The sequence below is a fragment of the Thermobia domestica genome, chromosome 4 (assembly GCF_964235325.1).
Source record: "Thermobia domestica chromosome 4, izTheDome1.hap1.1, whole genome shotgun sequence".
NCBI classification, from domain to species: Eukaryota; Metazoa; Arthropoda; class Insecta; order Zygentoma; family Lepismatidae; genus Thermobia; species Thermobia domestica.
The window spans coordinates 193,938,936-194,469,220 of NC_137457.1; the positions used below are offsets into that span (position 1 = coordinate 193,938,936).

Below are 530,285 nucleotides of genomic sequence, written 5' to 3' on the forward strand. Positions count from 1 at the left end.
ATCCGTCTCCCAGACGGATGTACGATATTTTTTTCTTCAGAGTTGGTACACATATTCGCGGTATGATCTGATATTTCACCTATGCTTAAGTTGTGGGTTGACCGTGCTGTTTTGTGTAGGTGGTCGCGTGTCTAGCTCATTGTTGCAAACTTCTAAGTGTATAAAGTTATTCCACCCCGTCTCGCAAGCGGATATTACTGTAAGGAAATACATTTTGTCTGTCTAAGGGACGGATAATACTTTATACTGACAACTAATAATACGAGTTGGGTGTTTCTAAAGTCTAAAATTCGTTCGTTTCGAAAATCTAAATATTTTATGATGTCAAGTAGCAAAGGTATACCACAACGGAGTAGGGCTATACTATATATGGCTATACAACAGTTAGAGATGGCTAGAGATCAGAAACTACGTAATCATGATTACGGATCCGATGAATCGTATGTTCCTGAACAAGATCATTTATTCAAAACAGGTCATGACACTAGTAATATATCAGTATACAAAATGATCAGAATAATACGAAAGTACATCAGAAACTGACAGTGTTTATTGAAAAAAGAGTTGCAAGAAGCCAAATTTGGGTACTAAAACACCTAAGGAAAACGTGACAAAAATTAAATTATCATGGTTAGGACCCGCGAATCAGTACAGAATTTTCCAAATCTCCAAATCAAGAGGACATCTGGCATTTCTTATTTACTGGTGACATTTTGAATGAAATTGTGGATCGCATTAGTTTAAAATGGAAGTGATGAGAAGAAAGTTACGTAACAACTCCTCAAGTTATAAGAATATTGATAAGACTGAAATTGAAGCGCTTATTCGTTTGATGACTTTGTGCTTCATTTTCAAGTCGGGGCTTATTAAGTGACTGCACTGGATTTCACACTTTTCGTGGAACCATGTATGTCAAAAGGTGAGAAGTTTGGCTGGCGGCTCCTAGGTTTGATAATTCATCTGCTCGTGAACGAAGGAAAAGAAAGAATTCTCCAGCAGCAGTCTCCAATATTTTCAATACCTTCATTTCTAATTGCTAGACGACATATTCTATTGGGATGCATATATATGTTGATAAAACTTTACAAGGTATAAGTTTAGAAATGGATTCTCAGCGGTGAAGCACTTTGTATTGAACTCATGGGTATATCCACAAGTAAATTACTACGTGCTTCATATTCAGTTTATGAATTTTGTTATCTAGAATCAATTCTCTGGATGTAACTAAACCTTATTGAAAACTAACTTGCATCTCTTTGGTTTCAAGCGTCTCAATTATGCGTGTCCGTCTCTCAGGCGGATGTTACTGTTATAGTTTACTTTTTGGATGTTACCAACTAAGGGTTAAACTGTTGTCTGTAGAATTCTGGGGTCCTTGAGCGCATAGTCATTGGTTCACAAACCAAAGTAAATCTTATTTAACTTCATTATGATAAATGTGATATACTACTCATGTTATGCAATTTAATTTTAACTTATTTTCTTATTAACGAAGTTGATTTGACAATATTTATAATATAAATACTAAATGTGACATTGTAACAATTTCTACAGTCAAAAATAAGTAACTTGTGTACATGAGGATACTTTCTTACTTTTTATTAAAGGGATGGCAAAGATCTGGCAAGACATTATATCAAAATACATTGTATGGTTCTAGAAATCTCCAAGCTCAAAAACTACTGAGTACATTATAATAACCTGTTAGCTAACATTATAACTATGTTCTGAATTACTGTTTCTAATAATAAATATAACTTCTATCGGAAAGTGTGGGATGCGTTTCACAATCAGTAGCTGAAAAATTGAACGGTATTCTTTTTCAATCCAGATTGGAGTAGTTAAAGCTAGAAATGTTCGAGCCATATCTTCCTCACATACAAGTACTCTGTTATATTACCAATCGTCTATTAATATTATTATTTTTTAAAAAATATATTTTATGAATATACTCGTAGATAAAATGGAAGATGAAGCATGGATGAAACGGTAATTGTTTCTTTTAAACGAAATGTGAAGCAATCATTGAAAATTATAGAAGTTGATTTAGAAATGATTTTAGGCACTATAATCTTAGCAACAAACTGGAATATCTAGAGTAAATAAAATCGGGACAGGTATCGTATCTACAAAGAAATTCAAATACTAGATCCAATTCTTATGAGAATCTGTTATTTTCATTCCCTGTAAACCTGTAGGTTTATCTCATATTAGGGTTTATGTCACTAAAGAATTGCTAACTGGAAACTGCATTCTAAAATAAGATTCCTACCACTGATTCTATCATGAATGATTTCTATCATTTGTCTGCTTTAAATAATTTCGTAACTTGCGCATTCTGTATTGACTCTTGATATTAATTTCCATAGGAGCCTACTGTTGTGATGTAAGGTAATTAGTTCAAAAGAACATGCTTCATACTTATTTTCTTTTTATTCTGAATGTAGTGCGATGTACTGAAAAGTCACTGTTCCTCGAAAGTGCAGCTAAAACAACACAACTTTAAATCATCTAAGTATACGTTCAGGAGTTTTAATGTAAGTTTCTGCAATATTTCACTTGCCTCTTTGGAAACAACTGATGAAGACTTCGATAGAAGTAATGCTTTTACTGTCAGCAACAGCAATGCCAGAGCATAAACTAAAGATTCTAAAAATCTTATTGTTTCAATAGAACTTCTACTAATATATTCAATGATTAAGATAATAAGAAACACAGATGACGCTTGAATGTTTAAGATTTGTGTTAGGATTGGAAAGCCATAGCTTGAGTTGAGATCTTCAAGTATTATTTTCAAGTTCTTATGAATCTGTCGGAAACTATAAATCTTCGCACAATATAACTCTTTTATAATTATCTTGGAATATATTGTAATTTTATCCTGTTGTATACTAGCAAGCTTCTCATTAAGGAATGCAAATAAGTCCCTTAAAACGTAAGTGAGGCTTGCATACCAAATTGATACCAATATACTTTGCATTTGAAAGAAAGAACATGATCCAATCACGATTGCAACATAAATATCTTTCTTCCTTATGTACAAAAATAGCACGGATACATTGATTGTGGCAAGTAAAATAATCAAAATAACAGTTGGGATAAGAATTTTGAGTTTTAAACGGGATTCATATCGTTTTATGTCAATGATGAGAAATTTCGATGCCTGAGACAATGATTGTAGCATAATCACAGATTTATTGTATGATACCAGCATAAAGAATATAGATCCTGCAAAAGCAAATACAATTGGCAGAATTTCTAGAAATCCTTTAAATATGTTGTAAACATTAATGTGGAAACTATACATGTAGATTTTGCCACATGCAAAAAATATATTTGAGACGAAAAGAAATAGAAAATTGTAGATTACTTTTATAGGATGACATTTCTTCGAGCTTGGCTCTAAACCGCCAATTTTAGTGCAAAATATAAGCTTATTAAAAGGTAACAACATGTCCATGTTGATTTCCTTTTCTGTTAGAAATGAAATAGTATAAACAGCTAAAAAAAAATATTTGAAAACAAATTATGCTTTATATAAGGATTAGTCTTTTATGAAATTGTACTGAAAATATTATTTTCTGTCAAATATTTGTTTTAGTCAAGTCTATTGTATTCCGTTGTGCAAAAAACAATTTAGATATTTGTAAACACTGTTTAAATGTTCTCAGTAATGTCAAAAATCCCCAACTTTTTTGAATGTACTCTTCCTTTATAGAACAACGACTCTTCTCTAATGCAATAAGTAAATTTCGTGTTAGAAGGGATTTGAAAGAAATCGTAATTTCTTTGATTATTATTATGGTTATTATATTATGTCTCTTTTATATTGAAAATATAATAGATGTTTGCTCCCTTTAATGCAACGTAGAAAGGTATTTATAATTTTCGAATTGAGATTTTAGTATGCCAACATAGAATGTTTTCATTAGCGTTCGTGAATTGTGAAATTATAGGAAACAAATGAAACAGCCTATTAGTGTGCATTCTTATTAGGAATGAACAGCATTTAAATCACTGCTTTCTAATTTCAAATATGAAAAGTCTTCCTGGAGCAATAGTTACTTAAATATTTAATTGAATGCTTGTTGAAGATCCTAATCCAACAAATTAATATAATTCTATAAATGAATACTTATTGTACTGTAATAACAAATATTTGAATAATTACTCGAAAAATATTTACTGAGTGTTAGAAGGCACCGAACGCACAACAATGATATGAATTTTACCTTGAAATAATTGAAAAACCACTTAACAAAGAACTTTACAAATTCCTTCCTATGTACACAAAACTAATGGAACAAATTTATGAATGCTATCCCTGTGCACAAAAATGACTAACCTTTCACTTTGAAATATTAAAAATAACAAAGTTCCATTAAAACTAACTAACTAACTAACTTTATGGCTTATGGAACCCGGAGGTTCAATGCCGCATTCACAGAAGCTCTCCACTGACTTCTATCCTTAGCCAACTGCATCGAGTTTCTGCTTTGTATTCCTATCTCTGCGAGATCCATCTTAATATTGTCCTCCCATCTGTGCCTAGGTCTTCCTAATGGTCGATTTCCGATAGGTCTTCCAGTCAAGACTTTGCAAGCGTTTCTATTTTCTTCCATCCTAGGTAAATGACCTGCCCACCTAAGCCTCCTAGAGTTGATGACCCTAAAAATATTTGGTAAACCGTATAAATTACGTAATTCCTCGTTATGAAGTTTCCGCCATTCCCTATTCGCGTTCCTTTTGGGTCCGAATATTCGTCTCAGGATCTAGTTCTCAAATACTTTCAGTCTATGTTCTTCTTTCAGAGTAAGCGACCATGCTTCGCAACCATATAGAACAACAGATATGATTATCGTTTTGTATATTTTAAGCTTCAAAATCCTCGACAGAATTTGCGAGGACAAGAGATTTTGAGCTGAATAATAACATGAATTCCCTGCTTTTATTCGACATTTAATTTCTTCGTGAATATGATTTTCATCTGTTAATATTGATCGTAGATATTTGAAACTATCAACTTTATCAAAAGTATTATTTAATATTTTAACGCATCCATAATTTGCTGTATTACGATCCCGACTCACTTACATGTATTTAGTTTTCTCTGCATTTACTTCTAAACCCATGTCCCTGCAAGCGTTTAATAAGATATCTGCATTTCTTTCTATTGTTCTTCTATCATCCCCTATTAAATTTACATCATCAGCATATGCCATAACTGGTGGATACCGTTTAACTCTAGGCCCTGCTCGCTATCTTTAATTTTCCTTATAACGTATTCTAGGACAAAGTTGAATAATAATGGTGACAACGCATCTCCTTGTTTCAGGCCATTTTCGACGTGAAAGCTCGTGGACAAAAATTTTCCTGCTCAGGCTTTACTTTGGGGTTCATTTAAACATATCTTATTTAATCTAATTAGCTTTCTCGGTATTCCAAGTTCTGTAAGAACGTATAATGTCTCTCTCCTAACCGAGTCGTAAGCCTTTCTAAAATCAATAAATAGTTGATGTACCGGGCACTTCTTTTCGAGTGTTTGGCGAATGGTAAATATTTGGTCGATAGCTGATCGATTTCGTCTAAATCCGCACTGATAATCTCCAATAATTTCATCTGCATATGGGATTAATCTTGCTAATAGAATATTTGAAAGGTTTTTATAGGATATTGACGGAAGAGAAATGCCTCGATAATTATTACAGTCAGTTTTGTCGCCTTTCTTGTGAATTGGAAGCACAGTTCCATTAGAAAATAATAAGTACTATTTTAATTATTGCTCTTCCAGTTTAACACGCAGTGAAGAGAAAGACAAAGCATATATTTGTTATTTGACTGTACTGAGAAAAATCCATTATCTAGGCATAGATATATTACGGAATTGTCATGCTTACTACGGAAATTAGTACGAAGGATACGTTATCCATAAACTACATGCTTTTCCCGCTTAGATGTTACATAATGCCTTTGCAGATGTATGATATATATAACAGTCTTCCGTATATTACAAACATATACGTATGTTACATACGTCAGCTGCATGTTTCATACGTTCATCTGTATGTGAGATCCTGACCGCCTATATACAGTTCTTTCGTTCATACGGAAAGTACGTTTATTCGAAACACTTATACGGAAAGTATGTATAAAATATAGTTCTTCAGTTATACGTTTGTTGTACGTTAAATCCAAAATCTACAGGACTTACACATGTAAAATACGGTTTTAAGTACGCCACATACGTTTTTTCGCAGTGTGTTTTCTAACTTTATCTAGAAAGATACTTAATTACAAAAATTTCTTTTTTTTTTTTAATTTCATTAATTTCCATATTAACTTCAAACTATTCTTTATTCTTTCATTTTTAATTCTGATTTCACGTTTCTCTACGTCTTTGAGTTGTGTAAACATTAATCTCTTCTCACATTTTTTTATGGTAAGTTTTTCTGTCTGCTAATGCAACTAATAAAACATCTCCTGGAACCATTCATATGAATATCGTCTTTTTCTGTTTGATAATCTTGAATCACTTCTGTTTCTCAAATTAATTTTGACTTTCTGCATGAACTATTATTTCATATGAATTTTGCACCAGTATGAATTTAATAACAATAAGTGCAGTTCTCGATTGATTACTGCATCCATATGCCATAATGTTAGTCTGATTTTCGAAGCGTACATGAAGATTTATGCTCTTCTATAGTAAACTTAAACAATTTCTACTTGATCACTTCTAAAAAATATTTCCTAAATTTGTTTATAGACAGGAGAACGAAATGTATCTCTCAACTTTTCGTGTTTTGAAGAACAGAAAATCCTAGTGTTCAAAATCGGTGAATAGTAAATGAAATTTCTCCAATATTATTAGCGGTTAATGAAAAAATGTTCAAAGATGACTCATATGTCACTGAATAGAGCAAAACTGATATGTGTCAGTATAAAACGTGATGCGTAGTTTTTGAGAAAAGTGAGAAAAAATAATAATTTTATAAACTTAAAAACTGATCAAAACCCGCCACCTATTAAAACTAGACTAAAACTGAAGTATCACGAAGTCCTCATTATTACATTAGCAAGAGAACAACATGTAATGTGGTTAATGAGAGTTAAAATTAACTTCTAAACTTTATTTTATATTTAGGTAAAATATTGTCCAAAGATAAGGCATTTATCATCTAATACATCAATCGAGCTTAAGAAAATGACGTCCTTTAAGCTAAACTCTGATGTGTAGTTTCAGTCAAAATCGACAAAATGATTTTTTGTGGTGTTGAAAGTACGTCGTTCGTTGCAACTAATAATTAGTAGTTCTGCCGGAACAGATTGCTTAAAGATATTTTGATGCAGCCCTACTACATATATAACGAAAAATCTCTGTTAAAATCAGATAGTGCCTTCCTGTAACAGCGATAGACACTCCTAGCATTAATATAATACTGCTAGAAGTTACGGAGGTATTACTTTAAGCATTTAGGAATAGTCTCGTGGTCCACAACAATGTGCTGAAAAAATTGTTACATATATTACAAGTCACAGCTCCTACCTACTTCCCTTTATATCTTCATTTGGATTCCTGCTCTACAAATACGACTATCTTTTTAGTTATAATGAGTTGCTTGCAACAGTGAATTTGTTTCCCAGTCTGTTGGACTGTGCAGAAATCTTTCAAAAAGAAGAATCCTATCTATTGCACCATATGCGACACTAACATTATCAAAATTATAAAGGTAACCCAGAAAGTTTTGTCCGTTTTTAACCATCACATTCAAACGTTCACCTGAGACGAACCTGGAATATTAAAAAAACCCTCTTCAGCATCGACGACCTTCTGTCAACGTTCTGGAAGGCCATGGATTCCATCGCGGTAGAACTTGGTGGGCCGTGAAGTAAAGAAAGTATCAATTGCTTTTTGTCCTCTACTAAGGATTTGAAATGGTTGCTCTAAGATGATGGTCCAAGGAATGGAACAGATGATAATCGGATGGTGCAATGTCCGAGGAGTATGGCAGATGCAATAGTGTTACCCATCCAAGGCGTAGAATGGTGTCCTGGGTCATCCTAGCCACGTGGACTTAGCGTTGTCCTGTGACAGGACGACCCCTTTGCGATTCAGAAGAGCTGACTCCAGAGTTTTGTGTTTTTTCTTGAACACGGCTTAATTGCTAACAGTACATAGTTGCATTGATCCTATCACCAGCAGTTTCCGATGCACGATGCCCACGAGCAGTCAACCAAAACATAGGAGGACCTTCTTCTGGTGCAGTGCTGTTTCGACTGTTTTGGAACCGGTTCATGGGATGCTAACCAATGATGACGGCGCCGTAGAGCTTCGTACAGGACCCACTTCTCATCACATGCCAACACTCTGCCCAGAAATGACTCCTTCCTCAGACGAGACAGCAAAGAAAGACAGGTGTCTGCCCGCGGAGTCAAATCATGTGAGACCCATCGACCTAAGTTGTAGTGCTTTCCAAGTTGATGGAGATGTTGCCGAATGATTTCTCCATTCTCACTGAATTGTAGTCCCAGTTCCTCACATGTCTTGCCATTGTTCGCTTCAATTGCTGTATGAAGATCTTCATCTTGTACATATGTTAATCTTCCGGCACGTGGTGCGTCTTCGAGTGTTTCGTCACCGTCTTTAAACATGTTAAACCACGGCTGCACGGTCCGTGTAGTCACGACACCCTCAGCAAGAGCCCCTGGTATATCTTTTGCCGGCTGCAGTTGCTTTTGACCCCAGTTAGTACTCATACAATATACACGCCCTTGTGACGCTGTGTGGAGGTCCCATGTTTACTCTGTCCTTACCCAAGTTCATGGTGTAACTAAACAGCTACAATCAGGTAGTATGTTGGATATACTGACACCAATAACTTACCTTGCCTTATCTCCATTCGCATTCAACTTACGGTGTCAGTTCCAATTAAACACAGATCTCCACAAAAAGAACTTTCTTTACCTTTGTAATAACGATTTGTTACAATCTTTAGTACTTTAGTTGTTTATTGTATTATATTATTATGTTATTTGTTACTTTTGTAGTTTCCTACGTACCTGCAAATGAATAGGGTGAATTATAAAGAAGAGATTATTTGAAGGGTGCCAGATAGTACCTGAAAATAAGTTTCTTGAACCGGAAACCCACTCTCTTCAAGGAGAGAAGGTCCTTGTTCTTCGTAAGTCATGGAAAGATTCGATTTATTCGAAATCAACCATTTTCGATGAAGACTGTATACCTCATACAGAATTCAACTCTGCATTTGATTCTGACCATGAAGAAGATAATAGTAACTCTGAATTAGAATAAACTGGTGTTGACACTCTCAAAGCAATTGAATGTCCAGATGTATTAATATCCATTCCAACAAAAAGAATACGCTTCACACACCACAACAATGACATCGGCCTGGAATCAAGAAAACAGAAAAATTAGTGTTTATATTTTGTAATTCTTCTAAAGACTGGATAGGCACTGAAGATGAAATCAAAGGAAGGTTTTCAATGGCTAAAACACATAATCTGTAGGCAGTTGAAATTTTCCTCGCTTTTCTAAACATCGTTTGGAGTAGTTTTATAGTGCTACGGAAAACAAACAAAGACAGAATAGTGAGCTGAAATAATAAGTTTTGTAAAATGCTTATTAAAAAAATGAAATGAAAATGAAATGAAATCTTTAAGTTTTAGGTCCCCCGCTTATGCTGGTTAGACTAAAGGAGACGGTGATAATAAGAAATGAATGAAATGGTGGAATGAAGAAAGTGGGAGGAAGCGGGAGCATCCCGAGAAAACCCACGAGCACGAAGTTTGTCCACCACAGTCTACATGGCGCGAGCTGGGATCGAACCAGGGACCCCAAGGACCGGAGGTGAACGCTCTACCACTTTTTAAAACTGTATTTATTGACAGCTTAACAATACATTCGTGCAATTTAACAAAAACTACAAATTATACAACATAACTACTGATCAAAGAACGGCCCCAAGTTATGAGGGGGAAACTAAAACTTCAAATAATTAGCAAAAGTCTATAATAAGAAGGAACACTTTGACATTTGACATACGCACCGTATATAAACAATTTGAATACCATTCATTCTAGCTTTGGAACTTTCTGTATAAATTAAAAGACAAATTCTGACCAAAGCATATATTAACTAAAAAATAATAGCGTTACAGTTTCGGCAAATTAACTTTGCCTTCATCAAACACATTAGATAATGTGTCTGATGAAGGCAAAATTAATTTGCCGAAACTGTAACGCTATTATTTATTAGTTAATATATGCTTTGGTCAGAATTTGTCTTTTAATAAACAATTTGTATTGGTATTCTGAATGATCTATATGAGTAACGGGATAGTACACAGTATAAGCAAACAACCAGAGTATCGAATTTTGTTTAGGCTGCGGCATATAGCAAAAATCAGGAAGGCGTAATAAAGTATCTGGGAATGTTTGAATTTCACAGTGGCATATATATCCTAACATGGCCCGTAATAAATGCCATATTGATAAAACCTTAGAACACGTGAGATGTTGAGAATCATCTTACTGTCCACAAGAGTGACATACGCTGTTTGCAAGTAAAGTAGTGCGTAAAAACCGAGCAGGTGTAACAAGAAGATCATGTACTACTTTATACGACTCAATGCGTATATATTGTGGCATGACAGGACTATTTATATTTTTCCAAATTTGCGTTCAGCAAGAGGTGGGACTTATTCTTTCGACACGAGAGAAAGAGTCGACGACTTCAGAAAGTAACCTTGTATTGTACAAGTTTTTTGCAAGCTCTCGAGAAGAGCCCCATCTCGTTGTAAATAACTGACCTCCAATAAGAGTTCTTTTGAATAAGAGACAGATGTGAGTAAGTTTTCTATGTTTAACGGGGCAAATATACCGACTCTTTCATACTAGAATGAGGCCCACTCTTTAGTGAAGGAAGGAGATTCCTGATACAGTTTATAATACCATTTCGTGAAATACAGAACATAACACTTTAAACGGATATTGATCAAATTAAGACCTCCACTCTCCTTCCTTTTACACAGTATTGAATAATGCACATGAAAGAGTTGCCCTTGCCAAATATACCAAAGACTCAAAGATTGAATTTGACGGAGACTATCCTTCGGAGGAGGCAAAATTTGGGCAACATGCCATAGTTTTGCATAAATATAGCTATGACAAATCCAGATCCGTTGTTCCAAGTTAAATGGTCGAAAACTAATATCCTGAAAAGTAACTTTATATTAGTAACCACTCTCTTCGAATTAGAAATAATCATTCAGGAAATATTTGTCTGATAGACTATACCGAAGATAGAGACTTGCGACACAACAGATATAGTAGTTGGCAGATAAGTCGGAGTTGTAACACTAAACTGTAAAAATTTACATTTATGCATATTTAGACTAGCTCCAGCAAATGTTCCAAACTGAGCCATAACGTGCATAACTTGTTGATAATCCTCTTTCGAACGGATAATGGCACTAATATCATCTGCATAAGATCGCAATGCAAGTCTAATGACATTTATTGGAATTCCAGTAAGCTGGCGATCGAATTCCGTATTAAGAGGCAGGAGATATATGCTAAACAACACCGACAACAAGGGGTCTCCTTGGCGTATGGACTTACGAATTGAAAATGCCGGTATCAAGAAACAATTTACTTGGAATCTCGAAGCTGCATGTTGAATGAATTTATTAGGTAACCCTATATGTTGCATAACATGAAATAAATAGGAATACCACACATTATCAAAAGCTTGACAGAGGTCTACACTCAATAAACCACCTATAGTACCAGTGCTATCAAACCAAACAACTGTGTCGCGGAAGTCCATTAGGACATTTAACATTTTGTTACCAATACTAAAACCACTTTGGGTGTCATGCAATAGATCAGGCATGAAAGGTTGCAGTCTGAGAGCAAGACATTTCGCAATAATGTTGTATTCACAGTTAAGTAAAGTAATAGGGCGGTAATCACTCAAGACCTGGAGTCTATCTTTTTAGGGTATTAAAACAATGACCCCCGTAGCAAATGTGGTAGACACCTGACCCGTGTCTACAATATAATGAGCGATGTCAAGAAAGTCTGAGGCAATAATATCCCAATAACATTGATACAAAGTATGTGGAATTCCATCAACTCCTGGACTACTCAACGTACTAGAAAATTTAACTATTTGGTGTATTTCGTCCATTGTATACGGTTGGGTCAAGAGGTGTGTTTCAGATCTAGGAAAAATCACTTCCGGCGGAGGAAATGTCGGATCAGACTGAGTAGGATCAGGTATGTTATTAAATTTATTTTGGTATTCGGAGAGAATATAAGCCGCTATATCAGGTTGCTTCTGAAGGACATTCGTATCCGCTGTATGAAGAGGAGGAATACTGAGACGTTCTCGTCGGCGAGTTTCTTTTACATGATGGTACATGGATAACCTTTCGTTTGGAATCGTCAGAGGATCACGTCTTCTTGCCGTAAACACTTCTAAGTTTTGCTTGCAAATTTAAAATTTTTGCTTTAAAAATTACAATCTTTGATATTGATCTGGAAGATCATTCCTGTGACTCAATTCTTTTAGACATTATTGATAGAATTGCAAAGTATGTGCAGTCTGTACAGCCTGGTCTTGTGCGATGCGCATAAAGAAGGTTTTGATATTGGGTTTAACCATTTTCTCCCACCAATTGAGAATAGAGTTGAAGTGGGGCTTATGTTTACACCATTTAATCCATCAGTTTCGAAAATTTTCTTTAACTTCAGGTAAAACTGATAAAGAAGAGTTTAATTTCCAATAAGATTTACCCATTAACCTTCGTGGTACATCATAAGGTATCCATATTTGTACTGCAAAATGATCGGAGAAGGAATTACCACGCACGTCATACATCACTTGTGGTGTACACAACCTATCACTAAAATAAAATCTGTCTATTCTACTCTTAGTATAATTAAGGACATATGGTACAAATGATCTTTCTTTTTAAAAATAGCAACATTCTGTAACCTAAGTCCATCCACTAAATATCACAATTCAGGACTATAACTAGTGTTCCCTGTGGCATCTTTTCCCGGTCGAATAATACAAAAGGAAAACGAAGTAGTCAGGTATTTACAGACGTCGTCTCAGAACAGTCCATATTGCTCGCCTGACTATCACAAGTATTTAATTTCTTTTGTGAGGCAGTACTATTATTTTGCAAATGAAGCGCAATTTGTTGACGTGTCCGTCTTTTTGGCGATGCATTATCATGTCTTTTAGTCTCTAATTTGGAACGTTTAATTTTACGTTGGCTAGATCGTAGTAACGGAAAATCATCATTACTATCGATGTCATCGTCCTTGAGAAAGTCAGAGTTATTATCGTTGGTATCAGTTTGAAGCACACAAGAAACCTCTGTTTGCTTTCTGTCGACACTCCCCGTTGTTGTTGCTGTGATTTGACCTTCAGTTATCTTGGTCTGAGCGAGTTGCACTTGAGAAACACCAGCAACTTCCTCTGGTGTTCCGTCATCTGTTTCTGCCTGTGTTTGGTTCTCAACACCTTCGCTTGGACCTACAGGTTGTTGGCGAACATCGTGAGAACTGAATTGAATTTCTTCCTTTGTTACATGTAATTCACTGTCCGTAGTACTAGATTGGATGGAAGAGGGGGAAGGTACAAGCACATGACGGGGAAAAGTAGGGGTATAGGCAACACTGTAGGGCGAATATTTAAAGGATAATTCGAGTGTTCATGTAATTCTGAATAACATCGTTAGCAAGTTTTAGGCTGTCCTTCATAAATAACATGACCTTTATATTTTGAAAACATCACAAATGAAGGAATGTTTCGTTTAAGCTGGATAAATGCCATTATTTACAGTATATCGATATTGTCTAGACCATGCATCAGGTGTAACACTTAACACATTACCGTAGGCACTTAAAGTGGTCTGAATACAAGGAATCGAAGTCTTCGGGGCCAAATTAAATATGCGTAACACTTTCACTTCTAAAGTAGCATCATTTACCAACACTTTAGCTCCATTATTATATTTGAAAGTGAGTTCACCATTACCGTCTCGAATTTCTCCATTCGAGTTTTCCGCACTAATTTTAAATAAACACAACGTTGGGTAGTCGGAATTTGAATAGCAGCTATTTCGTCCCCTTGCAAATGAAAAGTTTCAAAAATCCAATCATGCAACTCAAAAGCACTAGGTTTCTGTGCGCCATTTTCAAATAGAAATTGAATCGTGTTTACGCGATTCAGTTTACTTCACTTTTACAGGTCAAAAGAGTAAACCACGTACCTGTAATGCACAGGAGCAATAAGCTCAGAAAATTATTAGTAACAGTACGTCTCAATAACACTCGTATGCAACACAGTAAGAACAGTCTTCCGAGAGCTCTTCCATACGTCTGCCCTCGTCGACGTTTCGCACTCGCCAACGCACTGAGCCACCGCGCCCCCTCTCTTAGTAAAGAAGTTTATAATAATATTTAGAATACCGTTTTGCAAATCAACGTTATTCTAAATATTATGTTATTCTTGAGCCTCAAATGTAAGCCACACAAGCTAATAGGAATTTCAGATGCGAAGACAGCAGCACGACATACCGATCGTACATAGCAATGCTCCTGAAAGATGGTACTTTTGTGACTAGAATAAAAACCGGAAATCAATGTAATTTTGTCCAGTATCACAGTCTATCAGTAACCAAAGGGAAATCGCCCGCCGGATTTACACATAAAGCTTTAATGTAGTAATATACTAATTAAAACGTGAAATTCTTATTGATAAATAATCTTGCTCTTTCTCTCAAACCAAAACTTCTAATAGCACTTTTGGACATATCATCACGTAAGTACTACGAGGTGTACATCAAAACTCCGTGCCGTTTCATTCTAATTTCCGAAAACAAAGAAATACAAGAAAATTAACCTATGTCTATTTATCAACAAACTCAGTCTATTTATTTTTACAGTACACAGTTACCAACTATCCGTTCATTTGTGTAGCATGTGACAGTCATCTTTAGAAGTATATTTAGGATACTGGAAAACAGCACTTCCGAAGGGTGATATACTGGAAAAATTACGCCAACGAAGAGAATCCTTAAGGTTTGGGAAAAAACACGAAATCCCTTAGGGCTAAATGTGGTGAGTAGGATGTGCGTGGCAGTTCAAGACCATGTTAATCCAAGAATGAGGTCATAACATAAGCCCTGTGAGGCAGTGCATTGTCCATATGAAGGATGAAATTTCCATTTGTGGTCCTTTGTCAGTCAATTATGGCAAAAATTCTGTATCCAAATGTGTACAAAAATACTGGTCAGAAACTTTATGACCCTTCAGAAGAGGGTGAAACAATATCACTCCTTGTGAATCCCAGAAGCTAGCGTACAGCACCTTCTCGTTGTAGTCACCTAACAAATTTTAGTTTTGGGGTAGTGGTTAATGTGTGTTCAAATTGCGTCGACTGCCTTTTTGTTTCTGGTTTGAATAATGGAATCTATAATTCATTTATTGTCATAATACTTTCCAGGAAGTAGCGTACTGTTCTTCCGAAACGTGTCAAATATGCAACATTTGATCAAATTTTTGCCTATTTTGATCGACATTAAACATTAGTGGATCTCATGAGAAGAAACTTTCCTTAAGCCAAGTTCATTTGTAATTATTCATTGAATTGTTCCTATTGTAAGCTCCAGTATATCGAAAATCTCTTGCATGACGCCTTTCTTTTATGATAAATTTTGCAACACGGGTAATATCAACGTAGTTGATGCTATTTTTAACGTCCAGACCTCTGCTTATCTTTCACACTCGTTCGCCCTGCTTTGTAACCTCAGCTTAGAATCAATGAAGGTTAGATGTGTGCTCACAACTGCTGTAAAATTTGCAAGTTGCACGTTACTTGAAACGGAGCGTAATCCAAATATATACATAAAACACTGCTTGAGCAAGGACAAACTTCTGGAATCAATAGTCAGAAATGGCCGTTTCGAGCTTAAAATCATATTGGGAGAAATCACGAATTGGTTGTTTAGTTTGAGTTAGCTCCTAATGGTCATACCATCAATGATGGCCTTTATTTTAAACAGTTCGAGCAGATGTATCCTACACTATGCCCAAAATATCTCAAATTGATTAGTGAAAAGCGCCCGGCAGGATATCACTGAGGCACATATTGTGAGCTGGACAAAACGAAAGAACAAAATGCAGGAACTTAATGGCATCGAAGAGATGCGATAACTTTCATATAATTCTGAGCTTGCTTCTTCGATTACTACCTGTTTCTGTGCATGGCGCACTTCCTAAAATCTAGATGTTTCACCAACCGGTAGGAAGTGCAAACAGCAATGACTGACTTTTTTCCTCTAAGTACAAGACATGAGATCGACGTGGAATCAAGGAACTGGCAGGAAAGTAGTTGCAGTAGTTGAAAACCAGGACTGAAACTTTGAATGTTTAGCTGATTTCATTGTATTGTAGTAAATACCGTTATCTTGAGCACTAGTATATTGCAAGACTTATGAGTTATTCTTGTGTTCTGGTACTAACGGTTGTATCTTTCTCAGTGTGTGAGAGAGAAAGATGTCAAATGGATTTTCACTTGTGTTATTTAAGAGTTTATTCGAGGGTGTCAAGGATTTAAATCACTACTGCGAGGAACATAAAACTACACCAGACGTTATTAAATATTACAGCAATGAGACAAAAGAGGATTTCAGAGCCGCAATAGAGTTCTTTTAGCTTTATTCTATATCTATTTGTTTTCAATACTACCTAAAATAATTTGGAAATAAGTCGAAGACCAAATAGAGCAAGATGATAACGACATGTTTTTTTTTTATAGTTCTAATTACGAACAGCCATATAGTTTATCGATATGCTCAACCATGTTGACATATCAAGAAGGAAGTCCTACACGATTTATTATTTCTATATTTTACTTACTTCTTAAAAGAAAAGAACTACTTCCGTAATTCATTAAGAAGATTACATTAGTTTTTCGTATAATGAACTAAAATTACTAAAGATTAGAAATTAATATATTGTTGATAGATATTAATATATTAAGATGAATAAACACAAAGTTAAGGGTAAACACTTATACGTCATTAAAAAAATTCAATGACGCGTAAAATTCATTCGTGGCAAACTATAACAGGTACAGTAACACGCTATCTATCAAAGGAAACCGAATAATAAGACATACTCCTGCCTCTGGTACTAAGAATCCCTGATTGGATTTTGTGATGTACAAAATGTATCCTTATCTCTCCTCGAAATTCTTGCACATTCTCATTCTTTCTTGCACATTTTCATTTCACCAATGTCATCAGAATGGATGATTTTCACTAACTATCTGCTTCCTTTAGCTTACAGGGCATAAACATGGGAACTAAACTGAAATATTCCATTTAAAACACATTCCCTGTTAGACTATTTCATTGTGACAGTAGAAAGGGAAGATTTGATATGGTTAATAAAAAATAATAATCTTACTTATCTTTAACTTATAAACATATATTATATGAATAATTAATTATAATTTATTTTTTATTCTTTTTTTGCCTGCTGACAAAATATAGTTTTTAATTACTGTACCTATGCCATTACATTTCGTTACATAAAGAAATGATTTTTTTTTTATAACTAAAGCAGGTTCACATATTCATCAAATAAAAATTTAACATTTTTAGAATCACAAACAAAGCAATTTTTGCCTAATGTATTTTACATTAAAAATTTACCAATCAAATATTGTTATAACCGACGGCCTCATTCAAATTTGCAACATTCAAAGTTATTTTTTTAAAGAAATAATTGAGACAATTTTATTATTAAAGTAAGAATGTAAAGTATACGTATGTATTTTAAAGTAAGAAAATCTCCTCCAGTGCTTTACCGGGAGGTATGGTTCCTAGTATTGAGGCTACATTACCTCTCTGCACCGCCATGCTTATTCTTTGGATTAGGAAGCTGGTTGCTCTTTCATCACCGGATAAGTGTGTGATGCGTTTTCCTACTTCCTTTATGAAGTTTAGGCCTTCCCTTCCCCACGAGTCACCGGATTCGACTGCAACTGGTACGAATTGATATTTTTCCATAAGGTTGTTTATTTTCTTCTTTTCTCTCTCTTTCCGACCTGCTGCATTACCTGCCTGGATTGAAGAGAAAGAAAGGTTGGAAGGTGCAAACGTGTGGAAGGCTTTACCTTTCTTCCAAGGAATTAAGGACATTCCATCTGGTCTTTTTTCATCTGTGCTACTACAGCCATTTGGCTCTCTTATTGCCGGTACACCTGCGGAAATGAGTGCTCTCACAATGATGTCGTTGCAACTCGAGTGTCGAGGATGTCTACCTGTGCTTTTTATGCAGGAGAGACCATGTAATCCTTTTTTGTCAACAGGATTTTTGCACGCTTGGTATTTATGGGGTTCGCAAATATCTGCTCCCAGTCTTAACGCAATTGCTATCCTAAAAGATTCATCATTCAGGTGAAGGCCTAGAGGACGTGAAAGCAAAGCTTTGAGCCAAGCACCTGCCTCAATGGACGATGCAGCGATCAGTCTGGCCTTGTCTTCTGGGATGTCGGAAGACTGTAGTAAAAATGAAAATTTTGATAGTATGATAGGTTCTTCCCATGTGGATTGTTTAGCCCTGAAACTGAAGTCTTGCAAATCGGAGCCCACCAACAATGACCATGTGGACGAGCAATCTTGAACTTCAGAATCCCAGTGGAGATTGTTGTTCTGTTGGAGAAGTGATTTTATTAGACATTGAGAGCCGTAGAATGATGCCAAGAAGGCGGGAATAGCCAAATCTAAGGCTCTTCGAATGCCTAATCCACCAAGATTAAGTGGGAAGGATGCTTGAAACCATGTGCTATCCTCAAGGACACAGTTTAGGATAGACTCCAAACCAGATTTTATACTGTTGTCATATCTTTCTAATAAATCCTCTTCTTTCCATGAAGGTGAACATCGCAAGAAATATAATAATTTTGGGATGGAAAATGATGTTCTTAGTAAGTAAAAGGCAGAATGAGCAGATATTGATGATAGACGTGAGAAATACATGTCTAACTGGTTTATCTTCTCAGTTAATAGAGATCTTCTTGATTCAGTTGGGAGAGCAGCTCCAAGGAGGAAAGCGTTTGATGGCGACATCAATTGGATATCTGGAGCTACTTCGTTGTATGACGAAAACAGTGTGTGCTTTTGTTCATTTGTAGTTTCAAGGAAGATGATTTCGCATTTCGAGAAATTTAGTTGCAGACCAATTGTAGCTGCCTGTGTGTTGATCATTTTCAATGTATTTAATACAATACCCGGATCTCCAGCTATTGCACCATCATCGAGGTACCAGATATTTAAGTCTGTCTTGATATTGACTATAGGCTGCAATGTTACGGCAAATAATGCTGGACCTAAAGGATCTCCTTGTTGAACTCCTCTTTTTGATAAGATTATATCTTTGCTATAATATAAATGACTGGCTTCAGCATAGCTTTGGTGTACATAAGGACATATCGAAGGAGAATTTTCTTTGGGGATAGTTAGCATTGTATATCTGTCTATTTCATTGAATGCATTCCTAAAATCTATTTTTAAGGAAGCTTTGGGCTTCTGGTGATGGTATGAGTAATAGACACGTGCTGTATGTACTGCCATTTCAGCACCATGTTGAATGCCTACTCCAAGTTGGTGTGGAGCAAGGAATTGGAGTAGTGGTTGTTTAATCCTCCCACAGATAATCTTGGATGCAAGTCTCCTCCAAACATTCCCAATGACAGTGGGTCTGATACCACCATTTTTCTTTGTCAAGACTATTAAGGATGCTCCAAAAAATGGGTCTTACTTCTTTAGGAACATTACCTGATATAAATGTTCTTAATTAGGCGATCTTTAGAATCTTGATTATTATATAGTATCAAATACTTGATAATTGAAGGCCGCATGCTATTTATATTTAAATAATAATTTATAATTTATATTTAAATAATAACTTTAAATTATTTAAAATTAAAATTGTGTTTGTTTTATTCCAGTTAACCTCATTGGTGGTGAACACATTGGTGTGTTAGGTGCTCACAGTGAGCATGGGTAAGGTACAAGTACGGCATTCATCTCGTACTTCAGTATAAAAACCATACATGCTATTTCAGACTAGTACCCAATGTTATGTACTGTTACACTAGGATTCTATCAACTTAAACGTGTACACTTGATTATGTGTTTTTCCATCTGATGAAGTAGAAGTATATTCATGAATGTCACAATGTTAGAATTCTCTATTCTTCAAGATTAGGCTCTTGGACATTGCAAATTTTGCGAGTCTAATGTCATTACCATTACTTCCCTTATGCAGAGTTTTGTTCTATTCGATCGGTTTGAAAATGTTTTCTCGTCTCATCCTTGCACTGGATTTCCATATCTATCGCTTGAGATGGTCATTTACACGTTCTATTTCTTCGTAGAAACTCTCTTACTGTATATCTTCATTATTATCCTTAGTTGGTACGTATACATTAAACAACTATGTTGCACCATCGACTTTAAGGAGCAATAAAATAAAGTCTACTATTAAGAAATTCATTACATGTAATTACTGATAAATTCCTTCGTGAACGAAAACCCTGTTCATAGTTCGTGATGAATATTTCGTTCTCCATAAAAGAATGTAAAATATTTTGTTAGTAGTGCTCCCTTTGCTTTTAATCAACTTTGTGAACTCTTAACAGATCCATCCTATATTTCTCTAAATCATTACAGATTTTAATGTGCCTGTTCTATAAAGATTTCCTGTATTTCTATCTTCCAAATCCCATGTCCTTTCTAGTTTCCTGATGACGAGCCAAGTTATTAGTCCTGATCCAAGTTTTCAGCTAACATTTCGGAACAGATCCGTCTTCTTTTACAGGATGAGTTCTTAGTGCAAACCCTTCAGCTGAAAAAACACATCTGATATGTATACAACTTCTTATTCAATATATTCGCAGCTAACCTAGATATCTGAAGGTGAAATCGATTCCCAACATATGGACGAGCCATTTCGTGGTAGCAGGAATTCATGTTGCAGAGTTTTGTCAATAGCGATGTAAAAACATTTTGTCTAGTACTAAATTACAAATACTTTAGCGGAATTTTCATAGATGAATTAGAAGCGTAGGTAAGGAGTATTATTAGTAAAATCAATATATGCCCCTCGTGTGTCGTATACAAATCAATTGAGATATTTTCGAACAGCAAAATATAAGAATTGTTACACAAAGGCTTGAGTCACATATTACTTCCGTTACAAGACAAATGCTAGAAGAAATTAACATATTGTGCTATCGCAGTGTGGGGCTCTATTATTCAAGAGTCAATTAGAATTTGTGCCGAGGTAAATAACAAACTCTACTATCCGCATGGCTTATTTAGTTTTGGGGTCTAGATAAAACAATGTCGTTCAAATGCTTGCTTTTCCTGTAGGTAACAAAGAATCTATTGAGAGAATCATATTGAGATTAGGAAAATAAAAGTGATTATTGCGTTGTGAACTATTAGTTTCTGATCAGAGATTTTAACATTATTTAGTGCTCAAAAGCAAATCTTGACTACATATTTCAAAAGGTACAAGTACGGTTTATTGATAGCTTTATAATAATTTAATGATATTTAAATATGAAAAAAGTGAAATAATGCATTTAAAATACTTTATTTAAAAAATAAGTATTAAATAGTGTGTTCCAAAAAGGCGCTCAATAGTGGATGTAGATGCTTGTTGCTATGATAAATGGATTGAAACATTCATTTTTTCCTATTGTGTATGCGTACGTTATGTAATGCAAATGTTCGACGCATACAAAACCGAAACTAAACATTAACTTTGAAATCAATAGAGACGTATACTGAACAATAAAAACGATTCCGTTACGTTGTTATGATTGAAGTGCTCTAAGATCAGTCAGAGTTCTGTTTAGTATCGAGGAGTAGAATTGCTAAGTACAATGCTAACAATGGAGCAACAAATATCTTTTGGTTGAACACGTATTTCGTGCAAGTGACAAGCATAGAGAAGATCTAAAACAATATTCATTGGAAAAGTGGTTCAACAGTGTTTGAATAGTTTCAGGATGGATCTAAACTATTTAAATACTGAGGGACGCTATCATATACAAAGTGTATTAAATTTATTGATCAATAGTCGTTAATCCGAATGTTTTCAAGAATATGTGGAGGATTTAACTGCTCTTTCAGCCTACGACAAACCATTTTTAAAATTTTGAGCTAATTCTTACAAGAGGTTTGATAACATTTCTTAAATTTTGGAGAAAAATATAAACAGCAGAGTATTGATGTTATGATATTGCTATTATCAATATTGATGTATCCTAATATAGTAACAATGGATTGTTTATGGTATATATATATAGATATTGATATAAGGCATATTGTAACATTTTGTAAAAAATATTCCTTCAGATATTCCTACCATTATAAACAAAAGTTTATAATGTAAAAAGCCATCTCTTATCGGAGTACTATTGGCTCTTACCACGCATGTATTGATTCTATGAACTTGAATAATTAAGAATCTGAATAGAGTTGATTCTTCCATTAGAAAAAAATTATTAGTAGGTATATTTGTAGCTTTCATTTAAAAATACATATTTTACGTTTAATAAATTAAAATAACCAAAGAAAAGATATTAGTCAATTAATTGATAGATATCATTAAGCTGAAAAGTTATGAAATTAAATTTAAATCTTCAATTACAGTATTTAAGAAAGCCTACAAAAATTCTCGGCAAACAATAACGGACACAGTAGTACTCTACCTATCGAGATAAAATGGAAACTAAAATATAATCCAACTTCTTTGAAAGTTCTCTGATCCAATCCCAGTCTATGAGAGTTTCTGGTAGAGAACATCGTGTTAGTAGCTTTCCTCTGTTTTACCCCGTTTTTTCGATTACTATCATTTTACCAGTTCTCTTACAATCATTCACTTTTATTAGTCATCTAAGTCTTTTGTCGTATAGGACTACTTAGACATGGAACACAAAACTGAAATATTCATTAAAGAACATGTACCACTATGATAATTCATGGTAAGAAGTAACAACGAGAATGAGAAATAATAACAAAAAAAAAAAAAAAAAAAAAAAAAAAAACATCATTCACAATTAAATTATAATTTTAAATAACTTTGTACTCATGTTTCAGAGTTGTTCATATTTCTTGTAAAAAAGGAAGATAACTAGTTAAAAGTGTAGAAGTTGTTTGTTTTTCATTAGAATGAAGCTTAGCGTACATTGCAATTAAGTAGAAACTCATTTTCTGAAAATTAATTAAATTTACTCTGTCTGCTAATTCATTAACGCAACCAGTTTTATGTTTTTGTTTCTAATTATTTTGAAGAACATGTAAACAACACGTAATTTTGTTCAAGCTTTTCGATAAATTTCATTAGAAGATTAGAATACGTCTTTCATCTTAGTCATTTGGATTGCATAATTAAAGGCGTGGTTCATTTCTAAGTGTTTCAGTATAGAATCTAATTGTTTCTTCTTTAATACTGTGTTGTAGAATAATATAACGTAGTTTCGTTTAAATTGTAAACTTTGTAATTTCTACAAAATAATTTGTACGGAATATTTTCAGCTTCGATATCTGAAGTTGAAGAGGAAGTTGCAAATATGCATCTGCAATTTGCCTTCAAATTTCTGAATTTACTCTCGAAGTTGACTGGTTTAATGCCAATAGTATCAGAACATTTTTCAATTTCCACAATTTATTCTGTATGTCTATTGTTATTGTCTCATGGTACTATCATTACAATAAAGTGTATTGAGTTCGAAAGAACTTCCGTGACAGATATTTTCCAGGCTTTTCTTGATATAAGCCCATTAATTTTTGCTTTCATGGGAAATAGTTTCTTTGTCTGGAAGTCCTGCAAAATATCATTTACTCTCTTAAACAGGCTTACTCAGACTATGGATTATTTCTTGATGGACATCGTGAAATATCAACGTAAAGTTAAGAAAAGAATTATAATTACTGTTTTAGCATTCTCGATATCAGTCTATGTGCTTTTTGCTCTTCTTACGTACGTTAACCATAGAGATGACACCACGGATTACATTTTAGTAGCACGTACATTGGCATTCTCTCTCCTTCACTTGCAGTATTTATTGATCGAAATCTGGTTTATACATGTATGTCTTTTAATCAAAGATCAGTTTATACTTATTAATGAGGACGTTTCAAGCATTGATTCGCCGCACATTATTTTTCATCGTACTTTACAAACTAAGGTAAAGCACTGTAGAGGAATTGCAGATCTTAGAAACCAACATTACACGTTAACTGAATCTATAAGTCTCGTGAATAAAGGTTACGGATTTCCCATAATGACACACCTTCTGGATATTCTTCTCACCATTATGTTTACCTTCTATCGGATTATTGACGCTATAAGTTCTATTTCCTCGGACCCAAGCATATTTACTAAACTTAAAATTTTTACGTTCGTTTTGTCAATAATATGGTTTACTGCAAGACCGATTGTTCTTGTGAGAATAGCATCTGCTACTTGTGAACAGGTAAGCCTGTAGAATACCATAATATCTTGTAAGTTTAATCATATCTTGTTGCCTTGCAATGAAGAACTTACATTAATAGGTGCGATATCCGCTTACTTATCCCAGCGAAAATATAATTGCAAATAAAAGTAGAGATGTGCAAAATACTTTACACTAAAATTACAAATCGCTGACCAGTTTTTCACTCTGTCTGATGAAGTCAATATGTCCTGTTAGTTGGCGAAATTGTAATTATTTCACATATTTCACCATTATTTCATAAATAAACGTTGCTTTGCTCAGCGATTTGTAATTTTAGTGTAAGTTATTCAAGATAGCAAAACTAGTATGAATCAGTTAGTTATTACAAAATACTGTTCCGTACAATGTAACTACATCCGTGGTGAAAAATATCAGTTTTCTTCATGCATTCAAAATTTCAAAAGGTTTCAACACAAGGAAAGATTACTGACATACATTCTTTACTTTATTCTGCTGTATACACTTACACATGTATACGCTCATGGGCATTCGAAAAAGCACAGCTGCTATTCTGGGGAAATAACATTATGCTTGGTCCGGCATGACTTGTTAGAATAAGACCAAGTACCGGGTGCGTAAATAACTGTTGACTGCAGGATGTGTTAGACACTACACGGCAGCAGATATAACTGCTAACAGATTGTCTTAACCACACATACGAACCACTCCATCTTTAAAGTCGCTCAGGCATTGGACTTTTCAACGTCCTCCATATCAAGATTTGGGTAAAATCGCCGTCGCCAGGATTAACTGTCGTGGTGTACAGCGTGTTTATGGCAGGTATCGCTATAGGTTCGCTCGGATGATAACAGTGGGTAGACGGGTAACACTGCACCAAATCACTCTTTAATTCAACGCTGGAGAACAACGACGTGTAAGGACCCACACCATTCACAATCACTTTCTCACCACGGGGTACACAAGCAAGCGTCCCATGAGAACACATCTGCTAAACATTCATCACAAGACACAGCGACTGACATGAGCAAAGGAACATCGCACTTGGATGCTCGAAGCATGGAAAACAAAGTGGCCTTGCCAAATGAGTAGGAATACCGATGGCCAGGTACGAGTGCGTTGTCAACAAACGAAATAATAGATCCTTCTTGGCAACATGGTATAATTCAAACCGGTGGAGGTAATATCCTCGTATGAGGAGAGTTCATGTGGGGTTGAAATGGGATCCTTGGTATATTTAACTAAGATCCTCATTAGGGAACGTTGCAGAAACCTGCTTGCACATCATGCTTATATTTGTACCCGCCACACTGCAGTTGATCTGTATCTAAGACAAGACGATGCTCTAACCATCACTCTCGAATTGGGACTGACTGGTTTGGTGAGCACTCCACTGATGAAGAGGCTTGCCTGAGAACCGAAGAGCCTCAATTTCAACCTCATTAAGATGCTTCGAATAGTTATGCATTTTGCACGTTACATATGCAAATGATTATTTACTGTATTTTTAGCAGATATTGCATATTTTCCTGCGTATGTTTTTCCCAACGCATATTTCATGGTTTTTGCTTCGAAGAAGACCATATTGTATAAGTCAACATGAAATATGACTCATATTCATTGATTTATCTCATCTTAGCACCCCTACTGGGAACGAAATTCAATTTTTGCACTGATTTTCTATCTGGTCCAGTGATCTTGAACCTGCTACAAAATGTAATTGACCGATATCCTTGCAACGGGATGCAGTTCAAACAGCGGTTAATTTTATCTATTGATGAGACCACTCCAGCAGTTTTGAAGGGGTCAGTAAGCTAGTTATGTGCTATCTATCAGATTGCAGTTCCATGCAGCGAATGAAAAGAGATCGTATTTCATTACATTAAACGCGTACGATAAAGAATTGGAATACTTTACCACAGAAGGATCAGAGTTATTTTGTAAGTTTTGTGCAGTTAAGGTAAGTGTGGAAAGAGGTTCCAAGTAACTCAACTTCTAATGACTTCAAAGCATGTAAAAGATAAGAAACTGAAAATTAAAAGCAAGAAAAAGCAGACTTTAACAAAAGTATCAATTAACAAAAAAGGACCTCAACGATCTCAATTCAAAGAAGATTTGTATCGGGCTATGGTGTTAGTAAATATTCCATTGCCAAAACTCAAAAATAGGGAATTTGCAGAATTTTTGGAAAATTATACAAAACAGCCATTACCAGATTAACCTATCCTAAAACATCACATCCTTGTTATATAAGAAAGAAAGCAACGAACAATATTATGTGGGTTTCTTTGGATGAAACTACTGATTCTTAGCAAAAATGCGTGACGAATTTTGTGTTTGGTATACTCTGTGATGAGAAAGAAAGGTGGAATTCTTATTTATTTGGATTGCGTGTGCTGGAAAGGGTTAACTATTCAAACATTGCAGCCATTATCAACGACACTTTGTCTTTTGTGGTCTCTGGGTATTGCCTATAATCGGTTGTTATGGTATATTCAGATGCAGCTTGTTATATGAAAAAGGCTGCAACAAGTCTTCAGGTATTATACCTAAAAATGATCCACGTAACCGATGCAATGCATGGCGGCAGGCTTCATCGTGTAGCTGAAGTGATTCAGGCATTTTATCTAATAGTGTGATTTATTCTGTAAAAACGTTCTTCTGAAAGCCCTAATCGTCAACCTAAGTTTAAGAAACTTGCTGCAAAGTTCAGCTGTTGCAACGCAATGGAGTACTTGGCTTGATTCGGTAGGCTATCACGCAGATAATATTGAAATAGTAAGTAATATTGTCAAAGAATTTGATTAAAACGACGCAATTTACATGAAAGAAGCACAAATAGTTCTTAGTGCTAACAACATTAGAGAGAAACTTGCTTTTATTCATTTTGATTTTATGTGCATTTGAAGGATATTAAAAACTGAAACAAGGAAATGTATTTGAAAGAGACTTTCGCAGTGGTGAAGAGTCTAACAATTTTTAGCAGGCGTTGGAAGAACAGAGGTGTCGGAAAAGTTTGAATATGTATTTCCGAAGAACTCCGGCTGCAACTTCCTACAACAAATTGATTCAATTCATGGCGGCAGGGTAAATGTGGGTAATGTTTCCGAAGAAATATGTTTGTCCGATCTTAAAAAATTACAACATGTACTTATTGATTTGTGCGATGTGGAAAAAGTGTTTTCGGAATATGAAAAATATTCTTCAAGACAATGAACATAGATTCACTTTTGAACATTTGAAGTTGTATATTATTAAGTGCAACTGTGACTTTCCCTATTTACAAACCCCAGAAAAAATCCGGAAGTGAAACCATTGTAGTAAGTGTAACAAAAACTATAGCTGCAAAATAATAATAATAATAAAAAACAGTACGTGAAATAATTGTTCTTCAAGGTATGCATACAATCAAATAAGGTCAACATGAAACTTTAAATGTATACTTTTTGATTAAGAATAATAAACAACTCTTCTTATAACATGTTATTCAAAGTCGTTTCTGTTATATCTCTTACATTTTAGAGTTATATTTTAATTTTGAAGGACATATTCAGGAAAATTTAATTGCATGTCTGGATGCATATTATGACGATTTTAAGGACATATTTGCATATATGTTTTGGCGATTTTTAGTGCATAACCATCCGAATCCTACTATTAAGCACACGTGAGATATGAGCCTGGTCTGGACCCTGCTCCAACCAATCTTTGTAAATTATGTAAGGCTGTGCATCGATCGTGGATCATTGTAATTGTCTTGTAAGTGTCTAACGCTTCTGGTGTCTTGTGAGTCCATGACATTCCGTATTACCTCCATAATCAAGGCAAAAGTGGGTGTTACATGCAACTAGCCAGGTGTTTCCAATTCAGTTGCTCAGAAGTATATATTTATGTTTTCATGTATCATTATATACAATATTTAATGCATCTTAATTTTATTCTGAATTTATTCTTTCTGAATAGAAATTTGCTTTCTTGTTTTTGTTTTGTTTCGTACCATATTTTGTGTTATGTTTTCTAGTATTTAACTATTTTCTTTAGTTACCTAAGATATTATTTTTTATCTGGGTAAATCTGTATACACACACACACACACATATATATATATATATATATATATATATATATATATATATGTGTGTGTGTGTGTGTGTGTGTGTGTGCAGTAATATGTTTTAAAATAAAGTATGTACATAATTAAATGATCACAGAAGGCTACAGATCCTTAGCTTTGCCACGCAAGAGAATTCATTAAATTATATATTCAATATGTTGTTTATCGATATGAAAACGTTTGTTTATGCCTATTACATATTTGTTTCCTCACATTTTATGTCAAGATTTAATTCTGAATTCACAGTACTCTTTCTTTCACTTGCTTCTTCTGTATTATATTCATAATTATTGTTAGATTACTATTAATAGCGTAACAGCTATTCAATATTTAAAATAAGATCAGTCTTTTCTAACAGCATTAACAGGCCAGAAAACCACAATATTTGTAGATCTATACTTAATAAAAGTCTGCTTTTAATCAAGTTATCTGGAGAAATATATGTATTTTTTTTTACTTACATTAGCTAATTCCTATTATTCCAACAAATTATTTTATAGATAATGTCCAATCGGAGCAGGTGAAAGGGTTCTTCTTAAGAATCCAGGAGAAAGGATTCTGCATTCAGAGACATCAAAAGTAAAAGCCCATGCATCTTTTAATGAAACAATCTTTTATTTCTTATAGTTTCTTCTTTATTTTAACAGAAAGTCGACTCAAACTTTAACATTTGTGTTATTCGACGTAGTATTAGCCAAATAATAATAATAATGAGTTTCGTTTCATGATGTGAAACTACGGTATACTTCCAAATTATGCAAATTCAATACTCAAATTGGAAGTAGTATATCTACAAGTGCAGGCTGCAGAAGAGAAACAAGATGAAATATACAACCCACTCCTCGAAACCTGAATCCAGATCAAAGAGTCGAGAGTCTCTTTTTGTTGGGCTGTATGGAGTTTATTATTGAAACCGGAATTTCTCATTAATGTTTTACATATCATTTAACAATAATGAAATAAACTCAGGGGTGAAACATATCCTTTCGGTACTGAAACTATAACAAAAACTGTTTGCTGCAATCTATTTCATTTACTATGCGATCAGTACTGTAACAGAAAAATCGTAAATATACACCGATAGATAAAATTGAGACAAAACTCATTTTTCGGGAATGAACCTGTGTCAAAAAATAAATATTGATGCCTGAATTAGTAGTAAGTTTCAACCACATCTGGCTTTGGCAGAGTGTTCAGGATTATGAAAATATTCTCTGGAAATACTGAATATACAGGGTGTTTCAAAAGAACACCGACAACGTTTGGGAGGTGATTCCTGACACCAAGGTAAATCAAAAAGTATAGGCCAACCTGGGTGCACAAATGCTTTCTTTCGGAGTTATAGACTGCCGAAAACATGAAAAATGAACTTTAGAGGATTGTAGCTCCAATACTGTGGGACCTACCGTAGTCTGCTCAAGACTTTACTTAGGAACTAACATGTGCGCTGTCCAAAAATACATGTTTCAGAATCCTGTGGTACATACACTACAATTTTTATAGAGGGAATTTGGCTACGGGCACACAATTTGAAGTGCTCACCAATTATCTCTGTAAACATTGTTGCGGAAGTACTGTAGGACTCTGAAACTTGGATATTTAGATAGGGCACATATTAGCTTCTAAGGGAAATCTTGACCCGACTACGGTTGGCCCCATAGCATGGGAGCTTTGAACTTTTAAATTTCATTTTTTCGTGTTTTCGGCCGCCTATAACTCAGAAAGGAAGCTTTTGTGCATCCAGGTTGGTCTATACTTTTTCTCTTATTTTGATGTCAGGAATCATCTCCCACACGTTGTCGGTGTTGTTTTCAAACACCCTGTGTTGTTAGGAAACACATATCGCTATTTATTTCTGTTCTTGTTCTATGGCTATCAACGTTCAAATTGGAAATATTTGATTTCTACACTTCCAATTCGAATGCAGGGTTAACTAAAGAGATGGACTCTTTTCTTGAGAAGCTGAAATGACTGCGGAAAACCACTTACTGTCTTTGCTCTATAGAAATCAATATTGGAACAGGAGATATTAGTAAATTTCAATTCCTTTCCGTTTCCGTAGAGTGATCAGACGCTGAATCGATTGCAAAGAAATAGCTTGTCGTAGTCTTTTATTCTATGGTGATAAACGTTGAAACCAGAAGTTATTCATTCCAACTACTTCCAGTTTGAATACAGGGTCAAAGAGAAAATGGAACTCATTCTCTAGATTATTGGAACAAAAAAGAAAAAGATTTTGAATACATCTTTTAATTCTTATTTCTGACATCTGTTAACAGACAGAATGACGGACGAATGAACACAACTGTTCCATAGACCTTCCGACACTTACGAATAGCATAGTTTGGAAGTTTAATAATATACGTATTATATGTAAAATTCCGTTTTACATTTAAAATACTTAAACTTACAGACAAATATGTAGACTTGTTAAAGTTGTTTTTGTTGTCACGAAATTGTCATCATGTGCTTATGATTGCAAATTTCGTGGATATATTCTCTGGACACTTACCTACCACTAAATGATAATAAATCATTATATTCGGTTTACAGGTAACTTAAGTGCGACTAGGAGAAGCCATAGTTAGTATAAATTAAGAACTTCGATTTAGTATGGGAAAGAAACACTTTTCGTTATTCAAGATGGTGCAAATAAAAGTAACCCGACCTCTTAATAACGGAGATGAGCGAATAATTGTGTATAGCTCTCCGAGTAATTTTGGGCGATGCCGGTTGTAACCAGTGTGATCTCTTCCTGTCTGCCGCCTTGTTTGCTGTTGTATAGTTGGAATTATCCACCAGTTTAGTTCTCGTATAGACTCTAGAAGATGGTACTCTCTATGTAGTAACAAATTATGATAGTGAAATAATATATATGGACAGTGTTAATTAAAAATATGCAAGATATGTTTCGCTGCCAGGTACCGAGGCGTAAAGAACAATTGCAAAACGCTGTGTTCAGTGCTTGGTGCAAAAATGGCCTTAAACCGGGTTTGTGGCGAATCTGAGGAGGCAGGAACTAAATATTATCTGAACACCGGAGGTCTTACGTGATATTCACCAATGAATATCACAAAGGCCTCATAAATCTACCAAGAAACCATCTCAGCAGTTAGCTGTGTCACAAACAACGCGTTGAAATCTCTGAAACATACAATTACCTTGGAGACGGACAGACATGAACGTGTTATTTGTTACTGATAATGTTGGGGAAGGACGTTTGGATCCTCTGCTGTGTTTTGTGGATGACGAAGCGTGGTTCAATTTATCATGTTACGTGAATGCGCAAAATTCACGGCACAGGTCTGTTGAGAATCTATATATATTCCTCGAAACATTCCTTCATGAACAAAACGTTGGTGTTTAATGTGTAATTTCAGGGACCGCGTAAGGGTGCAATGTTCTTTGAATCTACAGTGAATAGTGTAGGTTATCGTCGGTACATAACAGTTTTACGACGAAAGCAGAGGAAAGACTATACTCCTACTTTCCACAAGATGGTGCTACTTGCCACCTTTCGAATCAATTTCAAGAGTTTTCGAATGAACAGTTTACAGAAGAGCGTACAGTGAGCAAGGGGTTGTGACTCCATCGTTTCCTTTGACTTTTATGTAGCAACCGCCGTCCCCTGGATGAACTCCAGCAAAATATTTCCCACGCCCAGTGACGTGCAGTGGAAAATCAGTACCTGTGGCGAGAGTATACAACGGCGCCCCTACATGTATGAGTGAGGTCGAGAGACCGGTTCCTAAGTTCCACCATGGTTGGCGAGAAGCGCGAGAAAATTTTCAAAAATAATCCCTTTTTTTCCTTGATCTTGAGCACTATTTATTACTTTTTTCCCTTCCTCTTTATATATGTCGACATGCATTTCCCTAAATGAGTAACATTTCCCCCCTTTTCTTTCCTTTTTCATTTCCTTTTTCTTCCTAAAATTTTGTTCCCCTCACTTCGACGCCGGGGCCGTTGTCTCGCTCGCTCCCCCACAGCACGGCACTGCCCGCATCACCCAGAACATTACCTGCTACAGATGGTGGCCGACGTTAGCGGGGGGTCATTTTTGGCATATCTTGTAGCATGCAGATAACATACTATTTTTTTTTCATTTTCCTATTTTTTCGGCAGGTATCTGGCATTACAACTGGGTTACTGTTGGGTTTCTGAATCTGAAAAATTGAATTTATAAAGTTTTTGTAAAACAATCACAATACTTTAATGTAAACACGTTAATGTAGCTAGATTTATGGGGCAAAGTTAAAATTTATTACATTAATAATTGAAATCTTCATAAGAAGCACAATTATTAATATATTAAAATACAACTTTAATGTGCTCATAAAGCTTCCATCTGTAAAGCTAGCCTAAAGTGTGTATGGTGTTTGTATTGAACTATTGTGCCATTTTCTTCAAGAAAATTTCATAGCCCAGGGGTATATAAGGAAAGTATTTATGGTCCATATCAAATCAAAGGTCAATATTAGGTTCATACTAAGTATATCTTATGAGGCGGCGTTTCTTCGAGGAGAATTACAAGATAAAAGATTTAGTAGTAATATATAATATACACAAAATACGTTTCAGTATTCAGTGAAACGCTGTAGTATTCAGTGAAATGTAAAGTTATCCAATTTTAATGGTTATCTCCTCGACAGTTCCAAATTGTGATCCAACAGATGATTATTTAACAAGAGGAAAAAGCAGGAACCCAACGATCCTATATTCGAGAAATATGGGTAATGCATTAAAGTTTTCCGACCAGTTGAATAACAGTTTCATTTAGTTTACTATATAAGATATAGCTTTACGCAGTACTGAATCAATAATACGTCCCTGGATTTCGAAGAACTGGCTGTACATCTTTTAATTTTTCAGGTATACTTTCCGCATGAATCAGGAACACAGTTGTATTCATTACTTGAATCGTTATTAACGATGTAATAGGTGGTAATAATGGTAATTAATGATCTACGATATCTATAGATACAGATAATAAAGAACATTCTTTTTTACATAGTGATTGTTCTCAGAGTTGTAGTCGAGGGTGTATGGCATTATCCTTTACCTAATTTTTGTCACTAATATATATCTTTTGCTTCGAGGTGTAAAGTATTTTCGTTTCCTTTATACTTATTACTCCAATTAGCAAGTGACTGTATCATTTTCTTTTCTACTTGATCATTAGTTGCTGTTCAAGCATATCAATCATGCGAAGAAAATTTTTTTCTGACTACTCTGAGATCGCAAGAGAAAAAAGGGGTAAAGGGAAAGAAAGAAAAAATGGAAACATTGCGTCGGCTCTCTGTCCAATTAATGTTGTTTCAATTAGTGAATATCAGTACGAAATCCTCGTGTAACTGTGGTATTCGTGTTTCGAATCTACTCCTTACCAAAATTTTCTTAATTTCTTTTGACACATCAGTTGCGACTTTCTGGTAGTTCTGTTCCTTCTGCTAGTGTGTTGGTTCCTTATGTATACTTACATCCATTTATGTTATTGGTTGAGTGATTTATATAAGGAGTATTGTCAAGAAAATAGTGCAATATGCTTTCGGACAATATAACACTCTTGTACCTTTATATTTTAATAGAACTATTAATGCATATGTTTTAGTTAGTATTTTTTAAATGCAATATTTTACATTGTCATTCAAGTCTTTTAAGGTAATCATACATATGAACAAAACAACGTATACCCTGTGAAAATTACGGGATTACATCTCTGGTTGTTCAGATACTGTGCGAATTGTTTTGTGTAGTGTAAGCCAATGATTGTTATCTGAAAGTATCATAAAGAAGATATTTTTGTCGCACGTCAGCACCCTGTGGAAAAATTAGATCTTTGTTTGACAAGAAAATAAAGTAACTTTGACATCTGAATTAGAGTTATATTACGTGTGGTCCATCGTTTCATTTAACAGTTTCCTCTAAAATCGTGGATATATTAATGAATGATCTTTTATTGTAATTACATGGTATGTTGCTTGAGTGCAACAATGAAAAAATTTTCTTGGCAAAAGTAGGTGTTCTTTATGTATTCCGACGTCCTGAATTCGAAAATGACTCTCAAAACATAGTATCACCCATTGGGTGCCACAAATCGTATACTTTGCCAATATTGAAAACACATAAAAAGAAAAGAAGTATCACCCATATATAGAACGCGAATCGTTCTGAAGTAGAATCTAAGTTTAAAACAACAAAATACTGCAATATACACACAGTAAACAGATGCATATAGATAATGTGGTACGAAACATGCATTAAGCGCATTCATTCCATGCTTTCCTAGTAGTTATGGTGTGGCGCCTGCTTTTCCTCTTATGCAGCATTTCCGGGGGGATACGGACAAAATCTCGCGGCCGAAACATCGCCGCCCAAAATCTCGCCGGCCAAAACCTCGCGGGACAAAATCTCGCCGGGCCAAAACCTCGCGTGGCCGAAACCTCGCCGCCCAAAACCTCGCGGGACAAAATCTCGCCGGCCAAAACCTCGCGTGTCCAAAACCTCGCCGCCCAAAACCTCGCGTGGACAAAACCTCGCCGCCCAAAACCTCGCGGGACAAAATCTCGCCGGGCCAAAACCTCGCGACGCCAAAACCTCGCCGCCCAAAACATCGCGTGGCCAAAACCTCGCCGCGAATGAAACTTTTCTTTAAAATTTACCCAATGAGTTTCTTAATATGCAATTCCATATTACAAGTAATAATAATAACAATAATAATAATAATAATAATAATAAGAAGAAGAAGAAGAAGAAGAAGAAGAAATAAAACATCGTGTGCGTGGGCTTTCTCGGGTTATTCCCGTTTCCTCCCACTTTCCTTATTCGATCATTTCCTTCATCCTGGTCATCTATATCTCCTTTAACCTACAGGACATAATCAAGGGACGTCGTAAAAACTCATATTATTTCATACTTTCATAAATATTATTAGATTTTTGCTAAAATTTTAAGTTTTTGGATTTTCTAAAGTTCACGAAACTAACACCGTTAGTTGTTATTACTTTCCTTATGCAAACTTTCTTTCCCTATAACCAGTTTAAAAACATCCCCTACCTTCACATTGAAATCCTCTAATACAGAAATAGAATTTTCATATTTTGTCGGGGACTTGGTCAAATACCCGTGATACTTCTTCTGAAACAGCGTCTTTTATACCGTCATCCTTATCATCTGTTGGAACATTTACATTTCGGTCAGGCGAAATTTTGGGTATGGCGATATTTTGGGGCGCGAGGTTTTGGAAGACGTGATTTTGTCAAGGCGAGGTTTTGGCCCGCGACGTTTTGGGTGGCGAGGTTTTGGCCAGGCGAGGTTTTGGCCCCGCGAAGTTTTGGGCGGCGAGGTTTTGGCCAGGCGGGGTTTTGGCCCAGCGAGATTTTGTCCCGCGAGGTTTTGGCCAGGCGAGGTTTCGGTCCGGCGAGATTTTGGGCCGCGAGGTTTTGGGAGGCGAGGTTTCGGTCCGGCGAGATTTTGGGCCGCGAGGTTTTGGGAGGCGAGGTTTTGGCCAGGCGAGGCTTTGGTCCGCGAGGTTGTCGCCGCGAGGTTCTGGCCGCGAGGTTTTGTACCCAAACCATTTCCGGGTGCTCACAGTGAACCATCCAGAAGTCGTCGAACATCATCCAAACATCCCAAGTGTCCTGGTATCGTCGTTCCGTGTTCTTGATATCCTGATGGAATCTTCCACCTGTTCCTCACATACAGCACCCAAATTATGAGAGGAAGTTAAGATGCGAATGTTAAAAAAAAATGTAACTTCAAATTCATTCCAGCATTTTGAATTTTGTCAGTATGTTCTCAACTATGTAGATATAACCTGGGCTACGATTGTTTCCCAGGAAATTTTGAACCACACACTTAAAGGCAGTCCAGGTTTCTCACTCCACGCCTACGTTTTCGAAAAAAAGTATTTGTGACCCTGCAAATTGTTTCACCGTGAAGAATCCATAAGTGCATTTGGTTAGTTGTTGATTTGGAGCTTAGCGTTCCTTCCAATACCGAGACGGTGCCTTCCAATTTCTTGTGCACGTTAATCCTGAATTGCCTCTCTGAAATTTCGATATCTGTGCCAATTACCTGGAATATTTTCCTCCCCGTTACATGTCCGTTCCAAGTTTAAACAAATAAACCATTCAGGCCCGTATAAAAAGTTTTTTCTTATTTGTTCTGCTCTCACTAATGTTCCGTTTGACTATGGTGGTTATCTACAAAAACACCTCCATAACAAATTAGCTTCCTGTTCTCTTTATACCTAGAAATGAAAGACGCTTGCTCAGTGATAACGAGTGAAAATCTGGCAGAATATTTATCGTTTCCTAATATCATCCGGCTTATTTATTTTTACTCCTAACTCTAAATTAATGAATATATTTAATGTGTTTAAGTTTAAGTATGTTTAAGCAGAGATATACTTTATAGTTCAACTTTAAGTTGTTGACATATTGTACTATATTTTATTAAAATCTATTTGTTAGTTGTTTACATTATAAATAAAATAATGCGTTAGTAATGCTATTTTCTGATAGGCGTGAAGAATACATGTGTATGTATCTATAACAACAATTTGTTAAAGAAAAACATTTCAATTTATTTGTATCAGTAGAAAAAATGTAGACCAGTACCGTGTTGAAAGTTATTTTTCTTGTCTGTTATCCTCTCCAAGATATTCTTAGCTCTTAACCTTTTATCAAACCGAATACATTACTTGTAAGGCAACATCTCTTAACGGCATATTATTTTATTTATTTATTTATTTATTATTGAGAAAAAAATGATTTTTCAAGCTATCGTCCAAGAACTGAAAGTAGTCTTTAAGGTCTTCTCTTTCAGTTTTCTGATATTGAATATTAATCAAGAGAAAGACAATAATAGTAAGTAGGCTCGTAAGTTGAAGACCTAAGAATTGCCCAGAAAGGACCTACAAAAAGACCTAAATATATCTGAAAAAGGACCTAAAAACTGGAAAAGAGGACGTAAAAATAAGATTCAATATAATTAGAATTACATACTTAATGAATACAATGCTCAAGAAATACAAACTTCTAGTAGTATATAATATACAGTTGAAAGAAACGGTGCAGCGGTGCACATGCTCCTTTCGGATGGTAGATTAATCTTCTGATTTGTAAACTGCTCAAAAACATTTTGATAGTTTCATTGTTTATCATTGCCAACGGGATATTTTCTCCAACTAAGGCACTGCAAAGATCTTTGTAAAACGGAGACGACTTGTATGTCCACTAGTACTTTGTTCTACAGAAGCTGTTTTTCCTTTTATTCCGCGGGCAGGAAGCTGCTTTCACGTCCAACGTGCTACTAGACAAGGAATCGTTTTTCCTGCATTCACTTTTATTTCGCAATATTTGCAGAAAAGAATATTTCCATTCTTAGGAAAAAAACGTCTGCTCCAAATTTGGACACGAACTGACGCAAAAAGAAGTTTTCTTACGTTTAATTTTAGGCAAGTTAACGGTCTGTCCTTCTTCCACAAACTGAAGTTCAAACTAAAATACGAAAACTTCCCACCGTCATACCCCTACTGGAGGACATTGTTACGCATCCTTATCATACTTGTGATTTTGCAGATCTGGTCTTATCAATCCAGTCGTTGAACAATGTCTTACTTTTAAATTTTCTTTACTAAAGAAAAAAATGTCTTACAAGGTACATTCGCAAAGCGTTCCCTCGGGATTCATGTAAAACTGATTTAAATGCAAAGTTCTCCATGGCTCAATGTGTATTGTACTAATTTTAGCGGCTCATATGGGTAATTTGCATATTTATGAGCCTTCATATACCCGGAATTAGATGTAACTGAACATGAATGTGGGCATATGGAAAACAAATTGGATTAAGTACTGCGTCTCTGACACATGTTATCCACACCGGCCGCCATATTGGATCCGCCATATTGAATTCAACTTTCGGTTTTTCAAATGGGAATAGCTGCATGTGATACATCAAATTCATATAAAATTTTCTTGGAAATTCATTGGTGTATTGAGTTTTACTGTAGCTTGTACCAGGGGTGCCCATCCCCCCCAAAGCTGATGGCGCACTCCCCCCCAAAACTAATAATCTCTTCCCTCCTCAAAACTCAAGTCCTCTAAAAACAATTGCCCAGTGTAGCAGTAGTTTTTATAGTACTAGTAATTGTTATTTTTGTTGTTGTTTTTATTTCCTGTAGTAGTAGTATAGAGTGCTTGTAGTAATAGTACGGGCAGTAGTAATTATAAAAATGGCATTACTTTTATTAGTAGTCTTGGTAGTGTACAATACTAAATATGTTCTATAAGGATATTGAGGGGTATAAAAACTTCTACACACTGTGTATGGCACAGATATTCTTTTTTTACAATTAGTAGTATTATTTTTTCTTTACAAAATATTGATATAATTCCCTTGTACAGGAAAAGTAAGACGCAAGTTACAAGTTATTGAGTTTGATACCAAAAAAAAAATGTTATCCTCGAAATTAGCCTACAAAAGGAAGTGATATCCAACAAAAAACATTCCTGTAAAAGAGCCAAGTACGAGTGGCCTTAAAAAGAATTGAAATCACAAAAATAGGCGCCAAGTTCTGGTGGACAACAGTTACAAACACTCACTGGCTCACTTCAAATTTAGATTTGAAACTTGGCTGTTGTCTGTATGGTTACCACTAGCTCACAATTATGTCAAACTACTTTATAATTTTCAAGAGACAACAGAGGCAAGTTTCAAATCTAAATTTGAAAGTGATTCCTTGAGTGTTTGTAACTGTTGTTCACCAGAACTTGGCGCTCATTTTTGTGATTTCACTTCTTTTTAAGGCCGCTCATACTTTTTTTTTTTTTTTTTTTTTTTTTTTACAGGAATGATTTTGTTGTATTAAATTATTACTGGTCGTGGTGGTGACATTAACCTACCCTTGATGTCCTTTATAGAGTAATATTTTTTTTTTCTTTGCTCACTCGACAAAGCAAATTTGTCTATAATATCGCTGTTGGGAATACATTCTAAAATGTCTTTTTCGGAAGAAAGGACAAGCATGTCGGAGAGCCATACATCTCCCATGCTGCTTCTTAGTCTATTTTTTTTTACAATCTCTAAGCATTTATATTTCAACAATCTTTTCAGTTTTCGAGGCATAATTAAAATCAATCAAAATTCTAGATTACAACAAACAAAGCAAACAACACGTCTGCTGAAACATTCTCTCTCCACTTTAAGTCATAGAGATAAATACTATACAGAATGCGTGCTGAGGTCGTTTTATTGAAGTCATTTCACGCAGTATAAAATTATATGAGAGAACCGCAGTACCAGGCTATTTTAACCGATCTATTGTTCGGTTACGTTTACATTTATTTATGTATTTATTTATTATGGACGACATATAATACGTAACAATATTCTGTTACTACTTGATGTATGATGAATGATCATATTTTCTATAGTTTTCTATGTGTGTGAATGTGTGATTACATTTTCCAGGATCTGCGAAAAACGAACAACTGTCTAGCTGGCTTCACTCTGTACAATACATGGAGCTGAATATATAGAATACTACTGGAGCGACCTCTCACGGCAAGTCTCTATTGTACACAGTGATGCCACTTTTGAGCTGGTTTTCAGTTTACCGCAGGCCCTGGAAAATGTAATCGCACAAACAGAAAACTATACAAAATATTATCATTAATTCATTTATTATACATCATGTAGCAATTGAACAGCATTACTTATTAAGTGTCGTACATGGTATAAATAAGAAATAAATAAATGCTCCCAGCAGAAAATGGGTAAATTACCTACACAAAGCGATAAACCGACCAGCCCATCCTTTCATATAGCAAGTTGCGCGGTACTTCATTCATAGAGTTTCTAAGCACGGGGTAGGTGGATTCTTTTTCGAGATTTAAAAAAAAATCGCATCGTGTTCCAATGTTATTCTGACGACAGCAAAATTACTTATTCGACATTAGAGTAAAATTCTTCCCCAATTTCCCCCCCCCCCCCCAATTTTTTTCTCGATGGCACAACTTGCGCCATTCATCTCTCCTGTGGGCGGCCCTTCTCTCTTAAAACGAACCAACTTTTCCTTTCATACGGCTACTTGCGCGGTACTTCAATTATCGAGTATCGAAGCAGGGGGTACGGGGGTTCACCCCGGAAAATTTTTGAAAATTAGCTTCTCAAAATCGTGTTTTAATGCTATTCCGACAGTAAAATTGCTAGTTCGAAAGTAGAGTAAAATCCCCCCCAAAATTTTTCTCAATGGCGCAGCTTGCGCCATACATCCCCCCTGTGGGCGGCCCTATGTCAAATCTCTCTAGGCACTTCGCTAATAGACACTGCAGAGTAATATCAGTTACGCTTACGTTTTTGATGTTGACAAATCAAAACAATTTCTAACTGGAAAAGTATTGTAGGTATAAAAAAACTCTTTACAGCATTGGTGTCATAATCTTACAACATTTCTGTGAGTGATTGTTATTACTTCCATGTTATACTAAGAACAAGGAAGTATTGTATTACGAAGAAAATGCCTAATGTAAATCTACATACGACCAGATTTTGGTGAAGATCTACCATATTCTATTTGTCTGTGTGTATGTATGTTCAGAAAACATTTCGTCAACAATAAATCACGTAAAAGATCACATATACATACGGGGCCCTGCACAACCTTTTAATGGTTGAATTTGTGAAGTGCTTCACATTTAACACGCAATATCTTGCAAATGGTACAAGCTACCGTAAAACTCACTACACCAATGAATTTCCCAGAAAATTTTGTATGAATTTGATGTATCACATATACCTATTCCCATTTGAAGAACCGAACGTTGAACCGAACGGCTGGTGTGGATAATACGTGTCAGAGAAGCAGTACTTAATCCAATTTGTTTTGCATATTCCCACATTCATATTCAGTTACATCTAAACAAACTATAAGCAATTTTGTGACCAAGCGTTATAGTATTATGAATTCCGGATATATGAAGGCCCATAAATATGCAAATTACCTGTATGGGCCTTTACAATTAGTACAATACATTTTAGGCCGCGGAGAACTTTGCATTTAAATAAATTTTAGACGAATCTCGAGGGGACACTTCGTGAATGTACCTTGTAAGAGGTGATGGTGATTCGAGTTAATGGCCAGTAAATGTATTGTCGAAAGCTGAAGTGCAAAAAAAAAAAAAAAAGAAAAGAAAAGAAAAGAAAGAAAGAAAAAAAGAAAAAAAAAGAAAAAAAAGAAAAAAAGTTAAGACCTATAAAAAGCTTTAAAAAGAACCAATAAACAAAAAATCGCCAAAAGACAAATAAAATCCACGATTTTCTATCATACAATGACACAAAATGAATATATTATGTTAAGCTTCGTCTTCGGTCACTCGTAAGAAAGAGGACTTTCCTTAACTTGCGGGCCCTAGTAATAAGAATAAATCCAAGTGAAATTGCGTTCCATAGTAAAGTTGAGATTCTCTGAAAGGTATTGATTTTACAAATAATAGGTCATGCAATTTAATATTGTAAATATTATGCAAATTGTAACAGTTTTAATGGGGTACTATTATAAATATTTTTTCTAGATTTCTACTATTAAAATATAAGCTATTATGTGTTTTCCTTAATAGATACCAAGATATTATTTCTAAGTATGCTGGTATATCTCAAAATATTAAAACACACATTAAATTGCTTTCAATGGGGGACATAAGTAAAATGGTCCGTAGTACATTCTAACAAATGTGATTCCCACCTGACAGAAAGTTTGACAAACATAATGTACACGTTAAGTTTTATATTTTTAATTCAAAGTTACAAATCAGCATCACTTTCCTCAACTTTACACTTATGTTAGAAAGTTAAAAATACGTAGCTAAGAAATTCAGTTAGGTGTTTTGTAGTTGGAAATCAACAACCAACACTTACGTTTTTTTTAAACATTTGAATATATTAATTTTTATTTTAGGCAAACATAACAGCAGAAATTCTTTATGGCATCATACGAAGTGATATGGATCCTGACATGAAGGAAGAGGTAAAGTGTATCTATGTTCAGCTTCTTCTACGCTTATATGTAGAAATAAAATCATTCATATTTTGTTTATTTAATTTCAGTATTTTTGTTTCTTTGCTTTGATTTTCACTTTTCTTCACACTGCTGAAACTATATACAAGTTTTATTTCTTTCGAGATCGAGCAAATAAGTGGTAAATTATGTTGACAACGAGTGAATTTGTACAATGAAAACAGTGATAAAAATTAACTAGCGAAGTAAATTAACGATCTTTTTTTCTAACCATAAACATGCTTGTCTTTGAACGCCAGAGGATCTTCATTAAACATTTGAACTAACTACCATTGAGAGATATTACCTTTCTTTAAAATAAGAAGTTTTTTACTTTATCGGATAGAATAAAAGGATTTGAATAAAATATTAAACTGTAATCGTCCCTTCGTGTAGTTTTCCGATATGACTTAGTAAGTACTAAACAAGTTTCTTGGTTTATTTCTGCTTGGAATTTGACTAAAAATTAGACTTTTGCCAAAAATGAAAGACTATAAGGAAATCACGTGCGTTCATAACATATTATGCATTACAGCAATATTATACTCTTGGATGAGCCAAAGGAGAGTAACTAGCCTTGTTGAGAGATGGTTTAACGGTATTTTAGCTATCACCACATCAGCTTTTTAATCGCAAAACAAAGTTGATAACGACAATATATCAAAATATGATCGTTTATAAACATAATATGGTGTAACATATATCCACCTTCTGAAAAGGAGTAAAGCTGGATTAGAATAAGGTATCACATTGATTAAAAATGTTAAGAAAACAACGATCCCTTTCATGACATGTAATATCTTCTCACGAAAATAATTTTTGTTATTAAACGTCAAAGTGTTGTCAGATACTACATAAAGTTTCTGGTGATTTCTGGTACAGAGGATTGAAGTAGAGTTTCCAGAATTTTGAAAATGTTTGTTGGAGATTTCTATATTATTACAGACAACAACATTATGCTGGCAAATCTGACAATTGAAATACTGGTTTTATTACAAAATAAATAAAATATGAATTAGCAACATCTAAATGAAAATCAGTGGAAATCTGTAAAATTCAAGGATTTTTGACATTTGTACACCCTTCCTCTACTTCTTCTATTATATATTTTCCTCTAAGGAGCTTCCATCCACCAAAATATCCAATTAACCTTTTTGTCTTCGTGTACGATTTTACAGTTTCAATATTGTCATTCAACTGTAGTTTCTTTTGAATACACTGACTTTTTCTGTTACTCCTTAGCACGTTGTTCATAATACATTTCCTTCCCAGGCAATGTCTTACCTGTTTCTTTTCCTAATTTCAATTACACCTAAACATATTCTCTTCTCCGTAATTATTGATAACAATTTCTCATTTTGCCTCAAAGAATCCAATGCGCTATACGAAACATTTTGTGTGTCTAACTTTTGATTCAAAGCTCAACACAATATACTTTCTCCTAAACGATTCTTTCACCGTTCCTAAGGTTAATTTTATAAAAGAAACCAAGAAAGTTCTGTCCTTTTCTCACTCACCACCTTCGAACATCGGTACGTCACCTAAGACGTAACTGGAAGATCAAAAATACTGGCCATCAGCATCGACGACCTTCTGCCAACGTTCTGGAAGGCCATGGATTCCATCGCGGTAGACCTAGGTTTGCGTGAAGTGAAGAAGGTATCAACTGCATTTTGCACCTCTACTAGGGAATTAAACTGGCGTCCTCTGAGGTGATTGTCCAAGGAATAGAACAGGTGATAATCAGACGGTGCAATGTCCGGGAAGTGGTGGATGCAATAGTGTCTCCCGTCCAAGCGTAGAATGGTTTCCTGGGTTATCGTAGCCACGTGGGGCTTAGTGTTGTCCTGTAACAGGAGACTCCCTTTGCGATTAAGAAGTGCTGGTCCCAGAGTTTTGAGTTTTTCTTAAACACGGCTCAACTGCTGACAGTACAGTTGCGTTGATGCTCTGACGAGATGATAACAGTTCCCGATGCACGATGCCGCAAGCAATTCACCAAAGACACAGGAGGACTTTCTTCTGAAGCAGTACCGGTTTATTTGATGCTAACCAATAATGACGTCGCCGTAGAGCTTCGTACAGGACTCACATCTCATCACATGTCAACATCCTGTCCAGAAATGGCTCCTTCCTCAGACGAGACATCAAAGAAACACAGGTATGTGTTCACGTTGCCTTCTGGGCCGGAGTCAAATCATGTACGACCCATTGACCTAAGTTGTGGTGCTTCCCAAGTTGATGGAGGTGCTGCCGATGGTTTCTCCACTCACACTGAATTGTAGTCCTTTTTCTTCACATGTCTGGCCACTGTTCGTCTCAATTGCAGCCTGGAGATTTCATTTAGTACATGTGTTCATTTAGCACATACCCATGCCAGCAACTGATTTTCGCCTGATGTCCATTCGCATTTAACTCACGGTTTGTAAGTTCAATTGAACCAGACCTAAACAAGAAAAAGCGACAGAACGTTTTGGGTTACCTTTATATTTCACGCCCTCACTTCATGCCATCACTTATAGTACTACTCAGATATCGAAAACTAGTCTATTTGACACCGAGATCTTGTATGTTTGACACCGACTACTTCATTTTAATCACGATTTTTGGTCTTTCTAACGTATATTTTCATCTCGTATTCTTCACAATGCTTTCTCAAGTTTTCTAACATCATATTAATTTTGTTTTCAGACTACACAATAAGCTCATTTGGAAACCGTATGCAATTTACCATTCTACTCCCTAACAGAATACAGTCTTCATTTTGTAAAATCTTCTTCACTATCTCTTTTATTTAGATATTAAATGAATGATGTCGGTTAGAGACGACATTGCTATCGAAATCCTATTCATATTGAAATTTTCCTTGTCATTTCTTACTCTATTCTAACAATTTGACGTTGGTTAAGACAAAAGTTTCTTACGAGTCTCGATCTTTCCATTCCAACTTAATCTTTTTTCAAAACTCCCATCAGCAATTTGTAGCTTTTCTAGGTCTGGAAACTCTTTTTCTAGATCAACAAGTATTCACCCCTTTTTCCTATAACGTGAATAGTTGTGAAGTTATTTTGTAACTCAGAGTTTACTTTAAAGTTCATTTAAACATATCTTAATCTAAGTGATTTTCTACGTATACTGGTAAGAATATAGTACAATGTTTCTCCCATAACCGACTCATAGACCTTTCTAAAGTAGATAAACAAATGACATAAGGCGATATCGTATTTCTATTTCACTTCCAGTATTTGGAGAATGATAATTATATGGTCAATAGTTGAACGATATGAGATGAATCTTGCCTCTATATAATTACTAAAACCATTTGTGTCTTTTTCTTATGAACTGAAAGAATGATTAATTCTTCCACTCTTATGGACATTCCTTCTTGTTCCAAACGAGGAGAGGTAGTTTGCGTATCTCGTCTGCAACTTTTTCTCTCCAGCTTGAATTAGCTCAGCATGAATTTCGTGTATACCCAGAGATTTCTGTTTCGTTAATTTCTTTATTGTAATTTTAGACTTTCAAGCAATGTTACGCATAAGTGTCGGAAGTCTTACAGAATGGCTTTGTCCGTGTGTTGACAGGTAGCAGAAGTAAACGTTAAGAGATAACGAGTTCTGGTTTCTTGCATTCGATTGAGCGTGTCAAGAATACGCACAACGGTAAAAGAAGCTGTTCATCTCCACCGGTAACCAGCTATCCAAACCTAAGGTGGTTCGAATTACCCATTTCTGGTTACAACCTTTATCTCCAGAAAAGAAAAATGGATTCAGGTAGCGTGTAGAAATTTTTCTACAAATGATTTATTGCCTTAAGGGAACATACCAGCTATCTGCAGCACTTTACCAAGACCAAATTTGATTCAAGTTTACTATTATTTAGGTTTTAATACTAATTTCCATACAGAAAAAATGGTAGATAAAATCGAGATGCGGTTTTTTTTTTTTTTTTTTTTTTTTTTTTTTTGTAGTCGATTCAGCATTCCAGTAATATGTTCCATCTTCTCAATAAATGCTCCATAGAAACCGAAAATGATCCAAATCAACAATTTGCAGTTTAACCACTTATCTCCAAAAAATTAGTAAAAATTAGAAATATGTGATCTTGTTCAATCGATTCCGGGTTTGAAGGAAACACATCACAACCTGCAACACTTTATCAAACCCAAAAAGAGTTCAAATTTACTATCTCTTCCGATTTCATTATTGATTTCCATAGAACAGATATGGTAGGGGATACAAAGACGCAGTTTTTTGGCAATCGATTCAGAGACCCAAGATTAGGTTTCATCTCCTCTATTAACTTTATTCATACTTTCGCAGTTCAAATCTGGTATTTGCGGCTTTAACCAGGAGTAAAAGTGAGGGGGAACGCGTGGGGATGCCATTCCCCACTTCCAAAAAATATCCGTTGCGTCCCCCCACTTTCTAAAAAAATACAATGGGCAAAGATAGACACGGGGGATGGAGTGACGTCAAGCGTCCCCTTACCCTTTCAGATCCACTTTTACCCCTGTTCTTAACATTTATCGTCTTAGAACCAAACTGGTAATAGATAGCGACAACAGGTTTTCTGAATTGATTCAAATTTGAAGGAAACGTATTGCCACAATTTGCAACACTGTATCAAATGCGAAAGTGATTTGAATTTACCCTATTTTAGGTTTCAATACTGATTTCCACAGGGTAAAAACGGTAAGAGAAGACTTTTTTTTTTGTTTTGCAATCGATTCAACGTCCCAGGAATAGATTCCATCTATTCCGGATGGAACCGTTAACTATCTACTCAAATCAGAAGGAATACAAATGAATTATTTTTATATTTCATCGTTTACAAGCATAGAAGAGAAACGGTAATTGATAGAGACAAAAGATTTTCCGCAATCGACTCATCTGAAAAGAATATATTATTACTTCTCGCAGTTTCTTTCAAAATAGGAAATAGTTAAGTTTACTAGTACTTCTGGTTTAATTACTGGTTTCAATAAAAGAAAACCAGTAAGAAATATCAAGATGCTGTGTTTCACTCTACTCAGCGTGCAAAGAAGTGCATACTTTCCGTCAAGCATATATACAAACTGGAAGTGGTTCAAATTAAATATTTCTGGTTTCAACATTTATTAGAACAGAAACGGTAATTGAGAGCGACAAACAATTTTCTGCAACCGATAGGTTTCCTCAATTGTATGTATCATTTTAACCATCTACAAAATCCGAATGTGTTTGAAATTTACTATTACTTACGGTTTCGCATCTCATTTCCATAGATCGAAGATATCGAGAAGCGTTTTGTTTCACAATGAATTCAGCGTCCCAAGAATAGGTACTATATCTTTCCTTGACCCTCTATTTAAACCAGTTGTAGTTCCATTTAACGATATTTGATATTAATATTGATCGCTAATTTGCAAAAACATTTAAGTAGAGCGAGTAGTACTAATGGCTTTTTGATATGGACTCATCTTCCGTGGTACTCATTACTCTAATATTTGGTCTAGGAATTAATTCGTGCGGGTGGACAAGAGATGGCGCAACGAACGGAGCGTCCCACAGTTCCGTGTATCCACACATGTGTTGCAAACCCCTGTCATCGCGTATCGTTCGTAGTATAGGGCAGTGGATTAAAGCGTCAACAACACCAGTTTGTAGTTAAGTGAACATGGCGCAATTTGTGCCTGATAAAGTGTTTTTGCGGGGTGTCCTGCTGCATTACTTTAACATGCAGAAAAGTGCGACTGAAAGTCATCGTATTTTAGTGGAAGTGTATGGTGACCATGCTCTAGCTGAGCGAACGTGTCAGAAGTGGTTTGCACGGTTTAGAAGTGGTGATTTCGGCTTGGCAGACCAAGAGCGAGCTGGACAGCCAAAAAAATTTCAAGACGAAGAATTGACAGCATTGCTCGAGCAGGATTCGTGTCAAACGCAGGAACAACTTGCAGCAGCATTAGGCGTTGATCAAACAACAGTCTCCAAACGCTTGAAAGCCATGGGAATGATTCAAAATATGTCACATTGGGTTCCACATGAATTGAAAGACAGAGACGTTGAAAGACGAAAAACCATTTGCGAATTGCTGCTTCAACGACAGAGCAGAAAGGGGTTTCTGCATCGAATTATTACGGGTGATGAGAAGTGGATCCATTACGAGAACCCTAAACGAAAAAAGGCCTGGGTGAAACCAGGTGAACCAGGTCCATCACAACCAAAACGAGATATTCACTGTGCAAAGGTTATGCTGTGCATATGGTTGGATATGAAAGGTGTGGTGTACTATGAGCTGCTGCAACCGGGTGAAACTATGAATGGAGAACGTTATCGACGACAATTAATGCGTTTGAAGCAAGCTCTGGTCAGAACACGACCAGAATGGGAGAACAGACATGATAAACGTATTGTTCAACATGATAACGCTCGCCCACATGTCGCAAAACCGGTCAAAACCTATTTAGAAAATGTCGGATGGGAAGTTTTACCCCACCCGCCGTATTCACCAGACGTTGCTCTTTCGGACTACTACTTGTTCGATTGCATGAACAACGATTTGATTGGACAGCGGTTTACTTCTTCAGAAGATATCGAAACATGGGTCTCTGACTGGATCGCTTCCAAGGATGAGGACTTCTTTCGCCACGGAATCCGTACATTGCCTGACAGATGGGCGAAAGTGGTGGCTAGCGATGGACAATATTTTTCTTAAGGTATTTATGTATTTTGTGTTTGTACTACAGCTTCAATGTGTGCGTACCAACCGCACGAATTAATTCCTAGACCAAATACAACGAGTATAGATGTGCTATTTCTAAGTTTGGGTATTAAATCCAAATCGTTCGTAATCTACCGTAGTTTCACAGTGTGAAACGAGACTAAGTTATTTATTTCTTCCACAATACGGTTTTACAAAAAACATTTCACTTTCTGCCCAAAATTTTTCTGGGTTGCACATTGAGTAGATTGTGAGAGAAAAAATTCCATTCATTCAAAATACTGTCTGTATATATGAGAACTGTTGCGTCCGCTTACATTAATATATAAGTGCGAGTTTGATAGCCTATCTAAATTTCGTTTATGTCTTTATACATGTCAAAATGATTTTTTATTGTTATCTTCAAGTTCAATAATTTTAATTTCAAAAATCTACGTATCTTTATTCTGAAAAGTTTTTAAATTTTCCGCTTGATATTTTGTGCAGACTATCATTAAGATTTTCTATCCAACGCAATTCGCTTGTTTCCTCTTTTCTGTTATTTTAATGTATTGCTGGATGAGTCATAATTTGTTTCTATGTATTTTAGCGTGCTTCAAATTTTATTTTGATGGAATTTTAATGGTAGTCGTAATTTTAATCCAAGTATCCTCAACGTTAGTGTATTGTGAACCTTCTACCCAAAACATCAATTTAGTATATATCGTACTTCTCGCCTCACAACTCTCTGCTTTTTTTAAAAATAAACTTTTCAGTGTTCAGGTACTGAATATTATCCTTCTTCAAGGACAATCTCTCTTCTATAATCTCATCTATCATATAGTGGTCAGTACAACAGCTCGTCGAAACGACCGAATGCTAATTTTGCTAGAATATCTCTAAAACGTGATCAATTTGATTGCTTACTTATCTGCAGAGGTCCAAATATTTTTACAAAAATTGCCATGTTGAACCCTTCATACTCTTCACAGTAAGGTTTTTAAATGTTGCAAAATTCATTAGTCCTGCGTCGTTATCGTTACGTTTTCTTATGAAGAATTTTGTCGCCTATAATCGGTTTGAGATTATCTTCTCAACGATGCTTTGCATTAAAAAACTATAATAGGATTTTCATTTCATATCGCAGGAGTTTGTCACATATATATTCTCCTTTTTGGCAAAAAAAAAATCCTATATATTATTATTTTCATTTCATATCGAAGCATGTACATTAAGAAGAATAATGTCTTTCAACAGATTCTTAACACTAATGAAAGAAATGTTATAATAATAATAATAATAATAATAATAATAATGCTAATAATAATAATAATAATAATAATAATAATAATAATAATTATTATTATTATTATTATTATTATTAAAATACCACGCTTATTTGCTGTTGGAGAAGTACCTAATATTATAATATTTTGGAACTTCTGAAATTTTCCTGAAGTAATATTGCTTTTGTATATAGTTTGTATAAATTTTGAATAAGACGTAATACACATTCCTTAGTAAAACAAAATCTATTAATATTACTATTGTTCCGTTTCAGTTGCAACTATTTGCAAATGAGTTGACTAATAGAAAAGTTCAACTTACAGCATGTGATATGTTCCCTCTGGATATGACTGTATTGCATTCGGTAAGCGTATGATAATACTGTCAAACCGATTCTTCTAGGACTTTAAGCATATATGTAACAGGGTCAAAACATTGTAAAATAATTCTTTACAACATACAGAAAAGTCGAATTAATAATCAAAATAACACTTGGCAATGATAAACTTACGTGCCCAGCAGGAATGGAATTAAGAATTAGATTTCTAGGCTGTTGGCAACTAAGGCTCTTTAGCCCGTAACCTATATGAAAGATGATGTCCCTCGGGGAGCACGTATTCGATGAGAAAGGAGGAAGGAAGCGGTCTGGGACCACTATGTTAGATACAGTTCGAAGCATAGAAAATGTTACAAAAAGTTTAAGTCCAACTTAGAAACAAACTCTTGCGCCGTGTGTTTATGCATTCCGAAATACACTTCTCATCGACTAGTTACTTTCGGTATTCAACCCAACTCACCGCTTCTTCCAACTCTCCTTGTCTAAAGCGGTGTGTGACATAATGTACTCTTTCCATTCAGACGGAAAAAACAGGAACCAGTTTACAACTATAGCTCTAAAATCGTCTCTTTCATTCGTTTGTTCTGAAATGCCTTTCTAGAGCCTGAATAAAACAAAACCTTACAAAATGTTCCTATAGCTTCATAAACACCCTTATTTGTATTCTTTCCCTTCCTCAAAGGCTGCATATCACATCAACTTAGGGAGATGCTCCTTGTGAATTCTATGGAAATTGTTAATCATGGGCGGCAGTAAGTTTTGTGCTTCTCAAAGTCTATAATGCGAGCGCAGAGGTCTACAAACTACTGACAAAAGTGATTGTTATTCATTTCTTGCCAGAAATTGCAAGCAAATGTTCCAGTTGGCGTCATTTTGTCAGGACAGAGAGAGTAATTGCACCCTTTCATGAGCTTGAGAAATGCATATTGTTTGATCAAATGTGTAGTAAAATAATAAAAGGAAGTTCGATCCCAGTTCGCGTCAAGTAACCTTTTTGTCTACAAACACCGCGAGCATGGGTTCTCCCGTTTCCTCCCACTATTTCATTCCACCATTTAATTTAATGCTTATCGTTTCCGTCTCCTTTATCCTCCTCGCATAATCGTGGGACGGAAAACTTAAAGATTTCTTTTCATTATTTACTAATTGAAAAATGAAACTATTATGTCGGCGCAGAATCTCCGCCTTCTCCTTCCCCCGGACCAGAGCTAAATCTAAAATGACGCTGCTTTTAATAACAAACCTATATAGTTATGATAACACATAGCTATAACGCTTATATTTGGTTTCAAGAGTCGAAGGTTTGATCTCAAGCAATAAGAGTTCATGGACGACATTAAGAGAGAGAGAGAGAGAGAGAGATTCAAATATATAGAGAGACAGGGGCAGATCCAGGACGGACTTCTGGGGGAAGCGGTGGGTTGTAATACTGTTACTTAGAGCTATTTTCAAGAGCTCCAAACTCTGAGATAGGTTTTATTCATATATATGAAATAAGAAAGTATCCTCTTCTTGGGTGGGAACGCCCCGATCGCCCCCCTCTGATTCCACCCCTGGAGACAGAAATGAATGATTTACATATACAAGTTTAGAATTGGAGAAAAAGTGATCGGACAGCATCCGTATTATGATGAAAATTGTGACTTTCTGAAACAGAGGAAGGAAAATTTCCGAACTGAGAGGATCTCTTTAGACAGTTGTTGAATTAAGTTGGAGAACTCTATTTGGAGCATCAGATGATTACGAAGGGGGAGAAAGATCTTAAGATCTGGAGAATTAAGCATTTAAAAAATCTTTAGCTTCCGAGCCGGGTTTCGAACCACGAACTTTTCAGTTATCGATCCATGACTTTTATCCACTTAGCCATGGAGAACTCCACGTAGCTCGTCACATACTTTCCTTTACCTACTCGAATGAGATATTCCAAACGTTGACTCGCTGGTTGCGCCGTTTCAAAGTATTTTACACTATTGTATCATATAGTTCTATCAAATATAACTTGAACACAATAAGAATAAATTTTACTGACTTAAAAATATCCTGAGCAAGGGGAAGTTCATTCTACACTCTATAACTAGGCTACAAGAGGCCTACGTCCCATTTGAATGGCGCATCAACCGAGTCAACGTTTGGAATATCCCATTCGAGTAGGTAAAGGAAAAGTATGCGACAGGCTACGTAGAGTTTTACTTGGCTGAGTGGATAAAGTCATGGATCAATAACTGAAAAGTTCGTGGTTCGAAATCCGGCTCGTAAGCTAAAGATTTTCATATTCTCCAGATCTTCAGATCTTTCTCTCCCTTCGTAATCATCTGATGCTTTAACAAGAGTTCTCCATCTTAATTCGACAACTGTCTAATGTGATCCTTGCATTTCGGAAACTTTCCTGATTCTGTTTCAGAAAATCACAATATTCATCCTAATACGGATGCTGTCCGATATTTTTTTTCCAATTCTAAACTTGTATATGTAAATCATTCCTTTCTTTCTCCATATTTGAATTCCTTCTCTCTCAATGTCGTCCATGAACATTTATGGCTTGGGATCAAACCTTCGACTCCTGAAAAAAAATGTAAGCGCTCTAGTTATGTGCTATCGTAACTATATAGGGTTGTTGTTAAAAGTAGCTTCATTTTAGATTTTGCCCGGGTCCGGGGGGTGGAGAAGGCGGAGATCCTCCGCCAATATAATAGTTCCATTTTTTAATAGTAAAAAAATAAAATGAAATCTTTAAGTTTTCCGTCCCACGATTATGCGGGGAGGATAAAGGAGACGGTAACGATAAGCATTGAAGGAAGTGATGGAATGAAATAGTGGGAGAATACGGGAGAACCCATGCCCACAAAGTTTACTTGACACAAGCTGAGATCGAACTTTTTATTATATTACTACACATTTGACCAAACAATATGTATTTCTCAAGCTCAAGGGAGAGGCAATTACACCCTTCTGTCCTGACAAAATGACGTCAACTGAAACATTTGCTTGCAATTTCTGGCAAGAAATGAATAACGCTCATTTCTGTCAGTAGTTTGTAGAGCTCTGCACTCACATTATAGACTTTGAGAAGCACTAAACCTACTGCCATGATTAACAATTTCCAGAGAATTCACAAGAAGCATCTTCCTAGGTTGATGTGATATGCAGTCTTTGAAAAAGGGAAAGAATGTAAATAAGGGTGTTTATAAAGCTATGGGAACATTTTGTGACGTTTTGTTTTATTCAGGCTCTAGAAAGGCATTTCAGAACAAACGAATGAAAGAGACGATTTTAGAGCTATAAACCTTGTAAACTGGTTCCTGTTTTTTCCGTCTGAATGGAAAGAGTACATTACGTCACACACCGCTTTAGACAAGGAGAATTGGAAGAATAGGTGAGTTGGGTTGAATACCGAAAGTAACTAGTCGATGAGAAGTGTATTTCGGAATGCATAAAGAAGAGTTTGTTCCTAAGTTGGACTTAAAATTTTATAACATTTTCTATGCTTCGAACTGTACTATCTCTGCATTTGCCTGGTGTGAATGAGGAAAACCCAAGAAGGACATCATTGAAGATGACTGACCTGAAAAATGTTGTTATACTTTTTCGATCAGCAGGACTGGTCAACTCTGTATTTTTTTATGGTAAATGATTTTACTTAAGTACTAACAGTTGCCTCGTGTTTTAGTTCTTATGGAATAATTATTCATATCTTATCCGAAAGGATACGAAGAGAGTCTTTCTTTCTTTATCCCTCTCTCTCCCTCTATCTATCAATCTATATAAGACTCAGTGTGAGACTCACATACTAGCTTCATTTCTGAAGAATTTTTGTTGTGCAGAAAAGTAATCTTGTGGGGAAAAGAGAATGATGGATCAATTACGATACTATGAAAGTAACTATTAGGTAATTATAACACCACTATTACATTCAGGGGTGGCGATTAGGGGGTAAGAATGTTTTTATATTTCATTCATTTCACAAACAACTTAAACAATAAATTAAAAAGTGAACCAGATAAACAGTTAAAATACGAGTAGTTAAGAATAAAACGGGATAAACTTAAATGCATGTGGAAAAATTCAATAAATAAATTAGTATTTTGGTGACAAAATAATTTTCAAATCTTTATTTATGAAAGCATTGCATCCTCATCTTGTTGCTAGCATGCATCCAGCTCATAATTTCTATTTTTCTATAGTTTCTTTTCTGAAACAACCGAAGATTTATTTCCATTTCTAAAGTAATAAAATAAAAAAAATCTCGTTGACTGACCCGAATGTAGAAAGAGTACATAAAATGAATAAAATCAATTTCTAGATCTCAGTGTATCCGTCAGTAGAATACTAATCGAAATTATCTCACCTTACTCCATAACATATGAGAGATAAGAATGCATAATTAAGAAAAGAAAATAACATTTTAGTTTGTGCTTCTTTTGTAACTTCCGTAAATTTGTTCCCTCAAATCTGTTCTATTTCATATTTATGAGCATCAAGACTGTGATTGTTCTAGGAGAGCAATATAAGAAAGAATAACTTTTAATTAAATATGCATACAAAAGAAATAAAAAAATTACTGCATACAGTAAAAGAAATAGATAAAAAATCTTAAATTTTGGTGCATTAACATTCTATAGAGAAAACTTGCATACATAACCAAAGAATGATGTATAAGATGATTTGTTTGGATATTTTGTATGTCTGCTACGATATTGTGAAGTAAAATATGATTTTTTGCTATTTAGCAGTTAAAATATATTTTTCTCATCCTGAAATATTGTAATATACGTAATTCTAATGCTACCTACTTATAATATGCTAATAAATAATCCTAGCTTAATATGCTAACAATTGAGTGCTTGAGAGTGAGAAGGGGCTATGCGCCAAACATATAGTTTTGAGAAAAACGAAGTTTTATTAGACTAAGTAAAAATGCATAACGTATGGTTATTGTTATTGGGCAATGGCTTATTTGCTTTCAAATATCGACAGGGTAATTGGAAAAATTGTTAGCAGCACCATCAAGAACTGTATCTACATCAGAATTTCAGGTTCTGTGGCATAGCCCCTTCTCACTCTCAGGCACTCAATTATTCCATTCCAACATTTTTAGCCCAGTAAATAAAGGACCAAAAAGGGTGTCGAGCTGAAATAATTTAGGAAAAGCTGAACATTTCAGGATTTGTTTTTCATGTGATCTTAAATGAAATATCAAAAGTCCCCAAAAATCCCGTGTGCGCTTCATCCTCAAAATGGCGAACAAAGATGGCGGCCGTCCGGAATGCGCATGTCTCCCGATTTTAGCTTGTAACTCTGAGACTATTTAAGATATTCCAATTCTGTAAATGCACTTTTGTTCTAGACGCTCTAATCTATAACTTTTCTTAATACTTCTTTCTCGTAAAGTTTGACACAAAGCCACCATTTTCCATTAAAATATAAAGTGATAAGTTTCGAAAGTCCTGTTCTTGGATTGGTGGTAGAAAATCTCCAAAACCGTTAGGAATTCGCAAACAATGTTCGGAATAGTTTAGATTGAACATTTAATTAGCTTTGTTTTAAAAACAAGAATCATCTAAATCGGAATACAATTAGTCGAGAAATTCGATGTTTTTAATTAAAAGTAGTTGAATAAAAATTAATCGCTATTATTCCAGCACCTAAAGTTTCGAAATTCATAGTTGTGCTGGATTTATGGCATTCATGCCTTGGATTCCAAACTGAAATTTCAAAACTGTCATAAAACCTATCTGAATTTCATACCAAATTGGCGACCAAAGAGGACACTTGTTCGACATGTCCCCCCCCCTTAAAAAATAATAGCTAGAAAAGGGATTATTATATTTTAATTCTATAAAAAGCACTTTTATTATGAAAAATAAAAGCCCTATTCTGGAAATTTTGTTAAGAGTAATATAATTTTAAGTACATTGAAAACAGTGGAGGCTCGTTGTAATGCAACCGGTGGTGCACACGGAATAACTAAGTTTGGTTGTATTTTCATAAGGATACCAAATGGTCAATTTGCATTGAGTCTACTTGTAGATACACAACCCAACTTACAGTTATGTAGTGTGCCTCAGTGATTACATACCAACGAGCCACCATTGTTGAAAATTAAGTATCCGTTTTTACATCTCATTTGAACTCCCTTGCACAGTAGATTCTTCATTGTAAATAGTCAAAAAGGGAGTAATAAATTTTAAAAATATGTATTACACCTACCTTCTTTAATACATGAAAATTTCATGGTCTTCATAGTCGTCAAAAATTAACATATTTGAACAAATATTTCCCCGACAATTCAAAGAAAGTTTGGAACAAGTCAGTCCTGCCTTTCTATATTCACATTTGCTGTCACAGTCTTTCTGCATTCTGATCTTACATGGGCAAGATACAAGGTTCAGCAGATTGTCAGGAGCAGCTTTTAAGTTTATTACACTGGAAGCAATTTACCTTCTATTAATTGCCACTGGAAACAATTTACCTTCTATTAATTGCCACCCCCAATTTGTTGGGTTCAAATCATTCCCCAATCATTGGTGTACTTGAAGGTAAACACATACACTGTGTTGAGAGGCAGCAGCACTTGTAAAAGGGAAATTTCCAAATTGAATTTTGAGGATAGATTTCAAGTCATTATCCTATTGTAGGCTTATATCGAAGTTCGTCTAAAGAAATTTGATTGTGTTCTCCATACAAACGCGTAACCAATCTTTCTCCTATTTTAATGACTGTTTGGGGATCTAAATTGGGTTGGTGGAAGACTGTGACCGCTTTAGATAGAATTTTGATAGCACCTTTGTTGAAAAAAGATTATGATGTGTTGCACCCTGTGATAGCATAAAGACACCCTGTAAAAGATATCCTTCAGCAACTCTAGTTTCCTTTGGATGTTGCCAATGTGGAAGCTTTTCTGTTCACTTTTGTTTGTTTTCGGCCTCACAAAGTACACTGTAGTGTCTGGAATTGTTCGAGCAATTAAGATGGCCAATAAGTCAGAGTCAGTTCCTACTACTACAGCAACAAAATGTTTTATTTACTTAGATTAATAGCTGTGCTGACAATCAGAGCATCTGCATCTCCTTCAGCTTCGTACACTGTAATGCTTGAACAGTTAAAATGGGTTTTGAAGAAATCAATCAAACGTCTTTTATTTTCAGAGTTCAGCAAAATGGGTGCTTGCTCAGTACTTACTTTCGTATTTTCATCAAACGCGATTGTAGAGACATCTTTGACATTGCTCTTCTCTATCGTTCAACATTTTTGATGTTATTGCCTGTTGCATAGCCATCAAAAACTGCAGCTCTGCACGGTGAAATGTGTTTCTGTATATATCGTACATATTTTTCAGAAGTATTTGCATATGTGTTAGTATCGGACAAACAACCGCATGAAGTAAGAAACCACCATCTACAACGTAACTCAATTCTGATAGAATTTTCGTACAGAGTTCTATAGGTCCTACAATGTCCACAAATACAGATTTTCTAGTTTTTCTAATTGAAATTTCATCAAACAAGGAGGGAGGATAAGGTGTTAGTTCATATTTAAAAAAAAAATCATGCATCTATTCATATGATTGCAATACCGCAGCAATTCGGCTGAACAACTAAAGTGAGTTGATGCTAACAGCTTCCTTCCTAATATGAATTGTATTGCTTGTCGCAGACACACAACCTTCTCTTTTCTTTTTAGAACTACGCTACCAAAGGTTTTACCTATCATTTGAGATAGTGATTTTGACTCTATCTCTTTCGCCCTATCACAGTTAACTTTCTTACCAGTTACTAAGCCAGTTGCAATGTTGACTAGAAGGTATTTTTAATAGGACTGTTCAAACGGGTTGTGAAGACTAATCCAATCAGAAAGTTTTCTGATGTCTTGATCATGTCTCATGTTTCTACATTCTGTTCAGACACTGACGACCATTTTCACAGAAACTTTCTAAGGCTTCACTCACTTCCATTGTAATTGGAAAAGATAAGACCGAGCCAGCCAATATCCCGCCCATAGCTCAAGCCTCCGGAAGCTTCCATTGCCCTTATCAAACTCTGTTCAATTACCATATCTGTTGCACTTCCACTCCAAAAGCAATCCTTCCTTCGCACATCAAAGTATCTTTCAAGTTCTGCTGGTTTCAGTTTATTTCCCATTTCTTCCATCTGTTGCAGATAAAACTGTGTAGACTTCGCATCGTTCAAGTGTCCTGCTGCTTAAAAGTTTGGAATCAGGCATTTCACCGTATAAATATGAAAGCCCCAGTTTCCAGGACGCTCCACTCGAATATAAAGTATTATTAATCTTACTTGTTTTAAACTTTGAAGCCACAGTTCAGCTTTGACTCGGCTAGATAGGTCATAAGTATTTTAATGTCTGGATTATAATTTAAGTCGTTTACGGTTTTTGTACCTATGATCAACTCATCGATACTGAAACATATATTACTCTCTTCAAGGTCCCTAACTAAACTGCAAATCTATTGATGGTGCTACATAAGTCAAAAGTGCTTAGTGCTCAGTGCTCTTGAATGTGTAGTTCCATTTAACATGTGTACCACAGTATTTTGCGCATACTACAAGCCCCAAAGTTCTTGTATTAAAGTACCAGATAATACGTCCAACGACACCTAAGTATGACATTAGAAGGTGAAATCCCCCCAGTCTGACAACTACTTTAGCTAAATCACTATCTTGTTGAGCAGATGTTTTATTTCCACTGCCTTCCAATACAGAAGCTGTTCAAAAGTAACGATACAAGAACCCTATCCCGCCTTCTTGCTTTCGTCAAAGTAAATAGAAAGGAAGTGTAAATTGTAGAGAAATTTGATGATTTCCATCTGTGAAAATTAGCATATCGGAGATTTTGTACTATCATATTTTCTGCCGGTATCAAACTCTTTATTTCAATATTTAAAAGTTCATTGTTTGTTGATTTGTTATAAAATTTAATATCCCTTCTAACAAGAGCGGATACCATAATTGCTAAAGGCAGTGCAGCACGTTCTATACGTAAATCTTGTCTATTTATTTTAGGTGTGCATATTTTAATCCCACCCATACTGTGGAAAGTACCGTGAACATCTAATGTTCTCGCTGCATTATCAAAAACAAACTGAATGAAATTTTGAAAATCATTGGTTTGGATTGGAATAATAGAACACATTCTAGAATATTCATATCTTCTTACTTCAGCGTAGCTGGCTGATATTTCAAAACTATGCAAGTATATATATCTATATATTGAAGAAATCCATAGTATCGCAAACAGTAAACTCCAATTGCTAGATGGATTGGTGACATAAACGTACGAGGCCGATACATTGAAATAATTGAATGGCAGATCATGATATGCATCCGAGATAACATATTTGAATCAACTTTCTTACTTCTAGTTACATTTTTAACAAAAAGAAATTAATAATTGTGGATCCTCGGAAGTAACTTTTTCCAATGAAGGAATTGCTTCTTTCTGGGTAGACGCGATATGAATGCATAGTTGATGCTTCTATTTTTAGACATGATCTGCTTTTCTTTTCTTGTTTGTTTCATTCCTTGAGATAAGAAGGCAGGGGTTTGCTGTTTACTTTCATAACACTATGAACCACATTAGCTTAAAATTTATGTATGTTTAGAATATAATAATATATAGACTACCAACTGTTACGTCAATGATGTTAAGGGTGAGTCTACTGAATATTTCTGCTACTAAAAACAAAAAGGGAGACTTAAAGGAACACAGTATGGACAATTAGGTGACAAGAAAGCAGTTCTGTCTACATATATTTTTCTAAAGCGTCGAATTTCTCGACTAATTATATTCCGATTTGGATGATCGGAATTGTTCAATGTTGTTCAATGTTCAATCTAAACTATTCCGAGAATTGTTTGCGAATTTCTAACGGTTTTGGAGATTTTCTACCACCAATCCAAGAACAGGACTTTCAAAACTTATCACTTTATATTTTAATGGAAAATGGTGGCTTTGTGTCAAACTTTACGAGAAAGAAGTATTAAGAAAGTTATAGATTAGAGCGTCTAGAACAAAAGTGCATTTACAGAATTGGAATATCTTAAATAGTCTCAGAGTTACAAGTTAAAATCGGGAGACATGCGCATTCCGGACGGCCGCCATCTTTGTTCGCCATTTTGAGGATGAAGTGCACACGGAATTTTAGGGGACTTTTGATATTTCATTTATGATCACATGGAAAACAAATCCTGAAATTTTCAACTTTTTCTAAATTATTTCAGCTCGCGGTCCTTTATTTACTGGGCTATTTGGTTACACATTCCAAACCTGATTGAGTACATTATACTTTAATTTTTTTCTAAATCTTTAGACAATGCAAACTGATGCCATATTCTGCTTACTGAACCCACACGCCAAGGTAATGTTAAAAACTCAACACTGTTGTCTACGCTGTTCCAGAGAAAATAAAACTGATTTTAATATGACTTTAAAGTTTAATTTTCATTTAAGTTGTCAGAGAAATAAGTTTTTTCCCTTCTCATTCATAAATAAATACAATGCAGATATAAAAGTGTTATCAGATTAATAAGAAAATGAAGATTGATACAAATAGCATATATTTGAACTTTACTGAAATGTTGAAGGAAAAGGATTATTGGGAATTTTATTACTTGTGAAATTTGTCATATATCATATTAAGTATTTAGAAAACAACAAAGCTCTCCCGGTACTGATTCTATAACAATAAACATAATATGCACTTCCTAAAACGCTTATTAGAATTTGAATTAATTATAAGTCCGAAAAACACAAAAGATCTATTTTGAATTAAATGTACAATATACATAATCAATAATCGTTCAATATTAGTTAGAAGATGCATTTGTATTTTATAGATATGCCAGTCGAACGCAGCATCTAATTTATTCCATAAATAGAAAGTATTTACTGACTTCTTGATTTAGTCTTTGGACAGACAGTTATTCTATATTATACGGGGTAATATTGTCCCAGTCAGTACCTTGTAAGTCTATTTATGTTTTTAGTTCAATCAAATTGTTCAGAATATATCACAAACGCTTCTATGTAATTCAGAACAAAATATTGAAAATTTATTGACGATTCCAATGGTGTTTAGTAAATTTAATCTGTTTTGACCATTTGTATGTCAAGTAGCTTAAGTCCACAAAAATGAAAAATTGACTAATGCCATCACCCGCTAATATAGATACATTTAAATATATTTTTAAAAAGTAAGTTATTACATCAAAAACTTCTTAATTATGGTTTCGGTTGCCAGCAGAAATATGAATTTTACATGAGAAATTTCCCTCCTCGAAAATTTCAGTTTTCAACTTAAGCCACTTGGCACCCAACAGACCACATGTTAGGCTATAGTACATTAGTATATTTCGTAGATTTTATATCTACTATTTATCAACATATGTTCTAAAATACATATTTATTCTCTTCCTTAGATGGCGGCGTCTGTCTTGACGTATGTAGTTATTCTTATTCAATTTGTGTCATCATCTCTTCCATCAACGGGAGGTTCGAACATAACTGAATCAGTCATAATTGATAATACTTCTACATTAACTTTATAACACTGTAATCTGTATTTTAATCCAATTTATTACTCAGCATCGACTCTGAACATTATATGTTGTATGCATATTGATAGTGTTATTAAAAACGTATTTAACTATTGAGAGGTATCTACCAACACTTTGTACACACTAATTCACTACATTCCAAAGCATAAGGTTACAGTGTAAGAATAGTCACTATAGAAATATATGAAGGGAATGAATTGCATACCGGGGCCGTGGTAGCTCAGTGGTAGAGCGTTCACCTCTAGTGCAAGGGGTCCCAGGTTCAATCCCAGCTCCCGCCCAAGTGAATTTTGTGGTGGATAGACACGGTGTGCGTGCATTTCATTGGGACACTCCCGTTTCCTTCCACTTTGTTCATTCCACCATTTCGTTCATTGCTCATTATTACGATCTCCTTTAGCCTAACCGGCATAAGCGTGGGACGTAAAACTCAAAGATTTCATTTCTTAAAAAATTGCATACCGACAAGTTGATACCTTCCTTGGTTGTAGTTGGGTTTGGAAGGTTCTATATGAAGATATAAGGACCGTAAGTTGATATATTTATGTTCTTGAAAAGAAAAATAAATACCTATATTAGCACAAGATCAAATGGAATCTTGGAATTATCTTTCTGTTAGGACGAAGCATCATTTTCCTTAATCTTTAGAACATCCTCGCCAGTTCTGTATTCACCTTGCATTATCTATTAACCCACGATCAGTCGCGCCTTATGAAGTAACGCCATCGGTCGCGTTGTATAGAGTTTTCTTACGCACCATTTTATCTTTAACATATTAAAGTACTTACTAATTCTGGGCACGCGCATTTTCAGCATTTCTGAAATTTTGCAGACAGACTGCACAGCAATAATAATGTAGAAGTAGGGCAGGTATTTTAAAAATAACTTCAGTGTAAATGTATTACGGTTAGCTTTTTTCTAACGGCGTGAACGATCGCGGATTAATATCACTGCAATGAAACCTGAACATGTTAAGAAAAAGTTAAAGAATCATGTATCAATCAATTGAAAAGAATTACAGAATGTAGTAATTAGGAAACGAGATGAATTTTTGCTGCTTAGTTAACTTTTGCACGCAAGCTTATATATATATATTGGTGAATCTTGTACGTGAGCCTCCTGTAGTAGCTAAGTGTAAACTGGTATTTTGATGCTCCTTGCCGCTTCAACATTGGAGAAACAGTGAATATCATGTTTGGTGTTTGCTTAAGAAAATCTAGCGGAAACATTTGACATGTTGAAAAAGTTTATGGGGTAACTCACTTTTCAGTTGCCGTGTTTTTGAATGGTTTAAGAGGTTCCATGTTGGAAGAGATGGCATTTATTCCGAAGTTGGGTGTCCGCTTTCGTCACGTTTTTTCGCTGTTATCTCCTTTCAACACTTTCTGCAATTTGTTATTAGGTTCATTAATCCATGCTCTTCACAAACTTTTAAAAGTTTTTGCTTGTTATCAACGTATTGCTTCACAAATGTTAAAACTGTTAGTTCATTGCCCTTGTACATTCGCCATGTTGATAACATAAATGCTCGTTTCTTTCCCACAATGCAACTCTTCGGTTACCTTGCGCCAAGTAGTTCCCTCCGCTCGCCGTATAGTCCCATGTTTATAACCGCTTATGTGTAACAAATAAACAGATTTTTCGAGACAGTTATACATTATCAAGCACACAAACGATGAAATTATCCATATCTTTCCTGTAAACTTTAAAAATTTTGCTGGAAACGGACGCCCAACTTTGGAATTTAACCCGAAGAGATTGTAACTTGAGAAGCAACCACACCCAGCAGGTCTGTCAGTACAACTAAAGTGACTGACAAAGTGACAGCTGAACTGAAGTGACTGTTATATATTTTTAATGACAGACGAGCAAGTATCAGGATAATAGTAAACCTTGTAAGTATAGGTTTGCTAAATAAATGACGTAAGATTTAAAGAAACGGAAGCAGTATTGCATATTTTCTAGCCCTAGATCACAACGCAATGATAGTTGGTAAATTTTATTAACACAAAAAATTGTGTATGTTACTACACTTCTCAATCTTCATAAAATTGTCCAACTGCTTTTACTTTTCTTTCATCAAATTAAGAGTATACCGCTAAAAGGTTGCTAGTCTTTCAGTGGAGTAACAGATCACTCAGAAAGCAGTAACAATTATTTTGATCACATTCACACTCTAGACCCTTCAGAAGTTCTTACATCACATACTGTGAAACTTTACGTAGACGAAGTAGGTTCTTACTTTGAATAAACAGAGGTAAATAGATTTCACTTGTTACCCATTTATTTCCTACATACTCGCTCTTCTTTCCTAATTGCCGCTCTACTTATAGCATTTTGACAGTTGTAACTCTTGTTTTGTAGAGACAAACACTTGAAAACCAATTTTCAATTAACTACATCATATGTTCATTAGATATTGATTGTAGCTCCTTTATTTGTTATCGGGGAAAACTGCACGGTTCTTATAATTCAGGAAAGATATCTATTGAATGAATTCATGATACTTCTCCAAATTTTATCTAAGGCTTAAAGGTTAGTAATTTTTATTATAGCATATTTATCTCTGTGTAAGAAACGCATTTGTTTCATTACTGTTAACTGAATGTGATCCTGATATTATGTAATATGTTTACAAAGATAATAAAAGATTTTGAAAGTAGTTTTGAAAGCTCTCAAAAATTGAAATGAAAGGTATATATATATACACAACTTCTCTCAAATGTCATTTTAGACGTTTGCATAAGTTTCTGTTCCAGTTAAAAGCAACGAATCCAATTTGCTCAAAATTATTCTTACGAATTTATCGATAATTTGTAATTATAAAAATAAGATTGCTGAGAGTATTTACTGCGAAATATTTTTCATGTTTCTAACTCCTGATAGTTAATAATGGAAGTAGATAATGATCGGTCATGAATGTAAAACGGTGAAAGGGGTAACTTTGCTTAAATAAAAATTATTTAAACAAATGATCAACTTATTTTCAATAATTCACCTGAAAATTTCTATTTGTGTTGATCAATAATATTTTACTTTAAACACCTGCTTTTGAAAGTTGTTTTAAGTGTTTTTTGTAAATAATGTTTCACCACATGGTAAAATGTACAAGAAATAATTCTCCAAAGTAGAATGCAGTACCTCTTTCCGTTTTGATATTTCGATATACTGGAAACATACCATAAAAACTATTTGTCTATTCTAGTAATGTTGATAACACATTTATTTCTCCCTTTTTTATTTATTCAATGTTAATCAAAATATATTGAAAAAATCATTACTCTTTCCAAAAGTGTTACGATTGGAGTGATTAAATGTAGTGAGACAATATTCACTGGAAAGTAAACCGAGAGTCGAAACCATATTCAGTCTAAAACAGAATGTGTTTTATCTTTTACTTTTAGCGTCCTTGTAGAAAACGAGGCATAAAAAACGGGAGCTGCTATCGACGTGGGCTCTGAACGAGGATTGAACCTTAAATCCGGTGCAGTCGGCGAGAGAGATCATTATGGACAATTAGCCGTCAAAATATTAGTCGTTTCTCACTACACAATCTTGCCTTTATAATTGGTTGATTACAGGCCACAATCGAAGAAGAAAACGTATTGCGTTATATCACGAAACCCATATCTTTAAATTGGCTCTCAATTATTTCTCTTTGGTCTCGACTGCAGGAGAAGCATAATGACTTAACTATATAACACAGATAATATATCCAAATTGTAGGAGTGTGAGACATTAAATAAAACATTACGTTATTTCTCAGCGTTATCTTCCTTCGATCCTTACATCATTAGAAACTTTCCTTTCTGTCGGAGTTAACTATCAATGCAAGAAATTCTTTCGTGAATTCACGAAGTGTCGAGCGTGGGATTACTACAGTAGCTGCTTCAAGGTCTCCAACACACGTCATCAATCACTCAAAAACAATTGCAGTACAACGAGGTGAAATATTGTCACAGAGTAATGGTGCGTCGTTAAGATATAATCAACATTACCTCTTCGGAATGGAACGTCGTAACTATATTACAGTAGCCAAGAGTACATTGGCCGTAATTGTAAACAAAGAATATGAAAGGGAGAATATTCGTTAGACTTAAAAGGAATAATATACTGTACGTACGAGACAAACGTAGTCTATGTGCTGACATTCATTATTTTAACTTCTTCCACAGTGAAGAGGAATGAATTGTTTAGTGAGTTTCAGGGTGTATAGTAGTGACACATTCACATTTCATCTGTAACTATATACATAAGGGGTGATATCAATAAAACGGAGAAGTTACTCATGACGCCCAATTTTGAAGTAGTTACTCGCATTGGTATCAATAAAAAGAGAACTGAGTACTAGTCGTCTCGGCTGACCTCGAGAAGCCCCGCCCTTTTGAAGTAACCACACCTCTATTCTCGAGCCGAGTAACTACTCCGCGTTTGATATCAATAAATATCAAAGACTCCTCTGTGATGCTAGTAACTTCTCCAAATTTGTGGAGCAAGCTAAATAGGTGACTCCGTGCGAAATATGACAGAGTATATGATTGTTTTGCTATGTAGTAAAACTTATAAATTGCATAGAAATGTTGCAAATGGAGATTACAAAAAACATAGGTTCATGAAAGAAAATGTAGAGTAGTTAGCACAACATTTTTTAGGAGAATCAACGGAAATTTGGGGTGGTGCACTGCGTAATGACGAAAAGATGCGGGTTTTCTTGCTTTACGTGAGTGATCCGGGATTCGAGGTCTGAATGTCAGGGGATTCTGTTGTGGCTCAAAGTGCTGTATCTATGACTACTACAAGTGTAATGGATGCGATTATTGCGAAATCTGAAAATTGATTGTTTTCGGAGGTGTGTGTAATATTCAAACAGCAAAGGCAGAGTGGTAAGAACAATATACATTTCCGGGTGCTATCGGAGCACTTGACTATACACACGTGGCAATAAGGAAACTTAGTATTTTGGAGACGAATAGGAAGAGCCCCTTCGTGGCTAAGCGGATAGCGTATATGCCTTTGGCATGAGAGACCCACGTTCGATTCCCGGAGGGAGCTCATATGGTTCGGATTCCAAGTTAATCAGTGGGTCCCGTCTCATATAGCCTCGCTACTGAAAAGGACATTAAACTCAAAATCAACTCAACTCAACGCTGATAGGAAGGGTGTATACATGAGAATGTATATTTTTTATGCCAAGGTGAAAGGGGACACGTATGGTGTGGAAAACGCAATCAGATGGACGTGCTTTATGACGTGATTGGCTGGACTATTTAAAAAAGGAAACAAAGGGACCAAATGTCTGATTTCGTTCTTAAAGTCAAACAATCTTGGACAAGACCTTGGACAACACGTGATATGCACTTGTCGTGCTAATCTTGATATTACTGGATTCCAATCAACATCCATCAGTTCCAAGAGGTTCGTTCCCGTGGTTTCAGTATTACTTTCTTGTTTACCGTTTTCTTTTTCATTTTTTTAATGCTCGCTCGGATATTACAGATTCTCTTTTGGATTTGTCTCTCATTTGTAGATGTATTTGATATTTCGTTGCATTTCACTGTACTTGCCTTCAAAGCTTCGGCTTTCCTTCGTTTACTTCCTGGTAGGCCTAACTGTGACTTTGAAAGTACCATTAGAAACTCTTTTATAATATCCACAAATGCACTTTGATTGAAACTGTCGTTACTACTTGCCCCTTCCATGGCGTTTAGGATACTGCGCTATAAGTTACCCACAACGAAATGACCGCCCAATAGATCGGAGAAATGAGTAACCACTTCTTTTATTGATACGACTCAGTGCTACGTGCAGAGGAAGCGCGAGTAAACGTTCATAAATCTGGAGCATACTAGACCTGAGTAGTGGCTTGTTTTATTGATACGAAATTGAGGGAGGAGATTACTCTAGGTGTAGTTACTCCGATTCTCGAGCAGGACTTCTCAGGAGTAGTTACTTATTTTTATTGATATCACCCAAGGTACTTACTATTGACTTGCCGGTTGTACAGCTCGAAATGATTTAGGTACACAATTAGTCACTGCGTTTTCTATTAGTAGCTCAAATGCTTTGTGATGTAGAGAGAGCAATACTTTATAACCACAGTTTGAATTATTATTATTTTAAGTACTTATCGTAGTACATACTCACACAATGTGATTGCTACTTACTGCGATGACAATTCAATGATTTCACAATCTTTTAGATCACTTAAATGCACTATATTTCCAAATATTTATTAATGCTTCACAGCAAGTCAACACGTTTATTGATTTTACGGAATCCTGCTGCATTATATATTGACAATTATTTATTAACAGACCCTGGTTACCATAGGAACCGGGTTACAACGAATATACAAACAATTACCTCTAGCGACAGCAAAATAAAACATTTCACGACATTTACAATTCAACATTGTTCATGGCATTTTTATAACGTTTCTACTTCTTCTTCTAATTCATAGCTATTACCAGATAAAATAACATTTTTGCCCAACCCTTTAACCCTTAAACTATAGAGATAAATCTAACCTTTAAACTACGGAGGTAATTTACCTTTAACCTTTAAACTACATTTAAAGCGTTTACGTAAGGGTTTACAAAGAAGTCAATTTCTTTACTTCTATTTATCGAAGACACATGAAACAAAACGTGTTAAAAAAGTTATTGTATTATCATTTCGAAATCGAAATATCCGTAGCTAAGACAAGAAAGAAGGTATTTTGAAAACAAAATATCCCGTAGTTTAAAGGTAGAAGACGTAAATACATGTTATTGTTAAATAAATGGCCCCGCTACTATGTGAATTCTTAAATTGTTCACAATTTAAGAAAGAATCCTGGGACCGCAAGATAATTTACGTAACACATGTGGTTCCCCTACTTTATTGAATTGCCCTCGTCTATAATAAAATTCATTAATACAATATATTATATTTATTGATCTTATTTAAATAATTCATTTCATAATAATTCACATTTCATTTTAATCAATCGTCGAAGAGAATGCAAATTCAAAATTTTAAAAAATCAGTTATTTAATTAGGTCCCTAAATGAATTCTTTTGTTAATAATGGATTATATCTATATTCCCATTGATATATATGAATTGTTGTTTCAGCCAATATAAGTTAAAACATAAAATAACAGTGTTCTTCCGTTCGGGCGTAGCTATCATAAAATTGGAAAACACAATTCATATGTCATGAAACAAAATAAGAATCACAATAAATCAGAAAAATTATTAAATGTAAAGAAACTGTCAATAATTAATATCACATTAAAATTATACATCGAGGAAATTATTGTACTAGTAATTAATCAGAGAAAAGCATTATTAGCTTTGGATATCATCTTTTGAGCCATTGAACCACACACTATTTCATACAATTGTCAGGAGAATTCACTTCATTTCTCCTTTGTCTCCTATTATAAAAATTTCTGCCATATATCCAATTCGTAAGGCTATGAAATCTGTTAACTGAATTAGTTAGTTTAGACATAATTTATTGATTGTTTCTATAAACAGCACTACTATTGGAATTAGGTTTGGTTATATTACGGGTAGATATAGAATTTCCTTTTAAGTTAGGCGTATTGCACCTATTGTTTCTATAAGCACTATTATCATTGGAATTAGATTAGATTACATTACCGGTAAATCCAGAATTCCCTTTTGTACTATTACTAGCAAATAATAGTGCAAATTATGCTTTGTAATATGTGCCAAAGAAATAAATGCATGTTTTTTTTTTATCAGGATGTTATCGTCTACCCCTTCCTTCTGTTGATGGTATAAAAATAATATTGATTTGATTTTGAGTTTAACGTCTCATTAAGCAGCGAAGCTATATGAGACGTTTATCTAGTGATTAGCCTGGAGTCTGAACCACATGAGCTCGTACCGGTAATCGAACCGAGTCTCTTACGTCAAAGGTGCGTACGCTAACCGCTTAGCCACGAAGGAAATCGGTATAAAGATTTCATTTCATTGTAAAGTTTAACATCCCTTTCAGTAGCGAGGCTATATGAGACGGGACATACTGATTAACGTGAAATCCGAACCACATGAACTCGGAATGGAAGACCAACTGAGTTCGTAACAAGTAGTGACTATTTTCATGAATAAATGTATCATATAGAAATCTCTTAAAGTCTGATACTAAAATATTATTATTGTTATGTTATATATTAATTAAGATCCAAACTATAGTTACTGTATTGTAGAAGGAATATTGTCTAACTGATAATGCTTATGAAAATTGTTAGGTTTCTAAAGGGGTGGAACTACTCTTTCCTGGGAAGGCAGTAATTACGTAAATTCTCTCCCACTCTACAAATGAAGCACTGTTAGCACATATAGCACTGGAAAAAGATATTACATTTTAAACAGGAAAACAGAATTTTACATGTTATTTTTCTGTGAAACAGATGATTGTTTAGCTTTAGTGGAAAATGTTATTTTTATCAAAATCATTGAACGTTGCAAAAAAAAAAAAAAAAAAAACATTAATGGAACGAATTAATTTATCTATACCGTCCAAAACAAAACGTTGTAATTTCTAAAATAAGGGGACATGACAGAAACAGATAAGGAAATAAACATAAATCGAAATTTCTCGTGAGTAATTAGTCACAGAAGAGTAGGTTATGTTAAAAACATTTCGATTGATTTTGTCTTATGCCTAGAGGCAGTTTCAAGGTCAGCACAATATTGTCTGTTAACGTTAAAAATTTCCTGAAGGAAAGTAGAACAGGATACTAAACAGATGTACACCTTGTCTCAAAAAGGTTGAGCGCATTCTTTATTGGTGTTTTGAGGCAAAAATTTTCTAAGTCCAGCTTCGGGTATCTTCGGGAAAAAGTAAGCCAGGTTCGAACCTCCAGGCCAGCCTTTGCAATCGGGAAAAAGTTTGCAGATGTGTTTTTCTTCTTTTAAATATAATAAGACTTGTTACCAAGTGTTTAAAAAAGCAACATTGATTGAAATACTTAATGATACAATATTTCGAAACCTTTTATTAATGTGAGCACATGCTTGTTTGTCATTTAGCTTTCTATACGTAATGGAAGATTTAAATACGTTAAAGAATCTTTCTATATGTAAAAGAATGCTCAAAGTTAAGAAATAGAACATAATTATCGCCTGAGTACTAAAATAAAAGTCAAAGTAGAACAGAAACAGCGTTTGTAATGGATATGAATGTCATAATTATCTTGAGATCCGTTATACATCGCTAGAAGCTTAGTTCTAGAAGTCCTTGTGTTAGCTCATTGGTAAGCTGTCGGATTTCAAATCATAAGGTTGTGAGTTCGAATCCCATCTGGGTCAATACTTTTTTTAAAATTATATTTTCCACAATGCATGAAAAATTATATAAAATAATTACATTAAAATACATAAGTTGTTTATATATTATAACATAATAATTGCAGAACATAGTAATTATTATGTTTAAAATATAACATCTGAGATAATTTTCACAGTAGGTCGGTATTATATATGAGGATGTAAATACAAGTTAAGAAACTCGTTCAATAGCAATAAATAAATCATGTAGTGTATTTATTTGCAGCTATTTCTCATATAGAGAGTAATTCTTAACATTCATAATATAGAATGTCATTTATGTTCTTGAAAAGTTATTCGATGCATAAACAGAGGGTATAAACAGAGAATCCAAAGTCGGAACGCTCGCAAAAAAATTCATGAACCCCAAAGGTCACGTGAGCAGACGAATTGTCCTTATGAAGCATGCCACAGCAGAAAGTCTTTACATAGATTTTCAATTCTATTCCTGCTATATGCTTTTGCAATGTGGAAGTGGTGATGCCTTGAGTCGCCCTCTCTCGCTCGCTCGCTCGCTCACTCTCTATTTATACAGAATATAAAAGTGGATTTATGTGTGTGTTTCAACATAATTCTGATATATCTAGAGCAATTTTAACTATATTTCTTACAGTCTGGAAAAAGAGTACTGTCGGGATACATATGAAAAATGCTAGAAACGGGTCGATATTATTATTGAATCCATAGTTTCGTGGTCGCTTAAGTGAATAGCTCTACTTTCAATTCAAGTCCAATTAAGCTCCCATTAGCACCCAGGGTGGTTACGTAGCGACATAAAGATATCGAAATCAACCGATATTAGAATCGAATCGTAAGTTTTCAGCGCCGCTAACAGTGCAGCATTTCCCATTAGTCCACATTAGTCCCATTGCCTAGAGGGCAACATATTTGCAGAGTGCAAATTTTAAAACTTGAATAATATTTTAATTTTTTCCGCATGAAAAAGTTAAAAATCATGAGCAAATATACTATTTCACGAACAATCCTCTTTTACTATTCTAATATGTTTAATAATAGCGTAAGAAATGTAATAGTAATTCAGAACATGTTTCACAGTTGTTATTTTTTCTTACATAGTTGTAGCTGTAGCATGTAGTGAGTGGAATTTAACTGTAATAAATTCACTAATTAACCATATTCGAATTAAGTTTTATTTTTAAGTTCGGAATGAAGGGGCGGAGAAATATGGAGTTATTGGGGGCACCGAGCTTTTCTACATTTTACTTTCAAGATCTCCATTTTTCTTTTGTCATTTGTTCCTAATAAAAAAAAGTTCAGTCACTTTTGGATTGTCATAGGATAGTAGGAGTTGGATTTTGGGATGCAGCCTGTGAGATTCTAGAGGAGCTAACTGCTTGAAAAAATATTTTTGAATCATCTGTAACGTATGAAATAAGGATATGTATCATAAAAAATTGAAAGTAACTATGTCTGCGTAATCATCACGGTCAAATTGCAAAGTCAAATGAATTGACGTTTGGTATATAATCAGGCTCCAATCCCAACTGGGAAGTTATCATACGCGTGTCACTTTCATTATAATACATATCCTTAGGGGGAGTAGAAGTCCGAATTTTTGCGAAAAATTTAGTATCTCACAAGCCGTTCAACTGAGAGCTGAAATTCAGCATATAACTCTTTATTAAAAATAAAGAGAATATGCCCTGGCATTTTTTAAAATTGTCTTTTATGAGCGGGGGGACGGGGGTGCATTTTCTATATATTGGAAATTGGTAGTGGGTTGATTTGTAAAAATAATCGAAAACGATTGATATTAGTTGAGAAAAAAATTGAGTAATGCAAACTAAAGTTCTTTTTGAATTTTATACCCACTGCTTTCTATTTATAATTGCTGAAGCTGGTGTTTAATATATGGAGCGTTCCGAGCATAAGGCAATCAAGCCATAAAGTTAGAGAAAAATGGCCATAAAATTTGTATTCTAAACTTAATTACATGGGCATTTTCAATTAGTACGGCATGCTTAATTATATAGAAAATTAGTTTCTCTCTCTTTTTTTTTTTTTTACGTTGGTCTACTTTTCCTTGATTCGAAACTTTTAAATTTCACCCTATTTTCTACTGAAATGTATCTGTAAGGCAACAAAGAAATAATTACATATGATAAATTTAAATTCATTTTAATTCGGAAGATGAGAAACACTTTGCCATTATATATCGTAAAGGTCAGACCCACCAGTAATGTAACAAAGAGGTGCTTGAGCCAATGACGGTAGAAATTCAAACTCCGATAAGTGATAATTTCACAGTCTTGTTTTATTACAAGTGTAATCTCTTTAGTCAATGGAGAGGAGGACATGGGTCATCGGTCAGAGTTGATGTCGATGGGTTTTGGTAGGTCGGAGTTGGTCGCAATGGTTCAGAGTGGTTCATAGTTGGTGGTGGGTCAGAGTGGATCACGATGGTTGATGGGTCAGAGTGGGCCAATGGGTCATTTGGGTGGTTGGTCATAGTGGGTCATGGTGGGTCGTGGATCAAATTTTCATTGACCCACACCATCTCTGGTTAAAATTGTACTAAAGAGGCACCGAAGATGCATGTCGGCTATTATGCTCAAATTTTGCGCATGGATAGTAATCCACCAGAAAGCAATAAATCTGAAACGGTTCACGGTATGACCTCCTAGAACTCGAGATGTAGGGGTTTGTCTGATTGGCTAAATTAAGACGTCAATGATTTATCCTTCAACAACCAAGCTTTTTATGATCGTTTCCGTGGGGAAGTCAGAAGAACACGTGCCTAGTAATCGTAATATTGATAGGTCGCGTCCACCCCGGGGTATTTGTTTTGTGTTTTTTTGTTTCACCTAAATATAAACAAATCACACATATAGGCATTTTAACATATTTTGGGAGAGTAATTTTGTGGTTTGTTGGCGTTACATCGCGTCTCTGCCGCTGGTAGTAAAGTTTTCAAAATGGAACTTGGGCCATCACGGATCGTCGCTGCGGGGCCACCAATTTCTGGCGAGAGGTTAATAGTTGACCATCTGTAGTCCACCGACGCTTACAGCTTAGGGTAATGAACGATGTCCTTGCCTTGTAGACTTCATGACTACCGACGTCGGCAGTCAACTAGCTTTTAGTATTCCTTTACTAACCATCTATCGTTCATGTTTGTACACGGTGTTGTCATAATAATAATAATAATAATTATTATTATTATTATTATTATTATTATTATTATTTGTAGTAACAGTAGTATAATTGATGATAGAATAATTATTGTCTATGTATTGTCTAAGTAGGACTACACAAAGGATTTGGCTCGTTTTGGTTCGACTTGACTCTAATCCGAGTCGAGTTGGAAGATATTTTTCGCGCCGAGTCCAAGAGTAGACCTCAAAGATGTCTGTTTCGAGTCGAGTCGAGTTTCAAAGAAAAGTCGTTCGTGCCCATCCCTACTAATGAGAGCTTAATCGGAGTTAAGCGTAATTGAAAGTCTCACTATTTATCTAAGCGACCCCGAAAACTATGAATCTAATATCGATCATTTTCTAGCAATCTTTTATATGTATCCCCCTCCCATTCACCATAGGTAACCCGACAGCACTCTTTTTGAAACTATAAGAAATGTGGTTAAAATTACTCTAGGCCAGTGGTTCTCAACCTAATTCCTATCACGATCCCCTCTTATCACACGCTCTTGCCAGCGACCCTTTTATAATTTGTTTTATAATAAGCTTGTGTGGGATTTTTAACATACCTATTTCTATAATAGTAGAATCCATTTTTTTGTTTATAGTGAACAGTGCCATGGAAAATCATTGCCCGGGGCGAGAGTATAGTACGATGTCACCGTATATATGAGTGACGTCGACAGACTAGCTACGAAGCGCCACCATGGTTGGCACGAAGCTCAATAACATTTTCAAAATAAACCCTATCTTTCCTTAATTTTGAGCACATTTTATTACGTTTTTCCTTCTATTTTACACATGTGCACATGCACTTTCCTAACTTGAGTAACACACTTCCTCCGAAATGTGTGGCCCCTCTTTTCGGCGCCCGGCACTGACAGTGGATACAGTAACTGTAATATCTATATTCCCAACGACGAAGGTGCTGGTTCAAGATGGATGTTAAACTCCTTCATTGAAGAGGCCATTAACGTATCCGATCTAAGCCCACAACTTCTTGACCAAATAATAGAATGATCATGCGACAAGTCTTTGCAATTGGTTTTCTGTAACGAAGACTTGGACAAGTTCTGCCTGATGAGGAGAGAAGAATATCCTGGTCTGGTGATTGCTGCTTTAAAAGTAATAATTCCATTTGCTATATCGTACTTGTGCGAAAGTGTTTTTTTTTTTATGGTAAACATTAAAACAAAGATAAGAAATCGCTTATCAGTTGAAAATGGCTTGATAATATTCGTCATGAAGATTGAACCGGGCATTGCTGCACAAGTGAAATTACACCATGCTTAGGTATCTCATTAGGTTTTAATTTTAATTGTATTTCAATGTGCAGGTTTTGTTTCATGTGTATTTTTCTAGTATTTCTATATACAGTTCTCATTAGTTTTATATCATACCTCTTTGATTTAAATTCATTTTTAAACAACTCTACTAACTAACTAACTCTATGGCCTATGGAACCCGGAGGTTCAATGCCGCGTTCACAAAAGCTCTACACTGACTTCTATCCTTAGCCAATTGGATCCAGTTTCTACTTTGTATTCTTATCTCAGCGAGATCCATCTTAATATTGTCCTCCCATCTGCCCCTAGGTCTTCCTAATGGTCGTTTTCCGTTTGGTCTTCCAGTCAAGACTTTCAAAGCGTTTCTACTTTCTTCCATTCTAGCTACCTGACCTGCCCACCTAAGCCTCCTAGACTTGACAACCCTAACAATGTTGGGTAACCGTATAAATTATGTAGTTCCTCGTTATGAAGTTTCCGCCATTCCCCATTCCTGTTCCTCTTGGGTCCGAATATTCGTCTAAGGATCTTGTTCTCAAATACTTTCAGTCTATGTTCTTCCCTCAGAGTAAGCGACCATGTTTCGCAACCATACAGAACAACAGGCATGATTATCGTTTTGTATATTTTAAGCTTCACATTTCTCGACAGAATTCGCGACGACAAGAGACTTTGAACCGAATAGTAACACGAATTCTACACCCTTTGAAAATGTTCAGTAGACTTATTTTTTATTTTTCTTTACAGTGTGTATAAAAAATAAAAGTATGGCTATCAGAACAAAATTAAAAATAATATTTAAAAATAATTTCTGGTATTAGATTCTAACTATATTTATCTCTTTTGCCTATCTTCGCGATCCCCTAGGGGCCGCGACTCCCAGGTGAAGAAACCCTGCTCTAGGCATACATGAGTTGTGATGGAACATACATACATACACTTTTATATGTATAAATGCAGATAAGAGAGAGTTGAGAGAGAGCGATTAAGGAATTACCGCTCTCAATCTCTTCACTTTACTTTTGCGATTCGTGAATTTCTTACGTGACAGTTTGGGGCTAGCTAGTTTTTTGTCTTGAACCACGATCCGATTTTCGATATGCTCTACCGAAATGCTTTAATGCGAATATTGAGAAGTTATCTGCGATGAAAGTAGCTGCAAATAAATATATTACATAACTTATTTATTGCTATTACACGATTTTTTAAATTTGTATTCAATATTCACACATAACACACCGACGTTCTGTGAATACCTCAGATGTTATATTTTAAAGATAAGAATTACTTATGTCGTGAAATGATATGAATATATATATTCAACTGATATATACAACTGATGATATGAATATGTATATTCAACTCATATATACAACTGATGATATGAAAATATATATACAACTGATGAATAGTAATGTAACTATTTTACATAATTTTCATGCATTGAGGAAAGTAGAATATCATAAAGGAATCTCACCTGAACGGGTATCGAACTCACGATTTAAACGCTCGGTGGTGTACCACTGAGCTAACATGACCGCTTTTCGGAAGCTGCTTCTGAAATATAACTGAGCTCATACGTAAATGCTCTTTTCCGTATGGAAATCACAATGACGAAACGAGAGTGTGAATACATAGTCTCGAAATATTGTATCATTAAGTATTTCAATCGATGTTACTTTTTTCTACACTTAATACCAATTCAACATGTCTTATTATATTTAACAGAAGGAAAAACATATCTGTACACCTTTTCCCGATTACTAAGGTTGGCTTTGGAGGTTCGAACCAGCAGCTTTAGTTTACTGCTTTCCGAAGACACCCGAAGTTGGACTTCGAAAGTGTTCGTCTCAAAACAGCTATAATCATATCGCTCAATCTGTTTGGTATATGGTATATGTTTTTATACGTGTAAAGTCAGTATAACAATTCATTCTTTAAACAGCTTTTCGTATGTATTAATATTCCTTTATAAAAACTGTTTTTATTATTATTATTACGGCGCACCATTTTCAGATTTCTTTCGCGAGTCGTTGACCAAGTCGTTCGCCACCAGCGTTGCCAGACCCACAGCTCGGAATTATTCCAAAACCTGATCGAACTTATGCTAGATTCGGTAAAATTATGCTAGATCCTCATAATTACTAATTCAGGAGTTCAAAAAAAACAAAGTTGAGATACGATAACGTAACTTAAAATACACAGAGAGCAAGAATGCATGGATAGAACTCAATACTTCACGCAGCAAAATTTTAACTCAACTAAATTATGGGGCGCGGTGGCTCAGTGGTTAAGCGTTCACCTCTGGTGCTTGGGGTCCCGGGTTCGATCCCAGCCCCCGCCAAGTGAACTTTGTGGTGGACGAACACCGTGCTCGTGGGTTCTCTCGGGGTTCTACCGTTTCCTCCCACTTTCTTCATTCCACCATTTCACTCATCTCTCACCATCACCGTCTCCTTTAGCCTAACCGGCATAACCGTGGGACGTAAAACTTAAAGATTTCATTTTCAACTAAATTACTGCAGTCGTTGCCAAACTCAATGGCGTATATATCGTATAAATGAATGCAAAGTTTTTGTTTACATATTTTGAAAGAAAATTACTTCGCAGCATAAGCGGAGTTGGGAATCGTCTGCTGGGGGAGGGGGCAGATTTTTGGTCGGTCTCGGAGCTGTCATTTCAGGAATAAATATGATCATGAAGTCAGAAGTAAACATGGTGAAGTTGTCAAAAAGTTGGGGGAGAATGGCCCCCATAGCTCCGCCCATGCCTCGGAGTTAAAGGATTAGAAAACTCTGGGTGGAGCCACAAAAAAAAAAGAAAAAAAGCCCAAAGCCGTTCCGAACTTACTTAGGAAAATAAGACTGCCTGTATGGTTTACCGAGTGTATGAATCAATGGAAGAGGATACATTTCTGCCGTTCTTTTTCTTCCCACGACCAACTTCTCCAGGTTTTACGGCTTTTTGATAACTTGCTGAAATTGTGCTAGATTTGGGCAGGGTGCTAAAAGCAAGATGCTAGGTGCTAGAGACATGCAAATTATGCTAGATCTAGCATCATTATGCTAGATCTGGCAACGCTGTTCCCCACAATAGGCGTGTCGTGCAAGTAACCAATCACACGTCAGGTACTAGCTTTTACCTATTGCTTTCTTCTCACAGCTCAGAACATTGGTAACTATGGATAGACGTACAGCAGTAATTACTTTATGGGAGTTGGAAGGTTATTCTGCAACTGCAGCTAGCAGGCGAGTAGGTGTTCCGGCCTCTACAGGAAGGCAATGGATTCGGAAATATGGTGCTACAGGTCAGACTGGTAATTTACGATCTCCTGGTCGTCCGCATGTGTCAACCGAAGCCCAAGATGCGAGATTAGTAAACGAAGCCCGGTTAGACCCACTAAGGACGTCTAGACAGCTAAGGGAAGCTTCTCTCTTTCCTGGTAGTAAGCATACAGCTCTGCGAAGGCTTCGTCATGCTGGGTTACGTGGCCGTGTTGCTGCCGTGAAGGAAAAACTCTCAGACGACCACAAAATTTACCGTCTCGCGTTTGCACAGGCGAATGTGGGTCTCAATTGGGAAAACGTAGTTTTCTCAGATGAATCCATATTCACAACATCAAAGGAGGGACGCCGTTTTGTGTATCGTCCGAGAGGCACCCGATATGACCATGGATATGTGGCTGCTTGCAATCGCAGTGGCCATGTATCTATTTTATGTTGGGGTTGGATTTCCAGTCGCGGAGCAGGACAGCTTCATAGAATTGAAGGACATCTGGACAATGCTCAGTACTTAGACATTATCAGTAATATCATGGTGCCATCTGTACGAGTATTTCAGCCTGATGGTGTAATTCAGTTCCAGCAATACCAGTCGCCAATACATAATTCCCGTGTGGTTCAGGAATGGTTCGCAGGGCACCCTGAGATTGATTTAATCGACTGGCCGCCTCGTGGAGCAGACCTCAATCTCATGGAAAATATGTGGGCAGAAGTGAAGCGTACTCTAAGGGAAAGTTGGCCTGAGGCAGATCCACCAAGAACTCAGGATGACCTGTGGCATCTTGTTTCCGAAGCATGGCTGGAGGTGGGGGAAGGAGATAGATTGGTCACCCATGTAATAGATTCCATGCCCAGAAGAATGGAGCGTGTAATAAATTCAGAAGGGTCTTGGACACAATATTAATGTCCCCGCCTTAACTCCCGAAAACAGCCCTTTTCAGGGCAACCTAAACGCTTCTGAAAATATTTCTAGAAGTAAACCACTCCTTGTATCCGATTTCTGTGCAATTCTACTAACAAAAGAATGATAATTAGCTGTAGGCTTTGAACTCAAGACCTCTTCAGTGGCAAGTCCGTACTCTACCAGTGAGCTAACATGAACACGCAAACCTAACCTGAAGAAACACGACTTTCAATTTCTGGTATTCGATGACAATGATGCTCATATACTTTGCAAATGTTGTATTCAACTTGGGATATTCCGCAACACACACACACACATAAACAAAGCGAAAGAGAGAGAGAGAGATAGAGAGAGAGAGATGAATACACAAAAGCATATTCAGCGTATTCGAATGAGACTCTAAGTAACGACATTCCGTTCTAAAGAGAATTTGTGTTTCTTCCCGTGACGTTAAGGGGATCGGGAAAAGTTATGTGTCTTGAAGCAGGATACGACTTTGGATACTCTGTTTATACACTTTCTATATCCGTAGGAATATACTGTATTTCACGAATATAAATAACATACTGTAATGAGAATATTGAGAAGTTAAATCTGTATGACAAATAGCTGCAAATAAATACACTACATAACTTATTTATTGCTATTAGACGATTTTCCTAACTTGTATTTAACATTCTCATATACAATAACGACCTACTGTGAAAATTACCCCAGATGTTTTATTTTAAACATAATAATTACTATGTTCTGCAATTATTATGTTATATATAAACAACTTATATATTTTAATGTAATTATTTTATATAATTTCTCATGCATTGCGGAAAATAATTTTAAAAAAAGTATTGACCCAGATGGGATTCGAACTCTCAACCTTATGATTTGAAATCCAACAGCTTACCAATGAGCTAACACAAGGACTTCTAGAACTAAGCTTCTAGCGATGTATAACGGATCTCAAGATAATTATGACATTCATATCCATTACAAACGCTGTTTCTGTTCTACTTTGACTTTTATGTTAGTACTCAGGCGATAATTATGTTCTATTTCTTAACTTTGAGCATTCTTTTACATATAGAAAGATTCTTTAACGTATTTAAATGCTCCATTACGTATAGAAAGCTAAATGACAAACAAGCATGTGCTCACATTAATAAAAGGTTTCGAAATATTGTATCATTAAGTATTTCAATCAATGTTGCTTTTTTAAACACTTGGTAACAAGTCTTATTATATTTAAAAGAAGAAAAACATATCTGCAAACTTTTTCCCGATTGCAAAGGCTGGCCTGGAGGTTCGAACCTGGCTTACTTTTTCCCGAAGATACCCGAAGCTGGACTTAGAAAATTTTTGCCTCAAAACACCAATAAAGAATGCGCTCAACCTTTTTGAGACAAGGTGTACAGTGCTCACTTTAAGTCAAACAACATATATCGAAATAAGGAGTGGATCCTGGCTTTTGGCAAATAAAAACTACTATTTTATGAGCTGTTGGAACAGCCAACTGCCCATGCGGTTATAAATAGAAGATACTGATAGAAATAGAAGATATTTAAATGCTTCAGCAAAAGTGAAAATATGCTTTGTAGCAATTGAATTCCGAATACTATGAAAAATTTTAATAAATGACAGGAGGAAGACTCGAACACGGACTCCCACATTAGTAGCCCATGACTTTATCTGTCTGAGCAACAATTATTTGCTTGCTCTCGTATGGTATTTCAATGCATTTCTGGCACTAATTTGGAATATGAACATGCACATTAATTTCAATGAATATTGAAGCGAAATAATTAGAATGATGGGATTGACAGTTTGAACTGTCCACTACTGCAAGGCTGGTGGGGAATACTTACAGCATTACGCAAACTCTATTACAACCATTATTATACATTTCACTTTCATAAACTTGTTCTTAGGATAACAATACCGATTTCCTAATTAAATTCAATGTATAGATAATTGTTGAGTTGAGTTGATTTTGAGTTACTGTCCCTTTCAGCAGTAAGGCTATATCCACACAGCAAGGAGTATCTCCTCAACCAAAAGAAAATATTTTCCTTCTTTTTTCCAAACGGTTTTCCTTCTCTGGAGATTTCAATGCTGGTTTCCCCAATGTATTCCGAGTATTTCCCGAAAATATTTTCCCAAAAAATGTTTGTAAAACATTTTAGAAATTACCGAAAGTACATTTTGAGAATGCATGCCGGAAAGTAAATTCATGAAAATATTCACAAAATATATTAGAAATATTGTTTTGGATGTAATGTAATATGTTTCCACTGTTGAGAAGGGAAATATTTTCGAAATGATCCTAAAAATGTTTTCCATACATGATACGGAAAACAATGAAACAAAATGTATTCCATATATTTAAAAATGTTTTCTAATACGTTATTTGCAATATTTTCTATTTTTACGAGAAAACATATTGAATATATATTTTTAAAAACGTTTAGAATATTTTAAAAATAAATTCTTTCGTGGCACAAGAAATATTTTTCAGAAATGATTTTAAAAAGGTTTACTTAATTTTTACAAATGCATTTTGGTAATTTTCTCTTATAACTTAAATGAAATATTTTCGTACAATATTTTAGTATTATTTCCAGAATATTTTATCGAATTTTGAATATAAAACTTTAAAACAGGGAAATATTAAAAATGAAAAGAAAGTGTTTTCCGTTATGTTTCGGACAATATTTTGTGTTTTTAGTTAACAACATTTTCCGATATATTATACAAATATTTTTACATTGTTTTCAGAATATACTCTTCCATTACTGAAGAAAATATACCGGTATTCCTTGTTATATCTGAGGAGTATCCCAAATATTTACCGGAAATATTTTTTTTAAGAAATGTTTAGAAAACATTTTATGAAGTAAAGGACGCATATATTTTAGAAAGTTAGAAGCAAAATTATGTAAGGAAAATTTTCACAAACTGTACTAGAAATATTGTGTTGAATGTAATGTAAGATGTTTTCAATGTTGAGAGAGAAAATATTTTCGAAGTAATACTAAAAATCTTTTGCATACATGTTGTAGAAAACAGAATAGGAAATGTATTCCATATATTTTACAAATGTTTCCCAACGTATCATTTGCAATATTTTCTACTGTTACGAGAAAACGTATGAAATATAATTTTTAAAATGTTTGGAATATTTTAAAAATAAATTCGTTCGTAATATTAGAAATATTTTCCAGAAATATTTTTAAAACGCCTATTAATTTTGTATGGAAATGTTTTTGTTACCTTCTCCTGTAACTTAAATAAAATATTTTCATACAATATTTTAGAATTATTTTCAGAATATATTATCTAATGTTTAATTTAAACAATTAAAACAGGTATTAAAAATGAATAGATACTGTTTACCATCGTCTTTATGAAATATAGTTTGTCCTTTTCGCTAATAATATTTTCTGATATATCAAAGAAATACTTCTACATTATTCTCATAATATATGCTTAAGTTACAATAAAAGTACATATTCCTTGTAGTAACTAAAATGAATTTTATCGGAAACGTTTCTGAAACTTTTTACTAATATAAATTGCATATACTTAGATATTATGTTGGAGATTTTTTAATATTTTGGAGATTATATATATATATAAATATATATTAGTGCACTGCATGAGTCGGGCTTGGGAAGTCCAGCTATGTGTTTCCTTAGCCCAGGCCAGGCTTGGGCGTTCCTGCGCTTGAGGTACGGTCAGGCTCGGGCGATTATTTGCAGTTTATTGAATTTAGTTAAATGGTAATTGCAATAAAACCAACTAAGAGTGAAAGGTATTAAAAACAATGCAACTTTTACAGTTGGTATTGCTTAGCGGCTTCACTTTTGCTATATAGAGAATTAATTGTCCACCCTAGTGACCGGCACGGGCCGGGCTTCGGCCAAAAACTTCAAAAATTTTCCAGCCTGGGTTGGGCTGGACCGAGCCTAGCTACATTCGAGCCGGATTAGGCTCGGGCCGAAAAATTCGGCTCTTGCAGGTTTTAATATATATATATATATATATATATATATATATATATATATATATATATATATATATATATATATATATATATACAGTGGCGGATCCAAGGGGGCTATAGGGGCTATAGCCCCCCCCCTTGACGCTCGAGTTTACACTGGATAAAATGGACTTCAATCCTGCTTTACACTGGATAAAACGGCAAAATATGGTTTAGCCCCTCCCTTGATCATATCCTGGATCCGCCCCTGTATATATATGGTGTTCGTGTGTACTGTTTACAGCGTTTGGGAGGTAAATCTACTCATAGATACATGAAAAAAAGTTCCTGAACATGTAGTCAAAAGCAGGGTTGTCACATTTAGTAATTTCGTCCTAGATTTAGTGACTTGCTATTGAACTAGTGATCTAGTATGTACTTCGGGTAAATCTGCACATTCTAGTGATTTTTATGGCGTTTCCTTCCTGATGCAAACAAATAGCAAGGAAATGGTTCTTAAAATAAAAGTATATTGCAGTTCGAACGAATATAGAAACTTCCAATTATTCTTTTTTTTTTTTCCCTCTGACTAAATGGCATCTCCGCTGGTAACGACTTTAATAAACAGCGGCTATCGTTGTTTTTCTGCCTCCTTTTGTTAGGAGATATGAGATGGACTAAAATTGTAATTTTTTTTCAAGGAAGTGAGGAAATAATTATCCGGTACATTTATGTTTAGTCACGCACACGGACACAGTCTTTACTTGCTTCCCAATGAATTTGAGGAACATAAAGTTAATAAAACGTAAGTAACAGAAAATAGAGGCAATACAGACATTTTCATTTGTAACACATTTTTTGAGAACTATAGTTCGATGTCACGTACAAGCCCTCTAGACATGCTCCATCCTTTAATTTTATCCGTATAACAATTCCTGATTTCCGAAGAAAAAAAATGAAATGAAATCTTCAAGTTTTACGTCCCATGGTTATGCCGATTAGGCTAAAGGAGACGGTGATGATGAGAGATGAGTGAAATGGTGGAATGAAGAAAGTGGAGGAAACGGAAGAACCCCGAGAAAACCCACGAGCACGGTGTTTGTCCACCACAAAGTTCACTTGGCGGGAGCAGGGTTTGAACCCGGGACCCCAAAGCACCAGAGGTGAACGCTCTACCACTGAGCCACCGCGCCCCCTAATTTCCGAAGAAAATATCCATTAACTATGGCATATGAAGTTCTACACACTTATACTTTGTTTATGTATGCGAGATCACATGAGAAACCAAGAAACAATGCTAATAGGTTTTCTTCCAGAGGCAAGTCTAATGGTGAAGGTGCTGAACTTTAATGACGTCCCTTGTACAAAAATAACAAGTAATCGCAATTTTTATTTATTTTAGTTCTTGGGGGAGGAGGAGGTGGAAGCGAACTCTCGGAAGGATCTCTGAAAAAAAAAAGAAACACTGGATTCTAACCGTCACCGTTTGTTATATTACACAAAATAAGGCTATAGATATATGTAAATAATATTGCGTTTTTGTTAGGGTTTTCATTGTGCAGGAGAGGGGGATAATAATATTCTACCTGGCGAATATTTTGTATTATCAGAATATTGAAGGAGATTGCATTTCTTGCATAGTAACTTGGCCAAGCTAGTTTCATTATATGTAAGGATTAACATAGCATAAAAAGCTTAAATTTCCATTACAGTTTTCTCTGTACTCATGCTACTCACTTTTCGGTCTGCGGGAATCTGTTCCGAAATTTTCGACGGCACAGAAATAAGTGTACCAAAGGCATATACAATATATGTGTGCTTATTTGAGACATGGATCTACAGTTTAATGTGGGAAAATAACTACATGAGCACCCAGCGGAAATCGAACCATGGTCAATGCGTATGTACTAACCATATGAACGCGAGGAAATTCACATAAGGACACACACATATATATTGTTGAGTTGATATTGAGTTTAAAGCCCCCTTTTAGGAGCGGGGCGTGGACCTACTGATCAGTGTTCGTAGTTTTAGTGAAATTTCCCTAATATAGGGAAAATTCATAGGTAAATTTAACAAAAAGAGAAAAAGGGAATTTTTCGATAGAACGTGAAAAATCCAGGGAAATTCTCTAATATCAATGCTTAATTTTTTCTTTGTTTTTCAGAAGTAAACCAATACAATACTTATAGATTGTGTGTGCTGAAAGTAGCATAATTTGCAACCATTGTTGGCTGGATGGGGGCCACGGTTTCTCAGTGGTAGAGTGCTTACCTCTGGTGCGTGGGATCCCTTTTTACATCCTCAGCCAAATAAGCTTGTGGTAAACAACATCGTGTCCATGGATTTTCTCGAAGTACCCCCCATTGCTTCCCATTTTCTCATTTTCCATCGTTATTCACATGCTTTAATCATCGTCTTCCTTAGCATAAAGGCATAAACGTGGGACGTTAAACCGAAAGATTTCATTTTATTTCATTTTGTTGGCTTGGTGTATTTCGGTGTATTTGTTTTATAAAACGCATGAAAAATAAACGAAAAAATAGAAGCAAAAAGCAAATGAATAAAACAAATGTGGAACGTAGTTCCTTTAATATAGCTAAATTAATCTTACTACATAACTTCTGTCATAGGTATTGGACACTCAAGAAACTAGTGAAAATTCATAAGAAAAGGGAAAATTTTGAGTCACTCGAGGGAAATTTTGTTAAAGAAATCTACGAACATTGCTACTGATTAACGTGGAATCCGAACTAAATGAGCTTCCGCTAGGAATCGAACCCGGCCCAAGTAGCACACTTACGTCATAGCAACGTCAAATGTTGGTGATGAAATTCCAAAGACGTCAGGCGAAAAAATATAACGTCATTTGTTACGTTAAATAATGGCAACAAATATGACGATGTTAAGATACATGTGGACATCTTTTACACTTAATTCTATTGCCTATATTATGGAACGCCAGGGGGCAAGTATTTGAACTTCAGATAGTGATGCTAGTTGGCGGGAAATTTCCCGTAAAATGGGAAATTCTGAGCACTGACGGGAATGCGGGAATTTTTCTTTAAAATAGGCTGAAAACGGAAAATTCTGCCATTCTCAACTTTTCTAGGTGTGCAACAACCTAACCTGCAACATTGAGCTCATTCTTGGTAAAAGCAGGGGTAAAAGTGCGGGGTAATGCGAGTGGACGCCGTCCCCCCACCTCGAGAAAATATGTACGGCGTCCCCCTAGTTCCTAAAAAAATTACAATGTTCAAAGATAGACAGGGGGAACGGCGTGACGTCATGCCGCTACCTACCGTCCTCCACCTTTTCAGATCCAATTTCACCCCATGGGTAAAAGCAGGTCCAAACGTGAGGGGGAACGCAGGTGGATGTCGTCTCCTCACTTCCAGAATATATCTGTGGCATCCCCCGCATCTAAAAATTACAATGGGAAAAGATAGGTACAGGGGACGGCTTTACGTAATGCATCCCCCTACCTTTTCAGATCTATTTTATCCCGGGGTAAAAGTGAACATTACAAACACACAAAAAACTTGAAACATCAAGCTAATGTAAACAATTGGAAAATGCCCTGCTTATCGCTGCATTTTTCAACATTTTAAATTTTTATTTATTTATTTTTGTGGCAAGGAACAAGCGGTGTACAAGCAACACCAGAATCGTGTTAAGGCCAATACAATTTAATTAAGTGTTGCTTTGCTGAACATAACATCCCTTCCAAACCACAGAAAACACCATAGTGTTCGTAAAAAAGGTGTACATTTTATTTTTTAAAAAAATTGGCATGCTATAACTAACTAACTAACTCTATGGCCTATGGAACCCGGAGGTTCAATGCCGCGTTCACAAAAGCTCTCCACTGACTTCTATCCTTAGCTAACTGCATCCAGTTTCTATTTGTATTCCAATCTCTGCGAGATCCATCTTAATATTGTCCTCCCATCTGAGCCTAGGTTTTCCTAATGGTCGTTCTCCGATTGGTCTTCCAGTCAAGACTTCGAAAGCCTTTCTACTTTCTTTCATTCTAGCTACATGACCCGCCCACCTAAGCCTCCTAGACTTGACGGCCCTAACAATGTTGGGTAAACCGTATAAATTATGTAGTTCCTCGTTATGAAGTTTCCGCCATTCCCCATTTCCGTTCCTCTTGGGTCCGAATATTCGTCTCAGGATCTTGTTCTCAAATACTTTCAGTCTATGTTCTTCCCTCAGAGTAAGTGACCATGTTTCGCAGCCATACAAAACAACAAGCATGATTATCGTTTTGTATATTTTAAGCTTCAAATTCCTCGACAGAATTCGCGACGACAAGAGATTTTGAACCGAATAGTAACACGAATTCCCTGCTTTTAATCGACATTTATTTTCTTCGTGGATATGATTTTCCTCTGTTAATATTGATCCTGGATATTTGAAAGTATCCACTTTCTCAAAAGTATTATTTAATATTTTAACGCATCTATAATTTGCTGTATTACGGTCCCAACGCACTTCCATGTATTTAGTTTTCTCTGCATTTACTTCTAAACCCATGTCCCCGCAAGCGTTTAATAAGATCTCTGCATTTCTTTCTATTGTTCTTCTATCATCCCCTACTAAATTTACATCATCAGCATATGCCATAACCTGGTGAATACCGTTCAACTGTAGGCCCTGGTAGCTATCTTTGATTTTCCTTATAGCGTATTCCAGAACGAAGTTAAATAATAATGGCGACAACGCATCTCCTTGTTTCAGGCCATTTTCGACGTGAAAGCTCGTGGACAAAAATTTTCCTACCCGGACTTTACTTTGGAATTCATTTAAACATATCTTAATTAATCTAATTAACTTTCTCGGTATTCCAAGTTCTGTAAGAACGTTGTATAATGTTTCTCTCCTAACCGAGTCGTACGCCTTTCTAAAATCAACAAATAGTTGTTGTACCGGGGTATTGTATTCCCACTTTTTTTCGAGTATTTGGCGAATGGTAAATATTTGGTCGATAGTTGATAGATTTCGTCTAAATCCGCACTGATAATCTCCAATAATTTCATCTGCGCATGGGGTCAGTCTTGCTAATAGAACATTTGAAAGGATTTTATAAGATGTTGACAGAAGAGAAATGCCTCGATAATTATTACAGTCAGTTTTGTCACCTTTCTTGTGAATTGGAACAATGATTGATTCTTTCCACTCTTGTGGCAATTCTTTCTTGTTCCAGATAAGGAGAATGAGTTTGTATATCTTGTTCTACAATTTTTCGGCTCCAGCTAAAATTAACTCAGCCGGAATATGATCTACACCCGGAGATTTCTGTTTCTTTAATTTCTTTATAGCGGTTTCTACTTCTATTCGGTTGGGTTCTGGAATATACGGTTCTGTGGTGTGTATCTCCTTTTCTCCACGCACACTAGTTTTTGGTTGCGTGTTAAGCAAATCGTGAAAGAAATCTTTCCATCTATTTAAGATGCTATCCGTGTCAGTGAGAACTGTACCTTCAGATTTCTTTAATATATAAGCACGAGGTTGATAGCCTTTCTTAAATTCGTTGATTCCCTTATACATGTCCCGGATGTTTTTATTTTTACTCCTTAATTTTGCATGCTATAGCATTGGCATGCTATAGATATTGTAAATTATATCTACCCAGATAGCAGAAACAGCTTGCCACAAGCATGATATAAGCTTGTTGTGACAAGGATATAAGCCTGTCCCAAGCCTGTTACGACAAGTCTGTAAGCGTATATCAAGGCTGATTCAAGCGACGAAGTAGACAGGCGACAAGAATATTGTAGGCGTGTACTGTAAGATTGTTTTAAGCTTGTCAGCTCAAGCTTGTTGCGAAATTGTTACACAAAGCATGCTACAGGCTTGTTACCTCAAGTTTATTTCAAACTTGGTACGTAATGCTTGCTCCAGTCTTGTTACCTCAAGTCTATTTCAAACTTGATATTATCTGTCAGGAAAGTAAATGTACACCTGTTTTTCGAGTCTGACATTCCTGCGCTCCATCCACGGAGAGTATGAGAATTTTATCAATAAAATGTTTACTGAGGGGCAAAAAGAAAAGTCTAATCTGAATAAGACATTGCAGAGCGGCACAAGCTGTGAATACGAATAGTGCATAGTGTAAATAAAGGACGACACCGAAAGAGAAAACCAGAAACAGCTGTTAAACGGAGAAAAAAGAGTAAGAATTGTCGAAGTGGGAACATAAAACACAAATACAACAAATACCCCGACAACTAAAAGTTCACCATGTCATGATCTTGGGGTAGTGGTTAAGGTGCTGGCATTACAAATGCAAAGGACGCGAGTTCGAATCCCCGGCAAGGACGTTTTTATAAATTTTTGTTAACAATGCACACAGCTCATGAGAGGGTAAAAGAGGTCGTATTTAGTCTTTCGTAGCAATTATTATTGATAATGTTTAGTACTGATAATACCTTTGTCTTTGCGTATTACATTTATTCTTTTCTTCATTTCGAAAGAGAAGAATATCTGAACAAATGCCACCAAAATTCCTCTTATTATGAGGTGCTTGGGGTCCCGGGTTCGATCCCAGCCCCCGCCAAGTGAACTTTGTGGTGGACAAACACCGTGCTCGTGGGTTTTCTCGGGGCTCCCCCGTTTCCTCCCACTTTCTTCATTCCACCATTTCACTTATCTCTCATCATCACCGTCTCCTTTAGCCTAACCGGCATAACCATGGGACGTAAAACTTAAAGATTTCATTTCATTTCATTTCCTCTTATCTTGAATGTAAAAGCCATTTGCAATTAGTAAAGAATAAAAATTGAACGTTCCGACGTAGCTGCAAAAAGTAAAAAGAAAAACATGGAAGTGGAGGAGTTCGAATCCATACTCATGGTTATTAAAAATACAATTTCCATATGCCTTATATCTCTCGACCACGTTTCTACGTTAGCAAGTAAGAGGCTTGTGTTTAGGTTAGGCTGATCAATACATTTTGCAAAGAGGCCCGGTTTAGCTCTGATGCAGCACAAGTGCGAGAAGGAGGAAGATAGCAAAACACTTTTTCTCTCTCCCGCTGTGTGTCTATTTATCTATCTACCTGTATATATATATATAATGCTATTCGTGAATACCATAACCACCCTAATTTTCAGCGGATTGAAACGAAACTTGGCACAAACATTAATTGTTGAAATATCTTGATGAGTTCGTTAACAAGAATAATCAGATGAAAATGTTTATAATGGCGGCCCTTCAAACTCTTAAAAAGTTCCAAGGGAACCAAATTTCGCCCATGAATAGGTATTTAGAAAGTTTGAGTAACTTTTCCTCTTTTACTGAAATATTAGTGTGCAGGGACTTATCCTCTTTTATTGAAATATTGGACCGGATTAATCGCCTAAAGAAGGTTCACGCCCTTTCGTTACGGTCAGGCTCTTTTTAAGCAGGAGGGGGGTTAGTTTCGTATCGGAAGAAGATGATTGTTAGTGATGATATGAAATTACACATTGAAAGTGAAGTAACTTGTGAAACGTGTTATTTGAAAGAATAATATAATAAATGTGCTTTCCCCTAACACAGAGAACTGTAAATCATATTTTTCGAGTTCGGGAGCGTGAATGGCGAGGAGTGTTATTTGATTTGCTTTTTACTAACACATTGCATTGCAAATAAAGATAGACAACATTAGTGGTAAGTGAAACAATAATAATAATAATAATAGTAGTAGTAGTAGTAGGTGTTGTTTGTGGCAAGGCAATATCTTCCTCAATTCTTTTTCAAGCGTAATGATTGTAACGCCATATATCCCTTACAAAGAAAATTTTAGCTACTTATATCGAGAGAATGGGAAATTGTAGAGTGATGGGAGCAATGTTGGACATTATGCACTCATAGTACTCAGAAAAATAAGCGATTTCAATGCAAAATGAACGAAGAGTCGTTGTCATGGGGAGTCATGGGGCCCTGGGCAGAGCCCTCTTTAGGCAAAATGTTGATAACTTATATCGAGAGAACAGGAGGTGATAGTGGGATGGGACCAACGTTGGACACCGTGGACCCATAAGAGGCATCGAAACAATTAGGAGGGGGGGCGCCAAAGCCTTACATATTTCCACATAATAATATAAAATTATATTATCGAAATACACACACGAGTTAGCTGGTAATATTTCATATTATTATTATTATTATTTCAACAACAGCGTCTTTTCATTACGTGTGCATGTTTGACATGAAACCAAAGAGAAGATCCATCATTCGTAGAAAGAAAAAGAATAGCCAGTTACTTTAACTGTGAAGGACGGCGAAAAATACGAAAAGAGAGACTACCTGTAGCGAAAAGAAACAATACTTTCTCTCAAATGGGTAAAAAATCAAGCCGAGATAGATTCGAACTCGCATAAACAGCGCGGAAGGCCAGTGCTTTGTCCATTTTTCTTTTCTTTTTTTTTTAAACTGACTCACCGAACGAGTTTCAGTAACTTACTTATTGCTAATTTTACTTGCTTCACTCGTTTAACTTGGTTTTTCTAATAACTTATAACGACAGGAACACGAACACAGAAACATCGAGGACAGTTAAAAGTCATAAATGCTCTCCCGCCGGGAATCGAACCCGGGACACCATACAATAAAGGCGCACGTACTAGCCACTAGGCCAACTGGAGAGGGCACCGCTCGCCCCCTGTGTTGTTAGGGATTACGACCACAGTATTGCCAGTTATCACTTCTGTGGGTTGTATACTATAACATGTTCCTTCTTTGCTGGAAGAGTTAAACCTACATTCTATGTAGTACATGAAGTATTTAGATCTACATGCTCTTTATATAATGTAATAAAATGGTCATGCTGGGAATAAGAGAAAGAACATTCCTTGGACAAAACGGAAACTATTGGCTACAGAAATATTTATCTACGACGCATGCGCAGTAGTATATTTCAGAATAGTTAGTGTTTACTTCAGTAAACGAAGAAAGGGGTATAGAAAAGCAAATATATCGAGTCGAGATCGACCAGAGTTGACAGAGGCGGAAGTAGATGTGTAGTAATACAACAACTTGTTTAATTTCATTGATAATTGGTTCTGTATCGTGTTAGTAGATCGTATCACAACTTTACGGGAGAGCAGAGAAAGACTTACTAACGCCATCATATAGTAAGCTTTAGTAACACGATCATATAGACACAAATGGATGTAACTATGAGTACTACAACTTGGATTTAACGAAAGCCGTTTAGATATTCAGTGGTTTGCAGGGTTGTATAAGACACAATACAATTCTTCATACCTCAGCTTCCAGTAGCTACATACATGCAATGCAGTTTCTGGTTAGATACTGAAACTGCTGTCGGACATTAATACATGACGTATTGCAGGATACAAAATACTTTGCATTACTTGTTTGTTTGTAGATAGCTACTAGCTTTGTGTTCTGAAAGGTTGTGTATAAACTAGGGATGGCCAATTCCTGAATTTTTACTTTCCGGACTCCCGAAAGTAAAACCGGGCAAATTCCGAATTCGGAAAATTCCGATTTTGGAATAATTCCGGAATTCGGAAAAATCCGGAATTTAGAAATTACTGATTTCGTTAAAATTTCCGGAATTGGGAAAAATCCGGATTTTTTCGAAATCCGGAGTTTTCTCAATTCCGGAATTATCTAAATTCCGGATTCTTTCCGATTCCCTGAATTCTTCTGAATTCCGGAGTTTAACTGAATTAAATAATTTTCCGAAATCCGGAAAATGAAAGTTCCGCTTCCGAAAAATGAATTTATTTTGGTTCATATGAATCGTGGCGGAAATAAGGCGACCAGGTAATGGTGACTGCTTTGAAAGAAATGGAGAATATGAGAATTCAATCTGTCATATTTGTAGTTTCGTGTGGGGAAAAAACAAACTTGTGAACCAACATTTAAGAACAACTCAAGTTATTAATCTAAACTTTGCCATCATAAAAGAAATACGAAAGACATTTTGAATCGAAGAAATATAACATACAAGTTTGCAAGCGGAGACAAACAAACCTAACGTAACCAAACTAAAGACGAATCGTTTGCCGCGTAGCGGTCACGGTTCAGTCTCAAGGTTCTTGTGCGAATGCACGTCGCAATTTTTTTTACTTTAGGATATTTGATGGCGATTGTTCGGCGATGACATACGTTTTATTATATTCAGATATTTGAATACTCGGATGTTTCAATACTTGAACTATCAAATCTTCAGGAATAATAATAGTAGTAATAATAAACTAATAATGATTATTATTATCTTGTAGAATATTAAAAGCTAGGAGATAATTATCGCTCAGGTCATACCATTACAAGCAGAAACGTGACATTAGGAACGAATATTTCGGTTTCGTTTAATGTTGCCCACGAGAAGAGGAATTTCTCATCTCGTTTCTAAAACAAACAAAATAACATGAGAATTAACATTTTACATTCAAGACGGGACAAGGCTAACTCAAAATTTTCGTCTCGATTTGGAGATGAGAATCGAGACAAGACGAAAAGTATCGTAAACATTTCTCGTTTTGTCTCGATTCTCGAAATAGTGTATGTCCATTCTTTAAGTAACAATTGCTCTGTAGACTGAATCTCATAGGCTATTTCGTTACATGGTATTTCAGAGCGCATTGAATTATGGTCTGTGTAGGTATTTTTGTAGCAAAGCTTTTATATTTACCTCTGCATATCCTGAAAATTACTTTATTATATGCTTTACTGTTACGTGATATTGAGTTATTTTTATTACAGTTATTTTCCTTAAAACATACAGTAGAATACTTTCTACATGAAACTTCAGTGGAATGTTCTAGTTTAAAATTTGGTAGTTGAAGAGGTGTGTCTTGAAGATACGGAACCCTTTCCCCGAAATCTCTACTTTTAAGTAAGTTTTGCCAAACTTTAGGGCAAGTTTAAAACTTTCAATGCCATTATTATTATTATTATTATTATTATTATTATTATTATTATTATTATTATTATTATTACTATTATTATTATTATTATATCAACAACGTGTATAATCTTTAAGAGATATGCGCTTTGTATCTGAATATTAAAAGCTAATTGACTGCCGATCTCGGTCGTCGAGAATTCTTGAGGAGGTAAGGACATCGGTCACGTTCTACGTTTGACGTCCGAAGGGGCAAGTATTCGGGCTCGAGCCAAAAATTGTTAAAAGTTATAGGCTTCAGCTGTCCAAAACAGCTGGGACCGGGTTTAGGCTTCTCAACGGCTCGAGCTGCTCGGCTTACAGCTCATTCACTACCGAATCGAACCGAGAAGTGAGCCGAGCCAACAGCTCACCCAACCGAGCCGATTTGAGCCATCGGCTTACTTGAGCTGAGTCAAACCGTGCCTATGGACTAGTTTCAACTTGACTGGCTCGAACCGGTTCGCATGAGCCGAGTAGGTGACCCATCCCAACCGAGAAAGCTCGAGCGATTGGCTCAATTGAGCCGAGTCGATGGCTCCTTTCAACTGAGCCGGCTCAGGTCATCGGCTCAATTGGGCCGAGCCGACTCGAGCTGTTCGCTCAGTTGATACGAGCCCAGCCGGTTGATATCACTACCCGGGTTGGTCTTCTGCTTGTTGTTCAAGGTTTTCGACCGTGCAGGTCTCAGCCTTGATTTTAAGAACTACAGTATATACTTATATTGGTGATTACGATATTTGAGGCTGTCTCGTAATAATAAAAAAAACTCTTGTCCTCTCATTATCTAGACGAGACAAGATACACTAAAATTGCCCCATGAGATGCACTAAAATTACGAGACGAGATGCACCCCTGTCGTGAGAACCACTAAAAGTATTCCACATTACTGCTTACATTTCTCATGGCTTTCGCTTTACAGTTTAATCAGGCAATTATTTCAAAACGAGATAAAATGAGCTGAACGAGCGAGCGAGCCATTATCAAACTCGACTCAACTCGAAACTCGACCTCGAAAACAGCGACTTGGCTCGGAACTCAACTTAAGAAAATTACCTTTGACTCGACTCGAATTGAACTCGAGTCGAGTTGAATTTTGGCTCGACTCGTGCTCATCCCTATTCGTATTTGTATTTTATGTTTCCATTTCAACAATTTCTACGCTTTTTTTCTCCGTTTACCTGCTGTTTCAGGATTTCTCTTTCGGTGCTGTCCTTTATTTACACCATGCACTATTCTTATTGCCAGCTTGGGACCCGCTTCAATGTCTTCTTCAGTTTAGGCTTTACTCCTTACCTTGACTACACATGTGATTGATTTAATTCTCACTTTCCGCGCAGGACCGATGAAAAATTATTATTATTATTATTATTATTATTATTATTATTATTATACTATTGAACTTGCGTGGCGAAATTACTGTATAATACGATATCATTTCTGTAATTTTACTCCATTGTATGTTATTTAGTTTATTAATAGGCACTAAATTTTTTCCAGATCATCGAATAAATTAACTTCGGCATGCACTTTGGTGGAAATATTATTACAGGAACATTACCGGTTCGTTCCAAACATCAGGGCTGAAGTTAGCAATATTTAGCTTATGATGTTGCATGAAAAAATAATGTAGGGGTGCAGTGCTGGACTTGTGAGTAAAACAGCTAATCAATATAGCTTCAAATCATTTTCAAGTTATTTTATTTTCAAAACAATTGTGAAGAATCAAAGAGTGACTTCTCATACTAAATGAGCAATCCTTAAGAAAGTGGACTCAAACACTTGTATCATGATAGAGACGATTTACGCATGTTAATTGGGAAAGGGCAAGGAAATTACTAGTACATTCGGAACACTTCGTTCATATGCAGTATGCACTTTTTAATTTATCGTTCTAAGGAAAAAACACTACACCATTTGTTATTGTTAAACTAACTTTGGCTAGCGCAATCGGTGGAATATGATGGTCTCTGTAATAGGCATATTTCTGAAGAAGTTTGCCTATTGTAGAGACTCACATGTGTGAAATTCGGAAAAATTTCGTTTTATCGATCACCGCCCTCTGTTCATACCCCTGATTAGATATACTTGCTTCCTCATTTTCATTGTATCACTTCTCTAAGAAATGTCAGTGGAATTTTTACCAAGTTTTCACTTAACATCTCAAACGGGTAATACGCTCTCTTTTACCACCTCTCACGTGCTGTATGCATTATTTAAAAAATCATTTTACTTGTAGTGAATTCGAACTTGCGTCCTTTGTATTTTCACTACATTCCTGCGCTCTAACCATCTAGAATATGAGAATTAAATCAATACAGAGAAAGCGGAGAAAAAGAAAGTAGAAATTGTCGAAACGGGAACATAAAATACAAATGTGAACATATATTCCAACAACTAAACGTTTACCAAGCAACGATTTTCGTGTAGAAGGTAAAAACTTGGGGATCCCTATGATAAAATATATCATGACCTTACTATAAATTTTCAAAACTATATAAATAATAGCTTAAATTATTTTCGTCAATCTGAAAATGGGGAGCCTAGGCCTCCGCCCCCGAGCTAGATCCGCCACTGCACAAGACGAAACACAGGCTTTTTCTTGCCTCTCTAAAACGAGACATTTTCACATGACGAGACGAAACAGGCAACCATATTGTGTGTTGCGCATCATAACCATTCCTTTTATAAAATTCTGTTTTCATCTCATTATCAAGTTATTTCTCGAAATCCGTTCTCGGATCATCTTTTCATTGACCGTCATTGTTTCATTCACCAACTTGTGTTCATAATTGTAATTTTAAAAAAATCATTCTATTTTCTACGGTTTTCATTACACGGTCAGTCTACGGTTTTCGTTCTACTACTTGTGAAGTGGAATTAACATATGATAGGCTATAATGATGTTGTGAATGTTTGTTATGTGTTTAATTGTTTGAAATCAGTATATATTTAGACAATCAATATTATGTGGGTTTAATTGCATTCATCTATTACTACTTAACTGTCTATTTATGGTATATCTATAAGTGTAGTGTTCTACGTTTCCCTTTGTAGAATAAAGTTATTTGAAGGCTCTGGATTTAGTGTAATGGAATTGTATAATAGTCTAGGCATGTAACTTTGATGGGGAAATGGAAGTTAGAACTACAACATGAAGTGTGGAAAGAGGGATCTTTCTTGTTTTCTCTAGAAATGTCTGTAATGCATAGCTTGTTCCGTTCACTGGATATCTGTCCTCGTTGCTTCCTTCAGGCGTTATTCAGCGTGCCTCGGTGGCTAGCCTCTGCATAGAGATGCAAAAAAGCCGGCTTTTTTGAATCGATGGTTTTTTGCACATAAAAAGCCGGCTTTTTTGGGAAAAAAACGAGAATTTTGGAAATTTTGGCTTTTTTCATTTTCATGATTTTTCTGTTTAAATAGCTTTCTTACAGTATACTCTAAAGTTAAATGACCTAAATGCCATATTTCGCTCTGGAATTCACCATCATGGTGGATGGAGCACATGGTTTATGAATTAAAGTAAACATAAAGTACGTAGTACTTGAGGGCAATTTTAGAAGTTATTTAACTTTTGAATTATCGACATTTTTTCTTGTCTAGATCGTTTCTTTTTAGTCATCCGTGTTTCATTTCTTAGGGTTTAGTACTCTAGCTTCTAGCACATAATTAAACTTATGTTTTTCAATACATCCATCAGAGCGTAAGTTTTTCAATATATCTGTCAGAGCATACTTCCACATTTCCGTTCTACTGTAGCTGTGCAATGATTTAACAATAATCTTCCGGACACAACTTTGAATACCATTTGATAAAAATAAATCAGTATCGAATTTAGAAAAATATTTGGGAGGGGTTTTTCTGAATAATGTTTGGTTTTTCCTAAAAATTCCTAACTTTTATTTAAGAGGAGCTTAAGTTTATGAGTACAGAAATAGCAAATATTTCGTTTCGTTTGTATATTCAGCTATAATCTTCCAGATACAACCTTGAAGACCCTTTTATACTGATAATCAGTGGCGGATTTGGAAAAGTATTATGGGAGGGGCTTTTCTTATTAATGCTTAGTTTTTCTAAAAATTCCTAATTTTTTATTTGAGGACAGCTTGAAGTTTATGAGTAAAGGCAAAACTAAGGCAAAACTAATATTTAGTTTGTTTTAAAAATTCCGTAATTTCGGGTTAGAGGCTTCAATCCGAAAGACATTCCCACCCTAACCTTCTTCACAAATCCATCACTGCTGGTAATTAGTAATAAGAAAGATTTAAAAACGATTAGAAAGGAAGTCGGCCAGGACTCACAGTACACGCACTATCTCTACATTCACAGATGAAATTAAGATTTTTTTTTTTTTTGTCAAAATGGTTGAATGCGGGGTTGAATCCCGGACATCACGATAGAAGCGTGAAAGCCAACCACTCACTCATGTTTGTTGTGCAGTTGTGCTAAACTTAAATGTATTCTCTCTCTCTCTCTCTCTCTCTCTCTCTCTCTTTCTCTATGACCACAAAAGCTCTCCACTGACTTCTGTCCTTATCCAATTCAATCCATTTCTACTCTGTATTCCTATTTCTACTAGATCCATCTTAATATTGTCCTCCCATCTGAGCCTAGGTTTCTAATGGACGTTTCCCGATTGGATTTCCAGTTAAAACTTTGAAAGCGTTCCTACTTTCTTCCATTCTGGCTACATGACCTGCCCACCTAAGCCTACTAGACTTGATGAGTCTAACGATGTTTGGTAAACCGTATAAATTATGTAGTTACTCCGTATGAAGTTTCCGCCATTCCCGTTCCTCTTGGGTCCAAATATTCGTCTCAGAATTTTATTCTCAAATAATTTTAGTCTGCGTTCTTCTCACAGCGTAAGCGACCATGTTTCACAACCATAAAGCATAACAGGCATGATTATTATTTTATATATTTTAAGCTTTAAATTTCTTGGCAAAATTCGCGACGACAAAACATTTTGAACTGAATAATAACAAGAATTTCCTGATTTTAGTCGACATTTAATTTCTTTGTGGATATGATTTTGGTCTGGTAATACTGATCCAAGATATTTGAAAGTATCCACTGTGTCGAAAGTATTAATTGATATTTTAACGCATTCATATTTTTCCGTATTACGATCCTTGTGTACTTCCTTGTATTTAGATTTCTCTGCATTTACTCATGTCCCTGCAAACGTTTAATAATGCCTCTGCATTTCTTTCGATTGTTCTCCTATCAGATTTACATCATCAGCATACACAATAACCTTTGATTTTTCTTATAGCGTACTCCGGAACAAAGCTAAATAATAACGGCGATAACGCATATCCTTGTTTCAGGTCAATCTCGACGTGGAAGCTCGCATTTTTCTACTCGGACTTTACTCTGGGATTCTTTTAAACACTTAAATCTAGTATTTTCGGTATTCCAAATTCTGTAAGAATGTTGTACAATGTTTCCCTTCTAACCGAGTTGTAAGCCTCTCTAAAATCAATTAACAGTTGATGTACTGGGTAATATATTCCCATTTCTTTTCGAGTATTTGTCGAATGGTAAATATCTGGTCGATTTCGACTAAATGAAATGAAAAAAATATAATCTTTCAGTTTTACGTCCCACGGTTATGCCGGTTAGGTTCAAGGAGACGGTGATGATGAGTAATGAATGAAATGGCGGAATGAAGAAAGTGAGAGGAAACGGGAGAACCCCGAGGGAACCCACTCACACGGTGTTTGTCCACCACAAAGTTCACTTGGCGGGGATCGAACCCGGGACCCCAAGCACCAGAGGTGACCGCTCTACCATTGAGCCACCGCGACCCCGATTTCGACTAAATCCACACTGATAATCTTCAATAATTTTATCTGCGTATGGGGTCAATCTTATTAATAGAATGTTAAGAGCAATGCCTCGATAATTATTACAATCAATTTTGTCGTCTTTCTTGTGAATTGGAACAGTGATTGGTTCTCTCATTCTTTTTAAATGTATTTCATAGTTTTTTCTTTTTTGTAAAAAAAAAAAAAAAAAAAAAAAGTTTCGTAACGATATGTTGAATTTTCTTGTTAAAAATTCAGAAACCTTCAGGACTGGGTAGACCGTGATAGTGGTTATATATTCTACAGCTTAGGAAAGCATACGCTCAGATGAACCGTCTATTACGTATATGATCCATGAACAGAAAATTTGATACTTTCCCGATTTTGAACAAGCTTAAGGAACAGTCAGTGCATTACAGAATTTGGAGCTTTGCCGATTTTGCAGATCCGAAGCACCTGATAGGTGGTAACAGATTATTATGTATGTGATCAATCGGTGAAAAATTTGTTCGAAATATTCATACAATGTATATGAAAGTTAAAACTTAACTGAACAATTTCAAGAATGTACAGAACCACCCGAAACAAGGCTCTTGATGAGCAGATTTCTCTCATGTTTTCTTTATTTTGCTTCAAAAAGAGGGTGTGTGATATTTTGAAGTAAAAATACTACATACAATTTTGCTAGTTATTTGTGTATCATTTTTTAAAGTACTTACTGCATATAAGAGGTTAAAATATTATTACATATATTGGTTAATCCTTTGAAATGTAAATATGTTAAGAATTTTAAAAAATCTTTTTGAAATTCATGGTTTATTTTCGAGGTTTCATATTATTATCTGCATCAACCACTAATTAAATGAGTTTTTTTGTTGTAGACAAACGAAACAAAGTCTGCTTTATCAGTTTAAAGCAAAATTTTCAAAAAAGCCCAAAATTTCCCAAGCAAAAAAGCGAAGCAGAAAAAACCGAGTTTTTTTCCAAAAAAGCCGTTTTTTTTCCGAGCCCTTGCATCTCTACCTCTGCATAACAAAACCCACGAGTGTAATATGCATGATTCACTGTGTAACGCAGTGTTGCAATAACTTCGCTTTGTCGTTAACAAATATAGTGCTTTTGCTGTCTTGAATATCAATAAAACTGGTTGTGGAAAAAAAAAAAAAAAAATAACTGAATACGAATCTGCTAAAAGTCTACTTATATAGTTTAATATTGTAGTCTCAATATAGTCCCTCATCCCAAAACTTGTGATTGTTTCCACATGACACATTTGGGGAGAGGGGTGTTGTGTAAGTCACAATATTTTGGCATTCGGGATATTAGTGATATGTTGTTCGGATCTTGGAACCTTAGGTGATAACGCTTGCAATTATTACTTTGCTGTTTTATTGCTGTTTGTATTCGTCATTCTTATTATGTAAGCGTCTATTTGTCATCTCATTGATTTGAATGGAAGCACCACACTCTCAGTTCCGGGAGCATCTCTCTCTTTCTTTCTCTCTCTCTCTCTGCAATACGCACATTTCTGAAGAAACTTGCCTATCGTAGAGACTCACATGGGCGAAATTCGGGAAAATTTCCAGTTTTTCCGGTCACCACCCTCTGATACAACCTCTGATTAACTATACCTGCTTCCCCATTTTCATTGTCTCACTCCTCTAATAAATTTCACTGAAATTTTTAACTCGTTTTCACTTAACATATAAAACGGGTAATACGCTCTCTTTTACCACCTTTCATGTGCTGTATGCATTATTTAAAAAATATGTATACTACTTGGAGCAGATTCGTACCGCCGTTCTTTGAATTTGTAATCTAGATTCTTAACCACTACACCAAGATCGTTGCTTGGTAAACGCTTAGTTGTTGGCGTATTTTTTATTTGTATTTTATGTTCAAACTTCAACCATTTTTACTTTATTTTCTCCCTCTAGCAGCTGTTTCTGTCTTTCTCATTCAGTGCCGCTCTTTATTTACACTATGCACTATTCGTATTCACAGCTTGTGCCCCTCTGGGTCGTGTGCTATCTAATGACGTATAAATCCTGACAATCCCCGAGTGTCACGTTGCGACCCTCTCCGCGTTATTGTGTTATTTCCGTTCGAGAATGCATTTTCCCCCCAATTCCCGACCTAGGTTTGAATGATGTCACAGCCTGGTTCGTCTGTATACCTATCTTAAGCTCACAAGGGACATCACCCAATTGTCCGGCTCCGATTTCAATGACATTTTTCTAGCTGATAGAGTACATATATGTATTATTTGTGATGACAGAAATTTTTGCCATGGTGCATGTTTTCTATTTTTTTAAATAATTTTTAAAAGTTGTGATGTTATTATTAGAGATTACTCGAGAAGTCCCTTACTAACCTTTGTAAATGGAACGTTAATGAAAGAACAACCATATAGATACATATAAGGCTTAAGGAGAAGTTATATGGTAGGTATGACCTTGACGGCAGCCATCTTGAAATCTGCCATTTTGAATTAAGGTCAAGTTTTTTAAATAGGAATAGGGTAATATGATACATAATTTCGGGCTATAATTTAATCAGGAAGACAATGGTGAAGCTAGTTTTCAGATACACCCATTTGGGGAAAAGTTACAGGCATTTGATTGCTCACTACGTGCGAATGTCTCTTACCTCCGCTTCTAACCCGCGTATTAATGATAAGTGAATAAAAGCTTCTGTAATACATATTATGCCTCGAGGGAAGTGATAGGGTAAAGGTAACCTTGACGGCTGCCATTTTGAAATTCACCATTTTGAATTAAATTGAAGTTTAAAAATGAAAACCATAGCATGTGACAAATAGCATGTGACATTTTAATAGCAAATTTTCCCAAAAAGCCAATGGTATGCTTATTTCTGTTCTATAGTAAACCAGTATGAATTTCGATCCATTATTCGATTCTTCAAATTGGCAACCAGTAACGTCCATTATTCGATCCTTCAAATTGGCAACACTCCCAATTTTCACCGCATGTTTTAAGATTCCAACTGGCACTTTGCAATTGTTGTCAGCTCATGTTTTCTAAATTTATTACATTTTTAAGAGTTGTAATTTGTTAGTTCATGAATAGTGTTGGAATAAACATCCAGCAATCTTCATCCATTCGTTATACCATGATCATAGTGTTTGCCGCTAAGATACAATTGATGCACATTGCACCGTCCATGCCATTTGAGTTATTATAAATCTCCAAAAAATTTATGTTAGTGATACTGTGTTGTCCTAGTTACACTGAATAATGTATGTGGTATCGTGGTTTTATTTAATATCTAAAGTAGAAATATGTAATACCTTACGTAGTGCAATTTGAGAAAATACAACTTTATGTTGCGTTAGCATCACTGCTTGTTTATCTAGTGGTATTGTAGAGTATCTAGAATAATTTTACCCTCAATATTTCACACAGCTTGCTCGCGGATCTAAGGGGAGGGTTATATGGGCTATAATCCCCCTTGACGCTCAGGTATACACTGGATAAAATGGGCTTCAATCCTTCTTTCTTTTCACTTGATAAAGCAGTAAACTATTTCTTAACCCCTTCCTTGATCATATCCTGGATCCGCGGCTATACATCCTGGATGCGCGGCTGTGTATCCTGGATCCGCGGAAAGAAGGCTATATTATCAGAAGTGGGTTTTGTTTCGGAAGAGGTTTGAGGAACGAGTATGTTGTACGTGCAATGGGAAAAAATTATCACAAATTTATTTCCAGAGGGGCTTGAGCCCGATAGCCACCCCCTAAATACGCCACTGTGCATCAGTGAACCCTTCCCATATTATTGAACACAACAACAAAACAAATTTTGAGTAAAGGCAATTTTAATAGCTATAAATATCAATATTCGAGCCGAGACCGAGATTTTCGAGACTGACCTAAGTCTCGTCTCGGTCTCGTCTCCGTATATAAAAGTTCGTCTTGGTCTCGATCTCGTTTCCGTATATAAAAGTTCGTCTTGCTCTCGGTCTCGTCTCGGTATATAAAAGTCAGTCTCGGTCTTGGTACCATCCCTACTACAGCCATAGCCGAAAGTTGACTCAATGCTTTTAGCCGAATTAAGACATATTTGGTATGTACTGTAGAATAGCGCAGAAGAGACTAAGCTATGGTTTAGTTACGTATGTCACTCTATATCTTACAAGGAAAGTACTTGGGCTCGAACGGATGAATACGCAGAAAAAGGAAAGCATGTGTAATGTTAGCACCCCGGAAGCAAACAGTGATGTCCGTTTTTCTGTAAGATGCTGTAAACGTCCGCAAGAGTAGGGCAAAGTAGAACACGTGTCATAACTTCAGGGTGTATATAAAGTCTGACCCCGGTACATTTTTTACGGAAAAAGATTGGGTAGATGGAAAAATGAGCAAACACGTATCCCATTATTTCTAGGAACACACAGTTCGAATGAAAAAGTTGTGTTTCAGGGTCCCCCGGAGGATACCAGATAGGATCCAACCAAAATTGTCAAATGGTAAAGGGGTCAAATAGTATATCGTTTGAAAGTATTGTGAATAGAAACAAGATGAAACAACTCTCCTTACGTTCAAGCAAATGGTGACGTTCGTTAGTCTGCAAGATGGAAACCTCCACAAGATATCATAGTAGGAGGCGCACGTAGATAACATGGCATAACTATAAATGCAAATGAGTACTCTGAATAAAATGATCGAAGCAGTACGGAAGTGTACAGAACGCACAGGTAACAAAAGAACAATTCTCACATGTCAACATCGCACACTCTGTAATGTCCGTGTGGAAAGCCACATCGATTAACTTTTGAAAAATTGCAAAGGTTCACTACGGTCATAACCAGCTTTCTGCCTTGCGTAACGAAGCATTGGTGAATAGATATCCATCGAGAACTGACTATAGATGAGCGAATGTAATTTCAGGAGAAACAACCGATCATATAAATTCGGCTGCTGCACATGGGAATGTAATTCGCTTGGCATACAATTTGTATTGTCGAAAGAAATTTACGTCCAAAGGTTGAGCATATTTTGTAGTTTTTGGTGGAATTAGTTTCGTATCGACACGTATTTTTACACAGGCATCCGGGAGGATATGTTCATCCTTGTGTCCCGACCAAGAGTCACAAAGTATGAGCTATGTATCGTTGTTAGATGAATGTGGATTTAATACCGAAAAGAAAATACTTGGTAAGATGTTCTTTCATCATCTTCCCGCTCACCCTTGCGTCCATTACTACATTAGGAGAGCACCTTTCTTTCAAGTCCCGTGCAACACGGGGACCGAATTTATCACTGGATTCGTGAAAACATATATACAGTTTGTCAGTTAGAAATCTATTCAACGACATTGCAACGTCAATAGTGTGGCTGTGTGTTGCACTATGCATCGACTGGAACGTCGAGATAGTTTCTTTTTCTCCTTTTTTTGACAATGTAGGGTCTGACGATAGTTCGTGGTTGAATTGGCTTTGATCACAGTTCCACACAAATTTCAATGAGATGACTTTTGATGACTCCTGATATACTAATTTACTCGTGACACGTCATGTTCTTTCCGTGATTGTAACACAGTGATTCTACGGGATGTTATTCCGTATTGTCCCTTCAAATTTGTAATAAATCCTACTGAAGCTGTGAAATTCGACAGTCCAATATTTCTGGGTATTTCCATCGCCCAAAGTTGTAAGTGCCAATAATGGAAGCGTTTCATATCTCGCGTTTCATCAAACTTTTGGTGTAGTACCCTGCTTGATTGTCTTTAACTTAGTGTACAATTTCCTGTGAACGCACCTGTGTTTTGCTGTTTCTTTGCTACATATTGTAACAAGCATTTAATATCACATTTTGTCTTCAGTTTTGGAAATCGTTCCTTTTTTTTTTTTTTTTTTTTTTTTTGTATAAGTTGAATCTGTGCAAGTGATAATCCTCGAATATGTTCTCTAGTGTAGCACCACTAAAGTGTGTGATCACATTGCCGACATTAAATCCTTTCTGCGATAGTTTGTAATAACTCTGGATACTTTCATTGTCTTTTGTAGGACTTACTCTGTCATTATACGTTCTCACTTCTTCCTCTTCATTCTCTTCACAATCTTCACAACTGTGCTCTAACGTTGGGAGACTTTCGGTTTCTATCTGATTTCCAAATTTTTGCATAATTAATTCTTCTAGAAAACATCCAAATATGTCATCTTCCAGACTAATTCCTTCCTCATGACGTATCTTGCGACGCACTTTCACTCCAACCAACCGCCGTACAATCATTGGATTGATCATCACCCTCCGCACCACTTGACGTCTCATTACATATTCAAACTTCCCTCATCCTAACAACAAGCGTTTGTTGCTTCACAGTTGGGAGCACTGTAGTGTAGACATAAGGTGGGCTCTCTGTCACTATGTAGAAACATCTATTGGTGCAAGTTTGCACCATCTTCCAGACAAACTGACCTCACCTATCACTTTAGGGGTACTAATACCATTCATACTCTTATTTTTAAGCGTATTTGTTCGGTCGAGCTCACGTACTTTCCTGAACTGGCAAATACGCATAAACATGAAAGCATGTGTAATGTTAGTACCCCTGAAGCAAACAGTAGTGTTTGTTCTCTGCAAATGGTGTAAACGTCCGCAAGAGCATGTGTCACACTTTAGTACGTCTATAAAATCTCACCCCGTTCCTTTTTTTTTTTTTTTTTTTTTTTTTTTTTTTTGCGGAAACGGTTGGGTGGATGGAAACATCGGCACACACGTATCCCGTTATTTTTCGCGGCACTCGTGTTAAATAAAACCTATTGTCCCAGGCTCCCCGGAGGGTCGCAGACAGGGTCCACCTCACAATTTCCAAATAGTAAGGGGGTCAAGTTGTATATCGTTTGAAAGTTGTTTTGAAAAGAAAAAGAACTGCGACAAGTCCCGAGTCTCTATAAGCACCCTATGCAAAATGGTGGTGGCAGACTCTTTCCTGACAACTGTGTTGACATTTTGACGTGTCTGGGACCCTCCGGCTGACCGTGGGACACAATTTTTTCATTCGAACTGCGTGTCCCTAAAAATAATTGGATACGTGTTTGCCGATTTTTCCATCCACCCTACCCTTTTCCGCAAAAATGGCCCAGGGTCAGACTTAATAGACGCCTTGAATTTATGGCACGTATTCTACTTTGCCCTACTCTTGCGGACGTTTACAGCATCTTGCAGAGAAACGGTCATTGCTGTTTGCTTCCAGGATGCTAACATTACACATGCTTTTCTTTTTCTGCATATTCACCCGTTCGAGCCCAAGTACTTTCCTTGTTAGTGCACATAGAATGTGATTTTTTATTATTATTACAAAATAATATTTAAAAAATAAAATAGTATAGCAAAAACAAAAGAGTAAAACTATTTTCCTACCATTTATGTTAGTGTTTATAGACATAATTAAATAAAATTACTAGGTAGGCTCCTTAATGTAAACGAAACTTTTCAATATGTCATGTTTATAAAGAAGTGAAGGGGTGCAACAAGTATAAAGAGACTTTCAAACATTTCCAAAATCTTTTTATGTTATATTTTATTTGTATTAAAGTGTAATACCAGTAGTTGCTTACAAAACTGTATGTAAAGGCGTAATTTTAACTTTTATAAAAACAAAGGAAGTCGTTCATTCATTCATTCATTTACGTAATCGCTGAAGATGATACTTCGTATATCCAATGTGTTACTTTTTCAGGAGACGAAAAAAATGCCACTATATCTATTCGCAGTATTAACATTTCCGACCTTGTAAAAGATGTTTTATCCATTAAAACACACTGATACAGCTGCTGTCATCACAGCATACGGGGGCGCGGTGGCTCAGTGGTAGAGCGTTCACTCCGATGCTTGGGATCCCTGGTTCGACCCCAGCTCGCGCCGTGTGGACTTTGTGGTGGACAAACACCGTGCTCGTGGGTTTTCTCAGGGTTCTCCCGTTTCCTCACACTTTCTTCATTCCACCATTTCATTCACTTCTCATAATCACCGTCTCCTTTAGCCTAACCGGCATACGCGTAGGACGTAAAACTGAAAGATTTCATTTCATTTCACAGCACATACGACTACAACACTTCGAACTCATTGGCATTCCAGGTATCACCTGAAGTTACCAGCAATCGAGATGCAAGCAAACGCTGTAATTGATTGTTTCTCAGCAATCTATGTCTTGTGACGCACGAGGGTTAGCTAGAACATGAGTTATTGCTTTCTTATCAGGTTTATGCCAGAAACTCAAAATTGCGAAAATTGGACATACGAGGATTCACATCTTCAACGACTATATGTGATTGAGCCCACCAACCATTTTGACAAGTCAGCGGCTATGGTCACAGGTCTTTCCAGGTTATGAGTCTGTCCTCCTCAGCAGGTCTGTAGGTCATGAGTCTAACTGCTTGAAAGCTGCGAGACACGAATTTCATTATTTCGAAAAGCTTCGTCTGCGATTTTTTTAAACCTTTCTCTCTTATACGAATTTCATGTAGGAATTTTGTTCTTCCGTCTTACAGAATAGTTCATGAAGAAATGTTTTCGCATAACAAGCAATCTACGGTAGTTTAGTCATTCGTACTTCAGAATTTAAAGTATCTATTCAAAGTAGTACATATTTCGCTTTTAGTGGGAGGAATTTGTATCACTGTTAAAACAATGCAGATACAAATTTCACACATATCTAGGTAAATAATCTCTCTCTTCCTGAACAAAACTGTAAATTATTCTTGACAAATAATGAGTTACTTTTAGCGATACATTTTTTTCGGTTTTTTTTCTTCGAAAACTTCTCGTGAAAATTTGCAATCAGCCATATCATTTGGTTCAGCTCGATGTGATTTATCTATTCGTGGTTGTCTGGTCTATAAACATAGTTTAGTTAAACCAAAATTAAGGTTAAAGAGATAAGCATACTTTTTTCTGTTTTGTAGCTAACGGAAACTTTGAAGAAGCTATATTTCAGTAAGCTTTATCTTAATAGGTGGCGTAGTTATTGCACAATATTAATAATTTTGTTCGGCTTAATCAGGTCTATCAATTAGTACATATTTCATATTTGGACATTTTCTCTGTTCAATTATACGCAAATAATATAATTGAAACTCATTCACAGAACTTAGAAAAATAGTATAGTTTTTCTTTAAGTACCTGGAAGTCAATGCATTATATAATCAATCAACTATTTCAATAAAAACAATATCACAAACAAGTATGTTAGTGCTTTATTCTGACCCCGCTTTTGTTTGACAAAGAAAGGAAATGAGATGTTTCATATTTCCTGTCTTAGCACTATGAAACACAATACCAGAGTTTAATACAATTATTATATATTTCCGTTCTTTCGGAGATTAAAATGCGCAAATGCGATAGATGACATAGCAAAGAATCATAAAAATAGCTTAAGTAAATTTTGTGCATGCTTAGAGCTCATAATCAAATCTGGACATAAAGAGAAACACATAGTAGTGTGGCTTTACTTCTGGATTTTATTCGGTAAGTTACAACACGCTTTTCATATAACATATATAGAGTAAATAGTATTTGCTAAATATGATTATTTCACGCTCGAATGATGTATCTTCAATTATTTATACAAGTTACTTATCAACGAACTTACAAAGTTCGTTACTGAATTTCCCCCCCCTTCCCCTCTCTCTCTCTCTCTGGTGTGTGTGTGTGTCTTATTTGCGAATTTTTCAATTTTGAGCCCTCCATTCGGTGAAGCATGAAAAACTATACGAAAGAAGTGATGCAATTTTTCGCATCACTCTTACCGTTCCTGGGATATTGACTAAAAAGTTCCGATTTCGGGAGATTTAAATATTATCATATTTTTTCATTTAATTAATAGCCTACAATTTGTATTATAATTTTCTAATTATTCTTATTATTACAATTATAATTTAGCTTATAATTTAGTAATTTATATTGTATTATCTACTAAATTTACTCAAATAAATTTAATATACAATTTCATATAAATTTCGAAACAAAATATTCTTTTTAAGTTCGTTCTGTCAATGCTTTTCGTGTATTCTCAACTTGTTTTAATTTTGAAAATTTTCAAAAGCAGTCTTCACGCTATTTTACACTAAAACATAAAGTGCATCAATACAAAAAGTGGAAGTAGAAGTTTAAAAGTATGAATAAACAGTACATTATATGATAAGTTATGAAGGGTCTTTCAATACAGACAAAAAAACACAAAAAAAAAACAAAAAAAAACGTAGATTTTGAAAAGTTTATGAGAAAAATGTGAAGAAAGGAAAGTTAACTACAAAAGTTTCTCCGCTCTGACTGCTATAACTCCATTAGTTTGAGTCCAGTACTTTTACTGGTATCACAAGTACCTGGACAGGAACATGAAAATTTACATCTAACATTTTAACCAGAAGACGACAATTGGTAAACCGGTGAGCACCAGAACAGGCCTTTGCTGTGCAGTTGATGCACAGGTAAGACTCCAATTTAAGAATAATCTATATTGTTTTGAGTGTGTTGTCCAATTAGTGTCATATATCAAAGACACTATAACTCGTGAGCATAATGTACATTTCACTGCATACTAGACGTAAGAAGAAAAAACTGCTGATCGTAAATGAGTTTTAAAAAAATGGTTGAAATTAACTAAAAGTATGAAATCTGATACATTGAAAGACATAAGTTTGTAACTTTTTTCTTCATTCATGCAATTTACTGCAATTTCTTACTGCAATTTCTTACTGCAATTTCTTGTCAATTTCGTCACTTGAACGTCTGTTTTATTCTCCATCGAACACTATTTTATGTATTACACTGAGTATAGGCTGAAATTGAAATTGGAGTATGTTAAAAGTTTCGAACTTTCCTGGATTTGAATCCGGGCCTGGGTAACAATCCAATGCGATAACTACTTACCTACACCGATCATTTATTGTTGCATAAAACTTGTTAAACAATTGAAAAATTTAAGCCTGTATGAAGAGACGATCATTGACTGAGTTACTTATCATTTTCTTTTTCAACTCAGCAACAGGTTAAATAGATCTTCCTCAATGAAGGAAATGTCTCTCAATTGAGACTAAAATTTTAATATTTGTCCCGCAGCCTAGAAGCAGTAGCTAACAAAAACAGGTGAGGCCCATAGACAATGAAGGTGGTGGGCCCTTAGCTTGAAAAGTACAAAGAATCTTAGTGGTATCAGGACTCAGATTTAAGAGTTGTACTTAACAAATAAAGATTTTGAGATAAACATTATAATAATGGAATAATTTTGCTAAACACCTATTGAACTCGAATTGCTTATTTAGAATAGTTATACATTTTTGAGAAAAAAAAAACACAATAGTTGATGATAACGTTAATTTTCCATTACTTGATCCAGCGGGCAGGAGTACGTTTGAGGAACACACACACAAGAAAGAAAACCATCATAAGACATGGACAAAGGCGCCGATTTCTCAGTAAATTTGGGGAGGAGGGCACTCAGACGCAGAAGTTATATATATATGAGAATGTTAAGACAAATTACATTCAAATTATGCAAAATATTGTATATTCATAAATACACTAGGCCCCCCCCCCAGGATCGGCGCCTTGGACGTGGAAGAGTTTGAAAAGAAACACAAGACGTTAGTCACTGACGGACTCACCGTCTTGTGTGTTCAAGTTTATTCCTGCTCTATCTTGCGTTCTATTGTGTATGTTTACAGTGGGAATGAATACTTACGGGTTTTCATTGCCGTAAAGTTGTCAACTAACGTTTCTTTATCCAATTGTTTAGCAGTTTCATTTTCTATTGAAAGTAGCTGAACCTGCGCTCTCTACACAGCGCATCATTCGCATATAAGCATAAATCTCCTTATAATTCCTTACAACGTCTGTACATGTCCCTTTACAGACACAAGTGAAAGACGTATTGATTAAAAAAAGCCAAGGAGTATCATAAAGGGGAGACTTTTTTCGATTATTTTTCTCAATATCTCACACCGTTTGCAAGATTTGAGCCTGCTTTCGGTTGGAGTTTCTAATTCATGTATGGCCAGTGTTTTCTTTCTTCTTGCATGCAGTATGTAATAAGCAAATACATTACATACACAATTAATTATAATGTCAGTTATATATGATGTTCATTGGGCAAAACGCTCCCCCCAAAAAAGGTTCATCTTAGACTGGAGAAATCCTTCCTTTTTCATTATTATTTGGCCATGAAACAAACGCCTGAGACTTATACAACCCCTATATACAACAGTGTGGTGTTGGAGTGTATAATGCTTAGGATGTGATATTTTTTTAATTTCAACACTTCCAATGTACCCCTAAAAATGTAATAAAGAAATAGTGCCCATGTTTTTTTAATATTCAATTAGAACTGGACAATCTACATGAAATTTGCAATCGATCAGTGAAAACGTCATCTTTCTAGAGCCTGTAGTTTCCGAGATCTCATTGTCGAAATGATTGCCCATAAACATATAAACGTAGTTTAAAAGAGCTCCAAAGATGGCAGCACAATTCATTTGCATTTATTTTGGAGAAGACTTATTAAAGGCAAAGACCTTTAAACAATAATTTAAAAGGATAAATTTTGTGAAAAATATTTCTTTAAGTAATTTATTTAAAGCACACTCTTTTAAAAATATTTGTCTTTGTTATAAACGTGAAATCACAGAAAACATTAAATCAAAGGTTTGAAAGCTAAGGTTATAGGCGAGAGCTCGGTCGCTATTAATTTTTTTTAGCTGTAGCATTTTAATAGATAGATAATGAGCAACTTATCAAATCTTTCTTGAGACATACTAGACCGTAAGAAGAACTTGATTTATTTTTAACTTTGAAAATGTCAGGAACAAGACGTACGCAGTATTAACCTCTAATAAATAGCTTGCCATTACAGATGTTACACGTAAATCAAACAATTCACTTGTTGTAGTCAAACTTTCCAAACTTTCTTTAAATTCATTTCTAAAAAGATTGTATCATTCATCAAATCGTTACCTATGTTTTCAGTATAAATTGTACACACATTTTTGGCCGAATCTTTCAATTCTAATTCTGACATTTTAAACATATTTTTAGAAAACAAATATTTGAATGACTTTTCCACAAACTCAAATCCTGCAATACTGTGTTCCAGTTGTCCTGTTGGAGTATCCACTATTCTGTTAAAAACAGTCAACCGAAATTTATATTCTGCATTTCTTATAGGTTTATCGCAAGCTATATATATATATATATATATATATATATATATATATATATATATATATATATATATATATATATATATATATATATATATATATAAGACTTTTCGATTTCTTTTGTCTAGAAATTTGCGAGACTCTCCCCAGCTATCAGCAACAGCTTTTGCTATAGGTAATGCACTATCGTTCCAGCTGTTTCGAAGTCGCACAAGGCTTTTTCTTTGCCATACTTAAAAATTCACTCCTACATTTAAATCTACTAAAATGGACAGTAGTTCTTTCGAAACCTTATTTAAACGAGAAAGAATTTCCTTCCAAACCACCAACAGAACTATGAATTCAAAATTTTCTAATTTCAAGAGCAGAGATTTGGCATCACTTTGCTCCTTAGATTTCTTAGAAGTAAGCATTATTTTGCTCAAAACTTGTAAAACATCTTTGAAACGACTTTTCAAAGCCCTAACAGCCTCAATTTGTGAAGCTCATCGGGTTGGGCACCATCTTTTAAATGTACGTTTCTGTAAATTACACTATCTACCAAAAAGTCACAGGTCACCCCACAACTTTCTGAATGAAGCAAACTTTGACGTACCTAATATCAGGTATGGCCTCCTTTGGCCTGGGTTACAGCATGTATCCTTCGGGAAAGGCTTTCCACCAGTTACTGTTGGTATCAGGTGGGATGGCAGCTCATTCCTCCTGCAAGGCAGTTCCAAGTGCGGCAGGTGAATTTGGACGAGTTGGTCAGAACCTTAAACGCCGCTCCAATTCATCCAACAGATGTTCCACGGGATCAGATCAGGCGACAGAGTAGGCCACTGGAGTCGTTGCATATTTTTCGTCATACTACGACATAACATTGGCAACCTTATGGCAAGGGGCATTATCATCCTGATAGTAACATGCGTCCATTCCTAAGAATTTCCACAATGTGGAAAGCACTGAATTGTCCAAAATGTCAAGATAATTTGCAGTCATCATGTTACCAGGCACAACAACAAGCAGGCCTACGCCGAACCAACAAAATGCACCCCACACCATTACACCATCACTACTAAATGTCACTGTTGGCACAATGCAGTCTGGTAAGAGCGTTTCACGGGTTGTCCCCACACTCGCACCCTATCATCTGACATGAAACACGTGTAGCGTGATTCATCACTCCACAACACACGTTTCCATTGGTCTAGGGTTCAATTTTGATGTACTTTACACCATGCCAACCTCTTAGCTTTGTTCGTTAGTGTGATGTGTGGCTTTTGGATAGCTGCTCTAAAATGGAAACCAAGTGCATGCAGTTCTGTCCTGACAGTGTTCAGTGAAATTGATGTGCCCAACGCAATGTGGAACTCGTGCTGGATGGCAGTTGGAGTTTTACGGCTATTGCTGGATACCACTCGTTTCAGCACTCTGTCTGCCCGTCCGTCCGTCAATTTCTTGGGTCGTCGGGCCCTTTAAGGACACTGGTGACAACGTGTCATTTCCGTTTCACATCACCCACCGTTGATTTTGGGTGTCGTAATTGAGCACTAATTGCACCATTCGACAAATCCGCAATATGACAGCCGATGATGACTCCCCTATCGAACTCACTAAGTTCTTGTCTGTGCGCCCTTCTCAGTCAAACTAACTCCTGTCACACGATCACTGATAATATCTTCTGCATCGAAACAAATGACTGGCGTCATGCAGGTTGCTCTAGATTCTTTATGGCGATGTCCTAGCAGACTGACAGGTAACGTTTTGGTAGATAGTGTATGTATATCCTCATTCAGTCTAAATATATAGATTTTAAGATGTAAAGCATAGAAATGTTATGAAAATAATAAAACTCCTATAATTAACCGCATGTAATCCATTTTATGGGAACAGTGAGGATATGTAAACAACGACTGATTGTCGTTTGTGAAGTGTTACTTGATTGCCTGAAGTATGTCAAGTTAGCTTAAGAGATGCTTCCTGATGTTGATCTGAACAAGAGACCTCTCTGAAATTTAAAAAAGCCTAACTATGAGTCCATGGATACTTTTGTACAAGTCTATCTTGACCGATATGTTGAGTCCTTATGAGTACTTATGAAGAATGTAAGGACCATACTGCAAATGCGGTAAAAGTAACTAAGGAATTTTATTATCAGCTGGAACAGCCTATGTGATAACCACAGTTCATGCGAGTCCCACAACCTGAGCATATACTGTCGGCTTACAATTTCCAAACCGTTGACAATCAGAAACAAGCGCAACAAAAATGTACCTAACAACCAATGGATATCCAATGATTGGATATATATATATATATATATATATATATATATATATATATATATATATATATATATACTGTATATATATAGATATAGATAGATAGATAGATAGATATAGATATAGATATATACTACGGTCCGATTATTTTAATTTCATTTTACTCGTACAATACCAGCGTTTTTTCTTTTATATGAGACTCCTATAGAAACCTATAATACCGACTGTCTCCTCTGTAAAATGAAATATTGCAGTAGCTCTGTGTTGTTTTTGTCCTGTAAAATTTAATTATATTATCAGGGTTCTGTGATAACTCTCGCAGGACCTATTACTATCAACGATTATCGAAACATTTTAGGTATGCACGTGCATCCTATGGTTCAGAAGTTCTTTTCGGGCAATGACTCAACTTTTCAAGACGAAAATGCGCTAATCAGTGCCGTAAATGTTGAGTTGTGGTTTTATGAACATCAGGATGAAGGACAATATCTTACAATGCTAAGACATCAGCATTATGCAATACCTCTGGTCAGTTACTCAGCTCAGTATCCGGATAAGATCTCCTTCATCGTTACTAACGGAACTGTTGCAGCATAGTGTAAGGAATAGAATAATAATTTCTCTTGCAATTATCCATGACTTATATCCCTCCGTTTCATGATGAATCATAACTGTTCTGCAAGTTATCTGTGACATAAGTTGCACTTTCTAATGGCTTTTTTATTATTTGAATAACCATCTGTACATTGACACACAGACAGATACACAAAATTAGTATGCTTTTGCTGTACAGAATATGATTATGGGGGAATTTTGTTTTATTACAGAACCTCTGAAAGGAAGATGAAGTACTTGCTTGTCCTTTTAATGATGATTGCCGTTACAGTGGAAATAAATATAAATCCACATTACAGAAAATTCCAAAGATCTGCAGAGAACAGAAAAATGGGTGAAAATGCAGTCTTCAGTAAGTTGTTAGTTTCTATATTTGTTACAGTCTATGTGCATGCATGTCAGACTCCTATGGAAAGACAAATTCTTGGAGTCCAATCTCCAGCCTTTCCCGTCACAAAGAAAGAAAGAATACAGGACGAATCAGTCACTGGTGACTAACAGCTACAATGCTTTAGCGTTTTGTACTTGTAGGGATGCATTGGTTTTCACAATTTGCCACTCACTCTTATGATTTTATTATTTCGCCTTATGTGAGAATATTTTTATTGAAGTACAGTACTCTATTCTCATAGGACACGCATTTGTAAAATTTAATCATTAATTTATATAGATGGAGAATAAAAATCAACATTCAAACAAACAAAAATGCTACAAACAGTCTCTATTTTATTTTTTCTATCTCTTTAAACTCATCTAAAACAAGTAAAATAAACCCGTAAGGTGTTTTCATCAACCAATCTCATCAATGTAATCTTAGTTTAATCAGATTGGTCATAAGCAAACTTGTTTCCCTAAGCACATTTTTAAGCATCTATAAATTCTGAACTAAGAACAAAAGTTCTAAATAGACATACAAAACGTAATCAGAGTCTAAGATAAGAACGAACTCATGAATTCTCCATCCAAGTATAATTTGAAGAATCCTTCAAAATCGTACAAAATGCTTGAGTATGGAAAAATCAAGTAAATAGTTGTGTAGCACTAGAAGGAAAGAAGATTTCCTTTCGAAGTGTAGGCCTAATTATGCGTAGATATACAAGGCATAAAACATTTTCCGAGTCCTTGTTTCGGTAAACGATTGAACGAGTGATTGAAAGCAGTAACGTATGCTTACTCCTTTTTCGCATGCTCAGCCATATTTATGCACCGGAAAACGTGAGTACTTTTACTTTTCGTTATCATTTGTCGGCTACATATTATTTAACTTACAAATTACTAGCAAACTCAACAACTTTCGTATTCACGTCATCCGAAGAAAGTATAAATATTTTATGAATATAGTTCGAGGTTTGATCCACAATATCTAATTCTTAACATGTTTATTTTTACTTTTTCAGAACCTTGCCCTGGAGATGTAAATCCATGCATAACTAAGGGAAGGATAGGAAATCGTGAAATCTGTTTGATGACGTATGATGGAAACACCGTATTTTGTGCAGTAAGTACAGTACCTAATTGTTTCCTAATCACTAATAATAGTTACTTAATATTGTGTTGTGCTACCATCAACGCTAACATTATATTAAGTATGTATATTAGGATGGAGTGAAAAAAAATTCGAGTATCGAATTCTAATATGGCTCAAAAGCTTCCTTGTTCGAAGAACATCTGGAAATAAAAACTAATAAGGAAGTCGTCTCTAGAAGCCACAGAAATGACCTAAGGGTTACAGATAAAAACCATCCATTAATCGTCAATTTCGCAAGGACTAGTGTTGTAAAATTTCCGGAAATTTTGAACTTGTTGCTAAAATCAGTCTTTTCCGGTTTCTTTCCGGAAAAAAATGGGAAAATAACAAAAATCTTTGTATTAGGTTAATTTTACTAGTAATGGAACCTTTTTTCCCGAACGCGTGAAAAATGTAAGTTGAGAAATTTCAATATTGTGAATATTTAAAAAAAAAAAAAAAAAAAAAAAGAACCATTCGAAAATAAAACTTGTAATTATTCTTGAAAATTAATAGTCTGCACTCATTTCCTTTATGCGCTTTTTGGTCTTTTTCATGGTTGTGCATTAATTACAGAAATTTTACGGCTGTAAGAACATCTATAATCGTGAAGCGTTTCTGTTGCAACAAATAGGGCTCTTGAATGAAACTGAGTTTTTAATGTACTCTTTGATCAGGTGCAATCTGATGATTTTAACCAAATTGCTTCTTAAAAGAGAGAGCAGTAGGTAAATTTCACTGATACTCATGAACCAAAACATATAATTACTATTATTTAATATTCTAATATAACCTATATAAACTTTATGTACAAAACTTTGTATGTAAATAAATATATGTTTTATAGTGCGACAGATTATCTATATATACAAAAATTAATAAAATATATTTGTAACTTAACAACTCTTGAACCACTAGAACGATCTCGATAAAATTTTCAACATAGATGATATTCGGACCAAGGATGCCTTTTATCACTTCACTTTAAAGGTGTAACTTGGAGAAAGAAAGGGGGAGATATATCGAAAATGACCTATATTAGTGTCGAATCCATAGGTTTTTAGATAGCTTGGATGAACAGTAACACTTCCGATGTCGTTTAAATCCAAATTCAACGCCGCAACTTGAGTTAGGGAGGAGTAGATATATAAAAACGATCGAAAATGACCGTTATTATAAATATACCACATTGACTTGACAGCTAGTCGTCCGTTCCAGGCGGTGCTATCGGCTGAAGGAATTCCACTCTCTTTCGCTCTGAGGTTGTCTCGCTTTGCAACAGTTGAACCTTTATTGGCTGAACGTGTGGGTGTATTGAGGGTGTGAGCTTTAGTTCGCACTTTTGCCACGGCTCAAGATATTTTGGCAGCGTGCCGAACCCATAGCTTTCGGGGTCGCTGAGATGAACATTGACACTTCGGATGCTATTTAAATCCAAATTCATCCCCGCAACCTGAGGGCGGAGAGATATATAAAAATGATCGAAAATGGCCGATATTAGTATCGAATTCATAGTTTTTGGGTCACTGAGATGAACAGTAACACTTCCGATGAAGTTTAAATCCAAATTGAGCGTCCATTAATACTCCTAAGTAGAGATGCAAGGGCTCGAAAAAAACCCGGCTTTTTTGGAAGAAAACTGCTTCGCTTTTTTGCTTGGGAAATTTTGGGCTTTTTTGAAAATTCTGCTTTAAATTGATAAACCAGATTTTGTTTCGCTTCTCTACAACACATAAAGTCATTTAATTAGTGGTTGATGCCGATAATAATATAAAACCTCGAAAATAAACCATGAATTTCGAAAAGATATTTCAAACAGTTTTACTTCTCAACATATTTACATTATGAATTCCAAAGGATTAACCAATGTATATAATAAGATTTTTTTTTAACCTCCTACATACAAAAGTAAGCAGGGTTGGAAGAGCCATGGTTGTTTTTGAAAATGCGAAAAACCCGTTTTTTGGGGGGAGTTTAAACTAGGCTTTTTTGGTTTAAACCAGGTTTTTTTGGGTTTAGATATTTTGCTTTATGTATTTATATTACATATTGACAGAAATAAGTTTGTTTCGCCTTGGTGTTATTATGCAACAACGGGGTTATGCTGGAAGAGGTCACATAAGCTTAAAGAAGTCCGGTCAGTAAATTTCTTAAATTGAGAAACTCCCGCCCTAGCCATCGGGGAAAATCCCGTCATTACTCTAAATGTAAAACAATAACGGAAAAAATCCTGTTATTGCTTTGCATGTAAAATTTAAAGGTCAACGTATCATAATCAGTACGCTAAAACTGAGGTATTAAATTACAAATTTAGTGCGTACATATCATTGAAAATACAATCCAAGCTAATGTAGGGAAGCTACGTAGGCAATCGATAAATTTTGTCAATTTATATCAGTATATTTAAGCAACCTTGGCTTCTTTATAAAACAACAGACATTCAGGCAAGCAGAAATATACAATTTAGTTTCGTTTCGTATGTTCAGGCTTAATATCCTTACGTAATACCGAGGTTATCAAGGAGAAGACTTTCGCTTAAAGTCACATCCGAACCGCTACTTTGTTTACGCATGAAAGAAGGGTTGTGGTTCGACCGAGAATTGAACATGGGACACCTTCATTAAAAGGCGAAAACGAAATAAAACTAATGCAGATGGTTTGATGTGTGGAAACGTCACCATGAAGTTCCCACGATTCGCATTTTTCGTACTTTTTATTTTTTTTTTTCGGTTTAAACCAGTTGTTTATTTTTTAAAAAAAAGAAGAAAAACAGCTGGTGTAAACCAGCCAACCCTAAAAGTAAATACTTCTTTTAAAAAAAATACTCAAATAAGTAGCAAAATTCTATGTAGTATTTTTACTTCAAAATATTCCATACCCTCTTTTTGGAACAAAATAAAATTAAAATAAAACATAAGAAAAATACTTAGATGTACATGATACACTTAAAGGCTGCACACCTAGAGCTTTTGGTTTTGTATATTCTTGAAATTCTACAGTTTTATATAAGCACCATCACGGTTTATTCAGTCCTCAAGTTTTCTGTATTTTTAACAAGAGGGATTGAACATGAAGGGTGTGAGATAAGAACATGGTAACCCATAATTTTACTATTTTAAGAAATTAGAAATTTTCTGCTGCACAATCCATTTTGAAAGTCGGAAAGCTGATTTTTGACATAAGTCTATACATGAGGGATTAAACGAAGCGGTATGTGTTGCTGCCTATCTGATGCTGCGTAACTCAGCAATTGAAAATTTGTTAGTTACCATGTTCTTGGCTCACACCCTTCATATCATTATGGAACTCTCCCCACCCCACCAACACACACAAAAAAGGACTACGGAATATATTTAAGTTAAGATAAATACAACTACACAACAAACATGATTGACTGGAGCTTTTGCGCTTCTATCGAGAAGTCCGGAATTCAACTCACAAGTAGACCTCACCACTTCGCCGTTGCGTTAGCAAAAGGAAACAACTATTGTCCTAGAGTAGGGTTGAATATAAGATATTGACAAAAATTTTAGCTGCTAATGAGCACTAGAAATATGGGAAAACGAAATAGAAACATGAATGTGGGAAAGCCATCTACAATGTAATTTCAGAGTTGCAAGACCGATATTTTTTTCGAAATAGATGGAGGAACAATAGTTATGACTTCAACTATGTGAATCGAGTTAGGAGGAATGTTTTTATGGCATTCCAGATCATGGCCGCCATCTTGAAATCCGCCATATTGGATCGACGTCAATTTTTTTCAAATGAAAGGAGGGCCATGTGAGGTATCAAACAACAATGATTTTTTCCACCCAATCTCATACACAAATTAGTTTGTCCATATCTAGAACAATTTACAACTTACAGTTCTTTCAATGTTGAAAAGTTCGTTGTTTGTAGCAGATAACAGATAACTATAGTGACAATGAATATAGCTCCAGGGATAGCATTCTTACTGGACAAAATTACGGCAGTTCAAGAAATGCAAGTCCTCAGCATTCATAAAATGGTCAAAACAGAATTTTGCAGAGTACCATGAGCACCTAATAAAAATTGAAGCGTCACAAATATCACAAAAGTTAATGCCGGAAATATTGAAAGCGTGCATAAGTAAATTCCTGCTCCCTGTATTCGACCAATAGCAATTCACATATCATTCCGCTTTCACACTAGCTTCTTGATTGTTTTTCTCATGATGTGCCTCCTCTAGAATATCCAGAGTTTATTCCATTTCGAATTCCAATTCTTCATCCGCTAAGAATCTAATTATGTCATCTGCGGTTACTTTTCCTGTTCTGATATATTTGTTGCATTGTGCTTGAACCGTAATGTCTGTAACTGCTGCAGGAGGTACATAGCAATGTTTGCCTTATTTAACGCCATGGTGTGTCGTTTTTTAGTCTAGAATTGTTGCCTGCACACACTCTCTCTAACACACACACACGTACGCACCTCACAGAATTACAGGCTTAATGCAATAAACGAAATAACTATTTCTCAAACACTTCCAAGTTCACGGGTAGAACTCACAGTGAGAATAATATATTTCCTGCACTTGTCTCCTTACAAAGAGTTTGTCACTGTAGAATCGTACACGATGCACGTAAGCTTCTACCTTATACCGTAGCTACTACTAGGAATGCCATTGGCAACCAATATTGCTATTCTCTTCATAGTGCTGCCCCAACTGCTTATAGTTTCAGTTTGAATCTACAAACGCACACACGAAGTGGCGAGGTCAGAACCACTTTATGAATGCTGAGAACATTCATTTCTTGAAATACCGTAATTCTGTTCTGTAAGAATGCTGTCTCTGGAGCTATGTTCATTGTCACTATAGTTATCTGTTATCTGTTACAAACAACGAACTTTTCAACATTGAAAGAACTGTAAGTCGTAAACCGTTCTAGATATGGACAAACTAATTAGTGTCTGAGATTGGGTGGAAAAAATCATTGTTGTTTGATACCTCACATGGCCCTCCTTCCATTTGAAAAAAATTGACGTCGATCCAATATGGCGGATTTCAAGATGGTGGACATGATCTGAAATGCCATAAAAACATCCCTCCTAACTCGATTTGCATAGTTGAAGTCATAACTATTGTTCCTCCATCTATTTCGAAAAAATATCGGTCTTGCAACTATCAAATTATATTATAGATGGCTTTCCCACATTCATATTTCTATTTCGTTTTCCCATATTTCTAGTGCTCATTAGCAGCTAAAATTTTTGTCAATATCTTATATTCAACCCTATTCTAGGACAGTAGTTGTTTCCTTTTGCTAACGCAACGGCGAAGTGGTGAGGTCTACTTGTCAGCATTCGATCATTCTGACAAAACTTTTCTTCATTCCATCTATGAAGTAGAAATAGTGCGTGTACTGTGAGTTGGCTGACTTCATTTCTTATTGTTTTTAAATCGTTATTATTACTAATTACCAGCAGTGACGGTTTTGCGAGGGTTAGGGGGGGGGCGGTCTTTCGGACTGAAGCCTGTTCCCCAAAATTACGGAATGTCTAAAACAAACGAAATATCTATTAGTTATGCCTTTACTCATTAACTTTAAGCTGCCGTCAAATAAAAATTACGAACGTTTAGAAAAACTAAACATTAGTAAGAAAAAAACTCTCCCAAAATACTTTTCTAAATCCGCCACTGATTCTCAGTATAAAATGATCTTCAAGGTTGTATCCGGAAGATTATCGCTAAATATATAAACGAAACGAAATACAGTATTAGTTATGCCTGTACTCATAAACTTCAAGCTCCTCCCAAATAAAATTAGGAGATTTTAGAAAATGAAACAATCAGAGAAACCCGTCCCAAAGTACGTTTCTAAATCCGCTACTGATTATTTGTATAAATTAGTATTCAAGGTTGTATCCGGAAAATTATTGCTAAATCGTTGCACAGCTACAGTATAACAGAAATGTGGAAGTACGGTTAGACGGATATATTGAAAAACGTACGCTTTGACGGATATATAGAAAAACGTATGTTTAACTTCTGCGTTAGAAGCTAGAGTACTAAGCTCTTAGAAATGAAACAGACGACAAACTGAAATGATATCGAGAAGAAAAAATATCGATAACTCAAAAGTTAAAATAAAGTTAAATAGCCTCTAAAATTGCCCTCAAATACTACATTCTTCATGTTAGCTTTAATTCGTAAAACATGTGCTCCATCCATCTTGATGGTGAATTTTAGAGCGAAATATGGCATTTAGGTCATGGAATTCTTATCTAAGTATTGAATATACTATAAGAAAGCTATTTAGATAGAAAAATCATGAAAATGAAAAAAGCCAAAATTTCCAAAATCCTCGATTTTTTTTCCAAAAAAGCCGGCTTTTTATGAGAAAAAAACCATCGATTCAAAAAAGCCGGCTTTTTTGCATCTCTACTCCTAAGGGAAGAGCGTGACATGTAAAAGTAATTGAAAATGACCGATAGTAGTGTCGAATTCATGGTTTTTGGGGTCCCCAAGTTCATTGCTGACTGTTTTGAGGCCCTTTACTTCCAAAATGAAAGGTATTCTCCCCATGCGAAAAACGGGTACCCTGTTAGTCTTTAATAACAACGAACGGAAGTTTCATATATTAAAATTTTAAATATAGTTCTCACTGCTCAAATTTACGCACTTATGTGATCATTTTGTGTGTGTAAATAAGATAATCTCTTTTTGAGTTGTTCAAAAATATACAAATAATAAAGGGATTTTTTTTACCAGAAATTAGAAGACTAAAAAGTAAAATTAAAACCTGTTTCTTTAAGTACTTTTTGTGGTAGCAAAATACGTTGTATATATGGTGTAGACAGGTTACAGCAAATAAGATTAGCATCAGCGAAAAAATAGTTTTTAAATTATATTTTTCGGTTTTAGCCAATATTTCCGAACAAATGATTTTTTTCTAATGGGTTCTAGATTTCCGGAAATTTTACACAGCCCAAGGAAATACCTATCTCCATACAATACATATTTGATTTTAATATATTAACTAAAATGATTCTGGACCCATTATTTTAAAACTTCCCTACCATAAAGCAGGTGCTTCCTAAGATTGCTTAAGATAATTTAAATGCTTCTTTATTAATTAATTTAACTACAGGGTGCCCAATATACAAAGCAACCCGGAGTTTGGGATAGTAGAACTTTTGAACCTCAAGTGATACACAAATAATGGTTATACCAAAATGAAATGAAATGAAATCTTTGAGTTTTACGTCCCACGGTTATGCCGGTTGTGATGAGTAATGAATGAAATGGTGGAATGAAGAAAGTGGGAGGAAACGGGAAACCCCGAGAAAACCCACGTACTCGGTTTTTGTCCTCCACAAAGTTCACTTGGCGGGGGCTGGGATCGAACCCGCGACCCCAAGCACCAGAGGTGAACGCTCTACCAGTGAGCCACCGCGGTCCCCCAGGTTATACCAAAATGAAGCCTTGTTCATGCATATATTTTTAAACTAGGAAGCAATGATTTAAGTACACTAAGAACCACACAGTGTTGCCAGATGTAACCGAAGGTGTAAATCTTTTTTTTTTTTTTTCAAAACGTGTAAATTGACTCATAACTCATACGTATGGATATTCTGTCATTAATGTTCAATTTGCTTAGTTGGAGTAGCTTGGAAAATATGGAGCAGAAAAAAGAATTTTTCATTTCCACAGATAACTAATCGGATGAGGCTTCTGTAAGGAGGGACTACGGAAATCATAGTTTCATAAATTAACTCTCTGAATTGACAACTTTGCTGATGTTTCAGTGCCTCTAAAGATGTGTTAAGGATCTGTATACATTATGCAATTCCTGAAAACAATAAAAGACAAGCTTTGAAATTATCATGAAAAAACATTTACTTATATGCACCCGGCAACACTGCTACTATCAGAAATGAGTTACCTACTCTACAGTGGATGCTGGGGGTGTCCCGTTTTGATTCAAACACTGGTTCACACGTTCCACCAGGTTGGCAGTAATTTTACGAAGATTAGAGGTGTTAATGTTCTCAATGACACTGAGAGTGCTCGTTTCCAGGTCTTGGATAATTCGAGAATTGTTCTTGTATATCTCTTGCTTTAAATAGCCGCTTTAAATAGAAATGAATAGCAGTATTGCCGGGTGCATGTAAGTAAAAATGTTATCATGGTAATTTCAAAGTTTGTTTTTCATTGTTTTCAGGAATTGGGGAATGTAGACAGATCCTTAACACACCTTTTGATTCACTGAAACATCAGCAGGGTTGCCAATTCAGAGTGTTAATTTATGAAAACTACGATTTCCTTAGTTCCCCTTACAGTGGCCTCATCCGATTAGTTATCTGTGGAAATGAAAAATTCTTTTTTGTGCTCCATAGTTTCCAAGCTACTCCAACTAAGCAAACTCAAAATTAATGATTTTAATTTTTGAAATACTCGCTAATTTTCCGGGTAGAATTCTGGAATATTCATCATCAACGTAGAAATTCTTTACTATTTGCATTGTATCTTCATTCAGCTAGCTTCCCTTTCCCCATTCAGGAATAGCTAAAATTTCTTTATTCTTCAGAACTTCCCTTGCTTGTCGGACGGCATATTCACTCGCATTAAGTTCATCGACAATCTGTTTCCTGCTCCAAGATGAGGGCACTAAAGTTAACAGTTGTACCGGTACGTTTTCTTTTCTAGTGATTTTTACCTTGGAGCTTGGCCTTTATTAAATCAAGAAGTTTATTCATATCATGAGCCTTTTGTTTCACATATTTTGAAATTTTACAAGAATCTTGTTCAAAGACAAGCTCTTTTCCAACAACTTTGCTTATTTTACTTTTCAGAGCAGGATTTGCTGAGTCACGCTTTCTTTTAGCATATGCAGGCTTGCTGTGTGACGGAATGGCATGGATATTTTCGAGGTGTCTCCCCTAACGTTGTAAGTGAAACATTAAGATGCTCTACACTTTCGTTTCTTGCGATAGATTCTTCTAAAACAGATACATCGTGTTCACTAAATCCATCCAGGTCTTTGTATTCAATGGAAATCCCAAGTTTGTTTCTGCAATTACCGCATATCTTTTGTCCAGGAATAGCCTTTACAGAGTCAATGTTTTTATTAATTTCATTAGCAAAATCAACAGTTACTTTTCGCAAAGCCTTAGTGACTTTTTTTTTTTTTTTTTTGTGGCAATTAAATGGATCAAAACAACTTGTCTAATAATGTTCATACTTCTTCAAGTAATATGTTTTATGATGTTCACAAACACTATTTAACAAATCAGAACTAATTCCACTTCTTTGGGATAACAATTATTTCTCGGATGCGCTGATAATACAATGCAATTTGACCACCCGTGTATAGCTGTTTTTGTGGAATTCACTTTTAGTTTCCTTTCCTACGCTGCACTGTTCTAAATCACTTCGCGACATCGTTGTAGGCCAAATTAAGACTTGGCAGAATGAACAACACTATCTTGCACCAACCCCAATAAGTATTCAGTCTTAAGCATTCAACGCGACAAACGTATGCACAGAAACACAGCTAAAACCGAAATGAACAAGTTACTGTACTTCCACAATGCAGAATCACGCAAGATTAGACTTGTTCCTACTTGCATTGCTCAGACAAGATCTTTCACGTCAGCTTGGTAGTTCAAGACGCCATTTTATTATCAGAGTTACAACAAAATGTAAGAGGGAAAATCGTCTACAAATATGATGTTTTCAATCTAAAGTGAAGGATTTTATTTAAATCGAACTAGCCGTTTGGACTGTACTACTATGAGCAAAATAAATGACGCGTCTCTTTATTTTGAAGTTTTTTAAAAAAATATCTCCGTTTTCTTTATATGTTCGAAATTTCGGAAGGTTTCCAAAGCAGAACAGGTTAATAACAAACCCGTTTTTAATATTTGTGTTAGATATTAGCTTAAAATAAAGAAATTAGAAGCAAAAAAACATTAAATCGACAGAAATCTCGAGAATTACCAACTCTGCTAAAGTGGAAAATTTTCAAAAACGCGAGGGAATCCTGCAGTACAACACGAAGCAGCGACATCTATGTCATTGAGAGAAATGTGGATTAGATCTACAAACTAAACTTTTAACGAAATATTTCTAATATGTCTTATTACGTGCATTATCAGCAAACTCAAAATATATGAATATATGCCAAGTATTAACGTAAAGATAGAGCAAATAGTAGAAATTATCTATGGAAAAGGACGAATTGGTAGCACGATCGTAATGAAAAATCATCTTTACCGGAACAGGCTCAGTTCACGTAAGAAAACAAATAGTTCAGTTAGTTAAAGCAACTAGTCTGTCTGCCGAAGGTAGTGGTTTCGGTCCCCATGGAAGTGCTGTTGTCATTTTTATAACTATGGCTATTTTATTTATTTTTTTATGTGGGAAAGAATCAAATTGTAACATATGTGTAAAACTTATGACGATACCATAAAAAGAAAAAATGTCGTTGTCACACTTGCATGAACTAACTAACTATATGGCCTATGGAACCCGGAGGTTCAATGCCGCGTTCACAAAAGCTCTCTATTGACTTCTATCCTTAGCGAACTGCATCCAGTTTCTACTTTGTATTCCAATCTCTGCGAGATCCATTTTAATATTGTACTCCCCTCTGCGCCTAGGTCTTCCTAATGGTCGTTTTCCGATTGGTCTTCCAGTCAAGACTTTGAAAGCGTTTCTTTCTACTTTCTTCCATTCTAGCTACATAACCCGCCCACCTAAGCCTCCTAGACTTGACGACCCTAACAATGTTGGGTAAACCATATAAATTATGTAGTTCCTCGTTATGAAGTTTCCGCCATTCCCCATTCCCGTTCCTCTTGGGTCCGAATATTCGTCTCAGGATCTTGTTCTCAAATACTTTCAGTCTATGTTCTTCCCTCAGAGTAAGTGACCATGTTTCGCAACCATACAGAACAACAGGCATGATTATCGTTTTGTATATTTTAAGCTTCAAATTCCTCGACAGAATTCGCGTCGATAAGAGATTTTGAACCGAATAGTAACACGAATTCCCTGCTTTTAGTCGACATTTAATTTCTCCGTGAATATGATTAATTTCTCGCACTTGCATTAGCGTCCCTAATTTTGTTTGCAAACAGTTTCGTAATTATTTCCCCTGTGCTCACTGCTCACTATATGCTCGCTGGCGCATAACGAATGTTTCCCAGCAAATGTTAATTCTAATTTGGAGGATTTTATAAAGTTTCACAATATTTCTCACTAGATAGTCTTCTATCTACGTGTTTGGATATTTTGATAACAGATTTCCCTATTAAATGTTTAATTTTCCCTAGATGTTTAATTACGGAAAAGTTTTACAATGTATTTGTACTGAATTGAAATTGTTTTGAATTTACTACATAAAGTAAGTAGCCCGAAGGAGGAAAACTCAAGTAATTGATATTCTACGTAAAAGCAACCTATTGTAGAATGATGATGCTTCTTACCTTCAGCACATAATCTTTACGTTAGAGAGACAGACAGAGAAAAATCCTGTTTTTTCCTCCCCTATGACCACCCATCTTAAGCCTCTACATACCATTGTTCGTCTCACAAAATTTCGGTGCTCCAAAAACAATCAAATAATAATAATAATAATAATAATAATAATAATAATAATAATAATAATAATAAATATGCCATCCTTACATAATGTAAGGATATCTTAGTTTCTTAGTTTAAATCTTAAATATCTTAGTTTAAAATGCTTTCTTTAGTAATTGTTTTAGCAACCATGTAGGAGGGGTACGACGTTTTACTTTGCCCCTCTCATTTCAGTACCCTTCCAACAGAAAGTAATTTCTGATAAGCAGAGCAGACAAAATGAATAAGATATATTTACAGCATCCTCTCCCCTTTCATGATTGGAATATCACGTAACATTTTTTATTCTACCAAAGATGGCCCTGTGCGGTTAGGGGTTGGTAACTAAAGAAATTCCTAATATATAGCACCCCTTGATTGTAATATTACCACTTCTTTATTTGTACGAGGGAGCCCCTACACAATCAAGGGTGACAAAAAGAATAGGAAAAGTGTCTATTGATTCCAGTGGCGGATCAAGCACGAACTTCTGGGGGGGGGAAGTGAAAGATTCTTTTGATGATGAGAAGGTGTCACAAATTACCACTTAACTAAACTAAACATAGAAGGGTGAACCGGAACCCAATCAGTTTAAATTGATGTAAAAATTTAATTTTTGGCTTCATATTAAAGTTTTGATTTCAAATGAGAATTTCAGTCCAAGTGGTCAATGATTAAATTTCGTAGGGCTCTTCAGTGTAGGCTAATACGGCCCCCTTATGAGAAAAGGCAAAAAATATTAACATGTTTATAACTTTCGAATTATTCGGCTATTTTAAAGAAATATTTTGCTTCGTATTAAAGTGTTGGTATCTCGCAGAGATTGGAATACAAAGTAGAAACTGGATGCAGTTAGCTAAGGATAGAAGTCAGTGGAGAGCTTTTGTGAACGCGGCATTGAACCTCCGGGTTCCATAGGTCATAGAGTTAGTTTTATTAAAGTGTTGGTTCCAAATGACAATTTCAGTCCGAGTGGACACTGATCAAATGTCGGGGGAAGGGGGGCTCTTCAGTATAGGGGGCTACGGCTCCCTTATGGGAAAAAGCAAAAATATGAAAATGCTTATAACTTTCGAATTTTTTGTCTATTTTAAAGAAATTATTGGCTTCATATTAAAGTCTTGGCTTCAAACGACAATTTCAGTCCGTGTGGACAATGATCAAATCTCGGAGGGCTCTTCGGTGTAGGGGTTTCGGCTTTTTTATGGGACAAGATTCACGTAGTTGATATTGCAAAATTGTTTTGTATACATGACTGGAAACTTGCACCATTTGGTTACTTTAACATCTTATATTTTACAGATTCAAATTCGAAGCAATAGTTACTTCGCAAAGCTAAAATATGGCACTTACTAGTTTCATTAAAATGAAATGTCTTTTATGAGAAATTGTCATGGAGCAGACGAACGAACAGGCACCCAAACGTTGGTTGAGTCGGACGGTTGAAACTCGTTAAGCTCGTTAAGCTCAGAGCTCCTCCGTTGCTAAGCGGTTAGGGTACGCGACTTTGGCGTGGGAGATCCGGGTTCGATTCTCTGCGGAAACTCATGTGGTTCGGATTCCACGTTAATCAGTAGGTTCACGTCTCATATAGCCTCGCTGCTGAACAGGACGTTAAACTCAAAATCAACTCAACTCGTTAAGCTCGCTTCAATTATTATTAACAACAACAACAACAATAATAATAATAATAATAATAATAATAATAATAATAATAATAATAATAATAATAATAATAATAATAAAGCATTCACCTTTGGTGCATGGGGTCCGTGGCTCGATTCCACTCTGCGCCAAATGGAATTTGAGGTGGACAAATACCGTGTGCATGGGTATGGGTTTTCTTGGGATTTTCCATTTTCTTCCCACTTTTTTCATTTCACCATTTCATTCATCATCATTCTTCCTTAGCGTACGTGCAAAATCGTGCAACGTTAAACTAGATATTGCATTTAATTTTAATTTCAATAATAATAATAAAAATTAATTCAACTGAAAGGACTGTAATTTATATTGACAGCAATTATCATAAATATGCAATCACTATAAAAACAATGCTTTGAGTAGAAAGATAATCCTTTCCAAGTGTTAACGAATGCGCACGAGATAAAACATGTCTCGAAAAAGACGAGACGCGCTTTGTGACATCCAAGATAAGACGAGACAAATGTTTTGGACACGAGATAGCTTGTAAAATGTCTCGTCTTGTCTGGAATGTCTCGAAAACAAAAGTCTAAGTTTTGAAATTATTTTTCAAGATCTATTCTCCCAGAATAGCTCTCTGCCTTAAAATTAATAACGGCATTTGTGATTTAAAAAAGATAAACAATGCCTAAAGTTAATAGTTAACTTTTCGAAAAGAAGCTTCATTAAGGGTGAACCTGAAAGATGTCCACAAACTTTGGGAGATGATTCATGACATCAAAAGGAGACAAATGGTCCTCTTGTAATTTTCGAATTTAGCTTCGTTGTCGAGATACAGGGTTGCCAACTGGTCATGTTTGAGAAACTCACTGGGAATAAATTCAACACCAAGAATAAACTACTACTCATATATTTTTCAGGTCAATTGACTTATACCATGTTGTAAGGTTAAATATTTATTTATGAAGTGTGTACAAAATTTGCCAGAGTCTTTTCTGAGAAAATCGTCGAGAAAAAGTCACCTCTAAGAATAAATTAACCCTCGTAAATTTTTCTAAGAGAAATATCTGATACTGCAATATAGGGTTGTTAATTAAATATTGATTAATGAAAAATAAACAAAATTGTTAAAACCATTTTTGAGAAACTAGCTTTTTTCGATTTTCGGCTGTTGGTAAACCACACTTATTTTAGGTGGTAGGAAAAAAATTGGAAAATCTCCTGTAGGAATACTATGTAAACCCTAATTTTAAAATTTGGTGTAGATACGTTGAACGGTATGGCCTCTAGGCGAGTGCATAGAAAAGTGTACCTAACGGACGGACCGGAAGGACGGGTGTCGAAAAGTCGCTTTTTCGGTATGTAGACGCCATGAAACATGTAAATCCGTTGAAATATGAATTTGATATATTATTTTCACAATCACTATATTTTCTTCTCTCTTTTGGCGCTCGAAAAAGAAAAACCTGAGGGAGTTTACCAAAAAATATTCAGTTACAGGGCCACCGCACTAAACTTTTTAAATTCAAATTCTTAACTGTGTTAGGCCGCAGTTGTTACTGAAGTGTGTATTTGGATAATACGAATAAAATTATCGTATTATTCAAATACATCGAATGTCAGATTATCGAATAAAAAACTTCGATTGAAGAAAATCCACACTACAAAACTAACTCACACTTTGAGCACATTTTCATTAGACATAATATACCAATTAATGCAATCATTGTTTATGAAATAAAAAAAAACAAATCAAATGAGTCATTTTTGAGAAAGTCGTTCAAAAAGAACACGTCAGGAGTAACCTACCTCTTGTGAATTGTTTCGAACAATGAGTTAAGATATACTTTTGGTTATTAATGAAATATTTATTTGCGAAATTTGAACAAAATCACCTATCGTTCGAGAAAATAGTCGGGAAAAAGCCTTGACCCCCAAAATAAACTATCCGTTGTAATTGTTTTTCATAGAAATAACTTATACTAAAATATAGGGTTATTAATGAAATACTTATTTATGAATTATCAATAAATTTGCCCGAGTGATTTTTGAGAAAATCGTGAGGGAAAAATAATTCCCCGAATAAACTATCTCTTGAGGATTCTTTCAGGGTAAGCGAGTTATTCCATACTATTAGGTTTTTTAATGAAATATTTATTTTTGAGTACGAACAAAATTGCTTGACTCATTTTTGAGAAAATCGTGGAGGAAAAGCACCCCGAAGAGTAAACTACACCTCGCATATTTTTTTCAGGACAAACGAGTTTTGCCATATTGTTCGGTTATTAACGAAATATTTATTTTTGTAATATGAATAAACTCTTTTGAGTCGTTTTTGAGAAAATCGCCCAGACAACACACTCCACCAAAAATAAACTACCCCTCGCATTTTTTTTAGGACAAACGAGTTATGCCATATTGTTAAGTTATCAATGAAATATTTATTTATAAAATATGAACGAAAACACTTGAGTCCGTTTTGAGAAAATCACTGAGAAAAACTCACCCCTTGGTATAAACTACCCCTTGTAGATTTTTCTCAGATAAATGCCTTATACCAAAAAATAGGGTTGCTAATTAAATATTGATTTATAAAGAAAAGAAAGAATACAAGACCATTAGAGCCAGTTATGAGAAAATATCTTTTTTTTCTATTTTCATCGTACAGGAAACTACCCTTGTTTTGGGAGTAGGAGGGAAATAACAAAAACTATAGGAAATACTATGAAAATCTTAAACTAAATTTGGTGCAGATAAGTTGAACGGTATGGCCTCTAGACGAGTGCACAGAAAAGTGTAGCGAACGGATGGACGAATAGATGGACATGTATCGAAAAATAACTTTTTCGGTGTTAGGAGCTATAAGTTAATACGTGTAAATTCGTTGAAACCTCAAATTTGATTTTTTTTCGAACACCATACTTTCTTCTCTCATATGTCACTTCAAAGTAAAAGGAACTCAGAACTACAGGTAAGAGACACCTACTTTTACACATAGACATTTATTGATTTAAAACTGTTTTAGTTTGTATCATTTCACTTCCAATTGAAAGGTTTTACCATGACTTACGGCATACCAATGACCGGAAGTTTTCAGGAAGTAAATGCATTCAGAAGTCTAGACTGCATTACACCTATCAGCCTGTGTTTGCTTCTGCAATTGTTGACAGCTGTAATTTCGTCCAAACGCTATATGAAATAATTCTTGGTTGAGGTCATTGGTTGACGTTACTATTTTAGTATTGTTCTCTTCAGACTTGGTTGAAGTTTTGTCTTAACGGTTATACATTTTTTTCTTATTTCATCGTTACACGTAAGAATAAAATGTTGTGGTGAGTGGATAGATTCGAATCCACGAACATTAAATTTTCATTCTTCCAACACTTTACCAATGGACCAAGCTTTGTCTTCACGTTCATGCACGGTTACAGGGTTTATTACGATTTAAATAAAATGGCTGGCTATTAGAGTTTCCTGCTCACATATTTCGATAAAAAATTTTCATTGCTTCATAGATACGTAGAGCAATGTTTAGATACGCATTTTAGGAGAGTGAATTTTAGTGTATATAATAATTTCATGCCAGATAAAAGCTGGATAAGTTTTGATAACATGTTTCATATATAGTTCTTAATAATAGGCTTGTTGTTTGGGGTGACGTTCCAGGGTTCAACATTGACTAGCAGTTTTTGCTATTAATATCCCTTCTAACAATATTGGCAGTGGACAAGAGTTAGCCTGTAGTGAAGCTTTTTGCTCCTAATTTAGTTATTTTACTTTACTATTTAACGAATATATTGAAAATTGTCAGCATACACGTATGCAGTAATTTATTTCGGGAGGGGTCCGACTTCAATATTAAGATAAATTATAATAAAATTTTAAAAGATAACCCCCAAAATTAGGCTAAATTTACAGAAAAGTTGAGATTTCAGACGGGGTCCGGTCCCCCTGGACCCACCCTTAATGCGTCCTTGTTTGTCAGTAACGTTTCCTCATTTTGAAACCCTCAAGAACTTCGGATATATAAAGGAAAACGAGTTGTTTCCAATGAAATATCATTTCAAGGAGACGCGATAATTTTATTCCACAAGGTGGTATCCCACGTTCACAAGGGCAAGAATTCCTTCCCTTTCTCTGCCATTGTGCTGTATCGAAAGGTTAGGTTTGTAAAATATTACTCCTACGAATAAGCATGATTGGCAGATAGGAATACTGAACAGAACTCCACAGAAATGCATGCTGAACTTACGTTTATAGCTACCTTTTGGTGATTTGCCCTCAAGGTCTATCGAGTGGTAATTCAGTTTTGATAATGAAAAGCATGCCTCGTAATATAACAGACATCTTTCGCGTAAGAAATCGAAACTCAGCAACTAGTCTGTACGAATTAGGTTTTTAGGAATTAGGTTTAGCCTAGTATGAGTAAGGGTTTTTATTACTATTGTTTTTATCTTTTTTATGTGAGGAAAAATCAAATTGTGGCATCGCGATATCAAATGTATTTGGTTAGGTAACTTTGTCTTAGCTAAACTTTAACCATCAATAACCGTCGAAATTATTTCACTAACCGATCACTTACTGAACATTTCAAACACGTGAAACCAGTGGCATAACATGAATGTTAACCTCTCCTCCGCAGTCCTTAGTTATGCGTCCGTACTCCAAGGGCCGGGCAACTGCCCGGGGCGCCAGAGAAAGAGGGGCGCCAAAACGAGCCTCAAAAAGTAAATTTTATAATGTGGTTTTTACTGACGTTTTTGGCTATATTTTTGTAAAGTAGTGGCAATTACATGATCCTTTTCCATTTCACCATGGAAGAAGAGAGTTTCATAGTATTAAGGGGGCTGTATCGAAAAATGGAGAGAGGGCATGTAGAATAAAGAGTGGCGGGGAAGTAAGTATTGTTTGTTTGTTTGCTTGAGTTTAGCGTTCCACGGATATGCCTTAATGGCCAGGGGAGATGTGGATACTAATTATAGTTGAATCTGAACCACTTTTATCGTTCAACAGTAATCCACCGGGAATTGGACCCGGCACCACAGAAGACAGGCGTGCTAGCCACTAGACCAAGCGGAGGGGGGGGCGGAGTTCGTGTTGTTTATAGCGAGTCATATTCTTTGTGAAATTTTCCTAGGTAATGAATTTCTTTTTGAAAAATGGGTTTAAAATATTAAAAACACTATGATAAAATGTAAAATATAGGCTAGTACTAGAGGGAGGGCGCCAAAAAGTCACTTTGCACGTGTGAAAATTTGGCCTGATCCTCCCCTGCGTACTTTCTGTATATATTTGGCCTTGCGGCTTGTGCGGTCCCCACGCCACAGGGTTGCGGGGCGCTATTTATTCCTATGCTTCGAACGTAATTCAATAACTGCTTAAGAAATTCTACCATCAGCGTGGAGACGGGAATATACATTTTTCTAATAGTCCCATAGAACGTTCACTCAGATCGCCAGATGCAATTTTTCAGAGTGCGCTCTGGCTAAGTAGAAGGAAGATCTGATATTTCCTAAGTAAGTTCCTTTCAGAAAGTTTGCTATTTCTTTAACGGTGATGTAAATAAACATACTCATCGTTATTAGCCCGACACCGAACCACCTTGGACAAATCCCTCTAGAACAATGATCGGCAAAAGTTTATTCTGCCTAATTTTATAAGCGACTCAAGGGTGAAACACTTGTTAATGAAAGCAATGCTATGTATATACTGCCTTGTTTCTGACAAAATATAAAGTGCTTTTTAATCTTTAGACACTTTTCCTATTTTTTTGTCACCCTTGGTTGTGTAGGGCAGCCTCGAACAAATAAAGAAGAGGTAATATTACAGTCAAGGGGCGCTATAAATATATTAGGTATTTCTTTTGTTATCTAACCATAACGCCCTAGAGTCGTCTTCGGTATACTAAAAAATGCTACGTGATATTCCACGAAGGAGGAAAGGATGCTGTAAATATATTTCTTATTCATTTTGTCTGCCCTGCTTCTCAGAAATTATATACTTTCTGTTGGAGGGTGCTGAAAAGAGAGGGGGGTAATAAAATGTGCTCCCTCATACATTTTAAATTTTGTGACGTGGTTGCTCGAATTATTACTAAAAAAAGCACTTTAAACTAAGATATCTAAAGTTACTACATTATGTAAGGGTGGCATATACAGGAATAATAATAATAATAATAATAATAATAATAATAATAATAATAATAATAATAATAATAATAATAATAATAATAAATATGAATTCGGCTTTTTGGAGAGCCGAAAGTATGTGACACGAATCATTACATGTAGAGCTTTAAGATGAGTGGTCATAGGGGAGGAAAAAAACAGAATTTTTCTCTGTCTGACTCTCTAACGTTAAGATTATGTGCTGAAGGTAAGAAGCATCATCATTCTACAATAGGTTGCTTTTACGTAGAATATCAATTACTTGAGTTTTCCTCCTTCGGGCAACTTTCCTTATGTAGTAAATTCAAAACAATTTCAATTTAAGACAATTATTTATAGGGAAAATTAAACATTTAATAGGGAAATCTGTTATCAAAATATCCAAACACGTAGATAGAAGACTCTCTAGTGAGAAACATTGTGAAACTTTATAAAATTCTCCAAGTTAGAATTAACATTTACTGAAAAACATTCATTATGCATCAGTGAGCATGTAGTGAGCAGTGAGCACAGGGCAAATAATTACGAAACTGTTTGCAAACAAAAAATTGGAGACACTAATGCAAATGCGACAACGATATTTTCTCTTTTTTTGGTATTGTCATGAGTTTTACACATATGTTACAATTGGATTCTTACCCAAATAAAAAATAAATAAAATAACATAGTGATAAAAGTGACAAGAGCACTTCCATGGGATTCGAACCCACTACCTTCGGCATACAGACTAGTTGCTTTAACTAGCTGAATTATTTGTTTTCTTACGTGAACTGAGCCTGTTCCGATAAAGACGATTTTTCATTACGATCGTGCTACCAATTCGTCCTTTTCCACAGATAATTTCTACTATTTGCTCTATCTTTACGTTAATACTTGGCATATATTCATATATTTTGAGTTTGCTGATAATGCACGTAATAAGACATATTAGAAATATTTCGTTAAAAGTTTAGTTTGTAGATGTAATCCACATTTCTCTCAATGACATAGATGTCGCTGCTTCGTGTTGAACTGCAGGATTCCCTCGTGTTCTTGAAAATTTTCCACTTTAGCAGAGTTGGTAATTTCGAGATTTCTGTCGATTTAATGTTTTTTGCTTCTAATTTCTTTATTTTAAGCTAATATCTAACACAAATATTAAAAACGGGTTTGTTATTAACCTGTCCTGCTGGGGAAACCTTCCGAAATTTCGAACATATAAAGAAAACGGAGATATTTTTTAAAAACTTCAAAATAAAGAGACGCGTCATTTATTTTGCTCATAGTAGTACACTCTTTATGAACCCAATGTTAAATGAAAATGCAACATTGCCATTTACCTGGACCCACAACATAAGTGAATGAAGTAACTGTCTTTACGCTAACGTGTCGATGGCCAGCTCCCATTTAAAATATGATCCATTTTCACCATACGTTTAGAAAATTGATCCACCTCCCCCAGCCCCTCTATTATTGGAAACGTTGAATTTTCGTTTAACATTGGGCGCATAAAGAGTGCACAACCCAAACGGCTAGTCCAATTTAAAAAAAAAACTTCACTTTAGATTGAAAACATCGTATTTGGAAACTGTTTTTCCTCCTATATTTTGTTGTAACTATGATAATAACAGTTACCCTAAGTCAAGGGACTTTTGAGACACCCTGTATATTTAACAACTACAAAGGTAAGATCTTTGACACTATAGATACATATATCAACAAATATATTAAATAAATGTATACTTTTTAAGTCAGACAAAACTTTGCATTATGACTAAAAGCTTGTACTTTAGTTTGTGCGGTTAGGTTAAGTTTGGTTAGCAGGACTTTTATCGGGCACTGACTTCCCCTTGACTGTTATATAACCTTCATTTCAACTTTATTTGAAAGATAATGGACTGTAGATTTGGAAAATTAATTCAATTTTAACATTAAATTCACATTCATTATATTAATAGTTCGGCAAACAGAAAAAAAACTATAAAATTTCGAGAACGAAAGTTTCTAGCCCGGTTATCCCGCTTTTCTGAACCCCCACACATTTCAACACAAACAACACGTATACTTAGTGATTACTTGAGACCTGTGTGAGTGAATCGAGCAATAATGTGCCAATACATTGCTTACATCAATGGCAATAACACTTTACAGATGACACGAAAAGCTGGCGCGTTGGCCGTGAAGGGTTAAACGAGAATTACTAACCGAAGCATTCAGAAAACCACTAATTTTATTTTACAGTCTCTTAGAACATACCTAAGGTTCAATTAAAAAAAAAAAAAGAGCGGCAAGGTAATTCGTCCGCGTCACAGCGATAATGCGCATTATGTAAAATTACATTTTGAAGTGCAAGGGTGCATTTTTCGCCCTTAATGTACAGTAGTCTTGATGGTGTTCTTTTTGTTAGCTCTACAGTCTTAAATAAACCTCGGGTAAAAATTTCCAAGTGATACATTGCTTAGATACTGAGATATGAATTTTTGTATTAAGCTCTACGAAATATTAGAACGACCGGGATGCCTGAAATTCTGAAACTTTGGTCTCGTATTTCTCACAAACTATTAGGATTTCGGAAGAAAAATTTTACAGGTCTTCATACCTTAGTAGTGTTAACAAGTACACGAAGTTTCACTAAAATCTGAATTGGTGGGTGACATGGATTGGGTGATTTGACGTGGAATGAGCTTTTAAAATGAGCATGAACAAGGCTTCATTTTGGTATAACCATTACTTGTATATCACTTCAGGTTCAAAAGTTCTACTATCCCAAACTCCGGGTTGCATTGTATATTGAACACACTGTAGAATTATATGTACCATTTGTAGCCATAACTCCATTCTGTCATGGTGCTAACTTTAAATGAATGGTGCATATATATTTGTTGTCATAAATTTTCCCTATTCTAATACAAGAAACATAGCTGAATACTCAATGATCTTAACTGTAAACAGTAAACATAAAATAGTTTTCATTTTAAAAGCATAATGTAGGAAAATATTCGAAAATTTCAATTTTCCCCAAATTTACCGTTTTCTTACAAGCTCTAAAAAAAACTGTTTTCTACCGAAAATTTCTGTTTTTTTTTTTTCAAGCCTTCATAATACTATATAGGACACGATCCTTGGTTTTCAGGAGCAAAAGAAAACTTAAGAATACAAAGATTATAATAAGGATGAGTCTGTGGGAATCAAAACTGGAGCTCTCGAGGAAAACTGCAAGCAAATACGATGATAGAAGAGTTTCAATAGATGGGTAAATGGTAATGTTGATTGATAATAGGTGATTCTAAGCGCTTCCTATGAACACTGAAATGGTTTTCCGAACTGAGCTTCTGAAAGCATGCCTCTGCGTATTAATACATTTCTGTCAGTTTAGATTAGGAACATTATAAATATCCTACAATTCAGATTTAACAATACCAAACTTAACCCAACCTATTTGGAAAATAAGTCTATTGTTGTATGGTTTCCATATATAATAGCAACATTCAAACAACAATGAAATATTATTTCTGAAGTAATTTCCCACAGAGAGAAAAATAGTAAATGCAATTATTTAAGTTGGTCCCAATTTGAACGAGAATTATTGGTTTCTTCATAGAAAAATTTCTGATAAAAAAAAAAAAAAAAAAAACCTTAACCCATGCGAAAACTAACTACATTTCTCTTTAAACCGCTTATACTATACTATTGCCAATAAAGAAAAGTATTAGTTACAAGTACTGAAACAATAGTAAAATAATTTTCCAGGTTAACTTAAAAGGAGAAGTAATATTTACATAATATATGCAAATTATTATTTCAGTTTTATTCATTTGTGTGATAATTTGGATTAGACTTGGGGGAGGGTACGGTGGCTTAGTGTCAGAGCGCTTGGCCCTGGTATGTGAGGTTCCTGGTTGGATCCTCGGCCAAGTCAGTTTTGCTGGACAACACTATGTCCATGGGTTTTCCCGGAGTACTCCAGTTTCCTCCCACTTTCTCATTCCACTAATTATTCCATTATCATTCACTTGCATTAATCATTGTCTCCCTTAGCCTAAAGGGCATAATTATGGGACATTAAACTGAAATATTTCATTTCATTTTTAGATCAGCATTGTTATATTTGTTTTGTTATTCTGATAAAATTCAACCCTAACCTGTTTCAAGAGGTAAAGTTTCTCTGTACAACTGACATAAACTATAATCTTGTCAAACTAATATGCTTTTACTAATGCAATTAGCATTATTATTGATAAAATTAATTTTACAATATGCAAGAGATTGAAGAGTATTCTCAGTATTCACTCATATCTATGACATGTATCTCTGTGCAATTTACAGTTTAAAAAATCTCTAGTACACTAGCAAAATTAGTATTTTATTTCGCATTTTCTTAGTGAGCGTGATCTTATAAATTTTCCCTCTTCATAAAATACGAGCTCCTCCGTGGCTAAGCGGTTAGCGTACGCGCCTTTGGCGTGGGAGACCCGGGTTCGATTCCCGGCGGGAGCTCATGTGGTTCGGATTCCACGTTAATCAGTAGGTCCACGTCTCATATAGCCTCGCTGCTGAAAGAGACGCTGAACTAAAATCAATCTTCATAAAATACTAATATATGTAACACTGTGCAGCACGAAAACTGTCCTTTACATGGAAACATGTTTTTCTTATGTATTTTTGCATGAAAAAATCAAATCTGTAATTACTTTTTTATGTATCACGTACCAATTTTATGAAAAGATTAAGTTTGAAATTTTCTACTGTAAAATACTGTATTTTTACGGGTGGTGATGAAATACGATTAATGTTTGGTTTAGTTATTGAAATTTAATGTACCTTTTCTGCAGCAAGGCAATATGAGACGTGGGCCTACTGTTTAAGCTGGAATCCGAGCCACTGTGTCGTTCAATGTTGTATTGGGAATCGAAACCGTGACCCCGTGCACGGAAGGCGCGCGTGGTAGCCACTAGATCAGCGGGGAAGGCAGAAATGCGCTTAACATAAAAATTCTTGCATCGCACATTTAAACATCATCCGAGAGAGAGTTTTTCTTCTTTACAGAAGAAATACGTTATTTAAAAAGGGTTCTCCTCAATTCTTTCCTAATGCATAAGACTTTTTCTGCATTATAATAGGGAACACTAGTTTCTCATATTTCTCTTCACTCTTTATGTTAATTCAAGGTAGTAGCCCATTAACATGTAGCTCACATTTGTGTTGCCTAAATTTGTTGCCATATGTTCTAGCATTTGAATAATTTTTGTTTCGCTTCTATAGGTGCGTGAAGTTGGCAGGACCACTAACAGCTCAAATTCTGAAACTCGGTGCAGAATTTGAGTAGAATTTGAGCTCTCAGAAAAACCAACTCCCAGAATTTGAGCTTTCAATATAAAGGCTCTAATTCCATGTGAAAAGTGGTCCTGCCAACTTCACGCTGCAGGACCACCGAAAGCTCAAATTCTCAAACTCCGTCCAGATATTCAGCAGAATTTGAGATTTCAATAAAACCAACTCCCGGAATTTGAGCTTTAAATTTAAAGGCTCTAAGTCAATGTGAAAGGTGGTTCTGCCAACTTCACGCTGCAGGACCACTCAAAGGTCAACTTTTCAAACTCCGTCCAGATATTCAGTAGAATTTGAGCTCTCAGAAAAACCAGACTCCCGGGATTTGAGCTTTCAATTTAAAGGATCTAAGTCCACTTAAAAGCTGCCATTTTGAACACATCCTACCAGGACATCAAAAACTCAATTTCTGACACTTCGTGCAGATATTGAGGAGAATTTGAGCTCTCAGGAAAACCAACTCCCAGAATTTGAGCTTTCAATTTAAAGGCTCTAAGTCCATCTGAAAGTGGTCCTGCCAACTTCACGCTGCAGGACCACCGAAAGCTCAAATTATCAAACTCCGTCCAGATATTCAGTAGAATTTGAGCTTTCAATAAAACCAACTCCCAGAATTTGAGCTTTCAATTTAAAGGCTCTAAGTCCATCTGAAAGTGGTCCTGCCAACTTCACGCTGCAAGACCACCGAAAGCTCAAATTCTCAAACTCCGTCCAGATATTCAGTAGAATTTGAGCTTTCAAAAAGCAGACTCCCGGGATTTGAGCTTTCAATTTAAAGGGTCTAAGTCCACTTAAAAGCTCCAATTTTGAACACATCGTAACAGGACACCAACAGCTCATATTCTAAAACTTCGTGCAGGTATTGAGTAGAATTTAAGCTCTCAGGAAAATCAACTCCCAGAATTTGAGCTTTCAATTTAAAGGCTCTAAGTCCATGTGAAAGGTGGTCCTGCCAACTTAACGCTGCAGGACCACGAAAGCTCAAATTCTCAAACTCCGTCCAGATATTCAGTAGAATTTGAGCTTTCAAAAAAACAACTCCAGGAATTTGAGCTCTCAATTTAAAGCGTCTAAGTCCACTTAAAAGCTGCAATTTTGAACACATCCCACCAGGACATCAAAATCTTAATTTCTGACACTTCGTGCAGATATTGAATAAAATTTGAGCTCTTAGAAAAACCAACTCACAGAATTTGAGCTTTCAATATAAAGGCTCTAAGTCCATGTGATAGGTAGTCCTGCCAACTTCACGCTGCAGGACCACCGAAAGCTCAAATTCTCATACTCCGTCCAAATATTCAGTAGAATTTGAGCTTTCAAAAAAAACAGCTCCCAGAATTTGAGCTTTCAATTTAAAGGCTCTAAGTCCATCTGAAAGTGGTCCTGCCAACTTCACGCTGCAGGACTACCGAAAGCTCAAATTCTCATACTCCGTCCAAATATTCAGTAGAATTTGAGCTTTCAAAAAAAACAGCTCCCAGAATTTGAGCTTTCAATTTAAAGGCTCTAAGTTCATGTGAAAGGTGGTCCTGCCACCTTTCCGCTGCAGGACCACCGAAAGCTCAAATTCTCAAATTTCGTCCAGATATTCAGTAGAATTTGAGCTTTCAAAAAAACCAACTCCCGGAATTTGAGCTTTCAATTTAAAGGCTCTAACTCCATGTGAAAGGAGATCTTTCCAACTTCACGCTGAAGGACCACCGAAAGCTCAAATTCTCAAACTCTGTGCAGATATTCAGTGGAATTTGAGCTTTCAAAGAAACCAACTCCCGGAATTTGAGCTTCCAATTTAAAGGTTCTAACTCCATGTGAAAGGAGGCCCTGCCAACTTACGCTGCAGGACCACCGAAAGCTCAAATTCTCGAACTCCGTCCAGATATTCAGTAGAATTTGAGCTTTCAAAAAAAACAACTCCCGGAATTTGAGCTTTCAAAAAAAACCAACTCCCGGAATTTGAGCTTTCAATTTAAAGGCTCTAACTCCATGTGAAAGGTGTTCCTGCCAACTTCACGCTGCAGGATCACCGAAAGCTCAAATTCACAAACTCCGTCCAGATATTCAGTAGAATTTGAGCTTTCAAAGAAACCAACTTCCGGGATTTTAGCTTTCAATTTAAAAGGGTATAAGTCCACTTAAAGGCTGCAATTTTGAACACATCGTACCAGGACATCAAAAACTCAATTTCTGACACTTCGTGCAGATATTGAGGAGAATTTGAGCTCTCAGGAAAACCAACTCCCAGAATTTGAGCTTTCAATTTAAAGGCTCTAAGTCCATCTGAAAGTGGTCCTGCCAACTTCACGCTGCAGGACCACCGAAAGCTCAAATTATCAAACTCCGTCCAGATATTCAGTAGAATTTGAGCTTTCAATAAAACCAACTCCCAGAATTTGAGCTTTCAATTTAAAGGCTCTAAGTCCATCTGAAAGTGGTCCTGCCAACTTCACGCTGCAAGACCACCGAAAGCTCAAATTCTCAAACTCCGTCCAGATATTCAGTAGAATTTGAGCTTTCAAAAAGCAGACTCCCGGGATTTGAGCTTTCAATTTAAAGGGTCTAGGTCCATTTAAAAGCTCCAATTTTGAACACATCGTAACAGGACACCAACAGCTCATATTCTAAAACTTCGTGCAGGTATTGAGTAGAATTTAAGCTCTCAGGAAAACCAACTCCCAGAATTTGAGCTTTCAATTTAAAGGCTCTAAGTCCATGTGAAAGGTGGTCCTGCCAACTTAACGCTGCAGGACCACCGAAAGCTCAAATTCTCAAACTCCGTCCAGATATTCAGTAGAATTTGAGCTTTCAAAAAAACAACTCCAGGAATTTGAGCTCTCAATTTAAAGCGTCTAAGTCCACTTAAAAGCTGCAATTTTGAACACATCCCACCAGGACATCAAAATCTTAATTTCTGACACTTCGTGCAGATATTGAATAGAATTTGAGCTCTTAGAAAAACCAACTCACAGAAGTTGAGCTTTCAATTTAAAGGCTCTAAGTCCATGTGATAGGTGGTCCTGCCAACTTCACGCTGCAGGACCACCGAAAGCTCAAATTCTCAAACTCCGTCCAGATATTCAGTAGAATTTGAGCTTTCAATAAAACCAACTCTCAGAATTTAAGCTTTCAATTTAAAGGCTCTAAGTCCATCTGAAAGTGGTCCTGCCAACTTCACGCTGCAGGACTACCGAAACCTCAAATTCTCATACTCCGTCCAAATATTCAGTAGAATTTGAGCTTTCAAAAAAAACAGCTCCCAGAATTTGAGCTTTCAATTTAAAGGCTCTAAGTTCATGTGAAAGGTGGTCCTGCCACCTTCCCGCTGCAGGACCACCGAAAGCTCAAATTCTCAAATTTCGTCCAGATATTCAGTAGAATTTGAGCTTTCAAAAAAACCAACTCCCGGAATTTGAGCTTTCAATTTAAAGGCTCTAACTCCATGTGAAAGGAGATCTTTCCAACTTCACGCTGAAGGACCACCGAAAGCTCAAATTCTCAAACTCTGTGCAGATATTCAGTGGAATTTGAGCTTTCAAAGAAACCAACTCCCGAAATTTGAGCTTCCAATTTAAAGGTTCTAACTCCATGTGAAAGGAGGCCCTGCCAACTTACGCTGCAGGACCACCGAAAGCTCAAATTCTCGAACTCCGTCCAGATATTCAGTAGAATTTGAGCTTTCAAAAAAAACAACTCCCGGAATTTGAGCTTTCTAGAAAAACCAACTCCCGGAATTTGAGTTTTCAATTTAAAGGCTCTAACTCCATGTGAAAGGTGTTCCTGCCAACTTCACGCTGCAGGATCACCGAAAGCTCAAATTCACAAACTCCGTCCAGATATTCAGTAGAATTTGAGCTTTCAAAGAAACCAACTTCCGGGATTTTAGCTTTCAATTTAAAGGGTATAAGTCCACTTAAAGGCTGCAATTTTGAACACATCGTACCAGGACACCAACAGCTCAAATTCTGAAACTTCGTGCAGATATTGAGTAGAGTTTGAGCTCTCAGAAAAACCAACTCCCGGAATTTGAGCTTTCAATTTAAAGGCTCTAACTCCATGTGAAAGGAGATCTTTCCAACTTCACGCTGAAGGACCACCGAAAGCTCAAATTCTCAAATTTCGTCCAGATATTCAGTAGAATTTGAGCTTTCAAAAAAACCAACTCCCGGAATTTGAGCTTTCAATTTAAAGGCTCTAACTCCATGTGAAAGGAGATCTTTCCAACTTCACGCTGAAGGACCACCGAAAGCTCAAATTCTCAAACTCTGTGCAGATATTCAGTGGAATTTGAGCTTTCAAAGAAACCAACTCCCGAAATTTGAGCTTTCAATTTAAAGGCTCTAAGTACATGTGGAAGGTGATCCTTCCAACTTCACGCTGCAGGACCACAGAAAGCAAAAATTCTAAAACTCCGTCCAGATATTCAGTAGTATTTGAGCTTTCGAAAAAAACAACTCCCGGAATTTGCGTTTTCAATTTAAAGGCTCTAAGTCCATGTAAAAGTGGTCCGGCCAACTTCACGCTGCAGGACCACCGAAACCTCAAATTCTCAAACTTTGTCCAGATATTCAGTAGAATTTGAGCTTTGAGAAAAAAACAACTCCCGGAGTTTCAGGTTTCAATTTAAAAGTTCTAAGTCCTCTTAAAACTTGCGTCACTAGCAGCTAAAATTCTGAAACAGGGTGCAGAATTTGACTAGAAAGTGAGCTCACAAAAAAAAATCAACTCCCAAAATTTGAGCTTTCAATTTAAAGGCTCTAAGTTCATTTGAAAGTTGGTGAGACATGGACATGGAGTTATAGCATTTAAATTGAAAGCTCAAATTCTCGGAGTTAGTTTTTCTGAGAGCTCAAGTTTTACTCAATATCTGCACCGAGTTTCATAATTTGAGCTGTTGGTGTCCTGGTACGATGTGTTCAAAATTGCAGCTTTAAAGTGGACTTACACCCTTTAAATAGAAAGCTCAAATTCCGGGAATTGATATTTTTGCAAGCTCAAATTCTACTGAATATCTGGACGGAGTTTAAGAGTTTGAGCTTTCGGTAGTCCTGGAGCTTGAAGTTGGCAGGACCACCTTTAAATGGACTTAGAGCCTTTAAATTGAAAGCTCGAATTCCGGGAGTTGTTTTTTTTGAAAGCTCAAATTCTACTGAATATCTGGACGGAGTTTGAGAATTTGAGCTTTCGGTGGTCCTGCAGCGTGAAGTTGGCAGGACCACCTTTCACATAGACTTAGAGCCTTTAAATTGAAAGCTCAAATTCTGGGAGTTGGTTTTTCTGAGAGCTCAAATTCTACTCAAATTTTGCACCGAGTTTCAGAATTTGAGCTGTTTGTGGTCCTGCGAACTTCACGCACTTCGCTTAGGTGCTTCTATTGTTATTTTCTAGCTGGTGTTTCGTTAGTAGTCGAATTTGCCACGTTGCGTCTTTTTGTGGTAGAGTGTGCTGTGCATCTGGGTTTCAAGAAAGTATTGAATAAAAGTTTAGTTACGTGCAGTGCAGTGCAATGTCCCATGCTTGTAAAAATGAACCTGACTCATTTTGTTATGGGGTGTGTGGTGAATTTATATTTAAAACTCAAACAAGCAGCCTTACATCTTTAGTTAAAGTGGCTTATGAACTGTACTTTGGCTGTAAGGTTGGAGATCAGGGTAAGGTTGGGCTGTAAGGTTAGGTCCCACATATATGTTGCACTGCGTGTTCCAGGAATGTGAGAAACTGGCTCCCAAAAGATAATAGTTCTGTGAAATTTGCTATTCCTATGACTTTGCGCGAACAAATAGATCATGTAACTAACTGTTACTTTTGCCTGACAATTGTAAAAAGCTTTTCCTCTAAATCTAAATATCAGATTCAGTACCCTCATTTAAAGTCAGCTATTCGACTAGTTCCCCACAGTGAAGATCATCCAGTGCCTAAAACTCCAGAACATTACACTATTGATTCAAAAGAAGATACCTTAGACGTTCCAAGCAACAGGGAAGATGTAGACTTTCAGCCATCTACACCCAAGTCAAGGTCACCTCTTTTGATTACCCAAGAAGAGCTTATCGCTTTTGTATGAGACTTAAATCTTCCTAAAAGAAAAGAAAAATTGTTGGGCTCCAGGCTTCAGGATTGTAATCTCTTAGCTCAAGATGTTTAAATAAGTTTGTTTAGAAAGGCGCAGTCATTTTGAAGACTATTTTGTTGAAAATGGAGGCATTGTTTATTGCAAAGATGTAGATAGCTTATTTCAGTCTTTGGGTCATAAGCATAATCCCACGAACGGCGCTTGTTTATTGGCAGTTCGAAACTAAGTCCCAAGGCAGTGCTTCTACATATTGAAAATGTTAACCCATCTGTTCCTGTAGCATATACGGCTCATACAAAAGAGACGTATGAACTTATTAGTGCAATATTGGACTTAATTGAATATTTTTAAAAAAATGTGTGTGGTGACTTGAAAATTATTGGTATTCTTACAGGAATGGAACAAGGATGCAATAAGTATTATTTTTCATGTGAGTGGGATAGCCGTGACAAAGCAAATCACTACGTCCGTAAATAATGGCCTCAAAGAAAAGATTTCATTCCTGGCATCAAGAATATGTCTCGTAAACCAATTGTGAAACCTCAAAAAGTGGTGTATTTTTCCACTATCACATATCAAGCTTGAATTGATAAAGACTTTTGTTAAAGCACTAAAAAATAAGGTAAGCCTATTGCCTTCACGCACCTCAAGGAGAAATTTCCAAAGTTAAGTGAGGCAAAAATTAAAGAAGGAGTATTTGTTGGTCCACAGATTAAAACAGTCATGCAGGACAAAGACTTTGAAACTAAATTCTCTGAAACTGAAATTAGCTTGGCTCTCATTTAAATCGGCATGTTCAGGCTTTCTTCAAAATATAAAGGCTGAAAATTATGAAGCTGTTAGCGACATAGTGCGCAGTTTTAAACTCATGGGATGCAACTTGCATTAAAATTACACTTTCTGCACTCACATCTTTTTCTCTGAAAACCTTGGCGTAGTAAGTGATGAACACGGAGAACAGCTTCATCAAGACATTACCACATTTGAAAAGCGTTACAGTGGAAAATGGACTGAAAGTATGTTTTCTAAGTATTGCTGGTCTATCATCAGAGAAACTCCAGAAGATATCTATAAGTGTAAGCGACCAAAGAAAATATATTAAAGGAAATGTGAATAAAATTTAATATTAATATAATACGCCTTCCTAGCCTACATTAGATAGTAAATACATACAATTTGTATAATGTGTTGTGGCCTGCCTCACAAAAACGTAACGTGATGGAATATTTTGGTTCCCAACAATGAATTCAGCAGTTATTTAGTTATAATCACGTACCTTCAACTGAAGGACAGAAAAAAAGCTTAAATTTGTTGCACTATGTGATCTGATACACTTCACAAGTTTACTGGCGAGTATTTATCTTTTACCAAGCTTTAGAAAAAAAATCGGAACTGCAACTGTGCTGAACAATAAAAGTGGACCATTTATTGGAAATATTCTTTACTGTATTTTGTCTTCTATTATATACATGTACTTATTTATTTGCAATTCTTAACATGTAAGGTAATTTTGATTATTTTCATTATGTATACGTAATATTCAGGATGTGTCAATCTTGAAGTTTCGTTATTATCGTAGTTAAGGAAGCAATGGCATGTATTTTAATTTGAACATGATAACGAACTTTTGAACTGTGCGAAATGTTTAACTATTCCATGTTTAGTTAGTACAATGGTTCTTTGTTCAAAAGCATGGTCAAGTTCAGCATTCAATGCTAAATTCAAGTCAACACAATCATATGTACTTTAAAACATGTGTCACACAATCATAATGTTTAAGGCAAGTTTTAAGAGTAGGTCGCTGAGATCCTGTCTTTATTGTATATTTATAATTTGCACATTAGTTTTAAGTCTAGTTATGAATAGAAATAATGATTGTAAGTTATTTAGTGCTGTTTATGAAAATAGCACTGGTTTTCAGAAGATGAGTCCGAAATTTGCTATTAACCAAGCTACTATACTCTAACTCAACCAAAATCGATGAAGTTGGACTCATTATAAGTGATGCGCCATGTTCTGTATTAATTGTAGCTGAATCGTGCTTCCCACGAATCAAATTGATAACCAGGGTATAGGTAGGAGTGGGAGAATATTTGTTTACTATAATACAAACCAAGACCTAAACGCTATTATATCAAGTTCCGAATATAGATTAGGTAGACTATTATTAAGCATTCTGCACTTTGGCAGGTCCTAAGGTTAATGAGTTTTATTTTTATTTTATTTTATTTATTTGAGTTGAGTTGATTTTAGTTTAGAGTCCCTTTCAGCAGCGAGGCTATATGAGACGTGAACCTACTGATTAACGTGGAATCCGAACCACATGAGCTCCCGCCGGGAATCGAACCCGGGTCTCTCACGCCAAAGGCGCGTACGCTAACCGCTTAGCCACGGAGGAGCTCTATTTTATTTATTTATTTTTTAGTTTGGGCCTGCAAATGTTTTTTTTTCAAGTTTCTCGATCTTCAACTTCCTTTTTTAGAATTCCCAATATTTCTTCTATTCTTCAAATCATTGATCAATTGTGTTCTTTCTATTCCTCGTTTTCCTTCCATCTTTCCTCTAATGGCGGTATGAAGAAGACAATTTCTTCGCAAAATATGTTCAATCAAATTGGCCTTTCTACGAAGGAGTTAGAAGTGTCCTCTTCTCTCCTATTCGTTTTACACACTTTCGTTTGTTACTCTCTCTCTGCCCATTTTATCTTCTTCATTTTCCTTCAACACACATTTCGAAGCTCTTTAAATAATTCTTCTCTATCTTTAGTAATGTCCAAGTCTCTGAACCTTACAGTCCAATATTCCATATGTAGCATCTGAGTGACTTCTTCCTTAATTCAATATTAACAGCCCAATTAGTCCAATATTATAGCCTGGTAGTTAAGTGATTTTTCTGCTTGAATGCTTCATTGGCTATGGCAAATCTTGTATGATCTGTTTAGTGCAATAAGCGTCTTTCGTCAAAATACTTCCCAGATACTTGAAGTGATCGATCTCCGCAAGTTCTCTTTGTTCTACTCTGACCCGTAAAAGCGCGTTTCCACAGGATATTCTCATGACTTTCGATTGTTCAATGTTGATATCCGTTCCATATAGTTTTCCAGTGATATTTTCAATCATCTCCTGTAGTCCTTCTTCAGTTCTAGCTATAATAACAGTATCATCTGCACACCTGATCTTGTTAATGATCTGCCCTCCACTCTTAAAATTTCCAATGCCCATTGATGCTACCTTCATTAAACATTCACTGTAAATGTTGAATAATTCGGGCGACATACTAAATTCTCGTCTGACTCGTCTTCCAATCTCTACATATTACTTTATCCCTTATTGAAGCGCAACTTCACTCGTTGTTCTATGCACAGGTTGCAAATGAGTCGTCGGTCTCTCCAGTTGACAACTTACCGGTATTTCTATAAGTATTTTCGAAAGATCCAATTGACCCGGTCGAAAGTTTTTTGTCAGTCGATGGAGCACAAACACAACTATTCCTTTACGTCAAGAACACGTTCTGATATAATTCTCATCAACCAATAGCATCTCTGGTACCTTTTTCTTTTCAGAATCCAAATTGATCTACTCCCGCCATCTCTTCTATCTTACTTTCCACCCGCCTGTTCAGCATATGCGGAATAATCTTTAGTGTTGAGAATAAGGGTGATGGTTCTGTGATCGCTGCATTTCTGTACTTGCTCTTTTTTTGGGGGGGGGGATATGCAATCATTATAACGTCAAGAACATCTTTTGCCCATTCTCCACTCAGGCAGATCTTGTTCATTACAAGAATATACACTATTTAAATAGGCACTCTTTGTTATATGTGATTATATACGGTTACTGTTATTGATTTTATCGTTTTGCTTATTTAGATTACTGAAAATACTAAATGACCATTGAAATCATATTTTCTAACGACAGTGAACTACCGAAAAATTGTCACAAGACGCCACTGGGATAAATAAACCAAATCTATTATGTACAGATGTACAAAGCAACTTCTTGTAACAGTCAAAAGAGTCCTGCAGATTAAATGTATATAAATTTCTATTGTCATTAAAAAGATTTAAGCCTGTTGTAAGAAACAATTGGTATATAATTCCCTTTAATACATAACTTATAACTATGTTTTATTATTAGACAAATTTAACCTTAATGATTAGAGCTGTCTTAGTACTTTATATTTTGTTTATTTGTTTTTATAATTTATTCTGTTTTTATAATCTGATATTTTAATCATGTATTGTTATTTACTGTTGAATTTCATATTTTGTACTTGTGATAGACACAAATGTATTGAATTACCTTGAATACAGCACTGTTATACACAAGGCAATTCAATATATTTGTGCTATACTTTGTCAATACTGTTCTTAGCATTTCAAATTTCATTATATTAAATTTTATTATTATTAAATTTAAATGATCGTATCTCTATTATAGGATCCAGGGGTATGCACTCCAGATTGGAAAAAGTGAAGCAATAAAAATAATGGTACAAATACATGTATTTATAATGGTGGCTGAAGAGATTCACAACATGGAATAAGGTTGAAATAACATTAATTATGAAAGTGTACAGATTTTTTATAAATGTAATAGAAGTCGGTTTAAGTAATACGCTTGGGAACAATGTAAGAAGTGAGTTTTAAATATGTCCTTAATTTTAATAAACAATTTTCTCTAAACAAACAATATTTTTTTCTTTATTTCTTAGTAGGAAACAAATATCCTAGAGGACACGAAGTGTTCCACATGTAGCTTTCCTCAGTTCAACATTTAGAAATGTTATAAATTATACGACTTCATTTATCACCAAAGTGAACTGTTTTGCGACAACAAGAACAAAACAATAGCAGTTTTTCTTTTGACAGAATAATTCTCTTTTCGTTGCACATACTGAGTCAAAGTTCGGCAAAGGAATGTCCTTTCGAAAATCTGTTTTTATTAGGAGCATTAATGCAGACCAATCCGTCGCGAACTATACAGCATATAACTGAAGACTGGCCGTAGAATTGACAAATAGACTATGTGCACTCAACACTATTGTTTATTTATTTATTTATTTGTAAAAGGCATACAGGATTACAATCCTACAATAGCCTTATTAACATAATATTTTAATACGATACCATTATTCTAAAATAAAATAGACAAGAAAGGAAATTAAATAAGCAAGCTACAGACAAAACGAGACAAGATAAAAAAAAATACAAAATACAAATACAATAAAGATACAACAAACAAAAATAAATGTAAGTATAAGTTCTTTCCTGCAAATTGTGCATATATTAGTAATGCACTACAAATATTAATTTGAATTCATAATTTTAATTTCAATTCACAAATATTAATTTCAATTCAATACTATTCCATATAAAAGGACATACCAATAATGTTTTAGTTAGTGTTTTTATCTTTTAAGTGTACACATTACGAGCAAAATCCATTTGAAAACATTAAGCCAGAGAGCTCCAAATCTATACATAATTGTTTAATTTTTGCATGAAATTGTGACTGTATGATATTGTAGCTGATATTGATACTGTGCATGATATTGTAGCTGATAGCTGCTGCTTTAATGGACTTCTCTTACTCCTCAGCTCTTTCAACAATGGATGTATGAATGACAATACCTGTTCCATCCATTAACATTATATATACTGTAAATATATTTGCTATGCTTTTTTGTTTTTAAGAGAAATGGCAAGAGACGAGTAGTGTTCAGCTCAGAATGTTAAAATAGTCGAAGAAAGAGAACTAGATTCGCGAGGCAATTAGTCACAATGTTAAGTAGAAAATAAATACTGTGTCAAGTTACAGTTATATTTGCCATAAAATTTAAGGTTCACTTCGTAGAGTGTGTAATTATAGTTTCTTGTTTATTGCCAGTACGGGATCAGCACTTTTAAAACTCTGCACATTCAAGCTACTAGCTTACACAATCTTAGATATAATAATTTCCTTCTCTTTTAGTTTTATTATCACACTTGCTGTTTTCAATATATAGGAATTGTTTGTTCCATTCAGGCTTATAACTTTATTAGATAAGACAGAAAAAAATTGATAACAATATGCAATTTTAGTTTTCTGAATTTAATACAATAAATTTTTATCTTCGCTGCCGAAAATGCTTTTGTAGACAAAAACAAAATTGTTATGGTTATTACATATATATACTGTATGTGCATGTATGAGTATGTCTCCTAAAATTGTTGGAATTCCTAGAATCAGATGTAAGGCTTTTGGGCCCTGAAAATGAGAGAACTGACAAAATTGCGCTGCATTTTATAATTTTGTTTCGTTTAAGGTGCAAATGCTCTGCAGGAAATGAAGTTTGTGCTGTTATTGCCACAATAGCCAAAATATAATGCAGTTGCATTCGTTCTGAAAAATTCGATATCCGACATACTCCTTTCACTGGGCAACCAATCACAGCAAAAGTAAATAATTTTCTTGGAAAAGTCGAGCAAGACTGGCATGTAAGAATTTGTAAGATCGTCAAACATTCATTACTGAACAAGGTTAAACTATTTGGAGAAAGCTGGTGTTAAGAAGAAACTCGATGTTCGGATGCCACATGATCTAACTCTAAAACATATACCGGTACTCAATTGAATTTCTATCCGTGAATCTCTACTGAAACGTAACGAACTTTAAGGCTTCAAAGTCTGTAGCATAGCTTACGCTTACCTAAGGAAGGTTACAATATATGTTTGGTGGGATTGGAACGGAATCCTGCTACCATGCAAAAGATAGACTCGGATATGTACCGTCAACAATTATCGCGAGTGCAGTTAGCAATTCAAAAAATTGGGTGACAGAAGTTTCTATTTAGTACTAGTGAAAGCGTTCCTATAGACATCTACCTGTTATGTGTGAAAGCGCTTTCAGTGAAAGCGCTTCAGACCCATCTAGCGGTGAAAGCTTGAACTACGTGCTCAACTCTCTACTGTTAAGATTTGAATAAATGAGACGAAATAAACGAAATTTAGTTTCTTTAAATGTTAAAATGATTGCAGAATATATGATTACGTATAACAATATAGCTTCTGTAGATGATCATACTTGTTTGCTGTTTGCGTTTTATTGGATTTTTAATCTACAGAAAATTAGATTAAGTATTACTTAATACATTTACCTTCCTTTAACTTATTGGAATTTATTTATCGGTGAGAACTCTTTCCTCCCCTTTTGTTAAAATTGAAAAAAGTTTTAGATACAATATTTGTTGTGAACAGCCAAGCTGAAATTTGTAAATTAATGCCATGCCATTTGATTTTGTGTGTATTGAAATTGAAATGACAAATTTTCGCTTTGAATTGTAGGCGCGGGTTAGTTTGACATAATACATAATTATTTCTAGATTTCTTGATACTGGCTGTATAAATAAATTGGTTGTGCTATAACATTGTGTATTAATGAATATTATTTGAGATTGTAGGTGGTAATATTTGTGGAGGTTGGAATATTTCGTTTTAACATAGGACATTTAGTAATGTCATAGTGCATGTTTAGAATAATTTATAATGGTAGTTGAATTATACGTCCCACTACAAAACATTTGAGCAACCGCTCATCTCGAAAAAATTAACAATGTTTAAATAAAAAAGATTTAGATGTATACCATCACCTGCATTAGTTGGGGATCCCTGGAAATGAGTTGAGCTGTGTTGATTTGAGTTTTGCCTCCCTTTTTGATCAAAGAGGCTATTTGAGACATAGACCTATTAACCTGGAATTCGAGCCATATGAGCGTCCATCCGGAATCGAAATTGAGTGTTTCAATGACCGAAATGGATTAAGTACATTTTTACCGAAAAATGGATTAAATACATGTTAATGATTGAATTATAATAACAATATTGAAAACACAGATTATAAACCCGGGCTATTAAAGAAGAAAATATTGGATATTATATTAACTTTATCCTTACGATGAAAGCTGTGTTTCAAGGCAAGAAGAAAGTAGCCACACATTCCGTTGGTATTTTGCAAAAAGTGAAATTTCATAGTTTACGTGTCGTGAGGTGAACGTACTGAAGAGAAGCGACGCTAGGTTTGAATACTGCGTTTTTATTGGGCGAAATATGCATAGATGCATGCTACAGCGTCACCTATGCCTCTTTTACATTTTAGGCTTAGATCACTTAACATCGTGGGCGTTAGTCAAGATTTATGAACTAGTGTTATTATTTCGTGTTATTATTTGTGTGTGTGGTGTTCTACAACTGTTTTGGTAAGTGAATTTGAATTTTATTTCATATTTAATATTTTGGAAATATATTTAAAACACATTATTTGACTTATTGAAATTTACGCGCCTCGTCTCGAAGTAGATTTCAATGAAGAGGAATTGAATTTGGAAATGCGTTTGAAAAGCAAAAATTAATAAAATAGACACGCACATTATTTTGATTTTATGTATAATTATGAACAGATAATTTATTATATTTTATGCGTGGATATATCTATTTAGCTTGCTGGTGTACGTAAATATTATTGATACTTGACTATAAAATTTGCAATGCGAGTAATAGACAGAATTGTTTGCTACTATTCCATACATTTTGTTAAGAGAATAGAATTTTTAAAACCTAATTTATGATTGCTGTGGAATTCAGTGAGCAGCGCAGCTTAATGCTTAGTGATTTAGGATTTAGATTTTTGGACTTTTTTGCATTTAAGACCATGTACCATCACGTATGAGGATAACGTCGCTCGTAGAGCACACTATCCGGCAAAGGGAAGGATGCGGCATGGGACTTATAAGTTATGTACCACCTCGTCATTTGCCTGGTATGAAACCCTGCAAAACCACATTCACTATGGTTGTCCTGAAGAAGCTTATACACTTTTTTGATCAAGTGCTACACCGGGGATTGAACACGTGGCTTATTAGTATTGAATATGTAATTTTAGGCGAAGACATTTGATTGATTTTACTAACGAATTAATTTTTACTTTGTTGGAGCTAGCTTTTTATGAAATAATATTACAAAAAATTTAACGTTCCTTTTATTATCAAGAGAAAAGGACTTATTAATTAATTAATTAATGAGGGGCTCATAACAGGAATTGAACCGAAGATTTTTAGTTAGAAAAGAATCTCCTTGAAGCATTTATGATGGGAATGAACAAATGTTTTTAATTTTATTGTAGATTCATTTAATATGGACTATATATAGGCTAGGGCGTAGCTTGGAAATCAAAGAAAAAATCAGGGGTGGATAACTTAACGTAACTGTAACGTAACGAAAATAGCTCTCTGTAACAAAATTATTGGTTATTTAAGTTCAATGGGTACAAGACATAACGCACATTTTCGTTATGAGGCAGTAACGTTATTCAAGCATGGAACGTTTTTGTACTGTAACTAATTGAAGGAACAAATCTGTTTCTGGTATGCTTTATCACTCTTGTGGGCAGAAAATCCAGTATTGGTACCACCACAATGAGATTCTTTCCTCTGCGGGTATCTAATGGAACGAAAATGTGTGGAACAGAAGCTATTTCGTTACAAATACTATTTGCCACATGAGTAACACAGTTGATCAGACAGGTTTGGTAAAGGTATTGTGTTCATCAGTTACAGATCTTATCAGATCTTTGGAGAGTTCCTCGGGCATGGTATCAATTGCATTGTTCTTCAGAGGGTCACATTGAACTTCGTTCTTCAGGTGGTGAAGCAGAAAGAAATTTCACTTTCATATGTTGTTATTGCAAATCTAAAGCAGTAAGGAGAAAAAAGAACTTGATCGATTTCTGTGAATATCATAGAAGAAAGTCAGTCACACACGTGAAAAAAGGCAGGTGGAAGAGGCAGCAGGGTCAGTGGGAAGCATAGAGTGAGCCAAAAGTAGCAAAGGGGAGGGAAAAATAGACAATGTCTTTCATTCTTCATCTTGCTTTGTTTTCATAGCGTTCTTCGCTGTCCACAACAAGAGTAGAAGTAATTGTTGTGAGACCTGTTCCATGAATGGGGACGCAAGTCTGTGAAAATCATATTATTATTATTATTATTACTAAAAGTAAACTTTACAGTTCTATAGCCCACAAAATAGGTAGAAAATTGCGTGATGCATGGCCACGGGCTATTTCAGCGGAGTCTGCTGAGTCTTAATCCAGGCAGATCCCCAATTGGTTCACTATATTGAGTAAAGAATTATTATTATTATTATTATTATTATTATTATTATTATTATTATTATTATTATTATTATTATTATTATTTCTAACGAGCGTAGGATAGTGGTTAGCGTTCTTCCTTCGCAAAAGGGAGATTCTGGGTGCAAAGCTTGTGGCTTGCTACCCTGACTAGTTACACCATTTTTTTCGCGGTTCCACAAGGTGAATGTCGGGATGTTATCTTTAAGCATAAATCCTGCCTGATTTTCTTCTTTCCTTTTACCACTATTGATGTTAAAATATGCTGTTGTAAATTGGCTTTAGAGGCTGTATTTGAAATATTGTTACATAAATAAATGAATGTTTAGAGCACACCAGGCACGCGTCCAATTTTTTTTTTGAGGGATCCAAAGATTTTTGAGGAGTCTTATACGTATATTGTAGTATTTAACCTGTGTTATTTAACATCTGAAAAGCCTAAGTAATTGTTAATTAGTGCCTCCTATTTATCAGAAAAAATGATAGTGCTAGAGATATAAAATAAAATTTTTAGGCCATATTCATATTTCGATATGAAACAAATATACTTGTGTTAAGAAAGTTCACAAACATTCGTCGACCTACGAAGTTTAGTGACGGCGGGAAATCTGAATTCAGTAGACCCCACGTAGCTCCTGGTTTCAATTCTCAGTAGGAGCTAAAGTGTTACTCAGCATCTTGAGACAATGGGAAAACTTCCTATGTTAAGACTACGGTAGACTAGCGAAGTCTAGTTACGTGCTATGTGTCTTCCTTTCACTTGCAGCAATAATGCTATTGCTTAGGGTTAATAAAGTACACTGCGGGGGGAAGGGGGAGTAAAATCAATCCCATGTTGCAAGTTTACAGATGTACATGGAAAAAGAACATTTCAATTTAAACTATGTAAAATATTTTTATGACAAAAGTTGGTGTATACTATATTTTCTTTATGACATCGTGTATATCCCTCAAGTTTAGGTTAAAATCTGCCAAGAATAAAAGTTTAAGTTCACCTTTCTCCATAAATTAAAAAAAATATATGTATGGTCAACGATAATTTTCGTTAGAAAGTATTCGATTTTGGGGTAATTAGGTGTACTTCTATTTGAGGCTTCCCGATTTTTACTCCCTCTGCTCTGAGTAAAACCAATATGAAATAAATTAGTGGGTTTACCTTCCTAGTCCCCGTGCATTTCTTTTAGAGTTCAATGGTAAATTTTCTATAATTCATTCGGTTTTGATACAATAAAATGTTTTTTTTACTCTTTCCATAATCCCCAGTGCTTAGAATTAAAATCACTCAAGAATGAGCAGTGATTGCAACCCTCTTACCCCTCAACCTAAAAGATATTTTTCTCGATAATTTCCGTTACTACTACACCGAGAAAAAATGAGTGATACTTAAAATTGTATGTTTCATTTGTAAATCCTGTAGTTTTTGGACTTAACGTACAGCAAACGTATAACTGAAAACGCATGTTTTATAATACTTTCTGCATAAGTATTCCAATTCCATCTGTACGTACTTTCCGTATAAAACAATATAGGCTATCAGGATCTCACATGCAAATGGACGTATATAACATATAGCTGACGAAGGTAACATACATATATGTATAATATAAGGAAGACTGTTAGATATCCGACATCGTGCAACGGCATGATGTAACATCTAAGGGCAGGGCCTATGTAGCATACGGATAACGTTTGTTCCTGTATTACCCTAAGTAATGCCTTAAAAACATTCAGTTCAAAAGAACTGGAAGTAATACCGGGAAGTATGAGTTTGAATCGCAATCCCAGAGAAATCAAACAAATTGTTAAAATAACAATAACAATATTTTATTTCAATTAGCGTCTGTGGCTGCCTGATTTTTGTTAGTAAGTAAGAGGAACATATACATGGCCAATTAAGGCAATATCTGACAGTCGAGCCCAACCGAAAATGCTCGTTAATATCTCGGATAACGTTAGTATTTAAACAGGCGAGCCCACGGCTCAGAAATATATATATATATATATATATGGTACTTAATTTCTTCCAAGCAAAAGTACGCGAAATAGAATGCTCATCAAATCAGAAATTACCTTTTGGATTATGTCAAATAGTGACTTACCAAGCTAAAAGTTTAGATATATTCTTAGCACCAATATTCTTTCTAGTATTTTAGAAGAATTATATATATATAGTCATACGTATAATTCAAGAGGTTCCAATAACTGGCTAAATGTAATTGCATCCGATACCATACTTATCGAACCCAGAACATTACCAGTCTTGACATAATAGTAACAAAATAGCCTCAAGTTAATCTCTCAATTTAAATAAAAACCTACTTGCGTATTACCACTTATTCTGGGACGAGTATTCACTAATCCTTAACAGGGTCGAACCTAGGACTCGTAAGATACAAACACAAGACGTACCCAGTCCCTCTAGCACTCGATATATAATCATGAATTTTAATTTCTCAGTAATAAATAGCACTAGTTTTTAAATAAACCCTTTTAATGGAATCAACAACCAATTTAGACAAGCTGAAAGGTTTTTTTATTGCATAATAATCGCCTTGAATTATAGAGCAAACATTTAAGAACTAACGTTGGTATCGACTTTCAGTTAAACTCCTTTTTTATATTCTGTATTGTGTTATATTCCTTTTTATTTTTAAGAGCCACAAAACCAAGAGTTTTGAGTCGTGAAATAAACGTTAATAGTATAATATTGAAACTGTATTGTTACTACAAGTTACTACTAGTTACATTTCGTAATTTTTTTAGACAAAAATAGTAATGTTACGATCGTTCATTTTGACTCAAAAGCCCTGATTCCGTTGTTTCCCTAGTAATTACCTGTTTTGCACTACCACGAGGCATTCGTTGCAGCCAAGCAGGTAAGAGGCAGCTTACGTCATCGCGCGAAGCACGCACGAGTCCTTTAAGGGGCGTGGCTAGCTACGAACACCGAGACAACTGCCACGTAACAGCTGGTGGTTCAGAATACACACACTCATAGCCTCAGCGCCCGGAGATTAAGGAATGCTTGATTTTCTCTCCCATTCTCTTTTTTTATAAGGAATCAATAAATTTCGCTACATTCCCTACTGATTTCTGTAGTACGCAAGTGGATTCCGTATATTTGTACAATATACCACGTATGGCAAGATAGCCCCCCCACTTTAGAAAATTGAAACAATGACTAGGTCATTCGTTTGTACTACGTTTGTATCGTTTGTACCAAAAATATTTTCGTTTGTACCATTTTCCTTATAAGGTTACTTGAGAGGTCGACTGGGGGGGGGGCTATCTTGGCGCCAAGATAGCCCCCCGTATCACAGCACAAAAAATTGGAATACACCATTCGAAAGAAAATCGTTTGTACCGTTTGTACCGAAAAAAGTTTTGTTTGTACCCTGATAGTTTTCGAGAAACAGGGGATGACATTTGGGGAGCGATCTTGGCGCCAAGATAGCCCCCCCCCCCCGTATCACAGCATAAAAATTTGAAATGCACCATTCGAAAGCAAATCGTTTGTGCCGTTTATACCGAAAAAAGTTTTGTTTGTACACTGATAGTTTTCGAAAAACAGGGGATGACATTTGGTGGGGGCTATCTTGGCGCAAAGATAGCCCCCCAGGTATCACAGCACAGAAAATTGGAATACACCATTCGAAAGCTAATCGTTTGTACCGTTTGTACCGAAAAAATTTTTCTTTGTACCCTGATAGTTTTCGAGAAACAGGAAATGAGATTTGGGGGCTATCTTGTACGCAAGATAGGCCCCCTAATGTGTACTTTTTCCATGTCCATTAATAAGTATTATATATTTATCCATGTGAATTCATGTGTATTTAGAATTTTGGTTGTGCATATCAAAATAAAAAAAATGATTTTTTCAGTAATAACTCAACGTTAGAATTGAATCGGCGAGTGGGAAAACAGTAGGAGTCCAAAATAAACCATTTTGAAGTAAAGGCAAAAATAACACTAAAGATGTAGAACTACAAGTTGTAATGAAAAGCAGTGCAATTTGCAAGACCTTGCACGTTTTAACAGAATGCTATAATGTCGACTGTACATTTGTTGCATTAACAAACGAAAGTTATTTTTTCAAATATCTCAAAATGCATTTTGTGGACTAGTAGTGGTTTTTCACTCTCCGATTCAATTAAATTTTCTGTATTTCTGCCCCTTCCTTAAGTAAATACGTATTATTCAGCAATGGCTTATTTGCTTTCGTCTATTGTCTATGAAAGCGGAAAACTTCTCGAGCTGTTAATGTGACAGATATAAACAGCTAATTTTTTCAGTTGGTGTAAAGCTGAAACGTGGAAAGACGCAGTTTAGGTGAACAAACATTTCATCTTTTAGTTTTCTTTGTTTAGAATTATTTCTGTAAATCCAGTTTCTTTCTGAATTTGTACACACTTTGTTATTCTTTTTACGGTATTTATTTACGGAAAAGGGCACAAATAGAGAAAATTTAATTGAATCGTTGAGCGGAAAAACACTACTAGTCCACAAAACGCATTTTGAGATATTTGAAGAAAGAACTTTCGTTTGTTAATGCCACAAATGTACAATCGACATTATAGCATTTTGCTATAACGTGCGAAGTCTTCCAAATTGTACTGCTCTTCATTACAACTTGTAGTTCTACATCTTTAGTGTTATTTTCGCCTTTAACTCAAAATGACTTATTTTGAACTCACACTGTTTTCCCACTCGCCGATTCAATTTTAACATTGCGTTATTCCCAACAAGTCCTTTTTTATTTGGATATGTACAACAAGAGTTCTAAATACACATAAATTAACATGAATAGACACATAATACTTATTAATGGGCATGGAAAAAGTACATATTAGGGGGCCTATCATGCGTACAAGATAGCCTACCAAATGCCATCCACTCTTTCTTGAAAATTATCAGGGTACAAACCAAACATTTTTCGGAACAAACGGTACAAACGATTTGCTTTCGAATGGTGTATTCCAATTTTTTTGTGCTGTGATACGGGGGGGGGGCTATCTTGGCCTCAAGATAGCCCCCGCCCCAAATATCACCCCCTGTTTTTCGAAAACTATCAGAGTACAAACAAAACTTTTTTCGGTACAAACGGTACAAAGAATTTGCTTTCGAATGGTACATTTCAAATTTTTGTGCTGTGATACGGGGGGCTATCTTGGCCCCAAGATAGGCCCCCCAAATGTCATCCCCTGTTTCACGAAAACTATCAGGGTACAAACAAAACTTTTTTCGGTACAAACGGTATAAAAGATTTGCTTTCGAATGGTGTATTCCAATTTTTTGTGCTGTGATACGAGGGGCCTATCTTGGCCTCAAGATAGCCCCCGCCCCAAATTCCACCCCCTGTTTTTCGAAAACTATCAGAGTACAAACAAAACTTTTTTCGGTACAAACGGTACAAATGATTTGCTTTCGAATTGTGCATTTCAAATTTTTGTGCTGTGATACGGGGGGGCTATCATGGCCCCAAGACAGGCCCCCCAAATGTCATCCCCTGTTTCTCAAAAACTATCAGGGTACAAACAAAACTTTTTTCGGTACAAACGGTACAAACGATATGCTTTCGAGTGGTGTATTCCAATTTTTTGTACTGATACGGTGGGGCTATCTTGGCGCCAAGATAGCCCCCCGCCTAAAATATCATCCCCTGTTTCTCGAAAACTATCAGTGTACAAATAAAACTTTTTTCGGTACAAACGGTACAAACGATTTGCTTTCGAATGGTGTATTCCAATTTTTTTGTGCTGTGATACGGGGAGGGGCTATCTTGGCGCTAGATAGGCTCCCGCCCAAAATATCATCCCCTGTTTCTCGAAAACTATCAGGGTACAAACAAAACATTTTTCGGTACAAACGGTACAAAGAAATATCTTTCGAATGGTACATTTCAAATTTTTGTGCTGTGATACGGGGGGCTATCTTGGCCCCAAGATAGGCCCCCCAAATGTCATCCCCTGTTTCACGAAAACTATCAGGGTACAAACAAAACTTTTTTCGGTACAAACGGTACAAAAGATTTGCTTTCGAATGGTGTATTCCAATTTTTTGTGCTGTGATACGAGGGGCCTATCTTGGCCTCAAGATAGCCCCCGCCCCAAATTCCACCCCCTGTTTTTCGAAAACTATCAGAGTACAAACAAAACTTTTTTCGGTACAAACGGTACAAATGATTTGCTTTCGAATGGTGTATTCCAATTTTTTTTGTGCTGTGATACGGGGAGGGGCTATCTTGGCGCTAGATAGGCTCCCGCCCAAAATATCATCCCCTGTTTCTCGAAAACTATCAGAGTACAAACAAAACTTTTTTCGGTACAAACGGTACAAACGATTTGCTTTCGAATGGTGTATTCCAATTTTTTGTGCTGTGATACGAGGGGCCTATCTTGGCGCCAAGATAGCCCCCCGCCTAAAATATCATCCCCTGTTTCTCGAAAACTATCAGTGTACAAATAAAACTTTTTTCGGTACAAACGGTACAAACGATTTGCTTTCGAATGGTGTATTCCAATTTTTTTGTGCTGTGATACGGGGAGGGGCTATCTTGGCGCTAGATAGGCTCCCGCCCAAAATATCATCCCCTGTTTCTCGAAAACTATCAGGGTACAAACAAAACTTTTTTCGGTACAAACGGTACAAAAGATTTGCTTTCGAATGGTGTATTCCAATTTTTTGTGCTGTGATACGAGGGGCCTATCATGGCCTCAAGATAGCCCCCGCCCCAAATTCCACCCCCTGTTTTTCGAAAACTATCAGAGTACAAACAAAACTTTTTTCGGTACAAACGGTACAAATGATTTGCTTTCGAATGGTGCATTTCAAATTTTTGTGCTGTGATACCGGGGGGCTATCATGGCCCCAAGACAGGCCCCCGTCTAAAATATCATCCCCTGTTTCTCGAAAACTATCAGGGTACAAATAAAACTTTTTTCGGTACAAACGGTACAAACGATTTGCTTTCGAATGGTGTATTGCAATTTTTTTGTGCTGTGATACGGGGAGGGGCTATCTTCGCGCCAAGATAGACTCCCGCCCAAAATATCACCCCCTGTTTCTCGAAAATTATCAGGGTACACAAATTTTTTTTCGGTACACACAGTACAAACGATTTGCTTTCGAATGGTGTATTCCAATTTTTTGTGCTGTGATACGGGGGGCTATCTTGGCGCTAGAGAGCCCCGAACCAAATATCATCCTTAGTTTTTCGAAAACTATCAAAGTACAAAAAAAACCTTTTTCGGTACAAGCGGTGCAATCGTTTTGCTTTTGAATGGTGCATTTCAAATTTTTGTGCTGTGATACGTGGGGCTATCTTGGCCTCAAGATAGGCCCCTCAAATGTCATCCCCTGTTTCTCGAAAACTATCAGAGTACAAACAAAACTTTTTTCGGTACAAACGGTACAAACTATTTTCTTTCGAATGGTCCATTTCAAATTTTTGTGCTGTGATACGGGGGGCTGTCTTGGCCTCAGGATAGCCCCCCACCTAAAATATCATCCCCTGTTTCTCGAAAACAATCAGGGTACAAATAATTTTTTTTTTCGGTACAAACGGTACAAACGATTTGCTTTCGAATGGTGTATTGCAATTTTTTTGTGCTGTGATACGGGGAGGGGCTATCTTCGCGCCAAGATAGCCTCTCGCCCAAAATATCACCCCCTGTTTCTCGAAAATTATCAGGGTACACAAATTTTTTTTCGGTACATACAGTACAAACGATTTGCTTTCGAGTGGTGTATTCCAATTTTTTGTGCTGATACAGGGAGGCTATCTTGGCGCCAAGATAGCCCCCCGCCTAAAATATCATCCCCTGTTTCTCGAAAACAATCAGGGTACAAATAATTTTTTTTCGGTACAAACGGTACAAACGATTTGCTTTCGAATGGTGTATTCCAATTTTTTGTGCTGTGATACGGGGAGGGGCTATCTTGGCGCTAGATAGGCTCCCGCCCAAAATATCATCCCCTGTTTCTCGAAAACTATCAGGGTACAAACAAAACATTTTTCGGTACAAACGGTACAAACGATTTGCTTTCGAATGGTGTATCCCAATTTTTAGTGCTGTGATACGGGGGGCCTATCTTGGCCTCAAGATAGCCCCCGCCCCAAATATCACCCCCTGTTTTTCGAAAACTATCAGAGTACAAACAAAACTTTTTTCGGTACAAACGGTACAAACGATTTGCTTTCGAATGGTGTATTCCAATTTTTTTGTGCTCTGATACGGGGGAGCTATCTTGGCGCTAGATAGCCTCCCGCCAAAAATATCATCCCCTGTTTCTCGAAATCTATCACGGTACAAAGAAAACTTTTTTCGGTACAAACGGTATAAACGATTTGCTTTCGAATGGTGTATTCCAATTTTTTGTGCTGTGATACGGGGAGCCTATCTTGGCGCCAAGATAGTCCCCCGCCCCAAATATCACTTCCTGTTTCTCGAAAATTATCAGAGTATACACAAATTTTTTTTCGGTACACACAGTACAAACGATTTGCTTTCGAATGGTGTATTCCAATTTTTTGTGCTGTGATACGGGGGGCTATCTTGGCGCCAAGATAGGCCCCTCAAATGTCATCCCCTGTTTCTCGAAAACTATCAGAGTACAAACAAAACTTTTTTCGGTACAAACGGTACAAACGATTTGCTTTCGAATGGTGTATTCCAATTTTGGTGCTGTGATACGGGGGGGCTATCTTGGCGCCAAGATAGCCCCCCGCCCAAAATATCATCCCCTGTTTTTCAAAAACAATCAGAGTACAAACAAAACTTTTTTCGGTACAAACGGTACAAACGATTTTCTTTCGAATGGTGCATTTCAAATTTTTGTGCTGTGATACGGGGGGCTGTCTTGGCGCCAAGATAGCCCCCCGCCCAAAATATCACCCCCTGTTCTTCGAAAACTATCAGAGTACAAACAAAACTTTTTTCGGTACAAACGGTACAAACGATTTTCTTTCGAATGGTGCATTTCAAATTTTTGTGCTGTGATACGGGGGGGCTATGTTGGCGTCAAGATAGCCCCCCGCCCAAAATATCATCCCCTGTTTTTCGAAAACTATCAGAGTACAAAGAAAACTTTTTTCGGTACAAACGGTACAAGCGATTTGCTTTCGAATGGTGTATTCCAATTTTTTGTGCTGTGATACGGGGGGCTATCTTGGCGCCAAGATAGCCCCCCCCCAGTTGACCTCTCAAGTAACCTTATAAGGAAGATTTTACAAACGAAAATATTTTCGGTACAAACGATACAAACGTAGTACAAACGAATGACCTAATCATTGTTTCAATTTTCTAAAGTGGGGGCTATCTTGCCATACTTCAATATACCGCTGTCCGGAAAACGAATTTTTCTCAGTGTATGGGTAGTGGATCTGAAAAGGAAGGGGGGTTGAATGACGTCATGCCGTCCCCCGAGCCTATCTTTGCCCACTGTAATTTTTTTAGGAAGTGGGGAATGCCATAAATATTTTTTCTAAGTGGGGTAAGGCGTTTAGTCGCCTTCCCCGGTTACAACTGTTCGATTTTAGTGTAATATGCCGTATATTTTCCTTAAGGCTTCCTAATCATTCATCCTACATGGAGCCGAAATCAGTAAAAAATAGCTTAGTGGTTTTACCCTCTCCCCGATTATTTACACTTTCACAATAACTTATATAAATCTCATTCGGTTTGATGCAGTATTATGCATATTTTCTTTGACTTTTTCCGTAATCTTCTGTTCTTGTAATTAAAATCGGTCATAAATGAGCGATGAATCATTCCCTCGCCCCTTTCTTTATATTAAGAAATATGTCCAAAATATCTCTCGTAAAAATATTAGATTTTCATGGAATATACTTTTTGAGGCTTTAAATTCATTTCCACTACTTCGATTTAAACTAGGTAGTGAACTTATCTTTTAAATAATAAATAATATAGAAAAACATATCCAATTTACTTGAAACTTAGTGCAAACATAGCAACAATAAATAAGGGATAATGTTTATTTTCCTGTTCTGTGAAAACTAGTATAAAGAGTTAATGCTCCTCTCGAAATATTTTGCAGCTAAATCAGAAAGTAGTAGAAGAATATGACTAATTCCGTTGTAGCTCCGTTCATACATACATTACAATAGTAAAATAATATATTATGAACTTTATCTTTTACATGGAAAGCCCGTTCAAGGGAAATATTTTCGCCCCTTCGGAAATATTTTAATGCCAGTGAGAGAAACGCTAGAACATGTCCAATTACCTTGAACTTGTATATATGTACATACTAAGGATAAAATATGAGCGCTTTTTTCTTTTTTGCGGAAACCTACCGAAGGGACAACACATCTCTAAACATTTTGCAGCTGACTCCGAAAATGGCAAGAAATGTCTAGTTCACTTAAAATTACGTGCATACATAATAGTTTTCTAGCAAGAGAACAAGAGAATAAGGCGTGCTATACATTACGAGATCAATCCTAGGAAATATCTTAGGATTTATCTTCGGAAAAATGTTATGACATATCTTGTAGGAAATCTTACCCTTGTGTGCCATACACGTGAAGATTTTTCCTGTCTGACCGAATGACGTATATCAACATTGTGAAATAGTTCTATTTAATAAAAGTATAAAGTTGAAGAATTACTATGCTAACCACACTGCACATCCCACTGATATTAATATCAGGTGCTATATTGTTAAATTGGATACCTCTAAAAAAAAAAAAAAAAAAAAAAAAAAAAAAACATAAGTCAGAAGGGTGCTGGTATACTTTTGGCGCACCACATTTTAGAAGATTTACAAGTAAAATTTAATACTTTGCATGAAAAGACATATTAATAAGGAACAAATTTTTTGGAAGCAACATAATTAAATACAAACTAATACACCTGTATTTTATGTTTACAACTGTAGGGTTACTAGTGTAAAATCATTATAAATGTTTTAACTACGGTTAAAATAGGTGAGACAATGTTTAGCAGAAAGGGTCCAGCTATTTTTTCTAAGAAATGCTACAATGTCGGTAGTTTATATTCACATTAGTTCAGTTTAGGTTGGTTCAGGTTAGTTACGGTTATGTTAAGTTAGATTATATTAGTACATGGGTCCAACACAATTTTCAAAAAGTGATAGAATTTCGCTTACTTCTATTAATATTAGGTTAGTTTAAGCTAGTTAACTTCATTAGGTTAGATTTAGTTAGGTTGTGTTAGGTCTAAGTACTTGCATCTTCCATTTCTCCTGTAAATTTTGTATGTTCTGCTTACTTCTGGACCCCTTCTGCGAAACTTTTACGTAAGTGAGTGCATATGAAAGTTGACCGGTGTTACTATTTTCCCACCACCGGTGTATTTCTGCATAGTTTACAGAAGCTATAATTTATGTTTACGAGTGGAGCGCTACTACCACGATACCATGACAAGTGCTATTCAAACTCGTATCATTGCCAAAACGCACTCGTTTTCACTACATCAACTGACGCGCCTGCTTCCTTCGCTCGCACCCCCTCACTGACGCACGGGACTCCGCTTAGCCCTGCTCTGACTCGGTTAAATAGCATTCGTACTTTCTAGAAACAACCTAGCACAACTTGGTTTGCGTTTTTTGCACTATAGTTTTTATACTATATATATATATATATATATATCTTGACCCCGTATTTGTACGCAAATCGTAAAAGAATTGTAGTTTATCAACAATTGCTTTTGTTGGTCCCCTTCAGGGATTTTATCTATGCTATGTAAGATATTTTCATGTCGGTCAACGCAAATCATTTAGGAAATAGTGACAAATTATAATTTTTCAACAATTATTTCGAGTGGTACATCTAAAGTAAACCTGCACGATCAGAAGATACCTCATCATTTGTGTTTTCATTTGTTTTGTTTTCACTTTCTCTCACCTGATGTCGCTTAAATCGAAATCTTACGAATTTTCTTTCCGAAATAGAGCGTGCTCTAAACAAGAGAAATCTCATAGGATCGTTCAGAACACAGGAAATGACATGGGATCTGTTGCCATACACGTTGAGATTTTGACTCTAGGATAAATCGTAAGAGATTTCCTAGGATCTATCTGATAGTGTATAGCCGGCCTAATAGTTTTCTTTTAAATCAGCAAGAAAATTAAGATGGCAAAATCCCCTTCGAGTTATTTAGCAGAGATTGTCGAATATGTCATATCAATATGTACTATTAACTTATAACTGGGTACAACAGCTGAAAAGGAATGAATCCAGAGGTTAGCCTGGTGAAAACTACCCCAGAAATTCAAAATTTTCCCGAGAAAATCATGTAACAGTTTTATATTATGTAGGTTTTAGTTTTATGTATTTTTATGTATTTCATTTTTTTTAAAGATAATGTTGGTCTAGCAGCAGTATTTTAAATTATTTTCAATTCTTTTAGAAATGGCATAGTGGTTCCATATAAGATCATTGAAAATATTCTCTACAAAGTGCTAGAGGCAGAACGAGAATGAATTGAAAAGGTCTTGAGAGGGGGGAGGGAAATCCCTGAATGTGAGCAGCACAACTGTTCGCAAAGATCAAATTGGAACCGACAACCTTCAATGTTACCAAAACATGTTCGTTACGCTAAAATTAAGCGTAAAATTGCAACAATCATCCAACTTCTATTGTTTTTCTGTGTACATTTGGAGCATTTTTAGTTGTTGAGTACCATACTTCATTAGATATTCATGAAGTAAAATTTACGTTATCTGAGGAGGACTGAGAAACCAATGGTAAAAGGTATAAGAACCTCGATATTTATTAGCCGAAGCGCCTTTCGTGATGCACCTTCACGATTTTGTTCAATGACAGGGAGTTGCGGTGGCTCAGTGATGGAGCATTCGCCCCTGGTTCATGTGATCTTCAGTTCAATCCAAGCTCGCGCCAAGTGGGCTTTTCTGGTGATCGATCCACAGTGATAATTTCTCCTCGACACAGAAAGACATGATGTATCACCTCCACCATAAAACATTATCATATCAGCACCTTCTGCAGGTGGGTGCTGGTATTGGAAAATATGTTCCTGAAGTGATCACGATCCAACTACTGTCCTGACCTTTTTCGATTGTTGTCTAAAGTCCTGATTGTTTAAAATTGCAGATCTATTTTTCACAATCTAATGCAGGAAAACTTCTCGGTTATTCCATAAACTCAAAGAATGGCATACGTTTTAACGGCGATATTAGCCAATGTAACTCATGTAGCCATTAATCCAACTTTTTCTACTTGCTGATTGTGTGGAACCTCAAACAATAGTGTCATGATCTGTATCAAATTCGTTTACAATTTTAGAAATACTTTTCCGAAGATCTGTTTTCAAATTTATCCTAAGAAGCTCATAAGAATATACTGTTGGTCGATGGATGCGGGGTTTATTTTTCAACATTTTCACTGGCACGAAAGTTTACAAACCAATACCATATAGTGTATGCATTCACCAATTCTGGAGCAAATTCACCGTTTGTATTTCGCGGCTAGATGTGAAGAATATTTTAACTTGAACTCTTGAATAAAATACCAATCGCATTTATGCGTTCTTCATTATGTATTTTCACACGATCTTGTTCAACGACAAAGGACCGCGTGGCTCAGTGATACAGCATTCACTTTTGGGCGTGGGCGAAGGTGACATGAAGTTATACCAGAATGACAACGCATTTTGGGAGTATTTGGGAACTGTGTCGGACATCTTAGCTTCGTTCCGAAGCGGTTTGCGTCAACGCAATGCAAATTTTCTGTTTTACATTATATTCTGATAGTCGACGTAGTTATAATTACTTGTTTCATTATTTACGCTACGTTGCCAAGGCTCTTGTAGACTGGGCTCCTTTGTTGCTAATCGCCTATTTCAGCGTTCTTTATAACTCGCACACAGTGACACACTAACGGGGTCCAACGGGTCTGGAGCCCCCTCAAAACATCCTAACTCTATATATATTTGTACACTTTCTCAATAAAACTATATTTGTTCAACATGGAAATGATTGATATAGCACAAAAATTTGATTTTACACTTCATCTGTACTCTTTCTCTTATAAGAGGCTGCTGTGGTTAAGTTGCAGAGCGTTCACTTCTGGTGCATGGGGTTCCTGGTTCGATTTTCGCTCACGCCAAGTGAACTTTGTGGTGGACAAACACCGTGTACGTGGATTTTCTCGGGGTTCTCCCGTTTCCCCCCACTTTCTTCATTCCATCATTTAATTCATTTCTCACCATTATCATCCGTCTCCTTTAGCCTAGCCAGTATAACCGTGGGAGGTAAAACTGAAAGATGTCATTTCTTCTTCTTCTTTATTATTATTATTATTATTATTATTATTATTATTATTATTATTATTATTATTATTATTATTATTATTATTATTATTATTATTTGCTTGTTTGTTCGAAAGCAGTGTTCCCAGAGCTACACTGACATCCTTCCGGTGTAGCACCGAGGCTACCGGAGATGCAGACCAACTGTCTAAGGTAGGATCTAAACCATCGTAATGCCTTCAACCTCTTCCACCAAAAATCGTCCCGGGACAACGTCCATCAAAGGAGCGGGCTCTAGGTTTTTAGACCAGCAAAAAGAGCATAGGCGTTACTAAAGGGAACTACTCCCAACTAACAACTGCTCATTACTCCAAAGAAGAAGAACTATTATTATTATTATTATTACAAATAATAATAATAATAATAATAATAATAATAATAATAATAATAATAATAATAATAATAATAATAATAATAATAATAATGATGATAATAATAATAATAATGTGCAGGTGTCATAAAGGTTAGTAGTAGCCCAAGCCATCAAGCCAGTATACGGCACAGTTATATATTAGTTTCCCTAATTCATAATCCTTTGTTCAGACGCGCTACTCCGGTTGACTTAGTCAAGCTTAGACAGTACTGAATGGGCAGAGTGGTAAATAATCTGTGCTCTGCTGGTAAATCATTTGTAAAACTAGTTTACGTATGACCTCGAGTTTGACTTATTTCATTTTTTAAAAGAAAATACAGGTTAGGGCTACACAACAAAGTAAAAAAAAAAAAAAAAAAAAAAAAAAACAGTTCATAAAACAAAGTAGGTTTCTGTAGTGCAATATTTTTACAATTAATATTGAAACCCCCAAAGGTAATAGATTTCTACCACTTCCGATTTTAGTAGAGAGATTAGAATACAGACGAAATGTATATTTTTGGGACGCTTAACTGATTGCAGAAAACAGCTTCTTGTTATCTATTATAGATTTATTCTATAACTCTCAACGTTAAAACAGAAAGTTTTTTGATTTTCGACCACTTCCGGTTTGAATAGAGGCCTAAGACAGAAGATGGCAGCTATTTTTAGAACGCTGAATAGAATGCAGAAAACCGCTTTTTACTGTTACAATTCCTGTTCTATGGATATGACTATTGAAACCGGAAGTGGTTCATTCCTACGACTTCCGGTTTCAATTGAATATCAATAGAGGACATGAAAGGTATACTTGCAGTTGCGTAGCGAGAAACTCATCAAGGGGGCGCTCACACACAAGCATTTCATATATATATATACATATATATATATATATATATATATATATATATATATATATATATATATATATATATATATATATACAGGCATGGGCGCCGATCCTGGGGGACCAAGGTGACCCGGGACCCCCCTCAAAGCACATGTGGGCCCCCTTATTGTATTTAAGAAGATATAATATTTGGAATAATTTGAATGCAATTTGTTTTAAAATCCTCATATATGCCTTCTCCATCTAAATGGGGCCCCCCATTTTACAGAGAAATCGGCGCCCTTGTATACAGGCGCGGATCCGAGGGAAGGCTATAAGAGCCTAAGTCCCCCCTTGACGATCAGGTATACACTGGTTAAAATGGGCTTCAATTCTGCTTTACATTGGATAAAGCTGCAAGCTATGGTTTAGCCCCTCCCTTGTTCATATCCTGGAACCGCCACTGTATCTATCTATCTATCTATCTATCTATCTATCTATCTATCTATCTATATATATATATATATATATATATATCCAGGGCCGGATTTAGGGGCTGCAAAGGTGCACTTCCCCCCTTCGTTGTAAATATACACAATCTAAAATGAGAAGCAAGCAGTGAAAATAGCAACACATTCCAAAACGTTTTGCCATCATGTTTCTGTTTGGGGCTTAAAAGAAAGCAGAGCTTTGCAAAAGCATGATTTTCTGAAGGTTGAAGGAAAAGAATTCAGCAAGCAAAATAATATAACTTTTGTCAAGTAAGTAACAAAACATAAGGCAAGAGGAGAGAAGGACATTTTTGTCCTGCATTCCACTTGCGTCCCTGTTTAAAATATTTCGGCCAGTAGTTACTGAAAAAAAAGACACAACGTACAAGGCAAGTCGAGCCGAGACTGTCGGCGACCGAGCCCAGACATAATATATAATGATCTTTATTCCTTAAGCGATACTTGGAAACCAAATTTGATTTAGGATCTGACCAATAGTTACCGAGAAATAAAGTACCACATACAAACAGAGCCGAACCGAGCCTGTCCTTTGACGAGTCGGCCACCAAGTATAGAGATGTTTATTCTTTGGACAATGGGCTATCTGCGCACCAAATTTCGATGATATTTTGCCAGTAGTTACGGATAAATAAAGTAGAACATACAAGGCAAGCCGAGCCGAGCCTGTCGCCGACCAAGCTTGGCCATCACATGTAGTGATCTTTATTCCTTAGATAGTTGGGTACTTGTGCATTTAATTTGGTTTAAATTTAGCTGGTAGTTACCGAGGAATAAAGTACTACATACACACATACTTAATTACATTTGGAGTAAAACTACAAGCTCCCTTATGCTTACTAAGGAAACTAAAAAGAAAAGTTCTAACATTACAAATGGAACGTACTTCATGTAAGCAGAATCCACTTTCAACATGAAAACACTAATGGGGAGAGCTTGAGCCGGGTGAGCCCCCTGACTACGCCACTGCACTTTTGAGACACTTGAAAGTTATTCGATTGGAGAAAACTGCTTTCATCTATCTTTTACAGCTCTTGCTCTATGTAGACCAATATTTATTGAAACGAGAAATTATAGTTGAATGAACCACTTGCTGTTTTAGTAGAGAGTTAATAATAGAGATTAAATATGTTCTTACGAAACAGAAACCCGGATCTTAATACGTATTATGTTTTTCGATCTATGATGATCAATGATCAAACCGGAAATGGTTTATTTAAACCACTTTCGGTTTGAGAAGACTATTTTAATAACAAAACTCACTTCCTAATTGTTGACTCTTTGTATTTTTACCAAATTTAGTGATGATCCATGAAGTACTTTATTTATTTATTTATTTATTTATTTATTTACTTTTTGTCACACACGGACACACGCGAATATGGTAAATATATAATGGTGTTGATAAACCAAACTCTAGTTATTAAAAAAAAAAACTTGATTTTTGCCATCCCTGCACACAATTAATCCGTTTTAACCACAGAAACATCGTACTATGTGTGTTTTTGTGATAAATATTATAAAATGAAAAGAAATCTATCCTTCCAGAAAACAAAAGAAATAGGTAAATATATAAGAAACATTTAGACTTTTTTTGGTTGAGAATCCATCCGTTTCAAGCGGGTCTAGGAAAATTCGGTGTAGGAAAATTCGGTGTACAGAAAATTCGGTGTATGGAAAACTCGGTGTGGGGAAATTTAGGTGTAAGGTAGATTCGGTGTAATACATATTGAATATTACCACTTACGATAATTTACGACACTTCATATTGTGAAAACGAAAACCATAAAATGTAACAAATAAAATGTTATTACCTATTTCAAGAAAAGCAAATTTATATTTTTGCCTGAGTCCAATACCTCTTGCATGTCTTTTGCGGGGTATTACTATAAACTACTTTTCATCACCCAAAGAAGCTGACACATTTTGTCAGAAATAAAACAATTACAAGTATAAGTTCAGAGAATAATTATAGGAACAACTAAAAACACCTTTCCTATAGTACATCATAAAACATACACAAGGTGATTCTTTTAAACCTCACGGATTTAATTTGGGTCTAGAATTTCTAACTGAAGTCCGATTTTCATGCGGTTTGTGGCAAATGATCAAGGAGCGTTGGGAAATTTATGGAACTATGTTTACTGGTTTAAATTCATTTGTGGTAATATCGGCCACGCCTCTAGAAGAACAGCAAATATCCGCCACTGTACCGAATTGGAATTAGGTGAGGTGCGGTGTGGAGATTTGAGTTTCTTCGTTAGATGGCAACCTCGCGACGGTCAATAAGAAACAGGAAACTTGGCTGTTGTATTGAGAATTACTGTATGCTGCGCTACTTTATCAATATGATCAGAACACAGTTACAATAATGTACACTTTGGAGCAATGTGATTTTATTGTCAAAAAGTTTTTGAAGAACGGGATCTGTTGTTGCTACGCAAAGGGCATTTACACGCAACTTTGCCTAACGTTCTGCCCCAGACAAGAACATAATATGGTCGTTTGTGAATAAATTGCAGGAAACAGGATCGCTTCTGAGGAAGACAGGGAAGCATCGGACCCCGCTGGCGGATGTTGTGGAAGATGCCACTTACCGACTCTGTAAGTCACCTAAGAAATCTCTGTCGTTTGTAGCGAGAAACCGGCTATTCAACATGTGATTTATGTGTGTTACCACTAACACTTAAGTTGTATTCTCACTGACACTTAATTTGTATTCTTCAATTTGGCTTCAAATATCCAATATCTCATTCGAACTGTAACGTACAATGGCGAATATTTGCTGTTTTTCTTGCGACCTGCTCGATATTTCCCAGATGAATTTAAACCAGTAAAAATAGTTCCATAAATTTTCCATTCTTCCTTGATAATTTGAAACAAACCACATGAAAATCGGACTTCAGTTAGAAATTCTAGAGCCAAATGAAATCCGTGAGCTTTGAAAGAATCACTGTATATACGTATGTAAGATGCAAAAATATATTGATCCAAAAAGTATTAGTGGAAAGGGCAATATAAAGCAGGATGGTTTTATCAGATAATAGTTGTAAAAATAGTTGACTTCTCCTCCAATCGGACACTTTAGTTTGTTTGCCTTAAGTTAAGGTAAACAAGTGCTGCAACGCTATTGACTCCTTATTGACTTCTTCTCCAATCAGGCGTAGATACTTTAGTTGAGGAATTTATTTTTACACCTTTGAGTAACATAAATAAACTACGTAGTTTTTGAAGAATTTAAATTTAAATATTTATTTATAAAATAGACATAAAATCGTCCATACATTTTTGAAAAATCTACAATTTTCAACTTTACCCGTCCAGTAACATACTTTTTTTTAAAGTAGAACATTCTAAGAGACATCCTCCAAAATAGCATAAAGACTTAAGTTTTAAATTAAATGTCGATTGGTAGCGATGGTCGCTTCGCTAAATCACACGAACGGACATCGAAAAACAAATTTCTCGTAATGTAAGGGACATGAAATGTTAAAAATCCGTCGAAATCTAGAATTCAAATAATTTCAGGAACACAATTCAATATAAAGCAATATAAAGTGAGATTGTTTTATCAGATAATAGTTGTAGTAATATCACTGAGATAATAATAGAAACAAAGGATAAAATAGTAAATAAAAATAACAAGTTCAGTAAAATATTTACTACGTCCTAAGAGCAACTACAACATACACTATAGATAATATATACATAACAAACGTGCTATTAAGAATGACTTATCAAAATGACAAGCTGTAGGCCACGCCTCTCAAATATTCAACAACGTTAACATTTTCAAAACTGGTTGCAAGTGACTGCAATCTGGAACTAGTACATCTGTATTTTTTCTTACTGTTATGGGAGTGACCTGCAAGTAACTGTTCAATTTGAAAGGTTGCTAACGCCTGCTCCCTTTGCAGGGCATCCAATAATCTCCATATTGATGGATGGCTGCCACCAATGTGTGCGTTGAAACCCCGATGACAAGCCTCAACAGCATTGTTTGTTTTTGGAACACCTCTGATCGCAGCGTCATACTGGTTCCAAATGTGCACAGAAAACCTGGAAAGTACGATAGAAACTAAGAATTAGTAAATGGAGAGCGAGTGATGAAAACTCTAACATATTTGGCATTAAAGCAGTACATAAACTTAAAAATACTCAACCCGCCATACATTGAGAATGTACAGTAGATAAATCATTCTGTAAGCATATGTAAAAATACTTTATATAAAACCATTTAAATATTAAAGATCATGAAATTACAAAAAGAAGCAACTATCTATTCAATAAATGAGTTTCTGTAATATAGATTTTAAAAGCTTCTTTTAAGTAAGGGTGAATTACAGTAGTATATTTGACTTATAGATTTATTTTATACTTTATGAATTTCCCCGCTTTAATTGACAAATCCTCTATCATACGTACGATGAAGAGAAAAAATCTGTATGGTTATGATAATAAAACGTAATCAATAATAAATAAATTACCTTGGCTCTCGACGAGTACCTCTTGCTCTAGGCCGATCAATATAGTTGTCCTCAAAGTAGTCAAGAATTGGAGTCAACGTATCAGGAAGCTGTGCCGATAAAGCTTCGAAAGCAGAAACATGTTCTACTGGTACAAAAGCTAAAGCTGGAAACATCCTACACTGTAGAGAAAATTCACAATCAACACTATATAGTTCCTGTAATAGTTCCGCTTGAACCCACCTCCAAACGCACTGCGCTAAATGGAAATAACAAACTCGCACTCTGCATTCAAAGGTGTTCTGAAAAGCGGAAATTGCCGCAGTTTCCAAATCAAGCATTACAGAATAAGGCTCAGCAGATGAACACTTTTCCTTTACCACTTCGAGGAACTTTACGTAAGCTTGTTCCGACTTCTTAGTCAGTAATGCATAAACCACAGGAACCACTGAGTTACGATACAGAGCATGTATGGTATACAGTTGGTAAAATAACTGAGGTACAACTTTAAATGTTCCATCGGCATACCACTCACGAGATTTTGCAAGAAGTTCCAATCCTTTATCAGTTGCAAAAATTATAAATCTTTCCGGATCATCCGTTCCAGAATCGAACAGCAGAAATCTTTCATCTTCTTTTGTATACTTATACACTTCTGGTATAACCAGCTCTCCTAAATGCCTTGGCAGGGGGATTAAACTCGTTACAGCAGCTCTTGTATTCCTGTGGGGGGAAAATCCTACATAAAGTATAAATCTACGAAAAGCACACAATCTAAATTTTAGTTGACTTTTATTTTACATCTATTTGGAAAATAAAAATAATCGAAACTTTTAAGTATTTAAAACTTTTATATAGTACTAAAAAGTTAACATAACAATATACACACAAAATATGTAAATATCTTACCTTAGTGTTCGTTTTATAGTTGCTAATGGCGGAAGCTCATTCGCTGCATATGCATTCATGTTTCCAAGTACCGAGGAAACTATCCGTTGGTTGTTTTCCATTGTGGTCGATGCCTTCTCCTTCATTGTAGAATATGCATACTCAGCTTCAATTTTCGCAGAATTTGGAGCATGGGTATGATCGTTGACTCTTCTAACGACAGCACCTCCTACACTGAGAAAAAATATTGTAGGTGGCGTAGTTAAAAAGATAGGTTACATGCGTAATTCCTGTAGTTTTTGGACTTAACGTACAGCAGACGTATAACTGAAAACGCATGTTTTATAGTACTTTCCGTATAAGTGTTCCATCTATACGTACTTTCCGTATGAAACAATGTAGGCGGTCAGGATCTCACATACAAGTGGACGTGTATAACATATAGCTGACGAAGGTAACATAAGTAAATGCAAGTGATATACGGAAAACTGTTAGATGTCAGACATCCTGCAATGGCATGATGTAACATCTAAGGGCAGTGTCTATGTAGCATACGGATAACGTATGCTCCGTACTAATTTCTGTAGTAAGCAAGAGGATACCGTATATTTGTACAATATACCGCTGTCTGGAGAACGGATTTTTCTCTGTGTACAGTGTGAACCCGAGCTTTAGAAATCAACTTCTCCTGACATTGCCAATATACCTACAAAATAAACATAATAAAGAGAATAAAAATGTGTACTTATCGTTTAAAATAAGATAATATCAGCACAACATTTTGAACTGAGTTAAGTAAAATATGGATTTATCAAGTAATATGTGCACTTAACACAATTTACAATTTATTTTAATTATCAGGTTCAAAAGTAGAACCACCACACAGTCATTCATACTTTTGAATTACGCTAGTTAACGTAAAAATTATAGCCGAGTAATATAGAAGAATTACCATTTTATTGTTAATCAATTGGCTCACAGAAAATATACAGCTTTATAAAATATTACTTGCCTTGTCTTTATAAAGTCTTTATTTCACATATATATATATCCTTCATCTACTAACTTCTCTGCACCACGATTGCTTCTAACACAATTACTCATGATGTCCGTCTTAACCATAGATTGATGTTAATACGAGAAATCAAACCATTAGCTTGGTTATATATTCCTTCTCAATTGTTTGTTGAGCTTAAGCAAAAGCTAAACAAATACTGTAACCCTATTGGTTCCTTATTCACTTCTCCTCCAATCAGACACTTCGGTTTGTTTATCTTAAGCTAAACAAGTACTGTAATCCTATTGGCTGCTTATTGACTTCTTCTCCAATTAGAGCTAGACATTTTAGTTGCATTTATTTTTACAATTATGAGTAACATATGATAAATAAATAAACTATGAAGATTTTGAAGAATTTAGATTTAAACATTTACTTATAAAATATAAATAAAATCGTTAGAACTGTTTTTTTAAAAAAATCAATTTTCAACTTTGTGAAATATTAAAATCCGTCGAAATCTAGAATTCAAATTATTTCACGATCACAATTTTTTAAAACTTGTCATAGTAGACAGTAAAAGTACGTTCTACATAAAGTTTGAACTTAAAACTAATACGCTCATTTATCCTCAAAGTACAACGAATCTTTCTTTACACCTAACATTCCCCACACCGAGTTTTCCGTAGGATTTAGTAGACCGTCCTACGGTGTCTTTCTTTACACCTAACATTCCGTACACCGAGTTTTCCGTACACCGAATTTTCTGTACACCGAATTTTCCTACACCGTATTTTCCTGCTCCCGTTTCAAGCAACAAAAGATGTAGAAAAGCAGTTGGAAAGACATTCCATACTGAGGTTTCAAAGATCATTATCTTTGTTCTACGAAACATTTTGTTAACACGTGAATCATACCAACTTACGCCGAAAAAGCACATTCAGATAGTTGCGTCGTAAAGTTGTGGGAAATCAGTAGGAAGTGGGGGGTGGGAGTGGAAAGGGAGACTGCTCAAGGCATAAATGATTATGAAACTGGAGGGGTAGACACGGGTTTCACTTTTCAAATTGTCATAATACATCCCTCCTCAGCATTTGTTCTTCAAAGAATGTCATCCATAGCAATTCATGAGGTTTGCAAGTGGTCTTTTGAATCTTTACCTGCAGTAACTCAATACGGAAGAATGCATTACAATTAATCCAAGTAATTAGGTGCGAAATTGTGACAGTCATCTGAATTGTATTACTCTTTGGCAACAAAATTACCATCTTTGTACAAAATTACAAGTTCCTAAATGCGGCATTTTCTCAGATATTTATGAATTAAATTTTACATGTTATCTTATGAAGCTTCTAAAGCCTCTGATGATGGGAAGACATCCCCTTAAGCTGTAGGTCATGTCTGACAGTGGCGTAGCCAGGGAGGATCACCCGACTCAACCCCCTCCCATTAGTGTTGCGATATTGAAAGTGGATTCCGCTTACATATAGTATGTTCTATCCTGATGTTAGGACTTTTCTTTTTAGTTCCCGGCGTAAGCCGACCGGATGTTGTACTTTTACTCAAGATGTACTGTAATTATGTATGTGTGTATGTAGTACTTTATTCCTCGGTAACTATTAGCTAAATTTAAACCAAACTTGATGCGCAAATACCCAATCATCTAAGGAATAAAGATCATTACATGTGATGGCCGAGCTCGGCCGGCGATAGGCTCGGCTTGCCTTGTATGTTCTATTTTATTTCTCCGTAACTACTGGCTGAATATAATCGAAATTTGGTGCGCAGATAGCCCATTGTCCAAAGAATAAAGATCGCTATACTTTACAAAGCGACAGGGCAAAGGACAGGTTCTCCTTTGCAACAACACAAGAACTACGAATATATTTTGTTTGACGGAAGGGGAAGGGGCAGAAGTATAATCTTGGATGTGAGAATGTGCTCATTTGGCCCTGTACATTTTCAGTTATTCGCTTCAAACGCCATATTTCTTACCTTTTCATGCCGGCATGTGTAATGACTTCTATATATTGATTTGCTATTACAGGCACGCCACGAAACCTCAAGTCTGAATCCAGCAACAAGATCATATAGTTTTTTTTTGCTAGATATAATTTATGCAAATGTCTATCGCCAAACTGAAATATTCAGTCATCATTGGCGACCTGGCGATCGAAAATTCCAACCTGGCGACCAATTTCGTACATGGTTTTGTTTTATATTAGTTAGACACCAGATAAGGGTTGGAAAAAATAGTTTTATGTTTTTTTAAAAAAGAAAAAGACGTGTTTAAAACAAAAAAATGTTCAAAATGTTCTAAACACGTTTTAAAACACAGACGAAAAAAACATGTTTTAAACATTTTGAACAGTTTAAAACACGATTTTTAACATGTCTCAAAATCATGTAATAACTTATTTCTTAGGACTTTTGCTCTTTACTTGCAGCCGACCTTTTCATTTATTTTATCCTGATTAATAACACTGTGCTGGGTACAGAATATTTCAGTGGGCGGCGGTAATTTTGTCACTGGAGATTTCGTTACCGGAAGTTTCGTCATGGTAATTTCGTCACCGGTAATTTCGTCACCAAAATATTAGCATGTAGGTAATTTCGTCACGGAAATTTTTACACAGTAATTTCGTCAGTAGAAGAACATAAAGTCAGCTCCAGCAAATGTTAAAAGCACAGGCAAAATGGGCCAATAATGGGTTTATATATCATTATTTACAAATATTAGGATTTGCCAATATCAGAATTTTACGAAAATTTTCATCGTTCTTGTTATGTTCTGTGAGTCTAAGTTCTTGGACCTTCCTCCATGTTGACTACGTCAGGTGAAAAAAGAGCATTGAAAGGGCATTTGGAACAAGAGAGTGCCTTATGGAGCTATCAAGAAGTGAAATATGGATGATGGACGGCAACTTTTCAATATCTCCTAAAAATTTCCTTCAAGTTTTCGTTATTCGTATACCGTTATTCGTAGACTTCCATTACTACGGTGTACGCCCTAATGCAGAGCAAGACACAAAGTTCGTATGAAGAACTGTTTCATGCGGTGGTGCATCAGTGCAGTGAGTATGGTGAATATCCGGACCCTGCAACTGTGGTTATGGATTTCGAGATAGCGGCAATGCAGGCTGTAAAAACCACTTTTGGACATTCAACTCTTATACAAGGTTGTTTTTTCCACTTGACTCAGGCAATGTGGAGGAAGGTTCAAGAATTTGGACTCACAGAACGATACAAGAACGATGAAACTTTTCGTCTGTTTTGTGGGAAAATGAACGGATTAGCATTTCTGGCTTCGGAGGAAGAGCTGGAACTTCTAGACTATTTTGATAGTACTTACGTGTCCGGCACATATCGTCGTGTTAAAGCTCGATCTGGAAATATTCGTTTACGCAATGTGCCCCTTCTATATCCTCCAGACACCTGGAATGTTCACCAATGTTTACCCTGAACAACAATCCTAGGACAAATAATATTTGTGAAGCGTAGAATCAGAAGCTTCATGAACTGGTAGGAATATCCAACCCAACTATTTGGAGATTTATTCGTGGAATTCAACAAGATGAGGCAACGGTTTCAACTATGCTTCATCAAGATGCTGTGGACCAACCACCAAAAAAAAAACTAAAAGAGCGTTTCAGACTTTGCAGAAACGGCTCCAGTCTTTGTGTTTAGCGTACAACGCTGGAACTAAAAGTTTGACAGATCTTTTGCTTGATGTTTCATTTAATGTGATGCACAGTAGAAAATGAACATGTAAAACGCTTATGGTATTATAATGACTTACATTTTCTTTACTACTTTCTGTTTGGAAATTTTGATATTGGCAAAACATAAAATTTGTAAATAGTAATATACAAACTCATTAGGGGCCCATTTTGCCTGTGCTTTTAACATTTACTGAGGCAAAATGGGCCCCTAATATAATAACTAACTAACTAACTAACTCTATGGCCTATGGAACCCGGAGGTTCAGTGCCGCGTTCACAAAAGCTCTCCACTGACTTCTATCCTTAGCTAATTGCATCCAGTTTTTACTTTGTATTCCTATCTCTGCGAGATCCATCTTAATATTATCCTCCCATCTGCGCCTAGGTCTTCCTAATGGTCGTTTTCCTATGGGTCTACCAGTCAAGACTTTGAAAGCGTTTCTACTTTCTTCCATTCTAGCTACATGACCTGCCCACCTAAGCCTCCTAGACCTGACGACCCTAACAATGTTGGGTAAACCGTATAAACTATGTAGTTCCTCGTTATGAAGCTTCCGCCATTCCCCATTTTCGTTCCTCTTGGGTCCGAATATTCTTCTCAGGATCCTGTTCTCAAATACTTTCAGTCTATGTTCTTCCCTCAAAGTAAGCGACCATGTTTCGCAACCATACAGAACAACAGGCATGATTATCGTTTTATATATTTTAAGCTTCAAATTCCTCGACAAAATTCGCGACGACAAGAGATTTTGAACCGAGTAGTAACACGAATTCCCTGCTTTTAATCGACATTTAATTTCTTCGTGAATATGATTTTCGTCTGTTAATATTGATCCTAAATATTTGAAAGTATCCACTTTATCAGAAGCATTATTTAATATTTTAACGCCTCCACAATTTGCCGTATTACGGTCCCGACGCACTTCCATGTATTTAGTTTTCTCTGCATTTACTTCTAAACCCGTGTCCCTGCAAGCGTTTAATAAGATCTCTGCATTTATTTCTACTGTTCTCCTATCCTCCCCTATTAAATTTACATCATCAGCATATACCATAACCTGGTGAATGCAGTTCAACTCTAGGCCCTGGTTGCTATCTTTGATTTTCCTTATGGCGTATTCCAGCACAAAGTTAAATAATAATGGCGACAACGCATCTCCTTGTTTCAGGCCATTTTCGACGTGGAAGCTCGTGGACAAAAATTTTCCTACCCGGACTTTACTTTGGGATTCACTTAAACATATCTTAATTAATCTAATTAGCTTTCTCGGTATTCCAAGTTCTGTAAGAACGTTGTATAATGTTTCTCTCCTAACCGGGTCGTAAGCCTTTCTAAAATCAATAAATAGTTGATGTACCGGGGTATTGTATTCCCACTTCTTTTCGAGTATTTGGCGAATGGTTAATATTTGGTCGATAGTTGATTGATTTCGTCTAAATCCGCACTGATAATCTCCAATAATTTCATCTGCGTATGTGGTCAATCTTGCTAACAGAATATTTGAAAGGATTTTATAGGATGTTGACAGAAGAGAAATGCCTCGATAATTATTACAGTCAGTTTTGTCGCCTTTCTTGTGAATTGGAACAATGATTGATTCTTTCCACTCTTGTGGCAATTCTTCCTTGTTCCAGATGAGGAGAATGAGTTTGTGTATCTTGTTCCACAATTTTTCGCGTCGAGCTAAAATTAACTCAGCCGGAATTTCATCTACACCCGGAGATTTGTGTTTCTTTAATTTCTTTATAGCGGCTTCCACTTCTATTCGATTGGGTTCTGGAATATACGGTTCTGTGGTGTGTATCTCCTTTTCTCCACGCACATTAGTTTTTGGCTGCGTGTTCAGCAAATCGTCAAAGAAATCTTTCCATCTATTTAAGATGCTATCCGTATCAGTGAGAACTGTTCCGTCAGATTTCTTTAATATATAAGCACGAGGTTGATAGTCTTTCTTAAATTCGCTGATCCCCTTATACATGTCCCGAATATTTTTATTTTTACTATTATCTTCAAGTTCCTTAATTTTAGCTTTCAAAAAATCCCGTTTCTTTGTTCTAAAAGTTTTGGAAGTTTCCCGCCTGATATCTGCGAAATTTTGTGTAGTTATTTCATTCGGATTTTGTAGCCACCGTAATTTTGCCTGTTTTCTCTTCTCTGCTAGTTTAATGCATTCTTGGTCGAACCATGGTTTGTTCCTACGTATTTCCGTGTGTCCCAATTTTTCTATTGCTGAACTTTTAATGCTATCTCTAATTTCAATCCAAGTATCCTCAACACTAGTGCACTCCGAGTCTTCTAAGACCGAGAATCTATTCGAAACTTCAATCTGGTATTCCTCTCTTACCTGGCTCTCTTCTAATTTCTTTAAATTAAATCTCTCCGTTTTCAGACATTGAATATTACCTTTATTCAACGATAATCTCTCCCGTATTATCGCTACTACCAGGTAGTGATCAGTGTCACAATCAGCCCCTCTAAACGACCGGACGTCAATTATGCTAGATTGTCTTCTTCTATCTACTAAAACGTGATCAATTTGATTATGTGTTTTTCCGTCTGGTGATGTCCAAGTGTATTTATGAACGTCGCGATGTGGGAATTTTGTACTCTTCACGATTAGGTTTTTGGATGTTGCAAAGTTCACGAGTCTAACACCGTTGTCGTTACTTTCCTTATGCAAACTTTCGTTCCCTATAATCGGTTTGAAAATATCCTCTCGTCCTACCTTCGCATTGAAATCCCCTAATAGAATCTTCATATGGTATCGTGGGAGTTGATCAAATATCCGTTCCACTTCTTCGTAAAAACTTCATATCGTAAAAACTTTATATCGTCAACCTTATCTTCAGTTGGAGCATGTACATTTAAAACAATAATATCACACCACCGTCCCTTAAGAGTAATAAAAGAAAGTCTGTCAGTAACAAATTCAACCCGTTTAATTGCTGGTAATATTCGTTTGTGAACGAAAAACCCTGTTCCTAACTGGTGATTTTTATTTCCTTCCCCGTAAAAGAACGTAAAATTTCCGGAATTCTCAGATCCATTTCCTTCCCACCTAACTTCCTGAACTCCTACTAAGTCCATCCTGTATTTCTCTAACTCACTCGTTACAGATTTTAACGCGCCTGCCCTATAAAGACTTCTAATATTCCATGTTCCAAATCTCATGTCCATTTTCTTTTGCTGATGTCGTGCCAAGTTATCAGTCCTTGTCCGAGGCTTTTGTGAATGTTTCTGAACAAGTACCTTTTTTTACAGGATGAGGGTGTTAGCCTTACCCAAACCCCCAAGCTGGAGGACCACTCCTAGTCGTCTGTCCGCGACTGCTTATTCAGTATATTCGCAGCTAACCTCTATATCTAGAGGCCTTCTCCTCGATCCGCAACCTGAGGACGCGCCATGCCGTGGTGACAGGAACCCACGTTACACGAACACTAATATAATAACACCGAATAAATAAGGAGGAAATACAGATGATCGAAACTGGAAAGTTGTTCTAAATGATGTCTTTTTCTTGCCGTAAAACTAATGTTAACCGATTCCAAGTTGTACGGAGACTGACAAGGTACATTCGCGAAGTGTCCCTTCGGGATTCGTGTAACATTGATTCAAATGCAAAGTTCTCCGTGGCCCAATGTGTATTGTACTAATTTAAGCGGCCCATACCGGTCATTTCCATATTTATGGGCCTTCATATATCCGGAATTCAATCATACACTACTATAACACTCGGACACAAGGTTGCTTTTAATTTCTTTAGGTTTTACTGGACATGAATATGGGCATATGCAGAACAAATTGAATCAAGTACTCCTTCTCTGACATGTTACCCACCTGGGCCGCCATGTTGGATTTAACTTTCGGTTTTTCAAATGGCAATAGGTGCAAATGATACATCAAATTAATGTAAACTTTTCTCGGAATTTCATTGGTGTACTGAATTTTATCGTAGCTTGTATATACCATTAGATGTCAAGCACTTCATATTGAACCAAATAGAAAGTTGTGCAGGGCCCCGTGTGTATATGGAATCTTTTATGTGAGTTATCGTTGATGAAATATTCTCTGAACTTATATACATGCAGACACACAGATGTCAATACGGAAATGGTAGGTCTTCATCCAAATCTGGCCGTATCTGGATCTACAATAGGCATTTTGACAGTAATACAATACTTCCTTATTATAGTAAAACATGGAAGTAATAAGAATCACTAATGGAAATGTAATAAGATTATGACACCTATGTTGTAAGGAGTTTTCCAGTTAGAAATTGTTTTGATTTGTCAACATCAAAAACGTAAGCATAACTGATATTAATCTGCAATGTCTATTCGCAAAGTGCCTGGAGGGAATGAACATGTAATACCTTCCAAATGGTACAAGCTACGATAAAATACATTACACCAGTGAATGTAAACGTAAATGTCCGATGTAACACTTGCACCTATTTCCATTTGAAAAACCGAAAGTAAAATCTAATATGGCGGACCTAAGATGGTGGCCGGGGTGGGTAACACGTGCCAGAAGCAGTACTTGATCCAATTTGTTTTGCATATACCCATATTCATGTCCAGTGAATAACATCTAAAGAAACTAAAAGAAATTTTGTGTCCGAGCGTTATGGTAGTGTATGATAGAATTCCGGATATATGAAGGCCCATAAATATGCCAATTACCGGCATGGGCAGCTAAATTTAGTACAATACACATTAGACAACAGATAACTTTGTATTTAAATCAATTTTACACGAATCTCGAGGGACACTTCGCGAATGTACCTGGTGAGAACCAACATGTAGGCTACTATAGCAACGAATGCCTGCGATATATTAATTTCAGAACCGCAATAACCCTATGTTTGTTTTCTGAATACAACATAAAAATTTGTTTCAATGATACTTCTTTTATTTACTTTTTAAATATCAGTTCTACAAGTAGTACAATTTTCGACTATGACACTTTCTCGCAAGTTAACTTATAAGCATTTAAACAATGCAGTGAACATTAAAAATCAAAGGGAGAAAATGAGAGAAAATAAACTGTATATTACCACATTGCCACGAGAAGTCAAAACATTCACATGAGAAGAAAATATTCTTCTAAATGGGTAGCACTTTTTGACAATTTTCTTTCTCTGGCAGATTTTTTTTTTTACAAAAATAAGATAAAATATAAATATGTTTAAAACAAGTCTGAAAAATGCGTGTTTAAAGCAAAATGTTTAAAACGTATATAAAATTTGATTTAAACAAAACCAATTGTTTAAAACAAGTTTTAATCACTTGTTTTAAACATTTTGTTCTAAACAAAACAACCCTGCACCAGATTCATATTTCTAGTTGCTATGGTGACCTGGCACTCTGGATTTTTCAACACACACACATACACACACACACACACACACACACATATATATATATATATATATATATATATATATATATGGCCGGATTTATTGGGGTGCAAAGGTGCACGTGCACTCCCTTCCTTGTAAATATAAACTACCTAAAGTGAGAAGCTAGGAGTGAAAATAGCAACACTTTCCGAAATTTTCTTCTGTCATGTTTCGATTTGGGCTTAAATCAAAGGAAAGTTTTGCAAAATCGATAGTTTAAGTCAATTTTCTAAAAGTTCAACAAAAGGATTCACCGAGAACAGATACTTAGGATTTCCAGGGCATTACCTCATTCACCCCAGAGGTGCCTAAAGGCATTTAAAAAATTCCAATTCAATTCAAATGTACTGCTAGTTATTGGTGCACCCACTCAGAAAATTCTTTCTCATAAATCTTGTGTGTTGGTCCCCCTTGATGAGTTTCTCGCTACGCCACTGATGTCTGATATGTATTTGATTTATAAACTAAACTGCTTGCAAGGAAATGAAATGTCCTTCCTGCTTCCCTGGGGGCCAGTGTATGTGTAACTTTGGTGTATGTAGCTCCGGATTCGATCCTTGTTCGGAAGTGAGCTCGAGCTTCAACCACATTGGTCAGTGCAAGTTTGTTGTAAAATAAACATATATGGTGACTACCGGCAGTGAGGTCCTTCATGCCTAAGCGCTTAGCGTACGCACCTTTGGCCTGGGAGACCCGGGTTCGATTCCCGGCGTGAGCTCATGTGGTTTCGATTCCATGTTAATCAGTAGGTCCCGTCTCATAAAGCCTCGCTGCCGAAAAGGACGTTTAACTCCAAATCAACTCAACTATCGGCAGTGTCATCACAAGAAGTAAAAATCTTATCAATAAGCTTATATTAAAAACTTCACTCTTTGATCATTTCTCTTTTTCCTCTTTTTAAATACAGAGCAATCAAAGTAATGCTATTCTCAAAGACATGTGCCTGGGGGCCTAAGGTGTTTACTGAATCTTAAGTATGAGGAAAAAGAAAACAGACTGAAAAACATGGAATTTATTTACTAGTATAATGGAGATTCTTTTAAAACCAACCTTAGACTTCCTGTCGCCAAGGATGTTTAAACGTTACTCAAGCGTAACTCCAAGACCCTCAGAATTGAAGAAGATGAAATACAAGCACAAAAGGTAACCAATAAAGAAAAGAGAAACATAGAAATGGTACTCATCATAACAAAAATATGTCTACTTACACAAAAATGTTCTGCAGAATTTCAATACGTTTCATATCGCTAAAATCAAGGAACAAAACACTTTGGGTTCGAGAGAGAACTGGTATTCAGTGGAACCAGTTTTATCCTAACAATTTCAAGCAGGAACGACATAGGTGGGTATTTCGAGTAACGCTATTCCCTTGGTGACTGTAACTACAGTACCAAAATGCAGAATGTTCCATTGAGTAACGTTACTCAGTGTAACGTAATTCAGAGCGTACCATTTTAAAAGTTACACTGACTAATAACGTTATTAACTAGGTGCAGAAATGGGTTACAAAATAGTAACTGTAACAGATAACGAATGTAAATATTGCACATTTCGTTAAGTTATCCACACTTGGAAAAAATCTTATGGAAGGCACAATTAGAAAATCGCATTTTGTGCAGCTTCATATTTTATCGTAGTACTAAAACACAGTGGAATTTATAGTTTAATTGATGTGAAATTATCCTCAAGTTTTATGCCCTCCTTTAAAAATTCTATACGAAAATTATAGGGTTCATTGACCATTTACGTTGCTTGGTTTTCATATACTTACTTGAATTAGCTTATGCCCATTATTATTAATTTTCCGTGGAATAAATTATACTATAATCTATGAAATATTTGTTGGAACAAAACATGATTTTACAAACATTATTATGATTGTAAAGGAAAATATTGTGAAGGAAGTGTCGTGGACATTATTTGGACTTACATAGTTTAGAATAGCTAGCATTAACTGTGTTCGTGAACAGCGCGTTCACTGCCGCCTATTAACCAAAGTAAGAATTACGTGCAGAAACCAGTTACAAGGACTCCGCAAAGTTTTTTTTAAATTCAGAGATACTTGCGAAAATAATTATTTCATATATGATTTTACAATGTACACAGAGTGTAGAGAAAATATATTTTAAAATATAACTTGATAGGATTTAGTTTAAATTAATACATAAGAGTGCGTTCTATTGTAATATTGAGGAGACCAAGCATGGAGATTATTATGGCTATACCGTAATCAAAATTTGATAAATATATATTTGCTAATACTATTTAACAGATGAGCCCCATAACGATAGCATGGATGGGTTCCTTAAAACGGATATTTTTGTAACAAGAATAAAATATTTGGTCTTTTCGTGGATTTTATATGACGGTTATAATTTGCTTTTAGAGTTTGACGTTTAACATCTAGACTTTGTAAGACTTGGCCCTACAGATTTTTAAGAAACATTTTGAATTTGGTTTTTACGAATAATTTGTTTGACTGTACCAGTATATTTTGGACATCTTTGCGTAGATTTGTTTTTAGGAAATAACAATATTTGCCGCAGTCCCTTCTTTTATGGATATTTGGAGTTTTGTTGAATGAAAGTTTGTAGGATAACTTGCTTTGGTAGACAAACATTAGCAGAAAGCTGTTTTATATTGTACAATTAGACGCGAGTTAAGATTTCTTATATTACATGAAGACAATTTCCTTCAGGTGTTAGGAGGATGTAAATTTAGTTTTCTAAAGTATAATAAAAATATTAACCCATGAATATACTTTGTTGAATATTGCTTTCTTTTTGCTCGCGAGAAACATAATATTGAGCGAGAGAAATAGGATTTAACCTTTTGTGACAATTTTTTTTTTAGTTTAATGACCTAATTGAAACGTCGTGGCAATACAAGACGTGGACCCGTACTATTAAGGAACTCCTTACAAGCTAGCTAGAGTATTTGATTCTATAAATTATTGTTTCTTCATATTTTACTTACTTAAACATTCTGTTCATACTAAAACTTTTTTCGTTAAAATTATAAAACTATATTTCATAGGAAAAAAGTTGGAATTGTTAAAAGATTGATGGAATGTGAATATAGAAGAAAATGGTAAAAGTCTGGGAAAACTCATGACCGTACAGAATTTCTTGTTGTGTTTTGAATATATGTCTTATAAGATAAATGCACAATTTAGGAACTAAGAGTTGAATTATTGCTATATACTGTTTAATACCAAAGCTACACGGGACGAGGGCCTACACTTTTTTGTACTACTCATTTGTTAGTAGCTAACTACATAATTTAAGAGAAACTACTGGTAGAAAAAGGAGCAAAGCTATATGGTTTAGATGCCTTCGTTTGTAGATTTTAGCAATTTGAACTGCATATGCACCCCATGACCTGGGAATGAACCAAACTACATTATTTTTTACCAATTAAGATTTGAACACAGATCATTTCACATGACAGGTGTGTGCTATGAGTTACTGCATGCGAGTTGTTTTAAAAAAGTAGGGGTATCATGCTCTTGCTTACGGTGCTATATTAAGCTTAATTCAAGTTTTGAAGTACTTACATATTACTGCTTGGCTTTTAATCCATCCTTCTACCACCAGGGACCGATTTACGGTCCCACAATTTGAATTTAGGTTTTGAAAGTTAAAGACGCAATGTTAGACGCATTCGTATTATTCACAATAATAATAATCCTTGTTAAAAATAAGTGTAGACCGGTAACATTGAACTTAAAACTTTTTTTGCCTTAAAATACGCGATTTATAGATGCTTTTGCCGGGACGCTGAATTCAGTGGGAGCGAGATTAGGGTCTTTTGCTAGAAAGAATTGGATATAAAATTTATTAAATTATTCGCACACTCTGTATGAACCGACAAAAAGTTCCAAAATACTACATTTGTAATTATACTAAATTCGTTTAAGTGAACAAAATATATTTTGGCATTCAAGTTTGCTTATAATTTACATGTTCGAAGGTGGTGACACCTGGTGCAAATACACCCAATGTAAACTGTTTTCTTCTATCATTTTAATACATTCTAAAAGATTACTCGGAACGTTCCATGTTTAACACTGATGCTAATTTATTTGTTGTTTGAAAGAAAATAGTAAAACTTGATGTCGTAGAACAAATGAATATAAGTTGATGCATGCTACTATCATACTGAAAGCATAAATATAAGTTGGTGCATGTATTAGTATATTGAAAGCATAAGCAAAATATATGTTTGGTAGTAATAAGAAAAACAATTTATAACTGTTAAAATTGTATTTCAAATAATTGTTAAATTAGATAAGATACGCTAATTAATATATACAAACACGTGGCACACATTTAACTCAGCACGCTTGCCTCCAGAGTGCATCAGCTTTGATCAGTATAGCATGGTGTAGTGTATAACGAACGTGACTCTTGCGTTAAAGGTTCAGGGACCGATCCATGGCCAAGCTATGACATTTTTTATTTTTACTATTTGTAACGTGAAGCAATTTTATTTATTTTTGCAATATATATATATAATTTATTGTTCCGTGAAAGTTTATTGATAATAATTGCAAAGGATTGAAAATAACTTCTAATGGTTATGACTTTGTAAAAATATTTTTTTTCATGAAAGACACGTGAAAACTTATGATATTATTGCATACAGATGAACTGTATCTTTAAACTTGGTGCTTGCAATAGTAAATCACAGAGGCGGCGGAAGAAAAGGAAGAGTGGGGGAGTATATAATTCGGAAGTTATTCGGTAATGGAAAATGCGAGAATGGGATTGTGGCTTATGGACGTCGGAAGACATTTTTGTGGGGGACTTGTTTTAAGGGATTTCAGTGCACTTTGGTTGAGGGACTGCAGTTAGGTTGCACGTGGATTATATTGTGGAACATAGTACGTTTTAGACGTCTTTGACGCGAGGATGTCAAGTGCAGGAGAGATACAATGTACAATATGAACTATACGAATATTTATAAAGCTTATGGAGCAAAATTGACGTACCCATAACATATAACTTAGTTAAAATGAGACTCAACTTTGCCTTCGACTCTATCCTATGAGGTTAAACAACCTGGTATGGCACTGTTGCAGTGTTGGAATACATACCATCAAGGAACTGAACTGCGTTTCTAATGGGTAATTTAATTCTTATGATTAGCAGAATGTTTGTGTTGTCTCTCTCTCTCTCTCTCTCTCTCTCTGTGTGTGTGTGTGTGTGTATTAAGTGTTATGGAATGAAATAACTGCATGATACTATTAGTAGAGGAGACTACAAAAATTTAAAATACTTGTTTCAGACTTACGTTGTACAGATTAGATTAGATTAAACTAAGTTTATTTTATCGAACCAATTGATTGCACGAGATTATTTATTGTCTTGTGTATACTATTACGTTTGTGTATAATATGCACAAGTTTTAACATTTGATGACGCGCTTTAGAGACAATCCTATTGATAGGAAAGTAATTTCAACACCGTATCTATTATTCTCTTACCTCTGTGTAGCTCAGCTCATACTTGCCAATTGATATTTTTTCTTTCTTTTGCTATTTCTTCACCGTACTCTTTATAGACGCTAGACGGATTTTATATAAATTTGCTTTCCTTCTAAGACTAATTGTTTCCCCATGGTTCCCTTACTGTTAGTTTGACTTGTTGAGTCACTTTCATAGACTTTTTTATTACTATTCTTTGAACTTGCTTATGCTATCGGTTTTGGTTTCCTACTGTTTAGACCTTACCATCTATTTCTTTTCATGCTTCTTGCATTTAATACTAGATAGAATATTACCTTTAGATAATATGGAGTATTTAAACTTTAATCTTTTTCTCTATGGTTATTTCCCACCTTCTCTTTCTTTCCACGCTTTCTTCCTGTACCTCATCTACATATCCATGTATTTCCTTTTTTCTAGCCTCTCACTACCTCTCGTCCTCATCACCTCTCTTCCTCTCTAGCTATTCTCATCTTCATATCTTTCTTTTCTTTTCTCTTTTACCTCTTTGGCTATTTTCCTCCTTTTTCCTCTTTCTTATTTCTCTCCTTATCACTCTTTGCCTGTTTCCCTTTTTATTCATTCCTCTTCCTCTCTAGCTATTCAATCTTCATATCTATTTCTTTTCTTTCTCTTTACCTCTTTGGCTATTTCCCTCCTTTCCTCTTAACCTCTCTGCAAATATTTCCCTTCTTATCCCTCTCTGTCTATTTCCCTCCTTATTCACAACTCTTTTTCTCTAGCTATTTTCATCTTCATAGCTATTTCTTTTTCTTTTCTCTCTGCCTCTTTGGCTACCTCCATCCATCTTTCCTTTCTCTTCATCGCTTCCTCTTTCCCTCTCTACCTATTCCCATCCAAATATATATGTCCTTCTTTTACAATCATCTTTCCCTTACCTCTCTTCCTCCCTGGCTATGTAGCTATTTGTCGCTATTTCTTTATTATGTGTTTTGTCTTTTTATTTGCTCTTTGTGATATGTGAAGTATTAGAATTTTGTCTTTTGCTTTTCATCTGCTTCGTTTTATTCGGTTATTTATTTTTGTCAAATTTGTTTCTTGATTACCTTCTAAACCTAAACTAAGCTGACTTAACACAACTTTGTTCTGTATTTATTTCTTTTCTATTTATTTTTTGCTTTTAAATGTTCTTTGGATGTATATGCAATACTTTGACGGTATGAATTATTTTAAAAAATAATTTTCTCTTTTCATTTTCTTTGTCTACTCTACAGGATTCTTAGCCCTTGTACTATGGCTTCACACACTTTGACATACCACTAAAAATCTTTTCTGTTTAAACTTTGCTTCTACATATATCATTCCACGTGGTTTTCTTTTTCTATGCTCTAGTCGTTTTTCTATTCTACGAAACAACACTTTCCCACATCATATTAGTCCTTTAGCCAATTCTATTAGTTTTTTGTCTAAGCTTTATTGCCTTATTAAAAACTTCCCGTAGTTTCAGATATTTGCCCTTTTACTTGTCTTCCGATAAAATCTACTGGTTTTATTAAACTCATCTAATTACCCCTCATGTTGTCTCTCACACTTAAGTGGACCATGCTTTCGCATTCCCCTTTATATTTGATATTCTCTGCCTGGAAATAAAGTTTTTCTTTCAGAAATAATAATAGATTTCTGTTCTCTTATGTAGCCATTTGATATGAAAGTTTTCCTTACTAATCTTTAACGTATGTATATAGAATCAACTATTGGTATATCTTGGTCACACCCACTAAGATGGCAAGAAAACTTCTTTTGGATTTTGAGTAAATATCATCATTCAGCTTTTTATGATACCGTTTTCTTATCTTATGTAAGAGTACTAGGTATATTTATAGTATAAATATATACATAGTGTATGCGTATAAAACAATCTATAGTAAATACATATACGTAGTGTATACTAATAAGATATTCTACAGTAAAAAATATATACACAGTGTATACGTATAATTCAATCTATATATATATATATATATATATATATATATATATATATATATATATATATATATATATATATATTAAAATTGCATAGCAAGCTCCTAAGAACTAATTTGTTGCGATGTAATAATTTATTTAAATAGAGCGGTTATGCTGTGATCGTATTAAAGAATTCCTTTCAAAGCTCCTTTATTCTCTTCTAATATTTTTATGGATCGCTTCTGTAGGAAGCTCAGAGAAATTTTATTCCGAAAATAGTAAAAATTGTGGATCGTTTCGCTCTACAAGTATACGCACTGAAAAATCATCCTGACCGCCCATTAAAAAAAGCCATAAAAATAATCACTGACGCGGATGTAGAGATCCAAGAACAGTGCGGGTGCACTATTGATTTTCCGAAAAAAATTCAGCAATACTTGGCACCAAACTAACAATTCGTAGTATATGAAAGAAACAATGAACCGGGAGTACCATGTAATTTATACGGGAGTAAAAGCAGAAAAACAAATCCTCATCCTCTACGAGAATTGACATTACTATTTAATTACGTGTATTACCTCTCTGCTGGGTATGAATGGATATTGTAATCATTGTTTACAGGGATATAATCGTGCCCAATACCATAAATGTGGTGCTAAGTGCAGTGCATGTGAGGTGTACCATGAGGTATGTGGTGATGATATTAAGCGGGAGTGTACAGATTGTCATAGATTGTTTCCTTCGGCTGAATGCTTTACGAAACATAAGCGTGTAATTGGACATGGCAAGAGTTTATGTGAAACAGCAAGATTTTGTCCCGAATGTGCTAAAATGTGCGATTTACGTCATAGGAAATCTGAGCATCAATGTTTTGAGCGTTGTGCAAGTCTTGTGATAAGCACGTAGACGCTGACCATGTTTGTTATGTTCAGAAGTCCAGTCATCCACATATTGATAGATTACTATAATTATATCGTTTTTGATGTGGAAACGATGTTACTTCGTAAGAATGAATGTGAGGAACAAGAACACTGCATTTACTATAGATTTGCAGGAATATATGGCATGCTTGAAAGGACACAGAACTGGATGATCCATGATTTGTTTGTGGAAATGAACACGGAAAACGTGAGTTCGACTTCCAATCGATCGATGAGTTCATTAATTTTGTATTAATGCCTCGTCCAAAGCTTTCGCACAATGGTTCTAATTATGAAGTCCAGTTCAGTTGTAGAAATTTAATAGATAAACATTGCTTATCTCCCACACTTATTATACAGGGTCAAAAATTATTGAAATGCGGCTTGGTAATAGATTATTTTCCGGGATACATACCATTATATGGGTATTAAGATGTCAAAATTACCCAAAACTTTAGGCTTGCGTGGTAATTTAAGAAACGGATATTTCACATATTTGTTCAACACGGAATGAAACCAAAATTATGTAGGTAAGCTTCCGGATCTTAAGAGATTTGATCCTGCCAGTATGAGTTCTTCCGATCAACAACAATTAATCACCTGGCACCAAGAACGTTCTCTGACTGGTGAGCAGTATGATCTGCACAAGGAGATGGTAATGTTCTGCCGCAATGATGTTAAAATCCTCGCTAAAGTGGTCATCAAGTTTTCAAACTTGATCGAGGAAAAAACTCATGGAATCTAATGTTTTATTTCTTCGTCCACTATTGCAAGTTTGGTTATACTAACATATCGATCTACATACTTACCTGAAGAGACGATTCCAGTTATTCCTCCTCTCGGGTTCGATCAGCGTGACCGGCAGAGCTTAAAAGCAATGTATTGGTTACCGTGTTTGGAACGTACCGAAGGAAAAAGAATCCAACATTCTGGGAATAAACTGGAACGATATTTTCGGTAAATATAAGATCGATGAGTTTGATAACCTCACAAAAACTGCATACTATTTTAATGGGTGTTACATTCATGGGTGCCCGAAAAGTTATACAACGCTTCGGGATCAGCCGGTTGACAGTTCCTCTAGTCATGCTACATCAATGCAAGAACGGTATGAAAATACGATCAGAAAAACTGCATTCGTAAAAAAGTTAAATCTCAATGTTGTTGAGATATGGAAATGAAATGGGACAGCATGGTGAAAAATGACAAAAAATTACAAGAGTTTATCAAAACTCCGGGTAAGGACCTTGTCGATCATCTTGCACTCAAAGAAGGTTTTCATGGTGGTCGTAGTGAATGCTTCAATGCATTGTACGAATGTTCAATTATCAAATGAGTAATCATTAAAAGGTAAATTATACTAAAAGTATGTCTATTCTATATAAGTTAAAGGAAGAATACGCATACTTCTTGTCCGCAAAATAAAAAGAATATCAGTTTACGTTATGCAATCTATAAACGCATAATGTTTTGTCTATTCTTTTAAATGTCAAAAACTAACTGATATTCTAAAGGACATATGTATATAAATATGGTTATCAAATCTAACTTTCTCCACGCCGGTTGAAATTAAAAAGAATTGAAAGCATCCAACTGCGGAAAACGGAATCTGTTTCGGCAAAAACATCAACAAAGGTAAGTGAACTTTTATTTCTTTCTTACGTGGGCTGGAGTAGCGACAAATTGCATTAGCGCTCGGCGCAGCGGACGTAGCGGGGTGGGTAGTTCTACAAAGCGATTTGTAGTATATAAAGGAAAGCTGTGACGAGGCTGTGAAACCAAGCGAACACGGACATGTCATTAACACTGCATGAAGCCAACAAGTAGTCGGGTCTACAAAGAAATTCAGCCGAACACAAACTGTCAAAAGCACGGACACAGACATGTTTCAAAACACAGGCACGGACATGCCACAAAAAAACAAAGCTGTCAAACCAAACAAAATCAGTCGGACACGGACACAGACACGTGAAGCAAGCCTACATATGTAAAAAATGTACCATAATTCCTATATACCTCTATAACTATTCCAAGGAATAAAAAATTTCGTAGATAATATAAAACAATCCTACTCGTTAGATTTAGCGCTTTGTCGCTAGGATTGGCAACACTGTCTTCTACGTCATCATCATCAGATAAAAACTAAAGGCAGTCTCATTAGCCATGACCTCTATTGCCGTTTATTTGTTAGAGGATAAAGGTAGGTTGAGCTCTGCTGAAAGCATTAAATTACCCTACATTTTTGTGACTCAGCTACAGGGCCGGACTGACTACTAGTTGGTCCCGGCGGCTGACATACTGTGTTGGCCTTGAATTCTCAATATCACCAACCACCATTACTTCAACTGCCAACTGTTTTTCCACAATAAAAGCACACTTTTATCTTAGATAAAGCACACAATTCTTTAGTAGATACACCATACATTATACCATAAAGATCATAATATAAAATCAGGGTATATGTTATTTAACAATATTATATGAGAAAAACAGACAGTAATCATTAGCATTTTTTAATCTCGCCTTGGAATGGCTGAGTTTTTTAATGTGTTAATAAAGAACTATGGACAAATTAATATAAAGTTAGCACTGGCGGTTTCAGTATTCGTGAACAAGGGGTACAATAAGCTGCAAAGGAATGGCCACTGCACGTAGCCCGAAATATTTTTCCGGTGGGGGATACACCTTCTGAAGCAAGCACGACATAAGAACATTAATATCAGTAAGTACTTACGGTCCACGAACTATGTCAAGTACCCATATTGTATGTATTTATGCAATTCGTGTGCACATTTAAGCCTACAGGGTGATCATAATGGAATTATCTACTATGTTTGCGATAAAAGATCAGAAAAGAAATTATCAATAGAAAATCTTAATATTGATATCAGAAATTTATCATTTCGATTTTCATTTAGATTTACAAAATTTTATTCCAAATTTATGTGTATATCCAGTTCTTACTGTAATAGCAATTGTAGTATGTGAATACGCAACGACAACCGTGAAACCAGATTCAACAACAGCCACAGTTTTATTTAAAAGAAACACATACGTACAAAAATTTAGGATTCAGGATTTAGATTTCTGGACTTTCGGCATCTATGGCCATTTAGCCCGCCACGTATGAGGGATGACGTCCCTCGACGAACACACTATCTGGGGAAAGGAAAGGAAGAAAGGACTGAGGAAAGAAGGAAGCGGACTGGGACCTAAAAGTGAGGTACCACCCCAGCGTTTACCTGGTGTGAATGAGGAAACTTCATTCAAGGTGAATGGCTTGAAAAAACTTCTTACACTTTTTAAACCGACTGCCCCCACATATGTACAAAAAATTAATAATTTTTCACTTACCAGTGCTGTAAATTCAGAACGTCCGAATTTATAACAAACTCGTTACAATAGTACTAACCTCCGTTTCCACGCAATTTTCGAAATGGCACAATAAGGACATACACTACCTCATAGTAACAGACTGAATAACTGACCGCGGCTCAACTTCTTGGCTGCTAAAATTGGCAAGTATTGGGTATGAGAGCCAGGAGCGGATCCAGGAAGGACTTCTGGGGAGGTTGTAATACTGCTACTTAGAGCTACTTTTAAGAGCTCCAAACTTTTTGATGGGTTTTATTTATATATAAAATAAGAAAGTTTCCTCTTCTGAGGGGGCGCTTGCCCCGATTGTCCCCCCTGGATCCTCCACTGTTGAAAGCAAATACTCATGAGTGATTCAACAATGGAAAAACAACGGGATCTTGTTACAGAGGCGATGCCTCGACCCTACACAATGATATAAATCTTGACAGTGATCTCAGATCTCTTTCTGTTGCTTTTCAAATCGTTATTTTTTCTGGGGCAAGAAACTAAACTCTTAAGAATTGTATTGTCAGGTCACTATAATTTGGGATTCCTTTTATATTTCGCGATAAGAAGCGTGTTGGATCCCATTATTGTTTTTATTTGCTCCCACATGACTCTGGAGCTGGCATGGTCCCATTCTTACTTTATAGACGACGTGAGTCGCAACTGAATTTTAATGAACCGCTCAAAGAGCTTCATGTATGCAGGTTGCCGCCATTCACAAGAATTTAGTTGTTGCACACACTTTCCACATTTTTTCTCTTTCTCATTACCTCCTCTCCCGTTATTAAAATTTTCATTTGGTCCCCTTTTGATTTGGCCTCTGTCTGGGCGGCAAACGCCGCCTAGCCACTTGGGCCAGTACAGGCCTGCTCAGGCAGGAATACCAATGTTAGAAGTTCATTTGTTAATATCACAGAGTTACAAACGTATGTCTTCAGAATGAAGCTAATTGATGTATAAAATCTAGACTTCTAAAATTGTATTATATGGAGTAGGAATTTGATTTCGATCCCCCATGCTATTGCAGTTATTAAAATTTCGTTTTTGACTTGGCTTAGACTTAAATTTAAATATAATGCCTTTACCAATGATGCTATTCTTTTCAACTTTCTCTCGTTGAAAGAAAATATTTACAACAGATCCAATTAATTCGTGGTAAGATTGACCCAATCCATTTATTGTACATCAGAATTCCGTCTTATAACCCTAGAAATTTCGACTTTCTTCTTGTAACTATAATTTTTTTTTTTTTTTACATCCGTGCTGAATTAATACGAGTTAACATGACCCAACAGGAATCATTCCACTCAGTGTGAAAATCCCTATAAGACCTGCCATAGGATAAATCCTAAGAAATCTCTTACGATTTTTCCCAGTCAAAATCTCAACGCGTATGGCATCAGGTTACGTCATTTTCTTAGTTCTGAACTATCCTATGACATTTCTCTTGTATAGAGCAGATCTATTTCAGAAAGAAACTTGGTAAGATTTCGAATATATATATATATATATATATATATATATATATATATATATATATATATATACTGAACTAGTAAAAGTTTTAGGAGTGACCCGAACGAAGAGAGAATCTTCCCCAGTGTATATCACCGATAGTGCCTAACCTGGACTACCTTAACCCTCGGTGAATTGATATTTCCACCAGGGAGAATGTTCTACAACCATCATTATATAAATATTAGTTGGGTATACGTCGCGTACCCGCGTAAACTTACATTCCATCTCTACCACCAATTATATAAAAATAACAAATATACTTATATTTCCTTTGAACTTCTAGTACACCCTAAGGATGCTTTGAAAACAATATAATACAAATAAAATTAACAAGTTACTAAGAAAAAAGGTGAAAGTTAAATCTTATCATACTGTACATTAATAATAAGATTCATCAATAATATTATTGTACATTTAGGAAGGAGGGAAGTATATTATCCTTCCTTCCACCGTCCGCGTTTGACTTTGTCTTTGCGGAGGCAAGATGTGGTGTAGCATGCTCGTATCCTGCCAATAATTATAATAATAAGAAGAAGAAAAGGATATACGTTACAAACTTAAATTGCACCCTATGATCTCAGTTGGTAAGTGGGAATTTAAAATGTGTTACGACTAGTAATTTTGATAGGTTGTAGCCTGAGCCGTATTATTCTGTAAAAGAGTGCCTTACAGGTAAATTGTACTTAATAGAAATTATATTAAGTGTCGCTGAGTGGTTGGAAGATGACGACCAGACCTGTTAATCATGACATACGTCTTGAACTTGATGATTTCGAAAGTGGTGATACAGAAATTTTGGTAGACAGTCAAAATCAATTGACAAATCCTAGTGCGGAAAATCACACTAGTGATATTAACGTTTCGAGGGAAACTGGGAAGAAAAATATGGTAGAAAATGATCAATCGGATATTACAAGTGGCAATAAAAATTAGAGCGATAAGTTTCGTATCAAATCTTCACCTAGTCACCTGGGGCTAGCAGGTGGGCAAGAGCAAACGGCAGACGGTGTTCAAGTCCGTTCACCTGCAACAGCTGGTGGTAGCTTATTAGCAGAAATACAAGCAATTCGTTCGCACTTGGCAGGAACTCAGATATTCCTTTAGAACCAGGAAATAGTAACGCTTCTGTTTTGAGAACAAATTCAAGTAAAGTTGTAACTCATTCAGCACAATTTTTTAAACGATTTTGCTCCTAATATACCCTTTTGTGATGGAAGCAAAGATTTTTTTTTTCAGTTTTTGCTTTCTGTTTATAAAATTCATAAATTGTGGTTCTTTCCCCTAGAATGTATTATGATGATGGCTATTGGAAAAACTACTGGGTTATTAAATACAGAATTGCTTAGGCTGCTTATGTGGTGTTTCAAGGTACGGCAAATGTAGAGGGTATCAAATTAAATATTTTGCAGGGTACGAAACCAGATATTAGATATGCAATTTTTACATATAATATTCCATCGACTTAACAAAAACTCTATGTAGAAGTTGTTAAATATGTAAATTATGAAGGATCTAAATTAATCTATGACGAAATGTGTGGGTCGAATTCTCCTATTGAGTGTAAAAAGAGATTTAAATGTTATTTTTGTGGACGGGATCATAAAGGCATAAACGGTATATATAAAAAACAACAGTATTAACAATAAAAGCAACAACAGGCAGCCTTGATGAATGGAACGTCGACCGAAGATAATAGAAAACCTATAGATACTTTTATCGATGCGTATTTTTTGGGACAAAAGTTAGAAAGAGCCTTAGATACTTGTAGCACAGTGAATCTCTGTGATATAGACTCTTTTTAAAAATGGGAACAAAGCACTCATTGGAGAGTGCAATATATTATGGATACTTTTCGTGGAGTGGGGATTGAGAAGGAAGTGCTTTATTTAGATCAGTCACTTCTTCTTCCGATAAAAATTGGTTGTTTAATTTATAAACTTAAATTCTATTGCATAAAAACTTCTTACCCAAATTTGTAATAGGAATTGACGCAATTAGTTTTCTTAAAGAAACCATAGACATTAACAAAAAGCAATTTTAGATAAATAATGGAAAAGTTAATATTTCCATAAGGTACCCCTACCTATATGAAAAATGATTCTGCCGCAGAAACTAATCATTCCAGGTACCATTAGGTTCCGACTTCTAAATGGTTTGTGGAAGAGTAGGCGTATGGTTATGGTGTGAGAACAGGAGCAGGTTCAAACAGTAGAGATACATCCATCGCGGTGATACACAATTTTCAACAGTCTACATTTACTATTCAGGAGGATGGACAAGAGGATACGAGAACTCCTAATAAGCAGGCTAAGGTTTTGTTCAATGCCAAGTTGGTGAATGAAGACCCTGAGGTGTGTAAGTGAAGTGCTTGCTAATTATTCAGAATTTTTAATGATCCTATTGGAACCGTGAAGAATTTTGAGCATAAACTAAAAGTGACTGACGAAACACCTATTTCAAATAAAGCATATCCGATTTCGAGTAGTGAACAAAAGTAAATGGATAAAATTATTGGTGACTGTGTAGAAGAGAATATTTTTTAAAAAGTAATAGTTGTTGGGCCTTTACGACATTTTTTGGTTAAAAATAGGAGTGGTGGAAGAAGATTAGTAGTGAACTACAAAAGGTTGAATGGTAGACTTTTGGTTAATCTCAATATATACTTCGTTTATTGAGGATATTATTTCGCAATTATCTTAAGGGCGTATCTTCAGCGTGCTTGATCTTCGTAAAGCTTATCTGCAACTAAAGATATCTGAGAATTCACGCCAGTGTACGGCGTTCTTGACGCACAAAGGTTTTTTACAAATTCGTGGATGTGTGTAATATGCCATTAAATAGCTAAGGTTGTGAATTTTTGAAAATGATAATTATAAATCATAATTAGCCTTGTTTTTCTGTTATTTTCTCTTATTTTCTGTTATGAAATAATACATTTTCTGCCTAGTTATGACAATAATATACTATTTGGGATTTAAATTCGTTTCAAGAAAATTTATGGTCCTCTATGACCTCTGGTGGTACTTTTTGGAATTAAAAATTTTGTTCACGTGTAGCGCTGCCTGGGATCGTCAAATCGCAGGCTGCAATCGAATCGAAAGGAAAAATATCTTGGTGTGAAACTAAAACTTTCAACCTAATTGGTTTACTGAATTAAATTAAGTGTTGGTAGTGTATGTAATGTTTGTGGAATTGAAAGTTTATTACTGTAAATGCTTTGGATTACAATTGCAATAATCAACCGTAAGTAGTCTATTTATTGGATTTTCTCATTGGAACCTAGCCTAATATGTACTTCATTTAACACCGTGCCTGTATTTGCTCTGTTATTACTGGGCGATATTGAATTATGACTTTCATAGTTGAGCTCTAACAAGAAACCCCTTGAGTGCGAGGTCACAAGTGCAATCTCTAGTAAGGCTCATTTGAAAGTGTAGTATGAACAATGTTGACAGGAAAAATATTAGCTGCTAATGACTCACCATGAGCACCAGGAGGGCGACAGAAAATACGTGTCCGGGAGGTGCAGAGATCAACATTCTATAGGATGTATGTATTATACTTCACAAAATGGACATCGTCGACATTCATTAAATATTAAAAACAAACCATTCACTTGCACTATGAACACCGAATGAAAAATGAGGCACCACAGTGATCACAAACATTCCCACCATCAAGATCGAAGGTGAACTCCTTGGGAGTTACAAACCATTCAGGGAGTTCAGCTTGTTATCCACTCTTCAAAAATACATATAGAATCATTGATGTTACTCTTACCTCCTTGTTATACCAATATGATTCTATATGCATTTTTTAAGAGTGATACCTAGCTGAACGTGCAGAAAGGTTTGTAACTCCGAAGAAATTCGCTTTCTACCTTGATGGTGTGAACATTTGTGATCATCGAGGCGCGTTATTTTTCATTCGGTGTTCATGGTGGAAGTTAATGGTTTGTTTAGAACATTTTGTGAATGTCGACGATGTCCACTTTGTGAGGTATAATACATACATCCCATAGAAGGTTGATCGCTGCACCTCTCGGACACGTATTTTCTGTCGCCCTCCTGATGTACGTGATGAGTCATTAGCAGCTAATATTTTTCCTGTCAACATTGTTCACACTACACTTTCAAATGAACCTCACTAGATATACCACTTGCGACCTCGCACTCAAGGGTTTCCTTGTAAGTATAATTTTTGGTCTTGACCCAATTTATTTATTTATTTATTGAAACAGAACACAAAGGTATTATACCCAATTACAGTATTCATCTTTCATGAAATAATATATTTACAATTTCCCTTTAAACCTTGTGAGGCAATCAGCATATGTCATTTGTCATTTTTAAGAGTCTGTTGTAGGTTGCACTAATCCTCCGTGTTGGCGACTTATTTAGGATAATCGTCCTTGTTTTTGCACAATAAAAGAAGTTATAGTTTTCTAGACGTGTTTTTCTACTTGGTACTTTTATTTGAAAACTCCAAAGCAATTCGTTGCAGTCTAGCTTATTATTAAGTATCTTGTATAAGAATATCATGTCAGATAACGTTCTTCTTTGTTTGAGGGATACAGTTTCAAAATTCCTATTTAATGAAATAGAGTTTTCAGTTCTTGGGAAAATGTTTATTTCCTTATGTGCAAGATATCTAAGAATTTGGACTGGATTTTTTTCTATTTTTACTGAGTTAGTTTTTGTATCTGGGTTCCATACAACGTCGCATATCCGAGTTTGGATCGAACGTAAGTTTGATACAATTTTTGAAAAGTGGCAGGTTTACGAAACTCCCTACTAATTCTTAGAATAAACCCAAGATTTCTGTTCGCTTCATTTATTATGTTATCAATATGAGGTTCAAATGTAAATTTCGTATCATACATAACTCCTAAATCATTGACAGTACTTACAACGGGTAGTTGAGCCTCATTAATTGAATATTTAAATTGTACTGGTTTTTTATGTTTTGTAATACTCATGATTTTATATTTACTAATATTTACATACAATAAATTACTTTGACACCATTTCACTACTGAATTTATATCTTGTTGAAGTTGATTACAGTCATTTATGGAATTTATACATCTATAAAGTTTGAGATCATCGGCATACAACAATTTGTGGGAACACGTTATAGATCTAGAAAGATCATTTATAAATATTACAAATAGTAGAGGATCCAAATTTGACCCTTTGTGGAACACCAGATAGTTGCAAGTATTCGGCTGACTTGTACCCTTTATATACAACGAACTGCCTTCGGTCTCTCAAATACCACTCGAACAGCCCAATTAACTCTGCTGAGAAGTAAATTGACGAAGTGATTTACTCTATCAAATGCTTTCGCAAAATCGGTGTAGATAATATCTACTTGGCCACCTTGATCTAGGGTGCTTGCTATAAAATTGTTAAGAATACTGAGATTTGTGACTGTCGATCTACCCTGGATGAAACCATGCTGGCATTCTGAAATTGATAGTTTTATGTGACTTTTAATCCATTTATAAAGTTTCAAACACTTTAGCAAAAGTACTCAATATTGATACAGGCCTATAGTTTTGAATATCTTTACCATTATTAGATTTAGGAATGGTACAGACTTTTGATACTTCCATTTACTGGGGGAATTTACGAGTAGAAATAATTAGGTCGAATAAAATATAGAGTGGAAGTAGAAAGTGTCCTTCACTTCCCTTTATTATATAATCTGGAAAACTATCAGGTCATGTCGTTCCTTTCCCCTTCAGTTTCCTTATCACTTTTTTAATTTCAGTCATCTCAATTTTTAGAATCCTTGATTTGTCCAGTGTCTCATATGAGCTGTTACTACTGCTATCCATAATATCTTCGTTATTATAGACCGACTGAAAATATATAGCAAATGAGTGAGTGAGTTTTAGTTTAGCGTCCCGTTCAGCAACGAGGCTATATGAGACGTGGACCTACTGATTAACGTGGAATCCGAACCACATGAGCTCCCGCCGGGAATCGAACCCGGGTCTCCCACGCCAAAGGCGCGCACGCTAACCGCTTAGCCACGAAGGAGCTCTATAGCAAATGAATTTGCAATCTCTTCATTACTAACTAATTCTTGGCTATTGTATGTCAGCATGTTACAATTAAGGTGTTGGGTCTTAGTTTTGACAAAAGTCCAGAGCTGAGAAGGATCAGTTTGTAACGTGTTTTCTGTATTCGCAACAAAGTTATTATATGCTGTTCTAATTTCTAATTTCTTTTTCTAATGTTCTAAGTTTATTTCGTAACTTCTTAAATTCTTGGAAGTGATAAGCTATATTTCTCCTATTGTGCTTAATTGTCCTGTGGTGATGAGCTTTCGTTTTTATTTTCCTAATTATATTCTTAGTAAACCAAAACGGATATTTTCTATTTACCTCTTTCTTGAGAGGAATACATTTATCAAAAATATTATGTTTCGTTATTGTTTGTATAACCTGACCAGGATAGCTGTGCGGTTTTGGGAGGATGGCGCTGCTGTTGTGTTTACATCAGTTTCTTGGCAAGCGCGGTGGCACAGGGGAGCGGAGAGTTTCACTTTTCAGTGTATCCAACGGTTTTTTAAAGTTGCAGTTTAGATTTTATGCATAGTGTAATCTCTTTACGCTTAATAAAAAACGCCGTAACTTATGTATGTGTTGTAGTGAACCATTCCTGAAGTAATGCAGATGTATTGTGAATAGTGATTTATGAATGGAAATTACCAATTTAAGAACAACATAGCACAGTTGACAATTCAGTGAGCTTCTTCCGTGTATTAAGCATATTGTATAAAAATTGATTACGTTTTATTCGATTTCGTTATAAAACGGTAGCAGCCTGTAAAACGCAGGAATGACAATGTCAGTGACTAAAAGATTAATTTGGGGTTGATAGATTAGAGTTTTGCGCAATATCTTGTAACTGTAAGTTTAAATCAAGTTAAGGTTAAGGCTCATGATGCTGCTGTTTAAGTATGACAAATATGTATATCGATTTTATCGATTGACAAATAAATTATTTTTTCGAGTTTTAACCAGGGAGGAATCTCGAAACGTTTCCTTTCGAGAACTGTGAAAGTCCTTTCCGCTGGTCTATTGGCCAGCGCATGTGCTTTTATTGTATATGGTTCTGGGTTTGATTCCCATTGAGAGAACAAAATTTAATTTTACAATCCTTCACTTTCATTAATCATCTGTCTCCTCTAGCATAAACAACATAATCAATATTGTTACGTTAAAATATGGGACGTTAAAATAAAGATTTTTTTTTTTTTGTTCGAGAAATGTGAACCCTTTGGGAGAAAAGGAGGTGAAGAAATTTTTCCTTCATTTTTTAAAGATTTATGGGATTGGATAGCTTGCCTTTAGAGATTGATTTGTACAATTTGGTTCAGTGCACCCTTCTTTTAGGATCATTATAGAAATCCAGCCCTTTGGTAGAGTTCGAAAAAAAGTATTGATAAAACATCAGCGTATGGGTAGTGTAAGAGTAAGTATCATTGCCTCAGCACACAATAAATTTTATTTATGAGGAAAGAAATTACCTCTGGATTAACTCTGAATTTCTCTCAGGTCTTAGCTATCAGGTCACAAAGAATTAAATCTACTAACTGTTTTCACACACAATATCATTTTGAAACTTGGGAGCCTAGTGTTATATTTGTGTCTGTAGTATATAATAATGCTGATACGTTATTCTGTTGAACATCCTAAAGGTATTTGTTGATTGACTTCAGAGGACTGAGTTTAGCCCGTAAACACAAGTTGCCTATAGTTCAAACATATCAGATGTACGGTCTTGTTTAATAAAACCTGCTCCTCCCTGTCCTCTATCTGAAAAGTCCTATATTGTTATTCACATATGAAATTCAAAGGCTAAGTCAATCGTCTTTATTCAGTTGTATTTTTATTTCAAGTCTAAGTATTAAAATGCGCTACGCATGGTTGCAAGAGGTTGGGTGGCTTTTTTAAAAATACTGAACTGACATATCTAACATTGGCACTCATCTTCTTTATAAATTCATGTAAGAAACGGCCGATTGATTTCCAGCCAATTACTTCATCACCGGTATCTTTGAGCAATGAGATAACAATGGAAGACAAACTTTGTTCTTTTCAAACTTGATACTTTGAAAAACTTATGAAAGTGGTTTTGTTATTCAAATACATATTCGCTCTAATCAATTTCAGGAGTAACATTAATCTTAGAATAACGTAATAGCTGCAAGAGTTACCCTGAAAATGTATTTTGTATGTTTTCTTTTTTACGTAATTCAGAGATTTTGTCTGAATTTTACTGGAGTTATAAGGAACCTTCAATTATCAGGCACCCCATTTTAATCGCTTCCCCTCCGCCGTCAATGCAACGCTTCTAACCGTCTCCCCAGGGGTCCTGGGTCCATCCCTGATTGAGATGGTACATAAAAATAACTTTGTCTAATCTCTGTCATTATTTAGCATGGTTTAGTATTTTTTTAAAACGATATTTCTGCCACATTTTGAAAACTTTATTTGAAAGTTTTCAAAATGTGGCAGAAATATCTCTTTTAAAATTACTAAACCATGCTAAATAATGACAGAGATTAGACAAAATTATCTTTATGTACCATCTCAATCAGGGGATGGACCCAGGACCCCTGGGGAGACGGTTATGAGTATGGCGGTGAAAGATTATCAGTTCTCTCTCTCACCAAACTTTTGAAGTACATCCGAATATGATGTCAATGCAAAAGAATTTTCTTACTCAAGACCCCAATCGCTCCGCCCCTGACTTGAGCATACGCGTGAAGTGGTTTATTACGAACAAGACAGAAAGAACTGTGATAGATTGATTACAGAACTGTGATAGATTGATTACAAGTAGTCCGGTTAGAAACACTGCTGCTTGCATTTTAGTTCCAAAACCGGCCGCCCGCACTCGTTCGCTGGTTGTGTTATACCATCGTAATTTTTGAAATTAATTATATTGTTCAAGTGCAGTTATATAAAGTTGACTAGCCTTTGGCTAGTTGGGAGCTCCGCCACCATAACTCCGAATTTGCTCGGCCTACGGTCTCGTACATCCAGGGGCGGATCGAGGGTCGACTTCTGGGGAGGCGGTGGGTTGTCATACTGCTACTTTTAAGGGCTCCAAACTTTGGGATGGGTTTCATTTATATATATAAAATAAGAAAGTTTCCTTTTCTGGGGGGTGGGGCGATCGCCCCCTGGATCCGCCCCTGCGTACATCTTAAACCAAAACTCTCTGGAGTTTCAAGTTTTTTTTCCTATTTCAACTATCTAAAAGTGAGATTTTGTATCCCAAGAAAACGCCCATTCAAATAACCCACCCAACCAGGTACATTCTAGGAACGTGCCATTTAAGTTCCATATGTATCGTTTACGTACCTGGTACTTGAGAAATGTACATTTCATATGCATAGCATGTGTCGCTAGGTACGTGCCTTTCGAGGAATTTCTGACACTTGAAAGGTACTTTTACATGCTTCACTGGAATGTGAGGAATGTGAATGGCACATACCCCATGTACCATGGCATGGTTGTGCGTAAGTTGCTTCGTATTGCGACTAGGGTTGCCAATTTAGCCACTTTGTGACTAGATCTGGCCATTTTGAGAACGTCGTTAGTCACATAATTTCCAAAGAGCCAATAGTGGCTTTTTTAGCCATATGCTTTTCACTTCTATAGCCACTTTCTGAGTTTAGCCACATTTTAATATATTCTGTGTGTCATTTTGCAATTTTCTGACGTTTGATGCGTACTCTAGGTTGTAACATTCTAAACCCCACTGTCAGAATTGTCCTCATAAAATTAGCATTTTTGCTTATATTGTGACGTTACACAGCAGAGAATTAGTTCAAAACCTGTACGTTAAAACTATACGTTAAATAAAATTGTCGGGAAGACGTAAGTTTAAGTATAAACTAACTCCTTAAAGAAATTCAGCCTGATAATATAGACATCCTTCAGGAAATGTCGCTTTTCAGTGGCAATAAGCCTGAAACCGGTGAAACATCTTTTACTGATTTAGCTTCTTCTTTCACCTTGTGTGGAATTTGAAGATAATATCGACAAAATTGAAAATCAGTGGCGATTATAAATCTTCAATTGAAGAATTTTTGCAAGAAACTAGCTGAACCTGCGCTCTCTACACAGCGCATTATTCGCATATGAGCATAAATCGCCTTATCATTCCTTTCAACATCTGTACATGTCTCTTTACAGACACAAGTTAAAGACTATTGATTAAAAAATACCCAAGGGGTAACATAAAGAGGAGATTTTTCGATTATTTTTCTGAATATCTCGCACCGTTTGCAAGATTTGAGCCTACTTCCGGTTGGAGTTTCTAATTCATGTATGACCAGTGTTTTCTTTCTTCTTGCATGCAGTATGTAATAAGCAAATATATTACATACAAAATAAATATAATGTCAGTTATATATCGTGTTCATTGGGCAAACACTCCCAAAAAAGGTTCATCTTAGACTGCAGAAATGGTTATCCTTCCTTTTCCATTATTATTTGGCTATGAAACAAATGCCGGAGACATATACAACCCCTATATACAACAGTGTGATGTGATGTTTTATTTATTTTTTTTTAAATTTCAACACTTCCAATGTACCCGTAAAAATGTAATAAAGAAATAGTGCCCATGTTTTTTAAATATTCAATTAGAACTGGACAATCTACATGAAATTTGCAATCGATCAGTGAAAACGTCATCTTTCTAGAGACTGTAGTTTCTGAGATCTCATTGTCGACAGGATGGGCCGCAAAAAAAAAAAAAAAAAAAAAAATGCGTGTTTTAAAAGAGCTCCAAAGATGGCAGCACAATTCGTTTGCATTTATTTCGGAGAAGACTTACTAAAGGCAAAGGCCTTTGAACAATAATTTAAAAGGATAACTTTGTGAAAAATATTTCTTTAAGTAATTTATTTAAACTGCACTATTTTAAATACATTTGTCTTTGTTATAAACGTGAAATCACAAATAACCGTAAGTCAAAGGATTGAGTGCTAAGGTTATAGGTTAGAGCTCGGTCGCTCTTAAAATACTCAGATCGATACTGGAATCGATCTCACCAGCTTTGGATGTACCATACGTCTGAAAGCTGTCTTTTGTACGTATACCTTCCTATTCCTCATCCCGGGTACTCTGTCGTTCCTTCTCAAGAGAACTTTGACGTCAGACTGATCCAGCCAAGGGCGTCTGGTTCTACTGTAAAGGCAACGGGAGCTATTCAACCTAGACTACTATCCAAACGGGTAGTCTAACCTTTGTTCATATTATCATTTCATCGTCACACAGTTAGGCTCACACTGCTTAGTTTACGGCCTTCGGGCCAAAGATCGGTATCATGTCCCTTGATACTTCACGGGACCTAGGGCATCATCAAGGCCTACCTATGGTTGTAGCTGCTCCTTCTGCTACTGCTTCAGGAGCAAAGCGAAAAGGTGCCACCAATCCGAGTACTAGTCGTGAAACCAGTCCTGCTAGGTCGTTAATCGGGAAACCCTATACTGACCATCATAAGTCACCGCCATCAAAGAAAATTCATCAAGGCGATTTGTCAGACACAGCCAGTGAATCAGGTCTTGTAATGGACCTCGAGAATTTTCCCGAATTAACAGAGACCACTCGTCCACAAACTTATCAGTTTCTACTTACTAACTTTGACCCAAAGTACTCGCAGGCACACCATCTATACAAGCAACTAGTTAAATACATGCCACGAGCAAACATAACTCAAATCATACCTACACGAAACGGCACTATCTTACGGACTCCCGATCCCAACTTTCGAACTACCCTGCTGAACAAACATGGATTCGAAATTTTTGGGAAAGGAACCACACTCACTAGGCTTGCAGAAAAACCGCTCAAACAACGGCCCCCACCACGTAAAGAGCCTTTACTGTCAGTTGTAATTCGAGGTGTAGACACTGATATTACTGACCAAGAAGTCACCGAAGAACTTACTCTAGAAGGCTATACCATATCCAAATGCATTCGCATTCGAAACAATACCGGCTCAACATACATGGTGAGAGTGCTTACACACTCTCAAGAGACCATCGACGATCTTCTATCAAATGGGGCATATATATATCGGAAACGCCATAGAGTCGAGCCTTCTAGATCTCAGCCACCACTACCCTTACGATGTGAAAGATGCCAACGATATAATGCTCACTCTACTGATAAATGTCCGAACCAACCAATCTGTGGGTACTGCTCCGGACCACATAATACAAGACAATGCCAAAACCTTGCACAACCTCCAACCTGTTCAACCTGCCATGAGCAACATCCAGCATTCAGTTACAAGTGCAAGCAGCGACCTCCTCCAGAACCAACCAAACCTGAAATGACTGTTCCTTTGCAGCATCACAACAAGTCCATTCCGTCGTCTTCCATACCTACTGACAAACACCAGGCCGTCACAATTGAACAGCTCCTTGCTTTCATCACACTCACACTTCAAAATATTCATCCTTTTCACCGCCCTCATATCCTGCAACAACTCCAATACTCAACACGTGCAATCTTTCACATGAATTTCCATGCTACCTACAGCGGGCACAAAGTATACTTTCATGTCAGTCCACTTGAAACCGAAGTCTAATTCCACCTTCCTTTTCTTCCGTACCATCATGGCATTATCCTTTATATTTGTTAACATCAGTTCTCTCATCCAGCACAAACCACTCTTCACACATCTACTGCAAGAACACCGCACTTCAGGTTTTCTTCTCAATGAGACTCGCCTTACACCTCGAAGCTCCTGCAAAATATCCGGATATTCCGTCACAAGAAAAGACAGTAGTATGCCAGCTAGACGTGCTAACGGCGGAGTTGCAATAGGTTTTCCCCCTTCTATACCGTGCCGTCATTACGACCTTCCACAGCACAATCTTCCAGAGTACCTAATAACAACTCTCTACTTCAAAAACTTGTATATCACGCTTGCTACAATTTACGTTCGACCTGGTCATATTATTCCGATAGATTTTTTCCAGTATATCTCAAATAACTTCCCATATTATATCATAATGGCCGACATCAATATCCATAGCAGAACACCTCAACAGCGACAGACTTTTCTCAACTTCCTCACGACTCATACCACTGGTACTTTTCATCAGCTACCTAAGCACACCCGACCATCATCTCAAACCACACCTGATGTTGTCAATACTTCTACAAACTTACTATCTACCTGTACCGTAGAAGTGCTGGATCCAATAGGCAGTGATCACTTACCAATCAAGCTTACCATCAACCGCTCGCATCCTAATACCTCCCACCACAAAAGTTTAACACGCAAATCTCTCAACTATAACAAAGCAGACTGGATCGGATATCGACATTTCCTAACTGCAAAACTTTCTAACATTCCCGAACCAACATCAGAAGACGACATGTATAACTCTCTTAATCTCCTAACCAGTACAATCAATCAGGCCTCCAATAACTTCATTCCTACATCCAGTTCAAATCCATACAGTCCAAAATTACCTCCGCACTACCTTCCGCTCATACGTAGATCTCGTCAGTTCTATCGAGACTACGAGCGTACGGGAAACCGAGAATCATTGGTTCACCACCGATACATGCAACGCGTCGTCAGCAATTACATCACAACATATAAACATCGGCAGTGGGTTAAAACTTGTAATACGCTAGCTGATACTTCCCATCCAACGCAGTACTGGAAAAGGTTCAATCAACTCAGCGGCAAACGTAGTATCACCACATATCCTATTCTTCTTCATAACCAACCGCTTCAAACTGATACTGACAAGGCAAATGCTTTCGCTACTTATCTGCAAGATATATTCTCACCGCCTTTAACACATCCTTACCCTCGACATCCCGTCGATCGAATTGATTTTCAATCTCCACATCTTCAGCCCGCACTCAGTCACACATTAGGTCATAATCAAGAACTTACATCACCGATCACAGTCGATAACATTCTAACTGTCACCAAACGAAAGCGCAACAGTGCACCTGGCATGGACAATATCTCTTACCGGCATATTAAAGAGGCCCCTTACTGTGTCCTTCATTTCCTGGCTATACTCTTCACATTCATACTCCGCACAGGTTTCTTTCCTATCACATGGAAAATGTCCAAAACTTTAATGTTTCCGAAACCGCACAAACCTACCAATCTTGTCTCTTCCTACCGCCCCATTCAGTTAACCAGTACACTCAGCAAAATCTTCGAACGAATTCTCGTTATTCGCCTCCACGCTTACTGCACCGATCATCGCCTGTTACCTCTTTATCAAGCCGGATTTCGCCCTCAATTCAGTATAAATGATCAGCTACTTCGCCTTGTCAACCATATTTACAATCAATTTCTCTCCACGAAACCTTCTTGTCTGGTTCTTTTCGACCTAGAGAAAGCTTTTGATACTGTTTGGCACCACGGCCTGGTATACAAACTTACTAAATATAATCTGCCTCTCACCTACATACGACTTATATTTAATTTTATCACTGGACGCATAGCCTACATCTCCATTAACAATGCATTATCTCATCCAGTCTTTTTACATTCAGGCGTTCCACAGGGATCTGCTTTATCTCCGCTTCTTTACCTTCTGTATGTGGCAGATATTCCACCACTTCCAGCAACTATCAGCACTTTTCAATACGCGGACGACACTGCATTTCTGGCACTTGGCAAAACCATACAGCACATCAACAAACATCTTCAGGACGCTATCGATCTATTCACATCCTGGTGTTCCAAATGGCGACTTAAGATCAACGCCGACAAAACTCAAGCAATTGTTTTTGTGCCTCCTGGCAAACGCACTAGGGTCCACCGCAACCCAACACTGCTGAATGTTTACGTTCACGGAACAAGAATTCACCCTTCCAACACAGCCAAATATCTAGGACTTCTCTTGGACAAACATCTCACCTGGAGACCTCATTTAAAATCTATTTTGTCCAAAGCCTATAACCGAATTAACCTACTCCGTCGCTTGACTGGTACCAATTGGGGTCTGAAAGCCTCTACAGTTCTCACTACGTATAAAGTCTTTCTCCGACCAGTACTGACTTACGGATTCACAGCCTGGATACCTGCAGCACCTTTCTTTTATAAAAAACTACAAATATTAGAACGTCATGCCTTCAGAATCGCTTACCGTATATCCTTACCTAGCCCCACTGCCGATCTCTATAGTCGCATTACTTTTCCGACACTGCTTTCCCACATAGAACATCTTCGCTTAAAATATATCACTGATCGACTGACCAAGAACCACCCTCTACTCATGGACACAGTATATACTGCAGCCGACTTCGTTACTCTCACACCATTACGCCCCACCCCTCTATCTCTGCTTTTTACCCTTTATCGATACACTGTCCCTCCGAATCACCCCGACATTCCTCTTCTCGACGCATTTCATCTCGATATTCATTCACATTTCATCTTTCCATCACATCATCCACAGTAATCCTACTGTTCTAACAGGGCACCAACTGTCTTACATCAATGCCCCGCGTTGCCCCGGGGCGAGAAGATAACCTCACTTGTTTTTCTAACCTCACCTATGTGTTGTGATGTGTATTGCACGTACTCATTACTCTCATACCACATAATCATTCCATATCTACCTATGCTAATGTTTATGATCACAAGATCATAAAATCCAAGGACAAGTAAATGTTAATAAATAAATGAAATAATAAATAACCCAATATCACTTATCCCAACAACAGTAGTTCATATTCCATTTTTCCGATTACCTCTTCCCGAGTCGAGGGCGTAACCCTTGGGTGGGGCTAGCTTTGGGCTAGCAAAAAAAAAAAAAAAAAAAAAACGCTCTTAAACATACTCACTCAGAATTCAGAATCGATCATCGATTCACAGATCTGAGGTCGATTGCTAACGCTCTACGAGCATTCAGTAGCATTTTTTTGTTCATTTAGGGAGGATTGTACTGTTATAGACAATCGACATCCCCTTGCAGTCCGTATTGCTGACTCAAGTGGGAGTCCGTGGCCATCATCATATTCGTTTTTTCTCATCTCTTTTGTGGAGGGCCAGTGCTTGCACTGACCGACATCTCCGCGAGGACGTATTGTTGCCTCAAGTGAGAGCCACAGTGGGCTTCCTCTCGATCAAGGACGCTTTAGAACCTCATTTCATCGTCACTTTCATCCTCTTCACCGCAGTCTTTTGCGCCTATCTGGATGGCGTCAGGTGGCCATCCGGGACTACCACAGCAACCTCCTGGGCCGTCTCTGAACCCCACGTCAGTGGGCCAGGGGACTGACCGAAGGCATACATCTGCTTCTCAAGGCAAAAATATTGGTAGATCCCGATCACGCACACCAGATAAACATAACGCTTCCTCAACTCAGCCACCATCTAAGCGTCATCACACCGTGAGTGAATCGGAACAGTCTGTTTCGTCCACGAACCTCGACGACGGTAATGAATTTCCATCTCTACAAGATTCCTCCAAACCTCGTCTCCATTCATTCTTACTCACTAATTTCGATACCAAATTTGAAAACACCAAGTTGGCTTTCCAACAGCTCCTCAAATACCTACCCCGCGCTTCAGTCGCTCAAATTGTTCGTACACGAAACGGAATAATCTTCAAATCCTATGAGTCAACATTCTTAACCACTGTACGTAACAAATGCAGCTTTGAAATTTTTGGCAAGCATGCTCAAATGAAGCGACTCGACTCCAAGGAATTTAAACAGACGCCACCACCACGAAAACCACCGGCTCTGTCAGTTGTTATTCGGGGGGTTGATCCTTCCCTGACAGACGACGAGATTCAGGAAGAACTCACTCTCGAGGGTCACTCCATACTTAAGTGTATTCGCATTAAAAGCGATCATGGAGCCACGTACATGGTACGAGTTTTAACTAACTCACAAACTACCATTGATGACCTGTTAACCTATGGCGCTCTCATCTATAAAAAGAAGCATAGAGTCGAGCCGTCCAAATCACCGCCACCTCTACCACTGAGATGTGAACGCTGTCAGGCGTACAATTCTCATCCGACTTCGAAATGCACACAACCTCGTAAATGTGGATACTGTAGTGGTGCCCACGACACCAAGGCTTGCACTAACTTAGCTAAGCCCCCACAATGTTCTACATGTCCGGAGCAGCACCCGACTTATAGTTATCGCTGCAAAGCACGGCCTACAGCTGAGCCTCTAAATCCGGAGCTAACTGTTCCGTTAAGACCTGTTTTACCACCAACTCAGCAAGCTCTACCACCACCTACTGCCGACGAAGCTATTACTATCCAACAACTACTTTCATTTTTCACGATCGCTATGCAAAATATCCATCCTTTTCTTCGCCAACACATTCTCGGCGTGGTCAACCACTCTGCTCGCCTCATCTTTAAATGTTCCTTTCAAGCCACATACTCTGGCCCACACGTATATTTTCATGTTACCCCACTCGAGGAACATGCATCACCCGAAACTTCCAACCCTTCTGCTGCATCGTAATTATGGGTATTTCTCTATTATTTGTTAATATCCGGTCACTTGCCTCTCACTATACCCTTTTTGAACAGCTTCTTTTAGAAGAAACTATTCAAGCCTTCCTCATCAACGAAACTCATCTTACCTCATCCATGTCGTTCAAAATACCTCGATATACATTTCTTCGTTGCGACTCTACGGTAACAGCACGCCGAGCAAACGGGGGTGTGGCCATCGGCTTCTATCCTTCAATCAGTCATCGCCAGTATCATCCATCCTTGCCTAATCTGCCAGAGTATCTCATTATTACCCTGTACTTTCGCTCTCTTTACCTTACCATAGCCACCATCTATGTACGCCCTGGACATCCAATTCCCCATTCATTCTTTCAATATATATCCAATACCTTTAAATACTATATCATCATGGCCGACATCAACATTCATAGCCGTCCGGATAATCAAAAACAACGTTTCTTTGACTTTATCACTACTCACACCACAGGCCATATTTTTCACATCCCCAAGCCCACTAGACCTATCACTGAAACCACACCAGACGTAGTAATTTCCTCTATCAACCTTTCACAACGGTGCACTCTTGAGGTACTAGATTCCATTGGTAGTGATCATCTTCCCATCAAGCTTCACATAGATCAACCACAGGCTCCTACTCCTCGAGAATTACCAGAACCTCGTAGTATTCCACGCTTCGACCAAGCAAACTGGGACGATTATCGTTCAACCATTACCGCCGACTTACCCCATATTGAGCCGCCTACTACAGAAGAAGATCTATATAATCGTATTTCCGACATCACCAGCTCTATCCGTCATGCTTCTGACCTCCACATACCAACCACTGCAATAACCAGGTATCAACCTCGCTTACCACCAAGCTACTTACCCCTTATACACCGTTCCCGTGAATTCTTCCGTGAGTTTCAGCGCACTGGGAACTTAGAAGCTCTTCGACATCATCGCAAGCTCCAGCGCACAGTCCGAAATTATGTCAAGGCATATAAACTCCGTAACTGGGTAAAGACTTGCAACACCTTAGCAGAAACTTCCCACCCAACTAAGTACTGGAAGCGTTTTAATATGCTAACGGGCAAGCTTACCCGGACGCCTTATCCATTGCTAATTAACGACTGTCCGCTACATACAGACGAAGAAAAAGCTAACGCTTTTGCCGACCACCTGCAAACTACTTTCACACCCTTTTCACCAGACTTTCCCCGGAGGCATCCTACTGACATCTTAAACTTATCAGCACCGTATCTACAACCAAGTGAAACGCACATCCTCCCCGGTAATAATCCTCTTACCGCTCCTATCTCTACTGCTGACATCTCATCTGTTGTAACTCGCAAAAAGAATACAGCTCCTGGTTTGGATCGGATAACGTACCGCCACATCAAAGAAGCACCTTACTGTCTTCTTCTTCTTCTTTCTTATATATATACGTTTATTCTCCGTACCGGCTACTTTCCCCCAGACTGGAAAACCTCCTCTACCCTCATGTTTCTAAAGCCTAACAAACCTCCAGCTTCTGTTGCATCCTACCGACCGATTCAACTAACCTCCGTATTTAGTAAAATCCTAGAACGCATCATTGTCATCAGACTTCATCTTCACCTCACTACCAATAATCTGTTACCTGTGCATCAGGCTGGTTTCCGACCTAATTTTAGCATCAATGACCAATTACTCAGACTCATAAATCTCATTACGAATCATTATAATACTGCACGTCCGTCTTGTCTCATTCTCTTCGATCTCGAAAAAGCTTTTGATAAAGTCTGGCACTTAGCTCTCATGTTTAAACTTCACCGCTTCCGGCTTCCACTATCTTATCTCCGCTTCATCTTTCATTTTCTTTCTAACCGCCTCTCTTACGTAACCATCAATAGCTCTCTATCTCATCCAATTTTTATTCACTCTGGTGTACCTCAAGGCTCCGCTCTTTCACCCCTTCTATACCTTTTGTTTGTTGCTGACATGCCGGCTGTTCCTCTCAATGTGCACACTTTTCAATATGCCGATGACACTGCTTTTCTCTGCACAGCCCGGACCATTCAACAGATTAATTCTTCTCTCAGCATAGCGATTGACTCCTTCCTTCGATGGTGTAATAAGTGGCGACTTCACATCAACTCCACTAAGACGCAGGCAATAGTCTTTATTCCACCTCGCAAGCGCTCTCGAATACAAAAAAATCCGAATCTTCTTAACATCAGTGTCGATGGCACACGAATTCAACCCGCCAAACAGGTTACTTACCTAGGTCTCACTATCGATCACCACCTAACTTGGCGGCCATATTTGAAAGAAATCATTCGCAAGGCCTACAATCGTCTAAACTTACTTAAACGTCTTATTGGCACCACTTGGGGATTACAGCCTACTACAGTCCTGAATACCTATAAGGTATTTTTACGTCCCATCTTGACGTACGGCCACCCTGCCTGGGTTAGTGCTTTGCCTTTTTTCTATGCCAAATTGAAAGTACTCGAACGCCATGCTTTCCGCTTAGCTTATCGAATCAAGCTCCCGAGTCCAACGCAGGAGTTGTATGACCGCATAACTTTTCCAACCATACTTCATCACATAGAAAAATTAAGGCTCAAATTCATTAACTCCCGATTTCAGCAAAGACATCCTTTACTTCTGGACACAATGGACACCGACCGCAACTACGATCTGGGATATAATTTCGTCACTTGCCCTCTATCTTTGCTCTTCTCCCTTTATCTGAAAACAATTCCTCCTGACCACCCCGATCATTTTGTCGCTTCTGCCTACTCTTCCGACCATCTTCCCCATCACGTTTCACCCACATATGTTGCACTGTAAACTCATCATACTAACAGGGCTTCACTCGTCTTCATCACTGTCCAGAGTAGCCCCTGGACAAGAAGATAACCAGCATTCGTGTTTTTAACAACTTGTTTGTGTTTGTCCTGTCAAGTGCACCTCATCATCATCTCTTCATGACCCAATGATTATGATCACAAGATCATAATGTCCAATGGATACTATAATAAAATGAAATGAAATATAATAAAGTGCTACTTAAATAAATGATGTTCCAGTTCTCCTACATCCCATAGACCAGCTCCAATCTCCTTACTACCCCAATACTTTCACCACTCACCCCGGATAGAGGCCGTAACCCTCGCAAGGGAGCTAGCCTTCGGCTAGCTAAAAAAAAAAAACGCTCTTAAACAAAAAACCTAACTCCTCTTGTAGTTGGTTACTGTACTAAGCAGTGAACAAGTATAGCAGACGTACTTGGGAGGACAGTACAGATACTCTACATAGGAGACTGACAGAAGATTCTCATCTTCTGGAGGGTTATACTTAGATTTTTGAAGGTCATTGTGGTAATCATATCCTGACCAACTCTTGTTGCTCTCCGTGGATTGTACCTCACATCCGAACTTGCTGTTCTTTACTCGTATAAACCCTAACTTATGCGGTGCATATTCTTTATCGCACCATGCATAAGCTACCGGGATTAGTTCAAGGACCTACACCTAAACCAGTGGCGGATGCCAAACGAGATCCCCGAAGTAATCGGCGTAGCCGACAGCTCTCGGAGGGTAGTTTAGAGTCTGTTGAGAAGAGATCCCGGTCTCGTTCTCCTACCTTTGTCAAACGTCCAGAAGATCCAGAACCGATGCAGACTACCGCATCCAATCCTACTACGTCCACTGTTGCTATGCAACAGTCATATGCAGCCACACTTGCACGACCGAAACTTTACTCATTTCTTCTAACCAATTTCGATCCTAGATACAGTAATACTCGTCATATATTTAATCAAATCATTAAATACTTACCACGAGCCAGTATTCACCAAATTGTTTTCACCAGGGGTGGTGTTATTATTAAGTCTGAAGATGAAAATTTCGGTACAACACTTCGTAATAAGGCGAGTTATGAAATTTTCGGTAAAGCTGCCCAGTTATCTAAACTGCCGGATAGAGTCAAACAAAATCCTCCACCTCCTAGAACTCCTATGATGTCAGTAGTTATTCGAGGTGTCTTACCGGAAATAACTGATGAGGAAGTGCTTGAAGAATTAAAAGCTGAGGGAATTGAAGTTTCAAAATGTATCCGAATTAGAAACAATAACGGCGCAACATATATGGTACGAGTTTTGATCACTTCTCAATCAGCCATTGATATTCTGTTGCAAGAGGGCGCATTTATATACAAAAAGCGTCACAGGGTAGAACCGTCTCGTACCAATCACCCTCTGCCAATTCGGTGTGAACGGTGCCAAGTTTATAATCAACATATAACTGCAAAATGTCCAAATGTTGCGAAATGCGGATATTGTACTGGCACTCACGAAACTAAAGATTGTCCAAATACGGGAAAGGCTCCGCACTGTTCTACTTGTTCCAGTGACACACATCCGACCTATAGCTATAAATGTAAAGCCAAACCAGCAGCAAATCCAGAACATCCTGAGATGACTGTACCACTACGGACTACAGACTCAACAGTACCAGTGTCACAATCCATTACAACTCCATTAATTGTTGAAAACTTTCTCCGTTACATTACGCTTATCCTTCAAAATATATTTCCTTTCCAACGCCAACTTATTCTGGATCACGTTATTGCAGCAGCCTCAGCTATCTTTCAAGTTAATCTGTATGCTACATATTCTGGGCCCTATGTTCATTTCCACATTGTACCGAGAGACACCGCAGTCTAAGTTCATAATGTTTTATGCGATTATGGCTCTTGCGCTTCCTTTCATGAACATTCGCTCCCTACCGTCACATCGCATACTGTTTGAGCAATTACTACTTGAGGAGAATATAGACATCTTTCTTCTGAATGAAACAGCGCTCAAACCAACTACATATATTCGTTTTCCTCGATATAACTTTCTTCGCTGTGATTACCCAGACCACAATGCAAGAGCTCAAGGCGGAGCTGCAATCGGAATACGTAATAAAATCACTTATAGAAACCACTCTATTGCACTGCATTATCAGTTACCAGAGCACCTAGTGACAACAGTTCACCTTCCAAATCTTGCATTAACAGTGGCTACAATCTACGTTCGTCCCGGCAACGTCATTCCTTTTGCATTTTTCACTTACTTGTTTCATCAATTTAGACATCTCATAATATTAGCCGACATTAATATTCATAGTCGCTCTGTACGAGATCAAGAACAGTTTCACGATCATATATCATTTAATTTGCATGGACATGTTTATCAACTACCTAAACATACGCGACCAAGCAGTCAGACGACACCTGACGTTGTTATTAGTACTGTTTCAATTGTCGATAAATGCATCATACAGATTCTGGATTGTATTGGCAGCGACCACCTTCCAATAAGTGATTGTTAACCATAAAAGACAACAATCAGAACCAGTTTTAAGAACTATCAAGCTGTACGACAAAGCGAACTGGGATCAATATCGCTCTGATATAGATGTCGCTCTTGCTCCTTTAGAACCACCTACTACTGAATCAGAGCTTGAAGGTACCGTACAAAACATTGTAGAGGCTATAAGAAATAGCGCTGACCAACATATACCTCAGTATCGAGGTAAAACATATCAGCCAATGTTACCTCCTCAATATTTGGCTCTCGTACGCAAATCTCGCTATTACTTTCGAGAATACGAAAAAACACGAAACCCGGAATACCTAACGCAAGCTCGTAGGTGGCAAAGGGCGGTGCATAATTATATTGTTGCTCACAAGCGAATTAGCTGGAGCAAAACCTGTAATCAACTGAACACAGTCACATCCAACGAAATATTGGAAAAAATTTCACCTTCTAACTGGGCAAAAAGTAAGTTCATCTTATCCCCTTATACAGAATGATCAACCTTTACATACGGACAATGAGAAAGCAGATGCTTTCGCCGGCCATCTCCAATCTGTCTTTACACCTCCTACCTGTATTCACCGCAGCAGTCCCAAAGTTTCCGAAGGAACAATAAACCAGCTATTACAGCCTTCCATCCATCACAAGTTAGATAGCAATAATCCTTTAACTCAGGAAATCACTTCTGGAGATATTCTATCCGTCATTAAACGGAAACGTAGCACTGCCCCCGGCTTTGACCAAATATCGTACAGACTTCTGAAAGAATGTTCGGCCAACTTTTTCATTTTTCTGGCTACAATATATACATTTATACTTCGAACAGGTTACTATCCTTCCGATTGGAAGGTATCCAAAGTCTGTATGTTTTTGAAACCAAACAAACCAGCACATTCTGTGCAATCATATCGTCCCATCCAACTAACGTCCACACTTGGGAAAGTCTTTGAAAAAATACTGGTCTTACGTTTACACCCCTATATCATTGATCATCAACTTTTACCACTTCATCAGGCTGGATTTAGACCCTATTACAGTATAAATGATCAGTTACTTCGCCTAACTACCATCATAACCAACCACTACAATAAATCTCTTCCGTCTTGTCTCATACTGATGGACCTTGAAAAGGCATTCGATCGGATTTGGCACTACTGATTATTTTATAAATTGCTTAAATTGAGTCTTCCTCTCTCATACCTCAGAGTTATTTATTCGTTCATACTTAACCGTATTGCCTATGTCAGCGTCAATAATTCTCTATCCCATCCAGTATTTCCACACACGGGGGTACCGCAAGGTTCTAGCTTATCGCCTCTTTTGTACATCTTGTATGCTTCAGATTTGCCATCTCCAGCGCCGAATACTTACCTGTTCCAATATGCTGACGATACAGCCTTTCTAACACTAGGCAAAACAATACAACATATTAACGTACACTTGCAGACTACGATTACAGCTTTTCTGCAATGGTGTCGTAAATGGCGACTATCAGTAAACGAAGACAAAACTCAGACACTAGTTATTCTACCAACAAAGTGTCGTAGTAAAGTTAGGCGTAATCCTAATTTGTTACAGATACGAGTAGGCGATCACCTTCTTCACCCCTCTAAAACTGTTACATACTTAGGTATCATCTTTGATGATAAGTTGCGATGGACACCTCAGTTACAAAAAATTGTTACGAAGGCTAAAAACAGATTACAACTTCTTCGTCGCCTTGTTGGTCAGAACTGGGGACTGAACTCTAAATTATTACTTAACACTTACAAAGCATTCATGAGGAGTGTCCTTACTTTTGGTCACGTAGCTTGGTGTTCAGCCCCACAAAAATTCTACAACAGACTTGAGATTCTAGAGCGACACGCCATTCGTTTAGCATATCGGATCAAACTTCCTTATCACAATACTGACCTATATGATAAAATTGACTTTCCTCCGCTCGTCCACCACATTGCCAACTTGCGTGAGAAATTTATAGCCAAGAATCTCCAGAATCGTAAAGATATATTTCTTGATACAATATTTACAGACTTACAGCAAGAATCCGCATATAAATACTGTTATACACCACTCAGCGTCCTGGTTACAATATATCTCCGCAATATTCCAGCAGATCATCATCACACAGCATTCTTTCGTCACCAACTTATCCAGCAGCACATTCCTCATCTTTTCCCATCATAGCACTGTTTCTCCACACCACTAATAAGGGCTATCCATATGTCTTTCATCAGTCCTGAGCCGCCCCAGGACAGAAGATTAATATGCATTTGTCTGTTCTAACATCCATCTACTGTGTTGTGACGTCCAGAGCACCTCACTCATCAACATTCATTTGTCATAAATTTGTACTATAATCTCTTTCAACAGTACCTTCTATACATTTCACAAAATTTTATTCTGCTTTACTTCTATTATCACTTTTTTTTTGCACTTATGTTATTTTTCTGCACTCGCACCTTTGTTTGCTAGTTTCATGCTTTGTTTAATATTGTTTTGTTTAATAACATTTTGTTTTCATATTTCGTTTCGTTTATGATATTGATATATAAAATTAATCTTTTTTGATATAATCTTTGTATTTTGTTTTTGTTAATGAATAAAATAGATATTTCTTTCACAGCTCCTTGACCGACCATAATATGAATAAAGAATAATTGATGATCTCAAACCCCAGGCCAAGAGAGAGGGCGAAACCCTCTAGTGGCAGATTATATACAACTAATGTTTATTCAAATTTCCCAAAAATAAAGTTTGTTCCACCCATAATAAGATGCCCTCATACTTCGTATATAGAAATAAAGTGTTAGCTCCAACCACTACCCTCTAAAAAAAAAAAAAAAATCGCTCTTAAAGGTCACTGTATCATTTTAATAGATAGATAAATTGCCACACGGATGCCGGAGGAGAGAATTTATTTTCAGAGTTAGTTTCGTGGCTTTTTTGAAAAGTACATGCTTCTACATTCGAATGTAAAAATGAAGCGTTAAGGTTTTAGGATTTAAGTACTCGCACCCCCGGTTGAATAGCACTGCCCTAAGGAACATTACTGACATGCCTAGTACATGTGTCAAGTACATACACGGTACGTGATATGCACATAATAGATACATTCCTCGGTATGTGTCATGCACGTGCTTTTGGGCGGAAGTAACCTTATTCCTTACATGTGTATTTCACATGATTGCTCTTTTCACGTACCTATCATGTACATTCCAATGTACCTCGAGGGACATTCTTTACACATGACCAGTATGTACTTGTGTTGGGTGGGAACACGGGAATTTCTTCATCACTCTTAAGACCCCTTAAAAACTAAAAATATTCTCTTTTAGCAATTTTCCTGTGGATTAGTCCCGGAAGGCTCAATCATTCCAAATTTCATCATTCTAATCCTCACAGACCATTCTAAAGTTGGAAATTTTTGTTTTTTTGTGATTTACGTGGGTAACACTAACGAAAACGTACAAGCACACTGAATTCCAAATTTTTATTAAAATTCCAAGTACCTAAAACATGAGATTATAGGTCAAAAAAGGTCTATTTAAATAATATGGAAAATTTCTTTATTCCCCCTTTAGACCCCCTAAAAATTAAGAATATTTACTTTTGATAATTTTTCTGTTCGTTAGACCCATAAAGCTATAATCATACCAAATTTAATCATTGTAGCCCTGCAGGAAGTGCCAATAATTTTGGGGTGTAGATGTCCCATATAAATAGGATGGGAAAGATTTTTCAATTGCACATAAAACCATTCTTAAGTTGGAATATGTTATTATTGGCGATTTACGTAGGTAATGATAACGAAGACGTACAAGCATACCGAATTTCAAGTTTTTATTCCAATTTACAGTACCTAAAACATGAGATTATGTGTAAAAAAAAAAAAAAAAAAGTCCATTTAAATAACATGGGGAATTTCTTCATTTCCCCTTTAGACTCCTAAAAATTAAAAATATTCACTTTTGGCAATTTTCCTGTGGGTTAGTGCCAGAAAGCTACAATTATGCCAAATTTCAACTTTCCACATCAACCGGAAGTACTCTCTTTTTTTTATGTCAGTTGATGTAGTTTCATATATAGTTAGGATAATATTATTCACTCTATTTAACTCTATTATTTGGCTAATGTAGACCATAGATCATCTGGCGTGCTATAAATCATATTGCTTGTAGATATTGGATTCAATAAGTTCCCACTTCTGTTCAGTTAACTGAACTGTACCAACCAGCGGCGCAAATCTGTCTTCAACATCGGGGGGGGGGGGGGGGAGTGGTATGACCGTTCCCATATTTTTTAAAGCGATGTTCAAAATATTTATGAAGTTGATAAACAATGCTGTAGGAGATCAGGGAAACATAGTTGTCTTCAACATTGTGAGACGGGCAGCTTTGAGTCTTATTCTAGGGGAACATCAATTTCATCTCACTTTCCTTTATGGCAATCGGGCACAAAATAATCACATTTCACCCCCAAAAATGCATTTCAAATCGGATTATTGGCGGGTCCAAGATTGGAGGGGACAGGTCCCCCTCATTCCCCCGGGATTTGCACCACTGATACCAACATACGTACAATTACCTATTCTCTTATTAGTAGGGGAAGTATATTCTCCTTCCTTCCAGCGTGCGCCTTTAACTTTACCTTTGCGGAGGCAAGGTGTGCGTGTAACGTGCTCATATCCTGTCAATAATTATAATAATAATAAGAAAAAGGATATACATTACAACTAGTAGGCTTAATATTGGACTAAGGAAGACGTTGGTCAAGTGTTATATGGAGAGTATTGGATCATATGGGTTAGAGACTTGAACATTACGGAAGTTAAAGAAGATATATTTATAGAGCTTCAAAACATGGTGTTGTAGGAAGATGAAGATAAAATGGACATAGAGAGTTACAAACGAAGGTGATTTAAAACTAGTAGGAGAGAAGAGGACTATTTTAGCAAGCATTCTTCGTAGGAAGGATAATTCAATTGGACACATCTTGCGAAAAAGTTGTCTTCTTCACACGGGATACAAGGAAAGGTGGAAGGAAAGAGCGGAGTAGAAAGAAGAACACAATTGATGGATGATTTGAAAAACAGAAGAAAATATTTGATGTTGAAAATCAAATAACGTGGAAGAAACACCTCCAGGCCCAAATTAAGAAAAAACTAAAGAATCATTAGCCCCAGGACCTGCCAACGGCTAGAACACTAAATAATAATAATAATAAATGTACGGACGTGTTGTCATTGGCTCACTAGTGCCGGTGTGTGTGTGTTTCGCTCATGATCGAAAAGTGAAACTCACGGAGGTTTGAGTCTCTAAAGAGCATGAGCGTTTTTACTTGCCTTCGATGTTTTTGTGTTTGTCTCTCTTTTGATGTGTCTGAAAAGTAAAAGAAATTAACAGATGGAAGAAGTTTAAACAAATGGTAGACGCTCATCTCTGGTACGAAAGATCGCTGGTTCGATTGGAGGCCATGTGAGTTTGTGGTGGGCAGTATCGTATTCAGGTTCCCCATTTTCTCAATCTACTATCTCATATTTATTTCCCTCACATCCTTTAGTCCACGACTTAAAACCGTAAATTTCATTTCATTGTATTCACGACTTGACTGTAATTGATGTATGATAAATAGAATGCAAACCAAAAATGCCTTCATCAGAAATATTCTATTGTGTGTGTGTTTTTTTTTTTTTTTAATCTGAAAATGATTTCTTTTGACTTAAGCATGTCCGTCCCGGAGTCTTACACAGGGGCCATAAAAACTAACGACATTATTATTATTGCTTTACAAATTTAAAATCAGACTGGCAACATTGAAAACTGTTTACAAGAGATGATACATCTATGATCATCCCTTATTAACAGTTTTCAATGTTGCTACTCGGATTTTAAAGTTGTAAATCAATAATAATGTCGTCATATTTTTTACCCTGTGGGGACTCCGAGACCGACATGGTTAAACTAAATTACATGTAATTTTCTATGTTTTTCATACAGTATTAAGCACGTAGTTCTGTATTATCAACATTGACAGAATGAACAGTAGATCTATATTTATTTCATAGCAAAAGACTTGGCTTCATGGGTGGGACATATATTCGTAAAGCACGCGAAAATTCCCAAGAGACGTGGTTGCATGATTCGTTCTTTCTTCTGTGACGCTACTCAATATCTGTTGACTTCGTTCACAAGACAAGGAGTATCGTTTTGTTCACCGTATTTCACTAATGATTTGTTAGATTTCTAGGTTTAACTTCATGAGTGAAGTTCACATTGTATTGCTGACAATCTGTTAATCAAATAGACACAGACTCGCGTCTCTTTCATTCGTAATCAATTATACCATCCCAGTAAATTGGACTATAAAGTGTTTTCAGTTTCTGTGAATGAAAACACTACAAGGATAGTGAAAACACTACAAGGGAAAGTTCGATACCCAAGGTAAGTTAGTTTTTTATTATATATATTACTCTTATCATAATTAAATATTTTATTTTCTGTTATCTTTTTCCTTTAAACCTTGCCTGCTATTTTGTATGGCACTGATAAAATGGATCATCCAGGACTGGATATTGCCTTTCAAGTCGGTTTGTTCTGGACAGATCCGAAAGTGGCTGAAATCATTGCTCTACAGCAGTGATGGCCAAATGGTGGCTCGTGAGCAGTGTGCGAATTAGATAATCTATATTGGGGAGGGGGATAAAATTAGGCCAACGGAACGTAAAGTCTGAAGGTGTAATAATTTAAAATTTAGCAATAATGTCTTAATCCCCCCCCCCCAATACACATAAATATGACGGTTAAGTTTTATATACGGATCCACAGATTGTAAAATGAACGGAAAATTTTGAGAAAGTCTTTAATTTGCGCATTTTATGTCGAAAACGGAACTCAACAAACCCATGCGGAGCTTCTAACCCGTTCCGACTACTACTACTACCACTGCTATTTATACTATGGATCTGTATAGTAAAACTGCACGAATATGACATTTGTAAAAAATAAGAAATTTATTTATTCAATAAATCTATCGACAATAACTATGTACGCATATATTGTCTGACACACTCACCACACCTAACCTTTCTGAACATTTTAAAATGTACTCACTCTCGTACCCGTAGCTCTCTAGGGTTTAAGTTACTTACTTAATAATTCGGCCCGAGCGATAGCCATGATCAGAAGCAAATGTTAATGTTCCCACTCATATTGAAATCTTCCACTTCGCGTTATTACACACAGCTTGCAAACCTACTTCAGTATTGTTAAAACCACTAAAATTATCAGTGAACAGGGCTTACTATTTTTTTTTTAAATCTAGGTATTACCCTTTCATACGAGAAATGGATTGTTGCTGGCCCCCATTTCTAGTATCAAGGTCAAATCGAAAGCCAAATATTTAAAACTCTCAATTCAAATTTCGAGCTTGTACTTCTACTCCCCGCTAAATCTACGCTCTTCATTTTTTTCTTTTTCAAATATCGTTGAGTTGATTTTGGGTTTACCGTCCCGTTCAGCACCGAGGCTATATGAAACGTGGGCCTACTGATTAACGTGGAATACGAACCACATGAGCTCCCAACGGGAATCGAACTCGGGTCTCTCACCTTTTCAAATATCGATTCCGTGACGGAGCGCAGGAAGTCAACACTTACAATTACTTTACTGTTAGGTTACAGATGAGTTGATTCACTATGTGCTACGTTATTCAAATAAAGTATAAACATTAGATTGAAGTTTTCCAGACATTATTGGCGTGAACAGCAAACTGTTCAGCGAAAAGAAAGACGGAAAAATGAAGCGTTAACTTTAAAAAGCCCGCTCCAGTTGAAGTGCTTAGACATGGACAATGACACGCGAACCAGTCGTATTAACAAATGCTGAAACAAATCTTCAATTGTGCTCTTACTCCCCTTCACTAGCATGTCTGCTCACTAGGGGCGAATCTCCAGCGTGTACGTTAACATATTAGCGACGAGAGGATATATCTCAGATTTTGAGTGCAATTTCAAAAGTTCATTTCCGTAAACTGTAAAGGACAATGATTATTATACTAATTACCACAAATTAAATGCAACTTTTGAGTTGCATACACGCAAACTACTAGGGAATGGGGACCATGCGCTAACAAAGAATACACTGGAAAATGAAATATAGCAAAAATTAAAACAAGATGATAATCGATACAAATGTATAGGATGAATATGACACGTCCGACCTTCGCCAAATATAGTGGAAGAAACTATTTGTTTACTTCTCCTTGGCCAACCGCTAAGAACATTTATAAATCCATATGTGATTTTGTTATGCGCAATTAGTACATTCAAATTCACGAACGACGACGAACTGAAGAGTACAAGGATACGGTTGCAAGTAACAACTGTAGTCATAATAAAATAGTTCTTAAGTGAACAACAGTGGAAATATTGCGGAAATTAGTAATGACCAAAACTAAATAGTTTACACAGCTGATTTCGAAATACAGCTAGAATATTAAACTTAGAACAAATTACGAAAAATCAGTGAAATTTAGCGTTATACTAAGCATAGTTTGGGGTGGGGGAGAAAGCAAGCATCCCCGGTGGGGATATTTCAGCTGACTTCTTTGGGGAGAACAAAATGTGATTGAGGAGAAAATCCCCCTCATCCCCCCGGTAATTCGCACCCTGCTCGTGCTTCATTCAGCCCGCGAATAAGAATAAAACAATGTGTAATATTTTTTAGCTCTATGTACAAGAAGAGACCCTTGTGAACATGGCCCCCCCACCTCACGGTACAAACGATTTCCGCATATCAATAAAAAGTACTTCGTTTGTACCGGTTTGTACCGAAATATTTTTGTTTGTACTGTACTGCAGTATGAGAAATTAAGAAAACAAAGTGGGGGGGCCAAGATCACACACACACACCCAATGTCCTAGGATCGATTTAATTGGCTCATTTGAAAGATTTTCGTTTGTACCGGATTGTACCGTAGTTTGTTTCGTTTGTACCGTTCCAGATTATGAAAAATTAACGAAACAAAATGGGGGCCCAGATAAAACAGGCCCTCAAATCACGACTTAATACACCGGGTACACATGAATTTTGTATGTCATATGAAAGTAGTTGGTTAGTACCGGATTGTACCACAATGAGTTTTAGTTTAACCATAATAGATTATGAAAAATTAGGAAAACAAAATTGGGGGGACTGTGTGAACCTGGCCCCCCCCCACCACGTGGTACAAACGATTTAGTTGGCTCATTTGAAAGATTTTCGTTTGTACCGGATTCTATCGTAGTTTGTTTTGTTTGTACCGTTCCCGATTATGAAAAATTAACGAAACAAAATGGGGGCCCATATCAAACAGGCCCTCAAATCACGACTAAACCCTTAAGAGATCCGGGGTTTTGGGACTGTATTTTAGACTTTCAGTCAAGCAGCTAGTGCATCGTCACTATTTATCCTAGGATCATGGTTCATACCTCATTCTCTTCAGAATGGAGCTGGCTTTCAAATGGTACACTTGCATGCTTATACCATATACCAGGAGCGGAAAAAATTATGTCAAAGGGAAAATTTCGGAGGGAAATTTTTTTCTCGCACTTTGGGCCCCCCCTGGAGCGATCTGTGTGAACGAAGCCATCTAAAAAAAAATCTGATAAATAGTACTTGGAATACTGAATGTGTGTGCCAAATTTCAAGTTTCTATCTTGAATACCAAGGGCGGGAGAAATTTTATCAGGAATTCCCACCATGCCCCAAATTACCGTAAAACACCATGATCTCAGGTAAAAAATTTCCTGAGACATCCCTAATTACCCTAGGGTCATGTTTCGCCCATCATTCTCTTCAGAATAGAACTGCCTTTCAGGCGGTATGACTCACGTGTCTCCATCATGTATCTAAGGCCGGAAAATTAGGAAAAACGGGATTTTTTGGGTCTAAATATCCTTTTTTTCAAATTTTAGCCCCCCTGGACCCTCCTGTTTTAACGCAGAGATCTGAAAAAAATCTGATAAATACTACTCGGTGGGCTGAATGTTTGTGCACAATTTCAATATTCTAGGTGCAAAAATAAGCCAGCACAAAAATAGTACCGAAAATGTCCAAAATTCCCCTATACAGAAGTATATTTTGATAAAAATTCCCTGACACTTCCCTAATTACCCTAGGGCCATGAGTCGCACATCATTCTCTTCAGAATAGAACTGCCTTTCAGGCGGTACCATTCACTTGTCTCCATCATGTATCTAAGGCGGGAAAATGAGGAAAAACGGGATTTTTCGGTAAAAATATCCCTTTTTCAACTTTTTGGCCCTCTGGATCCCCCCCTGTTTTAACGCAAAAATCTGAAAAAAAATCTGGTGAATACTACTCGGTAGACTGCATGTTTGTGCAAAATTTCAATCTTCTACGTGCAAAAATAAGCTAGCCAAAAATACTTTACATAAACCCCCCCCCCAAAAAAAGTATTACACGAAAATATAAATTTTAGACTTATGACGTCACCACCTCCTATGTCTCGACACTGGAAGGTGTGAAACCATCCGTAATGTCTTCTGCAATGCCTCTGGACTTGAGAAAAAAAAACCGGACGAAAAAGTTCGAGTTATAACGCAATCCCTAATAGCATGTTGGTTTGCAGCAAGTCTTTCACTATATTTGATATTAACTTGCTAGACTTTCCATGTACTGTACACCTGCTGCAGGCGTTTTGAAAGAGTTACCTGCAAATGTCGTAATTAGATTTTCAGTTGCTAGATTTTACTTGCCTTGGAGGCTTGCTGCAACTTTGTAGCAAGTGTGTCAGTTCTAGTTTCTACCAACAGGTGGCACAAAAGTCTAATCTTAGAAATCTCACCGCCAGGCCGCCATTTGTAGTAGGTGCAAAGTGTATGAAGCATTGAAACATGTGGATAATTACGATAATTACGTAAGTATCCAGTATGTAGAGAAAATTTACATTTTTAACGTGTATTGTTTGACAAAGTTGTTGACTGTGTGATTGTTCGTATACAGTAAATGTTCAGTTTGTAAAAGGCATGCAATGCAATGCAAGTATATACCTGCAGAAGACTTATTACACTCACTTGCTGAAGACCTGCTGCAGACTTGCATTGCAAGTATACACTTGCAGAAGACTTACTACAAACTTGCTGTGGACTTGCAGTGCAAGTGGTATCCTTGCACAGACTTGCGTCAAACCTGCACTAACTTGCTGCCAACTTGCTGTGGACTTGTAGAGCAAGTGGAAACTTGCAGTATGCTTGCTGTGCAAGTAAACCCCTTGCATAACCTTGCTTTGCAAACTTACCATACACTTGCATTTCAGGCGTGCTGCAAGTTCGAAGAGCGTCAACTAGGAAGTTTGCATTAAACTTCCATCAAACTTGCAGACTTACATTACAAGTCTGCTGCAAGTTTGCCAGACTTGAATTGCAAATCTTCTGCAAGTTTGTTGCAAGTCATTTTTGCTATCTGGGATGTACCATGAAACACCCCGTATGGTACAAATTGTACCATGGGGTCCCCAAAGGGTTAATACACCGGGTACACATGAATTTTGTATGGCATATGAAAGTACTTGGTTAGTACCGGATAGTACCACAATGAGTTTTAGTTTAACCATAATAGATTATGAAAAATTAAGAAAACAAAATTGGGGGGACTGTGTGAACCTGTCCCCCACCACGTGGTACAAACGATTTAGTTGGCTCGTTTGAAAGATTTTCGTTTGTACCGGATTGTACCGAAGTTTGTTTCGTTTGTACCGTTCTGGATTATGAAAAATTAACGAAACAAAATGGGGGCCGAGATTAAGCAGGCCCTCAAATCACGTCTTAATACACTGGGTAGACATGCATTTTTTATGTCATATGAAAGTACTTGATTAGTACCGGATAGTACCAAAATTAGTTTTAGTTTAACCATAATAGATTATGAAAAATTAAGAAGACAAAATTGGGGGGCTGTGTGAACCTGCCCCCGACCACGTTGTATAAATGATTTAGTTGGCTCATTTAAAAGATTTTCGTTTGTACCGAATTGTACCGTAGTTTTTTTTTTGTACTGTTCTGGATTATGAAAAATTAATGGACCAAACTGGGGGCCCAATTCAAGCAAACATTCTAATCAAGATTTAAAACACAAGATACATATGACTTTCGAGAAATTTGAATTTGTCATGGCAGGTCAACCTGGGCCGCGCATCTTAAGTTTCCTTTCCAATTCGAATCAAAACGTCAGCAAAGATTTGTACCCAATATGTATCAATTTATAACATCAAAGATAGAATCTGTACCTTCATCAATTTCGAGAAATTTGAATTTTTGGTAACAGGTCAAACTGATCCACAAAACATATTTTTCTGAATTCGAATGGAAACGGTAAAAAAATTTGTATCCAATATATGGCAATTTGTAACAGCAAAATAAGAATGTGTACTATTACCAGGGTGTATACGTTTGAATTTTAATTGGCGGGTCAAGCTAGAACGCACTTCCTTTTCTTTCTAATTCGAACCAAAAATTTTGTACCTAATATATACTAATCTGTACTACCACCAATTTCAACAAACATGCATTTTTGTTGGCGGATCAAACTGGCCCACACAACTTATTTTTTCTTCTAATTTGAATCGAAACGGCACGAAAAATCTGTACCCCATATGTACTAATTTGTATTACGAAAATTACAATTTGATCCCCCATAAATTTCGAGAAATTTTAATTTTTGATGGCGAGTCAAACAGGCCCACACAACAAATTTTTCTATTCAATTCGAATGAAAAAAATACCAAAAATTTGTAAGCATTTTTACTCCCACCAATTTCTACAAAATTAAATTTTTGATGGGTCACGCTGACCCGCACAGTTTGGTTTTTTTTTTTTCAATTCAAATCAAAGCAGAACAAAAAAATTGTACGCAATTTGTACCACAAAATTTAAATTTGTACTCCCACCAATTTCGAGAATTGTGAATTTTTGATGGCGGATCGAAGTTACCCTCATAACCCTTTTTTATTCGAATTGAAAAAAAAATGTGTTGTGTAGGCCATGTTGACGTCATACTGGTCCTTCATTAAATTCAAATTTTGTCGAAAAAAGTAGTATATACAAATTCTACTTTTGGTGGTACAAGTTGACGCATATTGGATACAATTTTTTGGTACCGTTGTGATTCGAATTTGAAAGAAAAATAAGTTGTGCAATCCAGTTTGACCCGTCATCGAAACCCCAAATTTCTCGAAATTGGTGGAAGTACAAATTCTATTTTGGTTGTACAAATTGGTAAGTATGGGGTACCAATTTATGGTGTCATTTTGATTCGAATTGGAAAGAAAAAAGTTGTGCGACTCTGCTCCACCGGTTATCAAAAATCCAATCTTTTCGAAATTGGTGAGGATACAAAGTTGTACATATAGGGTAAAAATGTTTGGTACCGTTTTGATTTGAATTTTAATGAAAAATAAGTTGTGCGGGCCAGTCTAACCCGCAAATCTAAATCCAAATATCTCAAAATTGGTTGTTGTACGTACATATTCAAATTTTGCGACTACAAATTGGTAAATATTGCCTACAAATTTTTGATAACGTTTTGATTACTATTCGAGAGAAAAGTAAGTTATGCGTGACAGCTTGAACCGCAATCAAAAATTCAAACCTCTAAGTATTGGTGCGGGTGCTAATTCGATTTTGGTGGTACAAATTAGTGCCTAAGCCAGCTTTTCCTCAACCAGGTACAAGCGAAAAAAACTACGGTACAATCCGGTACAAACGAGAATCTTTCAAATGAGCCAACTAAATCGTTTATACCACGTGGTGGGGGGCCAGCTTTACACAGTCCCCACTTTTGTTTTCTTAATTTTTCATAATCTATTATGGTTAAACTAAAACTCATTGTGGTACTATCCGGTACTAACCAACTACTTTCATATGACATACAAAATTCATGTGTACCCGTTGTATTAAGTCGTGATTTGAAAGCCTGTTTGATCTGGGCCCCCTTTTGTTTCGTTAATTTTTCATAATCGGGAACGGTACAAACGAAACAAACTACGGTACAATCCGGTACAAACGAAAATCTTTAAAATGAGCCAACTAAATTGTTTGTACCACGTGGTGGGCGGGCCAGGTTCACACATCCCCCCAATTTTGTTTTCCTAATTTTTCATAATCTATTATGGTTAAACTAAATCTCATTGTGGAACAATCCGGTACTAACCAACTACTTTCATATGCCATACAAAATTCATGTGTACCCGGTGTATTAAGCCGTGATTTGGGGACCTGCTGATCTGGGCCCCCATTTTGTTTCGTTAATTTTTCATAATCTGGAACGGTACAAACGAAATAAACTACGGTACAATCCGGTACAAACGAAAATCTTTCAAATGAGCCAACTAAATTGTTTGTACCACGTGGTGGGCGGCCAGGTTCACACATCCCCCCCAATTTTGTTTTCCTAATTTTTCATAATCTATTATGGTTAAACTAAAACTCATTGTGGTACAATCCGGTACTAACCAACTACTTTCATATGACATACAAAATTCATGTGTACCCGGTGTATTAAGCCGTGATTTGGGGGCCTGCTTGATCTGGGCCCCCATTTTGTTTCGTTAATTTTCATAACGGGGAACGGTACAAACGAAACAAACTACGGTACAATTCGGTACAAACGGAAATCTTTAAAATGAGCCAATTAAATCGATCCTAGGACAATGCGGGGGGGCTGCGTGAACTTGGCCCCCCACTTTGTTTTGTTAATTTCTCATACTGCAGTACAGTACAAAGAAAATTATTTGAGGTACAAACCGGTACAAACGAAGTACTTTTTATTAATATGCGGAAATCGTTTGTACCGAGAGGTGGGGGGGCCAGGTTTACAAGGGTCAAGAAGAGTGTTGGTAGCCATCATAAAACAGTATACGTGTAATTATGTAAGTAATTGTGTAAGTATTTTCTTAATATTTCGGTCACCAGACCCAGTCTGCAATATAAGGCCGCTTGTATTGTCCTTATTTTTGGGGGTCAATACAATTTCATGGAGTTACTTGCGAATGTTCCTGGTTCAAACTCTAATTGGTCCGATCATATGAATCAGAAAACAAGATACGTAGTATAGAATAAATATTCAGAAAATGTATAACTTGATTAAATTCAGCCAGATTTAGCTTCAAGGAGGGAAGGAAAGTGGAAAATGACCCCCATATATGGCTTGTATTTTGACAGGGCCCCGTATTATAAATTGACATCAATGGTTTACAGCTTTACAGCAAAATGCTATATTGGCTTAATGATGTCCATTACTTGAGCTCTAATATTTACAAGCTCGATTCTCTATGTAAGATTATCTTTTAATCAAGATACATTTAGTTAGTTGTTCGGAGTTTGCGGCTAATAGTGCAGAACGATTCATTAAGATGCGAGTTTATACGTACTCTTACTAGAAATCTAATCCGAGTCTCCTACACCGTAGACAAGAACACAATTGGATCGTGACTTAACTTATAAAACGTAAATTCTAAGGTGGACCCTAATTTGCTCACAGACATTTGCAGAAGAAAAAAAGAAAATGATAGATTTGGTAGACGAGAAACATAGAAACGGAGAGAATAGTACAGTCATCGCCGGCTACGATCCAAAACCCATTCGTTTCCATTGCCCTCGCCTATGCGGATACCCACCTTCACTGACGTACCCCCTCGCTAACATTCGGGCCCCCCAGCTTCGGTTAGATAGCATTCGTGCTTTTTAGTGGCGACCTAGCGCAGGTTGTTTTGTGTTTTTTGGGCTGTAGTTTTTATGTATGCATCCGGACGCTGTATTTATAGGCAAATAGTAAAAGAACTATAATTTTTCAACAATTGCTTATGATACCCCCTTGAATTTTAACTATGCATTGTTGATATTTTCATGTTGCCCAGCACAAATCATTTAGAAAACAATAAAAAGGAAATTAGTAAAGGAATTCTAATTTTTGAACAATTATTTCGAGTGGTGCGCCAAAAGTAAACCTGCACGCTTTTTTAAAACATGTTACATATTTTGGTATACAAGTTGCACAACATACTTACATAACCTATTTTTATTCTTTTAAAAGATTTAATTACATTTGTTCACACCTGTTGTGTTCGGGCGGACACTACTTACTCCACTGCATACCTTCTCTAAGGTCTTTATTCTTGCAGTTTTTTAAAACAATATAAATCCTGCTTCACATTATCTAAAAATTCATATTTTTCATATGATTCTATTAATATTGGATCGTGATCATATTGTTAATTTAGATGTTTGTTTCTCTTGTCCAGGCAGCATTGTTTTGAAATTACAGCGAGTAATAAAGTTGAATGTCGTCAGGCGCTACTCTTTTCTGATTGGTAGTTGTATGGAAGTCCAGAAGAAAATAGAAACTGCTTCTATTTCTTCCAAGTCAGGATCCAAATAAAGACAGCAGAAAATTCCAACCTGACGTAAGGGCAAGTTACCTCTCACACGATCGTTAAGTAAGGTCGTGAGTTTTAGATCGTGAATCGCAGCCTTACTTCAGTCCCGTCTGAGACCGGCTTTAGCGCCTGACCATTTCTCTCTCGTAACAATAGATTTAGCGTACAGGTGATAGTTGACCTTTCGGCAGTTGTGGCGCCACTAACGTGGACTAAACAGAAGGGCAGGTGTGACGTCACATCCATCTCGGAGACTGGAATAGTGATGTTGTCATTTCCTTCCCGTTACCATGGTGATCACCATGTTTTTTTTCTTCTATACAAACGCGTAAAGTTAATGGAACTAAAGAGCTTATTTCTAAAAGCTCCACATCCCTAAATAATAAGGTAGAAATCGAATAGTTAATGTAAGCACAATTATCATGTAATCCACCATAAGAAGCAATTATATGCAACATAAGCTCAATAACGTGTAGAATGACAAACTGTCGGCACAGAGAAAGCTGTAAAAATATGATTTTTTTAAAAAAGAAAAAAGTATTTTAGAATAATGTTAATTCTATTGGGGCATTTACCCTTCTAATGTCTACTGTTTATAATGGGAGTTCACAATATTATTTCGAAGTATACACTACAAAAGAAAGAAATGGCTAACCTTTAGAAATATTCGATCCAGACCATCAGAGGATATAGGTAACATGTTTTCTTATATTCTCTATCACTAAAAAAAAAAACATTTAGAAAATGTACAATAATTACACATCCAATTATGAATGGTTTAGTATAAATTTTAAACAACTGTTAAACAATAATCCTTTCAAACAAGCAATAATATATCAGACTCGTATTATTATTGAATTAAAAAGTTTCCGGAACTATTTAAAGTTAATATCTGATTATGAACAGGGTGGGTATACTTTAAGGTTTAATTGAGACTTGAGACTTAAGGAACTTAAGGAACTTGAAAATATTCTCAAAATATACATCAGAGGGAAAATTTCACAAGACATATTAAATTTCTGATTTCAGTTTAAATGCTTGTCATGCACGTAACATTATTTAACATATTTCTTTTCTAATTACCTTTTCTACTTTTTTTTTTTTTTTTTTTTTTGCAGTTTCAATCATTAGAAATATATAAAAAGAAACATAAGTATTTGTTCCACTCTAATGTTTGTAGTTCCGAAATATTTCATCACTGTTTTCGTTTTCTGAGTAGTCACATAAGTCTGAGTGAATTTTGACAAGTGTACTGCGGTCAGGATTGCCAAATAAAAATAATCAAAATAAGGGACGGGTTGACGAGTTTCAATGAGTATTGAAGGGAAGTGTTTTGATAAACATGATCTAGTGGTTAAAAAATGAGCCAGGCATCAAATAAAAAAGCAATCACTTTAGACTGAAAGAAATACAAAAGTATAAACTAATGCAAAAAGTTAATATAGATCTAAGAAAAATTAGGTAAATCTTACTCTTAAAACATTGGATTTAGGTAATCTAAACTTTTATCAAAAATCGTACTTCACGCTTGACTTAACTGTACTTATAGGTGTATTTTTATTTTTCAAGTTTGGATTTTTCTTCAGGCTGTCAAAAAAACTCTCAGTGGCAAAACACATATTTCTTGTGTCAGTCCATTTCAAATTCACATCTAAGAAAACTCTTTCCACAAATGAATTTGACGTTGGGGTGCTTAGGAAAAAGGAGACGGCTTTAAATAAATTTGGCAACTCGGAGCTTTTCTGAAATAGCATTTGCCATTTACTGCGCACATTCATGACGACTCATTAAAAATTGCGTGCTTTAAGGTCGTTGTCAGCGGTAAATTTGTCATTTGGGCAAAATACGGTACTTTTGCTGTCCCGTATTGAGGCTACCCGGGACGCGGGACAAAATCAAAATAAGGGACTGTCCCTTATAATCAGGGACATTTGGGAACCCGGAGTGTGGAGTTTTACTTGTTTATTTATATTCGTTTTGCTAAAAAAAAATCGTGTGGCGTGTATAGGCACAATAATTGCATAATACTTGCAGTGTCTTTATGTGGTAAAATTAACACCACAAAAGTGTTCTTTTAATTGTTTTAACTATGATATGTACATTGTTGTGTATACCGTTTTGTCTTGGAGCAATATGTTGGTTAGCAGAGCCATTGTATGTATACACGACTCCAAAAGTGCATTATCACCTGCAATTATCCTTTTCCTGCAATAGCAGGCAACCCAAAAATCTCGGCGGTTAGGTTGGTTGCAAATTCGAAAGGCGTTGGACTACACCTCAATTTTGTGACAAATATATCAGTGTGGCAAACTGCAAATAAGAGAATAAAACAAATTGTTAAGAACGACAATTTTATTATTGTGACGGAGTTGGATGACATCAAAAGTGACAAAATGCCTTACTTAAGCAGTTCAAACAAGATGAATGGTAAGAAACAGATATAAGAAGAAAGCATTTCTATCTTTCCCCCTCCCCACCCGAAAAAAAGAAACTCATAAAAAGAAAGAGTTATATAATATAAAGGTTTCATATAAAAGCCTAACAGCACAAAAAAATAGCTAAACGAAACGAAAAAAGAGACAAACACAGAACAGGGGACACCAGTGACGTAGCAGACTTGCGGCCCTCCCATGCAAGATAAAGAAATGGGACCCTAGTAGTAAACCCCATTGTTATAATAATAATAATAAATATTATTATTGTTATTATTAAAAAGTCGTTTCCTTTTCAAAATCTTTGACTCTGCCTAAGAGCATGAATGCATATAGCGATCATGTGTGCACGTTTTGTCAATCAGCAGTCCTAAAGGCCAAAAGGGGTGGAAATCTCTAAGAGCGAGAAATAAAAAACTTTCTTATGGTAAATTCTAGTTCAAAGTTCGAAGCACTTGCTTTTGCACATGACTTTTTGTTACTTTCTTCAGGGAACAGAAAAGTTCTGGCGCCTAAGAATTTATACCATATAATATTGCAAATTTGCAAGTGGATGTATTTACATTGCAATTTGTGGTAATAAAGATATTATGATTAGAAAACAATATTCTAAAAAGTAAGTTTAATTTCTTCATCCATCGCAAGTCTTAGGGGTCCCTCGCCGCCCCTTGAATATCGATATCGAAAATTTAGAAAGATATATTCGTGTCCATATATTCGTGATATCGAATTTTGATATATGATTATACAGATATCGACGATAGCGATATATCGAAATATCACAGGCCCAGGTCCGAGAAGTGATGTTTGAAATATACTGGAATCAACAATCAAATTCTAAATAAGTTCTTCATTTCCGTATTCAATGTTGAGGGGGAAGGGTGTAAACCCGAATACAAATTTTAAGAAAAGCAAATGTTAAAATAAAAGTAGGTTTTCCGCCTCCCCTTGAATACAAAAATTAACAGAAAACTATTACTGTAATTACCTTTTACTTCTGTTTCTGATTGTTATCACAAATCAGCGACAGTACACATACTATATATAGTATACCAATACACTCTATAACTTTTCACAACCCAGCAAGCCGGAAGATGAATTTCCTGTGATATTAAAGTGGAATGTTCTACAAAATAGTCATAATTCATTGGCCATATTTCTATCAGTACTTTGGTACGGACTAAGAGCTACAAGACTAACAGAACTAGAAATTAGAGATTTCGTTGCTTTTTTCTTTCAGACTAAAAGACTTCTGCATTTTCCTGAGATTTTCATTTTCTTAATATAAGTCCCCTATCCTGGGCTAATTCTGGCTACCGCGGTTTCGAGGTAATCGGTAAACGAAAGAGTAAAGTTTGTCGACTCTAAACTCTCGACAGTTTTTGAGAAGATATTTCACAGTTCATGTTGTTATTTCTTCGTTACAAAAACACTTCTAGTTGACTCTATTCATGGTAAATTTTTGAACTTATAAACATTTACAATTATTGAAAAATGAATAATTATTTTTAAACTTATAATGTCGTTACAATTCAGTAGAATGCAATAGTAGATGGAAGTGAATGAAAATATCGTTTATTTGTTGAGATGTGCAAACTGAATGTGAATAAAAAGTGTTTTCCAATCTCTTGTCCAGAGGCAGATCTACGATGGACTGCTGGAAGCTCTGTGGTTCATAATACTCCTACTTAGAGTTACCTTTAAGAGCTCCAAACTCTGGAATGGTTTTTATTTATATATAAAATAAGAAAGTTTCCCTTTCTTGGGAGGGGGTAATCGCCATTATCGTCCCCTGCTCTTGTAAAGCAGATTTGAAGACATCTAATTCTCGTATGCTTCTGATGATGCTGATTAGGGATTGCCAGAAGTGGATAATTTTTTATTCTGATATCGGATAGAAGCTCATCCCGTTTTGCAATATCCGGTTGACGGATAACAAAATGGATGACGGATAACAGGCAATATCCGGAAAACAGATGACGGATAATATGCGGCTGACGAATAATATCCGAAACACTGATGACGGATAAGATATGGACAAAGGATGATATCCGGATGACGGATAACGGATAATATCTGAATGTCGGATAATATCCGAATAATGGATTTATCCGGATAATTTATTAAAATTAAGATAACGGATAATTGATTACATTCGGATGACGAATAAACGATAATATCCGGATAACGTATATGGATTAAAAAAGACATAATAGGAGAGGGACGTATCAGTCTTTCCTGCTCATGGAGTTATTAAAAAACGATCATCGAGCAGTGGTCTTTACCATTGAAAGATATTGTTTCATAAAATTTTCCTAGTAACTTCCAATTTTCTTGTTCTTGTTGTGGGGCGTGGTGGCTCAATGGTAGACCGTTTACTCTGGTGCGTGGGGTCCTTATTGTTTCGATCCACGGCAAGTAAGTTTACGGTGGACAAGATCGTATCCGTAGGTTCTCTCAGGGTACTTCCGGTTCTTGCCACTTTCATTCCATCAATTCTTCTATTATCATTGACTTGTTTTAATCATTGGGCACGGTGGCTCAGTGGAAGAGCGCTTCCTGTAGTGCGAGGGGTTTTTATTTTTTCGAACCCCAGCCAAGTAAGTTGTGTTGGGACAGGATTGTATCCGAGGGGTTTCTCAGGGTATTCCCGCTTCTTCCCGCTTTTCATTCCACCAAACTCTATTATCACTGACTTACTTTATACATTTCAAACTGTGGCTCAGTGGTAGAGCGCTTCGTCTTGTGCGTGTGGTCCTTACTGTTTCGTTCCCCAGCCAATTAAGTTGTGTGGTACAACAGGATCGTATCCGTGGGTTTCCAGGGTACTCCCGCTTGTTCCCACATTTACTTCCACCGATTCCTCTATTATCATTGACTTTCTTTAACTATTGGGCGCCGGGCCTCAGTGGTAGAGCGCTTTCTCTGGTGCGTGGGGTCCTTATTGTTTCGATTCCCACACAAGTGAATTTGTAGTGGACAAGACAGTATCCGTGGTTTTTCTCAGGGTACTCCCGATTCTTCCCACTTTTCATTCCACCAATTCCTCTATTATCATTGACCTACCTTAATCACTGGGAGCGGTGGTTCTGTGGTAGAGCGCTTCCTCTGGTGGGCCAAGTACGTTTGTAGTGGACAAGATAGTATCCGTGGGTGTTGACAAGGTACTCCCGCTTCCTCGCACATTTCATTCCACTCATTCTGCTATTATCATTGACTCTCTTCAATCATTGGGCGAAGTGACTCACTGGTAGAGTGTTTCCTCTGGTGTGCCAGGTAAGTTTGTCGTGTACAAGATCGTACCCGTGGGTTTGTCACGGTACTTCTGCTTCCACCCACATTTCATTCCACCAATACTTTTACTATTATTAACTTGCTTCAATCATTGGACGCAATGATTCAGTGGCAGAGCGCTTCCTCTGGTGGGTCAAGTAAGTTTGTGGTGGACAAGATCGTATCCGTGGGTTTTCTCAGGGTACTCCCATTTCTTTCCACTTTCATTCCACAAATTCCACTATTATCATTGACTTGGTTTAATCATTTGGCGCGGTGGCTCAGTGGTAGAGCGCTTCCTATGATGGCCAAGTAAGTTTGTGATTTACAAGATTGTATCCGTGGGTTAAGACAGGGTACTCTCGCTTCCTCCCGCATTTTATTCCACCAATTTTTCTATTAACATTGACTTTCTTTAATCATTGGTCGCGGTGGCTCAATGGTAGAACGCTTCGTCTGGTGTGCAAAGTAAGTTTGTAATGGACAAGATAATATCCGTGGGTTTTCTCAGGGTACTCCAGCTTCTCCCCACTTTTCATTCCATCAAATACTCTATTATCATTGACTTGCTTCAATCATTGGGCACGGTTGCTTAGTGGTAGAACGCTGCATCTGGTGCGTGGGGTCCTTACTGTTTCGATCCCCTGCCTCAAAATTTGTGGTAGACAAGATCGTATCCGAGTGTTTTGTCAGGGTATTCCTCCTTCCTGCCACATTTCATTCCAGCAACTCTTCTATTATCATTGACTTACCTTAAGCATTGGGCGCGGTTGCCCAGTGGTAAAGCATTTCCTCTGGTGGGCCAAGTAGGTTTGTGGTGCACATGGTCCTCTCCGTGGGTTTTCTCAGGTACTCTTGCTTCCTCCCACATTTCATTCCACCAATTCTTCTATTATCATTAACTTGCTTCAATCATTAGGCGCAATGGCTCAGTGGTAGAGCGCTTTCTCTGGTGGGCCAAGTAAGTTTGTGGTGGACAAGATCGTGTCCGTGGGTTTTCTCAGGGTATTCCTGCTTCTTCCCGCTTTTCATTCCAGCAACTCCTCTATTACGATTGGTTTAATCATTGGGCGCGCTGGCTCAGTGGTAGAGGGTTTCTCTGGTGGGCCAAGTAAGTTTGTGGTGAACGAGATCGTATCCATGGGTTTTGACAGGGTACTCACGCTTCGTCGCACATTTCATTCCACCAATTCTATTATCATTGACTGTCTTCAATCATTGGCCCCAGTAGCTCAATGGTAGAGCGTTTCCTCTTTGTGGGCCAAGTAAGTTTGTTGTGGACAAGATCATATCCGTGGGTTTTCTCAGGGTACTCCTGCTTCTTCCCACTTTTCATTCCAGCAACTCCTTTATTATCATTGAATTGGTTTAATCATTGGGCGCGGTGGCTCGGTGGTAAAGTGTTTCTTCTGGTGGACAAAGTAAGTTTGTAGTGGACAAAATCGCATCCGTGGGTTTTGTCAGGGTACTCTTGCTTCCTCAAACATTTCATTCCATCAGATCTTCTATTATCATTGACTTGTTTCAATCATTGGGCACGGTGGCTCAGTGGAAGGACGCTTCATCTGGTGCTTGGGGTCCTTACTGTTTCGATTCCCGGGCTAGTAAGTTTGTGGTGTACAAGATCGTATCCGTGGGTTTTGTCAGGGTACTTCCGCTTTTTCCCACTTTTCATTCCACCAATTCCACTCTTATCATGTACTTGCTTTAATCATTGGAAGCGGTGTATCAGTGGAACAACGCTTTCTCTGATGCGTGCGGTCCTTATTCTTTCGATCCCCGATCAAGTAAAGTTGTGGTGGACAAGATCGTATCCGTGGGTGTTCTCAGGGTGCTCCCGCCTCTTCCCACTTGCAATTCTACCAATTTCTCTATTATCATTGACGCTTTAATCATTGGGCGCTTTAATCAGTGGTAGAGCCCTTTCTCTGGAGCATGGGAACATTATTGTTTCGATTCCCGGCCTAGTAAGTTTGTTGTGAACAAGGTCGTATCCGTGGGTTTTCTCAGGGTACTCCCGCTTCCTCATACATTTCATTCAATCAATTCTTCTATCATCATTTACTTGCTTTAATTATTGGAGATACCTTGGTCCCTTCAGCACTGCGGTGATGTCAGAAGTCAGATTCGGTTCCGAGCATTTGGGTTGTGATGTAAACGTTTGCTGTGGTTCAATCTCAGTATTTTATTACGCGAGATAAAACCATCCATATGGCTATAAATGTTGTTCTATCATGCGCAACCAGTTATTGAGTTTGAGCCAATTCGGAAACTCATTTCTGGCGCTTTGACGCCAGGAACTGATTTCGGACATTACGCTGTCCTCAAACGACTAGAATTTTTCCAATGTTACCATCCGCGTCCAACAACCCTATGTTTAAAAGGGGAATAGAAATTACCTGCGTGTAAAACTTCGGGACCCTGTTTCTTGAGGTTCAAAGCTAGGGATCGATTTCTGATATCACAATTGTGCTCAACGGATCAAAACCTTTCAAATGCCACCAACGACGTCGAACAACTTCATGTTTAATAGGTAAATAGAAGGGATCCGAACCCATAACATCAGGATCATATTCCTTGAGCTTCGTGGCCTGGGCCTGATTTCTGACATTGCTACTGGACTCAGGGGACCCGGACCTTTCCAACGCTGCCACTTGCCACTCGCGTCCACCAACTCTATGTGTAACATAGTCTCCTTGACGTAGGAGAATCGACTCCATGCTTTTTTGATAATTATTCTCCAAATGGACTTGTATACAAGGTAGTTTTGTCAAGTTTAACAGCAGGTCTAAAATAAGCCTCTTGAGAGCGGCTCTTATTTGTTAAAGAATACATAACGATCGCTTTTGGCTGTTGCAAAGGTCTGTCCAAGCGGCTTGGTAAAAAAATCAGCGTAGCATAACAACAAAAAGGTGTTTCTTTTATATGTTAAAAATAAAAGCACAGAAAGGAAAAGTCAAAGATTGGTAAGGTGAGTGTCGGTGGACGCCGAATTCTAGTCTGCTCCGGGCTACGAAATTTCTAGCTACGGCTCTGAGCTCCAACACTTATCGGTCTTTCAGAGTCTCATCCCTTACCTACAACAACGTAGTTTGATTAACCTGTTATATAAAACGTTTGGAAAGAACCTGTGAGTGTGACTTATTGATAGCTATGCAATATATTGACAGAGTGCTAGTCTGCAGTTTAGCAAGGAAGCTGCCCTTAGGCGAAATATCACGTTACTCTCTACTTTTGTCTGTGCATTGTAAATCGTAACATTGTGTTTAAAGGCAAACAGAAACAAGGTCAGTTGTTTAGTTCTTTGTAGAAAAACTTGGTAAGACGTTTGTGTCTTTTACACAAGTACTTTTTGCCAGATTGTTGTTTGAAGCCTTTTTCCTTTATACACTATAAAACAACATATCCAGATTCAGAGGTCACAAAAAATTTAAAGAAGGATGAAAAAATATCTTTATTATTCAGATGCTATATTATTATTATTATTATTATTATTATTATTATTATTATTATTATTATTATTATTATTATTATTATTATTTACCAGAGTTAGTAGAACAGCTTCACTTTGTTGATAAAAATCGTAATTTGGCATTTATTAAAAGTAATATGACTGGGTTTAGAGACAGAAGAGAGGGGATCTTATTGCCAGATATAGAACTGAGAACTTTGCTCAACAGTGACTACATATTAAATAAACAAACGTATTGATCGCACCTTATTAAAAGAAAAATTAGTATAATTAGTAAAAAATGCATTCATTGAAAAACTCTGGGGTACCAAAGGGTCACGAGCTAGCCAGTAGACCAGCGGGGAGGACACCCGCTCGCCCACATAGTAAGGTTAATGATTTCCGACATTACCACTGCCCTTGAGTGCAATAGTAAAGTCAGATATTGCGCCCAGGCCAGGAAGCTCAAGGAATGGGGTCTTGATGTTATGGGCTCGAGTCGCTTCTATTCACCTATTAAACATGAAGTTGTTGGACGGCGTTGGCGGCATTTGAAAGGTTTTCATCCGTTGAGCACAATTGTGATATCAGAAATCGATCCCTAGCTTTGAACCTCAAGAAACTGTATCCCGAAGTTTTACACGCAGGTAATTTCTATTCCCCTTTTAAACATAGGGTTGTTGGACGCGGATGGTAACATTGGAAAAATTCTAGTCGTTTGAGGACAGCGTAATGTCCGAAATCAGTTCCTGGCGTCAAAGCGCCAGAAATGAGTTTCCGAATTGGCTCAATCTCAATACCTGATTGCGCAAGATAGAACAACATTTATAGCTGTATGGATGGTTTTATCTCGCGTAATAAAATACTGAGATTGAACCACAGCAAACGTTTACATCGCAACCCAAATGCTTGGAACCGTATCTGATTTCTAACATCACCGCAATGCTCAAGGGACCAAGACCTCTCCAATGATTAACGCAAGAAAATGATAGAAGAATTGGTTGAATCAAATGTGGGAGGAAGCGGGAGTACCCTGAGAAAACTCACGGATACGACCTTGTCCACCACAAACTTACTAGGCCATGAATCGAAACAATAAGGACCCCATGCTCCAGAGAAAGGGCTCTACCACTGAGCTACGGCGCCCAATGATTAAAGCGTCAATTATAATGGAGAAATTGGTGGAATAAAAAGTGGGAAGGAGCTCCCTCGTGGTTAAGCGGTTAGCGTGCGCGCCTTTGGCTTGGGAGACGCGGGTTGGATTCCCGGCAGGAGCTCATGTGGTTCGGATTCCACGTTAACCAGTAGGTCCACGTCCCATATAGCCTCGCTGCTGAAAGGGACGCTAAACTAAAATCAACTCAACTCAAAAAGTGGGAAGGAGCGGGAGTACCCTGAGAAAACCCACGGATACGATCTTGTCCACCACAAACTTACTTGACCCACCAGAGGAAGCGCTCTACCACTGAGCCACTGCGACCAATGATTGAAGTAAGTCAATGATAATAGAGGAATTGGTGGAATGAAGTGAGGGAGGAAGAGGGAGTACCCTGACAAAACCCAGGGATGCGATCTTGTCCACCACAAACTTACTTGCTCATAAAAGGAAGCTCTCTACCACTGAGCAACCGCGACCAATTATTAAAGTAAGTCAATGATAATAGAGGTATTGATGGAATGAAATAGTGGGAGGAAGGGGAGTACCCTGACAAAACCTACGGATACGATCCTGTCCACCACAAACTTACTACCCGGGGATCGAAACAGTAAGAACCCCATCGCACCAGATGAACCGTTCTACCACTGAGTCACCGTGTCCAATGATTGAAGCAAGTGAATAATAATAGGGGAATTGGTGGAGTGAAATGTGCGAGGAAGCGGGAGTACCCTGAAAAAACCCACGGATACGATCTTGACCACCCCAAACGTACTTGGCTCACCAGAGGAAGCGCTCTAACACTGAGCCAGTGCGCCCAATGATTGAAGGAAGTCAATAATAATAGAGGAATTGGTGGAATGAAAAATGGGAAGAATCGGGAATACCCTCACTAAAACCACGGATACGATCTTGCCCATTACAAAGTTACTTGTCACATCAGACGAAGTGCTTTATTCCTGAGCCACCCCGTTCAATGATTAAAATAAGTCGATGATACAAGAATTGTTGGAATGAAATGTGGGAGGATGCGAGAGTACCCTGACAAAACCCACGGATACAATATTGTAAACCAGAAACTTACTTGGCCCACCAGAGGAAGCACTCTATCACTGAGCCACCGCGCCCAATCATTAAACCAAGTCAATGATAATAGAGGAATTGGTGGACTGAGAAGTGGGAAGAAGCGGGAGTACCCTGAGAAAAACCATGGATACGATCTTGTGCACAACAAATTTACTTGGGTGGGGATCGGAACAATAAGGACCTCACGAACCAGAGGAAGCGCTCTACCACTGAGCCGCCGCCTCCAATGAGTAAAACAAGTCAATGATAATAGAGAAATTGGTTGAATGTAATGTGGGAACAAGCGGGAGTACCCTGAGAAAACCCACGGATAAGATCCTGTCCACCACACAACTTAGTTGGCTGGCTAACAAAACAATAGCGACCCCATGTACGAGAGGAAGCGCTCTACCACTGAGTCATCCCGTCCAGTGACTAAAACATATCAAAGATAATAGAGGAATTGGTGGAATTAAAGTGGGAAGAAGCGGGAGTTCCCAGAGAAAACCGACCAATACGATCATGGCCACCACAAACTTACTTGGCCAGGGATCGAAACAATAAGAACCCCACGCACAAGAGGAAGCATTCTACCACTGATCCACCGTGCCCAATGAATAAAGTAGGTCATTGATAATAGAGGGATTGGTGGAATGGAAAGTGGGAAGAAGCGGGAGTACCCTGAGAAAACCCACGGATACGATCCTGTCCACCACACAAGTTGCTTGGCTGGGGTTCGAAAAAATAAGGACCACATGCACCAGAGAAAGCGCTCTGTCACTGAACCACCGCGCCCAATTTTTACAGCAAGTCAATGATAATAGAAGAATTGATGGAATGAAAAATGGCAAGAAGCGGGAGTACCCTGAGAGAACCTACGGATACGATCTTGTTCACCGGAAACTTACTTGTCGTGGATCGAAACAATAAGGACCCCACGCACCAGAGTAAGCGGTCTACCATTGAGCCACCACGCCCCACAACAAGAACAAGAAAATTGGAAGTTACTAGGAAAATTTTATGAAACAATATCTTTCAATGGTAAAGACCACTGCCCGATGATCGTCTTTTAATAACTCTATGAGCAGAAAAGACTGGTACGTCCCTCTCCTATTATGTCTTTTTAAAACCATATACGTTATCCGGATATTATCCTTTATTCGTTTCCCGGATGTAATCAGTTATCCGAATGTTGTATTATCCTGATATTATCCGTTATCTTAATTTTATAAATTATCCGGATATTATCCGACATCCAGATATTATCCCTATCAGTCATCCGGATATCATCCTTTATCCGGATCGTATCCGTCATCCGTTATCCGGATATTATCCGTTATCCGTCATCCGTTTTGTTATCCGTCAACCGGATATTGCAAATCCGGATAAGTTTCTATGCAATAACAGAATAAAAAATTATCCAAATGTGGCCATCCCTAATCAGCATCGTCAGAAGCATACACGAACTAAATGTCTTCAAAGTCTGCTACAAAAGAGCAGGGGCGGATCCAGGGGCGATCATGGCGATTGAACCCCAGAATGGGAATCTTATTTTATATATAAATTAAACTCATTCCAGAGTTTTTAGCTCTTAAAAGTGGCTCTAAGTAGGAGTATTATCAACCACCGAGCCCCCAAAAGTCCATCGTAGATCCGCCTCTGGACAAGAGAATGGGAAACACTTATTAATCATATTCAGTTTGCACATCTCAACAAATATACAATATTTTCTTTCACTTCCATCTACTACTACATTCTACTAAACTGTAACGGCTTTATATGTTTTTAAAAATAATTATTCATTTTTCAACAATTGTAAATGTTTATAAGCTCAGTAGTTTACCAGGAATAGAGTCAACTAGGAGTGTTTTTGTAACGAAGAAATAACAACATGAACTGTGAAATATCTTCTCACAAACTGTCGAGAGTTGAGAGTTGACAATCTTTACTCTTTCGTTTACCGATTACCTCGAAACCGCGGTAGCCAGAATTAGCCGAGGATAGGGGACTTATATTAGGAAAATGAAAATCTCAGGAAAATGCAGAAGTCTTTTAGTCTGAGAGGAAAAAGGAATTAAATCTCTAATTTCTAGTTCTGTTAGTCTTGTAGCTCTTAGTCCGTACCAAAGTACTGATAGAAATATGGCCAATGAATTATGACTATTTTGTAGAACATTCCACTTTAATATCACAGGAAATTCATCTTCCGGCTTGCTGGGTTGTGAAAAGTTATAGAGTGTATTGGTATACTATATATAGTATGTGTACTGTCGCTGATTTGTGATAACAATCAGAAACAGAAGTAAAAGGTAAATTACAGTAATAGTTTTCTGTTAATTTTTGTATTCTGTTAATTCTGCTGAACGGAACTTCAAACCTCAAAGTAGTCACCATGTTTTTAACTGTTTATATTTAGTAAGCGTTTAATTAGTTAAAAATCTCGAATGGGAGTCTAGAGAGACAAAATATCAAACACGTAAAATTTGTTAAGTTTATTAATAATTTTATAGTTTATTTTTGTCGTTAGCTTGTGATCCCTCGCTTGTTCTTCAATTCTGCTCGAGGAGACTGGTCCTTGAGAACCATCGGTTTAAATTTTAAGTCAGTATCTTGCACAAAATTTTTGTTTGGGGGGCCTTAATATTGTGATATATATATTTAACCACTTTTGTAAAACATTTTCCGACATGTCGCTATTCATATTTGGTATTATTTTGACACCCTAAACACGTCTAACTCTTCTTATTTATTGTGTATTTGTTTATCTTCTGAACAAATATATCAAAATAGAGGAATTTTTAAAGAAAAAGATGACATTGGAGAACATTGCTTGTCTAGAAACTGTTCAGTGACATATTTTGTTTTAAAATAGAATACATGAAAGGCAATTGTTGTTTGTTCCAAGAAAAAATTACAAGTATCGAAGTACTAAAACATTGTCGGAACCCTTTGGGAGGGGGCCCTGGGCCCCTCCCTTAACTACACCATTGGTTTAAGTCGATGTAAAGTTGGCCCTAGTATATTCATTCAAAAGAAGAACAGGGTTAACTTTCCATTGTCTGGAACTATCTCGTGCCTATATCGTTAACGTACAAGTCTTTGGTCTGGAAGATCCTTATTCGATTCTTGGCATAATTTCATGTGGTTCGGATTCCACGTAAAGCAGTAGGTCCATATCTCATTATAACCTTGGTGTTAAAAGGGACGCTAAACTCCAACGAAATGCAATGCAATTTACATTGTATGCTCCAGTTGGTATCCCTATGTGGTTCATAAATAATGCCAACTAATAATGGCCATGTAGCTCAAGTTGGTTGGCATTTCTTGTGCAATTGAACCGAGCATGGCATATCTACAACGACACTGCAATGCTACTTGCCGCAAAATACTTCTAAACAAGACCTACTCTTGGATCCAAATGAAGACGAACTCACGCAAGTTAATATGAGAAACATTTTTTTTTTTACATTGTGAAAGTAACAAGGCCAAGCTGTTATTAATCTTGCATCATCAAGTGAGTTATCTCAAGTTCTGTATGTAAATTTGAAACCAAAAAAGCATTACGAAGTGCACGATTTCTGTAAAAGCCAGTGTATTCATTGTGAGCACTATCAGCCACTGGCGCCACTGCCGGTGGGACGAGGGAGAAATATCCCCCAATTTTGGACCTGTGGGACTGTCCCCCCCCCCAAGGATCTGACGTGAAAAGTGTTTTTTGGGATAAGTGTGTTGATTTGTGTTCGACTGCGCAAAGGAATTTAAGATTAAATTGATTTCTCTTGGCTTTTCCATCTTTCAAACTGAACTTCGTACTGTAGTGCGTTTAGCAGTCTCATCAATATGTATTAATTCCACTTCCGCTACTTGGGCACAAATTGCAATAAATGCCAGAGGAGGATATGCACCTCTCCTCTTGCTGGAAAGTTGTCTCAGCTGTAGGTACGAGCACAAATTCCGGAGAAATGGGAGAACATGTCCCCCCAACATTTGAATTGGAGGCCCTCCCAATAATCCGAAAATGCTTTTTGCAGATAAGTGTGATGACTTGTGTCCGACTACCACAAAGTAAAGTAAAGGTTAAATTGTTTTTTCTTGCCTTTTCCATTTTTAATGAAAATGAACGTATGCGAGTGTGCGTGACGTAACCTTATGTGAATCTTATCTCCTCCTTTCCCCTAGGCCCTAGCAAACGAAGAGTATATAGACTACCCAATGTCAGTAGAACCCCTCTTTTCAGTAAATTCGCATTTCATCTATTTGTAATATCAAACTAGGTATCTACTCATGCTTCGTAAGCGAACTAATTCTATGGCCAATGGAACCAGAAGGTTCAATGCTGAGTTCACAAAAGCTCTCTTTTGATTTCTATCCTTAGCCAACTGGATCCGGTTTCTACTTTGGATTCCTATTTCTGCGAGATCCATCTTAATATTGACCTCCCATCTGCGTCTTGGTCTTCCTGTAGCAGTAATGCGCCATAACGGGTACACTGCTATTCTCGAAAGGGTTTAATGTAATCTCCTTTGATGCGGAATTAAAGGCAAATGATTTAGTTAGCAAGAAGTATTCAGTAAATTTCAATACAATTAACAATTTATTTCCAATATATGTAACAACTAGAATAATAGCAAAAACTATATATATATTTTTAACACATAACAAACAACACTTAAATTGAAATCTTCCCCTTTCAATTCTTTTGATAGCGGTGTGAACAATTCCACAATTTAACGCCCATGAATTATTTCTGTCCAAATAATATTTTAAAGCTTTCAATATTAAATCCAAAAATGTTTCAAGTAATTTATAGGTTAATTTCAATATAACTAAAGAAATAGTTACGTGTGATTCGATGAACATATCCCCCGGAATCGAAGTATTAATCGGTCCAAAATGGCGCAAAAATAAAAAAGGATAGAATTTAGAACATACTTACGGTTCCGTTGAACATGCCAATCAAACACACTTACAATATGATTATATAATTATTCACATTTCAGGCTTTACTTTCACACCACTTCACAAGCGGATCTTAAATTAATTTCCAACACTATTCACAAAATTTTCTTCTAATTCCATTTAACAAACCCATTACGATTTCTAATTTGTTTTCTTATATCCGAAATGTAATTTTAGATCCGTCGACGATTACCTTTTCTTCTGTTCTGACGCTAATCGCGGGTTGACATTTCAACCACAGTTCATAGGTGGCGCTGTTAACTCTCGATGAACAAACGAAACACAATGTTCATTGAACCTGACCTACTAACATAGATCATAGTTGCTAACTGTATGCGGAAGTAACTAATCAGCTGTTTCAGTGTCCAGACTAAAGTCTTTTTTTTTTTTCTTGGAGAAATGTTACATATAAAATTCCCCCACGGTCAAATTTTTTTTTTATAAACTGGTTATAGAAATTTCGAAAAGAAAAAAAATATTGTTTATCTTAATCACAGCATGCAGAAGAATTGGAACAAACTCACCACGAAATTCACCAATGTCTTTCACAAGTAGATGTCAACAGGAGCTCCATTTTCCATTTGATGAATTCAGATGACAAGTGTCCATCCATTACTGAAGAGATGACAAATAACCAGTATGTTGCGCATACAGAGCTTTTCCATCCACCTTATGACTCGGATTGGGCGCCAGACAAGAATGAAAGGGTTTGACATGACGAGGGTCTGGACGTTCACAAGGACGTTCACTGCCATGGCATGACCTACCCAATTCTGAACCTGCAGAATTGAACAACAAGCACAGTATACAACAAACACAACGAGATTACATTTATAAATTTAACACAATATTTAATGACAAGTTCTTTCCTTAAATTTTCATGTTACAAAGTCAGAGTAATTACTATTATTGTTGTTACTATTTATTTCACAGCTATTATTAGCGTTACAATTTTCAGAACCAAAATTATCAAGCTGTCTTCGATAGTTAATATTACTAAAATTGCAAGAAATGTTAGAGTTATTAGTATTGCTAGGATAATATTTCTTAATGAAACTAACATGCCTTTTGATCTTAATATTCTTATCCGCTACTAACTGTAACCAGACGGTGTTCCTTGTTGGGTAAGAAAGGATTTCAAATGGGCCATGGTACTGACTGCTTAACTTTGGTTGAAACCTCTTTTCAAGAGAAGCCTTCATTATTCTCTTTACAAGTACTTTCTCCCCTACTGGCAAATCTATGTCCCTATGTTTCTTTGAATAAATCTTCTCTTTTCTTTTCCAGGCCTTTTCAATGTTTTCTACAATAATTTGATTTAATTCTTCTTTATTTTGCGAAATTTCAAGAATTCCTAAGTCTAAAATCCAATTAATGTCCAAAGGATTAAACATTTTGCGTCCTAAAAATAATTCACTCGCTGTCTTCCTCGTTTCACTATTCTCACTAGTGTTTAAAGTATATTGCACCTGATATATATACTTTGACCATTGAGTTTGATTTTTATGTACATAACATTTTATTATTTGTTTTATGTTTTTATTTTGACGCTCCGTCAAATTACTGGACATGGAGTAAGGAGACGTATGAATACGTTTAATGCCTAGACTAAATAAGTAACTCTTGAAATATTCGCTTTGAAAATAACTTGCATTGTCACATATAATTTTATTTGGATATCCGTAAGAGTAGAATATCTTATCTAATTTTAAACAGATAGATTTTGCATTTAAATTTCTAAGAGGTTCGATAATTACAAATCGTGAATAACCATCTGTTAATACCAAAACATATTTAAAACCATTACTAACAGGCCAGGGACCCATTGCATCTAAATATACAGAATTGTTCGGATATCTTTCTTTATGTGAGTAGTAAGTACCATATTGAGTGGTATTCCTGTCTTTACAAAATTGACAAATTTGACATTTTTGTATAAACTCTCGAATACTTGGAAATAAATCTTTACAAGTATATCTACTAGCTATCTTAGCAATCGTACGTTGCGAACCACTGTGGCCACCACCCACAGGGTCTTCGTGATGATATTTAATAATGCTATATTTAAGTGATTCAGGAATAACAGCTCTTAAGCCACCATATTGTTTTCCCTTAGTTTTCTTTAACAATACACCATCTTTAATCAAATAAGGATGTTTATTCTTACCACTCTCAATTTCTTGGATAATAGTACCCAAAGATGGATCCTCTCGCTGATGCTCACTCAAAGGTCTATGGACAAATGGATTTCTCCAAAAATTTACAAAATTTAAATGTACATCCTTCCCATCTACTTTCTCAATTTCCATAATGTCCTTCGAAGGAGGGGTAAAATCGATATAATTATTCATGCGAGAAATATAATCCGCTAAATTATTGTGTCCACTACGCAAATAAACTATATCAAACTGATATTTACTAACTTTTTCTATAAGGGAACCATATTTCTTTTGACGCTTATGATTTCGCAAAATCCACGTCAAAGCTGAATTGTCACAATAGACCGTGAACCTTTTATGTAAATACATATCGAATTTATCAAGAGCGTGAACTAAACTTCTCAATTCTAGTTCAAAAATGCTCTTGGACCAGTCTGATGGGGGTATACGTTTACTAAGAAAATAAACAGGTCTTAATTTACCTTCTCCATCATATTGACTTAATATGGCCCCATAATTTTTAGTCGAAGCATCGACATGAATAACAAAGGGAGCATCCATATCTGGAACTCTAAGAATCACGTGATTTATGATAGCTTCCTTAATTTTCTCTAAAAGTTCATCCTCCTCCTTTCCCCAGACAAATGGAACTGAGGGAGACCTCATTGCATTTAATGGAGTCAACAAATCAGCATAATCTTTAAGAAATCTGAGATAGTAATTCAAAAATCCTAACATCTTATTTAAAGCACGCTTGTTCTTTGGTTTAGGTAAATCTCTAATTACCTTGACTCTATCTTCATCTATTTTCATTTCCCCATTACTAAATTCATATCCTAAGATTTTAATTTTTGATTTCAAAATTTTTGCTTTATGAGGACTGATAGTAATCCCCCATTCACGAAGACGTTTAAGTACTTTTTCTAAAATTTCTTTATGCTTTTCTATTGAATCTGTGTGAATAATCAAATCGTCACAATAAATATCTAAATAGTCACCTTCTAGATCTCTAAAGATTTTATGCATTAAGCTAGAAAGAATAAATGGGCTAACAGCTAGACCCATCGGGAGCTTAACCATTTGTAATAGCCTATTAGGTGTTGCAAAGGCAGTTATTTTCCTACATTCTGGCTTAATATTTACTTGAAAAAAAGAACTTTTTAAATCGACCGTTGTATACAGAGTATGACGTCCAATATTAGAAATAATGCCCTCTAAATTAGGTGACGGATAAGCTGTCAATAACAACTTTTTGTTGACAGAAAAATAATTTATGACAAGTCTCTTAGAATTGTCCTTATTCGTCACCAAGAAACATGGAGAAATGTAAGGACTACTATCAATCTCTTCAACTACACCAGATTCTATTAATTTATCTATATACTGATTAATTTCTTTCAATTTATGCTTAGGAACTGAATAAGGCTGAGTTATGCTAGGAGAAGGATCTGTTAACTGAATTTCATACTGATAGTCCTTAACCTGACCTAAATTTTCCGTTATAACGTCTTGAAATTCTATAGCTAAATTTTTCACATAGTCAATTAAATTTTCATTAACAATATTCTCAAAATCATTAATACCTTTTGATTTTATTTCGGCCTCCTCCATGGAGATATCTCTATACGTAGGATTGGAAACCCTGGAGCCAGCTGGTTCTCCCACATTCTCATGCGCCGTCGATGTTTCTGGCGACATCAGCCCCACGCACGAAGTTTCCAATGGAACCTTTTCTCCTCTCTGCCTCCTTCCTCTACCATTGCTGGTCTGGCTCTTTTTCCCAACACTCCTTGGCTGTGGTGAATTTTGAATTTTTGCTCGGCCCGATGCATGTTGTGGAAAATCAGGTCTGTTACCTCCGTAGGACTCCCAGGCTGTGGCGCCAAGTTGCCTGGGGGCATTCCGGACAGACCTGAAAATATATGGAGAATCGCACAGCTTACTGTTCATAACACAAGATTCCCAATATAAAGGTTTTAATCCCACTTTAAGATTCACTTTCTCAAACCAAAGTTCTTGAGCATTAACGTTAATATGTGCAAAATTTTCGCGAAGAAAGTTTATACCGATTAACAGTTTAAGTTTTGGATGTTTCACTACACCAAACCAGGCCGAAAATCGAACACCATTAATGAAAAATATAATTTGTACCAATTCACGCACTACTAGTTCCTTGTCTTGCATTATAGTGACGGAATAATTTACTTGTTTCACCACAGGTTGACATTTTGTTCGAATTGCCTCTAAAACCTTTTCCTCGACGAAATTTAAACTTGATCCCGTGTCAATGATACAGGGAAACAACGTATGACAAATGCTAACAGGTAACTGTAATAATGTACCATCATTACCGTCTTCCTTGATTGAGTTTGAAGAACTATGAAATCCTAAAGCATGATTTGATCTCGAAAAATTTCCTCTAGGCCGAAATGTTCTAGTCTCTAATGTTTGGCGAGTGTTCATATTCCTTAGAGGGGCTTTAAATCTCGGGGGAGGCATTTGGTCCTTCCTCATAACCCTTTTATAATCTTGACTATACTTTTCATTAATTTCAAAACTCTCAGCGAAATCTACATACTCATGTATAGTTTTCGGAACACTTACAATTAATAACAAATTTCTAATTTCCGGAGTTACTAAATTACTAATCATTTTACATATTTCCTCCTCACACATTTCCATTTCCAAAATATTCAAACTACTAAACTTCTCTTGAATGAAATTCAATAAATTCTCATCTTCCCGCATAACTCTATATAAAACCGATTTCATAAATTCAGTATTTACCAAAGGAGTTACAAACTTAACCAATAACGAATGGCAAATATGTTCCCAATCTGTAGTGATAGTTAATAAACGTTGTAATTCCTCGTAAGCATGTTTTCTACATTTCTGAAGACTTGAAACCAAGATAGCTTCTACAGGAGCTATTTCCTTAACAATTAACATGTCAAGCTTTAATAGGAAATGACAAACCAGTAACCCATCCGTTCCATCTATTTCCGGTACTTCACTAATTTGTTTTTCTAAAGAGCGAAAAATACTTTCAGAAAATTGCTTCTGGAAATTACAAACTATGGGAGCTCGCAACACTGGTTGATTCCAAGGTCTCTCAATGTTAGCCACAACTGGCTGTCTTTCTCTCCCCTCCTCATGATTCTCGTTATCAAAAACTATAAGGGGTGGGTCTGCCACCGGAACGTAAGGTGCTGTCGCACGCCGTAATTGGTTAACTCGTAACCCTCTCTGCGCATTATAAATACTCATTTTCTTTTTTTCCCTAGTTATCTGCCTAAACCAAACATAAAGAATATTACTCAGCATATATTTCCTACTAAATCAAGTTGTTTGCCTTCAATACAGTCAGATTCGATTCCCTCACGCATCAAAGTTAGTTACCGAGAACAGAAGAAAAGGTAACTTTTAATTTATATGTAGCAGTAATGCGCCATAACGGGTACACTGCTATTCTCGAAAGGGTTTAATGTAATCTCCTTTGATGCGGAATTAAAGGCAAATGATTTAGTTAGCAAGAAGTATTCAGTAAATTTCAATACAATTAACAATTTATTTCCAATATATGTAACAACTAGAATAATAGCAAAAACTATATATATATTTTTAACACATAACAAACAACACTTAAATTGAAATCTTCCCCTTTCAATTCTTTTGATAGCGGTGTGAACAATTCCACAATTTAACGCCCATGAATTATTTCTGTCCAAATAATATTTTAAAGCTTTCAATATTAAATCCAAAAATGTTTCAAGTAATTTATAGGTTAATTTCAATATAACTAAAGAAATAGTTACGTGTGATTCGATGAACATATCCCCCGGAATCGAAGTATTAATCGGTCCAAAATGGCGCAAAAATAAAAAAGGATAGAATTTAGAACATACTTACGGTTCCGTTGAACATGCCAATCAAACACACTTACAATATGATTATATAATTATTCACATTTCAGGCTTTACTTTCACACCACTTCACAAGCGGATCTTAAATTAATTTCCAACACTATTCACAAAATTTTCTTCTAATTCCATTTAACAAACCCATTACGATTTCTAATTTGTTTTCTTATATCCGAAATGTAATTTTAGATCCGTCGACGATTACCTTTTCTTCTGTTCTGACGCTAATCGCGGGTTGACATTTCAACCACAGTTCATAGGTGGCGCTGTTAACTCTCGATGAACAAACGAAACACAATGTTCATTGAACCTGACCTACTAACATAGATCATAGTTGCTAACTGTATGCGGAAGTAACTAATCAGCTGTTTCAGTGTCCAGACTAAAGTCTTTTTTTTTTTTTTTCTTGGAGAAATGTTACATTCCTAATGGTCGTTTTCCGATTGGTCATCCAGTCAAAACTTTGAAAGAGGTTCTACTTTTTTCCATCCTAGCTACTTGACCTGCCCAGCTAAGCCTCCTAGACTTGATGACCCTAACAATGTTTGGCAATCCGTATAAATTATGTAAATCCTCGTTGTGAAGTTTCCGCCATTCCCCATTCCCATTCCTCTTGAGTCCGAATATTCGTCTCAGGATCTTGTTCTCAAATACTTTCAGTCTTTGTTCTTCCCTCAGAGTAAGTGACCATGTTTCGCAACCATACAGAACAACAGGCATGATTATCGTTTTATATATTTTAAGCTTCAAATTCCTCGACAGTATTAGCGACGACAAGAGATTTTGAACTGAATAATAACACCAATTTCCTGTTTTTAGTCGACATTTAATTTCTTCTTGAATATGATTTTCGTTTGTTAATATTGATCCTAGGTATTTGAAAGTATCCACTTTATCAAAAGTATTATTTAAGATTTTATCGCATTCATAATTTGCCGTATTACGGTCCCGACGGACTTCCATGTATTTAGTTTTCTCTGCATTTACTTCTAAACCCGTGTCCTGCAAGCGTTTAATGAGACTTCTGCATGTCTATCTATTGTTCTCCTATCATCCGCTATTAAATTTACATCATCAGCGTACGACCTAACCTGCTGAACACCGTTCGACTCTAGGCCCTGGTTGTTATCTTTGATTTTCCTTATAGCGTATTCCAGACAAGATGAATAGTAATGGCGATAACGAATCTCCTTGTTTCAGGTCATTCTCGACGTGAAACCTCGTGGACAAAAATTTTCCTGCCCGGACTTAATTTGGGATTTATTTAAACATGCCTTAATTAATCTAATTAGCTTTTACGTTATTCCAAATTCTCTAAAAACGTTGCACAATGTTTCTTTCCTATCCGAGTCGTAGGCCTTCCTAAAATCAATAAATAGTTAATGTACCCAGGTATTGTATTCCCACTTCTTTTTGAGTATTTGGCGAATGGAAAATATTTGGTCGATAGTTGATTGATTTCGTCTAAATCCGCACTGATAATATCCAATAATTTTTCTGCTTATGGGGTCAATCTTGCTAATAGAATGTTTGAAAGTCTTTTCTGGGATGTTGACAGAAGAGAGATGCCTCGATATTTATTACAGTCAGTTTTGTCGCCTTTCTTGTGGATTGGAACAATGATTGATTCTTTACACTCTGTGGCAATTCTTCCTTGTTCCAGATAAGGAGGATGAGTTTGTGTATTTTATTCCACAATTTTTCGCCTCCAGCTAAAATTAACTCAGTCGGAATTTCATCTACACCCGGAGATTTATGTTTGTTCAATTATTTCTTTATAGCGATGTCTACTTCTATTTGGTTGGGTTCTGGAATATACGGTTCTGCGGTGTGTATCTCCCTTTCTCCGCGCACATTAGTTTTTGGCTGTGTGTTAAGCAAATCGTCAAAGAAATCTTTCCATCTACTTAAAATGTTATCTGTATCAGTGAGAACTGTTCCGTCAGCTTTCTTTAATATAAGAACGAGGTTGATAGCCTTTCTTAAATTTGTTGATCCCTCTATACATGTCCAGAATGTTTTTATTTTTACTATTATCTTCAAGTTCCTTAATTTTAGCTTTCAAAACATCACGATTCTTTGTTTTAAAAGTTTTGGAAATTTCCCGCCTGATATCTAGGAAATTTTGTGTAGTTATTTCATTCGGATTTTGTAGTCAGCGTAATTTTGCCTGTTTTCTCTTCTCTGTTAGTTTAATGCATTCCTGGTCGAACCATGGTTTGTTCCTACGTATTTCCGCGTGTCGCAATTTTCCTTTTGAACGAGGATGCTTTGTAAGCAAAGAAAACAATTTAATTGCTGGAATATTTTTCTCCATAATCTTAAGGTTACATCTGTTAACTAACGAGTATATGACATGCGTCAGATTTCTATAACAATTCCTACAATGCTATTGAGATTATCATCATTTTGCTCAAATAAGAGTATTGTTGTGTCATACATAATTAATATTCTTTCTTCATAGTTTTGGGGAAATCATTATTTATATTATTGTGAAGATATGTGTATTTGGACTCATAATGGTACATTTTATTTTCGATTTCCGGACATTTTATTTCAAATTTCAACACAGTGAAAAGCATAATCGTTCACTTAATGTTCAGTCACTTTTCGATTTTCTTTTAAGTTCATTTGCTTTTCCTACTAGGAAGTTTTCTTGCTATCTGTCATTTCTTTCTTATACATGTAATTTCTTAATCAATTTAAACAGCAGATTGTTTCCCTGTCAGTATTCCTATCATCACCCCACCTTTGGTTAATCTATGAGCACGCACTTTTCATCAAGACTGAAGTAATAATCAACGACTCAGTATAATAACCCGCAGGGACATCGAACAAAACCATTGAGACACTTTTGGGAAGTAATAGTCCGGATCCTATGTGAGACGAGTCAACATGTAGTAGTACAAACCACGATTTCGAATTTACGAGAAGTTTACCTTGCTCTAACTTAGAGAGCACTTTGCCTTAGCGAACGTTGTAGTTGTCAGTTGCGATGGATAATCCGTTAAAGAGTAATTTCGACTTTGATTAGATTTACTGTGTTCGCAACGTACGTTTTCCTGCCCGGGTTTCGAAAACACTTAACACACGACTACCTGGACGCCCAGCTGACCAGAGAGAAGGATGGACGGACATCAATCCATTGGGAGAATCATCGAGAAGGAAACGCCGAGATTTACCAGTAAGTGCAAGCAGATTGACCAGTCCTAAAAGTTACTCCCTTCTCACCCTTTTCAACCCCTTCGACATCACAATGTGTCTCTTTTGTACATGTTTGATTTTATTTATATGAAACCCAGGTCAGATCCTGTACTTTACGCTCTACCAAGTTCAATGTTCACAAAACCCTGGGCGCAACTTGTCAGCTCTAACATCCCCAATCACACTATCTATTAGCGCATTATCTGAGCTTTCAGACTGACAAGGGGCGACTGCACATTATTATATTATTATAAAACAATTTTAACGTGAGTCTTTGTGGATGCCTAATTAGAAACATACCAAATGTAAATATGCATGTATTCAGATGTCAGAATGTGTTCACGGCAGTGATTTGTAATACTGATATGTACTACTACTTCATCTACATCGCCTAATATATAATATACAGTAAAAGCTCTTTATTCGCGGGGTATATGTTCCATAAATATGCCGCGAATACAGAAACCGTGAATACGGAATGGTAATTTATATGGGATTATAGGGAATACGTTCCTAGGTGACAAAATAAAAAAAACAAATACATATAAAAAATCAATTTACTGTAATTGAAGTTTTTCACCATATTGATTAATTATTATCTTCAGGCTTAGGCAATGGTTTGAAGAATTATGTAATTTTTTCTTGCTTGGCAGTTTTTAAAAGCTTCTTCAATTCAGACTGATATTCAGGAGTGGCATTAGCAATTTGTCTCTTAAAAATAAGACTTCGTTCCCCATAGACGGATCAATTTTCATAAAGAAATCACAAAGCTCCTTTGCCATTCTTAAACCTTCACTAAGATTTTTCAAACTAAATGTTACGTTTCCAGTACTTGTTGAAGCCTCTTCTTCAATGGGCTGTGAATTTAACATTTCCTCCAAATCGGTTTCAGTCAAATTTTCATCTTGCGATTCAAGAATACCTGAATGTCACTTGATTCTATCTGTTCGATCCCATCTCGTCCTATTCCATTCCCAATTTCGGCTATGTTTGCAGTCAAAGTTTGATTTTGCACACATTCTTCGTCATTTTCCTCAGTCAGAGCAGGCCACAGCTTTTTCCAGCATGACTTCAATGTGTGTGGCTTCAGTTCTTCCAATGATTCTTTTATGTTTACGATGCATTTTGCTATGTCAAATTTCTTCCAGCATTCCATAACTTTCATATCAGTATTACATTCCATATTATCCAATACGATTTTGAAGGTTCGTCTAATGTAATAGAGCTTAAAGACCTGGATTATTCCTTGGTCCATAGGTTGAAGCAAAGCCGTCGTGTTGGGAGGTAAAAGTGTCACTTTTATATTTGGATGCACAGTTTCAAGTTCGCGAGGATGACCTGTTGCATTGTCCAAAACTAGAACTGCTTTAAAGTCTAAATTCTGTTTTTTTTTTTTTTTTTTTTTTTTTAAATGAGTTTCAACTTCAGAAGCAAAACAATCCCGGAACCAGTCACAAAAAGTAGCGCTTGTAACCCACGCTTTCTTATTAGCACGCCAAAACACTGGTTGGTCGTCCTTGTTTTGATTTTTAAAGCCCGAGGATTTAACGATCTGTAGAGCATCAGTGGTTTAATAACACAATCTCCAGATGCATTAGAACATAGCAGCAGTGTAACTCTATCCTTTGCTGCCTTAAATCCGGGAGCAGACTTTTTGCTTTTAGAAATGAATGTTTTGTTTGGCATTCTCTTCCAAAATAGTGCAGTTTCGTCTGCATTAAATACTTGCTTAGGTTTGTATCCTCCATCAGCTTCTAAGTTTGCAAATTCTTCTGGATATCGTTCTGCTGCAGCAGTGTCTGCAGATGCAGCTTCTCCAACGATTTTAATGTTATGCAATGATTGTCTCACCTTAAATTTATTGAACCAATCTTCCGATGCTTGAAATCCTCCATTTGTACATTCACCATTACAACTACCATCAGATTGTTTAAAATGAGCGTAAAGACGCTTTGCCTTCTCCCGGACCATTGGACCACTCAGGAGCACCCTTTTTTGGTAGCGGTCTTCGATTCATAATGGCAACGCCACTTCCATTTTTCTATTGCTGGATCACGAACAATTTTCGCTGACAGTGAAGTTGAAGGTACAGACGATCTTTTTTTATCTTCGGATTTTTTTATCGATCGTACAGTTGATTCGTTGACATTGAATGAGCGTGATATGGATGCAAACGACTCTCCAAGACGTAAACGATCAAGCATTTCTATTTTCACTTTAAGCGGTAACAGATTTTTTTCATGTCGAAACTCGTTTCTCATTTTTTTAAGTTCACATTACTGTATAAATTAGGAAGACAGTGGTAGAAACGTGTTACTTGATCACAATTTTTGTAACGAATGGAAAGACGAAACAATAAAACACGCAAAGCGGCTCTTACCAAAGGACGGAACGTCTAATAATGTGGCGGCATTTAAAAAAAATACTTTATTCGTTGAGTAATAAGGTTGCTTTCATTCTGTTTGCTTACATTCTCAAAAACACCGATCGCGGCAAAGGCGGCTTAAGTCCGAACCAATACAGCGGCGATGTCATTTAACAACATACTTTAGGCTAAGTTGTAATAAGGTCTATTTTACATTTTATTAGTCCATTTGACGGCGTTTACAAAGGATATTGGATTGGATACCTATTGGATTTTTTTTTATTATTATGTATGTACGTACTGATTAGATCTGCTAATAAAGAAATCTTTAGCCGCGAATATAGGAATTGGGTCGCATTTTTTTAAATCCGCGAATAGTGAAAACGCGAATGAAGGAAGCGCGAATAAGGAGCTTTTACTGTACTCTACAACAGGCGTACCTCAAAAATCAGACTCATCTACCGTAATATGAGTTTCATCTCTCTTCTCTAGAATAAGCCTCAAATCTGCCCACCTCCCAACGTTGAAGACAACCAATGGCATATTTAGGATTTTGTTTCGAAGGGCTATGCCCAACACAGGAAATGAAGTGGGCAATTGCCCACCTGAGTTTGAGAATTAAATATATTTTAATTTATGCATAAATTGAAGTTATAATGGTAAGAACTGCAGACCGATAAATCCTATAGACTATGATATGATACAAAAATTTTGGAGTGAATCTAACTCTTTATCCTATTCATACAAGAAAAAGGAAGCATGATCTTGGCCTACCTAATTTCCGGTTCTAATTTTCCCCCGTTTTGATTTTCTTTAATTCAAACATGTCCTTATTTTAAAAATAACTAAACGATATAATTTTTCCTTTGTTATAATAACTAAAGTCCCGTCATGTTGATATCCGCGCAAGTTGGTGTAGAACATCAGTTTCGTTTACCAACTCCTCTTAGTTTTGGTGTTACTGATGACGGCCGACTTGAATCACAACTGAGAACGGTGGATAAAGTATGATAGGCGAAACGAAAGAAAGTAACATCAAGAAAAAGAAACAGAAAAGTAGAAAGGACGAAAGAAAGAACAAAAGGAATTACATGGAATGAAATTTGACAAATACAGTATTATTTCTGAACAACAAGCATAAGAAAATGGAAAGTCAGACATTCTTAGAAATGGTAAGAAGGATTATTGTTATACGTGGAATGCGAAAAACGAACAAATTTATTTCGGGGGAGCTTGAGCCCGATAGCCCCCTAAATACGCCACTGATGACGATTCTGCTCCCGTGATCCTCCACAGCGGGTCTCCCGGAATGTTGAAGACAGATTTGCGCCGATGCCATCAGCTAATATGTGATCTAGTAAAAATGTTAAAATTGTAGAAAGTAATAACATTCATGTATAATGTGTTTATTAAAACTTTTATTTGGACGAAGACTTATTTAAGGATAATATATTTGTACCGCATGTAAAATGAACATAAATCTAGAATCATAATGCAATGTATTTCACAATCAATGATATTGATAATCTCCTCTCTCTTTTTTTTTTAACACCCTCACACAGAAAACATAGAAACAAAAGCAAGCTTGAACTTGAAACTTTGTGATGTCATCAGTACGTGGCCAATAAGAGCCATGTATTGGATGAACCTCTTGGAATCGGCAAAAATGTCTACAGGAGGTGATTGACAAAATGGTTTACACTGGAAAACTGTATGGAATGGAAATTAACATCGAAAAGTCGAAAGTCATGAGAATATCCCGTGGAAACACATCCTTACGGATCAGAGTAGAACAAAGCGAACTTGAAGAGGTCGATAATTTCAAGTATATGGGAAGTATTTTGACGAGAGACGCGAGATATCAGGTCAAGAATTGTCATAGCTAAAGAAGCATTCAACAAGAAAAGATCACTCTTAACTAGCAGGCTCAATATTGGACTTAAGAAGAAGTTGGTAAAGTGCTATATATGAAGCATTGGACTGTATGGTTTAGAGACTTGGACATTACGGAAGTTAGAGAAGAAATATTTGGAGAGCTTCAAAATGTGGTGCTGGAGGAAGAGAGAGAAGATAAAATGGACAGAGAGAGCAACAAACGAAGATGTTTTAAAACGGATAGGAGAGAAAAGGACACTTCTACTCATTATTCTTCGTAGAAAGGCCAATTGGAATGGATACATCTTTCGAAGAAGTTGTCTCTTCACTCCGCCATAGAAGGAAAGATGGAAGGGAAGCGAGGAAGAGGAGGAAGAAGAACACAGCTAATCGATGATTTGAAAGATAGGAGAAAATATTGGGAGTTAAAAGAGGAAGATGAAGTTCGACAAAAGTGAAAGAAACATTTCCAGGCCCAAATCTAAAATTGAAAAAAAATCTCATTAGTCTCAGGACCTGCCGAAAGGTAAAATACCTAATAATAATAATATATGACTTTGAAATAATATGGGACATGCTTCTTTTCAGACTTCTCAGTGATCTTTACCACATGAAATTAAAATAGAAAAGTAGAAAATAAAAGGGTGGGTTTACCGTTTCTCCAATTAGAAAATATATTCCACTATAACTTTTTTAAATAAAATATTCCATTTTATTAATATGGCATGTATTTTCCTCGGGCTTCCCAATCATCCTACTGCTTAAGGTTAAAATGAGTCAATAGTGAGGGTAATATATATATAATGGCCACTATATACATATAGTGGCGGATCCAAGGGGGTCTATAGGGGCTATAGCCCCTCTTGACGCTCAGGTATACACTGGATACAATGGGATTCAATCCTGCTTTACACTTTATAAAAATGACAAAATATGGTTTAGCCCCTCCCTTGATCATATCCTGGATCCGCCACTATATATATATATATATATATATATATATATATATATATATATATATATATATATATATATATATATATATGGGGGGATGGATGTAGATATCCCTAGGAAAATATCCAATTTTTATAAAAACAGTGGAATTGGTAAAGGGTAAGGCGATGAAATTTTTGGTGAAAGGTAGAAAATATCTATGTCACCTCTGCAATGGACCGCACCATTAGTGGTCAAACAAATATAAAATTTTCACAAAAGTGAAAAAAAGAAAAAAAAGAAAAGTCCGCAGATTTGCTGTCCTAAAAGACAGAAGAATAGTCCTGAGCGATTTGCCCATTGTCTCCACTATAACTTGCAAGAATGGTTAGATCTCAATCAATACATTGCAAATCTTCTACTTGTTCCTTTTCAGTAGCAATAGAAGAAACGATAATGAACAAAATCGAGTTCCATATTTCAACTGATTTACATATTACGTGACTCATATAATACTGACAGTGTGAGACTGTCTGTCACCCAGTTGTGTATTTTTTTGTTTATCCACTGGTACCCACATGTGCCAAAAAAATTGCGCGTATACTGTAACTCACGATTTTTCGCATTTATTCCATTTTCCTTACGTTTATGAGTAAAATTCAGTTATTAGGATGTGGAGATAATAGAAAACTATCCATCTAAGGAGATATTTCCAAAAATTATAATAAAATAATAAAAATATAAGCAAAAAAATTACACTTGGCTTTGTGTATACTGGCAATCAGACTCTCGTGGGATTTTTCAGTAGCAGAGCACGATTGCGAAGGGGACAATAGGCAGTGAACGAGCTGGCGGAAGGAACTGAAAATTGGAGTAAAATATTCAATTTATTGGTTTAAACCTAGCGTCTAGATGGTTTGACAAATATAACTTAGCTTCTGTAACTAAGATGTCGTACGAAAATATAGAATTAAACAAAAAAAAACTATTATCTTAAGGTTCGAAGCGATACACACCATGGTTGTGAGCATTATTTGTTAAGAAAAAGCGAGTAAACTAAAAGTTATCTCCGTGGTTAGGTGGATAGAGTGTGGATTAACAGTTATTTTATTATTTTGACACGAGATCGTATCCCATAGCATTACATATATATATCACATCACCCAATTGTCCGGCTCCGATTTCAATGAAATTTTTGTTGCTGATAGAGGACATGTATACATTACTTGTGATGACAGAAATTTTTGCCATGGTGCATGTTTTCTATTTTTTAATAATTTTTAAAGGTTGTGACGTGGTTAATAGGGATTACTGCAGAAGTCCCTTACTATCTTTTGTAAAAGGAGTGTTAATGAAAGAGCAACCATGTAGATACGTATAGGGACAAGGGGGAAGTTGTACGGTATGTATGACTTTGACGGCAGCCATCTTGAAATCCGCCATTTTGAATTAAGAACAAGTTTTTTAAATGGGAATAGGGTAATATGATACATAATTTCGGGCTAGAATTTAATCAGGAAGACAATGGTGAAGTTAGTTTTAAGATGCGCTCATTTGGTGAAAAGTTACAGGCATATTAATTGTTTATACATACTATGTGCGTAAGTCCCTTACCTCCGCTTCTAACCCGCGTATTAATGATAATAAGTGGATAAAGATTTCGGTAATACATATTATGCCTAGAGGGAAGTGATACGATAAGGGTATCATTGACGGCAGCCATCTTGAAATCCGCCATTTTGAATTAAAGTGAAGTTTGAAAACTGAAAAACATAGCATGTGGCACCAAATTTTAATAGTAAATTTTCCCCAAAAAGCCAATGGTATGCTTATTTTTGTTCTATAGTTAACCAGTATGAATTTATGACTCTCCTAATGTGCAAGAAACGTCTATTGTTCGATCTTTCAAATTAGCAACACTCCTAATTTTAATCGCATGTTTTAAGATTCCAACTGGCACTTTCCAATTGTTTCCATGGCTGATGTTTTCTAAATTTATTACATTTTTTTAAGAGTTGCGAATTGTCAGTTCATGAATAGTGTTGGTCTAAGCATCCAGCAATCTTTCTGAATTTTGAAGACTTGACATGTAATTATTAATTTCCTAGGCAGTGTAATTATTTATTTTAACCCAGAGTACATGAGGAACCTATGGACCTATGTGATGTAAAGAAATACAAATGAAATTATAAGAAATTGTTGTAACACGAACTCAAAATTATCATGCAATGTAGCCTACATGTTGCGCAAACGACAAACGGTATTTTTTTTTTAATAAATACAACTTTACAACTTTAAAGGAACAGCAGCAATGATACAAAATATCAAAGAGACAAAATATGACTGTTCCCAACACACTGTTTGTACCGTGAACAAAATATGAAAATAAGTAACTTGTTTATAAAGAGGTGTAACTTAATCGAGTTCCCGATCAATGCTGATTATAAATCTTACAAATATGAACCATCGACAACAATCGCTAGAAAACGAATGACTTTTTTTGTCTGACTAGCTAAAATATTGCCATAGAAAATAAATAAATAAATATACAATAAACAAATAAATATAAAACAAAACAAAAGACCATTGATTTACACAACAATCATATTTTATTTCCTTTTTTGAAGTGAATTTTCAACTTATTTCTCGTCTCACCTACTATCCATTACAAGCTACGTCTCCGGTATTACCTGAATGCAAAGTTGGAGTTCTTTCGTTCTGCGATGATTCATGTCAGTAAACGAGTTTTTGAAGGGCAGGTATAGGAAATAAATAATTACATTGCATATGAAATTAATAATTACATGTCAAGTCTTCAAAATTCAGAAAGCTTCCTGGATGCTTATCCCAACACTATTCATGAACTGACAAATCGCAACTCTTAAAAATGTAATAAATTTATAAAACATGAGGAATGGAAACAATTGCAAAGTGCCAGTCCGAATCTTAAAACATGCGGTGAAAATTAGGAGTGTTGCCAGTTTGAAAGATCGAATAATTGACGTTTCGTGCATATTAGAAGAGTCATAAATTCATACTGGTTAACTATAGAACAAAAATAAGCATACCATTGGCTTTTGGCGAAAATTTACTATTAAAATTTGGTGCCACATGCTATGGTTTTCAGTTATCAAAACTTCACTTTAATTCAAAATGGCGGATTTCAAGATGGCTGCCGTCAATGATACCCTTATCGTATCACTTCCCTCTAGGCATAATATGTATTACCGAAACCTTTCATTTTGTTTGCAGTTTCCTAAGTAAACCGGTTTATAAATGAATAGCAGGAAAAAATTTAAGAAAAATACAGAACTGTTGCATTATTATTATTATTATTATTATTATTATTATTATTATTATTATTATTATTATTATTATTGATATTTTTAAAACATTAGAATTACGTGCTTACGAGGATTCGTGTTGGGGCCCCTCCGAATAGAAACCCTGGATACGTGTCTGCACTGAATGATAGAAATATGAGTCAAGGTGTAGACGGGCGTGCTAGGCGATAGACTCCAGAGCATGAAAAATAGACTAAGACCACAACTTGTAGTTCTTCTTGCCGATTGGTGCTATCTGCAATGATATGTCGGATCATACGATATGTAGAACAAAGGAAGGTCGGATAAGCGAGACCATGGTATATTGGTGTTTCACGTACCTAAACTTGTAAAAGGTTTGTATAAACAATTATCTTTCACTCCTTAGCTAAATTTGTGGTTATGATCACACACCTTGCCATATAAAGTATAGTCTTATAAAGAAAAAAGTAATTTTTAGCTAAAAGCTAAAGAGAAGCCAACTTCAATAATTTACTTCAGTTTTTTTTTAATAATGGCAAACTAGTCCATTTTATCACGATAAATCACGTTTGGTACTAAAATGTCTTTTTCTGTCCGTATATACTTTGTTGGAGACAAAATTGTTCTTTTCCCAAGAAAACAGGATGAGAGAAGCTAAACAACAGCATGAACTGAAAACAATAGCTATTACCAATAGTACTCTAATACTGGATAAATACGTCATTACAGCAAAATATCAATAAGTATGTCCTTATTATATTGCTTCGGTTCTTATTAACATGAAAATTTAATGTTTTGTAAAAAAAAGGGGGGACGGGATGGGATTCGATCTAGTGTCAAAATAGTGTAAGAACTACTAATCCACCACGCTGCACGGAAACTACTTTTTGCTTGTTCTCATTTTCTTAACAAATAAATGCTAATATCCATAGCGCATGTCACTTCCAGCCTCAAGACAGGAGATTTCCTCTTTGTTTCTATATTTCCGTACATCTTGGTTACAAAAGCTAATTTATATTTGGCAGACAATCTACACACTAGGTTTTAACCAATACATGCAAGATTTTACTCCACTATCCAGTTTCTTGATCCAACTCCTCGACTTCCCTACTGAATTCCCTCCGCAATCGTGCTCTGCTACTGAAAATATCCCTAGAATTAATGATTGCCAGTATACACAAAACCGAGCATAATTTTGTTTTTTGCTTATATTTTTATTATTTTATTATATTTTTTGGAAATATGGATTGTTTTTATTATCTCCACATACTAATAACTGAATTTTACCCATAAACGTAAGGAAAGTGGAATAAATGCGAAAAATCGTGAGTTACAGTATACGCACAACTTTTATTGCGAATGGGAGTACGGAAGCAAGCTTAGATGTCAAATTTAGAGACCTTCATGAGAGTCTACAGAGGATTTTTCGATTTTCACTTCTTTTCCCAAACATTGGGGTAAAAGAAGTGAAAATAAAAATTCGATTTACTTGAAAACAACTCTAATAATTTATACTTTAGAAATCAATGTTTCATATTGCTAGTATAGCTCGCAGAAACTAACAATATTGAAACTAGGTTATTGACTTTTATATGTACAATACCTAACTGAGATTAATAAATAGTGTAAACTTTCTGCAAATGTATTTATAAGTTCACAATTACATATTATTGATGGTTAATTGTGTAGTACAAAAATCCCCTGTATAGTACAGGGGATCTTCATCATCTTTTAGGAATCTTAGGAAGCTGATGTCCTATGTAACTCTATCTGTGGGAGAGGATGTTGTACAGCCTAGTTTAAGAAGACGCCAACCCATCTATCAACATTTCTGAGATCGTGTTCCTCAGCGTTCGTTCTTTCTTTACAGCGTTTAAAACGATGTAAATTCACTACTTGTGCCATGGTTACTATACATGATGTTACCAATATCAAACCTTTAAAATTTCGAAGCATTTGCTTGTGGTTCGAAGCTTTTACTTTGCTTTATTCACATCACAGTTGGAGCACAATATTGCAAGTAAATGCAACTATTTCACTTTCGGTTTAGCAAAAATACAAGTATAATTAAAAATTAAAACCACAAAAGTGATACAAAATGCCGAAAAGTTGTATGATGAAATTGATATATAACTGTAGTCCCTTGAATTTCACAAAATGACCAACAGGTGGCAGATCTACAGCACAGGAGACGGCAACAGCATTAGTACGAAGTTGGCCGCGCCACTAGCAACATGTACGGCGTTAGAGCAGCGATCTGTAATACGTTTTATGAGTAGTGAAGGTTTCAAACGTATTGAAATTCATCGCAGGATAACAGCACAGTACGGTAATTCGTGTTTGTCCCTGTAGCAAGTGTACGAGTGGTATAGAAAGTATGGAAACAGCATAACGTCTGCAGAGGATGCCTAACGACAAGGGCAGCCTCACCGTGTAGTGACAGAAAAAGCATTGCTTTACTGGAAAAGCTTACAAAGGATAACAGGCATACTGCACTCTGAAGGAAATAGCCACCATGTTGATCATTAGTGTTGGTTCAGCACACAGTATTGTCCATAACGTGCTGCAGTCCAATAAAGTGTTTCCAAGATGGATGCCACGTCATTTGACGGCTGAACTGTAAGACGTCTCGTCGATGCCTGTGAAGAAATTTTGCGTCGTTTCCACGTCGAGGGTGACTTTTTTCTAGATAGAATCGTTATAGGTGATAGGACCCAGGTTCACTACTACCAACCAGAAACAAAAAGATCAAGCAAGGAATGGCGCCATAGCTCATCACCAAAACCCCCTTTCCCGCAAAAAAATCCGCACTCAGCATTCAGCAGGAAAATTCATGCTTACTCCCTTTTGGGATGCAAGAGTCATTTGGGAAGATTACATGTATATGGGGGCAACAGAAACCAATACTTATTCATACCTGCTCACAAACCAACTTCGCCCGGCAGTTCGGAGTAAACGACAAGGACTTCTGACTTCAAGTGTATTGTTACAGCATGACAACGCTCGACCACATACTTCTCTTTGACCAGAATTTGAAATTAGAATGTCTCCCACACCCACCTTATTCATCAGACCTTGTCCCTAGTGACTTTCGTGTATTTGGACCGCTCAAAGAAACGTTGGGAGAAGAAGTGATGAAGAAGTGAAAACCGCTGTACACAAGTGGCTGTAGTCACGAACAAAATATTTTTAAACGTGGTATCCATACACTTCCGAAGCGTTTGAATATTTGCATTGACGTCAGGGAGACTACGTCGAAAAATAATAGGTATTTTTTTTAATTGTTATAATATAATATTTAGAGCACTTCAAATGTTTTCATTGGAATCACCCTCGTATTAGCTCCAATTTTTGTTCATATAGTTCTCACCATTAGCTTTAATAACCTGAAGGAAAAGTATTTGCTTCTTTCTTATACATTCGGACTCCTATGTTCCCCCAAATCTTTTCATAAGTGCAACATGTGCCCTGAAACTCGCCTGTGGGCAAAGAAGAGTGAATCAACAAATTTTAAAAATGGAAATTTGTTTCTTTTTACTGGTATAAATTGTATTTGTTAACGCTTGTTTCCTTTGTAATATTCCATCTGCTCTGTCACTTCGAAGATAAAAATAACATAGGATTCCTGAATGTTATGTTTATCCTCTGCCAGCTTTCACAATTTGGCTCACCGATTTGCTGTTTTCTGCTTTCCCTGATGCTCGATACAGCATTATAAAGCAAATTATCTTTAGAGCTTACAGAAAGTGAACTGTGTATGTGTGTTTTAAATTTACAATATGTAGTTAGGGCATCATTTCCGTCAGTTATTTTTCCAGATTCTGAAACAGAGTTCATAGCACTAATTCAAACAGCTTCTCAAGTATCTCACGATATTGTAATATATATGTCGACATTTCTCTTGTCCCACAAAGATTGGAATTCTGCATATGGGCTAAGCGTTTAAATAAATGTGATCTTCTATCTGTTATCATGACGCTAAGAATACAATGAAGTAAGTGATGTAAAAATTTTTAGGTTTTGTTTCTATAAAATATAGGCTAGTATGGTACTATATTCCAGCTCTTGTGGGGACGAAATAATATGATAGAGAGACTTACAATTTGATTAGCACTGATGCATGATGTTTTATGTACCCGCCATAGTAATCGGATTCAAGTGTCAGCCGTTGCTGGGAGCCACTGTAGGCCCTGTCCATCATAATCTCGGTATTGAATAAGGATGCAAAACACACTTAAAAAGGAACTTGAAACTTATTACAATATAGACCTATCCAAAATGATTTATTAATTTGTTATATTTGTTTCAGAAATTACGATGGTATTGGAACGTTTCTGTTGCTGCTGCAAACTAGAGTCTGGAGGATTTGCTATAGGATGTATGGAAATTGTGAGTAATATTTCAGAAAAGTAAATACTATGCTTCCATTATTAGAGTCCGTTTTCAGATTTCCAAAGTATTAGGGATGGGCACGATTGAGTTCGAGCGAATTTTCCTTGAAAGTCGACTCGACTCGAAACAGGCATCTTTGAGCTCGACCCGAGAATTCGGCACGAAAATTTTCACCCAACTTGATTCGAATTCGGGTCGAGTTGAGCCAAGAGGACCTAAATCGAGCTAAATCATCTGTGTTGTTTCAAGTATTCTCTTCAAGTATCCTACATAAACGATATAATCATCAATGATACTACTACTACTACAACTTATTATTCTTATTCTTATTCTTATTATTATCATTAATAATAATAATAATAATAATAATATTATTATTATTATTATTATTATTATTATTATTATTATTATTATTATTATTATTATTATTATTATTATTATTATTATTATTATTATTATTATTATAACACTGTCTATAACCACGAAAGATACGCGGTTTGTAGTCGAGAAGTCTTCAGGAGGCAAAGACACCGTTCACGAGTTTCTGGGTTTGAGTTCCGGAGGAGCAAGTTTCCGGGCTTAATCCAAAAATTCTTAAAAGTTATAGGGCCAAAAATGCTCAAAATTGCTCGGTCCGGGTTGTCAACGGCTCGAGCTGCTTGGTTCACAGTTCATTCACTATCGGGCCGAACCGAGAAGAAAGCCGAGCCAACAGTACATCCAACTGACAAGTAAACCTTACGTTTGGGTGAATCGAGTTGCTGACTGAGACACATATGAGAAAGTAGTACTAAATGTGGTAAGTATTTCAGTGAAGTTGTAGGTGCGAAGCTCCAAGGGTTTAGGAGATACAGCTACCAGAACATCACATGGAAGTACAGAATAGTCTTCATACAGTTGGAGGTAAAAGCTCTGTAAGACCTCTTGTAACGACAAAAAGTGAATAACAAATATATGGGTACATATTAGGACTAGGGGAAAGTCATATAGTAAGACTATACCTGAGGGCGGCCATCTTGAAATCCGCCATTTTGAATTAAGGTTAAGTTTTTAAAATAGGAATAGGGTCATATGATACATGATTTAAGACGCAAATTTAATCAGAAGAACAATGGTGACGTTAATTTTGATTTACGCGCAATTGGTAAAAAGTTATAGGGAAATTAAATATTGTTGCAGCATATGTATTAGTCCTTTGCCCCACTTTGTAAATTTTGTATTAATGATAATAATTAAATAAAAAGCAGGTGGATAAATATTAGGTCTATGGTAAGAGTTGCCTTGATGGCGGCCATGTTCAAATCCGTCATTTTGAATCAGACAAAAGTTTCAAACAAAACGCATAACATTGACACCTTATTAATAGCAAATTTTACCATAAATCCAACGTGTCACTGTTAGGCATTTTGTTTAAAACTTTTGTCTGATTCAAAATGGCGGATTTGAACATGGCCGCCATCAAGGCAACTCTTACCATAGACCTAATATTTATCCACCTGCTTTTTATTTAATTATTATCATTAATACAAAATTTACAAAGTGGGGCAAAGGACTAATACATATGCTGCAACAATATTTAATTTCCCTATAACTTTTTACCAATTGCGCGTAAATCAAAATTAACGTCACCATTGTTCTTCTGATTAAATTTGCGTCTTAAATCATGTATCATATGACCCTATTCCTATTTTAAAAACTTAACCTTAATTCAAAATGACGGATTTCAAGATGGCCGCCCTCAGGTATAGCCTTACTATATGACTTTCCCCTAGTCCTAATATGTACCCATATATTTGTTATTCACTTTTTGTCGTTACAAGAGGTCTTACAGAGCTTTTACCTCCAACTGTATGAAGACTATTCTGTACTTCCATGTGATGTTCTGGTAGCTGTATCTCCTAAACCCCTGGAGCTTCGCACCTACAACTTCACTGAAATACTTACCACATTTAGTACTACTTTCTCATATGTGTCTCAGTCAGCAACTCGATTCACCCAAACGTAAGGTTTACTTGTGAGCTGGCTTGAGCCGATGGCCATCCTAACCGAGTTGACTTGAGCTGTTCGCTCAGTTGAACCGAGCCGAGACGGTTGACATCGCTACCGAGTTGGGCTTCTGCTTAGGCTAAAAAATTCGATCCTGCAGGATTCAGCCTTGATGGTAAGAACTACAGTATATATATTTAAATACCTTGTTGGTAAGAACTACACAGTTGGTGCCCACGACATTTGAGGCTGTTCCTTTATAAGAGTCTATTTTCGTATCGTTATCGAAACAAGACGAGATGCGAATAGTGTCCCCTATCGTGAGCAACACTAAAAGTATTCCACATTACTGCTTACATTTCCCATGCTACGTATATATAAGAATCGGAAAATTATAGAACGATTCTGACGTGTGTCTGCCCGTCCGTTCGTCTGTCTGTTGACATTTATCAGGGCAAAAACATTAACATATTCCAAAGAAGCAGTGTTCTGCAATTCTTTCAGCGTCCCAAAACTCATATCATCTCCTCCCTTAACTTTTCATTCAAACCCGGAAATAGTTGAAATTAGCCATTTCTGGTTTCGTACAAAAACAAAAACGGTAATTGATAGTGACAATCGGTTTTCTACAATCAATTCAGCAACTCAAGCAAACATATCGTTACCATCTGCAACAGTCTTCCGAAACCGGAAGTGATTGAAGTTTACTACTACTTCTAGTTTCAATATGCACTGATTTCCATAGAGAAAACAAGTAAAAGTTATCGGTATCACTTTCTTCCAATTCGATTCAGCGTCCCTAGAATAGATTTCATTATTTAGGTAAACCATCTATTTAAACCGAAAGTGGTAGAGATAAATCATTTCCGTCTTCAATGTTTTCCGCCATAGAACAAAAATGGTAATAGAAAGCGACAAGTCTTTTTTTTCCAATCGGTTCAGCATCTCAAGAGAACACACCATTACCATCCGCAACATTCTACTAAAACCAAAAAACGTTGAAATGTACTAGCATCCCGGTATCAACATTGGTTTACATGGAGCAAAAACGGTAAATGACAGCGAGAAGCAATTTCTTGTGATCGACTCACCATCCCAGGAATAGGTTCCATTTTTCCTCTATTTACCCTCTATTCAGTGAGGAGTGGGAGAAAACAACTATTTCCGGTTTAAAACCACTTCCGATTTCAACGTTCATTGCTCCTACAAGGAGAAAGCAGACTTTGGTAAATGAACTTCGGGACCATCTTTTCCGAGGTAGCAGTGTGCATTAAAAGTACTAATATTACAAACTGGGAGAGCGCAATAGTCAAAAATAGCAAAAAATACCGGAGAAAATCCATCTTAAAGTTTCCGACTCGTCTCTTATATGATACGACGCGTAAATTTAATAAGTGACGGCGTGGCAGAGTGAGGAGCATTTGTGGCTCACGTGCAAAGGATCCCGGGTTCGGTTCCCGCTCGAGTCAAGTTCGTTTTGTTTTTGTTTTAAACAATAAACTAGTCATTTGCAGCTACAAGTAAAATATCAATTCACCATATGTTTATAATGCATAAAACAATAGAAATGTTCAAAACAGTTGTAAAACCTTTCAGTGTTCCATGTTAACCAGCAATAGAATGTAACCTACTCCGTAAATATATTGATATCACAAGTTATATATTATTGTTACCATAGTCGTTGTGTAAAAAAATGTTCTTGACGTTTCGTGTCTATATCTGTTAACAGTGTGTAAATTACAAGGGGGTGAGAGGGAAATACTGGATGTATGCTATAACCAAAGAGGATTTCCTCCTCATCTCCCTTGTAATTAGCATACTGTCCACAGATATGGAGAACAAACGTGACTGAGATTTGAAACGTGACAGTTCATCTGATTTTGTTTTATCAAGCGCTGCAAAATAGAATTTTATATTTGAAAAAAAGTTTTCCTATATTGAAAAAAAAACTCCAGTCAGGCTAGAACTGCCAACCTTTGCTTTCAGAATTTCAACAGCATGTAATGTACCATTACAGTTGAAAGTAATGGCAACCTTTTTTACGCACCCTGTACCTAGTAATTTTTTTATTCGATTTCGGTTTAATTACACAATTTATTTACTATCTTTACTTCAAATTAAATGTAATGAATCGAAAGGGTTCATTAGTAACCATATTCCCATTGAATAATATATTTACTTATATTTTGATTAAGTGTAAATCCCATTTTCGCATATACAAGTTGAATAGTAACAAGGTTTATCAGGCTGACGTCATACCAAAAAATAGTTCCGTCATTGGATATAAATTTTCTTAATTTCAGACCAATGTAGAATTTAGTCAGGTACCTAATTTTTCCCTCACCCCCTCTCACTAGTCCATAGTCACTTTCAGATCCGGTTATATCTAGATTTCACCAAAATTCTATTCGCTTTGTAATTTCCGCGGCTGTTAGAAAACGCCCTGATTGGTGGAATTCTCTAATCCCTGGCGTTTTCGGCGCAATGTTATTATAATAATCGAAGACACACTAGCAGGAGCAGCTTGTGATTTTCGTGCCACATATTTTTCGGGAAGGTCTCGAATTTTCAAGGAAAACTAAGGTAACATATAATGTAACTTAATAGTTAAAGATTTACAACGGCATAGGAGCCCGGAAAATCCACAATTTTTGGTAAAGAAGCGGCAATTCAGTGAAATACAGGATTTGTGTTTACAGACGCCATATTGCTCGTCATCCAATCAAGTTAGAATAGACAGAGTGAAATAGTGACTTTACTTTCTTTTTCTTTCAAATTCAGTTAGGGATTAGGGAAATTACGACCTGTTTAGTGCATTTTGTTCGTGTATTAGGTAGATGTGATTTTTTTTTATTTAGTAAGTGCATGTACCTAGTAGGTTTCCTAGCTGTAACATCAATAATCATAATAGCAGCTTAAGCTAGCGTAAAAGTGCTCCTATCCCTTTTCGAAATTGAACCATTTCTAGCGGGGGAAGGGTTAGTTATTGTTTGTGTTAGGGCCTTTTCCCCTTTCAGGGGAAGGGTCCCTCAATAAACCTCGTTAAGGTGCCTCTAGGGCATCAATCTTTAGTAATCATTTTGTAAACCTGTTTCAAGTAATTGGTCAGGTCAGTTGGACCTAGGGTTACCCTTCTCATTTTGCCCCCCCCCCATAAAGTTCAATAGAACCAACTCTATATACTGACAAGGAGTAATATGTTTAAAGGTGCTTGCCTTTAATACGAATGTAATTAAATGGTGTTTGTTTAGTTAGTAGTATTTATGTGAAGTATTTATAGTTGTGTGTAGTTGGTAGTTCCGTGTGAGTGCATGATGTTACCATAAGGACAGTGTATTAAATATGCGTCAATTTAGTACCATTTTTCTAACTAAACATAAATAAACCAGAGTAAATATTAGAGTTTTGAGTAATAAGTACAAGTATATATTTCAGTACACGGTAAATTATGCCTCCACTACAGCGCCATCCTGCCCGTTTTCGGTAGTCAATTGTTTGTTGACATTACGACATCGCATGACTTAGAGATCTAAGTTGTTTGATTTTGGCCATTTATTCTCAAATTACATCCAGTGGACATGGTTTTCGGTTCAGATGAGTATACATTCATATAAGATAGCATGAGATCTTACTGTTCTGAAAATTACAGCTTGCTAGGTCAATTAGCAATCGAAATATCCACTGAAATCAAGAACGCCTATTTTCTTAATAGAGGTAAAGTCCATATGCTGCTACTATTTGTTTCAAAATGTAGTTTTAAATTCTCTTTTCCCGTGGCTGTAGAAAATTTCCATTGTTGTTTTAGTTTTATCAGCAAATCAGAAATAAAATCATCGTTGACAATTTAACTTTCAGTAAATACGCGTATGATTTTTTTTAACTGCGAAGTAAATACGATTTGGGTGCTTCGAAACAAAGAGTACGTGGTTCGGTGAATGTTATCGTGTAGTAGTTTGAGCGTGATAGATTGTGATAATTATATATTTATTAGTGTGTAATATAAATATGTGTATGGCCTGCGTGTAAAATGTATGAAATAGGATGTCTGTAAAATATTACTTCGCGCGAAAAATGAGTAAATAATGAATGAATGTAATGCTATATTAGTAATATGTTATAAAATATGAATGAGATGATATGACACCTATATTTAAATGGATAGGCCTAGTGTATATTATATAGTGAGAATATGAATATGTTTACTAAAAAAAATCTCTCGCGTTTTGACTTCTACACCAGTACATTCATCCAACCGAGTTTGCTATTTGGATAGTAAAGTGTAGTTGGATATTGTGTGTTACTTCGCATTTAAGTACCTCATAGTAACAGCCCCGGATTCTTAAGCCTTTCATAAGATAGGTTAGCATCATGTGGGAATTACTTCTAAAGGTTGACAGAAATGATAATTAAGAAAACTAACTGCTATATCCTGTGATCATTGAAAAGTACAGGTTTGGTCATTTGTACCTTTAACATTCATTGACTCTTCAAGATTTTTTTTTCGTTGCTTACCTTATTTATTTATTGTGCAGTGTTCATATAGCTGACAGCTCAGTTCGGACTATCCGATTAAATCAACTGCTACTAAATTAATATTTATGTCATTAGCGTACCCGGATGTCGACCCCTAGTCCCCTTAAGTATTTTCATTTCTTTTCTTAGTTTAATTAGATGAGGGAAATTAACGACATCCCAGACTTTGGCATGTCTGCGCAGGGTAGCCATCGGTGATGTTTGGTCATTGAAATCACCGATCCAAAATTCAGTTTATTTATTTTTTTTTTTATTTTGGCAAATTCTCATTAGGGATATCTTATCTATTACTCTAGTTTCATTACTATTCTGGACTCTCCTAGTTTCTTAGAGGTCGGATGATTTTTTTTTCTTTTTGAAATTCTAAATTAGCGCTTTCTCTAACGTTCCGGTGGATTCCGGGATCTCCAAGGACTCAATCGGATACAGCGAGGGGGGGAATTTCCTTAAAGCTTTCGTCTTTCTGAAAATTCCCTTGCGGGCACGGATTAGTTGTGTGTTTGGAGATAACTTTTGAGTTTACGTATTTAAGTAAACCACCCCCTTTTGGCATAAAAGAGGATATTTGGTTATAGTATGTTGTATACGTAAATTCGACCACTTATCTTTCGTAGTTGTAGTGTTCTGTCTCCTCTCTTTTTACCTATACTTCTTCTACTTCTTCTCTAAAGTTTTTTTTTAAATTTCAACCTCCCCCCCCCCGTTTTCTGAAACTCATGAAAACGTACAATATTCATATCACTTATTTCGATCGTATGTACTAACTGAGACATCGAGCGATACAATTCGTGGAGGTGTTTCAGCACAACTCAGGACCATTTTCACGATATTCAACCCACCATGGGAGGGGCTGACGAGAATGTACACTATGCTTTCAGATTCCTAGAAACTTACTTGTTATTCATCGATCGTACAAATTATACCCATTGACGACTGATTTCTGGTTTTTCTTTCTATTGATTGGTCATATAGTGTGTATGTATTAGTAGTTTGGGCCCACTAGTTTCGAATAACCTTGATTTTTTTTCTTTCTCTGTATATATATCTATATATATGTACTTACATAGTCTGAAAACTTACGTGCCTGCTCTATTTGTTGTATTTCCACCTTTTATGGCAATTTATTAAATAACACCAACTATTTCTTTATACGCGGAATTTAGTAAATTGAGAATTATTATTGATTATCGGGTTTACACATAAAGTACAATGTTGCAACCTTATATATAAAAAAGAATTTTGATAGTCAGGGTTTTTGTTTTGTCTTTGAGCCAAGCCAGCGTGAATACTTGTTGAATATAAAAGGGTTATGTAGAATTTAAACGTCGACGAATTACTGAGATTAATATTAGAGTGAAATTGATTATATTGAGGAATATGAATAAATATATGTATATATATATATATGAGTATGTATGTAAAGGGCTCGGTATTTACCCTGGTTGTTTTAGGTTGCCATAGATTTTTGACACCCGACATTGACCAATTATTTGTGATGTAAAGTATTACCGCGTAACTTATAATTAATGACACCTTATCGATTTGTTAGTAATGTTTGTAACTATTCAATTTTTTAATACTATGTCAAATGTTGCATGGAACAAGTAGCAGGTCGTAAGAAAACAAAACCCTAATCCTTATCCTAATTTATTTTGCGAGATCATAGTGAAATCAGTAAGCTACGAAACAGTGTACCCCACCAACGAATCCTTCTATCAGTAATCTATGAAACAAATCCTCCCCTACGACTGGAAAACATAACTATTTGTCGTTCGTCAGTTCAGTGACTAGAATCTTTTGACTACACGATCTAGACCAGAAAAAAAATCGATGAACTGATTTTGGTAATAATTTAGGAATGTGAATACAGGACCTAGATAGGTCCAGAGACCTAGCTCCATTGAGACGTATAGTGTAATGGAAATAAGTTCCCAATGTTTGGGACTGGATTCGATAATTTTTCTTTAATCTGAATTAACTTTGAAATTTTATATCAAGTGCGTCAAGTGACGAAATGAGAAATTTATATATATATATAATATGAAGAAACTAATTTTTTTGTCTGTAGTTAAGACAAACGATTAAATACTCTCATGGACACCAATCACAGTGAATAAAGAGAGTAGAAAAAGGAGTTATTATCGACGTGAGAACAAAGACTCATAAAATTGTCGAAATTTCTCCTTTTGGGACAGAGACTCAATAAAATGCTACTAAAGTGTTTTTTTTTTAAAGAATGATTAACCAGTTATATTTTTTTCTTTCTTTTTTCACAATGATATGTATTCATTGCACTGAATCTTAAATATGTTGACCTTTGAATTTTCTTTTTTCTCCTTTATTTTTTGTCTTTCGTCTTTTGTCGAATATTTTTTTTAATGTAATCCAACTTTTAATATCTCTAAAAAAGAGAAATGTGTTATTTGATATTGTTGAAAGTAGCAGATTTCTGTGCATGCTTATGAAACATTCTTTTTTCATGTATCAAATTTTTCCTGTTATGTCAAACTAAGTTTTCTTTTATTGAAATGTAATAAATGTCTATAGAAATGTAGTTAGGTTAGTTTAATTCAACTAAATGTAACCTGAAGTATACACTGTCCTGTATGAATGTGTGTGTGAGTGAAATGTAGGTTTAGTATTAAGTGCACCAATTATTTTGACATATATGTGTGACTTATTATAATTAATGGTAGTTGGCAATTAAAGTCATTGAATGTCAATACTAACTTAATTTAAGTTGGCTCTATGAAGGAAGTAAAAAGGATCGAAGTAGCCTGAACGAATGATCATCATGTGAGAACTGTGAAAGTCAAAATCTTGAACAAATAGATGGGTTACTCTATTTTTTTTCCTGTGGTCGATTCTAACATGCCATCAACTTCGTCGTTTGTTTTTCAAAGTCTAGAACTTCTGAAAATATTGAATAAACGGTTAAATTAAACTTTCTCATCTATCTCAGAGCTAGATTGGGATAATTCGGTAGTTGGGGTTAAATGGATCTAGGTCTGGGATGTATGGATTAACATGTGTCTACCTTTGATCACCTTAATACCAAACATTCACCCAATAGCTATTGGAAATGATTCTAATTCGATAATTATTCACTTTCCTTTACCATATTTCTCAAAATATCTAGTAACAGTTTCCTCTTTATCACCTTCTTACTTTACCTCTTTTCTCTTCTATCTTCCTTTTCCTTTCTTCATCTTCTTCTTCTTCTATTTTTAATAAAACTGAAAAGGGGGTCGTGACTGGGAATTCTATATGTAATAAACACGGTCATGTATTTATTTTATTTTATTTTTTTCAGAAGTCCGATAAAAAGTTCTCTCATTTCGATCGAACCTAGTATGTTCGAAATTAGGAAATGGATAATATATTCCAATATAATTAGACATAAGTTGATAGCTTCATGAATATCCCCACCAGGGGTGAAGGGTTCCCACTCACGACTTATTCCATGCATCACATATGTTACAGAGCTTTCTTTCTTTTCTTCTTTCTTGCCCTTTAATCAGTTTTAAGCATTACTACACCACTTAACCACGGAGACAACTTACGAGAGAATGTGTTATAAGGTGCTAATAGAATCACTCCAAGCGTAGGTTCACACTTAGAGCCTTAAATAGCCATTTTCTGCCTTTTTCGTAATTTTATCTGAAGATTGATTGATTGACTTCCATATTAGAACTGAGTGAAGTGTGAATTGTATGATAATCGCAGAAATACGTAGATTTCTCCTCTTTAAACTTTACATCTTTGCGAGTGTTCTTAATACCTGTGAATGTGTCGAGTCATTGGCCCTCTAATTTACCCCCTAATATTCTTTGTGCGATGATTTGCCTGACTAAAGTTTCATAACAATAAATGCTTTTTGCTTATAACTAATATATTGTAACTAATAATCATATTCAAGGAAATAAGAATAATAAAATAAAACAAAATAGGCTATAATAATAAAATTTTATAATCACACCATATAAAAATACTTCCTTGTTACTAGCGAGATCAGTAACGATACTTGCTTTAATTTCTTTTGGATACAAGAAGGTGTATACAGCTTTTAGAGGGAGCATTTTATTGTATATCGAAAATAATTGTTTAATATTTCTCGACATACGTTGCAATATAACATGTCTGGAAGAGCAGTTGGAGGACAGCCGAAGCCACCAGAAGGCGCCCCCCTTTCCCCCTCTAACGTGGTCACTGGAAACGGCGTTTCCCTCCTACCACCGGGCCTATAGCATCGTCCTTATCCGGCGATTTGCCGGATCCGGTTTCGGCTCCTTTCATATTATCCGGCGTTTAGCCGTGGATGAAAAATATGCGAGCAGGGTTGTTGTGCAACTGAAGAAACAAAACTCAGTGACTCTTTCGTGTTGTGGTGGTTGTAATGGACAGACGCAAAATGTGTTTTCTACTCGCCTTGTTAAGACACAGGCAGAAAAAAAAAACGTCAGACACATAGGGCCTGTTTGTTATCGAATGAGAGAACATGCCACATACAGAAAAGATGTGCACTTTTTATTAGAGAAGCGGTATTTTGGAAGACATTTTTCTGTACTGTTTCCACAATTGATAAACTTGGGCAAAATAGCGGCCCGGTTCTGGATATTTAAAATACCGTTCCGGTATTCAACTGTTGTGACTGAGAAAATCAGGCTAAAGTCCTTTCGGGATAGTCAACCGTTGAGGTCTATCCGAGAATCTCAAGCCAACATTCAGCCACTGACCCCAAGACTGGTCTGTATTATTGTTATTACTAGCTGTTATGCCCGTTCTTCGCACGGGTCAGATAAAATATCAATGTAAACAAACTGAACAATGAGAGAAGAATTAAGAAACATTTCTAAAATTAGATACATTTTGTGTGAATATATATCCAACAACGTACGTGTTTTCATTGGGAAGGCGGATGGGGGCTGAATTTGAACGTAAACACTATTGGGAGTATCAATATACATATGAGCGACCTCGATAAATATGAATTCGACACAAATATTGGTCATTTTCTACTACTTTTACATGTCCCGGTAAACGCCCCCTGAGACCCCTCCCTGGTTCGAATTGTGAAAAAATCGCCTCTGGTCTTCAGCCGATACCGCAAAAACTATGAATGTGACACTAGCATCTGTCATTTTCTACTACTCTTACATAGAAAGTAAACGCCTCTGTGATCCTCTGGTTCCAATTTTGGAAAAACAACGCCTCTGGCTCCCAGTCGACGGGGGCTGTATTTGGAAGTCAACGCCTTGGGAGAATCACCATTCATCTCAGCGACAGCGAAAACTATTGATTTGACACTAATATTGGTCATTTTCGATTATTTTTACATGTCTCGCAATTCTCCAGTACGGTGACTCCCGGCCCGCATTCAATGGTGGCTGAATTTGAAAATCATCGCTAATGAAAGTATCACCATTTATCTCAGACCGCGAAAACTGTGAATTTCACACTAATATCGGTCATTGTAGATTATTTTTTTTAACTCTGTGATCTCCTGGCCCAAGTTCCTTAGCTGATGGGGGCTAAATGTGAAAGTAAACGCTATCTTGAGTTTCACCATTGAGCTCAGTGACCTCGAAAGCTATGGATTTGACATTAATATCCGTCATTTTTGATTATTTTTACATGTCTCGAAATTCCTCCCCCCCCCCCTCTGATGATCGCCGGCCCGCATACAAATGGTGGCTGAAGTCATCGCTAATGGTAGTGTTACCATTGATCTCAGCGACCGCGAAAACTATGGATTTGACACTAATATCGGTCATTTTCTACTACTTTTACATGTCCTGGTAAACGCCCCCCTGAGACCTCCTGATTCGAATTTTGAAAAAAAAACCGCATCAGTTTGATTTGGAGCCTGGACCAAGGTACCTGTGACCAAATTTTGGTAACTTTCGGTCCACTCGTATCGTCCCTAGGCCGCACAAAGACAGACATACACATAAACTCTTTATTTTATTTATATTAGATTATTATTATTATTATTATTATTATTATTATTATTATTGTTATTATTATTATTATTATTATTATTATTATTATTATTATTATTATTATTATTATTATACTATTTCGGGTTTATTCTTTTGTTTTAAGCGTTCCGACTATTGACTCAAGTCTCTTTAAAGCACTGCTCTAGTCTCTGAATTCAGAGGACTATTCAAGAAATTACAGCCAGATAATTATAAAATATATAAAGTACGGTATATTTATCAAATATCACATCATGAATTCTCTCTTGCTTTGCGTAGCAAAATAGTACATTAATATATAGCAAAAGAATGTATTGCTCAAATATTTGATAGTGTATATTTCAATTTTGGGTCACCACAAATTTATAGAAGGTCATTTGTTCAGTGCTACACGGACATCTCCCAATCTTCTATTACATAGAAAAATAATAATTTATATTGATTTCGACACTTGGGTAGTATTGGTCGTTTTCAATTAATTGTACATGTCATCTTTCCCCATATATTGTATATACAGGTTTGATTAATTACTCCAGATGTATTGGGCTAGAACATAACCACATACACAAACACACTCCACATAACACACAAAACCACACGCTCCCATATTATAGCAGCCACTTTCTGCTCTTTCCTGGCAACACTTGCTTCCTCCCCCAACACCCATCCGGTAGTTTGCCGCGTATATGTGAAGAGCGTCATTGCTTGTAATGTCCCGCTTGGCTATACACGGCGATTTGCCGCGCCGGATTCTAGCAGGGAGATCCAGCTGTTTTTGCTCGCCGGATGAATGTCCGGCGACCGCCGCACATATGTGAAGAGCTTCATTGCTTGCAATGTCTTTCTACCTCGTCCGGCAATTAGCCGGAACCGGATCCGGGAAATCGCCGGATAATGTGAAAGGGACATAACATTTACCTGGACGTGTAATTAAGTTCAAATTTGTTATATAATTATTCTGTATGGGTAGTAGTAGTATATATTACAATGAATTAGTATATTACAATATTAAAATAGTTGAGGCAGAAAAATACACCCATTCTCTAGTTTTTCAAAGTATTACAAAGTACTATAAAATATTGATTAGTGTTTGGAGTTTACGGTCCGTTTCAAGGCCGAGGCTATACATATAAGGCGTGGACATAAGCTTAACATGAGATCTAAACAACATGAGCTGCAACGGAGAATCGGACTGAGGCCTTCCGCAGCGCAGCCATGTGTCACATATGTCACATAACCCAATATTCTTGTTCTGTGTTTCGAAGTTAAACTCTAAATATCGATCATTAAAATTAACTTTAAACACTATTTTAGCTGGAAAAAAATCCCAGCACTCATCAGTTCCATTTATAAAGATTTAGATTACATTTGTTTGATATTGTAGTTTAATCGAACACCTTTTGTTCCTTTTTATGCTAGGAATAATTTTCCCACGTGCTTGTAAATCTAGATAGTATAATCTCTAATAATCCAAAACTAATTTTCAAGTTAGTTAAACAAAATAAGAATAATTTCAATCATTTTCTTTGCAGGTTTTGAATCTAGTGTCCGCAATTTATTTCAGCATTGCACTTCCATTCGTGCAAAAAGTACGTAGTAAGTATAATTCTTTTTCTCCTATAATGAGCGACACAATGATGAGTATTTACAAAGCGCAAAGTATAGGTTTAAAAATGGACTTTAAAATAGATGGAGCAGTACAGATGTATCTTAAGTAAAATTTATGTTATTCAATTATTACAAATACAGTATTTCAAGAAACCTACATGAGAACACAAATTCTTATGACTATTACCACGAATTGTAAAATATAATCTCTACGTTTTGTCACGTTTTATAAAACAAATAACGGTGCCCTGAATTGACAAAAAGTAGTAATGTGTAATATTTGTGTAATTGAATTAAGGGCATCGATTATTTCTACTAGATCCTATTCTTCGTTTGTTTTTCTTTTCCATTAATTTATATATGAGTATCGTTTTCTTACTTTTCTTTTTAGCTGTTTCTGCTGGTCTAGTAACCACAAGTGCAGCTATGGTGCATGAGGTCCCGAGTTCAATTTCCAGTCAGAGAGCCTTGAACTTTGAACGTATTAATGATTCGGATTCCTCCTTAAACTGTAGGTACACAGCTTATATTGCTTCAGTGCTATTCTAAACTCCAACAATAATTACAGTGTTTCCTTGAAAATAAGACCTAAGTAGAAAATAACCGCAATAATAACTGCGTACATTATATGCTATCGGTCATAGAGACTCTGGAACGTCCTAGCAAAGTCATTGACTAGAAAGCTGTTCAGCATGATGTCATTTGTGTTTCTCTATTCGTTGTTACTATTGGAATATATATAAAGTCATCAACACCCCATATATTAGCCTAATTTGGCCCCAGGGCAATTTATGCTCTTTTCTAAGATTAAATCTTTCCTGAACGGGGAGAACTTTCAGGATGTTACATCAATTCCATTAAAGACAACGGCGGTGCTGAAAAACATAGCTCTGGACAAGTTTTCTAGAGCGTTCCAGACCCTCCAGTGGTACAGTTTGCGGCATAGAAATTGTTACAAAAATTCTAAGTCCAAATTAATAACAAACTCTTCCCCGATTTCTTATGCATTCAGAAATACATCTCTCAATCGATTAGTTGCTTCTAGTACGATCCAACTCCAACTCCTTCCCTCCTCTACTTCTCCTTGTCTAAAGCAATGTGTGTGACGTAGCACACTCTTTTCATTCAGACGAAAAAAAATCAAGTTTACAATGTTATAGCTGTAAAATAGTCTTTTTCATATGTTTATTCTGAAATACCTTTTAAGAGCCTAAAATTTAAAAAAGTCACACAATCTTCCCATAGCTTCATTAATATCTTTAGTTTCATTCTTTCCCTTCTTTAAAGACTGCAAGCTAGTAAGATGCTCCCTAAGAAAACTATCGAAATTGCCAATAACGGCAGTAAGTTTTGTGCTTCCTAGTCTGTAATGCACGCACAGAGCTCGAGAATATCTACTGACAGAAATGAATGTCATTCAATGATTCATTTCATTTCTTTTCAGTAATTGCAAGCAAATGTTCCAAGAGCGTCATTTGGGCAGAACAGGAGGGTGTAATTTCCACTCCCTTGAGCTTCATAAATACATATTGTTTGATCAAATGTATAGTAATACACTAATAAAAAGTGAAAAATTTTTGTCGGCGGAGACTACCCCTTGCCCCGAATAAAATCTAAAATGACACTGCTCTTAGCAACAAACCTATAGAGTTACGATAGCACATTGCTAGAGAGCTTACATTTGGTTTCAAGAGTCGAAGGTTTGATCTCAATCCATATGAGTTCCTTAGCGACATTGAGAGAGACAGAGAGAGAGATTGAAATATGGAGACAGAGAGGAATGATTAATTTACACAGATTTAGAACTGGGTAAAAATGATCGGACAGAATTCATATTATGACAAAAATTGTGATCTTGTGAAACAGAAGAAGGGAAGGTTGCGAACTGCGAGGATCACATTAGGCAGTTGTCGAATTAAGGCAGAGAACACTTTTTAGAGCATCAGATGATTAAGAATGGAGAGAAAGATCATGAGATCTGAGGAATTAAGAATTTAAAAAATCTGCAGCTTCCGAGACGGGTTTCGAACCCCGAACCTTGTAGTTATTTAACCAAGACTTTGTCCATTCTGCTACGGAGAACTCTGTACTCCATCACGTACGTTTCCTTTAGATACGTTGAAAGCTAACTTAATGGGATATTCCAAAAGTTGACTTGGTGGATGCGCCTTTCTGTTAGGATATAAACCTCTTGCAACTTAGTTACAATGTGCATAATGAACGTCTCCTTGTTCAGAACACTTTTTAGGCCAGTAAAATTTGTTACTATTATGTTAATTAGGTGACATTTGATAGAACCATTCGATAAAGTAATACCGAACCCTGTGCGTCATTGTCTGTTAGGTGAATGGTTAATGTAAGTTACTCCTACTTGTATAGTCCGAGTTTCGAATCAAGGCCATTCTTATTGATTATCTTCTTTGAGCTACGCTCATACTGTACTTTCCACAAGTTCAATTTTGAAGTAATGTAGTCACAGCTAGTTTAATTCGAAATTATTTTCAAAAATGATATTTGTTATTACATACGTTTCTTTAACTTGCGATGTTTCAATTTGATATGAAATCTTACAACCTTAATGTAACTCATTTCCCTACGGCATATCATCATGAATGTTTCCACAACGACGACAGTCGGGCGTTAATACAAAATTCAGTTCTTACTGTATGTACGTATATATATTTAGAAATTTTGACTCAGAAAAAAACGTACAGTGCAACATTGACTATTGGAGGAATTTCAAACGAATTTACTGTACGTATAAATTACCATCTCAACAATCTACTGTGGGGGCTAAGACACTGAAACCATTCCAGGGCGGGAAAGGGGTTACAAATGAAAAAGCAATATAATACGAAAAATATTGGTGTCAAATTCATAGTTTTCTGGTTCGAGGAGATGAATAGTGGTAACCAGATGGCACTCCTCACTTGTTTGTAGCCTTGCATAAATGGAAAATTGTTTTAGAAGTATATTTTACATTCAAATATGATTGTTAAAAGGAGCTTGTCCTTCATCATTATATTTTATAATTATTTTCTACTGTATTTCTTATTTATAATAACATATTTTCTATATATATATATATATATATATATATATATATATATATATATATATATATATATATATATATATATATATATATATATATATATATATATATGTTGTATTTTATGTTATATGTTTCTTATTTACATTTTACGTCTTATATTTGAAGAGAAGCTAATGACAATTTAGAGCAGCAGGGACATACACAGAATGCACGCCTTGGCAATTCAGAGCTCCTGCCCACGAAATCACTAATTTTCTGTAAACTATATCTAATTTTAGAGATGATGATAGACATTTTAGTAAAACATGCCCTCAAAAAGCCTTGTCTACGCCCCTGCAAACCAGTGAAAATTTTAGAGAGCGAGCAGTTAGTAATGTTTCCCAAGAAGTTATACCTCCGATATTTCCGAGTGTGATATCAGTATTTGTGCATTATCACTTTTCACCCGCAGTGTATTGAAACGCACTAAAAAGGAACTGTTCTAAAGTCTTCACTGGTTCCCCCTATGACCTTGGACATATCTATATCTGAAATATCACCTTTTATGTCACTAATAACGAAAACTATCCATTCGACACAAATATAGGATATTTTCGATTCTCTTTGCCTGTCACTCTCCCATTGTCAACTCCATGCCAACCAAGGCTTAATTTGAACTTATGAGGGATCCACAGGGTCATTATTCATCATTGCACATGAATTCGACAGTAATATCGTTCGTATTTGACGTCTTCTACATGTCATCTTCACCTCTTGGTAGGGGTGGTTTCAGTATCTCGCCCCCATAACTATGGAGAAATTTCAACCAACGTAAGTATAATTATAAATTACCATTTTAAAAATAACTCTACAGATTATCTTTTTCAGAGGGAAATTCGTTAACTAAATTTTCGATATCAATGTATTGCCTTTTTTTGCTTTCCATGCTAAAAATTACCAAAGGGCTCAACTTCATTTAAACAATTGTGCTATGGATATAGGTTTTAGTGGTTTAATTCACTGAATGCTCACTTAGTTGTTGCTCTCGACACAGGAAAAGTGAGATACAGTTATAAAAGAAAAATTTAATGAAATATTTGTTTTACGTCCCCCGATTATACCGATTACGCTAATGGAGACATTGATGCTGAGAAATGAATGAAATCGTGGAATGAAGAAGTGGGAGAAAACGGGAGAAACCCGAGAAAACTCATGCACACGGTGTTCGTCCATAATAAAGTTCATTCGGCGCGAGCGGGAACGATCTAAGGACCCCATGGTAAAATTATAAAAGAATAGGAGTCTAAACAAATACAGAACACTACTATCAATGAGAGTTATATAAGATTAGATGTTTAGTTATTTCATTCTAAGTTAAACTTTCAATCAATCTTGTTCTTCATTACTGTTCGAAAACTTAAAGTTGTTGCTGCAAGACTTTAATATAATAATAATATAATAATAATATAATAATAATAATAATATGGAAGACAAATTCCGCATGAGGACAGATTATATTAAAATCTGTAAACTCGCCCCTAGCGTTAGGCAAAAGTAGTCTGGATTGGAGACAATTGTCAGGACCATCAGGACATACCCTCTGCATACTTCCCTACAACTAGCTAAATGCTAAACAGAAAGTTTCCAGGCCAATTTCATGTAGAAAGTAGGGATACTGAACTCAGAAGAGCCATACTAAAATTTGTTTTTAAGTAATGGTTATGCTGGCTAAGCTACAGAAGAAGTCGATAATGAGAATGAAAGAAATATGGAAATAAAGAAATTAGGAGGAAGCGGAATCCGGAGAACATTACACACACGGTGTTTATTCAGCACAATGCTCACTAGGCGGGAGCTGGGTGGAAGAGTGAACCATTAAATTAACAACACTTCAGTAATAATAATAATAATAATAATAATAATAATAATAATAATAATAATAATAATAATAATAGCAATAAAATAAATTTCTAAAAGTTTTAAAATTGCCCTAAAATTTGGAAAAACTTACTTAAACGTAGGGATTTTGGAGAAGGGGTTCCGTACCTTCAAGATACACTTCTGCAACTACCCACATTTCAAACAAAAGTTTTCCACTAACGTTTCATGTAGAAAGTGTTCTACTGTATGTTTTTAAAAAAATAACTGTAATAAGAATAATTGAATATCACTCAACAGTAAGGCATATAATAAACTAACTTTTAGGATATGCAGAGGTAATTATAAAAGCTTTGCTTAAAAATACCTACACAGACCATAATCCAACGAGCTGTAAAGTACAAAGTAACAAAAAGCCTATAAGATTCAGTCTAAACAGCAATTCTTACTTAAAGAAAGGACATACACTATTTCGAGAGTCGTAACAAGACGAGAAATGTTTACGATACTTTTCGTCTCGTCTCGATTCTCATCTGCAAAAGCGACATGATAATTTGAGTTACCCTTGTCCCGTCTCGAATGAAAAATGTTAATTCTCATGTTATTTTGTTTGTTTTAGGAACAAGATGAGAAAGTTCTCTTCTCGTGGGCAACATTAAACAAAACCGAAATATTCTTGCCAAATGTCACGTTTCTGCTTGTAACGTTATAACCGGAGTGATAATTAGCTCCCAGCTTTTAATCTTCTACGAGATAATAATAATAATTATTATTATTCCTGCAGATTTGATAGTACAAGTATTGAAACATCCGCGTATTCAAATATCTGAATACAATAAAACGTATGTAATCGTCGATCAATCGCCATCAAAAATCCTTAAGTAGGAAAAATGTCCGACGCGGATTCGAACTACGAACCTCCAAGTTATTAGTGGAGCGCCTTGACCATTTAACCACGATTACTGCACCGTACATGGTTGGTCGTTAGTCGTATTACGATAGGTTTCTTTGCTTGTAAAGTTGTGTGTAATATTTCTTCGTTTCAGAACGCTTTTCGTATTTTTTTTACTGATGATATAAGTGAATAATGTTCGGCAAAGTTTACATTAATAGCTTGAGCTGTTCTTAAACCTTTGTTCACAAGTTCTTCTCCACACGAAACTACAGATATAAGAAATTTAATTCTCATGTTTTGCACTTGTTTTCAAAGCAGTCATCATTAACTGGTAAAGCAATTTTTCCGTCACGATTCATGAAATTTGTAACAAAACACGTCAAGTAAAGGGTTAAATGAAGGATATAAGAGTTGATATCAAAGTTGAGTACTGTAAGCTAATGAAAACATGTAATAACTTTTCCTATTTGCAAAGAATGTCAGAATTACGTTTAATTCACTAACTGGTATTAGATTTGGTTCAAGCTTGAAGATATGGAATGCAAAAACTCAGTGTAGCTAAAAGAAAAACGCTACAAGAATGGACGAGATTTGAACGTAGGACCACCAGCAGAAAACTCGTTCACTAACCCTTCATCTATCAAGCCAACACCTTTTATAGTTATACATTTGCATGCAAATGATACCATTATACGTCTGTGCAATCAATGTTGTACTCTTTTTCTCTTCAAAATCGTAACATGTATACGACGATTCGTTTCATCTTCCATTAGAGCTTTGAAACACATGATTTGTGTTTTCAGTATAGGATCTTTCGTCTCCTTTAAAAAAACAGTTCTAGCAAATACCACTCAATTCACAAAGCAGCAAAAGCACGTACTGCCTTAGAAAATATACCTAAAAGGACGAAAATGTATCATGCACCCGGCATAACTAATGGGAGTGTGGTGAGGGAGGCCTGCAGCAAAAAGGGGCCCACTGAAGTTTCCTTATTCCACTTTGGAGGTTTTATATAATTTCACACGGTTTCCTCAATGTCTAAAATGCAACTACTGTAGCCTTAGATGAAACATAAGTTGTGAAGGAGCTATAGACTGTGGAGTCTACTGAAAAGATTTATCACGTCCTTGCAGCAACAACTTTAAGTTTTCGAACAGTAATGAAGAACAAGATTGATTGAAAATTTAACTTAGAATGAAATAACTAAACATCTAATCTTATATCTCTCATTTACAGTAGTGTTCCGTATTTGTTTAGACGCCTATTCTTTTATAATTTTACCTATGGTGCATGGGGTCCTTGGTTCGATCCCTGCTCGAGCCGAATGAACTTTATTATGGACAAACACCGTGTGCATGAGTTTTTTCGGGTTTGTCCCGTTTTCTCCCACTTCTTCATTCCACGATTTCATTCCTTTCTCAGCATCAATGTCTCCATTAGTGTAATTGGTATAATCGTGGGACGTAAAACTTAAATATTTCATTATTTTTTCTTTTATAACTGTATCTCAATTTTTCTGTGACGAAAGCAACATCTAAGTAAGCATTCAGTGAATTAAACCACTAAAACCTATATTCATAGCATAATTGTTTAGATGAAGTTGAGCCCTTACAACAGTACGTTGTATATTTGTATATTTTTACTACTTGTAAATCCTTATTTTATTAGGGCGTAAGATATTTTAAAATATGTACTAGGGTGATTATGTAATTCGAAGAAGAAAAAGAAAAAGAAATATTAATTATAATACCGATATAAAAAATATTCTTATGTTTTATATGTTTTAAATAATAGGATTTTGGAATGTCCTTGTCAGGACAACAAGATATAAATAAATGGATTTTTATTCAACGGACTTGGTATTTTAGTGGCTCAATAATTTAAGAACCGTTCTACCCTTTGGCAATTTTTAGCATGGAAAGCAAAAAAAGGCAATACATTGATATCGAAAATGCAGTTAACGAATTTCTCTCCGAAAAAGATCACCTGTACTGTTATTTTTCAAATAGGAATTTATAATTATACTTACGTTGGTTGAAATTTCTTCATAGTTATGGGGGAGAGATACTAAAACCACCCCTACCAAGAGGTGAAGATCACATGTAAAAGACGTCAAATACGAACGATATTACTGTCGAATTCATGTGCAAAGATGAATAGTGACCCTGTGGATGCTGCGTAAGTCCAAATTAAGCCTTGGTTGGCATGGAGTTGACAATGGGAGAGTGACAGGCAAAGAGAATCGAAAATATCCTATATTTGTGTCGAATGGATAGTTTTCGTTATTACTGACATAAAAGGTGATATTTCAGATATAGATATGTCAAAGGTCATAGGGGGAACCAGTAAAGACTTCAGAACAGTTCCTTTTTAGTGCGTTTTAATACGCTGCGGGTGAAAAGTGATAATGCACAAATACTGATACCGGTATCACACTCGGAATTATCGGAGGTATAACATAGAATACAATATATATAGTAAATATGTTATTATAAATAAGAAATACAGTAGAAAATAATTATAAAACATAATGTTGAAGGACAAGCTTTTTTTTTAAAACAATCATACTTGAATGTAAAATATACTTTTAAAACAATTTTCCATTTATGCAAGGCTACAAACAAGTGAGGAGTGCCATCTGGTTGCCACTATTCATCTCCTCGAACCAGAAAACTATGAATTTGACACCAATATTTTTCGTATTATATTACTTTTTTATTTGTAACCCCTTTTCCTCCCTGGAATGGTTTCAGTGTCTTAGCCCCCACAGTAGATTGTTGAGATGGTAATTTATATGTATAGTAAATTCGTTTGAAATTCCTCCAATAGTCAATGTTGCACTGTACGTTTTTTCTGAGTCAAACTTTCTAAATACATATACATACATTACAGTAAAAACTGAATTAACGCCTGACTGTCGTCGTTGTGGAAACATTCATGATGATATGCCGTAGGGAAATGAGTTACATTAAGGTTGTAAGATTTCATATCAAATTGAAACATCGCAAGTTAAAGAAACGTATGTAATAACAAATATCATTTTTGAAAATAATTTCGAATTAAACTAGCTGTGACTACATTACTTCAAAATTGAACTTGTGGAAAGCACAGTATGAGCGTAGCTCAAAGAAGATAATCAATAAGAATGGTCTTGATTCGAAGCTCGGATCATACACGTAGGAGTAACCTACATTAACCATTCACCTAACAGACAATGACGCACAGGGTTTGGCAGTACTTTATCAGATGGTTCTATCAAATGTCACCTAATTAACATAATAGTAACAAATTTTACTGCCCTGAAAAGTGTTCTGAACAAGGAGACGTTCATTATGCACATTGTAACTAAGTTACAAGAGGTTTATATCCTAACAGAAAGGCGCATCCACCAAGTCAACTTTTGGAATATCCCATTAAGTTAGCTATCACCGTATCTAAAGGAAACGTACGTGAAGGAGCACAGAGTGGATAAAGTCATGGTTAAATAACTACAAAGTTCGGGGTTCGAAACCCGTCTCGGAAGCTGCAGATTTTTTTAATTCTTAATACCTCAGATCTCAAGATCTTTCTCTCCATTCTTAATCATCTGATGCTCTAAAAAGTGTTCTCTACCTTAATTCGACAACTGCCTAATGTGATCCTCGCAGTTCGCAACCTTCCCTTCTTCTGTTTCACAAAATCACAATTTTTGTCATAATACGAATTCTGTCCGATCATATTTTCCCAGTTCCAAATCTGTGTATATAACTCATTCCTCTCTGTCTCCATATTTCAATCTCTCTCTCTCTCTCTCTGTCTCTCTCAATGGCGCCCAGGAACTCATATGGATTGAGATCAAACCTTCGGCTCTTGAAACCAAATATAAGCTCTCTAGCAATGTGCTATCGTAACTCTATAGGTTTGTTGCTAAAAGCAGTGTCATTTTAGATTTTATTCGGGGGAAGGGATAGCCTCCGCCGACAAAAACTTTTCACTTTTTTATTAGTGTATTGCTATACATTTGATCAAACAATATGTATTTATGAAGCTCAAGGGAGTGGAAATTACTCCCTCCTGTCCTGCCCAAATGACGTCTGTCAGTAGATATTCTCGAGCTCTGTGCGTGCATTACAGTAAGCACAAAACTTACTGCCGTTATTGGCAATTTCGATAGATTTCTTAGGGAGCATCTTACTAGCTTGCAGTCATTAAAGAAGGGAAAGAATGAAACTAAAGGTGTTAATGAAGCTATGAGAAGATTGTGTGACTTTTCTTAAATTTAGTCGGCCGCGGTGGCTCAGTGGTAGAGCGTTCACCTCTGGTGCTTGGGGTCCCGGGTTCGATCCCAGTCCCCGCGAAGTGAACTTTGTGGTGGACAAACACCGTGTGCGTGGGTTTTCTCGGGGTTCTCCCGTTTCCTCCCACTTTCTTCATTCCAGCATTTCACTCATTTCTCATAATCACCGTCTTCTTTAGCCTAACTGGCATAACCGTGGGACGTAAAACTCAAAGATTTCATTTTTTAAATTTAGTTTCTTAAAAATATATCAGAATAAACGAATGAAAAAGACTGTTTAAAAGCTATAACATTGTAAACTTGATTGCTGTTTTTTTTTTTCCGTCTGAATGGAAAGTGTGTACTACGTCACGCACATTGCTTTAGACAAGGAGAAGTAGAGGAGGGGAGGAGTTGGAGTTGGATCGTACTAGAAGCAACTAATCGATTGAGAGTTGTATTTCTGGATGTATAAGAAAACGGGGCAAGAGTTTGTTATTAATTTTAGTAATAATTTCTATGCCGCGAACTGTACTACCCTGAGTGTGTAGCTCAAGAAGAGACGTATACAGAAAATTTATATAATACATTTTCCTGTATATATATATAGATATGTACAGGATATACAGGATGGACAATTTATCTTAAAACGTCTTTATAACTTTAAAACTATTAGGTGAAAAACGGTGACATTTTGTTCCATACAAACATTAACAGACGTATATTATTTGTCATACTTTACAATAACACAGGATTAACAGTGTTACTAACCCAAAATAAGGCTATTTTTTTTTTTTAATGGCAGCGCGTCGTGTTATTACGTATTTGAAATCGTCGCGTTCAACAAAAAATTGCAATACCACAGACACTATTTAGTGTTACGAATTACAGATGTTACAATATTAGAAACAATGGTGTCATTTGAAGGGGCAGAGGGACAATTTCACTCTTGAGTTCTAGAAACACAAGCTTTTTAGTGAATTGTATACTAATACACTAACAAAAAACGTGAAATTCTTAGGTCGCTGGAGAACCTTGCTCCTCCTCCCGTGGCAAAGTCTAAAATGCCTTAGTCGAAAAACAACCTAACTTTGATGGCTTTGACAACAATAGAAACGTAAGTGAGACTTACGGTGCAATGCACAACCAAAGTACCGTAGTGTTGAAAACTGTTGTCATGATATGGAGTGTATAGAATAATGGAATAAAAGTTTCAATCAATTGAAAATTCACTGGTTTCAAAAGGCTTAATTTCGAAAAATATTTTAGATAAATGTTTTTCAATCACCTAAAAGTTTTCCAATAGGTGCAAAGATCATAGAGACATTACCAGAAATTTGATATATCAAACTGTTTCAGAAATATGGAAAACTACTCGTAAAGTTTGCTAGACTGCTTAAAACATATGTGATTGTGAGAATTTGTTGTAATTAGGACTATCAAAAGCTGCAGATTGTTGTAATGTTATAAAACCAAAGGAAAGCATGTATTTTTTAAATCGCCCCCAAAATACACAATTTTAAGCAGTACAACAAACTTTACCAATATTACTCTTAATTACAGAACTGTTTCAGATATAAAATTGTTGTAAACGGCGTTATGATTCTTAGTCTACTGAAAAGCATGTACGTGGTTGAATAAAATAGTTTCTAAGCATTTTTCGAAGCAAACCCTTTTGAAAAAGTCAACTTTTGAATTCCATACGTTTATCTTTGTTCCTATTTATTCGAAATTGTCGAATAATGATCATAGTATTTAACATTACGCTACTCTAGACGTGCATAGCGTTAGAGTGGCACTGTAGTGGCAGCTCTTAAAATGTTTCTGTTACTGTAGCATCCTAAGTGAATTTGTTATATGTAAGTTTTCATTTAAAATGTAGGTTTGAAATTTGTAATAATCTGACGTAGTGCTGAAAAATATTACTTTATGTTGGGTTAGGAACACTTAATTTGCTGGTATTGCAGAAAAAAAAGAGAGAGAGAGAGATAGAAACAATGTCCTTTTTTCAGTATCGCATGATGTGAACTATTAGCGTTTTTATCTGTTAGTTTAGAAGTAACATGGACGTTTAAAAAGAAATGGCGTGTTCAAAATAGCTAGAAGAAACTATTATATACAAGGTGTGTTCCAAAAGTATCGAAACTTTGGTTGGTAAAAATACATTTATTGATTTGGAAATTGGAAACACTAATCTACTTCAAAGTAGTCTCCATGGTAATGCACACACCTCTTCCAGCACTCACACTTTTGGAACTCTTCTGGAACGTAGTTTTTTGGAATGGTGAGCAACCGTTCTGTTGTATTCCGCAAATGTCTTCTCTTAACTCAAATCAGACCCCTTTTAGTGGCATTTTCAGCTTGGGAAATAACCAAAAGTCACGAAAGCCATGTCGGGTGAGTAGGAGCCTGACGACACACAGGCATGTTGTGTTTGGAGGTGAAGCCTGAATCAAATTTCGCGGACACTCTCCTCATGTCCAAATTCTTGTTCAAATTTGAATGTGCCTATCCGATTGAATGATTTCCACTTGAGTATCGCCAAGCTCTAGACAAAATTTGATGCAATATCGATCTTCAAGTTTTTTTTTTTTTTTTTGTCATTTTACAAAAAAACTGAATTCCGACGTTCGCTCACTACATGTTTTCACTCTTTGTCCGACTGCGCAAGAGTGTCCCTTCTATATCTACACTGAAGAAAGTCTCCCGCGCTCCATTGTTTTACGTAGGAAATAAGGTTCGATACTTTTTGAACATATCTCGTATGTAATAGTTTCATCTAGCTTTTTTCTTCAAATATCTTTAAGAATCTATTGCGTCTTGAAAATTAAATGTTGTGTATATATTATTAAGTCAGATTTGATATAAGTAATACTTAATTTTATTGCAAATTTATTTTGAGAAAGCAAAATGTTATTTGACCAAGGTTTGAGAAACAATTCAGGAAACCAAGCTGTTAAAATCCCTCTTCATCGCATAAAAAAGATAGGAGTATTTCCCCATTCAATTAACAGGAAATTAAAGCAGAGATCGTGCATATTGTAATGTCCCACATGATGTATTGAATAAACAATTCCACACGCCAGTGTTTACAAACACCCCCACGTGGTTTGGCAAAAAGATTTCACACCAGGTGGATCTACAATCACCTGCAGATAACTTGCTTCTGGCCCCTCCCACGGAGCAGAAGACGACCACGGAGCAGCATTGCCACCGCCACCCAATGAACCCTATAAAAAGCTGGACGACGGATATTCTGTACCAGTTTTCTGGTGACCCTCCTACTGTTTGCCACGGAACCTAACCCCAGGCCTCTAGTCTGCTACGGGACTACGCCTATCCTATATCCTGGCTCAGCCTGCTACGGGGCTCTGTCTGGGAACCCTAACCACAGCCGCTTAGTCTGCTACGGGGCTCTGTTGGTCCACTTAACTCTCCTCTGCTTGCTACGAAGCATTGGGTCCTTAACTCCCTTCTGTTTAGCCTGCTATGGGGCTCTGAAGAGATCCTGTCTGCGACATTACGGTCAAAGAGTATCTTTAACTAACCTTGTATACTAGAGAGATTATTTGTACAGTATTTTGTAAAAATGCTTTTATAGTAAAACTTTTATAATAAACGCCGGTAGTGGGAGTTGATTCCGGACACTCTTTTTATTAACACTCTACCTATATTTATATGGGGCAAAGTTTTACAATATATTCAACAAACTTAACTCTAAGTTTACTTCCAGGTAATAACGGGAGAGATTATTTAGCTGCTGTGTCTTTTCCAAACTTTTGGCCACTGGATGCTGTCAGTTATTTGAAAGAGGAAGACAAGTACAAAGCATTTCAATCAACAGGTAAATATTATTTGGTGAAGCACTTCTCAAATAAATACATTCTGATTATTTTAAAATCATATTATTAAAGCACTTTCGTCTTCAGCATTCAAGAAGCTACTCATAAGCTCTCAAATTTTAACTACACGTACATAACAGTATGGTATAAAGTTAACCAACAAAGTTATGTCCCTTTTCGTGGAGATCTGTGTTCAATTGACCCTCACAGCGTGAGTTGAATGCGAATGGAAGTAAGACGAAGGTCAGTTGTTAGTGTGGGTATAACCAACATACTACTTGGTTGTGGCAGTTCAGTTACACCGTCAACTTGCGGTTAGGATAGAGCGAACATAGGGCCTCCACAGAGCAGCATAAGGGCTTGTTTGCTGTACGAGTCCAAACTGAGGTTAAACGCCGCTTCAGCGAAGCGGAAGATATGCCAAGCCTTTGATGAGAGTGTCTTAGCGTTTAAGAACGGTGACGAAACACTCGAAGACGCACTACTTGCCGGAAGACCAACACATGTACAAAATGAAAATCTTCAGGCAGCAATTGAGGCGAACAGTGACCAGACATGTGAAGAACTAGGACTACAACTCAGTGTGAGCGGAGAAACCATTCGATAGTCCCTCCATCAACTTGGGAAGCACTACAAGTCGGTGGGTCGGACATGATTTGACTCGGGGCCAGAAGGCAACGCCAGCAGACGCCTGTGTTTCTTCGCTGTCTCGTCTGAGGAAGGAGTCATTTTTGGACTAAGACTTGACATGTGATGAGAATTGGGTCCCGTACAAAGCTCCATGGTGCCGTCATCATTGGTTAGTATCCCATGAACCGGTTCCAACACATCCGAAATCAGCACTGCATCAGAAGAAGGCTCTTCTGTGTTTGGTAAACTTGTCGCGGCATTGTGCATCAGGAACTTCTATCAGCTGGTCAGAGCATCAATGCAACTGTGTACTGTCAGCAGTTGAGCCGTGTTTGAGAAGAACTCAAAACTGTGGAGCCAGCACTTCTGAATCTCAAAGGGGTCCTCCTGTTATAGGACATCGCTAAGCCCCACGTAGCCGGGACACCATTCTATGCCTTGAATGGGAAACACTATAGCATCCACCATAGTCCCCGGACATTGCGCCGTCCGATTATCACCTGTTTCGTTCCTTCTACAATCGCCTTAGAGGACGCCAGTTCAAATCCCTAAGAGAGATGCAAAGTGCACTGATACCTTCTTCGCTTCACGGTCCACCAAGTTCTACGGCGGTGAAACCATGACCGTCCAGAACGTTGGCAGAAGGTCGCCGATGCTGATGGGGACTATTTTTGATCTTCCAAGTATGTCTTAGTTGACATATCGATGTTCGAATGTGGTGGGTGAAAGAGCGACAGAACTTTCTTGGTTACATTTAATTATTCCTACCCAATATCTTGTTGTAACACACATTAAATTGTAGATGAATGAATATCTCGTAGCTTAGTGTTGAAGAGTAATGCAAGATTCTAATGAAACAAGCAATCCATTTAGTTATTGTTGAACAAATCTTTGAAATCTTTGAGTTTTACGTCCCACGGTTATGCCGGTTAGACTAAAGGAGACGGTGATGATGAGTAATGAGTGAAATGGTGGAATGAAGAAAGTGGGAGGAAACGGGAGAACCCCGAGAAAACCCACGCACACGAAGTTTGTCCACCACAAAGTTCACTTGGCGGGGACTGGGATCGAATCAGGGACCCCAAGCACCAGAGGTGAACGCTCTACCACTGAGACACTGCGGCCCCCTTTGAAAAAAGAAAGTCAAGAGCGAACTTTCATGAAAAAGGTCAAGAAAGCCTTCTCAAAGGGAATGTTGATACCGCCTTTCAGGGGCGGACTGGCAGGGCCGCTAGGCAGCTATCGCGGCTTGGGCCCTCTCAGAACAAAATTAATGAAAACAATAAAGAAAGAAAGAAAAAGATAGAAAAGCTAAAACAGAAGAAAGCTAAATAATTCGGTAGATTATTGGTTATGCTACCAACACACACCGCTCTTCCGTCCTTCCATCATTAAGCGAACTTTTTCAGTAGGGCCGTTTTGTTACTGGATTTGTGGTTAGGCCCATCGTTCACTATGGTATTTTATTATCAGAAACTGTTATTTACTTTGTGCCTGGGGCCTTGTGCCCTTCAATATATTGGGCAGTTGGGGCCCTTCTTTCATTACATTGAGCTGTGTGGCCCTGGGCCCTTTTTCATTACCTTGGGCAGTTGAGGCTCTAGGCCCTTTTTCGTTATGTTGGTCAGTATTTCATTATACTGGGCAGTTGGGCCCTTCTTTCAATACATTGAGCAGTTGGGCCCTGGGCCCTTTTCCATTATGTTGGGCAGTTGGGGCCCTGGACCCTTCTTTATTATATTGGACACTTTCATTACGTTGGGCAGTTGGGGCCCTTTCATCGTTGAATAGAGGGGCCTGGTTTGTAGCTGGGCCCATATTTAACCACAGGCTAATTGATCCATTATGGATGTTAACACAACTTGTAGGTCTATATTTGATAACTCAAAAGTGGAGAAACAGCCCATATGTATTTACTTTTGCCTAGTCCAAATATCAAGTTAAGTTAGAACAGAAAACATGCTTCGTTTTTGGAATTATCAGCTGGAGCTTATGTTACAGTGTTGACATGGATTTTTTTTCGCTAGCTTAAACTGTCACTCCAAGTAGTCAGTTTGTCACAGGATATAGAGTGAATGTGGAAAACGTGTATAAAGATGTAAAACGCTATGAAAATTCCTTGTTCCACGTTCAGGCTGAAGAAGTAGTCATAACCGCTGGAGCAAAGAAAGATAATTTCTCTGTGATACTAATGCAAGAAAATTTCGTCAAAAACGAGTAGAGAAGTGAGCTTTGATTAAATGGTTATTTGATATTATTTTGTTCATTGGAAGACAACACTTAGCTTATAGGGGACAGGGAACACTGCATCTGCCTATAAACTGGATGACAGAAATATCAATAACGGGAACTTCCTGGGATTGATTTTATTAGTGGCTGAATATGATGCTGTACTGAAAGAGCATGTTAAGGAAGCTATATAGGTCAGTAAACAGCGCAAGGAACTGGAGCAAAGTCATAGAAATCCGAAAGGGCAGGGAAGAGGATCGCTAGTGGCTTTTCTATCAAAAACGTTTATAAATAAACTAATCCGTATTATTGGACAGTTATTGCAGAAGAAAATAGTGAAAGATGTCAAGAAAGCGGGCAGTTTCAACATAATAGTCCGGGATCCACAGTACATGCCCGTAAAAATTTGTGGGTGCACGGAGTTTTATTGTTGCATCGTGTTCTTCGCCCTATCGCTTTCTATTTTTTCTTGGGTAGACATCTCAATTATGGTCGCTTACCTCCACAGACGCTATTTTCCAATATGGCCGCCAAATAAGCAATCACCATACATAACTAAGGAACTAAGTCATCTAGGAAAGTGATCTTGGTGTCGAATCATAGGTTTTCGGGGTCAGAGAATTCAAATATTACCTTACATTTGCGATATATTGAAGTCTTGCATGTAATATAGCCAGGGGCGTACGCAGGAATTTATTTGAAGGAGGTCCAAAGCTGACACACCGATACCAAGTCATTTCAACTTAAGAGACTTTACAATAGGAGCTCTTGACAAGTTCGACTTTGAGGATATTCACCGCTCCCAGGTACATTTGAGAGTCATCGTACTGCCGTGGTTCTTTTTCAACATAAAACATCAGAAGAGATCCACAGAAAAAAAATATTTCACAAACTGTACTGATGAACAGAATTTGTAAATTTTTGTGTGAGCTACCGTGTCGAAAAAAAGAAAAACTAAATCGAGGGAAGAGTATAACCAATCTTGCTCTTCCGAACAATTTTACAGTAGCTGAGGATGTTGGCATTCATTCATCTGATGAGGCATCCACATGTGCTCTAAAAACTGAGTTTGTTATTTCTCTTACTCGATGTGGTGCGTCTTCAGGCGACGCTCAGCTCGTATCACCAACGTGGAGAAATATACACTCTTTAATTTCATCAAAAGTTGTACTAATTAAACAAGTTGGGTTTCTGCCAGTTATTCCTTCCCCAGTTACCGATTACGCTACTGTGTGTACTGCCATTAAAATCTTTGAATCTGTGAGACAACTATTGAGACAACCCAACTTTCCGATCTTTTGCGACGAAGGAGTATTCTGTACAGTTGTGTACATAGTTCTAAGTAACCCAATGGAATTTTATGACATATTGCCAATGCTTAGAATGTTTCATTCCACAAAAGTGGCTCTACGGTGTGGTGGGAAGTACCTCCTTGGTAGCGGTTTCGATGATGCTCTGGTTGAAACAGAGATCTTCAGAGTGAATTCAGTTAAGAGTGTACTAAACGGAAAATATGTTCGGCGTTTCAAGGAATGTTAATTGTCTCTGAAGTACTCGAGAAAATGATTTGGGATGCTCTCTGGAGTAGTAACGAAAAGGAAGCATACAACAATTTGCTTAAAGAAGTAAATCAGTTTCAACTGGCCTTGCAAAATAGAGAAGAAAAATGTAAATTCCTCCATACTCTACTGTTAGTTTCAAGTCAACAACTAAGAGACTGTTATTTAAGATTCGTGAATAAATGTAACGAGAAATCAGAACTTTGCAGTTACCTCAACAATTTTCTCAACATTGAAGGACTCATCAAAATCTTTGTAACGTCTGATCGCGAAGAGACTGGAATTTACATGTTGAGACCGTTGAGTCATTAATCCCTATATTTCAGCAATTCAATTACCTGAATTATTTACGTTATGAATCATGATACTTGGAATTAATGAAGCGCCTTGGAATAGATTTCCTTACTTGCATGAAAAGTTCTTGAATGGTCAGTATGTAGTTTCTGGAAAGTCGGCACCATTACACGCAGTGGGCCCAGATATGAAACAATTCAACGAGCTCTAAAAAGTACGAGAGGAATAATTGGACAAACGCGTAAAACTCAGTACGTCACTGAATGGCAACTGACCTATCACGAAGTTCTCGCCATTGCCAATGTTTGGAACAATCTTATAAATGCACAGGTAGTGAGTCACACAAACAGTTCATCATGAATTAACTGGGAAGCAAAGCCAATCGTTTGGTTCAGTTCATAATAGCAGAAGGTAATCCATTCAAATTTGATGGTTCTTTTATTTTACACAACATTGTGACAAAGCAAATTGTTTCTGAGGATGTGAGGGCGAAAAGTTTAGGTGTATTAAGAGATACAAGGAGTAACAATGAGAAATTTAGGAAAGAGCACTTCTTTACCAAAGAAAGGAAACTGACGGACAGAATTGAAAAAGTATATGTCCCCACCTTCGAAATTCTTATCACAAACAACGTAACTGTGACACCTGCCATAATCAAATCAAGGGATTTTGCACAGACTCAGAAGAAAATCACATTGCAAATGAAAGAGATTTGACAATGCAAGAAATACTCTCTCATGATCTCGTAAATTCAAGTTAGTTGTTTGAAGGTGATGCACCTTCGAGACCAACATACTATGAGCAAGTATCGCATTTGGAGAAAAAATCGACAAGAGTACCTAATTTCATCCAAAATTTCAAACACGGACTACTGTAGTTTTTGATTTCATGTCGCAGATAAGAATGTTGAAAATGTCAGATTTAATAACTTTGGGGAAGCAATAAACGCTGTTATTGAACGAACCACTAAAGTATGCTCAGCCAAAGAAATACACTTTATTTTTGACAGTTATTGTGACAATTCACTCAAAGAAAGTAAGAGAGTACGTCAATCAGACACTACCGGATCTATTCATCTCGCTTGCCTTCAGTCTCACACTCATATACCAATCCAAACTAAAATTCTGGAATGCCGTTCAAAATAAAATAATGCTGCAAGCATTAGCAAAAAAAAAAAAAAAAAAAAAAAAAATGATACTTGAAAAACCTTCAACAGACTTAATTCTTGTTACAAGCGGAATGGTAATAAATGACAGTGCCCTTCCCGCTACCGTACGCATAAAAGGAAACGTAACTAATATTGAAATGCTCACATCAAAGATTGAAGAAGCCGACCAAAGAATTGTACCTCACACATACTAGGCACTTGAACGCGGCGCGCAGCGAGTTGTCCAATGATACTGATGTGGCTATTTTGTTACTAAGATATTTTGCAACCATGAGTAGTAAAGGGCTGAAACAATTGTAGGTAACGTTTGGGATGGGAGAAAAGAATCGTTTCATTCCTATTCACCACTTATATGATACACTTAGAGACAAAATGAGTAGCGTCGTCCTCAAGGCCCACATTCTCACTGGGAATGGCATTTTAAATAAAGTGGGTACAAACAATGCAGCACTGAATGCACAACCAACAAATTATCTTCTTCATTTTGCTGAAACAAGCAGTCTCTCAGTTGAAGACATGAGGAATGCAGAAACATATTTTACGAAAGTGTGGGCGAAATCGACTAAAATAGAAACATTTTTATGGTTTATGTTATGAACTTTATCGATTGAGCCCTAAACTCATCAGAGCTGCAACTCACTTCATCTACTATTCGAGGTCCCATTAAAAGTGCGTATTTGGTCATCGGAGAATCTCTGTTGTGATTAGAAAAAGAACATATTACTGAAAGACCTGTGAAATTTGAATGGGTTTCCTGAGACCGAAAATGTGTTTCCGATCTTTACCAGATGCTGTATTGTGAGTGTGTTCTTGCAAAACAAACAATTGTAATCAATATATATGTAAGAAATTTCAACTGTTGTGTACAATGTACTGTCTTTCTTACAAGCGCTGTGAAAATTCTCAGCTGTAAGTTACATACATTTTGTTTCAGACTTATAAATTTGGACTCATATTAGGTAATCTTTTATCTTTATTTGCAAAAATAAACTACTTTTAGTAATTTAAATAATAAGGTTGCTCAAATGTGAGGTATAAGATATGTGAGGGAAAGACTTAAATTGTAAAAGGGTAACGCAGTGCTCTTTATGAAACCACTTCGTTTTATGTGTTGATATTGATATTTTATATTTTGACACAAAAAATAGCATAGATTAAACATGACAAAATAATATTAGAGACTAAATATTGTGGCTGCTAAAATGTTGTTTGTATGTGGGAAATATTGTAACAATACTCAGTTGTTTAGCCACATCAGCACTTTTTCTAATGGTTCAATTTGTTTATATTAATGATATTTTGGACCATTAACAAATATTAATTCATAATGATACTAATAGCACAATATTTGATTTACTGCTTTTACATATATTTGTAAACGTAAAGCCATTTTGTATATTAACTTTGTTTATGAAATAAAGCCTTTTCAAAAAGACTAATTTTTTAATTTCTTATAATTTTGTTCAAATCTATTCGAAATAATCAAATCATGATTATAGTATTAGACACTAAGGTGCATTCGATATATCTTGTCCCGTACGTCTCATTTGCGTAATTATTATTTCAGAAGCCTTCAATTTTTGGTTGTTTTTAATGTTTGTGATATTGTAGCGTCGTTAGTTTACAACACTGAACAATAAGTGTGGTATTGTTTGTTTTCTTTTTAAATGTAGATTTGAATTTTGTAATAATCTGACATAGTGACTTTTTTAAAAAATACAACTTTGTGATGGATTGGCAACACTGCTAATATGTTGGTATTGAAGAGTACGCCAAAATGTGTCTCTCTCTGTGGTGAACAAATATAATTGAGAACTTCTTTTGATTCGGTTTGTGGTTTCCGAGATATTCCCGCGGATGAATTAAAATGGTCCACCCTGTATATACATAGTGTACCTTTTGTCTGTAATATATAAAATTCTTCAATATATAGCAATTTTATGGTAATATTTCACTTCCTCGATCTCGAAAAATAATGATTCGACACCAAAATCACTTTCCCAGGTGACTTAGTTCCTTAGTTATGCATGTTGGTTACCAGTGTTGGGCAAAATCAATTGAAATCAATTGCAATTGATCAATCAATTGAAAGTAATTGCTCTGAAAATCAATTGTAATTGATTTCAATTGCAATTGATTTCAATTTGTAATTGACAATTAATTTCAATTGCAATTGAATTCAATCATAAAATTTGCAATTAAATTTTCGTCAATTGTTAATTGTTAATTGGTCACCAGGCAATTGAAACGTTTAATTGTTAATTGTCAATTGCAAAGGGTGCAATTGAAAGATTCAATTGTTAATTGCAATTGACAATTGAAACTTGTAATTGTTAATTGTAATTGTTAATTGCAATTGAAGTCAGCAATTAAAACTGAAGATAAGAAGATGTGTGTATATTGTATTGCCCACTTGTTACTGTTTTACATATTTCAAATAAGGTACTTATAAGAAATGCTGGATAACTACCATCCCTTTCCCCCCCCCAGGAAAGAAAGCAGTGAAACTAAGTATTTTTCAAATATATTATGTTAATGGTTCTATCCCCCTCGAAAGAACTCTATATGCCCGTCATGCATACAATAGGAATGAGCACGAGCGAGTTCGAGCGAGTTTTCTTTAAAACTCGACTCGACTCGAAGCAGACATCTTTGAGTTCGACTCGAGATCTCGGCTCGAAAAATTTCCCCCAACTCGACTCGAATTCGGATCGAGTTTCCAGTCGAGTCGAGCCAATTCGAGCTAAATCCTTTGTGTACTTCCAAGTACTACTATCTTCAAGTATCCTATATAGACAATATAATTATCAATGATACTACTACTACTACTATAACTAATTATTATTATAACACCGTGTACCTGTATAAACGTGAAATAGGCTATAGGCGGTTTGTATCGGAATACTAAAAGTTAGTTAACTGTCGATCTCGGTAGTCAAGAAATCTTCAGGAGGCAAGGACATCGGTCACGAGGTTCTTGGTTTGAGTTCAGGAGGAGCAAGTATTCGGGCTCGAGCCAAAAATTGTTAAAAGTCATAGGACTCCAGCCAAACATGTTTAAAACTGCTCGACCCGGGTTTAGGGTTGTCAACGACTCAAGCGGCTCGCTCACAGCTCATTCACTTATCGAGCCGAACCGAGAAGTGAGTCGAGCCAACAGCTCATTCAACCGAGCCAGTTGAGCCGAACAGAACCGAGCTGATTGCTTACCCCAACCGAGCCGGTTCGAGCCATTGCCTCAGTTAAGCTAACTCGAACCCAGTCTATGGACTCGTTTCAACTGAGCTGGTTCGAGCCATTGGCTCCAATCAAGCCGAGTCGATAACTCATCTTTACCGAGCCGGTTCAAGCCATTGGCTCAATTGAGCCCAGTCGATGGGTAATCCCAACCAAGCCAGCTCAAGCTGTACGCTCAGTTGAACCGAACCGGGCCGGTTGACATCACTATTCCGGTTGGGCTTCTACTTTGGCTAAAAAAAATTGGACCGTGCAGCTCTCAGCCTTGATGGTAAGAACTACAAAAAATGATATGAAATCTTTAGTTTTACGTCCCACGCTTATTCCGGTTAGGCTAAAGAAGACGGTGATGATGGCAAATGAATGAAATGAAGAAAGTAGGAGGAAACGAGAGAACCCCGAGAAAATCCACGAGCACGGTTTTTGTCCACCACAAAGTCCAAACTGCGCGAGCTGGGATCCAACCAGGGACCTCAAGCACCGGAGGTGAACGTTCTACCACTGACCCACCGCGCCCCCTGGTAAGAACTACAGTATATACTTATATTGGTGCTCACGGCGTCATTAACTTGTTCCACCACCAACGAATTTCGAGGTATTTTGTTTTGCATCTTTTGTGCGTGTTTTGTGTCCCTTTGTGCGCCTATTCCCACATTTTGTGCATCACCCGAAGTGGGCAAAATGGGCCTACAAATATGGCGGAACAAATTATTGCTCTTCCGCCACCAATGAATTTCGAGGTCGTTTCCTTAACATCTTTTGTGCCGTTTTTTGCGTCATGGGAAGTGCGTTAAAATGAGTCCCCAAGGCGGGACGAAAATGACCAAGAGTTCCGCCACTATTAAATCTCGAGGTCGTTAATTTCACATGGCGTACCCTTTTGTGCGTCTATTTCGACGTTTTGTGCCTCACTGGAAGACGGTCAAAATGGGCCTCAAAGGTGGGACGAAATTGACCCACTGCTCCGCCACTACCGAATTTTGAGGTTCTTCCTTTCGCATGGACTAGTGAATGTTCCGTGCCGTTTCGTGCCCTTATTTCCACGTTTTGTGCGTCACCCACCAGAAGTGGGTCAAAATGGGCTTCCAAGATGGGACGAAAATGACCAAGAGTTCCGCTACTATCGAATTTCGAGGTCGTTAATTTCACACCGCGTACCCTTTTGTGCGCCTATTTCGACGTTTTGTGCGTCACTGGAAGACGGTCAAAATGGGCCTCGAAGGTGGGACGAAAATGACCCACTTCTCCGCCACTACGAAATTTCGAGGTCCTTCCTTTTGTATCGACTACTAAGTTTTCGTGCTGTTTCGTGCCCCCATTTCCACGTTTTTTGCGTTACCAGAAGTGGGTCAAAATGGGCTTCCAAGATGGGACGAAAATGACCCACTGTTCCGCCACTATCGAATTTCGAGGTCGTTAATTTCACATCGCGTACCCTTTTGTGCGCGTATTTCGATGTTTTGTGCGTCACTGGAAGACGGTCAAAATGGGCCTCGAATGTGGGACGAAAATGACCCACTGCTCCGCCACTACCAAATTTCGTGGTCCTTCCTTTCGCATCGACTAGTGAATGTTTCGTGTCGTTTCGTGCCCTTATTTCCACGTTTTGCGCGTCACCAGAAGTGTGTCAAAATGGGCCTCCAAAGTGTGACCAAAATGACCCATTGTTCCGACACTATCGAATTTCTAGGTCGTTTCTTTTGCATCGTTTAGTGCCTAGTTTTTAAAAATGTTTTCTGTACCTACTTCCTCATCTTGTGCGTCACCGGAAGTGAGTTAAACAGGCCTTTAAAGTGGGAGTTAAATGGCTCACTGTTCCGCCACTATCGAATTCTGGGGTCGGTTCTTTCGCATCATTTAGTGCCTGTTTTGTACGTTTTGTGCGTCACCAGAAGTGTGTCAAAATGGGCTTCCAAAGTGTGACGAAAATGACCCACTTCTCCGTCACTACCGAATTTCGTGGTCCTTCATTTCGCATCGACTAGTGAATGTTTCGTGCCGTTTCGTGCCCTTATTTCCACGTTTTGCGCGTCACCAGAAGTGTGTCAAAATGGGTCTCCAAAGTGTGACGAAAATGACTCACTCCTCCGCCACTACCGAATTTCGAGGTCCTTCCTTTCGCACTGACTAGTGCCTGTTTTGTTACGTTTTGTGCCCCTATTTCCACGTTTTGTTCGTCACCAGAAGTGTGTCAAGATGAGCCTTCAAGGTGTGACGAAAATGACCCACTGTTCCGACACTATCGAATTTCTAGATCGTTACTTTCGCATCGTTTAGTGCCCTTTTTTAAGTTTTCTGCGCCTATTTCTCGTCTTGTGCATCACCCGAGGTGAGTTAAACGGGGCTTTAAAGTGGGAAATAAATGGCTCACTGTTCCGCCACTATCGAATTTCGGGGTTGGTTCTTTCGCATCGTTTAGTGTGTATTTTGTACCGTTCTGTTCGCCTACTTCCACGTTTTGAGCATCACCAGAAATGCGTCAAAATGGTCCATCAATGTGTGAGGAAATAGAGCCATTGTTCCGCCACTATCGAATTTGGAGGTCGTTTCTTTCGCATCGTATAGTGCCTGCTTTGTACTGTTTTGTGCTCCTATTTCCACTTTAGTGCGACAACGAAAATGGGTCAAAATGGCCTACAAATATAGCGGAATAACAATGCTGTTCCGTCACCATCGAATGTCGAGGTCGTTTTCTTCACATTTTTTATGCATGATTTGTGTCGCTTTGTGCATCAGTGGGAGAGGGTCAAAATGGACTTTGAAAGTGGAATGGATATGTCTTTTTCTGTCATATTTGTAGGTCATCTTTGACCCACTTTCGTTGGCCTATAAAAGGTGAAAATATGCGCAGAAACGGTAAAAACATGCACTAAACAATGCGAAAAAGCGACCTTGAAATTCCATACTGTTGGTAGAGAGGATCATTTTTCTTTCCACATTCAATGCCCATTTTGACCCACTACCATTGATTCACAAAACGTGGAAATAGGTTTACAAAACGGTAGAAAACACGCACAAGGTGATGTGAAGGAAACGACCTCGAAATCGTTCCTGACGGAACAGCATTAACTTGTTCCGCCATATTTGTAGGATAACATTGATCCATTTCCGGTGACGCAGAAAACGAGGAAATAGGCGCACAAAACGACACAAAAAATTTCCATGTAATTAAGCTAAATTTCCATTTACGTTTGTAAGCTTAATTATATGGAAAATTTTATATATTTTTCCTTTACGTTGGTCTACTTTACGTTGATTTGGTACTTTTAAATTTTATTCAGTTTTAGTATCTATAATTCCACTGAAAAGTATCTATAATTCAACAAGGAAATAATTATTAATTATAATTATTATCTATATAATTGAATTCATTGTAATTTGTTCTATAACAAACACTTTACCATTTCGTACTAGCTGTTATGCCCGTTCTTCGCATGGATCAGATAAAATATCAATGTAAACGAACTGAACAACGGGAGAACAATTAAGAAACATTTCTAAAATTGGATATATTTTGTGTGAATATATATCCAACAACGTACATGTGTTTTCATTGGGAAGGCCGATGGGGGCTGAATTTGAACGTATACACTATCGGGGGTGTCACTATAAGTCTGAGCAACCCCAATAAATATGGATTCGACACAAATTCTACTACTTTTACATGTCCCGGTAAACCACCCCTCAGACCCCCTTGGTTCGTATTGTGAAAAAATCTCCTCTGGCCCCCACCAACCCCCAACCAATACCGCGAAACCTATGAATGTGACACTAACATCTGCCATTTTCTACTACTTTTTACATATGCCGGTAAAAGTTCCTATAATCCTCTGGTTCCAATTTTTAAAAAAACAATGCCTCTGGCCCACAGCCGATGGGGGCTGTATTTGGAAGTCAACGCCTGTGGAAGTATCACCATTCATCTCAGCGACAGCGAAAACTATGGATTTGACACTAATATCGGTCACTTTCCATTATTTTTACATGTCTCGCAATTCCCCACCCCCGGTGACTCCCGGCCCGCATACAATGGTGGCTAAATTTGAAAATCATCGCCAATGAAAGTATCACCATTGATCTCAGCCACCGCGAAAACTACGGATTTGACATCGGTCATTGTGGATTATTTTTACATGTCTCGTGATCCCCTTTATAAATCCCCCCTTTCTTAGCTGATGGGGGCTAAATATGAAAGTAAACGCGGTCTTGAGTTTCACCATTGAGCTCAGCTATCCCGAAAACTATGGATTTGACATTAATATCAGTCATTTTCGATTATTTTTACATGTCTCGGAATTCCCCCCTCTGGTGACCCAAGGCCCGCATACAACGGTGGATGAATTTGAAAGTCATCGCTAATGATAGTGTCGCCATTGATATCAGCAACCGCGAAAACTATGGATTTGATACTAATATCGGTCATTTTGGATTACTTTTACGTTTCGGTATCCCCTTCCCCCCGTTGACCCACGGCCCGCAGCCGAATACGGTGAATTTGGAACTTAATGCGATAGGAGTTTCACCATTGATCTCAGCGCCCGCGAAAACTATGAAATCGACACTGATATCGTTCTACTTTTACATGTCCCGGTAAACGCCCCCCTGAGACCCCCTGGTTCGAATTTTGTTGAAAACGCTTTGCCTTGGTGTGGGACCTGGACCAAGGTATCTTTGACCAAAATTTGGTAACTCTCGGTCGACTTTTCTGGTCCCCAGGCCGGTCCCGGTAAACGTCCCCTGGAGACCCCCTAGTAAGAAATTTAAAAAAAAACTCTTCGTCTTGGTCTGGGGCCTAGACCAAGCTACCGGTGACCAAATTTTGAAAAGTTTCGGTCCACTCGTCTCGTCCACAGGCCGCACAAAGACAGACACACGAACAAACTCTATTTTATTTATATTAGAAAGGTCAGATCCGCCGTTATTGTATTAATGTGGTGCTTGAGCGATTGATCGTAGAAATTCAAACTCCGATGAGTGATAATTTTAGAGGCTTATTTTATTACAAGTTTAAGCTCTTTAGTCAGTAGAGAAGAGGGCGTGAATCATGGGTCAGAGTTGATGACATTGGGTTTTGGTGGGTCTGGGGGTCTCAGTGGCTAAGAGTGGTTTATGGTGGGTGGTGGGTCAGAGTGGGTCACGGTGGGTCGTGGGTCACGACGGGTGGTGAGTCAATTGGTCGTGGCTAAAGTTTTCATTGCCCCACGACCTCTCTGAACTACAGTGTTGAAAATTAATTAGTGAAAATCAATTGCAATTGATCAATCAATTGAAAGTAATTGCTGTGGAAATCAATTGCAATTGAATCAATTGCCAATTAATTTCAATTGCAATTGAATTACAGAATTCAATTGCAATTACTTTCCACTGCAATTACTTTCAATCAATTGATCAATTGCAATTGATTCTCCTTTTTCAATGGCCAACTGCAATTAACAATTAACCATTACTTATTTCAATTGTTAATTGCAATTAACAATTAAATTTACAGATTAATTGTTAATTGTTAATTCAATTGAAATTTGCCCAACACTGTTGGTTACTTATTTGGCGGCCATATTGGAAAATGGCGTCTGTGGAGATAAGCGACCATAATTGAGATGTCTACCCAAGAAAAAGTAGATAACGATAGGTCGAAAAATACGATGCAACAATAAAACTACGTGCACCCACAAATTTTTACGGGCATGTACTGTGGATCCAGGACTATAACGGTTGATTCTACCCAAAATGTTTCAGTGCTCAACCAGTTGGCTATAGTAATTTGCTACGTTATAAACGGTCAAGTATTTGAGAGGCTGTTAGCAATTGTCGTAAACAGTGACACTACAGGACAAGGAACTTGTACTTTTTGCCAACAATGGTTTGATGTTTGATATTGTAGGCTGCTCTTTTGATAGAGCTGCTAACTTGAGTGGATGCTATGAAAGAGATAAAGCATTACCGGAGAAGGATAATCCTGAAATAATTTACATCCACTGCATAGCTCAAGGGCTGGTTCTAGACATTTCTTAAGTGTAAGCAAATAATATTTAGGTGCCCCCACCTAGATTCTAAGATTGTAAAAGAGTAGAAAGTTGTAAGGGACAAAATTATTCAAATAATTGTTACAATTGCAAATTTCTTCAATATCTGCAGTCTCTCTAAATATAACGAAAAATGGCTAAATTACAACTAATTGACTGCGGATGAATACTTAACAAAGTTCCAATTTTAATAATTAATAGCATTTTTTATTAAATAAGCACAAGGCACAACTAAGACATATATCTAAATCTAAGATGTATTTTGACAAGTACAATTGAAACATAAAAGTCGAGACAGAATAAAACTCATGAGCTTTAAGTCTAAAATTAACACATGTTTAATTTTGAAAAAGATGTATGTTCTTATGCTTCATTAAAACCATCTAGTGATAAGATTATGGTAATTAGCTTAAGTTCCCGTTTTCTTTGTTACTGAAAAGTTCATGTTATAAAGACACTTTTCTGGCTTCCAATTGGGCAGAAAAGTGTCCAAGTTATTGCATCCGTATCCATTTCATTGAGTATGTTATTTTCAATGACCATCAAAACTAATCCATTTAATAGTTCTTGAGATATAGTTGATCAAAAATGATTCTTTATAAATTTTAGATGAACTTATTTAATACACAGCAAGTGACAAAAGTGTGTGCCTTTTATCGATATTTAATTTGTCTTTGAACCAGTGGCGGAACTTCAAAATCAGGTCCCCGACGCAAAAATTCTTTTCAGGGCTTCTTGGGCCTATAAAACAATCCAGTCCTTTTATATCTCTTTCCAAAATAGACGTTCGAAATCAGGCAATGAGTAACACAATATAAACACAATCAGTGGCGCACCAAGATTTATCTTTTGAATCCGAAGATTTTTCGGAGTAAGCTACAAGGAAAAAGAAGTGTATTTGCCCTCTGAAATTGCGATGATTTTCTTCAAAATTTAAAGTTCTGAGGGATCCAGACTCTCAGACCACCTCCGTTGGTTTACCCCTGAACACATTTACTGGTATCTAATAATCAAAACTGTACTTTGCATTAGGACTATTAGCAAATGTTTAAAAATTTCGTTCCATTTAAATTTAATACGAGAGAATGGATTGATAATGACTGTTACATTGTTATCAATGAACATGTGTATACGCTGTTGTGATTGACAATGAGAGTTTCAAAAAAAAAGTGTTACTTATAATCCTAATGACCTTTCGATTACAGTTTAGCTTTCGAGTTATATATGAATATACTGCTTGAAAACTAATTGTATTAAAACAAATTTTGAAATACATTAAAATTCACTCAGACTAGTAACCAAAGAGATTGTATCCATTCCATTTTAATTCAAAAATTAAGTTTTTGCAATCAAGTAAAACAAGCCTATAGTTTCAAAAGTTTGGCGACTTGTAAATGTTTTGTTAACAGTAACTGGTATTGAGAACTCCCCCACCACAACATTTGTATGATTATCACTTTCGGAATTTTGTCCAGAAGCCGAACGATACTTTTTCAGAGCTTTCGTTTGCGTCTCATCTTCTTTCAAGGTTCGATAAAATGCTCACTTTTTTAAATCGTTGGCCATTACATCAAAACAAAATACTATTGAAAAGTAAAAACACGCATTATTATAAATAAAACAACGAAACGACTCAGGATAGAAACGAAAATGTTGGCGAATGACAAATGGACTAATAGACATTCACAAAGTGAGCATTAAGCAGTGGGCAGTAATTTCGAGCCACTGATATTAGGAACTTAAGTTAAAATTTCCCTCAGAAATGATGAAAAAGACCATTTATACCGCCAGTCTTTTCTTCGTATTCGCCCCCCCCCCTTCCTGGACCAATGGACAAGAAAAGCCTAGTCGCTTGAAATTCGATAATGCGCATTTGATTTTCGCTGAACGAAGCACTATGCGAGGACACTGTTTATGACAAGGTGGAGCATCCTTAAAGACATTTCTTTTTACTGTGATAATGCCGCCCAATCTATAAGCAACATGTGCAGTTGACTTCCTTTTGTTCGTTTATCCATTCTCATTCAAAGACATATTTGGCAATGATATTCTCTAGCAAGGTCGCGGAAGGCTTGTTGGGAGAGGAATGAAGAGTCTGTTATATTTGTCTCGTATTTTCCACATAAGTTGGGATTGTGGAAAGAATGCCGCTGTCTTTACCCGTACTACCGTAGTGTTTAATATAATATCTATTGAAAAGCTAAATTTCCCTACATTTCATTTCATATTCGTAAAATCTCCCTTTTTTAAAAAAATCTTTCCTAAATCTTCCTGCGCCGCGGGAAATTTTCCTCAAGCTAGCATCACTTGTGAGTGTAGCATTGGTGTCAATTGATGTACTAGTCGATTTCAATTGTAAAGAGATGTTTTACAACTAACCACACAAAGATTCGCCTTTATTGTCTTTTTGGTGTATTTTCTCTGTATCTCAGTCTGTACAATATTTATTTTTAGCTAATTGAAAATGATTTCATCATTAACATTTTCTCTAATGACTATTCACATTAAAAAAATTCACTTTCTAATTTGGTGCCCTTTTCATCTAGCGCCTCCTGCGAATGCGTAATTCGCAGGACTATAGATCCGGCCTTGGTTATGACTAGAGAGCGGATTTTACGGTGCAGCACCTATTCTAAAAGTGTAGTTGTTATAACAACCTAAGTTCAAAATATGTATTTTCGGGCATAAAACGAACTGAAATGAACGCACTTTATTGCACCTTTTTCGTGAGTCTTGCACCTTTTCTGCTAGATTCATAAAATTTCCCTTTTTGTTACTTCTTTTAGCCTTCAGTACCTTTATTGTTCCTTTTCTCTCTTTTTTTTAAAAAAAAATTTGGACAGAACAATATCTTTTATTTTCAATCTAGTTTACACATAACATTCCATAAATTTAGACGCAATCTTGACTGGTTGCTAGGGATAAATTTGAACTAAATTTGCGAAACAATCCGGACATAAAAACCTTTGCAGCGTCAACTAAACTTCCTGTCCATGCGCTTACAGGATGTGTACCATTGGTTTCCATTGATGTCAAGCAAAGTTTCTCCGCATACAAGGATCTCCTGAGCTCCAAGCGACAGAAACTAACATTTGAAAATATAGAAATGTTGTGCATAATCAAGTATAACCAGTTTCTGAAGACCCAAAAATATGTGACAGTTTCTCAAACCACAATATTGCTAAATTAAAGTTTTCTTTTTTAAAATTCCGAGTTGGTTTTAACCACAATTTTATTACAAGAATGTTGAATGTTGTACAAGTTTAGGATTAAATAAAATAATTTTGCAATTTATGTCCAATGTTTAAAGCCAAGACTTTAACAATATTTGTTGGTGTAATGACTAAAGAAGTTCATGTAACTGTATACTATAACACTTAATAAAGATATCCTATTAGCACCTTTTCTTTGATCTTTTTGAATGATTTTTTAGCCCATTTTATTCCCTTTTTCCTACCACATTTTTGCACCTTAAAATCCGGTCTATAGTTATGACAAATTTGACTTAGCAGATCCCTGAAGCTGCAAACTTATTTGGTGTGCTACAAACTAGTGCTGTGTTTTTGTCTGAATCCTACAAAAGAATGGATGCTTGGGAAAAAAAAATGATTGATCCTTGCAGGTCACGAGGGACATGACAGACTACGAAAACTTCAAAAAGTTGGTGCAATACGATGCTGGAGCCTAAGCAAGGCACTAACAAGTTTCACTACGAAACCGGAAGCCAAGACGAGGACAACTGTCCATCATCATCAAGATTTCTTATATTTTTATTGTTCCTCAATGATGTTGTACAGGACAGGCGCTTTGACGCGAAATCAAAATTTCAAGCTGAGACTGCTGAATAAATATACAAAATTTAACACAGTAATGATGTGCTCTGTGTATCTGGAGTTGTTTACAGAAACGGGGCCTGTTTCAAAATACCTGCAATCTCACGGATTGGACTATCTTACAGCCTGGAGACTTGCAGACAATTTGCAGCAGCAGCTTCAGAAGAAAATAGAAGCAAAAGAAGATGTCTGTTTAATACTTTACGAAAATACAAAAATATTTTGTGAGAAGATAAATCAATAGCTTGCGCAATCTGGTGTAGAGATAGAAATGAAAGAACATTTTCCGCGCAGGAAAATCTCAAAGAAGAAAATGCCACGAAAGAACTTAAATGTAAGTGAATATGATTTATTCAGAATAAAAAACTTCAACGAAATTCTGAATACAGCTGCTACATGTGTCAGTGATAATTTACTGTCTGAAAGACTTTCTGTCTGAACTTCAAATGCTGGATCTTAAGCACTTTTCGGAAATCAAGAAAAATGGTGTGCCTGCAGGAGCTTTCAGAGTTCTTGCGAAAAGACTAAATATAAAAACGAGGAAATATGCAAAGTGCTCCACCAGTTCTCTGTTGTGTATGACACTCTGTCACAAAACGTTCTGCTTTTTGACTATCCTGAGGAGAATGATGCCCCTGAGTCCGTAGAAGATGATGATGATGGTGATTAGGGTAACCAACTTTATGCCTTATACAGCTGCACATTATGCTTTATTTTTCCTTACATTATGCGTTTTCCTAAATTATGCCTTGATACGCTGTTCCTTTAATTGTACTTCATTTTTACACATTTATATTATGTGTTTGTGTTATTTTACTCACTTTTATTACACAAGGATTAAAAATGTAAGAGAAACGATTTATTTTTCCCAGTACTTCAGAATTCAAACAAATTGAATTTACAATATCAACATAAATAGAGAATATAAATATTTGAAAACAAAAGTTTTATTTTCTTGTGTTCAACATTCTTCATCCTCGCTATAGCTAATGGTGTCTGTTTCCTGTTAGCTCCCCTTTTAAAAGCAAAACGTAAGTGAGCTTCGAGATTTTCTTCCGTAAACGAAGTTCAGCGTGAGTTTAAAATCAAGTTTAGAGTGGAAAAGCTCCTTTCAACTGAAGCACTAGAAGGAGACACGGTTAAAGTTTTTATGGCCAAAATACTCAAATTTTGGCATTTTAACCAGGTCTTTCCTTCAAAAGGAAAAGGGAGAAACAGAAGCAATTTACTCTTGAAGAATTACAGGATACATGCACAATTCTTCCCAAGGTATATCTGCCGGAGAGAAACGCGTCAATTCTGTCGGTAAACCTTCTGCAGACATATTTGGTTTTGCGCGGGTGGAATCCAGATACTGAACATGTTTCCAAACTTTGGTAGCAACGTGATGTCCACTCATATAACCTGCAAGCTTTTTGCACTGCACGCCAGAAGTTTCAAGATTGTCTTGAACTGATAAAATAATAAGCCACACTTGACTTGCATCCACACTATGGGCTTCTAAAACTTTTATCTGCTTACAGATGACATCTGTAATTTATGGTATTAAGCTGGAAATTAAAACATTATTCTTCACTTCCAATTAGTTGTTTGAGATTTGTCACAGCAGAACTTATTTATTCATCTTCCTCTTCTATTCACTTCCGCAATGTGCTGTAATAAGCACTGTGAAATTTTCCTGCCTGGAATCAAGTTCCCCAACGGGTAGTCACTGGCTCTGGAGGCAAACTGGTTATCTTCTGTGCTTCCTACAAGAATTTAATAGCCCTTTCTGTCTGGCTAGTGTTTTAGTCAAAGCTGATTTAACTGATGCGATAAAAGTATAAGCTACTTTCAGACTATTTCTAATCCCTTCTGCACATAAGTGAAGGACATGTACCCAGCAAGCAGAATGCATTAATTTAGGAGCAACTGCAATTACGTGTATAGCAGCGCTTTTCATGTATGGAGCATTATCAGATATTAGAACTACAAACTGCCTTCTATTAACACCAATATCACTTAATGCGTCAAGTACAGTATTTACTATCACATCTGTGTTGCACCGTTGCACTATTTTTGTTCTGACTAAACGAAAACATTCAGTATTTTCACCAAGTGGACGGACAAGAACATTTACAACTTTACGGTTTTTAATGTCAGTAGTTTCGTCAACAATCTCAGAAGCATCCTTTCCTTCACACTTAGATTTTGTTTCATTCAGATCATCATCAGCACAACTATGTACATATTTTCTTAATGTACTTTCACTAGGGGTTGTTATAATGTTAGTAGATGATTAAGTCCAATTTTTGAACTCTTCATTCCTAAAAACATGAAGATGGGTACCAGCTGCAACAAACGCTGTAACCGTATTCTCGATGTTCTGTTGATTGCACTGCAACAGTCGAGGAAGACTGGTGACCAAACTATTGCCGCTGCTTCCTGCTTCACCCTCAGTTTGTGCAGTATTCCTTAAGGAATGTTTTGAAGAAGAAACATGTATCGCATTAACAAAAACTTTTTGAGTTTTTCTATATGTGTGAAAAATTATTGCAATATATGGAGTAATACTGTTATTATAGCGCTGTGAACTCGCTCCAATCATTTATAATTACCCTGTATTTAATGAATTTAAAACAAAGAGTACAAAATACTTGTAGATTACCGCCTTCAACTTTCAAATGGACAGGTGGGAATTCTCTTACCCTCTGAGATGCATATACTTTTAATTTTGGCATTTTGGAATAAGGACAACGAGCTTGCCTGCCTTTTAACACAAAGTAAGGGGAAAAAATCCTTCTGAGCGGAAGGTGCGGAGAGAGAAGAGGAATTCGAAATTGCCATTGATACGCGTAAAGGCAATTGGTAGTTGATTTCCATTGTTTGCGGCATTGATAACAGCCTTTGTTCATAATTTTTTCTTTGATACAAAATATGTTAACATATTTTTCTTTGTTGTATACATACACAGGGTTCCGGAATAAAAAGCATTAAGCATTATGCTTTATGCTTTATTTCTGTAAATTATGTTTTATTATGCTTATAAAATTAGCTTATTTGGATACGTAAAGTGGTCAAAATTATAAATATGATACCAACCATAGATGGAAAATTCCATTATGCTTTTACTGCTTTTTATGCTTTATGGTTGACCTAATGATGATTATACATTTGATGCCTGCTATGCGAAATGGAACATCTTTGGACGGGATTCACGGCAAGGGTGGTAATGATGCTGCAAACACCTTGTGCAAAAATTGCTTGTCTTGTGCAAGGAAAATTTTGTTCTAATTTCTATGTTAGTCTAGTTGTTTTAATAATTTATTTCATTGTATACAAATGTGCGTTGTCTTTACCATGTACACAAGTGACATGCGAAAGGTGCTTCCCAAAGTTCAGGTTTTTGAAAGCAAATCTCAAAGCTAGTTTGTCTGAAAATATTTTAGGCACATTTTTACTAATGTGTATGGAAAGAGACATGTTAAATTTAGTATCCGTGGACGAAATTATTCATGGATTCTACAATTCATCATTTGAACTGAAAAGAATTTTTACTTTTTAAAATATTATTTGTTGTTTAGTGTTTCTGCAGTGCTTTCCATTTTCAGTAAAACTTTCGTGTTCATTCCACAGTAAAAAGTTATTGGCTATTATTTGTTTAGTGTTTCAATACAATAATAATTATAAAATATTCCCTCAAGAGCTTGTTACTGTGCTTTGCTGTTTGATTAAAACTTGCTGTGACATCAAATTTAAAATGACCAATCGTAGCTTGCAAAAACTACGAAGTAACAATGAATTTAAAACTGCATAACGCAATAACTCATCGCAGATCGCAGATGTTCATTGTACGCTATTTTAGAAATTTGGTGTTATAGACTGAGGGCCCTCCTTGGTAACCGTGGCCTAGGCCCTAATATACCCAGTCCGCCCCTGCTGCCTTTGCTGAACTTAAAGACTATTCTTGTTTCATTATTCCCTAATTTTCACAGCCGAATACTTTTGTTCAATACTGTATTGTTATTCTTTGATCCGTGGCGTGAAGGGGAGGTTTCCCCATGCAAAAATAAACATTTATCATATTAAGATATGTAGGTATATACATACACGTGAAATGATATGAACTTTGGAATCTGATCCCTTTAATGAAATTTTGCGTACGCCGCTTATTATTTTGTTGTATTCTTTCTCTGAAATGATCTATTACTCCTATTCTAATCACAAATATTTCAAGTAGTGCACAAGAGTAAAATAGTTTGTTGTTGAGCATTTCTCTACTTGGTCAGTTCCAATGTACCTAAACCAGTTTTCTATAGTTTTGTGTGTAGATGTTCAAATAGCTGATTTGTGATGTATGATTTAATTCCCTGTACAATTGTGAAATTCGGTGTATTCTCAATGTTACGTAACACATTCTTTCCTAACGAGTCCACGACTTCCATTTGGAAGTCTGTGAGTATTTTCTATTTTTTCTTAGGAAGGGGAAGGGCAGAAACAATGGAATCTATACATGTATCTGCTAATTAGTCTTGATCAACAAGCAGTGATATCAGACAAATGTTTACAAACTTACCTCTTCCTTTCTCACATTTTGAAATATGAATCAGATAGTCATTTGTTAGTAATCATGTGCAACTTTGAAGTTTTCGATTGAAGTTTCGTGGGAGTATGAAAGATCGTAATTTAAATATTATATTACTATCGAATATTCCGTAAGGAAATTAATTGATAATATAATAAATTGCAGTTTCAATATGCCTGTTATTTAAGTTACAAGTACTATGTGAGTAATGTGTGAATATTTGAAGTATTTCTGATAACATTAGGAAACGCAATGAAAAAACGAATGAAATGAAATATTTGAGCTTAACTTTTCATGTTATGCCTTCGAGCTTAAGGTAAGGTTGCCATATTTCAAAAATGAAGATCCGGGACACTACTAAATTAAGAGAATCTTTGATATGCTTAAAATGAAAAAAAGTGTTATATATTAATTTACTATCTACCATAAAATAGAGTTATTCCAGTATTACGTAATCACATTTTTAGCCGTATTAGTACACCTCACTAATTAAGCTAACGTAAGCAAATGATTTACCCCCTCCGCTTGGGTCTGCTTGAATGGACAAGTTTTTTCTCTTTTGAGATTATTTCATTTTGGCAACATAACAAGGGGATCTTATAGGGCCTATAAGGCTTGCAAAAAGTGAAAAGCACAGATATGCATGTAGCCGTGTGTTCAGTTTAAAATATTAAAGTTCAACATACAGAAATGAATTTAACGTTAAAACCGTAAGAATAAGGTTACTTCAATGCACAAAGTTCAAAGATGCACTAATGGACTGCTTTTTGAGTAATAAGTATGGGTATAGTGTGCAGGTATTAGGCGAAATTGAGAATGTAGTTAACATATTTGCTATAATTATATTTATAAGAAATTAGGGTTCGTTAAAATGATATTAAAAATTGATTTCTCTTTTGAAGTTCTTGCAGGGATCATTATTTTTCATCTTTTCTGGAGCCTTTTGGTTATTTCATCCATTCTGCTTCTAATTGGAACCCTAAAGGTAATAATTTCTTGTAACTGTTCAAATTTGTCTATGTTTAAAATTAAACATAATGTGCTCTCTTTCACTGGAACAAAGTCAAGAATATCTCTCAACTTCGATTTATATGGAGGCACGCCATTTTCAGCGTCGAGACAACATCGCGACGTAAACAACCATATAGAAAGTCAGATTGTGCTAAAATTCCCTGGCCACACATTATCCAATCGAGCACGCGCTGTTTGACTGGTTATACAGGATGGGGAGCAAAATCCATTGCCGTCATATATGTGGAATATAAGTGCTCACTCCGTAAGTGTTATATGTTTTATTGCAGGCACCTCTTCATCCTTATATTATTTTGTTTGTATTTATTTATTTTATTCTTTCATTACAGATAACAAGAACTAGGCACGTACACAGAAATTTATCCGAAAATGTTCCAAAGCATTTCGGGAGGTCCAAATTCAATATGAGGATAACTCTATTAAAAGTTGTAAAATCACCCCAAATATATAATTTTAAAAAAAAACTAAATACAGAAGAAAAGTCAGAATTTTGGGAGGATCACCTGCCTGCGTGTCCTTAGAAGGAACTATAGCCTATGAATCACCATATGCAATGGAGAAACGGATTGTAAATAGCACTTAAGCTTATTAAAGATTTCACATATTGAGATCAATTAGGGATTCCTCCAAAGGGATTTTGCAGCAAGATTTAGCGAGCATCTCTTTCCTAAACAATCGGAATTTTAATGGGAGATGATGATTACTGATACAGGTTGGATCAAGAACATGTATCCTACAGACGGCTATTAACGAGAGATAAGACTGCACCGCTGCATTCATTGAATAGTCACCCAAAAAAGAAGTTCGGACGATATCACAGGAAACGTCAGTGGCATGAAATGTCTCCCGGCAATTAACTTGACAATTATTCTCTACACTTGCCAGCACACTGCTTTACGAGTCTATTATCAAAATGCAAATAGTTTGCGTGGTAAAGCCAACATTTTTTTCTGCAATGTTCTGTCGCATGATTATGACATTATTACAATAACAGAGACATGGGTAAATGAAAAGCATTATGATGCGGAACTATTTGATAATAGATATACTGTGGCGCGTCAGGATCGCAATGTTGATAAACTAGGCAAATCTAGGGGGGGGGGGGTTGAGTTCTTGTGGCAGCTTTGCAGAAATACAATCTCAGTATAATAGACAGATATGATGATGAATTTGATTGTGTTATTGTCAAAATCACGACTGGGGGTAAAACAATTTTTATATGTGTAGTTTATTTCCAACCAAATTCAAGTATAGATATGTATAATATTTTTTGAACGTATTGAAAGTAAGTGTCCCCAAGGCTGTTCTGTTCTCCTGGTTGGTGATTTTAACATTAGAGAAATAGAAAACAATGAATTTAATCTGGAAAATTGTACCGTAAAATGTCAAAATTTACATAATTTCATGGTTTTTTATGATATGAAATCTTTTAATCACATACAAAACAATAATAATCGTACTCTAGATCTAGTTTTATCCACACTAGAATCTGTTGAAATTATCAGGGAATTACTCCCATTAGTGCCAGAAGATCAACATCATCCAGCTATAGTAATAAATGTGCAACATGAAAGTCGTTCAAAAGTAGGTCATAATTCTAACATTTTTGGCTACAATTTTAGAAAGGCGAATTTTATGAAATTGTATACTAGTTTAATATGTCGATTGGGAATGCCTAAGGGAATACAATAATGTTAATGACCTAGTGAGTAGGCTATATGATATTATCTATGAAATTTTAGATACTTGCGCCCCTCGCAGGAAAAACTCTGCCTCGAAATTTCCGTGCTGGTTCACTAAGGACATAATTAATAAATTGAAGGCTAAGGCAAGTTATCGTAGGAAATTTCAACTAAAAACTAGCAATAGTACCTCCTATTACATGGAATTTGCTCGTTTGAGAAAAGAAGTTAAAAATGACATCATATTAGCCTATGAAACATTCTTACATAATACTGAAAATATTGTTACTAAGAATTCAAGTGAATTGTGGAATTTTGTTAAAAATAGGAAAAGACATCTACCGTCTAAATCATTAAAGTTTCAGGGTCATAATCTGTCTAGTAACGAGGAAATAGCCAATACTTTTGGGAAGTATTTTAGATCAGTGTATGTTTTCTCTTCAGAAACGATAATTGATCCCAACATAGATCTGGGAGATAACAGATATGGTAGCATAGGAGCACTAAATATTTGCCAGATAGATTTGAAGGAAGTAGGAATGGCTATTAAGAACCTAAAGTCCAAAACGGCAGTTGGTTCTGACGGACTTCCCTCCTACATTGTGAAGGGTTACGCTGATATATTTAAATATCCCCTATTAATTGCATTCAATTTATCACTAAGAACAAGTACTTTCCCAGACAAATGGAAAACAGCATTAATTTGTCCAATTCCGAAGTCCAACAATAGTCAAGATATTACCAACTTTCGACCCATAGCAATATTACCTGCTTTTGCCAAAGTATTTGAGCATATCTTGTATCAACGAATCCTTAATCACGTCAAACCGGTTATCTCAATTAAACAACATGGTTTTATTTCACAAAGATCCACAATAACAAATCTTGCAATTATTACAGATTTTATAGCGAATTCATTAGATGTAGGCAGCCAAGTAGATGTGATTTATATTGACTTTGAAAAAGCTTTTGATAAAGTTAACCATAACATATTACTAGAAAAATTAAAGCTTTTCCACTTTTCTCCGTCCCTGATTAAATTCTTCTCATCATACCTATCTAATCGTAAACAATCCGTTCTTTTTAATGCACACAAATCTAAAGAATATATCGCATCTTCAGGAGTCCCTCAGGGTTCAAATTTAGGACCATTATTATTTCTCTTGTTTATTAATGATTTACCTGACTGTATTCCTGACCATGAAAAATTACTATATGCCGATGATCTAAAAATATATGCTAAAATCAATTCTGTGGACGACAACATAAAGCTGCAGCAATGTCTAGATCATATTGGTAACTGGTGCTCTTCGAATCAACTTGAGGTCAATGGAAGCAAGTGCAAAGTATTATCATTCACTAGGAGCAAATCACCTCGTCACTTTAATTATGAAATTAATAAATACATAGTAAATAGGCATGATTCAGTAAAGATCTTGGTGCTACGTTTGATTCTAAGTTAACGTTTGACAATCATATTGTAAATATAACAAGTGAAGCACTCAACCTATTAGGATTCATAATTAGAACGGGAAAATAATTTAAGAACTGTTCAACATTACAGAAGTTGTACAATCCATATGTTCGCTCAAAGTTAGAGTATGCCTCTACTATTTGGAATCCGACTCACATAAAACATCGCAAGCAATTAGAAAGAATATAAACATTTTTTTAAAAAAATTTCTAACATATAAAGAAACTCACATTTATCTTACATTTGACAGCTGTAAAACCATACTTGCTAACTTTAATCTTCCTACACTAGAACAAAGGCGACATATGATTGATTTATTATTCATTCAAACAGTAACACAAAATATTTTGGATTGTCCTAATTTAGTTTCTTTATTGAATTTTCATGTCCCCACATTGAAAGTACGTAGAAACACTGGTCTTTATTACTGCAAAATATCAAGAACTAATATAATGATGAAATCACCAATCTGGAGGACAACAGCTTTGTATAATAGAATGTGTACAAATAACAATGAATTTGATATATATGATATGTCGCCTAAGAAATTTCGGAATGCCATTAGCATGAGTTATCAAGAGTTGTAAACTCAAGTTATGTTATCAAGAGTTACGAACATGTAATTGCGTAATTTACAACACTGTAATTGGGCTATAGCCTGTTGTGTTGACAATAAATAAATAAACATCTGAACTGGTATTCCAGAAGTTCGGAGAGTAGTAGAAAATGGATCGATCTGGGCCAACATCGGACAACTCACAAGCCCCTGGGGAATTGGGCACCTTGCACCGTGAGCCCACGGTCTTTTACGACCTCCATTTTAGGGGTGAATTTATTCCCTTTTATGACCACTTTTTAGGGGGTGTATTCGTTCTCTTTTATGAGCACATTTTAGGGGGTGAATTCGTTCCCTTTTATGAGCATATTTTCCAACCCCTACGAACACATAGCAGAACATCAGACTACGTAACATAACGAACATACAGTGAAGCAGATTGAATTCGTTCCCTTTTATGAACACTTTTTCAGGGGTGAACTCCTTCTCTTTTATGAGCACATTTTAAGGGTGAACTCGTCCTCCCTTATAAGCATATTTTCCAACCCCTATTTTAATTACGAACACATAGAAGAGCAGATAACACATAAGAGTACGTAACACACAGCAGAGCAGATAACACATAAGAGTACGTAACATAACAAGGGTTCAACCCCTATTTAAACATAGCAGAGCTAATACAAGAGTATGGCTTATTTTCCAACCCCTATTTTAACATAGCAGAGAATACATAATATTCATTCCCCTACGAACACATATAAGAGCATAAGACTACATAACATAGCAGGGTGAACTCGTTCTCTTTTATGAGCACTTTTTAAAGGGTGTACTAGTTCTCTTTTACGACCTCCATTTTAGGGGTGTACTCGTTCCCTTTTATGAGCATATTTTTCAACCCCTATTTTAACATAGCAGATAACACATAAGATTACGAACACATATAAGAGCAGAAGACTACATAACATAGCAGGGGTGAACTCGTTCTCTTTTATGAGCATATTTTTTAACCCCTATTTTAACATAACAGAAATGACATAAGAATACATAACTCATTCCAACCCTTATTTTAACATAACGAGCAAAGATTACAATCGAACACCCACGGTCTACAGATAATCATTTTAGAGGGTGTATTCATTCATTCTCTTTGATGACCATTTTTTCCACCCCTAATGAAATTACATAGGAGAGCAGATAATACATATGATTCGTTCCCTTTTATGAACACTTTTTAGGGGGTGAACTCGTTCCCTTTTATGATTACTTTTTCAACCCCTATTTGAACATTTTAACATAGCAGAAATGACATAAGCATGTCCTCAAACTACTGACCATCGTGAACAAAGGTCAAACTCGAAAACGAAACAACATATCGAGGTGCTGTTTCCACATTTAGCAATTGGTCATCAAAAAACTACTGACCATCAAGGTCAAAAATTAAAAATCGAAAACAGAGCCACATTTAGTAATTGGTCATCAGGTACTACATGTCCCAAAATTAATGGCCATCGAGGTCAAAGGTCAAAATACTTAAAACCCAATAACTCGAAAACGGAGCCACATACTCAGGTGCTGTTTCCACATTGAGTAATAGGTCATCAGGTACCACAAGTTCCAAAATAATGGCCATCGAGGTCAAAGGTCAACATACTTAAAACCTAATAACTCTTAAATGGATCCACATATTGAGGTGCTGTTTCCACATTTAGTAATCGACCACCAACAACTACAAGTTCCAAAATAATGATCATCGAGGTCAAAGGTCAACATACTTAAAACCTAATAACACGAAAATTGAGCCACATATTGAGGTGCTGTTTCCACATTTAGTAATCGACCACCAACTACTACAAGTTCCAAAATAATGATCATCGAGGTCAAAGGTCAACATACTTAAAACCTAATAACACGAAAACTGAGCCACATATTGAGGTGCTGTTTCCACATTTAGTAATCGACCACCAACTACTACAAGTTCCAAAATAATGATCATCGAGGTCAAAGGTCAACATACTTAAAACCTAATAACACGAAAACTGAGCCACATATTGAGGTGGTGTTTCCACATTTAATAATTGGTCATCAACTACTACAAGTTCCAAAATAATGATCATCGAGGTCAAAGGTCAAAATACTTAAAACCTAATACCTCGAAAACTGAGCCACATATTGAGATGGTGTTTCCAAATCTAGTAATAGGTCATCAACTAGTACATGTTAAAAAAAGTACTGACCATCGAGGTCAAAGGTCAATCTCTTAAATGTAGCAACGTATTGAGGTGCTGTTTCCAAATCTAGTAATAGGTCATCAACTACTAAAAGTTTCAAAAAATAATGGTCATCGAGGTCAAAGGTCAATCTCGTAAATGAAACCACATATTGAGGTAACGTTTCCTCATTTAGTAAATTTGTGTGATCTATTCAATTTTGTACAAAGCAGAAAAAAGTAAAGAAGGAATAATTTGAGTGGCTTATTTACTTTTGTATTAATGAAAAGAAATCAAAGGAGCACAATTTTAACTAGCCCAGAATTTCTGTACCTTTTTGGGCTATTCAAATGGATTAACAAGAAAGAAAGCAAAGATATGCCGTATTAACTAGCTATGTATTATTTAACAAAACGAAGGGCTAAATTTGTGAAAGCGAACATGGACCATTTTACTCAAATTTGGATGGAGTATTTATCTTTGTATGAACCAAAAAAAATGAAGAAGGTTCAATATTTCTGTACAATTTTGTACTACCCAAATAAACGAAATTTTATTTTTGTACCAATCACAAGAAAATCAAAGAAGTATCATTTTATACCTTTTTGTGCTATTCAAATATAGAGGGAACAAATTTCAGTGGTCTATTTTATTTTTGTACCAATCAGAAGGAAAGCAAAGATATGCCATTTTAACTATTTAAACAAACGAAAGGGTACATTTGAATGACCTTTTCAATTTTGTACCAACGAGAAATGCCATTTTGTACTAATCAAATAAACAAAAAAACGAAGAAGGTTCATTTTAACTATCTCAGACTTTTACACCATTTTGTACTACTCCAATAAACGAAGGAATACCAACCAGAAAAAAGTGAAGATTAGGTGGATTATTTTCTTTTGTACCAACTGGAAAAGAGAAGAAGAGCTACTTTAACTAGCTCATTATGTACTGTTTAAACAAACGAAAATTGACCATTATGTAACTTTTGAACTACTGAAATGTTCTATTTTTGTATCAATCAGAAAAACCCGAAGAAGGATCTTTTTAACAAGTTCATAATTTCGATGTTCTACTTTTTATACCAACGAGAAAAAAAATGAACTAACTGAATATACGAAATAATAAATTTAAGTGACCTATTCAATTTTGTACCAATGAGAAATGGCATTTTAACTGGCTCAGAAAAAGGCGAAGAAAGACTATTTTATATAATTTTACTACTCAAATAAACAATGGAGTATTTAGTTTTGTACCACCGAGAAAAAAAGAAATTGCACCATTTTGGAGTATTCAAATAAACAAAATTAATTAAACGAAGTAATGCATTTGAAAAACCGAAGTTGAGTATTTTATACCATTTTGTATTATTTCAACAAACAAAGGAATAAGCAAAAAAAGGATCATTTTATATCATTTTAAACTAGTCTAGTAAACAAAGGCATAAATATGAGTGAGCTATTTAATTTTGTAGCTGAGTATTTTCACGAAAGAACAAAATTGTATATTTTTTGTGTCATCCAGAGAACAATTTAAATTTACTCTCAGTGACAATTCAGTATTTTAGCTCTAACTATTATTTACATGTGCTAGTCCAATGTTTGTCGTCTATTAAATTCTTAATATTATAACACTACAAATTGATCCATTTAACTGTTCTATTCTCTGTATCCCTTTGTAATTTTATCCGTAATATGTTCTTCTATTCATACACAATCAAATGCATATGCTACAATGTCTCAGTGTTCATTTACAGAATTAAATAATTGTTTATCTTTCTCTAAAAATATTTCTACTATTTTGTTGATATAATAATCACACTCTGTAATGTATTCATATACCAGATTAAATTTTTTCTCCAAAGTATAAGTGTTCTTAATATTACAACTTTTAAAATGCTTCTTTATATAAAGTTTATAGATTTTCTCTCTCATTTCACGTTTAATTAAGATCGTCCACACCTTTTGCAATAATTCGTAATCATACTGCAGCAAACAGTTGTGATCTTTTTCATTCTCATTATGTTTAGAACATGCTTCACATAATAATACTGAATTTGGTGTATACTCATTAAATAATTGTATAACACATGTATGACTAATACTTTCACTAGTACACTCGCACTCATTAGCTTCCAGTTCAAAACAGGTAATATTTGAAACACTGTCATCATCACTTTCCTTGAGTATTTCATCATTATATCTATTATAGCGTCTAAAATAATACACTTCTTCTATTTCTTGTGTTGGATATATGATTCTCACTTTATCACGTAATTCATCTGGCAAATCGAGGTCAGACGGCTGGATTAATAGTATAGGTTTCTCGTTTTCACGCTGAATTTCTTTTTCTCTAGGTGAAACATAAGCAATTTCCATGCTAGTCATTTTTCTACTCTTCAGCAAAAACAAATCAAATAAATAGGTTTATATACCAACAATAAAAGCATTCTATGCATTCTCCGTCTTAAATAATATGTTTCAAGCAATACAAAGAAACAATTCCTTAATATAACATCATGATGTATGTTCTATTATTTTCCAAATATACTCCATAAACTTATATTCCATTATAATAAAATACATAAATGCAAAAATATATATTTGTCTTTTTGACTTAGACGAGGAAGGAAAGTCTAAAAATAATTGAATCGTTGAACAATAGGCAGTACCTTACAACCCTCACTATACTAGCAATACAAATATTAAATATCTGCAGCAACATGAAACTTTGAAAACTTTTCTTACTTTGATATGATCTCTTCTTCTGCTGTGATTCAAATTGGCCCAGCATGCTGTCACGATTGTCGTCCTTCATCAGTTTTCTATAGTACGCTAATTGTTATGGAGTCCGTTCTACACAATTATGACACAACTCTGGTTTGTTAAATCTCACGTTCAAATATTTTATGAGCCTTACTTAGTGACGGGGGAGGCAATTTAAATTTTTCTCTGGATGACACAAAAATGTACAAAATGTAGCACCACAAACGTATAAAATTCTGAGCTTTTCTTTTGATTGGTACAAAAATGAAATAGACCACCCAAATTTATTAGAGTAATACAAAATGGAATAAAAATAACGAGCTTGTAATAATGGACCTTCGTGGTTGGTACAAAATTTAATAGATCACTTACATTTATTCCTTCGTTTGTTTGAGTAGCAGAATATGGTCTTCCTTTGTTTTTCTCTGGTTTGTACAGAAAGTAGACCTTCTCCGCTTTTTTAATTGCAAACAAAATTTATTCATTCTTCAATAGGTCACTCAAATTTAATAGCACAAAAAGGTATAAATTGACCTTCTTTGCTTAAGCCACTCAAATTTATTCTTTCCTTTTTCTGATTGTTACAAAAGTGAATAGGTCACTGTTTAAATAGTACAACATGGTCAAGAAATTGGGTAGACCAAAAACACAAAAAGCTGTAACATGCTGAGCTATTTAAAAAAGCATTTCCTTGCTTTTTTCGGTTTGATACAAATTTTACAAAAAGGCTTAAAATTCTAAGCCAGTTAAAAATGGTTCTCGTTGGTACAAAAGGAAATAGGACACCCCAATAAATGGCACGAAAAGTAAAGAATGCTGATCCTTCTTCTCCTTTTCTGGTTAGTACAAATTTATACCTTCGTTTACTTGATTAGTACAAAGAGTTAATTCTTTCCTTTTTTTGCTTGGCTAGTTAAAATGACCCATCTTTGATTTTTTTCTGATTGGTACAAAAAGTAGTACAAAATGGTATAAAAGTCTGAGTTAGTTAAAATGGTCCTTCTTCACGTTTTTCTGGTTCATACAAAGCTAAATACACCATCCAAATTTGAGTAAAATGGTTCATGTTCGCTTTCTCAAATTTAGCCCTTCGTTTTGTTTAAATAATACAACATGCACTAGAAATTCTAAGCTAGATAAAAATGGCATTTCTCCTTGGTACAAAATGGAAGAGATCACTTGAATTTATCCCTTCGTTTATTTAAGTAGTTAATATGGCATATCTTTGCTTTCTTTCTTGTTACTCCATCCAAATTAATTTTTACGTTACAGAAATTCTGCGCTAGTTAAAAAGGTCTTTTTTTGCTTTTTCTTTCGTTTATTTGAGTAGTACAAAATGGTATAAAATACTCAGCAAGTTAAAATGGTTCTTCTTTGTTTGGTATAAAAAAAAGTAGAACACCCAAATTAGTTCTTTCGTTCATTGGGCTAGTATAAAGGTACCTTCTTCGATTTTTCTGGCCACTCAAATTTGCTCCATCGTTTGTTTAAATAGTACAAAAAGGTTCAGAAATTCTCAGTTAGTTAAAATGGGTCTTCTTCGCTTTTTCTGATTAGTACAATTTTGTTCTTTCGTGAAAATACTCAGCTACAAAATAAATAGCTCACTCATATTAATGCCTTCGTTTACTAGACTAGTTTAAAATGATATAAAATGATCCTTTTTTGCTTATTCCTTTGTTTGTTGAAATAATACAAAATGGTATAAAATACTCAACTTCGGTTTTTCAAATGCATTACTTCCTTTAATTGATTTTGTTTATTTGAATACTCCAAAATGGTGCAATTTCATTTTTTTCTCGGTGGTACAAAACTAAATACTCCATTGTTTATTTGAGTAGTAAAATTATATAAAATAGTCTTTCTTCGCCTTTTTCTGAGCCAGTTAAAATGCCATTTCTCATTGGTACAAAATTGAATAGGTCACTTAAATTTATTATTTCGTATATTCAGCTAGCTCATTTTTTTTCTCGTTGGTATAAAAAGTAGAACATCGAAATTATGAACTTGTTAAAATGATCCTTCTTCGGGTTTTTCTGATTGATACAAAAATAGAACATTTCAGTAGTTCAAAAGTTACATAATGGTCAATTTTCGTTTGTTTAAACAGTACATAATGAGCTAGTTAAAGTAGCTCTTCTTCTCTTTTCCAGTTGGTACAAAAGAAAATAATCCACCTAACCTTCACTTTTTTCTGGTTGGTATTCCTTCGTTTATTGGAGTAGTACAAAATGGTATAAAAGTCTGAGATAGTTAAAATGAACCTTCTTCGTTTTTTTGTTTATTTAATTAGTACAAAATGGCATTTCTCGTTGGTACAAAATTGAATAGGTCATTCAAATGTATCCTTTCGTTTGTTTAAATAGTTAAAATGGCATATCTTTGCTTTTCTTCTGATTGGTACAAAGGGGGCCGCGGTGGCTCAGTGGTAGAGCGTTCACCTCTGGTGCTAGGGGTCTCGGGTTCAAACCCTGCTCCCGCCAAGTGAACTTTGTGGTGGACAAACACTGTCTGCGTGGGTTTTCTCGGGGTTCTCCCGTTTCCTCCCACTTTCTTCATTCCACCATTTCATTCATTACTCATTATCACCGTCTCCTTTAGCCTAACCGGCATAACCGTGGGACGTAAAACCAAAAATTTCATTTTTTTCTGATTGGTACAAAAATAAAATAGACCACTGAAATTTGTTCCCTCTATTATTTGAATAGCACAAAAAGGTATAAAATGATACTTCTTTGATTTTCTTGTGATTGGTACAAAAATAAAATTTCGTTTATTTGGGTAGTACAAAATTGTACAGAAATATTGAATCTTCTTCATTTTCTTTGGTTCATACAAAGATAAATACTCCATCCAAATTTGAGTAAAATGGTCCATGCTAGCTTTCTCAAATTTAGCCCTTCGTTTTGCTTAAATAATACATAGCTAGTTAATACGGCATATCTTTGCTTTCTTTCTTGTTAATCCATTTGAATAGCCCAAAAAGGTACAGAAATTCTGCGCTAGTTAAAATTGTGCTCCTTTGATTTCTTTCTCATTAATACAAAAGTAAATAAGCCACTCAAATTTATTCCTTCTTCACTTTTTTTCTGCTTTGTACAAAATTGAATAGATCACACAAATTTACTAAATGAGGAAACGTTATCTCAATATGTGGTTTCATTTACGAGATTGACCTTTGACCTCGATGACCATTATTTTTTGAAACTTGTAGTAGTTGATGACCTATTACTAGATTTGGAAACAGCACCTCAATACGTTGCTTCATTTAAGAGATTGACCTTTGACCTCGATGGTCAGTACTTTTTTTAACATGTACTAGTTGATGACCTATTACTAGATTTGGAAACACCATCTCAATATGTGGCTCAGTTTTCGAGGTATTATGTTTTAAGTATTTTGACCTTTGACCTCGATGATCATTATTTTGGAACTTGTAGTAGTTGATGACCAATTATTAAATGTGGAAACACCACCTCAATATGTGGCTCAGTTTTCGTGTTATTAGGTTTTAAGTATGTTGACCTTTGACCTCGATGATCATTATTTTGGAACTTGTAGTAGTTGGTGGTCGATTACTAAATGTGGAAACAGCACCTCAATATGTGGCTCAGTTTTCGTGTTATTAGGTTTTAAGTATGTTGACCTTTGACCTCGATGATCATTATTTTGGAACTTGTAGTAGTTGGTGGTCGATTACTAAATGTGGAAACAGCACCTCAATATGTGGTTCAGTTTTCGTGTTATTAGGTTTTAAGTATGTTGACCTTAGACCTTGATGATCGTTATTTTGGAACTTGTAGTAGTTGGTGGTCGATTACTAAATGTGGAAACAGCACCTCAAAATGTGGCTCAGTTTTCGTGTTATTAGGTTTTAAGTATGTTGACCTTTGACCTCGATGATCATTATTTTGGAACTTGTAGTAGTTGATGACCAGTTACTAGATTTGGAAACAGCACCTTACAAGTAGACCTCACCACTTCGCGTTAGCAAAAGGAAACAACTACTGTCCTAGATTAGGGTTGAATATAAGATATTGACAAAAATTTTAGCTGCTAATGAGCACTAGAAATATGAGAAAACGAAATAGAAACACGAATGTGGGAAAGCCAAGTACAATATAATTTGATAGTTGCAAGACCGATATTTTTTCGAAATAGATGGAGGAACAATAGTTATGACTTCAACTATGTAAATCGAGTTAGGAGGGATGTTTTTATGGCATTCCAGATCATGGCCGCCATCTTCAAATCCGCCATATTGGATCGACGTCAACTTTGTCAAATGGAAAGAGGGCCATGTGAGGTATCAAACAACAATGATTTTTTCCACCCAATCTCATACACTAATTAGTTTGTCCATATCTGGAACGGTTTACAACTTACAGTACTTTCAATATGGAAAAATTCGTTGTTTGTAGCAGATAAGAGATAACTACAGTGGCAATGAGCATAGCTCCAGAGACAGCATTCTTACAGAACGAAATTACGGCAATGCAAGAAATGAAAGTCCTCAGCATTCATAAAGTGGTTCTGATCTCTCCACTTCGTGTGTGCGTTTGTAGATTCAAACTGAAGCTATAAGCAGTTGGGGCAGCACGATAAAGATAATAGCAATATTGGTTGCCAATGGCATTCCTGGTCGTAGCAGCTACGGTATAATGTAGAAGCTTAAGTGCATCGTGTACCATTCTACAGCGACAAACTTTGTAAGGAGACAAGTGCAGGAAATATATTATTCTCACTGTGAGTTCTACCCGTGAACTTGGAAGTGCTTGAGAAATAGTTATTTCGTTTATTGCATTAAGCCTGTAATTCCGTGAAGTGCGTGCGTGTGTATGTGTTAGGGAGAGTGTGTGCAGGCAACAATTATAGACTAAAAACGACACACCATGGCGTTAAATAAGGAAAACATTGCTTTGTACCTCCTGCAGCAGTTACAAACATTACGGTTCAAGCGCAATTCCAACTAATATATCAGAACAGGAAAGAGTAATCGCAGATGGCATAATTAGATTCCTAGCGGATGAAGAATTGGAATTCGAAATGGAATACACTCTGCATATTCTAGAGGTGGCACATCATGAGGTAAACAATCAAGAAGCTAGTGTGGAAGGGGAACGGTATGTGAATTGCTATTGGTCGAATACAGGGAGCACGACTTCACTTATGCTGGATACCTGAGAATTATTTAATAATGAAGAGGTGCGAAGTACAATAGCTCCACCTTGGGAAATCAGTGGAAGTGTGACAAATTCCAAAAGGTACCACCGGCATATTTAAACCTTTGAATGTATTTTTTTAGACAATACAAAACATTGATGTACTATATGTGATTATGCAATAAAGGACGAACATTTCCATTAAAAACTGTATGACAGATTGTCACTCTGCATTCCCTTGTGTACAATCAATTTCAGTCTCCTCGCTTCACAGGAATGATTCAATAAGCATTTTGTAAATCAGTATATATTGATGAGCCGATCGAATGGTTCGAAGTGCCGAAGAAGCGCGCTTTTAATATTCCCGGCATTAACTTTTGTGATATCTCTGATGCTTCATTTATCATTAGGTGCTCATGGTACTCTGCAAAATTCTGTGTTGACCATTTTATGAATGCTGAGGACTTTCATTTCTTGCATTGCCGTAATTTTGTTCAGTAAGAATGCTATCTCTGGAGCTATATTCATTGTCACTATAGTTATCTGTTATCTGCTACAAACAACGGATTTTTCCACATTGAAAGAACTGTAAGTTGTAAACCGTTCCAGATATGGACAAACTAATTAGTGTATGAGATTGGGTGGAAAAAATCATTGTTGTTTGATACCTCACATGGCCCTCTTTCCATTTGACAAAGTTGACATTGATTCAATATGGCGGATTTCAAGATGGCGGTCATGATCTGGAATGCCATAAAAATATCCCTCCTAACTCGATTTACATAGTTGAAGTCATAACCATTGCTCCTCCGTCTATTTCGAAAAAATATCGGTCTTGCAACTATCAAATTATATTGTACTTGGCTTTCCCACATTCGTGTTTCTATTTCGTTTTCCCATATTTCTAGTGCTCATTAGCAGCTAAAATTTTTGTCAATATCTTGTATTCAACCCTACTCAAGGACAGTAGTTGTTTCCTTTTGCTAACGCAACGGCGAAGTGGTGAGGTCTACTTGTTAGTATGTGGATCCATTTAAGAGTTATTTGGTTTTAAGTATGTTGACCTTTGACCTCGATGGCCATTATTTTGGAACTTGTGGTATCTGATGACCTATTACTCAATGTGGAAACAGCACCTGAGTATGTGGCTCCGTTTTCGAGTTATTGGGTTTTAAGTATTTTGATCTTTGACCTCGATGGCCATTAATTTTGGGACATGTAGTACCTGATGACCGATTACTAAATGTGGCTCTGTTTTCGAGTTTTAATTTTTGACCTTGATGGTCAGTAGTTTTTTGATGACCAATTGCTAAATGTGGAAACAACACCTCGATATGGTGTTTCGTTTTCGAGTTTGACCTTTGTTCACGATGGTCAGTAGTTTGAGGACATGCTTATGTCATTTCTGCTATGTTAAAATGTTCAAATAGGGGTTGAAAAAGTAATCATAAAAGGGAACGAGTTCACCCCCTAAAAAGTGTTCATAAAAGGGAACGAATCATATGTATTATCTGCTCTCCTATGTAATTTCATTAGGGGTGGAAAAAATGGTCATCAAAGAGAATGAATGAATACACCCTCTAAAATGATTATCTGTAGACCGTGGGTGTTCGATTGTAATCTTTGCTCGTTATGTTAAAATAAGGGTTGGAATGGGTTATGTATTCTTATGTCATTTCTGTTATGTTAAAATAGGGGTTGAAAAATATGCTCATAAAAGAGAACGAGTTCACCCCTGCTATGTCATGTAGTCTTCTGCTCTTATATGTGTTCGTAATCTTATGTGTTATCTGCTATGTTAAAATAGGGGTTGAAAAATATGCTCATAAAAGGGAACGAGTTCACCCCTAAAATGGAGGTCGTAAAAGAGAACTAGTACACCCTTTAAAAAGTGCTCATAAAAGAGAACGAGTTCACCCTGCTATGTTATGTAGTCTTATGCTCTTATATGTGTTCGTAGGGGAATGAATATTATGTATTCTCTGCTATGTTAAAATAGGGGTTGGAAAATAAGCCATACTCTTGTATTAGCTCTGCTATGTTTAAATAGGGGTTGAACCCTTGTTATGTTACGTACTCTTATGTGTTATCTGCTCTGCTGTGTGTTACGTACTCTTATGTGTTATCTGCTCTTCTATGTGTTCGTAATTAAAATAGGGGTTGGAAAATATGCTTATAAAAGAGAACGAGTTCACCCTTAAAATGTGCTCATAAAAGAGAACGAGTTCACCCCTGAAAAAGTGTTCATAAAAGGGAACGAGTTCAATCTGCTCTGCTGTATGTTCGTTATGTTACGTAGTCTGGTGTTCTGCTATGTGTTCGTAGGGGTTGGAAAATGTGCTCATAAAATACAACGAATACACCCCCTAAAGGGTGGTCATAAAAGGGAATAAATTCACCCCTAAAATGGAGGTCGTAAAAGACCGTGGGCTCACGGTGCAAGGTGCTCAATTTCGCAGGGGCTTGTGAGTTGTCCGATGTTGGCCCAGATCGATCCATTTTCTAATACTTCGGAGGCGAACAATTCTCACTTACGAAAATAATGGTGTGCAGAGAGATAATCTGCAATAAAGTGTTGTTTTTGGCCTGCTCAGCTAATATGTATACACGACTCCAAAAGTGCATTATCACCTGCAATTATACTTTTCCTACAATAGCAAACAATCCTAAAAACACAGTCGTTGGGTTCGCTGAGAATTAGAAAAGCGGTGGACCAAACCTCAATTTTGTTACAAATATATCAGTATGGCAAACTGCATGTAAGAGAATAAATAAATTGTTAAGAATGACAGATTTATTATTGAGAGGGAAATAGATGACATAAAAAGTTACAAAATGATCTTACTTAAGCAGTTCAAACAAGATGAATAGTAAGAAATTGACATAAGAGGAGAGCAGTTTCTTTCTTTTCTTTAGAAAAAATCTTAAAAAAGGTTACATAATGTAAAGGTTTAGTATAAAAATCCCAACAGTACAACAACAAACATCCGCAAGAAACGAAAAGAAAATTAAATCTCTGAGTTTTACGTCCTACGATTATGCCTACTAGGCAAAAGGAGACGGTGATGATGAGAAATGAATGAAATGGTGGAACGAAAAAGCGGGAGGAAACGAAAGAACCCGAGGAAACACACGCACACGGTGTTTGTCCACCACCAAGTTTACTTGGAACGAGCTCGGATCGAACCAGAACACCATGCACCAGAGGTGAACGCTCTGCTACTGAGCCACCGCGGTCTGCCAAGAAACGGAAAGAGAGACAAACACACTAAGGGACACCATTGGCGTAGCAGACTTGCGGGTTTTCCATGCAAGATACAGAGATCAGTTTGGTTTTGAACCCAATTGTTATAATAATAATAATAATAATAATAATAATAATAATAATAATAATAATAATAATAATAATAATAATAATATATTATTATTATTATTATTATTATTATTATTATTATTGAAAACTTTTTTTTTTCAAATCTCTGACTCTGTGTAAGAGCAAGTCTGTATATATCGGACATGTTTGCAGTTTTGTCAACGAATAGTTTCAAAGACCAAATGGGATGGAAATCTCCCAGAGAAAGGAATAAAAAACTTTCTTATGATAAATTGTACATCAAAGTTTTAAGCACTTGCTTCTGGCAGGTGCATTTTTCCTTCTTTTTTTCGAGAACAAAAAAGTTTTGTCATCTAAAAAATAACATTATATAATATTGCAAAATTTGAAGTGGGTTTATTCACATTGCAATTTGTGGTAGTAAAAAATTGTCATTGGAAGACATTACTGTAAAAATCAAGTTTTGTTTTTTCATCCATTGCAAGTCTTAGGGGCCCCTATCCCTCGCTCTTCCAAGATCGATATCAAAACTTTAGGATATGGATATATTGATGTTCATGTACTTGCGATATCGAATGTTGATATGTGTCAATATCATTATCGACGATATCGATATATCGACATATCGCACAGGCCTAGATCCGAGAAATAATGTTTGAAATATACTGGAACGATAATCAAAATCAAAATATGTTCTCGCATTTTGTATCCAAGGTTGAGTAGTATTGTGCCCTTATCTGACCTCCCTCAGACATAGTCATAGAGCTATATAGAGGTATATAGGGATTACGACACTTTTTATATCTTTAGGGGGGCCCTTTTACTTATCTGTGGACCGATAGTGACCTGATTTTGCCCATAATTCACCTGGATTTTCATTTAAAAAACGTGATTCATTTTTCATTATCCCTTAGAAGCATAGATTCGTTTTTTATTTCTTCTCAGAAAGCCATGTTTACTTTTTATTAGACATTGAAAGCTCTGTTCATGTTTTAGCAGTCCACAGAAAGCTCTGTTTATTTTTTATTATGCATCAGAAAGCTCTGTTCATTTTAACAGTCCATAGAAACCCCTGTTCATTTTTTATTACGCATTAGAATGCTCTGTTTTTGTTATTAAGCATTAGGAAGCACGACTTGTTTTTTGATTTACCTCATGACGCACGTAAGATGATTCCGCTGGCGCCATTACTGTCTGGCCTCGTTGCAGCTTTTTCCTTTATAGACTTCCGCCTTCACTTTGTATAACCGCCGGCCTGGTCCCGCTGCGCCATCCGCTAATGACATTTTTCTCTTTGTCGACTCTTTTGTACTTTAGCCCACGTAAGAAGAGAGATAAAAGTTTACTTATTTGAGATAAAAAGCCGCTACTCCGCTGCCACCTATTTTCTTGGTTATTTGTTTTCGCCCGCTCGTTTATTGATCTTGGCAATTTTTGTAACTTGTTAAAACTAGCAGCGTGATCCAAACGCGAAGAAATATTGCGATGCCAGAATTGAAACTTATGGATTTTAAAGCGACTGAGTATTTTGATTTAGATTATTACTGAATTTAATAAATAAGAATTAATTGCGTGAATATCTGAACTTGGTATTGTAGTTTTATGAAAAGTATAAAGATTGAACACTCATGTATTGAAGAAAAATTTAAAAAATTAAGAAACTATATTTAACAATGTGAATATTCTTCATGACATTTACACGTATGTTAACCAGAAGTATACATTTCTATAAGCTTAGCTTGTTCTTCACTATCATTCCACTGGATAATATGGGCTGGTTTATATTGACGTAACATTTGAATTGGATACCTTGAATTGTTTCCTTGCATGAAACACTTTTATTTGGCATTTATTATTATTGTTGGTGGTGGTGATGACGATCCTAACATTAAATTATATGAAAATAAAATTTCGGTGACATTGCTCGGGACGCGAACTCGCTACTTTTGTGTTTCCACTCCCGTCACATTACCATTTTCGCTATCGCGACACTTGGTGGACAGAACTTTTTATTACTAGTGGTGCATACACCCCTCCTAGTGCCATCTACCATTTAAGCGTGAAATCGTTACCAATACTTTCAGACCCATCTATTGGCGAAAGTTGGAACTTCGTGCTCAACTCTCTACTCTTAAGTTTTTATTAATTGCGAGACGAAATAAATGAAATTTCGTTTTTAAATGATTGCAAAATATATGATTAGGTATTACAATATAGCTTTTTAAATGGCCATACTTGTTTCCCTGTTTGCGTTTTATTCAATTTTAAACTACAGGAAATTGGATTTGTATTTATATGGGCTACATTGATAACTTTATGTATTTTTGTTCAATCTAGCTCTTGAAATAACACTGTTAGTGCTGATTATTACTTAATGCATTTGTTTTCTTTTAGCTGACTACTTGAATATATAGAATGTGTATAGAATTACATAAATTTAATATATTGATGGCGAATCCCTCTCATTTTGTTAAAATCGAAGAGAATTTGTTTTAGGTGTTACATAACTGAACCACGCTTATTTATTTCTTTTAGAGACATTATTTGTTGTGAACAGCTAAGCTGACATTTTTAAATAAATAACAAACCAAGTGATTTTATGGAGCGCTAAAACCAATGATACACTATTATTTCGTATTGAAAATATAGACATGGACTAGTTTTGGCATAACATAATTATTTCCAGATTTATTGAAATCAACTGTATTATTTAAATTGGTTTCGTGATGACATTACCTATTAATGAATAGTATTTGAGATTGGAGGTAGTAATATTTGTGGAGGAGAGAATATTTCGTTTCCATCATAGGACATAGTATTGTCATGCTGCATGTTTTAGAATACTTTTATGACGGTGATGTTTGAATTATGCGTCCCGCTATAAAATATTTGAGCAGTTGTCCATAGGACCATCTCGAAAAATTGAACAGTTTTTAAATAAATAAGATTTAGATGTATATCATTACCTACATTAGTTGGAGATCTCTGGAGTGGAGTTGAGTTGTGTTGATTTGAGTTTAACACCAAGGCTATATGAGACATGGACCTATTAAGGCAATATTAGAGATATATGAATTTCCATTGAGAATTAAGCTCTTAACTCTGAGGTCAAAGACGTGCATGATAATGGCTTAGGAATGGAGAAGACTGAATATGAGTTATGGAAGGAATAATGTTGAATGATTTTCAGTTTAGCAGCGGGGCTATATGAAACGGGTGACTTACAGTTTAAGGTGAACCACATGAGCACCTATCGGGAATCGAACTTGGGGCTTTCAAGAACATTTTTTTACCGATAAACGGGTTAAATTCATTTTAATGATTGAGCTAAATTAACAATATTGAAAAAAACGGATTATAAACCCGGGCTATTAAAGAAGAAAATATTGTTTTATTTAATGGATATTATACTAACTTTTTCTTTTCGATGAAAACTGTTTCAAGGCAAGAAGAAGCTAGAGAGCCACAGACTTCATTGGTATTTAGCAAGAAGTGAAATTTCATAGCTTTGTATCATGAGGTGAATGTACCGAGGAGAAGCGACGCTAGGTTTAAATACTGCGTTTGTATTGGACGAAATATGCATAAATGCATGCCACAATGTCACCTAGACCTCCTTTACATTTTAGGTTTACGCTGGTTAACATCGAGGACGTTTAGTGAAGATTTACGAAGTAGTGTTGTTAAGTAGTGTTACTATTTGTGCAGTGTTTTGCGACATTTTTGGTAAGTTAAATTGAATTTTATTTCATATTTAATATTTTGAAAATATGTTTAAAACAATTTGTTTGATTTATTGAAAATTGCGCGTCTCGTTTCGTCTCTCCAGGAGAACCACATTCAGGATGGCTGGACTGAAGAAGCTTATACACTTTTTTGACCGAGTACCCCACCGGAATTGAACATGTAGCTTATTGATATTGCGTATGTATTTTTAGGCGAAAAAAACGGATTGATTTTATTGACAATATATTTTTACTTTGTTGGGCAATGTAAGCTTTTTATGAAATAGTGTTAAAAAATTTTAACGTTCCTTTGATTATCAACAGTAGAGGACTTATTAATTGATATGGTTCACAACAGAAATTGAACCCAATGTCTTTGGTTAGAAAAGGATCCGCTTGAAGCATTTATGATGGGAATGAACAGATGTTTTTAATTTTATTGTAGATTCATTTAATATAGACTATATAGTGGCTAGAGCGTAGCTTGGAAAGCAAAGAAAAAATCTCATGGAAGGCACAATTAGAAAAATCGCATTTTGTTTTGCTCCATATTTTTATCGTAGTATTAAAATGCAGTGAGATCTATAATTTAATTAGTGAAAAATTATCCGGAAGTTTATTCCCTCTTAAATATTCCATACGAAAATTATAGGGTTCATTGACCATTTACGTTGTTTGGTTTCCATATGCTCACTGATAGCTTATGCCTGTTACTATTAGTTTTCAGTGGAATAAACTATGCTATATTCTATGAAATAATTGCTGGAATAAAACATTAGTTCTACAAATACCATTATGATTGTAAAGGAAAATATTCTAAAACGCTGAGAACATTATTTTGACTGGCTTAGTTAGGACAGTTACCATCAGCTGAGTTTGTGGATTACGTGTTTACTGCCACCTATTAAGCAAAGCAAAAACTACGTGTAGAAAGCAGTTACAAGGGCTTACTGCTCCGAAAAGTTTTTTTTTTTTTTTTAATTCAGAGATACTTGCGAAAATAATTAACCCACATATGGTTTACAATGTACATAGAGTGTAGGAAAAAATATATTTTAAAATATACGTTATTAGCTAAATTATTTAGTTTAAATTAATACAAAAGAGGGAGGGCCTTTTATTGTAATATTGAGGATATTTACGACAGAGCGTGGAGATTACTATGGATATGCCACAATTAAAATTTATAAATATTATGTATTTGACAGTGTTATATAAGCAGATGAGCCCTATAATGATAGTACGCGTGAGTTTGTTAAATCGGGTATTTTTTAACAAGAGTAAAAAATAGGTCTCCGTGGAATTGTCATTTCAGTTATAATGTGCTTTTGTAGTTTAACTGTCACCACCTAGATTGTGTGAGACTTGACCCTACAGATTTTAAGAAACAATTTGAATTTTTTAGGAATAAAGTTTTGTTGGTACTAGTATATTTTTTACACTCTTGCCTAGATTTAGCTTAGAAAATTACGATATTTGTTCCACCCCATCTTTTGCGAATATCTCAATGTTTGTTGAATTGAAACTATTTGTAGGGTAATTTACTTTGGTAGACAAACATTAACACAAAGCCGCTTTATACTGTACAATTGGAGGCGAGTTAAGATTCCTCATACTACATGTAGACAATTTCCTTTGTGTGTTAGGAGGATATGAATTTTTTAAAGTACAATAAAAAAATATCAATCCATTAACATGCTTTGCTGAATATTGTTTTTTGATTACGAAAACATGAAATATTTGGGCGAGAGATAGGATTTTAACCTTTTGTGACATTTTTATTTGAGTTTATCGGCCTAATTGTAACACTGTGGCAATATGAGACGTGCACCCGTACTATTAAGGAACTCCCTACTACCTAATTAGAGTATTTGATTCTATAAATTATTGTTTCTTCGTATTTTACTTAAATATTCTGTGACCGTACTAAAAGCTCTTTTGTTAAAATGTTACAAAATATGTTTCATAGGAATAAAAAAGTTGGAACTGTTAAAAGATTGATGGAATGTGAATGTAGAAGGAAATGAGAGAACCTTGGGAAATCTTATGACATACAGAATTTCTTGTTGTGTTTTAAAATATGTTTTATAAGATAAATGCAGAATTTAGGAACTAAGACATAATTTATTTGTATATGTTGTTTAATACTAAGGTTACGCGGGACGTGGACTTACACTTTTTTGGACTGGCCAATTTTTGTTTGTTTACGTAGTTAAAAATATACATATTTTTGTATACTTTTAGAAGACTTTGTAGTGATTTTACCAACAATCCGAACCACATAATTGTACTGTTTAAGATTTGAACTCGGGTCATTACACACTGCAGGTGTGAACTATTTATATCAAAAAATAACCGGGGTACTATGCTGTTGCTTCCGATACTACGTCCGGGTCTAATTCGGTTTTGAAGTCAGGTCTTTAAGGCAAGGATACGTACATTAACCAGTTGCGTTTCCCACGCTAGTGGCCCATACATTATACGCTATTGCACGAGATTTTAACGCACCCAGTTTACTACACGGACCGATTTACGCCCAGGATTCGAACTTAGGTTTTGAACGCCAAAGATGCAATGGTTAGATGCTTTGGTATTATTTACAATAATAATACTCCTTGTTAAAAATAAGTGTAAACAGATAAAAATTCAACTTAGGTTTTGAACGTCAAAGACGCGCTGAATAGATGGTTCTGCCGAGGCGCCGGATTTGGGGGTGCGAGTTCACGGTTTTTTATTGTCTCCTTTGCTAGGAAAGTAGGATAGAAAATGCTAATTATTTATGAATCGCATCTTTCATTTTCTCGATTTCATCAAAGAAAACTCGGAGGAAATATATTTGGACATTTCTAAAGTTGTGATCCTATGAAAAAATATTTGAGAGGAACAAAATATATTTATTAATTACAGTTTACTTCTAACTTACATGTTGGCAGGTGGTCATACCTGGTATAACTAATTGAAATTAGATGTAAAGACAGCCAACGTAGACTACTTCTCTTCTATCATTTTAATACATTGTAAAATTACTCGGAACGTTCCATGTTTAACACTGATGCTAAAATTATTTGTTCTTTGAAAGAAAATAGTAAAAATTGATGCCATAGAACAATTGAATATAAGTTGATGCAGCTACTATCATATTGAAAGCATGAATATAAATTGATGTTTGTATTAGCATACTAAAAGCATAAGGAAAGTATATGCTTGGTAGTAATAAGAAAAACAATTTACTACTGTTAGAATTGTATTTAAAATAATTGTTGAACTTAGATACGATAATTAACTTGTACAAACACGTGGCACGGATCCCGGGTAACACGCTTGGTTTCAGATCGTGTTAGCTTCCACCAGTATAGCATGGCGTAGTGAGTAACGCGCTTGAATCATACACTAACGGTCGGGGGATACCCAAGCTCTGACATTTTTATTTTTACTATTTTGTAACGCAAACCAAGTTTATTTTTTCGTAATTTATATATTATTAATTGTTCCGTGGAAGTTCATTGATAAATAATTGCAAAAGATTAAAAATAACTTGTTAAAGTTACAACTTTGTAAAAAGTATTTTTTCATGGGAGACATGTGAAAACTTATAATATTATTGCATACAAATGAATCGTATTTAAGCTTAGTGCTCGCAGAAGCAAGCGACAGGGGCATTGCAAGACAAGAAAGAGTGGGAAATATAAAATTTGAAACCTGGTTGGGAATGGAATAGGTTTAGCGGCGTTGTTAGGAACATGTTGAGGACAAGATTGTGATTTATGGATGTCGTAAGTCATAGTGGGAGGAGAGGGACTTGTTTTAGGGGAATTGCTGTGCAATTTGGTTGAGGGAGTGCACCTACGTTGTACGTTAAATTTGAGGATTATATTGTAGATCTTAGTACATTTGGGAGGTTTCTGACGGGAGGATGTCAAGTGGAGGAGAGATACAATGTACAGTGTGAGCTATACGCATATTTATATAGATTGTAGAGAAAATTGACGTACCCATAACAAATAATTTACTTAAAATAAGACTCATTCTTGAACTCTGCCCACGATTCTATCCTATGACGTCAGGCAATCTGGTATGACTTTGCTGTAGTGTTGGAATGCATACCAGCAAGTAACTGAACTGCATTTTTAATGAGGAATTTAATTTTCCAATTAACAGTGCTTTTGTCTCTCTCTCTCTTTCTCTCTCTCTCTCTCTCTCTGTGTGTGTGTGTGTGTTTGTGTCAGGTACGGAATGAAATAATTGCATGATACTATTATTAGAGAACAAAAATTTAAAAATAGTTTTTCAGACTTACGTTGTGCAGATACAGATTTATCTAAGTTTATTTGATCTAATCATCAAACCTATTGATGGCTCGAGATTATTTACTGTCTTTGACTATACTATCGCGTTTGTATATAAAAATATGCACAAGTTTTAACATTTTGATGATGAGATTTAGAGAGAATCCTATTGATGGGAAAGTATAAAATAATACCAACACGGTATCTACTATTTTCTTAGTTCTGGATAGCTTAGCTCATACTTGCCAATTGATATTTTTTTCTTTCTTTTGCTATTTCTTCTCTCCGCACCCTTTATAAATATTAGTTCGATTTTTATGAATTTGCTTCCCTTCTAAGACAGTATTGCTTCCCCGTGGTTCCCCTATTGTTATTTCGACCTGTTAGGTCACTTTCATAGACTTTTTATCACTATTCTTTGAACTGTTTATGCTACCGCTTTTGATTTCTTTCTATTTTGAATTTACAATCTACTATCCATTTATGCTCCTCGTATTTTAGTACTAGGTAAAATGTTACCTTTAGATAATATGGAGTAATTAAACTTTACTATTTCCATATTTATCCCTTCTGGTTATTACCGACCTTCTTTCGTTCTCTTTCTTTCCTAGCTCTCTTCCTTTACCTCATTTACATATCTAAGTATTTCCCTCTTCCTCTCTTCCTGCACTACCTCTCTTTTTCTCTTGCTATTCTCATCTTCATAGCTAATTCTTTTATTCCCTCTCTACCTCTTTGGCTATTTCCCTCCTTATACATCTATCTGCCTTTCTAGCTCTCTGCCTATTTCCCTCCTAATTCGCTTCTCTTCCTATTTTCCTCCTTATCCCTCTCTCTGCCCATTTCCATCCTTCTTTCCTCTTGGCTTATTTCCCTCCTCATTTCTCTCTTCTCGCATATTTCCCTCCTTTCCTCTCTTTCTCTTTCTCCCTCCTTTCCTCTTTGGATATATATCTATTTGTCGGCATTTTATTTATGTGTTTTGTCCTTTTTTCTTTGCTCTTTGTGATATGTGAACTAATAGAATTCTTTCATTTGCTTCTTTTTATTCGTCTATTTATTTTTTGTCTCGTTCCTTTTTTGATTATCTTCTAAACTAAACTACGCTAACCTAACCCAACTTTGCTCTGTATTTATTGCTTTCCTGTTTATCTTTTGCTTTTTATGTTTCTTGGTGTATATGTAATATTTTGATGGTATGAATTATTTTAAAATCTATTTTTCTCTTTTCCTTTTCTTTATTTACCCTGAGAGATTCCTACTCCTTGTACTAAGACTTTTACTGGTTTAGTTCTATCTTTTCTGTTTATTCTCTGTTTCTACATATATCATTCCACATCCTTTCCTTTTTCTATGCTCTAGTAATTCTACGAAACAACACTTATCCCTTTCTCACATCATATTAGTCATGTAGCCAATCGTATTCTTATTTTCCTACTAAGACTTCTCATACTTTTTTGCCTAAACTTTATTGCTTTATTAAAACTTTCTAGTACTTTCAGATATTTGGCCTTTTACATATCTTCTGATAAAACCTATAGGTTCTACTAAACTCGGCTAACCGCCGCACATGTTATCTCTCACACTTAACTGGACCTCTCGGTCATGCTTTACCATGTCCCCTTTGTATTCGATCAGCTCCGCCTGGAAATAATTAAAGTTTCTGTTTCAGAAATCATAGATTTCTGTTCTCTTATATAGCCATTTGATATGAAAGTTACTTATTTATCCTTACAAATCTTTGACGTAGGTATATAGAATAAACTATAGTTATATCTTGGCCACACTGATTAGCTTGAGAAGAAAACTTCTTTTGGACTTTGAGTGGATATTACCACTTTTATGATACCATTCTTCTATCATGTAAGGGTATTAAGTATATTCTTCAGTATAAATATATACATAGTGTATGCATATAAGACAATCTATAGCAAACATATATATAGTGTATACGTATAAGATATTCCATAGTTCTAATTCAAATTGTGTTATATCTTAGACTATCCTTTGTGAAACTACCGCTACAACCATTGATGTGGCATATCTAATGAACTGATCCATTCCACGACGTACTACTGTTGTACTACACTCCCTGTGGATTAGTACCGAAGATATTTATTTCCAATCGATATTTTTCGTAGAAAACACATTTTTTTATTTTCCTAATAGAACACTCAATGAATGTGTATCTACAAAATTTGTATAAAAAATTCATCTTACTTATATTTTCCTTTCTTGCAGAAACTCTGCTTATGTATTCTATCGTTTGTTACACAAACTCATTGTTAAAAATGTTGGGTTCCATTAAATTATAGGCTGTAAATATACTAAATTCGCAGAAAATTTTGCTGGTTCGCTTCATCATTGTTTCTGAACACTCGATGAGTGTGAATATTTTATTTCTCGTATTATTTAATTAAATTGGATCATTTGCTTTGCAACTTGTATTTTGACGGATCGATTTCAATTTTTTACCGATTCGTTTGTTCAAGCTCTGTTTTGTGTTATTTTGTTTTTATTAAAAACTCAGCTTTTTGTATTCTTTCAGGTTATTTTTCATAATGTAATTAATTGAAGCAATCTTTGATTGTGATTATATTAATTATTTTAATTGGATCGTATTATTTCTAATTAGATCGTTTCCTTTGTAAACTCACTTTTAAATTTGATTATGATTATATTAGAAACAAGTTTATAAATAGTTGTTCTTAAAACCAAAGATTTGATAAAAATGATTATAGTATTACTAAATAGCTTCATGTGAACTTACAGAACACAATACATTAAAGTTAAATCGTAGTAAAGTTTCGAAAAATTTGTAACAAAATGGTAAATATATTTGTTAGAAATCAGTGTTTTTATGTGTAATATAAAGGTTTTTATTGTTTCACTGTTAACAGCAGCATACAAGTGTTGTGCTTGCGTCGGAAACTGATACAGCGTGTACCGTTAGACCTATTTGCAGCTAACCAGCGGCGATGAGTATTCATTTATTTTTTATAAATTATATTTGACAAATTTAAAAGTTGGTACTATTTTTTTTTTGTTTCAAAGATGATGAAATTACATTAATAAATTTTTATCTAAACGAATAATTTATTGTGAATGAAACAAAGATTAATTTAAATAACTAAAGACTTTAACTTAGGGAAATCGTAATATCAAAAATGTATTTCAATGAATAAAGATTTTCATGTACTAACACAAACCTACAGATAATTTTGAGTTTAATATAGTGAAAGGAACACACAGAGAATTGCATTTCAAGAATTGTAGATTAATATTACATGTGTTTAATACTAAGTACACAAACTTAATTAACGAACATTTTAAAATTACAATTTACAGTGCAAATAATTAAAACTATACATGTAAAATTATATTTTCATTTTGCAACTGATTTAAATTTTAATTACGTTTTGTATTAACATTTTTATTTTATTTTGTGTTTAATGATGATCATATAAAAATTTCACTTTAACATTTTGTTTAAAGTAAAGTAGTAAGAAACACGGTTTAACTTCTTTGCATTTTTTAATTTACACTTTTTGAATTCCAAGAATTTAATGTAGTTAATGGTCATTTGAACATTTGAAGAATTACACTTTAACGTTTCTTTAACTTTACAGTTGGAACATAAATGACTAAAACTAGAAAATGAATTAACAAGTATTTATTGAACTAAAGCTTTCATTACTAGTGAATAACATTTTAGTAAAAATAATTTATGCAAAAACTATCACAAAAAATAATTTTTGCACTAACAAATGACAGAAAACACAGTTACTTTAAAACAAAATATACAAATCGTATAGTACAAAGTATATTTATTACCATAAAATATTTATTGTGTATATTACTTTTGCCTTGTGATACATTTCATTGTTGTTTTTGTAATATACTATTTTTACTGTATTTCTGTTTCTATTTCTTTAATTCTTTTGTTGCTAAGTAAACTCCTAAGAGCAGTTACGGTGTAAATCCAAATGTAATTCGTATTATTTATTTAAAATTGTAGCATTTTCTTTTGCAAATTCAGAACAGTATATGTGAACGTAATAAAAAGTTAGTTGTTAAAATGGTGTTGAACTGATAAATAATTTTGTTTTAAAGTAATTTATGCTTTTTCTAGCCGTGCCTCTTTTTAAATCTGTTATTTTATCTTTAAAGCTAATTACGCTTTTTCTTGCCTGACTGCATCATTTTTATTATTTAGTGTAATTAACTTCTTTTCATCTCTGCTATTTTCACACTTGTTACTTAATAAATTTCTTTGTTGCGTTATGCTATTTTGCTGACTTGTATTTTTACCTATAATTTGTAACTAATAACTCCTTCATTCATTTTAACCGTATGCTATTTTTCTTCTGTGCTGCTATTTTTCTTTCAAGAAACTGATTAAGTTGGTTAAAATCTACTATTTTCTACATTAATTCTTTAAATAATTTTTGACGGTTTAGTCTTTTTTGTGTTAATCATTTTCTAACGTTTTTTGTTTCTTTATACTTTTGTTGCTGGTTGTTCAATTTTATAGTTATATTTTTGTTCTCAATTTTATTTCGGGTATTAGTATGTCATCTTGTTATAAAAATTTCATTAGCATATGATTTTCAAAGCAATGGGGTTTGAGGTGTCAAAGACTTAATGTTTTGAATAGGAGATTTTAAAGCCTTAGTACATTTGGGTACGATTTTTTTATAATGCGTCCGGGTACGAGATTACGTTTTCCGAAAGTATAAATTACGCATAGCAACCCGCGCGAATTCATTGTAGAAGGAGCAGTGAAACAGTAAAGACGCTCCTGATTGTACTCTATGTTTTATTATTTTGAAGACGGAACATTGTCATTTAGTTATCGGGAAGTGCTGGCGGATTTGCAGATAAACTTATTAATACATCTTCGGGAAAATAGTAAATCATAAGAGTATAGTTATCAATCTTCAAGAATTATTCCTAAGCTTACCTTCGAAGAACTTCGAATATTTTTTAACATCTGGGATAGAATTTGTGCTTCTGTAGGTGTATATAAGAAGTTTGAAATTTTCAATTTAATTCTGAATTTTCAATTTCAGGAAGCAGTTCTACCGGGCGGACGTGTCTAAGTGAGCTTCGTATTTTTTGGATACGAAAATAAAGTCACATACCGCTTGGATACGAAATTATAATTCGTATAAAATATAAATGGAGCCAATAGGTTGAGCAGGAATGATTTTGTCTTAATCACTTGAAGAGGTAACATCATTGATTCTTGAAATTATCTATAGATTCTTGAAATTATCTATAGTTCTTGGTAGTATCACATATATTTATCTCCATAGTTGTACCGCGCTTACTTGAAAGGAATATTGGAGCGTGCGGACATGTCTAAATGAGCTCTCGGAAAAATTCGTAGTGCAATCATCGCAATCGAAGGAATAGTGTTTGAAAATTTATAAATTCGATTTTACGTGAAACAATTCAGATTGCTTTTGTATTTTAAAATGTACACACCGTCCTTTAGAAAGTTCACAATTTAGTGTTGAAAGCAATTATCACACTTTCAGTTTAAACATAAAAGTAAATTAAAATATCCGGGCGTACAGCGTTCATATCGATAAAAAATTGTGTAATTTATTAAATAGTATTTTTGATAATAAGGTTAAAGAACTAATTAATTGTTTGCTTAAGTTAGATTCAACGATGGCATCTGTCCAATTGAGTGAAGGCACCAACACGATTAAAATTATGTTGGAAATGTTAGAAAAGCGTGGATAAGATGATGGGGAGAAATTTCCTTTACCTGGGAGGTGGTGACGCTGTGTCACGCATTAGCGGTGCGACTAACTACTGATAGTTTTGTTAAGTTACTACGTGCATTATTTGCGCATTTTCCTCATGACCCAATTGTTATTTTGACAAGTTGCAAGTCCGCAAACGATATTGTTGATTTCTATCGTATAGACTTCTTCCGTCATGATAACATGCGGGAATTGGCGCGTGAAAAATTTATAGAGAGTTGATATCCGCAGGGAAGACTTTGGGCTTAACTGCAGATGACTGTCGAAATCATGGATGAGCCTGTAAATTTACCAGGTCCTAGTTCTGTACCTGTAAATCTAATGCATGGTGCTGGAAATGATGATTATTTTCGCATTATCGGTAGTAAAACCATACATTATCCATAGTTTGGCTTGCGTGGAAAGGAAATTACAATAATACTCATGCGTTACATTGGAATCGAACACTCAGTTGTTTATCTGCAAAAAATCTTTGAGCATGTAAAAGAGCATGCGTTAAGTGACGTTGACGATAACATGTATGTTGGTATGGTTATCGAGAGCTCTGCCTCGACGATAAACAATCCAATATACATGACGTGGCGTCCAAAGAAGGAATTGAACCCGGAGGCCTTTTCCAGAGAAGTAGAGAACGTGTTTACTAGTAACGGGCACTTCCTTTTCGGGGATTCAGTAATCTTTGGGGTACACACTGTAAATCCTCGCAATGGAAGAGGTCGAACACGTGGTGCTAGTAAGTACGTTGATCCTACTACTCATTACCAGGTAAGTACCATCCCGATGAACAAGGACGTACACTGCCTTCCAAAGAGCATCATCCATAAGATGGCAAAGGCCAATCAACAATATGAACAAGTACACAAGTTTAAAAAATCGTCCGGAACGTATACTCAAGCAAGTGGAAAAAATAACCACTGACGCGGATGTAGACATCCAAGAGCAGTGCGGGTGCACTATTGATGATGTGCAAAATTTCAGCAATACCTGGCACCAAACTACCAAATCGTAGTATACGAACGAAACACCATGAACCGGGAGTACCATGTAATTTATCCATTAGTAAAAGCAAAAAAACAAATTTTTACCCTCTACGAGAAGGATCATTACGAATTAATTACGTGTATTACCTCTCTGTTGGGTATGAAAGGATATTGTAAGAATTGTTTACAGGAATATAGTCATGCACAATACCATACATGTGCTGGTAAGTGTAGTAAGTGCGAGGTGTAAAATGAGGTATGAGCTGATAACATTAAGCGGAAATGTACAGATTGTCATAGATTGTTTCGTTCAGCTCTATGCTTTACGAATTATAAGACTGTGATTGGACGTGGTAAGAGTTTATGTGAAACAAACCGGTTTTGTGCCGAATGTGCTAAAATGTACAATTTACGTCGTAGAAAAACTGAGCATCAATGTAGTGAGCGTTTGTCTAGGTCTTGTGATAAGCACGTAGACGCTGACCATATTTGTTATGTTCAGAAGTTCAGTCATCCACATATTAATAGATTCCTATATATCGTTTTTGATGTGGAAACAATGTTACTACATAGGAATGAATATGAGGAACAAGAACACTGCGTCAACTATATGGTTTGCAGGAATATATGTCATGCCTGCAAGAACACAGAGCTGGATGATCCATGCTTTGTGGAAATGAACAGGGAAAACGTGAGTATGACTTTTCAACGATCGATGAGTTCATTAATGTTGTATTAATGCCTCGCCCAAAGTCTCAAAAAATCATTGTACTTTCGCACAATGGTTCTAATTACGATGTCCAGTTCAGTTGTAGGAATTTAATACAGAAACATTGCTTATCTCCCACACTTATTATTCAGGGTCAAAAGATTACTGAAATTTTAATAAGGTTATTTTGGCTTGGTAATAAGATTATATTCCTGGATACTTACCTTTATATGGGTATTAAGCTGTCAAAATTACCCAAAACTTTAGGCTTCCGCAGTAATTCACGAATGGGATTTTTCCCATATTTCTTCAATACATCCGAAAATCAAACCTATATAGGTAAGCTTCCGGATCTTAAGTTTTTTGATCTTGATAGTATGACTTCTTCCGATCGAGAGCAATTAATCACCTGGCACCAAGAACGTGCTCTGAGAGGTGAGCTGTATGATCTGCATAAGGAGATGGTAACGTACTGCCGCAACGATGTTAAAATCTCGCTGAAATAGTCATCAAGTTTTCAAACTTGATCGAGGAAAAAACTCACGGGATCTAATTTTTTATTTCTTAATCCACGATTGCAAGTTCGGCTATACTAACATATCGGTCTACATACTTACTCGAAGAGACCATTGCAGTTATTCCTCCTCTCGGGTTCTATCAGCGTGACCGGCAGAGCTTAAAAGCAATATATTGGTTACGATATTTGGAACGTACCGAAGGAAAGAGAATCCAACATTGTGGGAGTGGACTGGGACGATCTTTTGGTAAATATAAGATCGATTGATTTGATAACCTGACAAAAACTGCATAAGAATTTAATGGGTGTTACTTCCATGGTTGTCCGAAATGATATACAACGCTTCGGAAACAAACCGGTTGACAGTTCCTCTAGTCATACTACATCAATGCAGGAACGGTATGAAAATACGATCACGAAAGCCTTATTACTAAAGAAGTTAAATCTCAATGTTGTTGAAATGTGGGAATGTGAGTGGGGCAGCATGGTGAAAAATGACAAAAAATTTCAAGAGTTTACCAAAACTCAGTGTAAGGACCTTGTGAATCACCTTAACCCAAAGAAGTTTCTCATAGTGGTCGTACTGAATGCTTCAATGCATTGTGCAAATGTAGCGATGACGAAACGATTCAGTATCTTATGTAACATCGTTATATCGTATGTAATGGCTCGTAAGTCGATGACTGTAGGGAAGCCTAAAATACATAAGGGGCCGGACTTTCCAGAAGTGAAAGGTATCCAGGGGCTGGTTAAATGCACCATCTTGCCCCCAAAAATCTCATTTTTCCCGTGTTGCCATATACGTGTAACGGTCGACTTATGTTTGGTTTATATCGTATGTGTATGGAAGAGGAAAATGTCAACAATTGTAGACATGATGATGGCGAACGTGCCTTAATAGACACGTATTGTACCTCTGAGCTGCACAGAGCACTAAAGGCTGGATATAAAATTCTGCTAATTAATGTGATCTGGGAATTCGAACTACTCGGTTCTGAGGAGAGAAATTCTGATAGTGTTTTCCACGACTATTTGAGTTCCTTCTTAAAATTGAAGCAGGAAGCCTCTGGTTTTCCCGCTTATTGTAAAACCATAGGAGACAAGAAAAAATATATTGCAAATTATTATGCCCACAAAGGCATACAGTTAGATGAGGAAAATATTGGAACGAACCATGGCTTGAGGTACATAGTCAAGGTATTCCTCAATTCACTCTACGGTAAATTCGGACAAAGAACGAATTTGTCACAATCGGTGGTTGTTGACACGCCGGGAAAGCTTTACGGATACTTATGGGCACCCCAGTACGAAGTACATAATGTGCTAGTCATCGAGGAAAAGATGCTGTTTTCATATACAAAAACGTTGAAAACGAGAATAAATTGTTAAAGTTTTCAAACTTACTTGCGTTCATTACATCGTGGGTGCGGCTAAATCTTTAGGATTTGTTGACAACTGTAGGACTAAAAGACGTTCTTTATTGCAACACCGACAGTATCATGTATGTACAGCGACGCAATGAAAAACCTAAGCTCGCGTTGGGTTCCTACCTGGGAGAACTAGCAGACGAAGTTCCGGAAGGGTGAGAAATTAACACGTTTATAGGATTAGGACCAAAAAATTATAGCTATCGCATGAAAGAAATTGGGACGGGTAAAGTAGAGTATGTATACAAAATCAGGGGAATTACTTCAGATTATCGCGCGTTACAGGAAATAAATTTCGATCATTTTTACGATTTAGTTCGCGGAAAAATTGAAAAAAGTGTTAAACATTCTAGGGAGGATTGCCAGTAAAAAAAAGGTTTATCATTGTTTCCAGACCTAACACAAACACACAAAAAGCAGGTAACTAAAGACGACAACTTAACGATAACACTGAGATGGATTATAGGACATTAGCATATGGTTATTGCGGGTAAAATTTTAGTACTGTTCATGGTTCGTAAAGAACGTACGAGTGAGTGTGTGAATGCGTTGTAAATATGTAAATAATATTCAATGAAAATACAGCTTTAAAATGTAAATAGTTCATTGAGTGAACGGGGAAGGAAACATTATGATAACCCTACATGTTGCCCTTAAACGTGCTAGCAGCTGTATTTATTCCCGGTTAAGTTACCTTAACAACTTCTTCCAAATTTTTCATCGCCTACCAAAACACCAATAAGTATGTAGACAAATCACTCGCACCCCTTAAGATGTCAATCTCATTTTGTAAATACCATATTATATAATGTAAATAGAATTTTCATATATTATAAATAGTTTTTCATATATTGTAAATATTAATTGTATATAGCATAATTGAAATCTTAAATTATTTTTGTTGCAAATCAAGTATAAACTTGTGTAAATACCTATGGAACATAGTATATCTATCTATCTATCTATCTATATATATATATATATATATATATATATATATATATATATACAATTTTTTAAAAAAATTGCAATAAAAAATCTTTAAATTACATTCCTGCATTTTATTTCTACAACCCGTTCAATTATCAAGAAAGAGTAATCATATAAGGTATATTATACTTAAAAATATGACAATTCTATATAATGAAAGGAAAAATACGCATACTTCTTGTCCGCAAAAATAGAGTATCAGTTAACGTTATGCATTTAACCCTTTGGGGATCCTATGGTACAATTTGTACCATACGCGTTTTTCATGGTACATTGCGTTATTTCTCTTCTATTTGAGCTTTTTCGTCCGTTTTTTTTTTGTTTTGGTTTCCAAGTCCAGAGGCCTTGTAGAAGACATTACGTATGGTTTCAGACCGTCCTGCGTCCAGACATAGGAGGTGATGACGTCATAATTCAAAAATTTCTTTTCTCATTTTCTAAGCCTATGTTCAATATTTTTTGGCGGGCTTATTTTTCCACGTAGAAGATTGAAATTTAGCACAAACATTCAGTCTACCGAGTAGTGTTTACGAGATTTTTTGTTCCGATGTCAGTGTTAAAACAAGGGGGGAAACAGAGGGGCAAAGGGTTAAAAAAGGGATTTTTAACCCCAAAAATCCCGTTTTTCGTCATTTTCCCGCCTCACATACACGATAGGACCACGTGAGTCATACCGTCTGAAAGGCAGTTCCATTCTGAAGAGAATGACGGTCGAATTATTATTCTAGGGTAATTAGGGCCGTCTCAGTGAATTTTTATCCAAATATACTTCTGTATAGGGTAAAAGTGGGACATGGTAGGGAAATTTTTTCTGGCGGGCCTATTTTTTCACGTAGAAGATTGAAACTTTGCACAAACATTCATTCCACCGACTAATATTTACCAGAAGTTTTTTTTACGATTTCTGCGTAAAAACAGGGGGAGTCCAGAGGGTCAAAAGTTGAAAAAAGGGAAATTTTGCCCCAAAAAATCCCTTTTTTCAGGAATTTCCCGCCTTAGATACATGTGAATGGTACCGCCTGAAAGACAGATCTATTCTGAAGAGAATGATTGGCGGATTATAGTCTTAGGGTAATTAGGGATGTCTCAGGATTTTTTCCCCTGAGATCATAGTGTTTTATGGCAATTTGGGGCATTGTGGGAATTTTTGATAAAAATTCTCCCGCCCTTACTATTCAAGATAGAAACTTGAAATTTGGCACACACATTCAGAATACCAAGTACTATTTATCAGATTTTTTTTTAGATGACTACGATCACACAGGGGGAGTCCAGGGGGGGCCAAATTTCGAGAAAAAAATTTTCCCTCCGAAATTTTCACTTTGACATTTTTTCCCGCTTCTGGTATATGGTATGAGCATGCAAGTAGTACCATTTGTAAGCCAGCTCTATTCTGAAGAGAATGAGGTATGAACCATGATCCTAGGATAAATAGTGACGATACAGTAGCTGCTTTACTGAAAGTCTAAAAAATAGCCCCAAAAGCCAGGATCCTTTAAGGGTTAATAAACGCGCAATATTTTGCCTATTTTTTAAAATTATCATATAAAATTCATTAAATTATTAAAATTAAACTGATATTCTAAAAGGACATATAATTTGGTTATCAAATCTAACTTTCTCCACGTCAGCTGAAATTAAAAGAAGAAAAAGAAGTGTAAGCATCAACCTTCGTAAAAACAGAACCTGTTTCGGCAACAACAAAAGAATAAGTAAACTTTTATTTCATTTCTTACGTGGGCTAAAGTATGAAAGAGCCGACAAACAGAAAAATGTCAATAGCGCATGGCGCAGCGGGGCCAGGCGGGCGGTTATACAAAGCGAAGGCGGCAGTTTACAAAGGAAAAAGCTGCGACGAGGCCAGACAGTAATGGCGCCAGTGGAAACATCTTACATGCGTCACGAGGTAAACAAGAAAACAAATAGTGCTTCCTAATGCTTAATAAAAAATAAACAGAGCTTTCTAATGCGTAATAAAAAAGAACAGGGGTTTCTATAGACTGTTGAAAAATGAACAGAGCTTTCTAATGCATAATAAAAAATAAACAGAGCTTTCTGAGGACTGCTAAAAATGAACAGGGTTTTCAATGTCTAATAAAAAATAAACATGGCTTTCTGAGAAGAAATAAAAAAACAAATCCATGCTACTAAGTGATAATAAAAAATGAATCGCGTTTTTAAATGAAAATCCAGGTGAATTATTGGTAAAATCAGGTCACTATCGGTTCGCAAACAAGTAGAAAGGCCTCTCTAAGGATCTAAAAATAGTATCGTAATACCTATATACCTCTATATAGCTCTATAACTCTGCCTGAGGGAGGTCAGATAAGTGCACAATACTACTCGTATTAGATTGAGGGTGAAGGGGTGAAGCCGAACAAATATTTTAAACCAAGAAAATTTATTAAAATAAAACTAGTTATACTTCCCCCTTAATAGAAAGCTATTACTATTTGTTTTTGAATAGATATCTGTTAGAGGCTCTCTTTCTTTCCAGAGAGAGAAAAGAAGATAAAAAAGAAAAAGAAAGGGAAGCACAGAATAAAAATATTGGATCTAAACATAGTAAGAAAAAAAACTAACATTATAAAGTTCCCTTTCCAGAAATCCAACAGCAATATAGAAATAACGTTTGTTTTTCAAAATTGTTTGACACGATTATTCAAACATATACGTAAAGTATGCTTTAAAAATTCATTAAGTCACTTTCAAAATGAATACCAAACTTGATGGTCAAATTAAATATTGAATTTCCAGTAAACTGAAAAGTTCCGAGACACATCTAGGATCATGCCAAATGTTTAACACACATTCTGTCTTTCTGATGCTTCGGTTGCAAATTCGGAAGTGTTCATTAAACGTACTGATGTGAAATACATTATATACGTTAAAATAGACCTAATAGGTAGCGTAAGCCATACCTTAGGTGGTGCGGGGCCCCAGGTTTACAACTAACTTGTACCAAGGTCTATAGAACTAATATATATATAATATGGCTTGAAAAATCCCTCGCCTGCTTTCCAGTAGCGAGTATTTTTCATATTTGGCAAGTAAAGTCGGATAAATCAAAAACGTGCTTTATTCCACACACACACATACACAAAATGCATCACCATCTTGAACAATCTTTTTCATTCATGCCGCAAAGTGATTTTTGTTTTCCCTTTATAACGTTTTTCCATCTACAAAATGTTCTGGTGAAAAATGATCTGAAAAATGTTCTGCCTGTTCGTTGCTTATAGCAGCTAATTTTTCGAACAAAAGATCCAATATATTTCAATCAAAATTTTTCTTGTAAAGTTTACGCCTTATATCTGGAGAGCTACATATAATGCATCCAAACCCAAACTAACACTTTAATCAGTGTGATGTGCTTCTCCGTAGAAAATATGAAGACTCGATTTAGAGGCCATTCAAAAACTGTGTGGTCCCTTAAACAAAAACTAATTATTGGCCAAGATCGCAATCTTTTGATCCATTTTTTGGAGGGGGGACATTCCTAAAATTCTTGGCCAAGATCCCAATCTTTTGATCTATTTTTTAAAATTATTCCTAACATTCTTGTTCAGAGAAATAAATCAAATGGAAACAGACAGTGCATGAATTTTAAAATACACTAGCTGAACCTGCGCTCTCTACACAGCGCATCATTCACATATGAGCATGAATTTCCTTGTCATTCCTCAGAACATCTGTACGTGTCCCTTTACAGACATGGCTGTACTGGCTAGGCAGGAAATCGGGAAATTTCCCGTTGGGCCCTTGACGGTGGAATTTTTAGTGGGCCCTCTGCCTCGTATCGTAAGTAGCGGTACATGAACAAAAAGCCACTCGTCACGCACTCCTTGCATACGGGACTAAGGGAACGAAGGAAGAAAACATGTCGAGTACCGGCAATACAGTCAGCTAATCCTGGGCCAAAGTGCAAGAGCGCAACAGAGAAGAGGCGCGTCAAGGAGGACGATATGCCATGATGTTGTGAGAACAGCCTTTCTCATTTTTCGTAATTCAACCCTTGATAGCTTCCTGATTTCCCACTCTATTTTATACTTTTGCTAATATTGAAGTATTCAGCTAAATTGAAATCTCAAATGATGCCATAACTTGAAATTAAGTAATAATTTACATTTTACAGCACCGTTGTTTCCGTATAGAAAATATACAGGGCCGGATTAAGACCATTGGGGGACCTGGAGCAGGAAATACAATGCGGCCCCACCAAAACTTTTGTGATGGGCCGTCTCAACATGTTCAAATGAGTCCATGAATCATATAGGAGTACTCATCTCATGTCTTTTTAAACTTTTATGGTGAAAATGTTTCCAATAATTTTTAAAAATTTTGGGGCCCCCTTGGTCGCTGTCAATTAGAGCCGTAGCTAGAAATTTTTGTGCCAGGAACGAAGTAGAATTCGACGCTCCCCTTCCGTACATTCACCTCAGCACTATTTTTTTATACACATAAGAAAAGCAGCTTTTGCCGTACTACGATAATTTTTTTTATCAAGATGCTTGGACAGACCATTGCAACAGCCAAAACCGATCATTAGTAATCTTTTACAAATAAGAGCTTTTTCAAGAGGCTTATATTAGTATTGTTAAACTTGACAAAATTACCTTTGGTTGTATACAAATCTATTTCGAGAATAGTTATAAAAATTTACAATTATTTACAACGTTTCATACTATCGAAAATAAATGAAATTTCAATTCATTAGAAACTAAGTGCTTTCTAAATGTTCGAAATGGATGACAGTATTAATTTCTAGTAATAAGTTTAAACTTTTGAAATTTTATTCTGTATGTGACCACACAAATAGCATTTTAATTTCGATTGTTTAGAGGTAAAAAAAAATTGTGAAATATAACGGAAATTCAGAAGGAGCCCTCTCTGCAAATTTCTCAATATTGATGGATGAAGATGAATTTCTTTAATGTTACTATTTAAAATTCAAATGCACTTTGACTACTATATATGTTAGAAATTATGGTAATTACTTACTTTCTTAATGAATGCAAGGTCCGAAATTAAGGCTACTTATTATTAATTAACATATTAAAAAACACGAACACATGCACACACATGTTAATATGTATACAGTAAGCACTAGTATACATTCGGTTTTCTTGACGACTAAAAAAATCGGAGAGAGCAAAATTTGTCCTCTTGTTTTGTGATAAGAGAAATGATATGCAAAGAAGTCGCACTGAGGCAGATTTATTTGATACAATCTCGGTATTTTCGGTAGTGTCACACGACCTAATCAGTGAGAACGCCAGGAACTTTTACTTAGTGAGGTGTTTAAAATAAAGGAGGGTGTGCACCCTGAATAATTATATGTATTTTTACACAAACTGAAAGAAAACAATATTTTTACGCAAAGGTGTGTGTGTGTGTGTGTGTAGTGAAATTTGAAATGAAATGAAATCAAATCTTTGAGTTTTACGTCCCACGGTTATGCCGGTTAGGCTAAAGGAGACGGTGATAATGAGAGATGAGTGAAATGGTGGAATGAAGAATGTGGGAGGAAACGGGAGAACCCCGAGAAAACCCACGAGCACGGTGTTTGTCCACCACAAAGTTCACTTGGCGGGGGCTGGGATCGAACCCGGGACCCCAAGCACCAGAGGTGAACGCTCTACCACTGAGCCACCGCGCCCCCAGTGAAATTTGGGGTAGGGTCAGGAGTGTTCGGGGTGTTGCAGAATACTCCCTGAACATAATATCTATTTTTACAACAGAAGTTGTAAACGTAAAAATAAGTAAATAAATAAAGGAACTACTGCAACATTAATTTCAGAAAATATTTGCTTATACCCGGAAACTTAATACAAACTATTCATTTATTTGTTAGGGAGAGGCCATACCCTCCCTTACGGAGTCCATGGATATACCTGTATCGCAATATGTTGTGTGTACTTGACAACGGAGAGCAACAAAGCCATCTTAACGGTACCATAGCCACTTGGCAGGGAGCTCCGGAAGCATTGGTGGCTCCGCGAGCAGAATGACACACATTAACTACATGTATTGGGAGCAAAATTTAGTCCCTAACATCTCCTTTAACAAACTGTCGAGATTTGAGAGTCGAAACTTTACACTTTCGGAAACTGATTACCTCGAAACCCCGGTAGCCAGAATTAGCCTAGGATAGGAACTTATATTTTAAAAAATGACAATCTCAGCAAATTGCAGAAGTCTTTCAGTCTGAGAGAGAAAAAAGGAATTAAATCTCTCATTTCTAGTTCTATTAGTCTTGTAGTTCTGAGTCTGTCAAAATCACTGACAGAAATAAGGACAATGAATTATGATTATTTTGTAGAACATTCCACTTTAATATTACAGGAATTTCATCTTTTGGTTTTCTTAGTTGTGAAAAATTATGGATTATATTCTACACTATATAAAGTATGTGTACTGTCGCTAATTTCTGATGACAATCAGAAACAGGATTGAAAGATAGATAGTAATAGTGTTCTATTAAGGGGAAGCATAACTACTTTTATTTTAATAAACTTTTTGGGCTTAAAATGTTTGTTCGGCTTCAGCTTCTTCCCCTCAACCTTGGGTACAGAAATGCAAGAACATATTTAGATTTTGATTATTGATTCCAGTCTATTTCAAGCGTCATTTCTAGGATCTAGGCCTGTGTGATAGGTCGATATATCGGTATCGTTGATATCGATATTTATACATATCAATATTCGATATCGCAAATATATCAACATCGATATCCATATCCTAAATTTTGGATATCGATCTTGGGGGCGGGGCGAGGCATAGGGGCCCCCAAGACTTGCGACGGAAGAAGATACAAAACTTAATTTTTACAATAATATCTTCCAATAACAATTTCTTTATTACCACAAATTGCAATGTAATAAATCCACTTTCAAATTTGCAATATTATATACTATAATTTCTTAGGCGCCAAAACTTTTTTGTTCCCGAAAAAAAAAAGAAGGAAAAAAGCACCTGTCAAATGCAAGTGCTTCGAACTTTGACCTAGAATTTGACATAAGAAATTTTTTTGTTCCTCTCTCTCGGAGATTTTCATCCCATTTGGCCTTTGAGACCACTTATTGACAAAAACTGCACATATGACCCAGGGGTGAATCCAGGACCGACTTCTGGGGGGGGGGGTTGTCATACTGCTACTTTTAAGGGCTCCAAACTTTGGGATAAGTTTTATTTAGATACATAAAATAATAAAGTTTCGTCTTCTTGGGGGGCGATCGCCCCTCATATGACCGATATAAGCATACATACTCTTAGGCAGAATCAAAGATTTGGAAAGGAAACGAGTTTCAATAATAATAATAATAATAATAATAATAATTATTATTATTATTATTATTATTATTATTATTATTATTATTATTATTATTATTATTATTATTATTATTATTATTATTATTATTATAAGAATTGGGTTCACAACTACGGTCCCATTTATCTTACATTGGAGTCCCGCGAGTCTCCTAAACCAATAGTGTCCCTTAGTCTGTGTTTGTCTCTCCGTTTTTTATGGATGTTTGTTGTTGTGCTGTTAGGCATTTATATTAATCCTTTACATTATGTAACCTTTTTTCTTTTTTACGAGTTTTTTTTTTAATGGAAAGAAACTGTTTTATTCTGATATCTATTTCTTACCATTCATCTTGTTTGAACTGCTTAAATAAGATCATTTTGTAACCTTTTATGTATCCATTTGCCTCTGAATAATAAAACCGTCATTCTTAACAATTTATTTTATTCTCATATTTGCAGTTTGCCACACTGATATATTTGTAACAAAATTGATGTTTGGTTTAACACCTTTCTATTTCTCAACCAACCCAGCGGTGTTTCTTTTTGGGTTGTTTATTATTTGTGGGAAAAGAATTGCAGGTGGTAATGCACATTTGGAGTCGTGTATACCTTCAGGTATTATGGTGCATATACTTCAGATCCATCAACATCCAGAGGGAGTAGTGAAAATTTCAGCCTGTAGATCTTTTATGGGCTATTGCCGCAAGGAATTGAATTCACTACTAGTAGAATAATTTCAAACGAATGTGTGTATAACTACACTTATTGAATATACACAAGGTAAAGAAAACACTATAAATTTAAAATGCTCGTAAACATAAGACAATATGCTATCAAAATACTTTTCACAAAATTCGATGAGGAGCTCGTTTGTGGCTATGTGTAGGTGTACACATCTTTGGCACCGAAACCCCATGTTTAGTTCCCAGTGGGAACTCATGCAGTTCAAATACCAAGTTGAGCTGTAGGTCCACGTCTCACATAGCGTCGGTGCTAAACGTGGCTTTAAACTCTAATGCAATCCAAGATTTCAGGACGTTGATGAATATTTCGAAATTCACTAAATCTTTTCTTAAAATTGATCTAATTTCTCAATCTTAACCTCTCCCTAAGTATAGTTGCTTAAACATTTCAACATGATATTAACCCTTGCCCATTAAACTTAGTTTGTGCCTCCTCGTATCCTTGGATGAGACACGTTTCCTGTGAGAATAATATAAGGTTCAAGCAATGGTTCTCTTTCCCGTGTCTCATAAAAACTAGACTCAAAACCTTGGTTTCGACCAATTATGTTAATTCTTCAATCTACCAATCAAATCCACCTTAACTATAATCATGTAATGGAATAATGTAAAGTCTTATCTCCTGAATTTCACATGTAGATAATAATTATAAGTTTAGGTTCTGATAGATTTGATAAGATGTCCGGAATAAAACTTCATTTTTTGTCACTTCTTGCTTTCAAACTATCAACCTTATTTAATTCTCTTTAAATTCAACCTCAAATGAACTTAGCTTCAACTATCTTCAACGTAACTCAAGTTTAATTGGAAATGACCTACTGCTACTCCACCTCGTTCAATGTTTACGCCAACCAAAATGACAGTCCATCAACTCCAGAACGTCTTTGATTTTGCAGTCTCAATCTCGCGATAGATGAGTAAAGTTGAGATGACCTCATAAAATTTTTAAGACTTTCATACTGTGTAAAATATTAGAGATTTCAGTAGCATTTTAAAGCAAATGAATGTATAGGATAATTATACAAAAATGTAAAATCATGTAGATAATCTATCTTTAGTTTAAAGTTATTGATAAATGGATTATTCAGGTTCACTATTATGACTTTTGACCGCTACTAATGCTATGGACTATCTTAAAATTCACTTTTCTAATCATTGTCCTTTCCTTTCTTTCTTAAAGGAAGAACGCTTTCTGATGCTTCCATGGATGATTCTGAAACCATTGGAAATCGTTGTTGCTGTCTTAAATATTATTGCTTCATTAATCTTTGTGCCATTTGGTATTTATTACCTGGTGTTAGGAGTTATTGTTATTCTTACTGGTGAGTAAATAATGTTCATCGTTTATTGTATGTACTTTTTAACCATTTACAGATGAGTGTGGCATTAAACACACAGTCGATAGTTCTACTGAGGATGGTTGTGTGTATAAATATACAACCTGGACGGATGTAGTTTATAAGATTCGTTAGCATTTAATTTCTCAAATAAATCACTATGTATAGGCCTACATTGCAATACACCGGTAATAAAAATTCACTTTGAAAATTGTTTATTTTTCATCCATTTATTTTTATTTTATTTCACCTCTGAAGAACAATTGATTTAAAATAGCCATCTCTACAGGATTGAAAGGTAATGAAGTATTTCTTTAATTTTGTTGGCCATAAGGCAAGCACTTAACGCCTTCGAATCGCAAATTATTGACACATTCGTCGAGTCGCATCAGTCATTATGTTCACAAAGGGGGAAGACACTAGCACCTACTCTATCCAACAATAATATAGCCAATGCAACGGATGTCCGCAGGGGGAAGGGGGATTAAGGAGACACCGTGGCCATTGCATGGAACTGAAGACAAGTTAAATTAAGTGTCTTGCTATAAGCAATATTTTCTAAATTTAATTCTCTAATATTTACCTCATTTCATTACGTTTCCATCTTCTTTACTAAAAATATCAGTTTTGTAATACTCGATGGTAAGTAGGATACAAAAGCAATTACTTCTTTTTCTTGTTCTTTCGTTTTGTATATGCTTTGTTTTGGCGAAAACTACGTCCTGTGGCGAATATGAAGATGGTGCCATACAAACCAGCCTTTCGGCGATTTTTTTTCTCCTTCTTCATATGGAGCTAAGTCTTAAATACAAAAAGCCATAATTAATAATAATAATAAAAGGACTGGAAACTTAGCTTAGTCTTGTGAAAAAATCTACGGACGGCCATAACCAATGCAGAAGTAGAAATCCTTTAGTTCAAATACAGACTACACTTAATTAACTTACTAAAGAAATAATAAACACTTCTGACCAGAGTATATACACTTGTTTATTAAAAACTAAATTTCAGTGTAACAGTTTGGACAACTTAACGTTGTCTTCATCACACACTAACTGAAAGAGATATCTTAGAACTTATTGAGATATCAAGCCACGTACTCTGACTGTCCGTTAGGGAAGTTGTTTTGTAAGTTGTTTTGTAAGTTTTGCATCAGGCCAGACTTTTGCAACTTTAAAAACTATTTGCTAAAATCTTCATACTGATGGCAAAATGTACTTCTGGGTATACCGTACTTATCTATTTCTTCGGAATTTTCCTCAAATGTTCTAGCAAAACCTGCCACGTAAATCTACTGTTCCCGTGTTCCAACGTTGCTCCTTTACACGGGAACAGTAGATTTACGTGGCACGTTTTGCTAGAACATTCCTACGTCGTTGTTTAGCCGTGATGTGAGGTGGAAAATTTTCTTCTATATTTTTCCGGAAAATTTTCCGTTCTTAACAAATATCAGTGATCAAGTAACAATTCCTCAGTATTCATAAAATTGATTGAATTCATGTATAGAAATGTTAAAAAGTGAAAGATCGTTTAAAGAATCTGAAAATTTTCATGGCTCAGACAATTTTCAGTACTATGTAGGAACAAGTTAAACATTTTTTCATGAATCGAAAAATTTTCTTTCTAATACGGAAAAATTGAAGAACTTGTGATTCGGAAAATTTTCATCATTTTCAAGCAAAAAGTAAACCAACTTTTTATGAATCGGAAAGTTCTATTGCTTTGTACAAACAAGTGAAAGGAACTTTCATAAATCGGAAAATTTTCATCACGATGTAGAAACAAATGAAAAAACTTTTCATAATCCGGACAATTTTAGATATTATGTATAGTGATGTTTGGTGGAAAATTGTCCGCTATATTTAACTGCACATTCAGCTATAAAATTAAATTCCCGTAGAGGAAAGTTAGACAGCAAAAAATTATCATTTTCCAATTAGCTTTCGGAAACCAGAATATTTTCTAATATTTGAAGTTGGGAAGTAAAAATATACGGTGTTTCTCTCTCTCTCTCTCTCTCTTTTTTTCTGTTTGTGTGTGTGTAAAGTGCAGGGAACATACATCGAGTTCGTAGAGAACAAATATCCCATTCCAATATTTAAATTGTAACAAGAAATTGAGAAGAAACTTTTGTGAATTTATCAATTTCAGAAAGAGAAAAGTCCACTATTTCTTCACATGTAGGCTGCCTGTGTAATGAAATAACTACATAAAGTTCCTTATGAAGATTATTTTTATAACAGAAAATAAGAAAAAATGATTTTATTTTGTTTAACACTCGTAAATCATAATTTCAATATTTTAATTTCGTATAATCAACATCTTACAGCAGATATTTGTATTGTAAAACTACCATTATGATGTATAAAAATTTATTAGAAATAATGACGATTCGATAGAAGAAGTACACACACACACACACACACACACACACATATATATATATATATATATATATATATATATATATATATATATATATATATATATAGATATATATAGATATATATAGATATAGATATAGATATAGATATAGATATAGATATAGTTTCAAAAAAAGACACGGCAAAAATTCAGGGGCAGATTCCTTACGGGTAGAGAAGTAAAAACGTTCATATGAACATATGTCTGGAAATGCATCGTTACAGAGCTATAGCCACTGACACCACCTGACGGTGTGAAATAGTCACCTTCTGTCCGGAACGGTTTCCCGACGTATTACCAGAGTGTCGTGTGTGAAAGAATATGCACCACAGGTTCGAACGAAATTAATTAAGCCGATTGCGCGTTGAATGGTACAAGAATCAGAAAAAAACACTCCCAAATAATGCATAATAAGTTGTACTTTTAATGTCCGTATTAGAAAGTGCAGCACTAATACAAATGGCAGTGAGAAAAGCAAAACGACACATAGTCATAAAGTGCAAAGAACCATCATCAAACAAGAGTTACAACCACAAACAGTAAATTGTGTGCATCACCAGCGCCACAAAATCGATACTGCAGTACCTTACAGTAAGTGCTGAAAATGTCCTCCTTCTGCTCGAATGCAAGCTGCAGCCCGTCGCCGCATGGATGAACGAACGCGTGCCCAAGTACCAGGGGTGTTCCGTAGTCGCTGGCAAGCTGCTTCGATACGAATACGAAGCGTCTCCTCAGTATCCACAGCAGATGCGTAGACCAACGACTTTAAATGTCCCCACATGTAATAGTCCAATGGATTTAGATCTGGTGAACGTGGATGCCAAGCAACTGGTCCTCCACGCCCTATGCATCTACCAGGGAATACGGCATTTAGATACTGCCGGGCTGTAACACTGAAATACGCGGGCGCACCGTCATGCATAAAATGTAACATTGGACGCAGAGCCAGGGGTACAGTATCCAGTACACCTGGGATGTGGGTTTCCAAGAAGTCTCGATAGTTGTTTCCGGTCAGACTCGGTGGGAGTATGTATGAAAGTGTCGCCGACAATACCACACCACACATTTAGAGCAAACTGTTGTTCATGTCTTCTTTCACTGATTGCATGAGGATTATCACGCGACCAGACATGTGCATTATGGAAATTGAAGATGCCGTCACGTGTGAACTGCGCCTCATCTGTAAACACTATTGCAGATGCGAAGTTTGGATTGACGGCACACTGCTCGCGGTACCATTGGCAAAAGCGCACTCTCGGTTGATGATCGGCTGCCGACAAAGCCTGCACTCGCTGAAGGTGATACGGATACAGGTTCGCTTGCCGACAAACATGCCATATCTGTGCGTGAGGTACATGCAGTCTCATACCTACTCCTCGTGTGCTGTCCTGCGGATTGTATCGAAAAGCATCCACTAGCTGCTCTTCTACTTCGGGAGTCATAGCTCTTGGTCTGCCACTGTTTCCAGCAGCATGAGGCGCAAAACATCCATACTCACGCAGGCGGCGATGGAGGGATTCAAATGTTTTTCTGTCTGGAATGTGACGTCCGGGGTATCTCTCCTGGTACAGACGCCGTGCTTCTAGTGCATTTCCATTCGCCAACCCATATGTGAAATGCATATCTGCTAATTCTGCATTCGTGTACATGTTTCACTTCTGTCCTAAACACCACTGTCTATTGATACGTACATACACTTGCTCCTCAAACACGTATTCCCGTCTTACAGAGCACAAGTTGTAGTCACTTTTCCCGTTTCTGTTCCACACCACTAAGTGCAGTCAATTCTCACCACGTCGTCTGTTCCACAGCACAATTTGCTTACTTTGAATGTACACTTCTGTTTCACAGTACTACTGTCACTTCAGCTTACATTTTTTTGTCCCTCGTCCCGTTTAAAGGGTTTTGCCCTTTCTTCGGGTAAGTGCTTCATAGGTAGAAAAGTTGATTGCACTTGAATGTGAGAGGTCTAAGAGTTGTACATATTTAATATTTATTCATTTATTGAGTACACATACATACAGATTGGTGATTGAAGGGTGAAAAGTAACATATAATGAGGATCAAACATAATATGATGATAGGCCAAGTGTGCCACAATAATACTGTAGAAAATAATACATTTATTGGCATGCCGTGCTGAATTATGGCGAAGCAAAACTCAATGATTTGAGTGCAGGATGCAGTGCATAAAGAAGTAGATTAAGATGGAATGCAGTGCGCTGGACGCCACATCACAGGGTTTTGTTAGTACTGATGAATGCAAGTTATCTTCTGTTCCTGGGGCGATTCAGGAACTGATGAAGACAGAGGAAGCCCATGTTATTAGGTAGTTACGGTGCATATGATGGGTAGATGAATGATGAAAGCTCACGTGGTTCATAGATGTGAAAGATTTCGGGATCCACTGCAGCATCATCTAGTTGTAAATGATAGAAGGTCATGAAATACTGGAGAGGAGTATCGACGTAAGTTGGAGGTGCGTCGTGATCCCGATCGTACCGTAGGATATCAAGTAACATGGGATGGTGCTGGTCGATTCGCTTGCAAACGTACCGAGTACGAAGCTGTTCGAGATGATGCAGTAAAGGTGGAAAATCAATCAGCTCGTAAAGTAACCGTGTCGAATGCGGTAAGCTGATGCGATGTGCTAGGCGTAGAGCATGACGCTCTAGGATAACCAATTTCTGATAAAATTTTTGCGGTGCGGATGTCCAGGTAGTGTGTCATATGTTAATGTGCTGCGCATAAAGGCCTTGTAAGTATTAAGTACTGTTAAAGCTTTTAGCCCCCAGGTTGTACCGACTAAGCGCTTGAGTAGGTTGAGCCGATTTTGTGCTTGGCGTACGATCTTGGTGAGGTGTGGATTCCAGGTAAGTTTGCAGTCAAATATGACACCAAGATAATTCAGAGTATTTGACGCCAGTACAGGTATATGATCTACTTGAAGGTTTAATCGACTTGGATTCCTGTATATTCGTGAACGGCGCCTACGTGGCAGGAAAACAATAGCCTGAGTTTTCGTAGAATTAATACTTAACCGCCATATATTACACCAGTGAACGAATGCGTCAATTGCCGTTTGCATGGTTTTACTGATTGATTGCACTGTGCGGGCCACCGTGAAGAAGGCGGTGTCATCAGCAAACTGAAATATGCTTATGTTGTGTGGAACAACAAGGTCGGCAACATACAATAAGTGTAATAGAGGAGACAGTGACGAACCTTGAGGAACGCCAGATTGTAGGAAGATCGGATGAGAGAGTGTTCCGTTAATAGAGATATATGCTAGCCTCCCTAATAAGAAGGAATGTATGAACCTGATATATGAAGAAGGTAGTAGATAGTTATGTAGTTTGTAAAGTAAACCAGGGTGCCAGACTTTATCGAAAGCTTTCTCTAGATCAAAGGCTACCAGACAAGAAGGAAAACCTGTGTTGTATTGATTATAAATAGCCGTGGATAGTCATAATAGTTGATCCAGCGTACTAAAATGAGGTCGAAAACCGGCTTGGTGAATAGGAAGTAGGTTATGAGTTGCAAGGTGAACGAGCATGCGGCGGACTAGAATTCGTTCCAAAATTTTACAGAGGCAACTAGTGAGGAGCTTACATTGTACCCAGCTCCAATTACGGAAATTTTCTGTCTTAAATACCTTCGAGATGTTAATGTTGCAATGGCCTCCTAGACCTGAGAGTGCGTCCAAAGCTTCATGCACCTTTCGGCAAATGCTATGTTTTAACTTGTAACTAATCTAATTAGAAATGCTGTCCATCAGCAATGATTCTTGTTGTCAGCCATGGTACTCCTCCACACCTACTCGCGAGACATCTTGCGTTCAACATTTCCCTCCTTCCTTCCTTGGGTTGTAGATCCTGCACGATGCTTTCGTTATGGTATTTTCTTATGCCTGATGAGCATGTGTAATTGCATTTTTGGATGCATTTTTCTCACTGCCATTTGTATTAGTGTTGCACTTTCCAATACGGACATTAAAAGTACCAATTATTATGCATTATTTGCGAGTGTTTTTTCTGGTTCTTGTACAGTCAACGACAGTAGAAACTGGAGGTTGGATACATAAGAAATGATAGCTTTTTCCAGTAGCAGAATAGTTTCACTCGATGTCTGATAGTTGGACAACCAACATGACAGCAAACACGTGCCCGAAAACATAACATGCCAGGATATTCCTCCATTTGGAGGAAAAAGTATTACTATCTGAGAGCATCACTTAGAGAAACAACCACGAGATAAATCTGCAGAAAATCCATTCACTTTAAGATCAAAGAGATAGGAATTAATGCAAAGAAAACGAAAAGAATAATACGCATCATGCAGAGACCGAAAAAGTATGGAAAGCTAAACAAAATGAGAAAAGAAGGAAAGGAAAGAGCAAAAGAGATGGGAATAAATTAAATTTTAACATTTAAGGATAAACAGTGTCCGTCTTTCCTCCTGCCCCCTGTATCCGTCATGGTTTTTCTCCCTTCATAGGATAAATCTCATTCAGCATCAAATGCGAACATCATTTATAATGTTTAATTCTTTGGAAAAAAGTAACTCCATCCAGGCCGAGACTCGAACCCCGGACCCTTAGCATAACAGTCAGACGCTGTAACCACTTACCTACACACGCTATAGCAAATGTGCTTATAAACCAGTCATTACCCTCGCTATCAAACGTCTTAAACCAGCCATTGTCGGTAGTTACCCCACTTACACTTGAAGTTTGAATTTTATTTACGGCCTTTAGCTATCTACGGCAACAGGCCCCATGTTTTCATTAAAAGCATTTGTTCCGTAGATTAAAATCAAGAATAACTTAATCTATACTCTTACTTAATCTATACTCTCTCTCTCTCTCTCTCTCTCTATATATATATATATATATATATATATATAGAGAGAGAGAGAGAGAGAGAGAGAGAGAGAGAGAATTGTAGGTATATAAAAATCGGATTAATGGGGGTTAAAAGAGTGATTTCGTAACTGCGAAATGGGTGATCGCATCACTACTGACATCTGGTAGCGGTTTTACGTAACACACACATTAGAAATAAAGCTTCGAAACGTCAAATTGCATGTTGTGCCGTAGATAAGTCGGTAAGGTGTCTGCTTATTGAGTAGGCAACTCGAGTTCGAGTTCGAGTTAACTCTGACTTAACAACGTATTACGACCCACAGACTCATTCTGCTCAGTGCATTTTAGACAGCTTCTGAACACTGGTGAATTTGTCTTCTTTCAAAGCATCCTTTTTCTTTTCATTTGTTTCTATTGACAAAAGAACTTCAGGCAATTTTAGATATTGATATTTGCAACTGTAATAATAGCAATTGGACTTATTTGAGACGCAGCCTGTGATTTCTTAGAGGAGCTAACTACTGGGAAAAATGTTTCAATCATGTGTAATATATGAATTATTATATAAAAAATTGAATGTAACTATGTGTGCATGATCATCATATCCAAATTGCAAAGTCGAATGAAATGATTTTTGGTATATACTTAGGCCTCAATCTCAACTAGGAAGTTATCATAAATTCGGTATCGATTTCATTATATTACATATTCTAAGAGGGTCCGAATTTTTGCGAAAAATTTAGTATCTCACAAGCCGTTCAAGTTGGAGAGCTGATAGAGTAGAGGGGGGCAAGAGTACGTGGGGGGTAAGGATACGATTCCCTAAAATCAGGTGAATATATTCGCGTATGGCAATAATGCGTCACGTGGAGTTTGATGTTAATGGCGTCTAGAACCTAAACAAGTTTGAGGGTGCTGCGGCAAACTACAAGCTATCTAGGTAAATATTTATGTTTTTCTTATAGTTTGATATAATATTGGAACATAAGAAGTTAATGAATAACTTACACAATTTTATAACGATTTCAAAGTACTATAAAGCGTTAGTTTCTAACATATCCATTGTTTGACAGGATGGAGTAAATTGACTTTCTTCCAACAGTTGGCTGTACAACATCACGGGAAAGTCAATTGTGTAGTGAGGGGGCAAGGGTACGCAGATACCTATGGGGCAAGGGTACGCGTGCATACTTTTGCCCCTTCTGTTCTATGAAAAAGAATCCAATTTGATTTAGAACTAACAATCAAAAAAGAATGTAGATTCCGTTGTAATAGAGAGTGACGGCAAACTTTACGAATACTGGTTCCCATATGTAGCCTCTAACGTTAAGAATTCTGAAGAATCCTGATATTTTCTTATGTACGAGGGATAAATTTTTATTCTAAATACCATTCCTTACATAACAGTATCTAAGGTGGTGTTTGAGTTTTCGAAACAGATAAACGTGTGAGATAGTGACATCTGCAGTTATTGAATAACTTTACGCTTGCTTATTTTATTCAGGTTTCAGAAATACTACGTTTTGTCCTCTTTTATCTTAAATGTCAGTAGTCTTCAGTAATAAATTTCAATGGGCTTTATGCAGAGTCGTTCTGATGCGTGATTAGTGCCATACTAAAAAGTTCGACTACCGTATGTTTCGTGTAGTAGTCAGCTCTTTAGTAATCATACGTTAAAACGACTCTGCATAAGGCGATATCAGTCCAATGATTGGTATGGGATTCTATAAAGATATATAAAGCTAACCTAACATTTGACAATATGTAGCTTCATCAAGGATAGGTCGAGAAGTTTTCAAGTTACCCTCATAAATGACAAGCATTCTGTAACTGATGGAATAAGCTGGAAATATATTTTTATAAAGGGTCTAAATATTATCTGTTTTTTTTTTTTTTTTTGTATCCTATGCATTCCCATTACTGATATAAGCAGAATTAAGGATTTTTCTTTTATTTTTTTGAATGAGAATCTGCAACGTCTTTAGGTACAATAAAGCCAGTAGGCCTATTTACCGAAGAAATGGAGAACGAATTAGTGCAATATATCACATTACTGGATCAGTTCTTCTATGAATTAACTTTAAAAGATCTAAGAAGAATGGCATTCAATTTTGCTGAACGTAACTAATATTTAGGTGCCCCATATCCTTTAGCCGTGTGAATCGAATGGCAGAAAGAGATTGGACAGAGTCTTTCCGTCGTAGACATTTAACAATTGCTTTACCACAGCCTTCAAAGACTGGTCTGGGGAGAGCTCGTGGGTTTAGCAAGCCACAAGTTGAATGTTTTATTTAATTGTCTAAAATATCTTGCAAGACAAAACGGCTTTTCTCCACGGGATATCTACAACATGTACGAAACTGGAATAAATACGGTTCCTCATAAAGTTCCAAAAGTCGACTAAAAATCAGTTGTGAATAAAACTGTATCTAGTGATTTTGAAGTTAACATAGCAGCTGTTTCATGGTGAGTGCATCTGGTTCCTTTATTCCCCAGATATTTAACACAAAGCAAATGAAACAAGAATTATTCGATGGCTCGCCGCCAGGTTCTGTGGGAATATCTAATTCTGGTTCATCAACTCACAACTTTTCGTAGAATGGTTATATTAATTACACCAACATAAGCGATCAAATTCGGTTACGAAAAAGGCATTTTTACTTGTTGACAATCAGACCTCTCACATTTCAATCGAAGCGATTGATTTCTGCAGGCAAAATAGGATAGTGATGTTGAATTTACCACCAAATCCCAGTCATAATTTGAAACCATTAGATCGCCTTTTTTTTTTTTTTTGACCCGATGAAATCCTGGTATTCAACTGTGTGTGAGGCCTTCGAAATGTGGGTGTGGAGAAGAATGGAAAGAATTAGTTGGGTCGAGCGGGAAACGAATGAGAGAGTGTTAGAAATGGTGGGTGAGAAAAGAACACTTTTAGATATTATTAGGAAGAGGAAGAGAAACTGGTTGGGACATTGCCTAAGAAGAGATTGTATCATGAGGGACATTCTAAAGGGTATGGTAGCGGGAAAGAGAGGGAGGGGGCGAAGGATACTACAATTAGTGGATGATATAAAAACAGAAAGATCATACGCGAAGACAAAGAAGTTAGCGGAGAACCGTGGAGCATGGAAGCTTCTCAGCTGCGGCAAGTGACCTGCCAATAAAGGCAGAATACCTATGATGATGATGACTACAAAGCTGCAACCATTGGTATCCAACCTTCAAGAATCTGTAGTTGTCCTACTGAATCCAGATGTGTTCACTGAAGAAGATTTTCTTCCTTCTATTGTGGATGTGATAGACTTAAATGTAGAAGCCAGGTCTGAAGACGAAAGCATTCCTGAAGCAAAAAATCAAGCATTAGACCTGAATAGAGCCCAAAATCATTCATCAGATGATTCACTGGAAGTAAAAAAGGATCCATGCGGTGCATCCAGATCAAACACTCCTTTGCCAGTTGCTCGTCCTCCTCCATCTGTTACCAAACCTTTAAACAGTAACGTTAGATCCTCACTAGAAGCAAGCAAGAGCTCATGCGGACTGTCCACTTCAAATACTCTTCTGCCGGTTGCTCGTTCTCATTCATCTGTTACCTAACCTTCAACCAGTAACACTGGATTCTCACTAGAAGCGAGCAGGAGCTCATGCGGATTATCCACATCAAACACTTCTCTGCTGGCTGATCGTTCATCGGTTACCAAACCTTCAACAGTAAACTAGATCTTTACTGGAGGTAAGCAGGGGCCCATGTGGACCATTTACATCATGCACTCCTTTGGTGGGTTGTCAGTCCTCCTCCAACTGCTACCAAGCACTCAACCACTAGATCTTGAATCTCGAAGTCAATCAGAGATTCTGGCATCCTCTCCTTTCAAGCAGAACTTACTTTCGAAACGGCGCCCTCCAAAGAGCAAAGGCAAACATCATCTTGCCCAGGAAAGCTACAACCGAAGTTGTAGCTACAACTCCTCAGGTCAGTGAGGAAGTAGTGTACGAGTGTCCATTATGCAATATCATTTACAGTGATTCATCAATAGAAGACTGGATCAAGTGCGCAAGATGCCATGAATGGTGGCATGAACAATGCATTTCATATAAAGGAGTAGGCACCTTCATCTGTGATAATTGTTAATGCTCTTTTGGGTGCGTATTCTTGCCCCTTTGATTTCGTACTCTTGCCCCACATATAGGGGCAAGAGTACGAATTTGAATGTTTTCATTTTATGAGTTCTAGTTCCTCTAAGAATAGAGGTATATAAAAGTTCAGTTCACATTTCGTAAAGGAGAGTTCAAGTTTTGTGTTCCATGATAAAGTTTTCCGTTGTAACTATTTTTTACCAAAATATATAAGTTTAATTAAAATTTGCGTACTCTTGCCCCCCTTTCCTAAATAAAATAAAGAGTTTGTTTGTGTGTTTGTCTGTCTGTCTGTCCGTGTGCGGCCTGGGAACCAGACGAGTGGACCGAGAGTTACCAAATTTTGGTCAGGGGTACCTAGCCCAGGCCCCAGATCAAGACGAAGTCGCTTTTTTAAATTTCGAACCAGGGGGTCTCAGGGGGCTTTTACCGGAACCGACTTGGGAACCAGACAAATAGACCGAGAGTTACCAAATTTTAGTCACAAATACCTTAGTTCACGCTCCAGATCAGAGTTAAACGTTTTTCTCAAAATTCGAACCAGGGGGTCTCAGGGGGGCGTTTATCGGGACATGTAAAAGTAGTAGAAAATTTCCGATATTAGTGTCGAATTAATAGTTCTCGCGGTCGCTGAAATCAATGGTGAAACTCTGATCACATTAACTTCCAAATTCACCTTATTCGAGCCGGGAGTCAGCGGGGAGGGGGGGATACCGAAAAATTTAAAAGTAATCTAAAATGACCGATATTAGTGTCCTATCCATAGTTTTCGCGGTCATTGAGATCAATGCTGACACTTTCATTAGCGATGATTTGCAAATTCAACTACCATTGTATGCGGGCCGGGAGTCAGCGGGGAGGGAGGGGACACGAAATGCCGAGACATGTAAAAATAATCCAAAATGACCGATATTAGAGTCAAATCCATAGTTTTCGCGGCCGCTGAGATCAATGGTGACACTTCCATTAGCGATGATTTGCAAATTCAGCTACATATGTATGCGGGCCGGAAGTCAGAGGGGGAATACTCAGGCATGTAAAAATAATCCAGAATGACCGATATTAGCGTCAGTTCCATAATTTTCGCAGTCGGTGAGATCAATGGTGAGACTTTCATTAGCGATGACTTGCAAATTCAGCTACAATTGTATGCGACCGGGAGTCAGCGGGGAGGAGGGATACCGAGACATTTTAAAGTAATCCAAAATGATCGATATTAGTGTCACATCCAAAGTTTTCGCGGTCGCCGAAATGAATAGTAATACTTCCACAAGCGTTGACTTCCAAGTACTGGCCCCATGCGAAGAACAGGTATATTCAGCTGGTATATATATATATACTTCTTTAGTTCTTTAATACCAATTATGTATGTACTTTGCCAGTACATGTCCCATAGCGTTAGTTTTTGTTGGAATATTTTATTCCCCCCACTCAGACTATGTTAACAAAATCGTAGTCGTAATTATTCTTACTAACTAACAAGAAGTAACTATAAAGTTATGTAGCTTCCTGTGTATTTATATAAAGTTATAAAGTTATTCTTTATATATAACCTTATATATAAATAGAAACCTTATATATAAAGTTTCCTCTTCTGGGGTAGGCGAACGCCCCGATCCCTCCTGGATCCGCCCCTGATTCTACCTAGGTATTTGTTAAGGAAACCTTTCAAACAGTGATGATTTCAGGGCATTACCTGTTCGAGAATTTGAGACCTTGTCGACATAAATTTCCCCCTTCGTGGCCATATTTTCGATCATGCTCAAAGTGGACTAATAATGTTTTATCAGTTTTCTCTCATTCATATCTTGACCATTACCCGGGGAGAATCTTCTGAAATTATCAATGCTTATAATTAGTTTTTTTTATTACAAATCAAAGGATAATAATGAAATATTGAACGTACTTAATATTTTGTTTTCAGCTTTGGATTTTAGATCTGCAATTCATATAATGTTCCTTTCTAATCGAATTTGAGAGAAAAGTAGTTGCCAAAGATTTATTCAAAGAAATGTTCTCAGTCCTCTGATGAAAATATGAACACACTTTTAAGAAAGAAAAAAAAAAAACAAATTGAATAATACCTACAGGGTTTGCACACATACACTTATGATTGATAGACTATTCACCCAAACCGCTCCACCAGTTCGTACGTTTTCACTGAGCTTCTTTAGACTTTTGTGTAAAGTAGTTTCCTGCTCCACACTTTTTTTTGTTTATGTCGATACGACTATAAGTTTGTGGTGAATATTTGGGCGTTACAGGTGTTGCAATGCATAAAAATCTTTTTCGTATAAACTACATTCAATTTTACGTCCTATTAACTTATATACAACAGGTTGAATCTGTGAAATGATTGGGGTTGGAGTGATCGTAAATGTTTTCATAGTTAGGAGCCTGGATATGAAAACCCGCTTAACGTGGGGATTTACTTTTGTGAATTTTTGTACATTTATTTATACACATCTATGGAAAATTTGATTTCTATAGTTATTTCAGGATTCTAGTTATTTATATGTTTGTTTATGAATGTATTTAGTACTTGGACTTTTAAGACTATAGATTACGTCTTGACGTTTAGACTTGGGACTTCTTGTTTGTATTTAGGTAGTTTATTTAGGGAATTTTTAGTTTTGGGGATTTTTATTTTGTAGTTAGAATATTATTATTACTTGGGTATAGATAATTAAATTATTAATTTTTGTTTTGACAGATGACTATTGTACTTTTACATTCATAATTAGGAAAAAATATACGTTGCATTTGTTTGTAAATATACTGCTGGATGTGTGTAACGATTTCATTGAAGTTAAAAAGGTGAGGAAATCGGCAGTCAATTTAAAGTATAAATAGCACTACTCATGTGATAGTGGATAGAATTGGAACTCGTGCGCTAGGCTGTGATTTGTCCGTAGCCGTCCGTATGTTCATAATTACGACTACGATAGAGAAGTGGACAGTCAAATTCTCAAGGTTCAGTATCTGACCCTGGGTCTTCATTTTAGTTTTCTACAAGTTATACATAGTCAGAAGTGAAAACATGGAAATGTATACAAATTCATGAGTATTATTTATCAAATATCGACGAAATGTTTTCTGTAACAATTTCATTCCGAAACTGGAAGAGAAACGTGAAAGGCAAGAATCTGTATGTTATTACGGGAAGTTAAGTTTTGTATGAAATTTTGTGATAACAACGCTCAAGTTATTGCTATATGGATAGTAGAGTTATATAGCAATTTCTTCCAATATCTCAAGATTTATTCTATATTCTGTGATTGATCCAAAAATATGTTGAAGTTAATTAGTGGCAAATGCTATTCTGCTTTTCATGAATTTTGTGAATACGGCTATAGTGTATGTATTAGTCAAATTCTTGTGAGTATTGAGTATAAATGAATTGTGTTTAAAGTTATTTCGAAGGTTCCTTATTAGCTTGTTTTGGAACAAAACCATATATTTATTGTATAAAGTGTAATATTCGCTATGAAAGATGTTGTAGTGATATGCGAAAAATATTGGTAAATGTTAACTTTCCTAATTGAATACTCTTTTATCTCAAAGTTATCCTATTAAGTTGATTGAAGATTATTGAAGTTTATCAAATAAAATAACTTTAATAGAATATTGAATATATTTGTGCTGATAATCAATGAATACACAATTATTAATTTTTTATATTTGTTGTAGGATCTATTTTGGAGTGATCAAATTGTTTATAAAATTATTTAAGTCAAATTTTATGTCCTGTTTCCTTAATGAAATTTACATATTATATCCGACGAACTTTATGTATTATTTCATTGCATAATTCAAATAGCCTATTGAGCGATTTACTCAGTTGATAGTATTAATGCTTCTGTTTCAGCTTATTTATTACACACACACACACACACACACACACATATATATATATATATATATATATATATATATATGTATATTTCTTTAGTTATTTAAAACCAATTGTTTATGTACTTTACCAATACTTGTCCCATAGCGTTAGTTTTTGTGGAAATATTTTATCTTCCACTCAGGCTACGTTACAAATCACAAATTCAGTTTTCCACAAAAACAGTATTGTTTTATTTTAATAATTACGAAAGATGGAAAGATTAGTCATTCATTCTACGTGCACAATTGTGTGGGTCAGGGCTGAATGGGCTATGACTTTTCCTATAGGTGCCGTGAGAATGCTTTCTTCAGGGAAGGTTTTTAAACTAGCTATTTTATAAACTGACAATAGAAATTGAAATAATACATAATCATCTTGTCCATCACAAATAGGGATTTGTTTATATAAATTACTAAAGCTGTCTGAAGCAATATCTACACTTACTTTATCTAAATTAGTATTAAAAGACATAAATGAATTCCCTACACGTGAATCACCCGACACCAGTCCCGATAAACGCCCCCCTGAGACCCCCTGGTTCGAATTTTGAGAAAAACGTTTAACTCTGATCTGGAGCGTAAACCAAGGTATTTGTGACTAAAATTTGGTAACTCTCGGTCTATTTGTCTGGTTCCCAAGCCGGTTCCGGTAAAAGCCCCCTGAGACCCCCTGGTTCGAAATTAAAAAAAACGACTTCGTCTTGATCTGGGGCCTGGGCTAGGTACCCCTGACCAAAATTTGGTAACTCTCGGTCCACTCGTCTGGTTCCCAGGCCGCACACGGACAGACAGACAGACAAACACACAAACAAACTCTTTATTTTATTTATATTAGATAAAGAATTAATATACTGAATATCAGCTCTCCAACTTGAACGGCTTGTGAGATACTAAATTTTTCGCAAAAATTCGGACCCTCTTAGAATATGTAATATAATGAAATCGATACCGAATTTATGATAACTTCCTAGTTGAGATTGAGGCCTAAGTATATACCAAAAATCATTTCATTCGACTTTGCAATTTGGATATGATGATCATGCACACATAGTTACATTCAATTTTTTATATAATAATTCATATATTACACATGATTGAAACATTTTTCCCAGTAGTTAGCTCCTCTAAGAAATCACAGGCTGCGTCTCAAATAAGTCCAATTGCTATTATTACAGTTGCAAATATCAATATCTAAAATTGCCTGAAGTTCTTTTGTCAATAGAAACAAATGAAAAGAAAAAGGATGCATTGAAAGAAGACAAATTCACCAGTGTTCAGAAGCTGTCTAAAATGCACTGAGCAGAATGAGTCTGTGGGTCGTAATACGTTGTTAAGTCAGAGTGGGGGGTTGCAGTGGGTCACGTTCTGTTGACCCGCGGCCCCCCGACCCGCTCCATCTCTGGACTGTACATACGGATAAAACAATCATATATATGTATTTTAACCTTCTTGATTTTACTGAACCTTCACTAATTTAAGATAATTTACAAAAAAATGCAGGAAAGCAATTATTAATAACATATATAAAAAATATAGAAATGTATTTTGAAGGAAAAAGTATTGGTGTACTCAAGACTCGAACTCGAGTTGCCTACTCAATAAGCAGATACCTTACCGACTTATCTACGGCACAACATGCAATTTGACGTTTCGAAGCTTTATTTCTAATGTGTGTGTTACGTAAAACCGCTACCAGATGTCAGTAGTGATGCGATCACCCATTTCGCAGTTACGAAATCACTCTTTTAACCCCCATTAATCCGATTTTTATATACCTACAATTCTCTCTCTCTCTCTCTCTCTCTCTCTCTCTCTCTCTCTATATATATATATATATATATATATATATATATATATATATATATATATATATGACAACAGTAAGTAAGAGTATAGATTAAGTTATTCTTGATTTTAATCTACAGAACAAATGCTTTTAATGAAAACATGGGGCCTGTTGCCGTAGATAGCTAAAGGCCGTAAATAAAATTCAAACTTCAAGTGTAAGTGGGGTAACTCCCGACAATGGCTGATTTAAGACGTTTGATAGCGCGGCTAACGGCTGGTTTATAAACACACTTGGTTAGGGATGGGCACGAGCGAGTTCGAGAGAGTTTTTTTTGAAACTTGATTCGACTCGAAACAGACATCTTTTAGCTCGACTCGAAAACTCGACTCGAAAAATTTCTTCCAACTCCACTCGAATTTGGATCGAGTTTCGAGTCGAGTTGAGCCAAGTCGAGCCAAATCTTGTGTGTAGTTTCAAGTTCGTTTTTCACTTATTCTGCATAAACAATATAATTATTATCAATGTTGCTACTTCCACTACAACTTATTATTATTATTATTATTATTATTATTATTATTATTATTATTATTATTAAATTCTGTAATTAAGCTTGAAAGATAGGCGGTTTGCGTCTGAATACTAAAAACTAGTTGACTGCCGATTTCAGTAGTCGTGAAATCTAGGAAACAAGGACATCGTTCACGAGGTTCTGGGTTTGAGTTCCAGAGGAGCAAGTATTCGTGCTTGGGCCAAAATTTGTTAAAAGTTATAGCGTGCCAGGCAAATATGTTTAAAACTGTTCTGCCTGGGTCTACGGTTGTCAACGACTTGTACGGCTTGGCTCACAGCTTATTCAATATCGAACCGAACCGAGAAGTAGGGATGCGCACGAGTCGAGACACAATTTGTAAAATTCGAGTCGAATCGAGACTGCTCGTAAAAATCTTGATTCGACTCGAATGTCTCAAAACTCTTCACATATTTTTAAAAATAGTTTTGAAGAAACTAATTACTCAGAAACAGTTATATATATATATATATATATATATATATATATATATATATATATATATATATATATATGTGTGTATATTATTATTATTATTATACAGGTGCGGATCCAAGGGGAGCTACAGCCCTCTTGACACTCAGGTATACACTGGATAAATTAAGCTTCAATCCTGCTTTACACTGAATAAAGCGGCAAACTGTGATTTAGTCGCTCCCTTGATCATATCCTAGATCCGGGGCTTTAAGGGTTCATAGCTGTAAAACTATGGGATCTATCGTTAGGGATGCGCACGAGACGAGTCGAGACAGAATTTTCCTGACAAATTTCGAGTCGAGACACAGCTCTTGCAATAAAAAAGAATACATTTTTCGAGTCGAGACAGCACATTTTCGAGACGAGAAAGCCTCAAATCTTCTCTCGTGCGCATCCCTACCTATCGTAGTCGGGTTAAGACTTCACTTAGAAACTAATATGTGCGCTATCCAAATATACAATGTTTCAGAATCTAAAGTACACATGCGACAATTTTTAGAGAGGAACTTTGGCTATGTGCATATAATTTGAAGTACTCACCAAATACCTGTATAAAAATTGTTGCAGAAGTATGGCAGAATTCTGAGACATGGATATTTGTATAGCTCACGTACTAGTTCCTAAATAAGGTCTTGACCCTACTACGGTAGGTCGCCTAGTTTTGGAGCTATGGACCTTTAAAGTTCATTTCTTCATATTTTTGGCAGCCTATAACTCCGAAATTAAGCATTTGTGCGCCCAGATTTGTTATTACCTTTTGTCTTATCTTGGTGTCAGGAACAGTATTTCTTCCAGATATGTTTTTGGGTCACTGCCCCCCTCCCGGAGGTCTGAGAGTGCCCCCCGGAGGAGACTAAAATATTACGTCTATAATACAATAATAAATAGAATAGTACCAGCAGTGCCCCTTCCCCCACCCTGAACATTTTTTTCTGAAAGAACAACTGGTCAGGAATCTCCTTGCATTTTTTAAATGGAGTATCGCATCGCAGTTTGCAGTGCAAATGGGAATGCAATGCAGTGCAAACATGGAAATGCAACATTGCATTTACATGTTTGCACTGCAAATTGAAAAATGTATTGCAAATTGCCATACATCTTTGTGTCTTAAATTACTACGTAAGCTAAAATAAGTAGCAAGTTAAAAATATATTACTATTATTTCAAGAAACTTCCCCCGACTTGAAGGGTCGGTTATTGCAAGAAAAAATGCCTCGACTTTGGATTACAATAGTTTTCCACTTTTGTCTTTCCTTCTCTTTGTCAGTTTATTGTTACTGGGTCATTCTTCAGATCTTCTCAGGTTTTGGGTGATTATCCTTGTTTCTGAGCGTGTAATAATAAAAAAAAAAATGTTCCTTGAAGAAAAGGCGCATTGGCATCAGATTGGACCTAGCTGATATATGGTATATATAGCATGATTGTGGCTTGGTTAGTAAAACGCAGAAGTGCGTACAGTAGATCAGTAAAACAGTAACGGTATTCTTCAATGCCAAAAAGACAGTATAGGAAATTACACTCATCTTTGCTCTCTTTTCTTTTTGCTTTTCATTTGAAGTACTGATATACCTGATACCCATTTACGTTCCTTGTTAAAAACAACATATGTTTTAGCAAGATTTCTTCTTGGGAGACGCCGCGAACCTCAAAAAACATCCCGAACAAATGGACTCTTGCTAAAACAAATGGACTTCTGTGTGTGTTTGAACCAATGAGTTGTTTTTCCTAAACCTAATTGTTGAATTTGCCGCTGTGGTAAAACTATTTCGCTCAATTTGACAAATAATATAATAAAATATAATACTTATCCAGCAATGAGCGTGGATTGCAATTAAAAGCAGTGAACCCTAAATTACCCCTGTAGCAGGGGCGGATCCAGAACGGACTTCTGGGGGTGGGGGTGGATTGTAATACTGCTACTTAGCTAGTTTTAAGAGCTCCAAATTTTGGGATGGGTTTTATTTACATATAAAATAAGAAAGCTTCCTCTTCCGTGGGAGGGGGGCGATTGCCCCGATCGCTCCCTGGATCCGTGTCTGCCCTATAGCCTCTCCCCGAAATTAAATACATTGATCTATTCTATCTAATTCGAAGTCATTTTCGCTTCCATGTTATTGGTGACGGAGCTCTTGTTCTTTGTATCTCTGTACTCAAGAAAATAATAATAATAATAATAATAATAATAATAATAATAATAATAATAATAATAATAATAATAATAATAATAATAATAATAAAGCATCTGAATAATAAAGATATTTTTCACCCTTCTTTAAACTTTCTGTGTATTTCTCTGAATCTGGATATGTTGTTTTATAGTGTATAATGCAAAAAGGCTTTAAACAGCAATCTGGCAAAAAGTATTTGTGTAAAAGACACAAACGTCTTATCAAGTTGTTCTACAAACAACTAAACAGCTGTTTCTGTTTGCCTTTAAACACAATGTTACGATTTACAAGGCACAGACAAAAGTAGAGAGCAACATGATATTCGCCTAAGGGCAACTTCGTCGCTAAACTGAAGACTAGCACTCTGTCAATATATTGCATAGCTATCAATAAGTCAGACTCACAGGTTCTTTCCAAACGTTTTGTATAACAGGTTAATCAAACTACGTTGTTGTAGGTAAGGGATGAGACTCTGAAAGGCCGATGTGTTGGAGGTCAGAGCCGTAGCTAGAAATTTCGTTGCCCGGGGCAAAGTAGAATTCGGCGTCCCCCGACACTCACCTTACCAAGATTTGACTTTACTTTATGTGCTTTTATTTTTAACATATAAGAGAAACACCTTTTTGTTATTATGCTACGCTGTTTTTTTTTTTTTTTTTTAACAAGCCGCTTAGACAGCCAAAAGCGATCGTTATGTATTCTTTAACAAATAAGAGTCACTCTCAAGAGGCTTATTTTAGACCTGCTGCTCAACTTGCCAAACTACCTTGTATACAAATACATTTGGAGAATAATTATGAAAAAAGCATGGAGTCGATTCTCCTACGTCAGGACGACCATGTTAGACATGGAGTTGTTGGACGCGAGTGGTAGCGTTGGAAAGGTCCGGGTCCCCTGAGTCGAGTCGAGTTCTCGAGTCGAGCTAAAAGATGTCTGTTTCGAGTCGAATCAAGTTTCAAAAAAAAACTCGCTCGAACTCGTTCGTGCCCATCCCTAACCACTGCCCCTGAGTGCAGTAGTAATGTCAAAAGTCTGGCCCAGGCCACGAAGCTCAAGGAATGGGGTTCTGACGTCATGGATTCGGGTCCCTTCTATTCACCTATTAAGGGGATCTTCTACCTCTTCGCTTATGTTTCTAAGTTCCCATTTGAAAACATGTAAATTTTAATATGGTAATTTCTAACAAAGTATTGCAGGTAACGACTTGAAATGTTTAATACAAATACACTAGACCCATATAAATCCAACCACGGTTTCCAATTTACGTTACATGCGTTAGATTAATTGCAATATATTCTTCAGTAAGTTTGGCAACAGAGAATAAAAAGTATGCTGCAGAGGGGAGAGGGCTGACCATCTGTTCTAGCTGCTTTTAATGTGATTCTCACTTCTCAGTGGTTAGAATGGTCTGGACTGGAAGAGCCCAAAACCACTTCTTTCTTCCTTTCACGGTTTGTTTGTTTCTTCCACCCCCTGCAGTCACAAGAAGACAACTTGTTTCGGAAAGCATTTTGAATTAGTAGCAAAAAGCAAAACTGAATGACACCACGGACGGATTAAAGGGAGGGGCGGTCACTCCCTCCGAGAACATTTGAATACTTTGAGTAATCGGAGTAAGAAACTAGAAATTGCGTAATCTAATAAGAAAAGTTTCTTGAAGTATACAGATCAAGACGCATTTCAAGTGTCACAGCATTGTACTTTCCTCCCCTCCCCTCTCAATTCCCTTCTGAAGAAGTTCTCTTTTGTTCCTCTGTTCCATATTAGCCTTTACACTTACACTTTCACTATCCAGTATTGATTTTGACCATACCATCTGCACAGCAAGGCGAGTAAGGTTTACGAGTCCTTCCTGCCCCCTTTTTCTGCCCCTTTTTTAAAAATTGCTAATTATAATAAAATTTATCGAAAACAATTCATCCCAACGATAAAGACTTATACACATTCATTATTGCAATCTTAAAATAAACTCGCCGCCTGTCGCGTATGCTAGCGATCTAATATATACGAATAGATGAAAAGTTAGTTTGAAGCCTTATGTATTGTTTTTCTGTAAGTAAGTCCGAATTCATACTTGTTTCTATTGTTGCATCGACAAAAGTGAGAGCCAAATCGATTTAGGCTCGTTGGTCTTTGCGAGGTCCCTAAAGATGCAAGGCCCACCACTTGAAACGCCTCTGCACTAGAGGACTGCACGTGCTCGGGCCTACAAAGCATGTATCACTTCGGGCCCGGGAGGGGTTCGGGCAGTAGCGTCATTTCAGATTTGGCTTGGGGGACCCCTTGATATATGTAAAATTTCGCGTTTTTCACTGACTTACTACTATTCTATTGATAAAATCTATATAAATCTCAAACTCAGGGGGGCAAATGCCCCTCCCTGCCCCCCTAAATGACGCCCCTGGGTTCGGGCTGTGAATTTTTAAATATACAACCATATTTCTTGGACTTTTTCGGGCCTAACTTTGTAAATATAGTGTAAAACACAAATTGCACCGTTCTTTCTGAAGGACTTTTAAAACACAACTGCAAAATCAAACCTCGAATTGCTGTAAATAAAAATACAATCTTGCATTAATAATTAAGTTTCTGTGATTCGGGCTTATTTCGGGCTCATTTGATTATCACGGAGCTCAATCCGGGCTCGGGCCTAAATGCTAAGACATATTTCGCACTCGGGTCGGGCCTCACATTGTAAATTCACGGGCCGGGCCCAGGCTGAAAATTCCGACCCGTGCAGATCTCTGCTCTGTACCCGCACACATTCCTTCCTAGTCCAGAAAATCTCCTCCCCTCCGCATCGTCAATAATGGTAAATTTGTTCCTCGTATATTTGCTTATTATTGTAAGAGAAGTGCAAACGAGAACTCTAAACTTTGTTCGTTCTCTGGGGTAATGTGAGTAATGCAAATGAAGAAAGGTATGCGTAATATACAAATGTCAGAAAAACTTGGTATCAATTTGAATAGACCTTTTACGTAATGTTTATTTTAAAAATAATAAACTTACGCAAATATATCGAGGCATCTGAAATTTAATGTTAAATAGTGGCGAGTGAGCCAGAAGGGGCGTGCACTATTCAGTTAGTCAAAGAACTCATATATGTAGCTTGAAAACTACTACTATTTAAACCAATATTGAATTAGACAAATTTGTAAAAAGTAGGATAACTATAGTTGGAAATAGTGTGTGTATTTTTTTAGGAGGAAACCCAGAAGTACATTCTCGATAAAATAATAATAATAATAATAATAATAATAATAATAATAATAATAATAATAATAATAATAATAATAATAATAAAAATCTTCCTTACTTCAATCATAGGTTGAAGCGCAAGAAGGAAATTTTAAAACTTTTCTCTCCCCTGGGAAAGCTGTTTTATAATTTGATAAGGTCTCTTCTTCGTAACTGCATCTATCCTTGGTCGGGCCGCGGTGGCTCAGTGGTAGAGCGTTCACCTCTAATGCATGGCGTCCTTAGTTCGATCTCAGCTCGCACCAATTGAACTTAGTGGTGGACAAACACCGTGTGCGTGGATTTTCTCGGGGTTCTCCCGTTTCCTCCCACTTTCTTCATTCCACCATTTCATTCATTTCTCATAATCACCGTCTCCTTTAGCCTAACCGTCATAACCGTGGGACGTAAAACTCAAAGATTTCATTTCAATTTTTCATTTACCTTCCATGGTTTTCATACTGCGGGCACTGGAGTTTCCGAACTATATCATGGCGGCCATTTTGAAACTGGTGCTCCATATGAAACATCTTTTAGTACAGCGTTACTTAGTTTTCCAAGACCTTTCGAACGAGGTATTACTCGACCCATGTTCCCATTTGACATTTCAGAGTTACCCTCCGTTACCCCATTTACGGGCGGCGGAGAGGGGTACTTTTGGCGGAATTGGTTTTCCCCCTTAGCAATATATAACGTGTACTTCAAACATTTCTTCTATGTTTTATCATTTTTCAGATATTTCCGTGGATTGATTAAAATGGCCCACCCTGTATATATATATATATATATATATGTATATATATATATATATATATATATATATATATATAGATAGATAGATAGATAGATAGATAGATAGATAGATAGATAGATAGATGGATAGATAGATAGATAGATAGATAGATAGATAGATAGATAGATAGATAGATAGATAGATAGATAGATAGATATGTTGGTGCACCAGTAAGCTCACAAGAGTACAGATTAATTCATTCTTGATTTTAATCTACAGAACAAATGCTTTTTATGAAAGCAAGGGGACTGCTACACATAGATGGCTAAGTGAGGTAAATAAAATTTAAACTTCAAATGGAACTTGGGTGGCTCACCGACAATGGCTCATTTAACACGTTTGATAACAGCGCAACAGCAGGGTAATAGCAGATTTATAAACGTAATAGATAGAGCCTGTGTAGGTAAATGGGTACCGCGTGAGACTGTCATTCTAAGGGTCTGGGGTTCGAGTCTCGGCCTAAACTGAGTTATTTCTTTTTTCAAGGAATTCAACACTAAATGATGTTCTCGTTTGATACTGAAAGAGATTTATCCTATGAAGGAAGAAAACCCCAAGATGGGGGCAGCGGGAAAGACGGAAACTGTTTATCCTTAAGTGTTAAAATTTAATTTATTCCCATATCTTTTGCTCTTTCCTTTCCCTCTTTCCTTCTTTTCTCATTTTGTTTAGCTATCCGTACTTTTTCGGTTTCTGCATGAAGCGTATTATTGTTTTCGTTTTCTTTGCATTAATTCCTATCTCTTTGAACTTAATGTGAATGGAATTTCTGCAGATTTATCTCGTGGTTGTTTCTCTAAATGATGCTCTCAGATAGTAATACTTTTTCCTCCGAGTGGAGGAATATCCTGGCATGTTATGTTTTCGGGCACGTATTTGCTGTCATGTTGGTTCTCCAACTATCAGACATCGAGTGAAACTATTCTGCTACTGGAAAAAGCTATCATTTCTTATGTATCCAACCTCCAGTTTCTACTGTCGCTGACTGTACCATTCAACGCGCAATCGGCTAAATTAATTTCGTTCGAACCTGTATTGCATATTCTTTCACACACGACACTCTGGTAATACGTCGAGAAACCGTTCCGGACAGAAGGTGACTATTTCATACCGTCGGGTGGTGTCAGTGGCTATAGCTCTGTAACGATGCATTTCCGGACATATGTTCATATGAACGTTTTTACTTGTCTACCCGTAAAGAATCTGCCCCTGAATTTTTGCCGTGTCTTTTTGAAACACCCTGATATATATAAGAAATATGTTTTTTATTTTGTAAATTAAAATGAAATTACGTGTTGGTTTTAGAACGCAGCGCTAATAGTGCAGCTTTTTATGTTTATTTTATTATTTTATTGGAAGAACAACTACACAAATCAGCTCTTCCTTATTAGTTATATTTCACTTTCTCTTCTGAATGAATATATTAATAAATAAATGTTTATTTCCAGAAAATGATCAGTATTTGCTTTCATGAGTTACTTAAACTCGAATTTTGGGTAGTCAAAAAATTTACAGTAGGCACTTTATATTATATCTACTTATTTATAAATGTTGCAGTATGTAAATCTATGAAAGTAGTAAAGCTATGAGAAAACCGTCCTATGCGTATTAAACTGAGAAATCTAATATTGTAAGATCAAATGTAGATTCTGAGGGAAGAACGCATTGAAGTTTTTGATACATTCTTGAAATGTTGAATCGTTAGATTTTCACTTCATGAAACTTTTTAAGACAATATTTATTACCAATAAATTTTACGGTTAAACAACGATGTAGGAATAAGTGGGCTATGTTTTTATGAATCGGAAAATATTCATGATTTAAAAAATTGAAATTTTAAATAATAGGATCCGGTTCCCGAAAGCTAATTGGAAAATTATAATTTGTTGCTGACTGACTTTCCTCTACAGAAATTCAATTTGGTAGTTCTATGTGCAGTTAAATATAGTGAAAAATTTTCCACCAAACATCACTATACATAACATCCAAAATTGTCCGGATTATGAAAAGTTTTTTCATTTCTTTCTATTTTACATCGTGATGAAAATTTTCCGATCTATGAAAATTCCTTTCACTTGTTCTACAGAGCAATAGAACTTTCCGATTCATAAAAAGTTGGTTTACTTTTTGCTTCAAAATTATGAAAATTTTCCAAAAATTATGAGAAGTTCTTCAATTTTTCCGTATTAGACAGAAAATATTTCGATTCATGAAAAATTGTTTAACTTATTCCTACATAGTACTGAAAATTGTGTGAGCGATGAAAATTTTCAGATTCTTTAAATGACCTTTCACTTTTTAACATTTTTATACATGAATTCAACCAATTTTATGAATACTGAGGAATTGTTACTTGATTCCTGATATTTTTTTAGAACGGAAAATTTTCCGGAAAAATACAGCGGAAAATTTTCCGAAATGGAAAAAGCGGAAAATTTTCCACCTCACATCACTATGTATATCTAATACAAAAATGAAGATATATCTTGATTAGGTGAACATTCTAGCTAATGTATTCACTGAAATATAGAAATTAATGCAAAAGTTTAAATAAACACTTCATCTAACCTCATCTCTAGTTAAAGGATAACATAAAGCAAAATATTACCAATTCTTCTTTTAAGTTTGTTCTTGTATCAGTAGCAATCATATTATACTTGGAAAAGAATATCTCTGCATCATCATTCGAGACTGGCAACTATATTGAATGTAACAAGCTGACAGCGAAAGACCTGTGGTTAACTTTTAAACTGTTTAACAATGATACACTGTCAACTTTCTATCCTTACTGTTGAAAAATTCAATAACAACTTTTAAATTCACGGTGAGCAACCAACAGATCATGAATATTTCCACTACAACTCAGTCAAGGATTTAAACAACAGTTCAGTTTTGTTGATGTCTACATCTTTGTGAAGTGAAACAGTTTCTGGATCAAATAACTCGAAGAGCTTTTTCGTAAATGCAACGTTTTTTTAAGTTAAATAATATTGGAAATGCACTTTTTAGATATTATTAGGAATAATTAACAAAAATTCCACGTTTTCGTTTTTATTCGCATTTAACGTAAGGAATGCCAAATTTCGCGGTAATATAAAAGTGATTTCTGGCAATGAAACGAAAAGTTTGATGTTTGTTGAAAGATATACGCTTTTTTTTTTTAACGTTTCGCACATATCGCATTAACGAAAAATTTCGTCTCTACCTATGAATTATGCAGCACGGTGGCATTTACTGACGAAAATAAAATTAATTTGTTCAGGTCAGATGGGTGCATAGTTTGTATGGTAAATGAAAAATTGTGAATTAGCTGAGAAAAATCTCAAGGGTAGTACTATAAAACATGCTGGGGGATCGATAACCATGTTGAGTTGGATGGTTGCTAATGAGGTAGTGGATTTGTGTATTATTCAGAGTACGATAGACCATAGATGTTACATCGATATTTTAAAGCCGCGCCGTCCGAGCAGCGTTAATTCTATGGACCTTACTGCTTTTCACCAAGGACAAGAGCCTCAAACAGACAGCACTGAGCTCTAAACTCTGGTTATTGTAAGATACGCCTCGCTGGCTTCAAACCATCTATAATAGTATTTTAATCCTATTGAAAATATCCGGCACACTCTCAAGGAAATATTCCGTAAACACGAAATCTTCACCAAAACGCATAACGTTAGACGAATGTATAAATATTAAACAAGGAATACCAGCTACCTTGTTGAAATCCATTCCAAGACGTTTACAGCAAATCATCAAGAGAAAGAGGGACCTACAAAGTATTAGGAATGTAACACACACACATCTGATTTTTGTTGCAGTTATTGTAGTTGAATGCCTGTTTGAGCTGAATACAAGTATGCATCTTGGGTTTTGTGTTTCTTAATTATTTTTGTTCCGTTACTTCTATGATCTTTTCGTATTTAATGTCATAATCATAAACTAATACATGTGCTATCATATACATTCATGTTGTACTCCTAGTATCTTTTCGTCTATGAGGACAATTCCCATTTGAATATTTTTTTGTGTCAAGTAAATATTTAGTTCTAAGGAAGGTGATTTGGAATGTCAAGTAGAGGGAGACATTGCTCCTTCCTTTTGCCAACCTGTATGAATGCCTGCTATGATATTAAGGCCGTGTCTAACGTTTGGATCTTCAATCCCTAAATAATAACATGGTAAACTTCTTTCCAAAAGATTATGAAAACTATTTGTCTTATGCAGTTCAAGCTTTCTCCAGATATTAACCAACCCCAATACTACATGTTCATTTTTTTATTTTTAAACTACCTCTTATAGTTTATAATTATTATTTTTTACAAGTAAATATGGCAGCGTTGTAAGCAGGCTTTCTTTTCCTGTTCGTGGAGGTGCAGATACCTGATCCATTCACACCATCGTTCCTCACTGATCTTCAAAAAGTTGGTAGGGGAGAGAAACAAGTTACTAAGTGAGATAAGATCGTTTATCTAAAAATGAGGAGAATGCATTCTTCTAAGTTATGTTAGTTGACAACCTGACCATATGGTCGCAAGAACAAAAGCTTGCGGGAGGTAAGACTGGCTGCTGTCAGAAATGAGAAAATCTTATCTACCTACACATCTTTTTACTTGTATTTTGTAACAAGTCTTCTTTTGAATTGTCTTCTCTTCAAAATTTGTTCAAGATTGGTTGAGTGGTTCAGGAGTTATAAGGTTTTATTTATTTTTATACTACCTCCTCCACCCCCTCCCCTTAGTTCTACCATCAAAGTGAATAGCCTAAAACCAGCCCAGCCTCGAACCTCATTCATGTTAGAAATTTGATCGAGATCTGTCGGGCAGTTCAGGAGATTTAGTCACATAGTGATTTTCAATTATATTTATATATAGGGCCTGTATTACAAGACAGAACATAAGTGATTTTATTAATTTTAAAAGAGGAAAAGAAAGATAGGTAACTAGTTAGTGCCCGGCTTATAAACACTTGCGTCGGAAGTAGATCTTCACGTTTCACGCTCACCATATAATTTAATTAAATAGAGAGAGAGAACAAGAATGAGATGAGCACTTTTTTTTGGGGGGGGGGGAAATTTACGGATAAAACCTGTTAACTCAGAAACGAAGAACTTATTTATGTAGGCGGATAACTTGTAACTCATGTAACTGAGATACAGCACTAAAAAGTTTGTTCCATCACCATGATATTGTTCTATATGAACAATGCAATGAACATACGTATTTAGTAAAATTATGAAGAGTAACTTGCATTTATAGACTAAAAATTATGAAAAATATGTTTTGATCAGTGGCATATTTAGGGGCTATGGGGCCAATACCCCCAGGGTAATTCCATTATTACGTTTTCGCATCATGCGTACAACACAAATGATGGTACGAAAGCAATGAAGAGAATTTATATACGTTTAAAATATCCAAGCCATTACAAAATATACTCCAATAATAAATGTGATTTAAGTGTTCGTATATCACACTATTCGTGTAACAATCGTGACGCGGAACGGTTGTGAAAACTCTTAGTTGAAATTAAGAAAAAAATAAGATATAATTTTTTAAACATAAATTAACAAAACGGAGCAATAAAATTTCGAGACAAGAGTGAAAGAAGTCTTCAAGGATCGAGACGAGACGAGCCCTATTAAATTTAGGAAACGAGACGAGAAAACCTTACTTCTCGCCTCGTCTCGTCTCATGATGAACATTATCTGAACGAAATAAGTTAGATAGCATTCTTGCTTGTAGTGACTAGCTGGCAGATGTTGATGCATTTTTTTTTGCACGAATAATCGATTTTATGGCATATCAATCTCCAAGCATATCATCAATCTGTACGCTATTATTGGGTATTAGCCAACAATAGAACGCTGTAGAGTGCATTAGGTTATTATTTAGAAGTGAAATGAAATCTTTCAGTTTCACGTCCCACGATTATACCGGATAAAGTAAAGGAGACTGATGATGAGAATGAACGAAATGCACTGAGAAAAATCCATTATCCGGACAGCGGTATATTGTACAAATACAAGGATTCGTTATGTTTACTAAGGAAATCTGTACGGAGCGTACTTTATCCATATACTACATAGGTACTGCCTTTTACCCGCTTAGATATTACATCATGTCGCTGCAGGATGTCTGACATCTAACAATCTTCCGTATTTTACATACGTATACGTATGTTAAATACTTCAGCTATATGTTAAATACGTCCATCTGTGTGTGAGATCCGGGCCGCCTATAGACACCTCTTTCTTTCGCCATGGCTGACGTCATTGAACTACCGTCTTTTGCTTGCGAAACGAGGTTGTTTACAAACGGAAAAGAAGAGAGGAAGGAAACAAATGATTGGGTAAGTACACTAGTTAACTATTACTTTAGTTAAATATTCCATTAATTATATATCCTTTTAGTGTAACTTGCTTTAATATAGTACTAAGTAAGTAATTTAGTTTATGAATACAATTCTTACTATTGTAAAACTCGTTAATGATTGAGGAGAATGGAATGGGTGAATCTGAATTTTGAGAAATCTTTGAATATTAATGTTTTGAAAAATTTTACATTTCAAGGTAGCAAAATGAATGTTATGTGTTTATTCATTCCGTTTTATATGTGACGATTTATTACTTGGTGCAGATTTACTACAGGGCTGCTTAACATAATTGCTAATAAACCGTTTTCAGCGCGAAAATTCCCTTGTGTAGTGAAGATGTAGGATTTAGATTTCTGGGCTTTCGGCATCAATGGCCTTGTTAGCCCGTCGCATATGAGGGATGACTTCCCTCGGTGATCACACTATCCGGGGAAAGGAAGGGAAGAATGGATTGGGGAAAAATGGGGCCGCGGTGGCTCAGTGGTAGAGCGTTCACCTCTGGTGCTTGGGGTCCCGGGTTCGATCCCAGCTCCCGCCAAGTGAACTTTGTGGTGGACAAACACCGTGTGCGTGGGTTTTCTTGGGGTTCTCCCGTTTCCTCCCACTTTCTTCATTCCACCATTTCATACATTACTCATCATCACCGTCTCCTTTAGCCTAACCGGCATAACCGTGGGACGTAAAACTCAAAGATTTCATTTTCATTTTTGGATTTGGGAAGGAAGAAAACGGCCTGGGACCTATATGTTAGGTACCACTCCGGCATTTGCCTGCTGTGAATGAGGAAAAGCCAAGGAAACCTCATTCAGGATGGCTGGACTTAAAATCTTTTGATACTTTTTCGACCGAGTTCCCCCACCGGGATCGAACCCGGGACCGTTCGCACCGAAGGCGAGAGCGTTAGCGAATACGCTACGCGGGGCCACTAGTGTAGTTTAGAAAACTCATTTTTACTAGGATATTTGCAAGATTTTTTTTCTTTTAGTTTAACGCCCCATGATTGTACATCAATGTAAGAGAGAAGGTGACGATGAGATACATGATAATGGTGGAATCAAGAAAATGTAAGGAAACTGGAAAGTCTTAAGAATAACCACACCTACAGTGTTCACCAAAAGCCTATTTGTCGGGAGCAGGAATCGAACCAGGGACCTACCGCGTCAGAGGTAAGCACGAAGATATTGACATATTTTACAGCCTCACTGAAATTAAAAAAAAAGTAGTCAGGGAGAGCTTACTTGTCAGGTTTTTATTTTTTAATTTAATTTATTTTTATTTATTTATTTTTGCTTTGTTATGTTCCCTAGTTAATTAATGTTTGGGTTACTGAAAATTAAAACCTTTTTAGTATTATTGTTATGTCATCACTTTGGAACCAAAACGTTAGATTTTTTTTTCTTGTGTTTTCATATAGGAAGTTGGTGAGTTTGTGCCTTAGCATTGGTTTGGTTTCTAGAACGAATTGAAGGTCATGTTGAGTTGAGTCTTGGTGGGTTTGAGTTCGTGAAGTGTCAGGCACTGCTTGTGCCCCTGTCTTCTGTTTGTGATGTTTCCTGGCTTTTGGCTGTGACGTATTTATGTTGAGGAGTACCAACGCAGGCCGCGTGATATACAGGTAGCTACAACACAGCTTCAACAGTTACGAGTGCCAGGTCTTTGAATTTCAGCTTTCGTTACGGCGTGACTAATGCAGTATAGTACTAGGTTGAAATTCTATGGGTGGTAAAAACGGTATGGTAAGAAATACAACGTAATTGTTATTAGTTTAATTAGTGTTTCTTCATAGTATTGTTTCACTATTTCTAGAAGGAATTAAGTATTAACGAAGTAATGAATAAGCAAAAGCACACATTGATTGACGTTTACTATTTCTCATACTCCATTGAGAATGTTTTGATCCTCAGTTGCGCAAACATCCAGTGTGCGTTTATTTTCTTTCTTTTTTGGGGGGTTTACACTGCCTCACAGATGAGCTCCCTCGTGGCTAAGTGGTTAGTGAACACGCCTTTGGCGTGGGACACCCGGGTTCGATTCCCGGCCGGGGGCCGCGGTGGCTCAGTGGTAGAGCGTTCACCTCTGGTGCTTGGGGTCTCGGATTCGATCCTAGCCCCGCCAAGTGAACCTTGTGGTGGACAAACACCGTGTGCGTGGGTTTTCTCGGGGTTCTCCCATTTCCTCCCATTTACTTCATTCCACCATTTAATTCATTGCTCATCATCAGAGTCTCCCTTAGCCTAACCGGCATAACTGTGGGACGTAAAACTCAAAGGTTTCATTTCATTTTTTCTTAATCTCTTGCACCGACCGACCGATCTCGATCAAATTTCCAACGTAGATGCGGTTCTGGCCTGGGAGTGTTTTTAGCTATTTACTTTGACAGTAGAACTTAGGGGAGGGGGAGGAGGGGGACAGAAAGAATAAATGACTTAATTTACTTTGAAGTGTAAAAGTGCGAGCGTTTTCTTCTCTCTCTCTCTCTCTCTCGCTCTGTCTCTCTCTCTCTCTCTTCACTCCTCCAGTCTCCTCTCACTTTTAGGGCCGCGGTGGCTCAGTGGTAGAGCGTTCACCTCTGGTGCTTGGGGTCCCGGATTCGATCCTAGCCCCGCCAAGTGAACCTTGTGGTGGACAAACACCGTGTGCGTGGCTTTTCTCGGGGTTCTCCCATTTCCTCCCACTTACTTCATTCCACCATTTCATTCATTTCTCATAATCACCGTCTCCTTTAGCCTAACCGGCATAACCGTGGGACGTAAAACTCAAAGATTTCATTTCATTTTTTCCTCTCACTTTGATTTCATGATTTCGCACTCTGATGAAAAGTATTAAATACCGCCAGGAAAAGTACTAATATATAACCTCTCTTTTAGGCGCCCCTCCAACCACGCGCCCGGGACACGTGCTTTGCTTGCTCGCCCATAGCTGCGGCTCTGTGAGCTACATAAGTAACATACAATGCTTACGTAATACTTTGGGTAATAAGTACTATTAAGAAAGGAAGAATTGCATTTTTTTAACTTTGGGAAAGAAGCTACTATGGGATTAAAGATAAGGTAGGAAAGGCAACACATTCCAGTCTATGCTTTCACCCAGCAGACAAATTGTTTGGAACCAAAAAAATGTGACTTTTGGAATCTTGTACTTAGGTTCACAGCGGAAGCGACGAAATAACTTGAATCATCCATTGTAGCTCTCCCCGCAACCAGTTTCTAAAATGTTGGCAATAAGTTTGCGAAACGAGAGGTGACGACTCCAATTTTGGGTGAAAAGTCGCTATAAGAAATAATCGAGAAATTCATTGTCTATAAGCATTGTAAAAGTTGTAGATGTAAACTAAACAATATGTTCTACTCACTGGCGCAAATCCCGGGGGGGGGCGGGGGATGACGGATACATGTCCCCTCCAATCTTGGAACTGAGGGGGACTTCTCCCAAATAATCCGATTTGAAATGTGTTTTTTGGGAGAAATTTGATAATTTTTGTCCGATTGCTACAAAGGAACGTGAGATAAATAGATGTCCCCCAGAATAAGCCTCAAATCTGCAGCCTCCTAACGCTAAAGACAACTCTGATCCTCCACAACATTGTTTTTCAACTTCATAAGTATTTTGGACATCGCCAAAAAAAGTATGGTAACGGTCTTACCCTCCCCTCCCCCCCAATGTTGAAGACAGATTTGCGCCGCTGGTTCTATTCACATCTTTGTAAACAGGGCGCAACCAATCCTTTAATTCAGGGATCATTTCAGGTTGTTTCGGGTACTTTTGTTCATGTTGTGGTCAAAATAGTTCCGAAATAATTAACACTACAGTACTTACGTTAAGCAATTTTTTGTAAAAGAAAAAGTGCAGAATAATTAAAAGACCCCAGAGGACAAATATAACAAACATCTTCTTCGCCTTTATTCACGCATCTATAGCTAATCTTGTTGCTATCGGTAATGATGTATTACGTGTGTCTCTCAACGGAAACTCTGCGAACTAAAGGACATCAAGTTTGTAGTTATTCTTCGTTAAAGGGCAAGGGTAACATAACAATGCAGGATTGTGGAGTAGTGAGTACGCTGTATTTCCAAACTCTTCATCACTTGCGCTGATTAAAACAAACAAACAGAAAAAAAGAACGTAAAAACTGTTTTGAACTAATAATGCTTCTCTACAGATGAACATTTTGTTTGCAGCAAAAAGTCGCTAAATGTGTAAGTAGGTAAATCGTCATTTAAAAATCACCCAAAAAAGTCTCCAATCGGAAATTTTTTTTTGTCGCTATCGTAGGGCGACCATACGTCCCGTTTTGACCGGGACAGTCCCGTTTTAGGGGCGTGTCGCGGCCGTCCCGTCAGTAGATGGAAAAAAGTAGTATTCGTCCCGTTTTATGTAAATGAAAGAAGTAAATAACAAACCCAGTACCTTTACTCCTTTTAAAAGTATTAATAATAACAAAGCGGCAAAAATTGAACTGAAAATCCCTATATTAAACATACTCTATAGTTCGCAGTACTGCTCGAAAGGCAGCAGAGGTTTTAGCAGTTGGTTGTGTGTTAAACAAACTTCAACGTGTCTTTCCTTTTTCATAAGTACCCGCTCTGTAACGAAGAGAGAGAGGGGGAACTCTGATATCAAGGCACTGATAAGAACAAAGGTAGATCTAAAAGTCTAGTGTTGCAAGAACCTGTCCCGTTTTTAACTGAAAATTTTATGGTCACCCTACGCTATCGTTGAGGTCGAATTTCCCTTATTTAGCGACTTTATCCAAAATTGGCAACATTGACCCCACCGAACAACACCCCGTCATCTTGAGCCTAGCCAGCATAATAGTGGGACGTAAAACTTAAAGATTTCATTTCGAACAACACTCCCAGAAACCTACTGTTATACTATTCTCAAACCACCCTTTCGTACATTTCTCCCTATTCGAAAAAAAAAATGTAAATAGCAGTGTTCATACATAAATATGGAACTCAATTTCCCTGAATTTTCCAGGTTTTCCAGGTATTAATTTTGCAATTTCCAGGTCTAGTGGAAGAAACTAATAGTACGCGAACACATAAATTTTAAGAATACTATATTTATATATTTGAGAATGGCCACCCTTCTCCCCAATGAACGATTGCAATTAAATATTGAGTCAAAAGAAAATAAATAATTAAAATAAATAAAATTTAAGTTGAAAAATATTAAGTTCAGAAGCCTATTAAGGGAATTATATAATACTTTTGTTCCATACTTGAATACATTCAAAATATACAAAAAAATATTGGCTTGGGGAAGAAAAAAGGGCCCGCGAGATTTTAACTGATTCTTGTAGTACTCGACGACAGAAATAGATTACTGAAAGAATTTTCAAAATCGGCACAGGCAAACATGAAGAAAATCGCATTTTCAGGTACCGGTTCAAAATGGGAAGAAAAAAGGACAGCGAGATTTTAACTGATTCTTGTAGTACTCGACGAGAGAAATCGATTAGTGAAGGAATGTTCAAAATCGGCGCAGGCAAGCATAAAAAAAAATCACACTTTCATGTACCGGTTCAAAATGGGGAAGAAAAAAGGGCCCGCGAGATTTTAACTGATTCTTGTAGTACTCGACGACAGAAATAGATTACTGAAAGAATTTTCAAAATCGGCACAGGCAAACATGAAGAAAATCGCATTTTCAGGTACCGGTTCAAAATGGGAAGAAAAAAGGACCGCGAGATTTTAACTGATTCTTGTAGTACTCGTCGAGAGAAATCGACTAGTGAAGGAATTTTCAAAATCGGCGCAGGCAAGCATGAAAAAAATCGCACTTTCATGTACCGGTTCAAAATGGGGAAGAATAAAGGGCCCGCGAGATTTTAACTGGTTCTTGTAGTACTCAACGGGAGAAATCGGTTAGTGAAGGAATTTTCAAAATCGGCGCAGGCAAACATGGAGTAAATGGCATTTTCATGTACCGGTTCAAAATGGGGAAGGAACAAGGTCCCGCGAGTTTGAACCGCTACGATGTATGTTCACGAATGTGCCCGTCTTCTCAAATTTAGTTAATTACTGTGACACTTAAACATGTGACACAGAGTCACATTGTGGATGACTCTGCAATCGGCAACCACTGCACATATACTCCTCCCGCCCCACAGTTTGATTATTTCGATCCATTCCTCACGTGCTAACGGCATGGTTCAACATCTGCAAGAAAGAGGTAAATGTAACGTTCAATTGGCAATAGCTTTTCACCAAATTAAGCTGCATGAAATCTGATTGCATATTTGACATACTGAGAAAATTCTAGCCCGTGGCCATATGTATCACATATCCCACCAGTTCATAAAAATTTTGAACACAAAATTACGGTCGTCCGTGTGACGTACTCCCAAAAGGCCTAATGTGTATCACCCACCTCACATTCAATGAAACCACATCCGTGTAGAATTTAGAAAGGAACTTCTTATGATGTATACAGGATGTCTCAAACGTTCCCTGACATAGGGTAACTCTGTTATTATCAGAGTTACGACAAAATGTAAGAGGAAAAACATCTCGAAATATGACGTTTTCAATCTAAAGTGAACACTTTTTTAAAAAATCGGACAAGATGAATGTGCTGTATACTCTTTATGCACCCAATTTTAAATGAAAATGCAACGTTGTCATTTACCTGGACCCACGACATAAGTGAATGAAGTTACTGTTTGAAACGGGGGCTGGCCATCGACATGTTAGCGTAAAAGACAGTAACTTCACTCACTTCTGTTGTGGGTCCAGGTAAATGGCAACGTTGCATTTTCATTTCACATTGGGCGCATAGAGAGTGTACAGCGCAAACGGGTCATCCGATTTTAAAAATTCCTTCACTTTAGATTGAAAACATCATAATTGGATATGCTTTTCCCTCCAACATTCTGTTGTAACTCTGATAATAACAGAGTTACCCTATGTCAGGGGACTTTTGAGACACCCTGTATACCTTATTTAATGTATGTTTGATGTCACTATAACTGTAGTATAATTTAGTTTGTTTAAATTTACAATTTAATACAAGTAGATTCGGATTTACATGCGTAGGATTTTGTATGCATCTAACTAATGAATTCTTTTATATTTATGCTTAACTTAGTGACTTGGCTTTGGACTGCAACTGATTATTGTAACCCATTATTGCTTGAGAAGAAACAAGATATCCGAATCTTCATTTGGAGAAATCAAAGGTCTATTGGAAAGCTGGGGATTACAATCATTAATTTCTACATTTCAAGGTGCGTAGTAAATTATATATTGTGTTTATTGTTAAATTACTATTATTGGGTTTAGAATCAATGAAGCACTTCATGATATTTTATGGGGATCAAGATGGGTGCCGGATAGATAAGTATTTGAGCGTCAGGCTCTTATTTCTTTTCAATTTAATATTTAATCAATGATTATTTTTCTCCCTCATTATTCCACCAAATCGTATTCCAAGATCATATATCCATTTTTGTTCGATATATCCATATTTTTGATCTCTTTCATATTTCTATATTTTCGATTTTTGATATTGTTTATATTTCGATATTGCTGTATTTTTCGATATTTCGAACAAGTTTCGATAGTTTGTCGACATCGATTATATATATCTAAATTCGGATATCCCAAAGCCCTATCGAGCACCCCCCGAAATGAAGTTTTTGGCTATGGACCTGATTAGGGATGCGCACGAGACAAGACGAGACAATTTTTGTTACGAAATTCGAGACAAGATAGAGCTTTTCCAATAGAAAGGGATCCAGTTTTCGAGACGAGACAACTTTCGCGGCACCTTTTCGAGAGGAGACAACCTCAAATCTTTTCTCTTGCGCATCCCTAGACTTGATCATGAGTTATCAAAAAAAATGTTAATGAGAAATAACATGTAAATACAATATAGGTAGCTAAAACATTTTTGTTTTCATTCTTCAGTAATGCATTGTTATTAATCTCAGGGGGGGCGGTGGCTCAGTGGTAGAGCGTTCACCTCCGGTGCTTGGAGTCCCTGGTTCGATCCCAACTCGCGCCGTGTGGACTTTGTGGTGGACAAACACCTTGCTCGTGGGTTTTCTCGGGGTTCTCCCGTTTCCTCCCACTTTCTTCATTCCACCATTTCTCTCATTTCTCATTATCACCGTCTCCTTATCCTAACCGGCATAACCGTGGGACGTTAAACTTAAAGATTTCATTTTTTATTAATCTCAGCATTTTATAGTGTATTCTTAAGCTTAAGGTGATGTATAATTAAATTTTGAATTCAGTTAACTTATTTTGTTTCTCAGATTGTTTTTAAAATGTATGTACAAACGTTTATTTTCATTCTTGAGAGTTTAAAGTGACGTATAGTTATTAAACATAGTATTTAATATTGTACTCTTAACGTGGCAGTGATATACAGTTAACTTTTGAATTCAGTTAACATTTTTCTTTCTGAAATTGCTTTAAAAAGTATGTAAAAACGTTTTTATTTTCTTTCTTGAGTGCTAAAAGTGATGCAAAGTTATTAAGCTTACTACTTTATATTGTATTCTCAACCCTAAACTGATACACAGTGCGTTTTTGAATAAATTGTCAAGTTATTTGAGTGATGAACACTGGTAGAAAATCCCGACTACTACTGGAACATTTTGATTTTAAGGTGACGACTACTGGTGCAAGGATTTTAAAATATTGTTTTTCCTTCAAGGGCTACTCCTTTTTGAATTCTGACTACATGGTCACTATAGGAAGGATCAGTGAGTCTTTCCAACTATGGTACAGCTCCGACAGATTCACGATGCTCAGAGAAGAGACAAAATAGTATGTTTTCAAACTTAAAGTGAGAACCACTGGCGTTTTTACCTTGCTATGCAAAAGTAAGTGAGTACTCCAATGGGGTTCCAATGCGGTACCTAATTTCTGCATTTTAGATATATGGAAATACATGTCTCTAAAATGTAAAGAACTGATTTTTTTGGGGGGGGGGAATAAACTATAGGTATGTGGGGCTTGCATACTTGACGCTACAATTCGGAAATTGAATTAAAATATGACTAACGGCTATCAAGATGTTGTCAAATAAAGGGAGGACCAACACAGTTAAGGGGTTTTCGTGTTAGATGCTAAAATTTCCGAAATCGGTCATGGAAAGTTAATAAACACCAGTACCAATTTCATCTTAAAGTAATTAGATATCTTCATGGGGTGTTAGAACATCATGGAGTCTACCAAAATTAAATTTTAAAAGCTTTTGAAAATATAATCTGACATTTGTAAACAGTATTTGAAATATGTATTTACCCAAAACTTCCAGCTAGTACATCTAACATCTGGAGAAACACTGTGAAATAAAAGCTTGAAATTTCGGAAACAATTATTGGTCGCAACAAAATTTAATAAGATGGTACTTCTATGGGTTAAATCAGTACCTCAGTACAATTTCGATCGAAAGATTAGTTCAGTCCTAGGTTTTCTTCAGGCAATTCCAAGGGTTCATCGAGCTGTGCAAAAGAATGAAAATTCTCTGTCAATATCTAAGATAGTAACTAAGATATAAGGAATTATATATTTTATGACGTAAAAATAGAGATCTTTATGGATTTGTACTTTTGGGTCTTTCCTATAAGAAAAAAATTCAGAAAACTACTGTATATACCTTAATAGACAATTCAGTGGGCGGGGACACAGTAGCTTAGTGGTAGGGTATTTAACTAATCTTTTTTTTTTTGCAGAAACTATTGGAGTATTCACTTAACCCATAGAAATACGATCATACTTAATTCCCTATTTAATTTTAAAATTAAATAAAAGGAAATATTTCAGTGTAGCGACCCACGATTATGCATTTTAGTCTCAGGGAGATTATGATTAAAGCAAGTGAATGTTGTTGACAGAATTGATGGAATGCAAAGGTGGGAGGAAAGAGAGTACCTCGAGAAAACCCACGAATACGATGTCCACTACAAACTGACTTGGCCGTGGATCGAACCAAGAACCCAATACACCAGAGGTAAGCACTCTACCACTAAGCCACTGTGCCCCCGCCCATTTAATTGTCTATTAAGGTATATACGGTTGTTTTCTGAAATTTCTTCTTCTTACAGCAAATACTCAAAAGTACAAATCCATGTGGATCTCTATTTTTACGACGTCATAAAATACATAATTCCTTATATCTCGCTTGCTATATTAGATATTGACAAAAAATGTTCACTTTATTTCAGAGCCCGATGAACGCTTGGAATTGTCCAAAGAAAATTTAGAGCTGAATTAATCTTTCGATCGAAATTGTACTGACGAGTCTGAGGTACTCACTTAACCCATATAAGTACCATCTTATTTAACTTTTGTTAGGATCAATAATTGTTTTCTGAAATTTCAAGATGGTGTATGGTGTCTCTCTAGCTGCTAGATGTACTAGCTGGAAGTTTTAGGTAAATACATATTTCTAATACTCTTTACAAATGTCAAAATATATTTTCCAAAACTTTTAAAATTTAATCTTGGTAGACCCCATGATGTTCTTAAACTCCATGGAAATACCTAATTATTTTAAGATGAAACTGATACTGATGCTTATTAACTTTCCATGACCGGTTTCGGAAATTTTACCACCTAACGCGAAAACCCCATAACTGTATGGATCCTTTCTTTATTTGACAATATCTTGATAGTCATATTTTAATTAATTTTCTAAATTGTACTGTCTAATATGCAAGCTCCACGTACCTATGGTGTCGCTTTTTATTTCACCATATTTCGGTAACTGTTAGGCGTACCGACTTGCGGTTTCGGTAAACACACACCTCTAACGTTATTTAAAACGTTATTAAGACATATTTTAGAATATTTAGAAATGAGAGTTCTGCGAATATCATGACACCCGAAAACCACCATCAGGGCGTGTGTGTAGTGTATTTAATTGAAACTACTTTTGAGGTTGTTGTAAGCCCTCGTAATTACGTTTCCGAAACTGCACCACCTAGTACGCAAACCCCACACTTCTATGGTGTCGCTCTTTATTTTCCCATATCTCAATATCCCTAAGGCTTACCGAGTTGAGGTTTTCGGTAAACAAATGTCAGTTCCCTACATTTTAGAGACATACATTTCCACATATCTAAAAAATACAGACATTAGATACCCCATGGTACCTCGAACTAGAGACCTGCACGGGCCGGGCCTAGCCCGAGGCCCGAAGCCCGGCCCTGCCCGCGGGCCGGGCTTGGGCGGGCCGACTCTGCTATTTCTTTGGGCCGGGCCGGGCTTGGGCGGGCCGACACTGTTACTTCTTTGGGCCGGGCCGGGCTTGGGCTGGCCGACACTGATCGGGCCGGGCTGGGGCCGATCAATTGCAATTCTTTAATAATTATTGACTTTCGTTAAACGATAATTGGAATAAAGCCAAACGTTGAAGAAGTGTGTCCGTGAAAAATGTTACAAAGAATGCAATAGCTATTTACAGTTTGTGTTGCTTAGCGGCTCCACTTTCACTATAGACGATTGCAGGCATTATTGCGGTAAATTGAGCTCTGACCTTGACCTTCACTGAACTCAAAATATAAAAAGAAGGGGTGGGAATGTTTTGCCTGTCGCTAAACAATATTGCCATCTTCACTTTATGCTAAAAATCAATTAAGTTAGATTTTTGTTACAGGTAATGGAGATTTTGTTCTCTCGATGACAGGCAAAGTTCTAGGAGGGAACGGTGCCATTCGAAAGGCAAGCGTCAGGTTGTGAACCAGAGTTTAGAAAATGTTTCTGAGGGTTAGGTCAAATTTAGTACTAAATTTTGAGAAAGATTGGGGCTCGAGCTAATTTTTTAAAAAAATTATCGGGCCGGGGTTGGGCCAAAAACTTTTAAAATTTATCGGGCCCGGGCCGGGCTTGGGCCAAGAATTTTAAAAAGCTTATCGGGCCGGGCCGGGCCGGGCTCGGGCCGAAAATCTCCAAAACTTTTCGGGCCCGGGCTGGGCCGGGCCTAGGTACGTTCGGGCCGGATTGGGCTCGGGCCGAAAAATTCGGCCCATGCAGGTCTCTACCTCGAACACCATTGGGGTACCCACTTACTTTTGAATAGTAATACATTTTGAGTTGTTGTTCAGCATCAATAAACACTTCATAGTTTTTCTACGTGCAACCCAAAAGTCCATACCTGATCGAACAGATTTTGTCCATTTAATCTCAAAAATGTTAAGATACTTTGTATTGTTAAGTACAACCAAGCTAAGCACACTGAATTTAATATTTTAAATATTTTCTGATTTTTGTTTCAGGTATTTCGTGCATCAAAACAAAACCAGGATTCTGCTTGGAAGACAGTGAAAAGAAGCAGTGTAGGTTGTGGCTAAAAGTACGTCCTTTCTGAAGACAGACCCAATTGTATTTACATTCTTTTGTACGAATATATAACCCTAATAAAAATACTGTACTACAAATTATTATTTCTTTCTTCCATAAATTAGAATAAAATATTATCTCTGTTTAAAGAAAATGTTTGTTAGTGTTAAGTCATTTCAACTCTTTATATCTGTAATAAGAATATTATCCCTCGCAATATTTTTTATCTTTGTGCTATTATGATTGGATGAAGTAAAATTCTATACGAAGCACTATTATTTCAGACATGCATTAATAACTAATGTATTGTTCTGTATGTAAGGCAATGTGTATACTGAACATGTCTAGCGAAGGTGTTGTTTTAATATAGAATCTATAACTCAGCTTTTCAGTAGTCAACTTTATTGGGAATCCGAAGAAAGAAGTGTATATATATATATATATATATATATATATATATATATATATATATATATATATATATATATATAAGGTTGGACTAACCAACGTATGTGTTCGAATTCTGGACTAATCCAAATTATCCAGAGAAATCATTATATATTTCTTTGTTGATATTTCAGATGTGTCCTTTATCCAAGTCATATGAAACGGAGACTTCATACATCGCTATACTTTGTATGAACTATGTTCCGTATTTACTTAATCACTTTGTAACTTTCTCTAGGGTTGACAAGGCCGCAGGTGTCAATCGAATAGTTTAGTATTTCACTCATGTCACCTTGTGACTAAGGTACGTCCTGTCGGTATATATATGGTACTGGGTTCAATTAGCGATAAAATAGATTTTTAGCATTAAACAAATGTAAAAATCTACACGAAATGAGATACCATGATCTCTGACTTACGGATAACACCAAGCAACTAATGGTACTGAGTGTGATTGAGTTTACTATCTGGCTAAAATCAGTGTTCCTTTAGCTATACTTCTTTTCGTGCTCTGAATTGCAAAGATTGAAATAACCGTTTTAAATTATTGCATATATATCTTCTGAGTAATTCTGAGAATCATTGCTCTTTCTTTAAGCAATGTATGAGACTGTTAAACTGCTCGTTGCTTAAAATGTTGCACTAAGAAGGATGCATCCCGGAAAGTCCAAATTTGCAGAATGTCTAGAGCAGGGAAGGATAAATATGTTTAGTCGATGGCTGCACAACGCCTCCGCTGTCACCACGTTGTCACAGCGAATACAGCGGACGTTTAAGAATATTCTGCACTTACTATTAGGTATCTGCCTGGGAACTTTGGTGCAGCTACCCAGTCTCCTTCTTGGTGTCGCATTTTTAATGGCGAGTACTGAGTAGGAATCATCTTGTGAGCGAACACGTTTTCGGCTGTCAGTATACTTTTAATTATTGCGATATTAAAAAAAAATACCTGTTAATTAAAATGTACAGAGAAGTTATTTCTGGAAAATTCTATTCAGGCCTCTTGTGGTAACAACTGCACTTTAGAAGAAGATACTATTAAGGAAAAGAATGAGGTAAAATAATCTTTATATCGTACAAGCAATGGATGATAACAACTTAATAAATGATTGTACGTAAATCTTGTTTGAGTTTGAATATAGGATTGTATATGGCTGTGCATTTTGCATTATTATTGAAGTGCTGCAACTAACTAACTGCAAACCATATGATAAATTCTTACAGTAATATATCACATATTGATTTACTCTGTATGAAAACGAAAATAGTTTAACATATGGTTAACCTTCTTTGTGCCCATAATTTTAAAATTAACACTTGTGTCACTTTTCAACACTTGGCTTTGCAGTAGCTTTCCAACGAATTAGCAGGAAGCCCAAACTTACAGGACACCCTGCAGGTAAATACATTTCTTTTGACAGTTTCACTGCTCCAAACTAAGATTTGAAAAGTGTAGTATTGTTAATTTTATTATTATTGGCACAAAGGAGATCAACCACATTTTAAACTATTTTTGTTTCCATACAGAGAAAAACAATATGCAACAACATTACAGTAAGAATGTATCATGCATTTTGCAGTATGTTGTAGCACTTCAATAATGGTGCACTATACGTACAATCTAGATCCTGAATATGTCCAATCCATATATTACAACAAGGCAATACGTATGCGATACAGGTAAAATCCGTATATTTCATATGGACAATCTATAAGCTACATACATCCAATCCATACATTACATATGGCCAACCTGTACGCGACATACGTATAATCTATATGCTGCATGCAGACAGTCTATAAGCTACATATGTGCACTCTGTATGGTGCATACGGATATTCTGTATGCTGTATCGGGACAAGCTGTGTGCGACATAAGGAAAATCTGTATAATACATACGTACAATACGTATACTGTATCTAGTCGTACGTACGGGGCACAAGTACATTATAGATGCTGTCTCGGGATTGAACGCAAGAAACATACGTACAGAACGTATATTGCATACTTCTTGAAATTATGCTCCGTCCTGATAGTCAGTGAGTGTCGTCATTATTAACCGACATGCTACATACGATCCTGACGTCACAAAGCTAGATATCACCTCCGTATATACTTGTTACTGCAGATGACGTCACACGAATGACGTCATTGCACTTATGCAGACAGTACGTATAATACATACTTTTTCAGTTATACGTTTGCTGCAGGATGTTATATACGTTTGTACGTTAAGTCCAGAAACTACAGGAATTACGAATGTAACCTACGTTTTTAAGTATGCCACCTACATTTTTTTTCTCAGTGTGCTGTAATGAAGAAATTGGGGGAAACGTGAGAACCCCAAGAAAACCCACGCACATGGCGTTTCTCCACCACAAAACTCACTTGGCGCGAGCTGAAATAGAGCCTGGGACAACACACACCAGAGGTGAGCACTCTACCACTGAACCACCGTGGTCCCCGTTATTCTTCATGGCATAATTACTGATGTAAAAGAATTTTTGAAATTCTCAGATTCTTAATCTGCATGAAAATAAATTTGATGAATAATATTTCTTCTATCTGGATTTATTATACTTCCAAACTATGTTATGCATAAGTATCGGAAGTCTAATAGAACGGCTCTGCATGTTGACAGATATCAGACGAAAAGCGGCAAGAGATATTGAAAAGGATTTTCCGGAATAGATTTAGCGTCCTAAGAATAGGTTCCATCTCCTCCGTCAATCTTCTATATAACTCGAAAGTGATAGAGATCGACTACTTGCGGGTCATAAACCAAGAACTGTAATAGTTAGCGACAAGCGGGATTAGGGAATTGATTCAACGTCCCTCGAAAATGTACCATTTCTACCCCTATCTTTCTATTAAAACCGGAACTGGTAGAAATTTACTACTACTTCCAGTTTCAATATTGATTTTCATAGAGCAAAGACGATAAGATATATCGAAAAGCAGTTTTCTGTGGACTCCATTCAGCACCCCAAGAATAGGTTCCATGCCCGTCTCCTCCAACAACCTTCTATTTAAACCGTGAGTGGTAAAAATCGACCACAACCAGTTTCAACATTAATGGCCATAAATCAAAGACGGAAATAACTAGCGACGAGAGGATTTGGGAAATCGATTCAACGTCAAGAAAATTTACCACCTCTATCCCTATCTCACTATTAAAACCGGAAGTGGTAAAAATTTACTACTACTTCCGGCTTCAATATTGATTTTCATCGAATAAAAACTGTCAGAGAGCTCGAGAAGTTTTCGGGAATTCAAACGACGTCTCAAAAATAAGCTCCCTTTCTTTCGTTAACCCTGTATTGAAATCAGAAGTGGTAGGAATAAACCGTTTTCGGTTTTAACATTGATCGCCATAAAAATAAATTGGTAGTAGATAGCGACAGTTTTCGAAAATCGATTGAGCATCTCAAGAAAAATACCATCTTCACCTATCTCTCTCTACTGAAACCGGAAATGGTAAAACAATTTCACTCTTTTAGTTTCAATATTGATCCCCATAGCTCCATAGAGCTCCCCCGGACCTATGTGGATAGCATACGTGTCTTTGGCGCAGGAGACCCGGGTTCGATTTCCGGCAGGAACGCGTGTGGTTCGTATTCCCTCGCTGTAGGTCCACGTCTCATATAACTTCGCTGCTGAACGGTACGCTAAGCTGAAATCAAACAAAAACCAAATCCATAGCTCCATAGAGCAAAATCGATAAGTGATATCAAGAAACATTTTTTATTATTATTAATGTTAACCCACGATTTTCTTCTGTCCCACCAGGCGAATATCACCAGGATGATATACTTCCCACATATGCTCTGCCTGATTTCCACTTTTCCTTGTCTTTGTTATTAATGTTTCGGTATAAAATGGACTTTCGGCTCCATCTGACATTTCGTTTTCTAAGATAAATATTAATTAATACATCTAAATTTACTCGTCAGTTGTGTGTGTGTTTCTAACACACCAGCGGTCTATTTCTCAAAACTACTCGTCTTGTAATTTTTTTTTTTTTTTTTTTTTGAGAATCCATCAAATATCATGAAGTAGAAATACTAGAATAATAGTAAAAATTCATTTCTAAGTATTATTGCTGACATTTTTAATTTGCCGCTTTTTAATAAAATATACAAGTGTAAAATATTTGATTTTGAGAAGTATCACACTTGTATTACAAGACTAGTAGTTTTGAGACGTAGGCCCCTGTAGTTTCAAGTTTGATTTTTAAAAAAGGCAAAGAATTGGGTTCTCGATACCACTCAAAACGCAGATATATAAATAAAATATATATAGTAAAAGAATCGTACGCTCTTTATTTTTACCCATTTCTAGATTTATTAGACAATTTTGATACGAATATACTTAATAGACAGTAAGTACCAGCATTTAGTATATCGTTCGTTTTAACTAAGACTTCTCTTTGATCTATATATAAATTTTTCTCAGTTGATGCAACAAATAAGTGAGTTTCCTTTACGCTGTACAGTTCGAAACTAATTTTATAAGATGAACAGACTTCCCTCACTTGAAAACAACATAGACAGATTTTCTGAAACTTTCGTATGTTGTTAGCTGCAATATGCCTGTACAAGTAACTATTCACTGAGATGTTTATGTAGAATCAAGGACAGGGGTGTAGCCAAGGGGGGCCCATCGGGGCCAGGTCCCCCCAAATGGTTTCCTGCCCCTTCCCCAAATGACCAGCTTTTAAAACATCATAGTAAAATTATCTCGCGTCATTCATTAAAAGTAACAAATTTTATTGACAATTAATAATTTACGGTAAAATAGTATGGAGAAATATTGTTTTTTCCATACCGATCGAAAAATAGTATAGTATCTCTTCCTTATACCGATCGAAAAATAGGACAGTTTTTTGTGACAGCAGATTACACAATTTACTGCGATTTATATTTGACAGTTTGAGGACAAACGTTTTAACAAGGTAATACAAATACAGCCATAAAACAAAGGTACTAAACTGATTTGTAAGTACAGTATATTTTTATATGCTTTAAGAAGTGTTTTAAAAGACATAGACGATATAAAATTTGGTGAGAAACAATGTTTTTATTCAATTTGGATCTTTTATTTCTACTCAGTGTAATAAAATAATTTGTTTTTTATTTTTAGTCACGAATAATAAATAAGTATTTTTGTCAGGAAACCGTAAAGAAATAAAGTGAAATTTCAAAGAAAATCAATCTTGTGTAGATAGGTTCTGTATACAAGGTCTTCAATTTAAATATAAAGGTAAGCAAGAAAAGTTCTGTCGCTTTTTCACCTACCACCTTCGAACATATATGTCACCTAACCTGGAAGATCAAAAATAGTCCCCATCAGCATCAACGACCTTCTGAAAACGTTCTGGAAGGCCATGGAATCCATCGCGGTAGAACTTGGTGGGCCGTGAAACGAAGAAGGTACGAGGTGCATTTTGGACTTTTACTAGGGATTTGAACTGGCGTCCTCTAAGGTGATTGTCCAAAGAATGGAACAGGTAATAATCGGACGGTGCAATACCCGGAGAATATAGTGGTTGCAATATTGTTTCCCATCCAAGGCGGAGAATGTTGTCCTGAGACATCCTAGCCACGTGGGACTTAGCGTTGTCCCGTAAACGAGGACCCATTTGCAATTCAGAAGTGATGGCTCCAGAGTTTTGAGTTTTTGTTGAGCACAGCTCAACTGCTGACACTACACAGTTGCACTGATACTCTGACCAGCTGGTAGCAGTTCCCGATGCCTGATGCACCAAACACACAGAAGGACCTTCTTCTGGTACAGTGCTGGTTTCGGCTGTTTTGAAATCGGGTCATGGGATGCTAACCAATGATGAGGGCGCCGTGGAGCTTCATATAGGACTCATTTTTTATCACATGTCAACGCCCTATCCAGAAATGGCTCCGAAACAGTAAATAAACCCATGCGACTTCTGTCTTCTGGCCCGGAGTCAAAACATGTGAGACACAACTTGTAGTGCTTCCCAACTTGATGGATGTGCTGCCGAATGGTTTCTCCACACACTGAATTGTAATCCCAGTTCCTCTTTGTATATGTGTTGGTCTTCTGGTATGTTGTGTTTTCGGGTGTTTCGTCATCGTCCTTAAACTTGTTAAACCATCGCTGCACTGTCCGCGTCGTCACGACACCCTCACCAAAGGCCTGGCATATCTTCTGTCCCGTTACAGCGGCGTTTGACCTCCATTTGAAATCGTTCAGCATACATGCTCTTATGACGCTCTGTGGATGTCCCATGTTCCCTCTGTCTTTATGTAAGTTCACTGTGTATCTGAATTGCCAGAATCAGGTAGTATGTTGGATATACCCACACCAACAACTGACATTCGCCGTATCTCCACTCAAATTCAACTCCCGGTGTAAGGTCCAATTGAACACAGACCTTCACGAAAAGGGACAAAACTTTCTTGGTTACCTTTACAGTTATGCACAAAAGTATAGCGTTTGGTCCCAGGCAGTAGTTCTTGATTAAGCATAATAAAAACTATCTTGAATATAATTTATGGGTAATAATATTATTAATAATAATAATAATAATAATAATAATAATAATAATAATAATAATAATAAGCTAAAATAGTGTTTTTAGTTTTCCAGAAGGAAACCAAATTTTCTTTTCTTTCAGGCCTCAAAAACACTAGCAGCAGTACATTTTTTTTTGGCTTTGTACATTGTAGCTGGCCCCCCCTCAAAAACGACGGGTCCCTCCTACACAAACCTGCTGGCTACACCCCTGATCAAGGAAATCTTTACGATCTATGAAGAGAGAGAAAACAGACATTGCTCTTGTTATCTGCTGTCAACCTACATTCCATCGGTTTCTTTTTCTCCGCGGACAACCCTAAGTTCACGCACGTGACCTAGCGGGGGCAGAGAATGAAAGAAATCTACCTGGTTAGCTTCCTACTTGCTGTTCTGCACTGTTGCAAAATGCAGCCAATATCTTAAACAGCTTTTAAATGGAAGAAAATTAATTTTTAATTAGCGTGCTCTAATATTACCTTAGCAAGAAAAAGCAAAAATGAACATGCAATATTAATACTAACAAGCATTTGGCCGAATTTTGAACTTTATAAAATAAATAGTTTTCATAAAATTTTGGAAAGAAATATGCCATGTTATTATATAGGGAAATCTTATCGCATTCCTAGTGTTGGACACAGCCTTAAGAACACAGCACACACAATAATAATAATAATAATAATAATAATAATAATAATAATAATAATAATAATAATAATAATAATAATAATAATAATAATAATAATAATAATAATAATAATAATAGTAATAATAATAATAATAATAATAATAATAATAATAATAATAATAATAATAATAATAGTTCTGTGCACCGGACTCCAGGATATGGATTCGATGTATTTTGTTACACCGAATCCAAATTTCGAAACTCGAGAATGATTGATATTGTGAATTTTGTTTTATGGTCTCAAAATATGTGTCCTCCCTATCCAAAATCGCTCTAGCTTTCAACCCATAAAAATTTGACACAATCGATCGTCCTGGCATTTCGAAATTTGGATTCTGTGAATCAAAATACATCGAATTCACACCCTGTCGTCCGCTGCTTAGAATTTTTCGTGTATTGTTGTATTACTCGTATTTTCCCTATCCAAAATCGCTAAAGTTTTTCGCCCATAAAAAAAAATCATCGATCGTCCTGAGGTTTCGAGATTTGGATATTGTATAATAAAATACATCGAATCCATATCCTGGAGTCTGGTGCACAGAACTTATATGTTTTGTGCATGTGGCTGTATAATATATAACTAATATACTACTAATAACTTACATAATTATAATGTATTTTGTGATTTATTTCCAGGGATTCAAATTTATTTTTGGATCTTCATCTTGAATATATTTAAATATTTCAATGAGAAGGAGAGACAGCGTGTGGCTTCATTAACCCTCAATCGACGAAGAAGTAATCCAGATGGATGTGTGGATTCTGAAGACTATGACAGATTTACAGAAGTTGAGTGATTTTTGAGCTACATTCCTGAGGCACCCGACGTTGGAATATTTCTTCCATTCAAGACAAAGTACTTAATCAATGTATCCAGGTGGCTCTCACTAACTTCTTATGAATGAAAAAGCCAATGAAGGCGTTTCAAATTAGATGTGATTAGCAAGAATTATTAAGAAAACTTAGATTTTTAACATAAATTTTTCAAGGTTAAAAATATATTTTGTACAAAATACATAGGCCTTCAGAGCACAACACAAGAGAATGAGGAGCAATTGCCAAAGATGTAAAAAAAAAAAAAAAAAAAAGTTTGTTTGGTTTACCTTAAGTACATGCTAAATTTAATACTGTCTTTTACATTATGAGAGTTATTTACAATATCTAGACACAAACCTTTTAAAGCTCAGAAAGGAACATCAAGTGGATATCTTAAAGAAAAAATGTGTACAAAACGGAAGAAGTGTAATTGAGTCTCTTTCCTCCTGAACCAGAAGATTAGTGTCATCAAAAGCGCTAAAAATTTGCTAAAGATTTGTAATAGTTGATAGATAGGTCCAATAAATTCAACAGACATTAGTGAAGTTAGACTCAAGTTCAGGGAAGATGTTTATCCAGGATGATAGGACATATTCACGATACAAATCATCGCTTAAGTGATTAGTTACTTAACACGTCGCACACTCGGTGGAAGACTGTTACTAGTCAAAAATACACATTTTGGGGAAAATGAATTTTAAAGTTTGTTATTCTCTCTCTGCAATGCATGGGTCTGAATAAGCACTGTAGTTATTGAAATATATTCTAATACTAGTTGTGAGTCATGTTTAGGGCAAGTATTTTCGTATTGTTGTTGTTGATTTTGAGTTTAACGCCCCTTTCAGCAGCGAGGCTATATGAGATGGGACCTCCTGATTAACGTGAAATCTGAATCACATGTGTTCCCGCCGAGAATCGAACCCGAATCTCCCACGCCAAAAGCGTGCATGCTAACTGCTTACCCACCAAGGAGCTCTTATTTTCGTACACGATGGATGTGAGGGAGAAGACAATATTTGCAGTTGTAACCCTATTCTTCCTTCATAATCAAAGTAATTTAAAGTTATACCACATTTAAGTAGTAGTTTTATGCTACAGTTTCTCCGATTGTATTTTCTTTGCAATATTACACGCTCTGCATGCTTTGCAAATCAGTAGTGTCCATAAAATTACAGACCATTGGACACAAAAAAGAAACGTTGTTTGTGCGAAACTAAAAATAATGCTGTTTTGTGGCTAAATTACAATGCTTTATAATAATTTTCCTACTTGGTAGCAATTAATAATTCCCAAACAGCAAAATCATTGTGAAGCACTGTAATTTAGCTACAAAATAGTTTTCTGTTTGGTTCTAAGAAACGTTCGATGGATTATTGCCTTCTTCAATTCAATCATTCTATTATGATGTCTTTTCTTATTATAGACTTGATGCTTATCTGTCATAAATTTTGAATTATGGTATAATTACATCAGTTGTAAGGTAATTTATCTGAAAGTCATAAGCTGTAAAGGAATTAATTGGTATTTTACAGTAAAAACATTTAAAGTACTAAACTTGCCTTACAATTTAGACACTGGTTACGCCTGGCAATGATATCGCTTCCTAACAGCGAATGTTTATTTGACATTCGTAACACTAAGTAACTGAACACATTGTTTTCGTGTCGTACAGTTGCGTACAGTTGATGAGAAAATGACTGTGGTTATAATTGAAATGAAGTTTAATTCATTCCTAGCTCAACGCACACCTCAAAATTAAAAAGATGCTGAAGGTAATGTGAAGCATATCCACAAATGGAAGAAGTAAGGCGGAAAATGAAACCTGAGTTAAAGAATAGATATAATTATAAATGTACACATAATGAAAGAAGAAAAAGTATTCGAGAATTAAAACAAAATCAAAATTTTGATTTGATTTAGGACGCTACTTCATTTTTATTACATTTGCGTGCTTCTCATGTAGGGTAATAAAAAAAAAAACTATAATATGCGTAAAGGGTTACCATGTGAAATGCAAAATAAAAGTATTTTAGCGAAATTGGTAATTTTGTACCCTAGACTTAGAATGGCGCAGGGTTCAAACACCTAAAATTTTTCCCTGTTAATTTTGTATTGGTTTGGTCTACATATGTAATGGTCAAGTAGATGAAGCCATCGGCTAATTTTATTTGTTACTCTAACTGACAATTACGTATGATCCATACATGGAAAAGAAAAGAGAACTGCAGTACTTAGACTTGGCATTCTTGTATTCCAAATCGAAGATTTTATTTACATTAAACTTGTGTTGTGAACACCAAATACTCTGTAATAAACTGCATTTATAACAGAAAAAAGATATTGTGCGAAACGCTAACTTCAAAATACCAACATAGGTGCACTACAGCAGTATGAAAACCGTAAGCTTCAAAATGACTTATAGGAACGAAGTACGGAACCATATTCATCATTTCAAATCGCACTTTTTCCATAAAATATTGGAGTGCGTTTTAAGTGTGTTTGTGATGGACTAACTTTAGATTCACAAACAAGTCTTCTTCGCTTGTCGCATGTAAAATGTCGCTTTTACTTTCCAGAGAATCCAATAGATTAATTCAAATAATTTGTAGCTTTTTCTGCAGAACAAATGTAGTATTAATATATATATATATATATATATATATATATATATATATATATATATATATATATATATATATATATATATATATATATATATATTAGTCCAAGCATCGGGGCTTAAAAATTGAGTTCGAAGGGTAAATCATGTAACAATTTGGCATCCGATATTTTTGAATATATACCCATCACTGATCACAAAAATGCCGGATGCCAGAAAAACACCTCACGGGAGGGAAGGGGGAGAGGGAGAAAGCGGAAATTTTAGCCGTTTCTATTATTCACTGTATCTCCGTAAGCATTGGAGCTAGAGCATCCATACATTTTTCACTTTGTTTGTCTAATTGTCTTCCACTACAATTTAATCCTAGTGCATTTTTGAGCTATATATAATGGTTTTCTTGTTATTTTCATTTTTACTCAGTTTTGGTTGAGCGTGACGTCAGTTTTTTTAGCCAGAGATTGTTTACAAGATGAAATTCGGAAAAAATGTTTCCTCTAAAAGTTTTTCGTCATTTTATGCTCTTTCAAAAATATATATTTATATTAATGTAGGGCTAATAGTGCCTGAATTATAAGCGACTTTACTCTGTCGTGTGCGAAAATGATCACGCGCTTCCCAAAAGTTACCTTCCCACAAACGGTAGATATTAGCAGCTGATGATGATTAATATATATAATCTTGTCTGCCTGCAAGTATATAATCCTAATGATTAAGTCTCTCTATAATCTAATTAAAAATATCCATTTTCAATATCTGTTGAGGGGCTTTTCGGAAAATAACCCGTTTCAAAACAAAATTTCTCTGAAGAATGAATAGAAAGCTTTCTCTAGTACACACTATGAGAAACTCTCCAAATCTGTTTCTTTATACGTGTCTCTGATACCTTCTAAAACATGTACAAACATGTAGCTTTCTATTCATTTTTCTGAAAAGACCTTGTTTCGACAAGGGCTGATTTTGCTACAAGTCCTTCGATTATGTACTGCAACGATACTGAGCGAAATACAGCAGGAACCAGATTTCAAAATTGCCTTCAAGGGAGAATCGTGAACAATTTGCCATCCACGTTTTCTATATATTACCATCTTTCCCTCTTAATACTTACTGTAGTGGTAAGAAAAAAAGGCAAAAATAAGATAAACCTAACAAATTTTATAAATGACCAGTTTTTAAACTGTTAAATCTTATTTACAGAAGAAGCATTTGCCTATTATTAAGATTGTTTACAGTTGGTACAATACAATACATCTATAAGAAACGTAATAGTAGGAAACTATATACTTAAGAAATATCTACTCAAGAGAACAAATTATTTGATTTCTAGAATTAGTTCTCAATAATATGATGCCACTCTTGTATAAAGGTAACCAAGAAAGTTCTATCGCTTTTCTACCCACCACTTTTGAACATTGATATGTCTCCTAAGACGTACCTGGAAGATCAAAAATAGTCTCCATCAACATCTACAACCTTTCGGAAACGTTCTGGAAGGCCATGAATTTCATCGCGGTGAACCTAGTGGGCCGTGAAGAGAAGAAAGTATCAAGTGCATTTTTCACATCTACTAGGGATTTGAACTGGCGCTCTCTAAGGTGATTGTCCAAGAAATGGAACAGCTGATAATCGGACGGTGCAATGTCCGAGCAGTATGGTGGATGCAATAGTGTTTCCCATCCAAGGCATAGAATGGTGTTCCAGATCATCCTAGCCACGTAGGGCTTAGCGTTGTCCTGTAACGGGAGGCCTCTTTGCGATTCAGAAGTGCTGGCTCCAAAGTTTTGAGTTTTTCTTGAACATGACTCAACTGCTGACAGTACGAAGTCGCATTGATGCTCTGACCAGCTGGAAGTAGTTTCTGATGCACGATGAGGTGAACAGTCCACCAAACACACAGGAGGACCTTCTCCTGATTCAGTGCTAGTTTCGGTTGTTTTGGAACCGGCTCATGGGATGCTAACCAATGATGACGGCGCCGTGGAGCTTCGTACAGGTCCCACTTCTCACTACATGTAAACAACCTGTCCAGAAATGGCTCCTTCCTCAGAGGAGACAGCAAAGAAACACAGGTGTCTATTCGCGTTGCCTTCTGGCTCACAGTCAAATCATGTTGGCCCATCGACCAAGTTGTTGGAGGTGCTGCCAAATGTTTTTTCTACTCACACTGAACTGTAGTCTTAGTTCCTCATATGTCTGGCCACTGTTCGCCTCAATTGCTGCCTGAAGATATTCATTGTGTACATGTGTTGCTCTTCCGGCAAGTAGTGCGTCTTCGAGTGTTTCGTCACCGTCTTTAAACTTGTTAACCCACCACTGCACTGTCCGCATAGTCACAGGCACCTTCACCAAAGGTTTGGCATATTTTTCGCCCCGCTGCGGGGGAGTTTGATCCCAGTTTGAACTCGTTCAGCATACACGTCCTTATGACGCTCTGTGGAGGTCCCATGTTCACTCTATCCTTACGCAAGTTCACGGTGTAACCGAACTGCTACAACCAGGTAGTATATTGGATGTACCCACTCCAACAACTGGCGTTCGCCTTATCTGCATTCGCATTCAACTTACGGTGTGAGGACCAATTGAACACAGACCTCCACAAAACACGACAGAACTTTCTTGGATACTTTTATGTCTCGAAGAAGATAAACAAATTTGTGATGTTTTCAATGCATCATTCAGTCTTCTTCATCACTCTGTCATCAAGTGATTAATTTTTACACTCGCTTGGACAACTGCACATTGGAGTGCACATCAAACCGTGATTCTCACATTTGCATTTCAAACATACACACTCAAGTTTCTGACAGATACACATGGTAATCTCTAAACAAGCCTTGAGAATATATTCGAGTATTTTCAAAACTGGCTTCAGAATTTGGTCCTCCAAGTACCATCCTGAGTCTTCTGGTCATGGTAGATCAATCTCACCATTTCCCAAATTGCTGTTTGGTAATGGAATCTCTTTATATGTTGTTTCAGAGCATTACTAGTTGGAGGTAATTTCTCCATTTTGCATTTTCCTAAAGGTAGGAGCCTAGCTTCATCACAGATCTTCTCACTAACCTTGAGGAGCTTAGTGAGAAACAGTTCTGTAGTTTCAATAGCGTTTGCTGATAAAGGAATCTGTCCTAAGGAAAATAAAAGCTCTGAAAACACTCGAAGATATTCCCAAGGATTCTTTAGAGAATACTATGTGTAGCTGTCAGAAACTTGAGTGTGTAAGTTTGAAATGCAAATGTAAGAATCGCGGTTTCTTGTGCACTCAAACGTGTACTTGTCTGAGCGAGTGTAAAAATTCAATATCAGATAATGAACAGAGTGAAGAAGAAGACTGAATAATGCATTAAAAACATCACAAATTTCTTTATCTTTTTAGGATATAAGAGTGGAATAAGATTATTGAGAACTAATTCTAGAAATCAAATAAATTGTTCTCTTGAGTAGATATTTCTTAAGTATATAGTTTCCTGTTTCTTATTATAGATGTATTGTATTGTACCAGCTGTAAACAATCTTAATAATAGGCAAGTGCTTCTTCTGTAAATAAGATTTAACAGTTTAAACGTTAAAAAGCGTGGATGGCTAATTGTTTATGATTATCTCTTGAAGGGAATTCTTGAATCTGGTTCCTGCTCTATTTCACTCAGTATCATTGTAGTACATAAATTGAAGGACTTGTAGCAAAAACAACCCTTGTCGAAACAAGATTTTTTTTCCAGAAAAATGAATGAATGAGAGACTTAATCATTAGGATTATATACCTGCAGGCAGACAAGATTATATATATTAAAATCATTATCTACCATTTGTGGGAAGGTAACTTTTGGGAAGCACGTGATCAGTTTCGCACACGACAGAATAAAATCGTTTATAACTCAGGTACTATTAGTCCTACACTAATATAAATATACATTTTCTGAAAGAGCATAAAATGACGAAAAACTTTTAGAGGAAACATTTTCACTAATTCCATCTTGTAAAGAACCTGTGGCTAAAAAAATAACTTCACGCGCAACCGAAACTGTGTAAAAATGAAGATAAGAAGAAAACCATTATATATAGCTCAAAATTGCACTAGAATTAAATTGTAGAAGACAATTAGGCAAACAAAATGAAAAAAGTTTGGATGCTCTAGCTCCAATGGTTACGGAGATACAGTGAATAATAGAAACGGCTAAAATTTCGGCTTTCTCCCTCTCTTCCTTCCCTCCTGTGAGGTGTTTTTCCTGGCATCCAGCATTTTTGTGATAAGTGATTGGTATATATTCAAAATATCGGGTGCCAAATTGTTACATGATTTGCCCTTAAACTCGAAAAGGAGAGCACTTTTGTCAAATTGATGCCTAGACTACATTAATCTATATATTAAAATGCTAGGTTTATATGTTTGTCTCCAAAGAAAAGTTTATATGTTTGTCTCCAATCTTTTCGACAATGAGATCTCGAAAACCATAACTGCTACAAAGGTGCCGTTTTCGCTGGTCGATTCCAAATGTTGTGTAGATTGTCCAATTTTAATTGAATATTTTGAAAAACGTGGTCGTTATTTCTTTATTACATTTTTTCGGGGTACACTGGAAGTGCTAAAATTGTAAAAATGTTAAACATCATATCCTATGTGTTATACATTCCAACACAACATAGTTGTATACAGTGTGGCATATCTCTCAGGCGCTTATTTCATGGCCAAATTATAATGAAAAACGAAGGATAACCATTTCTCCAGTCTAAGAAGGGAACTTTTTCTGGTGCCACGAGAGAAATATGGAACGAGACAATCGTCAATTGATTTGTGTTACTGAACACGAAAATCCATAGGCAGGAAAAACCCTCGATCGCAACCGTTCCGTACCCATGGGGGAAAGAGTAGGACGAAATATGGCACGAGTTCGATGAAAATATGCATAGAAGTTCAGTTAAACTTATACTACAATGTGACACTACATTCGACAATACTCTGACAAGTGAGGGGAGAGCCGTAGCACGTAACGACAGAGGAAGAGGGTCAGTAGCGTGAAGTATAGCGTAGGAGAAATGTTCCATAGAAGATATGAACATATACGAGCCGGACTTGAAGGGAATAGTATAGTATTATATCATGGACATGGTCAAGTACATGGGCGGAGAGGAGAAAGGCAAGGGGGCAACGGCCCCCACCTTTCTGAACTGATCTTCCAATGTATAGTGGTGTATTGGACTTTCCAGTGCATTCACACAGGAGCGTATATTGTTATCTTACTTTTATGTCATCATCATCATCTAAATATGTGAAAATGAATGCCTACATGTATACAACAGTCTATACACATCGACGTTACGAGGAAAGGAGGTCCGGACCCTACTGACGATCCCCTCGATAGCTCTCTTTCTTCCATTTCTGCTTCACGGTGTCTCTACAGGCTGTCAATAGTTTGTGATTGATTACTTGACCATATATTATTACAGTACCATTCTCCTGCCATCTTGCTTCTCAGTTTTCCTCATTTTTACTTGCACTTGCCCGGCCCCTCTTCTGTCGTTATGTGCTACGCCTCTGCCCTCACTTGTCAGAGTATTGTTAAATATAATGTCACATTGTAGTATATGTTGTGCTTCTATGCATATTTTCATCGAATTCTCTCCATATTTCGTCTCATTATCCTCAACGTGTTGTTTGTCCGTTGCCTCTACTCCCTCCCATAAGTATGGAACGGCTGCGATCGAGGGTTTTTCCCGGCCATGGGTTTTCGTGTTCACTAACACAAATCGATTGACCATAGTCTCGTTCCACATTTCGTGAGACACCAGAAAAAGTTAACTTGTAAGATGAATCTTTATTGTTTAAATTGTTTTGCCCAATGAACACCATATATCATTGACATTATAATTAATTGTGTATGTAATGTATTTGCTTATTTACATGCTGCATGCAAGAAAGAAAAGAAAACACTGATCATACATGAATTAGAAGCTCCAACCGAAAGTAGGCTTAATCTTGTAAACGGTGCGAGATATTGAAAAAATAATCGAAAAAATGTCCCCTTTATGGTACCTCTTGCCGATTTTTTAAATCAAGTCGTCTTTCACTTGCGTCTGTAAAGGCACATGTGCAGGTGTTGTGAAGAATGATAACGAGATTCATGCTCATATGTGAATGATGCACTGTGTAGAGAACACAGGTGTAGCTAGTATAAATACAAAATATATATTTAAAAAAAAAAGTAAAAACATCATAAGCTAAATGTTCCATCGAACAGAGAGTGGAAGAAGAAGGAATCAAATGAAAACTTAAATAGTAGAAAGTGGCTACGAGAGGTCCTGGCGGGGTGTAGAGAAGGAAGGAATATTTCCATGCAGAGTCACATGAAAGTGTAAAACCAAGTTGAAGGTAGAAAGGGTCAAGCGGTGATAGACAAAACTAAAACATTGGAAAAAATTGTAAATCAACAAAGAAATCATGCACTCACTAATTATATTTTTCAACACTTATTTCTCTTTTGTTTTTCTAACTCTTACCGACTCACATGCGCCCTTGGTTTTATATTCTGTTGCCAAGCTCTTTCTACCTTCAGACTGGTTACACTGTAACAAGATCCTGCATTTAAAAGTGACTATCCACCGGAACACTTTACAGCTATTCCTGCCATTTAATTATTCTATTTCATATTTCTTCCACTCTCGAGATGATAAAGTAATAAGTGAAACTACTTTCTTTTGTGTGTGTGTGTGTGTGTGTGGTGTGTGTGTTTTGATTGCATTTTCACTATTTTCTGACAAGTAGTAGGAATATTTTCCATTGCTGTATCGGAATTCCTTTTCTCCAACCATACGAGTACCGGTGTAGAAAATGCATATGTGGTTAGAATTAATATTCGCCACCACTGCACAACACCTTGAAGCACTAACTTGAAATTAAAAGTAATGTTCCGATATGTACGAACACTTATCATCTTGTGCAGATGAAGAAAATGGAGGAAAAGAAGCAGGAGTCATCCGTTCCAATAGTGCGATAATTTAAAAAATACTGACGCGTACAGGATGTCTTTGACTGATTTAATTATGTGTCCCTTTAATTCTTTGAGTAGTTGTAATATTTAATCTTCTGAAGTGACTTGCGGAGATTACTTGTAGCTAACTACAAGCCGAAACCCTAATTCAAAGGGATCTGTTCGTTCATTTCTACCACTCGATTATATATGACATGAGTTAACGCTGCTGAAGATTTTAAAATAGGCTACAAATTTCAGAAGGTCACGCTTTATGACTTGTGTAGCCCACTAAACTCTGTGGCCGATTTTACTTATTATAGATTATTTTATCTTTATATTTGACTTAGGTCATATTTTATACTTTACTTATTTTACGAATTTTTCATCTACGCATTACTCATCATGTCAAAAAATTACAAGCTCACCAAGGTCTCAGAAATGTTCGGAGTCATAGCCTACTAAAGTTCCCACAATAGCCATTGACATTGATACATGGAATACGGTACTTATCAGTACCGAATCATCTTAAATCTTGAGCTCCCTAGTAGCTAAGTGGTTAGCGTCCGCATCTTTGGAGTGGGAGATCTGAGTTCAATTTCCGGCAGAAGCTCATGTGGTTTGGATTCCACGTTAAGCTGTAAGTTCACGTCTCATATAGCCTTGCTGCTAAAAAGACACTTAACTCATATAAAATAAATTATCTTAAATCTTTGGTACATTTTACCGCAATTTATAATCTCACACATGACTGCGTTAAGATAAGTGAGTGATGATAGGATTAGTGGGGTGAGAATGTAGAAGAAAATGGTAGTATCCCGAGAAAACTCACAGACATGATGTTAACAGCTACAAACTTACTTGGGTGAGTATAGAGCCAGGGACCCCACACACCAGAGGTAAGCGTTCTACCACTGAGCAATCTTGCCATAAGATTTATTTTAACTGTCAACTTCCTCAAACTCATGTTTTTAAGACAAGGTAGTAAGTAGTTTTAATGCATTCCTTTCTGTGCTTCTGAGTACGAAATCACAATCTGATCCTATGAAAATATTGATTTGTTATAAACTTTCAGCTATAATATGATATAAAAGGAAAAATTTGTTTGTTTTTTTTTTTTTTTTAGTTCATATGTGACTTATTTTCCATATGTAGTTGCCCTATGAAGATCCATGCCATCAACACATGCGTATGTTATAGTATTCCCGAATATTATTCGCCGTGGCTAAGCGGTTAGCGTATACGCCTTTTGCGTGGGAGACCCGGGTTCGATTCGCGGCGGAAGCTCATGTGGTTCGGATTCCACGTTAATCAGTAGGTCCACGTCTCATATAGCCTCGCTGCTGAACGGGACGTTAAACCCAAAATCAACTCAACTCAACGAATATTATGGATTATCCCGATTATTATTGGCTATCACAATTTCCCCTCCAGCAATGTACGATAGAGCATAACTATTCTTTGCTATAGGCTTTTCATATGCAGTGAGACCAATGTTGTAGACATCTTCCCAACACTTCAAATGCACAGAAATCCGATTGGGCTGGCGTCAAGGTTTTCGAAACGGGGATATGGGGAATTTCCATTTCCTGCTTGACGTCATGATAAAATATTAGCGAATAGGTGGATGCTTTGTCCGTGGGAATTCGTACCTGATTCTAAATGGTTTTTAAAGAAATTAGGGATCTTTTACCTATATATGGGGACAATGATGGATTGCTTGAAGTAGGCAGCATTTACTTTCACGTTTTAGTCCAACTTACGTACGTCCGCACGTACATACTCTCGGAATCATATTTACGACAACCAGGTTCCCTGAGAAAATTACCTCTGCAGTGGTAATCAAATTCGGTTCACCCCTTGCGAGATGTGTTATAGTAAGTAATTGCCCCATTGCTAGCATTACAGATGAATGTAAGTAACAATCAATGTGACAATCGTCTTCCATTTCGACCTCGGAAGTACCTCGGAAATAATTTTCCTTGAGTTTGGTGCATATTATCTTAAGTTGAGCATAATACATCTAAATAAATAATCAGGACCTGTTGATTTAGAGTGTATAGTGTGGATAGATGTAGTGTATAATTTTATGCATAACATTTCCTCCTACTTGGCCAAATTATAGATATTTTTTATTGACTTGTAATTAGTTTCAGAACTTCTAAACAAATTTCAGCAGAATAGATTTCGGTAAACAATTTCAGCCAGAACACGGAAATAACAGGAATACGGTATTTGTATTTTAAAACAGGTGTGTCTCTTTATTGAGTCATTAAGACAAAAAGACAAGATTTCTGAAAAACTAAACCAAGAAACAAAAAGTAAACAAATAAAACAAGGTACTGACAATCACTACTTTCTAAAGATAAACGATGATGATTCTAAAACTAAACAGTATGGTGCTCAATTCTCGTATTTATTTTGGTCTCATTTGGAAATTCAGCACACCTGTGAATTATGTCACAAAAGGAATATCATGGTTATTGTAAATGATACTTCAAACACATTGATCAATATTTAGCTAAAGTTAACAAGGAGATTAGCATGGAAAGTCTAGTTATTACATTCTAATATTCATGGTTTCTTTTTATTATTTATTTATTTATTTATTTATTTTGAAAACTGTTAAATAAAAAAATAAATAAAAAGAGTAACATAATTGTGAAATTCTGTCCCGATTTCACTTACGTAATTAATTTTTCCCACCGAAGTAATCTTCAATACTATAAATTTATTTATATCCGATTACCCAACTTTGGCATGATAAGATCCAAATTTTACATAATTTATTAGGATAATCGTGAAAATTATTCTAACAAATTGGATTTTTCAAAATTAAGTCCTAGCTAAACAGTTTTATAAAACTCAAAATTGATGAATTCGCCCTATATCATAAAAAAAGGTAATGTTTCTAAATTACTTTTACAAAGCCATCTCTTGAATGAACTTTCCCAAAGCTAATACTTTGCCAAATTAATTTCTTTGCACACCAAAAACAATGGTGTATCTAATTTCACGAAACATAGACAACATTTTCTCTCGAAATTTTCCTAAATAATTTTCCGATATTCGTAGAGTTGTTTTCAAGATAAAACTGAGTCGTCTCCGAAATGAAATTCTTTTACCGGCGCATCTAAATGAATTTTCCTGAAGTTTATACTTCGATAAATCTCGTTCACACGAACGCAAACAGATTGTGACTATTTAACATAAAAAATTCTTAAACTCATTTTTAAGTTAAAACTAACAAGAAACTCTTAGCTGCTCTCTTTAAGGTGTACGATTATTTACCAGAATATTGATTTTTTTTTGTTTTTTTTTAACACTTTCGGTGTATCCGTATGCCCTCTTACATCTCACATTTTAGTAATTGAATTATACTCCCTGCGACAACAATAACCACAGCTGATGTGTATCAAAATACAATGTGAAATATGTTAAATATATACTTCTATTATTATTATTATTATTATTATTATTATTATTATTATTATTATTATTATTATTATTATTATTATTATTATTATTATTATTTTGTTTACTTAATTGTAAAACTTAGACTTTTCATACAATATTGTGTTTCTTGGATGTATACTCTTTAATCCAAATGCAATAAGAATTATAAGCTCACTCTTCGGAAATGGACCGGTTTCATATGGAGCCTCCTACATGGTTATTCTTTTGTTGTTCAAGGATTAGCCGTAAGTTTTGGAATATTCTGGTACATCACACACCTGTATTTATTACAGTACAGTGAACGAAGGTTAAGACTCAAAGTATAGCCATTTCTATTGAACTGTCTGCAGCTATATTCCTGCTAGTTTCTCGATTCCACGTCGATAGTACGTCTTGTCCTTAGAGGTGAAGAAACCAGTCACTGCTGTTTTGGTATTGGGTTATTTCCTCATGTTCATCTCCCTCAAGCATTGAAATATGGAACCTCCCTCAAGTAGTTCACTTTGCTATTCATCATGAACCCGGAATTCATAGCAGATAGAGAAATCTTGACTAACAGCCAGAATGGCGGGAGGGGGGGGGGATATGATTTTCATATGTGGTAAAATAAATGCAATATTGCGAAAGATTTGGTAAAATTTTAGTATGACATTTCAAGAATAAAGATTTTTCGTGAATTATTTGTGTGAAAGGAGCTCTAAATATTTCCCTTACGGTCCAATACTACGGCCAGGACACGACGTTTTTCTAACAAGAACAAAGCTACAAGTGATTGAACATTTTACTTTCTTTAAAAGGTTTCTTTCGAAAAATGCTTTAAGTATCATATCCAGTCACACACATAGTTTATAGTAAACTTAAAAGTGATAATGCCATTTACAGCAATTTTATATCTCAACCAATTCAGGAGATATGATGAGCATTGCTAAGCTTTGTAACATTGCTAAAAATTAGTTAATTTGGAAAACTTGCTGTAATTAATAACTACTAAAATCTAAATCTATTGCTGTAATGTTATATAAGCAGGTGAAGACAACATACTTTCCCACAAGTACTCATTTTAAGCAGTATACCAAATACTACTCATATTTTTATTTCTCCGGGACGGGTTGAGATATCAAATTTCTTTAAAGACTTCATGATCTTAAAGTTTATTGGAAAACGCCTTCATGATTGGGCGTGAAACTTATCTAATCACTTTTTCAAACCAAAAATTTTCGAAAAAATAAAATTTTCAATCTCTTGTAACTTTGTTCCTACTCGTTAAAAATACGTCATATCATGGTCCTAGTATTAGATGCTACGGTACTTCCAATGTTCAATGACACGTCCCTCTCACTTGCGTTGTTGCTATTGTAGATATTCCCAAAATTTGGATGTCTGCTTGTTGGATGGATGTTGGTGATAGTGTAACATCCTTAGCTTCTAACATTGCATAATGAATATGGTTTTGTAAGATCTTCGTATAGCATGTAGATCTGAAATATGTAATAACCCATTACATTTGAAAAAGTGTAGTGAAAAAGTGTAGAAACGTTCGGTTAGCATCACTGTAAATTTTGTAATATCCCAGAGCATATCACAAGGTATCTCTCTGTCGATATCTGTATGCTACAAAATAAATACCAGAAGAGAGAGAAAGTGTGATTATATACACTAAGGAAGGAACAAGGACAAATTCCTTATTTCTGTGAAACATCCAGCTCGTCAGCCTTATCACCTATTAAATTTTCCGAAATAATTTTGCCATTTCCACAGCTTCTTATCTGATGACATATCCAGCGAAAGTATTCAAATCCTTCTGAGTGTTCGTGATCATTCTTTCTCTATTTTCTTGTAGAAAATTTACATATTACATCCCGCTTCGAGGTAACTTTTTCCAATTATATACTAGTGACGCTGTGCATTGTTGAAGCGAGTGATCTACCTCTCACTAATTTCAACCCGAAACTATAGGAGTAAGTCTCTAATTTCAAACAAAATAATATAATATTTTATAGAGATGTAAGTGTGATTAATAAATATTTATGAAAATATGTTATATAAAATTTGGATACATCGCACTCTATTATTACTGGGTCATTTCGTCTGTAAGCAATTGAGACGATTGGAAACTTTTAGGACAAAAATATGCTATACTCAATAAAATTGTATATTTTACGAAAGTTATCATAGAATTATTATTTAAATCTTCAGGGGGGGGGGGGTTAGTGAGATATGATATTTGGTTGATTTTAACTGCAAGAGTAGGGATTACATGAAAGCTTCAATAAACACTTACATCGTAATGTGTTAAAATCGAATAATACTTACGAAAGTCATCGTAAAACATTATTCTTCTTTCTTTTTTTCCTGGAAGGCAGGGAAAGAAGTCCTCTCTCTCTCGTTCCCGATTGATTTAAATCTAAGTAGTGGGATGATTGTGAAGCCCCGAAAAATGTACGCTATATTCCATGAGATTAGATTAGATTAAATTAGATTTATTAATCATTCTGTAGATCATATTACATATACATTTGAACAAAATAGTATTGAAGAACAAATGGAATGATTTCCTTTAATAACTAGTGAAAAATGTATAAGCTAAACCATTTCTACGATTCATACATTATATATATATATATATATGGATTTAAATACTATTTCAATTACTGTATATATATGTATATTTGTATTTGTGTTTACCATATAATATTTGCTCATGGAGTTGACAACTGAACTCTATTTATGAGCATTTTTTACATACTCAGATTGTTTGTTATACAGTTTTACACCTACATACGTATGTGATTTTCCGCATGCAGATATTTTATGATACACAGCAAATAAGTCAACTTTTTTGAGTTAGTTGAGAGTTTCACCATTTCTTTTAATATTACTCAATTGATCCCACGTACTTTGTTCAAATGTGTACAAAGAAAGAAATGTCATTGTATTCAATGTTTCAAATAGTTTCTTAGAGCTGATTCGTTTCGGTCATTTTGTTATAATTATTATGACACATTCTTCTTGTTTGAATAAATTCTGAAATTGCAGTGGAGACCCTCTCAAGGCAATTCCGTATCAAATATGAGAAATGGAATATGGCATAGTGCAGGGTCATAATTGATTATAGATTCAGTATCGATACCAAAGTTCGTATTACGTATGTAGCCTTGGCTAAATTTTTGCTAAGTTTGTCTACGTGTTCATGCTGTGAAAATTTACGTTATTAGTAAGTATTTATACTTTTTGATTCATGGATATATGCTGTAGTTGGTGTAATGTTTTGTGAGGTAAATGAGTAGTAGATACACTTTGTTCTATTTACATTTTAGTTTTAATTTATTTACAGAAAACCAGTGCATAAGTGGAGATGTTGCAAGACTAAAGTTTTTTTTGCAAGATATTTCTGTTTTTTTCAGTTACAATTACTGTTGTATCATCAGCAATAAAGAGTATATTACCTTTTTGTTCATTAAAGGATAAATCATTAACATGCAAAAGAGAATACAGGTCCTAGAACTGACCCTTGTGGAACACCTTTTCCATTTATTTGTTCATTTGAGTTTATTTTGCTAAGAGTTTTTGTTGTTGGTCCATATGAAGAATTTGTACGATATGCTTACGATTGTACAAGTGTGATTTGAACCACTCCAAAGCAATACGTCCAAAACCATATTTTCCTAATTTACCAAAAGTATATCATGAACTACACAATCAAAAGCTTTAGAAATATCACAATATATTTTTACAGGGTTGACTTTCTGATCAACAGATGTCATAGCTACTTTGACATGTTCATACATCGCATTAATTGTGGATTTATATTTTTATAAAATCGTATTGGGAATTTGAAATTAAGTCTTGTTCATTAATAAAACCTAGCAGTTGCTTACACACCTAGTTTTCAACAAGTTTTGAAAAAATAGAAGAAAGTGAAATGAATGGTAACTTTGTGATTTTTAACTTTTTTTTTTTTTAATAAGGGTTTGACGACTGAGATTTTTAATATATCGGGGAAGAATGCTTGAGAAAATGACTCATTAATGATATTCACTAGAGCAGGCATAATAATATGAATATATTTCTTCAAAAGAAAGTGTGGAATTTTATCCATTCTATTTTCAAATTTTTCGTACTACTTCCACTATTTCTTGTAGAGAATTTGGAGTAAGGAAAAATGATTTTCTAATATATTTAAGTGGCTGTAGTCTACTTGTGCTACTTGGGGTAGGTATCTTACGAATAGCTTTCTCTTCAATGGTAAAAATCAATGGTGAAAAAGATAATTATTTATGTACTCAGAAACCAGTATTGTTTCAATTATAGTTAAGTTACTGTCTTTTATACGTAGCTCTATATTTTGTGTTTTCATTTACTTTGCTAACTTATACTTCATTATGTTCCACGATTTTTTGCATATATTATATGCATTGTTTCTTTTATTACTGTAATAGTTCTTTTTGGTTTTATTAAAGAATTTTTCTGCAGGGATTTATATTTTTTATAACATTCAAGACTTTCCAAGTTATTTGCACGTTTCCTAAGATTTAACAGCTCTTTTAGTTCCATACTAGAAACTCTAATACCATCTGTAACTTACGGTTTCTCATGTGTGTTATTTACTTTCCAGAATCTAATATTTTGTGAGAGATATCTTTGACATACAGTAGGACGTCGACAATCCGAACGTCAAAAATCCGAAACGTCAAAAATCCGAACGCGGTACCTAGAAGCTTTTTACATTTTGTATTAACGCTAGCGATAAACAAACAACAGGGTTGTCCGTCGGCGTTGTGTGAAGTCAGTGTTTTTACAAAAGCTCATTCATATGTAATTGTTTGTCATACATATTTTTATTTTCCCTTAGGCCTATACAAGTTAAATTTTAAGTGTGAGTTACAAAAACTATGTAATTTAGTGTACGAGCAGGTTCTTCAGAAACATAAAATGTAAGTAGCCTTACGTATGATATTGTAATTACTGTATGTACTATATAACCACTGTATCGCTAAACGAGCATACTGTACAGTATATTTAAGCCTAAATGCCATTTCTTGGTCACTTTCGAAAATCCGAACAATTTTAAAATCCGAACTACCTGTGGTCCCAATTAGTTCGGATTTTCGACTTTCTACTGTACTTTTTAATCTGAGAGAGATAGAGGAAGTAGCCCATGCCACATTAGGAGACTAAATTCACAGCTCGTTCTTGACTGGTTTTAGTCCGAAGCAAAGAAGATTACGGAAAAAGGGTCAAAGAAAATTAGTATAATATTGAATCAAAATAGAGTTTATTTTACAAGTTATTATAAATGTTTGTATAAGTTTATATAAGTTACGATAGAACACTAAACAAATCGGAAAAAAGGGATAACACTACGTTATTCTTTATTGATTTCAGCTCCAGGTAGGTGAATGATTGTGAAGCCGTAAAGATAGTGTACGACATATTACACTAAAATTGAACAATTGTAATTAAAATTATCCAGGGGGAGGGGCAGGTAATTCATATCACATGACAAGGGGTGAATATAGAGCTCATTCTTAACTGATTTGAATTACACTAAAGATTATGGAAAAGTGTCAAAGAAAATTGTAAATTAGATTGTTGTGAAACTGTAAAATAAAAAGGGGGGATAGAAGAGAAATTTCAATACTTTATTCTTTTTGATTTTTACTCCATGCAGAGGAGATTATCAGGAAGCCTGAAAGAAATGTTCAACATATCAACTTTAAATCGAACACTTTAAACGAAAATTATCGTGAAACACATTTTGAAATTAAGGGTCGAGGGTAGGGAGATTTTAACTGCAAGATGGAGGCGTATTTGAAATGTCATAAAGAAAATATGCAGTAAATTTTATCATAATCTAAAAATGTTGACATAGTTGATATTGGAAAGTTGTTTTGCATGTACATATGTAAACTTTCAATAGGGAGTCTATTTTACTCCATTTATCATCTTATACTTAATGGATTACAGCCCAATAAATAGGATCATTTCTTCAAGTGAAAGGAAGGCATAAACCAAGTTTTATAAAAAATCGTGATGTTTTACTAAATTTATTGTGAAAGAGACAGACAGACAGGCATAAAAATACCAAACGAGTCAAATATCGCTAGCTTCAACAGCGTTTAAGCCATGTTTATCATTGGAATATATTGCATGATCATTTGCATCTCTTTAAACGTTCATAAATGCTCTTCATTTTGTCTATACAAATAATATATACGTTTTCTATTATGAATCATGTAACATTATTGATGCTATACATTGTTGAAGCGAGGAATCCTCTCTCTCAATAATGTCAACCTTAAACTAATAAATTACTGGTAAACGAGTAAATTTCAAATCTCCGACAAAACTTACATAGTATTCTTAGTGGCTTCGCCTTTTACAGTTCACAAGAGCACGTGAACCACGAAATATTAAGCGTTGTTTTATTTGATAATATTTCGCATATTATACTATCACCTCGTAACTTTCTTTTCTTTTCTTTCCTGTAACATTACAGTCACCAGAAGTTTTCATAAAATTTTAAATAGTCTCAATGTTTGTTTTTTTCCCTTCCTCATATGTATTTAATCAACAGGGTTACAAACATGATGGGCTACTGTGTATAGTAGGGAAGGAAAGTGAGGGCAGCGAAGTGGAAGAACTGCAGTTTCTCGACGTTCAGAAGAAGATTTGAACGTGGAGTGACAGCTGTTGTTGACTATTTTCTGGTAATGTGACACTTCAAATGAATCAAAGAACAAACTTTTGCAATTTTTTCTAAATAGAGGAATATAGTAGTATGTAATTTATTCTCTCAATTAGTTATCTGCATTTCTCTTTCTCTCAGTTTCTTATAATAAAAACGAATTAATGAAACGAACAAAATTACGCCTTCCCTTGTCATACCAAGGCAGTCGGAAGATCTAGAACTCTTCCCCAGAGCTTTTTAAGTCAACGTTAAACAATAAAGCATTTCTACGTTGTTGTTTTTTTTTTTTGTTTTTTTTTTTTGTTTTGTTTTATGTGTGTAATCTCCGATTTTTCCTTCGGGTATTGTTTTCATGCTTAAATAAACTGAATATTTGTATTTAAAAAAAAAAAACATTTAAACACACTGTACTTGGTAACTTTGCTATAATTTTAAAATATTACCTTCTGTATTGTGAGGATTTAAAGAAATTTTGGAGGTGCTTTTCCTATGTCAACATTCCCTTTTAACACGCGAAATAGAAAAAAAAAAAAAAAAAACGAATGTTGTTATTTCCAGTAATGTCCCTTTAGCTGTCATACTTCTGAATAAGCCACAGCAATGTTTTATTATTTCTTTACCGTAGGTTTTAGTTATGTATTACCAGAATTTTTGATAGGTACACGCTCGACCGTTTTCATAACTATAGTTTACACTCACACTTATACTTCCATTACCACCCTAAATTAAAATAAATATATGCTGAACTATAAAAATATTAGGTAGCTATACTCTGTGTACTAATGTACAGTGCATCCTCTATTACATCCTTGATAGATTCGTAGTGTTAGGATTTCCTAAAATACTGTCTTAATACTAAGTCTAAGACCTGCTTGATATGGATATGGATATAATGTGTCAGCTGTTTTTTGGAGCAAAAATCTTATCATTACCCTTTGCGTACAGAATTCTGTTCAGCGAATGCAAATTACTGTATATCATTTAGTGAACTGGTTGATTGTGAAAGATTGGAAAGAAGTTAGGACACAATCGATCTAAACTATCATCAGGAGGTGAAATCTAAAATGTGTCGAAATTTCAAAGTTGATTTAAAACAATAAACGGCTAACACATTATAAAATGAAAGTACCGTTGTTTTGCTTTCCTCGTTTGTTACTTGAAAGGAATTAGCAGTGGACCTTGAATTTTGGACAATACTTGCGACATTTGGTTGGGAAGTAAAGAAGATGAGAACTATAAGAAACACATTAACAGTATGCTGAATTTAACTAGTGTGAGCACCAGGGGCTCACCCACGACAGGGTCTACCGGGTCTGAATCCCTTCCTCGAAACCTCATAACTCTACATACACTTGTACACTTTCATATTAAAATTATAATTGTTCAGTAAAGAATTAATAGATGTAACTGAAAGATTTGATCTCTACTTCTTCTGTACTCTTTGTTTCTTATAAAAACAATCTAACTCTATCATTTTTATCAGAGAGTATGTATGAAAGAGTTACTTATTGATTTTCGGGTGTATCATCAGTATCACATAGACGAAATATCTTGTATTATTGAATTCGTCTCCCTAAACATTGGACTAATAACAACAAACGACTGCCACTGGTTTGTGACTGATAAGCACGGCAAACATTCTATTACAACTCGTTCATATTATCATTTCTTTTAAGCACACAATTGAAGCGAGTGTTATCGAAGCTTGTACTATACAGCACCATTACCATTTGTAGTCATGTTTGTCTGTCCATCCATCTGCTCCAAGATAACTCTCGCAGAACTTATCCGATTTTGATGAAACTAGGTATGTGCTTTTCTTTAAGATGCAGAATTAACACTATTGTGTAGAGTTGCAATCCATTAAGTGTATGGGGTAAAAACAATCCATGTTGCAAGTTTACACATATACATGAGAGACAATTTCCCAATATAAATCGCATAAAAATTTCTCGATTATAACAAAACTAATTTCCTTATGGCATTATGAAACCTCTCCAATCTGACGTTAAACTTTGCCAAGAACGAAACTATGATTAACCCCTTCCCCAAACTTACAAAATATGCTCCACTATAATTTTCTTTAAAAAAGTATTCGATTCTGGTATAAAATGTCCTTCACTTTCTTTAGGACATTTCCAATCATTCCCTTGCAGGAGTTAAAATCAGTAAAGAATATAGTAGTAGATTTACCTTCCTAGCTATCACCCCCTCCCAAGATTCCTTTCAGAATTCAACGATAAATTTTCTAAAATTCTTTAGGTTTTCATACAATATAATACACATTTTCTTCGATTCTTTTCCGTAATGTCTAGTGCTTGAGATTAAAATTAGTCAAAAATGAGTGGTGAATTCACCCACTGTCAGGTGGTATGGATGACCCCCAAGTAAAAAAAAGATCCTAAATTATTTCCATTATAACACTTGGATTTGAGCATAAGATGTCGTACATTTTCGTTAAAGCTTCCCAATCATTCCTCTCACATGGAGTTGAAATTAGTAAGGAATAACGTAATGGCAATACTCTTCTCCCCACCCTCCCGATTTTGTAGAGTTGCACGATAAATTATATATCTGATTCGGTTTTGTTATGATATTATGTATATTTTCTTTGGCTCTTTTTCGTAATCCTTTGTGCTTGGGATTAAAATTAGTTAGGGAAAGCCGTGAATTTAATCCTCTTTATGTGGTATAGATTACATCTCCAATCAAATGAAAATATGTGACGATAACTTTCGTAAAAGCAAAATCTCTAACTTTGAAGGAATACGTTGCATATTGTCTTTAACCCCTTAACGACGGAATTAGTTAAAATAGTTAGAAAAAAATATTGAGTTAGTTATTCTACATGGATTATAATTGCTAAAGTTGAATCAACTGACAAATATGCGAATAATAATTTTTTGCTATGTTTTACCGGTATGTCGCGAATTCGGCAGGTACGGTACACTTTGCTCTTCACACAGAAAATAAGAATACTTATAAATTTTACATTTAGAAAATTAAAAATTATTTCTAAATTAATTCTTAATCAGTTTTTCATCTTACTTGACAACTTTCTGTCACATTTACTACAACTGCATTTTCAACTACTCATGAAATTCCAGGAAACAATTGCGGTTATGCTATGAGTTATCTATGATCTACATAGAACAGGACGTATGCAAGAGGTGTCATAGCAATAACCAAAACTTTCTTAATAATCTAGACATCGATAAGTTTGTACACCAATAAATTCGTGATTAATCATTTCGGTTGAAATAAAAGAATAGGATCTGTGAGGAATGTTTTTAATGTGTGTTATTTTGATCAGTAATGTCTATTTGAAACTTCCCAAGCACTGACTCATGACTAGGCATTGACAAATATGAAACAGGTACATACCTTTTCTTATTGATGTCGTCTAGATGAACAATATGATCCACACTAGTAACAAGGTGTTCCTCCAGATAGGTCTTCGAAGATACTACTGCTCTGACTTTGGAAAAGCCCAGTAGTTTTGTTACTCGACTCGAGACGAGGTTATGGAACTTCCTGTACTCGTGGTGAAATACGTAAAGACGTGAACCTCTCAAACTCAGTTCTGTCATCATTTTTGTCAATGCACGGATCTTACATGTTGAATTGTGAAAGCTAGCTGACTTCAGTGCTTGGCAATGATTTCAAAGACGGAATTACAAGCAGTTTTACAGATAAAGAATTCATTAATTAATCACAATTTAGTTTTGAAATATCCATCATTTCCTTTCGCTGTTCGTTGAATGTCCTTTGAAGAGCATTGAACTAAAAGTACAATCACGGACAAAGTTTAATGATGATATCGATGAGCGTCCGGTGACATAATTTTTGTTCCTGTTTAGATATAGATGAACATTACATTTGGAATCTTCATCACTGTATGTCCCTTGCAGTTTGGCTTCTTGCTACGCTGCCTTAATTCTATAACAAGAGGCCAGTCTGTCTGCACTTCAGTGTTCGGAATTGCCTGCACTGGACCATGATGCCTCTTCTGTTGGAGTTCTCTAACAAAGGATGAGGACAGAAGCTCTATTTTTGGTTTTGCAAGACCCTTTCCTTCCATACAAAGAGATGCTGCAATTGCTATTCTGAAGAAAAGTTGATCTTTTTCCTTCTTCTTCGGGATCCGTAGCGTTTCGCAGTCACGACGGTAGAGTTACCAGCTGTCGACAACATCAACGAAATGGAAGAAAAATCTTAGGTAGTATTTCTTAGAGCTCATATGAATTCGGTAGTATGGATTGTTACCTCCAGTGTTAAGGGCGAATCTCCAAACATAAGGAAACTTATAACCGCCACCAGGTTATAGAAGTATTTTTTGTGGACGCTCTGTATATTTCGTAAAGACAGTGATTATTATTTTCGTTTTTTACTTTATTCTGGACGCAAATAAGTTCTTTCTTCGGTGGGAATTGCTTCCTTCCCTCGCAACTGGACAAAGAAGTCTCTCGTTGTTTTTTCATACATATATTTAAAATATTGCTTTTTGGTGAGAACATTTCAGTAAGCGACGTACCTTTTCAGTGTTTCTCCCTGACTTATTAATGTACACAGTAGATATTCTGCAGTTATTTGGAACTGAATTAAGTGCTTTCTTTAATCATTTATATAAATACCAGCTGACCAGATGTTCATACACCAGAGAGACGTCAACCTCATCATTTTTGCAGTTCCTTATCTGTACTTTCACACGCCCAAGTTATCGCAATGTCTTGTGCATTGAGGCCAGTGGACTAAAATTAACATAAATTCTGTTCCGCATTCTTTTTACATCTGCATACAGGTGATTTAACTGAGTGGCTTTTAGAATGAACTTCCAACATTCTTCAGTCAACCATTGCAGCTCGTATCTCGAACCTTTGCGCTCGAGGAGTTTGACTCCGGAATTGTGTGCAGCCACCACGCACGTTGCGTCGGGAATCAAGTATGACTTTGTGTTAAGGGACACAAGCTATTAGCCGGTGAAGGACGTTTTCTTACGGCTAGCCCCAACTAATGAAGTCCCAGGTTCACATACATTGTGCGTATAAGTTATAAACGTGCCCTCCAACATTAGCATTCCGCTTTGGAGACTGCGTTATTTTGCTGAAGACTCATCTCAACTCTTCGAGATTGTTTGGAGCAGCAACTAGATTGGTACATGGGATTATCCCGGCAACTCTTCCCCAGTGCTAATCCCCCAAGTGCGTCAATGGTATGAGAAAAGCATTTATAGTAAAATCTCTATTATAATTTTCCATATATAAATCAAAGTGATAAAGGGCTACAATATAGTGAAAAGTAAAGTGCGGTCGCGATAACGGAAATAATTATATATGTATCTAGTGTTGAGTGTTGTGATCATTTTTCTTCGTTCTTCTTTTAATAGTATTCTAATAAATAAGTATAGTGTCACTTAACCCAGTGATTTTTCGTTGTATGTGTGAATGATGTTTGTGTGCGTTATGGTCTGGAAGACCGTCTGATCGTCCGTGGGGTTTTCGAGACGAGACATTCGAACCTCTCGGCGCCTAATGCTAATCTCGTCATTGAAACCGATGAGCAATTTGGAAAGAATTTGGTAATCCCTTCTTGGAGAGGTCCTTCATCGTCCTACCGAGGTAAGTCAAGGTCCCCAGCAAATACCCATTGGCAGGACTACGGAGGACCGAACCCTGAACAGCGACCCGATACCTTTTTGGTTATAAACTCACTTGTATAATTATTTAATGTTTGTGATTTTTAGAGATTCTGGCTAAAGCAGAAAGTTTAAAATAAAGACACATTATAAATATTGTATTCTTCATAGTACCCATTTTTGCTCCTGATAAAAGGAGAAGGAAGAAGGTCTTTTTGTTGTAAAAGTAAAATGGCAAAGAAGTAGTTTGTTATTTTCAGTTAAGTAAAACTCAAACATCTAATTTGACCGCCTAGTGTTAAATAATTCTAGTTAGCAATAATGTAGCTTTTTCTAAAAATTAAAATATATTTCGCGACTTATTGAGTGCTAATGACACGCGTGGTACAAGTTGGACACTTATGCTCTAAAGTATATTATTCCACTACTTGCTTTTGTTGTGTATATATCGTAAATATAACTGCATTTTCCAAGACTACTTGCAGGTTAAAACATAATGTAAAACAAGAGTTGAAATTTGAGTACAGAGTTTCAGTACCAAACCCTTTCGCCCCACTGTTGGATAAAGATATATGAATTCGTTAAAAAATACATTTTATTTCTGAAAAGTAACACACAACAGTTACGTCATAAGATAAAATAAGAAAGAATCAGTACTGTAGTGTGCCCCTGATATTTAAATTTTTAAATTGATATTCCACGTTCTTATTTACAAAGATAAAATATTAGAGTGATTTGTTGTCAGTCTGTTTCTAGAAGCACTATTTACCAGCTCTGCTGTTGATAATACCCTTTTGAATCTGAAGAGTCTGATTTTTTGAATAAAAGGTATTTCCTAGCAACCTGAAATTTCAACAGGTGTCACCCAAAAATAATGTCAATTGATCAGTTGTTACTGATTGTTTCTGTCTTCATATTTAGATTCTGACAAGAATTAACGTGACGTTTCATAGATTTTTCCATAGCACTCTATTTAGTCTTTTTCTATCTGCTGCAACATGTCCATCAACATATTGTCTTCGTCTTCATGATTCATTTTCTGCGCAGCAAATAATAAAGATTTGTAATGAGGATCGAGGAATGATGCTACAATGTAAGTAGAGTCTACACAATCGATTTATGAAAACCTGCATTTTCATGAAGATCACGAGAGTGTGACTATCTGATTTACATAGAAGTAGTTATAATCAGACTTAATAAGCCATATGCAACTGGGAAATCAATGGAGATTCACACATATTCATATTCTTACAACATTCCAGCAAGTAGCTATGTATCACACAAGAATCTAACGTCAATCGAATATAAATTTGAATATTATTTTCTTAATATTGAATTAATATTTTTAACATCACATTCTATTCCTACACTAGTGTCCCAAAGCTAGGGATGAAAGTAAGTTTTAGATATTGTGTTACTCCCTAGTGGCATAGGTCAGTGAAACTTGAACCATACATTAAAGTAGTACTACAGTACTTCTGTATGATATACGAAACAACAGGAAGAAACATGTGATTACAAACAAACAAAAATGGCACTTTTATACAGAAACAATAACTTACACTGAAATAACTGCGACTCATAATGGCCACCCTGGCATTAGAGAAGGAGAAAAATGGTCATTAAAAGGATGTTTGATCACCAGAGACAACGATTCATGCTCTGTAACGTGCTTCCATGATGGTAATGAGTTGTTGTGATATGAGTTCAATTACTACACCAGCACTGTTGACAACTGCAGATTGTCTTTGCTGTATCTGGAAGTGCTGCAAGTAGTCTTTTCACAGCATCCCAAACGTGCCATTAAAATTGGAGGAACGGAAAGACCAGTCAATTCGCCGGATATCATTTCGTTTCAAGAGTTCCAGAACCTGCGGTGTTCGGTGTGTTCGCGCATTACCATCCATAAATATGACGTGAAGCCTGGTTGCGCATTTGAAAAGAAGTCCGTGGGGAAGGAGTACAGAATCAGTGATGAGTATATCGCGTTCAAAAATTTAGAAGTCAATAGAACATTATGTTTCCCCACACAAGAATATCTCAACCAACAAAATGATCATTCCCGACGATGTTGTTGGGCTCATTGTGTGTTCCTACCTATTTCCAGGCAAGTTCAGAATCACTACTCAGATTGAATTTGTTTTCATCTGAGAAAAGAAAGCAACTTCACTCCTCCTGGATCCTGTTCTCATTATCTTGGCAATACCGCAAACGATGTCACTGATGTGCAGCTGTCAATGGAACATAGCGTAATGGACGTCAAGCAAAGAGACAAAGAGACCACTTTCATGCAGTCGATGTCGCTGATGTGCAGCTGTCAATGGAACATAGCGTAATGGCCGTCGAGCAAAGAGACAAAGAGACCACCTTCATGCAGTCGATGTGCCACTGTAAAGCGTGGGATTGGGTGCCTTGCAATCCTGTTAAATGCGTTTATAGTCGCACCCGTTGGTTGATGTCGGTACCTTTTTGTTTGTTGCACAATATTGCGGTCGCCCACTTTTGTAGTTGACTATGATCAACCACCACTTCTCCTTTACACGACATTGTCTGTGAATCAGAACATTCCAGTGAACGTGAAACAATGCTATGGATAATACCAAACTCTGGGCGATACTTGTCACACTTCGTCCTCCTTCCAGTTTAGCGACGATGCTGTCCTATGGAACTCAACCAAATGTTATCTCCGGGTCATGCTGTTGTGAGTAATACCACAACCAGCTCTCTGACTGATACACGCTGTCTCGTTCCTTTCAGTGTCAACCCCTTCAGTCTGGGGCAGCAGACTCATTCGGCTGTACGGTCACTCTAACATCAAGCCATGCAACGTCCTAATCTTTGTGTATGTCTGTAGAAGACCTCTGGCAATATGCTGACGGGCTTTCATTCATTTTCCACCACCAAATACGCAATATTTTATGTTACTTTAATTATCTCGTTCTTAACTTTTCCACATTAATATATATCTAATGATAGTTTTAGCTTCCGCATACTTCTACAAACAAAAGCTAGTGAAAAACTCACCCCCCACTCCACATGTTTTTAACATTACAAACAAAAATATTAAAGTAATAATTTAGAATTGCTAATTGTAAATGTCTGAAGAAAAGGTTTCTTTTATTGGTGGTTTTGAAAGAAAGAAAGAGAAAGTTATATGTTCAATGAATTATTTCCCGTTTCTAGTATAGTTGCATTTTCATTTGGCATTCTAATATCTTAATCCTATATCAGCAGCTACTGGGTTATTTCACTATTGTAATAATTAATCAATAAAGCTTTATTACTTTGGGTTTGGAAATTTAATATTTCACTTATCTGAATGTTAACCTCTCTGAACATTTATCACCAGACATATAACTATTATATACAGCCCTATGTGTAGTGACAAATATTTCAGAAATCACTTCAAATTATTTAAATGATTACCTACAATACCACTATAGTTTCCTCATCCTGCTGGAAAACTAAACATACACTTCTACCTTCACATAATTTCGTTAGATGGTTAGTTTCTCTCGTTTTTCGTTAGATCTCTAGAATCCTTAGATCCTTAAAATCGAAAGCAATTTCGAGAATAAGATATGCACATCATCGCTTTTTCATCGTTAGCTCTTTCCAAAATCATTCACATTTAGGAGTAATTTCTAGTATAAAATATTTATTTTCAGTGTTACAGCTGGCACTTACAATGAAAATCAACTATATTTTTTACTTTAATAAGTGATTTTGGAAGGGAAAATCCATAATATTCCTTCCATCGAACAAAGATGAACCGGAATAACTTGTAAACCAATAGCAAAAACCTATGAAGTGATTATGGGAGATGATTATGTTAATATTTTTCTTTTTCGATAATTTTATTTTTAATTTTTACAAATATACTTCAATTCGTCAACAATTTAACGAAGGGTCGTATCTCAAAATCTCACTTTTTCAGACATAAAGAAAGAAATATAGCCTAATTCCACACAGAAGGAAAAAGTTAAATATGCAATTATTGATCAATAATTCTACATAATTATTGTCTGGAATAGGTGACGAGTAATTACATGTTCAACTGCTTTCCTGTCCATGTAATTATTATTTCTTTCTGTACGTCTGAAATGTGAGATTTTGAGATACGACCCTTCGTCAAATTGCTGACAAAATGGTTCATTCGTCACCCATTCAAATGTTTATTGAAAGCCAATACATTTTTACTTCATTTACAAGTAGTATATGCGTAGCTGCTATAGATATACCACATTGACTTGACACCTAGTCCTCCGTACCGAGCGCTGCTATCGGCTGAAGGAATTACACTCTCTTTCGCTAAGGCTCTCTCGCTTAGCAACAGATAAACCCTTATTGGCTCAACGAGTGGGTGTTGAGGATGTGAGCTTTAGTTCTCATTTTTGCCACGGCTCAAGACATTTTGGCAGCACTATAGCAGTATCTAGATCATTGTTAGAAATAGGTGTGAAATTGTTAGAACACAAACAACAATGATACAATGTGCTAGACAACATCACATGGTTTATATATGCAATACATAAATAAATAAACGATAAGTTCCAGCAGGATAAACGTTGTCAATTGTCATTAGCAATAAACAACTTAGCTACATTTTTAGTGGCGTTAAAATTATATATATATATTTTTTTTTTTTCGATTTTCTTGAAAAGTACGCATGGGAATTTACTCTCAAGCATGACATTTTATTCAACTCGATATAATGACTTTGGACATATGTTAGTTAGACAGAAATTAAAATTTAAGAGTTAATCATATTTTTGGCCATCCATCTCATTAACCGTATTATATACTGTAATGCTGCTTGTGTGATAAAGAAGAGCTCGGTGAGGGTATACTGCGGTATTAGTTACACAGGGGTGTAGCCAGCAGGCTTATCTAGGAGGAACCCGTTCATTTGAAGGGGGGGACAGCTACAATGTATAAAGCCAATAAATAAATAAATAAATGTGTTACAGCTAATGATTTTGAGTCCCGGAAAAAACACGGAAAATGTTGGTTTCCGTTCGAATAACTAAAAACACTATTTATTTTTTTCTCCATGGATTCCTGTTAGACTTAAAAGCATATTTTCAATCTTTGTAACCACTTAGAGTAAATATAGTATACACGCCCTTGTTAAAGTGCCTACAAAAGAAACAACACGTTGCATCAACAGAAATTGAATATTCTAACCATTGTTTTCCGTCATACCACTTATTGGAAAACGAGCGTGATCTGTTTCCTATTTCCATCTTTGGATAACACGACAGTGTTGGTTCTTCAGAAAACGCAAGGATCTTCAAAATTCTTTGCGACGACATGGGAAGCTTTCATCAGTCCCTGTATCTCTAAATTATTTTCGTTACTTCTAAAATCTTGCACATTTTGTTGTTCCTTTTTTGCAGCAGCAGTATTATTTTCTGAGCTGCTTTTCGTGCTTTCTTTCTTAACATACTTTAGTAAAGACATATTCGCCTTTTCCTTGCAAAAGATAAAATATTTTTGGTGTCAATTACTGGAAAACCACTGTTGCTAAACAACAGAAGTTCTTCTCATGTCAAAGGAATTTGATACATCCTTGTTTTAAAAGTAACTTCAGTGGTCACGTTTCTATTCATGATACAAATTCTCGTGTTGGCATAGATTGACAATTATTTTGAAATAGGCCTACATAAAATATTTTCATGCTTCATATTGGACATGATCCGCACCAGATGTAGTAGCAAGCTGTTCATTTGGTCATTCCTTAAACGGAAGATATACCATATTATATTTCGATCGCTACGGATCAGTAGTAAATAATTTACCGTAAATTATTAATTATATGTAACCTTTGTTATTTTTCAATGACTGAAGTGAGGTAATCTTACGATGATGTTTTAAAAGGTAGTCATTCAAGGGAGGAGTCCAGAAAATCATTTGGAGAAGCCTGGCCCCGATGCTTCCCACCGTGGTTGCACCCCCGCAGTTACATCTTGAAAGGTGACAAGATTCTCATACGCCAGAGTTTCTCAAACGGTGTTCCGCGGAACACAGGGGTTCCGCGAAGTGTTCCTAGGGCATCCATATAAAAATTCGAGAGGAATCCTAGGGTATCCATATAAAAACCAACCTCGAGGAAGGGAATAAAAAATTCGAGAGTCTCTATCTCATCTGAGAGTTGGTTTAAATTTTGGGTCCTTCGGGGTTTGTTTCACGAACAATGACTCATTTAATTCTGTGTTGTAAATTTGGCAACGATGTACGTTTTTTTTTTGTTGTTGTTGTTGTTTTTTTTTAACTTGAGGGGACCAAATATCTGCAGATTTGTAACGTTCAGTTTTAACTGTCGTTTCAATTAAGCTTGAATTTCATTGCATTTAGTTCTGAGTTTAATCTCAATCAATATGAATCGGTGGTGAAAACAGGGTTATTAAAGACTCCAGTTAATTGTAACAAATCTTCAGCGTCTTCTAATGTGGCTGAAGCAAAATATGTGCGCGATGAAGAGGAAATATGGGATCAAGATCCTGATGTACAACACAATCACTCATAGTTTCACAATGTGGATAATCCAGCATCCAAAACAATACATGTAAGTAAAAAACGTAAATATGATGAGAGTTACTTAGCCATGGGTTTCGTGGCTGCTTGAAGCTGCCTTCAATGTGTAATATGTGGTAAAGTTTTATCTAACAGTTCCATGGTCCCTTCAAAATTACTGCCTCATTTTGAAACCAATCATCCTGAGTTTCAAGACCAATCTTTGAGAGAAAACGCAAGGATCTTCAAAATTCTTTGCGACGACATGGGAAGCTTTCATCAGTCCCTCCTCCTCCATTCAGAAGTCAGATGCCTTTCTCGCGGAAAAGCTTTAAGCAGTCCTTTCGAACTAAGAGATGAGGTAAGTATTTTCGTCATCAATCACCACTTAGAGCTAGAAGAACGTTTGAATGATTTACAATGGCTATATCTAACTGACATATTCGAGGAAATGAATAAAGTCAATCTGTCCCTTCAAGGAAAGAACGCAAATGTATTTATACCAGAGGACAAAATCACAGCTTTTAAGAGAAAGTTATAGTTCTGGAGCACAAATATCACTCAGTGTATATGACGTGTTTTCAGCATTGAAAGATTTCTTCGAGGAAGGAAATCTCGGAGAATTCGATGACATTAGTAAAGAATTTACTGAGCATTTGGAGAATTCGCAGCACACTGTAAATCAGTATTTTCCAGACAAATAAAGTGAATATCAACATCAGTGGGTAAAAAATCCATGTAACATCCAAGGAAAGAAGTCTTCTCACCTCACCGTTGACGAATACGAGAAGTTAATAGACTTGGCGTCCGATTCATACCTTTAACTTCAGTTCAAGAAGCTATTGTTGATAGAATTCTTGTGCCAGTTGAGGAAAGAATACCCGGGGTTATCGAAGAAAGCTATTGAGGTGTTACTTCCTTTTGTAAGTACCTATTTATGTGAAACTGGATTTTCTGTGTATATGTCCACCAAAAGCAAATACCGAAACAGACTAGATGCGGAACCAGATATGAGACTGCAGCTTTCCGCCATAGAACATGATATTAAAGAACTCTACAGGCGCAAAAAACAAGCCCACTCCTCCCACTGAAGCCGCAGCACATATGGTATGTTTTGTATGAAAAATGATTCTCATATCACATTAAGTTTCATGTCACATTTCAGAAATTAGGCTTTCATAAGCACTACAAAGTATTAAATTACTGTAAATATGATAATTTTTACAGAAATTAAAATATTTCGAATTGTTTATGAAAAACTAGACTCTGGTGTTCATATAAAACAATTTAAAAGTCAATTTCTCGTATGCATATAAAATTTCATATTTATAGTGATTTATTATTTTTGAAGTATTTATGAAAACCTAGATTTTCATGTGCGTTTAAAGCAGTTTGTGCTCATATTTACAGTAATTTAAATGCATTTGAAAATAATAGTGTTATGTTAACTTACATAATAATACAAAATCAAAAAAGGAAAAGTGCTTTTCTTTTCAATGATAGTGAGTAATAAATAGAATTACTATTATAAATTGTCGAAAAATTTATTACTATTTTCGTGGGTTCCGCCTTTTTTTTTTTTTTTTTTTTTTTTTTTTGACGTGAAAGGGTTCCATGAATGAAAATGTTTGAGAAACACTGTCATACACCATCATTTTTCATCCATGAAATTACAAATACCTTCGTTTTGTCAATTTTCTCGAAAACCTATTAATGAGATTTTACTTTCACCCTTACCGTTTTGTTCAGTTTAATGAAAACTATACATTATCATATGTCTTACTTTGGTCACATTTTTCCCGGTTAATCGATAATCTTCATCATCGTCATACGTATTCTGCCATTATTGGCAGGTCACTAGCTGCCACTGAGAACCTCCACGATGTCCTACGATCTTCAGCTGACCTCTTCGTCTTTACATACAATTTTTCTGTTTTAATATGGTTCATCAATTGTAGCCTCCTCCCCGCCCTCCCACCTTTTTCTGTCACTATACCATCTAGCACGTCTCTCATGATCCACTTCCTTACTAGAGAATGTCCCAAGCATTTCTCTTTTTCTTTCTAATAATATCTAAAATTTTTCTTCTCTCCCTCACCATTTCTAACACCTTTACATTCGTTTTCCACCCGACCCAGATAATTCTCTCCATTCTTCGCCACACTCACATTTCAAAAGCTTCCATTCTTTTTTTATATATCACTTTTGAGTAATGAGTATGTTTCTGACCCATAAAATAAAATACAATAAATACTCCACACGAAGCATGTTATGAGTCTTTTTCTCAATCCTTTATTTAAGGTCCCACAAAATAAACTTTTCTTCCTCCTAAAATTTCTTTATACATTTTTATTCTTGCTTTTATTTCATTTGGCACTTCGTATCATCACTATATGAATAATATTACGTAGGTATTGAAAACTAGTCACCTGTTCTATTTTCTTTCCTCCTACTTCTATATTTGACACTGACCGTTTCGTTCTAATCACTTGTCTTTCTAACAATTATTTTTATCCCATATTCTTCACAATCCTTGCTTAAGTGTTGTAACATCTTATTGATTTTGTTTTCAAATTCCGAAACAAGTGCCATATCATCTGCAAACTGTATACACTTAATCATTCTACCTGGTACAGAAATGCCATCTTCATTATGTAGGCGCTTTCTCACTATCTCTTCAAGATAGATAAAAACTAATATTAGCGAGAAACAGCATTTCTGTCGAACTCTCCTTCCAATTCCACTCTTCTCTCCGATTTCCTTCTCTATTCAAACGTTATTTGTTGGTTCATATATAAGTTTCTTATGTGATTTTGATTTTTCCATTCCAACCCAATCTCGTTGAGAACTCCCCCAAAACAGTTCCCAATTCACACGGTCAAAAGCCTCTCCGAGATCAATGAATACAACATACATCTCTTTTCCTTTCTTCAGTAAACGTTTCACTACGTAACACTAATAATTCAATTTTATCTTTTGTGCCCTTATCTTTTATAACCCGAACTGTTCTCAACTTTTTCATTCATAAATGATAATATCCGAAATTATCACTTCACTTTTCTCCACTTTTCTCGACACACCTGCACCTTTTGTTTTAACTGTTTTCAGTAACATTATCTGTTTCAACCTGATAACACTACCACGTGTTCTGGATTGCAACAAGAATTTCACAATAATGTTTCAGAGTTTCTTCTTTGTTTTATTTTGTTACGTTTCCCTTATCTGATGAATCGTTAACGAAAGAGTTTCTAGTGTATTTTAGTTTTTTTTCTTTTTAAAGTGGGTGATTTTGTCCATAACAATCACTTATGTAGGGATTCGTTACAGTTAAAAAAGAAAGAGATTTCGAGGACAATGTGGAAGAAAAACATTATAGTATTTATGATAAAATTCCACAATATAATTAGCGCTTAACGAACTAAAGATGTAAAGAGATCAGACATATACAATCCATAAATCTCATCGATCTGAACTAAATGATGTAAATGAGTTAAAAGATCTCATGCACAATATTTATCAAAAAGATTTTTCATTAAAAAAGTATTGCTTTACGATAACCATGCCACCTATTACGAAATTTGAAGGGTGTAATAATAAATTGTCTGTGAAAAATGTTATAGTATGGTGAATAGTCTGTGAAGAGTATAATAGTAAATAATCTGTGGTGTTTGGCTTGTGGATAGTCTGTGAAGAATGTTATAGTATAGTAAATAGTCTGCGAAGAGTGTAAGAGGACAATAGTCTGTGGCGTTTGGCATGAGTTGATAGTTTGAGCAGGAGTTGGCGGAATAAAAGTATGTATGTTACAAGAATTACAAGGGAAAACAGGGACAATAATATTTCTACTGCTATTACTTTTACAAATTAAATAACTATTTTCCAAATACTACGCTACTCTTGATTTACTGGTACAGATACATGCACACAATACTTCAAATTACTTCATGCATACTAATTGTTATCTTTATACAAAGAAATATTATTATGCCTGCTTTTCCTAACAATTCTTGTAACATACACACTTGAATTCCGCCAAATCCTGCTCACAAACTATCGATTCATGTCAAACGCCACAGACTATTTTCTATTACACTATTCACAGACTATTCACCACACTATAACATTCTTCACAGACTATTATTCACTATTACATTTATTATTATTATTATTATTATTATTATTATTATTATTATTATTATTATTATTATTATTATTATTATTATGATTCAATGACAATTTATTAGGTTGTCTTCTAATCCTTCGGGTCTTCTTGGTGGCTGCCAATCTTGTTCCCCTACTGGTACTCTGCCATCACCTGGATATCTTGTTCAAGCTGCTTATCTAGGTCTCCTACTGGTGTTCTGCCATCTTCTGTGTATCCTCCTTTCAGCTGCCGTTTTTGGTTTCTGACTGATGTCCTGTCATTTCTGGATTTATGTTTGGTCTTCTGGATTTATGTTTGATTTCTGGATGATTATACATGTTACTCATTTTCCACTGCTACTTCTATGAGCTGGTTCCTTCAGTTGTGAAACCAAATATCCTCCTGATACTGTCTTGACTTTTTACCTACGAAATTAATCTGATCTATACGTTTATGAAATTTGCTATTATGACACTAGCAATATGACAGAGTACAGTGTACTTAAGGACATATAATCCTAAATTATGATTAAATCTTAAGTTTTCATTTTTGTTTATCTACAATATTGTCAATAGATAAGACATATATCAATTGATGTATTACATCAGGATGAAATAAATGAGATGGCTCAGGTTAAATTCTGGTGCGTGATTTTCGAGAAAATTGGAAACTATTGTTATAGACCTTGTATACACTGGGAACAAAACCAGAAAGAATGACGTTAGAATTGTCTTGGATATTATTACCACTCGCTTATGAAGGATCCTAGATACCTTCTACAAGAAGAAAGAACACCTTATTACCTATGAGTGGCAGCTCAAGATCTCAGATTGACTTTATTTTATAGAGGAGACAAAACTTATGTGATACGAAGAACTGCAAGGTAATACCAGACTTAACGGCTCAATTTCACCTCGTAGTAGCCAATATCTGCATCAAGGAAAGGTAGGATTTGAAAGAAGTGGTGGAAACTAGATGAGACAATTACTGAAAAGATTAGGAAGGAAACTATCACATCGCAAGTACTGCAAATAAATGAAAAAGAAATATACGTTGAAGAGAAATATACCAGAGTATCAGTAACACTCAGGGAAACAGCAAGAAAAGCTGTGGGAGAAATCTTGGAGCGTGCAACAGTTGTCTGGTCTGGAAACGCATCTTAGAGATTATCCCTATAACATCGCAAATTCATGAATAATTGAGAAAGCAAAAACAGCAACCGAACGAAAAATTAAAGAACCGTATTACAATCATAAAGAGAAACCCATACTTAATTTAGATAAGGGAGAAATAAATGTGATTTGGAGTAATCCTTTTACTATATACTTTCGTCATCTGGAAAATAAATAAGAAATACAGTGAACAGCAATGAACAATGACAGTGAGTCCATTCGCATGTGTTTAATTTTTGACAGATTTTTGGTTTACATTTGTTTAATATTTTTAACTTTTTCTTTTCCTTTCTAAATCCTCTTTGAGTTTTAAGTAAGCTGATGATGGAGGAAGATTCTTCCGAAAACACTTCTTACAAAAAACTCTGCTGTTTTTGAGATGAGTATTAGCCTTTTTGCTTGTTTTTTATTAAATATTATTACCGCTCGCAATTTTTCGAAAAATTGGGCAAACTTTATCAAGAAGACTTGGCTTGAGTTAGTTACCTTTCAGAAAGTATTTCCTTTCTTTGTTCAGATAACATACTCACTATATATATATATATATATATATATATATATATATATATATATATATATATATATATATATATATATATATATATATGTATATGTATATATATATTCCACTGTGACACCACACTGTACATATATCGTTCTTCACACAATTTCCCCATTTGTTCGTTGGATGGCCTTGCGCTCATTTCCCATTTAATTTTATAGTGTCCACTTGATACGTCACGTATTTCGGTCATCTTCTTACATGCTCAAACCATCTCAGTCTACATTTCTTTTACTTTCTTCTACTGTTTATACCTTTATTGTTCCCCGGGTCACTTCATTCTTAATTCTGTTCTTTCGCGTTACTCCATACATCCACTACAGCATCTTAACCTCCGCAAGTTTCAATTCCTCTCTAGTCTTCGTTTCCAACATTCCGCTCCGTATATGACAGATCTCTCTATTGCTTTTTGCTATTTTCCCTTAGGCGTATTGGTATCCTCTGGTTACACAATACGCCTGCCACTTCTCTTCAATTCGTTCAATCGCTGCTTGTTCTACTGTTTACATCTTCTTTTATTTCTATATTTTCTTGCAGTATTGATCTCAAGTACTTGAATTTTTTTTGTCATTACCTCCTCTTCATCGTCAAGTCGTATTCTTGTATTCTCGATCACATTTTTCCTGAAACAATAATATAAATATTTTGCCTTGGTTTTACTAATTCTAAGCCCTTTGTTTTCAAATACTCTACAGCACTGCCATGGTCTCACTCATCAGCATGAATGTCGTCTACAAATAACATATTCCAAGGTGCTGACTATTGGATATCCTTTGTAAGCTCATCCATCATAACTGTAAAAAGGCATGGGCTACGACTAGATCCTTGATCAAGTACGACTTTAACTGTGAACTTTTCTTCTGTTCTATACGCGGTTTTGACCCCTGTACTACATCGATCATACTTATCTTGAATTACACAGATATATATGGGTTCGGAACCTTCCTCCTTCGGTGCCCACCAAATAGGATCTCGTGGCACTCTATCGTACGCTTTCTATAGGTCGAAGCAAACCATATGGAGATTCTTCTGGTATTCTTTGTACTTTTCCATTAGTATCCTAAGTGCAAATATTGCATCTATTGTTGATTGTCCTGGCATAAAACCAAATTCGTTCTTTGGCATTCCAATCTCTTCTCTCAATCTCGCTTCTATCACTTTCTCCCTAAGCTTCACTGCATGACTCGAGAGTTTTATTCCCCTGTAGTTACTGTAGTTATGTGTTCGGAACCTTCCTCCTTCGGTGCCCACCGATATATATATATAAGTACAATGTAGTTGCTTCTACATTCTTTCGACATACTTCCTGTTTCTAATATCCTATTGAAAAGTCGACCAAACCACTGCCCTCCTTCTTTACCCAAAGTTTTCCATGCTTCAATAGGGATATTTATCTGCAAATGAAATGAAATCTTTAAGTTTAACGTCCCACGGTTATGCTGGATAGGCTAAAGGAGACGGTGATAATGTGAAATGAGTGAAATGGTGGAAGGAAGAAAGTGGGAGGAAACGGGAGAATCCCGAGAAAACCCACGAGCACGGTGTTTGTCCACCACAAAGTCCACATAGCGCGAGCTGGGATCGAACCAGGGACCCCAAGCACCGGAGGTGAAAGCTCTACCACTGAGCCACGGCGCCCGCTGGATATTTATCTGGTTCTGGGGCTTTACCCCTTTTCATCTTTTTCATGAAATTTTATACTTCTACTATAGTCATAGACAAAACCAGTCCCTGATTTATGAGTAGACTTTCGCAAGGTTCCCTTGGTGTTTCTTCATTGAAAAGTTTCTGGAAATACTCTTTCCGCCTCTTCTTTATCTTTCCTTTATTTGTCAGAACCTCGTTGGAGATTATTTTTCATCCTTGATGCAGCGCACATGCGAAATTTTCTCTCTCTTACCTTCGAGAGCATGTAAATCGCCTTTTCTACCTCCTTCATTTCTAAATTGTTAAACAACTAATCATAAGATTGTCCTTTTGCTACACTAACTGCTTCTTGGTGTTCTACACTCTCTTGTAAGCTCTCTTGTCTTCTTGATTGTATGAGTTCTTCCATCTTTGTATAGTTTATTTTTCTCCTTTACAGCTCCTTGAACTTCTTTATTCCATTACCATGTTTCCTTGTCAATGAGGCCTAGTCCTTTTGAACTTTTTCGGAATGTCCACATCTGTAAGGTTCACTAACGATTGTTCCATATGGATTTGTCTCTTATCATGATACCTTTTTGGAATTTAGGATTTAGAATTTAGATTTCTGGACTTTCGACATCTATGGCTATTTTGCCCTTACGTATGAGGGATGACGTCCATCAGCGAGCACACTATTCGGAAAAGGAAAAAAAAAAAAGGATTGGAGAAGGAAGAAAGCGGCCTGGGACCTATAAGTCAAGACCACCCCGGCATTTGCCTGGCGTGAATGAGGAAAACCCAGGAAAACCTCATTCAGGATGGCTAGCCTGAAAGAACATTATACACTTTTTCAATCAAGTGCTCCCACCGGGAATCGATTATACTTTTCTTGTTTGGTGCCAGGATCCACATAATATTTGAATTTTCTTCTTGCGTCTCTGTAGTTTAAAATGAACTTCCTTTCACAATTTGGTGAACATAATTTGCAAAGTAATGTCTAAGGTGCAAAAGTCAACTTGTGAGTGCAAAGTTATAAGTTGTTTGTAGTAGCTACAACTTAAAATGTCATTATTTGTGTGTGTTTGGATCTAACAGCTGTTTGTAACAGTTGCTGTCGATTTGTTTTGGAATTTTAATCTCAAATTTCTTTTCCAGATGCGGTAGTTTGATCTTCAAAAATTTTGAAGTTAATCCTTGGTAGAAGCATAGTTGCAAAAAGTGTAAGTCTAAAGAACTATTTTGCAATTTGAGTATGTTCTCTTCGAACTTTCACATTTTTGCCAGTATCGTAGGATTAAATATCAAAATATTGCAAGTGGTGATAATATTTAATAAGAAACAAGCAAAAGGCTAACAGCAGAGTTTTCTTCTACATGTAAGATGTGCTTTCGGAAGAACCTTCCTCCATCACCAGCTTACTTAAACTTCAAAGGGGATTTAAAAAGGAGAATGTGGAAAGCCAAAAAATGGTTAAAAGGATTATAGAAATGGAAAACACAAATCTTCTGTCAAAAACTAAACACATGCAAATGGGCACTTACTGCCATTGTTCATTGCTGTTAACTGTATTCCATTTCTTGCTTTCCAGATTATGAAAGTACGTAGTAAAATAAATACTCTAAGTCATATTTATTTCTCCCCTATCAAAATCAAGTATGGGTTTCTCTTTATCAATGTAATATGATTCTGTGATTTTTCGTTCCGTTCCTGTTTCTCCTTTCTCAATTAAACATGAATCTGGGATGTTATTGTTATAATTGTGTTATGGTTATAATGTGATTTTGATATGGTTTTCTCAGAACCTGAGAAGACATCTACGGTATCCAAATATTTCTGACGGGAAAACTAGAGAAAACCAGAAGAATCTTGGTGGGTGAAGAAAACTAAACTCTTCCTACAGTAAGACAGATTTAGTCATTGCTGCAGAACACTTGGAGCGATTTCAAACCTTTGATTAGTTTGAAATTCTTTTATCGTTCGTTGGATTTCAGTTTGTAATCTTGAATTACTCCTTTCGTAATCAGAATTAAGTGAAGAATTTTTGCTACTACATTAGCATATAGCATTAGCATTAGAAGAATTTGCTTCATTAACTTTAAATCTTTTCGAGTGGATGGCATTTCACACAGATCTTTTAGTAGCATTGTTACCTCTGTCAACTAATCCTTTTGTTTGTGGAATGCTCCGAAGAAAGACAAAGTTGCTATAATGCTTAGATCTTTCGAGAAGCATAAATTTGATAAAGAGTAACGATTTCCCCTTTGAAAGCAGAAGAAAAAACGTTAGAAAAAAATATTCATCAGTATTAACAAAACAAAACTAAGAACGGTATTAAATATATATTAATAATAAATAACAGTTTCGCCAACATATCATCGTCTTCCTCATACACACTCTGGAAGATCAATATAAGAATAACAACTTAAGCATAAATAAAAAGTGAAAGTAGGACACATCCACTCTTGCCAGAGACAATTAAATTTCATCTTCACTTTTTAAGTTCATCCATAAAAAACGTAAAATTTTAATTATTTGCTTGCCATACTTTCTTTAATTATCTGCACACCTATTCTGAATTTGGACATCCGCCCCTATGAACGTTATTTAATCTTTTAACTCTTTCCTTTCTATTTTCTTCAGCACTGCATTCCAAAACTCACAAGTATTTAATGTTTGAACTTATCAAAGAAAAGTAATACAGTCTCGAGCAGAAGTAACTTCTCACATATCCATTTATGAATAACGATAGGACAAATGCGCAATTTTGAACATAACATTAAATAATACTATGTTATGTTCAAAGTATATTACATATATTTTCTATACTTTACCTACAAGAGCACTAAAATTACTAACAAAAACAATTCAGAAGTTTATGTACTTTTTTCTCTTTTTCTGGCGACTGTAAAGTGCAACGGAATTTGATTTCGTTCAGCAAGAACTTGCTGCTTCTCCAGACTGAGATAGAACAACCGGTTACTAATAAGGAACATTCCATTTATAGATACACTTTTGTCAAAGAGCTTTTTTAATGATTCAATTTTAAAGGATTGCCCATAAGAAATAACAACACGTACTACTATACTATAGAAAACAAGTAAATTGTATTAATGTATTCAAAAAGTAGTGGATGCAACATATCATGAATTTGAGTATTAAGCATCCAATACTAAGGAATAGCCACTGCAAAGTCTATCTTGCAGTAAGTTATTTCGAACTCTTACTTATTTTAATAATTGTCCGATCATTGCAATAATACAACAATTTTCTTTTGGCAAATATTTGATTTAACATTAACAATTATCGAAAAAATAAAACTTTAGGTGTTACTTTCATGGTTATACCCTATAAACCAAACGAAACAAACGATTCATGAAAGAGAATGATTCCGAATTGATTAATGAAATAAAGTGTGGAAAATGATGGAGGAATCCAGCGAAACAGTATGGATACGATGTTCTCCGCTATAAACTGTATGGTCTAGGATCAAATCAGAGAACCCTCGCACCGTTGTGCTCCAAGCAATTATTCCAGAAGGATTTAAAGACTACAATATTTAATTCAAGGAAGACATTTTTTTATTTTGAAACTATCGCTTTAGATACGGAATGTCAAAACTAAGTATCTTAGTAACTATAGTGTGGATCGCAAATATATATATATATATATATATATATATATATATATATATATATATATATATACATAAATTTCCATACCTAATGATGTATTTAAAAATGATTAAATACATAAAATCTTGTCTAATATCGTAGTTTTTTTAAAAGAAACAGAAGGATTGAAGCGAAATCCGGGTATCAGAATGTACCTTTTTTTCCGCTACATGACATCTTTTTCTTGCAACCAACTTTCTTATGTCCGCAGACATTTGCGTATCCGTCGCATTAGTGATTTTTAGATCAGGCGAATGTCTTTCGAACTAGATCATACCGGAGACTTGTTCTTTTGTTAAATGAGAAAAGTTGTTTACACTAATACTTACTATTCAACATGGAAATCACATATACAATAATTTACGAGTTTCTGGTATTCGTGCAGGATAAAAAGACCATATAAAAATATACAGGGTATTCTCCTATATACACAGAAAATACAAGAAACAATAACAGAAAAGCATGTGAAAGCCGAAAAACAAAACAATAGCAGGAAATACAGGAAACAATAATGTCAAAATACATATAATGATCTCTACAATTGCATTTTAATGCTTCATTTTATATTAATATTTTATAACAATAACAACAATGAAATTTAAACATGATTTCTAAGGAGCAAACACAATTTGAATAAATATTATGTTATAGGTGGATGGATCAACATTTAAAGTTTAAACCTAAAATACTGTTAAATTTTTCTGAACGTTGATATATTATTTTTATTATTCTTTGTTCGCTTGTTTCTGTTGTACTAGAGAAGAAACACCTCCTCCAGTTCCCTTCCAGGCGGCAACGTACCAAGAACTGACGAAACTTCAAAATTTAGTAAATAAATAGTCTATATATCTTCTGTTATTTGTTATTTTTATTCAGATTCAGGGTCAGATATTTATATCGCTATAATTAATGTATATATACGGTATGTAATAAAAAATTAAAATATGTAACCAGTACGGTCCTCTAAAGAAATTGCGTTTTCCTTTTCCACTTTAATTCTGCTCTTTTTACCTCATGTCATCACTTAAAATTTTTACGAACTCAAAACCTCGGTTCAAGATACGTCACATTTGAATGGTTTTGAAATAAATGAGAATTAAGTTTCAAAAAATTCAGTTAATACCAGTTTCATTTTTTCTTGGAAAATAATATCATAAAGGAAGATTCCACATTTCTTCTATTAATAAAGTTCAAATTTGAATGAATTTAAACGTAAGTTACTGAATAAATGTTAAAAAAAAAAGAGGATTAGCTTTGAAAATCTTTCTTCTAGGCTTTATCATATATAAAAGATGGACTCAGGTAAGATAATGAAGTGCTGCATTAGGGTGATTTCAAGAAGAGTTTTAGTAAAAGTTCCAAAACAATCAATAATTATCAGTTTAATTCTTGACATACACTTAAATTTGATTGTTAAAGTGAAATAAATATGACGAAAATATGAACACTAAACTTTATTATAAATTACATAGTTTCCATTTTATATAAATTCAGAAACATATTTAATGTAAAATAATGTTTCACTGAACATTAGAGAGTTCTTTTTTCACATATTCTTAATATAAATTTAACTTTTTCATGTTTAACTAGCTGAACCTGCTCTCTCTACATAGCGCATCATTCGCATATGAGCATAAATCTTCTTCTCATTCCTCACATCATATGTATATGTCCCTTTACAGACACAAGTGAAAGACGTCTTGATTTAAAAAAAAGTCGGCAACGGGTATTATAAAGGGGAAATTTTTTCGATTATTTTTTCTCAATATCTCGCACCGTTTGCAACATTTGAGCCTACTTCCGGTTAGAGTTTCTAATTCATGTATGACCAGTGTTTTCTTTCTTCTTGCATGCAGTATGTAATAAGCAAATACATTACATATACAATTAATTATAATGTCAGTTATATATGGTGTTCATTGGGCAAAACAGCCAAAAAATAAAGATTTACCTTAGACTCGAGAAATGGTTATCCTTCGTTTTTCATTAATATTTGACCATGAAACATACGCCTGAAAGATATGCAACGCCAATATACAATAATGTGGTGTTGGAATGTATAACGCGTAGGATATGATGCTTTAGTTTTTTATATTTCAACGCTTCCAGTGTACCCTAAAAAATGTAATAAAAATAATGCCCATGTTTTTTTTAAGTATTCAATTTGAACTGGACAATCTACGCAAAATTTCCAATCTATCAGTGAAAACGTCATCTTTCTAGATCCTGCAGTTTCCGAGATCTCATTGTCGAAAGGATTGGCCACAAACATATAAATATCCTCAACTTATAGTTTACAAGAACTCGGAAGATGGAAGCACAACTCACATGCATTGATTTTAGAGAAGGTTTATTAAAATACAAAGGCTTTGAACAATAATTTTATATCATAAACTTTATCAAAAAGATATAGTTAATTAATTTAGACTATTTAAAGTTCAAATACTTAAAATGTTTGTTTCTGTTAAACGTGAAATCACACATAACCGTAAATGAAAGATTTGGAAGCCAAAGTTATAGGTTGGAAATCAGGCATTCATAACTTTGCCAAAGAGAGGGTGTAACCCTCTGAGAGGCTGGAGAAGTTTACAATTTTTCATGAACCACATGATTTGTATAATTAGTAAATTTTCTTTCCTCCTTTCCGTAAAAAAATCATAATTGGTGTTGTAGCATTTTAATAGATAGAAGATAAAATTATTATTACCCTATTCATATCAAACTTCTTAGTGTAAGTTTCATGTAATGCCAAATTTGCTGTAGGTAGTTGAAATGATTTGTTAAACATTATATACAGACTAATGTTTTAAAGTAATACTATGACTCATATTTTTCAACTACCTGTGAGTCAGTTTAAAAGAAACATAGATAACTCTGAAATACGTCATTTTAATGGCTTTAACTAAGTATTCCTTGCACTAGGTGTAAACTAGGTTGAAGGAGATTATCTCAAGAGGGCTCTCTGCCAATTTTTAACATCCTGTATACTTTCATATTTAACAAATTGAGGTCTCTGTGTGTTCTTTGAATGGAAAACAGATGTAAAGTCACCCCTTCTGTGTACAACCAACATCTTTCCTATAAAATTTAGACAAAAATTCAACAAACATGTCGAAATGATGCACCACGCTGGTGAAACGTTACCTGATGCTATAATGTCTAAATTCCATTGTCTTTGCGCTGATGTAAATAAGAATGTGAATACAAATACAGTGCGAAACAAATCTTTTATATTTATAACACAATTATAAACCCGCATATTATATTGCACTTACTTGTAAAATATATGTCACAATCAACTCGTTACTGTTCAGTGGCTCAAATAATCTTCAAAGCATTGGAAGAAATTGTCCAATGATGAATTTATTTCATCATTTCAATAATACAATTAATTTTTAACGTAGTATCGCTTCTAAAAGGAGCATACGTTGGATTTGATGCAAAGCCACATTATATTTAAAAGAGAAATCCTCCACTAGCTTCAAAATTATCTTCTTCTAACAAATCTTCTTCACTAGCATTAGAAACAATCGTTTTTTGCTACTGCGAAGTAAATATAATATCATTTTCTTTGTCTATGTAACGCAATCTTTTTCCCTCACGGTTTTCAATACTTCTTGTACTAGCTTCCATCATGCTCCGATACGTGGTGTAGATTATTCATGCTGAAATGTTTACTCTCATACTTATGGTGCAATACAGATTTATAGCAGTTGTGCTGTTATCTCTTAACATTTCTTGAAACTCTGCCGTGAGTTAAAAGTACCACCGAAAGAGACCCTCAAGCAATCCTTAGTTCGTTTCTCGGCCAAATTGTGCAATAGCACAGTCTTGTCTCGAGTCCTTCAATTTAGAAACTTTATGTTAACTATAGCAATTGAACTATTTTGTAACTATATTCAGTTTCAATATATCAGAAACAAATAGCTGATTGAAGACGACCAAAGACTGGAAATTATGCTCGGCAGTATCATTTTAAGATAACAATTTAAAAGATACATGAAAATAATCCAAATTTTTTCAAGTGAGTTAAACGCGACCGAATTAAAGTAGAAAATCGTATCCTGTTGAAATATCACACAAAACAGATTAACCATTGTATGGCAAAGAGACCAACAAGCAAGCACCTTTGAGTATTCGTAACGTTAGGGATTAATGTGGCTCACTAGATGACAGGTACTTCTGGTATAATTATTTGTAATCTAAGGTATGACCCAGTAGAGGGCACGTACATCTGTGAAACTGGCCACTTTCAAATCCAGTCATGTGAATTTTTGGTAAATAACTTGTATATTGGTTTCTTTGGATTTTTTTTCTTTTCCATCACCTATATCGTTGCTTACAGCTGAGAACGTGAAATTAAGTATTTATCACTCTCAGTAGAGATCTAAGTTGGTTGGCCTTGTTTTGGATATATGTTAGGAGGAGCTTTCACGTCGAGAATGGCTGGAAACAAGGAAAACAAGTTTGTTGTGAAATACGCTATAAGGAAAATTAAAGATAGCGACCAGGCCCTAGAGCTGATTTGTACTCACCAGGTTATGTCTTAGTTCTAGGCTGAAGATAATCATATATAGTATGATATGAGGACAGTAGAAAGAAATGCAGACGGTTTATTAAACGCCTGCAGGGATGTGTGTTTAGAAGTAAATGAGGAAAGATCTAAATATATTTAAACTCTCTGTGACCGTAATACTGTAAATTATATAGATATCGGTGTGTTAAAATATCAAATAATACTTTCGATAATGTGAATACTTCAAATATATAGAACGAACATTAGCTGACCAAAACTATATCCATGAAAAAAATTCACTCCATACTCAGTTGAATTCGCGAATTCTGTTAAAGAATTTGGAGTTCAAAATACATAGAACGAGAATTATGCCTGTTGTATTGTATGCTTGCGAAACATGATCGCTTATTTTGAGGGATGAACGCAGACTGAAAGTATTTGAGAATATAATCCGGAGGTGAATATGCAGACATGAATAGGGAATGACGGAAACCTTATAACGAGGAACTGTATAATTTGTGCGATTTACGTAACACTGTTAGGGTCATTAAGTCTAGGAAGCTCAGGTGGGCAGGCCATGTAGCCAGAATGGACCACTTTCAAACTTTTAACTGGAAACCCAATCGGAAGAAGACGGTCAGGAAGACCTAGACTTAGATAAGAGGACAATATTAAGGTTGACCTCAAAGAAGTAAGAGTACAACGTAGAAACTAGAACCAGTTGGCTAAGGATAGAAGACAATGGAGAGTTTTTCTGAATGCGGCATTGAACTTTTGGGTTCTTTACGCCTATAAGAAAAGTTTTACTTATTACATAGTTTTATTACAGTTATTTATGGATCAACATTTTTACAAAGGATTCAAGTAATTGATTACTATTTTGCCTACTTTCTTTTCTTAGCTAAAGAGTTTTGCATATAGTATGCCAAAGTTGAATAGAGTGCATTTTCTTTTTTTTTTTCAAATTTGGCAGACCTGTTCTTACCATTGTTCTTATCTGTTGTCACTTCGTTACGTATTGCTTCATCTACTTTATTCGTCTGGTTTGTTTCAGTTATAGAGCAGTTTACGACTAAGTAATGTGCTATTATTGTAATGACATTTTACTGAAGTCTTGAAAGTGCAATTAGCAAGGTCATGTTGTCTGGGCTCTGTGATTTCTTCTTATGGATGTTTGTGAAATTACAGATGTACTCCAGCAGATCACACTATAGTTTGGAACTGGACGCAGAAATCATACACATGATTGGAACCATCAGGATAAACAGCTGCGCGGTGATTGTCAATAATTTTGGAATGCATGGAGATTGAGTAGAGGTGAACATACGTTTGACATTATAGTTCATACTTGTAGATAGGTTCAGTGTACAAGGGCGTAAATTGAAATAGTTTTGCACTAAGGTATAACGTTTGGTCCGGGTCAGAAGTTCATGATTAAGCATAATACTACCTGGTACATAATATTTATGAAGAAGAAAGCTTTTAAAAAAGTGTTTTTAGTCTTTCGGACGGAGACCAAAATTTTCCATTTTTTTAAGACCTCAAAATTTCTAGCTGTAACACTTTTTTGGGCTCTGTACATTGTAGTATAATCGGTTCGTCGTCTCTGTTCGGGCGGTTTGTAATCGACTAGGTGTCGGGTCGCTGTTCGGGCTGCCATGTATTTGTAATCGCCCAGAGTGTCACTGTTCGTGGTTCTGTCCTCCGTGGTCCTGCAAATATGTATTTGCTGAAGACCTGGACTTACTTCGGTAGGACGATGAAGGACCACTGTCTTATTTATTAGAATACTATTAAAAGAAGAAAGAAGAGAAATGATTACAACATTTAACACAATATATATATATATATATATATATATATATATATATATATATATATATATATATATATATATATATATAATTATTTCCATTATCAAAATCGCACTTTACTTTCCACTATATTGTAGCCCTTTATCACTTTGATTTTTATATATATAGAAGATTATAATTGAGATTTCACTATAAATGTTTTTCTCACACCATTGGCGCACTTGGAGATTAGCACTGGGGAAGAGTTGCCGGGATAATCCCACGTAGTAATCTAGTTGCTGCTCCAAACAATCCTGAAGAGTTGAGATGAGTCTTCAGCAAAAAAAAAAGTTACCAGAGTGGAATGCTAATGTTGGAGGGCGCGTTTATAAAAGCACAAGGTATGTGAACCTGGGACTTCACTAGTTTGGGCTAGCTGTAAGAAAAAGTCCTTAACACAAAGTCATACTTGAAGCTCGACGCGGCGTGCGTAGTTACGGGTTCAAACTTGGAGTCAAACTCCTCGAGCGCAAAGGTTCGAGATACGAGTTGCAATGGTTCACTGAAGAATGTTGGCAGTTCATTCTAAAAACCACTCAGTTACATCACCTGTATGCACATGCAAACAGAAACGGAAAAGAATTTAGGTTAATTTTAGTCCACTGGCCACGACGCACGAGACATTGCGATAACTCGGGCGTGTGAAAGTACAGATAACGAACCGGAAAAGCGGTGAGGCTGGCGACGATCAGACGCTCGGACACCTGCTCTGCTCTGGTCTGCTCTAATCTACTGCAATATTTCCATAAACGATTAAAGAAAACACTTAAGTTAATTCAGTTCCAAATAACAGTAGAATATAGACTGTGCATATTAATAAGTCAGGGAGAAACACTGAAAAGGTTCGTAGCTCACTGAAATGTTCTCACCAAAAAGCAATGTTTTAAATATATATATGAAAAAACAATGAAAGACTTCTTTGTCCAGTTACGTGGGAAGGAAGCAATTCCCACCGAAGAAAACTTATTTGAGTCGCAGAATAAAGTATAAATCGAAAAAATAATCACTGTCTTTACGAAATATACAGAGCGTCTACAAGAAAATACTTCTATAACCTGGTTGCGATTATAGTAGCTACCCCCTCTAAAACGACTCCCCCCTAGATAAACCTGCTGGCTACACCTCTGTAGTACCATAACTTCGACATGTAAATTTCATCAGCGACAGAATCGCTTAATTTTGCTTTTTCTTACTTTATTGTGCTCTCTTCTGTAGTTGGAGCGCTACATGTTTATCCTGCTTTTAACACCATGAAGTGTGGCGTCAAGTTGAAACTCTCTAAGCTTTTCTAGTTTTTCATATGCAGAATTTTTTACATTCTTCCCCATACAGTAGTCCTTTTTGATTTTACCTTCCACAAACATGGTAGTTCTTTGTATATCTGAATAAATTCATTCGTACAGTCCCTTCTCATGTAGCGCAGATAATCCATCTTCAACGACAGAGAGAGTCACGTGATTTCTTCCGCTGTCGTGATTAGCGGAGCAAAATATAAAACCACCACCTTGCATGAACGAGCACATCCACGGTAACTATGCATGAAGAACGGCAAAAACATCATGCAAGTTTTCAGAAGATTTTGAAAACTTTCAACATGCATGAACGAGGCCATGCAATTTGCCTGTGGTTTTATCATTTTTCATTCAAGTTAGGCGGTTTCTTCAGGCATGTGGGTACGTGTATGGGCCACAAGTGGACTGGAGAATGCCTCAGTTTCTGGAGCTGTCAAACAGCGATCTGTGGGGAAAATCTGAAACTCCAGGTATATGGAAAGTCGCTTAGCTGCCTCTACCAGCCCAAACTGTTGTCAATCTTGAACGCAGCAGGGGTGCCCTTGCAGGAAAAGAAAGAGTATTTACTGGAATATCTGCTAATCTTTGTTCAGGGGGTGAGCAGGAAGCTTCTTACACTATGATGATGCGTAATAATAATAATAATAATAATAATAATAATAATAATAATAATAATAATAATAATAATAATAATAATAATAATAATAATAATACTTACCTGAGCTCTCGTTGGAAAGATGACATGTATTTTTTCCCTGTCTGAGTACTGAATAATTTACTTGGGAACGATTTGACCTTTGACCTTTAGGCCTGGCCTGGGAAAGTTCCCTGGGGATCTAAACCGGCTTACAATAGTAGGTTGTTATGCTCATAATCTTGGACGCCTACCAGCTGTAGAAACAAGATGAAACATGCCTTTTCCTCTTCTTCTTCGTCTTCTCGTCTTATATTGGATAATTATTTGAATCCCCCGCCCCCATCCTGCGAAGCTAAGAACGGAAGCTTCTCGTAGGTTATGAACTGAAGCTGTGATATACAATGATCGAAGCTTCCCACCAGATTGTATGAAATTGGTCTTAGTTGCTAAGGTGAATATTGTATTTCATGATTTTTTTGAAAACGTGGGATGAGAAACCGTATATGCAGGTGGTCTCATACACTGGACTCTGAGTGGTTAGTTTCGAAACACATTCCCATAGAAAACAATGATTAGTAATCAAAATCATGAAACATTCTGTTGCTAAGTGTTAGGATCACCCTGTATGAAAATTTTCGCCCTGGGAACTGGATTGCTAAGATGAATATCGTAGTTTATGATTGTTTTAAAACGTGTTGGATTCCATTGATTGAGCATGATCTAATAACGGAAGCTTCTCATAGCATTTTGTAATGTTTTGACAACGTAGGATGAAAATTTGTATACTCAAGTCCCCAGAGGCGCTTGTATTGCATGTGAAAAGTGTTATATGAAGAATCACATGAACGAAATGATGATGATGATGTCTGTAATGAAGCCATAATGAGACAGTTTTTCGAAATACATTCCCATAGAAAACGATGACTAGTAATCAAAATCACTTATGGAGAGAATTCAAAGATCAAATTATGCCAACGAATTTGCTGCTTGTGTCGAAGCCGTGATGAGATATTGGTTTGAAACACATTTCCATAGAAAACGTTGGCTAGTAATCAAAATCACTTATGCAGGGGACTCCAAGATCAAATTATGCGAACGATTTTGAAGTTAGACACACACACGCCTTAAAGTCACACGAGAAATTAGATGTGGTTAATGCGACCCCGATTATTGAAGTCGTGTGATGGGAGATAATTTTTAAGAAAATTAATACTTCACATTGCATTGTAGTGTGAAAAAAAGACATGAATACAATGTAAGATTAGAAGCCGCGATGAGATATTTTTTTGAAACACATTCCCATAGAAAACGATGACTAGTATTCAAAGTCATTTTTTGTCCTATGATCGAAATGGTCTTAGTTGCTAAGGGGAACAGTTACCATGTATATACTGATAAGGCAAGTTCCTCTAAGAGCGCGCGGCCTCTAAGAGTACGATCAACAATTTGCCAGATCTAGCAACGCTGTACGATGTTTGTTTGTATTCCTGCAGAAGCGTCGTTGCGTGAAGGGTGGTTGTGCGCAAGTTGTCTGCTCTCAGCATCTGTGCCCTACGTTTTATTGGTAAGTAAATATTTTTGATACTTCCAGTGCAATAATTGAGTTCCACTAATTAGTGTGTGTAGTTGAATACAGACATATTATGTTTCTAAACTTAGTATCAAATATTAGGTGTCACAATCAAGTTTTGGCATAAGGCAGATAATACCATCATATCTGGAAACTATTGCACACATGTGATAGATTTGTAAAATGAGTGCGATTCCTCTTAGACTACGTATTTTCTTTCCTTCAAGAGTACGCGCGCACTCTTCGGGACCGGTGATGCCGTAGTCTTGGAGGACTGTGTAGACAATTTAATTTGACTATCAGAGAAGAACACCTTGCCAGATTCTTTTCCAATTCTGACACTGCGAGGTTACTTTGAGGCAAAGTAAATAGGTTTCTCTAATACAAACACCAGCATTGTGCATCGCTGTTGATACGCATAGCCCGAGAAAGTAGGTAGGCCTAGGTATGATGTGAGTCGCCGGCGATTTACGTGGCTCACTAAAGCAATACTAATGTGAAATCACCAATGATATACATTATAGCAACGCGTAATTACGCTATTCCTGAAGTGAATGAAGTAGGACAAAATCTCAGAAAATGTAGTATGATTACCTTCAGGATCAGAAAATGACAAATTTAAACCTACTGCATGCGAACTAACCTCGGAAAGGAGTCTCATAACTAACATACTGCAATGATTTTTTAATGGTTTTTGTTTAGCTATAGTTGCTTTAACAAAAATCCAGGGGACTGTCCCAACGTCCGTGCGACGGATAAAGCCAACATTCAGCCCTCTGCAAGAACAGGAATTGGCTCAGCACGTAAGGGACCTAGACTCTATGCTTTACGGTATCACATGCTAACAACTGATGGACCTTGCGTTCGACTACGCAAAGAGAAATCAGATCTACACAACTTCAAGAGAAAGAAGAAGAAAGCCGGAAAGAATTGAATATATGCATTTTGCAAAAGGAATGATAATATTGCGCTCACCTGAGATATGCAGCCTTGGAAGAATAATTGGCTTCAACAAAACTCAATACACCATATCCTTCAGCAACTTTCAGGCAGTGTTACAAGACAAACAGTTTCTATCTCATAGAATGTTTAATATGGTTGAAAATGGAATTTTATCTCTCCCAAATAAAATTCCAAAAGAACTTTCGCCAATCGGTAAAAGGCATGTGGGTAAAGTTGTGTCTGCTGAGAGGGAACAGACGACTACTAGAGACCTGCACGGGCCGAATTTTTCGGCCCGAGCCCAATCCAGCCCGAACGTACCTAGGCCCGGCCCGGCCCGATAAGTTTTTGAAAATTCTTGGCCCAAACCCAGCCCGGGCCCGATAAATTTTAAAAGTTTTTGGCCCGACCCCGGCCCGATAATTTAAAAATATTAGCTCGAGCCCCAATCTTTCTCAAAATTTAGTACTATATTTGACGTAACCTCAGAAACCTTTTCTAAACTCTGGTTTACAACCTGACGCTTGCCTCCCGAATGGTACCATTGCCTCCTAGAACTTTGCCTGTCATCGAGAGAACAAAAACTCCATTCCCTGCAACAAAAATCTAACTTAATTGATTTTTAGCATAAAGTGAAGATGGCAATATTGTTTAGCGACAGGCAAAACATTCCCACCCCTTCTTGTTATATTTTGAGTTCAGCGAAGGTCAAGGTCAGAGCTCAATTTACCGCATAATGCCTGCAATCCTCTATAGTGAAAGTGGAGCCGGTAAGCAACACAAACTGTAAATAGCTATTGCATTCTTTGTAATATTTTTCACGGACACACTTCTTCAATGTTTGGCTTTATTCCAATTATCGTTTAACGAAATTCAATAATTATTAAAGAATTGCAATTGATCGGCCCCAGCCCGGCCTGACCTGAAGAGAAATCAGTGTCGGCCCGCCCAAGCCCGGCCCGGCCCAAAGAAATAACAGAGTCGGCCCGCCCAAGCCCGGCCCGTGCAGGTCTCTAACGACTACTGTTCTCTGTTACATGACTCCACCTGGAGTTTACATGTCTCCAGCCATCATATTTCTCAGAAATAGAATGAAAATAGTGTAGTATGAAGATGGACCTGAAGGAAATTTACCTCTGGTCTCAGATTTTGGATACATAACGAGAAAAGCTGTTAGTTTGGATTGGTTGAAACATCTCTCTCACCTCGTGAAGCCAACTCAGAATGATGAAGTGTTGCTACATTTTGATAACCACACCACACACTGCACTTTGGAAGCAGTGCTGTATTGTAGGATAATTACATTACCTTTCTTTCTCTTCCTCCGCATGCAAGCCACATGCTGCAGCCCCTTGACAAGGGGTTTGAACCTCTGAAGACTGCCTTTGCAGCTAAATGTGACAAATGGATGGTCAACAACCATTGATCACCCGCGGGAAGAATAACACAAAGGGACATTTCCGGCATCATCCACATTGCATACGAAAAGATTGCAACAATTGAGAAAACTAGGAGTTCGTGCAAGCTACAGGTATCCACCCTTTCAATCCTGACGTCTTTAGCGAAGTAGACTTCCAACTTTCGGCACTGATAGATCAACAACTGTGCTCTGCTGACAGCGAAGAGAATGGTGCAACAACATCAGATGTTCCAGATGAACCAGTAGCAGTACATCGTCAGCATGTCTGCCTCTTCCTAAACACTCAGGTGTACAGAAAATAAAAAGAGCAAGGAAGAAGTCTGATATTATGACGTTTCCACAGTTCAGAAACAAACTTGAAGCATCCAGAGAAGCAGCTTGCAAGAGGAATAGGCCTAACGATTAAGTTGATGACAAGACTGAAGGAAGATGTCATGTTTCTTCAGACCAACCACGATCTTCATCCGAGGAGAATTACTTGTGCCCTGGATGTGATGAGAAGTACACGCAACCCATTATCTAGGATTAGGTGCAGTGTTGCAGGAAGTGGTGGCATGAGGCCTGTTCAAATTATGAGGGCCTCGGGGTTTTTATGAGTGACAGCTGCTAATGATCATAAATATGTCAGATTTTAGATGCATAATTTTATTGTAATGTTCTATTTGTTTTATTTGCGCATATAAGTTTCTGTTTAGTTTAAAGGCAGTGTCAATTATACTTTGGTATAATTTGACAGCTTTCAATTTTATTTTGTAATTGTAATTGTAATTGCAGTTTTCAATTTTATTTTGTAATCTAGGCCTGGGTTAATTGTAGGCTATCTTTCGGTTTCCCTCATTATCAAGAATTTCAATACTTTTGATGTTACACTTATGTTTGTATTCATTTATATCAATTTCTCGTAAAACCAAAAAACTATATACCTCTTTTTGTATTTCTGTCATAATTTACTTTGAATTGTGTAATATCATCTTCGTTTGCTGCCTTGTAATAGTATTATTCTCACATAGCAAATGCGTACTCTTGGAGGTCGCATTGCGTACTCTTAGAGGCATAGTCCATCAAGAGTGCGCAAATGCATTGTTTTATAACAATGCGTCTATTGTTGTAACTACTGCGTCACTGTCTGTATTTGCCTCCAATTTTGACCTTAAGAAATGATTAAAGATTTGTGATAGAAATTATCACTCTGGGTGATTTCCCTTTTCTTCGTTAAGTGTTTAAAGACTAAGTGCGTACTATTTGAGGAACTTCTCTTATATTGATTCGCCTTGGGTTCCCTGTACTATAATATATGATATTTATTGTTCGAAGCTCCTCATTTCGAATCATTATAATGTTTTCAAATGTTCAATGTTCTCTCTCTCTCTTTCATTGAGAATTGATCCCGGACCCCCATGTAAGTAAAGATGTGTTAAGTAGTATTCAAAGTCACTTTTGCGGAGAGGCCAAGTATGAAATTACGTTAATCGATCTTAGGAAAGATGTGTTAATGGTTGTATGTATAATCGAACTCCCTAATGCTGAACAAAGTGGCATTAAAACGTAGAAAAAGAAAATATGTTTTGCTTTCAATGGGAATCGAGCTTAGGACTGTAGGCATGACACCCGCGCTAACCACTAAAGCATCAAAATTTCAGCGGTAATCGATTAGCCTTGGGTCCCATGTACTATAGTATATGATATTCATTGTTCGAAGCAATATAATGCTCTCAAGTGTTCAATGCTCTCTCTCTTTCATCGAAAATCGAACCCGGACCCTCATGTAAGTAAAGATGTGTTAATGGGTATGTGTATAATCGAACTCCCTAATGCTGAACAAAGTAGTATTAAGCGTAAAAAAAGAAATCGGGATTATAGCTTTGAATACGTAAGTGTACTTCTTGAACTTGAGCCCTATTTGTACTTTTTGGTGACATCTTTCACTTTCTTTTTCTTTTTTCTTTCTTTCTTTTTTCTTTTTCTTTTTTTTTTGTATATATGCACCTCTAAGACGCACACAAGTGATAAAAAAACTGACTTGAGTAAAGCATATCTCTTTACATTGCATTAAGTAGAAAGTTCATTAAATATGTAAGAAACTGGTTGCTTAAAATATTACTTCAAGTTAATTTGAAATATATACATTTTCGACTGACTTCCACCTTAGCGGAACCGAACTGATGATACTAGGGTCGATAACCCACGGAAGCTTATGCTCGTTAGATTGGAATTTAGTGTCCCTTTCAGTACCGCACATATGTTATTTGCTCATGACAAAGGCCACTGGGTACATACTGAAAGTTGAATACTGTAATGATATTGAAAATAAAAAATAGTGTTCTTCTTCTCTTGCAAATTGGTTATCGAAGCTTCCCAAAGGAATTCAAAACATTAAGGAATAAAGTGTATTTACTCACAGCCTTTTCGTATTTGGTAATAATAACGAATTCTAACCTTTAAAAACACACATATATATAAACAAATTTAAATGAGCTGTGAAAGCTTCTCTTTGTTGTACATTGAATTCAACGTTAAAAGGTGTTTAGTTTCAGAAACAAAAAATAAGATAAGATTCCAGACTATGTAATTGTATGTGTGTGTGTGTCTGTTGAATCGCATTTCCATTCGTTCACAGCTGTCATGGAAAATGTCTGGAGTCTTGTATAGTGCAGATGATGAACGCTGAGCGATAAAAGGATGTATCACAATCATTTGTAGTTGTATGTTAAAATAATGTTACGCATGTAGAAGTATGTTTATGTGTTTTAGTTTTGATAATATCAAACGATAGCTTTAGGTCAAACCACAGCACACATGCAGTGATTGTTTTGACAACTCACGTACGAACAATCATTCTTATGCTTATTTAATATAAATAAAATAAAACTGTCTGTTTGTTGTATGTGTTCGGGGACCACCAAACATGATTATTTTAACATTGAACCATGGTAGAATGAAGAAGAAATTGTTAGGAAACAGCAGAACCCCAAGAAAATCCACGAGCACACTGTTTGTCCAGTACAAAGTCCACACGGTTCGTAGTGGAGTCGAAACCAAGGACCCTCAAACACCGGAGGTGAACACTCTACCACTGGAATAAAATGATGATGGAATAAAATGCATAATCTGAGAGGTGTGATGGGAAACAATTTTAAGAAAGCTAATACTTGACATTGCACACGGATACAATGCAAGATTAGTTAGAGGTTTGTAACACAATAAAGTTAAGCTAACTTTAGGGGGTGGATTCCAATTCAAAAAAAGTGGGAGACCTGGGATCGGATTCCACGTTAATCAGTAGGTACACGTTTCATATAGCCTCGCTGCTGAAAGAGACGCTAAATTAAAATTAACTTAATCAATTCAAAAAAGAAGTTTCTCGTTTCGTTTAATACTTTTGTAAGTCTCGTCTCGTTTCATTTGCTCAGTTGTAAAGTGTTCACATTTGCTATTACAAAAAAAAAAATCTATTCCGCATCAGGAAAATAAAGAAGTTTCTGGTTATGCCTAAATATTTTTCATTTCAAGTTAATTTGAAATATACATTTTCGACTGAGTGCCTCCCCATCGGAACCGAACTCATGATTTTAGTGTCGATAACCTACGGAAGCTTATGTTCGTTAGATTTGATTTTAGTGTCTCTTTCAGTACCTGAGGGTTAGCACTCTACCAATGGACGGAACACAAACACACTTAACCGAGGATCAAATTAAAGACTCAGACAACAAAGATAAGCTAGCTTTATGTGTGGATTCTAATTCAAGAAAAAGGTTTTTCTCTTTTCGTTTAATAGTTTTATAAGTATTGTCTCGTTTCATCTACTCAGTTCTAGAACGTTCAAATTTGCAATTACAAAAAAATTATTTCTATTCTCTTCTGTTTTTATTAGTGGATTCCTCATCAAGATATGTTCATAGTTACCGTAATTAGGTTACTATTACTGTCAGTATAATAGGGATTTATTTCTTGTTCTTTGATATTACGTAAAGGAGCAATTTTATTAGTATTTTAGAGTTTAATAGTATTTTGTATGATTATTAATCCCAATGTTTTTTTTAAAAATGTTGTTTAATATAATATTTACTTGAATATACTGCGTAGCATTGTATTATGTGTTATTTTGATTTATTATTATCATATATCTCATAACTAGTTATTTAGTTCACTATTACTGCTGGTTTCTGATTCTCTTAGAGTAGAATATAATGTTGCCGAATCCTCCATAGCCTTGCCGAATCCTTCTAGACTAAATTTTTCAAAGAAAAAATGATAATGAAATCAAAAATTTGTACATATCATGTAGTTCGAATTTCACGTTAAGCTGTAGATTCACTTTCATCTCTTATAGTCTAGCCTAATCCTTGTAGACTAGATTTTTCAAAGAAAAATTGATAATGAGCCAGAAATATCTTTTCTTCATGGACATAGGTCTACGTGCCTATGTTTTGGGAAACTTGAGTCGGATTCCACGTTAAGCTGTAGATCCGTGTCTCATATAATCTCGGAGATATTTTGATTATAATGTAACATACTTGAATATAAGGCTTAGTGGAGCTAAAGAAATTAGTAAGAAAAGGTTAGGTGTTAAAGTAAATATTTCATTTGATGCTAGTCTTGTGTTGTTTTATTATTATCGTATATTACCATAGCTAGTTAATTAGGTTACTATTACTATTAGTATATGTAGGGATTTATTTCTTGTTGTTTGGTATAAGTATAGTATTGGTTTGGATTATTATTTCAGTGCTTTTCTAAATATTGTTTTCGCAACGTAGTTAGTTATTTCGTTAATAGTGTTGGTATTGAAACTTTATATGTTTTATGCTTTTGTTTTATATGTTGTTCTTAAAAATTTTCTTTTCGCGGATGTACGTGCCTATGTTGTGGGAGACTTGAGTTCAACTCCTGACGATAGATAATGTGGTTTGAAAAAAATGAAATGAAATATTTGAGTTTTACGTTCCACGATTATGCCGGTTAGGCTAAAGGAGGCGGTGATGATGAGTAATGAATGAAATGGTGGAATGAAGAAAGTGGGAGGAAACGGGAGAACCCCGAGAAAACCCACACACATGGTGTTAGTCCACCACAAAGTTCACTTGGCGGGGGCTGGAATCGAACCTGGGACCCCAAGCACCAGAGGTAAACCCTCTACCACTGAGCCACCGCGGCCTCCATGTAGTTTGATTTTCACGTTAGGCTGTAGATTTACATCTCATATAGCCTTGCCTAATCCTTCTAGACTATATTTTTCAGAGAAAAAAAGATAATGAAATCAGAAATTTGTACATATCATGTAGTTCGAATTTCACGTTAAGTTGAAGTTTCACTTACATCTTATATAGCCTAGTCTAATTCTTCTAGATTAGAGTTTTCAAATAAAGGTTGATAATGAATCAGAAATTTATATATATATATATATATATATATATATATATATATATATATATATATATATATATTCAAGATGTCAGGGTTGGTTCTTGCGACAGTGTTTATTTGAAACGTAAGTTATCTTCTGTATATAGGGTAGGTCAATGTTTCTTTCTTTAGATATATAGGTTATCTTTTGTTTTTCAGTGTTACGTCACTTGATGTGAGACTATTACGCTTCATATTTTTTGCTTCTTACTTTTGTTGATGTTTGTCTTCACAAGTGATTTAATAGTTATCTTCACACGTATGTATTTCATTCTTTAAAATGTAAACTTGTGGTGTTTAAAGAGGATGATGAAGGTGTACAATAAATTTCAAACTTATAATGAAGTCACTAAATTATTTTTTGAATGCTAGACTTTCGTTTTGAAATTAATTACTTTTCAGCAGCGGGAGGAGCACTGCTACATCCTACAAAACTCCTCAAGGAGACATTATTAGCACTTTGAGGAAATGCAAGGTGGTTTCATTACTTTTAAAAAATAATTACTTTCAAAACCCTTTTATACATGCTATGTACAAAAAAAGTCATCGAGAAATGTGTATATATAGTACATAAAAAACAAATAGATAGTGCATACATTATTATTATTTTTGACATAGACTTGATATCGCTTGAGGCACTTTTCGCGTCACAACAGTAATAAAGGTCTGTCAAAACGTTATACACAGTTTACTATACAAGTTATACAAGTTTCTCTTTTCGTTGACAACACCAGTTCGTATTAGTATTTTGAGGCTTCCCTAGCAAGTCTTTCAATCCCCTGTATTTGTACATTTTGTTTCTACTTTCATATCTCGGTAGTTATTAGATAACACATAAAATATGAGTAATTTAAAAACAAAGATAGAGTAGGAATGAACAAAGAAGCATTTAAAATAAGAAAAAACTATTTTGTGGATCTTTGAATAAGAAGTCAAGAAAAAAACTCATAACATGATTTATGTTAAGAGTTAAAACTCTATGTAAAGGAAACATAAACGTTATCCACGCACACACGATGTTTGTACACGAAAATTTCACATCACGGGAGCTGTGATTGAACCCGAGTCCGTACACATTTGAGGTTGTCTCGATATAAAACTTTATTGTCGTATCAAGTTGAATATGGTAATGGAAGTTTCGTTGGAGGATACTTTCGTACAGTCATGCCATTAGTAAAACAAAGTTCAATTCATGTTCATTCCTGTTCTTCGTTTGCTGTGATGAACAGGTATGTTCAAGGTCCGACCCCATTGCTTGACATTTCGACTCTTTCTGTAATTTTTGTCTAATGCGGACACCTCCATCATAGAAATGAATTAATGTTCACGTCCATCGTTATAAGTATAAAACAAAATTAATATGGGATATGAAGCTTCATGCCTTTTTTCCGTCCTATTTCTCTGGGTGCAAAAGTATACATAAATTGTAAGTATTTAGTTTCTTTCTAGGAGCACAAAATTACTTATCCATGGATGACTCACAAATGTAGAATCTTCAGAATTTGAAAAGAAAAAATGAATTTTTTTAAAATTTTATCTGTAAATTAAAAAGTATCCACTTCGGAATTAAAACTTCCTTACGTCTTCACTAGCTGCTTATCATCCGTCACGTTTGTAAATAAAATATGATGTGTATTTAAAAACGTCTCATCATCTTGGTCCCGGCCTTACGAAGCACTCTCATATCTGAGAAAGAACTTACGATAATGTTTTATTCATGAATGACAGTATTGTGTTAGTGGGCTTCCTTAAGATTCTTCTGTTTCCTTGCACATGTTTTATTTCGTTATTTTTTCATAATCACTCACTTTCAGTAATTATACGCACACTTTAGTCTAGAGGGTAAAAGCATTGTTCTCCTATTAGTATTCAACAGCATTGTCTTAGTACATCCTGTATAACTTGTGTAAATATCTCATCAAAAGACAATAACAAACGAACACGATTTCTGGAAACACACGCACACACACACACACACACACACACACACAAAAGATTAAATCGATACCTAATAGTTCTCTCCCTGTCTCTTCAAAATAGATTTTTATTGGTGACATCATTTTTTATTTGGTATCATGACGTACCAATAGAAGTGTGCAAAGTCATCTATCAATAAGTCTACTTACATAAAAGTTAAAGGAGATCTCTGTCGTGCCTAAGCACTTAGCTTACGTTCTTTTAGCATGGGATATGCAGAGTCCGATTTCGTCTGAGAACTGTGTTTTGTATTCCACGGTAATTAGCAGTACTATACCCTCGTCTCATATAGCATCGCTGGTGTATAGAAAGGTGAAACACAAATCAACACACAAATCAATACTTATGGGGATGTATTTTTTCAATGATGGACATGATTAGTAAACTATGATGATGATGTAAACGTAATTAACATTTCATTAATTAATTAATTAAAATCTTTTAGTTTTCAAATTCAAGAAAAGCGTATACTTAAATTAGATGCTACTACTAATGAATTCATATACGATTTTTTCAACAAACGTAAAATATTATTGAAATAGTGAATGATACATATTCAAAAATGTATAAAATATATCACTTTCAATAAAATCACTACACTGAAAAACACTTTTTTTTCATAATAATGAATTCAAATAGATTTTTTCATACAACGTAAAATATTACTGAACTAATGAATGATACATTTTCAGAAATGTATAAAATATATCACTTTTAATAAAATCGTTACACTGAAAAATATGTTTACTTTCTCTCCGTGTTCCATTTCACTAGTAGAATAGTAAACTTGATAATGCATTTTACTTTTAGGCAGCAAGACATCCTTTACATGCTCTTGTCATTCAATTTACGTCATAAAATATATCACTTTCACTAAAATCACTACACTGAAAACTAAATTTCTCTTTCTTCTTTTTTATCAATACATATCCATCTCATCGATACCCTCGAAAGGTTGAGTATCAGTTTCCCCCCACCATGGATGTGTTTGGATCCTGTCAAATTATTCATTCCTGTTTGCTTCTATGATTTTTTTGTTTATATTATGCTTTCATCTCCAATCAACATCAATGTTTACATCACCGTCCTTCTTACACCCTGCCCCTCATCAGAGACACATTCGGAAAACTAATGCTCATTCCATTAATAGTACTCTTTTCATCCACACATGTATGAATTTTTTCAAGTCCAGTACATGCAAGACATTGTGGTTCTACATGATTGCGAATAGTCTCTGTACATAGATTAAAATATTCACGTACCACATCACTGCAAGCTTTATTGTTTTTCACATCATGTTCAATACACGGTAATATTTCCAAGAAATGAATCTATTCGCTTGTATTTAAGTACACACTGTTTCGAGGAGCATGAAGTGTTCCTTTTTCTCTAACACCACAATTTTTTCATCCAGTAGTTTTCGCACAACCAGTTCATTATTTCGTCCGAGAGAATTTATTGGTGTAATTTCCACTTAAAAATTTAAATAGTCCGAAACAAACGGGGTCAAATGTACAAGTTTCTCCCATTCCAATATTGGAATTTTGACCTATCTAGACCTAAATTCCACTACCGAACTAACTTAATTAGTGCATGAAAACAAGAAAGAATAAATGCTAATTGCCCGGAAGCTGTCGTTATCAAAGCAGACACGAATTATGTGACAACAAATTGTTTGAAGTACGTAGATATCAAACAAAAGTGGTATAAACTAGATTGGAAGAGTTAATATTCGAAACAATTTCTGAGAAGATCTTTAGCGTTAACTTTGGGAGACTTACCTTAATTTTATTTACATATGAGATCCTCTTCAGAATATATATATATATATAGTTAGCAGTCGTATCTTTGATATGAGAGATAGATGTATAATTCTTAATGGGAGTTCGTCTGATTCGAAAATAAAATGAAATCTTTCAGTTTAACGTCCCACGAATATGCCCTTTAGGCTAAGGGAGACAAATTTTTAAGGTAAGTGAATGACGATGGAATGACACTGTGAAAGGAGATTACTCCTAGATAACATGAATACGACGTTCTTCACCATAAATCTACTCGCTCAAGATCGAACCAGGGATCCTAAGCATAATCTATCAGTGAGACACCCTGCCCCTCATCTAATTCGAGTCGTACATTAAGTTGTAGATCCATATATTACTAGTCTAGGTGTTCAGTATAATAAGGTCATCAACGCATATCTTTGTTTCAGCCCATTCTCGTAGTTCGTGAACAAAAATTTATTACTTTGAGATTTATTTAAACATATTTTAATTAGTTTAAATAACTTTTCTCGGTATTTCAAATTCTGTAAGAATGTTATACAATGTTTTCCACATAATCGAGTCGTAGGCCTTTCTCAATTTAATAAATAATTGGTATGCCTGAATATAGCATTAACACTTTTTTGAGTATTAGATTATTGAGTTTAGTTGTAAAATTAATGTAATAAATCTTTGTACCCATGATGAGCAAATTCTCTCATTACGTTTTCCGTTGGCTTACTTAGTTACAAATTCCGTTATTTATGCAATTCAGCTTATTCTTATTTCGTTTACGATTTACTTTCTATGTGATCAAAGAAACAGCCTTTGTTCGTGTGATTTGTTAAGACATCATGTTCTCACAATATGCTCAGGAGAATTAATGAGCTTGAAATTCTCTTCGATCCTGTGTGAATGTGATAAGTTTTGTGTCTCACGCAGGAGAGTGCTTCATTATATCCTCAGAGAGTTCAGAAAGATAACCTGTGAATTCTTAAGACAATGAGAACAAGCTGATTTAGTGGTCATACATATAGGTTACATCTTCGAGAGAGAATATACTATCTTGTCTTCGAGAGAGAGACTTGTCGTTTAGATCTATTAATTAAAGATGGCATCGTCAATGAATTTATTAACCAAACTTAATGCACCGTCGTTAGTATCTTTTACAAAATTTCAGGACTTACAAATTAATAATACCTATCGCATTGTAGACTGCAAATTAATTACAACCGTATATGGAAAGAAGGTTTGTGTGACATTTGAAGCAGGACAAAAAGTGATTCTACCAGGACGCTTTACTGAAAAAGTAGAAGCAGGTCATGGTGCATTATTATCACATTTGCAAAGTGGAAATATATGTTTAATATACAAAGAAAAAAGATTAATTTAACTGGCCATAGTATGCACGAAAATAAGTTCATTGAGTTGGCCACATAGTAAGTGTATGGACATGTACAAATATGATGAAACATGCTTATCGTCTTCTTCTTCTTTTTTAGTCTCCTCCTTTCCCCCTTCATGTGTGCACAGACAAACATGTGTGTATAGTGACATTAATCTCTGCTGTTCAGCTATTGGAGTAACATGCCCGTGAGTATTTGTATTTCAACTATGGCAACTAAGAAAGAGTGTTTGTTGTTAAATGTTCAATATGGACTGAGTTTAATGAAAACAAAACTAATTTGTATTGGATTGGATAGTGACACATTTGAACCAGTAATACGTATTAGTAGAGGACTTGTGTTTGGATGAAGTTAAGTTTAACGGAATGGGAGAAATTTGTACACATGACCCCGTTTGTTTCGGACTATTTAAATTCTTAAGTGGAAATTACATCTATAAATTCTCTCGGACAAAATAATGAACTGGCTGTGCGAAAACTACTGGATGGAAAAATTGTGGTGTTAGAGAAAAAGGAACACTTCATGCTTCTCGAAACAGTGTGTACTTAAGTACAAGCGAAAGGATTCATTTCTGGGAAATATTACCGTGTATTGGACATGATGTGAAAAACAGTAAAGCTTGCAGTGATGTGGTACGCGAATATTTTAATCTATGTAAGGAGACTATTCGTAATCATGTAGAATCACAATGTCTTGCATGTACTGGACTTGAGGGAATTCATACATGTGAGGATGAACAGAGTACTATTAATAGAATGAGCATTAGTTTTCCGAATGTGTCTCTTACTTTGAAGAAGGACGGTGATGTAAACATTGATGTTGAAGGATTAAAATTGGAGATGAAAGCATTATGTAAACAAAAAATCATAGAAGCAAACAGGGATGAATAACTTGACAGGATCCAAACACATCCATGGTGGGGGGAAACTGATACTCAACCTTTCGAGGGTATCGATGAGATGGATATGTATTGATAAAAAAAGAAGAAAGAGAAATATAGTTTTCAGTGTAGTGATTTTAGTGAAAGTGATATATTTTATGACGTAAATTGAATGACAAGAGCATGTAAAGGATGTCTTACTGCCTGAAAATGAAATGCATTATCAAGTTTACTATTCTATTAGTGAAATGGAACACGAAAAAAGTAAACATATTTTTCAGTGTAACGATTTTATTAAAAGCGATATATTTTATACGTTTCTGAAAATGTATCATTCATCAGTTTAGTAATATTTTACGTTGTATGAAAAAATCGTATTTGAATTCATTATTTTTAAAACAAAATATATTTTTCAGTGTAATGATTTTATTGAAAGTGATATATTTTATACATTTCTGAATATGTATCATTCATTATTTCAATAATATTTTACATTTGATGAAAAAATCGTATTTGAATTCATTATTAGTAGTATCTAGTTTAAGTATACGCTTTTCTTGAATTTGAAAACGAAAAGGTTTTAATTAATTAATTAATGAAATGTTTATTACGTTTACTTTATCATCATACCTTACTAATCATGTTCATCATTGAAAAAATACATCCCCATAAGTATTGATTTGTGTGTTGATTTGTGTTTCACCTTTCTATACACCAGCGATGCTATATGAGACGTGGGTATAGTACTGCTAATTAACGTGGAATACAAAACACAGAAGTTCTCAGACGAAATCGGACTCTGCATCTCCCATGCTAAAAGAACGTACGCTAAGTGCTTAGGCACGAGAGAGATCTCCTTTAACTTTTATGTAAGTAGACTTATTGATAGATGACTTTGCACACTTCTATTGGTACGTTAAGATACCAAATAAAAAATGATGTCACCAATAAAAATCTATTTCGAAGAGAGAGAGAGAACTATTAGGTTTGCATTTGATCTTGTGTGTGTATGTTTCCAGAATTCATGTTCGTTTGTTATTGTCTTTTGATAAGATATTTATACAAGTTATACAGGATGTTCTAAGACAATGCTGTTGAATACTAATAGCAGAACAATGCTTTTACCCTCTAGACTAAAGTGTACGTATAATTACTAAAAGTGAGTGATTATGAAAAAATAACGAAATAAAACATGTGCAAGGAAACATGAGAATCTTAAGAAAGCCCACGAGTACGATACTCTCATTCGTGAATAAAACATTATCGTAAGTTCTTTCTCAGATATGAGAGTGCTTCGTAAGACCAGAACCAAGATGATGAGACGTTTTTAAATACACATCATATTTTATTTACAAACGTGACGGATGATAATCAGCTAGAGGAGACGTAAGGAAGTTTTAATTCCGAAGTAGATACTTTTTAATTTACAGATGGAATTTTAAAAATTCATTTTTTCTTTTCAAATTCTGAAGATTCTACATTTGTGAGTCTTTGATATGATCCATGGATAAGTAATTTTGTGCTCCTAGATAGAAACTAAAAACTTACAATTTATGTATACTTTCGCAGCCAAAGAAAAACGACGGAAAAAAGACATGAAGCTTCATATCCCATATTAATTTTGTTTAATACTTATAACGATGGACGGGAACACTAATTCATTTCTATGATGGAGGTATCCGTATTAGACAAAAATTACAGAAAAAGTCGAAATGTCAAGTAATGGGAGTCGGACCTTGAACATATCTGTTCATCATAGCAAACGAAGAACAGGAATGAACATGAATTGAACTTTGTTTTACTAATGGCATGACTATGCGAAATAATCCTCTAACGAAACTTCCATTACAATATTCAACTTGATACAACAATAAAGTTTTATATTGAGACAACCTCAAATGTGTACGGACTCGGGTTCAATCCCAACTCCCGTGAAGTAAAATTTTAGTGCACAAACATCGTGTGTGCGTGGATAACGCTTATGTTTCTGTTCCATAGAATTTCAATACTTAACGTAGAACATGTTATGAGTTTTTTCTTGACTTCTTATTCAAAGATCCACAAAATAGGTTATTTCTTATTTTAAAAGGTTCTTTCGACATTCCTAATCTTTGTTTCTAAATCACCTTCATATTTTATGTTATCTAATAACTACCGAGATATGAAAGTAGAAACAAAATGTACAAATGCAGGGGATTGTAAGACTTGCTAGGGAAGCCTCAAAATACTAGTACGATCTAGTATTGTGAACGAGAAAGGAAACTTCTCGGCGCGAAAAGAAACAAGACATTCGACAAGTACATTTTCAAATTCGATACGATATAGAAACATCTGAGACTCGTGGGCAACACTAGTTCACCTAAGTTTTAGAACTCAAGCACTGTTTTAATGTTACATGAGTCATGTATAAAACTATAAATTGATATCGTAATTGTACGAACACAATGAAGAACATTTATCAAGGTTGAAAGAAACACTAATTACTACGCGATACACTCCAATTATAAATGCAGACCTGGTATATATTTTATATTACATCTTTCGTGGACCTCTAGTAAAGCGAAAGGATACTGAAAACTTCTAGATGAAATCATGACTTTGTACATATATTTCCAAAACGAGACGAGACGACAAAAATTTTTTGAGAATACTTCGACAACAAAAAGACCCAAAGCTGTAAGATCGAGAACTGGTTTCTTCGAAAACAATTCACCGTTCCGAGAATAGACTATGTCATTTCTTTAATTATTTTTTCAAATTGAAATCGAAAGAAATTATTTCTTGTTTTAACGCTGATTATCATAGAGTATAAATATTTATAATTATTATTATACTTTACAATATAGTGCATATGTGCTTAGTGCACTAACATAAAACTTTTTACGTTCAAAATTTTATGAGCTGGTTGCTGTAATGTATGCTGTATGCTGTTTCTGGTTGCTTGAGAAGGTAATCATTTCTTAATTCTTTTTTAGACAACTGTTTTGTGATGCAATGTTTGTATAATCGACAAAGAATCAGGATTTGAATAACCATAATATATATTTTGATAATTATGTCATTTCTACACACCATATTCTTTTTAATGTTTAAATGAAATGAAATCTTTGAGTTTTACGTCCCACGGTTATGCCAGTTAGGCTAAAGGAGACGGTGATGATGAGTGATGAATGAAAATGGTGGAATGAAGAAAGTGGGAGGAAACGGGAGAACCCCGAGAAAACCCACGCACACGGTGTTTGTCCACCACAAAGTTCACTTGGCGGGTGCTGGTATCGAACCCAGGATCCCAAGCACCAGAGGTGAACGCTCTACCACTGAGCTACCGCGGCCCCCAACGTTTAAATAAATTAGCTACTGCTGCAGGACTAGATGATTTTCTTATATTACGAGTACTTTGTCTTTTAATACTCCTACTACTACTAGTACTACTAATATCCACTTTTGATGCTGGTGTGTTAATAGGTGTACCAATAAATTCTTTAGGAACATTAAGATCTAATAAATTTTTAAATTCATGAATTCATATAGGATTTTTTGATTATTTTCTTGCATGAAGAACGTCATTTACTTAATCTATAATATTTGAACCGGGTATTGTTTTCCCTTGGATACGTACTATATCAGACTTATCCCACTGGATTTTATCAGGATTTGTCAACTGTTTTAATAATAGATCTTTTTCTCCTTCGTAGTGTTTTTGGTACTGATTGTAAAATGTCTGATACAAATGGGAAAATAAAAGTATTGTTATGTTGGAAAGTTGATGATTTTTCTTTTTCTTCTTCTTCTTCCTGAATAACAGGTAATGTAATAGGCTTATGTTAAGATGAAATATACTGTAAATAACGATGCAAACCTTGTTGATATAATTTCCACTTTTGTTGTACACTAAGATCATGACGTTTTAAAATATTATTCATTTCTCCATCTAAACGTGACTCATGTGAATCTATGACTTTAAGATTGGATCGAATTTCGTCTTCAGCTTTTTCAGGGACTAGTCATTTTACGTAATTTTGGCATAGTTATCGCCTAAAAATAATATTGCAAGAAATGGTCCCAAGTATAATGGTAGAAGCGCACCAGCTCTTAGAACTATCAACTTCTTCTTCTTTAATGTCGTACATTGTTGAGATAAAGCACGTAAGGTCTTTTTATGTCTACGTAAAAGTTGCTTCTGACGAGAATTTAAAGAGGTGTTTCCTTTTATTTTGTTTTTAGGAACTTGAGAAATTGTTCTTATTGAATCCTCTGAAGCATTTTGTAAAATTTGTTTTCGTTTTGTACTCTTAAATTTGCACAGAGCACGGACCGTGTTATAGTGTTGTTTCTCCTTCAACATCTTGACTCAGACTAAACAAGAATTTCTGTATGCATGGCTTTTACGTTAGCGTCGACAGCCATGATTTCATTAAAAAATATTCGCAATATATCGTTTGTTTTTGTGTTAAGTCAAATAATAAATAAGTGTGATGCTCACGTGTTACTTCCTCTAACACTTTCACGATTTCCTTACTATCTCGAGGCATTATTTGCCTAGCTAAATATTGTATTTGTAATTTATCACAAGGAATTTTAAATACTATAATATAACGTGCATTTAAACTAATATCGCGTGTATGTTTTCCTTTCGGAATTAAATTTTGAATAATAAATATTAGTCAACTTTTTAAGATGTACATTGTAAATAAATTAGCAACATCACCATTAGTTTCTTACATTAAATGATCAAGTCTTAAGAATGAATTTTCTGTAATTTAAAAATTACCCATGTTGGGTATCCCTAAACAAACACATTTTTGCATGTGCATCTAATTTTGGTATTACTGTACCATAACACCATACTATATCATTTAATTTTATACTAAAAATTTGATCATGTTCATTAAGTTAGCTATTTACAGAAGTTTTCTAGCCCTTGAGGGACCAGCGATTAAAATAGTAGAGGGATGTTGAAACTTTAAATTCTTGTAACCAAATCAATGCATACAAATTGCTTTATACACACACACATTTAACACCGAGTGTCTGATGAAGCGATCCACCAAGAAAAAAATCATTGGAATATTCCAGAATATTAAAGCTTGAAATGACTAGTTTTAACACCGAGTATGCATTGCATACGATACAACAAGAAATGCAAAGAAACCAATCCAATAAATAATTAACATCGACTGTCCATGGGAAAGGAGAATATAAAAGACAGAAACTAGTAAAATAAATAATTAACAATGAGTTTACGCAGCAAACGATAGGTAAAAAATAAGAAACGAACCAGCTAAAAAATAAATTAAGAAAAACAAATTAACAATAAATTAAAAAATAAATTAAATTTTAATATTTCCACAATCTACAATTATCCTGTTGTGTTTCTATGGGAAACGACATATCAATAGGAAAAAAGAGACATTCATGTAGCTCAAATCCACTTGTTCTTGGGTCTATAACCGTAACGTACAATTGCACGTTTTCGTATGGGTTCATCGTCAGTCATGTCATATTTGTCAATACGTTTACGTTTCTTGTTCACCTCTCGGTGTATCTTTGTTTTTGTACAGCTGAAGATACGAAACTCTGGTCTACGTATGATACTATTTGGATTTTCTACTACTGTGGACTCTAATTGTCCACAAACCAATTTATAGAAACTCTCAAAGTTAAGTTTTTGAGAGATCCTATCATTTAGTGTAATCCTCCTAATCTTGAGTATATGCCGAACATCCCCTTGGGCATCAATTAACCGCAGAGCATAGTTCTTCGCCCCTAATCGCAGGATGGTTGTAAACTTCCAGCTTTCTGGAATTTCATCTGTGAGATCACCCAAATAGATTTCAAGCGGTAACAAAGGTTCATCATATTTTTTCTATACATGATACTGTCGGTGTCACAGTAGATTGCTCTGTCTGGTCCTGCAGTTGTCAGTAATTCGTACAGTTTAAGTCTAGCCCACGAAGTAATAAATGCGGCTAGTATCACATTGGAAAACTCTAGGGGACGTTTTCAGTTTCAATGTCTCTGTAAGTGATAATTAAATGGTCATCATTAATTGGGACCACACTTCGAATTTCATACCGTTCCGTTATTAAATACCTAGGAAACGTAGCCTCATCACTAACGATTACCCTATGTGACATATCAGTGCGCTGACCCCATTTGTCATATAATGAATTGAGCTAAAGTTTTGCACATTGCCTCAATCCCGGGTTCGTCCTAATGTTATCATAATTCAGCTATGCCTTCATAAGCATAATATCCCTCGATATATCTTTGTCTTCTTCTGCTTTACAATAAGCAGGAAAATCAGAGGTTTCCTGCTTTATCTGAAGGAAGGAATTCACGTAAGTTCCGAACAAACCACCTGAATTCCCCTCTTCAGGACCCATGAGTTCGAATTCCATATTTCGTGTATATCGAGTATTTTGTAACCTTTTCGAAGAGCAAGGTGTAACTCCGGAGTACAAAATGTTCCTGTGAGAGCACACTCAGCGTCAGTGTGAGTACAATCGTTTTCTTCCTCCATACATATACGACAAGGTCCCACCTGGGATACTAACGAGGGCGGTGAACAGGTCTACTAAAAGGGCGCTCATACAAACGGGAATCCATTTATATCTATCTATCTATCTGCCATATATATGGGTGCCATTTATATCAAAATTACCAGCAAAATGGTTTTGGTACCGTAAGTAGCTAATCAGTGAGAACTTCAAAATCCCCTTTACTAGAGAGAAAACTTTTTTGTTCTTGTAATAACATTTTTGTGAAACAAAATGAAGCTAAAAATATCAAGAATTTAATTTAGCTCTATGACTTTTGGACACAAGAGTTTCATCCCCGTGTTCACAAGCTCTCCATTGATTTCTGTCCTTAACCAAACTAGATCCAGATTCTACTTTATATCCCTATCTTTGTGAAATCCATCTGAATATTATTCTCCCATCTGCGCCTCGGTGTTTCTAATGGTCATTTTCCTATTTGGATTTCCAGTTAAAACTTTAAAAGCGTTTCTAATTTCTTCCACCCTGGCTACATGACCTGCCCATCTGAGCCTCCTAGACTTGACAATCCTAACAATTTTTGGTAAGCGGATATGAAGTTTTCGCCATTCCTATTCCCGTTCCTCTTGTAGTCCGAACATTCGTCTTAGAATCTTGTTTTCAAATACTTTCAGTCTGCATTTCCCCCCTCAGAATCAGTGACCATGTTTCGCAACCATACAGCATAAGAGGCATGATTATCGTTTTATATATTTTACGCTTCAAATTTCTCAACAGAATTAGCGACAACAAATCATTTTTAACTGAATAATAACACGAAATCCCTGCTTTCAGCCGACATCAAATTCTTCGTTGTTATGGTTTTGGTCTGATAATAATGATCCTGGATATTTGAAAGTATCCGCTTTGTCGAAAATATTATTTTGTATTTTAACGCAGCCATAAAATTCAGTATTACGACTCCGACTAACTTCCATGTATTTAGTTTTTCTGTATTTACTTCTAAGCCCATATCCCTGCAAGCGTTAATTAAGATTTCTGCATTTCCTTCTCTTATATAGTAAGACTATTCATGGCTTACTTCCTTCTCTTGTTCTATCATCCCCTATCATATTTACATGCCATAACTTGGTAAATACCATCCAGCTCTAGGACCTGAAGGACAATGCTGTCTTTGATTTTCCTTATAGTGTAATCCAGAACAAATTTAAATAATAATGTCGACAACTCATCTCCCTGTTTTAGGCCATTCTCAAAGTGAAAGCTTGTGTGAACAAGAAAACCTTACTGCGGGATTCATTTAAACATATCTTAATTAGTCTAACTTTTACCGTATTCTAAATTCTGTAAGAATGTTGTACAATGTTTTCTTCCAAACCGAGTGTAGGCTTTTCTCAAGTCAATTAATAATCGATGTGTCGGGATATTGTATTCCCACTTCCTTTCTAGTATTAGTCGAATGGTAAATATACAGTATAGTCGATAGTTAATCTATTTCTCCTAAGTCTGCAGTGATAATCTAGAATAATTTCATCTGCATATAGAGTCAATCTTGCTAATAAAATGTTAAAGAGGATTTATACAATGTTAACAGAAGAGAAATGCCTATGATAATTATTACAGTTAGTTTTAACGCTTTTCTTGTGAATTAGACAATAATTAATTCTTTCCACTCTTGTAGCAATTCCTCCTCGTTCCAGATAAGGAGAATAAGTTTGTGTATTTTGTTCCACAATTTTTCTCCTTCAGCTAAAATTAAGTCAGCCAGAATTTTACCTACACCCGGAGATCTGTGTTTGTTTATTTTTTAAAATAGCTATTTCTATTTCTCTCAGGTCAGGTTCTAAAATATACGGTTATGCTGTATGTATTTCACCTTCTCCACGAATATTATCTTTTGGCTGCGTGTTAAGCAAATGGTAAAAAAAGAATGATTCCATCTATTGAATATGCTATCTGGATAAGTGATAACTGTCCCGTTGGCTTTCTTTAATATATAAGCAAGAGGTTGATATCCTTTCTTAAATTTCTTGATTCATTTATACACGTCCCGAATGTTTTGTTGAAGATTAATCTTCAAGTACATTAATTTTAGCCTTTAAAAATCCATTTCTTTTGTTCTAAAAGTTTTGTGTAATTCGGATTCTGTAGCCAAGGCTGTTTCTCCTGTTTTCTCATCTCTACTACTTTAGTGAAGTCTTGGTTTGTTCCTACGTATTTCTGAGTGATCCAATTTTTCTTTTGCTGAAATTTTAATGGTATCTCTAATTTCAGTTCTGCGAGACTATTTTCTTCTAACTACTATAACGTGATCAATTTGAATATGTTTTTCATCCGGTGAAGTCCAATTATATTTATGAATGTCGCAATGTGGTAATTTTGTAATCTTCACGATAAGATTTTTGAATGTTGCAACGTTTATGAGTCTAAAGCCGTTCTCACAATTTTCCTTATGCAGACTTTTGTTCCTTATAATCACTTTGATAATACCCTCTCGTTCTAGGTTTCCATTAAAACAGCCCCTAATAAAATTTTCATATGGTATCGCGGGAGTTGATCAAATATCCATATCTATTCTATTCCATTCTATTCTATCCCGATTTTCTGTTGGTGCATGTACATTTAAAACAATAATATCACAACACCGACCCTTAAGAGAAGTAAGAGAAAATCCTTCATTAAGAAATTCAGCCCGCTTAGTTGCTTATATTATTAGTTTGTGAGGGGGAAACCCTGTTCCTAGTTGGTAATTTTTAATTCCTTCCCCTTGAAGAACGTAAAATTTCCGGATTTACTACACTATTTTCTTTTCATCTAACTTCCTGATATCCTACTAGGTCCATGCTCGTGGCTAAGCGGTTAGCATACGCTCCTTCAGGTATGAATTCAGGGGGTAGCCCTGGGGGAATCTCCCTCCGAAGGAAATTCATTTCCTCACGGAGAAACTCTCAAAATTTCAAACACAAAGTGTAGAAAATATTTCACCCGATTATTTGCTTTTTTTCCGTGCACGTACAGACGAAATCCAATCTCTCAATATACATATAAATGACTCTCGGTCTGCTGCACAATGTCCTTTTAAGAGTTAAGCTCAGCTTGTGTAAAATTTTACGTTGCACAATGTTGGCTTCATGCAAAACGGAAATAAAAACCGCTTGTTTAGGCGGCGGATGAACTACTGCTCAACTTCTTAAGCGGAGCTTTTTTGCTCATTCGATGCTTCGTTGTTTAGAACATTCTGCTTGAATGCTGGGTAGGATTGGAGATGCCTCCTTACTTATGATGTTGATGGTTTTGAAAGGAAGAAAGACACGATTAGACACCAGGAGTTAAGCGAACAGTGTGCAAACGGATATAGCAGTTCTACTTCAGACTGCGAAAAGGTTGCAGTTCTTTTCCTACTTTTAGTATCCATACTCATCGAAGATCTCTTACTAACAACTCACTTCCACCGCATACGAACACCAATCAAAGACCATTCCCTGAACCAATCATAGGACACAAACGCTGAAAAAAGAAAATCGAAATGTCAAAAGTTTCCTTGAAATATTGGTAAGTCCGTAGAAACTCGTGCTTAAAAAAGCCACACTTGAAAACTGAGCAAGAGGCTACGGCTTAATTCTGCCACTCCGAATAAGTTCGGCTTCGCTCAACCAGAAGTTAAGCGAACGTTGTGTAACCGGCCGTGAGACCCATTCTATATAAATGTTAAACATGTAACATCTAAGATAGAATACCAAATAGCCAATGGAACCTTAACGCTATGAGCGAGTTTGGTAGAACATGAAATTGTCAGTTGTTGATGAAAGTTTGTAATTTAGTAGGTACTATACTCTTGTCCTATATTATGTATTAATATGTAACACGATCACAGATTGAGATAGGAAAGGATAGATCCTTCGATCATTCCATATGATCTCTGATGTCAGCAGACTTCAGTTCTTTAAAATTAACGGTTCTTGCATTATTTGAAATAGAGCGAACTAAATCCTATTTTTCATATCGGAAGTAACAAATGAAAATATGCTTTACGATTATTAAAGTGAACACACCTTTCTTTAACTAAATTGAAGTCAGAGGGTGAGATTCGAAGGGTTTCATTAGTTAACTTCATTGTTAAGTGATTTATATTATTACTCAAGTTATAAATTTCTCGAGGGGTCACGACTATAGGATTTTGAGATGGTATTAGGCATTATGCCGAAACAAATCGCGTACCAAAATCGAAAAAGTATGACAACTCCGTATCCTTTACTCTATCTACCAGGCCTTCCCCACATGATAATAAATACATAAGTTTTCTCTGAACCTGATCATAAGTTTCATATGTACGGAAACACACATACACAAGCAAGCCCAGCACATCAGCACTGGATACACAGTGCTGCAACAGTAACATGTCATTACTTTCAAAGGCACGAAGAGCGCGTAGTAGTGCATCACATCTCTCCGACTCCCGATGTCCCAGTCGGTGCACCCCCATTACGGCTTTCTAGAAGCTAAAAATTCTCGGGTAGTCGTTCAGACCCCGCATCAATTCCTGGAGCTAGATTTCATCGATCATGTTGAGTTCTTCATTTGGGCAGAAGAAATCCATCTAAAATAAACAAACGAAAAGCAACGATTTTCAGTTATGAAGCCCACTTTTGTAATAATGTTTTTCTTTTAAAAATAATCACTTATTTTCAAGCTACTGTTAAATATTGTGTGTGAAAAGATACCAATCAATTATTTTTGAAACAGCAGTTAAATATTGTGCAAAAAAGATAAATCACTTATTTTCAAGATTCAGTTAAATAAGAATAATATAAGTAAAACAGAAAGACACGAATCGAATTAGTTTGTGCAGAAGAATGATTGCAATTTAAAAAGATAATCACTTATTGTCAAGCTACAGTTAAATATTGTGTGTGACAAAGAAACCAATCAGTTATTTCCAAACAGCAGTTAAATATTGTGGAAAAACAGATCAATCACTCATTTTATACTTTAGTTAAATAATAATAATATAAGTAAAAGAGAAAGACAACAATCAATTAGTTTATGCAGAAGAATGACTACAATTTTAAAAAAGTCTCTCTCACTCTTCATTAATACTGGTTTAAAACAAGCCAAGGAAAAGTGCAAAAATGTATGGTTTCTTTTTAAAAATTCAGTAACTATAAGAAATATATGCACACTTCTTAATTTTTAGTTATTTGCTTGTAAATCTCTAAATAGTAGATGACGTGTTGACTTTGGCCGCTCAACAAATGGTAGTCTCTAATTAAAACCGAATTTCTTTTTACTAATGGTGCACCCACTAATGTTTCACGAAGGATTAGCTCAATGAAATATAATATTAATAGATCTCAATAAAAAACCATATCTTCTTGAAAATTCTGCACCAATATTTTGATTTAAAAACAACTGCTTAAAAAGGTAGACGAAACTCCTATTTGATCTTTTAAGTGTGACGGCGTAAAAGGAACTGATATAAAACCGGATAAATAGCTATTATATCACCACGTATCATGTATGCCGACACGTTCTATCATATATGCTGACACTGGTGATAGTAACGACACCTGTTGTCAAATTTTTGAATTACTGCTCAGTGTACTGTAAAGTGCCGTTCAAGTCGGATGTTCGTACATATAATTCCCATGTTAAGGTGAGTAAACTAATTATATACTTAATAAGTATTTTGAAAAAATATGGTAAATAAACGAGCATTTAAAACTATTACACAAATTTAATAATCAATGGGGCTTATTATTTGATTACGGGGTGTGGTGCCCCCTAGTACATAATTTGAGCATCCTTCGGCAAGCAAATCACCAAATAATTAATATGCTCACACTGAGTGTTCAAGTAACTTATTACAAGCTTTTATTATTTTCGAAAGATTCGGGGGTACATAGCACTTACGGCTGGGGTCCCCCTAATACATATATTGAGTTTTCTTTGGCATCAAATAATAAGTATGTTCACACATATTAAGTGCTCTGTTAAGAGGAATATGCTGAGTTTCATATCCATGTAGTCTGTAAATAATTAGTATTTTCCATCCGATTTTCCTAGGAAAGGAGACGGTAAATAATTAGTATGCTCACGCTGAATGTTCGAATAATTATGAGCTTTTAGTATGTTTACACTTATTAAGTGTTCTGTTAAGAGAAATATGCTTCGTATTGAATCGATGCGTAAAAACAAAAAGCGTTTAATGAAAGTGTCTTCTGCGGTAAAAAATTAAAGTTTGAACCTCTGCAAAAGCGTCTGTCCGTCGCGTCTTCTATGATAATAGTTCTAAGTTCAAATCCAGGCAAAAGCATCCGTTCATCGCGTCTTTGGCGTTAAACCCTAAGTTTGAATCCGGGCCGTAACGGGACGCGGTAAAACGCCAGCAATAGCTTGTATTGTTTGCGCCTCTACCGTAGGAAACTCGATTGGTTATTGTACGTGTCTTTGCCGTAAAGATCCAAGTTCAAAACCAAAATCGGGCCCTGTTGTAGTACTGCCAACAGTTTACGGTTTCAACGTTAAAAAACTCGCGTGCAATAACTCATAGTACATACATCTGGTGTGAAATGACCCGGGTTCAAACCTTAATGAGCAACTATTATCCGGATGGGTTCCCTCCCCGGACAGGGTGGGTTCATGCAGTTCGGATTGTTGGTAAAATCGCTACAAACAAAGTGAAAATATACAAAAAATATAGCTTTCTTAATTATGTAATTAGCAATTAACCAATTTAAAATTGACCAGTAAAAATTGTAGGTTCACGTCTCATACACCCATGGTGTAGAACAATAATTCAGATTTTAGTTCATAAAATCTACCCATTAGTTCTTCAAACACTGTGAACATTCTCTTAACGCCATTTCATAGAACTTAGCTCAACGTCTCAACAATTTACGCCTGTACCACACAATAATTTTATCCGTGGGTTTTTTCCAAACTTCTCCCGTTTCCTTCCACTTTCTTCAGTCCAATATTTCATTCATTTCTCAAAGATTATAACTTAAAACCGTCTAATCTTATTAGAAGTCGTGAAATATAATGCACAGTGTGTTTTCCCTGTGGTTTTCCGGGGTTCTCCCATTTTCCCACATTCCCATTCTACTATTTTTCAAAGATATTACCCTATTACAACATAAATTTACGTTAATTTTCAACAAGATAAGTTTATAGTATACAGTGTGTTTGTCCGGTAGGTTTTCCCAGGGTTCTCCCATTTTCCCCACATTCCCATTCTACTATTTTCTTAAAGATAGTATCTTATTACAGCATAAGTTTATGCTAGGTTGGTTTTCAACAAGCTAGATTTATAGTACACAATGCGTATGTCCCTGCGGTTTTTCCCGGGGTTCTTCCGTTTCCTTCCATATTATCATTCTATTATTTTTCAAACACTGTAAACTTTCTCTTAATCCCTTTCATAGAACATAGCTCAACAGCTGAAAACTTAACTTTACAGTATACAATATGTTTGTTCAGTAGGTTTTCTCGGAACTCTCACGTTTACTCCTACGTTCACATCCCATCATGTTTTCAACAGTCTAAACCAGCTCTTAACCTCAAACAAAAAGACCATAGAATAACAAAGCTTCAAAAGAGAGAACAACTTACATGTATCTTCTAAGACAAAGAAGAAAAAACAAAGTTCAAATCATAAGTCGCTAAAAAATCAACACAATGTATACACAGGTTAATATCAGAATATAAGGAAAAAGGGGAAGGAATCACGATTTATATAATTTTTTGCTACATTAGGAAGTCATTCTTCCGGCATTACTTAACATTTTCTCTTAAAAAATTCATAGACGATATCAGATATTTCAGTGCAAATAAGTTGTATATTACAACTTGTCTCGACAAAAATGTTCAAGATGCGATCTACATACATTCTGGGATATTGCATACATGTATTGCATATTAGAATTGTGATTTACATCTGGACTTCATGTATAGCTTGTATGATAACATTTCATTCTAATGTATGACCATTAATTTGTGCTGATTACAAATGTTGAAAGTATCAATTTTCTTAATGTCTTTAAAGACAAATTTTCTGTTCATCTAATTTCAGCAAACATTTTTCAAGTATCATTTATCTCTCTGTACCAAGACGAAAGTTCGTTGCAACAAGGAAGAAAAAGTATGTAGGCCTGAGATCAATGACAAACTGTTCACAATTAAACATTTGGGATAACTGTCTAAGGAAGAAGAGGGGTTGGTTGGTTACATACTATTGAAAGCAAGATTGTGTCCTTACTCGTACAACACAGAGGTTTCCTCCCCTACCCCTTTCACTCTCAGCCCCCATCATACTGGTACGTCACTCACGTGCAGTATGTAGAACAGGAGAGAGAGGGGGTTAAATAGAATGGTCATTGCCAAGTACTGAAGCTTCATACGTGTTTTCCTCTAACGGAGAGTGCAACACGGTCAAGACAGTTTGACGTATGGGAATAGCCGACGTAAAGCTTTCACGTCAGTGATACAAAAACTTTCACTCTCTCAAGAGCAAGCTTACTGTTAACTTCTAGTTACTCTCTTGACTTCAACCAAGAAGGATGTATGAAGACCATGCTCTGTATATGTACCAGCATCAAGCAAATGAAAAAATAAATGAATGAATAAAGATTTCAACCCTATTCCTTTTCCTCCCTTCCATATCCTGTATTCGATTCCTGTTGGAAACTCTTCCTCTACTACACCTCACAAGTTCGCACATTTTAGGGGCCACGGTGGCTCAGTAGTAGAGCGTTCACCTCTGGTGCTTGGGGTCCCGGGTTCGATCCTAGCCCCCGCCAAGTGAACTTTGTGGTGGACAAACACCGTGTGCGTGGGTTTTCCCGGGGTTCTCCCGTTTCCTCCCTTTTTTTCATTCCACCATTTCATTCATTACTCATCATCACCATCTTCTTTAGCCTAACCGGCATAACCGTGGGGCATAAAACTCAAAGATTTCATTTCATTTCGCACATTTTAGTATGTTCACACTCATTGAGTGTTCGAATGAATAAAAATTTTACAGCTCACAAATTCGAGCATTTTTACAACGATTGTTATTACTGTACACATCCTTAACCTGGAAGTCCCGGGTTCAATTCCCATTCTTTTATTCCTACGAAATTTAGTTTCTAATGGTATGGCTGAACACTTACTGTACACGCCCTTAACCTCGTAGTACCGGGTTCGATTCCCATTTCTAGTACAGTCACAGGGTCCTGGGAAGCCAGTGGCTTTTTTTCATTTGAGGTCTCAGGATGTCGTAAAAGCAGTGGAGGGGTCCTGTAACCATTTTAGCAATGACTGTTATTGTAAATAATACAAATGAATTTTAAAAAACAAGGGCACTTCCTAAAAGCTGTGGAGGGGTCTTAGAACCATTTTAACAACGAGTATTATTGTAAATAATACGAATGAAATAAAAAGACAGAGGGAGGGTCCTAAATCTATTGGAGAGTCCCCAGAGGTCTCCTGACGCATCATTTTTTTACAAGGGCTACAGGGATCAAGTTATAACAACTAATTTTTATACTCTGTCTAGTTTGGAACCTTCAAAGTTAGGGAACAACGAATTTTTGAGGGGCCAGTTCTATACGAGGTCCCTGGAAATCCAGGGGACATTCTCAAGTCATGGACCATGGTCCTGCTTGGCCACAGCAAGCAACAAGTGTCAGAAGCATCTCAAATGTCATTCAACTTGACAGGAAACACTCAAACCTTTTACAAATCAAGACCTAGTTTCCCCATGTACTACTTAACGTTTACAAGACTTTCTATACAATATCTACTCACGTTTACAAGTGGCGCGTTTTGCTTTGATGTTGACAAATCTAGACTAGATTACTCACTCCTTCCGCCACCCAACACCTCGGTCCACCCAACAGATTTTTTAAATAGGAAAATACGAAACAAGTATTCTCTCATCTTACCTCTACAATATTTGAGCACAATTTCATTCGCTTCGGCCCACTTCTTCTTGCCTTTCGGAGGACGACTTTCAAAATTTTGGCTGCGGACATTTGCTCTTATAACCGTTTTTCGATAGAAAATTAAAAAATCCGTATTAGTTTATTTTTTTCGTATAGTCAATACACGAAGTTTCGTTGCAATTCTTCATGTTCTTTAGGCATTTCTGACATACTGCTATTAGCACTTTTGATATTTCATGATCCAAGGTTTGGAGGGGTCCGTGCCCCACCCAACCGTTTTTTCCAGGAAAATACAAAGCCCGTATTCCTTCATTTTGCGTCTACAATATTTGTACACAATTTCATTCACTTTGGACCACTTGTTTTTGTATTTCGGGGCTCAATTTTCAAAATTTTGGTTGGTGGTTTTTGTCCCCTAAAACCGTTTTTCCGCAGAAAATGGGAAACACGTATTCGTTTATTTCATGTGTAGTATCTACCTGCCAAATTTTATCAAAATCGGAGTGTTACACTTGGGAAGTGTTACTTGTAAGTCCTAGTAGGGGAGATTTTGTCATACCTGATCGAGAAATCTTGGGGTGATTATGCCCAGGGGAATTATGTCAGCAACTCTTTTGAAATATTTACTTCACATCAATGTTGTGTTTGCTTTCTCCAAAACAACAATAATAATAATAATAATAATAATAATAATAATAATAATAATAATAATAATAATAATAATAATAATAATAATAATAATAATAATAATAATAATAATAATAGTCTTCCGTTTTCCGTTCCTAATATTTTTCAATCCTGTCGGTAGTGTTCTTTACTACTTTTTGTTGACAATCTCAAATTATTCGACAATTTGTGATTCCTATGTGTGGCTTATTTGTTTCTTTTTGATGGCATTCTGTCTCGAAACCAAACAAGATCAGGTCTTTTCACTAACCTCTCCAACTACAACCTTTACACCGAGTAAATTCGGAAATAGACTTAAACGATATAAATGAAAAAAAAAAATACTTGTTCTTTGCTGATAGTGGAGGCGGGGCTGAAGAACCAGGGGTAGATGAAGCCCTGAGGTTACCCGATCACTGAAAACGATCACAAGCTTGCTTTCTTCGGCCGCATACTTTAAACAGAGTCATTTAACAGGAAAACTTTTTAAAGTAACTTTTAAACTTCATCTGAACTTTTAAAACATTAATTACTACGAGAATATGCACTCTTTAATTTAATTAGCATTTACTCTGCAGATAATAATTAATAAGAAATAAGAAAATTATAGGTTGAATAAAGACGAATCAAAGATTATGAAGGTATGCATCTCAATTGCTAATTCTCATTACTTTCTCTAAAAAGAATAGTGGAGTTTAGTGGTAAGTCTTGATTTCCTTATGGGAAGTTAAAAAAATGACATTACTAATTTTGTGCAAATTACACACACATACTTATGAATACCTAATGAATAATATGGTTAAATGTATAAACCTACTTTACGATTTTCTCCAAATAAGCAGTGTAGGACGTGGTACCATGCAAAATTGAAAAAATCCCATGTTAAATTTGTTCCTTTTTTACGGCATTCTCGCAAAGCTCCAGTCTACTCTTAATGTTGCTGATTACATATTGTAAACTATAATTATTTACATGAAAGTTTGTGCTTTATTACATATTAAATTCTGCGTTCTATATGGAACACTCTATATATTATTAGGATACACATTTTAATGTAGAGACCTGGTTTCAATTTCCAATGGAAACTAATGTTCGGAATCCATTTTAAAAACGTTGAACTTTAGATCATTCAATATTAGTTTCGTATAATACATATAAAAATAAAATTTCTAGTTTTTCGTGCCATAGTCATGTCGTGTAGTAAAAGTGAATGATTATGACAGAGTTGGAGGAATGAGAATGTAGGATAATCCCGAAAAACTACGAACACTTTGTTGTCTTCGAGAAATTCGTATTAACTGGGATTTATCTTCTTAATCTCGACAGAATTACTACATTCCGATAAACACTTTTGTCTTTATGATTCATTCCATTTAAACAAATCTTGCACTTTTTTTATTTTGTTTACATTTGTTTCAGCTTTGGATCAATTTAAAATATTTGTGATCATTTTATCCATGTTAGTTTCAAATATAGTTTCTCTTTCTTTCGCAAAAGAAGTGTTGCGATTGCGGCAGTTATATGTGCAAGTGTTAAAAGTAGGCTACATAAATAATGAGAACCTAAAATGAAAAAACTAACAATCAGCAAGTTAAAGAAATGCTATTCGTAATTACAGATTATTATAATATTCTATAGAAGATACATAAATTCAAACTATCCAGATATAGAAGTCAAATATTTTGAAGCTATTAAGAAGTAATAATTCTCATAGTTTCATATCACTGTAGTTCCTCTAGAGGTGCTAGTTCAATGATATATGGAGAGTGAAAAAACTACACTACTGAAATAAGATTCGAATCTGGGCCTCCGGTTTATCATACCGATGCGTTAATTTAAGAGTTACGGAATATGTAGGTGTTTAGAGAGTGGTCAGAATTAACATACCGATAATTATGTATACAACCAGAAATATATGAACAATATATACAACATAATTTTACTGCATATAAACAAAGAACATACAAAGTTACTAATTTATTAAATATTTTCTAGAGTTCTAGGAATGCTATTATTACAAGAACTTTATTTACAGGATAATGTAGTGACGAATTTAAGTTTTGATCTATATGTTATTGTTAGTTTTTAATATAGTGGGATGAGATTATTAAATCTTCTGAACACGAAATACATTTTATTTTGTAGAAGTATAGTTCCATCACCAGCTTGTTTTGCGTACCAGAATGAATGCTAGTTTCTCTAATGTGGAAAGTAGTTTTTGTACACAAAAGTGAAGCTTTTGTGCACATAGAATGGAATAAGATTTAGAATTTTGTAGAACGTAAATGTATTTCTAGAGGATATTCGTGTTTGTAAATAAAATACAATGCTCAAAGTTTCCATTTGTTTGCTTGAGGTAGATAAGACAAGACGTAACGCTGCCCATAAATACTACCCACACTAAGAAATGAACGTAGGCCTATCTTACCATAGTATAACAGAAATGTATTACTAGAATATTTGAAGACACTTTTTATGAAAGAATGAGAGAAGGTTTACAGTATATAGTTCAATCTACGTAAAGCAAGCAAAACCACAATTTTGCTCATGTGAAATGTAAGCATTTTTGAATCTTTAATTTTCACTAAGTTTATGTCACTGCTTGTATAGTCTTTACGGCATAAGTTGTGCTACCTCATTTCGATTGCTGTAAGATTCATATCTCGAATCTGTAGTAATTGAATCACTGACTGGAAAAAGGGAATAAGTGCATCAGACCTAAGTTTTCAAAAACGCTAAAAAACCTTCCCGAAGCGTTGTTTCTATTTGTTGCAAAAAGTGTATAATTGATTACTTGTAGCAAAAGAACTAACAAACACTAAGACAAGAAGAAGAATCTTGTATTGCAGCACTGGAATTGGTTAGATAAGCTTAAAAACGGAAAAAAATATTCCCTTTTTCCAATCAATTAGAGTTGGACGCAATTGTAATTGTGTGTAGGGTATGTAATATGCAGTTTATGATAGAAAGCTATGAAAATGTACATGCTGAATACAATGTTGTATGTTAATCTTGGATATATGTATCCGAACTATCACAAATGTTAGGCTTCTAACACTTTTATTGTCACGGTTCGTTTTTTTTTTTTTTTTTTTTTTTTTTGTACAACACATGTTATTCGCACATCAAGAAAAGTAATACAATAGACAGCTGAACAAAATACGTAGCAAAATACGTCGTCCCAATAGAATGGCTTTACATAGGGTTCTATCCGTGTGCATCTTCATCTTCTACAGTTTCTTGGTCAGTGGTTTTCCATGAACAAATCATCCTATAAAACTTTTTGTATTGGTCATGTATACATTTGATGATTTGTGAAGAATCGTTGATCTTTTTCTGATTGATCGAGACCTGCCAATCGTATGCCTTTGACGTTGGCAGTGGAACGTTTGTGACATTACTTTTGAGTAATCTAAAATATCAGTTCTTAGTCCATTGATAAACCTATGAGCTTGCACATAACCTAGAGATTTGGCCTTATAAACAGTGTCTCTATTTACTTACTTGGAATTTCACTGTTTTGTCCACAATGCTACCTGATAATTTCTTGTAAAACGGTTACCACCAATGTTTAAAATCTAAGATCTCTTCATTGACAACTTAGTAAACCTGAAATGGAGTATCAGTATTTCTTGCATTTGTAATCATGTGGTTATACTGTGCTGGTTAATAAATGCGATTGTGTCGTTTCAGTCCTAGTTTGATTATAGCAATATTTCGGTCACATGGTAAAAATGTGACCTTTGACACGCAAATATTGCTGTATAGTTGTGAACCGTTATGACACAGTCAGGCTGAAAAGCATTCTTGTCATTGTATGATTGCAGTTTTGGCATTGTATGATCACCACTTGTATCACTGAAAACACGTAAATCTGTAACTGATTGTAAAACTTTCTCTATAGATTGTGCAATGCGAAGACAAGGCGAAGTATCGAAACGTCAGCAGAGGGCTCTAGTGGTTGTCGACTTACACACAGTCTCACAGTTGTGCTGGTATCCTATAGTGACTGGAAGAAGGAAATAAGAAAAGTAGTTATTCCCTTTTTCTAATCAGCGAGAGATTTTGTCTTTCTACATTGGTCATATAGAGTTGCCCAAACATTCCTATTTTCTACTCAACGCTGCTATCTCAGGTTAAAATCGCAAAAAAATTGTACTTATTCCCTTTTTCCAATCAGAGGTTCAATTCATCTTCCTTTCAAATAGCTGCTTCTTTAATGGCACGTTCTGCAATTCTAGTGACATATGTCATTTGCGATTCCCATTACCCAACTTTCCCTTTTACCATGATCCCCATTTTCGCGGTTTCTGGCAAAATACGTCTGCTCTTCGTTAAACAGGATGCCTGCCACATTGTCGGGCAACAGTACGGTTAAAATATGGCGAATTATTCACCAAGAGTGGATACAATTTTTCGCTTCGCATGATTTAGCAGACTGACTTAGCAATCGTGGTAATTTTGTAAAACTTTGGTAGTTCCAACAATAAACAGTGTTTGCTTGTGTAGTATTCTGTAGAAATTTGGATGTAAATTGATGTTAAGCGGTGCAGTTTTGCAGTGCTGTTGTCTTGTTTGACCTGAAAGATTTTTAAGGAAGTTTTTTTTCGATGAAATTTCTTAATCTCACGTCGGTTTTGTTTTATGGGTATTGTATTACACAGGATTTTCGATTTTTCACAACAGCAATCCCTTTTCTCGTTGCAGTTGTCACCAGTCTGACTGGCTTCCTTTTGTTTCAGAAATGTCACGTTCATTATGTAAACTAAAAGCTTATACTCTTACAAATTGATCGAGGTATAACTTGCATTTTTAAGAGTTACATCATAGTAGATCATATTCAAGCGATTAGAAAACTGATAGAATGGTCAAACAAGTATAAATTACCCTTATATGATGCGTTTATTTACTATGAAACGCTTTCGTTTCCGAAAAAATCTAAGCGATTATTCACACTGTAAAAAAAGTGGTGTCTAAGAACTTTACATAAAAGTTGACAAAAATGTCTATAAACAAGTTACAGCAAATATCCAACTGTTTGACTGTAGAAATACTATAATTATAGTGAGAGATATAGGTCAAGGTGATACTATTTCTCGTAGGCTTTTCACAAACGAGCTTCAATATGTATTTCGATTTCTGAAGTAGTATAAAGGATAAGTATAAAGGAAACACTGCCTCACCTTCTGTTTGCTCATGAAATCGTTCTCTTTGCAAACAACAGAGATTTTATGATATGATAGTTCGAAGATCAAGAGAGTCGGGTTGAAAATGAATATAGAAAAGAGAAACGTGATGCTCAACACGCAACAACTTTACAAGCAAATCAAGAGTTAAGGTTGAAAATATGGAATCACAAATGAATACCTAAGCCTATCTAAGATTAGAGATGTTCATGCGGTGTAACATTAACCTTTTAATTACGGAGCGTTTTAAAAAAATAAAGCCTGGGATACGGCGCCAATTTTGAACAAAATGTAGGGTTATTTTCAAATGGCTGTGGATCAGGCCCTAATAGTCGTAACCTCACGAAAGTTGAAGCATTTTACAGAAAATACATGAAAGTTTCATAATTGGTATGGTTTACCCCCCGACCACTCTAATCTAGGATTACAGGGTGGGGGAAAACAGAATTTTTACAACTTTTCTAACAAACATTTTGAGTTCCGTCCCCCCTCTGCCGCTCTAGAAATTGACGATGCATATAAAATGTACATCAAAATGTTCTTTGATATATTCTCAATAACATATAACAGCAGTGTTAACATAAGATACATACAGCATAATTAGGAAATTCCTCAAAATTATAATGTAACTACGCCACTGCTTAGGACAAAAATGACAAAATGCAGGGTTATTTTCAAATGATCGTAGCTCAGGCTCTAATAGCAGTAGACTCACAAAAGTTGAAACATTTTACGGAGAAAGCATGAAAGTTTCATAATTAATATGGTATTCGCCCAAACACTGTAACCAAGGATTAGGGGGTGGGGGAAACAAAATTTTTCAATTTTTTAAATAAATATTTCGGGTTCCGCCCCCCTCCGCCGCCCTAGAAGTTGACGAAGAAGATAAAATTTACATCAAAATGTTGTTTGATATATTCTCAATAACATGTAACAGTATTAACATAAGATACATACAGCATAATTAGAAAATTCCTCAAAATTATAATGTAACTACGCCACTGATTAGGACAAAAATGACAAAATGCAGGGTTATTTTCAAATGATCATAGCTCAGGCTCTAATAGCAGTAGACTCACGAAAGTTGAAGCATTTTACGGAGAATACATGGAAGTTTCATAATGAGTATGGTTTGCGCCCAATCACTGTAATCAAGGATTAGGGGGTGGGAGAATCATCATCAAAGTCATCAAAATTAAATTCGTCTGTGTCTGAGGAAGGAAATTCAATTTGTTCTTCATCCCACTCCGAATCTGCGTCCATTGCTTCCAACTCGTCTCAAATGTCTTCTGAACCGAGAACATCTCTCAATGCCATTTCTACTAATACACGAAACACCAAAGTCTCACAAGTATAACCAACGGTAACAAATTTTCAACTTTTAGGGTCCGTAAAGGTAGATTCTCTGTATGTTAAATTAAAATTCGTATGCAGGAAAGAACGCGCTCACAACACTCAGTTCAGACTAACAACACACATATGAAAAGAGGACCAACGATGTCTACGTCTTACAAGGGCTGTAGGAGCCTAGAAATCCAAACAAACTCTCTTATCACTCTATGTTGTTACCGCATGCAGAAATAAATCTGTCTTTCTCAGCCAGGTCAAGACCTCTCTCCCCACACCCTATATTCCCAATTACGTCCCTGGCATCAAGATTGGAAGGGAAACGTCTCCTGACTGATTATTTATATTTTCTTTCACAACAATTAACTTATTGTTGTGTTAAACCTCTGAGAACAAAACTGCACACTTTAAAAATTTAAATGCGTTTTAAAGAGTTTGTATAACAAATACAAACAGTCACGTTCGTTCACTTAAAAAAGGCAATAACAACATAATTTCTGTGTTTAGCAGTTGCCTAGTATGTCTCCTGAATAAAACACATGCAAGTGCATATATTTGATGCCCAGAAAGTTAAAAAACAATTACGTTTAATGGACAAACTGCAAGGTATCTATAAATAGTTACTTCGTGTCCCAAGCCTTATTTTTAGGTAACTAAATATAGTTACTTCGTGTCCTAGGAAAAATAGCAGATATAGGCTGGAGCGCATACTGAAGGAACAGCTTCATATTGAAAAATCAAACATTAGTGAGTTTGAAGCGTTAAATTCTCTATGAATGTACTCTGTCTCTTGTGACATGGGTTAGATACGAGGACACTAACAGAATTAGGCACTCTCTGTCTCCAAGCTGCCAAACGAATTGATATATGTTAGGAATCGCCAATAAAACAGGAAAAGAACCATATGGATTACACAGTGATAACAGTGACAAATATATAATGAAGAAATAAATTATAATGAAGAAATTGAGGTGATTATTGCCCGACACATTCCAAGAAGGAATTATGGTCGATAGAGGAAACCAGTTCTTGAACTGCATACTAAGAGACAAGGAGAAACTAGGGAACATCTTTACATCTTTGTGCAAGATGATATGAATGTGAATATACACACCTGCTTTTAACCCAGTGAAGCGGGTAATTGAGGCCTAGTAATAATTATACTAATATAGTAATAACTATAAGTGTATTACTATATTGTATACAATATAGTATTATAGTTATAACTATAATAGTACAGTAATAATAATAATAATAATAATAATAATAATAATAATAATAATAATAATAATAATAATAATAACTCACACGAAACTAGTTTAGTTAAGGAGTATTTAGTTTATATGATAAAAAAAATATCGAGAGAATTTCGAAAGAACGAATAGAACATGCTGTCGAAAAGAATGTATTCCTTACATTCCTTACTGATCCAAGAGACGCTGTAGAATTCAATTTGCATGAAGCTCTGGAGAGACACAGACGAGCAGATGCCACCAGACGAGCGATGAAACCATAGGAGAAAGAAAAGTTGAAGCATGAAGAAAAAGTGCTTATAGATAAAGAAGAAAATAGAATAAAAAGAAAAAATGGAGAATTCTCTGAGAGTTAGGATCCGTGTCACTATTTTCTCTGACAGTTCTTTTTCCTCTCGTTCCCTTTACGTCTGGAGTTTCTCAATTTCAAAGGTTGAAATTTTCTTTCCAGCAGTTGGTTCAATCACGTGAAACTTTTTATTCTTTTCTTCAGCCAACCGAACTTCAAAAGGCGGTTCTGCAAGAATATTTCTGAGTTCACAATATTTTATCCCAGATAGTAAACAAAACTACGCTTTCACATTATTATTATTATTATTATAACAGTTCTTTCGCTAGTCAGAAACTTTAATATTAACTGAATTTTTCTTCATGTCTAGTCAAATGTACCGTACTTTGCCTTCTAAAATTAATTCGTAATACATTCAAATTTAATATTGCTTGAATTAAATCTGATTATTAAACATTAAAATTATATACAGCGGAGCCCTTTTAATTCGGAGAGAAAGGGTACACAAGAACTTCGACTTATCTAGAATTCGAAATATTAAAAAATATACATCTTTTAATACCTAAAATGAAATCTGTGTCTACATTTAAAAAAAAATAATAATGTGCGGCGGATTTTCAAGTTAGCATATTATCTGTGTGATACAACACAGCAAATATCAGCAGACATTAACTCGCACTTATTTTCAAGTGGCACGTATCATGAACAACCCATTTAAGTACATTTTCACAGAACTGAATTATCACACTAAAACACACACAACCTTAACTATATGATCTCACTTCAAAGAGTTACTGGTCTTGGTGATAACATTCTTTAATACTCTGCAATCCTATCACTGAGGCTTTCCTTCGCTATTCCTTTGTTATCAACTCCATAGGTCATCATCACCCTGGATACTGTTCTTCACGACACATATTAATACATTGTTACTTCAGATACATTTGCGCTAACTAACCATGAACTCACCATTTGGACTTTTTCAAACTTAGGAAGGTCAACACCGTTGCCAGCTTCAACACACGGCTGCGTTCTACTCCGTCTGACGTACCATGAACAATCAGCTAGCAGCAACATAAGAACAGCCAGGCGATAAATTCGCATCTTAAATGTTGCTGTGTCACACATCACATTGCTACCATAGCCAAAATTATATTAATTTTAATCTTTTATTTCAAATATTGTACTCATCGGTTGATTTCAAGTAATTCTCTTAATTATTATTTATTTTGATCAACACTTTATAATGATTCCAAAATCTAATTAATTACTTTATATTTCTCAATTTTAGATTGACTATTACTTTAAAGGTATTCGCATGTATGATTACGGCCGATAGAGCGAATCCGCTTATTTACAAATTAAAAAGTTCTTGCAATTGCTCTCCATACGCATTATTATTATTATTATTATTATTATTATTATTATTATTATTATTATTATTATTATTATTATTATTATTATTATTATTATTATTATTATTATAGTAACAGTAATAACAATCATTAGGCGTTACAAATGAAACTCATTTGCTACCAACGTTTTAGTTCTGACTTAGTCAAAATCTAATTTTGATAGCAAATGACTCAAGAACACGATAGTTTAAGCGCATGTTAAGCTGATTAAAGTCGACCAACATTTCAAATTTTATCAGGTGGCGATCTTCAATTACCGAGTTATTGATCACCTAATTTCTGGCTTTAACTTAACAAACTTATTGAGTGAAGTAAGTGCAATGAGTATTATAATCAATATTTGCTTTAAAAAATCAATGAAGAACAATTATTTTCCTAGTTATGTTAAATAGAGATATTTACTTGTTATGAACAAATAAAGGAAATTATGTGGAGGATACAATACTACTTCGAGTAATACAAAATTTCATTTCTTTTATAAATATATAAATGTATACCTATTATATATTATTTTCTTGGGTATTTATGTGCAGCAAAATCCTAAATCACTATTGTAGCTGTAACTTTTCTTGTTCGAAAAAACAATTCCGACTCTTTGTAAATGTTGTCCAATTGCTTTGATCAATGAGCTCTCTATTCGCTGACACTTGTTTGTATGGGTATACAACGTCCATTAATTAACTTCGTAATATTGCTGAGATTGATGATTAATCCGTGTCTGTCTGCCCAGAAACTCATTCGTCAATTAACTTTTTTCCCTCTCAGTTACTAGCTTTGACGTAGATTGCATCTCATTTTTTCTCATTAGCAGCAAAAACTGTGTTTTTACTAAAAGTATGGGAGAAATATGATCTATCTGTGTTGTTCTACACTTCTTTTACTAGATTTAACAACTGACACATGTTTTAAGATTTATTTGTTCAATTGTAAATTTTTCCTTTGATTTTGTTTTGATTATTTTTCTTTCTTCTTGCACTGCATGGATTTAAAATTAACTTTTCGAACAACTAAGATTTGTTTCAATGCATAACTTTTAACATGACTAGAAGTTTGAATTATCGTTCCGTCTGCGAAAGAGTCGTATCATCTCTCATTCGTTTCTTAGTGGAGGAGAGGGAATGGGAGTATGTAAAAGGCAACATGTAGAATAGTGTTCGAAGTAAGAAAACGAAACAAAAATGAATGAAAGACAGGGAAGAAACTTTCTTATTACAATTTCTTCTTGAAATAAATCATACCGTACAATAAATTCATTTTTGAAATACTGTATTTATTTAAAATGAAACTTTAAACAAACTATAGTCTAAATGCCTTCGTAAAACTGCACCCAAACGAAAATTGAGTAACAATTAAACAGCTTGACTGGGTTGCTCCGAACAAATGGATAAAGGCATATTCTAGTGCACTGGTTCCCAACCTAGGGGCCCAAACTACTTATAGAATTAACTACATAGAATTAGTAATTACAAATATTAAATTGCTGCAACAAAGGAGCATTAAATTAAATGCCGTAAAATCACATATTAAATATTGAGTAAGAATTGACTCCACTGAAAATAATGCTGGTAAAATATACTGCACAACAATGATATGCAGAAGCTTGCTACGTGTAAATTGGAGAGAATTATTATTATTATTATTATTATTATTATTATTATTATTATTATTATTATTATTATTATTATTATTATGTTATTATTGAAGATGTGAGAATTCAATGCTATATATAAAATAGCAAAAAGGGTCAGAGGACGAGCGACAGAGAGGGAAGGGCAGTGAAGTATACAGAGTTTATTAAGGTGAACGAAAGGAAAACAAAGTTAAGACCCAGTATGCGAGTGTTACAGAAACGCCAGCATTATTATTTATTTTCTAAGGAATCAATGGGCTGACACGCAAGAGAAGTCGCAAGTACGTACACTTTGATCCACTACTTATGTAAAACAGCATGGCTCTATTAATGACAGTAAATATGTTAGATACTACAATGGGTGAGTAAACAAATTTAATGTTTTGACATGTATTTGGAAGTGGTATAAATTGACTTTTTCCTGTTTTTACGTTCATTAGTATAGAACAAATCCGGTAATAGATAAAGACAAGCTGTTTCCTGCAATTGATTAAGAGTCCCAGGAATACATTTCATCTTCATCCGTAACACTCTACCAAAAGCCTGAAGTGGTAGAAGCTCTAGCGGAACAGAGCGAAAACAATATCAGATAGTGAGAAACGATTTCTTGGAATCTATTAAGTATTCTGAGAATATGAACTATTTTCTCTTCTATTTCTGGATACAAACCGGAAGTTATATAAACCAACCAGTTCCGGTTTTAACGTTGATCACCATAAAATATAAACTTTAACAAATAACGAGAAAGTTTCTTGTAATCAATTAATCATCCCAATAATATACTCCATTTCCAATTTAATATTTCTACTGAATTTGGAAGTGGCAGAAAATCAACTACTTCAGATCTTACAGTGAACTGTACAGAGTAAAACGATAATAGATAAAGAGAGGAAGTTTTTTGCAATCGATAAAGCGTTCCAACTATACATTTCATTTCCTTCCTTAACTCTGTACTAGAACCGTAAATGTTAAATTCCACTGCAACTGCTGGTTTTAATGAGGCTCTACATAGAGCAGAAACGATAACAGATAGCTAAAAGCAACTTTTTAAAATTGATTTAATCTTCCCAGAATAGGTGTCATCTTTCTCTCTTAACACGCTATTCCATTGGTTCTCAATCCAACTCCTATCAGGACCCCCATTTTGTCACATCCTCTTGCCAACGACTCCCTTATAATTTCTGGTTTGTAATAAGCTTGTGTGGAATTTTTAATCTACCTATTGCAAAGATCCCACGATATCCATCTATTTCTATAATAGTAGAATCCATTTCTTGTATATAGTGGATACAGTAACTTCCCTAAAAGCAAACGGATTTAAACCAAATTCGGTCAGTTCATTCATATTACAAATATTGAATCCGATCCGTCACACTGTTTTTAAATGGAGACCGTTCGAAAATTTTAAAACTTCATAACTACCTTAATTTTGGGTCATATGATAAAAAAAGTGATTTCTAATTTCAGTTTAAAATAACTTGAACAATTGTTAAAAAGTTATTGAGTATTTTAAATGACTTGATAATGTGCGTCACGAAGATTGAACCGGACATTGCTACGCTAGAGAAATCACACCATGCTAAGGTATCTCAATAACTTTCAATTTTAATTGTATTTCACTATGCAGGTTTTGTTGTATTAGTGTTTTATCTTGTATTTAAATGCCCAATTCTCATTAGTTTCCTTTAAATTGATTTTTAAACAAGTCACGACCTGTTGAAAATGTTTAGTAAACCTATTTTTTTAATTGTTGTTGTTCTTAACATTATGCATAAAAATAAAAACATATCTATCAGAAAAAAAAAAATCAAAATCTATATATTAAAATGCTAGGTTTATATGTTTGTGTCCAAAGAAAAGTTTATATGTTTGTCTCCAATCCTTTCGACAATGAGATCTCGAAAACCAGAAATGCTAGAAACGTGCCGTTTACGCTGGTCGATTCCAAATTTTGTGTAGGTTGTTCAGTTCTAATTGAATGTTTAAAAAATGTGGCCGTTATTTCTTTATTACATTTTTAGGGGTGTACTGGGAATATTGAAATTAAAAAAAAAATCATATCCTATGATTTATACATTCCAACACATCAAAGTTGTACACAATAGTTGTATATCTCTCAGGCATTTGTTTCATGGCTAAATAATAATGAAAAACGAAGGATAACTTAATCGTTTCTCCAGAATAAGATGAATCTTTATTGTTTGAAACAAAATGAAATCTTTGAGTTTTACGTCCCATGATTATGCCGGTTAGGCTAAAGGAGACGGTGATGATGAGTAATGAACGAAAGGTTGGATTTGAAGAAAGTGGGAGGAAACGGGAGAACCCCGAGAAAACCCACGCACACGGTGTTTGTCCACCACAAAATTCACTTGGCGGGGGCTGGGATCGAACCCGGGACTTTATTGTTTGGAGTATTTTGCCCAATGAACACCATATATCACTGACATTATAATTAATTGTGTATATAATGTATTTTCTTATTACATACTGCATGCAAGAAGAAAGAAAACACTGATCATACATGAATTAGAAACTTCAACTGGAAATAGGCTCATCTTGCAAATGGTGAGAAGTATTGAAAAAATAATCGAAAACTCTACCCTTTATGGTACCCATTGCTGATTTTTATCAGTTTTTCACTGGTTTCTGGAAAATGACGTACAGGTGTTGTAAGGAATGACAAGAAGATTCATGCTCATATGTGAATGATGCGCTGTGTAGAGAGCGCAGGTTCAGCTAGTAATATTTAAAAACATTTTCCGATATTAGATTCTAATTATACTTATCTCTTCCGCTCATCTTCGCAAACCTCAGGTTGAGAAACCTTGCGCTATTCGAAGCAGAAGTGGCAGAAACCAGCCACTGTCGATTTTAACACTGATTGTTTGGGAGTTAAGACGGTAACAAATAGCGAAAAGTGTTTTTCTACAATGTACTAAGCATTCCATGTATGTATGTATTTAATCTTCACTCTAATATTGGGGCCTTAGTGATAGAGCACTTACCTGCTATAGTACAGGGGTCCCTGGTTCTATTGCCGGCCAAGTAAATTTGTGGTGAACAACGTGTCCGTGGGTTTTCTCGGGGTATTTCCGTTTCCTCCCACATTCTCAGTTCACCAATTCTTCCATCAGCATTCATTTGCCTGAATTATCGCTCCCGTAGCTTAAAAAGTATAACCATGGAACGTTAAACTGAAAGATTTCATTTTCATTTTTAACTTTAATATTCTCTATTCTCTCTACTGAAATCAGAAGTGGTATAAGTATATTACTGTACGGTTTCAATATTAATAAAGAAAATAACATATCATACAAACCAAACCCCTACACGTGGTGTACACGTTGCACTGCTACTAGCTCATGCTGGAATATACTGTTTATTTATTTATATACGTGAATAATATGCGAAGAAATACGGGTTAAGTTGGAGATTGTAATTATTATTGTTTCATTTCTCTTAATAGTAATGTTCCCCATGAGACGAGACGAGACGAGAATTTTTTTTTGTCTCGTCGTATAAATATATTTTTTTTTTAATTTCGTCCAGAAATTTGTCTGAGAGGTCTTCAAAATATATGATATAACCAGTACCGTGCCGTGGGAGTGGGGGTGAGCGGGGCGACGGCCCCGGATGCCGAAGTAAGGGTCGAAAAATTTGGAAGGAAGAAAATAACATTAATATAAAATGGAAGGAAAAGTAATAAAAAGTGCTCAAAATGAAGAACAAGCAGGATTTATTTTTGAAAATTCTCTTACGCCTCGCACCAACCATGGTGGCGCTTTGCGGCTGGTCTGTTGACCTCACTTATATGTATGCGGGGGCGCCGTTGTATGCTCTAGCTCTGGGCGCTCATTTTGTACAGCACAACATTGGATATAACAATGTTTAAACCATATTTATTAAACATGCTATTAAAACATATTATGTAAGGATTTCTGTATGTAAATATTGATAAATGCTCATCACTGTAC

General features: G+C 35.8%; 1 protein-coding gene and 1 long non-coding RNA gene across 5 annotated transcripts; both read left to right on the forward strand.

The window, feature by feature from the left end:
- The first annotated feature begins 110,603 nt into the window (after positions 1–110,603).
- LOC145683422 (uncharacterized) lies at positions 110,604–154,314 on the forward strand. Its single transcript, XR_014131089.1, has 4 exons — positions 110,604–110,789; positions 117,570–117,709; positions 118,755–118,855; positions 154,082–154,314. It is a non-coding gene; the product is annotated as an uncharacterized LOC145683422 (long non-coding RNA).
- A 3,428-nt stretch (positions 154,315–157,742) lies between these two features.
- On the forward strand, positions 157,743–433,660 carry LOC145683423 (uncharacterized). Of its 4 annotated transcripts, none has more exons than XM_081754756.1 (8): positions 157,743–157,877; positions 282,205–282,284; positions 296,320–296,383; positions 296,787–296,906; positions 310,191–310,301; positions 334,739–334,821; positions 379,694–379,835; positions 431,200–433,660. In XM_081754756.1, the coding sequence occupies exons 2-8, from the start codon at positions 282,213–282,215 to the stop codon at positions 431,358–431,360; spliced, it is 753 nt and encodes a 250-aa protein (XP_081610882.1). In that variant the 5' UTR covers positions 157,743–157,877; positions 282,205–282,212; the 3' UTR covers positions 431,361–433,660. The 4 variants fall into 4 exon arrangements, with proteins under 4 accessions (XP_081610882.1, XP_081610884.1, XP_081610885.1 ...); XM_081754758.1 differs by having other exon boundaries at positions 296,320–296,376; XM_081754757.1 differs by lacking the exon at positions 157,743–157,877 and adding an exon at positions 233,472–233,807.
- Positions 433,661–530,285: the final 96,625 nt, after the last annotated feature.

Coding starts and splice junctions, on each gene's coding strand:
- LOC145683423 (XM_081754756.1), top strand. CDS start 282,213: ATGGTATTGGAACGTTTCTGTTGCTGCTGCAAACTAGAGTCTGGAGGA. Junction 282,285..296,319: donor CTATAGGATGTATGGAAATT/GTGAGTAATATT, acceptor TTTTCTTTGCAG/GTTTTGAATCTAGTGTCCGC. Junction 334,822..379,693: donor TTCTAATTGGAACCCTAAAG/GTAATAATTTCT, acceptor TCTTTCTTAAAG/GAAGAACGCTTTCTGATGCT.